At 42.8% G+C, this 529,747-nt stretch overlaps 33 protein-coding genes and 4 non-coding genes across 43 annotated transcripts; 22 read left to right on the top strand and 15 right to left on the bottom strand.

The window, feature by feature from the left end:
- The first annotated feature begins 39,651 nt into the window (after positions 1 to 39,651).
- On the top strand, positions 39,652 to 48,219 carry gpatch4 (G patch domain containing 4). Its single transcript, XM_072393532.1, has 8 exons — positions 39,652 to 39,728; positions 40,313 to 40,391; positions 40,485 to 40,558; positions 40,637 to 40,729; positions 40,836 to 40,952; positions 41,999 to 42,114; positions 47,079 to 47,129; positions 47,224 to 48,219. The coding sequence occupies exons 2-8, from the start codon at positions 40,313 to 40,315 to the stop codon at positions 47,864 to 47,866; spliced, it is 1,173 nt and encodes a 390-aa protein (XP_072249633.1). The 5' UTR covers positions 39,652 to 39,728; the 3' UTR covers positions 47,867 to 48,219.
- A 1,705-nt stretch (positions 48,220 to 49,924) lies between these two features.
- LOC140315819 (uncharacterized) lies at positions 49,925 to 66,530 on the bottom strand. The gene is made up of 7 exons (XM_072393395.1): positions 66,461 to 66,530; positions 65,063 to 65,128; positions 64,394 to 64,495; positions 62,074 to 62,418; positions 59,711 to 59,865; positions 50,453 to 50,568; positions 49,925 to 50,087 (listed from the first exon to the last, which is right to left on the bottom strand). The coding sequence occupies exons 1-7, from the start codon at positions 66,519 to 66,521 to the stop codon at positions 49,925 to 49,927; spliced, it is 1,008 nt and encodes a 335-aa protein (XP_072249496.1). The 5' UTR covers positions 66,522 to 66,530.
- Positions 55,679 to 55,751, top strand: trnak-uuu (transfer RNA lysine (anticodon UUU)). Its single transcript has one exon. It is a non-coding gene; the product is annotated as a tRNA-Lys (tRNA).
- Positions 56,578 to 56,650, top strand: trnak-uuu (transfer RNA lysine (anticodon UUU)). Its single transcript has one exon. It is a non-coding gene; the product is annotated as a tRNA-Lys (tRNA).
- On the top strand, positions 57,353 to 57,425 carry trnak-uuu (transfer RNA lysine (anticodon UUU)). Its single transcript has one exon. It is a non-coding gene; the product is annotated as a tRNA-Lys (tRNA).
- trnak-uuu (transfer RNA lysine (anticodon UUU)) lies at positions 57,739 to 57,813 on the top strand. Its single transcript has one exon. It is a non-coding gene; the product is annotated as a tRNA-Lys (tRNA).
- A 4,102-nt stretch (positions 66,531 to 70,632) lies between the features above and the next one.
- On the top strand, positions 70,633 to 78,059 carry LOC140315818 (asialoglycoprotein receptor 2-like). Its single transcript, XM_072393394.1, has 7 exons — positions 70,633 to 70,693; positions 73,326 to 73,397; positions 73,478 to 73,585; positions 73,667 to 73,852; positions 74,022 to 74,182; positions 74,459 to 74,574; positions 77,877 to 78,059. Exons 1-7 carry the CDS (start codon positions 70,633 to 70,635, stop codon positions 78,055 to 78,057), a joined length of 885 nt encoding a protein of 294 aa, XP_072249495.1. The 3' UTR covers positions 78,058 to 78,059.
- A 2,283-nt stretch (positions 78,060 to 80,342) lies between these two features.
- LOC140315817 (C-type lectin domain family 12 member B-like) lies at positions 80,343 to 83,451 on the top strand. Its single transcript, XM_072393393.1, has 5 exons — positions 80,343 to 80,466; positions 80,658 to 80,723; positions 81,072 to 81,170; positions 82,604 to 82,798; positions 83,273 to 83,451. Exons 1-5 carry the CDS (start codon positions 80,409 to 80,411, stop codon positions 83,449 to 83,451), a joined length of 597 nt encoding a protein of 198 aa, XP_072249494.1. The 5' UTR covers positions 80,343 to 80,408.
- A 13,244-nt stretch (positions 83,452 to 96,695) lies between these two features.
- LOC140315918 (tetraspanin-13-like) lies at positions 96,696 to 103,807 on the top strand. The gene is made up of 6 exons (XM_072393531.1): positions 96,696 to 96,922; positions 99,755 to 99,922; positions 100,003 to 100,083; positions 103,281 to 103,394; positions 103,480 to 103,593; positions 103,688 to 103,807. The coding sequence occupies exons 1-6, from the start codon at positions 96,860 to 96,862 to the stop codon at positions 103,760 to 103,762; spliced, it is 615 nt and encodes a 204-aa protein (XP_072249632.1). The 5' UTR covers positions 96,696 to 96,859; the 3' UTR covers positions 103,763 to 103,807.
- Positions 103,808 to 106,364: 2,557 nt separating this feature from the next.
- On the bottom strand, positions 106,365 to 110,127 carry LOC140315917 (tripartite motif-containing protein 16-like). Its single transcript, XM_072393530.1, has one exon. The coding sequence runs from the start codon at positions 108,685 to 108,687 to the stop codon at positions 107,008 to 107,010; it is 1,680 nt and encodes a 559-aa protein (XP_072249631.1). The 5' UTR covers positions 108,688 to 110,127; the 3' UTR covers positions 106,365 to 107,007.
- Positions 110,128 to 111,710: 1,583 nt separating this feature from the next.
- Positions 111,711 to 120,555, bottom strand: LOC140315937 (membrane-spanning 4-domains subfamily A member 6C-like). The gene is made up of 7 exons (XM_072393552.1): positions 120,473 to 120,555; positions 118,901 to 119,095; positions 118,531 to 118,635; positions 117,309 to 117,365; positions 114,829 to 115,026; positions 113,759 to 113,881; positions 111,711 to 112,509 (listed from the first exon to the last, which is right to left on the bottom strand). Exons 2-7 carry the CDS (start codon positions 119,075 to 119,077, stop codon positions 112,444 to 112,446), a joined length of 726 nt encoding a protein of 241 aa, XP_072249653.1. The 5' UTR covers positions 119,078 to 119,095; positions 120,473 to 120,555; the 3' UTR covers positions 111,711 to 112,443.
- A 4,080-nt stretch (positions 120,556 to 124,635) lies between these two features.
- Positions 124,636 to 151,081, bottom strand: bag6 (BCL2 associated athanogene 6). The gene is made up of 25 exons (XM_072393528.1): positions 150,965 to 151,081; positions 149,619 to 149,706; positions 149,406 to 149,523; positions 148,295 to 148,509; positions 146,176 to 146,247; positions 145,977 to 146,099; positions 145,700 to 145,893; positions 145,025 to 145,157; positions 143,769 to 143,969; positions 143,457 to 143,679; positions 143,153 to 143,203; positions 142,670 to 143,022; positions 142,524 to 142,596; positions 142,101 to 142,435; positions 141,753 to 142,017; positions 141,077 to 141,246; positions 140,921 to 140,974; positions 139,097 to 139,205; positions 138,883 to 139,007; positions 131,428 to 131,562; positions 131,152 to 131,208; positions 130,851 to 131,069; positions 130,072 to 130,179; positions 128,951 to 129,097; positions 124,636 to 126,461 (listed from the first exon to the last, which is right to left on the bottom strand). Exons 2-25 carry the CDS (start codon positions 149,697 to 149,699, stop codon positions 126,366 to 126,368), a joined length of 3,657 nt encoding a protein of 1,218 aa, XP_072249629.1. The 5' UTR covers positions 149,700 to 149,706; positions 150,965 to 151,081; the 3' UTR covers positions 124,636 to 126,365.
- A 17-nt stretch (positions 151,082 to 151,098) lies between these two features.
- Positions 151,099 to 152,500, top strand: glrx3 (glutaredoxin 3). Its single transcript, XM_072393529.1, has one exon. The coding sequence runs from the start codon at positions 151,135 to 151,137 to the stop codon at positions 152,113 to 152,115; it is 981 nt and encodes a 326-aa protein (XP_072249630.1). The 5' UTR covers positions 151,099 to 151,134; the 3' UTR covers positions 152,116 to 152,500.
- Positions 152,501 to 156,052: 3,552 nt separating this feature from the next.
- On the top strand, positions 156,053 to 161,200 carry LOC140315914 (apolipoprotein M-like). The gene is made up of 7 exons (XM_072393527.1): positions 156,053 to 156,204; positions 156,494 to 156,633; positions 158,628 to 158,698; positions 159,223 to 159,357; positions 160,789 to 160,887; positions 160,989 to 161,016; positions 161,099 to 161,200. Exons 2-6 carry the CDS (start codon positions 156,584 to 156,586, stop codon positions 161,000 to 161,002), a joined length of 369 nt encoding a protein of 122 aa, XP_072249628.1. The 5' UTR covers positions 156,053 to 156,204; positions 156,494 to 156,583; the 3' UTR covers positions 161,003 to 161,016; positions 161,099 to 161,200.
- Positions 161,201 to 165,867: 4,667 nt separating this feature from the next.
- On the top strand, positions 165,868 to 182,252 carry lta (lymphotoxin alpha (TNF superfamily, member 1)). The gene is made up of 5 exons (XM_072393392.1): positions 165,868 to 165,951; positions 171,821 to 171,944; positions 175,447 to 175,495; positions 175,711 to 175,743; positions 181,508 to 182,252. Exons 1-5 carry the CDS (start codon positions 165,893 to 165,895, stop codon positions 181,849 to 181,851), a joined length of 609 nt encoding a protein of 202 aa, XP_072249493.1. The 5' UTR covers positions 165,868 to 165,892; the 3' UTR covers positions 181,852 to 182,252.
- A 22,126-nt stretch (positions 182,253 to 204,378) lies between these two features.
- On the top strand, positions 204,379 to 205,982 carry tnfb (tumor necrosis factor b (TNF superfamily, member 2)). The gene is made up of 4 exons (XM_072393216.1): positions 204,379 to 204,628; positions 204,723 to 204,777; positions 204,878 to 204,937; positions 205,196 to 205,982. Exons 1-4 carry the CDS (start codon positions 204,443 to 204,445, stop codon positions 205,645 to 205,647), a joined length of 753 nt encoding a protein of 250 aa, XP_072249317.1. The 5' UTR covers positions 204,379 to 204,442; the 3' UTR covers positions 205,648 to 205,982.
- Positions 205,983 to 206,856: 874 nt separating this feature from the next.
- Positions 206,857 to 318,939, bottom strand: gabbr1a (gamma-aminobutyric acid (GABA) B receptor, 1a). Its single transcript, XM_072393537.1, has 24 exons — positions 318,577 to 318,939; positions 313,799 to 313,885; positions 313,502 to 313,566; positions 307,422 to 307,560; positions 301,771 to 301,956; positions 300,378 to 300,395; positions 282,671 to 282,831; positions 271,831 to 271,965; positions 264,891 to 265,061; positions 262,092 to 262,193; positions 261,751 to 261,816; positions 261,345 to 261,536; positions 254,155 to 254,400; positions 252,449 to 252,512; positions 251,680 to 251,757; positions 236,930 to 237,080; positions 228,962 to 229,094; positions 220,488 to 220,604; positions 219,169 to 219,279; positions 214,228 to 214,321; positions 211,855 to 211,982; positions 210,263 to 210,391; positions 209,716 to 209,859; positions 206,857 to 209,339 (listed from the first exon to the last, which is right to left on the bottom strand). The coding sequence occupies exons 2-24, from the start codon at positions 313,875 to 313,877 to the stop codon at positions 209,055 to 209,057; spliced, it is 2,994 nt and encodes a 997-aa protein (XP_072249638.1). The 5' UTR covers positions 313,878 to 313,885; positions 318,577 to 318,939; the 3' UTR covers positions 206,857 to 209,054.
- Positions 318,940 to 319,461: 522 nt separating this feature from the next.
- Positions 319,462 to 325,007, bottom strand: sh3bp5la (SH3-binding domain protein 5-like, a). Its single transcript, XM_072393526.1, has 6 exons — positions 324,310 to 325,007; positions 323,866 to 323,928; positions 323,238 to 323,366; positions 322,752 to 322,916; positions 321,268 to 321,441; positions 319,462 to 321,096 (listed from the first exon to the last, which is right to left on the bottom strand). Exons 1-6 carry the CDS (start codon positions 324,541 to 324,543, stop codon positions 320,557 to 320,559), a joined length of 1,305 nt encoding a protein of 434 aa, XP_072249627.1. The 5' UTR covers positions 324,544 to 325,007; the 3' UTR covers positions 319,462 to 320,556.
- A 427-nt stretch (positions 325,008 to 325,434) lies between these two features.
- On the bottom strand, positions 325,435 to 328,271 carry mgat1a (alpha-1,3-mannosyl-glycoprotein 2-beta-N-acetylglucosaminyltransferase a). Its single transcript, XM_072393525.1, has 3 exons — positions 328,062 to 328,271; positions 326,856 to 327,771; positions 325,435 to 326,710 (listed from the first exon to the last, which is right to left on the bottom strand). Exons 2-3 carry the CDS (start codon positions 327,474 to 327,476, stop codon positions 326,012 to 326,014), a joined length of 1,320 nt encoding a protein of 439 aa, XP_072249626.1. The 5' UTR covers positions 327,477 to 327,771; positions 328,062 to 328,271; the 3' UTR covers positions 325,435 to 326,011.
- A 5,252-nt stretch (positions 328,272 to 333,523) lies between these two features.
- LOC140315604 (uncharacterized) lies at positions 333,524 to 334,864 on the bottom strand. Its single transcript, XM_072393215.1, has 2 exons — positions 333,981 to 334,864; positions 333,524 to 333,895 (listed from the first exon to the last, which is right to left on the bottom strand). The coding sequence occupies exons 1-2, from the start codon at positions 334,716 to 334,718 to the stop codon at positions 333,818 to 333,820; spliced, it is 816 nt and encodes a 271-aa protein (XP_072249316.1). The 5' UTR covers positions 334,719 to 334,864; the 3' UTR covers positions 333,524 to 333,817.
- Positions 334,865 to 336,242: 1,378 nt separating this feature from the next.
- Positions 336,243 to 338,045, bottom strand: rnf183 (ring finger protein 183). Of its 2 annotated transcripts, none has more exons than XM_072393213.1 (2): positions 337,838 to 338,011; positions 336,243 to 337,313 (listed from the first exon to the last, which is right to left on the bottom strand). In XM_072393213.1, exon 2 carries the CDS (start codon positions 337,249 to 337,251, stop codon positions 336,274 to 336,276), a length of 978 nt encoding a protein of 325 aa, XP_072249314.1. In that variant the 5' UTR covers positions 337,252 to 337,313; positions 337,838 to 338,011; the 3' UTR covers positions 336,243 to 336,273. The 2 variants fall into 2 exon arrangements, 1 of the variants encoding a protein (XP_072249314.1); XR_011917267.1 differs by having other exon boundaries at positions 337,307 to 337,376; positions 337,838 to 338,045.
- A 1,971-nt stretch (positions 338,046 to 340,016) lies between these two features.
- Positions 340,017 to 363,803, bottom strand: dhx16 (DEAH (Asp-Glu-Ala-His) box polypeptide 16). The gene is made up of 21 exons (XM_072393536.1): positions 363,539 to 363,803; positions 362,567 to 362,769; positions 362,263 to 362,495; positions 360,796 to 360,973; positions 360,659 to 360,715; positions 360,314 to 360,568; positions 359,993 to 360,226; positions 358,732 to 358,923; positions 357,855 to 357,965; positions 357,653 to 357,768; positions 356,165 to 356,375; positions 355,959 to 356,057; positions 354,739 to 354,891; positions 354,412 to 354,552; positions 351,904 to 352,066; positions 351,705 to 351,823; positions 347,776 to 347,843; positions 346,696 to 346,858; positions 344,968 to 345,129; positions 340,813 to 340,986; positions 340,017 to 340,561 (listed from the first exon to the last, which is right to left on the bottom strand). The coding sequence occupies exons 2-21, from the start codon at positions 362,762 to 362,764 to the stop codon at positions 340,433 to 340,435; spliced, it is 3,156 nt and encodes a 1,051-aa protein (XP_072249637.1). The 5' UTR covers positions 362,765 to 362,769; positions 363,539 to 363,803; the 3' UTR covers positions 340,017 to 340,432.
- Positions 363,804 to 365,110: 1,307 nt separating this feature from the next.
- On the top strand, positions 365,111 to 374,161 carry LOC140315932 (lysosomal thioesterase PPT2-like). The gene is made up of 8 exons (XM_072393548.1): positions 365,111 to 365,401; positions 367,859 to 368,012; positions 370,215 to 370,310; positions 370,399 to 370,512; positions 371,542 to 371,625; positions 371,700 to 371,784; positions 373,492 to 373,546; positions 373,789 to 374,161. Exons 1-8 carry the CDS (start codon positions 365,246 to 365,248, stop codon positions 373,930 to 373,932), a joined length of 888 nt encoding a protein of 295 aa, XP_072249649.1. The 5' UTR covers positions 365,111 to 365,245; the 3' UTR covers positions 373,933 to 374,161.
- A 3,945-nt stretch (positions 374,162 to 378,106) lies between these two features.
- LOC140315928 (uncharacterized) lies at positions 378,107 to 393,820 on the top strand. 2 transcript variants are annotated; one of them, XM_072393541.1, is made up of 11 exons: positions 378,107 to 378,291; positions 381,414 to 381,640; positions 381,717 to 382,717; positions 385,751 to 385,897; positions 388,159 to 388,239; positions 388,749 to 388,853; positions 389,139 to 389,288; positions 389,947 to 390,102; positions 391,163 to 391,285; positions 391,623 to 391,814; positions 392,894 to 393,820. In XM_072393541.1, exons 2-11 carry the CDS (start codon positions 381,469 to 381,471, stop codon positions 392,996 to 392,998), a joined length of 2,232 nt encoding a protein of 743 aa, XP_072249642.1. In that variant the 5' UTR covers positions 378,107 to 378,291; positions 381,414 to 381,468; the 3' UTR covers positions 392,999 to 393,820. The 2 variants fall into 2 exon arrangements, with proteins under 2 accessions (XP_072249642.1, XP_072249643.1); XM_072393542.1 differs by lacking the exon at positions 378,107 to 378,291 and adding an exon at positions 378,440 to 378,669.
- Positions 393,821 to 394,800: 980 nt separating this feature from the next.
- Positions 394,801 to 401,657, top strand: tektl1 (tektin like 1). Its single transcript, XM_072393391.1, has 8 exons — positions 394,801 to 395,076; positions 395,403 to 395,687; positions 395,800 to 395,904; positions 396,976 to 397,126; positions 399,323 to 399,489; positions 399,596 to 399,691; positions 399,763 to 399,876; positions 401,279 to 401,657. The coding sequence occupies exons 1-8, from the start codon at positions 394,801 to 394,803 to the stop codon at positions 401,474 to 401,476; spliced, it is 1,392 nt and encodes a 463-aa protein (XP_072249492.1). The 3' UTR covers positions 401,477 to 401,657.
- Positions 401,658 to 410,213: 8,556 nt separating this feature from the next.
- On the top strand, positions 410,214 to 415,741 carry zp3d.2 (zona pellucida glycoprotein 3d tandem duplicate 2). The gene is made up of 9 exons (XM_072393390.1): positions 410,214 to 410,684; positions 411,383 to 411,498; positions 411,578 to 411,695; positions 411,751 to 411,820; positions 412,168 to 412,342; positions 412,436 to 412,541; positions 412,656 to 412,744; positions 414,153 to 414,226; positions 415,436 to 415,741. Exons 1-9 carry the CDS (start codon positions 410,214 to 410,216, stop codon positions 415,735 to 415,737), a joined length of 1,521 nt encoding a protein of 506 aa, XP_072249491.1. The 3' UTR covers positions 415,738 to 415,741.
- Positions 415,742 to 416,925: 1,184 nt separating this feature from the next.
- On the bottom strand, positions 416,926 to 437,173 carry fli1rs (Fli-1 proto-oncogene, ETS transcription factor-related sequence). 3 transcript variants are annotated; one of them, XM_072393522.1, is made up of 10 exons: positions 436,956 to 437,173; positions 428,571 to 428,776; positions 426,853 to 427,022; positions 423,401 to 423,604; positions 422,593 to 422,679; positions 421,225 to 421,296; positions 420,999 to 421,061; positions 418,584 to 418,631; positions 418,267 to 418,353; positions 416,926 to 417,910 (listed from the first exon to the last, which is right to left on the bottom strand). In XM_072393522.1, the coding sequence occupies exons 1-10, from the start codon at positions 436,971 to 436,973 to the stop codon at positions 417,387 to 417,389; spliced, it is 1,479 nt and encodes a 492-aa protein (XP_072249623.1). In that variant the 5' UTR covers positions 436,974 to 437,173; the 3' UTR covers positions 416,926 to 417,386. The 3 variants fall into 3 exon arrangements, with proteins under 3 accessions (XP_072249623.1, XP_072249624.1, XP_072249625.1); XM_072393523.1 differs by lacking the exon at positions 436,956 to 437,173 and adding an exon at positions 436,456 to 436,908; XM_072393524.1 differs by lacking the exon at positions 418,267 to 418,353.
- A 4,578-nt stretch (positions 437,174 to 441,751) lies between these two features.
- Positions 441,752 to 446,432, top strand: etsrp (ETS1-related protein). Of its 2 annotated transcripts, none has more exons than XM_072393212.1 (8): positions 441,752 to 441,999; positions 442,233 to 442,314; positions 443,166 to 443,252; positions 443,336 to 443,410; positions 443,490 to 443,639; positions 443,730 to 443,969; positions 444,118 to 444,236; positions 445,585 to 446,432. In XM_072393212.1, the coding sequence occupies exons 1-8, from the start codon at positions 441,934 to 441,936 to the stop codon at positions 445,864 to 445,866; spliced, it is 1,101 nt and encodes a 366-aa protein (XP_072249313.1). In that variant the 5' UTR covers positions 441,752 to 441,933; the 3' UTR covers positions 445,867 to 446,432. The 2 variants fall into 2 exon arrangements, with proteins under 2 accessions (XP_072249313.1, XP_072249312.1); XM_072393211.1 differs by having other exon boundaries at positions 443,133 to 443,252.
- Positions 446,433 to 449,412: 2,980 nt separating this feature from the next.
- On the top strand, positions 449,413 to 451,960 carry LOC140315943 (apoptosis-associated speck-like protein containing a CARD). Its single transcript, XM_072393557.1, has 3 exons — positions 449,413 to 449,760; positions 451,489 to 451,532; positions 451,832 to 451,960. Exons 1-2 carry the CDS (start codon positions 449,508 to 449,510, stop codon positions 451,512 to 451,514), a joined length of 279 nt encoding a protein of 92 aa, XP_072249658.1. The 5' UTR covers positions 449,413 to 449,507; the 3' UTR covers positions 451,515 to 451,532; positions 451,832 to 451,960.
- A 4,045-nt stretch (positions 451,961 to 456,005) lies between these two features.
- LOC140315939 (apoptosis-associated speck-like protein containing a CARD) lies at positions 456,006 to 460,965 on the top strand. The gene is made up of 4 exons (XM_072393554.1): positions 456,006 to 456,297; positions 459,301 to 459,339; positions 459,581 to 459,610; positions 460,326 to 460,965. Exons 1-4 carry the CDS (start codon positions 456,045 to 456,047, stop codon positions 460,583 to 460,585), a joined length of 582 nt encoding a protein of 193 aa, XP_072249655.1. The 5' UTR covers positions 456,006 to 456,044; the 3' UTR covers positions 460,586 to 460,965.
- A 1,949-nt stretch (positions 460,966 to 462,914) lies between these two features.
- LOC140315942 (apoptosis-associated speck-like protein containing a CARD) lies at positions 462,915 to 465,968 on the bottom strand. Its single transcript, XM_072393556.1, has 3 exons — positions 465,711 to 465,968; positions 465,514 to 465,561; positions 462,915 to 463,754 (listed from the first exon to the last, which is right to left on the bottom strand). The coding sequence occupies exons 1-3, from the start codon at positions 465,718 to 465,720 to the stop codon at positions 463,492 to 463,494; spliced, it is 321 nt and encodes a 106-aa protein (XP_072249657.1). The 5' UTR covers positions 465,721 to 465,968; the 3' UTR covers positions 462,915 to 463,491.
- A 1,819-nt stretch (positions 465,969 to 467,787) lies between these two features.
- On the bottom strand, positions 467,788 to 473,259 carry LOC140315812 (uncharacterized). The gene is made up of 12 exons (XM_072393389.1): positions 472,931 to 473,259; positions 472,639 to 472,682; positions 471,950 to 472,223; positions 471,678 to 471,721; positions 470,916 to 471,204; positions 470,383 to 470,426; positions 470,190 to 470,263; positions 469,790 to 470,004; positions 469,459 to 469,709; positions 469,214 to 469,342; positions 468,730 to 468,868; positions 467,788 to 467,825 (listed from the first exon to the last, which is right to left on the bottom strand). Exons 1-12 carry the CDS (start codon positions 473,223 to 473,225, stop codon positions 467,788 to 467,790), a joined length of 1,836 nt encoding a protein of 611 aa, XP_072249490.1. The 5' UTR covers positions 473,226 to 473,259.
- Positions 473,260 to 473,657: 398 nt separating this feature from the next.
- On the bottom strand, positions 473,658 to 484,441 carry LOC140315811 (uncharacterized). Its single transcript, XM_072393388.1, has 12 exons — positions 484,361 to 484,441; positions 480,790 to 480,932; positions 479,811 to 479,844; positions 479,621 to 479,638; positions 479,110 to 479,383; positions 478,849 to 478,892; positions 477,311 to 477,584; positions 476,390 to 476,430; positions 475,613 to 475,898; positions 474,341 to 474,384; positions 473,817 to 474,132; positions 473,658 to 473,725 (listed from the first exon to the last, which is right to left on the bottom strand). Exons 1-12 carry the CDS (start codon positions 484,439 to 484,441, stop codon positions 473,658 to 473,660), a joined length of 1,623 nt encoding a protein of 540 aa, XP_072249489.1.
- Positions 484,442 to 484,676: 235 nt separating this feature from the next.
- On the top strand, positions 484,677 to 491,220 carry LOC140315810 (uncharacterized). Its single transcript, XM_072393387.1, has 8 exons — positions 484,677 to 485,033; positions 485,251 to 485,294; positions 486,559 to 486,832; positions 487,851 to 487,891; positions 488,383 to 488,668; positions 490,494 to 490,537; positions 490,746 to 491,061; positions 491,153 to 491,220. Exons 1-8 carry the CDS (start codon positions 484,769 to 484,771, stop codon positions 491,218 to 491,220), a joined length of 1,338 nt encoding a protein of 445 aa, XP_072249488.1. The 5' UTR covers positions 484,677 to 484,768.
- Positions 491,221 to 491,622: 402 nt separating this feature from the next.
- On the top strand, positions 491,623 to 502,612 carry LOC140315929 (uncharacterized). 2 transcript variants are annotated; one of them, XM_072393544.1, is made up of 15 exons: positions 491,623 to 491,952; positions 492,201 to 492,244; positions 492,660 to 492,933; positions 493,162 to 493,205; positions 493,680 to 493,968; positions 494,454 to 494,497; positions 494,620 to 494,690; positions 494,876 to 495,090; positions 495,184 to 495,437; positions 495,831 to 495,959; positions 498,043 to 498,196; positions 498,362 to 498,391; positions 500,294 to 500,341; positions 500,491 to 500,538; positions 501,798 to 502,612. In XM_072393544.1, the coding sequence occupies exons 1-15, from the start codon at positions 491,658 to 491,660 to the stop codon at positions 502,058 to 502,060; spliced, it is 2,202 nt and encodes a 733-aa protein (XP_072249645.1). In that variant the 5' UTR covers positions 491,623 to 491,657; the 3' UTR covers positions 502,061 to 502,612. The 2 variants fall into 2 exon arrangements, with proteins under 2 accessions (XP_072249645.1, XP_072249644.1); XM_072393543.1 differs by having other exon boundaries at positions 494,617 to 494,690.
- A 5,421-nt stretch (positions 502,613 to 508,033) lies between these two features.
- On the bottom strand, positions 508,034 to 511,625 carry LOC140315809 (uncharacterized). The gene is made up of 7 exons (XM_072393386.1): positions 511,302 to 511,625; positions 510,782 to 510,820; positions 510,440 to 510,540; positions 510,287 to 510,318; positions 510,042 to 510,111; positions 508,483 to 508,531; positions 508,034 to 508,251 (listed from the first exon to the last, which is right to left on the bottom strand). Exons 1-7 carry the CDS (start codon positions 511,552 to 511,554, stop codon positions 508,034 to 508,036), a joined length of 762 nt encoding a protein of 253 aa, XP_072249487.1. The 5' UTR covers positions 511,555 to 511,625.
- A 338-nt stretch (positions 511,626 to 511,963) lies between these two features.
- LOC140315923 (uncharacterized) lies at positions 511,964 to 528,463 on the top strand. Its single transcript, XM_072393535.1, has 21 exons — positions 511,964 to 512,236; positions 512,986 to 513,274; positions 513,463 to 513,503; positions 514,199 to 514,484; positions 514,724 to 514,761; positions 514,997 to 515,285; positions 515,366 to 515,409; positions 517,550 to 517,826; positions 517,949 to 517,986; positions 518,252 to 518,531; positions 518,780 to 518,802; positions 520,083 to 520,368; positions 521,306 to 521,346; positions 521,432 to 521,505; positions 522,444 to 522,658; positions 522,737 to 522,990; positions 524,174 to 524,302; positions 524,567 to 524,705; positions 525,221 to 525,250; positions 526,108 to 526,155; positions 527,633 to 528,463. Exons 1-21 carry the CDS (start codon positions 512,135 to 512,137, stop codon positions 527,893 to 527,895), a joined length of 3,186 nt encoding a protein of 1,061 aa, XP_072249636.1. The 5' UTR covers positions 511,964 to 512,134; the 3' UTR covers positions 527,896 to 528,463.
- Positions 528,464 to 529,747: the final 1,284 nt, after the last annotated feature.

Raw genomic sequence — 529,747 nt, 5'->3', positions numbered from 1 at the left:
CTCCAGCAGCATCTGGATCTGATCAGAGAACCGGCCAAATAAAGTGTCCCGGCACGGGAATCCAGTTAGGCTCTAAGGGAGCTGGAGGGAGACCATTTATTTCTGCATTTTTATCCCTTTAAATATCCGAGGAAATGAGCAGAAGTTCAGCAGGCCAGTCGGGTGGTAAAAGCATCGTGGGAATGAAACGGCTTGAGAACGGGGACATGGGATCGGTCACTGTTTTCTCACCAAGTCCCCTGTGTGACGCCACAATTACTGATATGTTGGGACAGTGACATGATAGACTGAGCAGGATTATCTCCAGTCCACAGGCTCATTTAAAAACATCTCAGATATCTCAGTAGGATTATCTTTCTTACTGTAAAGTTTTATCTTTAATCACCAAAGTTTAATCAAATTTCACAGATTGAAACCTAAACTTCACTTTTTTAAGTCATTTTAACCAAGTAACTGGGATGAGCTGCACTTGATTCACCCTCCAATGCTAAATGCTCACATTCAAAACTATAATTAACCAAGTAACTGGGATGAGCTGCACTTGATTCACCCTCCAATGCTAAATGCTCACATTCAAAACTGTAATTAACCAAGTAACTGGGATGAGCTGCACTTGATTCACCCTCCAATGAGGAGATGAATGAGCACAAACATGCTAAATGCTAACATTCAAAACTATAATTAACCAAGTAACTTGGATGAGCTGCACTTGATTCACCCTCCAATGCTAAATGCTCACATTCAAAACTATAATTAACCAAGTAACTGGGATGAACTGCACTTGATTCACCCTCCAATGAGGAGATGAATGAGCACAAACATGCTAAATGCTAACATTCAAAACTATAATTAACCAAGTAACTGGGTTGAGCTGCACTTGATTTACCCTCCAATGAGGAGATGAATGAGCACAAACATGCTAAATGCTCACATTCAAAACTATAATTAACCAAGTAACTGGGATGAGCTGCACTTGATTCACCCTCCAATGCTAAATGCTAACATTCAAAACTATAATTAACCAAGTAACTGGGATGAACTGCACTTGATTCACCCTCCAATGCTAAATGCTAACATTCAAAACTATAATTAACCAAGTAACTGGGATGAGCTGCACTTAATTTACCCTCCAATGAGGAGATGAATGAGCACAAACATGCTAAATGCTAACATTCAAAACTATAATTAACCAAGTAACTTGGATGAGCTGCACTTGATTCACCCTCCAATGCTAAATGCTCACTTTCAAAACTGTAATTAACCAAGTAACTGGGATGAACTGCACTTGATTCACCCTCCAATGAGGAGATTAATGAGCACAAACATGCTAAATGCTCACATTCAAAACTATAATTAACCAAGTAACTGGGATGAGCTGCACTTGATTCACCCTCCAATGCTAAATGCTAACATTAAAAACTGTAATTAACCAAGTAACTTGGATGAGCTGCACTTTATTCACCCTCCAATGAGGAGATGAATGAGCACAAACATGCTAAATGCTAACATTCAAAACTATAATTAACCAAGTAACTGGGTTGAGCTGCACTTGATTCACCCTCCAATGCTAAATGCTAACATTCAAAACTATAATTAACCAAGTAACTGGGATGAACTGCACTTGATTCACCCTCCAATGCTAAATGCTCACATTCAAAACTATAATTAACCAAGTAACTGGGATGAACTGCACTTGATTCACCCTCCAATGCTAAATGCTCACATTCAAAACTATAATTAACCAAGTAACTTGGATGAGCTGCACTTGATTCACCCTCCAATGCTAAATGCTCACATTCAAAACTATAATTAACCAAGTAACTTGGATGAGCTGCACTTGATTCACCCTCCAATGAGGAGATGAATGAGCACAAACATGCTAAATGCTAACATTCAAAACTATAATTAACCAAGTAACTGGGATGAGCTGCACTTTATTCACCCTCCAATGAGGAGATGAATGAGCACAAACATGCTAAATGCTAACATTCAAAACTATAATTAACCAAGTAACTGGGATGAGCTGCACTTGATTCACCCTCCAATGCTAAATGCTAACATTCAAAACTATAATTAACCAAGTAACTTGGATGAGCTGCACTTTATTCACCCTCCAATGAGGAGATGAATGAGCAAAAACATGCTAAATTCTCACATTCAAAACTATAATTAACCAAGTAACTTGGATGAGCTGCACTTGATTCACCCTCCAATGCTAAATGCTCACATTCAAAACTATAATTAACCAAGTAACTTGGATGAGCTGCACTTGATTCACCCTCCAATGAGGAGATGAATGAGCACAAACATGCTAAATGCTCACATTCAAAACTTTAATTAACCAAGTAACTTGGATGAGCTGCACTTGATTCACCCTCCAATGCTAAATGCTAACATTCAAAACTTTAATTAACCAAGTAACTGGGATGAGCTGCACTTGATTCACCCTCCAATGAGGAGATGAATGAGCACAAACATGCTAAATGCTCACATTCAAAACTATAATTAACCAAATAACTTGGATGAGCTGCACTTTATTTACCCCCCAATGAGGAGATGAATGAGCACAAACATGCTAAATGCTCACATTCAAAACTATAATTAACCAAGTAACTTGGATGAGCTGCACTTGATTTACCTTCCAATGAGGAGATGAATGAGCACAAACATGCTAAATGCTAACATTCAAAACTATAATTAACCAAGTAACTGGGATGAACTGCACTTGATTCACCCTCCAATGAGGAGATGAATGAGCACAAACATGCTAAATGCTAACATTCAAAACTGTAATGCAGGTATAACTTTCCCTTTAGTCTGAAAAAGGCATGAAATACTTCTTATTTACACAAACTGCACCCAGCGCCACTTTCAAAAGGACTTTTGGCTGCATCAATTCGTTTTTGAGACAGCTTGACAGACTCTGAGGAGACGATGCTGAAGCATGAGGTCGTTATCTGCATGGAAACTGAGGCTGGTGGGACTGCTGACCTGATGATGACATTGAATGAAAAGTAAGGGATGAGAAAAGTTGTGAAGGTGAAGTCATGGTTTTGTGCAAAAGGGGATTTATAATAAAAGCATGCTGTGTGTATGTGCCAGAAAAGTAAACTGGAGGCTCATTTCAGGCACCGGTTGTGCTGTATCCCACATCATCTGCCCTGTTCTGTGAAGCAGCTGCACAGTCTTTGCTCTCCCTGACTTGTTCATGCTGCCTCCTCTATCAGAGCACAGGAAAAAGTTTCTATTTCTGACTGTGCATGTGTGCAACGTGCAGCTTTGATAGAAGCACACACGTTACTATTGCCTTGTGTTTGAGTCTGTTGTTCTTCGTGGGTCCAGAAGCCTTTGGATTAACCTTTAAAATTCATCCCAAACATGGAACATCCGCACAAAAGGACAATCCAACAGTTATTGATTCATTTCACCCTGAACCAAAAGTGTCAGGACTGTCCAAAGCCCATCAAAAGAAACTTCTGGCTAATTTACTTCAGCCTCCACCGAATATAAAGGCTAAAATTTTGGTAGGTTCACTAAACAGACCAACACTGCCATCCTTGGAGCCAAGCTGCAACCTTGACTTAATGAAACTTTATGATTGGTGCGTTTGATTCCAGTCGTTTCCATTGCATCACTCCACTGTCCGGCCACATCCTGCTTCTGACCATGTCTGCTTCATGTCTTTTCGTTTGTGGCTTTGTCTTTCTTCCACTTTTCGTACGCATATTTGCATTTTAATTCAACGTGCTGGTATCAGGACATTTTCTGAGGTGGCTTTTTATAACCGCTTCAGCCCAGCTCAGCTGTTTTTCAAATTGTAATCTGGAGAAAACATCCCAGAATCAGAAAGTAAGGCCAAAACCTGGCTTTAGGCTTTAAGGATGAGGGATACTTTTAAATATAGTCTCTCGCTGAAGTGGGGAAGCAACATGAACATCATCTGTGTGCTATCTGAAGAGAGAAAGATTCTACCGACAATGTTGTGGCGCCTTGTTGCATTACGCTTTAAAGAATAAAGAATATAGAATATAATTAATGCATCCTGCCTGACTACAAACAGCAGCCGAGGGCGAGAGCAGGCAGGGGAAGCGAGTGGAACTGAGCCACTTTCCACCAGAGCGGCGAAGTCTTGAGCTGGATGAGAAGTTAGCTCCATCCAGGATGTTGTGTCCATCCTGCAAAGCTTTTAGCCCCAAACCAGCTCATTAAGGTCTGCCTGACCCTGCCCATATCTGTCCAAGCGCTCCTTCTCAGTCCTGCACAGGCTAAAAACCTGGCTGTGCAACACCATGATGCAGGTGAGACGAACATTTGGCCATTATGGACGCTCACAGTGACCTTAAAGCCATGTCTGGACCCTGCTTAGTTTCATCAGCAAGTCAACTGAGAAGGGCCACTTTTAGAAATGCATGAAAGCCCAGAGTCATGCAGGGCAATTTTATTTTATTTCATACACAAGTGCAACTCAATGTGCTTTAAATAGCAGGAAAATAAATTACAGAATAAAAGGATAAAAATGTGCAAAGACACGTAGAACAAAGCAAGACAATAAAACCTTCTGTTAAATCTACTCAACCGGAACCAGAAATAGTGAAGATAGAATTAATAAAATGCTTTGGTTAGGAAAAAGACAAGTAAAAAGGAGATAATAGACACTTAAGAGCATCTGTAACTCTAACCATCATCACATTTCACAGGCCTGACTAAACAGGAAAGAAGTTTTGAGCCTTGATTTAAAAGTAGCAACATTTGGGGCACATGTTTCAGGGAGTTTGTTCCAGAAATAAGCATTTGAATGATGCTTTTCCATGTTTTATCTTAGGACTATAAACCGTTAGCAGTCCCTTTCCAGGTGACCTTAAAGGTTATTGATGGTTGATAGGGAATAAGGAGATTTAGCAGGTATTTTGGGCCCATACCATTTAGGGATTCGTAGACCAGCAAATTAATTTTAAATTCAATTCTATCATACAGAGGAAGCCAGTGCAAAGATCTGAGAACTGGGGCTAACTGAATAAAAGACACATTCAAGGATACAAATAATGTTGCTTAAATGTCTTGATTTAGTTGTCAAAGTTTCATTTTCTTGATAAATATGTCGCGTTCATCCATTCTAGTTATCTTATACCTGCATGCTGTTATAAAACTGTCACGGTTTATTTTCTGTTTCATGTCTTGTCATTTCCTGTTTTATTTTGAAAAGCACTAATCTTGTCCTCTGGTTTCAGGCGTCTGATCGTCTTCCCTGATTCCAAAGTGTTTCCTCCTGTTCCCCTTGGTCCCTCATGTGTTCAAATAGTCTGCGTTTCCCTTGTCTTGTGCCAGTATGTTGTTTCCTTTTGAGCGTCATCACCTTGTCTTGTCTCCACAGATCCCACGAGCCTGCAGTGAGCGACTCTCCTGCAGCGCATCTTGTAATTTATTCCATAGCCTTAGATATTTATTATAACGGTAAGTTTCATAGCTTTGTTTTTCCTCAGGGAGTGATTTTTTTTGTTGTTACCTGTCACAGTCGCCTCCGTTAAAGGAGAGCTTTAAGTTAAAGTTAAAGTTTCATTTTCTTAATAAATATGTCGCGTTCATCCATTCTAGTTATCTTATACCTGCATGCTGTTATAAAACTGTCACGGTTTATTTTCCGTTCCATGTCTTGTCATTTCCTGTTTTATTTTGAAAAAAGCACTAATATTCTCCTCTCGTTTCAGGTATCTTGCCCTTCCTCCCGTGTTAAGCGTCTGATTGTCTTCCCTGATTCCCAAATTGTTTCCACCTGTTCCCCTTGGTCCCTCATGTGTTCAAATAGTCTGCGTTTCCCTTGTCTCGTGCCAGTATTTTGTTTCCTTTTGAGCGTCATCACCTTGTCTTTTCTCCACAGATTCCACGAGCCTGCAGCGAGCGACTCTCCTGTAGCGCATCTTGTAATTTATTCCACAGCCATAGCCTTAGATATTTATTATAACGGTAAGTTTCATAGCTCTGTTTTTCCTCAGGGAGTGATTTTTTTGTTGTTACTTGTCACAGTCGCCTCCGTTAAATGAGAGCTTTAAGTTAAAGTTTTATAGAGCCTCTGTTTTGAAAGAGCGCGCCTTTGTTTTCTTCCGCCTCACTTTGAGAGCGTGACTTTGTTTTGTTAAGAGTTCATAGCTTTTGGTTTTCCTCCCGTTGTGGAGAGATTTTACGTTTTTTAGCTTTCATAGCCGCGCTCCTCCTCCACCTTAGTTACGGAGGGGAGCGCTTAGGAGTTTTATATCCTGTTTCTTTTGCGCTGCCGGGAGCGCGCCCTGCAGTGCCGCGATCTGCTGTCTTCATAATAAAAACCATCTTCAACCACAAGACCCTGCATCTGCGTCCTGAATCCCTCTCTGGTAACTGACAAAAACTACTTCAAATCAAATCCTTAATCATTGATAAGTGTGCGTGTTTCCCCCGTCGCTCCCAACAAAAACCCCGCCCCCCCCCCCCCCCCCCCCTCACAGAAAATAGTACCGATGACTCTGAAAGTGTAACTTCCAGTTATTCAAACAACTCTCGTGGGGTGCAGAGATTAAATAAGAGCTGTGCAGACAGACAGAGGGTGAACAGGATCCTGCAGGTGCAAGTTTCTTCTCACAGAATTAAGTGTCATTAATAAACGATCATATTAATGTAATCTATCAACTAGAAAAAGACATTTTGATGGGTGCCAAGCTGCTGCCCATCCAGACAGAGAGGCTTTGCTGTGCTGAGAGTTGAAGGTCGAGCATTATATAATCATAATCCAGTCTGAAATATGAGATTCTGGCTTGTTCTGGTGAAATCTGCCTGCTTTAGACACATAAGATCCGCTTGATCTGTTCAGAATAATGGAAACTTATGAGTGAGTCTGCACCAGAGACTGTTAGATGTTAACATTAAAGGGTTTGTAACAGTGAGCTTAAATAAGTAAGAATGTGGGTGGGATTCTGGTTAAGCAAGAGAAAAACTAACGTGTAGCTCTGACTCAGCCTGCTTTCCAGTTAATGGTCAGCTCTCCAGCTCTGTCTCCTCTGTCTGTTTGTGGAGGAGAAACATATTTCTCTCACTTTTCATGCACATATTTACATTTTAAGTCACTCTGCTTGGGACTTTTCCTGAGATGAGAAGGTTGGTCTGTGGTTTGATGATTAATACATGGCTTTAATAGTGCCAAGGTCAGTTGTTCAGTTCCCATTAGAGCCTCTTTATGTTTACAAAATGTGTTCTTTATGTACTTCACTGGCACTTCAAAGTAATCATCGTTTGAAGTGTTTGCAGAAGCTGTTCGAAGCTATAAACGTGTCTGCAGTCAGTCGGAGGCTCGCTGAAGACACGCCTCTCCATCAGATCAGCCCAGAGCCTGCTTATGACTGCTGGAGATGATGAGGACTGCAGCATAAATCAGAGTGAGTGCCCTGGTCTTCTGTTTCAGATAAACTGCCTCTCACTTCTCTCCTACCCACCGTCAGAAGTTAATTCACTTGCTGGCACAAACGCTAACGCCTAAAAGATCCCGCGCCACAAAAACACTTTTATAAGAGCGGCCATGTGGTTTTTATTTAGAGGAGTCATCCACTTCACCCAGCTCTGCGTTGGACTGGGGGTAAATATTTTTCATTACCTTCTCTTCTTTTTAATTGCGCTTCATTAGAGAAAGGCTTCAAACCGCATGGGAATTCTTAAATGCTGAGAAAGAGCGCTTAACGAGTGCAGACGGAGTTGTTTTGAAGGCAGCTGCTGTTTTCTTCACATGTTTGGTTACCTGCAGAGGGAAGGGGGGGGGGCAGGTACACGTCTGGAACTCCAGGTGGTCTGGAAAGGGAGTCTTTAAAAAGACAACCCTGTATTTTAACTGGAGTTTTACATGTAGCTTCTTCATCTTCCTTCCTCCTTTTCTCATAACAGCGTCTCCTCCATTGCATTCAGCTGTAAGCAACCTCTATTTCCTTTGAGCTCCTTCCAGCTCTGAACCTTTTCACACGGACAAGCTTGGCTGCGGCAAAAAAAGCATAAACGACATGTATCACAAGTTTTTCCAGTCTTATTTGATGGCGGTAATGTATGCACACCTCCAGAGTTCACATTCACTGTAAAGTCTGGACCAAGATCAGTAAAAAAAACCACAATAGCAGAAGCTGCGCCAGCATAGTTTTGGTCTTATTTTGTGATGAAAAAAGCAGAAAATCTCATTCAGCATAGTCAAACTTTCATGTGGCTCTATAAACCAATAGAAAATAAGCAAATAACCACACATACAAGCGTGAATACTCATGCACTCCAACCCTTTCTACTCTTTATCCAAGTGTTTCATGGACTGATCGTGTGTTTTCATGTTTTGGACACATCAAACAGAGGAAACTATTTTTAGTATCTGAGGACACTTTGTTAATTCATCCCGCCTCTGCTGACTCATATGGTCGACCCACGCTTCTTACACACATCGAACCGACTGAGGAATGCTGTAAGCTGTTTAAAGAACCCGCAATGCACTTTCCAGAGCCGCACAGGGGCTTCGGTGCAAACAAGGCCCAATGAAAACAGATGCTCTGGTTTCGTATTAAACTCATAGTCGTGTTATTACCGTATTCCGTTGCAATCACAGGCCCCACAGCTCGCATAAAGCCATCGTTCTTACAGATGAGTTCCACTCGGACCTCATTGTAGTCATGTAGAGACCTGGTTTTTATCATTTGTTATCAGTGATGTGAAGTAACGGCCTGAAGTTTTGAGTTTTTGTCCAGGAGCAGAGCTCAGGGCAAACAACAGCAAAGTTTTGTACTCATAGAACTGCAGTTGCATCTTAAAACTCCAGTTTTGTCTTTAAATAATCCAGACTTACAAGATTTTAAATGCAAAGTGTTAAAGGATCATGTAGTGAATTTAACACAAACAGACCGATACAGAGGATTTAAGAACTATAAACACTCAGTAAATCTTGTAAATGTGCTATGATGGACAGAAAAAGGTCCTTAAAAAGTCTAAAATCCTACATAAATCCAGTGGGTCATTAACGTGAACAAAATAATATCAGTTTTTAAGAGCTACAGTGGAGATTAAATTAACAGATAACCCATATACTGATGTAAATGGATCAATAAAACAAATAGAAAAGAAAAAAAGAATTAAGCCATATAACAAGAAACAAAACTGGATAAGATTCACGGATAAATCAGACGAATAAATAACAAAAACTGGGCTGAGCAATGCTCCAAAAAGGAATAAAAAAGATTATTTATGTGCCAGAATAAAACAACAGCAAATATTTGGCAACTTCAGTGACTTTACGTGTAGAAAAAGACAAAAACTATGCTTTTTATGAGAAAATTTACTGTATATATGCATTTATAACATGGTTCCAAACAGGAAGTTTTTTGTTTTATTATTTCAACTGGAAATCCCACGTGTCACAGAAAAAACTATCGTGTTAGTTTAACCAAAACCTGACTTTTAAATCCAATGTTAACGTGTTTGAACGCCTGAAACTGTGCAACATCGAGCTTCTTTAAGCAGATAAAATGGCTGGGAGCTGAATCCGTCCTACATGTGTTCGTTCGGTTCGACTCTAATGTGCTCTGTTCACGCTCCAAACTTCTTCTTTTTGCATCTTTCTGTAAACAGTGAGGAGGAAGTGTAAATTAATGCAGCCGAATCCTGCGTAGAGCTGCTCTCACTCACACATTTTTCTGTTTTTTTTAGTCAGACTAAACAGCTAAACGTGTTAGAAACTGTGACTGAAAATCTTCTTAACGGGTTGACTGGAGCGATTCAGGGTTTAGTGTCCTGCATAAAGACAGATGCAGACTGGAGGAGCTGCGGATCGAGCTGCCAACCCTGGAATCAGCCCTACAGAATGAAAATAAGGGATTTCACTTTCTTAAGTTGGATTAAAACTAATAACAGGTTACCTCCTAATAAGCCTTCTTAAAATTCTGGTGACATTGGAAGCAAAACACAAGGCACTGATCAACTTGTTTGCCTTGTGCCTGTTTCCTTTCCACCTAACCTCAGATTTCTGTCTCTGTATTTATTTCTCCACAGTTTCTGTGCTAATTGAGGTAGAAAATATTAGTCACACACTGGAAGGGAAAATCTAAGGAAAATAAACTAGATGTAATAGCATTTTGGCCGGAGTGTTAAGAGAGACAGTCTAAGGAACTGAGAGGGATAGTGTTACCAGAGTTCATTTATATGTCGTGCAGCTGCACAACACAACATCTTTCAGATGCCGTTTCCCTTTATTTGAAGCTCTTACAGACCAGCAGGTTATTCCGGCATCAATAACCTGAAACCTGTCAATGCCTTTTTTCTCTCTGCACTATTTTTAAAGTCCAAAAAAGGCAACGAGGCTACAAAAGAGAGTCGACGCTGTGAAATACTGAAGGTTGTCTCGTAGGGCTTCTTCTGTTGAGTTACGACATGATCCTGCAGGTGCAACGCGTCTTACCTGGTAACTTATGCTACCCTGACTGTAAATAACTCAGATTTCAGGCTCAGAATCACTTCACTTTAATGTCTTATGTGAAAGTGTTCATGATAAGTTCACCAGAGACAAAGCTGTAACTGTTTGTGTTACCATCCCTAACCCGACTGCTTTTAGTTTATTAACTTTTAATTAGTTGCAGACAGTATTTATGCTTTTTGTTAACTTTATTATATGTATTAATATGCATACAATGCAACACACTCCAAAAAATTAGATACAGGGGGCAATTTAGGGCTTGAAATGGGGTAAACATGTGACGTCAACAGGTGATTATTATGAAAAGTTGAGCCTCTGAGGAGCAAAAATGTTCAGAGGAGCTCCAGTTTGTCCTAAAATGTGTTAAAAACAATGTTCCTCAGAGAAAGACTGGAAGGGATCTGCATATTTCTGCCTCTACAGAGCAGAATGTCATTAACATATTCAAGGAATCTGGAGGAGTTTCAGTGTAAAGGAGAAGGGGGCAAGCCTAAGCTGGACCCCGTGACCTCTGACCCCTCTTCTTGTGAGAAGGAATGGAAACATTACAAAGTGTTAAAAACTTTACTGTTAGCCTGTAATTTTCCAGACTGTTCCAACTGTTTCTGTTTCCGTTTTCAGACACATTTCAGACAGAAATATCGATGTGATGCATTCTGACACGATGAATTAAAACACTGCTCATGTCTTAATGCATCAACAGTTATAATTCAGCGGAATATTTTAGGTAAAAATGGCCTTTTCTTAAACTACAGCGATACTTTTACTGCTATCGGAGATTAACTGAACTATGAACTGTCTGCTGTGAAATAACCTTGCGTTTTATTTGCATTTTACGTATAATTCCAACTTTTCTAGGTATCCCGGGGTTTTAAAAAGACTTTAACGTGACTTCCTGAGTGCAGTCAACTCAAAATTATGAATTAGATTAGTGTAATCACTTAAATTAAGCATTTATCACCTCGGAAACGTCTCCAAACTCCAATTCTCTCCTTCTCAGATGCTGAAAAGCTCGTCTATGCCTTTATCTCCTCCAAACTGGACTTTTGTGATGCACTTTTCATCGGGAGGCTCCAACACATCCAAAACTCTGCAGCTGTTTCTCCCGCTCCACTCTCTTAAACTTCCTCCACACACCCAGAACCAAGCTCAGGACCATGGGAGATATCACCCTGAGGACACCACAACCCACTGACTCTTTTAAAAGGGCTCTAAAGACATTTCTTTTAAGCAAAACATATGCCCCCCCCTCCTAGATGTCTGCAAAATTCTTTTAACTTTAATACTGAACTGCTTACTTGTTTTTATTTCTTCTTTTTAAACTACAGCCATTTGAGCTCTACATAAAGGGCACTGCAAATAAAATGCATTATTACTATTATTATAATCAAGTTAATCAGTTAATCAGAACAACACAAGCAAGCCCAATCCATCAGTATGCAGCTGAACTTTAGGGAGTTATTTACTCAACCAGGGGTTCCAAAGGGAGGCATAAGTACTCCATTATAGTACCATTAGAACAATGAGAAGGCAGAAACGAACAATCACTGCTGTATGAGGCTATTCCCAAGTGTTCCAACCACCCAAAGTGAACTCAAACAAAGAGTCCTCGAACTGAGCGAACAAAGTTCTCAGTTCCAGGAGTCTGTGGCTTTCTGCAGGCCCTTTTATGGGCCCTTACATGAAAAAGTAAATTAGAAACCAGCGCACTCTGTGCGTTATAAACTGATGAAACAAAAGACAAAAAGATGGAGACCAAACGACACAAATCAACTCAAATGTTTCCTGGCAACACGTGTGATTAAAGCGCTGCTGTGCGCCATTACACTTCAAAGTTGGCCCATAAACTTGTGGTGTGTATCACGGCTTTGAGGAGATTTAAATGATCACGCTGATTTCGATCCTCTGAGCTATTGAAAAGTGTCCTTTACAGGAGAAAAACAGCCAAAGGTTTGCATCACAAGCTCAAAGTTCAGCTCCCAGAATGAAAAAAATCTGGGGAGAAACTGGAATAAATTAGCCAGGGTCCTCCATGTGACACACCGACCGCAGCCACGGTCCCTTCTCCCCCCCCCTCCTCCGCATCCCACCCTCACATTAAACCGGAGTTACAGTAAACTGAATATAAAACCCATAATCCTCTGCATCTGGGTTATCGTCTTGGCTCGCAGGACGGGTTCTGCAGACCGCAGTGAGCCTGGCAAACACTCTCCAGTTGCTGCCATGCTTCATGTTGGGCGGGTGGGTGGCTCGGGTGAGGGGGGGGGGGGCGGCTGCCACACCCAGAAAATTGAGAAAGCCCCCACAGATTTCATGGTATTTGTCAATTCTGCCACATTATTAACCGCAGCGAAACGTCAGCAAGTGTTTACTGGAAAGAGTTGGGATTCGGTAAAAGGTGGTACCCTGCACTAAAGCAGAGCCCCCACACTCAAAAACACTCGAGTGGAAAAGTGCTGGCAGCTCACATGTTCTCGGGGGAGTTACATGACAATACGATGATCTAGGGAGGCATCGACGTCAGGGAGGCCTCGCAGGGATCTTGGAAGTCAGAACTCTGCGCTGTATGTTGTCTGTAAGACTTATTCGAGAGTTCTTGAACTTTTGGCCTCTTGAACTTGCAAAGTCTGCGTCTTTTTTCATCCCTTTCAGACACTTCTATTGTCTTCATTTGGCCCCTGAATCTGCAACCGTCTCTAATAAATATGTCAGCTGATCTTCCCCACAGTTTTGATAGAGTTTGCAGGAATAACATGGGGAATTAAACACAGAACAGCCTGCCAAGATGTCCCTGCAGAGGGGAAATCTAATGTAACCGTGTCAACTCTCTGCCCTCTTATGGGGCATCTAACATCAGATTGGCTTTCACTTGGCGACCTGGAGGTGATATATTTAAGGCAGGGATGTCAAACTCCGGTCCTCGAGGGCCGCTGTCCGGCAGGTTTTAGGTGTTTCCCTGCTTCAACGCAGCTGAATCAGATCAATGCATCATTAGCAGACTTGTGCAGAACTTAACAATCTTTCGAAGAGATCCATTTAATCTGAATCAGGTGTGTTGAAGCAGGGAAACGTCTAAAACCTGCAGGACAGCGGCCCTCCAGGACCGGAGTTTGACATATGTGATTTAAGGCAAGGCAAGTTTATTTGTGTAGAACAATTCAACGACAAGGTGATTCAAAGTGCTTTACAGAGACATTAAAACAGAAGAAATAAAAAGTTTAAAAGTTTAAACAAAAGAAAGAAATAAGAACAATAGATCAAATCAGAAAGAAATGATATATATGAAAGATAAAATCAGGAGTTAAAATATGATCCGTTTTGAAACTCAAGCTTATTCAAAAGCAGCTGAAAATAGATGTTTCTTCAACCTGGACTTAAATACTGAGAGTTTCAGCTGATCTGAGGCTTTCTGGGAGTTTGTTCCAGACATGTGGAGCATAGAAGCTGAATGCAGCTTCTCCAGGTCTGGTTCTGACTCTGGGAACTGATAAAGAACCGGATCCAGATGACCTGAGGGGTCTGGGAGGTTCATAGTGGGTCAGGAGGTCACTGATGTATTTTGGACCATTCAGAGCTTTATGGACCAGCATCAGAACTTTAAAGTCTATCCTCTGATGGACCGGCATCAGAACTTTAAAGTCTATCCTCTGATGGACCAGCATCAGAACCTTAAAGTCTATCCTCTGATGGACCAGCATCAGAACTTTAAAGTCTATCCTCTGATGGACCGGCATCAGAACTTTAAAGTCTATCCTCTGATGGACCAGCATCAGAACCTTAAAGTCTATCCTCTGATGGAGCAGCATCAGAACTTTAAAGTCTATCCTCTGATGGACCGGCATCAGAACTTTAAAGTCTATCCTCTGATGGACCGGCATCAGAACTGTAAAGTCTATCCTCTGATGGACCAGCATCAGAACCTTAAAGCCTATCCTCTGATGGACCGGCATCAGAACTTTAAAGTCTATCCTCTGATGAACCAGCATCAGAACTTTAAAGTCTATCCTCTGATGGACCGGCAGCAGAACTTTAAAGTCTATCCTCTGATGGACCGGCAGCAGAACTTTAAAGTCTATCCTCTGATGGACCGGCATCAGAACCTTAAAGTCTATCCTCTGATGGACCGGCATCAGAACTTTAAAGTCTATCCTCTGATGGACCGGCAGCCGGTGGAAAGACCTCACAGCTGGACTGAGCTGCTCCACTTCTTTGGTCTCAGTGAGGACTCGAGCAGCTGAGTTCTGGATGAGCTGCAGGTGTCTAACTGACCCGTAAAGATGCTATTACAATAATCAAGCCTAGCAAAGAAAAGCAGGATAAAATCGTGTTCAGTGGCTCTGACAGGCTGCAGATCCAATGTCACCAAAAGCCTTGATATTTAAAGAACTTAAAGGTTAAATTAGTGCTAAACAGCAGAGACAGAAAATGATGCCATCCGTGATGATGCAGCATGCTATGACTTCACACCAGTTGTTAGCCATGTATGTGTCACAGTCTATGTTTTATCATGTTTTCAGTTATGTTCTAGTCCTGTTTTTCCCCTGTAACCTGGCTCATTGTTCACAGCTGCACCTCATTCACTGATCACTCCCTCCACAGTATTTAGCCTCCTGGTTTCCTTTCAGTCACTGCAGAATCCTTACTAACCCTTCATGCCTTGCCACGCAGATAAGTCTCGTTTTGTCTTGCTTTGTTTCTCATAGTCTTGTTTTGTTATTTCATAGTTTAGTATTTTTGATAATCCGGCTCAGCCGCGCTTTTTGTTCTTGCTCCTTGTCCCCTTTTTGTTAATAAACCATTTGAAAGAACTGCATCTGGGTCGTACCTCTCCAACGAACCGTGACAGAAGGATTCTGCCAGTGTGGACCCAGCAGTTCTGAAGGAGCTTCAAAGCCGGCTAGCCGAACTGTGACATGTTCAACCGGTGGTGGCTGTCGGGTCAGGTCCTGGAGGTGTTCCGGTGGGGACTCGGTCCGGGGATGCCATCCACCACGAGGCCCTCGTGGATGTGTTCGGCGTGGATTCGGCCCAAATGTTGCACGCTCTCCGCGGGCCTCTCATTTCTCCCTTTTTGGTTTGAAAGAACTGCATCTGGGTCCTACCTCTCCGACGAACCGTGACAGTATGTGCGTGTTTTTGTTGTAGAGTGACTTTAGGAGTGAGGTCATGAGGTAACGCAGCTGATGTCCTCACAGTGATGGAGAGCAGAGCATGTCGATAACAGTGGTTTAATGATAAAGTCACTGTGGCAACGCTGTTGTTTTGGCCAACTTGAGGACATCAACAAAAGTTAAACACATGGCGGGCTGACTTTGTGTTGGGAACTGCACCAACACTGATAGAAGCCGAGCTGATTGTGTGTTTCCGCATTCTGCTCTGAGAGGAATTCGTCAGCAGAACACTCTCTGGGAATCAAATGATAGTTTAGACAGAAAACAACACCGAGGGGTGTTCTGCTTTAACTGCACGGGTCAGACAGTCCAGTGTGAACACAGTGGAAGCCGGATCAGCAGCTCCACATTTCAAAAAACGTCTGCTAAATTAGAAATAAAGGGATGCTTCCTATCCATGAGAAGGGAGTTGTTGCCCTTATGTGAAGGAGTCCAAGTTTGATTGAATTTGAAGCCCATCCCGTCTTGGTAAAATGAGCAAACTGCACATCTATCCTGACTTGTTAGCGCTAGTTAGTGACCGATAGAGCAACACTGCGGACATAAGTCTCAGTTTCTCTTCTACTATCTGTCATTTCTTTGTACACTAAGAGGAAGTCTAAGTAGAAACACTAGTTCTACTTGTTGAAAGAAGCCAGATGATGAAACTTAGGCTCCGACGAGGACCCAGAAACCTTTGTGAGCACTAAAAGTTAAAGTGGTTAAAGCTAGCTGATGGTATCTGGGATTCGCTAACTGTGAGAACATGGATGTGGCCCCCCTAGCATAGCGCTCCAAGAAGAATTAAGATCCTTTATAGAAGTAAAAATGATAAAATACTAAATATTAAAGTGGGACAACAAGAACAGCTTCTTTACTGAGGGCGAACAACACTATGCAATTATGTAAATTGCCTCACAAATGTCATTGAGAGACCACAGTGGTGAAGCTCCTGTCACCCATCCATCCATTTTCTGTACCCGGATCAGCAGCTCCACATTTCAAAAAACGTCTGCTAAATCAGAAATAATGGGATGCTTCCTATCCACGAGAAGGGAGTTGTTGCCCTTATGTGAAGGAGTCCAAGTTTGATTGAATTTGAAGCCCATCCCGTCTTGGTAAAATGAGCAAACTGCACATCTATCCTGACTTGTTAGCGCTAGTTAGTGACCGATAGAGCAACACTGCGGACATGAGTCTCAGTTTCTCTTCTACTATCTGTCATTTCTTTGTACACTAAGAGGAAATCTAAGTAGAAACACTAGTTCTAGTTGTTGAAAGAAGCCAGATGATGAAACTTAGGCTCCGACGAGGACCCAGAAACCTTTGTGAGCACTAAAAGTTAAAGTGGTTAAAGCTAGCTGATGGTATCTGGGATTCGCTAACTGTGAGAACATGGATGTGGCCCCCCTAGCATAGCGCTCCAAGAAGAATTAAGATCCTTTATAGTAGTAGAAATGATAAAATACTAAATATTGAAGTGGGACAACAAGAACAGCTTCTTTACTGAGGGCGAACAACACTATGCAATTATGTAAATTTCCTCACAAATGTCATTGAGAGACCACAGTGGTGAAGCTCCTGTCACCCATCCATCCATTTTCTGTACCCGGATCAGCAGCTCCACATTTCAAAAAACGTCTGCTAAATCAGAAATAATGGGATGCATCCTATCCACGAGAAGGGAGTTGTTGCCCTTATGTGAAGGAGTCCAAGTTTGATTGAATTTGAAGCCCATCCCGTCTTGGTAAAATGAGCAAACTGCACATCTATCCTGACTTGTTAGCGCTAGTTAGTGACCGATAGAGCAACACTGCGGACATGAGTCTCAGTTTCTCTTCTACTATCTGTCATTTCTTTGTACACTAAGAGGAAATCTAAGTAGAAACACTAGTTCTAGTTGTTGAAAGAAGCCAGATGATGAAACTTAGGCTCCGACGAGGACCCAGAAACCTTTGTGAGCACTAAAAGTTAAAGTGGTTAAAGCTAGCTGATGGTATCTGGGATTCGCTAACTGTGAGAACATGGATGTGGCCCCCCTAGCATAGCGCTCCAAGAAGAATTAAGATCCTTTATAGAAGTAAAAATGATAAAATACTAAATATTAAAGTGGGACAACAAGAACAGCTTCTTTACTGAGGGCGAACAACACTATGCAATTATGTAAATTGCCTCACAAATGTCATTGAGAGACCACAGTGGTGAAGCTCCTGTCACCCATCCATCCATTTTCTGTACCCGGATCAGCAGCTCCACATTTCAAAAAACGTCTGCTAAATCAGAAATAATGGGATGCTTCCTATCCACGAGAAGGGAGTTGTTGCCCTTATGTGAAGGAGTCCAAGTTTGATTGAATTTGAAGCCCATCCCGTCTTGGTAAAATGAGCAAACTGCACATCTATCCTGACTTGTTAGCGCTAGTTAGTGACCGATAGAGCAACACTGCGGACATGAGTCTCAGTTTCTCTTCTACTATCTGTCATTTCTTTGTACACTAAGAGGAAATCTAAGTAGAAACACTAGTTCTAGTTGTTGAAAGAAGCCAGATGATGAAACTTAGGCTCCGACGAGGACCCAGAAACCTTTGTGAGCACTAAAAGTTAAAGTGGTTAAAGCTAGCTGATGGTATCTGGGATTCGCTAACTGTGAGAACATGGATGTGGCCCCCCTAGCATAGCGCTCCAAGAAGAATTAAGATCCTTTATAGTAGTAGAAATGATAAAATACTAAATATTGAAGTGGGACAACAAGAACAGCTTCTTTACTGAGGGCGAACAACACTATGCAATTATGTAAATTTCCTCACAAATGTCATTGAGAGACCACAGTAGTGAAGCTCCTGTCACCCATCCATCCATTTTCTGTACCCACTTAATCCAACTGTTGGGTCGTTGGGGGGGGCTGCAGCCCAGCGGCCATCAGGTGAGAGGAGGGGGTCGCCAGTCCATCCCAGGGCCACACAGAGACAAACAACCTCCCAAATGTTTTTGGGTGGTGACAGGAAGCCGGAGTTTGAGTCAAATCATTTTTAAAACGTTAAATGGAAGACAGAGGGCCTCTAACTTCTGACCCCAAGCTCTTCCACCAGAGGAGGGAGGAGAGGGGAGGACTTTTGTGTATCTCCAGGCTTGCAACAGACACACAGGAAGGAAACTGCATTGAAACTGCACTGTGTTGATGAGAGTTTCGAGGGGTTTGCTGGGATCAGGATTTTAAGACCCTGCACCGTCCACAGAGCAAGGTGTCAGGAGTGTGAAGGAGTCTGTTTGACCCTCATGCGCTGGAGGGTTTTGTGCCCCACCAGGTCTCAGGCTTTCTGTGGCAGAAACAGCGAGATGCCCAGGCAGTGGTGGACTCAGGAGAGCCTGCACTGAAGCCCCAGAGAGAGTGATGCGTAGGCCTGTGACAAACCGGCAAGAGAAATCCCCGGCGTGATACATCCACGGTCCAGTTGAGGCTGTTTTTCTTCTTATTTGAGCATCTGTTTATCTTCCGTTCCGCACAGTTGTGGTGGTTTCTTGGCCTCCCCAGTGGTGTTGCAGATTTGTGGCTATTGCATCAATCTTACACTTGTGAAACCATCCCATAATCAACATTTAAGGGCTGTGTTTCGTTGGAGCTGCTGCAGGTGGAACCGGATTGAACTGCATTAACTTCAGTTTCATGTCCAGCTGCACCAGATAACATCAGAGAGCCCATGCGGGGAATTAATGTTTCAGGCATCATTTGAATCTTTAGACTCTCTGATCCTCTGATATTCTGAATTTTTGGGTCTTTTGAGCATTTATCACAAAGTGCAAGTTCAGATGGAAAAATCTCTGGAAAAACCTGGAATGTGACCCACAAAACACACTGTTTTACTGGCCCTTTGGGCAACTCTGATCCTTCGTTGGTTGTTTCTACATTGCAAAGCCCGATACTTGTTTCAGCTGAGATGAGCTGATGCTCATCATGAATCTGTGGACCAACAACCTCTCTGCATTGCTGCAGTTCTGCGTATCGTCTTTCACTTTGTTCTTCTCTTAACAAATAAAGTTGTTGGTTCAGAAATGATCCGGGACCACAGTGATTTAGATTCAGGTTCAGGCACAAAAGTTACAGCTAAGCTTCACTCACAGTGAGTCCTTAAACTCATGTAAAGCAATGATGCCAAAATTAGCCTTACAGGGCCGTGGTGATTATGAAAATAAACAGAAAAGTTCACCTCGAAGCCATTTGTAAACACACTCTTCATCGTATACACAAAGATCTGATCCCCAACTCCAAATATTCCACTGAAGGAGGGGTTAAATGTGCTCAATGCAAGAAAAGGAATAGAGAAATACTGCTGGAGGCCCAGATGAGAAAACAAGTAAATAATCTTTGTTTTTTCATTCACAAAGTGTTTACTTTTTGCAGATGTGTGCGATCTGATGTGGTTTTCTGTGAGATTCAGTTTTTTTCCCCGAGCTGGGCCTCATGCCAGCTGGAGGCCTTTTCTCTCCCTGTTGAGTTTCTCTGACACGTTTAAGGCTCGTGCGCAGAGCCACAGTGCAAACTGCTGCCTGGTCCTGCACGCTGCAGACCAAAACCACAGGCAGGATGGCTGCGGCTTCGCTGGTCAGAGGGAGCAAAGGGGTCCGCAAAAACAAACTCCAGCTCACCTCTGCGGAGCAAGACTAACAGAAACAGACTAACACACCTCAGACAAAAGTCACATCTGGCCTCTTTAAACAAGAGCCCATCTCTGACTTTATCCCAACTTCAGTGAGTGAAATGGTGGAAAACCCAAAATGGAGGCCCTGGCTGAGGTTTGAGAGGGACATGACCATACAGCGCCGTAATTATATGTGCTCTAATGCTCTGTGGATCATGCTGGCACAAAGACACACAGAGAACTTGTAAAAAAAACACAGCCTTTCCACAAACTGTGACCAAAAAACATAGCTTTGCATTGTAATGCAGACTCTCAGAGTATGAAAAGAAGCAAAAGCCCTCAACATTACAAGGCTGCAACTCGTAAGACAAATGAAAGATTTACCACATGAGCAGTCGCTAGAAAACAGCTCAATTTCATGCAGTCATTTTTGCCTAAACCACCTTTACAATGAATTTAAACCTGTGTTAGAACAATAATTCCCAGTTCCCTGATCACAAAAGTGTGTGTTTCATCATAACTGGAGCAGTAGAGTCTGAGGTGTGAAACAAGGCCAAGATATATACGAAGCCCAGAACTTCAGAATCGCTCAGTTACAACAGTAAGTTTACATTTAAACTGTTATCAAACTGAGTAATTAAAAGAATAAGAGTAATTCTATCCTGACCAAAATAGATCCATAAAAAAAGCACTGATAGTAACTCTTTGGCCACATGATAGCCCAAGAATTTCTGACTCATGCAACAACTATTGAAAGCATCTCTTTCATAAAGTTACTATGAACGAGATCATTTTAATGGCTGTGGTTCCTCATCGAGCTCTTCAAATGTTTTTTTTTCTATTGTTTCATGAGTGGATTGTTGACTCAGACGGACACTTCCTCCACGTCTCTTCCTGTTACTGACATCCAGGAAACTCTCTAAACTCTGGCTGTGAATGAAGAATTGTGTGACCTAATGATAACGCCATTGCTACTTTCAATAAAAATGATAATGTGAAACTGATTACAAAATTAAATCACGAAACGGGGGAAAAATGCATAAAATCAGACTCAGCGTTTCAATTTCACTTCATGTAAATGTGTTTCTTTCATTTCCAGTTAGTTTAGACGATGCAAGATTCCTGGTGGAGTTAGCCCTGAGAGCTTCAGAGTTTTTGTGATTTAATTTCTCTTGTGAAGTGTTTTAATTATATTTGCTTATTTATCCTTTCTTTTAAAGAATATGCTCGAATTCTGGTGCCTTCTCTGGAAGAATTACTGTCAGTTAAACCTTTTTTTAAAGAGGAACTCCGGTATTTTTAAACCTGGACCTTATTTCTGGCATGAAATACGTTCATCTACTCACTGAGAACAGTTTGGTGAAAGTCGGCGTCCTTCAGAAGATATTTAGATAACTGGAGATCCATATAACGGAGTGAACGGGGCTTAGAGGATGCAGCCTCTAAATAAGGCATTATCTGTCTTTATTTCACCAATACTTTAAGAAGAATGAATGAATGAACGTGTGCTATAGCTCTGTTAGCTCATAGCTGCTGTTATGTGGCTACTTGCAGCTATAGGAGAGCTAACGGAGGGATTTCTACACAGGCACTCTACTGGGACCACTTCATCCACACGCCCCCCTGCAGCACAGTTTATTCACTCCGTGCTCTGTGACAGTCGGCTAACTTCACACAGAGTTTGGTGCTGATAGTTTTGTGCAACATGGCAGGATATTTATCAGATTTTGACCATGTGAACGACGACTTTGAGTAAGATGGACGTTCTTATCCCAGTAGACGAGGATATAAAAGGATATCAAGAATAAAAGGATATCGGGATGCTTCTTTAGAAAAATCAAATAATCGATATGTCAATAGTCATCGAATCGAATCATGAGCAAAGATTTATAGCTGTGCTGTAACAAGGGATCTGCATATTTCTGCCTCTACAGAGCAGAATATCATTAAAACATTCAAGGAATCTGGAGGAGTTTCAGTGTAAAGGACGAGGGAGAAAGCCTAAGCTGGACCCCGTGACCTCTGACCCCTCAGACGCTGCATCAAGAACCGTCATTCATCAGCAGCTGATAGCAGCACATGGACAAGGGATTACTGTGGAAACCTTTGTCAAGCACCACAATACAGAGTTCCATTCACAAGCTTTACTGTGCAGGAAAGAAGCCTGATGTTAACCTCGTCCACTTCTCTGGGCTCGGAGGCGTCTGGGATGGAGCGTCACACGGTGGAAACGTGTGCTGTGGTCAGACCCATCAGTATTCCACATCTTTGTTGGAAGAAATGGAGCAAAGAGCAAAAGCAGCATCCAGCCTGCTGTCAGCAACCAGTCCCTGCAGCCAGGCTCTGTGATGGTATGGGGTTGGATCAGGGGGCAAAGCTCATTTCCACTTCTGTGACGGCAGCATTAATGCAGAAAAGTTCCCTGAGATTTTACAGCAACATATGCTGCCTTCAAGGCCACATTTTGGCCTTGAATGGGACAAAATAACAGCCGAAACTCTTCATCACTTGGTGTCCTCAATGTCAGAACGTCTTTCAGTAAATGACTTTTTTTGGAGAATGTTGGAAGGCCTGAAATGAATGTTTTAAAGTTAAAGAAAAAAAGTAGAATGAATACCCAACGGCTGCAGCTGACACCTTAGTCAGTAACATTTTATTACTCTATAAACCCCTCTGATGTTTCGGGTTCTAATTCTTTTTAAACATCACTGCTTCTATCCTCATTTAACTAGTTTCTTTGATCATAATGTCTTTCTCTTCTCTTCACATCGCCTCAGAAACAAATCACTTCTGTCCTCCTCTGCAGGGTCAGAAAGTTGTGGGAAGCACGGCTAAAAGAAAAAGAGAGGAAAAAACAAAGCCGATCTCCCCACGATTCAACTATGCACAGCAACTTTTTCATCCCTATTTATTAGTGCACAGAGTTCCCCCAAAATATACACAACAGACCAGGGGGTCAAGAGCCTTTGAAAGCTTCAGTTGAGCTTTTAAAAAGAGCAAACCTCATGTGAACTCTTACAAACGTCACCAAGTGGTCACAGTTTGTCCTCGCTGTCTCCCACTTAATTAAAAGTGCAGAGACACTGCATCGATGTTTGATTTAACTCCTTCAGATTAAAGCAAACAGCGTAGGAAGGGTGACTGAACTCTTATGTTTCTGTCACATATGTGGTGATATTGTATGTTTTTCTTCTTGTCAAGAAATCTCACAAAACACACAAAAAGCAAGTGTTACTTGTCTAAACATAGACTTCAAAGCTAGTTGTCCAGAAACTGTGAAACCACATCAGTGAGCCTCACTGTAGCACTGGGTGACAACTGCCTTCATTATTAAAAACATGGGCACAGCGGTTTTAATCTGAGTCAACCCCAAACACATCAGCCTGCTGCAGCAAATACTGCTTGAAGAGTCTCTTTAGATTCTAAGTCAATCAGTCTGAGTTGCATTAGCAGCACAAACAAAATACTGCTTTTAGTTATATCACTGCACTGACTCAGCTGTCAGTTAACACTCAGATGGATCACAATTTGCCAATTTGTCTAAATAAACACACGCAGTAGCATAGATAGATGAACAACCAAAACCAAATGTGCTCCAATGCAGTGTAGTTAGAGGACAAATCCAAACAACAAAAATCTGGTGCACAATGATGCACTGGAGAGCAGAGGATGGAAAATCAGTGGAAGCAAGATACATGTGTGAATTAGGGATGCACCGATCCACTTTTTTCACCTCTGATACGATACGATGCGATACGATACTATGCGATACGATACGATACGATACGATGCGATGCGATACGATACGGTACGATACTATACGGTACGATACTATACCGATACGATGCGATGCGATGCGATGCGATACGATGCGATACGATACGGTACGACGTGATGCGATGCGATACGATACGATGCGATACGATACGATACGATACGATACTATACCGATGCGATGCGATACGATACGATCCAGAAAAACAGCGCCGAAATGATGGTATTAAACGGTATCACGGTGGAATCATTCTTTTGTGCAAGGCAACATCAGACTTGACTTAAACATTTCTTTCCTATTTTTTAAAACACAAATAAACAGATATAAATGTACTGAATTATCTAATATTTGGGCACCAGTAGAACAATCTTGAAAATATAACGAGTGTAACTGGTTCAGTCAGTGCAATTATGGATTCAAAATTAAATGTAAAACAAAATATTAAATAATAAAGGAGCTGAAATTGAGAAAAAAACAATAGCTTCACTTGGTTGTTTGGTAGTTTCAAAATAAATAGCAATCAGCTCTTTATATAGTTTAGTGCAAATGGGAATTAAACATCCATTACAAAGTCATCTGAACAAAACATTAGCTTCTGCAGCTTGGTAAAAACTAAAACTAAATAAATAAATCAGAGTAAATCCCAACTTAACAAGTTTTTTTTACAACTAGAGGGGGTAGAAGGCCCTTGGATGAATGCCAATGCTAGATGGCTGATATGGATCTCGAATTTTCTTCAATATCGGTACCGATATCTGATCCAAATATCGGATCGGTGCATCCTTAGTGTGAATGAGACTGAGGCAGGTGGAAAGGTAGAGTAGGAGCCTAATGATGCGTGGGGTAGAGAAGGTGGATGAGTTTGAAAACCTGGGGTCAACCATCCAAAACAAGCAACAGATCGGGGGTGAGACCAGATATATTGAATGGTTTGGAGACAGTGACACTAACTCAAAGACAGGAAGCAGAGCTGGAGGTCTGGGACAGTTCAGGTTGAACATTATCAGAGACAAAGACTGACAGGCGGTGCTAAAATGGATTGGACATTTACACAGAAGAGACAGCGGATATATTGGATGAAGGATGTTGAGAATGGAGCAGCCAGGCAGGAGGAAAAGAGGAAGGACCACGGAGAAGCTTTATGTTTGTAGTGAAAGAGGACATGAAGGTGTCTGGTGTGACAGAAATGGATGCAGGGAATAGGGTGAAATGGAGGCAGAAGATCCACTGAGGCAACCCCGAAAGGCTGCAGCTGAAGGAAAAGAAGAAGTAAAGGGCAATTCATTGTTAGAGGCCTGTGTGACATAAATTTTGTCATCCTTGCCAGTCCACAAGGGTCTACTGGGTCCCGCCGCTTTGCAGCTGAGCTTAGATCCAAGGACTCGGGTCAGCTGGTCCAGTCCAGAGTCCAGACTAAACCTGGAGAAGCAGCATTTAGCTGCTATGCTGCAAACAAGTGGAACAAACTGCCAGAGGAGACTAAACTGTCACCAAATGGAGACATTTTTAAATTCAAACATTTCTTTTCTCATGCATGAAATCTGCACGCTATCTTTTAATTTATCTAAACTGTCTCTTTATGTATTTTTAATGGCTCTTCCACTCCCCGCTGCAATGCTTTTATTTGATCTAAAGCACTTTTTCTACATGAAATGTGCTTTACAAATAAATCTGACTTGACTTGTGTAGCCCAAATATTTACAACCACACAGACTGACTGTGCTTCCGCCAGGATGAATCTCCAGAACACCAACATACAAGACAAAAAAGGCGAGAAGGAGAACAACATTTAACAAGCGTTTCCAGCTGGATCCAAAGATGATGAAGTAGAACAAAAGTGAGCTCAGTATCAGAGGATCAGCACATCAAGCTATTGTTTCTGCTTCTCTGTGGAGAAAGATTCAGACTGAAGCAGCATAATGAACCCAAACAAACCTCAAAGCTTTGAACCAACGAGTGCCGACTGTCATGGACTTTCCCTCACAATCAAATGACTTCAACCTCACAGAACATTTAGAGAAGCATTCCTGGAACATTGCAGCATCGTGCTGGGATGACACGGGCTGTCAAGTCCAAAGACATCTCAACTGCTTCGTCATTAGAGCGAAAGGGGTGAACAAATCTGAGGTTTTTGAGACTGATACGTCTCAATAAATAAAGACTATGCATAAATCAAGTATTTCTAAAAGTTTTACAGCAGGAAACCACATTCTTGAAAACCTGGAAATCTTTTTGTGTCATATTGATAATCATTCAGACATCGGATGCTTTTATAAAGACTGTAACTGAAGACTCTTTTACATTTTCTGTGTGCACATCTGGACCTTTTTCTTGCACAGCAGTATATCAAAAAGCAGCCTACAGTTCCTCCCAGTCTGCAGGTCGATCACTGCCATGACGTATATGATCTCTTGTTTGACTCGTAGTTTCTTACGAGGGGAAACAGGCGATCAGGCTGCAGCAACAAACGGGAAATGTCGAACCGCTGCAGGCAAAAAAACTGCTAAGTCATCAAAAAACTCTGTCATAAACATAGACATGCGCACACAGTCCTTGCTTGCTTTATGCGCCCAACACACACTCTTGCAGAGTCTTTTCTTTCCACCTTTGTTTCGGTTGAAGATCGCTCAGATTGCTCCTGTCCATTAACTCCATTAAAGAGGCTGGAAATCAAACCAAAAATGTTTGGCTAAAACTGCCACAAGCACAGAAGCTGAAGCTCCCAAACCATTAACTTATTTAGTACAAAACGCGAACTGTTACAGAAACTCACCATGACTGGTGTGAACAGCAAATATTAACTGTTACCATCAAACCAAAGATTCATTATTTTGATAGTTTATTATTATTTATTGAGGTTAAACAAGAAAAATGCTGTGGGCAAGAGTCAGTTCTAACGCTGAATAAGGATCCTAATTCCAAAATACTGACACAGTGAAGAGTTAAATGTTCTTAAATGTTAAATAATTCTTATATTTATGCTTATGTTATTCTTTTTTCAAACGTTTCTTGTCTTTTTGTGATGTTGCAACTTGTTTTATGCGGTGGTCGACACGTGCAAACGCGTTGCAAAAGGCAAAACAAATCCAACAGTGAAACGCTGCAAGAGAAAAATGCGCCAATCAACAAAACGACCGCAGCACACGCGACGCAAACGGCAAAACGACTACAAGAGAGAAACGCGACGCAAACTTAAAAGCAGGGGATGGACTATCTGTCCCACAGGTCGAGACCCCCGAGTGGCGAACCTTCGTTGTGTTTTGAAGTTTGCGCGTTTCTCTCTTGCAGCGTTTTATTGTTGGATTTGTTTTGCCGTTTGCAGCGCGTTTGCACTTGTCGGCTACCGTAGTTTTACGCTGTAACGCATAAAAGCATTTCAGATTTAAAGTATCACCCTCATCTACTGTACAAAGGCTTCTGCAGCAGGTTTGGTTGATATACAATATGTTTGGGCTTGCAGGGGGGTCTGCGCTGACTGACAACATTAAACTGATCCCTGAACGTCTGCAGGAAGCATCATCCTTTCCTGTGACAAAAGCTTTAAAAACGACGTATTTCTTACAACGTTCCCACGCAGCAGCTCTAACATGAATCTTTAAGTCGCAGGGCAGTTTACAGTAACTTTAATGTTGCCACATCTGGTTCAGATTAAGACGACACTTCCAGTGTGAGCTGGAAATTATGTCCACGATCTTTTTCTCCCATTTGTTTGCAGAATTAACGAGCAACAAAAAAAAAAAGGTGATACTTTGAGAAGGTTGAGTGATTTACTCATGTGCAGCCATTATGCAAGCAGAGTGAGGGCTGATCACTGGGAGACAGAGATGTGAATCTAAATGAATTCCATGTGGTGCCAAGATAACCTGCAGGGTTTTGAACCAACATAAATCCAAGCAGCAGCAGCAGCCTAAAACAGGTAGAGTTCACCGGAGCAGTTATCAGTTGTTATCTCTGCTGGCTTTACTTCTCTATCAGCGTTTCCAGGAAGTCCATCCCGGGACACTAAATTCCAAAAAGTTAAATTCAGTTGATTTACGGACCAACCTCTGGCACATGGTGTGCTGCCTTTCTGGAGGACGAGGTGGAAACCTGCAACTTATTAACTTGATCATTTAAAAGCCTTTTTTTTACACATATTGCCTGAAAAGCTGCCTCTAACTCCCTCTCTCCAGATGGGCCTCATCCTGCAAGCATCTGGAAGTTAAAGCTTTATTTTCTTCGCTCAAAAACTTGAGCCACGTGTGCACCCTGAAGGTGAACCCTCAGAGTCTGATTCTCCATGCTTTTCCCAGCAGAGTCGCTCGTCTGAAACAGTTTCAGCCCCCACTGGGGGTGCCATTAATTCAATTTGTTTGGCCGCCTCGTGGCAAATGAAAGATGAGAGTCTGCTCAGCAGAAAGAGCTCTAGTTTAGTGAAAATCTCAGCTTGGTCATCAGCATGTAGAAACTCATTTGTCTGGAGACTGTTTGGTTTGATGGCTGCGTATCTGTCCCACACAGCAGGAAGACGTTGGGGGGCAAGGAGGAGACAAGAGCCAGATACAAGCTGCCACACAGGACATCCTGGGCAAACAGCAGCGTGGGAGGGCGCGCTGCTGATGGCAGGAGGCAGCGAGGGGTCCTGCAGCCTGTCATCTTGTGTGGGTATGATGTTCACGACTGAAGGAAAGCAAGTGAAGGGGAAACTGTTAACTCTTCTCCTCTTCTGGATGCTTAAAGGCAAACAGAAGCAGCGGGAAACACAGCAGGTCACCTCTGAGTCATTTTTTATCACAGCGAGGCCTCTCCATGCTTTCCAGCCACCACTGCAAATTACTTTTGACTGTTTATCAATTAACAAGCCTGCAAGTAATTTTGCTGTTTGCACACTTAAAAAGCAGAAGCTACCACTGAGCATCTCATCAGCACTCTATTGATGATCTCTTTGAAGATAACAAGCCTTCCTCATTACTTTCTAATTAACTACACCACTGGTTTATTGAGATCTGTCTTCAGCAGAATCTCTTCACCCTCTTTCATCGTTACCCAGCCCCTGTCCCGCGGTCCCTCAGGTCCACTCTCCCTTTCCTCTGCCTTCACTCATCACAGAGCACAAAGGGAATGACAACTGGGACAACTAATAGGAAGCAGAGAGGAAACATCTTGAATGTACATCCAGGTCTCAACAGTCTCTTCCTCTGACATGTAAACAAAAGTGAGTTAATAAAAAAAGAGTCCTCTAATGATGCCATCAGGCCTACTACTCCCACATTTTCCAACAGCAAACCCATTTTGGCTTCTGATTGCTCTTATTTTACAAATAACCCTTTTTTTCCAGGCAGAGCGAGACTTGTTTTGAGTAATGGGGACGCTGACAAACTGCAATAATCTTTCGACTTGCATCTACTGCGCCTAGGTTTGTCTTTCAGAAGTGGCCTGGAAAATGGAACAAAAAAAAGGGAAAATAAGTCCCTCATAAACTGCGAGATGAACGACTGTGAGTTTAAAACAGCTGGTGGAGTGAATCTGGGTTTGAGTTCAAGAAAAACATCAAGAGTTCTAACAGTTCATGTTCATGTGGTGCCAAGCATGACATAAAGGCCATTTGTTTTTCACATGCAAAGCTCGCATCTTGTATAGTAAATGCCTGATATTTCATCTCCTAACTGGCAAAGCAAACATATTACTCAGCATCTGCACAACTGATTTTACAAGCATTAAAAGAAAACAACAAAACAAGCAAAACCCCATTTTAATAACAGGGATGGGGCTATAAAGTGACAAGCCCTCTGGGATCTGTTCTCCCCCTAATTCTACATCTCAGGTTTCATTCTGTTCCATTCATCCTGTAGAGACACCACAGCGGGTCACAAGTAAAAGACCCTGATATTTTAATGAACAATGGCTCCTCTGGTGCTCCACCCACCACCCCAAACACCAACCACCAGCATAAGCAACTTCAGGAAAAGACCCTCACCACAGTACAAGTAGTCTGTGGTCACACCATCATCCTGCTGCTGGCTCCTCCTTTATTTCCAGCCTCAAACCCCCCGACCTCTGCTTTTTATGATCGGTTATTTGAGCCAGAGCCCAATGAAACTGTACATGTTCCACAGCCAGAGCAGAGAGAGGGACCCAAACCCCCTGAGCTGGAAGGCTGCAGTCCAATCTGCTCCAAATTATTTGCACGGCTGCAGAACACATGGGGTTGAAAACCTTATATAAGCCTGTGGTAGGAATATTGAACGGCGTCACCTTTGTTTGAATTCCCTGTGCTCCGTGTTGTTTCAACTGTGCTATTTTTACATCAAAAACAAGGTTAGCAAAGTCAATATGGGTTCATTTAAATCATCTTAACTTTACTAAGGAGGGAGTGACAGTCACAGAGATCATTTTTCAGGGAAACACTGCAACTTTTTGCGGTGCATAGACATATAAATAGATTCTAATGCTCTGTTTTTAATGTTTTTAAAGGAAAACCAATTGGAGATGCAGAGAGACAGATCCCAGATCAGCTCAAATGAACAACACTCACAGGGCAAACAGACTGGAGCTTGTTTTGACCAAACCAAACAGCTTAAATATGACACCACAAATGCACAAATGATCACCAGCTGTGGACTAAGTTAACGATATTTTAACATTGTGCAAATTGTAGTAGGTTTAATCAGCTTAGCATGAACGCACCAGCAGGAAAGTGGGAGCCTCAGTCGGGTGTTTGCATTGGTGTAACCATTATACCAGCTGTTTCTGGTAGGTTTGTAAAACAAACAGGTAGAAATTGAGGTGGTTGTTGGTAATGATCCTCAACTTAGCTACCCTTAGCTACCCTTAGCCGCCTGCATCAGATCCAAGTCCCTGATGTTAGCTACAAAGAGCTTAATGGAACGGCTCCATCTACTTGGATGCTCCTGCAAAGGCTTCTGTCCCAACTGGGTCCCTCCGTTGGTCCCAGGATTGTCGTCTAGCAGCTCCTACACCACGCCTAAGACAATCCAAACTCTGTTCATGTGTCGTCCCACGATGGTGGAATGACCTACCGAGCGCTACCAGAACAGGGGCGTCCCTGTCTATCTTCAAGAAGCTCCTGAAAACCCAGCTCTTCAGAGAGCATCTCCTATCCCAGCACTTACCTTGTACTTCCCTCCCCCCTCTATCTCTGCACTTTATCTTTCTGCACTTCCCTCTATGCCTGCACCCTATCTCTACTCTGTCCCCTCTGACAGAGTCGGACTCCTGGGTTCCTTCTATGTAGCTTATTGTTAGCTTTTTATAAAGCTGTTATATCTTCATTTGTAAGTCGCTTTGGATAAAAGCGTCTGATAAATACAGAAACATAAACTTGACCTCCGTGACTCTGCAGAAAAAGAAAATCCACACGTCTCAAGTAACTCTCAAAGCAGATGCTTCCTTGGTGCGATGTTGGCTCTTTCCAAATGAATGCATGAGTGTAACTCCAATATGTGCACAAACAATCCCGTAACAACAATACAAGATGGTAACTTGGCCGTAACTTAAATCCACTGAGCATGAATCTGATTCTCTGAGCTCGCTGCAGGCCTTCTAACATTCACAGAGCTGTGTTTCTACTTCATGTGTTCCCATACTTCTTCTTCTGATTATACCCCAAATAGCCCGAGATCTGCAAATTCTGGCTTCCAGGAAATAGATACATTATGGTGATGAAACAGTTGGTTAGCTAGTTGTCGGATACATAACTGAATGGCAACGCTATGGGCTAATGAACATTTTTAGAGGTTGGGTTGGCTTTAGCTCGACCTGAAAATCAAGAAACAATCCAACTTCCAAATGTAACATATTTCCATGCAAATCTCCTTTTATTTAAATAGAAAACAATCACACTTACTTTCCATTGGCTAAATCCGCTGTGAAGATTTGTGGAATTTACCATTTTTTGCCAGATAAAAACATAGCGCGCTGGAAAAGTCTGTGAATCACCTGCAGCTGACAAGGCTGCGTGAATGAATGTGCAGATTTGAAAGTGCAGAGGTAATGTGATAGGAAGCTGCTCGTGGACCAGTGGATAATACAAACAAAGACCTCAGGCTTGGCCATCAGGACTGAACTGTGTCAAGTGTGTTTTTTTAAAGAAAAACATGCAGACATTCTGGCTGTGGTGTTTCAATAAACTGTAGAAGAAGCCAGGCACTGCAGGATCAAGTTAATGTAAATGACTCCAACCGCAGCTTTCCTTTTTTAATTTATACCTCATCCCTTTGTGTCTCTGCCCAGTGTCACTGACAACCAAAACATATCCGATAGCCCTTCTGAAATCAAACCCTGTTCTGGACAAACACATGGAGACAGCTAACAGCTCTCCAGCTGTTAGATGAGATTTTTGTTGCTCGTCCAGACAAAAAAAATGCGACTCTGTAATGCCACCGATAGCTGAAGCAGTCATGAAGAGGGCAGGCACATTTTCAACATATGAGGATCTCATATGAAGGCGTACAGAAAAACAAAACCGGTCCACGTCTCAAAAGCCGTTCCGTAAACAAAAAGATCGCATGCAGAAGCTTTTAGGAATGCTTGGAGAGGCACAAAGGAGAGATCAGTCTGCAATCAAGAAGATTTCCTGGAGATGTTTGAATGCCAGAGCAGATGCGAGGTCAGGAGTCCAAACCAGGTGGTGGAGATTTCCTCTGTTAGCTAATCATACGTCGCCTTCCTCCCTGAAATGACTTCTTAATCAAAAGCCTCTTCAGTCACTGGTACAACAAAGCTGAATTTACAGTGGTTTATGATCATTTTACAGCCCAACTGAGGAAAAGAAATGAGGTTTTTGTTGCCCAAACAGTACGCTTCCATGTGCAGGAGTTAATCATTTTAAAGCTCTAAATCAAACTGTGGAGGTGTCAATTTGTCAACAAGTGACAACGAGCAACTGCTCAAAGCGGTTTGTCTCTCCTTTTATGCTTGAACTGTCTTTATTCCAAAGCATTACAGACTCACTTTCCCAATAACTTAAACAAAAACTGCAGCCTCTCAAGAAGAAGAAGAAAACCCAGTAAATAAATCTGCCTGAAATCAAGGGTATAATCATTAAATCAATGCACCCTTTCATATGAGACTGCTGCAATTACTGTGTCGCTGTCTTCATACGTGCCCAAAACAATCCTCTGCAGACACTCTGTCTTCATCTGATAAACTTCACTGAGAGGACATGAAAGTCGAGTCACAATAACACACAGGGTGAGTCACAGTCGTATGGACCACAGCCGCCACGTTTCACGGGATCTGAGCTCCTCTGGGGCCAGAGGAGGTGCTTTAGCACTTAGGTTCGGTCTCAACAACTTAATGACAATTAAAAAGGAGGCAGAAGAGGTGGTAGAATGCAGAGGAAACTGCAAACCCACTCCCAGCAACTTCCTCTGCAATTAATCGATAGAGACTTGCCAGCGGAGCTTTTCTGACTCACACTCTTTTGAAAGGAGTTTTCAAAGCATAGTCAGAGATTCCAAAAACAAAAGGCAGGCAGGAAACATGCAGTTAAGATGTGACACGATGCCACGAGCTCACTGAAAACCTGGTCCAAAAACAGAGGGAAACGCTTACTGATACAAGTTAAAAAGTTATGGTTTTTAATTGTTGGGAGTGTAATAAATACAGAAGAAAAGCCCTGTGGACAAATCTACAAACCTGCAGGTTTATGTGCCGTAAAGAACTGAACCTACAGTGCTTGAGTCCTAATGTTTCATGATACTTCCATAACAGCAGGCATGGAGTTACTGCAGCAGATCCTGGGAGGATAAACTAAATGAATTTAATTTAAAAAAATCAGATCCTGGTATATCCTGATATAATAACAACTTCCTTAATAATGAAACAAAATTAAATATGAATTATCCTATGATGAGTTTACTGCTGATAACTGAACAACAAAAGCAGCAGAGGAACTATTTACAGCACTGTGTGACAGTCTTAATCCACCTCTCAGTTCTGGCTGCTTCCTCCCAAGCAGCCAGACTTTATTTAATCTTTAAAGTGTCCTGATCAATAGTTCTGCAGCTATCTGGAGCTCTTTAACAGTTTTTCTTTGGACATTTTCTGCTTTTTCCACCCATTTTCAGTCCTTGTACCTGATGTTTTTTCAGTGTTTTTTCTTTGTTCAGCCACTTAACTCTGACCTTTGAACCATTCAGGCAGAAAAAAGGCTCCTAACTCAAGGGATGAACCAGTGTTGTGTCGACACAGAACAGACAACTTAGCAAAGAAGCCATTTTAAACTGGATCTTTAGGCACTTTGTCACAGAGACACATCATTTGTTCCCGTTTCTTTAGCTGCATCTATGAAAAACAGCAAAAAAAACACAGTTTGACAGACAGAAAATAGGATTTCTGCAGCAACAAGGTGATTCCCAAAGAGCTATTAGCTGAAAACTTGGCATATCTCAGCATGGTGTGCAGTGTGTCCTTAAAACATTTGAGGAAACTGGACAAGTGGAGGACAAAAGAAGAAGTGTCAGGCCTAAAAAACTATCTACAGCAGATGAACAGGATCTGAAAGTGATGTCCTTAAGAAAGAGGAAAAAATCCAGCTGTGACCTGACAGGACCTGAGAGATGCATCTGGACCTTCAGCTGATCCATCTACTGTTGGCCCAAGCCTCATCAGAAATGGGCTCCATGGAAGGGTGGCTGTCAAGAAGCCGTTCTTAAGGAAGGGAAACAGGGAGAAAAGGCTGAGCTGTGCCAAAGGACACAAGAAGTGGACTGAAAATCAGTGGCAACAGGTCTTATGGAGGGATGAATCCTCCCCAGAGCCCGGACCTCAACATTATTGAAGCAGTGTGGGATCATCTGACAGAGAACGGAACAAAAGGCAGCCCACATCCAAAGAAGAGCTTTGGGATGTCCTTCAAGAAGCCTGGAGAACTATTCCTGAAGACTCCTTAAAGAAATGACAGAAAGCTCGTCTCAGAGGGTTCAGGCTGTGTTGGAGGATAAAGGAGCTCAGACCAGATGTTCAATATTCACAAGCTCTGTTTTCCTTAAAAATACTGTATTTCCATTTGCAATCTTTTAACAAATCACTGCATTATTTTCCAATTATCCTCGAAATATCAAATAAATGAGGGGTGGTTCAGTCCTTTTTAACAGAAATGCACATCACATAAGTTTGTCAAAGTAAATTCTGCTGTAAAACGCTCTTTTGCAATTAAGGCTCCAGTGAAAGTGACAATTAAGCAGATAAACTGCATGTCAGCACCGTTACAAGTACAAGATGTGCTTTAAAGTATCACACATAAGCTTTATATCCCGAGGCAAGAGTGCACAGGTCGCGTTTTACGGGTGTATTTTGGACATTTGAGCAGCTGTTAAATGAATAAAACTGTTTAATCGTTACCAGCGCATCAAGTTCCATCAGTTAAAAAGCATCTTTCACCGTTTGGGTGCAGACACGCTGGACTTTTTTCCAATAAAGTAACCCCAAATATTCACTCATCACACATGAAAAGTCCGAGCAATAACAGCCTTCTTTTGTTTTTTAATAAAAGGGCTTTTGTTCGCGTTAAACAAAAGTTTAATGGCAGCTTTTACTCACCTCACCGGCCAGCAACACCCGGAGAATCTGCCGCTGCAATATTTCGGTTATTAAGCGACTTCCGAGGACGAAAGTGAGAAGAAAGAGGACGTTTATTTATAACGAGTCTCACACTTGAATAATCTTCAAGCCGTGTAAACATTTAGAAGAGCGCAAAGAGAAAGAAGGAGAGCAGTCCAAACGGGGGAGGGTCCTGAAGTGGAGCCAGAGAAACTGGAAAAAGTGTGACAGCGGAGGGGACCGAGGGAGGCGAAGGAGGAGGAGAGAGAAGGAGGGATGGAGCAGAGAGGAGGTCTGGAGGGGAGATCGAGTGTTGTTTTCGTCTTCAGGGGGCCTCCAGACCTTCACGTCTAAGTGTGAGTGTGTGTTTAGGAATTTTTAGGGGAATAAGTGGTCCTTTGGGATTATACCTGGAAAACAGGTTGAAAAATACAGCTCATTTATTACAAGATAGAGATACGTTTGCGTCGTTAAACTGGAACTTTTTACAAACATTTGGAGGGAAAGATCAGTATTTAATATTCCCTTACTCTCCCTGTTGGGCAGCTGCCTTTTAGCCTGACACAGATACTGGAAACAGCATGTTATATGCAGTTTGGACCAATTCCAGCGCCCCATCCCTCCGTTTTGCACTGTCACGGTGGGGGCCATTTTATCTGGAATCAGGGGCTTTTTCTAGGCCTTTAGCTGGGGACTCGTGGGCCAGTAGATGGCCAGAGAAAAGGGACCCGCTCCCAACAAGCCAGGATGAAAATGCAGGGTTAAGGTCGAGGGGAAAAATTGGGATTTTGGCTTGTGGTGGGGGGGTGCTGGACTTCCTGAAGTCTCAGTTGGTTCCCTTTTAGGACAACAGTCCTGCAAGTCAACGCTCCCAGAGGAGAAATAGTTTAAAGTCTTTGTCAGATGTGGGAAACATAAACTTCATCTTTTAAAAAGACAACAGTCGATCAGTCATGGGTCACTCTGTTGTGTTCCGACTCTGTTTCAGTCAGACATGCGTATGTTAGAAAATTATGTAGTTATAGTGTGAGAAAAGCTGCAAGAATAAGAGTTTCTGTGATGGGGGGGGGGGCCTCCTCCTGTCAAGCAAAAACTCGTCTTCCCATAACATTAAACGGCCAGTAATGCCTTTTCCTTTTTCCTTTTCCCATAACTTTGTGTGGCCAGCAAACATAAACAATATAAATAGCTATAGGACCATTTATGAGTCAGAAAACTCTGAGCAGCTTCCTGACAGGTTGTGCCGACTCGTCTCTTTCTTGCAAGAAATAAATCTTTTGTGTTCATCGCTTCCAGCGACTCGGAGCCTAATTTTGAGATAATTTTTCTGGCTCGTGCAACAGTGTTGAAGACGTCCAAAATATGAAGCAGGAGCTCAGAGTTTAACATGTTGTTTCTGACATGAATCCAAGCAGCCTGGCCTTTTATGTGTTTGTAAAAAGAAACGCAGACATTGTGCTGAATTCTCCCCAAAAAGCAGAGAAACGGAGCGACTTTCTTTACGTTCAAGAGTCTTCAGCTGGTGGGAGAAAGCTCTTTTTTTGCTTTTAAAATACCAGAATTATGAGAATATCTCTCATCAACCAGGAGTCATCAAACCTGGGATCTCTGCTTTTCTCTGTATGTGTCAGAAATGACACAACTCAGCCATTCTTTTCTCTTTTCTGTCTATTCCACGAACTTTTCTTATTGCTATTTAAGGTATTCAGCAGTTGGATGTAGAAGCTTTAACCCCAAACCGTCTCAATCAAGACTGTCCACATACTTTAAGCTCTTTATCTGTCCATCTGTCTTGATCAGACTCTTTGTGTCTCACAGAAATTATTGACAGCTGTGCAACGGCTTCCTCCTCCCGAACAGTAGGCCGGTTTTGATAACCAGCGTGTGCAGGACGGGTGTTTTCCTCCCTGCTGGGTGCTGACACAGATAAACAGCCCGTGGATGGAGGCCTGCTGGAGCAAACATCCTCACAGCACGGAAACCAGAGCAGGAGGAAACAAAAAGGTTTCCTGTAGACCACATCGTAGACCGCTCTGAGGGCACTGAGGGAGGTTGCCAGCCTTTGAGATCTCCGGAAAAGGTCAGAAAAGGTATCTGAAGAGCAGAAATGTCTGCTAAATCTGAGCAATCCTGGGTGTAACTTGGTGTCACACCCAGCAACATCATTCCTAAGATCCACAACGATTTGATTTCTTCATCCTGGAAACATGGAGCTCATATCAGCAGAAGACATTTTTAGTTTTAGTTTGGTTGGGTGGATCAATGAAAAGACGAAATAACTGTGTTTTAATTTTTGCAACCTGTAAAGACTCTTATCTTATCTCTAAAAAATATGTCTTGTGTTAAAAAGGAAAATGTTTTCTTCTTGGATTCCTTGCAAGGAGATGCTGAATCCTGGATAATCTCTTGGTCAATACATTTAATAACGCGTTTGGCCAGAGGTGCATCATTTTAAGGTTCAGTGTATTTCCTGGTGTGAAATGCTGCCACCTGCTGGCCACCCGGTGTTATATGGGCACTGGAGAACGACGGTTCAGCCGAAGCAGCATGAAAACCTCCAGTAAATTTCCATTTATTGGGATAGAACAGTCACGTGAGGTTTGGATATTCAACTGGTGATTTCTTTTATGCCTTTAATGGATATATCAGCAGGAAAGAGACAGAAAACAAGGGGCAGAGAGAGGAGGAATGACATACAGCAAAGACCATCCGGTGTGGGACTCAAACCAGGGACTGTGGCCTCTATACATCAACCCACTACGCCACCAACCACCCTCACCTGCTGATTTTAAAGGAACTTCTGTGTTTATGTGCTTTTTGGCTGACAAAGTGAATCGGATGAATTCACAAATCTCACAACTGCCTTTAGATGAATTGTGAAAAACTGGGCGTGAAAAATATGTACAGCAATATTCAGTAAAGTAAATACTTTAATAATAAAGTAAATATAAAGAAATGCAATACAGAGTTACATTTACAAATGCCCCTAAACCTTTGCTGTGCAAAAAAGAAGTTTCAAGTCTACTTGCAGGTTTCTGAAAAGGACCATCGAGCAGCGAAAGAGACTCAGACCGATGGCCAAAGAAATGGGCCAAAGAGCAAAAGCAGCATCCAGCCTGCTGTCAGCAACCAGTCCCTGCAGCCAGGCTCTGTGATGGTATGGGGTTGGATCAGGGGGCAAAGCTCATTTCCACTGCTGTGATGGCAGCATTAATGCAGAAAAGCTCACTGAGATTTTACAGCAACATATGCTGCCTTCAGGGCCACATCTTGGGCTCATACCATCTTCAAATAAAACGTTTGTAATAGAAATTTATTATCAAGTGTCACCATGATGGAGGAAAACTGCACAGCCAAGAAGAAGGTATCAAGATGCTAAGTTTTGGCTGAAAAAGAGCTGCAGCAGCAAGGAACAAGACCTGGAATCTTCTCAGGGATTACGGCTCTAGTTATGGATTTAAAATGGACTCAAGACAAGAGGTACAAATGCTCATCTGGTAAGTGAGTGTTATAGCTATGAGTAACTCAGTTTCCAGTCACAGAGACCTATTTAGCTCTGTTGACAGTTTATGTGATGCCATATGGCTCTGGATTTCAGTTCAAACCAGCCAGGTATGGTCTTTTGTCAGGATTAGTAAAGTCATATTAATCTGGCTTCCTGCACATACAAATATTCTAGGCAAAGAAAGAGCTGATCATAGGTACAAACATTAGCCTCTTAAAGTACAAAGTTAAAGGTATTGCATTAATCAACAAATAGCAGTGGAATAAGGAGATAAGAGACCGTTTTTTACTGTATATAGAAAAATACAGTCCCAAAAAAACTATAGAGCACAGTCATTTAAAGCAGCTCCATTTAAACTAGAGGTTTGTGTCGAGCATTTAATAGCAGCGCGACATCATATTAAAAAAAAAAAGACAGAAAAGATCAGGGTGACAAGAGAAAAGAGTTAGCAGGGCTGAAAAAGATCATCTGAACAGTCGTTGGAGTTAAGTAGCGCCAGAAGATGGCAGCAGTGCGCAGTAGCTCCAGAAGATGGCAGCAGTGCGCAGCTTCGGAAGATGGATGCAAAAAAAAAAAAACCGAAGAAGAAGAAGAAGGCGGAAGTGTTTCCGGTGTCATGTCAACTTTCTGCTGAAGCCGCATGGAAACACTGAGGAAACACTAAAGTAAGCAGATGTGCAGTTTCCCTTTATGATTTGTTAGAGATGGACCGTTCAGGTCTGCTTTCACGTTAGCTGCTAGCATCAAGTTTTTAGTTAATTTGTTAAAAGAAACCGATGTGCTGCGGTTATTTAAAACGCTGCTTCTCTGGGTGGTGAACTGGACTGTGCCCTGACAGCCTATAAGACCAAAACCAAAGCTGGAAGCTCGCTTTGGGTTAAGAAATTGAAGCACCGTCACTGTGCAGCTGGTTAAAAGACGAGAATCCGCCACCCAGTGAGTTTGGAAATGATCTTAGATGCAGTTGAAGCTGGATACGACTGGCCTTCAGTAAATGAAATAAAACATAAAAGCATCAAAGAACTGCTGTGTTAAATTAAATAAACGTTTTCTTGCTTATTTTATTAAGAAGAAGCAGCAGCACAAGGTGAAACTAATGATTGAAACTGACATAAATGGACCAAAAATGGGCAGTTTAACATTTACAGACCTTTGACACGTCACTTTTTTAACGATATTTGCTCAATACCAGATCGTCTGCAAAGCAAGCAATAGTGCGTTCTGCATTTTGGAAACTGTTTTTGTGCAGATGGCAGAAGTGGTGCAAGAGAAAAGTCGTGGCTGGAAGTTTGCGGAGCAGCAACTCCTGCGTCACGGCTGGGAACACGGTGAGGTGTTTCAGTGTCTTTCAGTCCGGCCACAGCGCACCTGTCTCAGGTGTCTCTGGTGCAGGTGTCTTATTTCCTCCGCCCTCTCTGCAGGTAAAGGGCTGGGCCGAGCTGAAAACGGCAGAGTGGAGGCTATCAAAGTCAAAGTGAAGTGTGACAAAGGAGGAGTGAGTGACTGTTGGTTTTTACGGAGCATTTGGATAAATGTTAACAGCATGTGTAAAAGCTGCTTTTTGTACTTTCAGGTTGGGCATAAAGAAGGGGAGCAGTTCACCTTCCACTGGTGGGATCATGTCTTCAACAAGGCCTCCTCCAGTCTGCAGGTGGAGTCTGATCAGGCAGGTCTTACTTAGCAGTCGGCGCCCTGTTAGAGCCTCTGTTCCTCCGAGCCTTTTCGAAGATACTGCCATCGGTTTTTGGTTCAGGCTTTTCTGTCTTCTTCAGAGCGGGATTAAGTTGAAGAACACCGCAGAAGAGGATGAAGAGGAAGGGATGATCTCCAATAAAAAGCCACGGAAAGCCGCGCTGGCTAAAGCTAAGCTTTATGGATGCTTTGTCAAGGTAATCCTGCTTTCTCTCTAATGTATCCAGTTCTTGTCAGACCCGGTCTGCTCTGCGGTTCAGAGGTTAAACCTCAGTTTGATAATGAACCACTGGAGCTGAATCAAAACAAACCGTATTTGTTCTTTTGGGGGAAATAATGGAACCTGAACTTGTCCTGAACCGTTTAGTATGTCTAATACTGTCTTTTTTCATGTCAACAAGCTGACTTTGTGGAATATTATGGCAGCACACCAGATTCCAAAGATTCCTGGTGGAGTTAGCCCTGAGAGCTTCAGAGTCTTTGTGATTTAATTTCTCTTGTGAAGTGTTTTAAGGATATTTGCTTATTTATCCTTTCTTTTAAAGAATATGCTCAAATTCTGGTGCCTTCTCTAGAAGAATTACTGTCAGTTAAACCTTTTTTTTAAAGGGGAACTCCAGTATTTTTAAACCTGGACCTTATTTCTGGCATGAAATACGTTCATCTGCTCACTGAGAACAGTTTGGTGAAAGTCGGGGTCCTTCAGAAGATATTTAGATAACTGGAGGTCCATATAACGGAGTGAACGGGGCTTAGAGGATGCAGCCTCTAAATAAGGCATTATCTGTCTTTATTTCACCAATACTTTAAGAAGAATGAATGAATGAACGTGTGCTATAGCTCTGTTAGCTCATAGCTGCTGTTATGTGGCTACTTGCAGCTATAGGAGAGCTAACGGAGGGATTTCTACACAGGCACTCTACTGGGACCACTTCATCCACACGCCCCCCTGCAGCACAGTTTATTCACTCCGTGCTCTGTGACAGTCGGCTAACTTCACACAGAGTTTGCTGCTGATAGTTTTGTGCAACATGGCAGGATATTTATCAGATTTTGACGACAGCTTTGAGTAAGATGGACGTTCTTACCGGAGTGAATGAGCTGTGCTGCAGCAGCGTTCCACTTTAAAGGAACAAAAACACCCCAAAACCCAGGCTAATCTCAAACATCGTGCACTATTATACCCCCAGTTTTTACATGATGTATGTGAATGACATTGTGGTCAAACCGGCTCCTCTTTCAGTCCGCTACGTTGCTGTCGGGTCAGGAGCAGCCAGAGCCAGCGTCCTCCAACTCGGATGATAGCAGCAGCTCGGATGAGGATGAGGAGCAGACGCTGGATCTCTCCAGCACCACCAAGTAAAACTTTCATTTGCTTTCTTCTCCCAATATGCAACATTTTTAAGTCAAAAAGCACAGATTATGTTATAGTCAGCTGGGCTTCATGCTGCGTCTGTCTTTGTTTTGAATTCAACTAAAAAATGTCAAAACAAAAGATGAAATTGGCTCAGTAACACGAATGGAAAGCTGAATCTGAAGCGTTGTTTCTCACTCTAGTGTTCTGTTTATGCATTCAGCAGATGCTTTTATCCAAAGCGACTTACATGTGAGGCTATAACATTACATATGCTAACTGTTAGCTGCTAACATCAAAGGTAACAATAAGCTACATAGAAGGAACCCACCAGTCAGGCTCTGTCAGAGGTGACAGAGCAGAGATAGAGGGAAGTACAGGGTGTTATGGAAGTTTTTTACGCTTCCTTCCTAATAAATATCCTAATGAGAAATGAAACGGAGAACTTTTCGTTTTCTGCCGGGCGGCTAAGTTTTATTTTTCGTTGCAAGAAAAGATGCAAACAAAAGGAAATCAGAGCATTTATACCTGAGGGGAGCCTGTTCTTTGGGTATTGTTCAACCAATCAATTTGTAGAGTTGTGGAGCTCCTTTGTGTTAGAAAGCTTTAGTCCAGAGACAAAGTGACGCTGTGGAAGCGGCACAGAAAACTCTTTCAGCTCTGATGCCTTCAGCTGACACGCTCAGTCACAGACTTTCTGCTGGAAACTCGTGTTTGGAACAGGCGCTGCAGAAAGCCTCTTGAGTCGATCAAATACGTGAGCGCACAAAACAACAGAAGGAAAATGTCCGATGCTCACAAATGGTTCAGAATCTGAAAGATTTCTTCTTATTGCACGTTAGGAAGTGTTCAGACGTTCTGAATATTCCATGTTTACAGAGAAAATGTTTCTTTTTATTGAAGTTTCCAGCCAGCTTATGTTTCTGTATTTATCAGACGCTTTTATCCAAAGAGACTTACAAATGAAGATATAACAGCTTTATAAAAAGCATAGAAGGAACCCAGGAGTCGGACTCTGTCAGAGGGGACAGAGTAGAGATAGGGTGCAGGCATAGAAGGAAGTGCAGAAAGATAAAGTGCAGAGATAGAGGGGGGAGGGAAGTACAAGGTAAGTGCTGGGATAGGAGATGCTCCCCTTTCCCTGCCTCATCTGAATGAGTTAGGAGACCAGTTAGGAAACCAGTTAGGAAACCAGTTAGGAGACCAGTTAGGAAACCAGTTAGGAGACCAGTTAGGAAACCAGTTAGGAGACCAGTTAGGAGACCAGTTAGGAAACCAGTTAGGAGACCAGTTAGGAAACCAGTTAGGAGACCAGTTAGGAAACCAGTTAGGAGACCAGTTAGGAGACCAGTTAGGAGACCAGTTAGGAGACCAGTTAGGAGACCAGTTAGGAGACCAGTTAGGAAACCAGATAGGAGACCAGTTAGGAGACCAGATAGGAGACCAGTTAGGAGACCAGTTAGGAGACCAGTTAGGAAAGCAGTTAGGAGAGCAGTTAGGAAACCAGTTAGGAGACCAGTTAGGAGAGCAGTTAGGAAACCAGATAGGAGACCAGTTAGGAGACCAGTTAGGAGACCAGTTAGGAGACCAGTTAGGAAACCAGTTAGGAGACCAGTTAGGAGACCAGTTAGGAAACCAGTTAGGAAACCAGTTAGGAGACCAGTTAGGAAACCAGTTAGGAGACCAGTTAGGAAACCAGTTAGGAGACCAGTTAGGAGACCAGTTAGGAGACCAGTTAGGAAACCAGTTAGGAGACAAGTTAGGAGACCAGTTAGGAGACCAGTTAGGAAACCAGTTAGGAGACCAGTTAGGAGACCAGTTAGGAGACCAGTTAGGAAACCAGTTAGGAGACCAGTTAGGAGACCAGTTAGGAGACCAGTTAGGAGACCAGTTAGGAAACCAGTTAGGAAACCAGATAGGAAACCAGATAGGAGACCAGTTAGGAGACCAGTTAGGAAACCAGTTAGGAAACCAGTTAGGAGACCAGTTAGGAAACCAGTTAGGAGACAAGTTAGGAGACCAGTTAGGAGACCAGTTAGGAGACCAGTTAGGAAACCAGTTAGGAGACCAGTTAGGAAACCAGTTAGGAGACCAGTTAGGAGACCAGTTAGGAAACCAGTTAGGAGACCAGTTAGGAGACCAGTTAGGAAACCAGTTAGGAGACCAGTTAGGAGACAAGTTAGGAAACCAGTTAGGAGACCAGTTAGGAAACCAGTTAGGAGACCAGTTAGGAGACCAGTTAGGAAACCAGTTAGGAAACCAGTTAGGAGACCAGTTAGGAGACCAGTTAGGAAACCAGTTAGGAAACCAGATAGGAGACCAGTTAGGAGACCAGTTAGGAGACCAGTTAGGAGACCAGTTAGGAAACCAGTTAGGAGACCAGTTAGGAGACCAGTTAGGAGACCAGTTAGGAGACCAGTTAGGAAACCAGTTAGGAGACAAGTTAGGAGACCAGTTAGGAAACCAGTTAGGAGACCAGTTAGGAAACCAGTTAGGAGACCAGTTAGGAGACCAGTTAGGAGACCAGTTAGGAAACCAGTTAGGAAACCAGTTAGGAGACCAGTTAGGAGACCAGTTAGGAAACCAGTTAGGAGACCAGTTAGGAGACCAGTTAGGAGACCAGTTAGGAAACCAGTTAGGAGACCAGTTAGGAGACCAGTTAGGAGACCAGTTAGGAAACCAGTTAGGAGACCAGTTAGGAAACCAGATAGGAGACCAGTTAGGAGACCAGATAGGAGACCAGTTAGGAGACCAGTTAGGAGACCAGTTAGGAAAGCAGTTAGGAGAGCAGTTAGGAAACCAGTTAGGAAACCAGTTAGGAGAGCAGTTAGGAAACCAGATAGGAGACCAGTTAGGAGACCAGATAGGAGACCAGTTAGGAAACCAGTTAGGAGAGCAGTTAGGAAACCAGTTAGGAGACCAGTTAGGAGACCAATTAGGAAACCAGTTAGGAAACCAGTTAGGAGACCAGTTAGGAAACCAGTTAGGAGACCAGTTAGGAAACCAGTTAGGAGACCAGTTAGGAGACCAGTTAGGAGACCAGTTAGGAAACCAGTTAGGAGAGCAGTTAGGAAACCAGATAGGAGACCAGTTAGGAGACCAGATAGGAGACCAGTTAGGAGACCAGTTAGGAGACCAGTTAGGAGACCAGTTAGGAAACCAGTTAGGAGACCAGTTAGGAGACCAGTTAGGAGACCAGTTAGGAGACCAGTTAGGAGACCAGTTAGGAGACCAGTTAGGAGACCAGTTAGGAAACCAGTTAGGAGACCAGTTAGGAGACCAGTTAGGAGACCAGTTAGGAAACCAGTTAGGAGACCAGTTAGGAGACCAGTTAGGAAACCAGTTAGGAGACCAGTTAGGAGACCAGTTAGGAAACCAGTTAGGAAACCAGTTAGGAAACCAGTTAGGAGACCAGTTAGGAGACCAGTTAGGAGACCAGTTAGGAAACCAGTTAGGAGACCAGTTAGGAAACCAGTTAGGAGACCAGTTAGGAGACCAGTTAGGAGACCAGTTAGGAGACCAGTTAGGAGACCAGTTAGGAAACCAGTTAGGAGACCAGTTAGGAGACCAGTTAGGAGAGCAGTTAGGAAACCAGATAGGAGACCAGTTAGGAGACCAGATAGGAGACCAGTTAGGAGACCAGTTAGGAAACCAGTTAGGAGAGCAGTTAGGAAACCAGTTAGGAGAGCAGTTAGGAAACCAGTTAGGAGACCAGATAGGAGACCAGTTAGGAGACCAGTTAGGAGACCAGTTAGGAGAGCAGTTAGGAGAGCAGTTAGGAAACCAGATAGGAGACCAGTTAGGAGACCAGTTAGGAGACCAGTTAGGAGACCAGTTAGGAGAGCAGTTAGGAAACCAGTTAGGAGACCAGTTAGGAGACCAGTTAGGAGACCAGTTAGGAAACCAGTTAGGAAACCAGTTAGGAGACCAGTTAGGAGACCAGTTAGGAAACCAGTTAGGAGACAAGTTAGGAGACCAGTTAGGAAACCAGTTAGGAGACCAGTTAGGAGACCAGTTAGGAGACCAGTTAGGAGACCAGTTAGGAGACCAGTTAGGAGAGCAGTTAGGAAACCAGATAGGAGACCAGATAGGAGACCAGTTAGGAGACCAGTTAGGAAACCAGTTAGGAAACCAGTTAGGAGACCAGTTAGGAAACCAGTTAGGAGACAAGTTAGGAGACCAGTTAGGAGACCAGATAGGAGACCAGTTAGGAGACCAGTTAGGAAACCAGTTAGGAGACCAGTTAGGAAACCAGTTAGGAGACCAGTTAGGAGACCAGTTAGGAGACCAGTTAGGAGACCAGTTAGGAGACCAGTTAGGAGACCAGTTAGGAAACCAGTTAGGAGACCAGTTAGGAGACAAGTTAGGAAACCAGTTAGGAGACCAGTTAGGAGACCAGTTAGGAAACCAGTTAGGAAACCAGATAGGAGACCAGTTAGGAGACCAGTTAGGAGACCAGTTAGGAGACCAGTTAGGAGACCAGTTAGGAAACCAGTTAGGAGACAAGTTAGGAGACCAGTTAGGAAACCAGTTAGGAGACCAGTTAGGAAACCAGTTAGGAGACCAGTTAGGAGACCAGTTAGGAGACCAGTTAGGAGACCAGTTAGGAGACCAGTTAGGAAACCAGATAGGAGACCAGTTAGGAGACCAGTTAGGAAACCAGTTAGGAAACCAGTTAGGAAACCAGTTAGGAAACCAGTTAGGAGACCAGTTAGGAGACCAGTTAGGAGAGCTTATGCCTATGCAGAGGACCAGTTGTGTGCTTATTCACTGCTCAGATGCAGCTCATAAAGACTACACTCTACATATTAATCTAATGCATTGTCAACAAGACGCTGCAGGTTTATCTATGAGTAAGTTGTAGTTTCTGTGAGTAACAACCTCTGCAGTCAGCTTCCACCTTAACTAACTTATCCATTCACACACTAGGCTTGCTGATGTGAACTTTTGACTTACTGGTTATTGACAGGCTTTCTGACTGCGACCTGATTAAAGCTTGTGGAGGACGCACAGCACACAAGTAAGTCAATAAGATTCTTAAAAATCCCAAATGAAGAGGTTAACAGCTGAGAGAGCATCACCTGTTTGTCTTGGCTGCTCTTGCATTGTTTCAGAGGAGCCAGGCATGGCCTGAAAATGAGCGCCAAGTTGGCCAGGCTGGAGCAGCAGGAGGCTGAGTTCATGGCCAAATACGGCAAAAAGAGCCAACCATCGACTTCTTCCCCAGTTTCTGTCGCACCGACCCCCCCGACCTCCCAGCCAGAGCAGCAGGAGTCAGCGAAGGAGAAGAAGAAGAAGAAGAAAAAGGAGAAGAAGAAAAAGGAGGAGGAGGAGAGCTTCAATGAGCAAGAAACACCAGAGGAAGCAACGGATGTTAAAACAAAGAAGAAGAAAAATAAGAAAGCTGAGGGAGAAATAATCTGTGTTGAAAGTGACGACGACGACTCTGATAAAAGGAAGAGGAAGAACACTGTTGGGCAGGATGGAGGTGAAGTAACACGTTCACCTGCTGCCGAGAGCTCAGAGGAAACTCCTGAGCTGCAGGCTGACTCTAAAGCAAAGAAGAAAAAGAGGAAGAAGTCCTCCAAACGCTGCCGTGGGCCTGGGGAGGAAGAGGAGAGCACTGCCAAAGAATCCAGAACAACAGCAGAGAAGAAGAAAAGGAAAAAGTGCAAAAAGGACAAACAGTTAATGGACAGTCAAGCTGCCGAGCAGGTTCTTCCCCCGAAAAGGAAGAAAAAGAAGAACAAAGACTGATAGAACCCTTTTAATAACAATAAAAGTGAGCAGCGGGGAACTCGTTGTTCCCTTAAACCAGTTCTGTTTCACATGTTTTTGGCCTATAGATGAATTTGAGAAGTTTACAACGAATGAGAACTTCCGTGGTTCAGATCAGGAAGTGGACACTTTGGTAATGAACAACCTCCAGCAGGCAGAGTGATGCAGACATTGGATGTTTTCACATGAATCGGTCGCACAAACGGCTTTTCTCTGCTGAGACTCGGCTCCTGAGGGTCGGGGCCGGTGATAAGTTGCCTTTTTACCATGAAATCTAAAAGCTGTCTGAGGCAGCTGATGACTGTTTTTTAAAATAAACACAAGTAAAACTGTTTTGAGTAGTTTTTTTTCTTTTATTTTCACATTTAATTGGAAATAACTTTCCTTTTTTAAATGATCTTTGTGTAAACTGCTGAAAACATGCAAACATTAAGCGGGAAAACGATTTTTCATGTTCCTAAAAGTAACGATTCACACTTTTTTTATTAGATTTGTACAGAATGGAAACTGATTGCTGCTCTCATTAGTTTTCCAGTTACATTTACTCTCATTTTAGTCTTAACTGAACACATATTATCGTGTATATTATGAAAGACGGGTGGGTAGTTATTGAAGTTAATCAGGAGAGGAGGGGCTCACAGTCTGGCAGGAACAGCTACAGTGTAAATAACTGCAAACACTGCTGTTTCTTTACTTGTTTTTACTGAAAATGTTCCTGTTTGATCTGTTTTACTGCACTGTTCAATGTGAAGATATCGAAACTATTGAATAAAATACAGATCATTGCATTATAATGCTTTATATCTCTGTAAGTAACCACTGGTGGAACGTTTTGTTTGGTCGTCACCTGGAAAGTTGACGGGGAGAATTTAATTTTAGATGATCAGTTGTGATTAGGGATGGGAATTATTAAGAATTTAGCAATTCTGGTTTCATTATCGATATCGAATCGGTTCTCTAATTGATTCCCATGCAGTTATCCAGAGCCTGCCTCACTCTTCCAGTCCTCAACTAAAACAGGGATGTCAAACTCCGGTCCTGGAGGGCCGCTGTCCTGCAGGTTTTAGACGTTTCCAACACACCTGATTCAGATCGATGCCTCATTAGCAGGTTTGTGCAGAACTTAACAATCATTTGAAGGGATCCATTTCATCTGAATCAGGTGTGTTGAAGCAGGGAAACATCTAAAACCTGCAGGACAGCGGCCCTCCAGGACCGGAGTTTGACATCCCTGAACTAAATGTTAATATCAGATGGAAATTACTCATACAGTATGTCACTAACATTACAATCAACAGCACCTGGAAGGTTTACATCACAGGACTCCAGTTTTGAGTGAATAACCTAACCTGAACCCAGCCATCGCTTAGCAGCGTGTCAAAGACTTTACGTTCATGCAAAGACGAAGAGTCGCAATCACACGTGAAAGGCTTGTTTGTAAGCTGTCTGGCCACATTGACTGGTTTAACTCCAGCCTCATAACCTGACATTTACATCCAGAAAGAGACTGAATAAATATCTCATTTGTTTCCCTTTAATTTCCAAACTTTAGTTCATCGAATCGCAGCAGAAAAACAGGCAATAAAACAATGATCACACTGTGTATTTGTTAGAAAAATTCTCTCAAAATTAGGCTCAGAGTCGCTGGATACGATTAACACAAAACATTTATTCTTGCAAGAAAGAGACAAGTCGGCACAACCTGTTGGGAAGCTGCTCAGAGTTGTCTCCCCGACAAAATGGTGCTCCAGCTATTTATGTTGTTTATGCTTTCTGATCACAGAATGTTATGGGAAGGAACATTCAATGTTATGGGAAAAAGGCATTTCTCACCAGTTAATATTATAGGAAAGACTAGTACCAGAGTCAAAACACTTTTGCTTGAATCATAGAAGAGGAAAACATGGAGGGACTCTTCTGTCATAGTATAAATATATACTTTTTCCAACAGTATTCTAATCTAAACAGCTCTGATACATGTTTCTATCATCCAGAAGCAAACAAGATGTTCTGTGTGTGACATGAAGAGGAAGAATGCTAACTCAGTGGTGCCTGATTGGGCCTCATCAGGACCTTGTCACTCTCACAGATGAATTTGTTCTTAAATTCAGGCCTCGCTGTTTGCCAGCTCTCGGTGAGGTTCCTCTGCGGCATCATCAGAGCATAAGAGCCCGATGAAAAGTTCCCTTTTATCCAGTACCTTCAAAAGCAAAATGTGAACGTCAGAGCATCTCGGAACAATCACACGAATTAAAGAGCAGCTAATTAAAGTAAAGTGTGAGAAATTCAGATAATAGCCAACAGCTGACATATGATCCTGGCTGAGACAGATGTTCCCCAGCTGCTGTTTGCTCTCAGTCTTAGTGCATCTCTGTGCATTTTGGTGTTTTTTTTAGGTTTTAAGCTCTTTCAAAACATTTAAAATGTAAAGTAAATGGACTAAATCAGCTCATATTCAAGCTCAACCGACTCAATGATATGCGGAAGCCATATTCTTGACATACTAGAAACTCGTTGGACTGAGAACATTCAATGACTGTCTGGAAAATAAAAGGCTTTTCTTACCCCAGTGAGTCCTTACGTCCATCAATCCAGACCCAGCTGTTGTCTCGTTCGTACAACCCAATCCAGTATCCATGAAATGTGTCAAAGTAAAACTCGATTTGCTCACTGATGAATTCCTGTAAGTCAGAAAGCTGCAGATGATCAGAAATTCTGTCTCCGTTTTTTTTTAAATGCTTTTTTTAAGGTTCGAACCAACCTGTTCTTGAAGATTATCAATGACAACCAGATCTGAATCGGTTCGTTTGCAGTGTTCTCGGCTGTTGTCCCACGTCTTCCAAGTAAAGCCTTCATTAAAGAACAGGTAGCACTTATTCTGGTGCAGAATCCAGCCTTTTCGACAGGACTGACACTCTGTTTTCATGAAGTAAGCAGAGATGGAACAAGTTAATGTTTGATTTTCTGTTTTATTTCGTGTGAGATTACTGAAGCGTGACATTTGACCCCTACAGCATATAGTGAAGTGGCTTTGATGTAGTTTCACTTTGCACAAACGATGCTACAGAGATGTGAAAGTGATCAGTTTAAAGTTAATTCATCAGCAGTTAGTTTTAGTTAAATGGTTAATGACACTGTAATGTGTCATGTTGTTGTTGTTTTTGAACCATATGATTGTCTTACTTTGTCCTGACATATAAAACATCTGAATTTTTTAGTCTTTAGTGAAGACATATGATGCTCACTGTGTGTCTGTGCACCTTTAGTTTTATGACACAGGTTCTACTACTTGGAAAAGGTCTTCTCTAGAAGAATTACTGTCAGTTAAACCTTTTTTTTAAAGGGGAACTCTGGTATTTTTAAACCTTATTTCTGGCATGAAATATGTTCATCTACTCACTGAGAACAGTTTGGTGAAAGTCTGCGTCCTTCAGAAGATATTTAGATAACTGGAGATCCATATAACGGAGTGAACGGGGCTTAGAGGATGCAGCCTCTAAATAAGGCATTATCTGTCTTTATTTCACCAATACTTTAAGAAGAATGAATGAATGAACATGTGCTATAGCTCTGTTAGCTCATAGCTGCTGTGTTGTTGTTATTGGCGGCTATCGGGGGGCTTATAGAGGGCTTTCTACACACTCGTCTACTGGGATGATGCCATCGACGCCGGCTGCTGCAGCACAGCTCATTTACTCCGATAAGAACGTCCATCTTACTCAAAGTCGTCAAAATCTGACAAATATCCTGCCATGTTGCACAAAACTATCAGCAGCAAACTCTGTGTGAAGTTAGCCGACTGTCACAGAGCACGGAGTGAATAAACTGTGCTGCAGGGGGGCGTGTGGATGAAGTGGTCCCAGTAGAGTGCCTGTGTAGAAATCCCTCCGTTAGCTCTCCTATAGCTGCAAGTAGCCACATAACAGCAGCTATGAGCTAACAGAGCTATAGCACACGTTCATTCATTCATTCTTCTTAAAGTATTGGTGAAATAAAGACAGATAATGCCTTATTTAGAGGCTGCATCCTCTAAGCCCCGTTCACTCCGTTATATGGATCTCGAGTTATCTAAATATCTTCCGAAGGACGCCGACTTTCACCAAACTGTTCTCGTGAGTAGATGAACGTATTTCATGCCAGAAATAAGGTTTAAAAATACCGGAGTTCCCCTTTAAATTGTAATGTTCGCATGTTATTAGAGCTCACCTGTTCTTCAAAAGTATCAATGTCAACCAGATCTGATTCAAGATCTTTGCAGTATTTTCGGCTGTCTTTCCACGTCTTCCAAGGTATGCTTTCGTTATAGAACAGGTAGCACTTATTCTGGTGCTGAACCCAGCCTTTTTGGCATAGCTGACACTCTGTTTTCATGAAGTAAGCAGAAATGGTAGTTTATGTTTGACTTTTGGTTTTAATTTTGTGTGAGATTACTGAAGCGTGACATTTGACCCATACAGTAAATAGTTTTTTAAAATTATTTTGCCATTGCTTTCTAAAGTCTTTAGTGCTCACTGTGTGTTTGTGCACATTTTGATTTATGACACAGGTTCTACTTGGAAAAGGTCAAACAGCAAAAATAAAGCTACATTGTGCAGAAATGTAAATAAACACAGCAGAACATAGAAAGCGTGTCAGATGTTGAAGTGAGACACTTTACTATTTCTTGGATAATTTTAGCTCATCTGGAAAAGGTCATAGTATACTGTAGCATCCCCTCTTCTTTTAACAGCATTTGTAAACAGGACTGTAAGCAGGACTGGTTCTTCTTTGCTGTATTTGAAATGTTTTCAGGTCAGTCCAGCACCCGGACTCTTCTACTATGAAGCCGTGCTGTTGGAATAGATGCAGGATGTGGTTTAACTTCGTCCTGCTGATATATGCAAGACCTTCCCTTAAGGAGTCATTGTCTGGATGGGAGCAGATGCTGTTCTGAATCCCTTCTTCTTACCTTTCAGCATTGATGGAGCCTCTCCAGATTTGCAAGTTAACCATGTTAACCATCTCTTTGTCCTATTGGGAAATAATATCAACGGTGGCATAAGCTCTAATTGTAAAGTTATCAGTGTCCAATACTCACTGTTGTCAGGGCAGAAGTCATTCACTGGAAAGTTGTCGTATGTCAGGATGACTCCCAGCGTCCAGTTAAGGTCATCTCTGACTCTGCTCAGCTCCTCAGTCTGATTCTCTAGGACTCTTATCTTTGCCATCAGGTTGCTGAGCTCTGCATCCTGCTTGTACAAAACCACACTGACTGTGAAGAAGAAAAGACGTCCGTCAGTCCTTAATGTTTCCATCTCTTTCTTATTACATAACGCTCATTTTAGAAGCAGTCCAGGCTTAAAGACTGTTTAAAAAGTTTAAAATGATAAAGATAAAAATGGCTTGTTGCTAACAGTTAAAACTATGGACCTTTTTCTTGCTTACTAAGCAACTTCTGAGCTTTTACCGCTAGTTCGGTTAGTGGTTAAAGGGGCTCTTTGTGGACATAAAGCAGTTGAAAGGGTTTGGGTGCCCAACGCTTACATCCTGACACTAAGCATCTGAGACAGGGATCTCAACCTGATTCAGATCGAGGACTCATTGGCTGGTTTGTGCAGAATTGAACAATCTTTTGAAGAGATCCATTTAATCTGGATCAGGTGTGTTGGAGCAGGGAAACATCTAAATCCTGCAGGACTATACAAGTACAGTCCATTTACCCCCATCTATATTTCTTTGCAGGTAAAGATGTTTTATGTCAGCTTTCTATATGAATTCATGCTTTTGGTGTCTTAATTACACACAGCAAGCCTTTTTTTACAGAGCCCATAATTGAAAAGGCCTTCAGCGTGGGGTTAAATTAAATATATAGTCCAGGAATAAATGGCTTTGTGAAGGAACTCACTGCGGATGATAACGACGATGCTTGCCACCAGGACGGCACACAATATCCCCCAAATCAACAGCAACACAGGGTTGTGAGAGTGTGCCGCTGCTTTATTATCTGCGTGCAATAAGGAAACCCAGATATCATCAATATGAAAAGTTTACAGTTACTTTAAGCTGCAATGCATGTTTGCACTGAAAAATAACCCAATAAGACCTGATTATATGGGTTATATGACTGTTTCCATGGCTGGTTCCTAATATCTGACAGACTTCTCTTTTTCTCTGTTCTTTTTGTGACAGTAAATGTCAGATCTTTAATTATTCAAAACAGAGCTTTCATAGATTTCATAGTCTTAAAAACACTGAAAACTATCCTCAAGAATCAGGAATATTCTACAATAAGGTGCACGAAATATCTGTGAAAGTGCAAAACCGTTAATAAGAACTGAATCAGGAATGCAGGTAATGCACCTTGTACCTATCAACTTCCAACAAACCAGCTTTTTTTCTTTACTAATCATTTAGAAACTTCACATTTTTTGCTCTATATGATAAAGTGAGTCACTTACTCTTTGAAGGAACATTTTGGTAATCCACTGACTGGTGGACTTCTTCATCCATCACTGAAAATGAGGAAAGTTAAAGAAAAAAAGAACCTGGTGTCGGTACTTGCTGATGCTCTGAATGGACAAAAGTTAATGTTTGCCTTCAACACTGCGTGTAAAAATGATGAAAGATGCAAGAGCTCTTCCTTTGTGGTGACATTTTACACAAGCTGTCTGAACTAAGTGTGTCTGAGACGTATCTGCACTGCTGCAATAAAGGAAGTTAACTCAACTCTTCTGCGTCAGTTAAACTGAACTTTTCAACATTTACTTCTTATGAATTTCCACATTGATCCTTTATTTGACGATCAGTCTAAGATTCTATTTCCAAGAAGTAAAAACAGATGAATTCCAAATAGTCTGTACTGTTCGAGGATTTCTTTTCCAAAATGTTCTCTCAGGAGAAACATAGTTATTTTCAGTCCACTTCTTGTGTCATTTGGCACAGCTCAGCCTTTTCTCCCTGTTTCCCTTCCTTAAGAACGGCTTCTTGACAGCCACCCTTCCATGGAGACCATTTCTGATGAGGCTTGGGCCAACAGTAGATGGATCAGCTGAAGGTCCAGATGCATCTCTCAGGTCATGGAGCTCCACTGGCTGCCCTTAGCCGCCTGCATCAAATTCAAGTCCCTGATGCTAACCTACAAAGTGCTTAATGGAACGGCTCCTATCTACTTGAATGCTCTCACAAAGCTTACATAACAACTCAGTCACTCTGGTCGTCAAAGGATTCTCATCTAGCAGTGCCTAGTGCCTAGTCTCTAGTTCCTTTATGTCCGAATGCACGAAAAAACGACCCTATTCCTGAAAAGGTTCTAGGAACTGCAAAAGGTTCCTACAGTGGGAATGCACCTAATGTGTTCTTTGCTCCTCTTCTGCTACTCTTAAAACATACGTTAAAGACAGCAAGGGTTATGATCTTCTTCTTTGTGTATGACGAGGCTTCTCAAAGACAATGAAAACACTTCCTCGTAGACATATTCACCGTTCTGAACAGCCAATGAGAGAGGACTCTTCACCAAAAAGCCAAGACAATGTTTCTGACAGTTGAATCGTACCGGAGTCCGCTGGAGTCCAACAATGGTAACTGGGATCAAGCACCAAAAATACAAGAGCCAGAGACGTTCATTGGGGCTCCAAACGTGTCTGATGGACGACTGTTTGGTGTCTCAGGTCCCAAAGATGCTCGAATTAGAAACTGAAGGCCAAACTACACACTGTTAGGTTTAAGCTTTAACATTTGTATCAGCCAGTAAACCAGTTGGATTTAGTGTTTTTATAAAAAGTGTGACTTAAACTGTGATCTGTCACTTTCAGAGCCTGGATAGCTCAGTCGGTAGAGCATCAGACTTTTAATCTGAGGGTCCAGGGTTCCAGTCCCTGTTCAGGTGATACTACCTTTGAATATGTCATGGTTGCTATCATTGCATAATCTTATACTTCTATGAATGCAGAGAACAACTCTACACTGGTCACTTTAAAGCCAATGTGTTCTTTGCTCCACTTCTGCTACTCTTAAAACATACCTTAAAGACAGCAAGAGACATTTCAGACAAGGGGCGGAGCTACAGCCACCAAACACCTACGTCATGTTCCTGTGGAACCCAGAAAAGACCCTGAAGGAGCTAAAATGGTTCCAGGAACTGAGGGCCGCGGTCCCTAGTTCCTGTATGTCCGAATGCATGAAAAAAACAGCCCTATTCCTGAAAAGGTTCTAGGAACTGCTAAAGGTTCCTACAGTGGGAATGCGCCTAATGTGTTCTTTGCTCCTCTTCTGCTACTCTTAAAATATACCTTAAAGACAGCAAGGGTTATGATCTTCTTCTTTGTGTATGACGAGGTTTCTCAAAGACAATGAAAACACTTCCCCGTAGACATATTCACCGTTCTGAACAGCCAATGTGAGAGGACTCTTCACCAAAAAGCCAAGACAACGTTTCTGACAGTTGAATCATACTGGAGTCCGCTGGAGTCCAACAATGGTAACTGGGATCAAGCACCAAAAATACAAGAGCCAGAGACGTTCATTGGAGCTCCAAACGTGTCTGATGGACGACTGTTTGGTGTCTCAGGTCCCAAAGATGCTCGAATTAGAAACTGAAGGCCAAACTACACACTGTTAGGTTTAAGCTTTAACATTTGTATCAGCCAGTAAACCAGTTGGATTTAGTGTTTTTACAAAAAGTGTGACTTAAACTGTGATCTGTCACATTCAGAGCCTGGATAGCTCAGTCGGTAGAGCATCCGACTTTTAATCTGAGGGTCCAGGGTTCCAGTCCCTGTTCAGGTGATGCAACCTCTGAATATGTCATGGTTACTATCATTGCATAATCTTATACTTCTATGAATGCAGAGAACAACTCTACACTGGTCACTTTAAAGCCAATAGGCGCATTTGGACAGAGAGTTCTAAGAACTGTCCTTCCCCAGTGGAACTGCTTCATTTTGCATTCCCACATGAGTCGGGGACCTTGACAGGGACTGATGTGACGCAGCCGTCTGCGACAGACGTGTTACTTTAGCGCCAATCAGCAACAAAACCTGCAAAAAGTAAGGAGAGAAGAAAACAACAGCACCAAGAAGCTAACATGGAGAGCATCTTTGTGTATGACGAGGTTTCTCAAAGACAATGAAAACACTTCCTCGTAGACATATTCACCGTTCTGAACAGCCAATGTGAGAGGACTCTTCACCAAAAAGCCAAGACAACGTTCCTGACAGTTGAATCGTACTGGAGTCCGCTGGAGTCCAACAATGGTAACTGGGATCAAGCACCAAAAATACAAGAGCGAGAGACGTTCATTGGAGCTCCAAACGTGTCTGATGGACGACTGTTTGGTGTCTCAGGTCCCAAAGATGCTTGAATTAGAAACTGAAGGCCAAACTACACACTGTTAGGTTTAAGCTTTAACATTTGTATCAGCCAGTAAACCAGTCGGGTTGTGTGTTTTTATAAAAAGTGTCACTTAAACTGTGATCTGTCACATTCAGAGCCTGGATAGCTCAGTCGGTAGAGCATCAGACTTTTAATCTGAGGTTCCAGGGTTCCAGTCCCTATTCAGGTGATGCAACCTCTGAATATGTCATGGTTACTATCATTGCATAATCTTATACTTCTATGAATGCAGAGAACAACTCCACACTGGTCACTTTAAAGCCAATAGGCACATTTGGACAGAGAGTTCTAAGACCTGTCCTTCCCCAGGGGAACTGTTTCATTTTACTTGAAATGGACAGCAGAAACACAAATAACTACAAGTTCATTCCATTTTTTCCCCTCATATTCTCAAAAACTCCTCTTTTCCTTCATTTTTCCCCTTCCCCCTTCTTCCCCCTTTTCCCCCTTCTTCCCCCCCTCATACAGACTATTGTTCCCCAGCTTTAGCTCAGTCGGTAGAGCATCAGACTTTTAATCTGAGGGTCCAGGGTTCCAGTCCCTGTTCAGGTGATGCAACCTCTGAATATGTCATGGTTACTATCATTGCATTATCTTATACTTCTATGAATGCACCATCAGGTAGACTGATCAGTAGTAGAATAGCACGAGTGCATTTACTTCATTCTTTTTTGTTTCCCCACGCTTCTACTGAGCAACGACTGTTGCAGTGGGTGATTTGTGGATGCACCACACCCACCATCTGTATCTAACATGTATCTTTTTCACAGGAATGCAATTACAGGAAGAACCAGAGGAAACCAAAGCAACTGGGTGTAGCAGAGCATTAAGGCTTCAGAGGATGCTCAGTATGATTATTCCCCCGACTTTAACACAGGGATTTAACACTTGGGGTGGCTGTAGCTCAGGAGGAATCAGCAATCAGGAGGTCAGTGGTTCAACTCCAGCTTCCAGACACTGAACCCCCAATATATCCATCAGTGTTAGAATGCATGTAGTTATGTGTAGACTTAAGAAGTGCTGTATGAGCATGAGTGCATGTAGTGTTAGAAGCACTTTGAGTGGTCAGTTAGACAAGAAAAGCACTATACAAGTCTATTTACCCACAACTCATGAAGTTAAGAAGGGATTTCACTTCAAAGACAGATCACAACATGAACTGGTGTACAGCGCAGAGCCGTTATTTATCTTGCATCTTCTAAAAAGTCAGGCAAATCTCTTCCTCTGCAGATGTAACTCGGCTGAAGTTTCATAATAGTAACTATAACTATAGTATAACTATATAGTATATATATATATATATATAGTATAACTATAGAAACTATTTGTATAGCTGAAGGCTGGTCCAAAAAAATGTAAAATAAAATGTCATATCAAGTTTATCAAATCAATTCACAGTTTTAATCATACAATTCAAAGCGCTCTGCTAATCAATACAAACAGTTTATCAATGCCCTTACAAGTTTGCAAGCGTTTTCATGACGATTATCTTCCAATCGAGGATATTTCCCTGAAAAAAAATGGCAAATGCATCACAACTATTTTCATTAACTGACTTAAAAACATCCCGACTCAGTTACAGTTTACATCAGTTCCATTTTTACACCCACCCCTCATATGTGAATGAATTACCATACAATCAGAAGAAGTTCCTCATTATTGTCCCATTATTTAGAACAATATTATTCATTAAAAAGACACATTAAAGTGATAAAATTCATTCTTACAAATTAGGACACAAACCGTCTAAAGAGCATTAGCAGATACATCAACATATGTTTGGATTTTCTTATTCAAAAGTGATGAAGCAAGTCTGCAGCTATGCATGCGACACAAAGAGGACAAAGTCGGACACAGTGTTCACTAATTTGACCTGATCAAAGTTTCCATCTCACAGATGAATTTGAGTTGAAATGCATGATCAGATGTGTCCCAGCTCTGTGTTGCGTTCCTTTGAGGGATAACCAGAGCATATGGACCTGGTGTACCTATCTCCTGCTCCACCCAGTACCTTAAAATGTAAACATGAGCAATATTAATAGCATTCATAGTACAGCTAATGCACTTAATTAAATCAAACAACTTCAGTGTTGCAAGAAACAAACAGCTGACATCAAATCCTGGTGAAACAATAGTTTATACTTTGAATTTGCATTAAAACTAAATCCTTTCTTTTTCTGTCTCAGCACCGGGCCGGAGTCATGGTCAATATTTATTTTTACTTACTCAAGAGTGTTGTTGCGTCCATCAATCCAGAACCAGGTGTCGCCAGTTTTTTTTAACCCAATCCAGTATCCATGGTTAGGGCTCTGGTAATACGGGATGTTTTTACTGACAAATTCCTGGAAGTCATGACATGGCGGATCATCGGAATCATTCACACTTTCGTAAAGGCATCAGTTATAATAATTTAAAAGAAAATGTTCATTTGGAAAATGACTCTTTATAGCTCACCTGTTCTTGCTGATTATCAATAACAACCAGATCTGCAGCATTGTCTTTGCAATAAGTTCGACTTTCTATCCATGTCTTCCATCTTGGGGGTTCTTTATAAAACAGGTAGCACTTTTCCTGGTAAAGAATCCAGCCGTCCCGACAGGGCTGACACTCTGTGCTCACGAAATGGGCGGAGAAATTGATTAATTATTAAATATAACATGTCAAAATCAAATGGCAGCCTTTTTAAACTGACTGAAATTATACGGATTAGACCAACTTGGATTTGAATTCAATTCAATTCAATTTTATTTATATAGCACCAGATTACAACAATTTTCATCTCAAGGCACTTAAGTAATAAAGTCCAATTCAAGCCAATTGGAATTCAATTCACTGTAATCATAATCCAATTAAATCATATGGAGCCAATTCAAAAAATAATATCCTAGCTAAGGAAACCAACAGATTGCACAGATTTTAATGAACGTGATTTAATTGGAATCTTATTACAATAAATTGGATTATAATTAGTTTAAAATGGACTGTAGTTGAAATGCCTCGAGATAACATTTGTTGCGATTTGATGGTATGTAAATAAAACTGAATGATAACAAATGATAAAACCTTAAAAGACTTATGACTGTTATCCTACATGAGGAACTATAAATCTATTTACTTCTAATATTTCCATTCTGGAGCATCTTTTTTGGCAGGACGTTTTCTTCCAGAATAAATCCAGCAGGTATAAACTCAAGATATTAAATGTATTTTTCAACTTTATTCGTTGCATTTCAGGTCTGAAAAATGTTTTTAAAAAGCTGTGATGTGGGCTAGTAATAAAGAAAATTAGACATCAGATGATAGTTATTATGATTTGGCACAAAAGATGTTCAGAGGAGCTCCAGTTTGTGTTTAAAACAAAGTTCCTCAGAGAAAGACTGGAAGGGATCTGCATATTTCTGCCTCTACAGCGCAGAATATCATTAAAGCATTCAAGGAATCTGGAGGAGTTTCAGTGTAAAGGACGAGGGAGCAAGCCTAAGCTGGACCCCGTGACCTCTGACCCCTCAGACGCTGCATCAAGAACCGTCATTCATCAGCAGCTGATAGAAGCACATGGACAAGGGATTACTGTGGAAACCTTTGTCAAGCACCACAATACAGAGTTCCATTCACAAGCTTTACTGTGCAGGAAAGAAGCCTGATGTTAACCTCGTCCACTTCTCTGGGCTCGGAGGAGTCTGGGATGGACCGTCACACGGTGGAAACGTGTGCTGTGGTCAGACCCATCAGTATTCCACATCTTTGTTGGAAGAAATGGAGCAAAGAGCAAAAGCAGCATCCAGCCTGCTGTCAGCAGCCAGTCCCTGCAGCCAGGCTCTGTGATGGTATGGGGTTGGATCAGGGGGCAAAGCTCATTTCCACTTCTGTGATGGCAGCATTAATGCAGAAAAGTTCACTGAGATTTTACAGCAACATATGCTGCCTTCAAGGCCACATCTTTTCCTGGGACGTCCCAGCATTGTTCAAGCAGACCATGGAAAACCACATTCTGCCACAGTCCAAAGGCCTGGCTGAGGAAGAAGAGGTACGGGTGCTGGACTGGCTGCCTGCAGTCCTGACCTGTCCCCAGCAGAGGAACAACCACCCCCCCGCACTGCTGCCTGCAGTCCTGACCTGTCCCCAGCAGAGAAACAACCACCCCCCCGCACTGCCGCCTGAACTTTCAAATGACAAATATGATTATGTGCCTGAACTGCTGCACAGTTCAAGATGATTTTACTGGAAGAAAAGCTCTTCATCACTTCATCTTGAACTTCATCTCAATGCCTGACTGTCTTTTCAGTGTCATGAGAAGGAAGATTACAAAGCTTTACAGGCCTGAAATGCATAAAGAGATAAAGAGATATACACGACCAAGATGACGAATGACGATGATGTCAAGGCTATAAGAGTAAAAGTGAACCTAGCTTTTCTTTTCTTTTTGTTTTGGGACTCTCTAAAACAAAAGCTTCTGAAAGCAGAGGGTTTTCTGATCAACATGAAACTGACGTTTTAATTCTCACTTTCTGAAGAAATCAGAAACATGACATCAAAATTGAAAATGCTGATGCAGGTCAGATGTTGCATCAGGGTTGAAAGGTAAGAATGTGTTCAAAACGGTTTAAATCTCTTTAAAGAAGGCAGAGAAGATTTTACTTTTGGAAAAACTAAAGTAAAGCTTGTAGAATAAATAACTTATAGAAAACTGCATGCTTTTTATCTTCTAAATAAACTTTAAAAAGGGTAGAAAGTACTGAATTTACCATCCTGCTAATAACATTTGGGTGTTTTTTTATGAAGTATAATGTTGTTTAATGACTTTATGATGTACTTACTTTTGTTAGGGCAGAATTCATTCACCGGAAATTCGTTGAATTTCAGGATGACTCCCAGCGTCCAGTTGAAGTCGTCTTTCTGTCTGTTCAGGTGCTTGGTCTGATTTTCTAAGATTTCAATCTCCACCATCATCAGATCGGTCCGATTCTTCAGGACTCTGTTGTCGGCAGTCAGCTGCTCGGTCTGATTCTTCAGGACTCTGTTGTCAGCAGTCAGCTGCTGGGTCTGATTCTTCAGGACTCTGTTGTCGGCAGTCAGCTGCTCAGTCTGATTCTTTAAGACTTTCATCAGCTGCTCATTTTCTGCTTCGAGGTTTGCTTCCTGTTTGTTCATTACAATGGTAACTGAACGGAAAGAAAGAGCACGTCAGTCAGTCAATATATATCATATTTTCAGTTGATTTGTCCATAATGCTACAGTGTGTCAGGGCCTCGTGACTCAGGACGCAGATGCAGAGTCAGTTCAGATGCAAAGAGATGTTTATTAAATAAATAGAGCACAGAAAGGCAGGCTGAGGATCTCCAAGCAGAGCAAAGGACTCAAGCTGTGAAAGTTCCACGCCAGGAGGACAACAAAAGCTATGAACAATAACAAACGCTCTCCTCATGAGGTGTTTTTAGTCAAACAGCCTTAAAAAGGAATCTTTATCTTTTTATTTTGCCTAATTTCCCTGCTGACTGTCTAATGTTCATGATAAGTTAAATCTCTTATAGGTTTGAACTGAGGCTGTCATAGTTAACGCTTTAATCACGATGCGATTAATTTTTGATCGCGATTAATCGCGGCCTTAGCATTTGGCTTAATAAATAGGTGAAAAATCACTAAGAGTTCAGAGTTTTGAATCTGATGTGTCTAATGCCTGCAGTTTTTCATTTAACTGCCTTTAGGCCCTGATCTGTTTGTCGTTTGTTGGCTACTTCCTCTTCAGTTTTAAGGCCACATTGTTGTGGCATTTTATGTGCTGTGTTTAAATGGACATTTCAAGTGGATCTACAATGCACTTTTTTATTTGAAAGAATAAATGAAAGATAAAAGACATTTTTTCTTTGTGTTTATTTGATTCTAACTGTATTATTTTTTAAATAGAGATTAATCGCGAGTTAACTATGGAAACAATGTGATTAATCGCGATTAAAATTTTTAATCGTTTGACAGCCCTAGTTTAAACACATTAAACCCAACTATATGTTGTGGTTATATAGGATGAGACAGCACTAGTTTCAGCCAGTGATGGCTTATATTCAAATAACAGCATCCTCAAAGTGCTTATTCTAACTGTATTATTTTTTAAATAGAGATTAATCGCGAGTTAACTATGGAAACAATGTGATTAATCGCGACTAAAATATTTAATCGTTTGACAGCCCTAGTTTAAACACATTAAACCCAACTATATGTTGTGGTTATATAGGATGAGACAGCACTAGTTTCAGCCAGTGATGGCTTATATTCAAATAACAGCATCCTCAAAGTGCTTATTTCAATCAAAATCATGGCCTAACCTATCCAAGTCTTTGTTAGGGCCAAACCTAAGTCAATCTTTATTATTGCTTTGTCACATCATAAAAGACGAGTTTGAACATCTTTCTTCATCAAATTTAAGTCACTAATGTCGACTACAGGTTGGCTTTTGGATCTGCAGGCAGTAAAATTATTTTTTTTACAGGTTTATGCTCCTTCTTGATCTTTGTGCTTGTCTAAGGAATGTCTTTGTGCTTTCCATGATGGTGAATTGAGCTACCGATGCTATCAGAGTAGAACTGTCCCTCTTTACCTTCAATAATCTCATCCCCTCTGCTTAAACCTCCCACACTTTAACACACCCGACATGCATCATATCTTATAAATGAATAAATGCTGACAGCAGCGTTTTGTTGTAGTTGTTTTTACTGTTCTGAGGCTTCGTTGTTGTCCCTCACATGGAAGTTGCTTTGAATAAAAGTGCTGAATGCTAAATGAATGCTCATACTGGTCACATCACAGTATTTTGTACTTTGGACAATAAAACCTTCGTAGCTGCTGATGTTTGAGGCAAATGATGCAAACAACTATATAGTCAAGCACACCAGCAGGTGGAGCTTTGGAAAAGGTTTGCATTCATAATTCCACTCCTGAATTATCAGGTCATGACAATAAAACTTGAAACATAAAGATGACTTTTCAGGTGTTAACTTTAACCTTTTCTCTGAAAAAAATCCAGTCGAACTAACAGATCCGAACCCAGAGCTTTTGGTTCCTCCCATCCAGACTTTGCTGATACAGATTTGATGTAAGCTGTTGCAATTGAATGTTAAAGTTTAGTACTGAACTGGAACTCACTGTAGAGGACCATCGCCATGATGATCACCGCCAGGATGACACAAAGTATCCCCAAACACACCAGCAACAGATGAGAGTGACAAGGAGCAGCTGCTCCAACTTCTGCTTGGAACAGAAAAAGTGACTCAACATTATTGTGGAAAGTTTACTTCTTTTGTAAAACTTTGGAAGGTTTATTTTATGAAATGAGCCACTAAACAAGAATGATTTCTCTTCCATAGACGATAAAACAGTCTGACATGAAACAATTACCATTAGTAGGTCGTCTTCAGTTAATCTAAATCTAATCTTAATCTAGTTTTTCTGTATATTCTGCTATCAGGACAGAACACACTGCAGCTTACTCTGCTTTAAGAAACTGAACACAAGCAAAGTCTCTAACTTAGGGCTCATTTCTGGATTTGGCTGCATTTTTTACAAATTGTGCCTGAATTCTCTTCTTTGTTGGACTGTGTGAGTCACTGTCAATATGACTCCAGATGTTTCTGTCGTTCTTAGAGTCTGAGGCCTCCTGACAGCCTTAAACATGCATTTAGGGTAATCTTAGATATCTTAAACCAAACTGGTTTAATTATTCTCAGGGTTGGCATCATCAAAGAGCATACCTGAAACATTAGTTTGTTCTTTTGCTGATAAGATAAATTGTATGGTTCAACAAAATTGACTTACTTGAAAAAGGAGTTGCAAGCTCTTTAGGGTTTACTTCAGAAATAACTGCCCGGTCCTCCTTTTCCTCTGTGTCACAATAACATTATAAATGGAAAAGAAACAGCTGAAATGGTCAATTCATCAGGATTCTTCACAGTGTCAATGATCCCATCCAACAAACATCACAAAGGTTACAACCCTGGTGTCTAAAAGCTGGGACTGTGTATTAAAATCTATATAAAAACAGAATGCAGTGACCTGCAAATCCCATAAACAAATAGTTTATTCAGAAAAAGGATGAAAAGGTAATTAAAATCAATTTCCTCTGTTTTTATTTAGTTTTTATTTATTTAGTTTAATAGAAGTCCTTGACTGTAGAAAATGAGCATCATCAGCATATATTCACGGAAGGTGTGAAAGCAGACAGTTATCAGCTGTCTTTTTTAGATGAGTCAAGTCCTGTGTCATCCAACAAGTTATTTTGAGCAGAATGATCAACAGCTCCAGAAAGAAAAGAGGAAGCGACATAGTACTGAGTTTGTTCTGCTGTTATTTTGCATGTTTTAATTCAGTTATGTAAATGATTGTTCAGAAATCGCTCATACCTGTTTTACTGAGAAGCTTTTAGGTTTTAAGGAAGTTTAACTACAAAATAAACCGGCATACACTATCTTATGAAAGAATCTAGCTCTTATGCTCTCTCCGAGTTAAACTTTCCACCGAAAAGCTCCAAAACAGAAAGAAGAGCAACATCAGGAAGACTGTGTTGGTTCTGTTTCAGCTGGATAACTTACTGAGTTCAGTAGCTGCAGACTGTTGAGGTTTCATTACCGAATAAATAGTCTGCTCCTCTTCTTTATCTGTATCCCAAAAAAACAACGACACGAACAGATGTTTAGAGACAGTGAAATGAATGTATTCACAAGCACTCGATGTCAGTGGTCATCATAGTTGGACCTGTTGGGACAAACACCCAAAGTCTTTACATGCAGATTTAAAGACAAAGCAGCAACAAATGCATTAATTTCAGCATCACATACACTCCTGAAAAGGATCTTAGGACCAGAGGAAACATTAAATATTGGCATTTCGCGCTGGTGGACCCTCCACAAGACCCGACTGACAGATTAAGCGGGTATAGAAAATAGATGGATGGATGTTTATCAACGGCCAACCCAGAAGAAACCGAAGGACATTAGAAAGGAAATCTTATCAGGGATAAGGAAGCAGCTGGGATGAGTCACAAGCTGAAAGAAAGTCCAGAGAGTCTTAAGAAAGATCCATCCAAGTCTAGAAAGAGATAACCACAGAATATTAAAATCAGTAGCTTTGGACCTTAATTCTTCCATACAGAGCACCTTTAAAGGTGCATAAAATGTTAAATATATCATTAAACCCAGAGAAGCAGAAGTCTTTTACCTCTTGGAGCTGGAGCACCCTTTCCTAAAACCAGTGAGGCATAATTGATTTCTTCTTCCATCTTTAAAAATAATTCCGCCTGTTACTTTTGTTAGTTTGTTCTGCTGTTATTTTGCATGTTTTAATTCAGTTATGTAAATGATTTGTTCAGAAATCGCACGCACCTGTTTTACTGAGAAGCTTTTAGGTTTTAAGGAAGTTGAACTACAAAATAAACCGGCATACCCTATCTTATGAAAGAATCTAGCTCTTATGCTCTCTCCGAGTTAAACTTTCCACCGAAAAGCTCCAAAACAGAAAGAAGAGCAACATCAGGAAGACTGTGTTGGTTCTGTTTCAGCTGGATAACTTACTGAGTTCAGTAGCAGCAGACTGTTGAGGTTTCATTACCGAATAAATTGTCTGCTCCTCTTCTTTATCTGTATCCCAAAAAACAACGACACGAATAGATGTTTAGAGACAACTAGAAAGAGATAACCACAGAATATTAAAATCAGTAGCTTTGGACCTTAATTCTTCCATACAGAGCACCTTTAAAGGTGCATAAAATGTTAAATATATCATTAAACCCAGAGAAGCAGGAGTCTTTTACCTCTTGGAGGTGGAGCACCCTTTCTTAAAACCAGTGAGGCATAATTGATTTCTTCTTCCATCTTTAAAAATAATTCAGTCTGTTACTTCAGAGCTGTTGGTAACTTCAGTCTTTAACGAAAGATGGTGAAGATGTAAAGCGCAGCTTTGAATGGGATCACAGCAGTACGTCATGGAGAACAAACAGGTTCCTCTTTCTCTCAACACTATGTAAAAAGCATTTGGACAAAACAATAACAACAAGACAAAGGTTCTGCTGTCCTTTAGCTACCGATTGCTGTCAACATCTGATCTCGGAGCTATGCAGTGGCGTGCACAGAGTTTTTGAAGGGCAGGGGCGGAAAGGAAAAAAAGGGCCCCAATAGGGGCACACTTTTTGGCTCCCAAGGGAGCACGTTAGCACACAGTTTAGCTCCCAAGGGAGCACCTTAGCACGCAGTTTAGCTCCCAAGAGGGCACTTTAGCACGCAGTTTAGCTCCCAAGAGGGCACTTTAGCATGCATTTTGGCTCCCAAGAGAGCACTTTAGCACGCAGTTTAGCTCCCAAGAGGGCACTTTAGCATGCATTTTGGCTCCCAAGGGAGCACTTTAGCACGCAGTTTAGCTCCCAAGAGGGCACTTTAGCACACAGTTTAGCTCCCAAGAGAGCACTTTAGCATGCAGTTTAGCTCCCAAGAGGGCACTTTAGCACACAGTTTAGCTCCCATGGGGGCACTTTAGTACACGTTTTGGCTCCCAGGAGGGCACTTTAGCATGCAGTTTAGCTCCGAAGAGGGCACTTTAGCATGCATTTTCGCTCCCAAGGGAGCACTTTAGCATACGTTTTGGCTCCCAAGGGGGCACTTTAGCACGCAGTTTAACTCCCAAGAGGGCACTTTAGCACACGTTTTGTCTCCCAAGGGAGCACTTTAGCACGCGTTTTGGCTCCCAAAGGAGCACTTTAGTACACGTTTTTTTGGCTCCCAAGGGAGCACTTTAGCACGCATTTTGGCTCCCAAGGGAGCACTTTAGCATAAGTTTTGGCTCCCAAGGGTGCACTTTAGTACATGTTTTGGCTCCCAAGGGAGCACTTTTGCATACATGACTTTGAATATTTGTCCAGAAAACCACGAACACCAGAGAAATGCTTGTTTTCACCCAGGCAGTGTGTTGACTCTGATGTACAATTTAGGAAACAACCCGCAGAACAAGAAGAAGTCTGAGGGTAGCAGAATCTTACAGAGAAATAGGATGTTTTGTAAGTGTTTTCTTGCCTCAGCGGTTGTTTAGTGTATCAGTGATGGACAAGAGGCTGTGTACAAGCAACCAGTCGACCGGTTGGTAACATGGTACGAACACCTCACCTTGAACACAGACAAAACTAAAGAGATGATTGTGGATTTTAGGAGGACCAGCAACAAGAAAACTATTATTTCCAATCCTTGAGGAAAAGATGGAGGTGGCGGAGGACTACAGTTATCTGAGACTTTTGGGAAAATACATGTTTCATTGACTTCTATTTAATTTATTTTTACGTTGGCATTGGTTTGATATCCACCCCTAAATCCCCTCTGATGTGCATCACCTTCATCAGTCAGAAGGAGGCAAAGACATGACCTGCCTCCCTCTGTCGGACTTCTTCCTTTAGTTGATGTGCTTCTTAAGTTTCTCGGAGAGGTTAAAAGCACAAATTTCAAAGCAATGCTAACTCACTGATGCCCTACATGCAGTTATGGAAATGTAATATTACATCAGCTACATCAGTGTTTGTGACACAAGTTGTTCATCTTTTGCTGGACAAGCTCTTTAAATAAATAAAACCTGGTTATTCATGTAAAGTATACCGACTTCTACATGAATAATCACTGAAAATACGTTGTTAAATGCGTTTAATGTGATTATTTTGCCTGTAGCCGAACCATTTCCCATGTTTATTCAGTTGTAAGTGTTTTCAGAGTTTGATGCAGTTCCTATTTTCAGTTAATATTTTAGACTTAATGATACACATTTAGTTATTTTCCATTTCTTTGTTTTACACCGATCCTCCCTCCCTGTCCGGGAAGGTTTAAAGTCAGCTGGCTCAGCTGCTGGATCTTCGATTTTAATCCAAAACAGAAACAAATGAAGAAACTTCTGATTTAAATAAATTAAAAATCATTTTCTGAAGTAACAACTGAGCAGCAATAGATTTTAAACAGTGAACTTATCGTTCGCTGTGATCCAAATATTTTGCGATATCCATATTTTGCGCTGCGCACTATAAGGCTCACCTGATTATAAAGCGCACCCTCAGTAATGGGGTCCATTTCTGTACTTAACCCATACATAAGGATGGCACCTGATTATAAGGCGTAGTATTACCTAATGTTCTCTGATTGGTTTATCGCTGCCAGCACACGTAGGGCATGTATTACGTCCTTGTGTCAGCAGGAAATGGTCACTTATAAACTTATAAACTGCACATCGGTCTGTATCACCCATCTCAGACTGAAGAACAGACTCTCACTGGGAAATGGGCAAAAGCATTAATGATGACAAGATTCAATACAAGACTCAGTACAAGCTCGATACAATCTTCGCCCCATTCAGAGTGAATGGCTGGGATCCGCCTGACCCTGGATTCACACCGAGCAAAGCGAGCGACAGAAGTGGCCAGTTGCTAATTTCCAATGTACAGAGTGAAGAGGACGTGGCAAAAGTGACGGTAAAAGTTGCAAAAGTGGCGGTAAAAGTTGCAAAAGTGGCGGTAAAAGTTGCAAAAGTGACGGTAAAAGTGGTGGTAAAAGTTGCAAAAGTGGCGGTAAAAGTTGCAAAAGTGGCGGTAAAAGTTGCAAAAGTGACGGTAAAAGTTGCAAAAGTGGCTGTAAAAGTTGCAAAAGTGGCGGTAAAAGTTGCAAAAGTGGCGGTAAAAGTTGCAAAAGTGGCGGTAAAAGTTGCAAAAGTGACGGTAAAAGTTGCAAAAGTGGCGGTAAAAGTTGCAAAGGTGACGGTAAAAGTTGCAAAAGTGGCGGTAAAAGTTGCAAAAGTGACGGTAAAAGTTGCAAAAGTGGCGGTAAAAGTTGCAAAAGTGGCGGTAAGGGAGAGCGGTGAGTGATGTGGGGGGCTTAATGCCCCGATGAATGCTCGGCGCTCCCAGCGGTAAATGCAAAATGGCGGTATCCGTGACACATTTTGGAATCCGGTGCACGCATAAAGCGGATTGTATGGCGCACGGTCGATATTTTTTGTGAAAATGTAAGACTTTTAGGTGCGGGAAATACGGTAATGGAGGTTTCAACCATTTTTTTTGGTTTAATCCTGGTTGTGTGAAGTTAACATAGAATTGAGGAGCATTACACAGACGTCAGACATACTCAGTTTTTCTTCTTTGTTTCACTACCCTTGACCGTGATGTGACCGGTGTGAGCTGTAATCTATTCAATAAGAAGAAAAAAAATCCACTTTCTTGCAACATTCTGCCAAAAAGAAGAACTACAGATCTTGTAATCGTTGGGTTTCTCCGGCCCAACAACGAACTCAATGAGCTCAAAAGTGAAGTGGTGGCTCGACTTTGCTTCTGTCTGTGAGATATTTGATCACTTTTATTGAATAATCTGTAAATAATGGAGGAAGAGCTGAATTACGTGTCTGTGACTTTCAATTCTAACGGCATCTCTCTGCGTGGTAAGTCCTCTGGCTGTTTTATTTCTGAGATATTTAGTGCTGCTGAACATAGAGCTTTTCACTTAACCGTTGTAATGTGTATGGATCAACTACCTCCATTTCTTGCTGACATTTAAAAGCAAAATGCTCTTCTTTTTATTCTGCATTTCTGTGAAAAATGTCAGTTTTTTTCTTTGCAAATCAATAGAGTTTCCAAACAAATGTCATAAATATTCAAAAATAAAACTATCCAGTTAGGGTTTGTTTAATTTAAGCAATAAGTAACTAAAAACTAAAAAGCGCTGAATCTTACTCTTTTATAGTAGCCTGCTAAGAAACCTTGAGTCATGGACCACCCTCCTAAAAGTTGGGGGTTGAATCTAGGTTGAATCGTGTCTTAGGACACAGATCTTTTCTTTTTTATTCATAGATGTGGACACAGCAGTAACTGCCCAGAGAAATAAAATCCCATCGCTCCCACAAAAGGTTGGATTCTTTGATTTGAGGAAGATGATAAAGACTCCAAGATCATGATCTGGTCAAGCTTCCACAGAGGCCGAAGCTCACAAGTGAAAAGCACAAATGATTACCTGTTAAATGCATCTAGATAAATGTAGAATTCCCATTTCCTAAATATTAAGACAAAGGTTGCTGTCCTTTAGCTACCGATTGGTCTCAACATCTGATCTCGGAGCTATGCAGAGTTTTTGAAGGGCGGAAAGGGAAAAAAGGGCCCCAATATCACACTTTAAGTATTCTAAAATAATACAAAATGTAAGTGTATAATCTGTAAACTTGCTTAAACCTTTATGTAACATACACAAGTTTTAAAGAAATTAAGTGTCTTCACTGACCGACTTTATTGAATTTAGAAAATATAGACAAATCTAGAATTTGATGCCGCAACACGATCAAAGGAAAGAAAGACCGAACAAATGAACAGTCGAAGCAATCTGGAAGATTGGTGACAGGTGAGGCTTCTCCAACCAGCAGGTTACCTGCTGCCAGGTGAGGGTGTCAGGATTGGGTATAAAAGCAGCTTCCACCAAAGGTTCAGCCTCTCCAACAAGGATGGGTCGTGGCTCACCACTTTGTGCCAAACTCCATCAGAGAATCATCAATAAGTTCAGGAAATATTCCTCAGAGTCAGACTGTAAAGAACTTTGGTCTTTCAGCATCTACAGAGCAGAATATTGGGAACAGATTCAGGGAGTCTGGGGAAATCTCAGTGTGGAAAGTTGCTGTGAAACTCACCCACGGCTGCTCAGATGTGTGTTTTATTACTTTGGTTTCAAGCTTTAATTTGCCTTAAACGCCAACAACGAGATAAAAACCCTCAGAAACACAGTTAAAACAGTTAAAACAGTAAAAAAACATCCAAAAATCTGCCCCAGAGTCAGACACAGCAGCAAGAAAAGTGTCACAGGAAGTGAAGAAGAAGAGAAGGAAGACAACAGGAAGTGAAGAAGAAGAGAAGGAAGACAACAGGAAGTGAAGAAGAAGAGAAGGAAGAATAAGCATCAGATGCTGGAGAGATCAGAGGAAAAGACAGATGCAGAGAGAAAGAATTCTTTCTTCTAACATAAGCTCAAACCTTATCGTCTGTTAGCTCCAGTTTTATCTCATTTCACTCAGAAATCTGGTTTTCAGCCTTTGAAAATGTTCTTTCCAATCTCACACTGACACATATCAAATGAGAGAAAAACCATTTATCCTCCTGTTTTGTCTTTTCTGAGCAGGTTTAAGCTGCTTCACTGACCAATTTTTATGAATTTGGAATATCAAAATAAATCTAGTTTAATGCAGCAAAACACTCTAAAAGCTGCTGTAGAGTCAAAGAAAGACAGAAAGTTTGTAGAATCTACAGCAACAGCTTCTGGAGCTTCTCCAAGCAGCAGGTTACCTGCTGACAGGTGAGGGTGTCAGGATTGGGTATAAAAGCAGCTTCCACCAAAGGTTCAGCCTCTCCAACAAGGATGGGTCGTGGCTCACCACTTTGTGCCAAACTCCATCAGAGAATCATCAATAAGTTCAGGAAATATTCCTCAGAGTCAGACTGTAAAGAACTTTGGTCTTTCAGCATCTACAGAGCAGAATATTGGGAACAGATTCAGGGAGTCTGGGGAAACCTCAGTGTGGAAAGGCCAAGGACAGAAAGCCCTGTTGGATGAGCTCGGAGCCCTCAGGCAGCACTGCAGGAGAAACCGTCAGGCCACCATGATCCATACAGCCACATGGGCTCAGGAGGAGCTGGGAAAAGCATTTCCACTCAACACAGTCCACGGCTGCATCCAGAAATGTGAGCTGAAGCTGCATCACACCAGGAGGAAGCCATATATCAGCTCTGAGCAGAACCACGGCCCAGTTCTCTGGACTCCAGCTCATCTCAGAGGGACAGAAAGACAGTGGACACGTGTTCTGTGGGCAGATGAGTCCACGTTTCAGCTGCTTCTGGGAAAACTGACGTCAATAATAAGCTTCTATTGCAGAGGGCGTTGTTAGACTCAAAAATGTGGTTAAATTTTAACATATTTCATACTTGATTACTATAAAAGGTGATAAAGTTTTTGTTATTGTGAGAAGATCATATCAGAAATGTCTCTGTCTTAAAATCGCAGATGTAAACAATCATTTTTATTTTTTAATTTAACAGAAAACACAACAAACTCAGAAGTAATCTACGATGAGGTGAAGACGGGGGAGAAAGCATGTCCAGTCGTAACAGGTTTGTTGTTTCCCAGAACCCAAAAAAACACACATTTTCTCATAGTTCCGGTAATAAATGTGCTTTTCTTGTTCTTGTAGAGAATCAGAAGGCAGCTCGGCTTTGTTCCCCACTAACTCTGGCTATGGCACTTTTGGGGTCTACTTGCCTCATCCTGGTTTCGGCCATCACCGCCGTCAGCTTCCACTGTAAGTCTACCTGAACCTATGTTTAAGGACTTTCAAGGCAGTGTGAGATTACCAAGAGAAACCCTTCATTGCTGCCCGCAGTCTTATACGAGCTGAGAAGACAGAACATGGCGTTAACGGAGCAGAACCTGCGGCTGTGGACGGAGAAGGCCGCTTTAAAGAAACAGACGGAGGACCTGACCAGAGACAGAGACCAACTCAGCTGGACCATTGGAGTCATCATGGAGTACGACAACTTCCCAGTGAAAGAGCTCTGCCCTCAGAAAGGTGGAAAGGCTCTCATTTCTGTGGATTTTATGCATGCGTTTCATGTCTCATGTTGGAATTTCTGTGAATAACTTCAGCAGAAAACAGAATTATTCGTATTATTCTTTGATTTTTATAAACAGCCCAAATATCTACGATTAACTGGGATAGTGATGCTTTTCTTCTGCAGAGTGCAAACCTTGCCTCGACGGCTGGCTTCTGTTCCAGTCCAGCTGTTACCTGTTCACGGATGATGAGTCTTCTTGGCGGTGGAAGAATTGGGAGACGAGCCGTGATCGTTGCAAGGAAAAAAACGCAGATCTGGTGGTGATTGGCAGCCAGGAGGAACAGGCAAGGCTGGTTCAGTTTGGACTTATAGCAGCGGATGTTCGACGAGTGAAGCCACAAAATCAGTTTCTCAGATATCAGATGTTTTAAATTGATCCTGTTATTACGATCATTGGTGCTGCAGCTTCTGACATCCACACATTTTTAATCCCTTTGTTTATCTGTGATCTCCTGAGGATAATTCTTTTAAACACATCTCATTCAGTCATGTTCTGCTGGTCTCTCATTGAGACAGACTTGGTATCTATTGGATGAATAACACCTGTATCCTGAATGCAGGAATTCATCAGCAACCACACGAAAAACTACGATGCAAAGAATGGCTACTGGATCGGCTTGAGCAAAAACACCAACGATGTGTGGATGTGGGTGGATGGAAGTGATGTCACTGAGATGTAAGCAACCAGCTGCCACTGACATTTTAACCCCTACAATGCGGGAACTTCTCCACTACTTTCAACAGACCAGTAACAGATGATGAAATGAGTGCCAGTAGTTGAGAAATGGCTTTCGACATGTCTCCGTCCTTCAGTTACACCAGAAACAGCATAAACCAGCTAAGATGGTCCAGAAGGAGCAGCAGCGCTGCCGGGTTATGGTTGAAGCTGTCGTTTCTCCTCATAATCAACACAATGAAAGTGCAGCTCTGCAGCCACTCTGTTGCTATCTCTCACAGCCGAACCAAAAAGCATCGAGTTTTATTGATCTGACACACAGAAAAATTAAAATATGATACATTAAAATAGGCCGTGGCGCATCCACCCATTTAAGATGCACTTTTCAGCTCAGATTTTTAAAAAAAACACTGTTTTGAGTCTATTTTAATGAATTAACAGTGAATAAAAGACAGCCTCTTCTCGCTGTGCTGTACCTAAAGGTTTTAAAAAACAGCGCTGGAGCTCTTCTGCACAGAAACTCAGCAGATGTCAGACAGTCACTCACCTTTTGGTGGTCGATTCTTTTTGAAAACAACTGTGGAATAGTTGACCTCATCCTCCATCCTTAAAAGTCAGCTATGAGTGAATAAAGTTCTTCTCTGAAAAGTAACAGGTTCCTCTTCCCTTCAGCATCTTAGTACAGAGCTTTGGTGCTGCATTGTGGGCATTTGTTACCCAAGCTGTATGGTTTGCCTCTTCTCGGAAGTACGCCTGCTTCTGTAACAAATAGACTTAGACAGACTTTGTTGTCATTCAAAAGCACATTTGAGCGAGATTTCGTTGCAAGGCTCCAAGAAAACAGAAGACAAGTAAAGCAGTATAAATATAAAGTGGTCTTATCAGTGTTTGGTGCCTCAATTCAACCGAAACAAACAGGAAAAAGCCTTTTTTTCCTCAAAAACAACATGGCAGCACAGCTCAGGTTTGCCCACCCTCACAGGAACCAGCACAGCCATTTTTTAAGGCTGTGAATCGTGAGCACAAATCCTAATAAACCAGCCTGTTATTTATTTATAGACTCTCCTTCCTGGGTCTACGTTTCCTCGTCCTTACGTTAGAGAAGAAGTGAAGCACGCAGTGTAAATACCTCCTGGGAGGAAGAAGCTCTCTTAGTAGAATTAGATCAAAGAAGATTATTGTGGTATTGTCATAATAACGAGTTGAATCACCTGAAAAGTGTCTCATCTGTTATTTGAAGTGTTAATTTAGTTGTTCTGACTTCCAGGTTTTCAGCGTAAAGTCTGCTTTGGTTGGTGTTCGGTTTTCTGTCCCGTCTTCCTGTTCCCAGTCTGTCCTTTGGGCTTTCTCCTCTCCCTGTTCCCCTGGACTCATTTCTCCACCCACCACACCTGCCTTCACTTTTAGCCCTCTCTGTACAATAGATCCCTGTCATTGTGTTGTTGTGCCCTGCCTCATTCCAGGCTTACTCCCCCTTTTCCACGCTCTGCCTCATGCTTTGGATTTTTGTGTTCTGGACTTTTTGGCCACTGCAGCACCTTCGGTTTAGTTTTTGATGAGTTCCACTTGTTTGAGGCAGGAATATGGATCCCAAACTCCACCTGTACACACACACACACACACACACACACACACACACACACACACACACACACACAGTGCGGTTACATGCAGGCAATCGGATCGGATTAATGGCTAAATTACAATAAGATTGAGTGATTCAGCTCATGTAACAAGCTTAATCCGACAAGAAATCGAATCGGATCGGGTTACTTGCGATTGAATTAAGACCCCCGAGATAACTCGATCCAAACGTGCACTGAATGTGCACGTAGACGACAGTGGATGCTCGAGATTTTTTCCCGTGATCGTCACCCAGAAGTGGAAGGAGACGATATTCCTGTTGTTGTCGTCAGAAAGAAAGAAACAACGCGATGGAGAATGCGCCGTTGTGCATCTCTGTGCCATAACCAGCTCATCACAGATGGAGAGGGACGCAGCTTCATCTCGCTCTGCGTTCGCCATCTTTCTGAATGCCTGAGTTTGTTGTTGTTGGTGGTGAAGACGCCAACAGGAAGTGGCTCTATTAGCGATAGCTGAAATGGGGACAGCGCCACCTATGGTACCGGGGTATGACATGCTTTGTGCCAGTGATTCCATTCATTCACCTCCATATATCCAAGGATAATTACCCTCAGATAAGGAGCAGAACCCAACTGTAGCTGTAATCCAGTTAATCTCAGCATGTGGACCCACTGTATGTCTTCAGAGAGTTAGTTTTTAGTACTTTAGCTTAAGATCATGAGTCGAATCCTTCAGTTTTAGCCCAAAACTGAGGCATGAACTTGGGTTAACATTGTGTGCACCCCTAAAAACAAGGAATTATTAAAAAGTATGATTTGGAAAAGAGTGAGTAACCAAACAAATGATCTGGCAAAGAACAAATAAAAGTAAAAGTGAAATGGGGACAGCGCCACCTATGGTACCGGGGTATGACATGCTTTGTGCCAGTGATTCCATTCATTCACCGCCATATATCCAAGGATAATTACCTCAGATAAGGAGCAGAACCCAACTGTAGCTGTAATCCAGTTAATCTCACCATTGTGTATTTATACAACAGGATTTATCGCACATATAATCTGTTTTATACCTCCATAAACACTCAAAGTCACCGGTAGCTTGAGTATATATGCTGGTCCAGCCGGTTAAGGAAGATGAACCATAGTTTAATTTCACTTCAACGTGCCAGAATGGTTCAGATCAGTAGAATAAAGGGCGGGTGTCACTCTTCACGGTGTGTAGCGTGAACGGTTCTGCAGACGCCGGCTCCTCGGCTGCTGATTGGATGACATCACAGTCGGAGGCGGAGTCTTTCACAGCCGGCAGGTCAAATACCAACGAATTAAACTCTAAATTTGGCTGTTTTCACGCTATAATCCAGTTAATCTCACCATGTTGACCCTCTGATAGATTCAGCAGTCCTTCTTTCAGCCAGGCCTACTGTTTAGGTTCCTTTTCGTAGGTCAGTCATTCCAAAAAGGCCTAGCCTCAATGTTTTGGGCGTGTCTTAGGTGTTCACAGCATGCCTGTAAGTGTCGTTCTTACAGCTTTAACCCCCCCCATAAACTTTGAATCAACAGTGTCAGACCAAAGTGGAAGAAACTAACTTTCTGTTTATCTGAAGTTAAATGCAGTTTAAGTCATTTATGTGTTGATAAGACAGAAGTGGAATTTAGTTTATGAGCTATCGTAACATTGTTTTTCTCAGGCTGACATTGTGTGATGTTTTTATTCATTAGGTACTGGGTGAAGGAATCGGATCCCAGCAGATTATCTTGTGCCATAAGTAATCCTAGTGAGCGACCTCTGGCCAACTGGGACAAAGTGAGCTGCAGCATGAAGAACCAGTGGATCTGTGAGACAAGAGCCCTGATCAGATCAGATTCGGAACCAGTCACAGGATCAAATTCTACTGTTTAGTATACGAGGAATTTTTTTATCTCTGTCAAAACTGATTGTTTTCCTGATTGATTTATATATTTTTGCCTAGTATTTGCTCTGATATATTACAGTTGTGTGTTAAATGGATGTATATGTGAGCCACACTGTAATGGAAAATTAATTCTTACATGCATTGTATTGAGTGTTACTGTGTATAAACTGCAAATGACCTGTTTTCTTCAGTTCCTCTTTCCAATGATGTTATAATGATAATCAGCTATACCCAAGGAGTGATGACCTGCCAAGTGGGCAATAAAACTGAGAGTCTTTGCCTCAGTGTTCAGAGCAACTCTGTGTTTTATACGGTGTTGTTATAAAAATATATTATTTTTTAACATGAGTCAGCTGGTATGACTAATTTCCCTTTCTGCTGTCCACGTTGTGTATTTGTTTTGGGGCATCTACTGTATTCATACTATTTGGATATGTTATCTAACAACATTTCCTAAGAATGAAACACAAAGACTGGGGAGAATAATTTGTAAATTTGAACTTTTTAAAGGATGTTTGAGATTTTTCTATATTAAACTTTGCACTCGCTGACATATTGACTCATTATCAGAAACCGGAGTACCACAATATGAAAGACATAGTCTGGTTCTGATCAGATATATAAATATTAGGTAATTACAACCTCAGATGAACACATATTACACTGTGACATCATTTACTGAACAAAAACTGAGACAAAACCCAGAAGCAGTGTGAAAACTCACCGCTTCCACAGGATTTAAGAGGATAAGTAGCAGCCAGCTGCTGCTGATCAATGCTCTGATTAACTGATCAGTTTGCTGCTCTGCAGCATTCAGGTGTGTGTTAACACGATGCCAAGGAGGAAAGACATCAGCAATGATCTCAGAGAAGCAGCTGCTGCTGCCCATCAGTCTGGGAAGGGTTATAAGGCCATTTCCAAACTATCTGGAGTCCATCATTCTACAGAGAGAAAGATTATTCACAAGTGGAAAACATTCAGGACAGCTGTCAATCTTCCCAGGAGTGGACGTCCCAGCAAGTTCACCCCAAGGTGAAAAAGCCCAGAGCTACATCTCAGACTCTGCAGGCCTCGGTTAGCATGTTAAAGGTCAAAGGTCACCCCAAGGTGAAAAAGCCCAGAGCTACATCTCAGACTCTACAGGCCTCAGTTAGCATGTTAAAGGTTAAAGGTCACCCCAAGGTGAAAAAGCCCAGAGCTACATCTCAGACTCTACAGGCCTCAGTTAGCATGTTAAAGGTTAAAGGTCATACATCTCAGACTCTACAGGCCTCAGTTAGCATGTTAAAGGTTAAAGGTCATGGCAGCACAGTTAGAAAAAGACTGAACAAGGATGGCTTGTTTGGAAGGGCTGCAGGAGAAAGCCTCTTCTCTCTAAAAAGAACATGGCAGCACAGCTTAGGTTTGCAAAGCTGCATCTGAACAAAGCTCAAGACTTCTGGAACAATGTCCTTTGGACAGACCAGAGCAAAGTGGAGATGTTTGGTCATAATGCACAGCAGCATGTTTGGAGGAAACCAAACACAGCATATCAGCACAAACACCTCATACCAGCTGTCAAGCACGGTGGTGGAGGGCTGATGATCTGGGCTGGTTCTGCAGCCACAGGACCTGGGCACCTTGCAGTCACTGAGTCCACCATGAACTCCTCTGGATACATGTATAACTATCATGAAGTCTTGTTACTTCCTGTTGTTTTGCTGAACTTCCCTGGTTTGAATGTACTGATTTCTTCTCCTGCCATTCATTTTGTCACAACTCGTCAGTATATTGACTCCCCGTTTTCTGTTAATCATTTTTTGATGATTTGTTCCGTGTCTTAAACCTCCTATTTTTCTTTATATTATTTTTTGAATTGGCTCTATATGATTTAATTGGATTATGATTACAATGAATTGAATTCCAATTGGCTTGAATTGGACTTTATTACTTAAGTGCCTTGAGATGACAATTGTTGTAATCTGGCGCTTTATAAATAAAACTGAATTGAATTGAATTGAATTGAAAGTCTGGGCCGTATTTATCTATTTGTCATTTTCAGTAGAAACGTGAATGACGACTAACATCTAATGCGTCAGTCTTCCCTTTTACAAACGTGTTAACCAACAGAGGTCTTCTGTGAAGGTTGACTTCATGCTGAATGTCTCAAGTTCCCTTTATCACAATGGTGTGGTTTTACAGAAGCATGCATGCTTGCAAGAGGAGGCAAAACTGGCAGCTCACGAACGACCACAACGCAACACCAGATCTCTGTAATAAAATGCAGAAGGGAAGAGGAACCTGTTACTTTTGAGAGAGGAAGACTGTCACATTATTCACTCACTGCTGGTTTTTAAGGATGGAGGATGAGGTCAACTATTCCACAGTTGTTTTCAAAAAGAATCAACCTCCAAAAGGTGAGTGACTGTCTGACATCTGCTGAGTTTCTGTGCAGAAGAGCTCCAGCGCTGTTTTTTAAAAAGATTCAGGCACAGCACAACTTTTGTAATGCGTTGTCTCTATTCATTGTCATAGTGTGAAGAATCATCCCAGTAAATACACGTCCTGAGACGTCTTATCGGTGTTTCGTGTTGTTTTTTTCATGCAGAGAACAAAGAAGAAGAGACAGTTTATTCTGAAGTGAAAAGAAAAGAGCCTGCGACTGTCGTATCAAGTAGGTTACAAAAATACTGCGAATATATGCGTACTTTTGTCTCGTGTCTTACTCAGAACAGAACAAACTAACACTGCAAGAACAAATCAGTAAAGGTGGATACAGACCATTATAATCAACCTAAAACGGATGCTAGTGGACAGCCAATACAAGGAAGGGGTTCACCACAATATGTGTCCAAATCTAAAAATGCTAAATCATTCTTTATGAAGACAGCTGAGGGTTTCACCCCTCAGCCTGAGGTCAGGATGGGTTAATCGTATGAATATGCCCTGCAGGATTAAATTCATCATGAAATCATCACAGTAATGTTGACACTGACAACTTGAGTTTTCTCCTCTCAAACAGAGGACAAAGCGGCGACACGCTCTCACTCTCGGCTGCTGCTGGTGTGTTTGGGGATGCTTTGTGTCCTGCTGATTTTGGGCATCGCCATCATCATCTACAGTGAGTTTGATTGCAGTTTACCTCACGTTTAAAAGATTAAAACAGAGACTTATTGTTTTGTACTGCAGGAGTTAATCATGGGTCAGCAGCCTTTGAGTTTCCAGCTGTGGCAGTATATTATACAGTGCGTTTACAGCTGGTTAGACGCTCGTACACGTGACCTGCGTCTAATGAAGTGTATCCTTTATATCTCAGTGAGAGATCACAGCTTTAGGGCTATTAGACCAAAAAGCAGAAGTCCCATTTAAGGCAGGTTTGACGCACTTGTTGTTGGATGTCGCCGTCCTTTTTTAAAGCCATATAGGAAAGAGGAATTGGTGGTTAAAGTTGATATGCCTCAGTGGAGGTAGTCACAGACCGTAAAGAAGTGAGAAGTTGGAGGTGTGATGGAGTAACACACTAGCTTTAAAAATTAAGGTGTTTTCGCACAGCTGATTCCACCAAACAACGCTGTTCGTAATGTTATAATTGGCTTTGTTCTTAGACATTATGTATTCATATTCTGTATTTTCCTAAATAACCTCTGTTCCTAGCTGGTACTTTTCCACTCTGCTCATACGGCGCAAGAGATGACCTTAAAATGGTCCGAAGACCTTAGAATGACATGAACAACTGGGTCAGACTAAACATCTCTATTGGAGCAGATAGGTCTGGTACATTAGATCCGAGCCTAAAACAGTTTATCACATCCAAAGAACACAACAAGGACAGCAGCTGGCCTGATCAGGCCACTAAAAACTGGCCAATTATACTCTGACAAGTGTGAATACAACCTCTGTGAGATAAAGCTGAATATAAATATGACATGTTTCCGGATATCGGGGCTCGGCCTGACGGATTTCCTGCTCTGGCACTCCGAGTCCAGCTGAAATATACTTTCCATGTGACCACTAATAAATACTTTCTTTAATAAACCATTTCTCCAGCTTGTTCTTGGGTTTCCAAGGAATGAATCGGGCTAACAGTAAGCATGAAATAGCCACGTCTCCATTTACCAGCGAAGCAAATTGCAGCGATCTCTAAATTGTCCTTAGGAGAGAGTCTGAGTGGTTGTTTGTGGCGACCTGTCCAGGGTGCTCCAGCTCCCCCGTGACCCGACCGACGGTAAAGGTCTAGGTAATGGATGGATGGATGGTTTGGAAGAGCATAAATTACCCTGCATCGTGTAGCCTGCATTGCCGATCATTTTAACTGATTAGAAGACAGAAGAAAACTTCAATGAGGATAAAACAACAACTGTGGCAGACATTCACTTGAGGAAAATTAATTCTTCTGAATTTATTTCCCTCTCTGGGAATATCTGGGATAATATATCAAATTTTAGAAGATGCCAGTCAGTCATGTGAGTTTAGGTATGAATTCTGAATTCTGAAAGTTGGCCGAAGACAAGGAGATTTGAACATAATACTGTCTGACTGTCGTCTTTTTCACAGTCAGCGTGATGATGAATGAACAGCAAGCACACCTCAGGAAAGTCACTGCAGACAGTGAGCGGCTGATTGTGGAAAAGAGAATCTTAGAGAATCGGACTGAGGAGCTGAGCAAAGACCGAGATTATCACAACAGGATGCTGGAAGTCATCCTGAAATTCGACAACTTTCCGGTCAAGGATTTCTGCCCTGACAAAAGTGAGTTATTTGGCTTCAAAATCATCTCTCAAGAGACATAATATTTCAAAATATGGTCATTCTTTTGTGTATGTCAGTACTTTGTACTGCAACAGAAACAGGAAAATTATTTAAAAGATATAGAAATAACCATAAATAGTTTTAAATCCCACTCAAAAGGACCACTGTGTACATTATCTGAAGGTACCACATGTTGGTTTAGTTCTGATCATGAAGAAATCCCAAAGAGGAATATAAAATGTAAATATAAAGTGCATATTACAGTAAAACCAGATCTTGCGACATTTGTGCACATGCAGGGAAATTCTGAAATTAAAAAACTGTTGCTAAACATAGATGAGCGTGAGGTGGTTTGGAAAGATCAACTTTCTAATTTAACAACATGGGGCTGTTCCTCCAAGACTGTGAGAAGTCCATCCAAGTGTTTGGGAGTGATTTAAATGTTCCTTTCCTCTGCCTCTTTCATGAAAACAGAGTGTCAGCCGTGTCGAAAAGGCTGGGTTCAGCACCAGAATAAGTGCTACCTGTTCTATAACGAAGACATGCCTTGGAAGACGTGGAAAGACAGCCGAAAATCCTGCAAAGATATTCAATCAGATCTGGTTGTCATTGATACTTTTCAAGAACAGGTGAGCTCCAACATTACAATTTAATCTTCTACACAGCTAATTTCTTTTTTAATTATTGTATTGTATTCAGTGTCTGGAAGTGTGAATGTTTATGATAAATCACCATTTCAACTTACAGCAATTCATCAGTGGACACATCGAGCCTTATTTTGACGAATACCATGGATACCACATTGGGTTACGTAAACAGGACAGCAACTGGGTCTGGGTTGATGGACGTAAGGACACTCTTGGGTAAGAAAGACTTTATGGTAAAAGAAAATAAAACTATTCTTTCTTCTGTTAAAGACTCCTGTTCTGAGTCCATCAAGGCTGGTTTTTATCGAACTAAAAGGCTGTTTGGCTTTCAGTTTAGTCTCATCTTGTTTTGGAGCTTAATTTATAGTTCAAAATGTAAAGCATGTGTGATTTTAGGCTGAGGAGTCAGAGTCAATGTCCTGACTTATCTACAGAAACCGTGTGATTTTAGGATGAGGAGTCAGAGTCAATGTCCTGATTTATCTACAGAAAGAGTGTGATTTTAGGACTAGGAGTCAGAGTCATAGTCCTGACTTATCTACAGAAAGCGTGTGATTTTAGGACTAGGAGTCAGAGTCAATGTCCTGACTTATCTACAGAAACCGTGTGATTTTAGGACTAGGAGTCAGAGTCAAAGTCCTGACTTATCTACAGAAACCGTGTGATTTTAGGCTGAGGAGTCAGAGTCAATGTCCTGACTTATCTACAGAAACCGTGTGATTTTAGGACTCGGAGTCAGAGTCAATGTCCTGACTTATCTACAGAAAGCTTGTGATTTTAGGCTGAGGAGTCAGAGTCAATGTCCTGACTTATCTACAGAAAGCGTGTGATTTTAGGACTAGGAGTCAGAGTCAATGTCCTGACTTATCTACAGAAACCGTGTGATTTTAGGACTAGGAGTCAGAGTCAAAGTCCTGACTTATCTACAGAAACCGTGTGATTTTAGGCTGAGGAGTCAGAGTCAATGTCCTGACTTATCTACAGAAACCGTGTGATTTTAGGACTCGGAGTCAGAGTCATAGTCCTGACTTATCTACAGAAACCGTGTGATTTTAGGCTGACGAGTCAGAGTCAAAGTCCTGACTTATCTACAGAAAGAGTGTGATTAGGACACACTGGGCTTTATTAAACCAAATTTGAAAAGCAAACAAGCAGAAACAGGATACAGCCAAACATCCGTAACTGTTTAACAGTAACTGTTTAATTCCTTTTTCATACTTTATTTATTATATCTAATCAGCTGCACAAGGAGTCATATCCCTTATACTGATGTTCATGTTTTGTATTTGAAGGTACTGGATAAAAGGGGTATTTGGTACACCAGGTCTATATGCACTGATGATCCCTGGCAGGAATCTCACGGAGAGCTGGAACACAACAGATGAAAAGTTTGAGAACAAATTCATCTGTGAGCATGATACGGTCTTCATCCGGTCCTTTTAATCAATATTATGTTTCTGTTCTCCCTCTTCCTGTTGCATGCATGACTAAATGTCTCCATTATCTAGTCTGAATAAATATAACATGTATGTTTGAAACATCTGTTGGAAACTGTTGAGACAAACATGAACTTGTGTCCTTCTGATGAAACCTTCATGGTTTTCTCCATCTCTGTCGTTTCTGTGCATAACGGGCCGCTTACTTTCAGGTTTGGGGTAGAAATGAAGTGCTGCATGTCCGATAAAATGTAAAAAATTGTTAGATCTTGTGCATCTTTAATCTGTTGATTGTGTTGCCTTTTTACGGCTCATTTAGTGCCATTGATGTTTTCATATGTAACAATGGTTCGAGTCCAGCATGAACTCATCTGGATATCAAAGTTCTATCGAGTCAAATGTGCAGCCATCTGTCCAACAGCCAAATGGTATCAGCTTCGGTTGCTTAATGCTCCCCATACAGTGGGAACAGCCTTTAATCCAGCAGCCCCACATAAAATGTTTGTTTATGCCTCGAAATATGACTCACGTGACTGTTTCAAACCTGCTCCTCAATGTGAAATGTGTTGTGTTGTAATCAGGTTTTCTTCCTTTTTTAGATTAGATTAGATTAGATTTTCCTTTATTGTCCCACAATGGAGAAATTCACATGGTTACAGCAGCAAGCAAGAGACAAAAAGAAGAAAGACATACAATAGCAGGTAAAACCACCAGAATCAGCAGTTGTACATGGGCTCGTAAAAAGAAAATTGCACATTGTTATTATATTATTATTATATACAGTGGTTATTTTACAGTGGATATTGCACATTAAGTACACAGGGGTCCCCCAAGGTTCAGTACTGGGACCTCTTCTTATTGCCATATACACCAACTCACTGGGTCAGATCATCCGATCACATGGCTTCTCATACCAATGTTATGCTGATGATACCCAGCTCTATCTGTCGTTCCCACCTGATGACCACACGGTCTCAGCATGAATCTCAGACTGTCTCTCTGACATATCAACATGGATGAAAGCCCATCACCTCCAACTTAACTTCCCAAAAACTGAACTGCTTGTCTTCCCAGCCAAACCAACCATACACCACAGCATCTGCATCCAAACTGAATCCTGATCTCTTGCTCCATCAAAAGTAGCTAGAAACTTGGGTGTCATGATTGATGACCAACTAATCTTCAAAGATCCCGTTATCTCGGTTTCTCGTTCGTGCCGCTTTGCATTACTAAACATAAGAAAGATCAGACCATACCTAACCCAACATAACCAGCTGAGCTATCCAGGCTCTGAATGTGACAGATCACAGTTTAAGTGACACTTTTTATAAAAACACACAAACCGACTGGTTTATTGGCTGATACAAATGTTAAAGCTCAAACCTGAGAGTGTGTAGTTTGGCCTTCAGTTTCTAATTCAAGCATCTTTGGGACCTGAGACACCAAACAGTCGTCCATCAGACACGTTATGAGCGTTGTCTTGGCTTTTTGGTGAAGAGTTCTCTCTCATTGGCTGTTCAGAACGGTGAATATGTCTACGAGGAAGTGTTTTCATTGTCTTTGAGAAGCCTCGTCATACACAAAGAAGAAGATCATAACCCTTGCTGTCTTTAAGGTATGTTTTAAGAGTAGCAGAAGAGGAGCAAAGAACACATTAGGTGCATTCCCACTGTAGGAACCTTTTGCAGTTCCTAGAACCTTTTCAGGAATAGGGTCGTTTTTTCGTGCATTCGGACATACAGGAACTAGGGACCATGGCCCTCAGTTCAGTTTGCTTCTTTTATAATTAACTAAAATATCCTTAAAGGATAGTCTTATATACCATCTCGCTGCCACACTTATTCACTTTTTTATTAACTTTATTCACACCTGCAGTCTAAAGACGATACTTTATTCTTTTAAATTGCATGTGAATCATTTTCAAAGGAACACTAAAGCTTACGGCTAAAAGTCAGACACAGAATCCAAATCAGGAAAGGTTGACTTGCTGAGACTCAGCTTTGCTTTTTAACAGCATGGGAACGGATGTTAAGTTTTTTACAGTTTGAGGTTGTCACGGTGACACTACACCAAACATGATTTCTTATAACTATACTCATCATCAAATAGAAGAAATGATGTAATGCGCAGGAAATAAATGTGACATTTAAATGTTGAGGAAATGTTAAAATGAATCCAACTCTTGGTTCGCAGCAGTGTGGACATGACTTCACAGCCACGCCGCCTACTTCTAAGAACTTGTGTAATCAATAGTCACAAAGCAAGTTAGGTCTCTTTTTAGGTGGTTTACCAAAGTATCCATACGCCTTCAAAAGGTAAATCTGCATGCAGAAGTCCTACTGCATCATTTTCCTCATTCAGTGTGTCTAAACTTCTCACATGTAGCCGTCCTACTACATGCCCGCTGGACCCCGTTCCTACTAATCTTCTCCAATCCATTACTTCTACTGTAACTGCAGCAGTCACCCATGTGATTAATGCTTCACTGACATCGGGCACATTTCCTACCACATTCAAGCAAGCTCAGGTTACACCGCTGCTCAAGAAACCTTCCCTCCCTCCGACTCATGTGGAGAATTATCGGCCGGTCTCTCTCTTCCAGTTTCTGTCTAAAATCATTAAAAAGGTCTTTAAGCAGGACACCGATTACCTCTCACATAACAACCTCCTTGACCTAAACCAATCTGGGCTTAAAAGTGGACACTCCACCGAAACGGCTCTGTTGGCTGTGACAGAAGCCTTAAAAGAAGCCAGAGCAACAGCTAAGTCCTCTGTACTTATCGGCTGCATTTGACACTGTCAACCACAGTATCCTTCTGTCCATACTCTCTGGCATGGGCACCACCTCGCCACAGGGGTCCCCCAAGGTTCAGTACTGGGACCTCTTCTCTTTGCAATATACACCAACTCACTGGGACAGATCATCCGATCACATGGCTTCTCATACCAGTGTTATGCTGATGATACCCAGCTCTATCTGTCATTCCCACCTGACGACCACACGGTCTCAGCCTGAATCTCAGACTGTCTCTCTGACATATCAACAGGGATGAAAGCCCATCACCTCCAACTTAACCTCCCAAAAACTGAACTGCTTGTCTTCCCAGCCAAACCAACCATACACCACAGCATCTGCATCCAAACTGAATCCTGATCTCTTGCTCCATCAAAAGTAGCTAGAAACTTGGGTGTCATGATTGATGACCAACTAACCTTCAAAGATCACGTTACCTCGGTTGTTCGTTCATGCCGCTTTGCATTACTAAACATAAGAAAGATCAGACCATACCTAACCCAACATGCCACCCAACTCCTAACTGGTCTCCAGCCTGTGCTGTGAAACCTCTGCAGATGGTCCAGAACGCATCTGCATGTGCAAATCTGTCTGAATGCGCTTATAGAGGGAAGTACAGGGTAGGAGATGCTCTCTGAAGAGCTGGGTCTTCAAGAGTTTCTTGAAGATAGACTTGGACGCCCCTGTTCTGGTAGCGCTCGGTAGGTCATTCCACCATCGTGGGACGACACATGAACAGAGTTTGGATTGTCTTAGGCGTGGTGTAGGAGCTGCTAGACGACAATCCTGGGACCAACGGAGGGACCCAGTTGGGACAGAAGCCTTTGCAGGAGCATTCAAGTAGATGGAGCCGTTCCATTAAGCTCTTTGTAGCTAACATCAGGGACTTGGATCTGATGCAGGGGGCTAAGGGCAGCCAGTGGAGCTCAATGACCTGAGAGATGCATCTGGACCTTCAGCTGATCCATCTACTGTTGGCCCAAGCCTCATCAGAAATGGTCTCCATGGAAGGGTGGCTGTCAAGAAGCCGTTCTTAAGGAAGGGAAACAGGGAGAAAAGGCTGAGCTGTGCCAAATGACACAAGAAGTGGACTGAAAATAACTATGTTTCTCCTTTTTTGGAAAAGAAATCCTCGAACAGTACAGACTATTTGGAATTCATCTGTTTTTACTTCTTGGAAATAGAATCTTAGACTGATCGTCAAATAAAGGATCAATGTGGAAATTCATAAGAAGTAAATGTTGAAAAGTTTAGTTTAACTGACGCAGAAGAGTTGAGTTAACTTCCTTTATTGCAGCAGTGCAGATACGTCTCAGACACACTTAGTTCAGACAGCTTGTGTAAAATGTCACCACAAAGGAAGAGCTCTTGCATCTTTCATCATTTTTACACGCAGTGTTGAAGACACACATTAACTTTTGTCCATTCAGAGCATCAGCAAGTACCGACACCAGGTTCTTTTTTTCTTTAACTTTCCTCATTTTCAGTGATGGATGAAGAAGTCCACCAGTCAGTGGATTACCAAAATGTTCCTTCAAAGAGTAAGTGACTCACTTTATCATATAGAGCAAAAAATGTGAAGTTTCTAAATGATTAGTAAAGAAAAAAAGCTGGTTTGTTGGAAGTTAATAGGTACAAGGTGCATTACCTGCATTCCTGATTCAGTTCTTATTAACGGTTTTGCACTTTCACAGATATTTCGTGCACCTTATTGTAGAATATTCCTGATTCTTGAGGATAGTTTTCAGTGTTTTTAAGACTATGAAATCTATGAAAGCTCTGTTTTGAATAATTAAAGATCTGACATTTACTGTCACAAAAAGAACAGAGAAAAAGAGAAGTCTGTCAGATATTAGGAACCAGCCATGGAAACAGTCATATAACCCATATAATCAGGTCTTATTGGGTCATTTTTCAGTGCAAACATGCATTGCAGCTTAACGTGACTGTAAACTTTTCATATTGATGATATCTGGGTTTCCTTATTGCACGCAGATAATAAAGCAGCGGCACACTCTCACAACCCTGTGTTGCTGTTGATTTTGGGGATATTGTGTGCCGTCCTGGTGGCAAGCATCGTCGTTATCATCCGCAGTGAGTTCCTTCACAAAGCCATTTATTCCTGGACTATATATTTAATTTAACCCCACGCTGAAGGCCTTTTCAATTATGGGCTCTGTAAAAAAAGGCTTGACCTGCTGCTGTGTGTAATTAAGACACCAAAAGCATGAATTCAGACAGAAAGCTGACATAAAACATCATCCACAGCATTTACAACACAATACCTTTACCTGCAAAGAAATATAGATGGGGGTAAATGGACTGTACTTGTATAGTCCTGCAGGATTTAGATGTTCCCCTGCTCCAACACACCTGATCCAGATTAAATGGATCTCTTCAAAAGATTGTTCAATTCTGCACAAACCAGCCAATGAGTCCTCGATCTGAATCAGGTTGAGATCCCTGTCTCAGATGCTTAGTGTCAGGATGTAAGCGTTGGGCACCCAAACCCTTTCAACTGCTTTATGTCCACAAAGAGCCCCTTTAACCACTAACCGAACTAGCAGTAAAAGCTCAGAAGTTGCTTAGTAAGCAAAAAAAAGGTCCATAGTTTTAACTGTTAGCAACAAGCCATTTTTATCTTTATCATTTTAAACTTTTTAAACAGTCTTTAAGCCTGGACTGCTTCTAAAATGAGCGTTATGTAATAAGAAAGAGATGGAAACATTAAGGACTGACGGACGTCTTTTCTTCTTCACAGTCAGTGTGGTTTTGTACAAGCAGGATGCAGAGCTCAGCAACCTGATGGCAAAGATAAGAGTCCTAGAGAATCAGACTGAGGAGCTGAGCAGAGTCAGAGATTACCTTAACTGGACGCTGAAGGTCATCCTGACATACGACAACTTTCCAGTGAATGACTTCTGCACTGACAACAGTGAGTATTGGACACTGATAACTTCACAATTAGAGCTTATGCCACCGTTGATATTATTTCCCAATAGTACAAAGAGATGGTTAACAGGTCGGGCAATCCTTGGTGCATTTTATTTCTACTGTTCTGACAAGAAGCTTATTATTCCTAATATAATCAGAGGAAAGATGAGATACTGGGGGGGGGGGGGGGGGGGACTTGCAAATCTGGAGAGGCTCCATCACTGCTGAAAGGTAAGAAGAAGGGATTCAGAACAGCATCTGCTCCCATCCAGACAATGACTCCTTAAGGGAAGGTCTTGCATATATCAGCAGGACGAAGTTAAACCACATCCTGCATCTATTCCAACAGCACGGCTTCATAGTAGAAGAGTCCGGGTGCTGGACTGACCTGAAAACATTTCAAATACAGCAAAGAAGAACCAGTCCTGCTTACAGTCCTGTTTACAAATGCTGTTAAAAGAAGAGGGGATGCTACAGTATACTATGACCTTTTCCAGATGAGCTAAAATTATCCAAGAAATAGTAAAGTGTCTCACTTCAACATCTGACACGCTTTCTATGTTCTGCTGTGTTTATTTACATTTCTGCACAATGTAGCTTTATTTTTGCTGTTTGACCTTTTCCAAGTAGAACCTGTGTCATAAATCAAAATGTGCACAAACACACAGTGAGCATCATATATCTTCACTAAAGACTTTAGAAAGCAATGGCAAAATAATTTTAAAAAACTATTTACTGTATGGGTCAAATGTCACGCTTCAGTAATCTCACACAAAATTAAAACCAAAAGTCAAACATAAACTACCATTTCTGCTTACTTCATGAAAACAGAGTGTCAGCTATGCCAAAAAGGCTGGGTTCAGCACCAGAATAAGTGCTACCTGTTCTATAACGAAAGCATACCTTGGAAGACGTGGAAAGACAGCCGAAAATACTGCAAAGATCTTGAATCAGATCTGGTTGTCATTGATACTTTTGAAGAACAGGTGAGCTCTAATAACATGCGAACATTACAATTTAAAGGGGAACTCCGGTATTTTTAAACCTTATTTCTGGCATGAAATACGTTCATCTACTCACCGAGAACAGTTTGGTGAAAGTCGGCGTCCTTCGGAAGATATTTAGATAACTGGAGCTCCATATAACGGAGTGAACGGGGCTTAGAGGATGCAGCCTCTAAATAAGGCATTATCTGTCTTTATTTCACCAATACTTTAAGAAGAATGAATGAATGAACGTGTGCTATAGCTCTGTTAGCTCATAGCTGCTGTTATGTGGCTACTTGCAGCTATAGGAGAGCTAACGGAGGGATTTCTACACAGGCACTCTACTGGGACCACTTCATCCACACGCCCCCCTGCAGCACAGTTTATTCACTCCGTGCTCTGTGACAGTCGGCTAACTTCACACAGAGTTTGCTGCTGATAGTTTTGTGCAACATGGCAGGATATTTATCAGATTTTGACAACGTGGACGACGACTTTGAGTAAGATGGACGTTCTTACCGGAGTGAATAAACTGTGCTGCAGGGGGGCGTGTGGATGAAGTGGTCCCAGTAGAGTGCCTGTGTAGAAATCCCTCCGTTAGCTCTCCTATGGCTGCAAGTAGCCACATAACAGCAGCTATGAGCTAACAGAGCTATAGCACACGTTCATTCATTCATTCTTCTTAAAGTATTGGTGAAATAAAGACAGATAATGCCTTATTTAGAGGCTGCATCCTCTAAGCCCCGTTCACTCCGTTATATGGATCTCCAGTTATCTAAATATCTTCTGAAGGACGCCGACTTTCACCAAACTGTTCTCAGTGAGTAGATGAACGTATTTCATGCCAGAAATAAGGTCCAGGTTTAAAAATACTCTGACTCCGAGTTCCCCTTTAATCTTTTACATGGCTAATTTCTTTTTGAATTATTGTATTGTATTCAGTGTCTGGAAGTGTGAAAGTTTATGATAAATCACCATTTCAACTTACAGCAATTCATCAGTGAACACATCGAGCCTTATTTTGACGAATACCATGGATACCACATTGGGTTACGTAAACAGGACAGCAACTGGGTCTGGGTTGATGGACGTAAGGACACTCTTGGGTAAGAAAGACTTTATGGTAAAAGAAAATAAAACTATTCTTTCTTCTGGTAAAGACTCCTGTTCTGAGTCCATCAAGGCTGTTTTTTATCGAACTAAAAGGCTGTTTGGCTTTCAGTTTAGTCTCATCTTGTTTTGGAGCTTAATTTATAGTTCAAAATGTAAAGCATGTGTGATTTTAGGCTGAGGAGTCAGAGTCAATGTCCTGACTTATCTACAGAAACCGTGTGATTTTAGGCTGAGGAGTCAGAGTCAATGTCCTGACTTATCTACAGAAACCGTGTGATTTTAGGATGAGGAGTCAGAGTCAATGTCCTGATTTATCTACAGAAAGCGTGTGATTTTAGGCTGACGAGTCAGAGTCAATGTCCTGACTTATCTACAGAAAGAGTGTGATTTTAGGACTCGGAGTCAGAGTCATAGTCCTGACTTATCTACAGAAACCGTGTGATTTTAGGCTGAGGAGTCAGAGTCATAGTCCTGACTTATCTACAGAAACCATGTGATTTTAGGCTGACGAGTCAGAGTCATAGTCCTGACTTATCTACAGAAAGAGTGTTATTTTAGGACTCGGAGTCAGAGTCAATGTCCTGACTCATCTACAGAAAGCTTGTGATTTTAGGCTGACGAGTCAGAGTCAATGTCCTGATTTATCTACAGAAAGAGTGTGATTTTAGGCTGACGAGTCAGAGTCAATGTCCTGACTTATCTACAGAAAGCGTGTGATTTTAGGACTAGGAGTCAGAGTCATAGTCCTGACTTATCTACAGAAAGAGTGTGATTTTAGGACTAGGAGTCAGAGTCAATGTCCTGACTTATCTACAGAAACCGTGTGATTTTAGGCTGAGGAGTCAGAGTCAATGTCCTGACTTATCTACAGAAACCATGTGATTTTAGGCTGACGAGTCAGAGTCATAGTCCTGACTTATCTACAGAAAGCGTGTGATTTTAGGCTGACGAGTCAGAGTCAATGTCCTGACTTATCTACAGAAAGCGTGTGATTTTAGGCTGACGAGTCAGAGTCAATGTCCTGACTTATCTACAGAAAGCGTGTGATTTTAGGATGAGGAGTCAGAGTCAATGTCCTGACTCATCTACAGAAAGCGTGTGATTTTAGGCTGACGAGTCAGAGTCAATGTCCTGACTTATCTACAGAAACCGTGTCATTTTAGGACTCGGAGTCAGAGTCAATGTCCTGACTTATCTACAGAAACCGTGTGATTTTAGGACTCGGAGTCAGAGTCAATGTCCTGACTTATCTACAGAAACCGTGTGATTTTAGGACTCGGAGTCAGAGTCAATGTCCTGACTTATCTACAGAAACCGTGTGATTTTAGGACTAGGAGTCAGAGTCTTAGTCCTGACTTATCTACAGAAAGCGTGTGATTTTAGGCTGAGGAGTCAGAGTCATAGTCCTGACTTATCTACAGAAACCATGTGATTTTAGGCTGACGAGTCAGAGTCATAGTCCTGACTTATCTACAGAAACCGTGTGATTTTAGGACTCGGAGTCAGAGTCAATGTCCTGACTTATCTACAGAAAGCGTGTGATTTTAGGACTCGGAGTCAGAGTCAATGTCCTGACTCATCTACAGAAAGCTTGTGATTTTAGGCTGACGAGTCAGAGTCAATCTCCTGATTTATCTACAGAAAGAGTGTTATTTTAGGACTAGGAGTCAGAGTCAAAGTCCTGACTTATCTACAGAAACCGTGTGATTTCAGGATTAGGAGTCAGAGTCAATGTCCTGACTTATCTACAGAAAGCTTGTGATTTTAGGCTGACGAGTCAGAGTCAATGTCCTGATTTATCTACAGAAAGAGTGTTATTTTAGGACTAGGAGTCAGAGTCAATGTCCTGACTTATCTACAGAAAGAGTGTGATTTCAGGATTAGGACACGCTGAGCTTTATCAAACCAAATTTGAAAAGCAAACAAGCAGAAACAGGATACAGCCAAACATCCGTAACTGTTTAACAGTAACTGTTTAATTCCTTTTTCATACTTTATTTATTATATCTAATCAGCTGCACAAGGAGTCATATCCCTTATACTGATGTTCATGTTTTGTATTTGAAGGTACTGGATAAAAGGGGTATTTGGTACACCAGGTCCATATGCACTGATGATCCCTGGCAGGAATCTCACGAAGAGCTGGAACACAGAAATGAATGTGTTTGAGAACAAATTCATCTGTGAGCATGATACGGTCTTCATCCGGTCCTTTTAATCAATATTATGTTTCTGTTCTCCCTCTTCCTGTTGCATGCATGACTAAATGTCTCCATTATCTAGTCTGAATAAATATAACATGTATGTTTGAAACATCTGTTGGAAACTGTTGAGACAAACATGAACTTGTGTCCTTCTGATGAAACCTTCATGGTTTTCTCCATCTCTGTCGTTTCTGTGCATAACGGGCCGCTTACTTTCAGGTTTGGGGTAGAAATGAAGTGCTGCATGTCCGATAAAATGTAAAAATTTGCTCAGACTACGGCTCATTTAGTGCCATTGATGTTTTCATATGTAACAATGGTTCGAGTCCAGCATGAACTCATCTGGATATCAAAGTTCTATCGAGTCAAATGTGCAGCCATCTGTCCAACAGCCAAATGGTATCAGCTTCGGTTGCTTAATGCTCCCCATACAGTGGGAACAGCCTTTAATCCAGCAGCCCCACAGGATGCAGGGGATATTTTACCAAATAAAGTGTTTGTTTATGCCTCGAAATATGACTCATGTGACTGTTTCAAACCTGCTCCTCAATGTGAAATGTATTGTTCTTCCTTTTTTGAGGAAGGACCTCCATGTTTTCATTGGTATTCATGAACAAATTGCCATTTATGGGCATTTCTGTGAGCTCTTTCTGTCATGCTACGGTAACATCTGCTCATGCTCTGATTGTCATGGCTCACCTCATCCTCTGTGGACTCACAGTGGCGTTTGGAGTCTTTCCTCTGCTTCTTCTTCCCTTTAGTGTCAGAGTGCAGCTTTTTTCTTTCCACCAATCGTTTTATCTGTGCAAAAGAGAGTCAAAGTGACTGAGAGGTCAGTGGAATCGCTGGTGTGACACAAACTGGTGAAGCGCTTGCTGGTTGGCTCTTCTGTTCATACTTGGCCATGAATACAGCTTCCTGCTGCTACAACCTGGCAAACAACAAGCTTAAAATTAGGTCATGCATCCACACCTGTGGACCACTGGATCATATTCAATTTCCTCTCAGCCAGTTCAAGGTTAGAGATGGAGCCCTGAAGGTGAAACACACAAATGAAACCATTAGTTTTGTTCTTGTGCTGGAAAAAGGCCACGTTTGCATGCATTTCCTGTATATTTCTCTGGAAATGAAAAACACACCATGTGGCTCAGAGGCATCAAGAAGCAACAACATGAAATATTTTCCCGTGCAACATTTGGAAGGGTTTCTGGGCCAGTTGGTGCTATTCCTGCCATTTTTTTTAGGAATGTGGCTCAGAAATTGTAGGTCTGTTGGCTTAGAAGGTAAGATTTTAAAAGAGAAGGCAGCTTTATTGTGTAAAGATACAACTGGAGTGGCAAGCTGGAGACAACATAAATACATATTTCTCTTTAAATGATCTCTGGGTCAGTTAAACTGAGGAAGATCAGTGGTGTTAGGTACAAAATCCCAGATTTCCTTGAGTTGTTTACTTCCACTGAAGATGAAGCTGCAGATGGCTGCAGAATAACTCCTTTTGCCACCGGAGAACATTTGGGCACAAGAGGGAGCTGTAGATCTTTCACAATTATCATATTGAGGCGTCATAACGTGCAGGTGTGTTCCTGATAAAAGGGGATGCTCCGCTGCTGTGCGTGACTCATCATCCGGGTCCACTGGGATGCAGGAGGTTACCGAGTTGTCCTTGTTAACGATTCCACCCTGGTGTGACACAACGTGGAAGTTTATCATTACTTTATCAGGATCCCCGCTGGTTTTAGGACACCATTGGTGAGCTGTGTCATACGTAACTGCGTCAGCTGACAAACCAGCGCGCAGCCTCAGTGCAGGTGACGCAGTCCGGTCTTCACCTGCAGAGCAGCCGGTGGAAGGAGCCACAGGAGCCGAGGACACCGGCTGAGCGCCACCCAACAGCCGCAGGACCGCAGATATTTCCAGGCTCCGGAGGGGACTGTGCGCACAGCAGCCATGGTTTGCGGCGGATTCGTTTGCACCAAGAACGCGCTCTCTGCGCTCAATATCCTTTATGTTGTAAGTAAGACTTGTCTTTTTTCCCCCTTTTTAAGCGGAAGGAGGTCTAACTATGAAAGTGCAGCCTGGCCGCGACTCATTTGGTCTGTTTTCGGTTAATGTTTTACAGAAAAAGATTGAAATATGTTCGTGGAGGCAGGTGTTGCTGATTACTCGGTTAATGATTGCAAAGTCTTCTCTCCGCTGTTTCTGTTCTCTAACATCATTGTGTATGAAAAATGCATGAAGTTCTCTACCAATACGTCCACCTGATGAACAAAGGTGACACGTTGACGTGGAAACGAAATTATCAGATAAGAAATGTTCCAAGTTCGTCATCAACAAGTCCCAGATCTCCTCCTGTGAGCGCGCAGCGGTTTCCTGGTTGTCTGTCTGGCTTCCTGTTCGCAGGACCTCCCTCTGTCTTCATCCGTCTCATCTTCCACCTGATTCAGTTCCTCTGAAGTGGACTTTGATCCCAATAAATACGCCAACGGAAGATGGACTCCAGCGCAGTTTAGTGGACAGGTGTCAGCTGTTGCTTCCGTTCCTTCAGCAGGTGAAAGGTCTGATGATGATGATGATGATGCATCATTCAGTTAATTTCCTGCCTACAGATTCTGCCCATTGATATATTTTCTAATTATTTTATTCAATTCAATTCAACTTTATTTATAAAGCGCCAGATTACAACAATTGTCATCTCAAGGCACTTAAGTAATAAAGTCCAATTCAAGCCAATTGGAATTCAATTCATTGTAATCATAATCCAATTAATTCATATGGAGCCAATTAAAAAATAATATCCGAGCTAAGGAAACCAACAGATTGGACCGAAACTTGTCTTCAGTCCAATCTCCCGTCCTGAGCCTGAGGGACTGTGGAAAGGAACGACTCCCTTTAACAGGAAGAAACCTCTGGCAGAACCAGAACCAGGAAGAAACCTCTGGCAGAACCAGAACCAGGAAGAAACCTCTGGCAGAACCAGAACCAGGAAGAAACCTCTGGTAGAACCAGAACCAGGAAGAAACCTCTGGCAGAACCAGAACCAGGAAGAAACCTCTGGCAGAACCAGAACCAGGAAGAAACCTCTGGTAGAACCAGAACCAGGAAGGAACCTCTGGCAGAACCAGAACCAGGAAGAAACCTCTGACAGAACCAGAACCAGGAAGAAACCTCTGACAGAACCAGAACCAGGAAGAAACCTCTGACAGAACCAGAACCAGGAAGAAACCTCTGACAGAACCAGAACCAGGAAGAAACCTCTGGCAGAACCAGAACCAGGAAGAAACCTCTGGCAGAACCAGGAAGAAACCTCTGGCAGAACCAGGAAGAAACCTCTGGCAGAACCAGAACCAGGAAGAAACCTCTGGCAGGACCAGGAAGAAACCTCTGGCAGAACCAGAACCAGGAAGAAACCTCTGGCAGAACCAGACTCAGGAAGGGTTCAGGAAGACCAGCTGGGGTTTGAGAAGACAGAAAAGAGGGAAAAGAGGGGGGAAAAACACCATAACACCATTCAAAGGATACCTGCTGGAACAGGGAAACACAAGTTAATAACCACAATAATGTCACAGGGACATAAAATCATTTGAGAAATTAAACAGGGGGAAAAGAGAGCAAAGTGAGGAGAGGTGGGACAGATGAGCTCCCCCAGCAGTCTGGGCCTATAGCAGCAGAACTATGGGATGTTTCAGGCTCACCTGAGCCGTCCCTAACTATAAGCTTTATCAGAAAGGAAAGTTTCAGCCTGATCTTAAAGGTGGAAAGGGTTCCCAGACTTTTACTGGCAGCTTATTCCACAGGAGAGGGGCCTGATAACTGAAGGCTCTGCCTCAAAAAATGAGGAACGCTTCATGAATTTGCGTCTCATTTTATGATTTTATGAATCGGCATTGGGTACATTAATGTGAACATTACACTGAATAAGACATAGATGGAGTATCTTAGTAAGATTTCTGCCTTTCCTGACGGTGACCAGAGGTCAAATCCTGCCCCACCCACATTAAATGTACCCCCCCCCCAGTAGGGATCCTTAGGCAAGACGCCCTTTGAACACCAAACGGTAACATTTAGCCCCAGATCCGACACATCCTGCCTTTAAGGCCACCCGGGGCCCTGCTGCGAACAGGAGGAGGGGCTCTGGGTTCAACTCTGGGTTTTCAGTTGGTTCACCTCTCACCAGAGCTGTGTCACCATGGTAACTCGTGCTGAAACCCAGGTTTGGTTTGAGATGAGCGAGAGATGCATGTGACAGGAAAAGGACATTGGATGGACAGTTTTCTCTTTTCATTTGAGAGGTTTTTAGATCTAAATAAGAAACATCTTCATGAACAAAGCTTCCGTTATCTTCCAAAATGTTTAAAAAAAACTAGCTGATTTTATTCAAACGGAACCGTTCAGCATGTTGGAGTCTGGATGACGAAAAGTGGATTTGGACCTGAACAATAAGCCCGCTGACTGCTTGGAACGGTTCTACTTTGTTGGCTGAAACTGTGCCTGAAGAAAAGAACTGGAACTCGTTCACTTGTGACTCATCCGACCAACATGGCTGCTTTTCTTTTTACTTCCTGCTCCGGCAGCCTTTAGCCTCATTAGTTTAGGAGCATTCCTGAAGCTTTTTGTGTTCATGTGTGGCTCCAGATCCACGATTGCTCGCCTGAACTGAACACACTTGTTATTCAGGGCGACTTCTTGCATTAATAGGTGTGAACCTGCTTCGTAATGCTGTCCCTGGATTGAGCTGAAGGCCGACTGGCTGCAGGCTGCACTTTTAACGCCGTAACTTCAGGATGTTTTTGAATGGAGCTCCAATAACAAGCTGCAAACCTTTCTCCGCTGGTTTCTCCTCAGATGGTGAGCCTGCTGCTGATCGGCGTGGCAGCATGGGGGAAATGGTTCGGCCTGGTCTCCAGTATTGGCGTGGTGGCCGGGGTCATCGGCGTGGGCGCCTTCCTGCTGCTGGTCGCCTTTGTGGGGCTTTGCGGGGCTGTGAAGCACCACCAGGTCCTGCTCTTCTTTGTATCCTTTGGTCTGATCGGGCAGGATTTCTGTGTGGCAGCGCTGAGGTTTCAGGATTTGACTTCCTAAACTCTGTCCAGTACATGATGATCCTCTTCTTAGTGTTTGTGTTGCAGTTTTCCATCTCCTGTGCATGTTTGGCTCTCAACACAGACCAACAGGTAGGTTTCCCTTCCTGTGGGAAATGTACTATAGAAGCATTTTCTCTATTTAACTACGTTTTTTTGCCCACCACATGTTCCAGTTAAATACATTTACTCACCTTTGCTGTGTTTATGTGAAGTCTGTAGGTACAGATTTAGGTTAATTAGAGAAAATATACTCAACAAAGAGGAAAAAGAAAAGACCTTTTGATTTTAAGCTTTTTTTCTTGCCCTATTCAGCTACTCAAAAATGCTTAAATGATTTTATTTAAACAGAAATACTAAAAGGTGTATTAATCCCTTCAGTTTTTCATTGTCTAACAGACCCATTTGCTTTTAGATGAGACATTTAGGGGCTCAGTATCCTGAAGGAGCGCTTAAACATGAGGATCAAATCACAGCTCCATGTCCAACCTGCAAGATTTCACACTACAGCCATTTTCTGTTCTTCACAGCTGGACTGTTCTGTGCCACATTGGTGTCGTTATCTGTCAGTAGGCATCTTCAGCCGGTCTTAAAACCCCAGCTTCGGCTTGTCATGCGTTAAGCTTTGCAGGTGCACCCTCGGACTCTTTTGGAAGGCCTTCTCCTAACAGAGAAAAGCACTCGTGTTGCTGTTTGTGGCAGATTACCTGCTTCCTCTGTCGTGTTGCAGCTATACAGCTTTAAGAGGAAAGTGCACTGAGAGCTTCACATATAGCTTCTATGCTCCTCATGGAATAAGCTTCAAAATATCGTCATGTAGAATATTACTTTATCGAGACTTTAACCAGCTATGCATCAAAATTTTTACATTTTTCTAACTGTGGCATATTTCCAACATCTGGACAATTTAATGCCAATTACTTTGCTTGATTTCAGCAGAAAACATCAATTTGTTTGTTTGTTTGACGCGCCAAATTACAACAAATGTCATCTCAAGGCACTTAAATAATATAGACCAATTGAAGCCAATTGGAATTCAATTCATTGTAAACATAATCCAATGAAATCCAATTAATTAATTTAAAAATAATCCAATTAATTCATATAGAGCCAATTCAAAAATAATATCCTTGCTGTTTGTGGCAGATTACCTGCTTCCTCTGTCGTGTTGCAGCTATACAGCTTTAAGAGGAAAGTGCACTGAGAGCTTCACATAACTGCTTCTATGCTCCTCATGGAATAAGCTTCAAAATATCGTCATGTAGAATATTACCTTGAATTACTTTGAGACTTTAACCAGCTATGCATCAAAATTTTTACATTTTTCTAACTGTGGCATATTTCCAACATCTGGACAATTTAATGCCAATTATTTTGCTTAATTTCAGCAGAAAACATCAATTTGTTTGATGTTTGTTTGACGCGCCAAATTACAACAAATGTCATCTCAAGGCACTTAAATAATATAGACCAATTAGAATTCAATTCATTGCAATCATAATCCAATTAATTAATTTAAAAATAATCCAATTAATTCATAGAGAGCCAATTCAAAAATAATATCCTTGCTGTTTGTGGCAGATTACCTGCTTCCTCTGTCATGTTGCAGCTATACAGCTTTAAGAGGAAAGTGCACTGAGAGCTTCACATAACTGCCTCTATGCTCCTCATGGAATAAGCTTCAAAATATCGTCATGTAGAATATTACCTTGAATTACTTTGAGACTTTAACCAGCTATGCATCAAAATGCAAACCTCCATCACGATGCTCTTTAACATTTTTCTAACTGTGGCATATTTCCAACATCTGGACAATTTAATGCCAATTACTTTGCTTAATTTCAGCAGAAAACTACAACTGAGCCGGTGTTTTAAATGTGAGTCACTGGTAAAATCTGCTGGAAGGTCAGAGCACCACATGCCGAATGGAAGCCTTTAAAAACACTGAATATATTTCCAAAGTAAGTCCGTTTGCAGAGCTTCAGCTGACATTTAACTGTTTTTTTACCACAACCCCTCACAGCAGCAGGCGGGTTGATTAGAGGCGGTTACAGAGAAGGTTTTTGGGGTTTTATTTTACTGGTTTTATGGTTGTTTCAGCAGCACAATGCAATGTGACACAAGGGAAAGGATCATAGCGAGCGTCACGATGGAAGCGTCCAGTTTGTTGGATACAGTTTTAACGGCTAACGTGATTTTGATAAAGTGTTGGGTAATATAATGTCTTTCACTTTTAAGAATCTCATCGGGAACATCTGATCTGGACAGTTGCATGTTACTCGCTGTCGGGGACGCAGCAGGAACCTGAACAGCCTTCAATTCAATTCAGTTTTATTTATAAAGCGCCAAATTACAACAAATGTCATCTCAAGGCACTTAAGTAATAAAGTCCAATTCAAGCCAATTGGAATTCAATTCATTGTAATCATAATCCAATGAAATCTAGTTAATTAATTTAAAAATAATCCAATTGATTCATATGGAGCCAATTTAAAAAAATAAATAAATAAATAAAAATTAATATCCGAGCTAAGGAAACCAACAGATTGGACCGAAACTTGTCTTCAGTCCAATCTCCCGTCCTGAGCCTGAGGGACTGTGGAAAGGAACGACTCCCTTTAACAGGAAGAAACCTCTGGCAGAACCAGGCTCGGGAAGAAACCTCTGGCAGAACCAGGCTCGGGAAGAAACCTCTGGCAGAACCAGGCTCGGGAAGAAACCTCTGGCAGAACCAGGCTCGGGAAGAAACCTCTGGCAGAACCAGGCTCGGGAAGAAACCTCTGGCAGAACCAGGCTCGGGAAGAAACCTCTGGCAGAACCAGGCTCGGGAAGAAACCTCTGGCAGAACCAGGCTCGGGAAGAAACCTCTGGCAGAACCAGGCTCGGGAAGAAACCTCTGGCAGAACCAGGCTCGGGAAGAAACCTCTGGCAGAACCAGGCTCGGGAAGAAACCTCTGGCAGAACCAGGCTCGGGAAGAAACCTCTGGAAGGACCAGGCTCGGGAAGAAACCTCTGGAAGGACCAGAACCAGGAAGAAACCTCTGGCAGAACCAGAACCAGGAAGGGTGTCCATCCGCCTCGACCAGCTGGGGTTTGAGAAGACAGAAAAGAGGGAAAAGAGGGGGGAAAACACCATTCAAAGGCCTGCAGGCCCAGTATTGTGATCACTCCTGAAACCTTAAATGCAAACATGTATTCTGCTCGTATAAACGCTGCTCGTATAAACGCTGCTCGTATAAACGCTGCCTTTACGCTTGCAGAGACGTAATGCTGTGATGTTAAACCTGCAGAACCAGCTGCTGGAGGTTGGATGGAATAAATCTGAGGCCACTCAGCAGGATGTAGAGAAGACGCTCAACTGCTGCGGCTTCTCTCATGTGAACAGCAATGGCTCCTGTCCTGCTGTGAGTGAGACTGCCGACGTGTTTTTCTCTCTTCTCTTTCCCCTGCAGCAACTTAATCCTTTTCTCCTTTCTCTGGCTTCTTTAGCAATGCTTCAGCAACCCACCGTCGTGTGTCACCTGTTCAAACATCCTGCAGCAGTACGCCGGGCAGGTGCTGCAGTTCGTGGGCGGCATCGGCCTCTTCTTCAGTTTCACAGAGGTCGGTGAGATGTCATGGCAACAGCACAGCGGCTTCAGAAATGTTGTTTTTCTCTCCTTAAACTGACAGCTGCTCATTTTGTTGCTCATTTCAGATCCTCGGAGTTTGGCTCACGCACAAATACAGAAACCTGAAAGATCCTCGATCAAACCCCGGAGCTTTCCTGTAACCACTCCTATCAAAATAAAGCAACACTGTAAAGCAGAATAATTCAGTCAAGCTATAGTTATCCGTTTGTGAAACAAGACTAATTCTTGCACAAAGACGATGTAAATCATTTAAATGTGGTCATCTCGACAGTTTTATTTTTCTTTTCTGCAGTAAGAAGTAAGAAGTTCAGTTAAAAATGCACGATTTGTGAATTCTGAAGCATTTTTTTGCCGTAAAGCAGCCTTTCCTCCTGCTGCTCTCCATGTTTCATGACACAGAGGGGGTGCCGGTCCAGTGGGTTTGGGGGGGGAAACATCTCCTTTAAACCTGGATGATGGTCTCAGCTTGGGAGCAGTATTATAAATGTCCCAGTCGGCTGATTTATAAGCAGTTATTGTTAAAAACAATGTATTTGTTCTTTAGTTGTGTGGTTCTAACAGCTGGTTTTGTACAATCTGCGCCGGTTTTCTTTCTCTGCCCGAGCCACACAGACGCCACCTTCTGTGGCTTCACCTTTTCCTCTTTTTGAGATCCATGAAACGTGGAGAGGAAGGCAAACTGCCTGCTGCCAGGAGCTCATGTTTCTCATGTTTCTGCAGGAGCAGTCAGGCCTGGCTTCGGGTTGAAAGGCTGTTCTGCTGCACTGTGTCTGTTTTTCTTCTGTCTCGTACGCTAATGACCACAAAAATCAGGCAGTCTGAAGTAAACTACATGTGATTATGCTGATTAATGTAAGTTGATATTTGCTGCTTACTGTGTGGCATCCTTGAGCCTCCCCCGACATGTGAACTGTGTATTCTTTTTGCACATTTACCTCTCTGAGAGTGGCTTAAGGCCCCTCCTCTGTGTGATCTTTAGCTTTAGGTGGCAGCGGTTAGCTTGTTTTTTCCTTTTAGTGGGGGTTGGTTGTTGCTCTGTTCTTCTCAGAAAATAAATGGAGACTTTACAGTCACTTCTGGTCACTTTCAGCAGATAATGGAACGTAAAAAGCAGCCTGTGGAAAAACCTCAAGTTGATGCTTTTTAATATATATTTCATTAACAAACTAACTAACATCTGGCTAACATTTAAAGTGTTTAAATGCTTATATATATATATATATATATATATATATATTGGGGATCAAGGAGTCATCATTTAGCCATCCAGAGGGCCTCCAGGCTTTGGTTGAAGAAGCTACTGCTGCTGCTTGATCCCTAAAAGAAAAGGGGAACTTTAGCTAAATGGAGGATTGGACAAGTGTGGGAAATGGGCAGAAACTTCCAGGCTTGTCCCTGGGGAGGTAATGGGTGTTATTGGCTGTTCTTTGCAGCTTCTTGGAGCATAAAGAGTGAAGATGCTACTACTGGAAACAGGGTAGAGTTGCATTAGCTTGTCTTTTTTAAATGAATATTAAAGAACATTTATTTTGGTGTAAAAACACAATGAAATCCAGTTAGTCCCCACAAACTGAGCCAGGACCCTGGAAGTGGATCACCTAAATGTTTGGAGTGAAGACTGGAACCAGATCTGCTGCATAAACCGTCTGTAGGAGGTTCAGGTGGATAAGAGAAGTGGAATCAGTCTAATCTAACTGTTCCTCTAAAAGAATCTGGTAACTGATTGAGCTGTTGGAGGATGCTGCAGGTAAAGATCACCAGTAAACTCCTTACGCAAACAGCTCCAGTTAGCACCATGGCTGGGTGACGGCACTCCCAGACAAACTATTCCCAGCTGACCGCTTACAGTAGTGTAACGTAGGGTTTGATTGGCAGCTTTTTGTGTATTCTTCTGTTAGAATAACATCCATAATCATAAGCTACGCATCATTTACTTCATGGACTTCCTTAAAGAATAACCATGAACTGCAGAATGTGACACAAGAAACCTTTTTTTAATGTGCTGATTCAGAGGAAAAGGTAGCTGGTGCCAAATGACTCGCATTCCTTCCTCAAACAGGATGCCGACCAGGATGCAGGCCTCAGGCGGTCCAACCTGTTCACCAGGAAGTCTGAGCTCCAGCATCAGATCAGATGCTGAGCTGCCAGCTTGTTCAGTAAAATGAGAAATGTTTGCTGCACCCAGAATGCATCAGCAGAGAAGTAATGTTAACATATAAATCAGAATAACTGAAGTTTCCTGTTTTAAATGAGCAGCTTGGAATACCCTTTTAATCAGATTTAACAGCTATTATTTACGGTCTTCTCTAATGAAGAGGAAGAGCTGGGCGTGTTCAAAGATAAGAGCTCCGTGAAGTGAAAATAGTTTGAGCAGAGCACCTAATGCAGTTTTTGGAGAAAATGTTTGTTTTAACAGCTAATTTTACTGCCAGAAACCCATAAAATACTTTTTTTATACCAGCTCAGTGCTGCTGGATGCTGAGTCCATACGAACAGCTTTCCTGGACCTCGTGATGTTTTCCTTTGGGGTTCATTTTGACAGCTTGATATCTTAACAAAGAGCATGTGAGGAAGCATATGGTGCGTGTTGTTTAATGCAGACAGATTAATTGTTAAATTCACATCTGCAGCAGCGATGTTCTTGTTACGGTTGGATCAGCATCTGAAAGTTAACTGAAATAAGTCAAATAAGCATAAAATATCAGGACACATTCAAAGAAAACTGGACTAATTTCTCTGCGATGAAGCTGTTTTATTGAAGAAAGTCAAATATTTTCTGCTCTGAACATGAACTCTGAACTGTGTGCTGTTACAGGAAAACTGCCTCAGTTATACCCTCACATCAGTTTGACATTTTCTCCGTCAGATTTCACACAAACACTGAAATGAAGACAAAAGAAAACACTTTCCTTCAAAGCGGTATTTGCTGTGAAAATCTTCACTGGTTCTCACATTAAAGCTGATGAAGGATCTCCTGATTCCTGCTGATCCTGGAAATGACCGTTTCTGAGCACCTCAGAACAGACTTCCTCATCTGTCGGTTGATTTAGAAAACAGCAGCAACATTTGATCTCTGAAACAAATCAAAGTCAGTGTAGCTCCAGAATAATTTTACATTCACAAAGTGATGAGATGTGAACAGAGTCTGTGATAAAGGAAGGTCTGCTGATCTCTCTGTTGGGCTCCATGAAGTGGAAGAGAAACAACAACATACAGACACATCAACACAAGCATCCAACTAACATTTAGAGCTCAGAGAAGTTTAGATTTTCATGTGGAGAAACATTTCTGTGAATAAAACTCATCATTAGCAGTGATATCCTCCATGGCTGCACAAACCCAGGAAAAAGCAGCAAATAAACAGCAAAGAGCTGAGAGGATACATTTATTCCACTTCACACAACTCTGCTGTGGATCCATAAGAATAATAAAGCCTAATCCCAGCATAGAGCGGCTGAGTGAATGTGGTCTGGACTCTGTGGAGCAGAGTCATGGTTCCAGAGACGCTGTAGAAGGACAGAATACCTGCTCTGTGATCCAGGTACACTCCGACTCTGGAGGATACAGGACCTGAGATGGAGGTTTCCTTGTTGTTGTACATAAATCTATAACTGTCTGGGTAACAATGTAATGCCAAAGATTTGTCATTATAACCAAATCCACATTCATCCCCACCTCCTGCTCTGCTGATGTTCTTGTAGGCGACTGCTACAGCAACATAGCCCCCCCCTCTGCTCTCCACCTCCCAGTAACAACGTCCAGTCAGACTCTCTCTGCTCAGGACCTGAAACCTTTCAATGAATCTGTCTGGATGATCAGAATAAGACTGAGTTTGTTCCATTAAAGTCACTTTTCTGTTCCCCTCTGACAGGAACAGATGTCTGTTTGCTGTGTTTGGATCCAGTGTGATTTCACATGAATATTTTAAGTAGTCAGCTCTGCTCTCTGGTTCTGGTTCCTGCAGTAAAACATCCACTTCAGAGACTCTCAGGGAGATGTTGGTCCATTCCTCTCTCAGGATGTCCTGTAGTTTCTCTCTGAGCTCTGACACAGCTGCTGTCACAGCCTCAAAGTGCCTCAGAGGACGGATCTTGATGCTGGATGAGGGTGTAGACTCCCTGAGTGCTGACACTGAGGGGCAGTTGTGTAGAAACTGGGTGTGATCCTCTGTGTCTGAGAGCTGCTGCAGCTCAGCATCTTTCCTCTTCAGCTCAGTGATCTCCTGCTCCAGCTTCTCCTGAAGCTCTTTGACTCGACTCACTTCAGTTTCCTGCTGGGATCTGATCTGCTGCTTCACCTCAGAGCTTCTTTTCTGGAGGAGACGGATCAGCTCAGTGAAGATCTTCTCACTGTGCTCCACTGTTTTATCAGCAGACTGATTGATGGCCTCCACCTCCTGCTGAAGCAGCTTCACATCTTTCTCTCGGTCCTGGACTCTCTGCTGGATTTGCTGCCGACTCCCCTCCAGCTCTCTCTGCCTCTCAGTCCTTTCTGCTGCAGCTGACACTGTGTCGTGGCCTTTATGTTCATCCAGAGAGCAGAGATAACAGATAGACTTCTGATCAGTGCGGCAGAACATCTTCTTCACCTCATCATGACCAGAGCAGATGTTCTCCTGGAGGTTCTTGGAGGGCTCCACCAGCTTGTGTTTCTTTAATGGAGCCACATCATAATGAGGCTGAAGGTGATTCTCACAGTAAGAGGCTGGGCAGGTTAAACAGGACTTAAAGGCTTTCAGTTTTCTTCCAGAGCAGAAATCACAGGCCACATCTTCAGGTCCAGCATAGCAGTGATCAGCAGGAGCAGCTTGGAGTCCAGTCTTCTTCAGCTGCTCCACTAAATCAGCTAACATGGTGTTCTTCCCCAGGACAGGCCTCGGTATGAATGTCTGCCTGCACTGAGGGCAGCTGTGGATTCCCTTCTGATCCTCTCCATCCCAGAAGCCTTTAATACAGTTCCTGCAGTAGCTGTGTCCACAGGGAAGAGTCACCGGATCCTTCAGTAGATCCAGACAGATCGAACAAGAGAAGCTTTCTCGGTTCAGCTGAACTCCTTTCTGCGCCATTTCTCCTCTCAGCAACAGTGACTGAGTGAGTTTCACTTCTTCATAAATGAAACTAGTCTGAGCTCTGAGCCAACCAGTTCACCAGCTGCTGGTTACACCCATCATCTGCCTGCAGATCTGCAGGGGAGGGAACAAGGAAACATGTGGGCAGAGCTGAGCTGTGAGAGCAGGAAGTGTGTTGAAGCTGTTTCACACCAGTCTTCATGGTTAAAATACGGCTTGATTCTTCTTTTAATCCCTTTGGAAAGAAGTTCAGCTTCACTTTCACAATGAATCATTGTGTTAAAGCTCCAGTTCCTCGTCGGCTTCTTTCTTCACAGAACTTTAAATGAAGCAGACGAGCTTCTCCTGAAATAATGGAATCAGTTGCTGCACATAAATCGAACATCTTGCTGCTTTGGATCCTAAATTCGACATAAATGCAGCAGAATTTTGAGCCTGAAAAATCAGGAAGAACATTTAGAAACACTTTGAGCCTCTGGTTAATATCATCCTTTTACTTTGGGGTTAATGCACCAAGTGGCAACACATTCTTAACATGCACTTGCAGGTTTTCCTCCTAAGAATGAAGATTAAAATCATACCCTGACCAAACACACGTCAGACCTGAATGTATATTTATCTGAAGGCTGATTTTCACATGACCTTAAAACTGAGCCGATGAGACGGTTTCATGATGTTTTCTTCTAAAACTTCTCTAAAGGAGCTCATAAACTGCATTTAAGTGAAATATCAGCCATATGATGGACACTCTCACCTGCCTGAGCACTAAATTTATCCTCCATGTTGTGAGTGTGAGCAGAAACACTTTCACTGCAACACCTGAACAGGATGAAGGGACAGAAGCAAAGATTTCTCTTTAAAGTTTGGATGAAAAGCTCCGAACATGCAAAGATCTGCTGCAGATCAGAGGTTTCCATTCATTCAGACATGTGATCAGTTACAGACAAAGTGAACAGTTGGGTCTTTGTTTCCAGGATGAGGGATTTCTCACCGAAACTTAAAGATGGAATCTAAGTTTTCACAACAAAATCAAAGAGTGAAGTCAGAAAAAATAGTGAAAGTCACAACAGAAGAACTTTCTTCCTTCAGTCATCTCTCAAGCTTTCAGCTTTATTTTCATGGCCTGCTGGAGGGGCCCAACCAAGAGGCTGAGGGACACTAAGCTGGGCCCATTTACCTGAAGAATGATCACTTCTACAGGCTCTGGGGAGGATTCATCCCTCCATAAGACCTGTTGCCACTGATTTTCAGTCCACTTCTTGTGTCATTTGGCACAGCTCAGCCTTTTCTCCCTGTTTCCCTTCCTTAAGAACGGCTTCTTGACAGCCACCCTTCCATGGAGACCATTTCTGATGAGGCTTGGGCCAACAGTAGATGGATCAGCTGAAGGTCCAGATGCATCTCTCAGGTCCTGTCAGGTCACAGCTGGATTTTTTCCTCTTTCTTAAGGACATCACTTTCAGATCCTGTTCATCTGCTGTAGATAGTTTTTTAGGCCTGACACTTCTTCTTTTGTCCTCCACTTGTCCAGTTTCCTCAAATGTTTTAAGGACACACTGCACACCATGCTGAGATATGCCAAGTTTTCAGCTAATAGCTCTTTGGGAATCACCTTGTTGCTGCAGAAATCCTATTTTCTGTCTGTCAAACTGTGTTTTCTTTGCTGTTTTTCATAGATGCAGCTAAAGAAATGGGAACAAATGATGTGTCTTTGTGACAGGCTGCTGGTAACAAAGAGCCTAAAGATCCAGTTTAAAATGGCTTCTTTGCTAAGTTGTCTGTTCTGTGTCGACACAACACTGGTTCATCCCTTGAGTTAGGAGCCTTTTTTCTGCCTGAATGCTTCATAGCTCAGAGTTAAGTGGCTTAACAAAGAAAAACATCAGGTACAAGGACTTAAAGTGAGTGAAGAAGCAGAAAATGTCCAAAGAAAAACTGTGAAAGGGCTTCTCTCAGACCACACCATTTTGTTAAATTTTAATCCCTAAAATCCATTACTCAGATCTTACAAAGCAACTGTTTCTTTGTAACGTTTCTGTCATTATATGAAGAATTCACATGTATTTGATCAAGTGCTTTTAATGTGACAATCTGCTTCCTCTACAGAAGCCTCAGCCTTCCTGTTTGACCTTTCATCCTTCTCCAGAATATAAACCTTATAAACTGTTTTCAGCCTGGATTTAAACAGATTTGAGGCCTGTCTCACATCTTCTGGAGGACTTTTCCAGGTTTTAGGAGCATAAAGCTGAAAGGCAGCCTCAGCTTGTTTAGTCCTGACTCTGGGCACCAGCAGGAGACGCCTCCCTGAGGTCCTCAGAGTCCCAGCTGGTTCATATGGCTCCAACATGTCAGAGATGTGCACGAGCAGAGCTGTTTTAAAGTCTATTCTCTGAGCGACAGGAAGCCAGTGCAGAGACCTGAGATCTGGACTAATATGGTCGTATTTCCTGGTTCTGGTCAGGACTCGAGCAGCAGCGTTCTGGATGTCCTGCAGCTGTCTTACGGCCCGTTTAGAGCCCAGTGAGCAGCCGTTACAGTAGTCCAACCTGCTGGAAACAAATGCATGGATTAGTCCTTCTAAGTCTAAGTTCCTTTGATTCTGGCCATGTTTTTTAGATGGTAAAAAGCTGCTGATGTTATTGATTTAATGTGGCTGTTAAAGTTCAGGTCTGAGTCCAATGTTACCCCCAGGTTTCTAACCTGATTATTAGGTTTTAGAGTCTCAAGGTGACTGATGACACTTTCTCTTTGTTTCTGTGGGCCACAGACAATGATTTCAGTTTTGTCTGAGTTTAGTTCTGCCTCCACACACTGATCTGTTGGATGCAGCGACACAATGTACCTACAGGCCCGTGTCCTCCTGCCATCAGTGACACGTAGATCTGAGTGTCATCTGCATAGTTGAGGTAGGACACATTATAGCTCCGTATCAGCTGGCCTAATGGGAGCATGTACAGATTGAACAATAGGGGTCCCAGGATTGACCCCTGGGGAACCCCACAGGTCATAGCCATTTGGTCTGAGACAACAACATAATTCCTGTCCTTGAGATAGGACTTGAACCAGTTTAAAGCACTACCAGAGATTCCCACCCAGTCTCCTAACCTCTGTAATAAGATCTCTCATCATGGCTGCCAGTTAGATACTTGTTGGCCATTCTACTTACTGGGTGCCTTCCTGAGTAAAAGAACAGACTGTTAAACCGAACCAGCCCATTGAACGCACCATTGGAAAGGATTATATCTGAGCAATAAACATGTTGCTGCTGGAACAGTGAAATAATTACTGGAGTTAAAAGTTTTAGAGAATCAGAGAGAACAAGACAAACCAAGACAAAGCAAACAGTTCCCTCTAAAGTTAAGATGAGCAACTGCAGAGTTTTTCACAGAAAATACTGAGAATAATAAAAGATGTGACAGCACACAGCTTTGATGACTTTATTTGTTTGCTTAATATTGTAAATATTGCACATATAAAATTCCCTCATGCCACAAACGCTCATGAACCCTCGAAGCAACAACTGTGAATATAGGCACAATGCTAATTAGAAGAATGAGTGGTTATAGTAACGTCAAATATCAATATAAAAACGTAAAGCAGCACATTCAATATGATGAAGAGCATTTCTTTGAGCAACTCTTGGAAAAGACCCAGAAGTTAGGAGACAGCTGGAGTTTGAATAAACTGTTGCAGTAGAGTGAGTCAGAAGAACAAAGGATTATGCTTCGTATTCAATGAAAGTATAAAAGACACTTAGATGCCAGGCTTAGTGGTCACTTCCTCCAGCAGTGGTTGGCACAGTTCTGGGTCATCAGAGCTCTAAAAGAGAGAAATCATAATGGGAAAGCATGTTTAAAAAAGTAGATGTGCAGCAGACTTTAAACTGAAAATAACGACCGAAACCAGGTCAAAACGGCCGGCTGCCTCTGTCCAAAGGGTGAATTACACCAATTCCTCCGAATCAGAATTATTTATATAAACTTTGTGCAGCCCAAGTGGCAGTTTGGTTCATATCAGCTGGTCCAATCGGCAATTTAATTCTTAGAAACTAAAGTAGCATTTCAACCAAAAGCACCTGGAACTTATTGGTCCTGGGGGATTTCTTCCAAGAAGCTCAGAGATTGTTTCAGCTCTGGGTCTTTTGCATTTCCACTGCTGTCTAAGGTTCAGGGTAGATCAAGTCTGGAACAACTTCAACGACTTCATCCACACGCCCCCCTGCAGCACAGTTTATTCACTCCGGTAAGAACGTCCATCTTACTCAAAGTCGTCGTTCACGTTGTCAAAATCTGATAAATATCCTGCCATGTTGCACAAAACTATCAGCAGCAAACTCTGTGTGAAGTTAGCCGACTGTCACAGAGCACGGAGTGAATAAACTGTGCTGCAGGGGGGCGTGTGGATGAAGTGGTCCCAGTAGAGTGCCTGTGTAGAAATCCCTCCGTTAGCTCTCCTATAGCCGCAAGTAGGTTCAGTCTAAGGTTCAGGGTAGATCAAGTCTGTTAAAGTCTAAAAGCTCTCTTTTCACTTGAGTGTCACAGCAGGCTTAACTCAGACACGTGTAACAGATTTTAAGACCTTAAACGCGCTGTGGTGTCTATTATTTTCATTTAGATCTTTCACCTTTCAAAGCAGGGTAGTTCAAACCCACTATAAGACTGTGCAGATATGAGTGTTATTGTCTGCTGTCTTTATATCTGGTTTGAAAAAACATTGATATGAATCAAGAAGTCGATATATCAGCACCACAAGCTCCACTCTGAAGGGTCTGGGTAATTTTCAGAGTATCACGGTGTCTCCCTACCAAGGCAATATGGGTAAATACCAGGTCAAAATACGTCCCACAGAAGCCAGAACCCTTTTTAGCACCTGGTTCCTGCAGTGGAAATGAAGATAGTTGAGGAAACAACCCTCCTAAAGACCCTAATTCCTGTCCAAATGGAGCCTAAGAGACAGTTTTAAATGAGCTACTTCACCTTAAAGTTCAGAAACGTTCACATAATGACTGATACAAAAGCACTCAAAGAGTTTACAGGGTAAATAAAAGATTCGATGGTCCATTCTCTACCTCGTTCTGCTCCTTCCCAGCGCTCCTCAGAGCTTTGATCCCCAAGACAGCGGAGCTGATGGCGACACAGAGCTCCAAGACTGACAAGACAACCAGAACACCGCTGATGCTTCTCAGGAGGATCTGACCGGACAAAAAGAACACCGTTACCTTCAACTCTTCAGGCTTCAATCTGCAGTGGCCCAGGAGCTTTAGATGCCAAACAGCGGATCCAAAGCAAGTCTTTTGCGTTTCTTTTGCAGCCAGTTTGATTTGAGGGTATTCAGGTGGTTGCATTTTGCACTTTTCAGACTAGATATCACTACACCTCACAATGAACCCTCAATAGAGACGTGACTGGATGTCGGTTAACTGACATCTTTAATGTAATAAGAGGATATTTTTCTCTACTGAAATGTGTGCTTCTATTGCTTTAAAAATAAGATTGATAGGATAGGATAGGATAGGATAGGATAGGATAGGATAGGATAGGATAGGATAGGATAGGATAGGATAGGATAGGATAGGATAGGATAGGATAGGATAGGATAGGATAGGATAGGATAGGATAGGATAGGATAGGATGGGATGGGATGGGATGGGATGGGATGGGATGGGATGGGATGGGATGGGATGGGATGGGATGGGATGGGATGGGATGGGATGGGATGGGATGGGATGGGATGGGATGGGATGGGATGGGATGGGATGGGATGGGATGGGATGGGATGGGATGGGATGGGATGGGATGGGATGGGATGGGATGGGATGGGATGGGATGGGATGGGATGGGATGGGATGGGATAGGATAGGATAGGATAGGATAGGATAGGGACCTTTCGTGTGGGAGACCTGGGATGAAACCCCCTGCATGAAAGGTACTACCTCCAGTAGGGGTCCTTAGGCTATTTTTTTTGGATAAAAGCGTCTGCTAAATGCATAAACATACACAACATAAATAGAATAGAATAGAATAGTCTTTATTGTCATTGTACGGGGTGGAACAACGAAATTTGAGATGAAAGCAGCTCAGGGGATAATCACAGATGGAAGCTGTTAAAACTGACTGTGGTAATGACCTTCAAACTCACCAGAGCCATTTCTTTGACTTCCAAGCAGTTCTCCTTCATGTTGTCTGGAGAATATGGCCTCTGCGTAGCTCTGTATCCGTCACTGTAATCATCACAGCTATACCAAATATTTGCAAATCCTAACTGGAGGCTGTAAAGCACAATGCCTGCAATGGCAAAACCAACTCCAGCCAGGTTCAGAATCACATTGAGGGCGACCTAAAATACAAGAGCAGTCAGTTACAAGCAAACAAAACGTAACACAATGCACTCTATAATTCAAGAAGACAATAATTAAGTCAACTTTTCACACTCTGTGCAGTGGAAACTGTAGCTGGCATTCATTTCAGAACCACTCAGAAACTCTACCCCCAAAAGTAGAAAATACACATGAGACAGTCAGTGCCGTTACATGCGGGCCATCGGATCGGATTAATGGCTAAATTACTAAATTACATTAAAGATTGAGCGTATTTGAAGCCTATTTGAAGCCTATTTGTAGCCTATTTGAAGCCTGTTTGAAGCCTATTTGTAGCCTATTTGTAGCCTATTTGAAGCCTATTTGAAGCCTATTTGAAGCCTGTTTGAAGCCTATTTGAAGCCTATTTGAAGCCTATTTGAAGCCTGTTTGAAGCCTATTTGAAGCCTATTTGAAGCCTGTTTGAAGCCTGTTTGAAGCCTATTTGAAGCCTATTTGAAGCCTATTTGTAGCCTGTTTGAAGCCTGTTTGAAGCCTGTTTGAAGCCTGTTTGAAGCCTATTTGAAGCCTGTTTGAAGCCTATTTGTAGCCTATTTGTAGCCTATTTGAAGCCTGTTTGAAGCCTGTTTGAAGCCTATTTGTAGCCTATTTGAAGCCTATTTGTAGCCTATTTGAAGCCTGTTTGAAGCCTATTTGAAGCCTATTTGAAGCCTATTTGTGGCCTATTTGAAGCCTATTTTTAGCCTATTTTTGGCCTATTTGTAGCATATTTGAAGCCTATTTGAAGCCTATTTGAAGCCTATTTGTGGCCTATTTGAAGCCTATTTTTAGCCTATTTTTGGCCTATTTGTAGCCTATTTGAAGCCTGTTTGAAGCCTGTTTGAAGCCTATTTGTAGCCTATTTGAAGCCTATTTGAAGCCTATTTGTAGCCTATTTGAAGCCTATTTGAAGCCTATTTGTGGCCTATTTGAAGCCTATTTTTAGCCTATTTTTGGCCTATTTGTAGAATATTTGAAGCCTATTTGAAGCCTATTTGAAGCCTATTTGTGGCCTATTTGAAGCCTATTTTTAGCCTATTTTTGGCCTATTTGTAGCATATTTGAAGCCTATTTGAAGCCTATTTGAAGCCTATTTGAAGCCTATTTGTGGCCTATTTGAAGCCTATTTGTAGCCTATTTTCAGCCTATTTGTAGCCTATTTTCAGCCTATTTTTAGCCTATTTTTAGCCTATTTGTAGCCTATTTGAAGCCTATTTGAAGCCTATTCCACAGACGCTGCACCTCGAAAGAGAAGACAAAGATGAATTGTGCCAAAATGGAAAACACTTCTCCCCCTCCCCTAACTTTTGGTTCTCTTGAACATAAAGAGCCTAATCTGCATGAATTATGCAGAGGTGAATATGAAATTGTGGCCATTTGTGCTTGCCGATCTATTTATAATTAACATCCTTGGTAGTTACGTGTTTGTTTTGACAGCAACAAACAAATTTCTCATCATCACACCGCAAATCCAACCTGAACCTCCTCCTCCTCCGGTGAAATTCCCTCAGCTGCCTGCCCCTCATCATGCTACCGTCAGCATGTGGTTGGTCAGGTTGGATGTCCACCTGGTTCTCAGATAAAATGCAACATAACTGCTGCTGCTTCAGTTGCACTGCAGCCTAAAAGCTGTGAGATTTCTACATTTTAAAGCATCTTCTTCAGGTGACTTGGCTTCTTTTGTTTGAACTTTTCCCATCCACCTTTCTCCTCACTTTTCCTGCTTACCATCTTTCTGTTGACAGACACTGAAGTTAGTCTTCTTTGTTGGCTTTTAGGCCTATGGAATAACGAATAAGCGCCACCTGTTGGTAGTTGATAGACTGAAAATGTAGGTTTTTGAACAGGGCCGACGGCCGTTCTGGACTTTTCCAGAACGCACAGATTACCAGTCCAATCCTGGCCATAACCAGCTCATCACAAACTAAATGTAGAGGGACGCAGCTTCATCTCGCTCTGCGTTCGCCATCTTTCTGAATGCCTGAGTTTGTTGTTGTTGGCGGTGAAGACGTCAACAGGAAGTGGCTCTGTTAGCGATAGCTGAAATGGGGACAGCGCCACCTATCGTACCGGGGTATGACATGCTTTGTGCCAGTGATTCCATTCATTCACCGCCATATATCCAAGGATAATTACCCTCAGATAAGGAGCAGAACCCAACTGTAGCTGTAATCCAGTTAATCTCATCATGTAGACCCACTGATTGTGTGTTAGATTTGACTTAGATTGCTCTAAAGTAACAAGTGTTAGATTAACTACTCACCAGACAAGGACTTGGGTACTTCTCAGACAGAATGCACACAATGCCAAACACAGTGAACTGGACAAAAGAGGAAAAAAAAGATTATTTTCACATTTTAAACCAAAACCACAGTCAATGCGTATCATATTCTATTGAATAAACAGCAATTTGAGCTCCAAAGAGACTTCCTCATGAGCAAACTTAGACTTAGCAGCATGAAGCCGGTGGTAAATATGCTCAATAAAAGAGTTTCTCCAGAAACCAGAAACCATTAATCCTGCCATGTTTTTCACTTCAAGCATGAACATCTTTTCATTGCAGCAGTTAGTTTGATGATCAGGTTTCATGGCGCTGTCTCAGTAGAATTATGTGTTGAAATAAAGCAAATATTCAGTTTTCTGATCTGGTGTTAGAGCTGCAGTGTTGCTTAAATATTCAAACACACTTTAAAACCTCATTTTTCACAAACCGGATGAAGTAAATTATAAAAACCCTGGTTCAAGATGATTAGATATTATATTATATAGATGATACAAAGGGAGGTTCAAAGCACATTCTGCCTCGTTGTTCTAATATTTTACCAGAGATATGTGTGGAGTGGCACATCCATCGGATCTGCAGATGGGTGTTAAAAGCAACCAGAACATCATCTGTATCTGTAGCATTAATACAAACACTGATTCTGTGAGATAAAACCCAGCCAGCTCCAGCCTGTCTACCCTGCTGCCATCTGCTCAGAGATACGACTGTAGCAGCAGTATTCATACAAAGCCTTCAGAATAAACTATGCACTAAAATACTGTGGCTCTCCTTGCTACCCTGCACCCCCACTTTACCAGATAAACTGATCAGAGTTCAGGCAACAGCCAGAAATCCATCACGTTTGGCACAAAAAACCCAGAACAGTATCAGCCAAACGCCAGCTTCTATCCAGTGTGTGACAAGAAAGTTTAATCCATCCATCTTTAACACACTAATCTGTTTTATCAGTTTGATTAATCCAGTTTAGGGTTACGGGGGGGGGGGGGGGGGGGGGGGGGGCTGGAATCTATCCCAGCTGTCATGGTCCATCACAGGGCCACTTAGAGACCAACAAGACACTCTTTGGGACAATTTAGAGACACTAATTAAGCCAACTTGCATGTTTTTGGACTGTGGGAGAAAGTATTTCGGTATAGCTTTTGCAGGAACTTTTTTCTATGCCAGTTTTAAACTGTTCAGGGTTGCCGGGTCACTTGCTTACCAGTGCTCCCAACCAGAAAGGGTGGTCAGTGAAATCCAGACGCCCAGAAAAACCAAAGATGCAGCCGAGGCCAATATTGAGCAACCCAACCATGATCTGTATGACCTGTGAGAGAGAAAGCGAAGACAGAACAATAAGCATCTGGGGCGAAGACACCGACACGCTCTCAGTTTTATACACATCTGTGAAGAAAATGGCCAAGAAACACCTGAGGACATTCATATGTGGCTGTAATATGAACACAGCAGCAGGGTGGTTTCAGTTTCCACAAGCAAACGATTTATTCCCAAACTGAGCCAGGTGAGAATGAAAGAAAAGGCTCTTAATAAGAAATCCCAGCATTTTGGAAAGAGCAAAGACTGCCGCTCACCCCGAGGACCGACAGAGACGTCCTCAGGACCCTCCTCAGCTGCTGAGACACCGAGCAGCACAGGGGGCTGTAGCAAAGGGATCTGATGATCTGGCACAAAGGAGGCCAGTGACTCTGGGGGTCAGAGGTCAAAGTGAACACGGTGACCCCGTCGGATTTGCTCATGGTGAGAGACATCCTGCCTTCTCCTGGAGGCTGAAGCAGACAAGACGGCACACGCTGAATCCCTCAAACTGGCTCCTGCACGGGTGAGAAGACGACTCATTTGGATTATCTCAGATTAAATCTTCTAACAGTTAGACACAAGGAAGCAGTAATGCTAAATGAAGACGTGGAACATGAAATATGTGATCAAAGCATCCATCCATCCATTTTCTATACCCACGTTATACAATTTTAGGGCCGCGGGGGGCCTGGAGCCCATCCCAGCTGGCATTGGGCGAGAGGCGGGGTCCATCACCAGTCCATCACAGGGCCACACAGAGACAGACAACCATCCACACTCACTCCTAGGGACAATTTAGAGCCACCAGTTAACCCAACAGCATGTTTTTGGACAGTGGGAGGAAGCCGGAGAACCTGGAGAGAACCCACACATACAGGGGAGAACATGCAGCTGGGGTCCAACCTGGAGCCTTTAGATGTGAACTTACATGGTCAATGTAGTCCTCTAAACTATGTTCTAAATGTCCAATTTTTCATATATAAATAAAGAATTGTAGATAATGCACTCAACAATTTTGTTTTTCTTGGACCCCCCCCGATGTCTAAACCGTGGTTACGCCCTTGGTGGGTAGTAAGCTGCCACTTACTCTCTGGCTGGTGAAATAACTTCTGATATCTCTTTTCTTTTTCAGTGACTTTTTTTATTTCCAAAGCAGAAACACGGGCAGAAATGTTGAGCCCAAACGAAATATTAATGTGAGGATTTACTTTCATGGTTTTGTGGCGTCAAGCCTGTCTGCAACAGCCAATCTGATATTTTACCGTCAACGCGGCATCTTCCAGCAACTCTGCCACACAGCGCGTGTCCTCGTGCGGAGCGATGACGAGAGAGGCTGACCTTCAGCCAATCAAATGGCAGCATATCTAACCTCGTTGCAATGCATGTTGCACTGATCTGCACGTCGGAAAAATAGTTCTCTACAAAAGCTTAAGACTACGAATGAGTTTGCGAATAATATTATATTTAATGCATTATGTAAAAAAAATTGTTATATTAGAATATTATCAAAAATATTGGAAGGGAGAACTCTGTCTTTCCCAAACTTTGGCTGTGACTTGTCGCTATGGTCCCTATTAAAGCAGGACCAGCAGGAGATGCATTTCTCTGCATAACACCAGAAACAGTGAGCATTGAAATCAGATGTTTTCTACATCTGCTTAGTTCCGCGCAAGAAAATCAACATCGTGCCCAAAGGTTCCTAAAAACCCACATACTTTGAGCTGTTTTTAAGTTTCTGGTGTCAAATTACAAACTTGCTCGGTTTGGTTTGTTTTGCTCGCGGCGCTGGACTAAAATGTAGACATTTAGTAGTTATAAGCCTAATTCAACGTAAGGAAGAGACTGACCTGTTAAGAGTAGAAGCAAAACGAACCCAGCAGACAATAAACTGATGGTTAATTTGGTGCGCAGCTGGAGGACGGACTCTGGCAAACTGTTCCCGGAAGTACCTCCTCTTACTGGAAGCTGTGAGGAATATTAACCCTGTGTTCGATACCAAACTTTATCAAATGTCAGTGAGCACATACTACAGTAAATTATGCTGAAGTAAGTCGCCTTTGCAAAGGAGATATGGCAGAACGAATGGAGCCAAAGTGTAAGAGGTGATTCTTCTCTATGTGAGCAGCCCAGTCTCACACAGCAGAGAAATCTTCCATTTAGTAGATAACATTAAAAGTGTTGCTTTTTTAAGCTTTCTGAGTGTTTCACTGGATTGTTGTGTTGTGTCTATTGAGTCAAACGTTAAAAAAACGCTTTTATAAAGAAATATATGTATAAAAATAGAGCCCTCTGGTGGACAAATGGTGTATCAGCAACACTTCCGGTGACTCCTCAAATCTCTTCATATTGTCTGTTTTGACTTCATTATGACGACATTTTCTGGTCCTTTTCAGTGAGAAATGCTTTGCTTTCTTTTCATAGGTCTGGCTGCCTCAGATACTTTAAAAAAAAAAACAGCTTAAAACATTGAATTATTATTGCATCATCGGTTTTTGGAGTGATTTTTTTGGTTTCGCTACTGTTTCATAGGAACCTCCGTTAGAGGAGTGTTGCGTTTAAGTAATTATTAGAGTTTCATAGTTCCTCCTAGTGGAGAGATTTTGTGTTTTGTTTTCAGATCTTGTTGCACCTCCGTTAAAGGAGTGCCTAGAGTTAAGAATTAAGTTTTTATAGAGCCTCCCTTCGTGGAGCGTTATCCGGATAACGTCCTTTGTTTAATTCCGCCTCCTCAGGATAGCGCGTAAATGTATTTATTTCTGTTTTCCTCCCGGAGTGGAGAGAGTTTTGGTTTTGGTCGTTTTCATAGCTGCACCCTCCTCAGCGATAGTGTCCCAGGTTTTTCACAGCTCTTGTTTTCGCTCTGTTGTGGAGAATCTCCAGTGGTTTATTCTCAATAAACAGTCTTACCTTTAAACCCTGCATCTGTGTTCTGCCGGTCCGCAACACTTCATTTTCTATCAAACGTCTCGACATTTTATATGTATTTTTTTTATAAACATAGCGCCTTTCCGACAGTTCCTTTAATAGCCTATTCTTTTTACCCAAAACATTTTGCCCTAAAGTTAATGAGTGAGTGTAGCTGTTTCCAGACGATATCAAAGCCTCAGACTTTACCTGATTTTAAAGTAGAGCACAACCACAACCTCGCAAACAAACTTTGATAATCTATTATCAAAATCCCCTGAAATTTCAAATATCATCATCATCATCTGCCGCTTATCCGGGGGTCGCGGGGGCAGCAGCCTTAACAGAGAAACCCAGGCCTCCCTGTCCTCGGCCACTTCCTCCAGCTCTTCTGGGGGGACCCCGAGGCGTTCCCAGGCCGTGTCCTGGGTCTTCCCCGGGTCTCCTCCCAGTGGGACGGGCCCTGAACACCTCCCCAGGGAGGCGTCCAGGAGGCATCCTAACCAGATGCCACCTCATCTGACTCTTCTCTGGAGGAGCAGCGGTTCTACTCCGAGCCCCTCCCGGATGACTGAGCTTCTCACCCTATCTCTAAGGGAGGCCCAGACACCCTGCGGAGGAAACCCATTTCGGCCGCTTGTATTCGCGATCTCATTCTTTCGGTCTCTACCCACAGCTCGTGACCATCGGTGAGGGTGGGAACGTAGACTGACCAGTAAATAGAGAGCTTCACCTTCTGGCTCAGCTCCTTCTTCACCAGGACGGGTCGATGCAGAGCAACACTGCAGACGCTGCACCGATCCGCTCCATTCGTCCCTCACTGTGAACAAGACCCCGAGATACTGGAACTCCTCCACTTGGGGAAGGATCTCATTCCCGACCCGGAGAGAGCATTCCACCTTTTTTTCCGGCTGAGAACCATAGAATGAGATATTTCAAATATCCAAATACATAATTGTATTAATGTAACTCGGGCGAGACAGAAACTGATTAAGCAGAAATACAGACCTGTCAGGCAGCCAGCTGGAGCGGAGCTCTCCACAGATGCGTCTTTTGCACGCTGGCATCAAATGCAAAAGTAATAATTGCAATTACAGATCTCAATAACAGTTACATACCTGAAATCCCTGCCTAATTCCAGCGAGAACATGTCAGCTGGTACAGAGGTGAGCATCCTTAACATGTAGAGATGTCCGCTCCATGCGCAAAAAGTTAGAATAAGTTGGTTCCTTCTGGTCTAAACTACTATTATCTGGGGACTACAGGTCAGGACAACTGAACCGTGAACTAGTGTCTGATTACAACATTACTATCACTACCACTGAGAGCGAGCTCCTCCCCTGTCCTCCTCAAACAGTTCGGTTATGATCAGCGACAGCTCACCTGTGTCGTCCCGGTGCTGCAAATAAAACCAGTTTCATATATTAAGCTACCCCCAACTGAGTTGTTTATTGGTTTTAAATGAATAAGTGAACAGTGTTTGTCGCTCCTTTTGTGTAATAAACTATTTAATCATTTCCTTATAGGGAAAGCCTAGTCGGAAGAGCGGGATGTCGGTCTGGTGGGATGCAGGAATGGGTGTTTCCACCCCCCCAGAAAAGGTATTTTGTGTATATTCCTTCTCAAAGAGCTCTGTAAAGCGCAGTTTTCTCACTCGTGTGATAATAAATGTTATTCTATTCTATCACTGGTTTATTGTAAAGAATTCCAGGTACCAACGCCTCAAATGTGGACAGAAAACAGAGACTATTCTGTTTATCTCATCTTGGCATTCAGACTAAAAGCAGAAACAATAGTTACACACAGTCTCTGGGTCTCCCAGGAACACGTGGTCAGGGACAGAAGGCAGGTAAGTTTACCGGGAGGGCAGGTCGGAGGCCACATTACAACAATCCTACATTCTATAAACAGAAAAGCCATCAAAACCACTGATCTATGCACTTTATATAACATTTTTATGAACTAATTTATCACGGTTTTGTATTATGTTAATGTTCTGTATTTTCACTAATTGTAACGTCTGACTTTTCAATAAAGTTTGTTAAAAAAAAATTGATACTCGCGGCTGAAAAAAAATCGATACTTTACTGGGAAACAAAATATCGATATATATATCGCGGTATCGATAAAATCGCTCAGCTCTAGTTGGCAACAAGGAAATCAGGTCACAAACGCTGAAAAGTCTCACATGGAGGCAGTAATAATCTGGCAAAGGTGCGAGTGCTGGAGAGGCTTAAATGCAGCAGGGCAGCTGCAGCTTGCAGGTGAGTGCAGCCTTTTCTCCCTGTTTCCCTTCCTTAAGAACGGCTTCTTGACAGCCACCCTTCCATGGAGACCATTTCTGATGAGGCTTGGGCCAACAGTAGATGGATCAGCTGAAGGTCCAGATGCATCTCTCAGGTCCTGTCAGGTCACAGCTGGATTTTTTCCTCTTTCTTAAGGACATCACTTTCAGATCCTGTTCATCTGCTGGAGATAGTTTTTTAGGCCTGACACTTCTTCTTTTGTCCTCCACTTGTCCAGTTTCCTCAAATGTTTTAAGGACACACTGCACACCATGCTGAGATATGCCAAGTTTTCAGCTAATAGCTCTTTGGGAATCACCTTGTTGCTGCAGAAATCCTATTTTCTGTCTGTCAAACTGTGTTTTCTTTGCTGTTTTTCATAGATGCAGCTAAAGAAATGGGAACAAATGATGTGTCTTTGTGACAGGCTGCTGGTAACAAAGTGCCTAAAGATCCAGTTTAAAATGGCTTCTTTGCTAAGTTGTCTGTTCTGTGTCGACACAACACTGGTTCATCCCTTGAGTTAGGAGCCTTTTTTCTGCCTGAATGGTTCAAAGGTCAGAGTTAAAGTACAAGAACTGGACTGAAAAGGAGTGAAAAAGCAGCAAATGTCCAAAGAAAAAGGCCTTCAGAAAGCCTGGAGAGCAGTTGATCATGAAAACCTTAAAGGATCACAAGAAAGTCTGGCTGCTTGGAGGGAAAATATGAAGAAATGACTCTTAAATTAACTAAAAAGTATCAGTACTTTTACTGGATGAAACAACTGATAAGATGGACCAGCTGTAAAAACATGAATTAGTCCCAAAAAGAAAATAGTCGTGTTATTTAAATCAAGATTTTTATTAAGCTTACTGTACATTCGTGTACCAAACAGCATCACGACAGTCTTCTGTGCTCGAACGTACTAAGAGGAAGGCAAGACTCAGCTAAATGATGAGGGTTTATAGAAAGGAAGCAACAGGACGATAAAAAGATCAAACAAACACAGGATTTAGTAGAACTTAAAACCGCTGGGAAGCCTTTCTAACTGGGAATGCTCTGTCTGCAGAAGTGGGCCGGAGTAGATGCAAAGCAATAAATAGGCACTGGGGAAGTAGTCCCATTAGCTGTACAGAAGAATAACTGCTGTCAGGATTTCACACAAGTTCCATGATTTATTCTGACGACTTCTAGTTGATTATTGGTGGAGCGCTCCATCATTAGTACACACCTATAGCATCATGTTGAGCACAAAAACTGGACTAGTTACATTCTTTAATCACCACGTTGTGTAGACTTGATACAGGAGTAGTTTTAAGTTCATAAAAGCTGATCCAGGCGCATCATTTCATTCCTTTGGCGAGTCCTTGAACAGTTCAGATCATCCAATTGGGTTTTATTCGAGACAAACGGCTGGAGTGGGGTGTTAGATTTTAGGAAAACGCTGCTTTCCTCACTGTGGTTTCTATCGACGCTTTGCACCACCTGCAGGGATTTGGCTGCCTGGGTTTCAGCACCGGTGATGCCTCACCGCTGGGCCTTTAAAATCAGTTTCTCTTTAGCTTTGCTGGTCGCTACGAAGCTTTAGCCTCGACCTGCTCATAACTGCAGTGACTCGTGACATGTGTGGGCACAGGTAAATAATCAGTTACTGACCGGTGGAGTCTCTGTATTCATCACAATCAGTAGGAACCCTGCTGCATTTTAACACCAGAACCCTATCAGTGGACCGGACCAGCCAATGGTGCAGCGGCACAGCTCGATTAGATTTTAAATTCATGCAGCTGATGCCTTTCTATGAGAAGTCCTGCAGTAAATAAGCTCTGAGCGACACCCTGCAGAAACACACTGAAAGGGCTTTTCCACCGACCGAGAACCAATGTGGTTCTGGTGTGTTCAGCCGGGGAACCGGACAGAACCAACCTGGGCTTCTTCTGTGGTTTTTAAAAACTTTTTCAGAGGCTGATGCTCAGAAACGCTTCTTTTAACAGACTTTTTGCACGTTTCTTTTGCATTTACACTTACGTCATTAACGTGAAAGTGTGTCGTTCCAACCGATTACCAAAGAGCCACTTCACAGGACGCCAACCAGCTACAACTGGCCACGGTTCCTGCGCTGCCAACGCAAAACAGAAGGGAAACGCAAGCTCCTGCGGTCCGAGAACGCCTCAGTACCAGGACTCCGAGTTGTTCTTTCATGTTCAGCATCCAAGCCTCGACTGAAAGTTTCTCCAAATGCCCAGGCGCCACACGCCGTTTCCACTGCTTTCATACACTCATTTAGATCCATCTGGTCCTCACTGGGAACCAGCATATTGGGTCTGAACCAACTGTTTTTTGTAAAAAAATCTCTGAACAATAACCCAAATGGTTCTCTGTTGGTTGAAAAGCCCCCGAAGTGTGTCCTAAGCCAGCTAACCCTGACGGTAGTGCTGCGACACGGTTAGTTAGAGGTGGGCTGGCGGTTTGAGGGTGTAGCTGCACCGCCTGTTTAATGAAGGTCCAAAAAAATAAAAATAATTAAAAAAAATGCCGATGAAGGAAAAATGGCTTTAATGCTGCATGACTGCGATTACGAGTCTGGTGAGAACGCTCTGTGGGAGTTTGGGAACTGCTGAGAGTTGAAATCCGGGTCTTCCCTCACGCGTTTCTTGATGTCCGCCTTCACCTGAGAGGAGAAAGATTTGAGCGTTATCGCCAGGGTGGGAAACTGTGCCAGAGTCCAGCCGGGAGCCTGAGGTGAACTTCAGGGTTCGGTTAAGCTCCTTCAAACAGTGGTGACTGGAATCCAGACTTATTCAACACATCTTGCTGCTTATTCTTAAACAACAGCAGTTTTATTCTTTCTTTTTAAATCAATTTGATGCTAATCTGCGTTTATTGCTGTGTGAAAATAGTCACAGCCTCCCACACTAGTTCTGAACACTGTTTCTGCTGATGAAGCTAAAGGTTCATATTAAATCCCACTAAAATTACAACTGCACCACCTGCTGGTGAAGATTAGAACTGCAATGCTTCCTTTCACCAGTCAGCTACTAATTAGGAACATAAAAACATCAGGATATATCATTTATATCTATTAAAAACAGATAAGTACGATACAGAACTTATAATTAGGTCCCTGATGCTTGTGGTTGGGCGTCACATGACGTGTTTTTAGCTTCACTTTGTGGCATTCACAGATAAAACATTCAGGACTGAAGGTTTTAACCTTTAACCTTCATTCAGGACTGAAGGTTTTCACCTTTAACCTTCATTCAGGACTGAAGGTTTTCACCTTTAACCTTCATTCAGGACTGAAGGTTTTCACCTTTAACCTTCATTCAGGACTGAAGGTTTTCACCTTTAACCTTCATTCAGGACTGAAGGTTTTCACCTTTAACCTTCATTCAGGACTGAAGGTTTTCACCTTTAACCTTCATTCAGGACTGAAGGTTTTCACCTTTAACCTTCATTCAGGACTGAAGGTTTTAACCTTTAACCTTCATTCAGGACTGAAGGTTTTAACCTTTAACCTTCATTCAGGACTGAAGGTTTTAACCTTTAACCTTCATTCAGGACTGAAGGTTTTAACCTTTAACCTTCATTCAGGACTGAAGGTTTTAACCTTTAACCTTCATTCAGGACTGAAGGTCTTAACCTTTAACCTTCATTCAGGACTGAAGGTCTTAACCTTTAACCTTCATTCAGGACTGAAGGTCTTAACCTTTAACCTTCATTCAGGACTGAAGGTCTTAACCTTTAACCTTCATTCAGGACTGAAGGTCTTAACCTTTAACCTTCATTCAGGACTGAAGGTCTTAACCTTTAACCTTCATTCAGGACTGAAGGTTTTAACCTTTAACCTTCATTCAGGACTGAAGGTTTTAACCTTTAACCTTCATTCAGGAGTGAAGGTTTTCACCTTTAACCTTCATTCAGGACTGAAGGTTTTAACCTTTAACCTTCATTCAGGACTGAAGGTTTTAACCTTTAACCTTCATTCAGGACTGAAGGTTTTAACCTTTAACCTTCATTCAGGACTGAAGGTTTTAACCTTTAACCTTCATTCAGGACTGAAGGTTTTAACCTTTAACCTTCATTCAGGACTGAAGGTTTTAACCTTTAACCTTCATTCAGGACTGAAGGTTTTAACCTTTAACCTTCATTCAGGACTGAAGGTTTTCACCTTTAACCTTCATTCAGGACTGAAGGTTTTCACCTTTAACCTTCATTCAGGACTGAAGGTTTTAACCTTTAACCTTCATTCAGGACTGAAGGTTTTAACCTTTAACCTTCATTCAGGACTGAAGGTTTTCACCTTTAACCTTCATTCAGGACTGAAGGTTTTAACCTTTAACCTTCATTCAGGACTGAAGGTCTTAACCTTTAACCTTCATTCAGGACTGAAGGTTTTAACCTTTAACCTTCATTCAGGACTGAAGGTTTTAACCTTTAACCTTCATTCAGGACTGAAGGTTTTAAACCAGCAGAGATGACTCAAAGTCAAATATCTGTCCTGAGTTTTCGTTTTAGATACAATCTTTTATCCTGTAAACTCAGTTTATTCTGAGTTTCTAAGCTAACCGGGGGCTCACACCAAAAGTGTCTTAAGCGGCCAGCTGCCATTCATTTTCAATGTAAGCTGCCGCCGATGAGCGGCCGGCGTTGTGAGCTTCAGGAGGTTCAGGAGCTTCGAAAGTTGAGAGAGGCTCAACTTTATGCAAATGAGCAGCGATCTCGACACAGCTGATCTGGATTCCAAAGGCGGAAAAGGGCAGAGCGAGAGTAAAAATCATGGAGGAGAAACTTATTATTGCAGGAACCGATGTATAGATGGATTATTATATTCGCCGGCTATTGGAAAGCCCCGCCCCTTCAGCCTCTTCGGCAGCAGAGGCGGCGGGTTGTGAGCGCCCGGTAAGTCTGGATTTCTTCTATAGTCGAGTTAAAAAAAGTCAATTGTAGGTAGAAACAGGAAGTTTTTAATTTTTCAGACCCTAAACCTGCAACTTAAAACAACAATAATATAATAAAATGTCTCCTTTAAGAGGCAAAAGGCATGTTGAATGAGTCACGTCACGGTTTCTGTACAAATGTTAAAATCTTTCTCTGATTTCTCTTATTTCAGACCTAAATGCTAACCTGGAATGCCTGGTTTGGGTTGGATGTAGTTACCTGTTCTGCATAGGCTTCCTTCACCTCCTGGGCGTCCAGGTCGCCCTGCAGCTGCTCAGCAGAGGTGATGGGCTTCACTCCCGCCGTCCTGGCGGCGTGACTCACTGCGTCGGAGAGGGAGAGGAGGCTCCCGCTGCCCTGTCCCGTCTGAAAACACACACATTCACGCTGCTTTGAGAAGGCGACAGCAACAAGAAGGAGCTAAGCTACAAGAAGGAGCTAAACTACAAGAAGGAGCTACAAGAAGGAGCAACAAGAAGGAGCTAAGCTACAAGAAGGAGCTAAACTACAAGAAGGAGCTAAACTACAAGAAGGAGCTAAACTACAAGAAGGAGCAACAAGAAGGAGCTACAAGAAGGAGCAACAAGAAGGAGCTAAGCTACAAGAAGGAGCTAAACTACAAGAAGGAGCTAAACTACAAGAAGGAGCAACAAGAAGGAGCTACAAGAAGGAGCAACAAGAAGGAGCAACAAGAAGGAGCTAAGCTACAAGAAGGAGCTAAGCTACAAGAAGGAGCTACAAGAAGGAGCTACAAGAAGGAGCTAAGCTACAAGAAGGAGCTAAACTACAAGAAGGAGCTACAAGAAGGAGCTACAAGAAGGAGCTAAACTACAAGAAGGAGCTACAAGAAGGAGCTACAAGAAGGAGCTACAAGAAGGAGCTAAGCTACAAGAAGGAGCTACAAGAAGGAGCTAAACTACAAGAAGGAGCTACAAGAAGGAGCTACAAGAAGGAGCTACAAGAAGGAGCTAAGCTACAAGAAGGAGCTAAACTACAAGAAGGAGCTACAAGAAGGAGCTAAGCTACAAGAAGGAGCTAAACTACAAGAAGGAGCTAAACTACAAGAAGGAGCTACAAGAAGGAGCTAAGCTACAAGAAGGAGCTACAAGAAGGAGCTAAGCTACAAGAAGGAGCTAAGCTACAAGAAGGAGCTACAAGAAGGAGCTACAAGAAGGAGCTACAAGAAGGAGCTACAAGAAGGAACTACAAGAAGGAGCTAAACTACAAGAAGGAGCTAAACTACAAGAAGGAGCTAAACTACAAGAAGGAGCTAAACTACAAGAAGGAGCTAAACTACAAGAAGGAGCTACAGGAAGGAGCTACAAGGGCTCCAATCTTACCTTCCTGCGTTTGGCTGGCATCCCGTGCAGGTAGGCATCAGACAGCGGCGGCTGAGCCTTCATCTTCCTCTGCGTCATCATGTCACACCTGATGATGGGAACCCATTCCTGCGGCACATCCAGCAGACAAACAGGTTGTGTTAGAGGACACTTTCCCAAAAGGCTGCCTTTCAACAGCAGCAACATCCAGGGACTGAAGAAAGCAACGAGCAGCAATTATTCAGGTCCTTGCAACGAAGCCCGTGGAGTTAAAGAGTTCTACAGACTCTCTGAGTCTCTCTCAGCATACCTTGGTCACTATGGTGACAGCCAGCTGGGGTCAGCCTTTGTTGCATGCAGGCTCAACAAACCTCTCCCTGTTGCTCAGTTTAAATCCTTAGAAGCAAATGATAAGAGCTGCTGTTTAAGGTTTTTTTACAGCAGCTCGGGACCTTTTGATCTCAACTGTGAACCGTTTGGTTTAAAGCAGGGATGTCAAACTCCGGTTTTAGATGTTTCCCTGCTTCACCTGAATCAGTTCAATGCCTCATTAGCAGGCTTGTGCAGAACTTAATCTTTTGAAGGGATGCATTTCATCTGAATCAGGTGTGTTGAAGCAGGGAAACGTCTAAAACCTGCAGGACAGCGGCCCTCCAGGACCGGAGTTTGACATCCCTGCTTTAAACTTTTCATCGGCATCCATTTTCTCTTTATAGAAATGCTGCTACAGCAGCTTTCTTCATGCACTGTACGTGTAAAGCAGCGGCAGGTGTTACAAGCGGAGCAGTGGGAGCTCTTACAGGAGGAACAGCTGCAGCCCAGGCTTCTGACTCTCCAGCAGACTCCTCACTGCTTCCCTCAGCTCCCGCCGCTGCCATGTCGCCACCTAACGGCGCAGCCCCGCCCGAGGCTCCCAGGTCTCCCGGCAACACCCTCGTCTCCCGTGACGACACGGCCGTGTCGTGGGACATGGCCTCCTCTGCTGTGGTGGCTGCAGCCGGAGAGAGAGTGTCCCCGATCTTAGGAGGAGGACAGAAACAGGAGTGAAGGCCTGAAAACGGCGACCCACATTCATCGGAGCACAAACACGAACATGCTTACCGTCGCACTTTGAGCTCGTTCAGGCTCTTGTGTGCCAGCGGCAGAAGACTGATCTCTCTGTGAAAGAGTGCCATCTAATATTTATTAGCCATTTCAGACGCACCGTCCAAAGCAACATGATATGCAACAGCCATCAGACGAGAGGAACGCTGTCTCTGCACGTTACTGCCAAGACATTTCAACCCTTTAACAGATTTTAAATGGCGGCGCCTGTGAGAGGAGGCGGCTTTCTGCTCCCAGCGTCCTCCATGAGGCACAGATGTAATACCCCATTACCTGCGTGTGGACAATATAGTTCTGGATCTGCTCCTGTGGGATAGGGATGTGCTCCAAAATAACCTGCAGCCTCATCGTCATCATGCTGGTCATCCAGTTCACCAGGCTGGGGCTGATGTCGCTCGACATCCTCCGCTGGAACAGAGGAAAACCGAGGTTTTACCACAGCTGCAACTGCTGTTTTTCATTCCTTTTTGGGGTTTATTTCCATCCTATTCACCTCGACTGAATGAAGGAAACATTGGTGGACCGCTGCTCTCATTTCACTTCAACCCTTCTGAGTTATTCTGATAAGGAGCGTCAGTTTAAAACCTACAAGACTGAGAAGTCCACTCAGAGCGGAGCGTTTAGCCAAAGCTAAATGAGGATTTGATACGTTTGTTTGAGGTAAAGGGAAGAGAAACGACTTTGTGAGGCGAGCTAAGATTAAAATGTTAGAATTTCCCCGATATTCCTGAAGATTAAAGTCACTCCTGAAGGGTTCACTTCCTCTACACCACAGCTGGTGGACTACTTCTACTTAATTCCACGCAACATACTCTTTACCGCCCCCTACAGGTGAAATTGTGCAGTTTAGTTTATTTACTTCAAACCAGTTAAAGTCAAACCACTTTTCTCTTAGAAAACTGCTTAAAATTAGCTTAATCTGGCTAATATCATAGTCTTTATCTTTATTTTTCCCTCATTTTGCCCAAAACTCTCGTCATGTAGAGTTTAGTTTATTTACTTCAAGCCAGTTAAATGAATCCGTCTCACTTTTCTCTTAGAAAACTGCTTAAAATTAGCTTAATCTGGCTAATATCATAGTCTTTATCTTTATTTTTCCCTCATTTTGTCCAAAACTCTCGTCATGTAGAGTTTAGTTTATTTACTTCAAACCAGTTAAATGAATCCGTCTCACTTTTCTCTTAGAAAATTGCTTAAAATTAGCTTCATCTGGCTAATAACAGTCTTTATCTTTATGTTTCCCTCATTTTGCCCAAAACTCTCGTCATGTAGAGTTTAGTTTGTTTACTTCAAACCAGTTATATGAATCCGTCTCACTTTTCTTAGAAAATTGCTTAAAATGAGCTTCATCTGGCTAATATCATAGTCTTTATCTTTATTTTTCCCTCATTTTGCCCAAAACTCTCGTCATGTGGAGTTTAGTTTATTTACTTCAAACCAGTTAAATGAATCCGTCTCACTTTTCTTAGAAAATTGCTTAAAATGAGCTTCATCTGGCTAATATCATAGTCTTTATCTTTATTTTTCCCTCATTTTGCCCAAAACTCTCGTCATGTGGAGTTTAGTTTATTTACTTCAAACCAGTTAAATGAATCCGTCTCACTTTTCTCTTAGAAAACTGCTTAAAATTAGCTTAATCTGGCTAATCTCATCTTTATTTTTCCCTCATTTTGCCCAAAACTCTCGTCATGTGGAGCTTAGTTTATTTACTTCAAGCCAGTTAAATGAATCCGTCTCACTTTTCTCTTAGAAAAGTGCTTAAAATTAGCTTAATCTGGCTAATATCATAGTCTTTATCTTTATTTTTCCCTCATTTTGCCCAAAACTCTTGTCATGTGGAGTTTAGTTTATTTACTTCAAACCAGTTAAAGTCAAACCACTTTTCTCTTAGATAACTGCTTAAAATTAGCTTAATCTGGCTAATATCATAGTCTTTATCTTTACGTTTCCCTCATTTTGTCCAAAACTCTCGTCATGTAGAGTTTAGTGTATTTACTTCAAACCAGTTAAATGAATCCGTCTCACTTTTCTCTTAGAAAACTGCTTAAAATTAGCTTAATCTGGCTAATATCATAGTCTTTATCTTTATTTTTCCCTCATTTTGCCCAAAACTCTCGTCATGTGGAGTTTAGTTTATTTACTTCAAACCAGTTAAATGAATCCGTCTCACTTTTCTCTTAGAAAACTGCTTAAAATTAGCTTAATCTGGCTAATATCATAGTCTTTATCTTTATTTTTCCCTCATTTTGCCCAAAACTCTCGTCATGTGGAGTTTAGTTTATTTACTTCAAACCAGTTAAATGAATCCGTCTCACTTTTCTCTTAGAAAACTGCTTAAAATTAGCTTAATCTGGCTAATATCATAGTCTTTATCTTTATTTTTCCCTCATTTTGCCCAAAACTCTCGTCATGTGGAGTTTAGTTTATTTACTTCAAACTAGTTAAATGAATCCGTCTCACTTTTCTCTTAGAAAACTGCTTAAAATTAGCTTAATCTGGCTAATATCATAGTCTTTATCTTTATTTTTCCCTCATTTTGCCCAAAACTCTCGTCATGTGGAGTTTAGTTTATTTACTTCAAACCAGTTAAATGAATCCGTCTCACTTTTCTCTTAGAAAACTGCTTAAAATTAGCTTAATCTGGCTAATATCATAGTCTTTATCTTTATTTTTCCCTCATTTTGCCCAAAACTCTCGTCATGTGGAGTTCAGTTTATTTACTTCAAACCAGTTAAATGAATCCGTCTCACTTTTCTCTTAGAAAATTGCTTAAAATTAGCTTAATCTGGCTAATATCATAGTCTTTATCTTTATTTTTCCCTCATTTTGCCCAAAACTCTCGTCATGTGGAGCTTAGTTTATTTATTTCAAGCCAGTTAAATGAATCCGTCTCACTTTTCTCTTAGAAAATTGCTTAAAATTAGCTTCACCTGGCTAATAACAGTCTTTATCTTTATGTTTCCCTCATTTTGCCCAAAACTCTCGTCATGTGGAGTTTAGTTTATTTACTTCAAACCAGTTATATGAATCCGTCTCACTTTTCTCTTAGAAAACTGCTTAAAATTAGCTTAATCTGGCTAATATCATAGTCTTTATCTTTATGTTTCCCTCATTTTGCCCAAAACTCTCGTCATGTAGAGTTTAGTTTATTTACTTCAAACCAGTTAAATGAATCCGTCTCACTTTTCTCTTAGAAAACTGCTTAAAATTAGCTTAATCTGGCTAATATCATAGTCTTTATCTTTATTTTTCCCTCATTTTGCCCCAAAACTCTCGTCATGTGGAGCTTAGTTTATTTACTTCAAACCAGTTAAATGAATCCGTCTCACTTTTCTCTTAGAAAATTGCTTAAAATTAGCTTCATCTGGCTAATATCATCTTTATTTTTCCCTCATTTTGCCCAAAACTCTCGTCATGTGGAGTTTAGTTTATTTAATTCAAACCAGTTAAATGAATCCGTTTCACTTTTCTCTTAGAAAACTGCTTAAAATTAGCTTAATCTGGCTAATATCATAGTCTTTATCTTTATTTTTCCCTCATTTTGCCCAAAACTCTCGTCATGTGGAGCTTAGTTTATTTACTTCAAACCAGTTAAATGAATCCGTCTCACTTTTCTCTTAGAAAATTGCTTAAAATTAGCTTCATCTGGCTAATATCATAGTCTTTATCTTTATGTTTCCCTCATTTTGCCCAAAACTCTCATCATGTGGAGTTTAGTTTATTTACTTCAAACCAGTTAAATGAATCCGTCTCACTTTTCTCTTAGAAAATTAGCTTAATCTGGCTAATATCATAGTCTTTATCTTTATTTTTCCCTCATTTTGCCCAAAACTCTCGTCATGTGGAGTTTAGTTTGTTTACTTCAAACCAGTTAAATTAATCCGTCTCACTTTTCTCTTAGAAAACCGCTTAAAATTAGCTTAATCTGGCTAATATCATAGTCTTTATCTTTATTTTTCCCTCATTTTGCCCAAAACTCTCGTCATGTGGAGCTTAGTTTATTTACTTCAAACCAGTTAAATGAATCTGTCTCACTTTTCTCTTAGAAAACTGCTTAAAATTAGCTTAATCTGGCTAATATCATAGTCTTTATCTTTATTTTTCCCTCATTTTGCCCAAAACTCTCGTCATGTGGAGTTTAGTTTGTTTACTTCAAACCAGTTAAATTAATCCGTCTCACTTTTCTCTTAGAAAACTGCTTAAAATTAGCTTAATCTGGCTAATATCATAGTCTTTATCTTTATTTTTCCCTCATTTTGCCCAAAACTCTCGTCATGTGGAGTTTAGTTTATTTACTTCAAACCAGTTAAATTAATCCGTCTCACTTTTCTCTTAGAAAATTGCTTAAAATTAGCTTAATCTGGCTAATATCATAGTCTTTATCTTTATTTTTCCCTCATTTTGCCCAAAACTCTCGTCATGTGGAGTTTAGTTTGTTTACTTCAAACCAGTTAAATGAATCCGTCTCACTTTTCTCTTAGAAAACTGCTTAAAATTAGCTTAATCTGGCTAATATAGTCTTTATTTTTCCCTCATTTTGCCCAAAACTCTCGTCATGTAGAGTTTAGTTTATTTACTTCAAGCCAGTTAAATGAATCCGTCTCACTTTTCTCTTAGAAAATTGCTTAAAATTAGCTTAATCTGGCTAATATCATAGTCTTTATCTTTATTTTTCCCTCATTTTGCCCAAAACTCTCATCATGTGGAGTTCAGTTTATTTACTTCAAACCAGTTAAATGAATCCGTCTCACTTTTCTCTTAGAAAACTGCTTAAAATTAGCTTAATCTGGCTAATATCATAGTCTTTATCTTTATTTTTCCCTCATTTTGCCCAAAACTCTCATCATGTGGAGTTCAGTTTATTTACTTCAAACCAGTTAAATGAATCCGTCTCACTTTTCTCTTAGAAAACTGCTTAAAATTAGCTTAATCTGGCTAATATCATAGTCTTTATCTTTATCTTTCCCTCATTTTGCCCAAAACTCTCATCATGTGGAGTTTAGTTTGTTTACTTCAAACCAGTTAAATGAATCCGTCTCACTTTTCTCTTAGAAAATTGCTTAAAATTAGCCGAATCTGGCTAATATCATAGTCTTTATCTTTATTTTTCCCTCATTTTGCCCCAAAACTCTCGTCATGTGGAGCTTAGTTTATTTACTTCAAGCCAGTTAAATGAATCCGTCTCACTTTTCTCTTAGAAAATTGCTTAAAATTAGCTTCATCTGGCTAATATCATAGTCTTTATCTTTATCTTTCCCTCATTTTGCCCAAAACTCTCATCATGTGGAGTTTAGTTTGTTTACTTCAAACCAGTTAAATGAATCCGTCTCACTTTTCTCTTAGAAAATTGCTTAAAATTAGCCGAATCTGGCTAATATCATAGTCTTTATCTTTATTTTTCCCTCATTTTGCCCCAAAACTCTCGTCATGTGGAGCTTAGTTTATTTACTTCAAGCCAGTTAAATGAATCCGTCTCACTTTTCTCTTAGAAAATTGCTTAAAATTAGCTTCATCTGGCTAATATCATAGTCTTTATCTTTATCTTTCCCTCATTTTGCCCAAAACTCTCATCATGTGGAGTTTAGTTTGTTTACTTCAAACCAGTTAAATGAATCCGTCTCACTTTTCTCTTAGAAAATTGCTTAAAATTAGCCGAATCTGGCTAATATCATAGTCTTTATCTTTATCTTTCCCTCATTTTGCCCAAAACTCTCATCATGTGGAGTTTAGTTTGTTTACTTCAAACCAGTTAAATGAATCCGTCTCACTTTTCTCTTAGAAAACTGCTTAAAATTAGCTTAATCTGGCTAATATAGTCTTTATTTTTCCCTCATTTTGCCCAAAACTCTCGTCATGTAGAGTTTAGTTTATTTACTTCAAGCCAGTTAAATGAATCCGTCTCACTTTTCTCTTAGAAAATTGCTTAAAATTAGCTTAATCTGGCTAATATCATAGTCTTTATCTTTATTTTTCCCTCATTTTGCCCAAAACTCTCATCATGTGGAGTTCAGTTTATTTACTTCAAACCAGTTAAATGAATCCGTCTCACTTTTCTCTTAGAAAACTGCTTAAAATTAGCTTAATCTGGCTAATATCATAGTCTTTATCTTTATTTTTCCCTCATTTTGCCCAAAACTCTCATCATGTGGAGTTCAGTTTATTTACTTCAAACCAGTTAAATGAATCCGTCTCACTTTTCTCTTAGAAAACTGCTTAAAATTAGCTTAATCTGGCTAATATCATAGTCTTTATCTTTATCTTTCCCTCATTTTGCCCAAAACTCTCATCATGTGGAGTTTAGTTTGTTTACTTCAAACCAGTTAAATGAATCCGTCTCACTTTTCTCTTAGAAAATTGCTTAAAATTAGCCGAATCTGGCTAATATCATAGTCTTTATCTTTATTTTTCCCTCATTTTGCCCCAAAACTCTCGTCATGTGGAGCTTAGTTTATTTACTTCAAGCCAGTTAAATGAATCCGTCTCACTTTTCTCTTAGAAAATTGCTTAAAATTAGCTTAATCTGGCTAATATCATAATCTTTATCTTTATTTTTCCCTCATTTTGCCCAAAACTCTCGTCGCGTGGAGTTTAGTTTATTTACTTCAAACCAGTTAAATGAATCCGTCTCACTTTTCTCTTAGAAAACTGCTTAAAATTAGCTTAATCTGGCTAATATCATAGTCTTTATCTTTATTTTTCCCTCATTTTGCCCAAAACTCTCGTCATGTGGAGCTTAGTTTATTTACTTCAAGCCAGTTAAATGAATCCGTTTCACTTTTCTCTTAGAAAACTGCTTAAAATTAGCTTAATCTGGCTAATATCATAGTCTTTATCTTTATTTTTCCCTCATTTTGCCCAAAACTCTCGTCATGTGGAGCTTAGTTTATTTACTTCAAGCCAGTTAAATCAATCTGTCTCACTTTTCTCTTAGAAAATTAGCTTAATCTGGCTAATATCATCTTTATGTTTCCCTCATTTTGCCCAAAACTCTCATCATGTGGAGTTTACTTTATTTACTTCAAACCAGTTAAATGAATCCATCTCACTTTTCTTTTAGAAAACTGCTTAAAATTAGCTTCATCTGGCTAATCTCATCTTTATTTTTCCCTCATTTTGCCCAAAACTCTCGTCATGTGGAGTTTAGTTTATTTACTTCAAACCAGTTAAATGAATCCGTCTCACTTTTCTCTTAGAAAATTGCTTAAAATTAGCTTAATCTGGCTAATATCATAGTCTTTATCTTTATTTTTCCCTCATTTTGCCCAAAACTCTCATCATGTGGAGTTTAGTTTATTTACTTCAAGCCAGTTAAATGAATCCGTCTCACTTTTCTCTTAGAAAATTGCTTAAAATTAGCTTAATCTGGCTAATATCATAGTCTTTATCTTTATTTTTCCCTCATTTTGCCCAAAACTCTCATCATGTGGAGTTTAGTTTATTTACTTCAAGCCAGTTAAATGAATCCGTCTCACTTTCCTCTTAGAAAATTGCTTAAAATTAGCTTAATCTGGCTAATATCATAGTCTTTATCTTTATTTTCCCCTCATTTTGCCCAAAACTCTCATCATGTGGAGTTTAGTTTATTTACTTCAAACCAGTTAAATGAATCCGTCTCACTTTTCTCTTAGAAAACTGCTTAAAATTAGCTTAATCTGGCTAATATCATAGTCTTTATCTTTATTTTTCCCTCATTTTGCCCAAAACTCTGAAAACAAGCCGTGTGCTCACTATTCTGTGGTTGATGACGGCAGTGAGAGCTCTCTGGTCTCCTCTCAGACAGTGCAGGTTGAGGGCAAGACACTCGAACAACGCCTGGTTGCACATCTGTAGCAACCTGGGCCCAAATGTGTCATCTGGAAAAGAAAAAGTAGAACAACAGCTTGAGTGTAGTTCAGTGACAAATGTCTGCGGACATAATGGAGGTGAGAGATGTCGAGCTTACCAGTGCAGCGCAGAATGTGTGTGGCGATGTGCGTCAGCTGCTGCCTAAAGAAAGACATGTTGGTCTGTGTGATGTCAACGCCATCCAACACGGTGACAGAGGACTCTCTCTGTTGGAGAAAATGCATCAGATCAGTTACAGAACTGCAGCAATTACATGATAAAGAGCAATCACCCGCAAAAGCAACTGAAACATACAATCAGTCCATCCAAAACCCCACCAAATCCAGTCCAAACGCACTACTTATACATGTCTTTAATGTAAATTATTGTGCCATATCAGTGGCTTTAAGTGCATCCTGTGGTTTAAAAACACAAGAGTATAACCAGGGTTCCTACAGGTTTCTTCAAGTCTTTTTAAGACCTTTTTAAGATAATTTATATAAAAACTTAATATCTATTTCACAGACCTACCGGCAAATAAGTCTTTTTTTAATTTGTTAATTTATTTCTCAAACAAATGTTGAAAAAAAGTTTCAGCAGGCCACACAAAAGTTTGACTAACACAGTTCAGTTCTTTCTTTAACATTAATGAAACACGATGAAAATTAAACTTTCATCGTTGGTCTGGACCCAAAAGCTGAGCGCAGATCCACTCTGGTTGCAGTCGTAGCTGGGGGGACGTAGCGCTAGCAGCAAGCTGCCTAACGTTAGCTGCTTCAGGCACATTAACAGCTAGCTGCCTAACGTTAGTTGCTTCAGGCACATTAACAGCTAGCTGCCTAACGTTAGCTGCTTCAGGCACATTAACAGCTAGCTGCCTAACGTTAGCTGCTTCAGGCACATTAACAGCTAGCTGCCTAACGTTAGCTGCTTTAGGCCCATTAACAGCTAGCTGGCTAACGTTAGTTGCTTCAGGCACATTAACAGCGAGCTGCCTAACGTTAGCTGCTTCAGGCACATTAACAGCCAGCTGCCTAACGTTAGCTGCTTCAGGCACATTAACAGCGAGCTGGCTAACGTTAGCTGCTTCAGGCACATTAACAGCCAGCTGCCTAACGTTAGCTGCTTCAGGCACATTAACAGCGAGCTGCCTAACGTTAGCTGCTTCAGGCACATTAACAGCCAGCTGGCTAACGTTAGCTGCTTCAGGCACATTAACAGCGAGCTGCCTAATGTTAGCTGCTTCAGGCACATTAACAGCTAGCTGCCTAACGTTAGTTGCTTCAGGCACATTAACAGCGAGCTGGCTAACGTTAGCTGCTTCAGGCACATTCACAGCTAGCTGGCTAACGTTAGCGGGTTGAAATACTGCGATGGAAAGAGTTTGATTCTTCCCTTTGGTCGACTTTATGTGCTTGGACCACTTGGCATGAGACTCTAAAGCTTTATGGTACCAAGCTGAATGTTGTTGTTTTTTGCATACAGTGCAAAAAGCCTGGAATATATTGTTGTCCACCGGTTTTAACCAGTGATAAAATGCTTGCATTTCTCACCAAGCGTAGTTAAATTTACATTTCATAAAACATGAAATGGGTAAACGAACGTTAAAAACAAACTCCTTGTGTTGCGCTTTGCTTGGCTTGTTGCTTGCGTCTGTGTGGTGGCAAAGTGACGTATTCAGACCTCAATTATTGGCTCCACCACTTTTTATTCAGGCTACGTTATTTAGTCAAAATAGTAGTGGTTGACAAACGAAACGTTTGAGGAGAATGCGATACGGAGAAGTTACATATTGCACAAGTTTTAAGACCCATATATAAAAAAAATCAAGACATTTTCAAGTCTTTTTAAGGTATTATTTCCAAATTCATAAATTTAATGCTTTTAAGACTTTTTAAGACCCCCCGGGAACACTTTGTCATACTTGACTGAGTGGACTTACAAAGCTCTCAGTGATGTACTCCTCCAGCTCGTTGACAAGACTGTTGGCAGCAGTCTGTGGAAGAGAAAAGAGGCGTTATGAGGAAGAACGTGACCAGATATGAGAGGACAGGCATTAACAGCTGGATCAACAGCGAAGGATAAAGTCGGCACTAACAGCGATGTTCTGATCGGTGGGCTCTCTGCCGCTGAGGTAGTTCTGGGTGAAGAACTGGGACAGCTGAGGTTGGATGCGGCCCAGGGGCTGGTGCTGGCCGTGGAGCAGCATTACCAGGTCGGACATGGTGAACGTCTGGCACACCAACATCAGCAGCTCCCCAAAAAACCCTGAGAACGAACGAAGAAAGTGGCATTTTCTGCTGGCTAACGTTAGCTGCTTCAGGCACATTAACAGCCAGCTGGCTAACGTTAGCTGCTTCAGGCACATTAACAGCTAGCTGCCTGGCGTTAGCTGCTTCAGGCACATTAACAGCCAGCTGGCTAACGTTAGCTGCTTCAGGCTCATTAACAGCAAGCTGGCTAACGTTAGCTGCTTCAGGCACATTAACAGTGAGCTGGCTAACGTTAGCTGCTTCAGGCACATTAACAGCTAGCTGGTTAACGTTAGCTGCTTCAGGCACATTAACAGCTAGCTGGTTAACGTTAGCTGCTTCAGGCACATTAACAGCTAGCTGGTTAACGTTAGCTGCTTCAGGCACATTAACAGCTAGCTGGCTAACGTTAGCTGCTTCAGGCACATTAACAGCTAGCTGGTTAACGTTAGCTGCTTCAGACACATTAACAGCGAGCTGGCGGCGGCGCCAAACATCTGAAGCACATCGTGTGCAACTTGCCTGTCGGGTCTTCAGGACTGATGAAGATGTTGGTCGCCTGAGACAGTCTTTGCATGAACTGGGCAATGCTCTCTGTGTCATTCTGAGCTTGGCCAAGGGAGCCCATCATGGTGCTCAGCACGCCACGGACAATGCCCGTGAACAGCTCTGGGTTGAGCGAGTCGGCGGCTGCGGCGGCGGGGTTAGCGGTTGGATTGGGCCCTGCAGTGGGAGCTGGAGTGGCACCAGGGGGAGGTGGGGGTGGAGAGAAGATGGGCTGGGAGGCCTAGAAATAAAAACAAGAAGGATCAGTTCAAATGATTCAAAGGGGGATTCGCAGCCCATGAAATGTCATTTCTGGGCACCGACCTGCTGCATGAATTCACTCACTCCCTGGATGAATGCTGGGACACCAGAGGTGGTGACGGTTATTGAAGGGGCCCCCCCAGGAACAGCACCAGCCCCGCCAGCTACTCCCAGGAGAGAACCCAGGAGCTGCCCCAAGTCTGGGGGCAGCTCCTGGTGCTGGGGCTCACTGGCGTTGGTCTCAGTTTGGTTGTGGGTAGAACCAGCATTTGCAGAAGTGGGAGGCGTTGGGCCCGAGGCAGAAAAAGAAAAGGAAGAGGAGGAGGAGGAGGTCTGGGAGGAAGAGGTGGACGTGGTGGTGGATGTGGAAGAGGAAGAGGATGTGACTGGTTGACCAGCTGGAAAGAAAAAGAAAATCTCATCATCTTTTAAAGACTGTAATCCCAGATAAATATCTGAGTTTAGTCAACAACTGGAAACACTCACACATCTGTCCTGGCAGTAAAAGTTGTCCAACCAGTCCGCTGATCATCTGATTGAGAGCCGCAGGGTTGAAAGCCTGCGGAGCGATCATTGGTTTTTAATCCTGATTAATCCTGATTAAAGAGCTGATTAATGAGCAGAATTCCCACCTGTCCTGGCTGCTGGCCGGGCATGGCAGCCCTCACATTGATGGTGGTCCCCCGGGTCCCGAAGGCCGAAGGGGGCATGTTGGTGGCGAAGGGAGGTCGGGTGAACACAACCCTGGCCTGTGGTTGGGGGCCAGCGTGGGAAGGTGGAGGCGGAGCAGTAGGGGTGGTGGTGGGAGTATTGGGACCTGTGGTAGTAGTCGAAGAGTTGGGTGTGGAGTGGTAGCCGGGGGGTGTGGGCTGGGGGGGGACTTGCTGGCCGGTGGTAGCAGCAGTGGCGGCGCTAGTAGCTACGGCGGCAGCATACTGGCTAATCTGTTGCATGACATTTCGCATAAAGTCGGGGGGGAGGCCACCTGAGGGAGGGAGGGGGGCAAAGACAAGTGGAACAGAACAACATGAGTTGGGATTTTTAGGATGATCACAGACATTTGATTCAACTTGAGAGTTTCGAGTAGAAAGTGAAGTGAGCTGGAAGGAGCTTACCTGGTTGACCAGGCATTTGCTGAGCACCTGCTACAGGGTTTGCCCCCGGGCCTGCAAACACACACACACACACACACACATGAAAAAGCTCTCCCACCACCCCCACCAGTGCATTACCCTGAGACAACAGTGCATTTACAACATGAGAGCCATCATTAAACAAACACAGAGGACAGAATCTTGCTCGCGATTCAATTTTTCAGCGGACGGAGGAACCAATTTCACTCGAATGCACGCCACCGAGCAAGATGGCGCACAAACAGCTTGGATGCATTCAATCAGTGGCGGGTAGGGGACAACACACCGTCCGTGTTCATCTGCATCATGACCACCGGGACTGCCTGGTGGCTGATCCTGATGACCCGGGGGCCAGCCTGTCCCTGTCCAGCCTGCTGATTGGACGGGGTAGTCTGTGAGGGAGAGGTCTGTCCCTGACCTGCCTGCTCCGATTGGCTGGCCGGCTGGGTGGGCGGGGCTTGTCCCTCAGTGCTGTTAGCCGCAACAGTCACTGTGGCACCCAGGTTCATCTGTGAGTAAAGAAGCGAGCTGTCAGTCTAACTCTGAGGGAGGGGGGACATGAACAGCCTTTAAATCAAACGCTCTCGCTCTGGCGTACTTGCACGGGGATGTGATGATGCACGGCTCCAGGGAGGTTGACTGGGCTGGCGTAGTGGGAAAATGGCCGGACCACGTGAAGGTGGCGGGGCACCGGACTCATAAGGTTCAGACGCAAGTCACTGAGGGCAACGAGGGCGTTGCCGAGGAGACGGAGACACTCGCACATCTGGACCAGAGTTCGCTGGTCCTCCTCTCGCTCCTATGGAAGAAAGACAGCAACCAAAGGAAACAATAACCCATTTATTCAAAAGGGAGTAATATATCACAATTAAACCCTTTAATTTAGGATTATTTTTAAAAAGAGCAACTTAAATATTTTTTCTGTGGCTGAAAAGCTGAGATGCGTCACTTCTTACTGTGTCGGACTTTAAAAAACCTGCGGCCCAGAAGGTTAATTCTGAAACAAATTAAAGTAAAAGTCTGCCAAACCGGGGGCTCACACCAAAAGCGTTGTGAGCGACCACAGCCGCTTCTTCTACTTCTGCCGCTGGAAGCGGCCAAAGGGGCGGGGCTTATATGTATAGCAACTAGCAGATATATAATAATAATCCATCCATACATCGGTTCCCTCTTTCACCATGGATCGTACTCTTGGCAGCCTTCTTTGTGTTTGCACTCTGCCTTTTTCCGCCTTTTTCCACCTTTTTCCCGCCATTTTTCCGCCTTCGGAATCCAGATCGGCCCTAATTGGCTGTCGTCGCGTTGCATCACTGCTCATTTGCATAAAGTTGAGCCTTTCTCAACTCTTGAAGCTCACAAAGCCAGCTTACATTGAAAATTAATGGCAGCTGGCCGCTCACGCCGCTTTTGGTGTGAGCCCCCGGTTAGGGTTACGGTTTCCTCGGCATGGACGGATCCTCGCACCTCACCAGAAGAACATTCCTTCCCGCTTTCACGAGCGATAAGTCTACAACTTCTCTGTTGTTCTGCTCAACATGTCACACAAGTTCAACCTGAAACAGCCCTTTGTTGGAAAGCAGCTGCAACGGGAGCAGCAGGGAGTTGGAAATAAAAACAGGAGAATAGAAGCTACGTCGACACAAGCTCAAGTTATTTGCCTGTAGGGGGCGCTCTTTAGGCTCCCCATTAGCTTGCCTGATTGCTGTCTTTGTAAACTGCACTAATTAATGAAAATTAAGATGAAATGGTCACAACAGACAGTTAGGGAACATCCAACATGTAAAGAAACAGTATGAAATAGCAGCTGCATCATGGACTTATCAGCAGTTGTTTTTAATTAGTGGATAATCCTACTGTATTATTGTTGTATTCTGCAGTGGTGGCTGTTTCCAGAATTGTGTGACCTCTCTGAATGAATGGCTGCAACCTTTCTTCAACTCTCCGCAGCTCAGACAACATCTCTGCCAGCTCAGCCGGGCTGGGGTGACTAAGAGAAGGGAAGAGAAGCTGGACTGGTCAGACGGAAAAAAAACACATCAGGACAGCCACAAAGAGATGCAAAAGGGCAAAGAATACGGCTAATGGCAGCGAAGGAAGTTCTATTTACACATTAGATTAAAAGGGATAGTTTAAGATTCAACACTGAGGCTGAACAAGGCACCGGTGCAGCCTCCGAGGCTTTAACTCCAGCATGGAAGCTCTGAGTGATGTCAGCTGCAGGACATATTTCAGCCCACTTCTTAGAAATAGAGCACTTTGGCTGCTTTACTTTACTATCAAACTGCTCCTCTGATACGCAGGGGAAGCAGATATGCCTCCCACCTCAAAACAACCAGAATTATTTGAGAAAAACAGCTATTTTTCCTGGCAGCCCACAGGAGTTGATAGTAAACTGGTGCCTTAGGGGCGCCTCCACAAGCTTTCCAAAAAGATATTCTAAGAAGGTTCTTTTTTTTCTTTGTGACCTGCTTATGTTTGTAAAATTCTGATTCTTTTCAGGTAATCTGCATCCCTGAACATTTGTCTCACTTGGGTCCAGGCTGTGGAGCTGGTCCCTCAGACGGTGCAGAAGAGGAGGCTGGTGGAGGAGTTGTTGGAGGCGGGGAGGTGTCCATTGGCTGGGTGGAGGGAGAAGGAGTGGAGGTGGTGGAGGATGATGAGGGAGGCGGGGGAGCGGCGGCAGAGGTCGTCTCCGTTTGGGTGGAGGAGTCGTTGGTCCGACCCTGAGAGCAGAGAAAGCAGCCAAAGATCAGAACGCCATCCCTGCAGAGAGGAAGTCAGAGTCTCTGGAAGGCGGAGCTCTCACCTCCATCCTCTGGATGACGTCATTGATGTCTCTGAGCAGGTTCTCAGCGAGCACCAGCCTCAGTCTGGGCTCACTCTGCACTGGCTGGTCCATGTCGATGTGCACGTTGACAGACCCGTTGCTCTGTAACAGCAGAGGAGACAGTTAGCGAAGAGCTTCAGCCTGTGAGGCTGTGCACAGGGGGGGGGGGGGGTCTTACCCCGGTGCTGGTTGTGACTCTGGCGTTCCTGGCATTCTCCCCCATGCCTGACACCATCTGCTGGACCGACATCTAAACGAGAGCACAGCTTTAATACATTTATTTTCCTTTTTCATCAATTCTATGATGCTTTTTTAAATAATGCTAGAACATGTCAGCTTTAAAGTTTATCCCTTTTGTCATATACAGCCTCAGAAATCTGAGGATAACCGGGAGAATTCGGACTTAGTGACGCTTCGCTGTAAAGAAATATCACCCACCAATTTTCTACTGCAGTTTTAAGCTATTAATGCGCCCTCTTTCACTCCTTATAGTAGCTTGAGTCTGACATCATAATCGATCAAAAGACCAGTAACATTTACGCTTTAATTGTGCGTAATAATTGCTGGGAAAACTTTCACTTCCCACACTTTAGATGTTTTATAGCGTGTGGCTTTATCCCCCATCATCTGTAACTTTCCAGCACACGATCTGTCATTAACGCCCATTCATGAAGCGATCAGCAAGCTGGGGGGGAGGTGAGAACAGCGGGGGCACATTTTATTCTACATGGTGGCTCTCCAATGGAAATCAAATAGATTTGGATGTTCTGACATGAACAAAAATCATTTTATTCAAAAACGTTTGGTTGAAACATGCGAATTTAGAGTAGAAAAAGGACAATATTTCAATATTAGGAGACTATGGGGTTAAAGAACCAATCAGAATCTCTGCTCACATTCACTTCTCCCACTGGAAGGAGAAGAAGTTGGATCAGTTTCTGATAAATGTTCTTATTTTTGACATCAGCCTGCACAGCAGGACAGAGAGAGAGCTCAGTCCTGCTTTCTTAGAGACGAGCAAATCGATTCGTGTCATCTTTCCATCAGAAAGCGGTCTGTTCCAGAGCTTTCCTGTCAGATGTGTTAGCGTCTGTAAACCAGAGTGAACCGTAACCACGTTTAAAAATAGCACATCTAAGTGAAACGGTTAAAAGAACCGCTGCAAAGTCATTTAATGCAAGACTGAATCAGATTAAACACAAATAAATGGTTGTTAGTGGGCGTTTGAGGGCTTTTTTGATGAGTGTAAAGAGGTTTCAGTGGGGAAAACACTGTCAAACTGACCCAAGAAATGACTCACGAGGTAATAATCTCATTTCTGAACAGTCCATTTGATACCACTCCATAACTAATCAACAGACTTTGATATGTAAAATATGGATTTGGTGGAATCAGGGCTGTGCAGCATCATCAGGGATAGGGGTGTGGGTCATAATGTCAACGGAAGAACCCAAAATAAGCTGCTAAATCAATCTATTTCAAATTTACCAGTCTGCTTTCTTGGGGAACTCATTTTAACCAACTTTTGTCGCTTCACTACGTTGCTTTTTTATTTGTTTTATGGGCTGCTTCACCCCACAAACTTGATCTAGATCTAGAGCTAGAAAGACATTTTAAACCCAGCTGCTCACGATGCATGTTTGAGATTGTAAATCTCACAGCATAAAAATAATAACAGTAGAATCGCTCCACGCTTTGTGAATGAATTCTGTGATGGACAGACTCAGCACAAAGCAGGATGAGTGGCTACCAGACAGCTAGCATCAACAGTTTTCAATGTGGAAACATAAATGAATGCATCTCATTTGTTTTCAGCAGAAAGTCTATTTTCCCAGAGTGCAATCGTTAATGCAGAATCCTGCCTTGTGTTTCCAGCAGAGGAAGGGAAAGGGAGAAGAGTTTGTTATCCGAAGGCACAGGAAAAACAGCCTGACTGACCCAATGTTGAGGTTCTGAGGGGCAACCAGAAACCAGGAGTCATATGATGGGAAACCCCGCCGTACCTCGACATTAAGGCCCAGGAGCAGACTGCCTGGACTGTGGACATCTGGTCAACAGCAAGAACCAGGAGCGTAGTTAACCCCCAGGAGCCTATATGTTGTCTAGCAGCAGGTCACGGCAGGAGTCCAGACAGCAGAAGACTTTGCTGTAGCTCCTGAAACTCACCGCTAACCCCCAGGGTCTGACTCTGGACCAGGAGGGGCGATTAAACTCCAGCGTGTGTTTTATTAAAGACTGTTTGTGACAGCAGTCCCAGGTGGAGTTCACCTCTAACACACTGACCCACGCAGACCTACCTGAATCTGCTGGGGGTCCATGATGTTCACAGGGAGGTTGAATGTTCCAAGCATTACGTAGCTGTTGGCGTTGCGATCGTGTGGAGGCACCTGCGACGTTCCCTGGGAGGACGAAGACGGCCCACTGTCAGCCGAGGTGCCTCCTGATCCCGAGCCAGGCTGGGAGGGTGGAGGGGGGGCCCGTTCCACGAGGTGGATCACCTTCCCACCCACATCTGCAACAACGACAGAAAACACATTTGGTTTATTGTGAAAAAGTGTCCGGGAACAGCCCAGCAGAAAGGCTGAAAGCATCAAAAATGCACCATGTTTCTTTTTCTCCAGCAGCAGCAGTCAGTTGTAAACTCAACATTGTGATAATAGAGCCGCCACGGCTGAGGAATTCCCCCTGAGGTGAGTCACAGCTAAATATATGCGATTATTGCACCATCTTTTTTTTTAAATCCATCTATCCAGCAAATTTGTTTGTTATTTACTAAAATACTAAACTCATTGCAACATTCCCTCTGAAACACGGCGCTTACACATTTAAAAAAGGTTAAAAAAAAAAAACACTTTCTTGTACTGTTAGGCGTTAGTCTGTCACTGTCTCTGCTGCACTTGCCGACTCCAAGCTGCCGGCTGGCACCGACACGAGCTGCTCCAGGAGGCGGCGGCAGCTGGGTGGTAGCTCGCTAAGTGAGCCCTTAAATCTGTTGCGTTTGCTCGTTTTACTTGAACCGTTTTGCCGCAGATTTGACAGACTGCCTCATTCAAATTGGCTGAATCCTCCTTTTCATTTGGCTGAAAGCCGAAATGCTCCAGTAACATTTGGTTTTGATACCAGTGCAACTGCCTGTCTGCTTCTCAACGCCTCATGGCGAGATCAGGTCACGTGCCGTGATGGCGGTGGCCCTGGGCAGCACGCTGTGGGCTTCTTAATTTCGTGATATTTCATGTAATAAAGCAATTTTTCATTCAAATCAATTTGAATTTCTAGAATATTCCCATTTACTTGATCATTGGTTAGTATTTCAAAAGACTTATTTAAAAAAAAAAAAAAGAAGAATAGAGAGCAAAGACAACAGTTAAGCCGCAGATGAATTAGGATAAAAATCCCATGATGACTTACTGTAATCTGCTAGCGTCCTTTCATCCTGCAGAACTCTTCCCTGGTAGATCAGCCTCTGTTTATCCACAGGGATACCCACAGAAGGGGCAATGTGTTCCTTGAACTCCTTCACTGTCAGCTACAAAATGGTGGAATAGAGATAAGTCATGATCAGAGAGGGGTGCAGAAAAGAGCATTTACTTTGAAAACATGAAGCAGGAAGGCTGTTTTTACCTGAGCGCCGACGGTGTATGTTCTGCTCTGGGAGTCTAGAGTTTTGACCGTCACTTCTATGTCTGAAGGTTGTTCTTCCATCGTGTTGCTGAATCATAACACACAGAAGATACCAGACACTTAAGGACAAAAACACGTCTGGTGATAACTGTATACCACTTCATATTCAATATTGTGACTGAGTCTGAGCGGAGTATCGTGCACGTGTAAATATATTCTATGTTCTTTATTTAAGGACAAATAATCTAATGCAGACACAGCGTCAGTCAAATCTCTTCTAATACAGCAGATTTTTTTTACACTCATTTGCATCAATACTGGATTGCAAGCATAATTTCAGGCCAAACATGATTTCTCAATTTGTTGTTGTGCTTTCTGTGGACCAGGGAACCAGCACAGACCCACAGCACCACTGTAAACATCTGTTCTAACAGCTGTTCCATGACTTTTGAACCTCCAAGTGTGTTACATTTTTCTGAAGCAGGCCAAATGCTTTTGTCTACACGGCTCACAGTATGTCTTATTTTATATTAACTTATTCTGTTAGTAATTGCACTCATTTTATATCAACACGTCCTATGACATTCTCCTTGTTTTGACCTCCTCTGTTTGGTTTTATTACCTTTTGTGAAGAAATTTGCAATTTCGCGTAAAATCACCATTAATAATACTAATTTCATAATCACTAACGACTAAAATGACATCAATAATTGAAGAATGTGTTGGGTTTTTTTGCGGTTTTGTGCTAAGGCAATCTATCCACGAGTTACAACTTGTGAAAACGTCATGTATCATAAAAAAACATCGTTAAATTCACATAAATCAACACGATGTTATTGTTTTGATAAACGATCCAACGATAGTTACAAAAGCTGTGAGGCCATCAAGTGTGAGCAAGACGCAAAAGTGAGATAAAAGAGAGCAGCAAAGTCTTATGGGTAACACTGACCTATTCCCTAAGTCAGTAAGATTCTTTAGTTAGGTAGCAGGCTGTTTACTAGCTAACTTAATGTTAGCCAATTGAAGTCATCGCAGCTAAATCCTGCTGCGGACACCGGCACTTAATCTGTACTTTGATGTTTTATCATGACTAAAAACTGCACATTATAAAGTCTGTTAACGATTCGGATAACAATGGACTATTACCAACCAATGCCCGTCTAGTGGGATTTGGCTTTAAATAACTTAAAAGCCAGGCAGACGTTTGGAACTAAGCTAACTTCGACCCGCTAACTAGCCGGACGGCTAAGCTAATGCTACAGAAACTAAGCCAAAGAAATAGGATCAACACTTCACCAACAGATAAACATTTGTTTTTTAATGAAAATGTGTTGTTTACCGCTTACCTTCCAAGTCACACTACCCTCTTAAATTATCCAGTGTATGCAGCTGGTTCTTATCATCAGATAGCTAATCACTTCCCGTTGGGTCCCAGCTCTGGTACTTGCTAGAAGCTACCAAGCGACACGGATATGACGTCAGGGGGCACCGGAAACGCAGCGCAGTGTGAAGAAAAATGGCGAATCTCGTGGAAGTGACAGCTCAAAAGCAGTTCGAAGATGTACTGGCTACAGCTGGAAAATGCCTCGTTGTGGTGCATTTCCAGGCGCCTTGGGCTCCTCAGTGCGGCCAAATGAATGAAGTGATGACCGAGCTGGCCAAAGAGCACGCGCACACGAAGTTTGTGAAGCTCGAGGCGGAAGCGGTTCCGGAGGTGTCGGAGAAGTATGAAATCTCATCTGTCCCCACTTTTCTTTTCTTCAAGGGTGGAGAGAAAGTGGATCGCCTCGACGGGGCGCATGTTCCGGAGTTGACCAAGAAGGTTCAGCGTTTGGCGGTGACGGAGAGTCCCGATGGGTCTGCTGAAAGAGGCGGCGGCGTCGACCTGAACCAGCGGCTCAAGAAGCTGATCAACGCGGCCCCCTGCATGCTGTTCATGAAGGGGGCCCCGCAGGAGCCCCGCTGCGGCTTCAGCCGGCAGATCGTGGCTCTGCTGAAAGAGCACAACATTCAGTTCAGCAGCTTCGACATTTTATCTGATGAAGAGGTCCGACAGGGGCTGAAGACGTACTCCAACTGGCCCACCTACCCACAAGTGTATGTGAATGGAGAGCTGGTGGGGGGGTTGGACATTGTGAAGGAGCTGGCCGAGTCTGGAGAGCTGGAGAACACCTGCCCAAAGGCGGTGACCCTGGAGCACCGTTTGAAGACCATCATCAACCAGAGCCCGGTCATGCTGTTCATGAAAGGCAACAAGGAGGCGGCCAGATGTGGCTTCAGCAGACAGATACTGGAGATTTTGAACGGCTCTGGGGTGGATTATGACACCTTTGACATTCTGCAGGATGAAGAAGTGCGTCAGGGGCTCAAGACGTACTCTAACTGGCCGACTTACCCCCAGCTCTACGTGAAAGGGGAGCTGATCGGTGGCCTGGACATTATCAAAGAGCTGAAGGAGAGTGGAGAGTTGGTGTCGGTGCTTAAAGGGGAGTCGTAGGTGGATTTACTCAGACAGAGGGAACCTCTGCAGAGGCCTCCATCAGCTGTTCAGTTGCTGCTGTAACCCCACAGAGAGGCCAGGAAGTGACAGAAACATGTCTCTTCCCATGTATCAAAACTAATGTAGCTGTTGGATAGATTCACATTTCGTTTAAGTCCAAAAACAGAACTTATGGGACTTTATTTTTTGGTTTTTATTGTGAAAATTAGAGTTCCTGCGAAGTTGTGCACGATGTAATTCTTTCCAACACGTCTGTAAAAATGAAAGTGAACCCTCGTGTGTATTAAAAGGATTCTGGAAAGCACTGCTGCAGATGCTGTGTGGCACTGGTTTAACTATCACATTTTGATTAAATCAAATAAAAAGAAACTAATTGTTTAAACTCTTCTGTACCTTTTAATCTGCCTACTTTTTTTGCCATAACAAAACAGCCATAAATCCAATGCAGCACATCTTTTCAGGCAATATTTAGCTGTTGTTTGACACCATCTAGTGGAAGGAAGTGTGGAACACAAGCACCTGATGACATTCATATAACAATAAGAGTTACTGGAGATCAGTCTTACCTCTAAATTAAGCCAGACTCACAATTCCTGCCACAAGCTGCTGACATTTTAGAGTTTTTCATGTTTTTGGAAAAGGTGGATTATTGAAATCCGGCTGAAAGTGACGTGAACAAATCCATCGACCTGGAAAGTTTGCTGAGGAGAAGAGATTAATGGCTCAAAAAAAACCCTCTCACAAGTAATAGATTCTAAAAATGCATGTATGACACAGAGCATAAAGCAAAGTAATCCTTTAAAATCTCACGTTTTACATATCAGGACATGATAAAAATCAACTGGGTGTCATGAAGTCTTAAATCAGGTGAATACAACCACACATGATACATTATATTATCTGTTTAACAGCAAGTAAGACTAAATGGAGAAGCAGTGTGAGAGAAACTAAGTGAACCCCTGATCCAGCAGCTTCAGCAGCAGAGTAAAACTAAGTGAACCCCTGATCCAGCAGCAGTGAGTGAGAAACTAAGTGAACCCCTGATCCAGCAGCAGTGAGTGAGAAACTAAGTGAACCCCTGATCCAGCAGCTTCAGCAGCAGTGAGTGTAAAACTAAGTGAACCCCTGATCCAGCAGCTTCAGCTGCAGTGAGTGTAAAACTAAGTGAACCCCTGATCCAGCAGCTTCAGCAGCAGTGAGTGTAAAACTAAGTGAACCCCTGATCCAGCAGCTGCAGTGATGGTTTCCTGTGGGACGTTATCAGTCTCTCTCCTGGTTCTGGAGGAATCTCGGCCCTCTTCTCTCCAGCAGCTTCAGCTCATTGAGGTTTGCAGCTTTGGTTTCTGCACAGCTCTCTTAAGGTCCCACCACAGCATTTCAGTCAGGCTGAGGTCTGGACTCTGACTGGACCATTGCAACACCTTGATTCTTTTCTTTTTCCCACATTCTGCTGTAGATCTGCTGCTGTGTTTGGGATCTTTGTCCTGTTGATGAGCCAGTTTCAGCCCAGCTTTAGCTGTGGGACAGATGGCCTCACATCTGACTCTAGAATACTTTGGTATCCAGAGGAGTTCATGGTGGACTCAATGACTGCAAGGTGCCCAGGTCCTGTGGCTGCAGAACCAGCCCAGATCATCAGCCCTCCACCACCGTGCTTGACAGCTGGTATGAGGTGTTTGTGCTGATATGCTGTGTTTGGTTTCCTCCAAACGTGCTGCTGTGCATTAGGACCAAACATCTCCACTTTGCTCTGGTCTGTCCAAAGGACATTGTTCCAGAAGTCTTGAGCTTTGTTCAGATGCAGCTTTGCAAACCTAAGCTGTGCTGCCATGTTCTTTTTAGAGAGAAGAGGCTTTCTCCTGCAGCCCTTCCAAACAAGCCATCCTTGTTCAGTCTTTTTCTAACTGTCCTGCCATGACCTTTGACCTTTAACATGCTAACTGAGGCCTGTAGAGTCTGAGATGTAGCTCTGGGCTTTTTCACCTTGGGGTGACCTTTGACCTTTAACATGCTAACTGAGGCCCGTAGAGTCTGAGATGTAGCTCTGGGCTTTTTCACCTTGGGGTGACCTTTGACCTTTAACATGCTAACTGAGGCCTGTAGAGTCTGAGATGTAGCTCTGGGCTTTTTCACCTTGGGGTGACCTTTGACCTTTAACATGCTAACTGAGGCCTGTAGAGTCTGAGATGTAGCTCTGGGCTTTTTCACCTTGGGGTGACCTTTAACCTTTAACATGCTAACTGAGGCCTGGAGAGTCTGAGATGTAGCTCTGGGCTTTTTCACCTTGGGGTGACCTTTAACCTTTAACATGCTAACTGAGGCCTGTAGAGTCTGAGATGTAGCTCTGGGCTTTTTCACCTTGGGGTGACCTTTAACCTTTAACATGCTAACTGAGGCCTGTAGAGTCTGAGATGTAGCTCTGGGCTTTTTCACCTTGGGGTGACCTTTAACCTTTAACATGCTAACTGAGGCCTGTAGAGTCTGAGATGTAGCTCTGGGCTTCTTCACCTTGGGGTGACCTTTAACCTTTAACATGCTAACTGAGGCCTGTAGAGTCTGAGATGTAGCTCTGGGCTTCTTCACCTTGGGGTGAACTTGCTGGGACGTCCACTCCTGGGAAGATTGACAGCTGTCCTGAATGTTTTCCACTTGTGAATAATCTTTCTCTCTGTAGAATGATGGACTCCAGATAGTCTGGAAATGGCCTTATAACCCTTCCCAGACTGATGGGCAGCAGCAGCTGCTTCTCTGAGATCATTGCTGGTGTCTTTCCTCCTTGGCATCGTGTTAAACTGACAGAACTTCTGCTTTTATAGAGCTGCTCACACTGACTGATGATCAGTTAATCAGAGCATTGATCAGCAGCTTCTTACCCTCTTAATTCCTGTGGAACCAGTGAGGGTTCACTTACTTTTTCACACTCATTCTGGGTTTTGTCTCCGTTTTTGTTAAATAGATAATGACACACAGTGTAATATTTCATGTGTTGTTGTTCATCTGAGGTTAAATGAACCTAATTTTTAGACCTTTTTTTTTTACATAACTGTACATTAACAGGATTATTATTTCTTAATATATTCAAATGAAAATATGCATAAATGTCCAAAAGTCAAATCAAACTTTAAAATGTGTATTCTGACTTTTTTCTTTCATTTTGTTTCACTTTGAATGTTTTAAATCGAGCTTCTTTTCTCAGTGTTAAGATTTACTGGGAAGATTAGTCTTCTGTGACATTTCTTTATGTTGATCAGACTAAACCAAGCATCCATTTTCTATACCCGCTTAATCCGTCGGTGGGGTCATGGAGGGGGGGGGCTGGGTCACCAACCAGTATCTCCAACCAGTTTACGATTCTTTAACATAGAGTCAATCCATCCATCCATTTTCTATACATCTGATTCAGAGTCACAGGGGCTGGAATAAATCAAAGGTTTATTCAATAATCATAGAAACAATTCTTTTACCCAAAATATTACGATGGAAAAACACAGTTAACCTCAATTCCCAGTGGTTAATGATCACCAGTTGGCGGAGTGATACGCAACACAAGCAACGAGCAGAGCTCTGCTTTTTAAGTGTTTCAAAAAGGGAAGTCAGGGCTGAAGCTTGTAGGTTCAGCAAGACTTTCTAAAATTAGCATCCGGCTTTGTAGAGGAGATTTTACCTCCTACGTGAAGGTGACTCATTCAGCAAGAGTGTGTTTCAAGTGGGTTTTCTCCTTTCAGAGGATTTTGGAGCACGAATAAATCTCGCAGTGTGAAAGTTTGACCCGCTTTACCATAAATATTTGTGTCTAAAACCTCAAAGTTTGCCCTCAAGGACACATGCATGCTATGTTCAACTCAATGTGTACCTTTCTGCGGTGCAGAAGTTAATCATTTACGAACAGCCACGCTGTTTAACGCTGGAACATCACACAGTCAGAGAGAGCCACCGCAGGCATTGTGATTAGCTCCATCTGAACCCACTGATTTAAGCTGCAGAGATGTTAAATAACACGCTCTCTTACGTTTGGCATTTATCTACTATTGTGCATCAACTAATTGATCCCTGCAGCTGCGGGTTAACGATGTCGACCATCAGAGGGTAAGAAACAAGAGTTTTTATACAGCTTCATGCGTTATGATGATACTTTGGACGACTTTGCAGTAAAATGTGCATCTTGCTGCCGTTTTCTGTTGCCTGTTGTGGTTGAACTGATCGCGTATGTGATGCACTGGTGTTCCGATACCTACTAAAACCATGCATTTTCCACCCCCTCTGTTCTTCCTATAAGTGGTCTTTGGTGCAAGCTGTGGGCTTATATCTTAAGAAGTTTCCAGTCTCATTCAAATGCTGCCACCCCACACTGACTCTCCGTGTCTCTTCCTTTTAGTTTCTGGGTAAATGGTACTTTAAGGCAGCAGTCAGTTTCAAAGAGGCTCACATCGAGAACTTCAAAGCCTTTGACAACTTGGTCTTCATCATGGAGAAAACAGCCAGTGGTGCAGTGCTTCTGACTGGTCATATGCGCAAGTGAGGAGAGGAATTCAAACACACACACACAGTCTTACAGAGCATGGAGTCCAACAGCCTAAAGCCCAAACAACACAGTAAAGAAACGTACATTTTCAGTCACCTGCAGTCTTTTTGATCACTTCTGACGTTAGATAAAGCAAATACTTCCCAAAACCTTTCCAGAGCTTAATTTACGAAAACAGGAAGCTATTTCAATGTGATATTTAAGTTGTTTATGCATTTAGCTTTTATCCAAAGCGACTTACAGGGAGGCAGATAGGGTAAGAGGGTCTTGCCTAAGGACCCCTACTGGAGGTAGTACCTTTTGAACTCAGGTCTCCCACATGGAAGGTGGCAATCTTACCACTACACTATCCAGCCCCAATTAGAGCAATTATATACTAGGTTTCTGTATATAATGCAATTATTTGCACCTACATTAATAATCTAAGTGTGTGTTGGGTATTGGTTTGATTAATTCTAACATCCAGTGGCTGAAGAACTACAGGGATTCAGAACCAAGGTGTTAAAATAATGCATCACCTGTAAAGTTTCCAGAAGTAAACCGCTGCTTTTTCAGCCTAAAAGAACACGTCCCCCCTCTGTTCATTGAGCTCCTCTGGCTGCCCTTAGCCGCCCGCATCAGATCCAAGTCCCTGATGTTAGCTACAAAGAGCTTAATGGAGCGGCTCCCATCTACTTGAATGCTCTTGCAAAGGCTTCTGTCCCAACTGGGTCCCTCCGTTGGTCCCAGGATTGTTGTCTAGCAGCTCCTACACCACGCCTAAGACAATCCAAACTCTGTTCATGTGTCGTCCCACGATGGTGGAATGACCTACCGAGCGCTACCAGAACAGGGGCGTCCCTGTCTATCTTCAAGAAGCTCCTGAAAACCCAGCTCTTCAGAGAGCATCTCCTATCCCAGCACTTACCTTGTACTTCCCTACCCCCTCTATCTCTGCACTTTATCTTTCTGCTCTTCCTTCTATGCCTGCACCCTATCTCTACTCTGTCCCCTCTGACAGAGTCGGACTCCTGGGTTCCTTCTATGTAGCTTATTGTTAGCTTTTTATATAGCTGTTATATCTTCATTTGTGAGTCTCTTTGGATAAAAGCGTCTGATAAATACAGAAACAGAAACTCTATGCTTGACAGAGTAGTTCATAACACATTGTTCTGCAGTTATTTCAGTTTTACTCTGACTTTAAGGTCAATATTGAGAATCCTGGCACCCAAAAGAAAATCCTCGGTGCAAGTAGGACCCGAAAATTAGCCAAAATTCTACAAGAAAAGGTCACATTTTGTCTAAAAATGGATTTGTCAACCAACATTTCACAATGATGTGGTTGATGATGCGCCTTTGTGACAACATCTGCACTTAAATAAACCAAATAACTGCTAAAACGTGAATAATAAAGTCTTTCTGCACTTCCTTCTATGCCTGCACCCTATCTCTACTCTGTCCCCTCTGACAGAGTCGGACTCCTGGGTTCCTTCTATGTAGCTTATTGTTAGCTTTTTATAAAGCTGTTATATCTTCATTTGTAAGTCACTTTGGATAAAAGCGTCTGATAAATACAGAAACAGAAACATGCTCAACATACAACCAATTTAACTGAACTGTGGCTGATTTTATCTGTTTCTCAACGACATGCAAAAACCACACGTTTCCTGATTTTACCAACATTTTACACAACGCGCCAATTTTCTTTGGTCATCTGAGTTATTTTTAGGAGAACTATCCTTTTGATAGATTAGCTTACATTTTTTTTTTAAATATTGTACAAAAATAAGAATAAATTCCAGCTGCATTATTCAGATTTAAAGTGCTGATGAGTCGCGGTGTAAAATATGATTTCACATCATGAGAGATACGAAAATAGACCCTTAAACAGATGCTACAATAGAAGAAGTTGTGAATGCATGTTTGAGAAGTGAAACACTTTCCATCTCCTTTGTCTTCTGTTCTTTTATGAGACTGCATGCTTTTTATTTCTAACGTGTATCTTCAGGGGAGACGACTGCATAAAACAGAACTGGACCTTTCATGTACAGCCAGACAGGGATGATCTGGTACTGGAAGGTAACGTCTGCCTTCACAGATCCTCAGAATAACCACAGAAGGGGGAAATGGATAGATAGATGGCCAATTCAATGTTGATTTTTATATTAAGATGGGAGTTTTTTTGCAAAAAAGAAAGAAGAAAAGTGACAACTAATTACCGGGAATCAATTTTCCAGAATCATATTCTTAGCAGGTTGGGAAAAACCCTTCTTTGATTTTGTATGAAACCTCAATAAAACTTTCTGTAAACTGTTTATCTTTACAAGCAGGCAGTCTTCATGGATTATAACATCCTGATAGTGGGGGTTTTACATGAGACTGCCATGCATGATTTAGGGAATATATACATAATATTTTTTGGTTTTGGCCCTGGTCACCAGTGGAATTCCCCAGGGTTTGATTCTAGGCACAATGCTAGTTGTTTTCTGTGTTTAAAGCACTTTGTCACAGCCTTACGCTCTCAGAAAGTGTGGCTCTGTGTAAACAGACAGATCAGTATCAGTGTCACATTCCCCTTGCTGCTTTGTTTGGTTTTAACGTAGGGAAGCCACAGCGCAGGACCCTGCTCTGGAGCGGCTCGTGGGCCAACTGCCTTGACTGCATTATTCTTCAGGAAATAGAGCCCCCTCTTACAGAGACAGACTCAGAGGACTCCCTCGGCAGATTCATGCTGTATAGTAAGTCACTGTGAAAGAGAAATTTAACCCAAATATCTCAGTTAACCTTCTTCTAAATAGTTACCTTAAAGGGGAACTCCGGTATTTTTAAACCTGGACCTTATTTCTGGCATGAAATACGTTCATCTACTCACCGAGAACAGTTTGGTGAAAGTCGGCGTCCTTCGGAAGATATTTAGATAACTGGAGATCCATATAACGGAGTGAACGGGGCTTAGAGGATGCAGCCTCTAAAGAAGGCATTATCTGTCTTTATTTCACCAATACTTTAAGAAGAATGAATGAATGAACGTGTGCTATAGCTCTGTTAGCTCATAGCTGCTGTTAGCTCATAGCTCTGTTAGCTCATAGCTGCTGTTATGTGGCTACTTGCAGCTATAGGAGAGCTAACGGAGGGATTTCTACACAGGCACTCTACTGGGACCACTTCATCCACACGCCCCCCTGCAGCACAGTTTATTCACTCCGTGCTCTGTGACAGTCGGCTAACTTCACACAGAGTTTGCTGCTGATAGTTTTGTGCAACATGGCAGGATATTTATCAGATTTTGACAACGTGAACGACGACTTTGAGTAAGATGGATGATAGCGGCGGGCGTTGATGACGTCATCCCAGTAGACGAGTGTGTAGAAAGCCCTCTATAACCCACCCGATAGCCGCCAATAACAACAACACAGCAGCTATGAGCTAACAGAGCTATAGCACACGTTCATTCATTCATTCTTCTTAAAGTATTGGTGAAATAAAGACAGATGATGCCTTATTTAGAGGCTGCATCCTCTAAGCCCCGTTCACTCCGTTATATGGATCTCCAGTTATCTAAATATCTTCCGAAGGACGCCGACTTTCACCAAACTGTTCTCAGTGAGTAGATGAACGTATTTCATGCCAGAAATAAGGTCCAGGTTTAAAAATACCGGAGTTCCCCTTTAAAGTAAATACAGAAACAAAACAAAAAGGAAAAAAAAAAGAGCTGCCATATAACATCTGCTTCACTGTAGTTTTTCTCAATTCGGTTGTAGTTCGGTAAATGTTTGACCCAAGCTGCTGGAACTCAGTCAGAGATATAACTTTTCAGTCTCATCTCTTTGTTTTGCTGTATTTTACAGAAAATTTGAAAAATGTGTAAAACTAAGGACATGCTGATGTCAGCTTATTCTTTGTCTCCCAGCAGTTTCACACAGTTTATGCAAAGCTTTCATCGGTAAATACTAAGGAGTCAGTGTGGTTGCTGCAGTGGACTTTGGTGCTGTGTACATTAGTTGCACAAACACAAAAAGTACACAAAACCGTGCGTTCACGCTTTAGATATGCTTTTAAAACACCATCGATTCCACCGAATTTACATTCAAAGTGTTCACATCTTTCTTTTCTGCAGCTTTTTCTAGCTTTTCAAACTGCTTTTTGTGTTAACTGCCCTTCTTCTGCAGGTCGACAGGCTGAAGTCAACTCTGAGATGGTGGCAGCATTTCTGAGAAACGCAGATTGTTCGGGCTTTACGAAGAGTGTCAAACCAGCTCAAGAAAAAGGTTTGTTTTCCCTTTTTTCTTCAAGGAGAGAATCCTGTTTAATGGACGGTAGTTTTTTGTGTTGTGGCTGTTTCCACGCTAACAGTTTTATCTGTTTGCAGAGTTTTGCACCTAGTTTCGGACACTGAGGTGAGCGCAGTTATATCCTAGTTCACGGTCTTGGTTTGTTCACACTGCTCGACACTGAAGTGTTTTCTCTTGGTTCTTGCAGGCTGCTGTTGGAGCCACTGGAGCTTCTTAATAATTCTGAGGCATTTCGTCTTTTTCTTGTGTAACAGTCCAAATAAAAAGTACATTTGCATCAGAAAAAAAATCTCATTTCATTCAACTTTTATAAAAGAAGTTTACTACATCTTTTTCTTTGCTGAAAACAACAGAACAATGATGTTTTCATTGCAAACTCCTCCACTCCTCACACCTGCCACTTTCAGTGCCTGGAGCCAAAAGCTTCGGTGGTTCAGCAGAGAAAAGGAAAACACCTTCATGGAGAAGGACCCACCTACGTCGTTTCATCAAAACCCCCGGGGATTCCCACTGTGCCAATCAGCATAGATACCTGTTCACATCATTTGAATGAAGCAACAATATGTCTTTGCTCATGCTCCTGATGTTATTGTAGCAGTGAATGATTCTATTTGCTTCAAATTTCCTCAGAGCAAAGCATGACTGTGACTGTAACAGGTGAGCAAACAAGGTAAGTTTATCTGAAGAGGACAATTCGCACACAAGGCAATTCAAAGTGCTTTATAAGGCACGGTGGCCTAGTCAACACTAGACAACTGAGATACTTTGAAACGCCTCAGGCTGATCCATCGTATGAAAGAGAAGCAAATTAAATGTTCTCAACACACTTCACTTGATGTGACACCAGACAGTTTGTTCAGTTATGGTAGAAAATGTCCTATAAGAGGCTTTCAGTGTGGCCCCCAGAGGTTTGCTGTAGGAGCCTCTACTGTTCTGTGCAGAGGGAGGAGAAAAAGTCCAGGCTTTCAGGAGGTTTTGAGCCTGGTGACTGATACGCAGTCTCTCATCCGTACACCACAGGGTTTTGGGTTTTTATCCAGTCAAAATAGAAAAATAAAACAAGAAAAGATTTAGTTTCACAAGAAAATGTGTCATGGGAAAGTGTCACAATCCATTTCTTTGAAATCATGAGGTGCTAACATTTCATTTCATAACATATAAATCCATGAATAGAAAGATATGTTCACCACATATGTTCAAACTAATGCTAAGCATGTTTTTCTACCGCTCTGAAAGGATTGTTGAACTCATGATCTGTGTCATGGGAGCATTGGGGTCCCGTTTTAAGATTAAAATTACTTTACTGTTCACAAAAAGACTCCTCTGCCTTTGACCCATCCAGCTGCTGAACACACACATGCTCATGGAGCCAGATGCCAGGGAGCAAGGGGGCAAGCAGGCAGGCTGCAACCCCTCCAGCTGTCAGTCCACCAATCTTTTGAGCAGCAAGATTGGGAATCAAACCACCAACCTTCCGGTTATTGGACAACCCACTGAGCCACGGTCATCCTCATGTGTATTTTGAGTGTCTGTGCCCCAATGGTCAGTTTCATGGAGCGAGACTGCGAACAAACGCACTCGTGGAGACATCGAGAGCTTGAACATCATCATCCAGCAGGTCACTGAATGTAGATGTTATCCCGTACTGAGATGAAAGCAGTGGGTTTGTATTTAAAAAGCTGAATGCTTTGTGAAATGCGCTGGGGGCCAATGTTGCTTCGTGTTCTTACATGTTTTGCAGGGAGATCAGATTACGCATGCTTCACGATCGTTTAATGTGCAAAACTTAATCATTCAGCTGCAGGGAATGTTATCTAGAAGCTGTGTGAGCTGCTTATTATCTTGTTCACGGGTTTGAAATAACGTATTTTTGGACCTCATTTACTTAAAATATGTTTATTGTAGTTTTATTTCATGATGTTTTGTCTAAACCGCAAAAGCAGAAATGAGAGCAGAAGAAAATGGAAGCTGTGTCTCATGTTTGTGGAAGTAAACTGACTGAAAATGTTCTCATTTTGCAGGTTTGAACTTTGTTAAAATGCGCTAAAACAAAAGAGTGTCGTTGTCTTTCAATCTTCAGCCATTAACTTTCAGACTGCTCTTGCAGGGAAATTATGTGGAGACATTTTAGAAGAGCTACCTGTGGGTTCTGCAGACACTTTACTACAGGTAGGATGCAGGAAGCCATGGTGCGAAGTTGTTTGTTCCCTTGTTTTGAGTGGGGACAGCACCCGACAACCCACATCCAGACCATTTGTCTCTAATGTTGCATGTATAAGTAAGTGTCTGGCTGAGTCTCTGAGTGCATGCAGCTGAAAGCTGTAAAGTGGAAGAAAGTTGGTGACATTTTCATGATCCAAGAGAACATGCTCTGGCTGTGTGGGGATGCCCCATTGAGCCTGAAACCAAAAACTGAAAAGTGAAATAGAAATGGATTATGTGACATTCTGTGGGATTCTTCAACTCTCCCTTGCTCTCGCTGCAGTTTTAAATAAGAAACTCTCACTTCTGTTTTTCGTACCAAGAATTCTCACCTTAATGTCTGATTCAACAATCCAAATAGCTTTAAAACTCTCTTCCTCATCACATCTACTCATTTCTCTGCTGCTTTCAGCCCCAACATGGCTCCTCTTATCTTATTTAATTCTAAAAACTGTGTTCATGTGGTACCTAATGACCACTTAAGACTGGGTTTAAATCCAGATGCTGATGAAGGCACCGTGTCTGGAGTCAAACTGAACTTTTTCTCTGTTGAACTTCAACATTTCTCTGACCTTAACTGATTTTATGATGCTGTCAATAAAGAGTTTGGTGAGAAAATCAAATGATTGACATTTTTCAACAAACTAATTGCAGATACCAGTTTAATTTCTTTATATTAAATGGGAAACAGTGATTTATTGAAATGTGCAAACATGAAGGGAACTACAGTAAATGAGGAAAAGCTTAATTTGAACATTTCAAATTAGCTTTAAAGTGAATCTCTGGTCTGAGCTCCTTTATTCTCCAACACAGCCTGAACCCTCTGAGACAAGCTTTCTGTCATTTCTTTAAGGAGTCTTCAGGAATAGTTCTCCAGGCTTCTTGAAGGACATCCCAAAGCTCTTCTTTGGATGTGGGCTGCCTTTTGTTCCGTTCTCTGTCAGATGATCCCACACTGCTTCAATAATGTTGAGGTCCGGGCTCTGGGGAGGATTCATCCCTCCATAAGACCTGTTGCCACTGATTTTCAGTCCACTTCTTGTGTCATTTGGCACAGCTCAGCCTTTTCTCCCTGTTTCCCTTCCTTAAGAACGGCTTCTTGACAGCCACCCTTCCATGGAGACCATTTCTGATGAGGCTTGGGCCAACAGTAGATGGATCAGCTGAAGGTCCAGATGCATCTCTCAGGTCCTGTCAGGTCACAGCTGGATTTTTTCCTCTTTCTTAAGGACATCACTTTCAGATCCTGTTCATCTGCTGGAGATAGTTTTTTAGGCCTGACACTTCTTCTTTTGTCCTCCACTTGTCCAGTTTCCTCAAATGTTTTAAGGACACACTGCACACCATGCTGAGATATGCCAAGTTTTCAGCTAATAGCTCTTTGGGAATCACCTTGTTGCTGCAGAAATCCTATTTTCTGTCTGTCAAACTGTGTTTTCTTTGCTGTTTTTCATAGATGCAGCTAAAGAAATGGGAACAAATGATGTGTCTTTGTGACAGGCTGCTGGTAACAAAGTGCCTAAAGATCCAGTTTAAAATGGCTTCTTTGCTAAGTTGTCTGTTCTGTGTCGACACAACACTGGTTCATCCCTTGAGTTAGGCGCCTTTTTTCTGCCTGAATGGTTCAAAGGTCAGAGTTAAGTGGCTTAACAAAGAAAAAACACTGAAAAAACATCAGGTACAAGGACTGAAAATGGGTGAAAAAGCAGAAAATATCCAAAGAAAAACTGTGAAAGAGCTTCAGAAAGCTGGAGAACTATTGATGAAGGCCACTTTCAGAGATTATAAGAAAGTCTGGCTGCTTGGAAGGAAGCAGAGAGACTCAATGGTTGGCACAACACTGTATATGGAATTTAAGATCAGTGCATTTTCTGCTATATCCAACATGTCTTGTGACGGACCAACACCAAACCAGACCTTCATCATTAAACATAAAATACAAACAGCAGCTGGAATCCTCTATCAGACAAGGATGGGCCCTGTCCCAGAGGTTCAACAGCTGGTCTGCTCAGTTCCAGCTGTTTAAACAACAGCTGGTTGTTGTTTAAAGAAGCGGGGATGCTCCACAGTGGGAGACATGGACCTTTTCAGACGTGCTACTGCTGATATTCTTCAGTTTTAATATTCAGCTGTGAATAAATGATGGAAATCTTTGGATTCTGAGTCTAGACTTTTTGGGAAAAGTCACTTTGTAAGAATAAAACTGGAAAACCTTAAAACACCAACGTGTCTTAAGTCAAATGTGTGAGAAAGTTTTAAGTTGGTGGAAATTTGTGCAGATATGTGAGGAGATATCAGAGTAAAACGGTGCATTAAGAGCTGTAACTTCTTAATCTTTATCACACATCTGATCGGTGCACAGCTTGCTCTGAAGGAAATTTCCCTGTCATGTTTGTTTGTGAGACAGTGACCTATAAACGTGGGAAATCACAAACCGCCCACAACAAACAAAGATGTGTCAGCGAGGGGCTGCACCACACACATTTTCTACTTTATCTCATCACTTTACATCTTTTCAGCTCATTTCTGATCTCCTTTTACCTTTTACAACCCCTCAGCGTCCCATTGTTAAACATTTGGTGTTAGTTCCCCTTTTACCACTCTGCTCTGCGTGATATTTTGGTTTCATGCCTCTGAGTTTCATGCGATGCCGTCCACAAATGGAGCCACCTACACCGCAGCAGCTCTCCTCCTCTGTGAAACTCTCTGCACAGAACAAAAACTTCCACCTCATCTCCAGCACTCACACATGTGGAAGGGAAGGCCCTGTCAGCCCGGAATGTGTCTCAGAGAGAAGCAGCAGATAACTTTGGACACCGAGAGCGCAACACACGCTGGGTGAGTCAAGATATGCTGTTGTTTTACATTCCTGACTCCTATTTCAGTCAGCAGTTTGTGGTCAAGGCTTTTACTGCTGTGGGGCTGGAAAGAGGGAATTATTTCTGTCCGCATCAGGGCAGAAAACTGAATTAAGAAGGTTTACTTTCCGGGTTTGCTTCTGGTTTGATTTGTTGAGTAATTTACTGTGTAGCCAGTAACTGACACCTGAATAGATCCACCTTGTTTTTATCAGAGACAGTTCCTCCAAAATGAGACCAAAAGATTCATGGATCCATCTTATCAAAACTTCATCATAAAGCAGAGTTTCCGTCAGCTTGCAGTCAGTATTTTCACAATAAGACCCGTCCTGCAGTGGCTCACATCACATTTTAAAGTTAGGGATGTAGACCAGTGCCACATGGTTTGCACCTGCAGCTAACCCTGAGGTCACTTTAAAGGTCACACGCTGTTCGGGGTCAGTGGCAGGAAACGCTAACGAGTTTCACTTCTCGTCATCACACATTAACAACTAGACCACCGCGGTATCTTAACAAAAACTCCCACCAAGGTAAAATCCCAGAGAGAAAGAAGAGGCAGGGGGAGAACACACGTACCCACAATGCACTGCTTGCACAGCATTTTCTCTGTAGATGCTTCTGGTGATAATTGGTGTGGGAGGTCAGGTCTTGTTATATTTGCCAAGTCAACAGGGTTTAAGTGTTTTTACTTTAGAGCAGTAACCATCTGAGTCATGTTAGAGGTGAAAACAACTCCATGCAGCATTAGTAGTCACAGCTTTTCCTCAGTTTGCCCTCCAAACACATGGTTTCTTGGGGATTTGTTTAAAAGCAGCGTGGCTGGTCTTATTTGCCCTCATGGAAGATATGGAGGTGTAAACGCCTCATCTAATGTGAGATCTACGCCACAGAAGAAACCAACCAGCAACAGATTCTTCCTTATAAACAGTATTTTACTGTTGCTTTCTGTGGTAAAGGGGCCGAGCCTCTCTGGGGGGGCTGCAGAGTAAACTGGACAGGCTTTTTTTATACGATTACTGCTGAATCCTGCATAATGTTCAATATTCAATATTCAATTTAATCATGTGAAAACAGCTGCAGACATAACCGTGGCACTAAAACAAAGATAAATTGCTCTAATGTGGCGATAATATCGTTATTCTGAATGTTTGTGGCCATCATAAACGTGGAGTGAACGCCAGAAAGCATGAAAGCGGCTTCAGAGATCATCAAATTCATCAGATCCAAGTCCCTGATGTTAGCTACAAAGAGCTTAATGGAACGGCTCCATCTACTTGAATGCTCTTGCAAAGGCTTCTGTCCCAACTGGGTCCCTCCGTTGGTCCCAGGATTGTCGTCTAGCAGCTCCTACACCACGCCTAAGACAATCCAAACTCTGTTCATGTGTCGTCCCACGATGGTGGAATGACCTACCGAGCGCTACCAGAACAGGGGCGTCCCTGTCTATCTTCAAGAAGCTCCTGAAAACCCAGCTCTTCAGAGAGCATCTCCTATCCCAGCACTTACCTTGTACTTCCCTCCCCCCTCTATCTCTGCACTTTATCTTTCTGCACTTCCTTCTATGCCTGCACCCTATCTCTACTCTGTCCCCTCTGACAGAGTCGGACTCCTGGGTTCCTTCTGTGTAGCTTATTGTTAGCTTTTTATATCGCTGTTATATCTTCATTTGTAAGTTGCTTTGGATAAAAGCGTCTGATAAATACAGAAACAGAAACTCTATGCTTGACAGAGTAGTTCATAACACATTGTTCTGCAGTTATTTCAGTTTTACTCTGACTTTAAGGTCAATATTGAGAATCCTGGCACCCAAAAGAAAATCCTCGGTGCAAGTAGGACCCGAAAATTAGCCAAAATTCTACAAGAAAAGGTCACATTTTGTCTAAAAATGGATTTGTCAACCAACATTTCACAATGATGTGGTTGATGATGCGCCTTTGTGACAACATCTGCACTTAAATAAACCAAATAACTGCTAAAACGTGAATAATAAAGTCTTTCTGCACTTCCTTCTATGCCTGCACCCTATCTCTACTCTGTCCCCTCTGACAGAGTCGGACTCCTGGGTTCCTTCTATGTAGCTTATTGTTAGCTTTTTGTGGTTACATGCTGCCATTCCGACCATAGGAGGAAAAAAGTGTCGGAATGGCGGGACGTTTAGTAAAAAATTAAGTTATGTTATGGACCGAAACAGCTCCATAACACGCACAAGAATCCAAAAGAAACGAAAGTTAACTAAAAGAAAGCAAATAAACAGCATGAAGTGGTCAAAATTGGTTTTACGCATGCCTATGTGCGTCTGGCACATGCGTCTTCGGGCTCTCCCACGTTGGTTTGTGGATGAAAGCTATATGTTCAGCTGTAATGTCATGTAAAAACAATATCTACATGACATTTACTCCCAGGTGTGACCAGTTAGGTCCTTAAGATATCAACAGGCTGTATAAAGCCTTGCGCAACGGCTGTGTGTTTGTGCCAAATGCGCAAAGCCCAGCCGCGCTTCCCAAAATTGGAGCGAGTACTCATAAATCACGTGAACTACATGAATAAACGTTTTTACTGCATTTTGTTGTGTTTTATACGTTCTATGCTGTCATTTCTCTCCTCTCCTATTGGCAAGGCAAGGCAGAGTGCTCGCAACTGTGTCCTGTGCCGTAGCCGTGATATCTGTAATTGCAATTATTACTTTTGCATATGATGACAGCGGGCAAAAGACGCACGGGCTCTGTGGAGAGCTCCGCTCCAGCTGGCTGCTGACAGGTCACTGACACTGTATTTCTGCTTAATCAGTTTCAGTCTCGCCAGAGTTACATTAATATCTGTATTTTTATATTTGAAATTCAGGGGATTTTGATAATAGATTATTAAAGTTTGTTTGCGAGGCTGATATGCCGGCGCAAATACGCGCGCCGGCATATCAGCCTTCATTAGTGTAAAATGTTTTGGGTAAAAAATAGGCTATTAAAAGGAACTGTCGGAATGGCGGTATGTTAAAAAAAAAAAACATACCGCCATTCCGACCATAGGAGGAAAAAAGTGTCGGAATGACGGGACGTTTGATAAAAAATTAAGTGTCACCATTTATTGGAGGCCAATGTCGGAATGGCAGCATGTAACCGCTTTTTGTATAGCTTGTTATATCTTCTATGTAGTTTATTGTTAGCTTTTTGTATAGCTTGTTATATCTTTTATGTAGTTTATTGTTAGCTTTATATAGCTTGTTATATCTTCTATGTAGTTTATTGTTAGCTTTATATAGCTTGTTATCTCTTCTATGTAGTTTACTGTTAGCTTATTATATAGCTTGTTATATCTTCTATGTAGTTTATTGTTAGCTTTATATAGCTTGTTATATCTTCTATGTAGTTTATTGTTAGCTTTATATAGCTTGTTATATCTTCTATGTAGTTTATTGTTAGCTTTATAAAGCTTGTTATATCTTTTATGTAGTTTAGTGTTAGCTTTATATAGCTTGTTATATCTTTTATGTAGTTTATTGTTAGCTTTATATAGCTTGTTATATCTTCTATGTAGTTTATTGTTAGCTTTATATAGCTTGTTATATCTTCTATGTAGTTTATTGTTAGCTTTTTGTATAGCTTGTTATCTCTTCTATGTAGTTTACTGTTAGCTTTTTATATAGCTTGTTATATCTTCTATGTAGTTTATTGTTAGCTTTATATAGCTTGTTATATCTTCTATGTAGTTTATTGTTAGCTTTATATAGCTTGTTATATCTTCTATGTAGTTTATTGTTAGCTTTATATAGCTTGTTATATCTTCTATGTAGTTTATTGTTAGCTTTATATAGCTTGTTATATCTTTTATGTAGTTTACTGTTAGCTTTTTGTATAGCTTGTTATATCTTTTATGTAGTTTATTGTTAGCTTTATATAGCTTGTTATATCTTCTATGTAGTTTATTGTTAGCTTTATAAAGCTGTTATATCTTCATTTGTAAGTCGCTTTGGATAAAAGTGTCTGCTGAATACAGAAACAGAAACAGAGATGAGAGTTTGAGTCGAAGAAGAGCCGGAAAGAGTCGGGACACGTTGTCAGAAAAGTTTGCTTATTATCATTAAATAAAAGCCAGAGAGGCCATTTCATATCAAAACTCCACAAGGAGAAGTTGGGAGACAAAGGGAGCTGTGTTTTAAGAAGGAATGTTGTCTCCCCACTGATCGTTATCTTTACCTAATAAAAGGTAAAGGGAGGCAACCACTCTTTGGAGAACCTTATGAATCTGCAGAGAGAAGGTTCCTGTGTTGTTCTCCCCTCCCCAGTAAAATTCTGAGGCCTCTGAGGGATTTCTTGGTTTACTTTTGTACTTTATGTACAGTTTTATAAAGAGAACACTCTTTTAAGGAGAGGACAAAGAGGATGTGTGTAATAGACTGATTAAAAGGAAAAATGTTTGTTTGGTGTAAAACTAATTTTGATAAGTCTTATTTTGTAGAAATATGTAAAAGTAGACCTTTAATGTGAGTGTTCTCTAAAATGGTTCATCCTAATGATGTAATGCAGGCGAAATAACAGAAGTAATTCATGATTGCAGTGAACAAGTAAAAATGAATGGAGAATAAAAATAATTCGATGAATGGAGAAGGAGCAACAGCTGTCCTGCTTCTCTGATTTCTGCCTGATATTTCCAGAAAACTCCTGGTTATCTATACATCTGTCAGTGGGGACCAAGCCTTTGTCTGTTAGTCAATTTTTCTAACACACGTGCTTAAAATTCAATTCAATTCAATTCAATTTTATTTATAAAGCGCCAGATTACAACAAATACAGTCATCTCAAGGCACTTAAGTAATAAAGTCCAATTCAAGCCAATTGGAATTCAATTCATTGTAATCATAATCCAATTAATTCATATGGAGCCAATTCAAAAATAATATCCGAGCTAAGGAAACCTACAGATTGGACCGAAACTTGTCTTCAGTCCAATCTCCCGTCCTGGAAAGGAACGACTCCCTTTAACAGGAAGAAACCTCTGACAGAACCAGAACCAGGAAGAAACCTCTGGCAGAACCAGAACCAGGAAGAAACCTCTGGCAGAACCAGAACCAGGAAGAAGCCTCTGGCAGAACCAGACTCAGGAAGAAACCTCTGGCAGAACCAGACTCAGGAAGAAACCTCTGGTAGAACCAGACCCAGGAAGAAACCTCTGGCAGAACCAGACTCGGGAAGAAACCTCTGGCAGAACCAGAACCAGGAAGGAACCTCTGGCAGAACCAGACTCAGGAAGAAACCTCTGGCAGACTCAGGAAGAAACCTCTGGCAGAACCAGAACCAGGAAGGAACCTCTGGCAGAACCAGACCCAGGAAGAAACCTCTGGCAGAACCAGACTCAGGAAGAAACCTCTGGCAGAACCAGAACCAGGAAGAAACCTCTGGCAGAACCAGGAAGAAACATCAGGCAGAACCAGAACCAGGAAGAAACCTCTGGCAGAACCAGAACCAGGAAGGGTGGCCATCCGCCTCGACCAGCTGGGGTTTGAGAAGACAGAAAAGAGGGAAAAGAGGAGGAAAAACACCATAACACCATTCAAAGGATATCTGTTGGAACAGGGAAACACAAGTTAATAACCACAATAATGTCACAGGGACATAAAATCATTTGAGAAATTAAACAGGGGGAAAAGAGCAAAGTGAGGAAAGGTGGGACAGATGAGGTCCCCCAGCAGTCTGGGCCTATAGCAGCTTAACTATGGGATGTTTCAGGCTCACCTGAGCCATCCCTAACTATAAGCTTTATCAGAAAGGAAAGTTTTAAGCCTGATCTTAAAAGTGGAAAGGGTTCCCAGACTTTTACTGGCAGCTTATTCGCGTGTTTCTGTGTGTGTTTGACAGGATGGAGGGTCGGTCGCGGTCCTGCCACAGGTACCTGCTGCTGCAGGTGTGGTGTGGGTTCCTCACCATCTCTGTGCTGTTACTGGTTGCACTTTTTGCTTTAAACAAACCGAAGTCAGAGCAGGTCAGTATCTCTCACCCTCCTTTCCTCTAAGCTGTGATGTCACGTTGCCTTTTAAGGTGTTCCTGCAAATCTGGTCATGTTTTCTACTCTTGAACAAACTCAACAGATTTATAAACAGTTGAACCTAAAAGTAGATCCTCTCATATATTATTAACCGTTTAATCCAAAATGCAGACGTCTGAGCTGCTGATATATTTCCTTCCAAAGTTCTCTGCTCAGGTAGAAACTAATTCTAGTAAAATAGTGTTAGAAAAACACGAAATATACCAAACAATCCCGTTTTGGGCTATTAATTACTCAAGATAATCCTAAATTCTGCCTTCATGATGCTCAGTTTTGCCTCTTGGTGGCAGTAACGTCATGAACAACAGGATCTGTCAGCTGGATCGGGCCGTTAGTGTCAAACTGAGCAGCTGAGTTCAGTAAAATCCTCATTTACTCACCGTTACACACACTTTGTTGGATCCTTACAGGTTTTAGCATCTCTCTGGTGTGGTGGAACAGGACAAAGAAGCTTATTCTATTTCTAAATGTTCCCTTTTGTCTCTGATCCGTTGAGCCTGGGTCGTTCTTCCCTGAATGGGGGAAATTTCACTTCAGAACTTACAGCACTGACAGGATAATGTAACCCAGCACAAGCAGGAAGTACAACGACTCTGTGTCACCTGTTTTTATGACATCATGACATCATGACATCATGGACTGCGTCCACCAGCGTAAAGCAGAAGTTCCTCACTTTAAATCTTCTCCAGCCTCGTGAAACCCCTCCAAAATCTATTAAATTGTATAAAACTGTGTAAAACATGTCTGATTTGTGCTGATGGAGATGTTTTCCTTCCTCTTTAGGATTAATTTAACTGTTTTAGAGGATAAAACTGTGTAAAACATGTCTGATTTGTGCTGATGGAAATGTTTTCCTTCCACTTTCAGATTAATTTAACTGTTTTAGAGAATAAAATTGTGTAAAGAATGTCCGATTTGTGCTGATGGAGATGTTTTCCTTCCTCTTTAGGATTAATTTAACTGTTTTAGAGAATAAAACTGTGTAAAACATGTCAAATTTGTGCTGATGGAGATGGTTTCCTTCCTCTTTAGGATTAATTTAACTGTTTTAGAGAATAAAACTGTGTAAAACATGTCCGATTTGTGCTGATGGAGATGTTTTCCTTCCACTTTAGGATTAATTTAACTGTTTTAGAGGATAAAACTGTGTAAAACATGTCCGATTTGTGCTGATGGAGATGGTTTCCTTCCTCTTTAAGATTAATTTATCTGTTTTAGAGAATAAAATTGTGTAAAACATGTCCGATTTGTGCTGATGGAGATGTTTTCCTTCCTCTTTAGGATTAATTTAACTGTTTTAGAGGATAAAACTGTGTAAAACATGTCCGATTTGTGCTGATGGAGATGGTTTCCTTCCACTTTCAGATTAATTTAACTGTTTTAGAGAATAAAATTGTGTAAAACATGTCCAATTTGTGTTATCGGAGATGTTTTCCTTCCTCTTTAGGATTAATTTAACTGTTTTAGAGGATAAAACTGTGTAAAACATGTCTGATTTGTGCTGATGGAGATGTTTTCCTTCCTCTTTAAGATTAATTTAACTGTTTTAGAGAATAAAACTGTGTAAAACATGTCCAATTTGTGTTATCGGAGATGTTTTCCTTCCTCTTTAAGATTAATTTAACTGTTTTAGAGAATAAAACTGTGTAAAACATGTCCGATTTGTGTTGTCGGACATGTTTTCCTTCCACTTTCAGATTAATTTAACTGTTTTAGAGAATAAAACTGTGTAAAACATGTCCAATTTGTGTTATCGGAGATGTGTTCCTTCCTCTTTAAGATTAATTTAACTGTTTTAGAGAATAAAACTGTGTAAAGAATGTCCGATTTGTGCTGATGGAGACGTTTTCCTTCCTCTTTAGGATTAATTTAACTGTTTTAGAGACTAAAACTGTGTAAAACATGTCAAATTTGTGCTGATGGAGATGTTTTCCTTCCTCTTTAAGATTAATTTAACTGTTTTAGAGAATAAAACTGTGTAAAACATGTCCGATTTGTGCTGATGGAGATGTTTTCCTTCCACTATAAGATTAATTTAACTGTTTTAGAGAATAAAACTGTGTAAAACATGTCAAATTTGTGCTGATGGAGATGGTTTCCTTCCTCTTTAGGATTAATTTAACTGTTTTAGAGACTAAAACTGTGTAAAACATGTCAAATTTGTGCTGATGGAGATGTTTTCCTTCCTCTTTAAGATTAATTTAACTGTTTTAGAGAATAAAACTGTGTAAAACATGTCCGATTTGTGCTGATGGAGATGTTTTCCTTCCACTTTAAGATTAATTTAACTGTTTTAGAGAATAAAACTGTGTAAAGCATGTCCGACTTGTGCTGATGGAGATGTTTTCCTTCCTCTTTAGGATTAATTTAACTGTTTTAGAGAATAAAACTGTGTAAAACATGTCCGATTTGTGCTGATGGAGATGTTTTCCTTCCACTATAAGATTAATTTAACTGTTTTAGAGAATAAAACTGTGTAAAACATGTCTGATTTGTGCTGATGGAGATGTTTTCCTTCCACTATAAGATTAATTTAACTGTTTTAGAGAATAAAACTGTGTAAAACATGTCTGATTTGTGCTGATGGAGATGTTTTCCTTCCACTATAAGATTAATTTAACTGTTTTAGAGAATAAAACTGTGTAAAACATGTCTGATTTGTGCTGATGGAGATGTTTTCCTTCCACTATAAGATTAATTTAACTGTTTTAGAGAATAAAACTGTGTAAAACATGTCAAATTTGTGCTGATGGAGATGGTTTCCTTCCACTTTAAGATTAATTTAACTGTTTTAGAGAATAAAACTGTGTAAAGCATGTCCGACTTGTGCTGATGGAGATGTTTTCCTTCCTCTTTAGGATTAATTTAACTGTTTTAGAGAATAAAACTGTGTAAAGCATGTCTGATTTGTGCTGATGGAGATGTTTTCCTTCCACTTTAGGATTAATTTAACTGTTTTAGAGAATAAAACTGTGTAAAACATGTCCGATTTGTGCTGATGGAGATGTTTTCCTTCCACTTTAAGATTAATTTAACTGTTTTAGAGGATAAAACTGTGTAAAACATGTCCGATTTGTGCTGATGGAGATGGTTTCCTTCCTCTTTAGGATTAATTTAACTGTTTTAGAGAATAAAACTGTGTAAAACATGTCCGATTTGTGTTATTGGAGATGTTTTCCTTCCTCTTTAGGATTAATTTAACTGTTTTAGAGAATAAAACTGTGTAAAACATGTCTGATTTGTGCTGATGGAGATGTTTTCCTTCCTCTTTAGGATTAATTTAACTGTTTTAGAGGATAAAACTGTGTAAAGAATGTCTGATTTGTGCTGATGGAGATGTTTTCCTTCCACTTTAAGATTAATTTAACTGTTTTAGAGAATAAAACTCTGTAAAACATGTCTGATTTGTGCTGATGGAGATGTTTTCCTTCCTCTTTAGGACACCACCTCTTCTCAATCCCTGATGCAAGACAATATCAGTCGAACAGGTACATTACTTCAAATTTGACTTGAAATGCTGCCTTTTAAAGTTATTTACAAAGTATGGCTATTTAATGATGCTTAATTTTAGTTTTTCTTTTCTTTTTTAATCACACTGTTGTAGAGAATCGTCAAACTGAGCGATCAGAGGAAGAACTGAACATTTTCAATGTGAATGTTCATTTTAACAGCAAATAAACATTTAAACTGTGTTGCTTTTCAGGAAAATCCGCCTCATATATCCAACTGGTTCCAAGTAAGTGCACATTCCTCTCATCTCAGTTTTTGAATCATCATCATGTACAGATATTCTTATTAACAGCATCCTGTTGTTGGTGTGTTAATACCCTAAAATCCTGCTCTTTGGTTGTTTATCTGAAAAGTTTCACCAAAAAGTTCAGAGACAAATCAGATTAGAGTTCATCACTTTCCCTCACAGACAGATTTAACTGTAAAGGAGGCCCGCTGTTGCTTAGAATGAAGCCAAACATCCAGATCTTTGTTTTTGTAGTGATGAGAAACTTCCGGGACAACAATATACAGTCATATAAAGTCTTGGAGAGGATGAAAGTCATTCTGAGACACGTAGGAAGTCTTAAAGTGAAGCAGATGAGGATGCAGCAGGTTGAGGGGAAGTGGGTGCAAAACAAGTAAATGACAACAAACTCATCATCTGAATTCTTTAAGTGACTCAGGCTCAACACAGCACTGGAAACCATTTTCCCAAGCTGGGAAAGTTGTGGTTGTTTCACAGGAGTTCCCCTATTTCTGTCCTTTTTGGTCTCTGCCTTCATCCTTACATCTTCTAGAAGTAAGAAACTCCAGGTGGCATTAACATTTTAAACCCTCCAGTGGAGAGAAAAGCAGCCTTAGACTGGTTTCACTGCAGTAAACCCAAAAGGAAACGCGCCGTTTCACAGAACTAAAGGATGTAAAGTTCTTACTTAGACTTTAATTACAGTGATTTATACTCAAGACTAAACTGTTGCTGAGACAGATGAGGACACACAAAATATCCTTGTCATGTTTTCAGTCCCTCCCACTACGCCGATACTTTCCTGTCTGAAGTGGGTTCCTGAAACCACAACAAACCCCGAGCAGAGCTGCAGTGTGGGCTGAGCAGACTTACGGCATAATTACCACCCACAGCTACAGATATCAGTTTGTCAGCGGATACTTAGTCTGCTAAATGCAAGGAGATTACAACTGAAATCAGCTTTGTGCTGGGTGCCTTTATTCAGCTTGTAATTAAAGGGTCCTGTTCATAAAACCTAAAAGAATATAACATTTAAATAGTTTACATTTAAATACATCCACAGACATTTGCTTATAGTAGCAGTTCAATGTTAATTATATACCAGCTGCACTTCTGTCTTTATTTTTAGCTTATTGTGGTTTTCCCACAAGATTTATGTCACGATCCGTGAAAGCACTGGACTCAGATGCAGGGTAGAATCAATAATCAGATTTTATCTATATAATGATAGTCACCTGAAGAGCAAAATAATAGATTATAAATTCCTAACTCACTCTAGGAGAGTGAGACTATAAAACTTATCAAAAGAAAGTTCTCTTCATGCTAGGAGGAGAAAACAAAAGGTTTTATAAATCTTACAAATAAACTTATCCCTCTCCGAACCGTCTGAGGCTCTATAGAAATTTAACAAAATCAATAAATAAAAGAGGCTCCTTCTAATGGAGTTGCTATGAAAGTTATAATTATAAATCAAAGACACTCCTCTACTGGAGATACTACTGAATAAATGACAAAGACAAACAAAATGTCACTTGGCTAAAACTTACAACAGAAAATCTCAAGGAGGAAATCATTAATAAACAAGATCTTTGGATACTTAGGCTTTGGTTACTGTGGAGGAAGAAAGCTCGAAAGATAATTCAACACACTGGCAACAAGACGCAGACTAAATACACCTGAGGAGCCAAGGGGAACAGGGGGAAACACTTTGGGAATCAGGGAAGACAATGAGACACGGGAGGAAGAGCAAGTTATCTGAAACAAGAGGAGTTGTTAATTTCAAAATAAAACAGGAAGTGACAAGACAAGATACAAAAACCTAAGAGCCTCTGTGAGACCTGACACTAGCAGGCAGCAAGTTGTTGGTGATCTGATGCCCAGCTTTATCCTCTTGTTCTCCTGTGAGTTTAAGGTTTTATTCCTACTAAACTCCAGTGAAAGAGCACATTCACAAGAGCTATTATTTTACTGAGTACTGTAGCGATCTATTTAAGTCACTGCAGGAGTATCTCACATGGTTTAAAGCCAATAATTCCACCGAGAGAGCAACCTTACTCTAGGTGCATTCCCACTGTAGGAACCTTTTGCAGTTCCTAGAACCTAGAACCTAGAACCTCAGGAATAGGGCCGTTTTTTACATTCAGACATACAGGAACTAGGGACCACGGCCCTCAGTTCCTGGAACCATTTTAGGGAACAGGTGGAAACACTTGGGAATCAGGGAAGACAACGAGACACAGGAGGAAGGGCAAGATATCAAATCACTCTCGAGGAGGAAATCATCAATAAACAAGATCTTGGAATACTTAGGCTTTGGTCACTTTGGAGGAAGAACGCTCGAAAGATAATTCAACACACTGGCAACGAGACTAAATACACCTGAGGAGCCAAGGGAACAGGGGGAAACACTTTGGGAATCAGGGAAGACAACGAGACACAGGAGGAAGGGCAAGATATCAAATCACTCTCGAGGAGGAAATCATCAATAAACAAGATCTTGGAATACTTAGGCTTTGGTCACTTTGGAGGCTAGAGGAAGAAAAGACAATTCAACACACTGGCAACGAGACTAAATACACCTGAGGAGCCAAGGGAACAGGGGGAAACACCTGGGAATCAGGGAAGACAATGAGACACGGGAGGAAGAGCAAGTTATCTGAAACAAGAGGAGTTGTTAATTTCAAAATAAAACAGGAAGTGACAAGACAAGATACAAAAACCTAAGAGCCTCTGTGAGACCTGACACTAGCAGGCAGCAAGTTGTTGGTGATCTGATGCCCAGCTTTATCCTCTTGTTCTCCTGTGAGTTTAAAGTTTTATTCCTACTAAACTCCAGTGAAAGAGCACATTCACAAGAGCTATTATTTTACTGAGTACTGTAGCGATCTATTTAAGTCACTGCAGGAGTATCTCACATGGTTTAAAGCCAATAATTCCACCGAGAGAGCAACCTTACTCTAGGTGCATTCCCACTGTAGGAACCTTTTGCAGTTCCTAGAACCTTTTCAGGAAGAGGGACCACAGCCCTCAGTTCCTAGAACCATTTTAGGGAACAGGTGGAAACACTTGGGAATCAGGGAAGACAATGAGACACAGGAGGAAGAGCAAGTTATCTGAAACAAGAGGAGTTGTTAATTTCAAAATAAAACAGGAAGTGATAAGACAAGGTACAAAAAACCTAAGAGCCTCTGTGCGACCTGACAATTTAGGTGAAAGTCACGCTGCCACCGGTTTTTCACAAGGATGCTGCATAAACCCGGATTTAATAATCACAACCGCAAATCAGATTAAAGTTGGAATGATTTGGATCATTTAATAAAGAACAACCATGGCTTAGAATCAGAAAATGTCTATTCTATTGTTATATGATCAGTTTTAACTAGAAAAAAATCCTTTAAAGAGCAACAGATTTATACAGCACCATTTACAGAAAATTCTGCTCGATATAGCTAACAAACATTGCTAAACAGGCATATAAATATATATATTTATCAGGTACACCTTGCTGGTAAAAGGTTGGACCCCCTTTTTCCTTCAGAACTGCCTTAATTCTTCGTGGCATACTTTCAACAAGGTGTTGGAAACATTCCTCAGAGAATTTGCTCCATATTGACATGATAGCATCACACAGTTGCTGCAGATAGGTATAGATATAGATACATAGGTATGTATGTAGGTATGTATCTACATACTTGGTGAAATAAAGCCGATTCTGATTCGTATCTACCCGTTAACGCGTTAAATTTGACATATTCAGAGAAGTGCGCCCGATAATCTTGCCTAAAAAGCTAATTTTGCGTTAAAAGGTTAAATTTCAGTTAACTTGCTTTAACTCCTTAGTTGTCCCTTCAGAATTAAAACAAATTAACCAGGTAGCAGAAATCACATTTTTCTGTTCCGCCACTAATTCGACTGCGACCAGGCAACGTTTTTCCGATCTTCTACGGTCCGGTTCTGGTGAGCCTGTGTGAATTGTAGCCTGTTTCCTCAGAAATCTACATTCCTTGGTTGCTTATTGGAGTTACCGTCTGGCACCAACAGCAATGCGACGTTCAAAGTCACTTTAAATCCCCTTTCTTCCCCATTCTGATGCTCGGTTTGAACTTCAGCAGGTTGTCTTCAGCTCCTCTACATGCCTAAATGCATGTAAATGCAGCGGCTGATCAGCTGTTTGTTATTTCTGGTCTTCGGAGGTTTCCTGAACACTTAAACTTTGCAATCACTTAAATTGGTCCTTAACTTGTCTATTTAAGATTAACAGCGTGTTCTTCCTCTCCGGAATAGCGCAACGAACACAGGATAACTCAATAAAAGCGGTAATTTCAAAACAAAAGACGCTTAAAGCACGAACCGAATGACAAGAATGCCATAAACAATGATGAATAATAACTATCAGCTATTTATATATATTAAAATATATATATGTATTTTAACTTGGTTCAGTGCACTGGACATGTTGCACTGATGCTGCTGAGCTGATTATTGAAATGGTTTGGTACAAGTTTTCATTAAAAGATTCTACAAGAATTCTTAGATCATTTTTGGCTGATCAGCTGTTTGTTATTTCTGGTCTTCAGAGGTTTCCTGAGCACTTAAACTTTGCAATCACTTAAATTGGTCCTTAACTTGTCTATTTAAGATTAACAGCGTGTTCTTCCTCTCCGGAATAGCGCAACGAACACAGGATAACTCAATAAAAGCGGTCATTTCAAAACAAAAGACGCTTAAAGCACGAACCGAATGACAAGAATGCCATAAACAACGATGAATAAGGGAAAAATATACAAGTTTGGGCTCTTAGAAGAAGAGAAAGCATGGAAATTTGTGAAATAAGTCTATGTGTCACCATCATGAGGCCAGAGGGACAGCGGAAAAACCAAAGAAATAACAAGATTCATTTCACTTCATCGAAAGCTCTAGAGTCGAAAAAGGAAACAGGTCTCAGATAAAATGCAGCTGTTATTGAAACTGGAGTAAAAGTGCTTTGCTGCGTTAACTCCGCTGCATCTCTTTAAATCACAAAGGAGTTGTTGGCTTTACAATAAATACATACTTTCAGTGAGTCACTGTTGAACTTCCAAGTCTAGATGGTGGTGAAAGAGCAGAGTTTGGAGGTGGCGGGGACTTCTGATGAGGTTTCTCCTGCCTCAGAGAGAGATGCATGAGGCAGGCTGTGGTAAAGTTAGCACAAAACTCACAGAGAGCTTTATAGAAGCAGGTAAGAAGACAGACTTTAGGATGAGGTGAGTTTGAATTCATGGGAAGTGACAAAGCGTATCAGGGTGAGAAATCCTAACATCAAGGAGTTAGTGCAGATATGAGGGAGCAGGCTGTACTTATTGAACTTCTGAGAAGGCTTCGTTTGATTAGACCACACTTTTCCACGCGCTGGAAGATTCACGGACCAAAGACAGGTGACAGGATGTTGTTCTGGGATGTTTCTGGTGGAACCAAAAGAGAACTTTACATGCTGAGCAACATCGAGATCTCAGCTATTCTTATTTACCACCATCTGCACACGGATTTCTTCTGTTATTTCCAGCTTAGAGCCTGGAACAGGAACTGGAACACAGCGCATGCACAGAGCACTTACAGGCCCATGATTTGGGTTAATTAGTCCAATTTTGAGAAATCCGATTCATTACAATTTTACTGGGATTAATTTATATTATATTTAAGCTCCTCAAACTAAGTTTGATATCATAACAGCAGCCTGGGACGTGGATGAATAGCTGAGTGACTAATTCTCTAATATCTCCAACAGCTCTGACCACTGACACTGGCATTGACTGGCAACCATATCCTGAATGCGACTCCTGCTCCCTCCGCTTGCAAAATAAGTCCATCTACTGCAAGGAAAGAAGCCACTACTTCATATACGCCCAAGTCCGCTTCAAGCAAGAAAGCCAGAAGAAATCTGTCATTTTGATAAGAAATGCCACTTCTGGTAAAAAGCATATGATCCTGGTGGAGGTCCCGGCCACAAACAGCAGCTCCGTGTGGGTGGGCAAGATTGTCATACTGACGGAGAACGACAGCGTTAGTTTGAATATCACAGGTAAAATTGAAAAAGAGAACACATTCTGGGGTGCCTTTCAACTCCCTTAGCAGCTGGACTGGTGTGATATTTGCAGGGTGTAGTAATACAGTTTCAACTTTGCCTTTTCATAGAGTTTTGATACGATATTTTATCCAGATAAGACATGCAAAAGTCTTTAAAAGAGTCTTTTAATCCCCGTGGTGGCCAACATGGAACACTAACTCCATCAAACATGTTTCAAATGCAGATTATACTCAGGTAAGGTTCTCAAAAAAGGCCCTGTGTTAGAAAATGTACTTGGTATAAGCATAAAAACTTGTTTATAGTTGTTGGGAGGTGTTTCTTGGCGGTGTAAATTGTGAATGAATGTGAATAAGACTGGGGCATGAATATGGCCTGTTTCAGTGCTATGTATTTGTGTAATTTATGACATTGAGTATAATATTGTGGTTGCTAGGTTACAAGGAGGAACTACAAATGGAAAAAGGAATAAACATTATTCTTTCAAAGACTGTGAGCTGACTTGTTTATTCCCACTGTTCACAGCTGATGGGTGACCACATGGTGGCGCCACCTTCCACCAAATCAGACGTAAAAGAAATCTGGCACGTGTATTCTGAGCAGTTTTTATGCTTCACATATCTTATTCCTCCGCCCGTAAAGCCATTTATCAACTAAAAAAGGTGCCACACAAAGTGGAAAAGACATTCCTCTCATACCAGAGATGGCTTTAAAGCCCTGTTGAACACCAGTGATTCATTCTGTTTATGCAGCACTCAGACGCTGCTTGAAACCGGTGATACTTAATTAGGTGTTGCGTTGAGCAGGAGGTGCAGAACAGGAAGCCACATATTTGGTGCAACATCAGTCACACTGTTTCCTCTGCATGTAGACTGAAACATTTGAGCTCCTCTGACCGGATTCTGTGGCGCTAAAGCGCCAACATTGATCAGATTGTCCCCCTCACAGATAACTTAACATGCTTTCTTACGTATTAATTACTGCATCTCTGCTATGAATTATCCAAATCTCAACCGTTCTATTTCCGTATAAAACTGATCAAGCATACCCAATGAGAAGCTGAGCAATTTCGAAGAAGCCTCGTGCAACTGTGTGATTTACCCGAGGTCCGAGGGTATTTTTCTTTTAGATCTGTACATGAGAAAAAGAATAAACGTGTGTCTCCATCACAAGACCAGAGAGGTTTTGACTAAGCACTGCAAAAGTTTAACTTTGCTTCGACGAAACGGAATTAAAATGAATAAAAAGCCATATATTTATAGCCTACAATTAATGATACAGTGCAAAATATCTTAAAAACTATGTGAAGACACAGCCTTTTAGCCACTATATTTTACAGCCTGATTCCATTAAGGCAACTTCAGGGAGTAATTGACTGAAAGCTCAGCATAACCCAGCACATAATGCTTTAACATATAAAACAGGGAAGCCAAGAGAGCACATTTTTACATGTATGTGCTTTTATCACAATGAAAGAAAAAGGGTTGAAGCACAAAGGCCGTCAAAAAGCTGAAAAAAACAGGAAATATAGGCAGATTTTCACTGAAAAGCCATTCAAATCATTAAGATTCATCTTCTGGATCAGGTTCACTCTGATAAATCTAACAGAAGAGGTTTTTCAAAACCAGAAACAAAGAAAGTCCCTCCTAAAAGCTCATCTCAGCGATGATGTAAACAGGATTTAACCCAGTTACCAATGGTTTATAACCAGCACTGACATGATAAACACTGTCCTGCTGTGAGGCCCACACCTCACCCATGCTAACACCACCTGTCATCTCCTTTAAAATGAGGAAATTCAGAGTTTGGACAAAGCATGCATCATGACGTCCCCTCTGGAAGGCTGGCTTCTGACTTTCCTACACATTCCTATAACACTGCTCTCTTTGTTCACTCGTGCCTTTGAAGTTCTTTATGGATGGTTCGTCAGGCTGTTTAATGTCAGGCCTCCGATGACGTTTTGAATTACACAAAACGGCAGGAATGCCCCTGTTAGTCTGCATTAATACAATAGCTTTCACAGAGGCTGAAAAACAACTGTCAAAACACAGAATCAACACGAGGATGAGCCCAGATATACAGTAAGACGTTCTCAGAAAAAGTAAAAAGCAAGCGTCTACATATAAAAGTGTTCCTTCGCTTATTCCTGATCATTTAGTAGCACCTGCTGATAAATAATCAATTCTACCTACCTAAAGTTTGAGCGTGTTACATATAGAGCGATCTCCTGGAAGAATAATGAATATTCATAACCTGCTGTGTTGGGCTGCTACAGGAGCCCAGAAGGGACAAACCAACATTACAGTTCCACAGCAGATTCTCACTCCTAACTCACCACATACTGACACTTGGTCAGGACTCTGCCGCAGAAGTTTGGTGTCTATCCGTGCACTAACTGAGCTCTTCATTTGGTTCCAGGAACGTGTTGATATAGCAGCACTGCAGGAGGATATTTTCCTGTTGGCATTTACAACTGGCTCAGCTGGCGATAACTGGCAACATGCAGCTGCAGAGTAGCTCCATCACAGAGTGACAGTAGAGCAGTTCCACGTGCATCAATAAAGTGACAGTAGAGCAGTTCCACGTGCATCAATAAAGTGACAGTAGAGCAGTTCCACGTGCATCAATAAAGTGACTGTAGAGCAGTTCCACGTGCATCAATAAAGTGACAGTAGAGCAGTTCCACGTGCACCACAAAGTGACTGTAGAGCAGTTCCACGTGCATCAATAAAGTGACAGTAGAGCAGTTCCACGTGCATCAATAAAGTGACAGTAGAGCAGTTCCACGTGCATCAATAAAGTGACAGTAGAGCAGTTCCACGTGCATCAATAAAGTGACAGTAGAGCAGTTCCACGTGCATCACAAAGTGACAGTAGAGCAGTTCCACTTGCATCAATAAAGTGACAGTAGAGCAGTTCCACGTGCATCACAGAGTGACTGTAGAGCAGTTCCACTTGCATCAATAAAGTGACAGTAGAGCAGTTCCACGTGCATCAATAAAGTGACAGTAGAGCAGTTCCACGTGCATCAATAAAGTGACAGTAGAGCAGTTCCACGTACATCAATAAAGTGACAGTAGAGCAGTTCCACGTGCATCAATAAAGTGACTGTAGAGCAGTTCCACGTGCATCAATAAAGTGAGAGTAGAGCAGTTCCACGTGCATCAATAAAGTGACTGTAGAGCAGTTCCACGTGCATCAATAAAGTGACAGTAGAGCAGTTCCACGTGTATCAATAAAGTGACAGTAGAGCAGTTCCACATGCATCACAGAGTGACAGTAGAGCAGTTCCACGTGCATCAATAAAGTGACAGTAGAGCAGTTCCACGTGCATCAATAAAGTGACAGTAGAGCAGTTCCACGTGCATCGATAAAGTGACAGTAGAGCAGTTCCACGTGCATCACAGAGTGACAGTAGAGCAGTTCCACGTGCATCAATAAAGTGACAGTAGAGCAGTTCCACATGCATCAATAAAGTGACAGTAGAGCAGTTCCACGTGCATCAATAAAGTGACAGTAGAGCAGTTCCACGTGCATCAATAAAGTGACAGTAGAGCAGTTCCACGTACATCAATAAAGTGACAGTAGAGCAGTTCCACGTGCATCAATAAAGTGACAGTAGAGCAGTTCCACGTGCATCGATAAAGTGACAGTAGAGCAGTTCCACGTGCATCACAGAGTGACTGTAGAGCAGTTCCACGTGCATCAATAAAGTGACAGTAGAGCCACATGCTAGCTGTGAGTCTGCTGTCGACACTGGACCTTAAATCCAAAGGTTTGCTAAACATGCTTTGCCTCTTAAAGCAGAACTGTCTAACTCATATAATATAAATAGAATAGTTGGTCACTTGTGTTGAAACTCTCACTTTGCCCCAAGATTAATGTCAGCTGTGGGGAAACTGAGCAGAGTATCCCCACTAAATGGTGCAGGTTCCAGATTCAAACACAACAGGGTTGACTTAAATCTGCTGAATAGTTGCATTCCAGCCTGTGCATTAACCAGCAGGTGGTTTCTAGTTTAATGTTTTCCTCTGTCAACATTTAACTCTTTTTTTTTCCTGCTGACAGATATTCTCCCCTGAACTGAAGAGGTGTGCGCTGCCCAAACATTTGTCATTACTGTCGTTTACACACACAAGTCACCATGAAAGGAGGGGCAGAGCGGAAGCACAGGAGAAAGGGAGGGGCCTGTGAGATGAGGTCATACTTTTTCCTCAAGGTCACCTTGTTGAAGGGTCCACCCTCAGAATCAATCAGTAACAGCATGAAGCACCTTTTAGCAAAATCATGTTCTCAAACTCCTTTTATTTCCACTTTACATGCGTCTAAACATTTGTATTTGTCTCTTTAACTCTGAACAGTACAGGCATTTGATTCTGTTGTTAGGGACGTTGACACGATGTATCATTTGACTCCCGATGTGCTGATTCATCCATCCATCATCCAGCCATTATCTTCCGCTCATCCGAGGTCGAGTTGCAGAGGCAGCAGGTCCAGAAGGGAAACCCAGGCATCCCTCTCCATCTCCTCCTGGGAAATCCCAAGTTGTTCCTCGGCCAAATGGGATATATGATCCCTCCAGCGTGCCCTGGGTCTGCCCTGAGGCCTCCCTCCAGTTGGATGTGCCCGAAATATCTTCAAAGGGAGGCGACCAGGGGGCATCCTAATCAGAAACCCAAACCACCTCAGTGGACTCCTTTCGATGTGGAGGGGCAGCGACTTTACTCCGAGCCCCCTGCAGATGGTAGGGGACATGGAGTCTGAACGGACCGTGTGTTCATTTAGGCAAGGCTTGATGTAAAAAATGTAGCATGTAAGTTAATTTGACCTATTATAGGTCAAATTATTTCCATTTTACAATATCTCTATTCAGTTTATTCGCCTAATGGAGCATAAATACATAAAGAAACGCTGGAAGACATGTGAAAAGGAGGCAAATACAGACATAAATACATATCTGATTTTAGAAAAGACTCATTGAAAGTAAACATAAATAATGATAAATAATCCCACTCACATCCACCCTGCTGGACGGATGAAGCCAGCTTCTGGTGGAAATGTTCTGCTGTCAGCTGTACTGAGGAGCATGCATCTTCCATCCAGCAGCAGCCTCAGAGGATATAAGAGCCCAGTGGATAAACTAAATCTGAGGCTAATGTTCCAGCAGAGTTAGCTAAAGACTGTGAATGTGCAGCAAACACTTTTCATCCCACTGTTTTAACAACTTGGTCCAGTTCAACGCTGGACTGAAGGAACTGAGCCACAAAGAGGATCAGTTCCAGCTCTCAGAGCCTGAACTTCAGAGCAGGGAAATGGAAGCATCTGAGAAATAACTCCTCATGGTTTATTTACTGATTTATTTCCTTCTTTAGCAACAGCAACGCTAACAGCTAACAGCTAACGCTAGCAGCTAATGCTAACAGCTTAGCTAATGCAGAAATAACTCCTCATGGTTTATTTACTGATTTATTTCTTCCTGGTAACAGATTAGTCCCTGTTCACCTCACCAGAAGGAGGTGAAGGAGGCTCACTCTCCACCCCAGAGGTGACCTCCAAGGGCTACTGCAAGCCCTCAAAAAACCCAACAAACAACCACCCAACACCACCAGAAATTGCCGGAGCCACTGGGCTGAAACCATCAGGTATTTTAAACAAATCCTGCCTCTTACAACCTCAGAAAAGGGCATAATATGTCACCAGGAACACAAAATTCAATGAAAACAGTTGAAAATTAAGCAGTAATATACAATTTACTTCGTGTTGATATCAGTTTTTGGTTAAATCAACTTATTTTTGGTAATTTATTGGCATATCCTTTTGGTTGAGACATTGTTAGCATGTTTTGGGAGAAACTAGACCTGATCGATGCTGCAGCACCTTGGAAGAGTCAGTCTATCTCCTATAAGAGATACAGGGTACGAGGAGGTTTAGAGAAAAACTTATGACACATAAAGATAGAACCAAGGTGTCTGGACTTTGCTTATGGAAATCATTTGTGGAACATAACACCTTAAGACAGGGCACCTAGGACCTGGTTCCTCTGTTCGAGGTCTTGATTTAAATACTTTAGAGACTCTGGCTTCCAGCCTCATCTATTTTTACTCTTGGTCCTGATGAAATTCCTTATAGACATTCATAACGACAGAGTCAAACAGTATATCAGGATGCAACAGGATGATATTCATAAGGAAACAGTCAAACTACTGATAGTGGAAGCAGAAATATGGACTAGAGCTGATTTGACACATCCATCCATTTTCTAGTCCATCACAGGGCCACACGAGACAAACAACCACACACTCCTAAGGACAATTTTAGAGACACCAGTTAACCTCTCATGCATGTTTTTGGTGGATGGGAGAAGGCTGGATAAACAGACATTTAAAACAGCTTCAGTCTCTGTTTGAGGTTCAGAGTCGAGCTCTTTCACTGTTGAGCAACCTTCACTTTTAGCCTCAGTCTTCTTGCCTCGTACTGGTTCTTAAGACCCGTACCACGAGCTGAAAAGTACAGGAGAATCACAATTAGCTACGTTCCAACTACATAAAAATGCAAAAACATGCTTATACTTCCTTTTTTCTTTCTTTTAAAGACTTTAGTGACATTTAAGGTGATAAAACATGATTTTTTACACTGTAGATAAACCACAAAACATGGCAAAGCATGCAATGGGACCTTTAAATTTGATTTAATTAAATTTTTATGCAGACCCGGAGAGAATCCACGGGGAGAACATGCAGCCTCCACACAGAAAGAACCAGCCGGGAGTTGAACCTGCAACCCTCTGGCTGTGAGGCAACCTAACACAGATGGTGCAATTGTACCGCAACTAAAATACACAGTGAGAGAGAAATATTTAGTCACAAACAGTGTGCTCATGAGCATAATTTAAGCATAGCTCCGCACTCCCACACGCACGACACGTATCTTTATCAAGACATTTATCGATGTTGTCATCCTCCCTGTTTTTGTAATGGTCGGACCTGCCAGTAAACAGTCAGAAGTGTGGAACTTCTCACCTTTTTGCTCACTTTGTGTGGTCATTTTTATTTTCAGAGGATGGAATTTGTTGTTTTTAGTCCCCCTTTCTGCCAAATCTGGTTAAATCTGAGATCTCCCATCACTTCAAATCTCTTTAACGATGTTCTTTGGGATTTAAATCTGATGTTTGGTGGAGCCAATCCAGGAAAGTTTATTTTTAGATTTTTACATTGAACCTTGTGAAATGTTTAGGCTGTAGGCTTTCGATGGATGACTAAATCTCATTCCTAACTGCCTTTGTGATGTTGATACTGAAATTTGACATGTCCAAACACAACCAGAATACCAGAGAGGCCCTCTTTACCTTAATTTACCTTCTGCGTGGAAGAATCCTCAGGAACTGGTTTTATAAATAATCTGTCATCATCTTGCACCTTTGGAGGGTCATAAAAAGTCATATTTCGATGGAACAGTGACGGCTCTATCTGAGTAATGAGTGATCACAGCCAGGTGGGAATCAGTCATTGTGTGGAAGGAACGACGAAGCCGTGAGGCACCGGGGGCGGCCACGGCTCAGTGGTTAGAGTCAATTATCCTGTACACTGGAAGTTGGCAGTTTGATTCCCTCGCTCGCCACTCAGAACCAACAGCTGGGCACCATACCCCATGCTCACTGGGCTGTGATTGGCTGCCCACTGCTCCAGTGCATGTGCAACCATGCCAGTCCTTGGTACTGGCAGGTTCAGTTCCCTCTGATGATACCCTGCATTGTGTTTTTAGAAATTGAGACTGGTTTGGTTTCGCCTGCACCGGCCGTTTATTCTCACACGAGAACGCTGGTCAGGCACGGTTAACTCACACATGCTGCAAAGGAATGGAAATACTTAATAAAGGAATTTAAAAATAACTAGCATACAAACTGCTAACAAGGAACCGACGTACCTCGGACGCATCTGTCCCAATACTGACGTCCATCAGATGCAACTGATGACGTAACCACGCCCCAGAGCCAACACACCACACACAACAACAATAAACGTAACCATTCACTCCGTTACACATGGCATCTGTCTCCATGAGCCTGTGACCCTGTGCATGTGTGCGTTCTTTAGGGGTTAAATGCAGAGGAGAAATTTCATGACAATAAATCTGATCTTAATCCTCATTATTAGCGTGACTGGGGCAAAGGTAAAAGAAGGGAGCAGAGACAAAGAAAATAAAACAGGAAGGAGGTACATGAAAAGCTGATTAAAATTAGAGGAAATCAACTCTTTGGAAAAAAGACAAATTCAGAGATGTGAGCGCACAGTTTCCTCTGTTCTCACTGGGAAGTAAGGCTGTTGTATCACAATCACATACAATATTCAATAATGTCTTGCATTGTTTTGTCTTGATTGTAAAAATGATGGCACTGTTTCGGTTGTCTCAGAGTGACAGAACCAGTCGGGCTCCCTGACTCAGTGTGGGCTTCCCTCCAGATTTGTTGTGCTTTTTCCGTCTTCAGCTGGCGCTCTCTCTGGGAATCAGTTCCACAGTTTTATTAACTTTAAAAACGAGTCGGCAGCTGTCCCAGCAGACATTAAAGGAAAGCTTTTAATAAACTGAGGAGCAGTTGTCATGGCGCAGAAGACCCCGTCTCGCTGTATCATATCAGAATCTGTTGATGTAACCAGGCTGCTGTCACATCTGTGCACAGACTGCCCGGCTACTGTAACGCAGCCTCGTGTTGCTCCTGTTGTGGAGAGTGAGCGCTGATTTAGAACTGCTGGAACGAGTAAAACCATCTCTTCATCAACATCTAATACATTTAAAATCGGTGTATTAAAAGCTGAACTGAAAACAGCAAATAAAAGGTGTAAATTGAGTAAATCTGAACACTTGTTGATATGACGATGACACAACATTTCTCATAAGCATGTTTACAAAGGCCCTCAAGAGAAAATCATACTACATGCATGCTAAAGCAACTATTATGGAGTCTTTTCCAGCAGATTCATCATTTTAAAGGGGAACTCCAGTATTTTTAAACCTTATTTCTGGCATGAAATGCGTTCATCTACTCACCGAGAACAGTTTGGTGAAAGTCGGCGTCCTTCAGAAGATATTTAGATAACTGGAGATCCATATAACGGAGTGAACGGGGCTTAGAGGATGCAGCCTCTAAATAAGGCATTATCTGTCTTTATTTCACCAATACTTTAAGAAGAATGAATGAATGAACGTGTGCTATAGCTCTGTTAGCTCATAGCTGCTGTTATGTGGCTACTTGCGGCTATAGGAGAGCTAATGGAGGGATTTCTACACAGGCACTCTACTGGGACCACTTCATCCACACGCCCCCCTGCAGCACAGTTTATTTACTCCGGTAAGAACGTCCATCTTACTCAAAGTCGTCGTTCACGTTGTCAAAATCTGATAAATATCCTGCCATGTTGCACAAAACTATCAGCAGCAAACTCTGTGTGAAGTTAGCCGACTGTCACAGAGCACGGAGTCAACTTGAAGTCATCTGTTTCTGCTGTGATTCAATTTTCAGCCTCGAACAGACCCCAGCTGTGCTTATCAAAGGCCTCGGCTAATTCCTGGGAGGATTAAGGGTGTTTGTTTGGTTTTTCATACGTTCCTTTAACACTTCTTTTGTCCATTGAGCTTAATCTTGGCTCATTTGCAGATTGCTGTTTCTCTCGAGCATTTTTCAGAAGGCAATTAAAAATTCCCTCCCCTGAGAGCTCCTCTGTAAGCATGCTTAGAAGAGGGTAACTGATTAAAGCTCCAGTCTATCAAGCAAAGATCAACCAATCAAATCCACGTAGCGCTGAAAATGGAGCTGATCTATCTAATTTGGAGCGTGGCAAGATGGATTATCCTGTGGTTGTGTCAGAAAACTTTGTTTCTCATCTCCATTAGCAGTCTCTGTATTCAAACAAGCAGGGTTTCTTCCAAAAGAAAAGCCAACTGACCTGACGAGTCGGAGCTAACGTTCATCCAACAGCAGCAACACATTATGTCCACTCCATAACTGCTTTGTGCTGCAGGCCAGCGGTGAACACTGAAAAATGTCACATTTTAATCTTTTTAAGGCCCGAAGGGATTCTTTTCATGGAGGGAAAATCTAAAAATATCATATGCAAATTGTCTCAGTTCCTAAACGCCTGCTTACAGTTAACAGCACAAACTTTATCCTCCGAAGTAACGGGTGGCTTATTTGTAGGGGAAGTGTAAAACCTCTTTCATGGAAAAGACATCCACCGAGTATTGGTTTCGTCATGAAACAGGAAACAACCTGTGGAGGTGTGCTGACTCAAGCACAGCTCATAGATCTCTATACAATCATGGAATGAACATAAAGTGGAGTCTCAGCTCAGTTTTAATGTGTTTTTTTGGCTACTTTAGGAAATAAGTTCAGTTTTGGTTTTGCAAACTTTTTACATGTTAAACCAAAATGTAGTGATGACACCATAAAGAAAGAGAAAGATGGTAACCGTCAACCATTACTGTAAGTGTGATGTTTGTATTCAAATCTGTTCACATTCTGACACCAACACAGAACAGACATTTAAAACAGTTTCAGTCTCTGTTTGAGGTTCAGAGTCGAGCTCTTTCACTGTTGAGCAACCTTCACTTTTAGCCTCAGTCTTCTTGCGTCGTACTGGTTCTTAAGACCCGTACCACGAGCTGAAAAGTACAGGAGAATCACTTGGTCCTTCCACCGCGGTAGATAACGTGCACATTCTAGCTCCCATGGGAGCGCATCACCTTGAGAATTTGACACGTGAGTGAAAAAGTCCAGCGAAAGAGCTACGTGAGTTCCTTCTACATAAAAATGCAAAAACATGCTTATACTTCCTTTTTCTTTCTTTTAAAGACTTTAGTGACTTTTAAGGTGATAAAACATTGTTTTTTACACTGTAGATAAACCACAAAACATGGCAAAGCATGCCATGGGACCTTTAAATTTGATTCAATTCAATTTCTATGCGGACATTTCACGACAATAAGTCATGTCAGGACACTTTCTATATTACAAAGCAAAGCAGCTGGATATTTATGAGGTTTTGTCAGGCTCTAAGCTATCCATGTGTGTCTGAAACCCAAAAGTCTGGGCTTATAAGCTCCCACAGTCATAGCAATGAGCGGCTCCCATCCTCTTAGCAACCCATGCTTTTTAAAGTGTCTCTCCTTTTCCAAACAGCTTCTCCAGAGGACTTCCAACGTGCTTCTGTGAAACAAACTATCCGCCATCTGCAGTTACTTTAGAAAACAAAACAGCCATTTCCTTTTGAGAAACAGTTGACAAGAGTTGCATTCCTTTACAGGCAGAACCATTGTCGGGAGGGATGGCCTGACGCAAATGGTCAGGATTTCAACCACAAGAGGAGTGAAATAAACAACAGATACCGAGCAAATTTGTCAGGAGATCTCTAAGATGCGATGGTGCTCGGTCTTTAAGAGTGAAGGAGGTCTGTTCAGAGAAACGGAAACAGGAGAAATATAATCTTTCACATTAGTTCCTGTCAGAATTCAGGCATTCAGGCATACAGGTGACAAATGCAGCTTTTATTTCTGCAGGATGCTCCCAATTTCAGCAATACTGTGCTGGAGAAAGAAGGCCTGTTTTCTGTTTGTGCTGATATTCATCCATCCATCCATTTTCTATACCCCCCCTTAAAGGGGAACTCCAGTATTTTTAAACCTGGACCTTATTTCTGGCATGAAATACGTTCATCTACTCACCGAGAACAGTTTGGTGAAAGTCGGCGTCCTTCAGAAGATATTTAGATAACTGGAGATCCATATAACGGAGAGAACGGGGCTTAGAGGATGCAGCCTCTAAATAAGGCATTATCTGTCTTTATTTCACCAATACTTTAAGAAGAATGAATGAATGAACGTGTGCTATAGCTCTGTTAGCTCATAGCTGCTGTTATGTGGCTACTTGCAGCTATAGGAGAGCTAACGGAGGGATTTCTACACAGGCACTCTACTGGGACCACTTCATCCACACGCCCCCCTGCAGCACAGTTTATTCACTCCGGTAAGAACGTCCATCTTACTCAAAGTCGTCGTTCACGTTGTCAAAATCTGATAAATATCCTGCCATGTTGCACAAAACTATCAGCAGCAAACTCTGTGTGAAGTTAGCCGACTGTCACAGAGCACGGAGTGAATAAACTGTGCTGCAGGGGGGCGTGTGGATGAAGTGGTCCCAGTAGAGTGCCTGTGTAGAAATCCCTCCGTTAGCTCTCCTATAGCTGCAAGTAGCCACATAACAGAGCTATGAGCTAACAGAGCTATAGCACACGTTCATTCATTCATTCTTCTTAAAGTATTGGTGAAATAAAGACAGATAATGCCTTATTTAGAGGCTGCATCCTCTAAGCCCCGTTCACTCCGTTATATGGATCTCCAGTTATCTAAATATCTTCAGAAGGACGCCGACTTTCACCAAACTGTTCTCAGTGAGTAGATGAACGTATTTCATGCCAGAAATAAGGTTTAAAAATACCGGAATTCCCCTTTAATCCATTGGTCGGGTCGCGGGGGGGCTGGAGCCTATACCAGCGGTCATCGGGCAAGAGGCGGGGTGCACCCTGGACAGGTTGGCAGTCCATCACAGGGCCACACAGAGACAAACAACCACACATGCTCACACTCGTAAGAACAGTTTTGATTAACCTAACATGCATGTTTTTGGCCAGAGGAAGCCGGAAGTTCCCGGAGAAAACCCACGTATACACGGGGAGAACATGCAGACTCCACACAGAAAGGCCCCAGCTGGGAGTTGAACCTGCAACCCTCTGCTGTGAGGCCACGGTGCTAACCACCACCACCACTGTCTGTCTGTCACAGCAAGTGAGTTCAAAGATTCGACCTTGTTACAGTATTTCATTTACGAGCCTAATGCTCCACCACAGTACGATTTTCTTTCTTCTTTTAAAAAGTTTTGTGTCACAAAAAGGTCACTTCCTCACACATCATTCACACCTCTTGTATCATGTACGCCTACATTCGATGATAGCTGTTAATACTGAGGGTTTTCTCTGTTAAAAACAACATGAAAAGGAAATACAGATGGTGGCTTCCTCTGTCCTATTGATGATTATATTCCACTGTGTCCATCAGCTGAATTTAAGTCATGTTGAAAGTATGTACTTCCTGTATTCCATATCGCATGTTTTTGACTATATATTGATGATGTCATATGTACAGCCTTATGTTCATTGTTCATCATGTGATTGTCAGCTGATTGCAGATACTAAAGGTTTGCTTTATGTTCAGTTTATTACCAGTGCTTCATATGAAACATTAACATTAAACCCTGCTCTTACTTTGCTGTTCTCCTTATTCTAACCATGTGAGATGAACATCAAGTTCAGGGGGAATTGGCTGACATTAAATGCATGAGGTGCAGGAAACGATCACCAAAAGATTAGGGAAGTGGATTAACTCAAGGAACATGAAACTTGAAGCCTTTGTAGATGGGGAAATCTGAAAACTACTTGCCTTTTTCAGAAACTACTGTTTGGGTGCCCTTTATTGACTCACAAGAGTTGTAACTTCTGCCCAAAGCAGGGTATTGCGAGGCATTAAAGGTCAAAGACACAAAGAAAGTAACAACTTGTTGTCTGTACATGTATGTATGAGTCACCCAGCTTTACACAAAAAGATTGTACCTGACCAACATGAAACTGAAACAGCTGCCTTTGCATAGCCTGGAAATAATTTGCTTTCAGCAGAAGTGATAATGCTGGTCATGCAGCCCCGTTTCAAAAGATGACATAAAGCAGGAAAGTAATGAAAAGAACTGTTTTTGTGCTCAAAACTGTGCAAATTAAAGCCTAAAAAGTTGGGACACTATGTAAAACACCTGATGGCAGTTACAAAAGGCAGGTAAAAAGAAAGAGCTGAAGGTTAACTTCACCCCTGGGTATCAAAAGAGTGTCAGCTGCTGCTAACAGGTCATTTAACCCAGAAACACCGCCGTCTTCCCTGGACCAGAGCTCACTTAAAGTGGACTCTTCTGTGCTCAGATGGATCAAAGCTTAAAATTCGGACTGAGGAGGAGAGGGACCTCAGCTGTCAGCCCAGAGCCTGCATCTCTGATGCTACGGTGGGGCGGGGGGGCTGCACATCTGGAAAGGCTCCATCAATGCTGAAAGGTATAAACAGGTTTGCTGCCATCAAATTCAAGACCAACCGATATTTTTCGTCAAATAGTAAAAAGAAAACTTGATATGTTTCCTATGTTCTGCTGTGATGAAAATGAAAATATTGGATTGTGACATTTTTATTTACATTTCACACAACGGGCGCCATGTTTTGTACTGCGGTTGCTCCAGTGTTGTGATGAACTCTGATTCCGAGTCTCTTATGAAATCGCAGGCTGGAAACATTGAGGAAGCCTGGGTGCTCCTACCAGCACTTAACCAAACTGCTGAATTTCCAGATCACACTTTCCTCATCATGTCTGTTTGTTTCTTATCCTTTTCCAGGGTTACGCCTGACCTCATGTCACCTGACTCCATCCCTTGCACTGTCACTCAGTGGGTCCACATGATGAGATTAACTGGATTATAGCTACAGTTGGGTTCTGCTCCTTATCTGAGGGTAATTATCCTTGGATATATGGCGGTGAATGAATGGAATCACTGGCACAAAGCATGTCATACCCCGGTACGATAGGTGGCGCTGTGCCCATTTCAGCTATCGCTAATAGAGCCACTTCCGGTTGACATCTTCACCAACAACAACAAACTCAGGCATTCGAGAAAGATGGCGAACGCAGAGTGAGATGAAGCTCCATCCCTCTACATTTAGATTGTGATGAGCTGGTTATGGCACAAACATGATGCACAACGTTGTTTGTTTCTTTCTGACGGCGGCGACAACAACAGTAACATCGTCTCCTTCGACTTCCGGGTGACGATCGCGGGAAAAAATCTCGAGCATGCGCAGAACGCTCGATCCTATCCGCTGTCGTCTCCAGGCACTTTAAGTGATCGGGTTATCTCGGGGTCTTAATTCGATGCAAGTAACCCGATCCGATTCAAATTTTTGTTGAATTAAGCTTATTACATGAGCTGAATCACTCAGTCTTAAATGTAATTTATCCATTAATCCGATCTGTCACCCCCTCCCCCTCCTTTGACTGAATATTAGGTCTGAAACAGGGACATGTGTGTCTTTAGATCTCTGGAACACAATGGCTGCCGTTCAAACCTCCAATTTGCCTCAGATGTGGGGCATTTTGTCTGCAACCTCCAATGTTTGTCCAGGACTTGGAAATCTATATAAAACTCAAAGCTTTAGCAGTGATGTTTCACCAGTGAGAAATTAAAGAACCCCTATTCAGTAGATTTCCTTGTTAGGATATTGGACCGGATAGTGTAGTAGTAAGATTGCCACCTTCCATGTGGGTGACCTGGGTTCAAAGCCCCTGCATGAAAGATACTACCTCCAGTAGGGGTCCTTTGGATAAAAGCATCTGCTAAATGCATAAACATAACATAACAGGCTATAAAACATTAAACGAAGCACTTGTATAGCACCATTGGGGCATTTATTTCTTTAGTTAAGTGAACTATTTTAGTAACGATTAGATCTGATGTTTGTTAGCAAAGCAAAAAGCAACTTCCCACCGCCAACTTACAGCGAATGTCTTCTGGAGTTAGGCGGAGATGCAGAGGGAGGAGGGTGGATGAGTGATTACTTAACTACACAAATCTGTGGGCTCACTGAATGTCACATTGTGAAATACAAGGGGCCCAAAAGAAAATGCTACGGTTGTGTTTTTGATTTGTTGTGACCTCAGACACCGAATCTGTTCTCATGCACAGAAAAAAGGGATTTTCCCATAACGTGTCCCCTTCAAACTACTCCCTCTCCTCTTATCACATTAATCTCTGACCTTTTCACAGAAGTGGTTGAGGACTACACCGTCCCCCAGGGGTGGAGCTCCCACTCTCCCCCTGCCCTCTACAAATGAGTACAACTTTCTAACACTATACAGTTAGCTGAGGAGAAGCTTGTCACTTTCTGTGGTACCAGCGCACAAATGTGACACCCGGCATGTGGCAGAGGCATGTGGGGATAATTTGGGGTTTTCATCAGAAGTGATAAGGATGAAAATGTTGTACGAGTCAATATAGATGTTCAAAGTATTCAAAAGGTTATGTCTTGGCTTTGTTTGTCATCTCTAAAAATCCTTTATCTCCATTCTGGGGACCAGAAAAACAACAGCTCAGTCTGGCCTTTCTTACCCCTTTCATTTGGGTTTAAAACTCAAACCCAGAAGCTTTATGAATCATAAACACAGCAGCTGAGAGCTGTAGGTAAAAGTTCAGGCTGAAAGTTAGTCTGAGACAGGTATCAGTCACGATAAATGTGCACTGTGAATATCTGGGTCACCACTCATTTCAGTTTTCTCCTCCAAATGTTTGACAAACCCGTTGCTTTTGCCTCAAACCTTCCATTTTTCCTTGTTCTCTAATCACAGAAGCTCTAATACTGACGTCATCCCTTAAAATACAAAGGATCTTTGTTTGGTTTCGGACGTGGTGTCCACACTATAAAATATGCTTCTTCTTACGCCTGAACGCACATACAGAACAGCTTATCAGGCACTTCTACCGAATCCCAGTTAGTTAAATACATCTTTTGACCCGGCAAAAATGCTCCCTGATTCTGGGCCATGCTTATGTCATGGCTGTGGCTCAAAGATAATGTAAAACCCCAGATTTAGATAAGCCTCCAATTTAAACGAACAGTTGCAGATGGAAAATGAGGAGGCAAAGCACTTCGTAGTAAGTAAGGCATGATTTCTTGGCAGAGCTTTGTAGGCCACCAGACTACACAGTCTAGTAGAAGCGGAAGCCACCTTGCATTCGTGGTTGAACCTCATTTTGGCCTGATTTCTTTCCTCAGCTCACTGTAAGCCCACACACAGCAGCTCTGAAGAGGGAATGATGAGAGGGAAACCAGACCTTTGTGATGTTTTTGTTTCTTGAAAAGCCTGCACCTGCGAGTGTGTCACCAGTTGAATCTGAAAATGACGCTTTTCGAATAAACAAGGCACCCCGCTCGCCTACAACAGCATCCTTCCTCCACTTCCTCCTCCCTTGCACACCCACCCTTCCTCTTTCAGTCCTTTCCTGCCCTGCAGTAATTTGTGTCGGCACGGTGAATGAGCTCCACGACACGATGACCACACACTTCTGGGATTTTGTGATGCAATCCATGATCAAAATCAGCAAAGTACAAAAGAGAGCTTTTTCAAGGCCTTACGAGATAACACAAGGGGATTGGACGTGGGCAAATATGTCAGCATATGTTCAGGACTGGAGCGATACAGATTAAGGAGGGACTGGAAAGGGAAAGGCCATGTCGATTTGAGGGATTCACAGGGTTGTGCTCCCCGGAAAAACAATGAAAACAGGCACTTGTATCTTGGAGGAATCCAGTGGGAGTTTGTGAGTCACAGATTACTGAGGACTTCTCACTGGGAAAACCTTAACTGTAAGATCAGAAGAGATTTTCAGATTCTACATGATGATAACGAAGGCTTTAAAATATTGACAAATAAATGACTATTTATCCTGTTGTTTCCATGTCTTTATCCAGATAGTTCAGCTCTGGATGAAACTCTTTCACTCATTAAAGTTAAATCACTTATTGTTTGTCAGGGGAGGTTCCTCTTTATCTCAGTTGTATTCATTGCTCAGGAACTGGACAAAAATAGAGACAAGAAGATACAGTAAGATGGCCATAAAATGACTCAACCCCCTCATGAAAAGATGCTTAATCACTGCCAAAGCGTCTGAAATCTTCTAGATTTACACATAGAAGCTGTACTAGGGATGAAACTTTAATTAAATCTGACAACACAACAGGTAAATGAACACATTAAGCTCAGAGCCGACTTTAAGTGTTAAAACTACTTCTGGAATACATGTGAGTTATGCTAGGAAGAACTAACTAACTAACTAACTTCTTTCTTTCTTTCTTTCTTTCTTTCTTTCTTTCTTTCTTTCTTTCTATCTATCTATCTATCTATACTTTCCTTTTGGGAATTAATAAGTAATATTCTATATAATATAACAAAGAAAAGATGGATGTAGACAACCAAAGATTATTGGAAGAGGCTCAAATAATTTTCACTCTAGTGAGTGCTAGTGTTTAAGTTAGCATCAATGCTAACAGGGTTGTGCTCCCCGGAAAAACAATGAAAACAGGCACTTGTATCTTGGAGGAATCCAGTGGGAGTTTGTGAGTCACAGATTACTGATGACTTCTCACTGCGAAAACCTTAACTGTAAGATCAGAAGAGATTTTCAGATTCTACATGATGATAACGAAGGCTTTAAAATATTGACAAATAAATGACTATTTATCCTGTTGTTTCCATGTCTTTATCCAGATAGTTCAGCTCTGGATGAAACTCTTTCACTCATTAAAGTTAAATCACTTATTGTTTGTCAGGGGAGGTTCCTCTTTATCTCAGTTGTATTCATCGCTCAGGAACTGGACAAAAATAGAGACAAGAAGATACAGTAAGATGGCCATAAAATGACTCAACCCCCTCATGAAAAGATGCTTAATCACTGCCAAAGCGTGTGAAATCTTCTAGATTTACACACAGAAGCTGTACTAGGGATCAAACTTTTCCTCTGTAATTAATCTGACAACACAACAGGTAAATGAACCTCAGAGCCAACTTTAAGTGTTAAAACTACTTCTGGAATACATGTGAGTTATGCTAGGAGGAACTAACTAACTAACTAACTTTCTTTCTTTCTTTCTATCTATACTTTCCTTTTGGGAATTAATAAGTAATATTCTATATAATATAACAAAGAAAAGATGGATGTAGACAACCAAAGATTATTGGAAGAGGCTCAAATAATTTTCACTCTGGTGAGTGCTAGTGTTTAAGTTAGCATCAATGCTAACAGTGTTGTGCTCCCCGGAAAAACAATGAAAACAGGCACTTGTATCTTGGAGGAATCCAGTGGGAGTTTGTGAGTCACAGATTACTGATGACTTCTCACTGGGAAAACCTTAACTGTAAGATCAGAAGAGATTTTCAGATTCTACATGATGATAACGAAGGCTTGAAAATATTATACAGTAAGATGGCCATAAAATGACTCAAACCCCTCATGAAAAGATGCTTAATCACTGCCAAAGCGTCTGAAATCTTCTAGATTTACACATAGAAGCTGTACTAGGGATGAAACTTTTCCTCTGTAATTAATCTGACAACACAACAGGTAAATGAACACATTAAGCTCAGAGCCGACTTTAAGTGTTAAAACTACTTCTGGAATACATGTGAGTTATGCTAGGAGGAACTAACTAACTAACTAACTTTCTTTCTTTCTATCTATACTTTCCTTTTGGGAATTAATAAGTAATATTCTATATAATGTAACAAAGAAAAGATGGATGTAGACAACCAAAGATTATTGGAAGAGGCTCAAATAATTTTCACTCTGGTGAGTGCTAGTGTTTAAGTTAGCATCAATGCTAACTCAATTATTTCTTGTTGGGAAATTTTAGACTTTTTTTTACAGCGAGTGAGATGGACAAAATGCTTGGAAATGTCAGTAGTTTGTAAGGATTTGTGTTTGATCTTTCAAGCTGATTGCAACGGGTGGGCGTGCAGGAAGGAGAGCAGCAATATTCTGTCGCTTTGCTTTGGTTCATGGCCTCACAATATGGTGGTGTAGCTCCAGAATACTCAGTATAGTCTTGCTGACTTTTCATAACAGTACCTTTACTATATATATATATATATACATATATTATATTCCATCTTCATGTTTTCATGGGAACAGATTTTGTTGTGATTATTAGCATTTATTTTCAGAAGAATGCTAACTAAAAGTTTAGTTTGTTCAGAAGCTTCCGGACACAAGATAACAAAACAAAGAGCTTCTGAATAATCGCGAGGAGGTGAGTGAGAGAGCAGGAGGAAATGTGAAGATGCGATGAGTGTTGTTTGTTTGTGCCTGTGTCTTGTGGGTGGAGACGATGATGGTGAAGATGATATCATCCGGCAACATCTTGTGGTCGGTTACTGTTTGCATGCTGGAATGAAACAGTCAAAGTGAGACACGGAGGTGCAATTTCACTGTGGATTTCACACATGACAAATACAAACTTAGAACTTAAGGGTGTGAATATCCAGCGTCGCCATAGAGCCCCTTTACTCAAATATTCAGCTCATACAGGGGCAGCTGCTCTCCAACCACCTCCAATGTCACAAAATCCATCATAAGAGGCACAAAATGCCCCCAAAGGGGTGACAACACTGAGCTGTTATAAAGACAAAAGGACAACAGGTAACTAGAATCAGCCCAAAGAGGCACGGAAGAACCACGAGACAATGTGCAGGAATGTGTGCTCTGAACTTAATATGGTGACTTTAACCTCGTTTAGGGTCCACAAAGAGGAATTTCTCTATTTTTGTACGTAAAAAAACCAAAACTGGATGGACGGATAGATAGATGTAAGTATAGAGGTATAGAAAGAAAGAAAGAAAGATGTAAGTATAGAGGTATAGAAAGAAAGAAAGAAAGAAAGATGTAAGTATAGAGGTATAGAAAGAAAGAAAGAAAGAAAGATGTAAGTATAGAGGTATAGAAAGAAAGAAAGAAAGATGTAAGTATAGAGGTATAGAAAGAAAGAAAGAAAGATGTAAGTATAGAGGTATAGAAAGAAAGAAAGAAAGATGTAAGTATAGAGGTATAGAAAGAAAGAAAGAAAGATGTAAGTATAGAGGTATAGAAAGAAAGAAAGAAAGATGTAAGTATAGAGTTAAAGAAAGAAAGAAAGAAAGATGTAAGTATAGAGTTAAAGAAAGAAAGAAAGAAAGATGTAAGTATAGAGGTATAGAAAGAAAGAAAGATGTAAGTATAGAGGTATAGAAAGAAAGAAAGATGTAAGTATAGAGGTATAGAAAGAAAGAAAGATGTAAGTATAGAGGTATAGAAAGAAAGAAAGATGTAAGGATAGATAGATAGATAGATAGATAGATAGATAGATAGATAGATAGATAGATAGATAGATAGATAGATAGATAGATAGATAGATAGATAGATAGATAGATAGATAGATAGATAGATAGATAGATAGATAGATAGATAGATAGATAGATAGATAGATAGATAGATAGATAGATAGATAGATAGATAGATAGATAGATAGATAGATAGATAGATAGATAGATAGATAGATAGATAGATAGATAGATAGATAGATAGATAGATAGATAGATAGATAGATAGATAGATAGATAGATAGATAGATAGATAGATAGATAGATAGATAGATAGATAGATAGATAGATAGATAGATAGATAGATAGATAGATAGATAGATAGATAGATAGATAGATAGATAGATAGATAGATAGATAGATAGATAGATAGATAGATAGATAGATAGATAGATAGATAGATAGATAGATAGATAGATAGATAGATAGATAGATAGATAGATAGATAGATAGATAGATAGATAGATAGATAGATAGATAGATAGATAGATAGATAGATAGATAGATAGAGAGAGCCACGAGGGATGAAAACACCAAACTTTACTTTTGTCAGACAAAGTCGGGTGAAAAGTGAAACAGAATCGTTGAGTCACACACGGCAAGAAGAAGTGTAAAAACCTTTCTTTTTTAGGTCAACAGAGTTGCGTAATCTCACAGCTGCAAAACAAAAAGTTTTGCTTTACCTCCGTTTTCTCTTTTCAGACTGAGGTGAACTGCAGAAATAGATTCCTTTCCTTCTTTTAATACACTTTGTAGGGAGGAAGACTAAATGGCCTTAAGTCATTATGCTTCTGTTTCCTTTTCTCTTCAGAAATACCACCAGCAGTCACGTCTTATTTTGCATTTTAGTGTGTATCTCTTAAAATAAACACTACTTTTCGACCCACATGGTTGCCGACGCTTGTCTTCACGCATTTAGTTTACTTTTTGGTGCGTAAACCTTGAGAAAGTGACGAAACGAGATAAGAACTCACTTTCATCGCATTTCTACATCTGAATTATACGGCAACGTGGCCACAGATGGATATCAGTGTAAAACTCGCTGTTGAAAGTGAAAATGAGTAAAATTCAGCTGAAATACTGCACAATGTGGTCATAGGAGTTAAATACTGCACAGATGTAGGTTGACAAACAGGTGGATTTTTTGCATGAAATTTGAGTTCTTTTCTAATGTAAAAACATCTGGTCTGGGCTTAAAATGTTAGCGAGCTGCGGCTTTAACCTCAGCACTTACAGACGCAGCGTAGTATGACTCTGTGTCTGTCTCATGTCAGTGTGTGTTTGTGCACGAATGTCTGTGTGTACTTTTCAAACCACCTTCCCAGCCTGAAACCACGACGCTCTGGTGAACTTCCACAAAAAATTCTGTTTCCCCCTTCGCTTTCTTCTGTCCACGGCGCTGGTTGCTCTGCTGCCGCTGCCTCCTGCACTGTCTCCGCTTACAGAGTGACATCACTGGAGTTTCCCTTCTGCAGGAGCAGCTGCCGCTGCATAAATACTACAAGCTGCCAGGCACAGATTCATTCTAACACAAAAAGAGAAGCGTCAGCAGAGAGCAGCTGAGTTTGAGACATTCTGATATTGGAGTTGTGCACAGCATGGTGGGATACACAAGCACACCGGGTGACGTGGAGGTCGATGTGGAGGCAAGGATGGAGTCTCTGGTAGAAAAGAAATCCGCAGGCTGGATGTGGAAGGTGCTCGGGGCCCTCTCCATTGTGGCCCTTTGTTTGGGAGGCATCCAGCTGTTTGCTTGGTACTGGAATGGAAGTCTAAAAACAAAGGTAAGGATTATCTGTGTGGTTTTGTGCTGGATCTGGAATCTTTTGCCAGTGTGCTCGTCTCTAATCGAGCTGCTGGTGTCTTTTCTTCACACAGATGGAGTCAGGGGAGCCAGAAGCTCCAACCATGAAGCACTCTGCTGACACAACAGGTGATTATATGCACGATTGTTCATGATTGTGAGCTATATTTAAGTCTTGGAGGATTATCTGAGGAGAAGAAGAAGCTCACGTTTGTCTTAATCTCCTCAGATGCCCACTACATTCTGGGACAAATCATCAGCAAAGCTAAGGCAGCCATCCATTTAGAAGGTGAGTCTCTTCGTCTCTTTCACCATATCCACTTTTTAAAGAATTATTTCGTCCAGTTGTGTGATATTTAAAGCTTCCTTTTTCAGAAGCCACTATAAGGAAGTTGATGCATGAAGTCATTTACTGGCTTCAGCTGTTAAATATTCACTCAGTCTTCTAAAAATACTGAGGGCTGGAGTTTACTGATTCATTTTGCCGCCTCGAACAGGTGAATGTATTGATTCTACTGCGTCTTCATCCCTTTATGTCTCTTTTCAGGTAACTACGAAGACGGCAAAAACCTCAAGCTGGAGTGGAGTCACAGCCAGGGCCAGGCTTTCACTCAGGGCGGCTTCAACCTGAAGGATAACAGAATAGTCATCCCAGAATCCGGCCTCTACTTCGTCTACAGCCAGGCGTCGTTCAGAGTGTCCTGCAGCGAGGACGAGGAGGAGGGAGCGGGGCGGCGCCCCATGCCTCTCAGCCACAGGATCTGGCGCTTCTCAGACTCCGTAGGAAGCAAAGTCTCTCTGATGAGCGCAGTGAGGTCTGCGTGTCAGAACAGCAAACAGGAAAGTGGCGTCAGGAACGGGCAGGGCTGGTACAACGCCATTTACCTGGGCGCCGTGTTTCACCTGCAGAAGGGAGACGAACTGTGGACGGAAACCAACCAGCTGTCAGAGCTGGAGACCGATGAGGGCAAGACTTTCTTTGGCGCATTTGCACTGTGAAGCGACTCGGCTCTGGTTCGAGCATCTCAGCGGGGCCATGTGTTGTGGCTTGAAAAATGAGTTTTTTCTTCATCCTGATGGTGATGTAGAAAGGTTTAAATCTCAATGGAGATAACACTGATTTTTAAAATCCTATAAACTGTAACAGTTTGAGACATTATTTCTATTTGATGCACTTTTCCTCTTTTTATTTTTACATTATTTATGTTGACCTGAGATTGTACATGCTGTGAGTTAGACTTCCTCTGCTGTTTCAGGTGATGGAGCAGCTCTTTAAGGTAGAAAAGTTCATGTACAGAAGGTTATCACAATGTCAGCTCGTATGTATTTATTTGTATTTATTTGTATTTCAATCATTGGGTTTATATTTATATGCTTTGTCCACAGAATTAAAATGCAAAAAATCAGTCATATCTGCAGCTCATTTCCTATCTGAGGTATGAAACAGAAGTTTGCAGCAGAGTTGGCAGGCAGCACTGGGGCTAACACACACACAAACACGCACAAACATGCACACGCAGCCATGGCAAGAGTTGTGATGAAATTCTTCCCAAGCCAGCAAATACTTCCTTTCTTAGATCACACAAGTGGAGGGGAATTTCCTACTTCTTCTGTGCCAAGTGCTGTGTCAGGTGGAGGCCCACAGAAGCCTCAACCCAGAGCGGGTTTTCCCCACTGACACCCTCCCCACCCACACATCCTACAGCCCTCCCTCCTCCTTCACCAGCATTACCACATACCTCATCTTCAGTCAGCTGGAAAGAGACATGACACGGGAAGCTGTGTGCTGTGGGATCATGGGACTGCACCGCAGCTGGTTTTTGTCACGCCGTCATCATCTAAAAACACACATTCAACAAATAACGGATACACTTGGGAGCAATTTGTCTTCTTTTGTTTCATTTACCCGCAGACATCCCCTTATTCTCTCGGTAATGAGGTTCCCACTGGGCCCTGCTGCTGGTCATCGTGTTGAAAACAACTCCCAGTATTTGTTTAATGAGGTTTTTCTTTCTGCTCTTCGACTCCCAACAGGTCGCCCGAGCGAAAAACGTCACAATCCACTGACAAACATGCTCAACTTTACAGAGTTAATTGCTCAAAAGGTCACGAGAAGTCAGAAAAACAGCAAATAGCTGCTGACATCTAGTGGCTGATGTTAACACAATCAGCTGATTACCCCGAATAGAGACCCGAAAACACAATTAATCGAGTGAAAAAACAACTATTTTATTCATGTTACCCATATATTAGCATACACATACTCTGAAATATATCAACATTTAAGATCTTAGATATAGTGAATACAAATATCCCCAAATCCATGTATATTAGTATATATGTGCAAGATAATAGAACATTTCTTAAATAATTTCTGCATCCATATGTTACACTTTCAGATCCAGGTGCTGCACAGTTAAAACTTATGACCTACTTCATTCAGTTATGTTGACTGTATTCCTCCATACCCTGAGCTGTCTGAACAACTGCAACAGAAGATGCAGCAACCTGTGTGTGTTTAGGTTAAAGTGCACGCTCAGATATACACATATATATATATATATCTAAACATATATATGTACTGACAAACGATTATCTGCTGACAGAGCTTCATTGCTTTAGAACATCTGGAAATAGCTCGTGAATGAAATAGAACATCCAGATTAACTGCTGAATAAATACAGTTTCTCACTTGACTTTATACCCTTCTTTGATATTTTTACAACTTATTTAAAGGCAAAACAAAATACAAAACAGCATCATTCCCGATTGTCTGTGGGAAAACAAAAGAGAACCGTGTGAAACTAATTCCCACGTATAAAACCTTGAGGAAAATCTGTGCTTTCTCTGAATATCTGCAGAAATTGTTGAAGCCCCTTTTTCTCAAAGCAGTACAAATATGAAGTGGCTTTGATATTTAGACTGGAGAGACTAGAAACTACACCTGGCATTCTTACATCACCATTCGTCATCACAATAGACTGCAAAGAAAGAAGGACGGCAAACTCCCACTCAGCCCAAGTGAAGCCAATGTTTCGCAGAAACAGTTCCATCAACGCTGGAAAGCTGAGTCTGCGTAGCGTTGAGGGGTTTTATGTGCACTCCGTGGTTATTACCTTTAAAATGTAAGTATCAGCTGTATTTACTGAGGCTGCAGTAGTGGGGGAGGGATTTTACACACCAAAGATCCTCCACGAACGGGATGACCAGCTCGGCTACGAAATACTTCAGACTTCTAGTCGTCTCAGTGATGGTGTTATGTGGATGGATGACAGCAGAGACAGTGATCGGCTGTGCACAAAGTTACATTTTCATGATACGTAGGTCTGAAAAAAGCCAATATAATGTCAGTACTTTTCTTTGGGGAGTATGGGGGAGAAGAATTGATCTGAATCAGCTTTAAATGCATTAAATGCAACAAAAAAGCTCAAAAGCTGCAGTTAGGAGGCGTTCAGTGGAGCAAACCATCTGAGACTTCTGAGTGGGACGCCCTTCTTCTGCACAATCTCTATAACAGAACTAAAACAACACAAATATAAAAAGAAATGAATCATTTCAACCAGCAAAACTATCAAAGTTGTGCTCAACACTCTGCAGGACGCCTTTTCCTTTGATACGGGCCATCCGTCAGCGAAGAATGGGTTATTAAAATGCAGTTCTGTACTTGAATACACAGTCTTGACAACGGACATCCATACATGCTGAGCCCCTGGCTAAGTTATGGCTATTTAATAATGCACACGATCACTTGTGAGTGAAGGCAGTTTCCCACACTCAGCTGCTCCTCAGAGGGAGCGTTGCAAAAAAAACAACGTTGCTTTGTCCCCTTTTAAGCTTCAGTTCTCCCCTGAAAAGGAAACAAATGATCGAACAACAACTCCATGACAAAACAGATCAAATATTACAGAACAATATAAATCACTACTGTATGTGGATGTCTAGTCAACGAACGCGATCGACGACATGTGGAGATGAAATAGCAAAGACACGAACACGCACGTTTTCCTTTTTAGATCCTCGCCACGGTGTCGAGAACCAGATAACGAATGACTAAGAGCTCTATTGTTCACTTGATCTTAAAAAAGACCACTCGTCTCCTGGTCTCCTTGCCTCCTCGCCTCCTGGTCTCCTCGCCTCCTTGCCTCCTTGCCTCCTGGTCTCCTTGCCTCCTGGTCTCCTTGCCTCCTTGTTTCTGCGTTGAACGCAGGGAAAACTGTGAGGATGGGTGTGACCTGTGTGACTCTCCCCGAAGCTGCCAAGTGTGAAGCACTTCCATTTCAAACAGTGTCCCCGCACCGCCGCGCCCGCCGCCCAAAGAGTGAAAGTCACAGTGTCTCGTGGTGTTTTGTGTGGCCCGTGTGTGCGCTGTGAAACCGCCGGCCCTGCCCCACCCGCCCCTCTCCGGCTTATTTGTACAGGAGAGGGATCTGGCTGTTGTGACAGTGGTTGCGGCTCATCTTGCTGTCCGCTGGGTAGAGGTTGGATGAGTTGGAGAAGGAAGGTGGGAGGGAGTGATTGTCCGTGGCGGGGTTCGGGTAGCCCGGCGGGGGAAGCAGGGACTTGGGATCCGGCTGGGACGAGGGTGGTGGGGCATTGTGGTTCTGATTCTGGCCGGTGGAGGGTGGGCGGCGGTTGCGTAGAGCCTGTCGCTCAGCCAGCTGGTTGCGGAGTGCTGACACCCTCTCTTCTTTCTAAAACCACAAAGATAAAAGAGTGAGCGTGCAGCAGAGCTGTCCCACCTACAAACGCGCTTTTAGCATCCGTAAGCATGCATCTGTCCTTGCAGAAACAGCTGCCTAATTGTACTATTCCGGATAATGGGACAGTTCAAACATCATGGCAACTGAAATACTCATGTTCAGCCAGTTTGTTACCATTTATCTGCAAAAACTACCAAGCTGAGTTTCAAGACACTTGATTTTGGTTTAACTGGCCTTGGCAGAGATTTGGAGCAGGATTAGAGCAAAAGTTGACGACCTTTTAACACCAAATGCATTTTAAAAAGCACCTTTTTCCACAGATCTTAATGTAAAGCATCATCTAAAGAGGTAAACGTGAGTTCTTCACCTCCTGGATGATCTTCTGCAGCTCTCTATTCTCTCGCTCCAGCTGTCTGGACTTCTCCTCGTCGTTGTTGTTGGTGGACGATCCGGTCTTCAGAGTGTCCTGCTGCTCCGACTGCCACTCCCCACGGGTGATGAGGCGTCGCATCTGCAGCACCACAGGAACAGAAAGTCAACATAGAAGCCAACCAGGCCGCCGTGAGACAACAACCTGCTGAATGCATCTGCTGAGGACTGAAAAAGTTTCATTTCAGGTTGATGAAGCTGGAGCTTCTGCACTCCAGTGAAGCAGGACCTTCGGCTCTTCTTCCATTTATCAGAAAAAACGTGTTCTTGTCTCACTTTCTTTGGGCCTGACAAGGTTCCCCCTCATCTCAAAATGTTTCCAGCAGCTACAAATGAAGAAGTTTCACAAAATATCACCTCATTGGTGAGGTTGCAAACAGACACATGTCACAGAGAATGGGAATTTTCAGATGTCTGATGTGTTTGACCTTCACTTTTACTAAACTCTGACAGCGTGCGTTGCATGTTTTTTGGATGTCAGTCACCTTCGGTACAAAAAGCACCACAAGAGTGATGTAGGCAGAGAAGACGATCGCGAGAGCAGCAAAGGCAAAGGAGGCGTCCTGCTGTGAGGACAGGATCATAGTCACTGGAGCCGTGATGAGGCACAACACCTGCCGGAAGAGAGGGAAGCAGAAGTAAAAAAAAGAATTTGGAACAAAGGAAGGGGGTGAGAGGGAAATCGCATCCATATAAGCATTAGGCATCTGGAGAAGTCTCCCGTGTGAAAACAGCATTAAAAAGTCATGACTGAAGCGGCAGCAGCGTGCTGACAATCACCACATTGTTGCCTCATCAGGGCCTGAAGCTCACAGCTGAGCAGAGAGGAAGGAGCTCCCCCAACGGACGCCATAAACAGTCCACATGGTCATAAAGATGCATCATAACATTAAACAGCGGCGTTAAAACGTGGCGCCGTGCCATGAAATAGGCCTGCAGGCTACAGCTAACGCACTCATAAATGAGTGCGAGTGACAGACAAATGATAAACTGGATGATCAGAAGCTGAGGCATGTTCAGATTTCTTTTATTCATCGTCAAGAATCCGGAGAAGGAGCACAGAATAAAGTTGATCAAAATAGAAAAATCCTCTGGCAGTAAACCATCTTTTTCCAGACATTTTACATCAATTCTAAAGTTGCTTCGTGTCGAGGTGTCAGGAAGTGGCAGCAGATATTTGTCTAAAGTGGTGGTGGTGTACATAATGGCTTCTATTTCAGTGTAAAGTGCATCCTGGGTGCCTCCATTTAATATGATTCACTTTGTATCTACAGCCTCTGAGAAATGGTTCCGACAGACGGCTGCGTTTACTTCTCTACTTCAATGGCCAAATGGCTACATTTTTAAAAGTATCCCTCCCTCAGGGCGAAATAAATCCATACAAGCTGCTGCGTATGCAACCTCACGGACATACATGCACTGCGTAGCCCACACTGTGAATATTTCACCACACAAATTATCTTTAGAAATGCATCACTTAAGGTATGCTTGAGCAGCACGAGGCTGCAGCACAATAAAAAGTTTTTTGGATGGATTTTTCTTATCAAAGCACTTGTGCCACAGATACCTCAAGGGAGCGATTTGAGCTGGAAGCGTTACGATTTGGAGTGAAATGAATCCAGGGGTTAGCACCTACAGAATAACACCTGTAAAAGCTTTATTTTGAGGCTACATACATCATCTAAGGAGCATCGGTACCTTATACAAGATCAGGAAGCATTTCAATCTGTTGTTTTGTTAAGTGCAGGCAATTATCTGCACAAAAGCAAATCACAGCATCAAGGGAGAAGTAAGTTTAGCATAATTGTCCTCCTGTCCTTGTCTAAGCCCTTGCAACTAGTCAAGTTACACATTCTCCACTAAAATGGGCTGGAAAGTATGGTCTGGAAAGTGATCACGTAGACGCTGGCATTGATGAAACCCCCACAGATATACTCGAGCCATTTTGTGTTATAGGGCAATAAAAAGTAGCTCATTGCTGCTTTTTGTTATTCAGTGTGCTACAGGCTGCAGAAAATCTGACTGCAGTAGCCAGAGACAGGAGTTTAGGCGTAATGGGGCTTCTTTTTGAACTCACAGCAACGTTGTAAATAGCCATCCCCACGGCCCGATGGTCATTGATCTTTTCAGTGGAGACAGACTTGGTCTCATACGCCAGAAAAATGCCCAGCAGCAGCAGCAGCCCCTTGTAGCCATAAACCACACCTAAAGGAACAAAGAGAAGCGTGTGAGTGGACAGCCAGGAGATCATTTAATCATGTGAGGGTTATTTACACCTAACCCTCACATAAAAAAGAGTATATTAGGAGACAGGAGCAAAACAAAATGAAAGCATTGACCAAAAAGTGCATATTTTATGGTCATTTTAAAGGTTTTAAGATCAGCTCTTTATCTCCAAGGTTGTAAACAGGTACTTAAACAGCAAAGCTTTTCTGATTTCCTGAACTTAAACACCTCACAGGACACATGGATGGCATGTTTTACAACTGTTGCATACACTCGGAGGCTTTGTATTCTTAATAATATTGTTTGGTCTGTTAGCACAAAGAGACGAGAAAAATGCATTCAGACCTTTTCTCTCAATCCTGAGATGTAACATAAGCAAAAGTCATTTAGGTTTTTAACTGTGTGACAGATGCTGTGTGACGGTTTTAGCCCTTTGGGAACTTACCGGTGGTTTAATATAGCTGCATGTCTGGAGCTGAAACTTGTTTTACTTTATCACTTCTTTAATGAATTTAATAATAGGGTCTTCATGAATTTTACATGTTAGGGTCACCTGTCTTGTCTGCCTGGTCTCAGGGAGAGAACCAAGATCCTTTTTGACTTTGGTTACAACATAATCGGATGTTTTAAACAAGTAAAAGTCTTGTAAGATTGTGTGGTTTTGCAGCTGTTTCGATATCAAGCTCTTCTTCATATTCTCTGATACAAACACAGGGACCTTCTTGGTTAAATTAGGTTTAGGGATCCCAACTACTTGGTTACATTTATGAATAGACAGGTTTAAACTATCCTGTTTTTATTACTGTAATCTGATGCTTCGGTTTAAAAATAAGCTATTTCTACGTTTACCTGACACTTATTCTAAAGGCCTTCGGCATCATGAGAGTGAGAAAGGGTTGATGCAAACATTCAAGATGGCCAGATAATGACTCTAAATGATCTGGTTTGGTTCAGTCCACACAGGATGAACAGAAATAGCTTCTGTGAGTATTTATCTAGCAACACCAGTCGGTCAAAATGTTATGAAATGGTAACTAAAGCACGATAAAGCACCGACGTGCTTAGCATTAGCGCGTTAGCATTAGCACGTTAGCATTAGCAGTTTAGCATTTCCAGTCATTGGGATGTCACACATACCAGTAAATTAATTAGACGTTTAGAAACCTTGACCTGTGAAAGATTTGCATCGTGCTCATTTCATCACCTGCTTTGGAGTAAATAAACACGTTACACATGCTAGTTGTGGACAAACTTTCAATCTATTCTTTTATGCCCACTGGAAACCAAACTACCTTTAGCTTCACGACATGCACATGCATTTATTATAACCCCGTTTCTGCATGTTGCACCGTGGGTCTGTTAATTAGCTGCATGTCCTGCATATATAGCAAATTGACAATAAAGCTGACTTGACTTGACACATTAGCATTAAACGTACAGCACCTGTGTATCAAAGTAAAACCATAAAAAGCTTCTAGCATGGCTCAAAAGTTAACATCTCTATTTCTTTTATCCCTTTTTAAGACCCTCCATTTTCTGGAAGCATGATGCTTCCACAAAGTTTGCTTTTAAACCCATGAAAGAGACACATTATGCAGATATGTGCTGACTAAACATGGCTCCAAGTTAACAATGTAACTTCTGAGGCAGTAAGTGGGTGGTGATGGGGAAGACAAAAATGTTGTCGCGATAAAGAGAATAATGGCTGCAATGTGGCTAGAGGCAGACAAAATAACACCACAAATCACTGACTGACTGAAGCTCAACACTTTCTCAGAAAGGCCATTGTTTCTTTATACAGCCTGAAATTAAACCACCATCTTCGCTTCTTGAGAGGGAAAATGCAGTGGGGCACTGGCCCAGTTTGTGACCCATATTGTTTGAATTTCAGCACCATTATACTTTCATAAGAGCTTCCACGCTAAGGAAGACGGCAGAGAGACAGACAGTGACGGAGAGGGACTGCGTGGGCCGAGAGAAAGGAGAAGAAAAGAAGGAGAAAAGCTGTAGAGAAAGGAGGAATCAAACGAAAGGGGGTGGCGGGGGCTGAGGGAGGAGAAGGAAAGCTGTGATGTGAGGCCTGCTTAATTCAGAGCGAGCGCCTGTGACGCCATGTGTGTACATTCATATGTGTCTGCATGCGTCCACATGTCTGACAAAGATACAGAAAACCAGAGCCGAGCAAAGAGAAATAAGGAGACTGCGAAGAAGGGAGGACAGATACCGAGCCACGTGTTCATCTTCTCTGAGCTGCAGTGCTCCAACAGCGGCTGAATCAGGACATCCAAATCTTCTTTAGGGGCCTCCTTAGTGAACTTCTACTCGCATGGCAGATGCAGGAGGAAGGAAAAGCAGAGGAAAGATGAAGGAGATAGAGGAGAGGGGAGGAGAGAGAAAAATAGAGGGGGTGAGATAATAAGAAACGATGAGACAGCAGCACACTGGAGACAGAAGGAAAATGCACAGTAAGCATAAGCATCATTGACTGCAGGGCTGAGCCCCACAGGTCCATGGGTCCTTCCCACCAGTCAGATAGAAATGACTGAATTAAAAGAATACCAGCTGTCCAATAGATATGAAAAATGGAGATTTAAAAACTCCATGTCAGGTTTGACTGCAGTTAAACTCATCTTTTAAGGGCTAAAGTAATGTTTTTAATCATATTAGGGGTTTGATGTTGCTTGGAAACACACATCTGAGTGTCTGCTTGCAGCAATAAACTCATGGAAAAGATGGACGAAGCTTCTTTTTGTGGCCACATGTGTTCGAGGTCTTAATCACGATTCGAATCTCCTCTAAAATTGTACATATGATCAACAGGGTGATAAGTTTTTCTTTGTTTGAGAGCATGTTTGGGTTTCCGAAGTCACTGCAGACTCAGACAGTAACACAACTCTGTTGTTATGCATCTTTATCTCCACCCACAGTTTCCCTAAATGCTGTATTCACAGTAAGGCTGAGCGATTTTTTATCAATACCGCGATATATATCGATATTTTGTTTCCCGATTTTTCAGCCGCGATTATCGATTTTTTTTTGTTGCAAACTTTATTGAAAAGTCAGAAATGACAATTTGTGAAAACAAAGAACTTTAACATCATACAAAACAGTGATAAATTAGTTCATAGAAATGATTCATGGCAAATCACACTGAATCTTTCAGAAAATGATGTGTATTAAATCGTATCGAATCGTATAAAATCGTGTATCGTATCGTGAGATTAGTCTATCGCTACAGCCCTAATTCACAGTGCCTCCGAAGTTTTTGCTTTTTCTTTTAACAGAAACAACATTTAACTTAGCATAAATGAGCTAATAATGCTCCACCAGTACTTTGTTTAACTTCTTTATATCCCAGCTTGAAAATCCGACTCTTGTTGCTGTTTTCTTACATTTTCTCCCACTCGGAAGCTGGAAATTTAAAAATTCTCTCTTGTTTCTGATTGCAGAATCAGTGGAGCAGCAACAGGACAAACATTACTAAAACAAATGGTAAAACAGTGTTTCAGTGAACAAAGGTTCTTGATGTAAGCTTCTTAAAACATCAACTTAACACAAAAGAGAAGAGCGACAGGGAAGTTTGGGTTTTTAGAGGAATTACTAAGTTTTTTTGGGTGTTTTTACTCGTTTCCAGTCAGTCCAACACATTGGGCCTAAAAGTGCTTGACTGCTCCTCATTGAGCAACAGGGGATTTTGTGATACTTTCATTTCATTAAAGGCATGATTTACAGTTACAGACAGCTGCCTTCTGTTCCCAGAGGTTTACAGCAGACAGACCATGTATAAGACTGTATATATTTTAATTACATTGTACATTGTTCCTGATTTGTTGCACATTTATTTTTTATTGCTGCTTTTCTTCCTTTTCGTATGCTTTGTGCTCTTGAATCTTCTCTGTAGTCACCTGTTATCCACCCCCATACATCCCCTGTTCTGCTTATATTGTCTCCAGATAACCACATCCCCACCTGTTCTTCGTTCTAAACTAGCATTTTGTCAGTGTTTTTGGACTTTGCCCAGCGTTGTGTTTGCCTATTTTTGCTGCTTCTTGTTCAGTTTAATAAAGTTTTAAGCTTCCTCATGAGGTGTGGACGTCTTTGGGACCTCCTGAACCTACAAACCAGGAGGAGGAGAATTTAAAAAATGTTAAATCAATGGTAGGATTTTGGCAACTAAAGAGAAGAAAACAGCAAAACAAGATTATTTAGCCTTATCTCATATCCATGAGCAGCAAAGCAGGATGTGTTTGCAGTTTACAGCAACATAATTTCCAATATTCACTTTCTGTTTAGCTCTGCTGGACCAGAACCAGCTCAAACTTTCCAAATTTATAGCAGCAAAATATTTATTTCTTCAGGGGACAGCTGCCAACTTGATGTCTCACAAGCATTCAGAGCTGGTTCTCCTGAAAACCAGATAAAATGGACCGAAGTAATGGAAATACAGGTTTTTGCTGCAGCAGACATCAGAAATGTGGTGTTTCCTTAAATGTTAATGCTGATAATGTTTGTTTCTCACATAATGTTAAAGATATCAATTATTGAAGGTTTAATGACACACTCTGGACTGAATGCAGTGGAAATTCTGCTGCTGTTCTTTACAGGTTCATCAAACCTGTTTGTGCAGAATTTAAAGGCAAAAAGACCTTTTCAAGATACCAACATCACAGCAGCAAGAGTTTCTTTCTCTGTATTAAGAGCAAGTACCAAAGTGTACAGTGTGCTGCACACTTTATCGGGTCAAAAGAACAAAATACTTCCGAACCGCTCCAGTTTACGCTCCACTTTAAGGAAAAATGGGAAATTTTAAGAACTTGTTTGAGCTCTTATTCAACAGACAAAGGTGCAAATACATTATTTTCCTCATCTTCACTGAACATCTAATGTTTGTGCCTGAAAACTAAACTATAAACGAACTAAAAAAAAAAGTAACTGGGATACTTTTTGCAGTTTTTCACAGGAATCTGAGTCCATTCCTGCTGAATCCCAGATTCCAGCTGCTCAGCAGTCCCTGGTTGTCTGGTTCTCCTCTTCATGATGCTCCAACATCTGCAGCAGGAGACAGATGTGGACTGCAGGCAGGCAGCCGAGCTCACACACTCTGTGTGTCTGAAGCTGCTGGAAGTCCTGCAGAATGAGGTCTGGCATCGTCCTGCTGAAAGAACCACGGACCTCCCGGGAAAAGACGGCACCTTGATGGCAGCATCTGTCTCTCCAGAACTCCAACATCCAGCTGTGCATCAGTGGTACCTTCACCCAGATGAAGCCCTCCATGCCCTGGACTCTGCTGCAGCCCCAGACCATCACAGACGCTGGCTTTAAACCTTCCTCTGAGAACAGCTGGATGCTCTTTCTCAGCAGTTTTTCCCAGAAGCAGCTGAAACGTGGACTCATCTGCCCACAGAACACGGGTCCACTGTCTTTCTGTCCCTCTGAGATGAGCTGGAGTCCAGAGAACTGGGCCGTGGTTCTGCTCAGAGCTGATATATGGCTTCCTCCTGGTGTGATGCAGCTTCAGCTCACATTTCTGGATGCAGCCGTGGACGGTGTTGAGTGGAAATGCTTTTCCCAGCTCCTCCTGAGCCCATGTGGCTGTATGGATCATGGTGGCCTGACGGTTTCTCCTGCAGTGCTGCCTGAGGGCTCCGAGCTCATCCAACAGGGCTTTCTGTCCTTGGCCTTTCCACACTGAGGTTTCCCCAGACTCCCTGAATCTGTTCACAATATTCTGCTCTGTAGATGCTGAAAGACCAAAGTTCTTTACAGTCTGACTCTGAGGAATATTTCCTGAACTTATTGATGATTCTCTGATGGAGTTTGGCACAAAGTGGTGAGCCACGACCCATCCTTGTTGGAGAGGCTGAACCTTTGGTGGAAGCTGCTTTTATACCCAATCCTGACACCCTCACCTGTCAGCAGGTAACCTGCTGCTTGGAGAAGCTCCAGAAGCTGTTGCTGTAGATTCTATAAACTTTCTGTCTTTCTTTGGCTCTACAGCAGCTTTTAGAGTGTTTTGCTGCATTAAACTAATTTATTTTGATATTCCAAATTCATAAAAATTGGTCAGTGAAGCAGCTTAAACCTGCTCAGAAAAGACAAAACAGGAGGATAAATGGTTTTTCTCTCATTTGATATGTGTCAGTGTGAGATTGGAAAGAACATTTTGAAAGGCTGAAAACCAGATTTCTGAGTGAAATGAGATAAAACTGGAGCTAACAGACGATAAGGTTCGAGCTTATGTTAGAAGAAAGAATTCTTTCTCTCTGCTTCTGTCTTTTCCTCTGATCTCTCCAGCATCTGATGCTTATTCTTCCTTCTCTTCTTCTTCACTTCCTGTTGTCTTCCTTCTCTTCTTCTTCACTTCCTGTGACACTTTTCTTGCTGCTGTGTCTGACTCTGGGGCTCGTTTCTGATTGTTTTTTACTGTTTTAACTGTTTTAACTGTGTTTCTGAGGGTTTTTATCTCGTTGTTGGCGTTTAAAGCAAATTAAAGCTTGAAACCAAAGTAATAAAACACACATCTGAGCAGCCGTGGGTGAGTTTCACAGCAACTTTCCACACTGAGATTTCCCCAGACTCCCTGAATCTGTTCCCAATATCCTGCTCTGTAGATGCTGAAAGACCAAAGTTCTTTCCAGTCTGACTCTGAGGAATATTTCCTGAACTTATTGATGATTCTCTGATGGAGTTTGGCACAAAGCGGTGAGCCACGACCCATCCTTGTTGGAGAGCCTGAACCTTTGGTGGAAGCTGCTTTTATACCCAATCCTGACACCCTCACCTGTCAGCAGGTAACCTGCAGCCTCTTCCATAGTGTTATTACTTGTGTATTACACTGCTGAAAATCATTAATTTGTACTGTTTGTCTGTTAAAAAAAGAGACAAATTACAGGTGTGTTGTAGGAGATTTGAGTCAAATTTCACAGGGCACCTTTAGCTGTGCTCCTGGTTTTATCGAAGCACTTCATCTCTGCCTGGCAAGATAAAAATGACATTCATCTTTGTTTTGGAACGTGCTCTTTGAATCTAAGATGAATCGGAATGAAAGAACATTTCTTCAGTCAAGACTCGGTGTCTCATTACTGTGTCACTGACTGATGACAGCGGCTGAACGGTCTGAGCAAATGGGCACACGAAATGATCTCATCTGTCTTCCGTACTCTACCTCGACCGTGATGTGCAGAGGATCCACAATCTGCCAGATCATGAGTGACAGGAAGTCGATTGCCAGCAGCACGCCAACTGTTGCATAGAGTTTCCATGGCTCCAGAGGTTGCTGCATGAGGGCGAGCAAAGACACACACAAACAAAAACACACAACAGTCATCACTATCCAAGGGCATCACGAGCCTGGCCACAAATAAAGACAAACTACCAGGACAAATAACACGACAGGCGTCCTTGTGATTTCTGGATGACCGGGCACGAATTGTCTTTGTGAATGTGCGTCTCATCCGGCCGTGTGTGTGTGTGTGTGTGTCTGCAGGCGACACACAGAAGGCTGCAGTGGCTATATTTGCGCTGTCACCTGAAATCATCATCTAAACACACTCAGATGACAGTGCTTTTGTGTGGACAGTGTCCAAAGTGTCGACTCTGTTCTTCCGAACGTGAGCTAAACTGGAAGCAACACAACCGTGACTGAAAACAAGCTCCCCCACTTTCCTCCCCCCCCCCCCACACATCTTCCTTCTTTTAATTCAACCACGCTGGCTTACTCACAGCACCTCCAACATAGCAGCAACCATTCAAGCATGCAATGACTCAAAATGAGAAATAAAATAAAGGCGGAGACACATCACACAGTCATGGGCGCCGCTTCCACTGAGCTGTGTGAAGAATGATGTGAAAAGAGGCCATTCTGCCCTCCGTTTGTGAAAGTTTCTTTAAATACACACACACAGAGCTCTCTGGCAAATTGCCCTTCTGCGGACATGAAGAGAGTTGAAAGTCAACCTGATTCGATGTGCTTTAGCACCAATAATAAACCCCCTGAAGGTCGGATTTCTGCACAGAACTTTGATGCTCATCCATATTCATAAATATTCCATAAATGGCTTAATCTCCTATTCTTCTGATTAGGTCTTAGAAAAATTTCCACAACACATCGCCGACTGTCAGCCTCTCGCTAGCTGCAGGACACGCTGTTTCTGGGAGGAGGCGCACACACAAATACGTACAGATGCCTCGTTAAACACACCAGCACGCAAACTAATCTGATGACGTGGAAACCAACATTATCTGCGCCATTATCTGCCTCCTGATGTTGCCTGTGCAGCTGCATCTGTGTCACCAACTGCCCGGCGCTTACTTTAACGTGCTTCACAGAGATGAAGCTGTCCTATTGGAGGCTTATTCCAGGGAAGACGGCGAGCTTTTTTATCAGCCGGCAGCACACATTCTGCACGGCCTGGACACTCTCTCCCCTTCTGGCTCTGCTGGGAAGCTTATCCCTTTCTCCCTCCCACTCCCCCTGCTTCCTACCTTCTTCTTCTCCTTCTTCTCTTCCTTCTTTGTGAAGAGGGTGTGGACCCACCAGATCTTGGTGAACATGCTGCCGTACGCCAGGCTGAAACCGAGGCCGAGGAGCCACAGGCGGAACTGCAGGTAAAGATAGAGGAGAAAACGGGAAAAAAGAGGTAAGAAAGTAGAGAAGAGGTAGAGAAAATTAATTTTTTTCAAGGATGCAGATTTCTGTTCACAAGTGGAAGAAAAATTAAATGAAAACTTACGTACAAAAAAACATACTAAATGAAAAAAAGAGTCATTGTAGACAGTATGAATCCAAGATAATTCATGTTGTTCTCATCAGTTGTTAATATTCATTCGTTTTTGCATCTCAGACCTGCAGCATCCCATAAAGTCAGTGAATCTTTCCCCACTTTGTTTCCTTCTGCCAACACTTAAAGGAAAATGTGGAAAAATAAATAGATGATTAATTAATTGTATTCTGGAGAAAGGTTTTCCTATTTCTTTACAAAAAGTTTGAACTCAACATATTTCCTGTTCAGCTTCGTTTCATCTGTGAACAAACATCATTTTTACACCTCAGACCTGCAACATCCCATAAAGTCAGTGAACCTTTTCCCACTTTGTTTCCTTCTGCCAACACTTAAAGCCGTTCTGACTCTGAGGAAACCAGGTGATGCAGAGCTCCAGCTGTTATTTTGTCCCATTCTTCCTTAAACAGGTCTTAAGGTGTGCAGCAGTGCGGGGGGGTGGTTGTATGTGTTGATTTTCAGCCTTTACTCATTCTGTCAACCCCATAAACAGACTAAACTGATCAGTTTTACATGTTATAACATTCCTAAAAGGCTTTAAATAACTTTTACAGCCACAAATTGGAAAAACTTGGGATAGTTTTCTGCAAAAAACGTTATTTTGATGTTTTCTCTTACTTTTACTTCCTGTCAGACAGTCTGAACTCAACAGATTTCCTGTTCAGCTTCATTTAATCTGTGAACAAACATCATTTCTACACCTCAGACCTGCAGCATCCCATAAAAGATCAGAAAACAGTGAATCTTTTCCCACTTTGTTTCCTTCTGCCAACACTTAAAGCCGTTCTGACTCTGAGGAAACCAGGTGATGCAGAGTTCCAGCTGTTATTTTGTCCCATTCTTCCTTAAACAGGTCTTAAGGTGTGCAGCAGGGCGGGGGGGTGGTTGTTTCTCTGCTGGGGACAGGTCAGGACTGCAGGCAGCCAGTCCAGCACCCGTACCTCTTCTTCCTCAGCCAGGCCTTTGGAATGTGGCAGAATGTGGTTTTCCATGGTCTGCTTGAACAATGCTGGGACGTCCCAGGAAAAGATGTGGCCCTGAAGGCAGCATATGTTGCTGTAAAATCTCAGTGAGCTTTTCTGCATTAATGCTGCCGTCACAGAAGTGGAAATGAGCTTTGCCCCCTGATCCAACCCCATACCATCACAGAGCCTGGCTGCAGGGACTGGTTGCTGACAGCAGGCTGGATGCTGCTTTTGCTCTTTGCTCCATTTCTTCCAACAAAGATGTGGAATACTGATGGGTCTGACCACAGCGCACGTTTCCACCGTGTGACGGTCCATCCCAGACGCCTCCGAGCCCAGAGAAGTGGACGAGGTTAACATCAGGCTTCTTTTCTGCACAGTAAAGCTTGTGAATGGAACTCTGTATTGTGGTGCTTGACAAAGGTTTCCACAGTAATCCCTTGTCCATGTGCTTCTATCAGCTGCTGATGAATGACGGTTCTTGATGCAGCGTCTGAGGGGTCAGAGGTCACGGGGTCCAGCTTAGGCTCGCTCCCTCGTCCTTTACACTGAAACTCCTCCAGATTCCTTGAATGCTTTCATGATATTCTGCTCTGTAGAGGCAGAAATATGCAGATCCCTTCCAGTCTTTCTCTGAAGAACATTGTTTTTAACACATTTGTGGACAAACTGGAGCTTCCTCTTAACATCTTTGCTCCTCAGAGACTCTTTAATGGGAGCTGCTGTTGTATTGAATCATACCATACGTAACCATGACAACCATAATGAACCCTAAATCGCTGAGATAAAACTGACGAGATAAAATCTTTGGTTCCTACCGTCTGCAGTGACTGAAAACTCAAAGTAGAAATCACTGTATTCTTTCCTTCTAACACGGATGTTTCTAAATCGTTCCAACTTTTTCTGATTTGAGGTTCTCTTCTCTTCTAAAAAACACAATTAATATATTTATTATCCAACAAGCTTCATGAAGTCGTCTTAAATGAGTTCCCACATTTGATGGGCAGCTGGCGGCTGCTTTGCCCTCAATGTTAAATCCACCTGTTAAACTTTGAACTATTCAGATGATGACCTTGTGAAGCTCTTTGTTTCTTACATAATCCCATAGCTGAGATCACTACAGCCTGGTTCCACAGTGCAGATGATAAAATCCATTCGACCATTGCGTGTCACTTAGAAATCTGTCCATAAATAGCATGTTTGAAGTGTTCAAACGTAAATGAAAATATAAATTATCTGCTTGTCTGTAAACTTCTATTAAATCCCAGTTCATCTCCATGATAGACATGCTGTTGCATCGTCTCTGCAGGGAGCTTTGAGTCCAAAAAAGGACTTTTTTCCAGTCAGATTTTGTGTCTGCAGCTTCTCCTTTGAGGATGTGTACATCAACAACAACCTCCAAGACACCGAAGGGATACCAGAGGAAAGAAATATCCACAAAGCTGTTACAGCAGCGCATTTTTATCAGCTTCCCTCTATTCCCATCTGGACTGTGGTGGCCAGATAACAGGAGTTTAAAGAGATTTCAGAAGGAAAATAACTATTTTTACATTCCCAAACAGCAAAACATTCGGCTTCAAAGCTTATTTGCTTATACATTAAACATATAAGTGTTTTCTGTAAACTGGCGTCCCAACATTTCAGATAAACATCAGCACAAATATGACTCATGAGATAAAGGAGCAAACATCATTATGAGGCGTTTAAAGATGAGCAACAAGGTCCTATTAAAGGGACCGGAGGGGAAGGCGAGAGCAAGTCAGACTAAAGAGGGAAACTCCAAGTTTCCCTCTTTAGTCTCTCAAAAAACACCTGTTGCATTTCCAAAATGCAACAGGTGTTTTTTTCCACTTCCTTCTTTTCATTTGTTCATTTCTTTCAGTTTCATCTACTATTTCCTGAAGTTAGCAGAGGTTACAAAAGCAGACACTCAAGTCATCACTCAAGTGCATGTTCCGTTGTAAAAAAAGACTTTGATATACGTGGGATCACTGATTCATTCAAGTAAACAGATGTTGCAACATCTGTTTCAAAGCAAAAATGATCAGAATCTCACGTTAGTATGAATTTCTGACACTGAAACTTGGAACCAGGTCATTTTCCAGGTCGTTTGCTGAAGAAACGAGGAAAAGAAACGCGTCTGCTTTTCTGCATAACATTTCATGTTATCGTTCGTTTTATGAAAAAATAATTAATAAAGCTCAACCAGTACATTTCTAATGTTCTATTAGATTGAAAAACTTTACTTGGTGAACTAACTTTCTGTGGAATGACGTCAAATCTGGAAGTCCGGGTGGCGTTTTCTTACATTTTCCAGTCAGAAGTCTGAATTACAGAGTCTTCAGTTGTCATTGAACGCAGCATTACACCTTTACATCTATCCAGTGTCGATGGATATACCGAGGATCAGTATTTGTAATTGTTTCTGTCCCCTTCCATGAGAACCGACATTAGTCTTGAGATTGGAAAATGGCAGATTTTAGAAGGTATAGATTTTAGTGTTAAAATTTAGCAGATAAACGTAAGAAGGTGACAGAAAAAAAGGACAAAAATTCTACTTAAGTACATAGATATTTTCAACCTGTGAGATTTAACCATCATAACTAGGGTTAGCCAACACAGTTTCCTGGTTAGGTATGAAAATCACCTGGTAAAGCTCAGAAATCAAACGATTTGGTTAGATAAGGATGTTAAGACCCTATAACACTCCCTGTTGTTGGCTGCCTTTCATCAGATCTCACATGCACTCCTTCACACGACCACTAGAGGCAGCATATTTTTAAATAATTACAATACGTCTTTACAGACGCTTAAACAAATGACCTCTGATGTCATCGTGTACACAAGGACGATCTTTACATCTTCTGTGAGCAGAAGAAAGGACAAAGGAAAGAGGAACTGGGGGAGATTTGAAAAAGGAAAAGGAGAGATGGAAAGAAAAGAAAGGAGAGGGGAGGGGAAGGTATCAGACAGACAGATAGATGGAAAAGGGGGGAAGAGGCAGCAGGGGAGAGTAAAGTAGGGGGCACAAAAAGGATCGATGATGAAGGTGAAATGCAGAGAGCAAAGGGTAGCAGCAGAGATAATATGATTTTGAGGAGATGGAGGAATAGCAGGAGCAGAAAAAACAGATCAGACAGAGCAGAAGGTCAGAGGCAGAGTGCAGGACAGAGAATAACTGGACAGCGACAGAGAGCAGAGGGGCGACAGAAATGGAAATCTCCCTCTCGCCTCCGTGAAACAAAGGCACAACATGGGTGACGGAGACAGACTCCCACTCCTCATTAGAGCCGGGTCTGAACGGCTGAGCACCAGAATACATTCAAATATTTATCAAATTCTACCAGCATTTCTGATCAAAGTCCTGCTGACAGGTTTGCAGCCGTCTGTTTGCTGCAGGAAGGAGCCTCACGACACCTGAAGCTGGGTCTGCTTAAAGCAGGAAGCAGAGGGAGGTTTTAATGAAACCGACAGCTGTAACTGAAAAGCGCTAAAGCGAAACCAAATTCCTCAAACTCAATGCAAATGATCAGCTTTTGGGCCCACAGAATAATTCAGTTGAGATCCCAAGATTTAAAAAAAACACCAGATATGTCAGATCGAATTTGGAGGAACTGTGTGTAAAATGATGCAGAACAGATACAATATTGATGAATGTCTCTCAGAGTAAACATTTCATTACCCAAATCAAAAGTCTGGAGGGTGATGAAATATATATGTGGCACCGTCAGTCACTGCGGGGTTCGATCATATTCCAGAGATGTGGATAATACTGCACAGCTATCCACTCATTTCCTTCCTCTAGTCTGAGGTCGGGGAGGCACCAGGTCCAGGAGGGAAGCCCAGACACCCCTCCTCAGAGACACTCTCCAGCTCCCCCCAGATCCTGAGGAGTTCCCAGGCCAGAGGGGAAATATAATCCCTCCGCCGGTCTGCCCTGGATCATCTCCCTAATTGAATATGCGTGAAAAACCTCCAAAGGCAGGCACAGAGGGCACCCGAACCACCGCAAATGGCTGCTTTCAAAGCACAGGAGCAGATCCTCAGGCTCCTGACCCAAAGGCTGATCAAAGCCATCCTTTTTCCTCATCTCACGCTTTCAGTCAAGCTGAGACCATAACTGAGGAATGGACACCGCTTCACCACAACCGACAGGTGCAGCACCCTCATCACTCCTAATAACGCTCCAATCCATCTGTCCTCGAAGCTCTCGCTTCCTCCTGCCTTCATGAACAACCCATCCCCAACCTGGAGAGAGAATTCCAGGGACTGGATAGTTTAGTGCAGGGGTCGGGAACCTATGGCTCGCCAGCCAGGTGTGGCTCTTTTGATGATTGCCTCTGGCTCGCAGATAAAACTAAATATTCTCACTTGTTTTAATCCATCCATCGATTTTTCATGTCCTGTTCAGGGCTGCAGGAGCAATTGTCCATTATTTTAATTGGATGATACTGGACTACGTTGCAGCGTAAAACAGGTAAACGCCCCCTTTTGAATCAGTCTGCTCGGTCATTAGCTCAAAGCTAACCCTTCGACGAAGAAGATGGCGAAAAGAAAAAAAGATGACGAGTATCGTACATTTCAGGCCCCCGAATGGACTGAAGAATTCGCCTTTGTGGAGAGAGCAAATTCTGCGGTGTGTCTAATTTGCAAAGACAAAATTACATCGATGAAACGGTCGAATGTAAAGCGGCACTTCGACACGCGCCATGCTACCTTTGCATCAAAATACCCGGCAGGAGACAGCAGAAAGAAAGCGAGCCAAGAGCTACTGAGCAGGGTACAAGCTAGAGCTACTGAGCAGGGTACAAGCTAGAGCTACTGAGCAGGGTACAAGCTAGAGCTACTGAGCAGGGTACAAGCCAGAGCTACTGAGCAGGGTACAAGCTAGAGCTACTGAGCAGGGTACAAGCTAGAGCTACTGAGCAGGGTACAAGCTAGAGCTACTGAGCAGGGTACAAGCTAGAGCTACTGAGCAGGGTACAAGCTAGAGCTACTGAGCAGGGTACAAGCTAGAGCTACTGAGCAGGGTACAAGCTAGAGCTACTGAGCAGGGTACAAGCTAGAGCTACTGAGCAGGGTACAAGCTAGCCAGCAGCAACCCGGCAAGGTGACTATAATTCCGCTAGCTTTGCTGGATCTTTAGCAATAGTGAGGAACGGAAAACCATTCACAGATGGCGAGTATGCTAATAAATAATATGCTAATATATGCTAATATAATATGCTAATAAATTCAGAGGCTTATTATACTGACATTTAGTTGAATTCACTTTTAAAATATATTATATGGCTCTCATTGAAATAAATTTCAAAATGTTTTGCTTTCATGGCTCTCTTAGTCAAAAAGGTTCCCGACCCCTGGTTTAGTGGTATGATTCCCACCTTTCATGTGGGAGAGCTGGGTTCAAATCCCCTGCATGAAAGGTACTATCTCCAGTAGGGGTCCTTAGGCAAGACCCCCTTACCCTATCTGCCTACCTGTAAGTCGCTTTGGATAAAAGCGTCTGCTAAATGCATAAAGATAAACATAAACATTCCAGCTGAGAACCACAACCTCCTGACTCTCATAGGGAACTTTATTTTCTATATTTTGGGTTTTTCATCCATACAGTCAGGCAGCAAATCAAATTGCTTCATGTTCTGCATTAAACTGAAAGGTCACTGTGAAACTGGGTTTCCAACAAATCCATAAATCTGAAGACACGTGAAACAGAAGTGACTAAACTAGGCTGCGCAGTGTAACTAGAGGGTGGCGGTAAGGCTATGTCACTTTAATTCAGTAGATGAAGTAGTCGCCTGAGCCAGAAACCCTGCATGCATGCTCCCACTGTGCCTTTGCAGCTACAAAGAAGCCTGTTTGCTGGTCCAGTGAGGCAGACGTAATGTCGGTCAGCACCATGAGCTGTGATTTTTCAAGCAGGAGAGGGAAAAAAATTGTGCTAATACGGAAATCAGGAGGTTGTGGAGGTTGTCACACTAGATTAACACTTGTTTCGACTAAAAAAATAACAGCTTTCAGTGAGTTTACTGTAAAATGACGAGTTGCATCTTCTTCTTCTTCTTGTGAGCGTGTCTGCTTTGGTCAGCTTTGCTTTGAGTTTCTCTGTGAGACACTCGGCCGTTTCTTCGGGGGAAATGCACACCGAGGAGCTCCAGAGGCAACTCTTCAGTGTTTCCAACTTGACCGATTGGATGACCTCTAGCTTTCTCTCATCGTGAGTTTTGTGCATCCAAACAAGGCTAAAACCACAGCTCAAATCTCTGGTGATTTCACTGGTGCTGAGCAGCCTTCTCAGAGCTACTCTGACACATTCGTTACACCATGAAACAGAAGAAACTGGAGGCTATGTGGATAAGAACAGCTTCTTTGTCACTTCTGCTGTATTAATGTGCGGTATGTGTAACCACAGGAAGAACAAGTTGAAGTGAACAGATGAAAATAGCACATGAAGCGACATATTAAGAAGAATTTACATTTAGATTTGAAATAGCTGGAAAACTGGCTCTGCGGTGAGGACACATCACCCGGGGTCAACCAGGGCGGACACAGTTTGTAGAAACTGCGTTAGCACGCAGCTAATACCCTAGCTTAAAAAAGTTAGCTTCACCCTGCAAGCTAACAGGTTGAGTTTGTTGCATTTAAACATTTTGTAGCTTGAATTTTGTGGTTTAGAGACTTATATTATCTGCTTTTCCAACTCATCATATGTCTTCTTGCATATTAAAAAGGTTAAAAACTTGATTTTCTTCTGAGGCTGATTTAAATTTCCTTCTTATCTTATCTTCATCCATCTTAAACATTCAATAAGAAAAAGCACGCAGCTCATTTGAAAGTTATCTCAGTAAGTGCTGAGCCTTTTCTTTACTCTCCAACACCACTGAACAGTGAACAGACTGTCCATTTTTATCGTGTTTTATCTCTCTCCTGTCATGGCACAGCCTCCCGGCTGCTCTCAGCCTGTCAGAAATACATTTAAAAATGTGTTGGAGGCTATTTTTGTCTAGTCTGTAACAGACCGTTGTTCATCAACCCAGAGTCTGATATTTGACATTTAATTTAAACCAATACTTTTAAGTAAAGGAACCAACATGATTTCTGCCACTTCTCCAATAAATCTTGCCTGGAATAACGGTCTCAACTCACTGGAACCGTACAGCTCTGGCTCTTCTCTGCCCCTCCCGCCCCCCTGTCTGACTCTTCCTCTTGTTACCTGGCAGACGACGGGGAACTGTGATCTGTGGACGTGGTGACCGTCAATCCCCAGCGGGAACACTGCAGCCAGCGCCATCATGCAGCCCGCCGCTGTCATGTTGTTGAGGTAGGGCTGAGAGTTCTGGATGTAGCTGAAAGAGCAACAGATTCACATAAGGACACAAATACAGACACTGCACCCCGACATGGAGAAAAACGTGCTTCTGCTTAACGGGAAATTCAGGGAATGTGAGAGTAAACAGTGTTAATTGTGCCGGCTGTCTGCAGAGAGCATTAGAAATGCCATCAGTGGTTGTTAATTGTTCTCATGTTGTTTTTAATTTACTGGTTTAGACAGTCTAGTTGTCTTTCGTCACACTGAGAAAAAAGTCCAAATAAGGAAACCCTCCAGGGCATCTCCTTTGAAGTGCGATTTCCAGGCAGGAGTCTAATTAGTGTTGACAGAAGGCGACATCCTGTCGTCTGTCCGACAGTGTAACAGGACACTACCAGGTGAAATCTTTACTAAACCACAAAGCAGAAGGAAATTTGTTATGTGTACTACACTGGATACAAGATAAACAGTCAGTAAACCTGCCATTTTCTAATTAATTGTGTATTGGCCAATTAAGCAAAACCTGCACAGCAAAGTGTTGATTTCTCTGGATAATCAGAACAATTTCATGTAACACACCAGTGTTCTGAGCTACACCTCAAGATACTGATGTTTGACCAATGTGAGCAGGTTTTAAGCAGGTTTGGCTGGTGTTCTGAGCTGTATTTTAGGCTATTTTTCTGGAAAAATGTTGAGGATTCATCCTGGCGGAGTGGGCAGTCGCCCAGGGTGCAATCTGTGAAAGGGCGCACCGCGACTGTTTGGGTTTTTCTAGTTCCAACAACATGTAGCTAGCTAAAACCGTACAGCGCATCATGCAGAAGCAGGAGACAGACGCGGATTAGTCAGTTAATTCTTGAGTTAATTCTCAAGTCAAGTGCGTGCTCAATGAAGGATGGAAAATAAAAGGTCAAAAAAGCCGTCAGGTGCTCAGTTCAGGAAATAAAGAAAATAAGAAGAAGAGAAAAGGACAAAAGATAAAGGCATGCACTATGCCATCATGTCAGTGTCTCTGAGTATTATGCATGCAGTGAAATAGATGCAATAGCCTAATGTGAATTAGTGTGTTTATTAGCCTCTTGCTAATAATAGCTAGAATTAGCAACATTAGCTATGTTATGCTACCACTGCATCCTGGGCTCTGTTTGAGTAGCACAATTCAACAACAAGGCGATTCAAAGTGCTTTACAGAGAGGTTAAAATGCATTAAAACAAAATGTAGAATAAAAAGATAAGAAAGAAAACAACAAAGAAGAGTTAAAGGTTCAGTACACTTATTAATCAAAGTTCTTTCATTTAATTCTGACGAATAAATGCAGTGACAAACAGAAACGTCTTCAGATTTAAATGAAGCAGGAGTTATCTGGGAGTTTGTTCCACATAAGATGCATAAAAGCTGAAAGCGGCTTCTCCAATCTTAACACCAGGAGCAGAAAGCAAACCTGTTCTGGATGACCTAAGATGCCTGGAGGGCTCATAACGTGCCAGAATGCCTCAAATGTATTTTGGCCCCAAACTATTTATAGCGTTATAAATAAACAGCAGTATTTTAAAATAGACTCTTTGATGGACAGGAAGCCGGTGCAGAGACTCGATCAACAGCGCTCTGAATCAGCAGCAGGCGTCAATACAGCGTTAGAATAATCAACCACACCAAGATTTCTGGCCAACAGATTTTTAACAAATTGACTGAAGGAACTGTATTTTCCAAGGCTCTTAATAGATGCTTTTAAGGGATTATAATCCCTTAATAAAATGGTTATATAGATTATTTATCATCTACATAACTATGATCATAAACCTTGTTGCTTTGCATAATCTGAGGAAGCAGAAGCATGAGTACGTTGGGTGTTGAAATGGTCCCGACAATAGACTCTGGGGAACTCCACTCAGATGTAAGATTACCGATACAAACAACGCCCACTGAACAATCATGAGAAACATTCCTGAACTATGAAACATTTTCCCATCATGCCTTGACAACATGGCTCATGAGGTGTGTACAAACTCCAGGTTCAAGCAGCTGCAGTTAATGCAAACAAAGAGAAATTTAGATTTATTTATCTATAAAGCGCCAACAAACATCATCACAAGGTATTACAAAGATACAGTCCAGTTCAAGCCAATTAGAATCCATTGTAGTATAACTTGATATAATATAAGGATTTACAATCTAAATAAACCTTATTTAACATTGTATATATGGGCACCACCTTCCAAAGAAGGAAAAAGACAGAATCTTACGATTCTGATATGTTAAAATGAATAACCAGCCTCAACCAGTCCCTTCATGAGTTCTCGTTTGGTTTGACCGACACTATGTAAAGAAATCATACAACACAACCTGTTAATTATACATATTAAGAACTATTTATTAAAACGATATGACCAAAGACATGAACCTTATGACAAACAGGAGAAATGCGTTGAATATGGATGATTATAGAGGAAACACAAAAAAAACTATGAGGAATGGAGGAATATCATAATTACTTAAATTGTCTACATTTTGTTAACTGTTTCTAGTTAAAGGCTAAGATCTTGGAGTCATTTACAGTGGCGTGCACCCCCCTTGTGGCCCAATTGTTGAAAAACACGTGCTAAAGTGCCCCCTTGGGAGCTAAAACGAGTGGTAAAGTGCCCCCTTGGGAGCCAAACTGCATGCTAAAGTGCCCCCTTGGGAGCCAAAAAGCATGCTAAACTGACCCCTTGGGAGCTAAAACGCATGCTAAAGTGCCCCCTTGGGAGCCAAACTGCATGCTAAAGAGCCCCCTTGGGAGCCAAAATGCATGTTAAACTGACCCCTTGGGAGCTAAAACGCGTGCTAAAGTGCCCCCTTGGGAGCCAAACTGCGTGCTAAAGAGCCCCCTTGGGAGCCAAAAAGCATGCTAAACTGACCCCTAGGGAGCTAAAACGCGTGCTAAAGTGCCCCCTTGGGAGCCAAAATGCGTGCTAAAGAGCCCCCTTGGGAGCTAAAACACATGCTAAACTGACCCCTTGAGAGCTAAAACGCGTGCTAAAGTGCCCCCTTGGGAGCCAAAACGCATGCTAAACTGAACGCTGGTGAGCTAAAACGCGTGCTAAAGAGCCCCCTTGGGAGCCAAAAAGCATGCTAAACTGACCCCTAGGGAGCTAAAACGCGTGCTAAAGTGCCCCCTTGGGAGCCAAAATGCATGCTAAAGAGCCCCCTTGGGAGCCAAAAAGCATGCTAAACTGACCCCTAGGGAGCTAAAACGCGTGCTAAAGTGCCCCCTTGGGAGCCAAAATGCATGCTAAAGAGCCCCCTTGGGAGCCAAAAAGCATGCTAAACTGACCCCTAGGGAGCTAAAACGCGTGCTAAAGTGCCCCCTTGGGAGCTAAAACACATGCTAAACTGACCCCTTGAGAGCTAAAACGTGTGCTAAACTGAACGCTGGTGAGCTAAAACGCGTGCTAAAGTGCCCCCTTGGGAGCTAAAACGCGTGCTAAAGTGCCCCCTACAGAGGTGAGTAGGTCTGCCCCTGCCTTCAAAAAGTCTGTGCACGCCACTGGTCATTCATCATTTTAACAGTGAATTCTCTCGACACCCATCGTATACCGTCTGAAAGGTAAGGAGAGGGCAGACCTTACTTGGGTTGACCTGTTAGTCAGCTATTTTTCTACTTCATTCTGTTTCTTTCTTGGCTCGGATCCTTTTTTTCCTCCTAATCTTTCTGCCTGTCTTAGTTTTTCCATCCTCTTCTTATTTCCTTAATTTCTCTCTCGTTTTTCTAACTTTCATTCGTGGGTTTCCGGGTTTTGAACCGCGGAGGCGGGGCATGACGTAGGCTTACGCTCCACTTTCAGCGGATGCTACGCCTGAAGCTGTTGTGACGTCTGCCTGGTCGTGTTTCGTTGGATCTAATTCTTGTGTTAGAGTTTGATTGTCTGATAAAACACAGAAACTCGATTCCTCCATTCCTCCTTGTCTACAGGATTCTAAAAAAACACCACAACTTGTTAAGATATGAAGCTTAAAGATATGACATAGACTTATGATATAAAGACGTCAAATAACAACATAACATAGGTAATGATTATGATTATGAATAATGGATATCTGTAAAGTTATGACATATGATTAACGAACCAAACAATGTTATTTTCCTGTGGAATAACAAAAAGAAACAGCAGGAAACAGCGCTTAACATTTGCATTAGTTCAAATAAATGTCCAGTTACTGACTTAATTTGGATTTAACTATTCAATACTACTGACCACTAGGGGGCAATGTGGCACCATTGGCAGGCAAGTCATTTTCCAAAATAAGAATTTCTTGGTTATTCCTCCAAGTACGATCGTGAAAAAGATCTTAAAATGCAGCTCATGATTTCCCTGAGAACCTGTACAAAGATATAAGGCACATTTAATAGTTTTCAGATTAGACTGAAAGGGAATCTGAGTAAAGTCATTTTGGGAGTTCCATGAGACGTCTGTCTCTCGTCTGGCCGGGTCAGAGTAGATGTCACTTTTGGTTTAGATAAGGCGGGGAGTGTTTTACTCTGGTTATTCTCCAATGTTCTCCTAAGAGGGTCCTTTGTTTGTTCAGCTTAATTGGCACTAAGTCGTTAATGCATCCACCTAAGTTTATGGGGCAGGTCTGTGGAAAGAGGGACTCCCCAAATACTTTCAGAGGGCAAAGGCTGATGTAAATTGGACGATCTCGGTCTCTTTCTCGGTGTGGAAATCCCCATCTGGTCCCTACATAGAAACATTCCCTCACAGGAATGTTGCAGCCTTCCAAAGGTTTAAGTTTGGATTAAATTCCACACTTGAGTTCACTGCACCAATTAATTGAAATACAGTCTCAGTCCAATCAAATTCAATTAATTAAATTCCAAATTAGTCCAATTTATACAGTCAATTCAAAGAAAGTAGCCTAGCTAAGGACCAACAGACTGCATGGAAACTTCTCTTTGATCCAATCCCCCGTCCTGAGCGTGCATGAGGCGACTGTGGAGAGAAAAAAACTCCATCAGAACCAGAACCAGAACCAGGGAGTGTGGCCATCTGCCTTCGACCAGTTCCTGGTTATTTCCCACAGATTCAGCTTCTCACACAAGGGCAACCCCTTTCAGTTGCATTCCAGGAAAAGTCAGAGGATTGGAAATGTATCAGTTTATCCTCTAAATCATGGTCTTTACCCAAATCTAACTGCTGAAAAGGAACTACTTCATTTGTGCAAATCGATTCTTAAGCCCTTTCAAGATCTTAATCTACTTATTATCCACTTATGTCTGCCTGTCTTTGAAATCAGAGGAAAATTCAGTCTCTGCTCAGTGTGGTGGTGGAGCTTTAAAGGGGAACTCCGGTATTTTTAAACCGAGGCCTTATTTCTGGCTGAAATACGTTCATCTGCTCACTGAGAACAGTTTGGTGAAAGTCGGCGTCCTTCAGAAGATATTTAGATAACTGGAGATCCATATAACGGAGTGAACGGGGCTTAGAGGATGCAGCCTCTAAATAAGGCATTATCTGTCTTTATTTCACCAATACTTTAAGAAGAATGAATGAATGAACGTGTGCTATAGCTCTGTTAGCTCATAGCTGCTGTGTTGTTGTTATTGTTGCTATCGGGGGGCTTATAGAGGGCTTTCTACACACTGGGATGATGTCATCGACGCCCGCCGCTGCAGCACAGTTTATTTACTCCGTTAAGAACGTCCATCTTACTCAAAGTCCTTGTCCACGTTGTCAAAATCTGATAAATATCCTGCCATGTTGCACAAAACTATCAGCAGCAAACTCTGTGTGAAGTTAGCCGACTGTCACAGAGCACGGAGTGAATAAACTGTGCTGCAGGGGGGCGTGTGGATGAAGTGGTCCCAGTAGAGTGCCTGTGTAGAAATCCCTCCATTAGCTCTCCTATAGCTGCAAGTAGCCACAACACAGCAGCTATGAGCTAACAGAGCTATAGCACACGTTCATTCATTCATTCTTCTTAAAGTATTGGTGAAATAAAGACAGATAATGCCTTATTTAGAGGCTGCATCCTCTAAGCCCCGTTCACTCCGTTATATGGATCTCCAGTTATCTAAATATCTTCTGAAGGACGCCGACTTTCACCAAACTGTTCTCGGTGAGCAGATGAACGTATTTCAGCCAGAAATAAGGTCCAGGTTTAAAAATAAGGATAAATAAGCAAAAAGTGATATCAGAACTACGTCTGGTGTATTCAGCTTATCTGTCACAATGGAGACCATCTCAGTTTTATAAAGTTCTCAAAAGTCCTGATTTAATCTGCTCTGCATCATAACACTCAACCACGCAGTCACTGAGCTAGCATGAGCCGCTCATCCTGCAACAGTGGGTGCGTTTTTTTATCCGTTGACCTTCCCTTGTGTCGCCCTGAGGCCACGCTGCCGGTTTACTGCACAGCAGCACAAATAAAAACACACATTAAAACAAAGAGACTTTCACCCGTGAACACTGACCTTACTCCAGCCTTTTAATACCTGCGATAAGAACCTTTTATTCTGCTAAATGCAACAGATGCATGATGGAGTTACTCTCTGATGGACAGCTGTTCTCTGCTTTTATTTTGCATCTCTGAACCGTGGTCGACTGGAATCATTGCGTTTTTCAGGTGTGGAGTCAACTGATAAATGTTTGATGAACCTTATTGAAAATCCTGAGACGAGCAAAGGTCTGATATTTCAGTTTCTAATGGATCGCGCCTCTGGGACAGTTTTCCATGCTCCTAAAGTAGATCGATTGTGTGTTTTTGTCCTCTCCACCAGCCAAAGTTGTTTGTAAAAACAGCTTACTGAATACATTTTATTTGATCTGACTCATATTGCTTGGGCTGTGGAGAGCAGCCCTGGGTGAAATTGTGTTTCAAATGTAATCTAAACTGGATGAGGGCCTGACTTCCACACGGGAGCCAGCCAGGGATCCCCCAAAGGGACAAAGCTCACCAGCTCTCCAAAAAACTCTGACAGGCTCATGGACTCATAGGATTTTATATCGCTTTGACCGTGGTGAAACGTAAAAATACTACCTTAAAACGACATCAGAGACACAATCGACTCTCTTCACAGACATATATTAATCTTAGAAATCCATTTGCATTTGGTTTTGGGCTGTGACAATAAAACCAGCTGCAATGGCACCAGAAAAAAGAGCCACACTCACACTCTTTGGAGTCCCAAAAACTCCCAACGCAGCGTTCATCACCGTGGAAACAACAAAGAGTTATTTCAGTCTCACATCCTAAAACTCAGGTTCACACTCAGAGTGTGATCTCAGTGAATGATCAGCGCATGTGGAGCAGCCACACAACATAACTCCTATACAATAAGGCATTTAATTAGCTCTGTTTTTATTATACAGAGAACATTTAATTACTTCGGGGCATTCTTTTATCATAATTTGACATCTATATGTTTCAGCAGGATATCTAATGGATAACAATAAAAATATGTCTCATGTATAATGCCTTAAAACTAAATCAACTTGAGTTGAATAAAGCTAATTAACTTATTTTGCTCTTTGATATTGACTAAAGTGGATAAAACTCCGATCTTTGAAGAAATCAGCTCAACCGTGACCTCCTTCTCTTGAGAGCAGCTTTGTTGTATTTTTCTCTCAGAAATTCTTTAAGGTCACACTTCATTTCTTGAGCTCAAGACTGTGACATTAACTTTATTCTTTGTCCAATAGCCAGAAAGCCAAAGATAATGAATGTACTTTAAAAGAAGAAAAGCAGCATATGATCGCATGTTTTAAAGATTTCTCTCAGAAACAGAAGACTTTATACTGTGAGCAGATAAAACGTCAGGCCAACACAGACAAAACCACGCCGAATGAAAGAAGAAGAAGAGAGTCGCCGCTCTAATGAATTCGTGAACTCACCGGACGTTGCCGTTGTAGATGTTGAAGGTCAGGCAGACGATGCCGAGCAGGATGCCGAGGCCGGCGAAGACGGACACGGCTGCGAACAGCTTCTGAGACAGGAACCTGTACTCCTCGATCACCACCGTCCGATCAGCCGGAGGCCCAGCGCCTGCACGGAGACGCAGAAAATAAAGCTGTAAACCGTCACATTTCTTCTGCTTTCTGAGTCTGGCTACGATCCGCAGCCCAACCACCCTTCCTCACTGTGTTAATAACCTTTAAAAGAGCACAACTTGGTGCAGTTTGGGTTGAAAAAGGACTTGTTTGTAGCTCTATTGGATTCAAAAGCTCCACAATGATGGTAGATATTAGAGGAAGAAAATCAACGTGCATTTACTGTATTCAAAACACGCGATCTGGTGGTTTTCTACTAATTTACTATTTCAAAAGGCAGAGACAGACGAATTCATCTTTACTAAAAGTCATTTATTTATTCCAACTATCCTTGATTTAGCCAATAGGTTCAGACGTCTTCCGAGAAGCAGTTCAGGTGTAGATGGCAGCCCGGATCTCAGGGTCAGAGGACAGAAACAGAAGCATCTCCAGTCATAAACCATAAAGAAATTTGTTTGTAAAACACTTTAAATGTGTTCGAATACTGGAGCGTTATGATCTAATTGTGTTTAGCAGTTTATTAAGAACATGTGTAGCATCAAATGAAAGCAGCTTTAGGAAGCACTGAGTGCATCTGGGGACATTTAAATTAATCTGAGGAGTAGATTTAATACTAGAACTGCTGATATAACAGGAAATAAAAGGAGGCACTTGACCAAATAATATCTTGGGAATAAATGAAACGTGGTGGGATTTTATGCTCTGGTACAGTAATGAGTTTATGTAAATCACTTCATTCTTATCAAACAGGAAACACCTTTTTTAAATCAAAATGGATGTTTTGAATGGAAAAGAATCCCAGTTTTGATTGGAACTTTTCAAATGTATGAACTAAATGCAAATTAAAGTATTTGTTAGAAACAGGAAGATGTTTGGATCCGTTGCCTTCAATATATAGAAGCTTCATCATCTTATTCTTATCATAACTTACCGTCACTGTGCCATTAGCATGGAGATGGATCTCAGTCATTTATAAAAATGATTAATAGAGATCATTACTGGGTAGTTTCTCATCCTTCTTACTGTGGCCGTACAGTTTAGTCTCTTTAAAACAGTTTGAAATCATATAATATAATGTATAGAGCTCTGAATAGTATAGAATAATATTATATGAGTCCTAACAGTGCTTCTGTTTAATAAAGATATTTAAAATAATACGGAAAACTGTAAGAATAAATGGCAAAAGTATTCCGCCTTAAAACAACACCAAAGGGGACAATTTACTGAAAGTGTGTAGCAAAAAGAAACCTTTATCTAAGAACAAATGGAAGCTCAAGCTCACGGATTCTTATTAAATGTTTTAACAGAGCAAACAGGCGTTTTCAGCAGAGTCAGACATGTTGAATGTTTGCATTATTCAAGAAAGAGCCGGAGAATCAGAGAAGCTGCAGCCCTTTTCATTGTTTGGCAGCTGATTGCCCTTCAGCTGGGAAGCAAGTTCAGTGGCATGCTGCTGGAAGAAATCCGTTTCTAATAAAGAAAACGTGGTCAGAGGGTGAAGATGAAGAAAAACAGAAGGTCACACTCACAGGTAAAAACAGGGAAACAGACGACTCAACCGTGTGAAAAACACAAAAACACGGAGCGATAAGGTGAATCTGAGCCAGACTTTCTGTGGCTGCTCCCAGCTGGACGATCACTGCTGCAGACTGTGACGTTTCTGTGTGGAACGGGCTAAATGTAACAGGTAAAAACCACCGTTGGATCGGTGGAAACGCCACGATTAGGTCAGCGAACACCTTTAGAACGATCAGTTATCACAAAGACTCGAGTCTGCCATTGTCTTCGGTTTCTTCATTAAAATATAAAGCAGACAAAGAGTGAAAGTAAACCTAAAACTCTCTGTTTCTGCGTCGGTCTGCGGAGTCAGAAACTAATTAAATGCTTAAACATCAGTACCAGGCAGACAGCTTGAAACCAATATCAGAAAAGGATGTTGGAACTATTAAATTAAACGTTTTTTTAAGATGAAACACTCAAGAAGACTGAAGCAACAAGTAAAAGTGCAGCAAAGGAAAAACTGCCTCACCAACAGCTGTGTGCACGGATAAATCCAGAGTTTGAGCTGCTGATCAGGGGCCGTTTACCGCTCTGTGGGTGGGTGGGGGGGGTCAAACTGCATTACTTAAAGCTCCCATTTATCATGCAACAAGATCCAAAGCACATTTTTCTCACATACTGTATAATAATTGGAGAAAGAGGGCTCTTTTGTTTCTCTGAACTTCACCGTAAGGAGAACTCTGGTATTTCTAACACCTGCTGCACTCCTGCTGCTGTGACCTTGCATGACCTCTGTTTTAAAATGCATGAGCCATATATGTGCTTCTTTAGGAGGCGCTCGGATGCACTATGGGAGGCAGTTTCGCCTCCTTTGGTCTGGGAGTGTCTGTGTGTGGGCGAAGGAGCACAGCCAAGGTTAAAAGGCGCCATATAAGAGCATCCCTAACTCCCTATAACTGTCTGACTGCTGGGACCTCATCTGTCTCACCTTTCCTCCCTTTGCTCTTTTCCTCCTGTTTAATTTCTAAATGATTTTATGTCCATGTGACATTATTGTGGTTATTAACTTGTGTTTCCCTGTTCCAGCAGGTATCCTTTGAATGGTGTTATGGTGTTTTTCCCCCCTCTTTTCCCTCTTTTCTGTCTTCTCAAACCCCAGCTGGTCCAGGCGGATGGACACCCTTCCTGGTTCTGGTTCTGCCAGAGGTTTCTTCCTGGTTCTGCCAGAGGTTTCTTCCTGAGTCTGGTTCTGCCAGAGGTTTCTTCCTGGTTCTGCCAGAGGTTTCTTCCTGGTTCTGGTTCTGCCAGAGGTTTCTTCCTGGTTCTGCCAGAGGTTTCTTCCTGGTTCTGGTTCTGCCAGAGGTTTTTTCCTGGTTCTGCCAGAGGTTTCTTCCTGGTTCTGGTTCTGCCAGAGGTTTCTCCCTGGTTCTGGTTCTGCCAGAGGTTTCTCCCTGAGTCTGGTTCTGCCAGAGGTTTCTTCCTGGTTCTGCCAGGTTTCTTCCTGGTTCTGCCAGAGGTTTCTTCCTGGTTCTGGTTCTGCCAGAGGTTTCTTCCTGGTTCTGGTTCTGCCAGAGGTTTCTTCCTGAGTCTGGTTCTGCCAGAGGTTTCTTCCTGGTTCTGGTTCTGCCAGAGGTTTCTTCCTGGTTCTGGTTCTGCCAGAGGTTTCTTCCTGTTAAAGGGAGTCGTTCCTTTCCACAGTCCCTCAGGCTCAGGACGGGAGATTGGACTGAAGATAAGTTTCGGTCCAATCTGTTGGTTTCCTTAGCTCGGATATTATTTTTGAATTGGCTCCATATGAATTAATTGGATCATGATTACAATGAATTGAATTCCAATTGGCTTGAATTGGACTTTATTATTTAAGAGCCTTGAGATGACATTTGTTGTAATCTGGCGCTTTATAAATAAAACTGAACTGAATTGAATTGACTGTGCAGCAAACACAGCGTCGGTGCAGTCCGATGCTTTAGCTGGGAAATTTGATTAATATGGAATTCAATTAATTTGATTGGATTGGATTAGGACTGTAATTGGACTGGACTGGACTGGACTGGACTGGACTGGACTGTGTCTTTAAAGTACCTTGAGATGAAATCTGTTGCGATTTGCCGCTTTATGAATAAAACTGAACTGAATTGAACAAAAAGACAGGCAGGCCTGGGCTGCTCTCTTTGGCTCTTGGTTTCACTCACATGCTCAATGCAACACTGAGAATAACTGTTTTTGATCATTTAACATGTCCGTGTTCCTTCTTAATGTGCAGGAACAGTGATTCTAAAAGAGCTGAAACTGATGTTTGAAGAGTTTTCACAATCAAGTCAACATGTTTTGATTTTATTCAACATGTGCTATTCTAATTCTGCACAGTGAAAGCAGCTCAGCTGCTCCACATATGCACACATCCTTTGTGATTTTGGCTCCAGGTAGGGAACAACTGTGCCAGAAGATCTATTTTGAGGGAAAATAATTATTCTGCACCATGTCTGAGCGTATCTGCCAAAAAAAAAAAAACTACAGCAGTCTGAAAAACCTGGATTCTCACAGGAAAAGTTTGACATGTAACAGGAACCAAGCGTGTCAACGTGGAGGCTGTCAGAGCAGGGCTGCACGATTGTGACCAAAATCATAATCACGATTACTCTGATCAATGTGGAAATCACGATTATTAATCACGACATGTCTGGAAAAACATGTACTTTTGTTGCACCATTTATAAACAAACAGTTTTTAGTGAAAAATTAAACTTTAAATTAGAATAAACGATAAATAATGCAAAATAAAAACAAAAACCTAATCATTTAAAATCTTAAAGCACTAACTGTATTGATCGGACACGTCTTGGGCCAAATAAAAAGAAATCGCTGTTATTTCTGTGTGTTTTTGGGAGGTGGATGGATCGGGTTCTGCCCGCTGCAGGCTGCTGTAATTAACATTAGCTTTGGCTAAATATGCATTCCTCATATTTAGGTTTGTGATGTATTTTCAGGTGATTTCAGGTGAATCCGAAACCTGCAGGCCGTCTAACTGTGTGCTTGTTTTTAAAGCAGGTTAATGAAGCCTTAACCATGCTGTCGCCCCCTGGTGGTTGGGGGACTACTGGTTAGATGCAGGCAGCAGCTCGCATTTTGAATGTAAATATCGTTGACAATCAGGTTAATTTAATTGTTTAGGTTTATGTTTATGCATTTAGGGTAAGGGGGTCTTGCTGGAGACAGTAGGATTTGAACCCAGAGTAATTGTGGCCACCAAAATCGTGATCACGATCCAAATCCGATTAATTGTGCAGTCCTATGTCAGAGCATGCAAACAGGAAGAAGGCTCAACATAAACAAAACTCAGTGTGTTAAGGCATTAAAGCTGAATGTTATCTACTGCCTTTATACCACCGAAGTTGTACGGAGCTGCTCACAAAACACATTAGCAGCCTGAAAAATAACTACTATTTGCTCTTTTATTAGTGTTCAGTTGGAACTTGCCGGCTCTGACGTTAAATTTCTGCAACTTCCAACTCGTGTTTAAAGCACTTTTTCAGTGTTAAACAGGTACAGACACGCAGGGTGATACAGGTGGGGACCAATTAGCATATTTAAACGTCTACATGAACTAAAAGTGTAGAGTTAAGTCTTAGCCTCTTTAAAAATCTTTACTTGAATGCAAAGATACTCTATCACTACCCTAATATGAGAGGACATGCACAAAAACTGATATACGGTTGCCCAGGAGGGACAAACCAAACACTCGCTGTAGAATCCTACTAAGCTAGTTTTAACTAGCTTTAACTAGCTTAGCCTCAACTATTCATACAGACCGCTGAGTCACTGCGGTTTTCATCCTAAACATTAGGAAAATTTAAGAATCATGCAGGAAGCGAATTAAGTATACTACAAAGTTTCAACTGCACTCTTATTTTATTTCCCCGATTGTACCTTTTTGGGTTTTGAAGGGTCGTACATTTGCCTGTAAAGATGGACCTGCTCACACACTATTTTCTGCAGCTCTTCTGTTTCAAACACACTTGCAGTAGCGACAGGTTACAAAAACTGGGAAGTGCATGAGCTGCCAAAGCAATACCAAAGCATGTGGCGTGAGGTGTAGTGTTGTTGATTTAGTGCATGTCCTCAACATGGTGACCATAAATATCCCATCAGACATGAACAGATAGCTTCTGTTTTTAATAAGCAGGGATGAGTTTTTAGTGTTTATATTATATAAGAAATTTATATAAGAAGCATTTTCACTAGCATTAGCATCTGTTCATTGTTAAGGAGTTGTTATTCATTCCCCTAATCCAGATTTTTGATGAAGTAGGATTAAAAATGCAGGGTTTTATCAAAAAATTCCCTCGTTGGGTCTCTTATCTGCAGAGCCCAAGGTTGTTCACTCTGCCCTTAGAGTTGTGGCGCTGTTACTGACTGGATAAGTGGACGTTTCTTCAAGTGAAAATGTAAAGAAAGACATAGCCTGGGGTTGTAGGGGTTAAAGAAGCGGTGTGCATTAACCACCAATTTATTCATGCCTGTGTAGCTTCATATCAGAAGAATTCCTAAGTGAGGAGGGTTCAAAGATGGGCAGATGGACAGGGAGTCTCTTTTATACTCAGCAGCCTTTGACTGTCTGTCTGCCTAAATATCGGGCTGCCTGCAAATCCTTGAGTGAAGGTATGTGTGTGTGTGTGCTCCTAAGTATGTTTATGCAAATATGGACTGAATAAATCCCACACGTATGTAGATTCTACACACTGAGCCCGAGTGAACATGCTCAAGAGGGTGCCCATGAGTGCCAGGAAGCAGCTATGCATGCATGGAGTACGTCTTAAGATGTTTGTGAGGCAGACAGGAGAAGAAGAAGTGGAGTGTGTGCATGTCAGAGGGGAAGCAGAGCACGAGTGTCAGTGTGGCGTGAAGCTGATTCGTCAGATGTCAGAGGAAAGTGTCAGAATGTCGTCCCTGCAGGGCGTCAAGACGCCCATCGTGCTCTGTTTAGATGCTCGTCACTGCCGTCGCAGCAAGTGCGTAGCTGGTGACATCTGACTGAGAAGACGTTTTTAATGCCACATAGGATGCACTCTGCTACCTTTCACACTGTCATGGAGGCCAAAAATATGAGGGTAAAAAACAAGCCCCTGGAACCGTGTCTTATATCCCGTTACAGTCTCTGCAAAAACTGAAATATAGAGGAAAGAAACATCCAAACTATAAAAAAACACCTTAATTCATTTGACAACATCCAATTTACCCAAAAATTGTGCAAATACACTCAATACTTGCAGGCAGGAGAGTGTGCAGAAAATAAAGGGACACACTGCAGATAGCACAGACACCAAGGGGGTTCGTTTCTGTGGATACAAAAAGGCTGACGTTCCAGACCAGTGAAACTGAGCCGTGCAATCAAATCGAACGTCTTGAATCACATGACTAAGATACCAGGTCTTAAATGAGGTAAATACAACCTCAGAAGAACACGTGACACTGTCATTATTCGTTTGAAAAGGCTTCCACAGGAACTAAGAGGGTAAGTAGCAGCCAGGTGCTGCTGATCGATGCTCTGATTAAGTGCGAGCTCCTCTATAAAAGCATATGTTTAGTCTGTGTGTTCACACAATGGGAGGAAAGACATCTTTTGTTGCTGCCCATCAATCAGGGAAGAGTTTAAAAGGTGGTTCTACAAGCTGCTGAATCAGAGCTGGTTTTTCATACACTGCTTCTGTAATTTATGTGAAATAAATAATGACACGGTTGTATTTTCCTACGGTGAAGACGTGGTAAGGACCAGATAATTACTCATTATGTTGTGTCACCAAACAGGTGCAACAAGGCAAACTTTAAGCAAGAGAAAATATTAAGGACTCTTAAATAAGCATCTTTATTACTCACGAAGAACTGCTCGTTTCACTTGAGAATGAGAATGGTTTGTTCCAGATTATCTGATAGAATAACTAGGTGATATAACAGTTTCAGCCAACCCAACATATGCTAATGAGCCACTTTTAGACACACAGTATGTGTTTTAAAAGGTCTGGCGGTCCCAAAGGTTGCTTCTGGATTAATAATCCCACTTGAGCCTCCTTTAAATATAAATATAATGCTGTGAAGCAGACAAAATCAAGACTATTACTAGATACGGTCTGGCTTTGGCATCCTGAATTTGTGTACCAATGCCCAGCCGAGTGAGCAGCTGGTCTAGTAGGCTGCTGGGTTTGGCACATGAGCAACCGTCCTGGGGACATGAGTATTCACTTTCTCATTTCCCACCGCCGCTCTGTCAGTTATAATCACTGCTTTACCGTTTGTTAAATCATGACTCTCCAGACTCTCTGACCAATGACGAGCCAGCGCTGGTGACTCATGACATCATGGGGCTCATTCAACCTTGGTGTCTAACCCAGCAACTACAACATTAGCTTTTCATATCTCTGTGGTCAAACCAGCGGCCTCTAAATTTGATGTGCACCTGTATTCAAACTGTTACGGTAAATAACGCATCTTCTCCCAGCAGCCAGAACCAGGTAATTAAGAGTGTTTTCTCTCAGTCTGTCCAGTTTATCTTATTTCTAATAATTGGTTTGACCAATGACAAGCCAGCGCTGGTGACTCATGACATCATGGGGCTCATTCAACCTTGGTGTCTAACCCAGCAACTACAGCATTAGCTTTTACCTTTTCATATCTCTGTGGTCAAACCAGCGGCCTCTAAATTTGATGTGCACCTGTATTCAAACTGTTACGGTAAATAACACATCTTCTCCCAGCAGCCAGAACCAGGTAATTAAGAGTGTTTTCTCTCAGTCTGTCCAGTTTATCTTATTTCTAATAATTGGTTTGACCAATGACAAGCCAGCGCTGGTGACTCATGACATCATGGGGCTCATTCAACCTTGGTGTCTAACCCAGCAACTACAACATTAGCTTTTACCTTTTTCATATCTCTGTGGTCAAACCAGCGGCCTCTAAATTTGATGTGCACCTGTATTCAAACTGTTACGGTAAATAACACATCTTCTCCCAGCAGCCAGAACCAGGTAATTAAGAGTGTTTTCTCTCAGTTTATCTTATTTTTAAAGCATACATTATGCTGACGCCCTATTTTGAAAGCCAGTATTGTGGTTTTGTGTGGATTCAGTTACATTTTAAAGCCCCTCTTAGGAAAGATAACATTTTCTCTCAATAGAATAAAGGATACGGGACTCCAAATTTGGGCGTGGCTACAGAAATGTGAACATGTACTAATGCCCAGCTGAGTTAGCAGCTGGTCTGGTAAGTTACTAGCACTGGTTTATCAGCAGCTTTCAGCGAGGATATGTCCTCCAGCAGCCTCTAAGTGGTCTGAGAAGAGCGTTTCCAGGTGTGAGGAAGCCTGCATCCTGGAGAATGAAAAATATCTGCTGTTGTGGAGCTGGTGAGAAATGAGCTCTCACAATTTACACAACTAACACACACACACAGCTCACTACATTAGATCAACTGTGTGTGCAAAAAGGCAGGAAAATAGAGCCACAAACCAGCAAAGTTGGGTCTGTATGGGAAATGCAAGTGAAGAAAATGCTGTTATTCTTACATTCACTTTGCAGACCGTATGAACCCAACATTGTTCGTGTTTTCTGCTGTCAACTGCATTTCATTTGTCAACACAAATCCGCTGCATTTCAGGCCTGCGACACATCCAAGCAGGGACAGTGAAGCGTTTATCTCTTTGTAATGCTGCCAATCCTGCTCACAACACTAAAAGATATTCTGACACCGAGGATAGCAGAAGAAGAAGGAAGGAGGATTTCAGGAGTTACGTCATCATCCAACGTTAGACCCAAAGACTCAGCTCATGATTACAACGACCTGTTAACGTTTGAACCATTGCTTTCACCTCAATACCAGCCCTAAATTGCTCGTTCCAACTTCCTTTGGCCCGAAACGACAGTCCAAGGATCACTTTTTGTCTTTATGCGAAGTTTCCGTACTGATCTGCATTTCCTGAAGGCCTCGTGTGTGACTGAATGATGAGTAGGATTTACGTTGCACGTCAGCTGTCCATTCAGTCATTGTGTTTGCAGCATTCAAACCCTCCTCCGTCCTTGATGAAAGAATCGGGACGGGGTGTTGCCATGGAGACCCTGCTCTGTAACAGTTGCCACAGCGATTAGAAGAAGAGCCGAGCTGAAGTGGTTGTTAGGGCGACCGTACAGAGAGTGAGAAAGTGAGGCAGGGAGGCGCCTGGTAAACACACAGGGAAACGATCTGAGGGGTTAAGTTGAAAACCACAGTGTTTACCTCACCCTGTCACCGTGGGCGAATCACGTGCAACCCCTCGCAATCTGAAAGAAAACTTCCCCAAACTACACGGGAATTTGTCTGATGGATGCGTCTTTATTTGGCAAACAAGACAAAACCAGAACCGGGAAGCAAAAGGTTTGTTTCTCATCTTGTGTTGTAAATAGACCTCACTTCTGACCGAGTTAACAAAAAGCTGGTCACGCTGAAACAAACCAGAGTAAAGAGCTGGAAGCTGGCCTGCAGAAAGACAAGCTGCCGACATAAATACGGGTCACCTGTCCCCCGCCGCTGATGCTGACCTGGAATCTCCACCTCTTCAGGGCTCAGTTAAACCTTGAAAACCGTTCATTTCCTTAAAAGCCTAGAAAAGGCGGCTCTCCGCGGGCCATTGGGGCATGAAGAATTGATTAGTGCCACACTCTGTCCAGACACAAGTATGTCACCTCTCCAGGGAAGAGACAGGCCAGTAAACAACCGTGGCGTTGGTCTTGGTTTCTGAGGCAAATCAGATCTTTCACAGTAAACTAGAATAAGAGCAGCAACACTTGGAGTGTAGGTTCGGTTTGTTGTGGCCTGAGTTTGAGCCGGTTTGCATTGCAGAACGGCTGGCTGGGTTAACCTGAATGTGGTGAAACTGCGAGATGTCAGGCAAATGCACTGCGTTACTCTACTTTGGTTCATTAATTTGTCCCACTTTTCGACTCCAATCGGAGCTGCAGCAGCGGCTTATGGAGGTCATTACCTTACCTTCCCTCCAGCTCCGATTCTCCTTGACGGCGGCAGATTTCAGGAAAGATCAGCTACGTTATGACCTGACAGAGACGCTCACTGTCAGCCAACGTGTCTCATCTCTCCAGATGAGGTTGGATGGGGAAGATTTTCCCCTTGAAACATGACAGACTGGATCACAGACACTATTCGTACAACGCCAAAAATGGCACATCATCTGGAAAAAGGCAACTACACCCAGCTGCTCTTAATAAGCATCAAATTAGATACAAACTCACTGATGTAACTCCTCCTGTCCTGTCTGGGAAATGATCAGATGATTCAGTCTGATCCAGCACTCATGCTTCTCTGGTACTACGCCTCGAACAGAAGCCAGAAAAAAAATGGCAGCTCATCATTTTTTCATTAATTACGCCTCTCAATCTGTTAGGAGATCTTAACTGTGGAATATTCATCACCAAATGTAAATGTAGCAAAGTTTTAACTGCACCGTGTTTTGGTTTTTCAGTCTGTTCTTAAAGCTATATCTAATCCTCCTCCAGCATCACCCCTATTTTCAGCATCTGTTACGGTTTTAAATTGATCGTCCAAATCCAAACTCTCTGTCCTTCATGTACTCATTACAGCTCACCAAATCTTCCATAGATCACTCTACTCATGCTAAACTTCACTTGCTTCTCATTTAAAACGACATCACAGGATGTGGCGGCACAACACGGGCTACCTTTGTTTAATTATGACTTTCAGGGAGTGGATGGGACTGACCGCTGTTACATCAGACTGTTTAATCTCATCCGAGCCTGCAGCCTGCCATTCTCCACCGGGTCCCATTAGGAGATTAGAAAACACAGGCGGGAAACCGGGGTTGACAGGGATTCTGCTGTCACTGTGTGTTTTTCCTGTTGCCAGGGGTTAAACTGGGATTTGTTATGTGCTGCGTCACATGTGTGCACAAAATCTGAGACCTCATCAAACATTCCAGATGCAAAGTTTACGATGATACAAACTTTCTGTGTCAGCTGTAACTGATACAGTTTTCTCCCTGCGGAGGCTCATGCATGCACACCTAACCTAGGGGGCTCTGGTAGGTTTACTGTGTGAAACTGGGTCAAAACAACATCCTTCACTCAGAAAGTTCCTGGTAAAAAGGTGAGTGGATGTTACCTTTTCCTGCCCCTGGCCTCAGTTTTGACCCTGGACTTACAGGACTAACTGTGTCCTTCTTTCAGTAATGATCAGTAAGGGTTGAGCGTGTGGGAAACTAAATATTAGTCATATTATCTTTGGTATCAGCTGATATTATCCTGACTTTGCCCTGAAACTACTGACCAGATTCATTTACATTTCATTTTGATCTAAGCACTTAAAAGTCTTTGATTTGACTTTTTTTTTTTAATGCAAATTATCTTTTTATGTCAAAATTATTGAGAAGGTTTGTGATACATTTATATGAATGAATTCCTGCTCATTCAAGATACTTTAGAACTGTTCAGTTATAATTCATAATCTATATTTAACAGTTTCCTTGGGATTTAAGGGGAAATAAATGACAGAAACAATCGGTTTCAGTTATAGTCCACCTGCCTAATTGTCATCTTTAACATTGCATTTTTCATGCAAATTATTATGTCAAAATTATTGAGAAGGTTTGTGATACATTTATATGAATGAATATAAATGTATTTATATTTATATGATACTTTAGAATTGTTCAGTTATAATTCATAATGTATATTTAACAGTTTCCTTGGGATTTAAGGGGAAATAAATGACAGAAACGATCGGTTTCAGTTATAGTCCACCTGCCTAATTATCATCTTTAACATTGCATTTTTCATGCAAATTATTATGTCAAAATTATTGAGAAGGTTTGAGATACATTTATATGAATGAATATAAATGTATTTATATTTATATGATACTTTAGAATTGTTCAGTTATAATTCATAATGTATATTTAACAGTTTCCTTGGGATTTAAGGGGAAATAAATGACAGAAACGATCGGTTTCAGTTATAGTCCACCTGCCTAATTATCATCTTTAACATTGCATTTTTCATGCAAATTATTATGTCAAAATTATTGAGAAGGTTTGTGATACATTTATATGAATGAATATAAATGTATTTATATTTATATGATACTTTAGAATTGTTCAGTTGTAATTCATAATGTATATTTAACAGTTTCCTTGGGATTTAAGGGGAAATAAATGACAGACACGATCGGTTTCAGTTATAGTCCACCTGCCCAATTATCATCTTTAACATCGATAAAGTCATCCGCCCTGAACTGCAACTGTTATCTGTTCCAAACACAAGACACGGTGTTATTTGCAGCAGGATATACACGTGCAAATCATTTCTGCTGTGCATCGAGAACCTCATATTTGCAACCCGCTGCAATTTCTTAGAGGCTGCTGAGGAAGGCAGATTCAGTGAAAAGGCTACTACGAACAACATGGATGTAGTCTTACTGAGCATCATCTCAGCAGCGTCACCTTTGCAGCTGGGAGATTATAGAGCAGGTTCAGTAACATCAGTGTCACGGGCTCCTGTTAGAAGGCTGTTCACTTACTATAGATTTTTTTAAATCTTGAAAATGTAAAATCAGCCTTGAGCTTAAAGAGCTCAGAAAACAGATGTTAATCAGGAACTTTCCCAAAAATAAGCAGGATTTTCAGAACGGTTCACAGTACAGTCTATTGCAACAAAGAGGGCCAAAGTGTTTGTTCACCCTTCATTTCTTTATATTTTCATTCCAAGCAGCCAGGTTTTGATGTAATCTTTTAGAATTGTCTTGAGCAATAGATCTTTATATATTCTTTGGATATTGGCTGCTTTTCTATTCATTTTACTTCCAGTCCTTTCCTCAGGAATGTGTTCCCATTTGTTTAGCTGCATCTATGAAAAACAGCAAAGAAAACACAGTTTGACAGACAGAAAATAGGATTTCTGCAGCAACAAGGTGATTCCCAAAGAGCTATTAGCTGAAAACTTGGCATATCTCAGCATGGTGTGCAGTGTGTCCTTAAAACATTTGAGGAAACTGGACAAGTGGAGGACAAAAGAAGAAGTGTCAGGCCTAAAAAACTATCTCCAGCAGATGAACAGGATCTGAAAGTGATGTCCTTAAGAAAGAGGAAAAAATCCAGCTGTGACCTGACAGGACCTGAGAGATGCATCTGGACCTTCAGCTGATCCATCTACTGTTGGCCCAAGCCTCATCAGAAATGGGCTCCATGGAAGGGTGGCTGTCAAGAAGCCGTTCTTAAGGAAGGGGAACAGGGAGAAAAGGCTGAGCTATGCCAAATGACACAAGAAGTGGACTGAAAATCAGTGGCAACAGGTCTTATGGAGGGATGAATCCTCCCCAGAGCCCGGACCTCAACATTATTGAAGCAGTGTGGGATCATCTGACAGAGAACGGAACAAAAGGCAGCCCACATCCAAAGAAGAGCTTTGGGATGTCCTTCAAGAAGCCTGGAGAACTATTCCTGAAGACTCCTTAAAGAAATGACAGAAAGCTTGTCTCAGAGGGTTCAGGCTGTGTTGGAGAATAAAGGAGCTCAGACCAGAGATTCACTTTAAAGCTGCTCAGAACTGATAAAAAAAAACTCTGTTTCTGCCTCAGATTCTGCATTTATATTCATGTTTATTTTTTTTTTAAATCAATAAGCTGCTGCATCTGTTTTCTTGGAAATTAAAGATAAATTATGAGTGACTCAAGATTTTTGCATAGTACTGGATGGAAAAGGAACATTAGAATCAGTGACAGGAGCCAGTTTGGCTGACTTATCCAGAGTGGACACAAACACATAAAGAGGCTCCACTTGTAGCCAACAGTTCATTCACATTGTGAAGTTTGCCTGTTTGATTACAGAGCATCTGCTGTGCCAGTGGTTTAAGTTATGGGAGGTTGAGCGTGCAGCCGGTTCATTTGGGGCTTTGCATCAGCATCCAAACTAATGATTTGTGAAATTCCAGCATGATTAAACATTATTCAGACAGTAAGAGAGGCTAAATTTAGCCAAACTGATGAGGTCTAAAATTAAAACACATCCTCTTGAGTAAGAACATTAGACACAAGAACAGATCTTACCTATCCAAACGTCGTTGCCGAACCAGGAGAGGTTCTTCTGGGAACTGTCGTAGTAGCCAATCTTCTTATAGCTACCACCTAGATAAGAGACAAAAAAGTTTTATTGTCACTGCCTGTGTTTTTAATTTAAACGTCTATTTATACAACCTGCAGTTTGCCGATGAATATGGAAAAAAATAGACCAAAAAGGTAAAACTAACGAGGGATGAAAAGGCCCAGAAAGAAGGACAAAGAAAGAAGAAGCAGAAGGAGTAAAAAAGCTTATGTGGCAGTCTTGACCAGGAATACTGATGAGATCCCACAGCGATTCAGGGATTCAAGTCAGGTCGTCTCATTGTGGATGTCAAATTACCTCGACGCCACAGCAGGAAATAGGAGACAGAATGTGAGGGGAAAGGGGCAGGATTATAAATTTTCATCCTTTAGGACGCCAATGAGAACAGAGGTAGAAAATAATCCTCCGCCTTATCCTGCGCAGGGAAACTCATTAAGTCACCAGTGACAAATAGGATGCCATTTCCAGAAACAGCTTAAAACGGAGGCTTGTGCTCAATTAGCGCGGAGCCTTGAGTCTCCTGCATCAAACCCATTTGCATGTGCAGCTAAAGGACAATAACAGTGAAGGTCAACAGAACTCACTTAAACGGAGGCTGCTGCCTGCATCCAGTTTAAAGCAACAATCAATACGCAGTCTGAAAGGTGTTTTTCTTGTCTTTTTTTGAACGAGTGGCATTTGTTCCTGTCAGACTCTGCAGAGGGAGGGATTTACCTTGCAGTTGCTCGATAAGGGTCATCGCCATCCTGGAACCCTGGGCGTCGAACACCACCTGGCCCTGAGAGGCAGAGACGAGGAAGTGGCTGTAAGTCGCAAACAATCAATTTCTTTTCTTTTCTAACTCATTCACAGCTGTTATATCCAGCATTACAGCATATCTGTGTTTGCCTGCTTCAACAATCAGTTCATTCTGCACAATCAGTGGCTCCCGACGGGTTTGTTTACAGTACAGTTTCAGCACAAAAGTTAGAGAAAAGATGACAAAAAATAAGACCCTGGTTGGCTGCTTTGATATTAAATCTGGTTTAGTTTAAATCTGCTTTAGTTTGGAGTTAATCCCAGAAACACAAGTAAAAACAACGTTACAGTAACTGGACTTAAAGAGCAAACTCTCAGCGTTTCTGTGATGGTATTCACATCCAAACTGGATGAAGGGTTTAGGAATTACAGCTCTTTGAAACCTAGAACCTTTTCAAAAGCACAAATATAATTAGACAAATTAACACACCCAGAGAGCGTTCAAAACAATCACTTTGGGCTCTTTGTTTGGAATCGTTTGAGGATAATGAACGTCTGTGGCCTAAAACTCACAAACACCACCATGAAGTACGTTTTCTCCTTGGCTGCAGCTTTCCTCGGCTTTTTCTGAGTTAAGTTTCGTCTTCAGGGAGTGAAATGAAGCTCGACCAGGCTGAGATAAAGCGACTGCCTCAGATATTGTGTTCTAGGTTATCGTCTTTCTGCTTTGGGTTGAATCTGAGCCGTGCGTAGGGCTGGGTACCGAACTTCGGTTCTTTTAAGGCACCGACTGCAATGCTTCGGTAGAGTATCAAAACACGCCTCGTCTTTCGGTGCCCAGAGATTAATCACGAACCAAGAACTGATATGTCTAAAGTAATTTCCTTTTTGTTAGAATTTATCAAAAAAAGTATCGCGCAGGAACCGGTATTGAAGTCAAGGTATTGTATAGAAAGATTTTGATTGCTACTCAGCCCTAGCAATACAAGCTTCAAAATTCTGCTTCTGTTTTCCGTCACATCGAACCACTGGAAGCCATCCGCATTCATCACTCCCCCTTTTACAGATGCTGTAATAAACGTCAGATCATAAGCCGTTCCACTGTATCCCTGCACCTGTGAGGTCTCCTGCCATCGTGAGCATGCTGACAGCTTACCAGTTAATTCCTTCCTCAGAATGCATTAAACCAGCCATCGCGCTGACGGTTGTGTTTTGGTTTATAGTCCAACGGCGGCCTGTTTCACTTGCACTGAGCGCGCCTTTGGCTGCATGCTGTGGGTTCACAGCAACAGCTGACACATCCACTGCATTTGCAATCAACTGCAGACCTTTTTACTTCAAGAAGAAATAATTAGGGAACAGCTTTTCAACCGTCCAATTACATCTTAGCTGCTGAAAAGGAGAGTTTTATTCCTCAAATTAAAGTAATTCATAAACTCATCAGATTACAGCCCAGCCTGCGTCCTACAGTAGAACTTTACCTTATTGTTACAGGTTCTGTAACACCTGTCCACAAGGAATACTTTCTTAATTTCACATTAGAGGGTGTGCACAAGTCAGTGTACCCTACAGTTTGTTGTGTGCAGAATTTCAGAGGATGTCCATCACTACCTGTGGTTTATGGTCAGAATCACAGCAGTAAGAAAGCATCATTTGAGCTTCTCTCTGTCGTCTAAACTTACCGAAACCCCTTCAAAGGAGCTAGTGTTGAGCGCTCTGTAAATCTCTGCGGTGATGTCATGGTTGTTATAGTTAAAGTCCTCCAGACGCCGGCCCTTGGCCTTCAGAGGTGCCACGGTCTTATTAAGGGCAAGGGCCAGAGCCCACACTGCATCATAGGCTAGAGGGGCCTCTTGAAATCCGCCAGTCTCCTCCGGGTTCTTCCCTCCCAGACGAGACATCAAAGCAGCAATAAACTCCTGTGATGTCTGACACAAAAAGGAAAGGGAGGATATTAAAGAGGCGCGGTTCTGAAGGAACACAAACCCAAACAGTTCCTTTATTTGTCAAGCTGAACATTCATTATAGTGAAAAAGCAAATGGGGAAACAGCCAATCTTCAAATCCATTTCTCCTTGGATGATAAAACCTTTTTTTTGGCCTCACAAACCTTGCTTTGAACCTACTGAGTGTCAAAAACAAGTTTGTTCCGTCTCTAAAGGCAATGTTTAGGCCAACCTTTTTGAAAACGAGGGCTACTTCCTGGGTGCTGATTAAGGGCTACAGTTCGATACACATTTCTGAAATAGCCAATTTCCTCAATTGAGCTTTAATTATGTTATTATTAATAATAATTAATGGTATTTTTCTGTATGAAGACACTGATCATGTTAATGATTTCTCACAAAAAAATATCAACAATGATAAAAAGATAGGAAATAGATTAATATCAACATGCAACACTTTATTTCTATATTTTCAAGTTTCAGTGTTTTTCAAATTGAATTTTCATAAAATACAGCCTAAACTTTAGGCTGTATTTTGGCTCAAATTGGCCTGCCACACCAGGACTATTTGAGCTCCTGATCTGGGGGGTATTTGGGGCAGCTTGAGGGGCATTTGAGGGGCAATAGAGCTGAACATAGAGGCACAGAGACAGAGTTTCCTTTGGCTTTCCCCGGTGAGCCATCTCAGCTAACTGCTGCAGTGTGACATTTTGTAAAAGATGCTTGTTGACTTTCTTCCAAGAATTAGATTAAGAAAAAAAAAATGTAAAGCTTCAGTTTGCTGCCGATATAGATTCAGTGCAAAAGTTAAAAAGTTCAGTGTAAAGTAGGCCTGAAGGCCAATAAAGCTTATCACCGTAGGACCCTTGACTTTGGACACATTTGTATGCATGCACATGGTCATGGTGCCTCATGCGCGCACGACATCTCTTCACCCAGTACTCTTTACCCAGACTCCCCAGCTAAGTCTGACAGGAATTATAGCCACTAAACTTAAAGCACTACGAGAAGTTTTGAACCTCAAATCTGTGTGTGTGTGGCTCTTTTTTGAAGTACATCAATCTTTCATATGCAGAATTCTGGGCCGTGGAGCGCTGGGGCCTGAGAGACTTTCCAGCTCTGCACCACATTATTTTTCTTTACGGTTGTTTGACATGTTTGTTGGCATTTGATGGTGTCTTTGAGGCCTCTTCAATGTGGCAACAAATGCATGTGTATGGAAGTACATGTGCAGGGCTCAAGAGAGATTTTTCTTATTATTATGACCGTGGTGTTACATCCCACAACTGGAGGGGGAGTCAAAGGGAAAAAATGTTTAGTTCTCTAGTGTTACTTTAAGGCAGGGGCCGGGAAAATAAAACAAAATATTCTCACTTGTTTTAATCCATCCATTGATTTTTCATGTCCTGTTCAGGGCTGCAGGAGCATTATTTTAATTGGATGATACTGGACTACGTTGGCCGTTGCAGCGTAAAAACAGGTAAACGGCCCCTTTTGAATCAGTCTGCTCGGTCATTAGCTCAAAGCTAACCCTTCGACGAAGAAGATGGCGAAAAGAAAAAAAGATGACGAGTATCGTACATTTCAGGCCGAATGGACTGAAGAATTCGCCTTTGTGGAGAGAGCAAATTCTGCGGTGTGTCTAATTTGCAAAGACAAAATTACATCGATGAAACGGTCGAATGTAAAGCGGCACTTCGACACGCGCCATGCTACCTTTGCATCAAAATACCCGGCAGGAGGCAGCAGAAAGAAAGCGTGCCAAGAGCTACTGAGCAGGGTACAAGCTAGAGCTACTGAGCAGGGTACAAGCTAGAGCTACTGAGCAGGGTACAAGCTAGAGCTACTGAGCAGGGTACAAGCCAGAGCTACTGAGCAGGGTACAAGCTAGAGCTACTGAGCAGGGTACAAGCTAGAGCTACTGAGCAGGGTACAAGCTAGAGCTACTGAGCAGGGTACAAGCTAGAGCTACTGAGCAGGGTACAAGCTAGAGCTACTGAGCAGGGTACAAGCCAGAGCTACTGAGCAGGGTACAAGCTAGCCAGCAGCAACCCGGCAAGGTGACTATAATTCCGCTAGCTTTGCTGGATCTTTAGCAATAGTGAGGAACGGAAAACCATTCACAGATGGCGAGTATGCTAATAAATTATATGCTAATATATGCTAATATAATATGCTAATAAATTCAGAGGCTTATTATACTGACATTTAGTTGAATTCACTTTTAAAATATATTATATGGCTCTCATTGAAATAAATTTCCAAATTTTTTGCTTTCATGGCTCTCTTAGTCAAAAAGGTTCCCGACCCCTGGTTTAAGGTAACAGACCATTGTTAATTTCTTCCCAACCCAGTTAATTTTCCTTTGAACTGAACTCTTCTTCACCTTGTGGTTTGAATAGGGAACTTCTAGGGACTCTGTTGTTCTCTAGGTGTTCCCTCTGCTTCCACTATTTGTGCTAAGCTAAACCAAGCTAAGCTAAGCTAAACTAAGCTAAGCTAAATTAAGCTAAGATAAGCTAAACTAAGCTAAGATAAGCTAAAGTAAGCTAAACTAAGCTAAGCTATGCCAAGCAAGCAATAATTTACTGAACATAGGTTTGTGTCTGACATAAATATGTGAGTTGAGTCCCATTTTTAATGCCACAGTTTAGAAATCACATGCAGATACTGTAAAAACAACAAGCCTGTGGGTTACCTCAGACTGGGTTACATGTTACGACAGGAGCACCTTTTTACGAGGAACATTCTCATATTATCTGTGTCTGCCTGGATAGTTTAGTTGGTTTAGTTGGGGCAAACTGTTGGTAAAAATGGTCAAAACTGGAGGAGAAGGATTGGAAAGAAATAAACCTTACAGTGAGAAATTTAATTGCATGGGAGTTGAATTATTTTGCTGCCGACTTTAGCTCCGAACTAATTATGATACATTTTTAGACTGAGTGGTTGGTCACAAACAGTTTTTAGATCTTTAAGATCTACCAATTAACAGACCAGTCTTGTGCTTGAATTTGATTCCCTTCAAAATCTAACCCCGTTTTTAGTCTATTTAATGAAGTAAACCAATTAAAGCACTTTCAAATACATTCAACTGTGACTTCCTTAAATGGAGCCATAGTGAGTGGGTGTTTTAAGCAACTATACTGATATCAAAGATTTCTTATATTCTTGGAACTTGTTAAAATCAGAGATTAGTTTTACAGAATGTGCATAAAAACCTAAAGATGAGGGTCTCTGCACACAATAGATATCCTTGGTTCAAATTCCTATAACACATAAACAAAGCCAATTACCCAAAATGCAGTGAGGCATAATGTCAACTTCACATTCTCTGTTGACTACAAAGTAAATAAACCAAGCTTATGTCATATCTGTCGGCGATGACATCACCACCTCTGCAAAAAGGTAACGATTCAGTGATCGGAGAGCAGAAATCGAGATGCATTGCTCTTTTTTCAGATAGCACATTTGGATTTGCTCTCAGAAAGAAAGAATATTTTCAAAACTGTAATGTTTTGAGCCGTATCTTCATATGTTTCCACGTTTTTTTTCCAAAATTCTGCCACAACTGAGGAAACTTTTGCTGGAAATTATTGTTATTTTGCATTTAAATAATATTTGAGGAAAGGAGGCGATTAGAAATGGGGTGAAGGGGGAATGTCGTCCCTGCTGTTAACAAAATTACCGAAATTCATCTTCCTGGTTCACCTGTCAACACTTTGCATGTGTGTGTTGATTGGTTGGAGATATGGGAGCCGCAGGGTGCATTTATTAGGCGATCCTCCCATGCTGAAAAACAATAAATCAACCACTGAGTGTAATACAGTGGCACCACTGGCATTTAAATGATCAAATAATTAATGTGCAGAATCTGCACAATGGCTCCAGTTCAAATATTATCAAAAGCGTGGAGATATATTTACTTTTGTGTTGTTTTTGTCATTAAGCACCAATCAGCACAATCTCCCACTGAAAGCATTCATCAAGGTGTCCCGGTGGATTCTCTCTGGCCAATTAGGCCGACACGCCTCCAATTCAGTTACAGTATGTCAAATTCGTTTAATTGAAATTCCACCCTGACTTTTGCCATGTAAATCTGTCACTATCCACTGAACAGCAGCTGACAATGTGCTGTTGCTGACCCTGCAGCATGGCATACAAGCTTACCCTGGGTGCTCTATCTAAAAAGAAATGTGCCAATTTCAAACCCAGAAACTGAATTTGAATAGATTGGCTATGAGCAGGAGGTCTATCAACCACTGAGCAGCACATCTACAGCTAAATCAGCAGGTAGTGGCAGGAGCTGCATGAATATAAACAACAGCTGCTGATGAAGAGCGAGAGGAGGGAGGAAGGGCAGCGGAGAAAAGGTGGGACGAGGAAAAGCTAATGAAGGAACGGTAAACAAGACAAATGAAAAGATGATCCACGGCAGACTCGATCCAGTGAAGGTCGAACAATGAGAAAGGGGAGCGGAGGAAGAGACGGAGTAAGAGGATTAGAGGAGGCGAACAGGGGAGAACAGCAGATACCTGAGAAGCTAAATGAGCATCATGCAAAATTATAAAAGGAAGCTGTTCAAAAACAGTGAAGCGGGGATATTCAAGAGGAATAATCCAGCTTCTGAGCATTAAACAGATTCAGGTCATACTCAGTTCACTGAAGCCATGTCAATGCTGTTCTCAACACTTTCCCTGAAATAACTCCAGTCTCATGGATAGAAGAGCTTAAAACTACATATTAGAAGAAAGTTCCAAACACCTTCTCAAGCATTGATATTTAAATTTTATCAATTAGAAACTAGAACAAATATCATTTAGTTTTTAGTGTTCATTCCCGGGGGGGCTTTGAGCGTTTGGTTTCACCATTAAAGACAGCAGAGTGTGCATTAAGACAACATGTGGATGTCAGAAGCTGCATGAATTTCCACAAAGTCAAGAAAGATGCGACTCAAATTCTGTCTGCAGGGCATGGGGCACAAATAGCTTGAAGGCCCATCAACAGAAGAGAAAGAAAATCAGCTGTACTGTACAAAAACAGTGACCCGTAAAGCACAGCTGATGTTTTGGATTATCTCACTGTGACATTGGATCGGATCGTGTTTTTCAGTCTAACCGAGAGAAGTCGTCTCTGCTGTCAGAGGCTCACAATGACTCAGATCTAAGCTTTGAACCACAGATCAAATAAAAGGTATCCGGTGCTGCTTCATTACATTAAGTACCATCTCCAGAATTACAACGGCAGTCGAACAATCCAACCGGGGAAAAGGATGTCAGCGTAAATTGAATTAAAATTCAACATTAAAGGTGCCTTCACAGATGTGCAGATTAACCGTAAAATTTGCACTCCTATGACATCACAGAAGCTGGTTTTAAACTACAGCGTGAATAGAGCCAGAAGATCCTGCAGCAGAATTGTTTCCCCTTTGCTGCATTATATCTTCGATGTAAATAAAAGACAGAAACAATATATAACTGAGGAAATGACTCTTGTATACTGTATAATGTCTCCAGATCAAACAACCTCCCTACTGCAGCAGCAAAAGCCTTTCAGGAAGGGCTAAAAGAACACGATAATGTGTCCGAGGTGTTCACCTGGCCTCTAAACTCCCCCGATATCAATCTGATGATATCTGTGGGAAGCAAGCCCAATTTACAATGACCCCAGTCCACAACCCACAGGGCCAAAACAATCTGCTGCTAATGCCCCGGTGCGACACAACCTCAGATAGCCTTTGTCCTGATTGGTCAGAGCTCTTTTGGCAGCATGAGGAGGACCCAATATCAGAAGGGTTGTCACATTTGGACAGAGACGTTCTAAGCCCTGTCCTTCCCCAGGGGAACCGTTTCATTTTGCATTAACACATGAGTCGGGGACCTCGACAGGAACTAATGTGACGCAGCCGTCTGCGACACATGTGTTACTTTAGCGCCACTCAACAAAACAGAACCCGGGAAAAATAAGGAGAGAAGAAAACAACAGCACCAAGAAGCTAACATGGAGAGCGAGGAGGCCACCGTGTTCATGGTCTGCATGGCGGTGATATTAATCATGGACGATCACATCAGGCGTCTAAGATGGAGGCTGGAAGAGCGCACAGCGAGAGTCAGGAGACGGAGAATCCAGCAGCGGGCGATACTTCTTCGTTTCATGGAGGAAAGAAGGAGAGCAGAGCGCCGCAGACAAAGGAGACGAAGTTTAACTTATTAAACAGGCGCCGGTTGGGTCCGTGTCGTATGAGGAAACATTTCAGACAAGGGGCGGAGCTACAGCCACCAAACACCTACGTCATGTTCCTGTGGAGCCCAGAAAAGACCCTGAAGGAGTTAAAATGGTTCCAGGAACTGAGGGCCGCGGTCCCTAGTTCCTGAGGGCCGCGGTCCCTAGTTCCTGAGGGCCGCGGTCCCTAGTTCCTGAGGGCCGTGGTCCCTAGTTCCTGAGGGCCGTGGTCCCTAGTTCCTTTATGTCCGAATGCACGAAAAAACGTCCCTATTCCTGAAAAGGTTCGAGGAACTGCAGAAGGTTCCTACAGTGGGAATATACCTCATGTTATGGCTGATGTACAACATACTATAAGTGGTATATAAGAATTCATTCACATTTTCACATAAAGTAAAATGCAGCTACAGTAGAGCTACGTTTCCATCAACAATCGTGATGCAATTAAAGCAGCCGTTAATACCAACTAAAACTCATTTCTGGCCATATGGGACATATAAGAATCACCAAAGTTCAGCAATCAATAGAGATGTTGCTAATGGCTCATTAAACACTTCTGTACCCTGAACGGTGATGGTTTTCTCCACGAGACACAAATTATCTGCTCTTATTTGTCAGAGCAAAAATGAACTGCTCCTGTTATCAATGCTCAGCATCAAAAATGGCTTTTAAACGTTTTTTTAAACGCTTTTAAACGTGAGTTCCCACCATGTTGGAGACGCCGCGGACAGTCTCAGGATTTAGCATGACGATCTCCGTGGTCACGTGTCCCTCCACAGCCTCCGTCATGTTCTCCACTGTACAGTTGATAGCTGGGTCTTTGATCTTGAACCAGTTGTCTGCGTACCAACCAATCAGGAACCACACGTACTTCTTTCCATAGAGCTTCTCTTTGAACACCTGCAGCACAGAGGGAGGGAGGCAGATATAAAAGGTGGATGAGGGGAGGGGGAGAGTGATAAATTATTCCTGGAAACATGTTGAGCATGTTGTATCACTGCCAAACAAGGAAATTCATTCAGACATTCAAACAGCTCATTACCAAGCTCAATTCCTGCTAATAGCCAGTCAGGTTAGGCCTGTTGGGATTGATCAAGCAGAAAAATGTACGAACCTCACAAAACACCTTCCTGGCTTCAGTTTCATAAAAAAGCCCCACGATGATCCTTGCATCCTGGCGCTGTATGAAATCACAACAAATCATTGCTTAGTTACATCAGCAGCAAGGATTGGGCTTCACAATAGTGCAGTTTGAGGTGGTAGCACATCGTGCCAAAGTCCTGCTGCTTCACAGGACGCCACATATTTCTGTTCAGGAGTTGATAATTAGCATAGCGCATTCATTTCCTCTATCAAATCGCCTCTATGCTAATGGTTTGGCGTGCAGCTGTGAGCCGGAGGAGAAAGGAAGGGGGGTGGGGACCAGCAGCTGAGGTGAATTTTTAATCAAAGCACCTTCAGGTTCTTGACAGCGACAGCCGGGTCGGTGAGGAAACTCTGACGAACGCTGATCTCAATGCCTGCCTCCTTCACCCTCTGCTCAAGATCATCCAGAGTCTGGCAGATTAAAGGAAAGGACAGACGGGGAGAGGGGGGAGAGAGGAGGGGGAGGTTAGAGAGGCAGCTAAACAGAGACACAGACAGAGGTGACAGGCTGAGACTACAGAGCGAGACATAAGAAAGTCCAACGGCTGAATAAAATCAGACAAAAGGAATCAGCAGCGTACTCTGTGAGGAAGAAAGTAAACCTCTGAGTTTCAGGTACCACGATTCAATATAAAAGGTCTCAAAATGTGGTAAATACAAGCTCAGATGAACAAAAACACATGAAATATTACACTGTGTCATTATTTATGGAACAAAAACTGAGACAAAACACAGAAACAGTGAGTGAAAAACTAAGTGAACCCTCACTGCTTCCACAGGAATTAAGAAGCGGTCTTCTCTTAGCATCAGTCTGGGAAGGGTTATAAGGCCATTTCCAAACTATCTGGAGTCCATCATTCGACAGAGAGAAAGATTATTCACAAGTGGAAAACATTCAGGACAGCTGTCAATCTTCCCAGGAGTGGACGTCCCAGCAAGTTCACCCCAAGGTGAAAAAGCCCAGAGCTACATCTCAGACTCTACAGGCCTCAGTTAGCATGTTAAAGGTTAAAGGTCACCCCAAGGTGAAGAAGCCCAGAGCTACATCTCAGACTCTCCAGGCCTCAGTTAGCATGCTAAAGGTTAAAGGTCACCCCAAGGTGAAGAAGCCCAGAGCTACATCTCAGACTCTACAGGCCTCAGTTAGCATGCTAAAGGTTAAAGGTCACCCCAAGGTGAAAAAGCCCAGAGCTACATCTCAGACTCTACAGGCCTCAGTTAGCATGCTAAAGGTTAAAGGTCACCCCAAGGTGAAGAAGCCCAGAGCTACATCTCAGACTCTACAGGCCTCAGTTAGCATGCTAAAGGTTAAAGGTCACCACAAGGTGAAAAAGCCCAGAGCTACATCTCAGACTCTACAGGCCTCAGTTAGCATGTTAAAGGTCAAAGGTCATGACAGCACAGTTAGAAAAAGACTGAACAAGGATGGCTTGTTTGGAAGGGCTGCAGGAGAAAGCCTCTTCTCTCTAAAAAGAACATGGCAGCACAGCTTAGGTTTGCAAAGCTGCATCTGAACAAAGCTCAAGACTTCTGGAACAATGTCCTTTGGACAGACCAGAGCAAAGTGGAGATGTTTGGTCCTAATGCACAGCAGCACGTTTGGAGGAAACCAAACACAGCATATCAGCACAAACACCTCATACCAGCTGTCAAGCACGGTGGTGGAGGGCTGATGATCTGGGCTGGTTCTGCAGCCACAGGACCTGGGCACCTTGCAGTCCTTGAGTCCACCATGAACTCCTCTGGATACCAAAGTATTCTAGAGTCAGATGTGAGGCCATCTGTCCCACAGCTAAAGCTGGGCTGAAACTGGCTCATCAACAGGACAAAGATCCCAAACACAGCAGCAGATCTACAGCAGAATGTGGGAAAAAGAACAGAATCAAGGTGTTGCAATGGTCCAGTCAGAGTCCAGACCTCAGCCTGACTGAAATGCTGTGGTGGGACCTTAAGAGAGCTGTGCAGAAACCAATGCTGCAAACCTCAATGAGCTGAAGCAGCGCTGGAGAGAAGAGGGCCGAGATTCCTCCAGAACCATGAGAGAGACTGATAACGTCCCACAGGAAACCATCACTGCAGCTCACTGCTGCTGGAGCTGCTGGATCAGGGGTTCACTTAGTTTTACTCACTGCTGCTGAAGCTGCTGGATCAGGGGTTCACTTAGTTTTACACTCACTGCAGCTCACTGCTGCTGAAGCTGCTGGATCAGGGGTTCACTTAGTTTTACACTCACTGCTGCTGAAGCTGCTGGATCAGGGGGTCACTTAGTTTTACTCTCACTGCTGCTGAAGCTGCTGGATCAGGGGTTCACTTAGTTTTACACACTGCTGCTGAAGCTGCAAGCTGCTGGATCAGGGGGTCACTTAGTTTTACTCTCACTGCTGCTGAAGCTGCTGGATCAGGGGTTCACTTAGTTTTACACACTGCTGCTGAAGCTGCTGGATCAGGGGTTCACTTAGTTTTACACTCACTGCAGCTCACTGCTGCTGAAAGCTGCTGGATCAGGGGTTCACTTAGTTTTACACTCACTGATTGATAAATGTCCTGATAAAACCTTAGAATTTAAACAAGAAGACAGCATTGCAAAGAGTAGATTGTAAAGAAGAAAAGAAGAAGAGAGAGGAAAGAAAGAAGGCAGAATCATTAACTTCCATTACAGGAAACAACCCAGGTGCCATGATATCGACCGCTGCTCCTCAGAGAGATGTATTACTTAATCCATATTTCTCACAACCAATATTCCAACAAATGACTTCAAAAATCCTCCGTTGGTCATCAGGAGAAATTGCTTGAAGGTGTACAGCCACAGCATGTATAGAGAACACAAAAGGGCTCATCCAGAGGCGGGCAAACAACCGGGCGCCGTGCAGCCGGGCTGCAGCCACCATAATGGGACATGGAACAAGTGCAGAGGACAGATACAGACGTAGATCTCTTTATTATCAATGTGCAAGTAATGTGCAGCTGGAGCAGAACAACTAGCTGCTAAAAACACACAAATAGAAATAAGATTAACTTAAAAACTTCAAAGTAGACGAGGAAGAATGAGCTGGCGTTAAAGGGAAGGTGTGAAACTAAAGAGGAGGGGAAGAAAAGGAAAGCACTGACTGAGGTGAAGACTTCTGTGGTCTGCTGGATGGTGGCAATGCGCGTCCACTTCCACTTCTGGAAGAGCTGCACCCTGGTGGGGTTGTGGAGGGTGGCGGACGGGTGCGTGCGGAAGAAGGTGGGGAAACGCTGGCGGTTGGACAGGGCTGGCGAGCTGGAGCCGTATGACAGCTGAGGAAACAGAAAAAAGTACGAAAATCATGAAAATTTATGAGAGGAGAAGTAATGGCAGAGAGAAAATGCGTCTGTTTGTGATAAACAGACTTCAACATTTCTTCAAATCGCTCAACGGGATGAACTCTGATGGTTTTCTCACCCTCCTCCACCTCATCTCCACACCTTTCTCCATCAGCTTCCTTTTAGCCTATGAGGCGAGTAGATAAACTCCATAACTCCAGTTAAAAAGACGAAGCATTTCCTGCTGGATTTCTTTGAGAAGGCACATCCTACCATTAGAAACAGAAGAAATTAAAATGACTTTAACCTGTTCTCGTTGTGAGAGCAGGAGCTCCGTTTGGACCCAGCGTTATTAAGTTCTAAGGCACAGATCCCATAAAAATCAGAGGCCGACTTCTAAGATTTGTGTCCACAGCTGCGGGGAAAAGGGCTGCTGGAAAGTGTCAGTTTTTAAGACGGCCTCTTTGTCAAATGCTTTCACAGCAACAACTGAAAATAAAATCTTTGACAGGTCTTCTTTAAAATGAGGAACATGCCGTTTAGGGAACCATTACAGATTCCAACAGCCTCCGCCTCCAAAACTCTCATCTCAGCCCCATTACCTCTGCAGCTACAGGATGTTAACCACTGGGAGCCAGAGGTGGGGTGGTGATAGATGTTTCGTACAATGTGGACTCCCGTGAGTAAAGGCAGGGAGAGGAAGGAATCAATATGAAGGAAGGAAGGAAGGATGGGATTAAAGAGGAAGACACGGCTGGTGTGGGTGTGACACAGGCTGACAGGTGTTAACATTCGTGGGCCCTGAATGCATCGTGGTGGAGGTTTAATCACGGTAGACGTATATTCTACTGCAGGATAAGCTTTGCTATCTTTTGTTTTGACCAAAATGAATAATTATTGCTGCTGTGGATTAAGCTTCATGGGGACTATTCCACTGAGCTCCACAAGCACGCAACTAAGAAAAAAAACAGCAAATAAGATGTTCCATGGCTAGAATAAGCTATGAATACCAATATATGGGTAATAACATTCACCACGTTCCCCATCCCGCTACAGCATGTTGCACATTTCCTTCCAAGCAGCCAGTCTTTCTTGTGATAAAGCTGGTTTTTCTTTGGACTTTGGCTGCTTTTTCACTCAAAGCTCCTCGCATGTCACCATGACATCAAAATCCACCTTTAGAAGTGCCAATAACATTATTGTGTTTGCAATTTCCAGGAAAACTATCGAAATTGTTGATGAGTCATCCTGCATTCGGGGACATGTGCAAACTTTCTGTCCAATGTAACAGAGCAACAGCGTCAATCAAAGCAGAAGCTCCTCAGCTCCTGTTTTAACATGAAATGTGTGAATATGGAAAGGCAAATATCTCTCCACTAACCAGGATATTGCTGTTTTTCAGACTCAAACTGATTCATTTTGCAGGGAACTACTAAACAAATGCTAACAACTCTAACAGCAGGATGAATCAGCAGATCATTTAATTAATTTAAATATACTTTCTGGGGGAATGCTCCAATGTCAGCGACTGCCGCAAATTCCAATTAACTCAGTTTTAGGCAGAAGTTCAAATCTCACAGGCCGATGGCAAAATAAACCCACAAAGAAACACACGCTGTTAGAGGCAGGTGAGGAAATATGATAAAACAGTCTTTCAGTCAAACACTAACTAGAAACTGATGTGTTTTTCACTCATTTAGCTTGTTTTTGACAGGATTTAATTGGCATAATCCCAGGAAGAGTGAAACTATTTAACTTACGACAAAAATCTGAAAGCAACTAAACTACAAGCTCTTCCTCAAGGCAACACTCAAACAAATTCCCAGCAAAAAGCAGCTGTAGCAAAAATAGACCAACAAAGCAGCGCTCTGCAAGAGACGAGCAAAGTTCTACATCCAAACTTCCCAAAAACCACAAAGAGCATCTCCTGATTCTCAGCTCAGATCTGCGATGCCTGTTTTTGGCTTCCAGTGCTCTTAGAAAGGGGGGATCGGAGATCAAATTACCCTGTGGAGCATCATAGGAGCCTATGGAGAGCCCCTCCTTGCTCAGTGTCCACAAATGGAGGGTGCTTTGCCTCCCTGGGACTCTGATGAGGCTGGCTGACATGCGAGGAGGCTCCTGCAGGCACAGCACATGCAGGAATAATTGAGTGTGGCGGTTAGGAGGTTTTGCTTGTGGTGGCGTGTGGAAAAGACAGATTTCTTTGTCTGTGGGGAGAATCGGCTGCTGAAGCTGAAGCGGAAATGAAGAGTGGGTGAGAAGAGGGAAGGAGATGGAGGAGGAGGCAGGAAGGAAGGAGGAAAGAAAGAAAAAAGGAGGCTGACACAGAGCAGACCAGCTCCAGGCTGCAATGACGGATAATAAAAAGAGGAAAAGTCAAAAAGTGGAAAAGAGTTTTTAATGATGAGGAAAGAAAAGACCAGAGACGAGAAAGAGGGGCAGATGCCAGCCACGAGAACTGATTGTTCCCGATGACTAATCTCTGGATGAAACTTCAATTATGGGACAAAGCTAACAGGCAGAGCTCTCTGAGTGACAGAGTGGCAGATCAAGAGAAGCAGGAGAAGGAGATAAACAAAATACACTGACTGATGAAGGCGTAAAATAATGACTCAAAAAAAGAAGAACAGCAGAGATGCGTTAAAAAAAACATTGCCATGAATCCTTTATGATGATGTGTTTGAGGGCAAACAAAGTACTTTATCCTGAGTGTAATGAAACTGGCTGGAGCTTGTAAAGTCTCCCCTTTAATTAAAGGTGCTGAGCAGAACATGTTAAAATCAATAAACAACTACAGCATTGATTAGGAGAGTAAAGCACGATTAGCACAAAAATATCATCGCACAGATGAAGCCGTGCGCAGCATCTGTTTCCCGTGCAGAGAGACAACAGAGCGAAGGCTTCTGCATCAGTGTCAGCTTTCCTCTCAGCTTATATCCATCCCCACGCTAACCAGAGGAGAAACCCACAGGAGACAGAAACTCAGGGCAGCACCGTCCTCTTAGCTTAGCTCGTTTGTTTCACATCTGGCTCGTGTTCTCTTCGGAGAATCATAACGTTTGAGTCAAAGGAAAACATTTTAGCCTTTATGTGCCACCACGCACGGCCGCTCTGAATCAAAAAGCAAACAAATCGCATGTGATTACTGCACATTTAGCTTTTATGAAACGGTGTTTGTACTCTCTGTGAAAGAAGCGCGTTTAGTGCATCGTTGTATGCTTTACATGCAAATACTGTCCTCCCCCCAGAAAGAACCCCGTGGATCATTAAATCATGCAAGCCTAGAATTATATTTAAGGAATATGCATCCTCTCGTGGTCATGAGAACAACTGCATGGTGTAGCATAAAGAATTTATGTTAGTACTGACCAAATACCGTATTTTCCGCACTATAAGGCGCACCTGATTATAAGGCGCATGCTAAAACATGGTCCGACGTAACTGGTTTCCTAACTGGTCTCCTAACTGGTCTCCGAACTGCTCTCCTAACTGGTCTCCTAACTGGTCTCCGAACTGGTTTCCTAACTGGTTTCCTAACTGGTCTCCTAACTGGTCTCCTAACTGGTCTCCTAACTGGTTTCCTAACTGGTTTCCTAACTGGTTTCCTAACTGGTCTCCTAACTGGTCTCCTAACTGGTCTCCTAACTGGTCTCCTAACTGGTTTCCTAACTGGTCTCCAAACTGGTCTCCAAACTGGTTTCCTAACTGGTTTCCTAACTGGTCTCCTAACTGGTCTCCTAACTGGTTTCCTAACTGGTTTCCTAACTGGTCTCCTAACTGGTCTCCTAACTGGTCTCCTAACTGGTCTCCTAACTGGTCTCCTAACTGGTTTCCTAACTGGTTTCCTAACTGGTCTCCTAACTGGTTTCCTAACTGGTCTCCGAACTGGTCTCCTAACTGGTCTCCTAACTGGTCTCCTAACTGGTCTCCTAACTGGTTTCCTAACTGGTCTCCAGCCTGTGAAACCTCTGCAGATGGTCCAGAACGCGGCGGTGCGTCTGGTCTTGGATCAGCCTAAAAGAACATGTCCCCCCTCTGTTCATTGAGCTCCTCTGGCTGCCCTTAGCATCAGGTTCAAGTCCCTGATGTTAGCTACAAAGAGCTTAATGGAACGGCTCCATCTACTTGAATGCTCTTGCAAAGGCTTCTGTCCCAACTGGGTCCCTCCGTTGGTCCCAGGATTGTCGTCTAGCAGCTCCTACACCACGCCTAAGACAATCCAAACTCTGTTCATGTGTCGTCCCACGATGGTGGAATGAGCTACCGAGCGCTACCAGAACAGGGGCGTCCCTGTCTATCTTCAAGAAGCTCCTGAAAACCCAGCTCTTCAGAGAGCATCTCCTATCCCAGCACTTACCTTGTACTTCCCTACCCCCTCTATCTCTGCACTTTATCTTTCTGCACTTCCTTCTATGCCTGCACCCTATCTCTACTCTGTCCCCTCTGACAGAGTCGGACTCCTGGGCTCCTTCTATGTAGCTTATTGTTAGCTTTTTATAAAGCTGTTATATCTTCATTTGTAAGTCGCTTTGGATAAAAGCGTCTGATAAATACAGAAACAGAAACTCTATGCTTGACCGAATAGTTCATAACACATTGTTCTGCAGTTATTTCAGTTTTACTCTGACTTTAAGGTCAATATTGAGAATCCTGGCACCCAAAAGAAAATCCTCGGTGCAAGTAGGACCCGAAAATTAGCCAAAATTCTCCAAGAAAAGGTCACATTTTGTCTAAAAATGGATTTGTCAACCAACATTTCACAATGATGTGGTTGATGATGCGCCTTTGTGACAACATCTGCACTTAAATTAACCAAATAACTGCTAAAACGTGAATAATAAAGTCTTTCTGCACTTCCTTCTATGCCTGCACCCTATCTCTACTCTGTCCCCTCTGACAGAGTCGGACTCCTGGGTTCCTTCTATGTAGCTTATTGTTAGCTTTTTATAAAGCTGTTATATCTTCATTTGTAAGTCGCTTTGGATAAAAGCAGCTGCTAAATACAGAAACAGAAACAGAAACTGCACATTGGTCTGCATCACCCATCTCAGACTGAAAAACAGACTCTCACTGGGACATGGGCAGAAGCAGTAATGATGACACGATTCAATCGCTAAGCATTCAGAGTGAATGGCTGGGATCCGCCTGGATTCACACCGAACACAAAGCGAGCGAAGGAAGTGGCCAGTTGCCGGTCTTTTCCAATGTTCGAGAGCGAAGAGGCGTGGCTAAAGTGAACGTGGCGGTGAGTGATGCGGGAGGGGGCTTAATGCTCCGATGAATGTAGTAAATTCTATATGGCGCACGGCCGATTTTTGTGAAAATTTAAGGCTTTTAGGTGCACCTTATGGTGCGGGAAATACGGTAGTTTGGATTTCTAACCCCAGAGTAGTGACGGTATTGCCTAAACCCAACCTGCCGCTTTAGGTAAGGGCTTTGAATGCAGAGCTAAAGCACAGCAGAGAGGGACGGCATGAGACCTGTAAACTGTATTTGTTCACATTTCAGAAGCCCAGCGTCTTCCCAAGGTTAATAGCTTTTGCTCTGAAGGATAATTTTAGTTATTCAACCTGGCACATTTCTTATCAGTGTGGCTATGAGTCATGTTAGCTTTGCACTCTCCACCTCCACTAAAACAAATCAGAGTGCGAACAGCATCTGTTGTGGTGAATAGCATGAGCTCCCTGGAGCTTTGTGGCTTTGATAAACATTGCTGTCATGGAGATGAAGTTTCACCATCCGAGAGTAAAGTGGAGGAAAAACCTAACCCAGCTGGACCAGGGCTTATTTCTCCATATGTTGGGTAAAAGCTGTCACAAAAAGTAGGAAGTTGTTCTGCGGGCTGGATGCTTAATATTTGATACTCCAGCAGCAAAAGCCACTAAGCCGAAAACAATCCAGAGCCTCACACACAAAAAGAAACCAGCATGCAAGAATGAGTCGAGGGTTGCCCTGGGTGGAAAGCCGGTAGCAAAATGGTCATTCCAGGCAGCTAATTTGTGTGTTTAGACCCAAAAAAAAGTGTTTTTGAAAAGCTGCAGGGAGCGAATAAAAGCTGTAACACCTCATGTTCAACAAGTGCAAAGTTAGCATGAAAGCTGGAGCAACAAAATCAGCACTAATGAGAAACTGAATAAACCGGAACAATCCATGTCCAAACAGACACTCAATTAGAGTTTTCTGTTGGGATACTTCACTTTACATTCAAGTATTTTCCACATTTTTGCTTTGAAACATGTCTTTGCTGCTTGATGTTTAGGGATTATTGCCCCGCTCTACTTACAGTAGAGGCCTGTTCATACCCAGACCCAAACACCCTGATGACGTGGTGAGCTTTGGATCTTGTTAGTTCTTTTATTCGTCCATTCTTGGCTCTTGGCTTTCCATAAATTTCTGGTCTGCAGTCTTGCGTTGATCATGATTTGAGCTCTGTGTCCAGAGCTGTTTTAGCTGATGTATTATTTGGCAGTGCTAGCTTTAGCCGTGTTTTTTTAGCATACATTTACATACATTTTGGCTAATTGCTACCATTAAAAGCATATAAAATTTGCTTTAACATGCTCCTGTACAAAACAACCGTGAGTGGATTACTACGATACTGACATAAACAGTTTTGGGAGTTTAAAATAAAACCTCATTTTGAGTCCGTTGCATTTAATTGCAAACAAGTAAGTTAAGATTTGACCTTTACTCAGAAAAGTAGCACATACTCTGAATACGCTGAATATGATGCTTAAATACAAAATAGAAAGGCACCCACCACTATGAGGTTCCACATGCGAGCAGCTTCGGCCACCAGTGTGGAGACGCCGCTGCAGCCGGGCATCAGCACGATCTTGATGGGTTCAGTGTACAGAAGGTCATACAGCAGCTTGGTGGCTTCTCCTGGGTCACACTGCAAGGACACAACGACAGTGTTTAATGGGACGAGAGAGGAATGAATTTAGATGAGACAGAGATGGAGGAAGGAAGGAAAGAATAGATAAAAACTGAGTGAGACAGATAAAAGAGACTGAGGTACATCTGAAGGGAAATGGCACTGAAGTAGCAGGGCCAAAAAAAGGCCAGTAGGAGCAAAACCCAGACATGTCAGGGAAAGATAGGGTGAAGATGCAGTGAAAGAAAGTGTCAGAAAGGTAGCTGGGATCAGAAAACAAGCAGACACAAATGTGAGGAGAAAACATGAGTGAGCTGGAGGAAGAAAAGAACATGCATTTTTCTGAGTTTTCGTCCTCACAGCCAGCATGTATCATCAAAACACAGCACGCTGTCCTCAGATCAGACACAGAAACCGACAAGAGAGGCAAGAACCAAACAAAAGTGAGCACAACAGCAGCCATCACACACATTTCAAGCCTCGATAAAGTCATTTACAGCATGTCTAGGTGTTGAAAGTATGGCTGGATGATCCGTCACTGCTCTGCCAGCCATATCAGAGTCGCAAATAAGCAGACCTGACATATAATGATTCAGCATAGAAGAGGAGATATGGCTCACAAACACAAACACACACGCTCACATTAAGAAAATACACCCCAGAAGGGCGTTACAAGCAAACGTATAATAGGTGATGACAGCCAATATAAAAGAGCCAAATGAGGGTGTTTTTTCCCTCCACCTTCCCTTTGAGGCAGCCCAGTGATTTTTTCTCTAAAGTGGTAATCACCTGTCAAGACCCGAGAATATACGGAACCGTTGGTGTTCGTGTTGAGAGATGTGTTTTCCATTAACTCTGGACTGGCTGGAATTATACTGGCGTCACGTCATTCCTGAAATGTCAACACGTTGAAGTGCAATTAGATCGTTCAGCCCGAGTCCAATCAAAGCAGCTCCGACGCCCGCTTCCATAAAGGACTTTTTAAGGTTTTTGTCCCATTTGAAGAATGACATTGAATAAAAATTGATTTCGCTCCATGTCCTGGTGACCTCTGTGTCCTCCAAACCTCTGCCACCGTCCAAAAGCACCAATCAATCAATTAGGGATGGAGGGATTTTCGATCGGATCGTGATCTTTTTTTTCACATCTTTAATTAATTTAATGCCTTAAGATGTTTTAGGAAAAATCTCTAGAACCCGCGCTTTACTGTGTGCTTAAAATGTTTCTCATGGAGCAACGTGTCTGCGCACAGAGTCCTTTGATCAGTGAATATCAAACTATAAATTACACCCTGTTGCGTCTTTTTCTCCTTCTCACTTTTTTCCGGAGGTGCGCGCCGCGGACGCAGGCTCTCTTTGCCTCCTCTGTTCTTCATCTTCTTGCTTGCTTACCAAACACCTTTCTCTGCACCACAAGTGGTGTGATATATCATCTTTCTGGAGCCCACCGCCTCGGGCGATTGGATCGGCTATCGTCGATCGACCGTGGCCACGATCGAACGACTGGGCCGATTTCACATCCCTACTATCCATCCACTGGTGTCCAGACGCAAGTTCTTACAGTAACACTGTTAAAAGTTTCACTTTTTCTTTTTATTAATGTGCCAATACAAGCCTAACATCACAACAAGCACTGCCAGGAGCAGCTGGGCGGCGCGTCCACGAGGAAATGGAAACCGCATCTCAGAGAGGATGCTTCGACTCTTCATTTGGAAGAGTCACAGTTTAGGTTTTAATCGTCTTGTTTTCAGGTTCTGTTCTGGTCATGGTTTTCACCTGCTTCATTGTTCACAGCTGCACCTCCTTCACTAATCACTCCCTCCACAGTATTTACCCTCCTGGTTTCCTTTCATTCACGGCAGAATCCTCACCAGCCCTTCATGCCACAGAAAGAGAAGTCTGGGTTCCTGCCTCATAGTTTTTATTCATAGTCTGGATTTTTGTTCCACGTTTAAGTATTTTTTAATCATATAATTGATGGCCACCCTTCATGAGTCTGGTTCTGCCAGAGGTTTCTTCCTGGTTCTGCCAGAGGTTTCTTCCTGGTTCTGGTTCTGCCAGAAGTTTCTTCTTGGTTCTGCCAGAGGTTTCTTCCTGGTTCTGGTTCTGCCAGAGGTTTCTTCCTGAGTCTGGTTCTGCCAGAGGTTTCTTCCTGAGTCTGGTCCTGCCAGAGGTTTCTTCCTGGTTCTGGTTCTGCCAGAGGTTTCTTCCCGGTTCTGGTCCTGCCAGAGGTTTCTTCCTGGTTCTGGTTCTGCCAGAGGTTTCTTCCTGGTTCTGGTTCTGCCAGAGGTTTCTTCCTGTTAAAGGGAGTCGTTCCTTTCCACAGTCCCTCAGGCTCAGGACGGGAGATTGGACTGAAGACAAGTTTCGGTCCAATCTGTTGGTTTCCTTAGCTCGGATATTATTTTTGACTTGGCTCCATATGAATTAATTGGATTATGATTACAATGAATTGAATTCCAATTGGCTTGAATTGGACTTTATTACTTAAGTGCCTTGAGATGACAATTGTTGTAATCTGGCGCTTTATAAATAAAATTGAATTGAATTGAATCCGCGGTTTTTGTTCTTGTTTTTTTTCTCCCTGTTTTTGGAAATAAACCTTTAGTTGAACATGAAGAGCTGCATCTGGGTCCTACGTCACCACAGACCCTGACAGGAAGACTGTAAATCTGATTATTGTGTGGATGACTGACTGCACCACCAAAAGAGGAGCCTAAATATCTGTGAATCTCACTTTTACCATCTTTAATCAGCTTTAATTCATGCCTGTAAACGGAGAGAAAAGGTTGTATGAAGCACACTGAATGACCTTATAATCGGTTACGCTGCAGGAGAGGTTGTAAAGTTTCACTTTGACTCTTCAAGTCCAACGACGTGATCATTAAAACTTAAACATGAACTATTAGCACAAGTGCTCGCCCCACCATTACAGGATGATTGAGGGCTCTAATGGTTACTGAGACACTTTTTAAATTGGACACAAAATTAGTTTTAAGCCCTGAAAGCGTAAGAAGAGTCAAAAACAATTATATCGAATAATTCTAAAACTACTACAAAGACCTTCAAAACTCCTGGAAGACATTAAATAAAAACACTTGATTTGAGCTGAACTTTAACACGGACTGTTGAGTTTTCCGTTTCTGAGCCTCTAAACAAATACTCTGAACTTTCTGCAAGTCATCCCACTTTCTTTGTCCTGCTTCCTCAGCTGGTTCTGACCCAGTAGGCGTTGCATACCACTCATTTACAGCCAAGTCTTGCAGCAAATGTGAAACAATAACAGAAAATCTTTGTTGTGCTGATATTTCTGTGCCATCCATCATGACTTTCATGTGTTTCACCAAGACGTCCGGTTTGTGTGTGTGAGATTAGCTGAGGGGGCGGGACTTAGCAAGTCAGGATGTTTTCCAAACCTGAACCAATTTCTTTTACAGCAAAGTAAGTTAAAGCAAAAGAGCCATTTCCAAATAAAGTTAATTAACCGAACAGGATGTCTTACGTCCAGCTCCATCCTTCAACCACTCTGGCCTCCAAAAACTGTGACTGGCTGTGCCAATATGTGACAGTTTAACAAAATACTGAGTTTCAGAGTTACTCTATCGAGTTTTTTCATGAAAAAATATGCAAAATCATGTCTGTGAATCAGTAGATTAAGGTCATGTGACACTGGTTTGCTATGTGTGGGGACCCCATCGGTGTCTGTTTTCAAGGCATCTGTTGGACAGACCCTAAACAAGTACCTTTAGTGCCTTTAACATGCACTGTTGAGTGAAGTTATGGTTAGAGTTAGACCTTCGTCGATCTATTTACCGAAATATGTCTCTGTGGGAGGTCAGGGTACATGTAATCCATCTGATTGTCTTTAAGCTACTTGAACAGTGATTTTCTCAGATGAAGCTGTGGTTTTTCATCAAAGCAGCTACAACAGCCTGGAAATGCTTTATGTGACTGCAAGTTGACACGTAGTCTTAATGGGCTTTAACCGTAAAAATATGCTAATTAGAGCAGCTTCAAAGGGAATTCGGCTGAATCAATAAATACTTTCTCTTCTCAGACTAACACAATACAGTTTTTTTTTTCTAATATCATGTAAACGGGTTTAATGAGAAGAAAAAGAGTAAAAAATGTACCAAACTTATGACTACTCCAAAAACAACCAATTCATGTCCTCTGATTAATCGAGATTTATCTGTCTCTAAGAGACATGTGCTTTGGTATCAGCACCAAACTCCACAGGGTGGACAGCTCTTAGGTTTATACCGGTAGGTTTTGTTATGTTAGACAATCTGTTTCTTCTGTGAGGCCACAGCAGCGCAGCCACAACCTTACCTTCGGCCTTAACTTCTCCTCATTGCTGGCAACTTTGTTTGCACACTTTTTCCGGCAGGATCACCAGAAAAGCGGAAGCACTTGCTTTTCTTCACACTGTGAGCTGCTTTGTAAACTAAAACTCTCAGTAACTGTACATGTAAATCCAACAGAAATCCCACGAAGCATAAAAGCAAAACTCTGAAGGACTGATTGTGAAGCTACATCACTTTGAAAGACAGTAAGAGAAACAGAAAACCAGGGACTTTATGGTGCTTTTAAGGAACACCTTGTAAAATCCAACATCTATGTCACTTTCTGCCTCAAAGCCTGCTCGATTTCATGGTGCATTCAGGTACACCACATACAAATATGCACTTAAATAGCCCCAGCTGGTCTTTTAACCAGTTACATCTGGTTCAAACATTTGAATTCCAACTTACATAACATTTAAAAGTAGTTTTACAACTGAAGTTTCAGTTTTGTAACTACGGAGACATTAAAGTAACCAAAATGGTATCTAATAATAGTACATATTATAAGAAATGTATCACGTATCACTAAAATTCTGAAATACAATTTCTTGGCTATGTTGCGCAGGTCTGGACAACATTAACATTAGACACGAACAGAAAACGATTCCATGTCATTCTGGAGTTTAACTTGTTGACATGAAGTGATGGAGAATCAGGAACCTGAGTCTGAGACCAGTCTGGGACATTTGGGTTCTTAGCATCCTTGTTTTCTGATTCATTTTCACTCACCGTTTACTCTAAGATTCACTTGTTGTTTCACAGAAACAGAAACTATCTGATCAGCGTTTGGCTGAAATATACAGCATACACTAAAGGCTTCCCTCAGCTTTGATTTGAGCTCATATTACCACAGTCTGTGCATCAAACAGCTGATCGCAAAGGATGCCTTGTGTGACAGATTTGAACCGTGACAATTCATTCAATCATTAAGAGCAATTGTTTAAATTAATACACGAATATCATCATTCTAATGAATCACTTCAGGTCCAAATTCACAGCAACTTCTAACAATCAAAGCTCGTTCTGTTATTTGACCTAAATACCTAACCTGTATTGGGATGAGTGCTAACGCTGGGCTAACGCTAGGCTAACGCTGGGCTAACGCTAGGCTAACCCTAGGCTAACGCTAGGCTAACGCTGGGCTAACGCTGTGTTTGCAGCCAACACAGAGAGGGTTGATTCGCCACTTCATCACTAAAACAGGCAGCAGGAAGTTTTATTCCAGTAGTCATGAAAATATTAGGCTGATCTAAATTTTTTTAATGGAATGTTTTGTAGTGAATGAGTGTGAAAGTTCTCACTTGGTTCATCTTTAATCATGGCCTGAGTTGTCTTTAATCATCGGGATAACAGCTTTAGTGTTACTGTGAAAGCGGCCTGAAAATATTTATGGAGAATCGGGGCCGGGAGGCTGCAGGTTCTCTCCTTAATCAGTCGGCACTCCGGCTGATTCCACAAATCGCTTCCTCCTCTTCCGTGTTTCTCAGTGAAATCAGCAGGACACGAGCCTGCAGCCCGCCAGGCATCCTTAGAGTACAGTACATTTCCTCATAACCACTGTATTATGTTCATATGAGGAAGATGCAGATTGGCACTCAGAGCTTTCTAAACGCCGTTATTCCCGAAGGTTGTTTGTGTTCTCCGTCACTGTGGCTGCATGCTGAGGAGAAGCTTGTTAGTTTTCTGCTGTTACAGTATCTTAACTTCACCCTGATGAGCTGTAATCCACCAGCCGTACCAATTATCTTTAAATTATTTAATCAATCTATCATTACATTCCAGACCTTAATAGCAGCTTGTTTTAATCAAGTTTCCAAATGACTCGCTGCTTATAACATGTAGAAATTAGAATTTAATCAAGAAGTGAAGCCTCTGATCTTGTTGAGGTTATTGAAATACCCAAACTAAGACAAACAGCCATTATCTGTCAATGTATTTAGTCAAGGCAATTTCCCTGGGTAAAAAAAACTTTAACCATAGGCTATTTAAATGAAGTCTTAATAGCTAGGCTGCAGAGCTTCAATTTCAAAAAAGGGTTATTACAGCTGAATGTTTGCTGGGAAAATATAATGGCTCACATTAGTCATATCAACAGTTTTACTGGGTGGTAAACACAATTACCTGTGTGCAAATATCCCCTTAAAAGCTTTTAAAGGCCTCAGCCATGTGTAAAAATAAATGAGTGAACGGCTCAAATTTATTTCAGTTTGCATGACAGAAAAAAGGAATTAAATTCTAATTTTGAAAAAAAAAAACAACACCAGATTCCCAAGAAACGCGTACATGAAGCCTGGAAAATGGGTTTAAAAACAATCCTCTTCCTAAGTCTGATCATTAATCTTTCTAACAAGAATTTACTGCTACGCCATCCAGAGTTCTGGCTGCGACTGAAGGGAAGCCGGTGCTCCACACGTATAAAGCCCAGCTTTCACCTCGTCTATGTTCTACAAATCATTTCCACTCACTCATTCAAACACACAGACTTTCTTATCAAATATATGCTGTTGACATACAGCATGCAGTGCTTTATCTCCTAAGCCACAAACCACAAGTGCTTCAAAAACCAGTGACCAAGGACATTTCTACACATAAACGAGCAGGGAACCGAACCACCGACCGTCCAGGTGGAAGACAACCACGAAATATTAATGCTGCGTGCATCATTGAATTCGATATGAAGTGAATAAATTAACACTAACCAGGCGACAGCAACAGTAAACCTAAAATGTTTTCTTACATCCACAACAATCACCGTCAAAACGAAACGTGACTCAAGTAAAAACTTAAAGGTCAGAAAACATTCACAGTCCTTAACCTGCTGTTAATGCAATATACTTCAAGCCCAAAGGAAAGATATTAAAGATTCACAGAGCATCACTTACTGATCTGTAGTTTTATATAGTTAAGGTAGCAGGAAGCGGTTTCCTCAGAGCTTTGACTGGCAGCCAAGGTGAGGGAGCGCTTCCCCCCTTGTGGCCAAAATAAGTATTACAAACACAAACATTCATTCATCTTTTCCAACGTAAATTAAAAAAATAAAAATAAAAATACAATAAGAATCTTAAGAAGAAATAAAAGACTGGTCAATTAAAAGAAATAACGCTTATTAAATTTAATTATTTTCTTTAACTTGGCAATATAGATGTTTCACAGCCTTTTGACAGATGAGAGAAATTCATCCAGTACCTCAGAAATGTGACAAATTCTGCAAAACATTTACGTATTTTCTGTAAATATCTTTTTAAAAGTCTTAACTTACTTTGTTTTTACCCCACAAACGCCAATCGTACGCTCCAGACCGTCATATGTGTGCATAGAGGACCCAAAGACCTCGATAATGTAATGTTACCCACTATCTTCTCATTTTCTGTCTTGCATCATGTAGTTCTCTTTCTGTCTTCTCCCTAAAACTAAGACATTCGTTGAAAGTCTTCCTCTTTAATAAAAGACCAAACAGAGGGGAAAAGCAAGCAGGGAACACATTCAGTGACTGAATCGGGACCATTTCAACCTTCATCTTATGCCATTAAAAGGCCGTAAAAGCACATAATTGAAGGGTCTGTCCTTGCATTAAACTGCAAAACAGCATCAGACTGTTTACCTGAATCTTTTAGCATTTCTACGTAGCCGGTAACAAAATGGGAGCACTGAGCAGTAAGAGGTGAAACAGCTCGCTGTCTCCCTCGTGAAAAAACCAGATCGAACAGGGGTGTTGGCAGGTAAGCAATAAAGCCTGAGGAATCTCTGCTATTCTTGGAGGTCTGTCTTCTACAGCTCTCAGGGGTCATCACCATTTCCACTTTCATTTCGAGCCCACCTTGGCTTACGAGAACGCCCGTGCTGACAGCCCACCCGCCGCCGTTCACGGCCACACACACATGCACGCAGATTAATGCGAGCGTGTGTGTGCGCGGCCATAAAAATACACACCTACGTCGCTGTCCTTGGTGCTGAAATCCATACTGCTATTATCAGAGTTGGGTTAACATGGCTATAAAGCCCCTGAAATCACTCAAGCCCTGGTGGTACGACGGTTTGAGGGAAACCATCGTTTTCCTATGGAAAAAGTTGCACGCTTGTCAGGAAATACTAATTATGACACTCATTATTGATTAGTATAAAAACAATGTGAATAAGGGATATGATGAGGGCAGGGGGGGGGGCAGCCAGCACGCATGGCTGCATCTCTTAATTTCCTCATAATTACATCTGGCACCACACTTCAGGCATGTGTGCCAGTGGCCGTGCACGAGGACCACTGATGACACTGAATTTTCTGTCACGGCTGCCAATTAAAATAAAAGGCGGAAGTGATGGAAGCACCTTGTTCCACCATTTCTCCGACTCCACTGTCTCACTCATCACTGTTAATAATTGATCAAAGTTTGCAGTCTCCGCTTTGATATATCCATGGCAACAGCCCTGTGTGGAGAGTGTGTCTGCACATACTGTACGTGCGCGCATGTGTCTGTTTGTGTGTGTGTGTGTGTGTCGATCTCAAAGGGCTGTAAATAGTACGATGCTGTCACAAGAGGAGCCGTAGAAACAAGTCGTTCTGCTACCACAGGGTATCTGCATCCATTTAAAGGGACAGGCTGGGATTAAGTGTTGAGCTTCATGAATATTGGATGATGTTGAACAGGCTTCACACTCAATGGTCACAAAATACTGTGCGTGGGTGTGTTTTGTTTCTCCTATTTGCCCAAAACAGGTCAAACTGGAATCATTTTCTTGTGGTCAGTCTTTTAAAAGTTCCACATGGTGATAAATTCAGCTCAAGAGAATCTGCTCCATATTTATTTATCTGGAGCCGAAAGCAAACAAAGGGCCAGTTACAACCTTGTCTTAATCTCACAGTTAAACACAGAGATGTGCTCACAAGGTGGAGTTCTGCTCCCTGACCAAACGAGGGGGGGAAGTGAGATGTAAATACTACAGCTAATTAATCTTCTCTAATTAGTTTCCTGCCTCTCAGTTGCTAAGATCCTCATTTCTATTCCAACCGTGTGAGAAATGTTTGCAATCAGAAGGTAAAAACCTAATTCCAAACTGTACTCGGAGCAGGAGAAATACATTTCCCCCTTGAGTTAATTCAAGGAATTAAGCAGCATCACTCAGACGGTGTCATACCAGCCTCTCGGAGCTTTTTTCTCTTCAGAGGATCTGCTTCTATCCGTTCAGCCGGAGGCAGCAGCAGCAACTCCTGAAGCAGAAGTGATGCTCTCCAATCCCTATGAAATCTGTTCATTGCTTTATCTTTATTTTTTACAGCTGCTACATCTAAAGCCGCCCGCCTCACTACACTTGTAATCAGAGGACGCACACAACAGTTCATCTGTTTAGCATTTGACTGCAAAGAACAAGGTGTGACAGAATGCTGCGTTCTATCAGCTCCACATACATCCACTTTGCACACATATTTTCACAGAGCTGAAGCCTTGTTTGTTTCTGTGGTTTGCTTCGACAGTAACTGTGTTGCCATGCCAACTCTCACTCTCAAACACACACACACACATTCGCTTGCTTGCTCCCTCTCCCTGCGATTGTGTTTAACAGGATTCCAATGCAGAGTCGTGTACACCAATCAGAATAAAGCTCGTAGCAAATTTCTAACCAGTCCCAGTGCAGTTAACTGTTTGGAGCCTCGGCCAACTCTCCAGGCATCTGTCCTGCAGCGTGATTGATAACAACCCTCAGCAGAGGAGATGGGGAGGGGGGGTTATCCAGTTGGTTTTTATACATTTGAACTCATTCCACTGCTGAGAAAAAGAATCCCTCATGAGGATAAACTTTCAGAATAACAACCAGAATCTACAGGAAAGAGACCCAAATATAGGGATAAATACCAGTAAATAAAGTTCTTTTTGGAGAAAGTCTAACAGGTTGTGGTGGGTGGTAAACTGGGGGGGGGGATGAAACCACTTGGGGGTGAATATTAGATTTATTGTGGGTGACATTTTAAAATACCAACATGATTAATGATTGATGAGCAACAGGCAGGAGGTGTGTTTGCTCATTTTAGCACAGTCCAGCCCCATCGGTGGCTGGGCAGCTCAGGTCCATCATCAGCAGGGTGATTTTTCATGAAAGCTCTTCTGAAACACTCTGAAAACATTGATGTTTGCTGTTTTAGCCATCGCAGTTTCATATGGCCACTCAGCGGGACTCCTGAGAAAACTTAAATAAAAAAGATCTGAGGAAACAACGTGTTTGACAGCGAGAGGAAGCAGCTCAATAAGTTATGAGACACGAGATACTCAGCTCACAAAAAGACAATTATTCCACCTTATGCCTGGAGAGGCTGATCATGCACCCCTCACTGACACCACACATCACTTAAGAGCGCGCCTCCTCTCACTCTCCTCCACATGCACTCACCATGCTGTCGTAGTGGATGAGCTCCAGCTCGTAGTCCGGCAGGATGTCGCTCCTGTTGTTCACCAGGTCCAGTGCCATCTGAGCAGAGGGCATGCACGCCTGCCCGCCCGGCCAGCCTCCGCTCATGGGGAACAGCGCTCCGATGTACAGCTTCTTCTTCCCTGCGGACGGCCGTGGCCAGAGGAGGACAAGGACGATGAGAGATGCCCGGAAGAGCATTGCATGCGCTCGGGCTGCGCGATTTACACGCGGAGGACCTCTGCACGTAACCAGCATGATTCAAGGTGAGCCGCGCGGAGCACGCGGACCCCGATGCTGCAGCGGAGGCGAGCCAGACAAAGGTCGGGCTGTTATATGTGCAAAATTTTCAACTAAAGTGAACTCAACACGTGTCCAGAGAGGGACAGAGTCTGGATTTATGTTGCGTTTTGCAGGTGTTGTGAAAGCCAGGTATGCACCTTTAACCGCGAGAGGATTATTTAAGCGATTTAGCCATGATGCGTGGTGAATTAATCACGGAATGCCTGATATTTTCGGGACAAAGTCAAACACGGTTCACTCAGGCAGCGATCATGTGAGGACGCGGCGCTGAGACCTGTCAAGTTTTAAACGAACCCAAATGTTGCTGCTCATTTCTGCGCGGCTCCATTCATTTTAACGCGATCAAACTGAACACCATCAATCATGAAAATTGGACACCGCGTCTCAGACTCGTGGCTTTTACGCGAAAAGGACGCGCGAATTGGACGCAGGAGCCCGCGCAGAACACGTAAACCGGGTCAAATGAATGATAAATGGAAGCCGCGGACGGAAGAAAACAGCTGGAGTGTGAAGTGAGAGCCGAAGCGGCGGAAATAGCGACATTTCCCCCGTTTTAACGCGACGTATTCCAACAGATAAAACGATTTGAAAGGCGGGCGCTAGAGCTAGAGCTCTGCGTCTGATCCACTGCAGCACCGGATGGCTGAGTGTGAGAGGGGGAGTGAGCAGAGAAGAGAGAGGGAGCCAGCACAGGCTCGAAATACACGCTGAGAGGGGAAGGGCGGGTGCGCGGTGGTGCTCAGGGGGGTCGCTCTCTAATGAGTTACACGCTGAGTTTAAGTTAAAGTCTACATCCATATTTCCGTCTTTGCATTTGGCTTCTTTTTGCAGCTGCTGGCTTAAACGGTTGTGGGCGTGCCAATAATCGATCAAAGATCAATACATAGAGCGCCTGTGGCTAAATACTGACGTAACTGAGCAATCACGTTCAAGGAAACGATGGGAACTAATGTTCCAGTCCTGTGCATCAGAGGAGACAGCTCCCCACACAACAAAAACACTGATAAGTTGATGGATTACTTTTTAATTACGAAGCAGAATCTAATTAGAGGAATAGATTCAGTTCAACTAATGGATGCATCCAGTTGTAGTTCAAAACTTAGATTAAAACTGGGCTGGAGCTGATGGCGAAGAAGCTGCTTCTATTCTGTTTTATTTATACAGCTCCAAATATGTCATCTCCAGGCACTTTGTGAGGTCAAGACCTTCCGATGGTGCTGGGAAGAAACCATTTTTCCTTTGAGCAAAACCCGGCAGAGCTCAGGGAATGCCAGAAAGTAGTGAAACAAACTGCTGAAAACCTGCTAATCCTTTTATTTTAAGTCTGGCAAATTCATTTAGCTTTATTTTGGCCTTGTGAGACATTCGATCATTATTGGATTCATCAGTTTGTGAAAGTGATTTTCAGGAATTTGTCACTTTTTTGATGTAACGCTTCATTCAGCGATGCCTGTGAAAGATGGAGGGTGCTGCTAGTTTAGCCATTTCAGCATCATGTCGTGTTGCCATAACATTTAAATCAGTGTGCAGTGGCTGTGTAAAATACCAGCGATGGATAGAAGGAGCTGAAGCGGCCACTTTGCTACACGTTTTAGCCTTTTGAACAGTCAGTCTTTAACTCTTAAGGGTTTTGAATTTCTTATTGTGAGAGTACTTATTTATAAACCAATAAATACGCTGTTTTACTTCATCTGAGAACATCATGAGAGGCTGCAGCACCACCCAAAAACCCCTCCAGAGTTACAGTTTTCTCATAACAACATGCTGTTTCGCTATAGCCATTTCAAGCTAACACTCTGTGATGAACTAGACGGTGGTCAGTGGGAGCAGTATTCTTTTATATGTTTTTAAATGTCTTAATGGCCTTGCTCCACCCGTACTCTCCTTCACGGTCTCTAAGGTCAGCAGCTGAGTTTGGGGCTTTTCTCTACATGTTAGACAGGCTTCTTTTAAATCCTATTTAAAGACTCGTCTCTTGTGCCTTGCGTTCAACACAGCATGAGTTGTTGTTTTTGTGTGCGAGTTGTTGAGATTTCTACCAGCGTTTTATGTCTGTTTCACTTACTTATTATTTTATTCATGTACAGTACATTGGTCAAATGTTGTTTTTAAACGTGCCTTAAAGGAGAACTCTGGTATTTTTAAACCTTATTTCTGGCTGAAATACATTCATCTACTCACTGAGAACAGTTTGGTGAAAGTCGGCGTCCTTCTGAAGATATTTAGATAACTGGAGATCCATATAACGGAGTGAACGGGGCTTAGAGGATGCAGCCTCTAAATAAGGCATTATCTGTCTTTATTTCACCAATACTTTAAGAAGAATGAATGAATGAACGTGTGCTATAGCTCTGTTAGCTCATAGCTGCTGTTATGTGGCTACTTGCAGCTATAGGAGAGCTAACGGAGGGATTTCTACACAGGCACTCTACTGGGACCACTTCATCCACACGCCCCCCTGCAGCACAGTTTATTCACTCCAGTAAGAACGTCCATCTTACTCAAAATCTGATGAATATGCTGCCATGTTGCACAAAACTATCAGCAGCAAACTCTGTGTGAAGTTAGCCGACTGTCACAGAGCACGGAGTGAATAAACTGTGCTGCAGGGGGGCGTGTGGATGAAGTGGTCCCAGTAGAGTGCCTGTGTAGAAATCCCTCCGTTAGCTCTCCTATAGCTGCAAGTAGCCACATAACAGCAGCTATGAGCTAACAGAGCTATAGCACACGTTCATTCATTCATTCTTCTTAAAGTATTGGTGAAATAAAGACAGATAATGCCTTATTTAGAGGCTCTAAGCCCCGTTCACTCCGTTATATGGATCTCCAGTTATCTAAATATCTTTCGAAGGACGCCGACTTTCACCAAACTGTTCTCAGTGAGTAGATGAAGGTATTTCATGCCAGAAATAAGGTTTAAAAACACCAGAGTTCCCCTTCAAAGAATACATTTGGACTGGGTGCTGTAGCTGATTATCGTAGGTCAAACTATATATACTTTTACTTTTATTTATTTATCTAATAATGCAATGTGTCGGACTCCTGAACAGCTGATCATATCAGATTATCCCACCGCTGCGCAGCCTGTCTGTTAATGCATTGCAACTGCTGCAACTCCGACTTGTTAAATGTCATATTTATATGTTACTAGGTTTGAATTAGCTTGATCATAATCTCAAGATGTTATGGGAAAGGACCAGATGGGTCATTCCCATGGTTGTCACCAGATTAATGGGAAGTAGGTGTGTCTGTGTGTGTGAGAGAGAAAGGGGGTTTATATTCAAACGATGTGTGGTAATCTTACTGAGTCAGAAAAAAAAGCAGCACCATTTAGCAAGAATGGCACCTGATTGAATCATTTTTGTTTGATCCAGCCCATTTTTGCTGGTGCCACTGCTTTGTGTGACTAACCCAGCTAACATCTTAGTCATGGAGGAAATGCAGGTGAAGTCACAGACATGTGACTGCCCACTGAGTGGCAAAAAGACAGCTGTCTGTTGGACTGGCTGAAAACACAGAAAATACGCCCTAAATATTGAGGAGCTGTTGTGTGATTAACTGTAGCTACAGACTCCGAAAGGCAACGGCGTTATATCTGTACAGACTTCTAAAAAGCTACCAGAAGGAAACCAAATGGGCTGCTGCAGCTCACAGGGAGTGCAGTGAAGCTATTAGGTCCAGATTTTTGAGTAAAAATCATTATTCCACAATATTTTTGACAAAGACTGCAAAGAGTTTAGCATCTGGTGATGCTAACCGTGCTCCTTTGGCCTGTATTGTGACGGTTAGACATTCGCTGGTCATGGAGAGCACTGAGTAACATTAACAGGTTATTATTGACATCAGATGTATAGCTAAGGCATATAATACCATTATCCAGGTTTACAAGTCAAATGTTTTAGCAACATTATAAATTGGGTTGGACAAACTGTTATTTAAACATTCAGTTAGAAAACATGTTGAAACTCTACTTTTGATAAAAAACCTGTCTGAAGCCGTCCGTGGACAACGAGAATGTCGTTTGTTAACCTTAAAGGGGAACTCTGGTATTTAGAGGATGCAGCCTCTAAATAAGGCATTATCTGTCTTTATTTCACCAATACTTTAAGAAGAATGAATGAATGAACGTGTGCTATAGCTCTGTTAGCTCATAGCTGCTGTTATGTGGCTACTTGCAGCTATAGGAGAGCTAACGGAGGGATTTCTACACAGGCACTCTACTGGGACCACTTCATCCACACGCCCCCCTGCAGCACAGCTTATTCACTCCGGTAAGAACGTCCATCTTACTCAAAGTCGTCGTTCACGTTGTCAAAATCTGATAAATATCCTGCCATGTTGCACAAAACTATCAGCAGCAAACTCTGTGTGAAGTTAGCCGACTGTCACAGAGCACGGAGTGAATAAACTGTGCTGCAGGGGGGCGTGTGGATGAAGTGGTCCCAGTAGAGTGCCTGTGTAGAAATCCCTCCGTTAGCTCTTCTATAGCTGCAAGTAGCCACATAACAGCAGCTATGAGCTAACAGAGCTATAGCACACGTTCATTCATTCATTCTTCTTAAAGTATTGGTGAAATAAAGACAGATAAAGCCTTATTTAGAGGCTGCATCGTCTAAGCCCCGTTCACTCCGTTATATGGATCTCCAGTTATCTAAATATCTTCCGAAGGATGCCGACTTTCACCAAACTGTTCTCGGTGAGTAGATGAACGTATTTCATGCCAGAAATAAGGTTTAGAAATACCAGAGTTCCCCTTTAATATCTCTGATAAATCCCTCTTCGCATCCTGATTCATATGTTCTCAGACTTTGCTTGATGAATTTACAAAGTGTACAAATTACGTAAATTAAAACATCATCTGGCCAGATGTTTATGTCCACGGTCCGCGAGCTCTTTAGTAGGTCACAAGCCCTCAGTTTAGCTGATGTTCATCTGTTATACTCCCAGTCACATGACTAACGAGGACAGTGACATCGGTGCATTTTGTTCATTTCATCTGCAGATTCACTCATTCAATTAGCTCATTTATTTACTGATTTATTAAGTATCGGCTAAAATGGCGTTCCATACAGTGGCTGGAGGTTGTGAATATAACTCTTATTAATTATTAATCATCGCACAGCAAATCCAGCAATTCCACAAAACGAATCCTACCCAAACCAGATATATTGCTTAAGAATTGATGGAAGTAGATAACTAATTATAAAACATGTGATTCATTCTCTATCGACAGGGATGATCCTGACTTAGATCAGCAACATTCAAAAGTTCACTCGTTCATTAAAGGTGGAACAAAACTGAATATATTAAAAATATAGACTAACATGTTTGGATTTATGTAGAATGTAAATTGAGTTTGTCAGTTTTTATGCTTTTCTCAGGATTTTAAACCAGCTGGGTTCCCTGTTAGCAGGTGTGCCTTGTCAAATGTTAACTGGTGGAATTTCTTCCTCCCTAATAAGACCATCAGTTGTGCTCTGGTAACTTAATGCTGAGAAAGGGTCCTCTGCTGCAGAGCAGACGTTCATTAGAGATCAGCGGTGAACAGCAGCTCGGATCAGAGCTCACGTTTCCCACGGTTACAGCAGCAAACACTTCAGCATCAGCTGTTAGAGGAGACTGTATGAGTCCCAACTGAGGAAGACCACGAAGGATAAACCTGGACTTTGGTGTGACGAATCCATCATAGCCACAAAAACATCCTTCAATGATGCATCCTGCCTGGTTTGAGCTTCATGGGACTAATTAGTTTTTCACCTCCAGGCGCTGTTTGACCAGGAAACAGTGACTGAGTGCTGCATGACATGAACTCATACAACAGCCCTGCAATAAATTCGCTTTTCACGAAGGTTTTAATCCTCATAAAGGAGTGACGAATTGCTCAATTTAATTACCGTGTTTCAGTGTGGTTTCTGAAGATTTTCTGCCCTTTTTTTGGGTCATGTGACAATATTAAGATCTTTAAGTTTGGGGCTAAATGTCACACAAAACAAGACATGGGATGATGTCATCCCCGGATTTAGGACGGCTTCTCACAATTATCAGTGTCTATCAGTGTTATTAAAGCGATTATCTGTAATACAGAAATGTAAGCCTCTGTGCTCTTTGACTTTGAATCGATAACTCTCTGCTTACCAGGCTGCCACAACAGAAACCCTGTGAGCGCCTCCACTGATTCATATTTCATCTCTGCCTCCAATCCACTGCCAACTCCGTAAAACGTCACAGAAGCTTCTTTGAGAAACCAGGAAAAAAATGTGGCAAGCAGCATCAATCATGGCTGATTTTATTTGCCTTCATCTCCACCAGCGAGGAGCGGCGGCGGCGGCGGCCATGTAGGCCAGCGAGTGTTGATGAGCGGGAGGCTGAGTCTCTGCACACAAGCTGTTTGAACCCTCTGCTCACTCTGGAACAGACCCGTCTGCATCTCTGACACACAGGCATGTGACCTACAAACTCTTACAGCCAAAGAATCGGGGCTTTAGAATGAAACGATCGCACAGCTGCTCTGGAATTAACATCGGATGTTTTCAGAGGCATCGGTAAATTAACGGAGGAATGCTGGTGGGTGATAGTTTGTAAAATATGCACGAAAAGGAAAGGAAGGAAATCTGAGACTCTCCCCCCAGGACCTGCTCCAGGGGTACATCCTGCTTTCTGTGTTCTGGGGGGGTTTCTCTTACATGTAGCGGCCCGATAGATTGTGTTTTTCTGGATCTTAGACCTAAGGCCTATTTGGGGCAGACCTTCGTAGCAGCATAACATGGCCCTAAGGATCAATCCCTTCTGCCACAACAAGCCGGGTCCAAAACGGGTCACCGGCTCACTTATGCAGCTTCTGCCCAGCTGGAGTGCAAATCAGCAGCTCTAAATCTGAGGCCATGCTTGGTTTGATACAGCTTAATCAGGTAAGTCTGTAACTGCCACAAAAAGCCACAAAAAAGTGGATCAGACGTGTTTCCATTCACGGGTTTGAAGTGAATAAACTTGGTGCTGGTGGTTGTAGTTCAGCAGAAGAAGAAGAAGTAATTGTCCTAAATGGAAATAAACCTCAAGGTGAAAACAACAACTGTGGTGAACATCCAAAAGGAGGAAAATCACCTGCAGCAGCCCATTTGGTTTCCTTCTGGTAGCTTTTTAGAAGTCTGTACAGAAATAACGCCGTCGCCTTTCTGAGTCTGTAGCTACAGTTAATCACACAACAGCTCCTCAATATTTAGGGCGTATTTTCTGTGTTTTCAGCCAGTCCAACAGACAGCTGTCTTTTTCAGGAACTACATCTATCTCTGGGGAATATCTGGGGCTTTATCTCATATCTGGGACGGCCAGAAAAAGTCGAATAATTCCATTTACACCCAACGTGTCTTCATGTAAAACGGACAAAATTTATTTCCATTTCACCTTTTCTGATTCAAATCTGCTAAACTGAAACCAACAGCGATGGAAACTCTTGTTCACAACTTATGGGAACCATAACAGTGAGATCAGCTGAAGGTTCACTGCAGGTCCCACAGTGACGTAAAGAGTTAGCTCAGCCATAAAACATACTCTTGGTCACCTTTGGCCAACTTTTGAGGACGATCAGCAGAGGCCATCTGCTCCACACTGTTTGCCATCCAGGAAGCTTCTAAAGGTTTATCAGCCCCCATCCTGGAGGGTTAATATTCACCACCTGGCCTGGAAGTTCGCCCTGGGTGGAGCTTGTGGAGGTTACTGGACTTCTCTGCTCCCCGTGTTGCCTCCACAGCACTGAAATGGACCAAGCAGCTTTGAAAAATGATGAGAACGACGGCTTACACCCGATTTAGTGCTCCTGTTGTTGCACTTCCCCTGCTAATTATGATGTAGCTCCCCTCTGAAAATGACTTATTGCAGCGATTGAGGAGAAGACCGTTATTACTCCGGTCTAAATTAAAAAACTCTCTATAGTTGCAATGTGTTGGCAAAGGAATGTGAACATTATATAAGCCTGGTTCATTACCCAAATCTCATTATCTGGATATCTCCAAATAGCAGAGAGCTATTGAGATCCAGCTGCTAACAAGCCCTCACAGGTTGGCATGAGTGTAGTGATCATCTCTGGCATTTGCCCACCACATCCACCTCCTCTTCCTCTCTACCACCCTGTGACCCATCCAACGCTCTATCAATTATTCAGCCGTGAACTTTATCTTCTGCTTCGTTCAATAAGCTTGCAGCCAACGCTAGTAAGATGCAACAACGTGTGTAGTGGAGTGTTAACAACTCTCATGGTGGCAAATGCCTCAATAAGAGACGACTATTAGCTGTGACACACTCTGAAAAAGATCCAGTGGAGGTTTGAGTGCTGCAACATGTTGCTGAGCTCTTTTAATGAGGGCCTTATACTGTATATGTGTGGGTCTGCAGTTTGCACTGTGGGCATCATTCAGAATAACAGCCAATTTTCCTCACGATAGATGGAAAAATGCCCCATTAAATGCTTCTTATTTAACATAACTGCGAAGCACGTTATTCAGGCAGCGATCCAGATTACTGTGAAGATGCTCTGACAAAACGTGTAAAATCAGAGAGAACGTCGCTCTCCAAGATGCTGATATTTATAGTTTCTCCAACAGTAAAAGGTTTCCTTCCATAAAGATGAGACTTTAGTCACCAAGTATTTGGAAATCCATCCTGAATCCTCTTTGAAAACTTTGAAAAAAAAGATTGTTAGCTTAGAGCCAGGATTATTAGAAAAGCACAGTTTTCTGGGCACAGGAATGTTGCTATGAAGGTAGTTTAAAGCACAAACTTAGACACAACATCTCAGAGTGGAACTGTCAAATTCCAATGATACATAACCCAGCTGTTTGTGAGGAAAGGTGTCGTCCTTTAAGTAAAAACGCATCACATTTACGAGCTAATTATCTAAAGTTGATGCTTGATAGGAAGTGCTCTCATCACCTGTCCTGCTGGCATCCTTCTGTAGGGATTCCTGTTTGTTTAGGACTATAACTGCACAGGATACATTCTGTTCCAACACATTTGGATTGATCGTCAGCGGGAATATTGTGTGAATAAATGTCTCAACATATGAGTTTAATCATCTTTTTTAACCCTCAGCTGAACCTTTCAGACCAGCCCTGAATCTCACAGCACCTCCAGAGGGATTCAAAAGCCAAAGAGCATTAAAGATAATTCTATTTTGTAAATTATTTATTAATATATTTCATTTTTAACGACAATAACAGTCAAGTCTTTGCATTGTCCTTATTATCCTTAAATGACAGCAGCCTTTGAGCTGCGTGAGTTCCAGCTGTGTGTTCAGAACTGATAACTCGTGTTAGCCCAGTAGGACGTGACAATGTTCTAAACTGTGGAGGGAAGTCGGTGGCAGTCTGCACTCGCTGGTTTAAAGCTTTGGGGCTCTTTCTGGTCTGCAGAGACTTCAGAAAACATCGAGTCACCATCTCCATCACGGACTGCGGCGACCTGATGCCTGTTTTTCTTCTGAGAAGATGCTTAAAGATGCTTTTCATGCCCAAAGAGCCTTTTTCTGGCAGGACAGGTGTTTTTAATTCAGTTAGCTCGGTTTCGCTGCTCTTCTGATGGCGTGGAGCGAACACATCGATCTGCCTTATCCTGTTTTGAAGAGTTTCAGAGCTCCACGCACCATCCCCTCAGAAACCTTCACTCCGGCCATGATGCGAAAGCTTCTCTTTGCTCAGAATAACATTCAACTTCTGACACTTTCACTTTGTTCTGATGCCTGTTTTCAACATAGTTACCGTGTTTAGCTGAGAACTAGAAAGATCCAAAGCATGTCTGAGCTCTGAAACAAACCGGTTAACGTGTTAATGATCATCTGCGGTGGTTCGCTTGATGCAAATAGAACATATATTTCCTCTTCATATTTCTTTAAATGTTAGGAAAGAAACTAAAACTTTGTGTTTGTTTTATTCGACTTAAATCCCAACGATATGAACGTCTTTTTAAAGGTGGAACCCGCCAACGCTGAGCTCATCCCGTTACCATGGCAACAGTCGCATTTAAATAATCCATTTTCCTTTTGACGTCCAACGTGAAGTCTCACTCGTGATGTCTAACGACACGGATTGCAACTACCTTAAAACCCTCCCCCCTTAGGAGTGGGGGGGTCTGTGGTGTGTTTGCTTATAAATAGATTGGTTCGAAATCACAGTGCCTTGCAAAAGTGTGCAGCCCCTTGGCAGTTTCTCTGTTTCATGGCACTACAACCTTTATGTGGATTTGGAGTGGGCTGCACAGTGGTGTGATGGGTAGAATTACAGTAAAAAGGTCTCCAGTTTGAATCGTGCTGAGGCCCTTCTGCCTGTTTTCCATGCAGACGTGTAAATTCTCAGGGGCTAACTCCACTTTTCTGCCACAGTCCAAAACCATGTACTGACCGTGACTCTTAATGACCTTAGGAACGAGAATCCAGCGGGTCAGAGAGTGGACGGCTGGATGGGTTTGAACTTTGAGGTTTGGGCAGCAGCAACAAACGGCTGAAAACATAAGAAACAGCTGGAAGGCCAGATGTGACCAGATGGATCCTTTTAGATATTTTCTGGAATGAATCACAATCAAAAGAAAGGAAATATTTTAACTGAAAACTAGTGCATGCATTAGTATTCACACCCACTGCTTTGAAAGCCTAAATTATGATCTCATACTGCAAATTAACTTAAGACGCTGCATAATTACTTCAGTTGTGTGTCACATGACTTTTATGCTGTGAAAGGCCCAGAATCTGCACCAAAAGCAGCAAAATGAATAGCAAGAACTTCTACAAACAAGTCAGGGACAAAGCTCTGAGGAAGTAGGACCAATTTGGGCAAAAAGGAATCATCAATCATCAAGAAAAAAACACGAAATGTGACCCAACAATCTCCACACTGAAGCACGAGGGTGGCAGCATCATGCTGTGGGGGTGTTCTTCATCAGCAGGGACTGGGAAACTGGTCAGAACTGAACAGGAATGGATGGTTGGTTGTAAATACGGCACATCCTTATGGAATAATCTGTTAGAATGGCCCCAAACACACATGGAGCACATATTTTATATATATATAAATATAATTTACAGACTGCTGAACACCAGCAGAGCCCATCCAGCTTAAATGAGCTGCAGCAGTTCTGTGTTGAGAAAGAAATCCCAGTGCCTACATGTGCTGAACTTATAAAGAACAGAGATATAACTGCAGCAAAAGAGGCTCGATAAAGTATCGACTGTGTAGAGCACTACGTTTCAGTTGTTTTGGGTCTTTTTAAATCTTATTTTAAAAGCAGTCTGGGCTACTTTGTGACAGTCCATCTCATAAAAAACCCAAAAGAGCTTTTAAAGCAACACTTTCCCTGTGATAATTCTGTATTTGGGGCTTTTCTTGTGTTGTTGACCCCTCAAAGTGCAGGTCAACAGGAGCCCTATAAGTCTGTGGGGTCCAGTTTCTTACTAAAGGACACATTTAAACTCAGGACCTTTCTCACTGATAAATTATCGCTTTACTGAACTCCGAGTTAAAGATTTAGCATCTTATTTTGAGTCAGTCCCATTTGCTACTATAAATAATCTGCATTATTTTCAGTTAGAGCATTATTGGCTCCTACCTACGTGTTTATTTCATTTAATTGTACTGTAAGAGCTTCTATTTGTTACCATAAGAACGAACACACACCCACAAAAAGATGCTTGATCACAATTACTGAGTAAAGACATGAAAACATGCACATATGTGACATTCAGAGCTCCAGCCTGTAACATTTGAGGCTGCCCTGCTTCCCAGAACATGTCTGGGTGGCATTTGTTCCTGCAGGCAGAGACAATAATTACATTAATCACAGATTATGTGCCTCCAAGTGGTCTTAAGAGCAAAGTCAAAGTTAAAAATCAGTTAAAAAACAGCCGAATCATAGAATCTTTTTTATCTCTAACGGTCGTTTTTTTAAACCCTTTTTTCTAAAGCCAGACAGAAAGTGACAACTGTGGCATTTATATGGAACCATGGCAACCAGCAAAATGGTCGCCTTGTAAAAAGAATGTATTTTAGCATCAACTGTGATCCTTTTCTTTCCCAAACTGAGTGATATCATTGCCAATAACTTAGAACCTGCCTTTATTAGTCATTCTTCATTCATGTATTTATTTTCCTTGCACTGGCAGAAAACATTGCTTAAAGCGCCGTTTTTACCTATTTTTGCCTTGTTTAATTCTTCACTTGTGTAAACCTTATTTAGAGGAAATAGACGCGCCGTCCCTCTGCAGCCACATGCAGAGCAGAGCAGACAGGAGCAGGGTATTAACCTTTCTCCTGCTGAGGAGGCAGTAAGTGGGTGGCGATGGCACATGGAGTGGAGACAGAGCAGAGCCAGAGGGAGGTCACTGAGACAGTGGACGGAAATTTCTATTTGAGGAAACCGTGTTCTCTGCTGCTTCGTTAATCATCTGTTTGTCAGTGTGCGACATTTCCAGAGTTTTTATCTGCAACTTATGGTTTAAAATGACATATCAGATGATAATAAGTGGGTCTGAGCAGTGAGTAGAATTCATTCTCCACCTGCAGAACTGGTGAATGGATTCATCAGGTGTGCAGGGATCCAGGGAAATGTGTTTTCTTTACTCCAGAAGGCTAACAGAGCACATTAATTGGTGCAGTCATGAGAAAAAGACTTTAATTTATAACGTTTAACTTATCTGGTCCTCACAAGGTCATAAAATAAGGTGAATTCAACCACAGGTAAACAACACATTAATATTTACTGAACAAAAGCTAAGCAAAAAGGCAGCAGTTTGTTCATTTGAGGTTATTTTTACCCGATTTATGACTTGGTGCGGACCAGATTAATGGCATTACGTCCTGATGTTTCAAACCTCAGAAGTTTGTTTTTCAGAACCGTAAATGAGCAGAATTTATTATCCTTTTCTTTTCCAGAAACCCATAAAAAGCCATCCCAGCAACAACGATGAGCCCCCTCGGTAATAAAGCTAATCAGCAACGTATTTTTCTGAATTTCCAGTCATATTAGAAGGATTTCTTGAGTAGTTATGAGGAAAAATAATGTCCCTCACATAATGAGTTGGTTAGAGATCAAGAGGAAATGCTGTGAGCCTTAACTTGTGTCTGCAGGCACACGCAGGTCCCAGCTTCAGCTATAATCTCGTTTCTCACAGATGAAAATTTTTAATTGGACAAGCTGTTCGTGGAGGACGTTGCCTTTTCTACCCCGGGTCAGATTCCTCCAGCTGGTGCAGTGGTTTGGAAAGATCACTGCTGCCCCCGTGTGGTAGCGGTGCAAACTGCACCCCAACAGCTGAGCAGCTAATTTTAAAACCTTATTTGATGCAGATGTGAGGTGAATTAGATCTTTTCTCCATCATCCTGCCTGTGACGTAAAGATGGAACATTTTTAAAGGATGAGAGGAGGCCGAAGAAGGGGTTTCTGTGACGTTTAAAAGAGTCGCAGCACTCTATCCCCTCATATAAATTTAATTTAAAGGCCAAGATTTGTCTTCATTTGGATTATTTACGACATTGAGGAACAATACAGAGGACAATTAAACTTTGAACGAACACGTTTGGAATCTGTGGTCAACAAAAAAAAATCTATCCCTCAGTTTTCTGAGGTCACATTATCTCAAAAACACGGATGGGAGTGAAAAATCTCAGATTTGGAGTTGTGCAACAGGCAGAAAAGAGCTGTCGCAACAGGACTTTCAGGCACTCAAATGTCCCTCCCTCCCTCCCTTACTTCCTTCCTTCCTTCCATTTTGTGGCCCAAGCAGTTCTCTCTGTTTCTTTGCAGATATTAGAGTGTAAAAGCAGGAATCTGCCTGCTGAACGCTATGAAGCATTCGTGTTGACTCTAATCTGAAGTGCTACAAACTGGTGACTTCTGAGGCTGGATCGCTGATGAACATGATCGACTTTTCCAAAGCACGTTTCTACACCTCTTTGGTTAAACCAGTGTTTCTCAGTTCCGGTCCTCATGACCCACTGCCCTGCATGTTTTCGATGTTTCCCTCCTCCACCACACCTGATTCAAACGATCAGCTCGTCATTAGGCTCTGCAGCGGCCTGATAAGCAGCCATTCATTTGAATCAGGTGTCATGAGGACCGGAACTGAGAAACACTGGTTTAAGTAAAGATGGCAGGAGAAAATCCTAAGGAAAAGACACTAAACTGTGATGTGGATCTGCAGTCATGAAATTAAGCACATTAAGGCTGTATACAGTGTCACATTTAGAGGGTCAGCATTGGTAAATACCTGGAGACTCGGGCCTTTACAGTCACTGACCAAGTTTGCAACCTTGGAGAGTTGATAGACTCAGATCTGACTTTCAGCAGCCACTAAGGCAGCTTTTTACCGACTCGGAAACATCAGAATTAAAGGTTTTCTCTCCTAAAAAAGACCAGGAGAAGCTCATCCATGCATTCATCTCCAGCAGACTCCATCACTGTAAAGGACTTCCCAAAAAGAGCGTCAAACACTGCTGGAGTTTTAACCAGAACTCAGAGATCTGAACACATCAAACCAGCTTTAAAGGCTTTACTCTGGCTTCCAGTCAGTCACAGAAGAGATTTTAAAAGCCTTTAAAAGATGGTTTACATCTGTGATGTGTTCAGAGAATATAAACCCAGCAGAGCTCTGAGATCCAAGGACTCGGGTCAGCTGGTCCAGTCCAGAGTCCAGACTAAACCTGGAGAAGCAGCATTTAGCAACACATTGCTGGAGTTTTAACCAGGACTAAGAGATCTGAACACATCACAGTTTAAAGTCTTTACTCTGGCTTCCAGAACTGATAAAAATCCGGATCCAGATGACCTGAGGGGTCTGGGAGGTTCAGGAGAAGGTTCAGAGAATCTAAACCCAGCAGAGCTCTGAGATCCAAGGACTCAGGTCAGCTGGTCCAGTCCAGAGTCCAGACTAAACCTGGAGAAGCAGCATTTAGCTGTTTATTTATGCTGAAAACAAGTGGAACAAACTGCCAGAGGAGACTAAACTGTCACCAAATGGAGACACTTTTAAATCCAGGTTAAAAACATTTCTTTTCTCATGTGTCTATACATGATATCTGCAGGATATCCTTTAACTTATCCAGACTGTTGCTGGTTTTTATTCATTTTAATTATTTTTACATTACTTTTACATATTTTTAATGCTTTTTCTGCTCCCTGCTGCAGTTCTTTTATTGTATGTAAAGCACTTTGAATTGTTTTGAGCATGAAATGTGCTAAAAATAGATCTGACTTTGACTTGAATCTAATCTAATCTAATATAATACAAGATTTAGGCTGCTCACCCTCCCGTCCTCAGATTTATCCACACAAGTCACAGTTCATACAACTGGATGAAAATAATTTATCGTTTTGAATGCTGCGGCTACAAGGAAGTGTGGATTTAATTATCCTCGTTCCTTTTGTAAGGTTGGCCCAGTTATTCCTTAGTTATTCAGCTCATGTAACAAGCTTAATCTGACAAGCAATCAAATCGGTTCGGGTTACTCGCGATTGAATTAAGACCCGAGATAACCCGATCACTTAAAGTGCCTGGAGACGACAGTGGATCGGATCGAGCGTTCTGCGCATGCTCCAGATTTTTTCCCGCGATCGTCACCCGGAAGTGGAAGGAGACGATATTCCTGTTGTCGTCAGAAAGAAAGAAACAACGCGATGGAGAATGCGCCGTTGTGCATCGTCTGTGCCATAACCAGCTCATCACAGATGGAGAGGGACGCAGCTTCATCTCGCTCTGCGTTCGCCATCTTTCTGAATGCCTGAGTTTGTTGTTGTTGGTGGTGAAGACGTCAACAGGAAGTGGCTTTATTAGCGATAGCTGAAATGGGGACAGCGCCACCTATCGTACCGGGGTATGACATGCTTTGTGCCAGTGATTCCATTCATTCACCGCCATATATCCAAGGATAATTACCCTCAGATAAGGAGCAGAACCCAACTGTAGCTATAATCCAGTTAATCTCACCATGTGGACCCACTGATTGTTTCCTCTACTGAAGTCTTTTTGGAAACTGCGACGTCTTGAAATTTCTACTTCGCCACAAACATATTTAAAGCTCATCTGACATTAACTATTAAAGTGAAAAGTGTCAGCTAATCATATTCAGCTGAAGCCTCATTTTGTCTCCTCGACTCTTTTTGCTCCCATCGCTGGTGAGAGGAACTGAAAATGGAGTCGAACTGAGTGGGTGCAGTGAGATATGAGTTATCTCTGCTCAACTGATGGCCTCAAACACATTAAGAAGGCAAGAAATTCAGCTCAGGAACTTCCTCAGAAAGGAAAAATGTCTGGTAAACAACCAGTTGTGGCTTCGCTTTTCACCAGTTAACTGCAGCTTCAAAAGCTGCTTCTCATCTATGAACGGTTCAAGGAAAATTAGATGAATTCAAGTATTTTATTCAGTTACACTCACTTGTATGTGTGCCCACACGGGGAAGTTAACCATATGCAGTCTGCTTGTTCTGAACTGTCCCTTTGGACTGTTTCCATCTTTCCCCGGGTCACCTCACCCTGCCCCTAACTATCGAAGCGTTTCCCACTTACCTGTCAGCTTCTCCAGTTTTTCTCCAACCTTTCTACATCCTGTCTTTATCTATCCGACCTTCCTGTTCCTCTCCCCGGCTGAACGGACTGTTTAAGAAACAGTATTATACTGTGGAAGGTTGTAAGGGCGTAACACAGACAGATATAATGAAATAACTGTTCGAAAAAGCCTCTTTCTTTGTCCGGCTTTCCCAGAAAATGGTTCATTTTGGCTTATCTATGTAGAGAGATTGGACAATCCTCTTTAACATCCATTAAAAAACGTTTTATTGCATCATATGTTGTGTCGAGCATTTCTTCCTGAAGAGATGATGTGTGTTGTTGAGCTTTGGGTCGCTTGGATGTGACTTTTGGTTAAAGTAGTTGTATAAAAGCGAACTTAGATGATACCTGCTTAAACTCTGCAGAGAATACCCCGAAAAGTCCAAATTAAATAAAAAAAAGGCTAATAACGTACAAACTTCTCACCCAGGCACTGAATTATTCAGACATTTCAGTTCCAGGGACCCTTTTCAAGACATGCCAACAACAAAAAGACCCCCAATTCTGCTCCTGATTTCATGAGGTTGTGTAACTCTGCACACATGCAACACAAAAGCATGATAAATAAACAGGAAATGCACGTTAAGAGGAACAAAAAGGGGGGAAAAAAGCCAATCATGTCTGATGAAGAAGGTTTGTGAAGAAATCCCAACAACTCGAGCTCTAAAGAAGTAAAAGTGTCTGAGTGTGAAAAGGTCTTTGTGTCTGAAACATTAACATATTGATGCATTAAAGCTGATAATTTCTTTCCATTTATCTTTTTAATTGGTTTAAAACATAATATAAAGCATGAAAAGTTCTTACCTGTGTAGTTTCTGTCATCTTGGGTGGGGGGAATAGAAAAAGAAGAGAAGTTTTGAATATTAACAGCAGCTCTAAAGCCTTTTTCCTCCCATTTAAAGCTGAAACTTGAAGCGGTTTGACCTCCAGATGGCAGTGACGCGCCATCGTAGCTTCTCCCTGACGGAAGCCTGCCAGGCCCCTGTTACGCAACTGCTTTGGTGCACCGTGAAATCCGACAGAAACACATTTCAATCTTTTATGAAGGCAGATAATAGAAACAATTGTTTCAAATAAAGTTTATGATTAAATACTCATATTAAAGTCAATAAAGCATTTAGAAATCTGATAGATTTTGGAGGATTATGCAATAACTAGCCTACTTTCAGACTCCCATTCCAAGTGTCCTAATAATTCCTCTTTCATCTCCTTTAATGCTACCATTCCCATAGCAACTTTACCGGTTGCTATGCCAACCCCTCTAATAACCAGTTGGCAGCCTTGTTTCCTTCACATCTTTGCTTTATCTTTTTTTTTTCTTCTTCTTCTTCATAAATCCTCATTTATTTGCACAAATTTGAACAAATGGTTCCAGATAGTGGCCGTGCCATCTGCTGTAACTGAGAACACTGCTGGTTGTCAATGAAACCACCGACAGCCACTCACACGCTCATAATCTATTCATTGACAGCTGAGCCAGTGTGTGGCGAGGCCCACTGTACATCAGGGTCCTCTCTTGTCTTGGTTCCATACCTCCCAGCGCCAACCTCAGAGGAACCGCTGAGGATTACCGACTGATGGGGCGGATCTTTTATTGCCTAGTAACCACACTGGAGAGCAGGTGGTTGTAATTATCTGTCATCTTTAAGGCCTAATTTCCCCATTATTGAGAGGCAAGCTGGAAAATTAGGACAGCTGAGAGATGAAACGGTGCTTCAGAACGCTGTTTCCATTAATTCAACATGACAAAAGCAAAAAACACAGATTTTCTTTATATATGGAGCCATAATATCGTCCATCCATCCATTTTCTTTACCTGCTTAATCCAGTTTAGAGGCTGGAGCCCATCCCAGCTGTCATTGGGCGAGAGGCAGGGGTCATAATATCGTAACTATTTCTGCTTTTTTTGGCTTATCAGTTGAAAGCTTTTCGGTTCAGTAAGATAAGCATCGGATTTTCATATTTTGGAGAACAGAACCAGAGAACCTGGGTAAAATATTCGCTAATCTTTTCCTAAGTTGTAAACAAAATGTATCACAACTGATAACTGATTGGATAATTCTTCATATCACGAGAGTTTTCACCTGCTCATTCAGATGCACAGCAGGCATATACAGCGTGTCAGGAAAGGTTGAGGCTCACTGTGCAACATAATTAATCTAATTCCACTGTAAAGGCCAGCAGCTGACAGACTCACATAAGCAGGTGGGCTTCGGCGCATCCCACTTGCCCAGCTTGGTGCAATGGCTGATGTTTCTTCCCTCCAGGATGAAGCCAGCATGGCAGCTGTAATGGAGCACGGTGCCTTCAACTGGGGGCCCCGGAGGCTTCGCCGTCACCCTGCCATTTTCCAGAGATGTCCAAACCCGCGGGCACAGCAGCACTGGAACCCAGAAGAACCACAAGAGGGCAGGGAGGAAGGTCATTTCTCACAAACACTTCTCAGGGGCAGCTGTGGAGGAAACAAGGTCGTGGACCACTGAAGAATCGCCCCATGTTGGTGTGTAGTTTGAGGGAAACGGGGAGCCGCTATGGGCCCCTGTGGGTTTAATAGATGGTTTAGACAACTGAGCTTTTTTTGACCTGATTACATTAATCCAAGGTGGAGCACAGACTCAGGATAGGGAAACACATGTAGCCCCCCCCCCCCCCCCCCGGCCAAACCATTTAGTCTGCTGGAGTTAACCAGCAGCTACATTTACTTCATTGTCCTTTAAGTTCTGGGTCTCTTCATCACAGGTGGAGTCTGCAGCATGTCTGATGCTGTGGACTGTGTGAAGAAACCTTAAAGGCATTCTGCTGCTTTAACCCCCCCTGTGGAAGATCATGGTGCCTGTAAATACAGCCGAATTAAGTTTGAATGCCGATTTTGGCAGATGATTCTGCGGTTAGAAAATCAGGATTTTATTAGAGCTACTCATTGGACCTAAAATCACATAAAAAACTGAATCCGAGAAGGAAAAAGTAGGATTTTCTCACCGTTAAAAACCCACAGTGAGCACTTCCCGCAGAATAGCCCATTTTATCGTTTGTTGACGACAATATTCAGGAAAAAGCATGACCTAAATGTCTGGTTTTACTTGGCCTCCCAACACAATTTAAAACTGGTATATAGTTTGAAGTCCGCACTTTCAAAGCAAGTTGAAACGGAGACTCAGCGTGGCTGCGTCTCGCTGCTGCGTCTCGCTGCTGCGTCACGCTGCTGCGTCACGCTGCTGCGTCACGGTGCTGCGTCACCGTAAATCGGTCAGGTGATTTGGATGCGCCGGTGTAGGTACCAGATCTGCTCAGATCTGCTCTGGGCCCTGCGCCTATTGGCTGGACGTTGGCTCGATGACGTAAGGGAATGTGATTGGTCCGGACAACTTACTGAAGAGGTAAAAAAAACAACCTGTTGAAGTCGTTTTCGCGGCTCTTCGTAGGAAACGTGGACGGCTTTTACAAAGAAATCCAGCTTTATCTTTCGAAAGGGACTTCACCCCGAGCACATCTGATTCTTATGAAATGGGACGCAATGTAGTTTGTAATAAAGTTTATATTAAATAACCTCATATTGGCAAAAAATACTTCATTCATAAAATGTAAATAGTGGGGTTAATGTAAACCCAAACAGGCGCAGGGCCCCGAGCAGATCTGGTACCACACCGGCACGCCCGTGGTCCAACGTGCACTTTACATCGGGCACGTCAGGTGCGTTTAAGTGCGAACAGTCTCTCCACCAGAGTGTTGGAGCCGCTGTGAAACCACAGCTTAACAATATGAGCACGAATGGCTCAGTTTGAACGTTTTGCAAACAGTAGCAACTATTGCTGCAGTTAGCCTAAAATTTACAGGTTTCATGAGCTACTGTGGGTTATAAATTGTTCTTTTTTGCACCAGTTTTCTGTTAATTGCAGGGTTGACACCCAAAGCAGTCACAGTCTGCAGCCTTATTGGCTGCAGTAGTTTCCCATCTCTTCCAGTTGCATCTTTTTCTTCGGTCCACAGATGAAGGGAAATTGTTGGCCTACAGCTGTACTGTCGGTGAAAACTGAATATAAATGAGCTAACGGGAAAATGCTTTACCTAAGCCAGCGTCTGAGCTTGAAATGAATTCAACCTGTGAGATTATTTTTTCCCCTCTGAGCAGCTTTGCCTCTTTGAAATTTTGCATATTTTCACATGCAATTTTCTGGCTCAAGATGAGCGCGCACCTGGCAATTTTCCAACATGTGACTGAAACTCAAATACTTTAATAGAATGTGAGGGTGATTAAGTTTGCGAGAGGAAGAAATAAATCAGCCTTTGTGTTTTTGGTCTGATTGCCTGACAAAATGTGTCTGAGCTCTAGAAACAACTGTTAAGCTGTTGAGTTTGAATCTTCCATGTGTGCACGGAGCAAAACTCCAATCTGCACATTGCAGCTCTTACATAAGCCAGAGAAAACAAAAGTTCTGCTTCTCTTGGGAAAGATAAATTCCATCGGTGTTAAGCGGTCAGAAACAAGAGTAAAAGGTGCAACTGGAGCCTCTCGGCTTATTGGAAATGTCCCTTGAGTTTAAATAACATCGAGACCAAAAGGATGAAATAAAATGTTTCCTAAAGCAGTGAGATGCCATAAAACCTCCTGAAACCCGATCACCAGAAGTGGAATCTGATCAATGAGCCATACTTTATACTGACTGATCAATACTCTGAGACAGGAACCTAAACTCAGATACAGACACAGTCTAACTGTCTTTGAGTTTATAACCAGAAACTGTGCTGAATATAAGTGCAATATAGGGTCACAGATGAGGCCAGAATAAAAAAGCTACGGTCCTGATCGGGTCCATCACCCTCAAATTAAATATGAGCAGCTGTTTGTCACGTAAAAGTCTTTTTTCTGTGTTCCACGGTGAATAAAATATTGGTTAAATTGGTATATTTGTGAATTATTGCACTCCATTCACTACTTTTTTTGGAATCGGGGTTGTTGATCTGAGATTGCATTTATCTCCAGTTCATTTTAGGACCTTTTAGAAGCTGCAGCCAATCGCAGCTCGGCTCATTGTCACGTGTCGTCACATAAAAACTAATCGGTCATATAAGACGGGTACATCTCTGCCCTAAGAACGGTGTTTTGGCATCAGATGACTCGCGCATCGTGTCCATAACCACATTACAAATGCCAGTCGCTTCGCCTGTTTCCTCGAACGTTGCTCAGTAATCCTGAATGAAACTCAACACTTCCCCCAGAATTTTCACAGTGAAGGTGTTGCAAGTTTCCCTTTTTAGGTATGTGCAAAGATCTGAGGAGCCCAGCAGAAGGCACGTCTATGGGAGGGAGAATGTTATTTCTGTTCAATCAGATCGTACCCCTGAAGTGTCCATAAGTGAGTCAGTTCTGTATAAAAATTAGCTTTAATGAATTTACGATACAGGGCATGTGGAGCAGATAATTGTACCCCAGCCAGTGTTTTTAATCCGATCTTGCTTTGCACTTAATTATATTATTACTCCAGGTAGCATCATCATTTTTTTCTAATAATTTGATTTTAATCCAGACAGATTGTGCCTTTAAAAAAGGAAATTTATTTACTCAATATTTCTATTAAAAAAACTATTTAGATAATAGTAAGACCATGTAGAAGGGAACAGAAATATCACCAGAATCTGCTGCTGCCTCGTGGATTTATGGAGGTATGCAGCGAGTTTCAGCTCCCTGGCTGTACTCTTTCTGCTCTCATTCTACAGTTTTCAACCAAGTTTGAGGCTATTTATGGAGAAAATCTGTAAACCTGCTCTGTTCCAGGCAGAGACGCCAGACAAAGAGCGTGTGTAGCGCTGCCAGATATTTCCCTCAGGAGTTGAGGTCAAAGAGATTGAAAACTGCAGTAAATATTCACCAGGTGGTCACAAAAAATGGGTTGTCTTGCATGTGTAAATTCACAAGCAGCGTTTAATTGGATTTGGTTCATTCATAGCTCTCAGAGTCATTTTCAGCCAGAGCTGGAAGCTAAAAAAAGTTTGAAAAAGTTCCCACAGACGAGATGAACAACAATCAGGAGAACTGTGTCCAGACCTCTGAATCCTGCTATTATCAGTATCATCTGCCACTGAGACATGAAACATCCAGTCCAATGAGCTTCATGAGGGAGCTAACAGCACCTTTATTAACTTGTCCATGTGGGATAAAACGGACTGAAAGCATCTGTGTTCACATGATCTTAGAAATAATAGAATTACTGTTTTAGCCAGACTAAATCCAGCGTCTTAAAACACATGTAAACATGTTAGTCTGACTGAAATCAAACTGAATTTGGACTGAGACACCCATTTGGAAGTGGAATTACTCCTTCCTGAGGCTAACTCCACCCTTCGGGTCCCATCCTGGACATTTGACTCAAAAATACGAGCAGAAGCCAGAACAGGGGAGAAGAAGAGGCCGATAACAGCAGAGAATAACCAAAAGGGGTGGCGTTTCATTTCATTTGTGTGCAGCATGTGTGAAGCGTACAGGAGCCAGTTTGTTGCCTGCTAAATTGTTTCTGTTCCTGGGGTGTCAGGTGAAATCTCATCACTGCAGAATCGGACATACTTTGGCCAAGAGATCGATTCCCCTCCGCTACATAAACATTGGATAAATGGCTCGTCGAGCAGTAACCTGAGCTCCATGTGACTGTGCCTGTAAATGATCTTTTAGATGCTAATCGGCTAAATAAGGGAATATATGAACTGTTTTTGCCTTGCTCTACTCTACTCTGCCAAAACTCTGGCAAAACAGCTGTGTTGGCATCTGTGTTGACTTAAAATTAGGTTAGAATAGTCCACAGAAATGAATCCAGAGTTGAGGAAAAGTCAGACTAAGGATGGAAACAAAGTCCAGCAAATTCTGTCTGATATCCCACAATTTAGCAGCTAATCGAGTATTTCCATCAGGAGATGCCAGAGAGCAGAAACAGAGCTAAATAAAGTTAATTTATGCAGTTATATGCAGTATATATGGAAGGTCGACACAAATCTAGTGTTTCTGTTGGTCCATTCGGCCACATTTCCATGTCCATGGTTAGAAATCGTAAGATTGTGACGCATCTTTAGACTCGAGAAGCATGAAGTGAAGGGAAATGTGACCCTCTGAGAGCAATATGTGGATCTTTAATCACGTAGACCACTGATTTCAACCCCAAACGTGGCCTTTTAACTCCTAACCCACGGACTTTGATGCTTTCTTCTTTTAAAAAAAAAAAAAGAAGGTAGATCCAATATTTTCCTTTCAGTTTTACTCATTGATGCCTCTGTGGAGGTTTAGCTTAAATAAATGAATAAATCTTAAGATTTATCTGTAGAAAAAGCCATTACATGTACTGTAGAAAACAATAATGAATGCATGAATGATGCAGATGTTGAGAAGCGCATCTTAATGGCCTCCCCCAACCTGCCATTGACTATTATGGCTGTGAAATGCACAAAAGGACCCCTGGAAACCCAGCGTTTGATGCATCCTTTGCAACAGGCAGAAGGAGGTAATGAAAACACAACTTTCACATGAACATTATGAAGATTATTCAGCAGCTCAGTTACACACTGTTCAGCGTTCAGAGGTGGAAACGATCTGTTGTTTAGCTCACAGTTTCTTTATGTGTAAGGCTGCATCTCTTTACCGTGGGCTTCCCTATCAGTGGTGTGGTAGCAAAACGTGTGACACTTAACTTTGCACATTATCTGGCACTTTACCCTGAGTCTATTGCAAACTGGGAAGGTGGTGAAGTGCCATCAAAACAACGTGTAACAGTGAATTTAATTAGATTAAGCTTATTCAGACCAGACTTTAGTGAAGTTAGCATTAAACTGGAAAAGAGAAGAACATGTTCAGAGTCATGGACTTACAACATCTGCTGTGCTGAGTTATGTCGGTCCATGTGCCGTTGGGTAAACACTTCCTGACCTTGGGTCCTACGATCACCCGGTTTCCTCTGCAGATATACTCGATCTCGTAATCCACAGGCAGGATTTGCACACTGCGGATCTGTGGAGGAAGCAGGGAGAGTCGGTATTTATGGCTGTGATTGATGCATGTTTTACTTCGATTCCCTCTTCTTTTTGTGTCACAGCAGTAACCTCTGGAGCAATAACCCTCTTCCAGGAAAAAAGAAACACTTTGGGGCAAAATGTCCTGAACTGATGTGCTGTCACAGTCGTAATTACATTTTTGCATGCTTGTGAGAGGAAGGAAAGAAGCGATGCTTGAAGCTTGGGTTTCATCTTGTGTCACCGTGCCTCGCTCATACATGCAGGCCGACATTTGAGCTCCACAGGTTTCAGTCGTTCAACCTTCATCAGCTTCTCTAATTCAAGTTTGAAGAGAGTGAATTTACAATTTTACGGTTTGGTTTCCATCGTTAGAGTTAAAAAGGCGGAGATGATTCTGAAGATAGTTTACTTCTGAAGCAGATCTGTTATAACATCAGGTTCCACAGGACATATTTGTTGCCTTGTTGCTGCTTTAAGCCGGGATGACACTAAAAAAAGTAATCAATCTCAGACACCTGCAGCAGCTTCCTGCAGGGTCGTCTGGAGGCGCAGGCATGTTTGTTTGTGCTTTACAGCGTATGCCTTTTCAAAATGTCAGAAATTAAGGTTTTATTTCTCAGATTTACTGTTTTTTCTCTCTGTGACTGCCTGCAATCTGCCTTTGTGCTGCCTGTCAGAGCAGGGATGGCTCAGATTGAAGGCCTTGTTTACACACAGCTACTGAAAACAGATGTTAGCGGATCATTTAAAAATTATTTTTTCCTGTGTGTGAAACCAGGTGACCTTGAAAAGGAGGGCGATGTAATCTGTAAAACTAGCAGGTTTTTGGCACCAGAGCTGAACGTGTTCAGGAATGTTAGATCCTTGCACGTCTCTATAGAAAGACGAGGAAAAGCCCGACTTCTATTTTTGTGTTTTACTTCAGGGAAGAATGAGTTCTGGTGACTAAGTTCAAAGCGAAGGGAGCTGACCAGTTTATTTCACCTCTGGATCGGTGAGAACAAGCCAAATATTGTTCTGAGTTGCTGTGAAGATCCCAAAGTTTCCAAAAGCACCATTTTAGTCAGGTTAAATGTGGGAGAATTAGGCGTAAAATGATGCAGGCGACATTAAGATAGATGGCTCCAAAGCTGCAGTTGTATTAACTCGACGGTTTTCCAACTTTTAATGGGAAACTGAGGAAAAATCCTGCCTCGCTGTCCAGATGGAAGCTCATTTCACCAGGACTGCAGTGAAGAAAATGATCTCCACCTTAAGATTTAGTTAAAAAAAAAGCAGGAACAGCACAATTTGTTTGGTGCCTAAAAATATTATGTGGTTCAAATCAATTCAGCAGAGGTGGAGTCCTAAATTTGGCTCATGTACAGCTTCTAGTCTTTCCTCCATCTCTCATCATGCAGCTTGTAGCGTCAGAAGTTTCCGAAGCGGCTGCAGTCCACAGGGTTTTCCTCCACAGAAGACACAACACCGGCTGAGCAACCAGCTCAGCATGCATGTTGGTGATGTGTCTGTTTGAGAAAAGTGACTGTGAGCTTTGTTTGGATCACGCTTGACGTGGATCAGAGGGACAGCTGGATGTCATGGTGTCAGTGGGGGATCCTGCACAGCCAACATCTTTTTTTACAACCACTTCATTAACACCAAACCATGCAGCTCATTGATATCCTTAAGCATCCAATTCAGTTTTTTCTGCTTAAAACCTGCTTAAATACTTAAAATACTACAATTTATAACACATCTAATCTTCTCTCTGTCACAGTTTTACCACTGAAGCACATATCATCCCTTATAAAATAACCCTTTCAGAATGTACTCATCCTCAGGAGCTACTCAAATAAAAGATTTCCCCTTATTTTTCTTGATGTTAACAACCAGCAAATCCTCACCCTCAGCTCCTGTTGATACTGCAGCTGAACCCAATCATCTCTTCCAAAGAAATGCAAACTGGAGATTCAACCTGCTGTTGGACAAAGAGCCGATTCCTGCTCATGTGACAGGTTGAAATTATTAAAATATTTAAAGTGTTTCATACACAGATTAAAAGATACATGTTTAAAAGGTCAAGAGTAGAGTTTATAGAAAGTTAAAAGCAACAGTTAGAAAATATTCATTGTATAGCTATTATTTTGTTACGGTTGACTAAAAATGTTAATACGGTACTAAAAGTATGAATACTGCGTGCACTAATTGCAATTTATTGAGAGTTTGATGGTTTGCGGATCGGTTAATTTTGACTGGCAGAGAGCTTTGTGTTTTGCGCAGAAAAGCCTGTGTGTTCGTTAGAATAAAGTGAAAATGGAGTAAAGACGTCGGCTGCGTCTTTGTCCTTCATGTAGCTCAAACGTTTCCACGTACCTCTCCCAAACCGTCGGAGCTTATGTTTTTGTAGATATTAAAACACATCTAATCTTCTCTCTGTCACAGTTTTACCACTGAAGCACATATCATCCCTTATAAAATAACCCTTTCAGAATGTACTCATCCTCAGGAGCTACTCAAATAAAAGATTTCCCCTTATTTTTCTTGATGTTAACAACCAGCAAATCCTCACCCTCAGCTCCTGTTGATACTGCAGCTGAACCCAATCATCTCTTCCAAAGAAATGCAAACTGGAGATTCAACCTGCTGTTGGACAAAGAGCCGATTCCTGCGGGGCCAGAGTCCGCTTCGGCCCTTCAGCGTCTGTGGATAAGTCTGTGGTGGTCAGTGCCTGCTGGAGCTCAACAGTCTGATCCAGAGGGCTGGTGCAAGTTGTCAAAACTCTTTCCTTCTTCAGGTTAAAGCATTTTCAGAACTTTTTCAGTCCATTATTACTGTCAGAGCTGGTTAGTGTGAACATTACTTCAGTGCTTTGTTCCCATTTACATTTTAGTGTAATGTAGTCTTTCAAAATGCCTGTTTTTTCCTAATCAAAAGGTTAAATCTGTCCATTTAGTCCACTGCTTGTTATTTCCAACATTGCTCACAAACGATTAAACCAGCAGAAACAACAAGCTAAAGCACAGAAAACACTTAGACGGTACATTTCCTCCTCAGTCAGCAGCACCTGACACAGAACAACACAAACCTACTGAGCTGTTTGCTCTCAGAAGCAAAAAAAAAAAACAGGAAACAGCACTCAGAGGTCGGAGGAGCAGTTCATTTTACTTCCTTCATCCCTTTTAATCCACCTCTCTTCTCAAGGTCGGTTTCAAACTTTGCTCACATCGTCTCTCGCTGTTATTTTACGTAAACACAGCACTTAGACCTACTGTTAATGGCTTGACACGATCAGCATGTCAGCACAGGCCTGCAGGAAGGTGCCAGATAGTCAGAGCTGGAGTGAATTCAGCTGAAGTGATCTTCCTCTCTTCAGCCCTTTCACAGCGAGAACAAACAGTTTTCTCACACTTCTTCGGAGCAATCTGGCTAATCTTTGCAGGACTTTAGACCTCAGTGAAGATGCAAAGAAAAGAGTCCCTTGAGCATAAAATTTGGAAATGCATTTGATGATGTGATAATAGGCCCGACTTGGACACAAATTCCTGAAGACCCAGACCTTTGCACCTTGTGAATTGCCTTTTATTTGTCACACCTCAGCTCACTGCGAGAATAATCTTGGATAGCTGATAACTGATCTGTAAAGCTGGGCTCACACCAAACGATTTCCACAGTCCCAGACTAAAAACTGAGTCTTTAGGAGTCTAACTGGAGTCTTTTGGAGTCTAACTGGAGCCTTTAGGAGTCTAACTGGAGTCTAACTGGAGTCTAACTGGAGTCTAACTGGAGTCTTTAGGAGTCTAACTGGAGTCTAACTGGAGTCTTTAGGAGTCCAACTGGAGTCTTTAGGAGTCTAACTGGAGCCTTTAGTAGTCTAACTGGAGTCTTTAGGAGTCCAACTGGAGTCTTTAGGAGTCCAACTGGAGTCTAACTGGAGTCTTTAGGAGTCTAACTGGAGTCTAACTGGAGTCTTTAGGAGTCCAACTGGAGTCTTTAGGAGTCCAACTGGAGTCTTTAGGAGTCTAACTGGAGTCTTTAGGAGTCTAACTGGAGTCTAACTGGAGTCTTTAGGAGTCCAACTGGAGTCTTTAGGAGTCTTTATGAGTCTAACTGGAGTCTTTTGGAGTCTAACTGGAGTCTTTAGGAGTCCAACTGGAGTCTTTAGGAGTCTAACTGGAGCCTTTATGAGTCTAACTGGAGTCTTTATGAGTCTAACTGGAGTCTTTTGGAGTCTAACTGGAGTCTTTAGGAGTCCAACTGGAGTCTTTAGGAGTCTAACTGGAGCCTTTAGGAGTCTAACTGGAGTCTTTAGGAGTCCAACTGGAGTCTTTTGGAGTCCAACTGGAGTCTAACTGGAGTCTTTAGGAGTCCAACTGGAGTCTTTAGGAGTCTAACTGGAGTCTAACTGGAGTCTAACTGGAGTCTTTAGGAGTCTAACTGGAGTCTTTAGAAGTCTAACTGGAGTCTTTAGGAGTCTAACTGGAGCCTTTAGGAGTCTAACTGGAGTCTAACTGGAGTCTTCAGGAGTCTAAGTGGAGTCTTTAGAAGTCTAACTGGAGTCTTTTGGAGTCTAACTGGAGTCTTTTGGAGTCTAACTGGAGTCTAACTGGAGTCTTCAGGAGTCTAAGTGGAGTCTTTAGAAGTCTAACTGGAGTCTTTTGGAGTCTAACTGGAGTCTTTAGGAGTCTAACTGGAGTCTTTAGGAGTCTAACTGGAGCCTTTAGGAGTCTAACTGGAGTCTTTTGGAGTCTAACTGGAGTCTAACTGGAGTCTTTAGGAGTCTAAGTGGAGTCTTTAGAAGTCTAACTGGAGTCTTCAGGAGTCTAAGTGGAGTCTTTAGGAGTCTAACTGGAGTCTAACTGGAGTCTAACTGGAGTCTAACTGGAGTCTAACTGGAGTCTTTAGGAGTCTAAGTGGAGTCTTTAGGAGTCTAACTGGAGTCTTTTGGAGTCTAACTGGAGTCTTTAGGAGTCTAACTGGAGCCTTTAGGAGTCTAACTGGAGTCTTTTGGAGTCTAACTGGAGTCTTTAGGAGTCTAAGTGGAGTCTTTAGAAGTCTAACTGGAGTCTTCAGGAGTCTAAGTGGAGTCTTTAGGAGTCTAACTGGAGTCTAACTGGAGTCTAACTGGAGTCTAACTGGAGTCTTCAGGAGTCTAAGTGGAGTCTTTAGGAGTCTAACTGGAGTCTCGGCGCGCTCCCGTCATCTCGATCGTTAAGTTTAAGGCGGTAATCCGCAGTCTGCGATCGCGTTTCATACCAGTCTCTCCCCAGTCTTAGGCTGATATCAAACGTGTTTAATATCATCGCAGGTCGCAGTGACGTAAACCAATCAACAGCCAATAGATGAGCTCTGACAGCATCAGAAACAGGAAAGCAGACAGTCAATAACAAACATGTCGGCGGACGTAGAAGAACGAGAAAATTAACTGTCCGTGCCCATATTCTGTGGCATTTTCTCTTCTTTTTGTTGGGTTTTTCACTACAAACCACTGCACAAAAAGCTGCTTCTCCTCCATTTGTGTAAAACTTCTGCTGAGCATGATGGGAAAAAAATCTAAAAAATCTAGTTGTAGGCTTGTAAATAGTGACCCTACAAGATTCAGTGTTTGTAAAAGCTTTAGTCTGGGACTAAAAACTCTAAACACGAGTCTTTAGATGTGAGCTGACAGTCTTTCAGAGTCTTTTCTAAGTCTTTTCAAAGTCTTCTGGTGTGTCGGGAGCATTTTACTCTGTGGAGCCTGGGGTGTGGGGATTAAGGACTGAAATAGTGTCTGAAGTCGAAACTTTCCTTTCACCAATAAACAGTTGTTTTAGTGCAAGTGTCGTCTCTTCAAACAACTGCAGTTTGCCACCACTCGCATGCATTATTAATGGCATTACTGCGGGATTTAGTCATTAGCTTTAAAAAGAATCCCTCCTTGCATGAAGCAGGAATCATCTGAACTGCCTTCTCTGTACCTGTTCTTGTGTCAGGCCTCTGTAGCGTATCCCCCCATCTCTCGGAGGCCGGATGATGGCACAGCCTGAACAGAAAGGAATGGAGATGGAATGACATTATGAGGACAGAGGGATTAATGTCCAGATAATGTAGATATATCACAGCCACATGAAGTCTTATGGGCTTGACTGAGCGCTGCCTCGTTTCATTCGGGTCACAGTCTCTGCAGAGCTCCTGCTGTCCATTAATGCACATTGTAAACAGACACTCATAGACCGATTCCTGCACATGCCCCGTCACGAACATGCACAAATTACCTCCAGCTGATGAATTATGTATGGGCACAACAAGAGCCGGGAGAGCGTAGAGGATCATCAGAAACAATAGCGGTGCCATTTCTGGATCTGAAAGAGAGGAAATACGGAGAGGTTTTAAACGAGTGAGCGTGGCAGGGGAAATTAGGGAAGAGGAGACAAAGAGAAGGGTTAGAGAAAAAACAATATATCAGTATTAACGCTCCGCTCGCTGTCCACAGACGCAGTCATTTTCAATTTACTGCGTCAACTTTTTGGCAAAAGAAAAATCCCTTTTCAACATGCCAGACTGTGCACAGAATGAATGAGCTGCATGGGGAGTCCACTTTCCTTCTCTCCACCTCTGCAGACAGCTCAGGCTGACGTGATGCTCGGCTCTTCTACCAGCAGGGACCCTATATACAGGGTCTGTGCTCGGGTTTTGATGGGTGGAAGCTGATATTTCGCCCCCCTATAGAAGGATTTCATGAAAAACAAACTTTCCTTCAGGTCAAAAAAGAGAAAAATATGGGAGAGACGTGGTGGAGTGTTGCTACAGGAGCTGCAGGGACACCGAGTCTTTCCTAGAATTACTAATGGGCCTGAGGAGTCCTGTTTTAACAGTAATCGTGTTAAACTGCGAGTTAATCATACTGACAGATTTCCTCATGAGTGGATCCTGGCTAATTCTCCACAAGCCGGTGATGTGATAAAACAGCTCCCAACTTATTAATATTTCCTTAAACATTAGTTCTTATTTCTGTAAGTAGGTTTTTCCCTCATAGCGTCAGAATTGTCGTGATTTAGCCTTTTTGTGTCGCCTCTAATAAAAAGGAGCACGAGCCTGAGGGGTTTGTTGGAGTCTCCACTTCCTAACCCTGACACTTTCTGACAGATAATTGTTTTGGGCCTCTTTCACAGACTGAAGGCAGTTAGAGCTGCAGCTCAGTCTTCAGACACAGTAAACCAATGCCATCTACACTGACTCTCAGTTTGAATCCCACCTCACAGGGCATTCTTTCATGGCCCTTTATCTTCGTTAAATACACCACATTTTGCCTTTTTGTCTCCTCGTCTCTCTCCCTGAGGTTGCTGGAAACTTGAGTGTTATGACTGACGACCAGCTCTCAGTATGTCACCCAGCTCATGGTTACCTCCCCCAGCATGCACACCGAAGCCCCTTTACATGGTGTTTGATCAACCAAAAAGGACACATGTCACTCCATTACTTATTTAACTCAAACTGTCTGCCTGAATCAGAGACCGGCTGCTCTCTAAACACGTCTACCACACCTAACTCACACTTACTTTGCACTTCTTCCACAAAGATCTCGCCCCATAACCCCCAGGACCCAACAGATCTGTCACTCATGGGACTGGATAGTGTAGTTATATGATTACCACCTTTTATGTGGCGATCTGGGTTCAAATCCCCTGCTTGAAAGGTACTGTCTCCAGTAGGGGTCCTTAGGAAAGACCCCCTTACCCTATCTGCCTATCTGTAAGTCGCTTTGGATAAAAGCTTCTGATAAATGCATAAACATGAACATAAACATGAACATGTGCATGTGCCAGACACTGCTGGACCTCCTCAGCAGCACTTTGTGCAAACCCTGACTGGTCAGAGCTCATCCTGCAGCTTAAGGGGAACCATATCTATTGGAGAGTAGTCATAATGTTATGGCTCATAACTCTGTGGATGCATACAAAAAGTCAACCAAATAATAATAATAAAAGGACTTTTACTGTTTTCTTACAACAACAGCACCCAAAGAGTGCATCAAACCACACTTAAGTACAACTTGGCACCAACAACTTGGACTTCCTAGCATTGTATGAAGCTAGCTTTTGTATTTTTTAGCTTTTTATTCAAGTTGTTTGCCTCACATTGAGATTTAAAGTTTTAACAGACGATGGGTCCTCAGGCAGCTCTCTCACTCAGTTTGGACAGAGCTTTTGGTCTCTTACGCTTGGAGCAGCTAACGTAGCCTGCAGCTAGGGCTGCAGAGGTCTGACAGGCTCCGCACTCAGCCTGATCTTTTTCACTTGCATTAATTTATCAGACTTGGCAGCTCAGGAACACAGAAAGGGGGTTATACAACTTTCTCACACATGCAGCATATCTGTACCTGCAACCAGGCTACGACGTGTGAAATCCACGTTCTTCTTCTTCAAATGAAGTGTGACTTAATAATCAAATCAATCAGATATTGTCCTGTTAGAGGGGCTGGCTATTAGATAATCATAATCCTACTCGAGCTGAACAAAGCCTCCATGAACATACCAGCAAAATTTCAACTGAATGAACAATAAACACAGAAAACACGGCTGCTCGTTTGCAGTTTGGAATAATAAATGTTGCCTATGAGGGTGCCACACATGCAAAACAAAATCCCCTCCATAAACTCTCACTTAAAAAGCCAGTATGGGTGGATTGGAGGGTGTTTTTCGGATGGGTTTGGGGGCTATAACAAAGCACCACAGTGAGGAAGACAGATGGCTGCAAGGCCAGCCTGTGGAAGACAGACAAACTCAGCTGGATACTTCATTAGCATTATCCAGAGTATTTTTAGAGTTCCCTGACAAGAGGTGTGCAGGAGGTAGACACCACCAGAGACTGAGTGTTACATGTGTGTTTGCTGTGTTCTGTCCTGTTTGTGAAGGAGGGAAGAGAAACAGGGAAAATAGAAGAGGAAGAGGAACAGCCCAACAAGAGTCATTAATAACAGGATCTCATACTGGGCCACACAACAGCAAACTACAGCACTGTGTGGAAGTCTAAAGCCAGTCCTCGTTTCTTTCTGTTTCCTCCCAAGCAGCGAAGCTTTCTTTAATCTTTAAAGTGTCCTGATCAACAGTTCTGCAGCTTTCTGAAGCTCTTTCACAGTTTTTCTTTGGACATTTTGTGCTTTTTCACCCATTTTCAGTCCTTGTTCCTGAGCATTTTCTGTCTTTTTTCTTTGTTCAGCCACTGAACTCTGACCTCTGACCCATTCAGGCAGAAAAAAGGCTCCTAACTCAAGGGATGAACCAGTGTTGTGTCGACACAGAACAGACAACTTAGCAAAGAAGCCATTTTAAACTGGATCTTTAGGCACTTTGTCACAAAGACACATCATTTGTTCCCATTTCTTTAGCTGCATCTATGAAAAACAGCAAAGATAACACAGTTTGACAGACAGAAAATAGGATTTCTGCAGCAACAAGGTGATTCCCAAAGAGCTATTAGCTGAAAACTTGGCATATCTCAGCATGGTGTGCAGTGTGTCCTTAAAACATTTGAGGAAACTGGACAAGTGGAGGACAAAAGAAGAAGTGTCAGGCCTAAAAAACTATCTACAGCAGATGAACAGGATCTGAAAGTGATGTCCTTAAGAAAGAGGAAAAAATCCAGCTGTGACCTGACAGGACCTGAGAGATGCATCTGGACCTTCAGCTGATCCATCTACTGTTGGCCCAAGCCTCATCAGAAATGGTCTCCATGGAAGGGTGGCTGTCAAGAAGCCGTTCTTAAGGAAGGGAAACAGGGAGAAAAGGCTGAGCTGTGCCAAATGACACAAGAAGTGGACTGAAAATCAGTGGCAACAGGTCTTATGGAGGGATGAATCCTCCCCAGAGCCCGGACCTCAACATTATTGAAGCAGTGTGGGATCATCTGACAGAGAACGGAACAAAAGGCAGCCCACATCCAAAGAAGAGCTTTGGGATGTCCTTCAAGAAGCCTGGAGAACTATTCCTGAAGACTCCTTAAAGAAATGACAGAAAGCTTGTCTCAGAGGGTTCAGGCTGAGTTGGAGAACCAGATATTCACTTTAAAGCTGCACAGAACTGCCTCAGATTCTGATTTATATTAATGTTTCAATAAATCACTGCAACTACTTCCTGTTTCCTTGAAAATATATGAAGAAATGAGGAGCAGATCCAGACTTCTGTTCATCACTGTGTTAGTGAGTGAGTGCTTGGATGGAGGCAGCCTAACCCACACGAAGCCAGCTCACTCCTCCAGCTGGAGCCGCAGTGGCGCTGAGCAGACAGGAGGAAAGCAGCCCGTCAACCAGCCTCAAGCTTGAAATGCAATTATGGCTTCAGCACCGCGTCCAGCGCCTTCGCCGCTCAGAAACGGCGCAGACCACCCAGCGTCCGTCCACCGCCAGTCCCACCTCTGATGCCCACTTCCTCGTGTGTTCAGAAAGCCGGAAGCTGCAGCTGGCAGAGCTGATCCGGTCCATTTCAGCACCACAAACAGAGCCCACGTTCAGAAGCACGTAGTGGCCGTTTTCCGGCAGGTCCTCGCGGGGTATAAACATTTAGGCGCAAATGCTGCTTTTAGTGCACAGCTGAGCACGAACTGCTGGTACGTGAGGGTCACAGGGAGGGTGCCACCAACCGTATGCTGCCGGTAGTTACTTGTCGGTTGTTGACAAGGGAATCCGTGATGGCCTGTGGAGGAAGGCCGACCATATTAACACCACCGCAGCCTCCATATGAGCGGAGCCCGAGAAAGCAAGCGGGCTGAACCGGATGCGTGATCTGCCGTGAAATCTCACCGTCCTTTTCCGAGAAATAAAAAGGTGAATGCAGACAGGATGCTCGAGGTTTCCAGCAAGAAGAAACTCAAAACAAATCAGGCCTGGCCGTGCTCATCGAATATGTATGCCTTTTGCATTCAGAATGAGACACCTGTCCAGATTATCCGCACTGGCAGCAGAGCATTTTCCCAATAAATGGGGTGTAAAATCATCGCGACTCGGAGCTATAGTAGCATCGAGCTCCTGAAGCAAAGCTGTAGCATGTGTACTTACTATTAGTTTGATGCGCTCAGCCAAGATAACAGTAAGTCCTCCGGGTGGGACCCGCCAAGGAAAGCCCGGTGTCGGATTATTTGGTAAAAAGATGCATCTTTGCAACGATTTGTATGGCTGTAATTTTTATGGCTATACAGTAAATGTGCAATCTGCTCCGTGCGTAAACAGAAGGTTACAAAAACAGGACGGATCTTATCCGGATTATTTCTATATATTGCAGTTACGCGTGGAAAAGACAACGAATGACAAAAAATCTACACAGTAAAAAAAAAAGATATACATGCACGGAACATAAACGCGTCCACAGAAACGACGAAACACCGATTCACCACTCTCCCCTCCTTTTTTCTCTCCCCCTCTACAATCTTGAGCTAATTCACGACGTCATGGAGACGCACGGTGCGTAACATCCCCCCCACCCCCCCTGAGCGAGCTCAGGCACGCCAAGGTCTGCGCCCACCACAGCAAAATATCATAATGAATCTAAAGAAGCGGCTTTGGACGGATGATAAGCCCGAGGATTTGTCCCGCTGTGGATAATTACATGGCGGCAGGAAGGCCGACGCTCGTGGAGGTGCAGATTCGGCGCCGTGGCTCCAGCAGACTTCTGTTAAGCCCTTTTCTCTTGAGCTCTCTGAAGCTTAAGTCAGCGAAGCAGCAATCATTTCCCCCCCCAACACTGGTCATCTACTCAATCAGAGCCCAGTGACTTGTTTCATCTTTTCTCTTCCATGTATTCGTGATCAGCATCCGGCTGCATTCTCACACACCTGCTGAATAATTGAAGGAAAGCAGAGACGGACATCACATCTCCCGCCCCCCCCCCCCACTGAAACACACCCAACAGTCAATTCCACTTCAGTCCCACAGACACCAAGAGCATAAATGTGCGAATTCCAGGAGGTATGATCTGTTTAATCAATTAAGTTTGATGCAATAACAGGAAACAGTGACATTCGGAGCAGTTCACAGGTGAGAGGATGGAGACATATTTAAGACATCAGAAGGTGGCACGTGGGTTTCAGTTAAACTGTGACAGCAATGATTTACATCTGCAGGCATTCAGAACACCTGCACAACAAAAAGATCACAACTATACATGTCAGTCTCTTCTAATAATTACATACATTTACATTTAAGTCATCTGACTTCACTGCTTTTGTATTTTAGAACCAAAATACAACATAAAATAACAAAAATAAAATCAGAACTCTTCAAGTGTGGTTGGGAACGGAGTCGGGTCAGTTGGATTACTCAGATTTATCCTTTAAAAAACCCATAAAAGGTCTAAATATAGCTTTAGAAACGAGTATAAGGAGAGCTGACCTTGCTCAGAGTCAAGGCACGATTCAAATTAGAGCTTTTTGTTTTTAAGGCCAACAGAAAGGGAGTGCTTCAATGTAAACAATATGCAAATAAGTCAAATGTGGAGCAAAAGCTTCTTCGGCCGAGCTTCACGTGCGCTCGTCCCTGCTGGGCGTGCACGCCGTCGGCCTGGACGCAGCGCTCTGCAGACTCAGGTCAGGAATGTTCCAAAAACAGGTTCTCTGCTGCCGAAAAGCAACGCCTTTCAGCAGGTTACAGACAGGAAAGGCATGAGAAGCCAGCTTCCTTCCCCTCTGCAGCGCCAGAGAAACGTTCCTGTCATGCTTCCCGACTGGATGAGCGCAGCGCGGTGCGTCCGCCACCTCCAAGCTACCGCCGACTGGAGGGGAAACGCGTGGATTGTGTTCGCCAGTCTCAGCCCAGAAGGGAGAAATTCTGCGCTCTCCTCACGCTTCCTTCATGCTAAATGAGTGAATATAGGCCTGAAATAACGAAAGCTGCAGATTCCAGTCGTGCTCTAGCAGCGTTAGCCGTGTTCTGCGTTATAATCATGTGTTGTCAGTCAGCGCACGTGTGCTCGTGCACGTTTTACAGCTGCAGTTCCCGTCCCTTTAAACGCTGCTCCCAGCAGCCGCCTCCTGACCTTCGACCTCACAAGCTGAAGCTTCGGTGGTGCTGCTTGTGGAATTGTTGCTGGCGCTCTTTGGCGGTGGTTTCCAGCAGCTTGTCTCTTTTATTCACCACCCCCCCCTTCTCCCCCTCGTCCCCCGTTACGCTCCCCACGTCGCTGAGGTCCCCGAGGTGCTCGATGGAGTCATATTTCTCCAAGTCGGAAGCGATGGTCTGCAGGCTGAAGACGGACAGGGAATCGGAGCCGGCCCGCTCCCTCTCCTTTTCATTCTCCGTCTCCTTGTATCGTTCCACCAGATCGATGGCAGCATCCACTCCATCTTTCCCCATCGAGCCGCCACCACAGGCTCCATCTTCCTCCTGGACTCTGGCGTCTGCCTCGGCCCCGACGGGAGGGCTCCGCCCCCCGCAGACGGTGGGGCGTCCTCCCCCGGCCGGGCCCCCCCCCCTCTGAGCGTGGATCTGCTCACTGATTTGCTCCAGGTTGCGCAGGGCGATGGAATAGCGGGTCTTCACTTTGGAGACTTGCTGTTCCAGCTGCAGCACTTTGGTTTTGTGCTCCTAGAGTCACACAAAGTCCACAGTAACCGTCACCACCTTTCATTTCATGCCAAGATAACATTCAGCTCAATGCATTGCAGCCTTTCTGCCATTTTACACAAACTGAAGCTAATTCTCCACATAAGACTGGCTCTTCCACGTGCTCCTCACACTAATTCTGCCGGGCTTTACCTCCAGTATGTAGTTGAACTGGGCCTTGAGCTCAAAGTAAGGTTTGGACTTAAGGATGGCTCTTTTCAGGGACTTCTGCAGCATCTGGACGCGAGCCTCGGCCTCCTGGCAGGCGTGCGTGACGCGCATGTGTTCCCTCTCGCTGCGCAGTCGCTCCTCCTCGGCCTCGTTCACCTGCCACACACACACACGCAGGCTGTGAGACGTGCACACACACGTGCACACGTCTTATTCAGAACAAAGAGAAGAGGCGGAGCTGTCACAGTGCAGCTACTGTGAGGTGCCGAATGTGCGCTTTGACGTGAAAAAGTGATAAAAAAGCTCAAATAAAGCTGAGAGAGAAGAACTGACCAAGTTTTAATTTTAGTTTATTTCGCTTTGTGCACATTATTTGTCACATAACCGTCTCCCGTGGATAAACCAATCTGACAGCCACTGCACACGCACTCTGGTGCCCTTTAAACTGCAGATTTTCTTTAATTCTATAAGGTCAACGCTTCCATCTACGCTTGCAGCTCCTCTGACTTCTCTCATCTAAAGTGTGTCAGTGTGGCACATAAACGTGCACAGCCTCAAATGTTCCAGACGTCTTGCAGATTGACCTTATTTCTGGCATGAAATACGTTCATCTACTCACTGAGAACAGTTTGGTGAAAGTCGGCGTCCTTCAGAAGATATTTAGATAACTGGAGATCCATATAACGGAGTGAACGGGGCTTAGAGGATGCAGCCTCTAAATAAGGCATTATCTGTCTTTATTTCACCAATACTTTAAGAAGAATGAATGAATGAACGTGTGCTATAGCTCTGTTAGCTCATAGCTGCTGTTATGTGGCTACTTGCAGCTAAAGGAGAGCTAACGGAGGGATTTCTACACAGGCACTCTACTGGGCCCACTTCATCCACACGCCCCCCTGCAGCACAGCTCATTCACTCCGGTAAGAACGTCCATCTTACTCAAAGTCGTCGTTCACGTTGTCAAAATCTGATAAATATCCTGCCATGTTGCACAAAACTATCAGCAGCAAACTCTGTGTGAAGTTAGCCGACTGTCACAGAGCACGGAGTGAATAAACTGTGCTGCAGGGGGGCGTGTGGATGAAGTGGTCCCAGTAGAGTGCCTGTGTAGAAATCCCTCCGTTAGCTCTCCTATAGCTGCAAGTAGCCACATAACAGCAGCTATGAGCTAACAGAGCTATAGCACACGTTCATTCATTCATTCTTCTTAAAGTATTGGTGAAATAAAGACAGATAATGCCTTATTTAGAGGCTGCATCCTCTAAGCCCCGTTCACTCCGTTATATGGATCTCCAGTTATCTAAATATCTTCTGAAGGATGCCGACTTTCACCAAACTGTTCTCGGTGAGCAGATGAACGTATTTCATGCCAGAAATAAGGTTTAAAAACACCGGCGTTCCCCTTTAAGCCTACCAATAGTAACCAGTTCAACAGGCAGCCATGTGTGCCTGGTCTTCTCCGTTACCTTGGAGGTGGCGTGGTTGAGCATCTCCTGCCAGGTGGGATCCAGAGTATTCTTGCCGTCAGCCATCAGGCCTTGCTCTGCAACATAAACCATCTCCCTGGCAGCGGTGTGCATAGAAACGGCTCTCTCATAGCTCAGAGCTGCCTTCTGGGTCTCCTGCTGTGCCTACGGAAAGCAGAAACTTTCACAGACTGCAGATGTAAAACGTGACATGAACACGACTCCACTGTCCAATCAGGCAGGTCTCAGTCTGCTGTTTGATTCAATATGAAGGTCATGATCAGGTCCATAAACCAAAGGAGGATCACTACTCTTTCATTCTCAAGATTTGTAGATTTAACGGTCATCATTAAGAGTTAAATCATCTAAAAATAAAGCATGAACTGTGAATAAAGCTCAAATCAGGGATTTAAACAAATCTCAACAGACTTTTGGTGTCAGATTTCACTTCCCTGTTCAGAAGTCTGTCATTTTTTTCCTTTTTACCTCTTTTGCGAGCCGCCGGGCTTCATAATATGGCCTGGCTTTATCTATGCAGCTACCAAGCTGAGAGCTGTGAGCATTCAGCTTCCTGGCAGACTCTGTGAGGATCTTCCGGTAGCCTGATCTGGCATCCTGGACAGTTAATACATGAAAATGACAAGATTAGATTCATCTGTATTGGAACAACTCATCATATTCCCACGAAGCAGAACAGCTGGAAGTGAAAAAATCCATTCAGTGAGAGCAAAACTACCGGCATTAATAATGTTTCTCATTATTAGAGCTCATATTACATTTACATATACTGAAAACAGAATTATCATATTGATTAGCAGCTTCTGGGTACAGACAGTGGTGGAGTGTCTTTTTTCCATATTTCTAGTGAACATCAAAGCATTTTTATTCAATCTGCACCTCGAGACAGAAAAATGTGTGTTTAAGCATGGGATGTTTGGTAGAAATGGTAGAAAACATGGAATATGAACACTGAAACTGTCCAAAACCTGAAGAAAAACTGTAATTAAACAGAAAAGGAGCTCCTTCTACAAGTCGAGACATATTATTCATATAAAATGGACTTTTGTGCTTGTTGGCTAATCAAGAATCGATCTGAACAGTAGTTTGTACTTACATCTAATTCCAGTTCTATTCTGTTGATTTCTGCACTGGCTTCATTGAGGTGCTCCAACTCTTCCTGTTGGAAAAAAATAGAAATATTCAATCATTAATAAAGAAAATAACATAAAAAAAACAATGTGTGTATCAGGAATTATCACTATATTCAAGTAGAATTTGGGCTAAAGTCGTTTGTACTGATAATGAATAAACTGATTCACAACAGAGTGAAACTGTGTGTTAATATAATCAGTTATGATCTGACAACCGGATTAGCACAGGTGATAATAAAATATCATGAACACAAAGCGACCTAAATATTTAACCAGCATGTTTACACTGGGCCTAATCCACAGTAATCCAGAATTACTCTCCAAGACGCTGCTAAGAGTCAAAAAACCCTGCCGGAATCTAACGTCCCCCCCCGGATAACAGAGGAGACAAAGGTCGGTTGTCGCACCTGGATCCGGGGGTCCAGCTCCTCTTCATAAGGACTGTGCAACTGCTCCCCGACGCCCTTTTGTTTTTCGCTTTCACCTTCCTCACAGGTGTCCCTGAGCGCCGGCTCCGCTGTTGTTTCGTTGGTTTCGGCAGCTTTGACCTCCTCCTCCCCGCCGGGAGTAACCTCCCTCCAGTCCGCGATATCCGACTCCCCGGAGCCCGCGGGGCTTTCACGCAAGTCGCCTGGCTCCATTCCAGGCCGCACGGTTTCGCAAACAGCGCCTTTAAGGTCGTAGCTCCCGCAGACGCCGCTTCTTTGCTTATGAGCCCGGTCCACTTAGCAGCGACCGGGGGTGGCTGAGCAGGGTAAATCACAAAATAATTCCAGTAATGCCGAGTGTTGAATTAGCAACAACTGCCATGTTACACCACACTGAAACCCAAGCCCACTGAGGCTAGCCTAGCCTAGCCTAGCCTAGCTTGCTAACGTGCTAAAGCCGTTAATAAGAACGTAACGGCTGCTTTATGGCGAAGAGGTGCGAATTAACAGCTACAATAAGATGCAAACTGGAAGGAGGTGTATCACTGTGACCCCCCTTCAAGTGCCTTTTGTCCCCCATCTCTTACCGGCACTTCATCACTATAGCTAGGCTAGCTAGCTCGCCGTTTCAGCCTCACCTCATCATCGTAACTGAAGTAAACAGACCGATACGTGCTTGAAGCGCTGCAGTATTTGAGCCAAGGCGGCCACCGTAGATATCCAGAACTATATCTGGCGTTTCGTTACTGCTGTAGTTTTCCCCATGTCGTTTCTCTTTAAAGTCCTCTCTTGACAAACTGTGTTCTAGCCCTTACTGAAGCTTTATGTTGGCAACGCTGAAGGAAATATTCCTACCAAGACTTCATCATTTAAAACAGTGGCCTGTGTTTGGTGTGCAATATTTTGACAGCACATCTCCACAAAATGAAGGCTCCGGGGCAAGTTGAAATAATGTGCGAGTTGTTTGACTGCACAAGTGGAACAAAACAGCTGAAACTATGTCCGTAATGTCATTTAGCATAGTCCATAATATTGTTCACAACTAAAGGTGAGCTGTGTTTACTCATAAAAAAGGAAAGGCTTGGATGAGTTGTTTTTTTTCTGTTTTAATTTGAAAAATATACAAATACCCAAACAGTGGTTTGCAAATGAACAAACCTACCAGGACTATGTCATAGAAGAATCAAACAAAATCATCTGATGTAAATGTAAGCAGGAAGAACTGATTTTCATAAAGGAAGTTAACAGTTCCAATCAAATGACAGATTATACTGTAGTTAATTTACCAAAGCTGCAACTCACACCACCACAGATTATGCTTCCTTACCTGCATTTGGTCACAGACAACCAGAAACTGAAAATAATTTAAAGAAAAAAGGCAAACTAGGTTACTGCATTAATGCATGTGCACAATTAGCATCTTATAAAAATAGATCTCTTGCGCAATACAGCAGATTTGTCTAAGAGACTGTGAGGCTGCTTCCTACACCGAGAGAGAGTTTTTGGAATAATGAAGAACACCTGAGTAGCATTGGCAATAACTCCTACACCAGCCAGGGACAATCCATTCTGCAACACAGACAACAGAGAACGAGACCACAAATCATTTTCATCTTTGGTCTGGAATGCTTTATCCAGCTGACATTTAGAGAAAACGAAAAGGAGACAAACTTCTGGATCATCAGCTCCAACTGGGATCATACTGAGTCCATCCTGGAGGTGGGGCCAAATAGATTCTGCGTCCTCTGAACAGGAAGCTGACGACCCCTCTGTAGCCGGTCCTTGGCACTCCGGACTTCAAGTCATCCATGATTCCCAGGTTTTTGGCCAGCACTTTGAAGCTGTTCTTGCTCGAGTATTGGAGGCGGAAAGGTCCCGCTCCTTTCAGGCGGCCCTGCCTGACATCTTCATATGCAACCACAGAGGCATTGTAAACTTCTCTCTCAAAATCTTCTCTGTACGTCTTCTCCTTCAAGTAACTTAAGTCTAACGTAGTGAAAGGCACATACTCGGTGTTCAGTTTAATGTAGCGCAGGTACTTGTCATAAAACTGGCCCAGACTCACTCCCTGCCGGCCGAAAGTTAAAGTGCGTGAGATCTCCGGCCGAATGCAGGCGCGGCCGCGGCGCTGCTCGGGCTGACGCATCCAGTCGTCCCAGAATGAAGCGGGCCACTTGGGCTCCAGCTCCTCCCACACTTCCCTGAGGAGCATCCAGCCCAGGCCCGGGAAGAAGTCCGTTCGGTACAGCAGCTCTGCCTTGGCAGGATCCACATAGCCGTCCCTGCCGTTGTCGTTCCAGGCAGACACACACCACAGGTTGGGGTCGGATTTTAGGACCGGCAGCAGAGCGCCGAAGTACTCAAAGAAGTCTGGCGCCACCTAGAGTAAGAGATGAACTATTAAGTTTCAGTTAAGACGGCATTGTGTGGTGAAAGAAAATGTTTTAAAGGAAGGACACACAGCAGCGGTGCACTTTTATTTCTCTTAAAGACTGAACGTGTGAATTAGGGTTGGGATAAATTACCTCCAGGTCATCCTCTACAATCACCACAGAGGAATGGGAAAGGCTCTTGAAAACCTGGTTAAGAGCCCAGCGGTAGTGTCTGGAGATCTTGTAGTAACCCTGAAACTTCTTGTGCTCGGGCCGCACCGGGATGTCCGATAGGTCGGGCTGTTTCAGGTGAGTCACTTTGTCCCCATACGAGCGGATCACCTCAGCGGTGTCGGCATGCCCGCAGTCCTGACTCACAATGACGGGGAAGAGCTCTGCTGAGGGCCGGTGCTGCAGGAGCTTGTCCAGGCAGCGCCTCACGGTGACCCTGTTGCAGGCGATAACCAGGACAGGGATGACGGGCTGAGCAGGGACGAGCACGCTTTCCTTCTTTCGCTTTGGCGGCTCCCACAGCGACTGGTGGTTCTGGATTAGCAGGAGGATGTTTTTCTGCCGCGCAAGCTCTTCTTCAAACGCATCTGTCATCCGAAGCAAATCTCTCACCATGTCGCTGGTGGGCAGTTCAGCAACTTCTCCTCCTTCGCCCAGCTGCATCGTGGGGGGTCTGCCCCACAGCAGGAGCACCATCAGGGCGTTCCAGGTGACGAACAGGAACGCACCGCAGAATATGAGGGAGCCTCTTTTACGGATCATGGCACAGAGATACAGGAAGGGGTGGGAAGGGGGAATCAGGAAGATAGGGTGTGAATATAAAGAGCTGTCCTGGTTACAGACAATAGGAAAGGGATATGGGAGGGGCGGCCTGAGTCCTTATCATCACAAGTGCATGATTAGAGATATTGTTGGCTCACTGAGCCGTTACCACAGTTAGAAAGACACGGTTCAGTTTCAGTGAGGGTGAAAGTGGAGGAAATGTGAGCGAAGGCAGGACTCATCTTGGAGAATAGCTGCGATTGGCAGATCCTCAACTTTCAAAATCTTCTGTCATCTGAAAAGAAGCAGAAGAAAACGTGTAAATAACCCCTGAACGTGGAAAAGTAAAAGCAGGGCACCGTGCACTCTGATCCCGGGGAAGGGTTCACCCGACAGTCCCCGATCGATGTCCTCTTATCACCTGTGGCTGCCCGGCCGCAGACACCGAGCTGTGCGCAACTCGGGCAGAAAAACACGCGCAAACACTGCGCCCCCAGCCCAGCCTGCAGCCCCGCAGCCGCTCCTGCTTCTGCCCGACACACTTACTGCCGCTCCAGCAGGAGCGCGTTAAAGATTAGCCCTTACCCTGACAGCGCGACCACCTCCTCCTCCCGTGAGCATTTCTTCGATGACGGGCGGAAAGTTCAACGCCAGGCGGCGGGAGGACGGCTGGAGCGGGTGGCGAGCCGCTCTCCTGCTTATTTCCCGACGAATCACGCAACTTAACGCTTCTGACTTTCTCCTGTTCCCTGTAGAGCTTCTGCCGAGAGGAGGAGAAAGAGGAGAAATACACGACAACTTCCTGGTTTGAGGGCAGTCGCGGAAGTCCCGCCCTAACCGTCACCTTGAGAAGTTACGCAACACTTTGACGCCTCTCTGCAGAGCTAATTAAAAGCAGCGACCTCTCATGTCTTTCTGCTCCCTGATTGTTTGCTTTCACTCACCGACGTGTCGACATGCAGCAGCGCAGACACATGCAGAAAACAATGGGTTAATGAAGCTAATAAATCTGCTCGAGCTGCGGAGAAGAGCCTCATTTGTATGCGTCTCAAGGGGAAAAAGGCAAATGGCGGAATGTTTCTTCCATTCTGCCCATCTAATGACAAACAGCTTGTAGGTTAACTATCACTTTGAGTCTCCCATGCATCATTAAATACATCTGCCCATGCTAAAGGTTCAGCTGAATTGACTAGAATTAAACTATAAATTCGGTTTATCATTGTTTTTACAACAAAAATCAAGAAAACGTTCAGATCTAATGGAAAGTCCAATGAAAAAATGCAGTGATTCTAACACTGGTTTTGACTCTGTTTCACTGCAATCAACGTGAACCAAAGACATCTCATGCTTTGTCTTGACAATTTCATTTAATTTATCAATATATGTTTCAGCATTTAAGGCCTGCAAGTAAATAAAATTTAAATGTTTAAATGATGAAATATTCCAGCCAAATAATAAAGACATGAAAAAAAGTATTGATGATATTTCAAACAGATGATTTGGACCAAAAGCAGCATCCATGAAAGCCTGAATCTTTGAGGAGCAGAGATGGGCAGAGGACAGATGTGAGAAAAACACAGAAGTGATTAAAAACAATGTTCCTCAGAGAAAGACTGGAAGGGATCTGCATATTTCTGCCTCTACAGAGCAGAATATCATGAAAGCATTCAGGGAACCTGGAGGAGTTTCAGTGTAAAGGACGAGGGAGCAAGCCTAAGCTGGACCCCGTGACCTCTGACCCCTCAGACGCTGCATCAAGAACCGTCCTTCATCAGCAGCTGATAGAAGCACATGGACAAGGGATTACTGTGGAAACCTTTGTCAAGCACCACAATACAGAGTTCCATTCACAAGCTTTACTGTGCAGGAAAGAAGCCTGATGTTAACCTCGTCCAGAGGCGGCGTCCACTTCTCTGGGCTCGGAGGCGTCTGGGATGGACCGTCACACGGTGGAAACGTGTGCTGTGGTCAGACCCATCAGTATTCCACATCTTTGCTGGAAGAAATGGAGCAAAGAGCAAAAGCAGCATCCAGCCTGCTGTCAGCAGCCAGTCCCTGCAGCCAGGCTCTGTGATGGTATGGGGTTGGATCAGGGGGCAAAGCTCATTTCCACTTCTGTGACGGCAGCATTAATGCAGAAAAGCTCACTGAGATTTTACAGCAACATATGCTGCCTTCAAGGCCACATCTTTTCCTGGGACGTCCCAGCATTGTTCAAGCAGACCATGGAAAACCACATTCTGCCAAATTCCAAAGGCCTGGCTGAGGAAGAAGAGGTACGGGTGCTGGACTGGCTGCCTGCAGTCCTGACCTGTCCCCAGCAGAGGAACAACCACCCCCCCGCACTGCTGCACACCTTAAGACCTGTTTAAGGAAGAATGGGACAAAATAACAGCTGGAACTCTGCATCACCTGGTTTCCTCAGAGTCAGAACGGCTTTAAGTGTTGGCAGAAGGAAACAAAGTGGGAAAAGGTTCACTGACTTTATGGGATGTTGCAGGTCTGAGGTGTAGAAATGATGTTTGTTAACAGATGAAATGAAGCTGAACAGGAAACATGTTGAGTTCAAACTTTTTGCAAAGAAATAGGAAAACCTTTCTCCAGAATACAATTCATTAATCATCTATTTATTTTTCCACATTTTTCTTTAAGTGTTGGCAGAAGGAAACAAAGTGGGGAAAGATTCGCTGACCCAACAAACAATTTATGTATATCAATGAAATGAATTCAGCTGCTGTGATGGAGTGGCGGCCTGTGTCCCCTCGCCCTACGGCAGCTGCGACAGGCTCCAGCTGCAGCCCCCACATCGACCCTGAATTGGATTCAGCGGGTATTGAAAATGGATGAATTTATCTAATGAGATAAAACATGAAATTGTGTAAAATATGCAAAAATGGGGCGAAAAAAGAAAAATATTTTACAATTTGCTTGACACTCTTTGCTTTTAAAGGGTTGGGATTTAGTCTACTGCTTAAAGTTACAGCACTATCAGTCATATCTTTCTACTAATGACACATACCTGTCCAAGTCACTGCAATACGCCGTTCATAATGTTCTTTAAATGAGGGAAACATCTAAGTCAAAGTGTCCGTGGACAGGAGAGTGAACCCCACATTGTAAGCCACTTTGGATCAAAGCTTCTAAATGTCATTTATAAACAGCAGCAGCCTAAATGAGGTTTATTTTCCTTTCGAACATTGCTGATCTAAAGAAATTCTGTTTCCATGTCCCCATGAGAAAGAATAAATGAAACTATTTGCAATGCAAAAAAACTTCCCTAAAGCATATTATTTACTGCAGAAAACTGCAGCTGCGGTAAAAACACATCATGGTCAGCCGTGTGTGTCGGAAATCAGATAGATCAGTGGTGCCTGTTTGAAAGTGAACAGAAGGCTTCTTGTTTTGACACACTGTTAAAGTGCTGCGTCAAAATTAAGCTCAGATTTTCTTACTGTGAAAACAAGCTTATCCAGCGAAGACAGCAGGAAGTGGTTTGTGTGGTGTGGTCACTGGTATGAAGTTAAAGGGGAACTCCGGTATTTTTAAACCTAGACATTATTTCTGGCATGAAATACGTTCATCTACTCACTGAGAACAGTTTGGTGAAAGTCGGCGTCCTTCGGAAGATATTTAGATAACTGGAGATCCATATAACGGAGTGAACGGGGCTTAGAGGATGCAGCCTCTAAATAAGGCATTATCTGTCTTTATTTCACCAATACTTTAAGAAGAATGAATGAATGAACGTGTGCTATAGCTCTGTTAGCTCATAGCTGCTGTTATGTGGCTACTTGCAGCTATAGGAGAGCTAACGGAGGGATTTCTACACAGGCACTCTACTGGGACCACTTCATCCACACGCCCCCCTGCAGCACAGTTTATTCACTCCGTGCTCTGTGACAGTCGGCTAACTTCACACAGAGTTTGCTGCTGATAGTTTTGTGCAACATGGCAGGATATTTATCAGATTTTGACAACGTGAACGACGACTTTGAGTAAGATGGATGTTCTTACCGGAGTAAATAAACTGTGCTGCAGGGGGGCGTGTGGATGAAGTGGTCCCAGTAGAGTGCCTGTGTAGAAATCCCTCCGTTAGCTCTCCTATAGCTGCAAGTAGCCACATAACAGCAGCTCTGAGCTAACAGAGCTATGAGCTAACAGCAGCTATGAGCTAACAGAGCTATAGCACACGTTCATTCATTCATTCTTCTTAAAGTATTGGTGAAATAAAGACAGATAATGCCTTATTTAGAGGCTGCATCCTCTAAGCCCCGTTCACTCCGTTATATGGATCTCCAGTTATCTAAATATCTTCCGAAGGAAGGAAGGAAGAAATAAGAAATAAGGAAGAAATAAGGTTTAAAAATACCGGAGTTCCCCTTTAACTCAAGTAAGAGCAAAGAAGAAAGCACAAGATAATCTTTTCATACCAAAAATGAGACAAACTGCACGTTTGAAATGCTGCATGTTGCAGGTGTCGCCATGAATATTAATTGCATGAAAGCGCTGCATATTTTTCTGATTATTCCATTGATCATTGGGTCTATAAAGGCCTTTTACAGAGGCTGACTTTTGGATGATGCCTTAAAACGTCTTGTTTTGTCTCACAATCAGAAAATCATCAAATTCTAAGCAGCTACAACCATTGAGTTTGGGATATTGTGGCAGGCAGTCAAAGACCTTGGACTCACGTCTTCATTCATGTTTTGCTTTGTTTGTCGACCCCCATGTTGAAGAATTGGTCATCACTCTTCATTCTTCATTATTCCATCCCAGATGGGATTTTTTACACATGAAGGAGTTATGTCTCTCATCTCTCAGTTAAGTTCTGCCAACAAACATCATTATCACATCACTTTTCATCCTCCGTTTAAGGAATTGTTCCTTACCACGAATTAAACTGCTGCAAAGGAAAAAACTTCTTACTTTTTTCAGCTGGTTTAAATTCTGGCCATCACCAAAGTGAAGCCCCTGATGATGTCCTTTCCCTGCAGGAGTTTCACTCCCCATTACAGTGTGAAAGAGAGAGCTTGTAATGTTGTATAGACCAGGCCTTGATGTATGACTCAAGTAGTTCATAAAAGCACTTTGAGTGGAAAAGGGCTGAATAAGTTCAGCCTATTTCCCAGATAAAGTTTAATTTAACCTGAAAAATAGTTGGTCCATTTAGTTATAGCAACACAACTCGTTTGCCATTTAAAAGCTTCATCTAAATCAAGAGATTCAGTTTTATTCTTGCAACCATGTATAATTAACCCTGGACACCCAGACTCTGTCTGCAGGACCTTCATCTTAAGCCACCCGTGTAAAAGTAAACCTTCTTCAGATCCACTCTGGCAGAGGTTCGCACTCAGAATTGCTCAGAAATGTCCTGCATCCATGGTCATCCTGACTCGTCCAAAAGCCTCCCCACAGAATGAGGAGAGGAATTAATGAGCTGATGCTTGGTGCCCGTTTCATCCACACGCTGTTGGAAATTATGATGAAAAAGTTGCCTAACCCTTACCCTCAATTCTCATAGCATGGTCTGACAGCCATTCAAAGGCCCAGAAGACGGTCACATGACTTTGGCAGCCAGATACAGGCAGTCTGGTGGAGTCTGAGGACATTAAATGTTCAAAAAATGCTCCTTTTTCACGTCTGACACAGGCCTACAAACAGCTCTCCATTTTCACTCCGACCATTAACTGTTAGACCTTCTATAGACACGCATGTCTTTTCTGTTCAGGTGGACACCAGCTAAGTTACAGAAGCATCAAAAGGACCACTGATGCACCAAAGCTCAATTGTGAGCAACAAACAGTTTGACAACCAGTTTTTGCTTTGAATCAAATCTGAATAGAAACTTAATAAGGCTTAAAAACTGTATTAATGTATAAATATCCCATCAAAAGAAGCCGTCCTGGTTCCTAAATGCTACCAGAATCTAAGCTTAACACTGATGACACATGCTTCTTTATGTTGGCTCAGAAAGAAAAAGTCCAAAGTGGAAATAATCAAGCAACATTTTTTTAATATTCCCAGCTCATTGCAGGTTCCTTTTTAAAATTTTCCTTCTTTGAGGTTTTATAGACTTTTACATCACAGTCTGCAGGATGAGCTTTTGTGCAAAACGTGCAGGGAAGGCGCACAAACCTTAGAAAAGCAATACATGCATTTATTTCCTGTCACAGTATTGCTCCTACATTCATTTTATCCTTAAAGGGTGGGGGTGGGGGGGATCCGTGACATCAGGTTGCTGTTTTTTTTCTTTTTCTTTGGGTCACCAGGTTGAAGTCCAGACACTTTGCGTCTTTTGAAAGCCGATGTGAGAGTATCTTTGGTGCTGAGGCCTCGGACTGTCAGTCACTTCTGTCCTGCGCCACCTCTTGTCCAGAACTGAGGTTGTCCTGAGAGGATGTGTAGATTTGACCACTTGCCTGCAAAAATGAACGTAGAAAATGATTTCACGCGCGCTGGGTTACATCTTTGCTGACTTTTACATGTTTTTCTGATAGCGCTCACCTGCAGGACACCTCTGATGTTCTCCTGCTGGCGCAGAAGATGCGGCGCAGCGTGAGAGCTGCCGCCGCTGGCCCCGCACAACACCGCCAACCTCAGAAGTATGAGTTTAGACACCAGAGACGTCAGAGAAAAGCAGCTGTTCTTCAATGTTGACCAACCGGTCAACACCAGAGACGAGTTTTCCCCCGACGTTTCCATCAGAAACGGAGATGAAACCGACAGCTTCAGCCCCCCGGGGGGGAGCTTCCCGATGCCCTGAACCGAAATGATTTCACAGATGTGCGCGGCGTGGGTTTCGTATTTTATCATGTGAATTATTTTAGAGCACCTTTCTCTTCCAAGCAGCACCGATTTCAGTCCGCGCGCCTCTGTGTTTTGGACGCAAGGGGCGGAATGACGTATCGCTTTCCCCGAGGATTGCGAAAGTTTGGCGTGACGTAATTTATTATTTTTCTGGTAATCTTCTTCTTTCACTATTTCGTTACCCACCCTGTCCCACCTACACGACACAGCTAGTCTCCCTCCCCCCACCACGCTCTCTCCGTTGGGAACAATCGTCCACGCTGACGCTTGCTTGGATCCGGTACGCACGGGCGAGGAGTCGCGCAGCGCCGCGCCGGCCAGTCCGAGGCTGTACGCCGCGCTGCCAGGCCGCTTTGTCGGAGGATTCCTGGTCAAGATATTCCCCCTGCACCGGAGAACAGCAGACAGGGAAGAGGCGGAGGGGGTGGAGGCCATAGTGGTCAAAAATCCTCCTTCAAAGTCGCTGCTGGTCAACTTCTATCCAGGCAGTCGCATTTAAAGGTTAATATGCGTGTAGACGGGATCAGGGTGGGGGTCGTCCACCATACTGGCCCCTGTAGTCGCAAAGGGGGGTTCGGGTGGGTGTGTCTTTAGGTAATAGTGGAAAATATTCGACACTGTAAAAACACCACGTAAAAAGAACCCGAAGCCTTGAATTCGTCATTCTGCCAAAGAAACGTTTCAACAGCAAGTTGTTCAGATTAAAAAAGACTCGGAATGCCCTCGTGCTGTTTTTTCTTGTCATCTAATTTAGCTGCGGGACGAAACGTTTGTCTTTGTCCAGGTGACCTTAAAAAAAACCACAGATCATGAATATTCATAAGTGATTATTTTTGTTTCCCAACTTCCTTGTAAGGAAGGCAAAAAATCCACAACGAGGTCACAATAAATCTAAGGAGCGAACAGTCATGTGAGCGTGACGCACGCCCTCTTTCAAGTCTAAGGTTTTATGTATCAGGACATAATCCAAAAAGTCAGGTCAAACCAGCCTCAGATGAACAACACATGGCATATTACACTGAACCAAAACTAAGTGAACCCTCACTGCTTCCACAGGAACTAAGAGGGTAAGAAGCAGCCAGGAGCTGCTGATCAATGCTCTGATTATTGATCATCAGTCAGTGTGAGCAGCTCTATAAAAGCAGGAGTTCTGTCAGTTTAACACGATGCCAAGGAGGAAAGACACCAGCAATGATCTCAGACTTGGCTGCTTCTGCATTACGGTCTAAATCATACTCAACAAACAAAATAAAAACATCTTACAACTCAAAGTATTTTCTTCTTCTTCTTCTTCTTCTTCTTCTTTTCTGACTGCTGGTTTGCATCCATCACAGGTAAAAATGACTGAATAAATCCTTCAGTTCAGACCGATGCCGCATCAGGAGTAAAGTTTTGACCAGGCACATTGACACTGCCACAGTTTGCTGTTGACATTGATAACTCACCATGCATCAAGGAGCCGGATGGCCCAAACAGCCTTAAAGGACACACACCAGTTGCCTTGTTAACGGGTGTGTTTACACCACCAGAGGGTATCAGGTGTCCAAGAGGCTGCAGATCTGTACTGACTCATGAAAGTGAACAGGAAGTCCCCGTTACACTGAAACAAGGGGTAGCTTCAGAGCAGCTAAAAGCAGCTTATCCTGAAAGCATTTCAAAAAGACTCGGAAAAGTCTCATAAAAAGGCTTTATTTAATGGATATCATCAGGAATACTTAAAAATATATACATCTTTAGTTATGTACAAGGAGTATAAACAAAGGATCATGAGATCAGTCTTATGTGATCTAAATAACTGCCTTTTAGTGCATTTCAACATGTACAGCTTATCAACGTTTCCCCACAGCTTTCCTCTCGCTGCAGCTTTCACAGCTTTGTCCCGCGCTCAAAAATCCTCGTTTTCCTTCACCATCTTACACCAGGAGTAGATTAAAGTGTCCAGAGGATCAGACAAGCTTTGTTTGAGTGCTCTCGCTTCACTTTGGCCGGTTCAGGCTCCTGTCCCTGGGGTGAACGCCCCCCTACCCCCGGGTCCTGGTACCGTTTGGTTCCCCGGCCTGACGGGCCTGATGGGAAGGGCCACATTCGGTATGATGACGAAGGCCAGAATCCCCACCAGCATGAGTGCCACAGTGATGGTGATGATGGACGCCACCACAGCGTAGTAGCACTGGTCCGAGCGGAAGAATCTGCGCAGGCGCCCTCTCACCCTGCTCGGGGGTCTGCCGACGTCCACCATGGTGGTCGGGGCTGCGCCCTGCTCCACCGCGCTTAGGTTGCCTCCGCCACCAGGCGTGGTCTGAGCATCCTGGTTCTTCTTCGGCAGGGAGAGGATGCTCGGCTTGGTGGGGCTGTTGGGGGGCTGGTTCTTCAGCACCAGCTTGCCCTTGCTGCGCTTGAAGCGGATGGACAGGGCCCGCTGCATGTCCGCGGGGAGTTTGCCGATGATGTCCTGGTTGTTGCCCAGGCGGGGCAGGTCTCGGCCGTGGGGCAGGTCCGTCATCTCTCGGCACACGGGGCAGGACAGAGTTTTGAGCTCTGGAGAGGTCACGTTGATGCGAGCGAGGCACTCCAGACAGAAGGTGTGCCCACATGCCAGCAGCTTCGGAGTCTTGAAGACGTTATCGTAGGAGCAGAAGCAAATGGCGCACTCGGTGTCCTCCAGATCATCTTCTGGGGGATTGTCCTTCCTCCGAACACTGTCCTTTTCTTTCCTGTCGCGCCTTCGGGCCTCCTCACTCCTCCCGCGCTGCCCCCTCTCCCCCTGGTGCCGGTCTCTATCCCGCCTCCTCCCCCTCTCAGCCCTCTCAGAGTCCGTACTTCTCGACCTCCGAACTTTGGCAGACTTCTTCTTCTTGTGGTCCTCTTTGCCGCTTCTGTCACTCTGGTTGGGTTTGGGTTTGACATTGGGGGCCAGCCTGGCTCCATGGCCCCCCTCAGCCCTGCTTCCCTCCATATCATCGCTCATGATGGAGGAGTGATGTTAGCGGTGCCGGCTGGAATTAGATTTTCAGTTTCCCCCAACACCAGCTGTGGAAAAGTACATCTTGGATGAGTTCATGGATCCCAGAACTGCACAGAGCAGGAAACAAGCTGGAGATAAAATACTTGCACAGTCACTGTTCCTGACTCACGATGATCTCTTGCTAATTCAACACACATCTGCTGCTTTTGGAGTGATAAGCAGCAGGTAATAAGTAACTGTGCGTTCTGAAGGTTTTCCTGCTCTAAACCCATCAAACACAAGCAGGGAGTGCTGAAAACAGACTTTGGAAACCTGTCACTGCCCCGCTGCTCAGCTTTCCAGTCTACCTGCTCTGCTCAAAGTTTTACGTCAGCAGGAGGCTCACATTTGACATTTCAGAAGCTTATTTTCTTAAAAATGTCCAAAAGAACAGCACAGACATTTGCAGCAGCTTTAGGCTGAGCTAAAAGAGCTCAAGTTCCAGCTTGTTTAAATGCGTCTCATGCTTAAAACTGAAGCAAAGAGCGGCACAGAGGCCTTGCATAACAGAGAATAAATGGCTTTTTGGAATGTAAATACCCAAACTCACCTGTTGGGGTAGAAGAATATTGGCTCCCGTCGTCAGAGTCTATCTGACAGGTGGAGTAGTCCCGCTGTGGAGCAAAATGTGGATCACCAAATGTCATTACTAAGAAGAAAAGTTAAGAACCGAAGTGTGAAGTGGCTCTCCTCCTCTGCTCGTATATTTCCTCTTATAGCTTTTCCTAATTGCAGCAGGGGCACAGCCTCCTCTGAACCCTCCTCGCTGCTCACCGCCTCCCTGCCCTCCCTTTTCTCGTCAGACCAGTTGAACGAGCTGCAGCGATCCATTGCCTTCTCTTACCCTCTGTGTCTGTGTTAGGAATATGCAGATAATCAGGGCATTTACTTAGATAATGCTCATGTGTCCGACTCCCAAAGAGGCATCGCAGCGTCACTTAGAGGCAGCAGCAGCATGGAGTCATCTGTCAAACTGACATCTTCCATCATGTGCGGTTTAAGCGAGCCCCTCATATCAGATCAGACATGAGAACATGAGGCTCACGTGTCAGAAGCATCCACGACTTTTCACTCCGTTTCACAGTAAGTGTCAACAGCTACTGTTGGGAAAATTCCACTGTGCTTGCATAAAAAGGACAGGAACGCGGCTCTGTCAACACGGCACGTATCAGCATCTCATACCTGTCATACCTGTGCTGCTGCTGCTGCTGAACCACCCAAACGAGCTCTGCTGAAGCTCTGCTCGGCTCTACTGACTCCCTGAGAAACACACAAACCCATGCCAAGGCCACAGCTGATTTACACTGACGGTTACATGCGAACCGAGCCAAAAACACCCTGAAATGTCCCCGTGGACTCGCTTTATGATGCAGGTTCTGTTGTGTTCTCATAACAAGCTGCTGCAGGACTGCCCCACAAATGAAGTTAGTCTTCCTATGAGGGCGGAATCTGGCACGATTTATCTCATTTTAGTTGTTGAAAATGAATCCTCTACCATAAAATACATCCCTGTAATCTTTTAAAGTGTCCTGATCAACAGTTCTGCAGCTTTCTGAAGCTCTTTCACAGTTTTTCTTTGGACATTTTGTGCTTTTTCCCTCACTTTCAGTCCTTGTACCTGAGCATTTTCAGAGGAATGTGTTTTTTCTTTGTTCAGCCACTTAACTGTGACCTTTGACCCATTCAGGCAGAAAAAAGGCTCCTAACTCAAGGGATGAACCAGTGTTGTGTCGACACAGAACAGACAACTTAGCAAAGAAGCCATTTTAAACTGGATCTTTAGGCTCTTTGTCACAAAGACACATCATTTGTTCCCATTTCTTTAGCTGCATCTATGAAAAACAGCAAAGAAAACACAGTTTGACAGACAGAAAATAGGATTTCTGCAGCAACAAGGTGATTCCCAAAGAGCTATTAGCTGAAAACTTGGCATATCTCAGCATGGTGTGCAGTGTGTCCTTAAAACATTTGAGGAAACTGGACAAGTGGAGGACAAAAGAAGAAGTGTCAGGCCTAAAAAACTATCTCCAGCAGATGAACAGGATCTGAAAGTGATGTCCTTAAGAAAGAGGAAAAAATCCAGCTGTGACCTGACAGGACCTGAGAGATGCATCTGGACCTTCAGCTGATCCATCTACTGTTGGCCCAAGCCTCATCAGAAATGGTCTCCGTGGAAGGGTGGCTGTCAAGAAGCCGTTCTTAAGGAAGGGAAACAGGGAGAAAAGGCTGAGCTGTGCCAAATGACACAAGAAGTGGACTGAAAATCAGTGGCAACAGGTCTTATGGAGGGATGAATCCTCCCCAGAGCCCGGACCTCAACATTATTGAAGCAGTGTGGGATCATCTGACAGAGAACGGAACAAAAGGCAGCCCACATCCAAAGAAGAGCTTTGGGATGTCCTTCAAGAAGCCTGGAGAACTATTCCTGAAGACTCCTTAAAGAAATGACAGAAAGCTTGTCTCAGAGGGTTCAGGCTGTGTTGGAGAATAAAGGAGCTCAGACCAGAGATTCACTTTAAAGCTGCACAGAACTGAGAAAAACTCTGGTTCTTTCTTTCTTTCTATTCATGACTCAATAAATCACTGCATGTATTTTCCATTTTTCTGCCAATCTATGAAGATGAGGGAAGCTCCAGACTTTGCACATGAACTTCCTGCTGATGATGAACCCACTTCCAAAATAGAGATAAAAATAAGATGCATTTCATTGGTGACGTTCTTCTAAAGTAAACTTTATTCTCTGAATTATCCAGCATGACAAAGAACAACAGAGGGCCGTAAAAAGAACTTCCTGCTGCAGTTAAACAGTGAAAAACAGTCGCCATAAAACTCTTTTACCATAAAAAAGGAAAACAAAGAGAAACTCTGTTTGGAATTCAACTCGGTGCACACTTTGAGTGAGTCTCTGCATCCAGGGCAGGTCCGGGGGGGGCGTCTCAAAGGCACCAGCGGTCCATTTCCAGGCTGAGCTTTTTTCCTGCAGCTGCTTTTATGATTGAACCAGAATCAGCGAGTGTGCGGCCCGGTGCAGCCAAACTACCCGTATCATTCACACATTTGTGTGAATAGCTGTTTTCCACTATTTTACGGTCAAGAAATGTCCAGTTTTTCCAACTCTGGCACCTTTTACTTGTGGCTCTGGCCTTCAGCCCAGCTCTTCTTTTGCTTTGCCCTGCTTGCGGGGCATCTTCTTGCTGCTGCTGTCCTCCAGCTCTTTGCTCTTGTAGTAGTGAGGGGCCACCTCCAGCAGCCAGCCGCTCTCGATCTCAATCACCTGTGCACAGGGGGGGAGGAGCTTGTCAGAGCGCCGGTATGCAGGCATGGTTAGAGTTAACTCTCAAGCAGGAACACTCATCACTTCCTCACCGCACCTCCACAAAGGTCTCACTGACAGAAGAGCTATTTACATGTTCAACAACAGCTTATTCTGTGCTTAGTTACAGACTTCTAAGTCACCTAAAAGCACTCCCAGGCACAGCAAATCTCGTTTAAAAGTGAAGAGCGTCACATGCTCAGCAGGCAGACCTGTCTCATGAACTCCTTGGTGGTGAAGACCAGCTCGTGATAGATGAGCCAGCGGGGCTGCTCCTCGAACAGGGAGCTGTTGGGATGGACGTAGACCGTCTGCTGGTGCTTCACCGTCTTGTAGCCGCCTTTGCTGAGCCGCGCTGTGTGATAGAAATATCCTGCGGTCACCGCCTGGGGGAGGATAGGGGGGGGGGGATTGGAGAAAACAGAAACAGTTACACTGTTTATTACATTCCTACACTCCAGGGGCCTCACACACGGAATAAAACTGCAAAGATCTGCAACCACATGACCATAATCTGCCGTTTTTGTGACATTTTAATGAAAAAAGGCCTGAAAGTGGTGCAGCACTGATGCATCACAGAGAGGAAGTCTGCAAAGGGAAGAGCGTGAAGTTGTTACAGATCACAGATTATTCTCTCAATAAGGCAAAAACAAAGGGAAATGAAGCACCTGTTCAGCACAATGCTTCAGTCAACAAAACAAAAACTGGTCCGTCCAGCCTGCAGCAGTGACCTCTGTTTACCTCTGGAGCCGGGCTGCAGGTACAGCATTTACCACAGCTGAAACAAGTGGTCCGACAGCTTCAAAAGCTTTCATTTCACACCAGATCTGAAATGCAGCTCATCTCAGAGCTTTTTAATGAACTTAAACCAACAGAATTCATCCAAACACATCATCAGGTGTCAGAGGAAGAACAGCGTGTGCTCAGGACACGATGCGCTGGCTTCCTACAAAGTCTTAAATATTTTCTGCACTGAACTGGACTGCACTGATTAACTTTCACTGGACTGTCCATCCATCTATGTTCTACAGCAGCTTGATCCAGCTGTAGGTTCTATCCCAGCAGGAGGCGGGCTCCACCCTGGACAGGCCGCCAGTCCATCACGGGGCCACAAACGACCACACTCCCTCAATTTAGAGTCACAGATTAACCCAACATGCATGTTTCTGGATGGGGGGAGGAAGCCGGAGTACCAGAGAGAACCCACGCATACGCGGGCAGAACATGAGGCGCATTCCCACTGTAGGAACCTTCTGCAGTTCCTAGAACCTTTTCAGGAATAGGGAAGTTTTTTCGTGCATTCGGACATTCAGGAACTAGGGACCACCGCCCTCAGGAACTAGGGACCACGGCCCTCAGGAACTAGGGACCACGGCCCTCAGGAACTAGGGACCACGGCCCTCGGGAACTAGGGACCACGGCCCTCGGGAACTAGGGACCACAGCCCTCAGGAACTAGGGACCACAGCCCTCAGTTCCTGGAACCATTTCAGCTCCTTCAGGGTCTTTTCTGGGCTCCACAGGAACATGACGTAGGTGTTTGGTGGCTGTAGCTCCGCCCCTTGTCTGAAATGTTTCCTCATACGACACGGACCCAACCGGCGCCTGTTTAATAAGTTAAACTTCGTCTCCTTTGTCTGCGGCGCTCTGCTCTCCTTCTTTCCTCCATGAAAGGAAGAAGTATCGCCCGCTGCTGGATTCTCCGTCTCCTGACTCTCGCTGTGCGCTCTTCCAGCCTCCATCTTAGACGCCTGATGTGATCGTCCATGATTAATATCACCGCCATGCAGACCGTGAACACGGTGGCCTCCTCGCTCTCCATGTTAGCTTCTTGCTGCTGTTGTTTCCTTCTCTCCTTACTTTTCCCGGGTTCTGTTTTGTTGCTGATTGGCGCTAAAGTAACACGTCTGTCGCAGACGGCTGCGTCACATCAGTCCCTGTCTGATTTATCTTTGCAGGAACTAATGTTGTGGTTCTGAGGTTTTTCAGCCCATTTGGGGCGCTCAGACAGTTCTTTACGTGTTGTGAATGTAGACAATCTGTTCAAAAATGTGTCCAGAGAAGGAGAATTTCACTTTTATGGAAGATGTTGTGGATCTTTTTGTGGTGGTCTTACTGAGTGAAGTTTTTAAGAAAGTCTCACGGATTCACTGGAAACGACCCAACACGCTGCAGTACATATGCCAGGCCTGTATGTGGCGCTGTGGCGCCGCCGCACCAATACACTACAACCGGAAGAGAAGCCATGGAGCGTATAAAGGTAGTACCAGCCTGTAGTCCGCCATTGTTGTTGTTGTAATGACCACAGACAATATAAAGTCTGGAAAAATACAAGTACAATGGACTCGTTAATGTTTTATTCTTTATAGTCTATGGTTATGATCCGTCCAGCGACGGCGGCTGAGGTTAGCACGGCTGTGGCTATCCGGCGTTTTAGGATTTTCACAATCTGGGACCCGTTTTAAAAAAAAAAAACGCTTTCACTCCTCGAAAAACGATAAAGTATTTAAGCGGATTCGACAAAAATGTTCTCGTGTGGACGTCTATCTCCATAAACACAAGCATTTTCAGAGCAATTCATTAGCAAAAAAGGCACAAAGACACAATAAACTAAGATAAAGATGAACTATTTAGGTCAAGTGTGTACTGAGCTGCTGAGAATGAACGTCCGAAAACAAGCAGGAGAAGTAGGGAACAGACAGAGCATCTGAACTAAGTGTCAAAGGTTGGATTTGTGTTGGATTAGCAAACAGAAACCTCCCAAACAATCTCCACCGTAAACATTCACACCTTCTTTCTAATCCTCTTTTCAGAGCTCCACACAAGCTGTTCACACCTGCCGTAATGTAGGTCAGGAGATGTTGGGCGTGCTCACAAAAGCAAAGCTTCAAGAGCCGCTGACACCGAAATACAGCTGCCGGGAAACATCTGTCACACAGGAGGGTAAAAGGGTCAATCTTGTGCTTTCTGCTTTGAGTAAACGAAGCATTTTCAAATGACTAAAGCATTCAGTTTCCATCTGAAAGTAAGCATGAAACTTCACTTCCTGGTTTAAAATAAGGACTAAACACACAGCCAAAAAGAGCATGTTTGACAGATGTGAAAAGGTGTTTCCAGGTAAGAAAACAACGCCCTCGGCTTATCTCAAGTGGCTTTCAGGTGCGTTCACAAAGCTTTGGGACAAACAGCTTCTGATCGGTGATGATTAACAGGTTTCTTTGACATTTTTGAGTCATGGATGTTTTCCTGAGGCTGTTATCTCCATAAAACTCCCCTTTTGAGCTGGTGCACAGCTGTTTGTGACCCTCCACCTACAGAGGAAATTCAAATTAAGGGAAGAGGAAAGCATTAGGAGGAATGACAACGTTAATGTTTAGTCAGCCAAACTATGAAACCTTTGACCTTCAGGACTTCAGGGTATTTTCAGTGCTGCCCTCTGCAGGGTCAAGTTCCCACTACTTTAAGTTGAGCGTCAAGCAGTGAAGCCAGAGGCCGAGTCAACAACACAGCGAGCAGGGGCAAACATTGCATGCAGGCACAGGGTTTTTGGGTTATTTCTGTCATGTATTTGAAGGTTTATTTGTGTAAGCAAATGTAGCTTTTCATTTCCTCCAGCTGTGCCGGATCAGCCTCCCCGAACAGTCATTCTGTGCTGCACTGACACCTCTGAATTATTCAGTGTTTGGATTTATTTGTTTTTAATCTAATTTAGCTGATTCAGCGAAAAAGAGCAGAAAAAACCTGGTTGAATAACATGTACAGTGCAGTCTCTGCAGGGTAGAATTTGCTCCAATCACCTGAACATTAGCTAAAAATGTCCATAAATTCAGTTAATTTGGATGAATGGAAGAAACTTGAGTTATTTCAGAAGGTGAACCTTTTGTGTGGCAGATTTTATCTCCAGAGCGCCTCAGACAGGACACAGAGCAACTCCCTGCTCCCATTCACATATTTGTGCCTGAAAATCAGCCTACGTGTCACTTGAAGCACGACCAGACTGTTGCTCTGCTCCAATAAAATCCTGATTTTACAACCACAGCCTCACCGTAAAGGTCCAGTTGGTGTTTATGAATGCATATGAAATGCAGTGCTGTTTGTAACTGTGTCTAAAAGCCCGGCCGTTGCTTCCAAAGGCTGTTCAGAAACACAGTTTGTTGTGCCTGTGCTTATGAAGACAGACTGAGGGAAGGAGCTGAAGGTAAATGAGACAAAGCCTGAGAAGACAAACTGTCTCCTGCCACACCCAAAGTTCAAACCAGTGTGGGAACAGTGACATAATGAGGCTCCTCCACCTGAGCCAAGATGGTCAAGAGGGGGTCAAATTGCTGCTGTACACTTTTGCCATAAAACTCTCTGAGTAGCACCAACCTTGCGGATGGGCATGCTGTCTCCATCACAGCTGACCACCTCCACCTCGATGCGATCCATCAGACCCTCCAGCTGGTCCCGAACGTCCCGGGCTCTTCTCATGGAGCGGAACTGGATGAAGTTCTCGTAGCACCACTGCGTGGAGAAGCCGCTCTCCACCCACTGGGGAAGAAAGACATCATGGCTGAGGCCAGGTGTGTAGAAAACTCTGATTTTCTGTGCAGATTTCCCAAATTAATCCAACCATGTGGTAAAAAACTTTCGCTTTAAACACACTCAAAAAACATTGTTGCTGCAAAGATGAAACAAAAACCTTTGCTGTCATCAAAGGGGAACTCTGGTATTTTTAAACCTAGATTGGTGAAAGTCTGCGTCCTTCAGAAGATATTTAGATAACTGGAGATCCATATAACGGAGAGAACGGGGCTTAGAGGATGCAGCCTCTAAATAAGGCATTATCTGTCTTTATTTCACCAATACTTTAAGAAGAATGAATGAATGAACGTGTGCTATAGCTCTGTTAGCTCATAGCTGCTGTTATGTGGCTACTTGCAGCTATAGGAGAGCTAACGGAGGGATTTCTACACAGGCACTCTACTGGGACCACTTCATCCACACGCCCCCCTGCAGCACAGTTTATTCACTCCGTGCTCTGTGACAGTCGGCTAACTTCACACAGAGTTTGCTGCTGATAGTTTTGTGCAACATGGCAGGATATTTATCAGATTTTGATGTCGTGAACGACGACTTTGAGTAAGATGGACGTTCTTACCGGAGTGAATAAACTGTGCTGCAGGGGGGCGTGTGGATGAAGTGGTCCCAGTAGAGTGCCTGTGTAGAAATCCCTCCGTTAGCTCTCCTATAGCTGCAAGTAGCCACATAACAGCAGCTATGAGCTAACAGAGCTATAGCACACGTTCATTCATTCATTCTTCTTAAAGTATTGGTGAAATAAAGACAGATAATGCCTTATTTAGAGGCTGCATCCTCTAAGCCCCGTTCACTCCGTTATATGGATCTCCAGTTATCTAAATATCTTCTGAAGGACGCCGACTTTCACCAAACTGTTCTCAGTGAGTAGATGAACGTATTTCATGCCAGAAATAAGGTTTAAAAATACCGCAGTTCCCCTTTAAGGAGTGGGTCTTGAGTGATATACAGGCCCTAAATAAACCTGTTCTGTGACATTTTCTGTCAGAAAATAAAGCAGAGCTCAGACACAGGTGGTCGTGGTTGTGTTGATATTGTAATTACAAAGAAGAAAGCTGATCCCAGAAGAAAAAAAGCGCTTCAAAAATTGGTAAAGGACCTCAGACAGACTACTGAGTGGCCTTCAAAGCCTAAAACGTGTGGTGAGGGGCGCTTACAGCAACATCTGACTTTTCACTTCCTGTCATGATCTCACATATGTGAAAAACTACCAACAGTCCCTCAGCCTTAAAGTAAAAGCAAAAGCTTCATTATAATTTTACAAACGCAATGATTCTGCATGTAAATCACAGACAAATTACTAGAAACTGAAACCTTTAACACAGAAAAGCCATTCAGCTAACCTGTCCCTTACACAGTAATACTTAAATAGGTTGCAAATTCCAAACCATCTGAACTCCAGACACATAAAACAGCAAATATTTGCATCCGAGGCGAAAGAAAACACAAAAACGCCCGTGTCTTTCCGACAGAAACCCGAAAGCAGCTCCGCCGGCTCCAGCCCTGTTGTGTTCACACCTGTGTGTAGACGTTGAGCAGCACCAGGTGGTCTCCTCCCGGCACCACAAAGTTCATCCTGGCGTTGTCGGCGTGAACAACCTTGTCTTTGGGCCGGTAAAAAATGGAGTTGTTCACCGACAGCATGGCTGCTATCGTCAACACTTCCTCTGAACATTTGTACCTGGAAAAGCAGAGAGGGAGCAAAATTAACTACATATTTACTGAGCAACCGTCCACTTTAATCTATTTAATCTATAAACTGCTGATAGAAGATCTTCACCAATATGTTGAGGAACACATTTGAAAGATATTTAGATAACTGGAGCTCCATATAACGGAGTGAACGGGGCTTAGAGGATGCAGCCTCTAAATAAGGCATTATCTGTCTTTATTTCACCAATACTTTAAGAAGAATGAATGAATGAACGTGTGCTATAGCTCTGTTAGCTCATAGCTGCTGTTATGTGGCTACTTGCAGCTACAGGAGAGCTAACGGAGGGATTTCTACACAGGCACTCTACTGGGACCACTTAATCCACACGCCCCCCTGCAGCACAGTTTATTCACTCCGGTAAGAACGTCCATCTTACTCAAAGTCGTCGTTCACGTTGTCAAAATCTGATAAATATCCTGCCATGTTGCTCAAAACTATCAGCAGCAAACTCTGTGTGAAGTTAGCCGACTGTCACAGAGCACGGAGCGAATAAACTGTGCTGCAGGGGGGCGTGTGGATGAAGTGGGCCCAGTAGAGTGCCTGTGTAGAAATCCCTCCGTTAGCTCTCCTATAGCTGCAAGTAGCCACATAACAGCAGCTATGAGCTAACAGAGCTATAGCACACGTTCATTCATTCATTCTTCTTAAAGTATTGGTGAAATAAAGACAGATAATGCCTTATTTAGAGGCTGCATCCTCTAAGCCCCGTTCACTCCGTTATATGGATCTCCAGTTATCTGAATATCTTCCGAAGGACGCAGACTTTCACCAAACTGTTCTCGGTGAGTAGATGAACGTATTTCGTGCCAGAAATAAGGTTTAAAAAACCCAGAGCTCTCCTTTAATGTAATGAAGTTTAGGAAGACGTCAGAAAGCAGACTCACTGTTCAGAGGCCAGGATCATCTTGCTCAGCATGGGGTCTACGGGTAACTCAGCCATCCTCCGACCCAGCTGCACACAGTCAAACAACGGCAACGATCAGAGACTTCACTCATTCACTAATCCAATCCAACTTTACTTATATCGCGCTTTAAAACAACACAGTGGGCCAAAGAGCTACACGCATAAAAACACAGAAATAAAACGATAAAAAGTGGCAGTAAAAGAGTTTTAAGAGAGGACCTAAAACAGTCAGTGAGTCAGCCTGCAAAGGTAGTTCATCCCACAGTTTTAGGGCAGTGACTGTGAAGGTCAAGCTCCTCTCTTAGTGTTCTCTTTGTTTTAGGGATGACTAACAACTGATGACTAACTAACCGATCTGCTGGCCTGGGAGAACGTGAAGGAGCATACGGCTGGAAGCAGATCAGAGGGGGGGCAAGGCCATGAAGAAGAAGAATTTTAACTCTAAAACGAACTGGAAGCCAGTGAAGTGATGCCAGAACTGGAGTAATGTGGGGTTTTTTTGTTCCAGTTCGGAGCCGAGCAGCAGCGTTCTGAACCAGCTGTAGATGAGCAAATGATGCTCGACTCAGCCCAGAATAAAGTGCAATAGTCTGACATAACGAGTCCAAGTCAACAGGTATGTGGAGCCATCTGGAGCCCAAACAACATATCATTAAAGTGCAGAAACTTCTACACAGTGAACTCTACAGCAATGGGGCCACGGCTCAGAGTTCAAACACGAGTCCCTACATGAGTCAGCGTCTCAGAGCAAGAACTGGACCCCGATACGCCAATGAGCATGATTGTAGAGAAAGATGAAGGGATATATAGGGTGCACATAAGAAGTATTGTAAAGTTCTCTGTAAAACCTAAATAAGGTTCAAAACCACTTGGTTTATTCCCCAAATATGCAAATAAAAAACATATCTTTGCTCTTTGTAACCACTCAGTAATAAGACTAGGTTGGTAAGTGTTCTGGTGTACCCCAGGGCTCTGTTTTGGGCCCCAATCTTGTATAGCATTTACGTAGAAACGCACTTGGTAGAAACGTCCCCGATGCTAAAATCCATTTCTATGCTGATGATACGGTAATTTACTGTTGTGGCTCCACCCTTGCAGAGGCCCTTGGCTGCTTGCAGATTGCTTTTAACCCTGTGGAACGTCAGCTTCTTAAATAGAAACGCTTCTTTATTGTTTCTAAAACCAAATTAATGATCTACAGCAATGGGGCCACGGCTCAGGTGGTAGAGTTCAAACACGAGTCCCTACATGAGTCGGCGTCTCAGAGCAAGAACTGGACCCCGATACGCCAATGAGCACGATTGCAGAGAAAGATGAAGGAATATATAGGGTGCACATAAGAAGTATTATAAAGTTCTCCGTAAAACCTAAATATGGTTCAAAACCACTTGGTTTATTCCCCAAATATGCAAATAAAAAACATATCTTTATTCTTTGTAACCACTCAGTAATAAGACTAGGTTGGTATGTGTTCTGGTGTGCCCCAGGGCTCTGTTTTGGGCCCAATCTTGTTTAGCATTTACGTAGAAACGCACTTGGTAGAAACGTCCCTGATGCTAAAATCCATTTCTATGCTGATGATACGGTCATTTACTGTTGTGGCTCCACCCTTGCAGAGGCCCTTGGCTGCTTGCAGATTGCTTTTAACCCTGTGGAACGTCAGCTTCTTAAATAGAAACGCTTCTTTATTGTTTCTAAAACCAAATTAATGATCTACAGCAATGGGGCCACGGCTCAGGTGGTAGAGTTCAAACACGAGTCCCTACATGAGTCAGCGTCTCAGAGCAAGAACTGGACCCCGATACGCCAATGAGCACAATTGTAGAGAAAGATGAAGGGATATATAGGGTGCACATAAGAAGTATTATAAAGTTCTCTGTAAAACCTAAATAAGGTTCAAAACCACTTGGTTTATTGCCCAAATATGCAAATAAAAAACATATCTTTACTCTTTGTAACCACTCAGTAATAAGACTAGGTTGGTATGTGTTCTGGTGTGCCCCAGGGCTCTGTTTTGGGCCCAATCTTGTTTAGCATTTACGTAGAAACACACTTGGTAGAAACGTCCCTGATGCTAAAATCCATTTCTATGCTGATGATACGGTCATTTACTGTTGTGGCTCCACCCTTGCAGAGGCCCTTGGCTGCTTGCAGATTGCTTTTAACCCTGTGGAACGTCAGCTTCTTAAATAGAAACGCTTCTTTATTGTTTCTAAAACCAAATTAATGATCTTCTCAAACAGCAAGAAGATACCCGAGCCCCCTCCAAGTGTGTTCTCCTTACATGGGAACGCAACTGATGTAGTGCCTTGTTATAAATACCTCAATGTTTCGATTGATGATCGACTTTTGTTTAGATCTCATATAGAGAACCTGATCAAAAAATTAAAACTGAAACTGGGTTTCTTTTATCGCCACAGGACAGGTTTTACTTTTGCTGCCACCTTTCTCCCTGTATGGGATCATGGTGACCTTAATGCATAATGCAAAATGCAAAATGCCTGCAATCCCTGGACTCTGTGTACCGTGGTGCCTTGGGACTTGTCAGAAGTTGCAAAGCACTAACTCACAGCTGCACCTTATATGGCAGAGTTGAGTGGCCTTCATTGGCACACTTCTACATATATAAAGCAATTTTAGGTCTTTGTTACAAGAACCCAGAGTACTCACTCTGTATAATCAAACCACCGCCATCTACTGAAAGTTTATGCATTTTGCACCCGCTGCTTGGAATTCACGACAGAACACTCTCTCTGAGTTTCTCTGAGAACATTTAAAAACCTTGTGAGTAACTTGGAATCAGCCTCATACCGTTCTTCCTCCTGCTTTAGATGAAAGCCCCATTATTTAACCTTATTGTTCTGATCGGACTGTATTTGTTGTTTGTTTTAACCCTCGAAACTTAATGTTTCAAGCTGCCGTCTTGGCCAGGCTTCCCTTGGGAAAGAGATCCTTGTGTGTCAATGGGACTGACCTGGTTAAATAACGGCTGAATAAAAAAAAAAAGAGTCATCTCTTCTATCTATCAGCACTTTTGATCAAGGAAGTCTGAGACTACGAGTGCAGCAACGCAGCAACGACATGCAAATAGAAGAGAGAGCAACAAGGAGGAAAGGAATGTGGAAAGTTAACTATTTCTGTCATTTAAAAATGGGAAAAACTTTTGACTTCGGTTGTGGATCCAAATGAAGGAGGGAAGAAAGTTTATCTCACTGCTTAACATATTTAGGACAGTCATGGAGGGTCTACAGGACATAATTACTGGGTAATTTCATTACCTCAATACAGAAACCGCACACACAAGTTTGCACATTTAAATCTAAAAAGTCTTCCTGCTCAAAGAACAGCAAACAACACTGATCTCATATCAGTTGTTCAGGTTAATCAGGTTAAACCTGCTTGAGCTTCTGGCTGCTTTTGGTCTGATAACTACTTCTTTTTTTAGTCTCATGGGGAAAATATCAGTCTGTGGAGCTTTGTTATGTTCACTAATGAATGTCAGAAAGTGTCATTTCATCCTGTGGTGCAGTACGCTCAGATTTTAGGGCTTTTTGGCAAAAAAATAAAAATTATTTTAATCGCGATTAATCACATTTTTCATAGTTAACTCATGATTAATCTCTATATTAAAAATATAGAGTTAGAATCAAATAAACAAAGAAAAAATATGTCTTCTTCCAAATAAAAAAGTGCATTAAAGACCCACTTCACATGTCTATTTAAAAAACAATAAACAGAATGGCCTTAATTAACACGTTCATTTCCTTTAATTAATCGCATCGCGATTAACAAGTTAACTGTGACAGCCCCAAATATAACACAATGCTGTGTCTAAAATGGGTGTAAAAGTTAATAGCAGAGCAGAGCTTAAGAAACAGAACCGTTGCTATAAAAACATTGAGTCTGAACCTTTGTGAGCTCTCCCAGGTGGTTGAGCGCTCCCAAAGCATAGAGCTGTTCCAGGGCCAACACCAGAGTCTCATGAGGAGGTGGGTCCATGAAGTCAAAGTGAATCAGATCATTGATACCTGCGCAGAATTTAAAAAAAAAAATTAATCTTACTGCACAAACGTTAAAATCACTGCAGCTTTTGTCGTCCTCACGTCACCTAAACTTTTCAGCAGCAGGACTACATTTCCCAAGTTGGTCCTCTGAATCTCAGGCACAGTCGTTTCCTCCATCTCGTGTTTAAAGGCCCAGGCCGTGTACAGCCGAAAGCATTTCCCAGCAGCCACTCTGCCTGCACGGCCTGCTCTCTGGTTGGCTGAGGCCTTGCAGCAGAAATACAGACACAGACACACATTCATTAGCCCAGTAGCACGCTAAGCAGTTGATGTATTATCATGTCGTCTCAGGTTATCTATATCTTCTTGTGCTTGTTTTTGTTTGTTTGTGTGTTTGTTTTTTCTCTGCTTGTCTGCTTTCAGGTGCTCCTGGAGGCTCTAAGGCTGGATTCCCCTCAGAGGCCATGGATTGTTGTCCGTTTTATTTTTTTACAGGTGTAGCAGCTGATTGTCTGGTTTTTGTTTCTATTTTTGTTCTGTTTCCTCTTCTTCTTTCCTTGTCCCCCGGTCCGGTTCAGCTCTATTACATGCTATATATTGTAAACAGAAATAAATAAATGGGCATCAAGGGGAGCTTTACATTTATAAAACTTCCCATGGCAAAGCAAATCTGTTTGGCATCAAAGGTATTCAGATTATAATTCTGCTGCCATAAAGCTGAACAGGACAAGGGAAAAAAAAAATAAATACAGACACAGAGCATTTCATTCATTTTGGGTTGTAATGTGTCTGCTTGTTGGATCCCAGAAACACAACAGGGCTTGTTTTTAAAGGTTGGTGGTTTGGTCTTTATTACACATGACCGAGACGTCCCACTTCACAAACATTTCGCTGCTCCCTGGCTACAGAAGGCCTGTTTTAAGCCTCCAACAGCCACATGAGCCTCTCTCAAGTTACAAGAAATTCAGTCTGCAGCGTCCCGAGTGCCAATCCTGTCTCTGCTGTGTGACCTCTGTAATTAAGAGTCACCGTAAACCCGCCTCTTTGTGCAACTCTCTGCATGTCCAGCGCGTTTGCATTGTTTCTGCTGGTCCACCTAGCCTTATAACGATGAGTCAGGGACGCTGACGTTACCCAAGCTGCTGTAAAATCTAAGTGCCACTCAACCCAACCCGATCAAAGGGAATGAAACAAACTAACGAGACGCGCCAAACGACGTTTTAGCAACAGAAAGGAGGTGGTGTAAATATATTAAACTCGTAAAGTTTATACTTTACGATTCTGCAAACATTTCATGCTTCTGTAACAGGGCTGAAAATGTCATTCTATCAGTACACAGACCACAGGAGTGACTTCAGTGAACCACACATCAGTGGATTCACCCAATTCTACCATTAAAATCTGGTCCAGTAAGATTTAGCTGCAGATCCTTGTGAGATTTAAGTGTTGGCATCAAAGTGAAGTCAAAGAATGGGTCTGCACCTTTACCACAGAGGGACTGGAGGCTGAGCTCTATTCAAACATCAGGTGTCCCATGAACACACAGAATACAGAAGCATGGCCGACAGCCAGCATTGAGCCAGTTTAGCATCAAAGTCTGGGAATTATTTGGATTACAAGGCAGCAGAAACACAGACCAGAACACCCTGCTGGTGAGACCTGATGGTGAATCTGTTAGAATCCCACCAACACACATAAATGCTGAGGGCTTATCCATCACAGCTCAGCCACAACTTGGCAAAAACAAACGTAATCACAGCATCGATTGCTGGAGTCTTAAGAGTTACACGAGTGGCCGAAAGTGACAGCGTGATCTTTTAATGGCGTCATACCACATGAATGCAGATGCATCGAACTGGGAGAGACACGCAGAACACATCTGTAGACGAGTGACAGAGTAAAGTTTACCTGAAACTGCTCCATTACTGATCTGTTAGAGCAGGGGTCGGGAACCTTTTTGACTAAGAGAGCCATGAAAGCAAAAAATTTGGAAATTTATTTCAATGAGAGCCATATAATATATTTTAGTAGCTCTTGGCACGCTTTCTTTCTGCTGTCTCCTGCTGGATATTTTGATGCAAAGGTAGCATGGCGCGTGTCGAAGTGCCGCTTTACATTCGACCGTTTCATCGATGTAATTTTGTCTTTGCAAATTAGACACACCGCAGAATTTGCTCTCTCCACAAAGGCGAATTCTTCAGTCCATTCGGCCTGAAATGTACGATACTCGTCATCTTTTTTTTCTTTTCGCCATCTTCTTGGTCGAAGGGTTAGCTTTGAGCTAATGACCGAGCAGACTGATTCAAAAGGGGGCGTTTACCTGTTTTACGCTGCAACGTAGTCCAGTATCATCCAATTAAAATAATGGACAATCGCTCCTGCAGCCCTGAGCAGGACATGAAAAATCGATGGATGGATTAAAACAAGTGAGAATATTTAGTTTTATCTGCGAGCCAGATGCAGTCATCAAAAGAGCCACACCTGGCTGGCGAGCCATAGGTTCGCGACCCCTGTGTTAGAGGTTTCATTTCTCCGTAAAAACTTTAGTTTTATCCAAAGAACTGACTTTGAACAGGCCTGCTGCTGGTTAAACATGAGGAAAAGGCAGTTACCCGTGAGCAGGGCGTGACAATCAGCGACTCCATGCCTGTGCGGGCGTTGTAGCTCTTCTGCTTGCAGAAGCCTGGATCAATGACGTAGATAATGCCGTCGATGGTCAGTGACGTTTCTGCGATATTGGTGGCCACCACCACCTGAAGAAGAGTAAAGAAAGACTGTTAAATGAATGAACGGTTCGAAGAAATACAACACAAAACAGCTACTCCATGAAGAGCCCCAACGGGAGAAAATACCATCAGAAAAGGTGAAATATTAGAGCAGCGGTGACCTACTCCGGCTGGGATGATTGTGTTTAAAAGCTTCTGAGGAGTGCGGCTCACCTTGCGGGCTCCAGGAGGAGTAGGGCTGAAGATCTTTGCCTGCATGTCAGAGGGCAGGTTGGCATAGATGGGGAGGACCAGCAGCTCTGCTATCTTTGACCCCAGCCGCCTGCATCTCTCCTGGAGCAGCTCGCAGCACGCCTCGATCTCCTCCTGTTTTGGGCCATTACAGCAAGCAGATAGACGTATGCTACAGGGTCCCCAGGACATCATTTCTGCTTATTCTGACAATAATTCAACAAAGTTAAAGAGGATAACTTGGTTTGCTTTTGTGTGCGTTGCTCAGCTCATTTGGTCTGAAGCATGGAACAAATATACGGCGTATTTTAGGATTTTTACACGTGTGTTTGCTGTGTGAGAGGAAACTGGATCATTTATACATCTTAAACTAACAGAAATGTCATACTTCAACCAGTATTTCCACATAGTTTTCCCACCGTTAAAGGTTTCTGTCGTGGAATGCGGCTCCACGCTCTGTTGTGTACATGTAAGTGTAAACGTAGCTCCCCCTGCTGGTTATCTGGAGGTGTTTCACTTAGAATAATCAATCGTAAAGCCGAGCAACACATTAATGACCCACCCTCTTCTGTCATAAGGTGTGTGTAGAATATTAAACTTAGAATGGAGGCAGAAAATGAGCAGTAAAAACAATGATTTGCATTTAAAACTATTCGTAAAATGAAACTTTATGATCTTGGCAGCCCGTTTTGTATCATGATGACAGAATAATTTGCATAAATGCATCAGTTGTTTTAAGGTGGTCTGGATGTGGCTGCAGAGTGTGTTTGTCACATGTCACATGAGCCTGTGACCAGGTGCTGGTCCTGATCCGAGCTGCTTAAACTTCCTCATACTTAGGTCACATTAAATGAAAATCCTTGCAGTTTACTTTGACTTTCTGCAGAAGACCAGAGCCCAGGGAAACTCCTCATCTACACACATGCTAATGTTTGTCTCTTTCTCTTGCAAACCAGTCTCTGAATACATTTAATCACATCTGCTAAACAACATCTGGTGGCTGTAAATGTAATTTATATAGTTTGCACTATAAAAAGCAGCTGATACTGTTAAAACACCTGAAAATGTTCCTTCCTGATGGAAGCTGGAGTCCGGCCCTGGCTCTGAACCAGAAAATGAACAAATCTTTATGTGGATTGATATCCAAAAAGGGCAGAACACAATGAGTAAATCAGCAGAAGGGGGGGGTTAATGTCCCGCACCTGTCCTGTGAGGAAGACCAGAATGTCTCCAGGTAGCTGGGTGATGTGGATCTGCAGCACCGATACGACACATGCTTCCAGGTAGTCTGCCTCCGGAGCCTTGACAACAAAACACACAGTCGCTGCTTCGTTATTTTGAAACTGAAAACATTCAAAGCCTTACAATCATCTACAGTCCCGAGGAAACAAATGTAACAAACACTCACTTTAGTGTAGAAAATGTCAACAGGGAACCTCCTGCCAGGAATCCTGAAAACAGGAGCATCGTCGAAGAAGCAGGAGAAGCGCTCCGTGTCGAGGGTGGCGCTCGCCACCAGCACCTTCAGGTCCGATCTGAACCTGGCGATGTCTTTAATCAGGCCGAACAGGATGTCCGTGTGGAGAGTTCGCTCGTGGGCTTCATCGATGATGATGACGCTGCAGGAACGGGGAGACGGAGAGCGACAGAAGAGCGATCAGCAAAGACACGGCTGGGGTGGCAGAGAGCACCGTGGGAGGTGCATTCAGGGGCATAAAAACGCAGGAAAAGGTAGAACACCACAAAGAAAAGAACGCTGAGCTGAAAATTAACATTTAGGCTGTAGAAAACGCTACAGGCTTGTTTTATAGCTGGATGTTGGGGATGTTGGAGGGCTGACTTTTATCACTCCTTTACTTTGTGCAGCAACATAACAGAAGTTCTTCTAAATGCAGCTCGAACATGAGACAAAAACAGCCATCGTTGAGCCTCAAATCAAATTACAGTCAATGGACAGGACGGAGGAACATGTTCCAATTAATAAGGGATAAACTAACCCCTGATTTAATGATCCAAGGTGTTTCCATTCTGCATCAAACTAACTTTCAGAGGTCAAACTAACTTTCAGAGGTCAAACTAACTCTCAGAGGTCAAACTAACTCTCAGAGGTCAAACTAACTTTCAGAGGTCAAACAAACTTTCAGAGGTCAAACAAACTCTCAGAGGTCAAACTAACTTTCAGAGGTCAAACTAACTCTCAGAGGTCAAACTAACTTTCAGAGGTCAAACTAACTTTCAGAGGTCAAACTAACTTTCAGAGGTCAAACTAACTCTCAGAGGTCAAACTAACTTTCAGAGGTCAAACTAACTCTCAGAGGTCAAACTAACTCTCAGAGGTCAAACTAACTCTCAGAGGTCAAACTAACTCTCAGAGGTCAAACTAACTCTCAGAGGTCAAACTAACTCTCAGAGGTCAAACTAACTCTCAGAGGTCAAACTAAATTTCAGAGGTCAAACTAACTCTCAGAGGTCAAACTAACTTTCAGAGGTCAAACTGGCATTCATTCTGCTTACCACAGATAGGGGCTGTTTTTATGCTTTTTACAGCAACTGAAACACAATTTCAAACACCTTCATCACTTTGACGGCAGCCGAGCTGCAAACACACCAGAAAAAGCTCAGATTTTTAGATTTGAAACAACTTCTTACTCGTGCGATTTAAATATTTAAGACCAACCACAATAAAGAGAAGAAGAAAAAGAAGCATCTCTGTGTGCCGTCTGTGCTAAATGTATCACGTCTCTGTGTGTCTGAAGCCCGTCGGATTAAGCTGCCGAGCTCTCAGACGACCGAGCTTTTAGCTTTTACTGCTCCCTGGAACTGCTGTTCAATCAATTAAGATCTGAACTAAGCAGCAACCTGTGAAAACATGGATTTAACCCTGAGCCCGCGGTACCTGTAGCTGGCCAGGTCGGGTTCGGTGAGAAACTCTCGAAGCAGCATGCCGTCGGTCATGTACTTGAGAATAGTTCTTTCTGATGTGCAGTCCTCGAAGCGAATGCTGTATCCCACCTGGATGAAACCACGCACCAAAGAGGTTAGAAAGACCCGTTATTGCACAAAACGCTATCAAAGTGTGGCCCACGAGGCGAGCTCACCTCGTTGCCGAGCTTGACGCTCATTTCCTCTGCCACTCTGGCTGCCACCGACATGGCTGCCACTCTGCGGGGCTGCGTGCAACCAATCTTCATCCCTCCCTGAGTGTAGCCCTGAGACACAGTTTGAAACCAGGGTTATCTGATCGCTCAGTGGAAACAGTGGACTTCTGGAGCTCAGAAGCTGCTGGAGCCAGGACAACCAAGAATAGGAAGGTTGTCAAAGGGAAACGTTCAGGTCAAAGAGTGAGGAGAGAGGAGTCAAAGCAACACGTCTGGAAACAGAAAAAGTTCAACTAAAGAAGCAGGAGTCCATGTCTGTGGGAGAACCGGAAGAAAGCAGCTGCAGGAAATGGGATTTCCACCCAGAGAAGCCAAAGTAAAGCAGCGGTAACACCTGAAGAGGAGAAAAGCAGCTCACAGCGGCTGGAGAGAAGCAGCCGTGGACTGTGGGAGGTTGGATGGAAGTGAGACTCAGAGGTGAATCACCAAAGAGTAAAAAGTCACTTTAAAAGTCTCTGACTTGTTCAGCTGTTAAATAAAAGGAGTTTGGTGTCGTATCTATGATTAAAACAGCTTCCTGAGTGGTTTCCAGAACTATCTGACGTCTCCATGCTTACAGTTAAGGTCAGAGCTCGCAGGATTTATCTTCACAAAATACTTCCTCCTCCAACGTTCATTTAACAAAAACAGCAGAATTATCTCGAATCACAGCCAGTTCCCAGACTGTGGCGCCACCTCCTGTTTAAATGTTGTCAGTACAGAATAGGAATAAAAGTGAAAGACCCATTAGGTGCACAGAGAGAAAGAGAAACCTTTTGCATTTTAGTTGGATTGAACATCTTATTATTAACGCTGCTACTGTGAGATTCTGACTCACGTTCTCCAGGAGGTACTGTGGGATCTGGGTGGTCTTTCCTGAGCCCGTCTCCCCTTCGATGACCAGGATCTGGTGCTCTTGGATGGCAGCCAGCAGGTCCTCTCTGTAGGGGAAGATGGGCAGGCTGCGCCGGACCTCCTGCATGGACTGTTTCTTCAGCTCGGCCTGAGACAGCGCCGGGGCCTCCTGATCCTGAACACACCGTGGTCAGAGGAAAGGTGTTAACTTGGTTGGGCTCGGAGAACAGGTGGAAAAACATCTCCGTCACAGCCGAGCTTAGCTGAAGGGTCTTTACTTCCTCAGTAGCCTGAGATTTGAGTTCAATTTTCACACATAGAAAGAAAACACCAAAACCAGGTTTTATACAAGATGTTTTGCTATTCAAGTACAGACTCCTAGGTTTGGAAGATGCACCTGAATGCACCACAAAGTGTTGGATGGACACAATAATCACTTTTCCTTTTGAAATGGATCTGACCAAAGCATCCTAAAGAAGCAGCAAAAACCACCCGATTCTTCCTCTGTGGTCCAGGGCCAGAACCAGGCAGGTCAAAGCTCCTTTGACTGCTCCCACAAGCTATAAGGCTGAACCTGCCTCTGAAAACCAGCAGTTTTTGGGGGGGGGGGGGTCTGCCCTCTAGTGGCGACATTTTTCAAACGAGAATTGGATGTTGGTCTGGGATATATGGTGTGGTTTTGCTGATGGAAACTCCCTGATCTGAAAGTCAGCGAAGGGGCCGGTTCTGGCCATTGCTTCAGACTGGAAATCACCAGCATCTCCAAACTGGGTTAAAGTCTTTGGTTCTGGAGGAAATGAGACATTTACTGTCCTTTTGTAAGATTTAGGACGCCTGTGGAATGGGTTTCAGGAACAGTGTCTGTTTCCTCCTGTATTGTTTTACAGTATTTGCTCATTTTTTAGCGGTTTATGTTCTCTGACTCGTCACATTGGGAGCATTCAGTGAAAGAAGCTGAAACATTATATTTATTAAGCATAAATGTGAACCCCGAGCCTCAAACAAGGATCAGCATTCGGTATTTATTTTCACTTTATTTCCACTTGATGCCTTAAGATTTCTGTCATGTTGTAATATTCGAGTTCTCAGCCCACGCAGACACTGACTAAAAGCTTTTTACTTAAAGCTTAGCTGGCCTTGGACACACAAAAACCTTCTGAGAACCTTTTCAGTAAGCGTTGTTGTGCATCTCAGACACGTAAACCAGTCTAAAACCAGATCAACAGCGAGAGATTTAGTCCCACCTTCTCAGTCCGCGTCCCCTTCATGGTGATGGCCGTGCTGATGAAGTTGATCATCTCGTCCTCCTCCAGGATAAGCTGGTAGCGCTCCTGCTCCTGCCTCATCCCCTGCTCTCGCTCCTTCTTGGCCCCGAAGCTGAGGGAGGCTGTCTTCAGCCTCTCCTCCTCCCAGCGGCCCTGCTCTCCTCCCAGCTCCATCGGGATTTCCTCCACCTCCAGGTCCCTCTCGGGCACCTCCTGGTCAGCGGGGGATCAGGTTGAATCTGACAGGATCTACTTTCGTCTGCACGCTTCGTGTCAGCATGTGAGATGCCTCGCTCTTACCTTCCTCCTCTTTTCTTCCGGCATGTAGTATCTGTTCTTCCTCTCCTCCTGTTCCTTGGCCCCGGCCTTTTTGTACTCTTTCGCCAGGTCCCTGAGGGTGCGTTTGTACTCCAGGTCTTTTTTCTCCCTTTCCGTCAGCTCTTCTGAGGTGAAAAGGTACTCGTCATCTATGATCTCTGCTTCCAGGTCCTCCATCTTCTCTGCTTCTCTCTTCTTTAAATATTCCCAACGGGAACGCTTCCTCAACTCTGGCAACTGCAAAAAGAAAAGAAAAAAGCTTCATGACACGCTTGGATTCTATGAAGTTTTTGAGACAAATAAGAAAATACTTCAACCGTGACTCACCATATTTTTCTGGCTATCTTCAGCCATCTTCAGCCTCCTCTGAGCCTCCTCGTAAGCCTGGAGAAAAACACACAACGCGTAAAGTTTCTGCCTGCGTGACTCGGCTGTAAAGGAAGTCCCCACCTCTGATCTGTCACCTTTTTATCCGTTCTCTCTGCTATGTTGCGGGTCTTGTCTTTATCTTTCTCTCTCACTCGCTGGGCAAACGCATCCCTCTCCTCAATGTCTTGCAGGCGCTCCCTCTCCTCCTTCTCCCACTCTTCCTCCTCCTCTTCTTTCTTCAGAGACTTGTGGTCTTCTTGGCCAGAATTACCCCTGATATCAGACAAAAACGCATCAGACTGCAACTTGTGGAGGAAACAGGACTGATTTCCATGCTTTTAAGGGGACTGTTTTTTGCTTGTTTGCTTCTCACTGCAGGAGGTGGCGTGTAACTGGTTTCCAGTACAAACTCAGGCGAGTTTCAAAGTGAGCTGAGCAGATGGCAACAAGGCCAGATGAAGAGACTGCAGCCTCTGATTGGTCAGTGTGGATCATTCAGTGTCTTTGCAGGAGAATTTAAAGTCTGCACGCTTCCTTGTTTTTCTGTCAGTTTAAAATCGGTGCACACCTCTTAAGCTTAACTTCTACTCTTCCAGAACGTCGACGTGACGCCGTCATTGAGCATTCAAAGTTCTGCGTCGAGGGAACGCGTTGCTCTGCAGTTCACCACCATGCCACCAGGGGGTGTGGCTGTGTGTTTGTGTGGTTTCAGGTTATAGCCGAATCCTTGCCTTTTCTTCCGGTCACAGTTAACAACAGTAACCAACGGCAACCGAGGATTTGCAGCTGGAGCTGGATCAATGCTGAAGAAAAAATGCTTAAATTGAAAATGTTGAAGCAGGCGACAGAGAAGACGTTTGCGGGGGGGTCTGTACGACCGGCCGAGGCTGAACGGGTGAATTTACAACACTGGTTCACCCACTGAGGGACCTGGATGAACAAATGCACTTTCCATACTTTCGAATGTCAACGGGCCGATTTGACAGCCATTAAGACCGGAAGAAGCAACTGCCTGAAATTATGTTCTGAGCGGACCAATCAGAGCTCTTACGGCCCGCGTCTACTATTCTATTAGAATTTATTGGAGGTGCACGTCGACGCCGTAGCTACATCGTCAAAATGAAGCTTAAACTACGACTTATGTTAACATGGCTCTGTGGGGACGAACTGTGCACCGAGTTTGTTTTCAGGCTTCCTCCTAAGAGCTTCTTTTTCTTTCTTTTGATTCTTGAAAAACATCCTTGTTCATGCAACCCAACGTGCAGCTGAGAATGATTTAAACAGTCCAGTTCAGTGCAAACGACCTTTCATACGAGCATTTCAGTACTTTTAATCTGAAAGTCCTCAACAACGAGTTTAAGAAATGAAGAAACCTTTCAGATGAGAAGTGAAACGTCTTCTAGAGTTAAGTAAAGGGAAAAGAAGTCTTGTTGCTCCTACTCAGGGTTACTTTGACCCGGATGACAGAGAATCTCCAACAACTGACTGTCGGTATAACTGTGAGTGTGCATCACTGCTGTGTTTTCTCTGTAATAAACACCTACAGGTCTGTCTGGAATTACCTTTTGGATGCTTCATCCTCACTGGAAGACTCGCTGCCTCTCTTCTGTCTGATGTGCTTCCTGTTGTTTCCTTTCTCTTTGCTTTTCTTCTTCCCTTTCTGCTTCTCCTTCACAGCTTCTTCTCCGCTGTCGCTGTCCTCCAGTAACGTGTACGTCCGATTCTTCCGATCCATTTCGATAGCTTGCCGTTCCAATGCTCGGGCAGGTTTCTCAGCAACCTCCTTGCGGGGGATCTAAACAGAGACCGATGGCATATTAATGTCAGATGACCAAACCAAAAACACATGAAATCACATAAACATACCTTTTCAAAGAGCTCCTTCGCAAAGGCAGCCACAGACGGATCGATGTCGATCGTGCCCGTCTGCTCGAGGCGGCTCACAAAGTCGTCAGAACTCGACGCTTTGCGAGCCGTGCCAATCATGAACTGAGACACATATCTGTCACTCAATCCGAGGATGTCGTGGAGACGGTCATTCACCCACTGCTCTAAATTCGCCATGGTGCCTGTTGAGGGAGAAAACAAGATTATCTGCAGTCCAGGTGGAGATGAAAGAAATGTAAGACTGTGTAAGGTTAAATAATCTTATGAATAAGTTTAACTCTGAGTAGTATGAACATATCTTCATCACATACTGCAGTTATCTCAATTTAAACAGAAACTGACGACCTAACATCAGCTAAATTTTACAACTTTTTGCTGAATTCAACTTTTTCCACAGACGGATTATTCTTATGAATGAGTTTCATTGTTAAAAATGTTCCGCTTATTCACATTTGTTGAGTTCGATGTTTTCTCTTTCCATGTGGAACCACCATTTTATCAGGAAACACATCTGTGAAATCCAGTTAAACCAAACTCAGCATCTATGATCATCTATGTCAGATGCTGAGATATGCCAAGTTTTCAGCTAATAGCTCTTTGGGAATCACCTTGTTGCTGCAGAAATCCTATTTTCTGTCTGTCAAACTGTGTTTTCTTTGCTGTTTTTCATAGATGCAACTAAAGAAATGGGAACAAATGATGTCTTTGCAGCGACAGGCTGCAAATGATAAAATAACGGATGGTTTAGGTGTATAAATTTAAATTTAATTGCATTTCATTCTGCCAGCTATAGTGACGTTTAATCACAGGGACAGCTTTCATTTGAGCCACTTCTCCGTACAACTTGTGCTGATTTATTTGCAAGATGGTTTGTTTTTTTAGTGAAACCGTGTGAGGACTGGAAAAACGTTTCTACACTTCTTTAAAGACATAACCAGCAGCCTCACTTACCGTTTTATGAAACGTCCAAATAACGTTGCTGTGGTGAAGGCAACCAGCCTAAACTTGTTAGCCGCCTAAACTAACTTCTGCTACACATTAGCCGTTAGCTGTGTTGTGGCACAAAACGTCCTCCTAGTGACACTAAATGGATATGTACACCCATTCGTAGCGATAAAAATCCATTTTTATGGTCTTATTTGTCAAAAACAACACATAAACAAACCTAAATGAACACTTCTTGTTTTGCTAGCCTAGCCTGACGCACGCTGATGGAGAAAACGGAAATACGTCACGTAAAAAAAAAACTACCGGAGAAGGAAGTGGCTGCATCTGATGCTGCCCCCATGCGGTCACTTGAGGAACAACAGTAAATAGGTGCAGACTCAAAGAACCAGCAGACTAGATTGGAAGGAAAATCAGTTTCAGTCTTTAACTGACGCACTGAGAAATTGTGGAAACAGTTGTTCCATGTAATATTGGCTATTATTTATATTTTTATCGGTTAAAATATTAGTTTTATGGTTAAAAAGCAGGCCCAAATGGTGGTCAGTAGTTAAACTGAAAAGTAAGCTAATGATTCACTGTAGCCTTACACAGAATTATTCTCTTTACAGCCATATTTGCAACTGGATTTTGTCATGTTTGTGCAAAACACAACTCCTCCCCACCTCTACAATAGTCCTGCAACACATCTATTCTTTTAAAGTGGTTTATTTTTCACTGAAAGCTTATCTCAGCAGGGTGTGTAAAACATTTGAGGAAACTGGGCGAGTGGAGGACAAAAGAAGAAGTGTCAGGCCTAAAAAACTATCTACAGCAGATGAACAGGGTCTGAAAGTGATGTCCTTAAGAAAGAGGAAAAAATCCAGCTGTGACCTGACAGGACCTGAGAGATGCATCTGGACCTTCAGCTGATCCATCTACTGTTGGCCCAAGCCTCATCAGAAATGGGCTCCATGGAAGGGTGGCTGTCAAGAAGCCGTTCTTAAGGAAGGGAAACAGGGAGAAAAGGCTGAGCTGTGCCAAAGGACACAAGAAGTGGACTGAAAATCAGTGGCAACAGGTCTTATGGAGGGATGAATCCTCCCCAGAGCCCGGACCTCAACATTATTGAAGCAGTGTGGGATCATCTGACAGAGAACGGAACAAAAGGCAGCCCACATCCAAAGAAGAGCTTTGGGATGTCCTTCAAGAAGCCTGGAGAACTATTCCTGAAGACTCCTTAAAGAAATGACAGAAAGCTTGTCTCAGAGGGTTCAGGCTGTGTTGGAGAATAAAGGAGCTCAGACCAGATATTCACTTTAAAGCTGCTGAGAACTGATAAAAAACTCTGTTTCTGCCTCAGATTCTGGATTTATGTTCATGTTTGATCATGTTTCAATAAATCACTGCACCTATTTTCAGTTTTCTGGAAATATTTGAAAAATAATCGTGCCTTTTATATGCTGAAGTGTTTTATTCATGGGCCAATATGTAACGGGTCCTTCTGGGAACTGTGTCGTTTCGTAGCAAAACGGATGTGGTCTGAAACGCCACCCATAAAACAAACCAACCAATAAATAAGACGTCTGCTATCACATCAAAATCAGGAAACAGGTGCGCGCGAGCTTTCCAAAAACATCAACACAGCAGAGGTCGACAGTCACTCATCAGCAGTGATAAAGATCTCATCTCTCCGGGACAGAGCCGCTCCAGAGCCTGAGGATCCCTGCGGAGATGAAGACCCGGCGAGGCTCACCTGCGCTGCCGCTGCTGCTGATGCTGCTGCCGCTGCCCGGAGGGTCCAAGAGCGGCTACAAACCTGTCATCATCGTGCACGGCCTCTTCGATGGACCCAAACAGTTTATGATGCTGACTGAGTTCATCCAGAAGGTAGGACTTATCACAGCAGGCTCTTCAGCATGATCAACTGTTGCATAAACACTTAAAAGGACGGATTTGTAGAGCTTTTAAATGTGTTTTCACATCATTTTTAAGAAGTGTTCTCAGGACATCTTCCAGCACTTACAGGAGACTTGGATTCATTGATAAATAGTGTGTTACATGGCATTTAAAGATCATTTAATAAAGGTCTACCTGTTATATGGAAGTTCTAACTGTTTCATGTGAAACATGCAGGAATCAATAGATCTTTGATCGATAACTGATGTAGATTTACGTTTTATCAAGTTAAAACCATTCAAAGTTTATGAACTGGTTTGAATGATGAACTAATGAGAAGAATGACAGATGTTTCTTATTTTTGGTGCAAAGGGAACAGAAACCTGTGAGTGTTTTACAAAAGAAACAGAAAAACACGGCACGGTGGCAGGAAAAAATCAACCAAAAAAGCAAAAGCAAAGCACACATTAACAAATAAACTCATACAAAACAAAGTACAGAGCAGGAGGAAAACCAGAGAGTGCTGGACACACCGAGAGCAGAGGCGACAAGACCAGGAGAGAATATCTCAGACACAGAGAAGACCACGAGACACAGATGAGGAGATAAATGAGCTTTAATTATGGAGAAAGCTGAAGGAGACAGAGAAGGTGGAACCAGGGGGGCAGCAGCAGTGATTCCCAGCCTTCAGACTGTCATAAGCAAGGGCGTAACCACGGTTTAGACATTGGGGGGGGTCCAAGAAAAACAAAATTGTTGAGCACATTATCTACAATTCTTTATTTATATATGAAAAATTGGACATTTAGAACATAGTTTAGAGGACTACATTGACCATGTAAGTTCACATCTAAAGGAATAGTGTAATTTCTCCGAGACAGTGACTGCCCCCCCACTTTGTTTTGGTTAGCTGCTTACTGTTTACTGACCTTAAACACACCTACCAATTACAATTATGCTCTTCCAGTAGTTCTGTAGCAAATAGGACAGCTTCCAGTGGAAAACGACCAAATACCCAAAGCATGTTTCTGGAAATATTTTAATAACTAATGATGTAACAAATTACAGACTTTTCCTTTAACAAAACATGTGCTGAGGACTTTTAAGTCCAGCTTCATTTCTATTGTGTCAATGTCTCAAAATGTGCATTAACAATGAAAAGTCTAATAGTCTAATGTTATTTTTGTTTTAAGTTTTTTTTATTTTGAAAGGGGGCGGAAGTTTATTTTGTTGATTCTGTGTTGGATTTCCTGTTCTGGTACAATCTGCTCTGTTGAGCAGCGGCTCCGTCAAAAGTAGAAGTCCAACGTAAAGATAAGGAGAGCCGCTGCTGAGACGGCGGCGCGCCCAGTGGCGCGCCCGTTGGGTCACTCTCATTGAGCCGTTACGTTCCCACGGTAACCGCGGCGCAGCCGTTACGTTCCCATGGTAACACACGGAAATAAGTTGAAAATAAATAAGACATAACAAGAGACCGATCCCTTGACAGGGTTCATAAAAGGAGAACATGCATTTTACATATTTTCTTCTGTATATTGGGGGGGACAGGTTGGTATTTTCTCAATATTGGGGGGGACACGACCCCCCCAAAGAATGCGTGGTTACGCCATAGGTCATAAGTAAAGGAAAAAGCAGGAAACAGAACACACATGTTGTGTCTTCACATGATGGAATAATCAATGCAACGTGATCAATATGAAAACTTTGTCAAACGCCGCCAAAAACGTGGAAATTGAATCCTTTGTAGGCGGTGAGTTGTGTGGGCAGCACCTTCTGAAAGAGCTGGAGTATTTAACAGATTTGATCTCATAAAAAGACTCAGCTCAGCTGAAAGAGATGCAGGAACTGGTTTGAACATTTACCCTTCGAGCCTGCAGCGACAAACACGTTGCATCGATATTTTTAAGACACATTGGGGGGTTTCTAAGTGTCATAAACATGAAGGCAAGTTGTATTTCTCCTATGTTTTCACTTTTTATGAGGTTTTAACGGACAGTTTCTTCGGAAAATCCTCAGGTTTTTAAATGACTTTAGTCAACAGTTCAAAAAACTACTTGTTATGTGATTCTCATGGTTACTCATCTCATTAGTTTCTGCACCCCCCCAAGATTTGACCCTGAATCGGATGAAGCAGTGCATGGAAAGTTAATTAATTAACAAGGTCAAAGTACAAAAATCAAACACTGAAGTATTGGTTTAAAGTGTTCCAGTTTGAGGTTGTAACTGAAAAACAAGGGGCAGATTTTCCATGAAGTGAAAACAGACATTTGGCTTCAAGGTGCTTATTTCTGTCGCCCTGTGATTCTCAATTCCTCAGAGTCAGATTTATGTAAGAGGAGTGGCTGCAAACATCTGACAGCTGGGCACAGGCTCGCTCATTTAATGTGTGATTACAGTCATTTATTTTGATCAAAACCTTCCTTCCTTCTCTCTTTATTCTGGCCACAGGCGCATTCAGGCACTAAGGTGGTGCCGATCAGCCTCTTTGATAACTGTGCCAGTCTGAAGCCGATGTGGAAGCAGGTTCAAGGCTTCAGGAGCAGAATCAACAGCATCATGAACATGTACCCTGACGGCGTCCATCTTCTGTGCTTTTCACAAGGTCATCAAACATCTCCCATCAAATGTTCTTCAGTGTGTGAAATCCTTCGTAAGCTCAGAGATTCCACAGATTCCTCTTAACCGTCTCCTTTAAAGATGAAGGAAACCTGCATCTTTGGCATTTTGAGCTGTTATTCCAGGTCATACCCAAATGCGTACTTCAAAGTAAAACTCAGATTTATTAACAAAACAAAAAAAAATAACAAGGCAAGAAGCAAGGATATCAGAACTTAACTGTGAAGAAATGACAAAACGAGACCAGGGACAGATAAACTATGAATTAATTAAAAAACAAGACTATGAGGCACAAACCGTGACTTTACATGAATATGAAACTGTTAGAAAAATTAACTAACAGACAACGGCATGAAACCAAGAAATCCCTCTGAGGCCTCAGAATGTTACTGGGGAGGGGAGAACAACACAGGAACCTTCTCTCTGCAGATTCACAGGAGTTCTCCAAAGAGTGGTTGCCCCCCTTTACCTTTTATTAGGTGACACACATACATCCAATCCTCTGTGTGCCCAGGTCTGGTTTATCTCCTGAGTTTGGAGGCATCTCCTTATTTGGGGAGCTATAAAGATAACGATCAGTGGGGAGACAACATTCCTTCTTAAAACACAGCTCTCTTTGTCTCCCAGCTTCTCCTTGTGGAGTTTTGATATGAAAAGGCCTCTCTGGCTGTGACTTTTATTTAATGATAATAAGCAAACTTTTCTGACAACGTGTCCCGACTCTTTCCGGCTCTTCTTCGACTCAAACTCTCATCTCTGTTTCTGTTTCTGTATTCAGCAGACACTTTTATCCAAAGCGACTTACAAATGAAGATATAACAGCTTTATAAAGCTAACAATAAACTACATAGAAGATATAACAAGCTATATAAAGCTAACAATAAACTACATAGAAGATATAACAAGTTATACAAAAAGCTAACAATAAACTACATAGAAGATATAACAAGCTATACAAAAAGCTAACAATAAACTACATAGAAGATATAACAAGTTATACAAAAAGCTAACAATAAACTACATAGAAGATATAACAAGCTATACAAAAAGCTAACAATAAACTACATAGAAGATATAACAAGCTATACAAAAAGCTAACAATAAACTATATAGAAGATATAACAAGCTATACAAAAAGCTAACAATAAACTACATAGAAGATATAACAAGCTATACAAAAAGCTAACAATAAACTATATAAAAGATATAACAAGCTATACAAAAAGCTAACAATAAACTACATAGAAGATATAACAAGCTATATAAAGCTAACAATAAACTACATAGAAGATATAACAAGCTATACAAAAAGCTAACAATAAACTACATAGAAGATATAACAAGCTATACAAAAAGCTAACAATAAACTACATAGAAGATATAACAAGCTATATAAAAAGCTAACAATAAACTACATAGAAGATATAACAAGCTATATAAAGCTAACAATAAACTACATAGAAGATATAACAAGCTACACAAAAAGCTAACAATAAACTAGATAGAAGATATAACAAGCTATATAAAGCTAACAATAAACTACATAGAAGATATAACAAGCTACACAAAAAGCTAACAATAAACTAGATAGAAGATATAACAAGCTACACAAAAAGCTAACAGTAAACTACACAGAAGATATAACAAGCTACACAAAAAGCTAACAATAAACTAGATAGAAGATATAACAAGCTACACAAAAAGCTAACAGTAAACTACATAGAAGATATAACAAGCTATATAAAGCTAACAATAAACTACATAGAAGATATAACAAGCTATATAAAGCTAACAATAAACTACATAGAAGATATAACAAGCTATATAAAGCTAACAATAAACTACATAGAAGATATAACAAGCTACACAAAAAGCTAATAATAAACTACATAGAAGATATAACAAGCTATACAAAAAGCTAACAATAAACTACATAGAAGATATATTTAATGATAATAAGCAAACTTTTCTGACAGAAACGCAGTGACTGTGAGTAAACCTGGAAACTAAATGCTGTGGGGGGGTGACGAGGTGCAGCTGTGGAACAGAAACATGACAAAAAAATACTTAAATACTGAAAATACCAAACCCAAAACGTGACATCTCCACCTTTAAGAAGAAAGGAGGAGCAATAGAAAGAGATAGACAGCACTGAGGATGACTTCATGTCTCTTCTTCTTCTATGAAGGTGGTCTAGTGTGTCGTGCAGTGCTCTCCACGACGCCACATCACAACGTGCACACTTTCATCTCGCTGTCATCGCCTCTGGCCGGACAGTACGGAGGTCAGCAGCTTCACGGTGTTTGTTCAGTGTGTCGTAACCCTTCCTCCACATGATGAAGAAAGTTTAAAGACAGGCTCTCGCTCCACAGACACGGACATCAAGTACCTGTGGTGGATCTTTCATGGCTGTTTGAAGAAGGAGGTCTTTCACGTTTGCTACAATAAGTTGGGACAGAAAGTGTCTATTTGTGACTACTGGAACGGTAAGAACAGAGATTTTTTTAACAGCACTTTATTTACACACATTTCACAACTTACTCAACAATAAAAGGATCAATCAATTATTTTAGAAAATGTGCAAATTGCAGTTCTTTTTCAGCCACCTGGCATAAAATCCCCTCATGAGCCCAGTGATGTGCAAATTCTGCAATGTTGCCGGTGACTCTGTGGAAGCAAAACTCCAGCCTCAGTCTGGCTTTAACGTTTTTTTACCTCCACAGAGTCACAGCATCCAGGGTCCATCCTCCCTGCAGTCTGTCTCTGCGGCTCAGATATATCGACAGTTTGGCTTCTCCTACGAGAAAATTTAAAAGTTGACACTTTTGTTTTTCAGTTTTTCTGTATCTGACACCACAAATAAAACCAGGGACAGTAAAAGTAGCACCAAATAGGTTAAAAACACGAGTTAAAACGATAAAAAAATCTGCTAACCTGTTGCATTCAGTAAAAACATGAAAAACGTGTTCGGCTAAACCACAGAAAGGTTTAAAAACGTTTAAAACACTGTGAGTAAAAACAGATAGATAAGCATTTGTGGCTATGGCACCATGTAAAATCCTCCACTGGAGATCTCCAGTTCTCTTTTTTATTGGAGGTTTATAAAGAGTTCTCCATCACTCAGTCCACTCAGCCTTTCCGTCCACACACTCTCAGCTCTATTGTTCAGCTTTGTCTTGTAGAAGTTCTTCACACGGTTCATATAGAACATCTTTTTATCCGCCTTGTGCAGGCTTAGTTTGTCCCCTCCGCAGACTTTCAGCATCGGGCCGCTGAGCTCTGTGGATGTTGGCTCCAGGTCTATCTCCGGGTACTGGTCTGTGGCGTCGGGTTCGGCCTCTCCTCTGCCGTACCTGAGGAGAAGGTCTTTCTCTGTCTCTGTCAGCCTCTTCCTCCATAACTCCAGGCTCCTCTCCATCAGGCAGACAGAGCGCACCCCCAGAGAAACAGAGAAGAAGGTGTGTTCATTGCATTTACACCCCCCCACAGAGATAAAGGTGTGTTATTCTCTGCAGACCCCCACCACAGATCCAGCTATCTGAAGAGCAACGCCTTCCTCCCACTGCTGAACGGTGAAAAACCTCACAGCAACATGACAGGTAGTAAAATAAAGAAATCACTGCATGTAATCGTGAATGTTTGAATAAAAAACTCCTGAACTTTACTCTCCCAGCATGGAGGGACAACTTCCTGCGTATCAAGAAGCTGGTGCTGATTGGAGGACCGGATGATGGCGTCATCACTCCGTGGCAGTCCAGGTTTGACTTTCCTCAGATATTTCTCTCAGTTAGATATGAGAAAAAGAAAAGCTTTATTCATTAAAGATGCCAGTAGAAGCCTCCTTACTGTATGTTACGCACCATAATATCCCAACTACAGCTCCTGAATTGAATGACATTTTTGATTCATGGTCTGATTTGACTTCTTTGATGGAATTTAATTATCATCATCAGATGTGAAGAACTTTTCCTGCTATTATGATGATATATAAAGAAAAAAGTAACATAAAAAACTGGCTACCAAGCTTTCCAAAGAAGACAACTTCTACTACACAGATTAAATAAAGTTAACTTGAGCTAAAGTGCCTAAAGATCCAGTTTAAAATGGCTTCTCTGCTAAGTTGTCTGTTCTGTGTCGACACAACACTGGTTCATCCCTTGAGTTAGGAGCCTTTTTCCTGCTTGAATGGTTCAAAGGTCAGAGTTAAGGTCCAAGGACTGGACTGAAAATGGCTGAAAAAGCAGAAAAAGTCCAAAGGATAACTTTGAAAAGACCTTCAGAAAGCCGGAGATATAATGCTCTTTTAATCTCTTAAGTGCTTCTGTAAAGTTTATGATTCTACGCTATGAATGATTGTTATAGACAGATATCATCATGAAATAGAATAAAACTAAAAGTCTGAAATTGTCACAGATCTCCATGACTGGATCAGGACTTTGTTTTTGTGGCGTGGAAACAACTGAGATTATATCCCAAAGTATTTATCAGGGAGACAACATGGACATAAAATAACAGTTTAACGTGGGGGGTTTAGAAGGTGTTAGAGGGTATTAGAGGGTGTTAGAGGGTGTAAGAAGGTGTAAGAGGGTGTAAGAGGGTGTTAGAGGGTGTAAGAAGGTGTAAGAGGGTGTAAGAGGGTGTTAGAGGGTGTAAGAAGGTGTAAGAGGGTGTAAGAGGGTATTAGAGGGTGTTAGAGGGTGTAAGAGGGTATTAGAGGGTGTAAGAGGGTATTAGAGGGTGTAAGAAGGTGTAAGAGGGTGTAAGATGGTGTAAGAGGGTGTAAGAAGGTGTAAGAGGGGGTAAGAAGGTGTAAGAGGGTGTAAGAAGGTGTAAGATGGTGTAAGAGGGTGTAAGAGGGTGTTAGAGGGTATTAGAGGGTGTTAGAGGGTATTAGAGGGTGTAAGAGGGTATTAGAGGGTGTAAGAAGGTGTAAGAAGGTGTAAGAGGGTGTAAGATGGTGTAAGAGGGTGTAAGAAGGTGTAAGAGGGGGTAAGAAGGTGTAAGAGGGTGTAAGAAGGTGTAAGATGGTGTAAGAGGGTGTAAGAGGGTGTTAGAGGGTGTAAGAAGGTGTAAGAAGGTGTAAGATGGTGTAAGATGGTGTAAGAGGGTGTTAGAGGGTGTAAGAAGGTGTAAGAGGGTGTTAGAGGGTATTAGAGGGTGTTAGAGGGTGTTAGAGGGTATTAGAGGGTGTTAGAGGGTGTTAGAGGGTGTTTGGGGGTGTTAGAGTCATTGGTGCAGACATTTCTTGGTGAAACAAATATTAACATCTCAATAATCTTGATGTGCCCTCATCAGGGCTCCAGGTCCTGCATTTTATCTGCCTGTGATGTCACATTTCCTGTTATGATGTCATGATCAGGACTTCTGAAGAACAGGCACAGTGGTTAAAGTGTGTGTACCCTTTAGGATTTCTGAGGTTTCAAAACCTCTTTACCTGGACTGACTGTTTCCTCTTTCCTGCACAGCCACTTTGGATTTTATGACAGCAACGAACGAGTTGTAGAAATGAGGAACCAGACGGTAGGTGCTGAACTGTACACTCAAACAGAATCTTCTCTTAAAACCGAACACCAACGCAGTCTCATACAAAATGCCGGTGGTACACTAACTTCTGCCTTGACAGGGGTCGTAATCTTAGTTTTATCTCTGAGATGCTGCAGGTTGGAGCTGCAGACTTAGTGTCCGTATCTGCCTTCAGTCGTCCTGTTTTAACCTCTAAATCTAAAAACGATGTTCCTCTTCTTCTTCTCTTACTCTGAAAGTTCTACAAGAATGACACGTTTGGGCTGAAGACGCTGGAGGCACGTGGCGACGTGTCGGTGTGCGTTCAGCCGGGGGTGAAACACACTTCGTGGCACTCCAACTTCACGGTGTTCAGGAACTGCATGGAGAAGTGGCTCACATGATGCTCACATTCAAAAGTGTTGACACAAGGTGTTAATTTACTGATATCAGACGCTGTTAAAGGGGAACTCCGGTATTTTTAAACCTGGACCTAATAAGCTGTGCTGCTACAGCGGGCGTCGATGATAGGATATAATAGGATGACGTCATGCTGTGTTGAACTGAGAACAGTTTGGTGAAAGTCGGCGTCCTTCAGAAGATATTTAGATAACTGGAGATCCATATAACGGAGTGAACGGGGCTTAGAGGATGCAGCCTCTAAATAAGGCATTATCTGTCTTTATTTCACCAATACTTTAAGAAGAATGAATGAATGAACGTGTGCTATAGCTCTGTTAGCTCATAGCTGCTGTTAGCTCATAGCTGCTGTTAGCTCATAGCTCTGTTAGCTCATAGCTCTGTTAGCTCATAGCTGCTGTTATGTGGCTACTTGCAGCTATAGGAGAGCTAACGGAGGGATTTCTACACAGGCACTCTACTGGGACCACTTCATCCACACGCCCCCCTGCAGCACAGTTTATTCACTCCGTGCTCTGTGACAGTCGGCTAACTTCACACAGAGTTTGCTGCTGATAGTTTTGTGCAACATGGCAGGATATCTATCAGATTCTGACATGTGGATTCTCCCTGACATGCGTGTGGATGAAGTGGTCCCAGTAGAGTGCCTGTGTAGAAATCCCTCCGTTAGCTCTCCTATAGCTGCAAGTAGCCACATAACAGCAGCTATGAGCTAACAGAGCTATAGCACACGTTCATTCATTCATTCTTCTTAAAGTATTGGTGAAATAAAGACAGATAATGCCTTCTTTAGAGGCTGCATCCTCTAAGCCCCGTTCACTCCGTTATATGGATCTCCAGTTATCTAAATATCTTCTGAAGGACGCCGACTTTCACCAAACTGTTCTCTGTGAGCAGATGAACGTATTTCATGAAAGAAATAAGGTTTAAAAATACCGGAGTTCCCCTTTAAGATACTGTTTTAAGATCAGTGTGAAGTGACATCTAGTGGCAGCACTGGAAATTGCAACACACTCAGCCTTCATTTTATATCGTATTTCTATCAGAAAATGTGCTTAAATGTTTCACACTGAATCTTTCATGTCCCTGATTGCTTCGCTTGGTGTTTCTGTGAGAAAATGTTGCTAATTTTACTTATAATGGTGGCGCCGAACTTCAACGATCATCAAGACAAATTGTTGCTTCTGGTGAATAAACCTGTCTGACAATTACTGATATTAAATGATCACAACATTTGACCTCTCTCCGCTTTTTTCTGTCATGTTTGGTTTGTGTCTTCTTCTTACTCCAAGTTTCAGCTTAGCGACCGTTACACGTGGTGTAGATCTATCTATCTATCTATCTATCTATCTATCTATCTATCTATCTATCTATCTATCTATCTATCTATCTATCTATCTATCTATCTATCTATCTATCTATCTATCTATCTATCTATCTATCTATCTATCTATCTATCTTTCTTTCTTTCTTTTTATCTATCTATCTATCTATCTATCTATATATCTATCTATCTATCTATCTATCTATCTATCTATCTTTCTTTCTTTCTTTTTATCTATCTATCCATCCATCCATCCTTCTATCTATCTATCTATCTATCTATCTATTTATCTATCTATCTATCTATCTATCTATCTATCTATCTATCTATCTATCTATCCATCTATCCATCCATCTATCTATCTATATATCTATCTATCTATCTTTTTATCTATCTATCTGTCTTTCTTTCTTTCTTTTTATCTATCTATCTATCCATCCATCTATCTTTCTTTCTTTCTTTTTATCTATCCATCCATCCATCCATCCTTCTATCTATCTATCTATCTATCTATCTATCTATCTATCTATCTATCTATCTATCTATCTATCTATCTATCTATCTATCTATCTATCTATCTATCTATCTATCTATCTATCCATCTATCCATCTATCTATCTATCTTTCTTTCTTTCTTTCTTTCTTTTTATCTATCTATCTATCCATCCTTCTATCTATCTATCTATCCATCCATCTATCTATCTATCTTTTTATCTATCCTTCTTTCTATCTATCTATCTATCCTTATATCTATCCATATCTTATCTTATCTTATCGTGTTTTTTTCATAAAATGTCCCTCTTTGACTTACTCTTAAATGAATTCCTCTTGTATTTTCTCATTTCTTTCTTCTCCCTGAACACATTGACTCTTCACCTCATAATATTTGCAGCTGTAGAATTGAATAAAAAAGACGTTGTTACTTTGCTTTCTTCTGAACTAAGCAAATGACTCCCAAACACAACCAGAACTCTCTGGTCATTGGGTCACCTTCCACAGGGTGGCGCTGTCTGAGGGGGATATCCAGCCATGTGCTGCCCTCTGGTGGACATTTATGGCACTTCAGGCAAATTGGAGCTAACGCCAAAAGAAATGCAAACTTTTACTTCTGGCTTCTCTGTAAGAAATGCGACATGAAGAGCTTTCTTATCTCGTCTATTCTGTGTCTATGTATAATTCTGTGGGAGCATCTTGAGTCTCTACAACATTACTGGAGTTTGATGTCTATTTATGTGTGTTTTTTTAAGCAAACCCCTGCTTACACAGGGTGGAGTGCTGGTTTGCACCGTCGCCTCCCAACAGGATGGGCCTTTCTGTGTGGATTCTGCATGTTCCTACCGTGTATGCGTGGGTTCTCTCCGGGTACTTCCTCCCACCATCCAAAAACATGCTGTCAGGTTAACTGGTGGCCCATGAATGAGTGTGAGCATGCTTGTGTGGCCCTGTAATGGATCCAGGATGTATTCTGCCTCTCTCGCCCAGTGACAACTGGGATTTAAATGAATTCTGATCAACAGAATCAACAAAAAATCCTCATATTTAAGTTGATATTTCTTCATTTTGTTATTGGCTGTGATATTATGACAATGCAGCATATTAAAAGACATTTACTGTTGGTGCTCTCTGACTGCAGCTCGTTCATGGAGACTCGTTTGTCCTTTACACGTGATTAGGTCGCAGCTGGAGTGATCAATCGGTCAATCTTATTGATTTGTTTTTCACATACTGACACAAAGGAGTTCAGTCGCTGATCCTGAAGCAGCCAAAAGATAAAAACACGTGTGCTTTCCTAAATATTTGATAAAAAATGTCTACAGCTAAACGCTAAAAGAATCAGTAAAATCTTTAGCAGATTTTGTTTTCCACAACTTTATATTTTAATTAAGAAAAGGGAGCTTAAGAAGAATTACATGTTACATAATGAGCTGGTAATTCATCGTAGTCTTATATACATAAAGACTTTTTAAGTTCAGAGTTGTTACTCGTTACATCATCATAATAAGAGAAAATTTAACAGATGCTTCGTCATGTTTTAGCTCGACTGCAAACTGTAATATTTATCCGTAAGGTCATGAAATTAGAAACTTTTAGAAGCTGTTCTCTGTTCACACATAAAGCCAGAATGTGTACGTCATGCCCGGCGGAGACACGTCACACCTTTTTAGTTTTCTTTGTACCAGAAGAAGAAGTTAAGCTCACTTTGTAATCTGGAATGAGACGTTTGTGACTGAAAAAGCCCACATCACATTCTTTTAAGTTCAATCACATGTGTTTAACGGTCATTTTATAAAGATAAAACTGGAGAAAAATAGAGAATTCAATGTTTCTGTAAACGTAGAAATACAAACCCTTCATAGACATCTAAATAAAGAACTTATCTGTGAATAATTCAGTCTGTTCCTGCGTGAGATTAGTATCTTATGTTTATTCATTTGCACCAAACATAACATTTTGAGACATTAACTTTAAAAAGTAACTTAAATTCTAACAAAAAGGGGGATTCGCCTTTTCTAAATGTGGATATGTTCAGTTTAAGGACTGCGTTTCATGTAAATTCGGACTATTTACGGAACATTTAAAGACCTTAAAGGACAAATCATCCAAAGATAGTGTCCCACATTCTCAATATTTCATAAAGTGGGACAGAAAAGCTGTTGGGCCCAAACTTTAACAAGTGCAGATGTGTCGCACATCACCAGAACGGCGCGTGCACAGATCGTGAAGCCAAACGGCGCGTGCACAGATCGTGAAACCAAACGGCGCGTGCACAGGGCACGACATAACAGCTGGGCTGAACCCTGCTGCTGCTCCCAACAGGTAGGACCGATGACGTCAGTGAGGTGACACCCACCGCTCGCGCTCAGCTCCGGTGTGTCACGGCGCGGCTCGAGCTCAGGTCTCGTTGGAGTCGAACCTCTGATTTGACAGTTATCGCGACTTCGGCTCGTTTAAGTTGCGACGATGAAGGTCCCGAGCCCGCGTGACGGACTGTGAAGCGGCGAGCGCGTGCAGCCCGGAGGTAAGTTCACGCGCTGAAATAAAAGCTCTGACTGTGTCTGTGATTGGAGTCCAGCTGCGGAGCTGAGGCCGGCAACAGGCTGACGCCACCTTCACAGCCGCTTAAAATAGACCAAAGTTGAGCCAGTTTCCAGCGGAGCGGGAGGAGCTCGCGCCCGGCTCGCGCTGTGTTGGTTTAACAGGGTTTGAATGGCTGAAGGTTGGGCCCTGGACCTGCTGTGAGCGGCGAGAGCGACGCGGAAATGTTGGAAAGCTTCATTCATGGACAGTGAAATCACTGACAGCGTGGCTCAAGGTCGACGTGTCCCGGCCGGAGAACTGCTGTGAACACCCAGCAGCTCCAGAACGGTTAAAACACCCAGAGAAGACCGAGAAACCCGTGAGTCCGAGCCCAGGAGGCCCGCCGAACCTCCCTGCGTGTGCGTGGAAAGGCTGAAAAGTGTTTGAGCTCCAGCATCAAGTCAGAGCTTCTTTTTAATGAGAGGTCCCTGCCAGACGGGCCTCTGTGTGACGTCATTTTTACAGTTAAATGCTGTTTAAATGGAAGCTGTAAGATGCCATCTCTCCTCAGAGGATTTGTCCACTTTACATATAAAGCACAGAAGTTTTTAGCCTGCCCTCATTCCTTCTTGTTTTCAGGAAATGAATGTAATGAATATTTTTAATACAGTTTTTTTCTCAGTTCTCAGCAGCTTTAAAGTGAATATCTGGTCTGAGCTCCTTTATTCTCCAACACAGCCTGAACCCTCTGAGACAAGCTTTCTGTCATTTCTTTAAGGAGTCTTCAGGAATAGTTCTCCAGGCTTCTTGAAGGACATCCCAAAGCTCTTCTTTGGATGTGGGCTGCCTTTTGTTCCGTTCTCTGTCAGATGATCCCACACTGCTTCAATAATGTTGAGGTCCGGGCTCTGGGGAGGATTCATCCCTCCATAAGACCTGTTGCCACTGATTTTCAGTCCACTTCTTGTGTCATTTGGCACAGCTCAGCCTTTTCTCCCTGTTTCCCTTCCTTAAGAACGGCTTCTTGACAGCCACCCTTCCATGGAGACCATTTCTGATGAGGCTTGGGCCAACAGTAGATGGATCAGCTGAAGGTCCAGATGCATCTCTCAGGTCCTGTCAGGTCACAGCTGGATTTTTTCCTCTTTCTTAAGGACATCACTTTCAGATCCTGTTCATCTGCTGTAGATAGTTTTTTAGGCCTGACACTTCTTCTTTTGTCCTCCACTTGTCCAGTTTCCTCAAATGTTTTAAGGACACACTGCACACCATGCTGAGATATGCCAAGTTTTCAGCTAATAGCTCTTTGGGAATCACCTTGTTGCTGCAGAAATCCTATTTTCTGTCTGTCAAACTGTGTTTTCTTTGCTGTTTTTCATAGATGCAGCTAAAGAAATGGGAACAAATGATGTGTCTTTGTGACAAAGAGCCTAAAGATCCAGTTTAAAACGGCTTCTTTGCTAAGTTGTCTGTTCTGTGTCGACACAACACTGGTTCATCCCTTGAGTTAGGAGCCTTTTTTCTGCCTGAAGGGTTCAAAGGTCAGAGTTAAGTGGCTGAACAAAGAAAAAACACTGAAAAAACATCAGGTACAAGGACTGAAAATGGGTGAAAAAGCAGAAAATGTCCAGAGAAAAACTTTGAAGGACCCTCAGAAAGTCTGGCTGCTTGGAAGTGAATCAACTCTTTAGCACTTTACAGTCGATGTAAGATGAAAGGAGAGCCTGGAATATTTTTTTATTTCATTCCATTTATCCCCAAAACCATTTAAATCTGTAGTTTTGAAGGCATCAACATCAGTTAATGACTTTAATGATAAAAGCAGTGGATTACTGGTTGTTTCTCTCTTTTCATTGATAACCTCTGACAGATCTATGCTGTTTCTAAGGTGCTCTACGACACAAAGCTGTTTCCTTAACCTAAAGCTGGACTTGATCTCTTGCTATATCATGGATTAGCGTCGTAGCATAATAGGATCGTCTGTTTTAAACCATTAAACGTCATCTCAACTCAGAAAAACTAATGCTGCCATTAGGACGGGAGAAGAAGAGAACTATAAACCCATTTACTACCAAGTGTACAAATCCAGATGTTGTCTTCAGTCTGTTCTGCTCAAAATGCTAAATAAAATGTTAAATAAAATGCTAAATAAAATACTAAATAAAATGCTAAATAAAATGTAGAATAAAATGCTAAATAAAATGTTAAATAAAATGTTAAATAAAATGCTAAATAAAATGCTAAATAAAATACTAAATAAAATGTAGAATAAAATGCTAAATAAAATACTAAATAAAATGCTAAATAAAATGTAGAATAAAATGCTAAATAAAATGTTAAATAAAATGCTAAATAAAATGCTAAATAAAATGTAGAATAAAATGTTAAATAAAATGTTAAATAAAATACTAAATAAAATGTAGAATAAAATGCTAAATAAAATGTTAATTAAAATGCTAAATAAAATGCTAAATAAAATACTAAATAAAATGCTAAATAAAATGTAGAATAAAATGCTAAATAAAATGTTAATTAAAATGCTAAATAAAATGCTAAATAAAATACTAAATAAAATGTAGAATAAAATGCTAAATAAAATGTAGAATAAAATGCTAAATAAAATGTTAATTAAAATGCTAAATAAAATGTTAATTAAAATGCTAAATAAAATGCTAAATAAAATGCTAAATAAAATACTAAATAAAATGTAGAATAAAATGCTAAATAAAATGTAGAATAAAATGCTAAATAAAATGTTAATTAAAATACTAAATAAAATGCTAAATAAAATACTAAATAAAATGTAGAATAAAATGCTAAATAAAATGTTAATTAAAATGCTAAATAAAATGTAGAATAAAATGTTAAATAAAATGTTAAATAAAATGCTAAATAAAATGCTAAATAAAATGTAGAATAAAATGCTAAATAAAATGTAGAATAAAATACTAAATAAAATGTAGAATAAAATGCTGAATAAAATGCTAAATAAAATGGTAAATAAAATGCTAAATAAAATGTAGAATAATGTCTTGGTGCGTTTGAATGACTCAGATTGGTGGTTTGTTCACATTAATGTTTCAGAATGGATCATTTTTCAGTTTTTTCTGCTTTAATTAACAGCATTTCCTGCTTCAGTTGGACTCCAGTAAAGCGAGCGTCGGCCCTTTTTTCCACGATGTCCTCCAAAGGTAAAAACGCCCTGTGCCGAATATGTGGAGGAGATCTCCAGGGAAACCAACGGCGATGGCTGTTCGGGGGTCAAAGCAAGAGGAGCGGCCAGCCTCAGACCCCAACAGAGTCCCTGAGGGGGGGGAGCCTGTCCAGGTCCTCGCAGAGCAGCCCCTGGGGTGAGTCCGGAGGATCGAATCAAGGGTAGACCGGTCCTGTTGGGCGTCTGAAATAAACCTTCTGTTTCTGTTGTAGGCAGCACCTTATCTCTGGGCTCCTCGGTGTCTCTCTCCATGTCCCAGTTGTCTCTGGGCTCCTCATCCAAAGGCGTGGACATCCTGGCGGTGCTGACCCACATACTGGGCCAGTCTGTGCCCCGGGGCAGTGGCCAGGGCGAGTTCGTCTGCGGGAAATGCGTATCGGTCCTGGAGCGGGTGTTCAAGTTCGACACGGTGATAGCCAGGGTGAGGGTGCTGTCCACCGAGCGGCTCCAGAAGCTGACCCAGGAGAGGGACAAGATCAGGCAGTGGGTGCGCCAGAACCACCGCCAGAGGCATCCTCAGGACTCCCAGAGCGGCGAGGAGGATGGCGAGGAGGAGAAGGAGGGCTACCGGGAGATGCTCAAGGAGAACATGGCGCTCTCAGAGTACGAGTGCTGGTCCGAGAAGTGGGACGCCTGTCCGTATTTCATCAGGACGGGCAAAAGATGCCGAAAGGGAAAAGGATGCGAAGGCTGCGATTCTTTACGGGTGTCTGACTCCGATTACGAGTCTGTCTGCGGGGTTCCTCGCCACTTACCCTTCCAGCCCTTCTCCCCGTTCGCTCTGTCACGGGACAAGTCCCAGAGCATGCCGCTCTCCCTCTCCAAGGCGCCGTCCCTCAGCTCCAGCCCGGCGTCGCTCGCGGCGTCCACCGTCTCCCTGCGAGCGTCGTCCCGCACCGAGTCCATTCAGTCCTTGGACTCGCTCGATGGCGATGACTCACCAGGTGATCCGTCGGTCAACTTTGTACTGAAAGAGCTGAGAAGCATTGAGGGGAAGCCTGTCAGTTCCCCCTGTGGGAGCAGGATCCCCGTTCTCACCAGGAAGGATGGGAGCTCCATGGTCAAAGCAGGGGGCGTGGCGTCACCGATGGTTACCAGGAGGCTGAACTTTGGGGGCGGAGAAAACCGAAGGGATGGAGAGGATGAAGAGGGTGAAGAGGGTGAAGACGTCCTGATGGAGCTGAGGGACGAGTACCTGCCGCTTCATCGAGAGGTGAGTGCTTTCATTCCTGTGTGAGCAGGCAGATGAACAGCTGGATGAACAGCTGGATGAACAGCTGGATGTTAGAGCAGATGAACAGCTGGATGTTAGAGCAGATGAACAGCTGGATGTTAGAGCAGATGAACAGCTGGATGTTAGAGCAGATGAACAGCTGGATGTTAGAGCAGATGAACAGCTGGATGTTAGAGCAGATGAACAGCTGGATGTTAGAGCAGATGAACAGCTGGATGTTAGAGCAGATGAACAGCTGGATGTTAGAGCAGATGAACAGCTGGATGTTAGAGCAGATGAACAGCTGGATGTTAGAGCAGATGAACAGCTGGATGTTACAGCAGATGAACAGCTGATGAACAGCTGGATGTTAGAGCAGATGAACAGCTGGATGTTACAGCAGATGAACAGCTGGATGTTAGAGCAGATGAACAGCTGGATGTTAGAGCAGATGAACAGCTGGATGTTAGAGCAGATGAACAGCTGGATGTTAGAGCAGATGAACAGCTGGATGTTAGAGCAGATGAACAGCTGGATGTTACAGCAGATAAACAGCTGGATGAACAGCTGGATGTTAGAGCAGATGAACAGCTGGATGTTAGAGCAGATGAACAGCTGGATGTTACAGCTGGATGTTACAGCAGATGAACAGCTGGATGTTACAGCAGATGAACAGCTGGATGTTACAGCTGGATGTTACAGCAGATGAACAGCTGGATGTTACAGCAGATGAACAGCTGGATGTTACAGCTGGATGTTACAGCAGATAAACAGCTGGATGTTAGAGCAGATAAACAGCTGGATGTTACAGCTGGATGTTAGAGCAGATGAACAGCTGGATGTTACAGCAGATAAACAGCTGGATGTTAGAGCAGATGAACAGCTGGATGTTAGAGCAGATGAACAGCTGGATGTTACAGCAGATAAACAGCTGGATGTTACAGCAGATGAACAGCTGGATGTTAGAGCAGATGAACAGCTGGATGTTAGAGCAGATGAACAGCTGGATGTTAGAGCAGATGAACAGCTGGATGTTAGAGCAGATGAACAGCTGGATGTTAGAGCAGATGAACAGCTGGATGTTACAGCAGATAAACAGCTGGATGAACAGCTGGATGTTAGAGCAGATGAACAGCTGGATGTTAGAGCAGATGAACAGCTGGATGTTAGAGCAGATGAACAGCTGGATGTTACAGCTGGATGTTACAGCAGATGAACAGCTGGATGTTACAGCAGATGAACAGCTGGATGTTACAGCAGATGAACAGCTGGATGTTACAGCAGATGAACAGCTGGATGTTACAGCTGGATGTTACAGCAGATAAACAGCTGGATGTTAGAGCAGATAAACAGCTGGATGTTACAGCTGGATGTTAGAGCAGATGAACAGCTGGATGTTACAGCAGATAAACAGCTGGATGTTAGAGCAGATAAACAGCTGGATGTTACAGCAGATGAACAGCTGGATGTTAGAGCAGATGAACAGCTGGATGTTACAGCAGATGAACAGCTGGATGTTAGAGCAGATGAACAGCTGGATGTTACAGCAGATAAACAGCTGGATGTTAGAGCAGATGAACAGCTGGATGTTACAGCTGGATGTTACAGCAGATAAACAGCTGCATGTTACAGCAGATAAACAGCTGGATGTTACAGCAGATGTTACAGCAGATGAAAAGCTGGATGTTAGAGCAGATGAACAGCTGGATGTTACAGCTGGATGTTAGAGCAGATGAACAGCTGGATGTTAGAGCAGATGAACAGCTGGATGTTACAGCTGGATGTTACAGCAGATGAACAGCTGGATGTTAGAGCAGATAAACAGCTGGATGTTACAGCTGGATGTTAGAGCAGATGAACAGCTGGATGTTACAGCAGATAAACAGCTGGATGTTAGAGCAGATAAACAGCTGGATGTTACAGCAGATGAACAGCTGGATGTTAGAGCAGATGAACAGCTGGATGTTAGAGCAGATGAACAGCTGGATGTTAGAGCAGATGAACAGCTGGATGTTAGAGCAGATGAACAGCTGGATGTTACAGCAGATAAACAGCTGGATGAACAGCTGGATGTTAGAGCAGATGAACAGCTGGATGTTAGAGCAGATGAACAGCTGGATGTTAGAGCAGATGAACAGCTGGATGTTACAGCAGATAAACAGCTGGATGAACAGCTGGATGTTAGAGCAGATGAACAGCTGGATGTTAGAGCAGATGAACAGCTGGATGTTACAGCAGATAAACAGCTGGATGTTAGAGCAGATAAACAGCTGGATGTTACAGCAGATGAACAGCTGGATGTTACAGCAGATGAACAGCTGGATGTTAGAGCAGATGAACAGCTGGATGTTACAGCAGATAAACAGCTGGATGAACAGCTGGATGTTAGAGCAGATGAACAGCTGGATGTTAGAGCAGATAAACAGCTGGATGTTACAGCAGATGAACAGCTGGATGTTACAGCAGATGAACAGCTGGATGTTAGAGCAGATGAACAGCTGGATGTTACAGCAGATAAACAGCTGGATGAACAGCTGGATGTTACAGCAGATGAACAGCTGGATGTTACAGCAGATGAACAGCTGGATGTTACAGCTGGATGTTAGAGCAGATGAACAGCTGGATGTTAGAGCAGATGAACAGCTGGATGTTAGAGCAGATAAACAGCTGGATGTTACAGCAGATGAACAGCTGGATGTTACAGCAGATGAACAGCTGGATGTTACAGCTGGATGTTACAGCAGATAAACAGCTGGATGTTAGAGCAGATAAACAGCTGGATGTTACAGCTGGATGTTAGAGCAGATAAACAGCTGGATGTTAGAGCAGATAAACAGCTGGATGTTACAGCTGGATGTTAGAGCAGATGAACAGCTGGATGTTACAGCAGATAAACAGCTGGATGTTAGAGCAGATAAACAGCTGGATGTTACAGAACCTTGACCAGGAGTAGTTGAGATCTGAGGCCAGCTGAGTAGTTCTTGGACTCTATGATTCCATGAAATCTTATTATGAAATCAAACGTCATTTCAGAACGGCGCTGGAAGGGTTCACAACGCTATCAAGCACCTGCGGGCCCAACTGGACCAAGCTGCATCCCGCATCAGGACCCTGGAGGCCGAGCTGAAACGAGGAGGCAGCAAACCAGCTGAAGTCAATGGATCATTAGACTGGGCCTCCGTAAGCCTTCAGTTTGTCCTCTCACACGTTGTTTTGGGTTAAGATGTGTCAAGATAATCAGAGTAAGAAGGTATTTAGCTACAGAATTACTGTTTTCATGCTTTATTAGTTGTGATTTAGTCAAACAAGACGTGACTGAATCATGGAGTTGCAGGTTTCCAGCCTGCAGTTGCTTTTTAACCAAAAGTTCTGGGTATTTTCAACCCGAGTTCTTCAGAGAACTAAGAGACTGCAGTTGTCTGCGTTTGCACTTTGTCAAAGTCGTGGGTTGATTTGGCGAGTTGCTAAACTGTCTGTGTACGGAAGGTCTGAGCTGCTGTGCACGGAGCCATGAAAGTTCAGTAAAAAGAAGGAACCGTGTTCCAGCTGCAGTCACAAATCAGCAGCGTGGCACCTTCCCACAGGGTTGTGCTGTATCTGCCGTGAAACGACAGATTCTTAGTCAACATCCAGCCTGCTCAGCCAGTGAAGAGTTAAATGTTGGGCCTACAGACAGTTCCTGAGGTACAATCCTGAGGTTTGAGCTTTTGTGGGAAATAAACACAGAATTACTGACACAGAAAAGTGAAAATAAGATCACGGTCGTACTCCATTAACCAGGAGTGCTTTGGTGGGTAATGTATGTCCCTGATTCTTGGTTAAATGCCTGGTTCCTGTGGTGAGATCCAGCAGGGCTTGGAAAGAAAGCTCCAAAAGTCGGTGATCTTTGGAAAAATGCCACATTCTGGCCCAACTCTTCTCCCAAAGTATTGACCTGCTGTGAACTGAGGTCCTATGGACCCCACAGGTTAATCTAGCCAAACTTTTCCCGCACATTTGTTTTTAAAGACAGGGAAACCATCTGTGAGAGAGACCCGAGCGCTGCCAGATGTTCCTGAGGATGACCGGACAAAGCACAGCTGAACCGAACAACCTGCTAACTGATTCATGGTTCTGATCAATTAACACCCAGAGAAAGAGGCATTATTTAATTTGCTTTAATCGGTTAAAAGAGAATAATGATTGTCCATCTGCTACATATAACCAGAAATTCAACAGTTTTATGATACAAATTTCTTGTGAAAGAGCTTTTCTCACATATTCATTGTGCCCCAAAGGCTTTTATTCAGCAGGAAAAACAGGTTTGTTAGACGGTCACATGTCCAAGAAGCTCCATAAAGCACTAAAGTGCGACTGTTGGCTCAGCACAAACATGGCACTAAGACAGAAGGGAGTGCAGAGGGTGTGTCTGCATGTGCACATGTGCAGGTGCCGATAAAGCCTTCCACACAAGGAATCTCCCCCGACTGGTGGGGTTTGCTGCAGGCTCGGTGGTTTTTCTGCTGGAGCTCATTAACGGGCCCGTCGGCGGGTTTGTGGGGGACGCCTCGCCTGATTTGTCAGAAGGAGCGCCGCTGAGGTCACATGATGAGCAGAGATGAGCTGATGGGAGATGTTTGGGAGAAGTGGCAGGTTTGAACGTGCAGTAGCCGACTTTCCTCACTCAGAGAGAGTTTTCCAGGCAGAGCTGTGAGGAGCTTTCTTCCTGCTGCTGCGTCTTCAGCCTGAAACATCTCAACAAATGCCTCATCGGAGACGTTTTCTGCACCCGTTCATAGGCCTCGGGACTTTAATCATGTTACAGTGAAGAAGAAAGAATAAAACGTTGTCATTAAATGGCTCAGAGACGTTTTCTGCACCCGTTCATAGGCCTCAGGACTTTAATCATGTTACAGTGAAGAAGAAAGAATAAAACGTTGTCATTAAATGCCTCATCGGAGACGTTTTCTGCACCCGTTCATAGGCCTCGGGACTTTAATCATGTTACAGTGAAGAAGAAAGAATAAAACGTTGTCATTAAATGGCTCAGAGACGTTTTCTGCACCCGTTCATAGGCCTCGGGACTTTAATCATGTTACAGTGAAGAAGAAAGAATAAAACGTTGTCATTAAATGGCTCAGAGACGTTTTCTGCACCCGTTCATAGGCCTCGGGACTTTAATCATGTTACAGTGAAGAAGAAAGAATAAAACGTTGTCATTAAATGGCTCAGAAGGCGGCACGGATACTTTTTGTGTTGAAATATTCCAGCAGTTGCAGAGAAACTCCCCCATTTGGAATGAAGTTTAATCCACTTTGTAGACCGCCACAATGTGGCATTCAGGGTCCTGAAATAATAACTGTGCTTCATAGTTTGTGTGTGTGGAACTTATAGAAATATTAAGTGTTGCTCAGCACTACTTTAATCTTGAATGAACCCATTTTTTCTCGTCCTTCCTGCAGCCGGCCCAGGAGGAGGCGGGTGGCAGCTCCCTGCTGCAGAGCCTCGGCGTCTCCCTGCACAGCCGGGAGCGGCTGATCCAGGTGGGTGAAGCGCTGGATCCTCTGCTGCTGCACAGGCTCAAAGCTCACTGGAATGTTGTTTGTCTTTGAAGTCGCTGCCCGACCTTACGCTGGCAGCTGCACTCGCCCTGTCTGTTTGAGCATGGCTGCCTTCACTGGTTCCTGCTCTGTTAATGATTTACAGCAGACTTTTGGACTCAAACGGCTTTAAAAAAAGAAGAGAAGGACTTTCACACCTCAGACAAAGCATGATTGGGTGACTCTGAAGCACAGTTCATGTTCATATCAGTCGTGCTCTCAGATTCTTCTGGTAGCTGAGCTTTGCATAAAGGCTGGAACGGGAGAAGCAGCCCTCCGGCTCCGGTTATTCTCACCCTCTGTACTGATTTTCACTTAAACATAAACTTTGAAGCATCCAAGAAATGCCCAGTGAGCCAAACCCCAGTTCTTTCAGATAAAGACACGAGTTGAATGCGGTTATGAGGCCGTCCTTGAAGTGTGTTTGCAGACAGATATTTCCTGTCTTTCAGGAGTGCGTGGATCTGATCAGAAAACTGTGCGTGGAGGCGGGAGCAGGGGCCGAGCCGCCCAACCAGCTGTCAGACAATCTGAAGCAAATCCTGTGCGACAACAAGGTTAGAGCTGGCTGTCTGTGATCCTGGTTACTGCAGCAGTGCCTGCTCAGCTTCTGCAGCCGCTCACTGAAGCATGAGTGGGTGGATTCAGCTGAACTCTCCCGAGGGCTGACGGTCTTGTGATAGGTGTTTTTCTTTAGCTACTTTGGATTTTCTTTCACTTTGTGAAAAGAGTCTAATTTAGAAATGAATAAAGTGTTTATTTTCTTTTCATCAATGCATTCTTTCAGCTTTGTGTGCGTTTTAAAATCTAAATGAAGTCATGAGTCAGTTTCTAATGTGCAGGCTGCACTGGAGACTCTGCGGGCTGAAATGACTGAGAAAGAGAAGTGCATGGAGGAGGAGGTGGAGGCACTGAGGAAGGCTGGACGAGACCGGCAGAAGGACCTGGACATGCTCAACATGGTGCTGCAGTGCAACCAGGACATCATCCACGTACGAGCAGATAAAAGAGTAAAAAACAGGGATAAAAGAGTAAAAAACAGAGATAAAAGAGTAAAAAACAGGGATAAAAGAGTAAAAAACAGAGATAAAAGAGTAAAAAACAGAGATAAAAGAGTAAAAAACAGAGATAAAAGAGTAAAAAACAGAGATAAAAGAGTAAAAAACAGAGATAAAAGAGTAAAAAACAGAGATAAAAGAGTAAAAAACAGGGATAAAAGAGTAAAAAACAGGGATAAAAGAGTAAAAAACAGATAAAAGAGTAAAAAACAGAGATAAAAGAGTAAAAAACAGAGATAAAAGAGTAAAAAACAGAGATAAAAGAGTAAAAAACAGAGATAAAAGAGTAAAAAACAGAGATAAAAGAGTAAAAAACAGAGATAAAAGAGTAAAAAACAGATAAAAGAGTAAAAAACAGAGACAAAAGAGTAAAAAACGGGGATAAAAGAGTAAGAAACGGGGATAAAAGAGTAAAAAACAGGGATAAAAGAGTAAAAAACAGGGATAAAAGAGTAAAAAACAGAGATAAAAGAGGGATCAAAGAGTAAAAAGGAGGGATAAAAGAGTAAAAAGGAGGGATAAAAGAGTAAAAAACAGGGATGAAACCTGTGCATTTTACACGGAATAGACCTTTATTCTGTTGTTTTCACAGGACGTGCGAGGGGCTCTGGAGGAGAAGGAACAGCTGCTGATGGAGGTGGAGAAAGAGCGGGGGCTGTGGAGACAGAGGGACGGGGCCTTCGCTGCCCTCCTGCAGGAGAAGGAGGAGCTGATCCAGAACCTGCAGCAGCAGCTGGAGGGGTGTCCGGTAATAAAGTGTCTTCTTCCTGTCCAGCCGCCGTTATCTCAGCAGTTTTCTTGGCCACATCGGAGAAATGTTTGAGGATAATTCTGTTTGATGTCTTGTTGACTCAAACCTTAGATTCCTCTGAGTGTTTGCTCCAGTCAGCGTTGGGCTTTACCTGCTTGGCTTAGGGGAGACGCAACATCCTCTCTTTGACTCTAAACCTGCCACCAACAGCTCAAACTCTTCCTCCTCCATCCAGCAGGTGCTGACTTAGCTTCAGATGCTCCAGGGCAGCAGCAGCAGCTGAGGGTTCACTAACTTTGGTGGTTTACAGTCTTTCTGTGGGAACCAGAGGAAATGGTCACTGTAAGGAAAGAAAAAGCTGTAGCCTTCTGATGTGAAGCTCCTCTGAGAGCAGAGCAGTGACCCTGTAAAGCCGAGCGTTCCTGCCGGTCCGGCTGCTAAACCTCGGTTGGTTCATCTTGCATGTTGTGAAGTGTTTTAAGCATTTATTCAGGAACAGTTTGAGTTCTCTGCAGGCTTTTTACCTGGAATTTCACCTCAGGTCAAACAAACGTCTCTTAACTGGCTGCTGAAGGTTTATTGAAAATATTCTGCATCCAGTCATGGTCCTCAGAGGCTGAATCCTGGTTGTAGACGAGGATTGTAAATGCAGGCAGATGCTTTTTGCTGCCGGGATGCGTGGACTTGGCAGCCATGTTGTCCCACAGGCAGAAAATCTGATGCATGCAGTGAATCCAGATCAGCTGCATGTTTCTACCAGACAGGAGCAAGAATATCTCATGAAAGCCTAATCTCAGGGAAACTGTTGTCATGCTGCTCTGCAGAGAAAGATTGAGTTAAATGTGTCACATTATGGCAGTAAAACGACTAATGAAGCCAGAAGTTCATGTTTGTGCTCAAATAACCTTCAGATCAGCATCTAAGTGCAGATTACAGTTTGAATCTGTCCAGTGTGAACATGCTAATCTGAACTGTGAATGGATTTGTTGTGTCTGAGTTCTGCAGTTTGTCAGGAAATATTGACTTTAGTGACCGCAGACGTGTCATTTTCCTGCAGCCTCTCTCCGGCTCTGTGATTGGTCAGCAGTCGTTGAAAGAGCGAGTGGAGCACAGCGCCACCCTGTGTGAGGAGGTCACCAAACTCACCACAGCCCTGCAGGAGTATCAGGACACGGTGCAGGTGAGAAATCAGCACCCAGGCGGCTTTAAAGTCCGACAGGAAGCTGCAAAGCTAAGACAGAACGATCACTTTTTATTTAAAAAGGAGAAACAAGACGCTGCAGGAAAGTTTAGGAAAACGGCACGAGATCAGAACCTTCTTAGACTTAAATGACTTCAAAGTTTATTTAGTTTCAAGCTTTTAGAAAAGTGTTGGATTAACCAGATTTGGTTAAACCACACCGAAGATGCTGATCTACTCAGAGTATTATGAGGAGATGGAAAGGCTGGAGAAGCTCTAACCAGCACCTGCTGAAGCGCTTTACTGCTGCCTCTCAGGGTTTCTTTTTTCCCTCCAGGCCCAGCAGGAGAGTCACAGCCAGACGGTGGCGTCTCTGAAGGCTGAGCTCAGAGACGCCCAGCAGCAGCTGAGGAAGAAGGACCAGGAGAAGAAGGAGGCTGACAGGGCCTGGCAAAACCGCCGGGAGGACGGCGAGCGGGAGGAGAGGAGGCTGAAGGACAGCCTGCAGAAGAGAGACCAACTCATAGAGGTAAAAACTGCAGCTCAGAGTTCCAGGAGCTGTGGAAGCAGAGGAGGAAGCTTCAGAAACATTTTCCTGTGGTTATTTTCCTGCTGCCGACTGTAGGAAGGATCAAAAAGGTCATATAAAATGTGTTTTTCACACAGGGAAGGGTTATCAAACATTTCAGAGCTCATAAAGAGTCTCTGTTCTGTGAATGAAGTGCAGTGAAAGGTCCTACCTTTAGTCGTCCATATCAGTGCCTGCCTTTAATTTAGCATCTCAGGTATCAAGAATGGAGTTGATTTATCCTTAAAAAGGACTGAAATAACTTCTGTAGCGTAACTTGGGCGCCCTCTGCTGCCTCTTAGCTCTCAGTCTGCGTTAGCCTCTGAAAGCTGACCAACTTTAAGCTGCGGCGTTCTTCCTCCAGCTTGTAAGAATGGTTGGTGGCTCCCCCTGGTGGTAGAACACGGTATTACAACTATTAATGTCCAACATCTTCTTGCACTATCAGTTATCAGCTCTCAGTCTGCGTTGGAGACTCCCTCTGGTGGTAGAACGGGGTATTACAACTCTTAATGTCCAACATCTTACACTATCAGTTAATAAACTCTACACTGAAGCACATGAACTCTTAGTGCACTTAAAGGAATGCAGCGTTCTTCCTACAGCTTGTAAGAATGGTTGGAGGCTCCCTCTGGTGGTAGAACACGGTATTACAACGCTTAATGTCCAACATCTTCTTGCACTATCAGTTATCAGCTCTCAGTCTGCGTTGGAGGCTCCCTCTGGTGGTAGAACAGGGTATTACAACGCTTAATGTCCAACATCTTCTTGCACTATCAGTTATCAGCTATCAGAACTCTTAATGCACTTAAAGGAATGCAGCGTTCTTCCTACAGCTTGTAAGAATGGTTGGTGGCTCCCTCTGGTGGTAGAACACGGTATTACATCTCTTAATGTCCAACATCTTCTTGCACTATCAGTTAATAAACTCTACTCTGAAGCACATGAACTCTTAATGCACTTAAAGGAATGCCCCCCTGTGGACAGACCGAACACCCGTAAAGAACCTTGAGCTATATGTTTATTCTTCTTCACCGCAGCAAATCCTGCAGGACTCTGAGGAGCGGGACCATCTGCTCCGAGAGCTGCAGCAGAACCTGCAGAACAAACGTGAAACTGTGACGGCCGTCAAACACACGCTGTGATGGAGGAGACCCGAGCAGGACGGACCACGTGCGCACTTTGCACTTTTCCAACCACCGTTTTGCCTCCTGAACGTATTTATCGTCGTGTTCGTTGGATCTATTTATATTTATCTTCCCACATTCATAAGCTTTGCTTTTTGGGACTTTACCTGAGGGAAAGTTGAATTTTCCACAGTTGCAGCTGAACTTTCTGGCTTGAATCGGGAATTTCAGACTTGAAGAGTCAGGCAGCCTCATTCTTTTCCATATGTGGTGTCAGGCTTGTTATAGCTGGATGTTTGCTACGTGATCTATATTCATATGTGACTGTATTCAGTTAAACTGGAATGTGATTTTTGGGCGGTGACTGCGGGGGGAACGCTTCTAACTGGGATTATTGTTTAGTAGCTGGTCTGATTGTCTTATTTGAAGCTAAGGAGCTGTTTGCAGGTGTGTTTCTTTTTGCTTTTTGTTTCCAGTTTAGGGGCAAAGCTCTATTTTAACTGCTTTAAGTTTCTGCTTTTTATGCGTCTCCTTTTTCATTTTATTCTGGACTTATTCCTGGTGTTTACATGTCTGTATTTTTGGTCTGGGATTTTTTTTTAGCTCAAGAGAAATAAACTCTCTGATGCAAAAGTCTTTGATCTTCAGGTTATTTCAGTAATCGGCACCAGTGCTCCATGAGAAAAGATGAGTGTCGGAGACAAACCCCAGAAGAGTTAGTTTGGCTAAAGGCAACAAAAAGTCAAACCAATCATTTGTTAATCGTTTCGGCCTTTTTTGGTCCAAAGAAATGATTTTCAGTTTGTTCACTGAGTGACTTCACTGAATCTGAAGCATCAAAACTCAATAAAAGTTGTTCCAGACTCATGTTTCCCATCGTGTTCCTTCAGCTTCCTTTAATGACTCTTTTTAATGCTTTGGGAACTGAGTTTTTCACAGGAATCTGAGTCCACACCAGATTTCTTCCAAAGCTTTACACAGATTCAGTTCACATCCAAATGTCCTGACATTTTCTATTAGAATTAACTGATTTAATTCACACTATGATGCCCAAATTCAGCAAAATGGGGCCCAAACCATGTGGCTACACCACCATGCTTCACATCAGGCTCATTGGCTGGAATGAAACTTTCTCCAAACAGAAGAACTAAGCATCCATCTTGGTCGTTTTTTTTTTTTTTTAAGCAGCCTTCTGGTTAAATCATATTCTTAAAAAACTTTAACTCTTAACTCAAGCACTTCATAGACGTTTGCTTCACACAAACACATAATTATGGGTCATTAATCAGCCTTTAGAAGTTGAATGAGAAGTCATTTGATGTTTTAGGTCCCGTTTTTTTGCAGAAATGAGCAAATTTTACAGCCATCCCATGAGAACCAGGGTAAAACTGTAAGGTGTGGTTGAGCCCCTGAGAAGGTATTTGCTCTCTGCATAAAGATGAGTTATGTTGCCCTCTTTTTACTGAACCCTTATGCCACTTCTCTCACTACACTGCCTATAATCACACCCGTTGAAGACGGTTTAAACTGATATTTTCAGTTTATATTTATATGCAAAATATTTATTTTGGTCTTGACGGTTCAAACTGTTGATTTCCTTGTTGTGAGCCAGGCAGCACGTTCACATATGGAGGAGAGGGAGAGAGACCGAGCTGAATGGGTGCTGTCCAATCACCGATCAGCTTTGAGTTTCTGGTTACCCCACGTGTTGCTATGGAGACGATACTTTACACAGAATTATCCCCTGGATGCTTCTCAGTGGTTACAAAACGCGACTATATCATTTAAAGCTGTTAAAAGGGATTCTGTTCGTAGGTAACATGATGCCGGTTCCTCTCGGCTCTGTTACCATCGGACCGCAGTCTTGGCGCGAAGGGACGGCCCGGTCCATCCGGCGGGCGGAGAACCTGGTCCGGCAGACTCGGGCCGGTCGCTCCGCGGCTTGCAGCCGGCCCCAGAGCGTGAGTTTCACCCCAAAGCGCACAAACGGCCCCGCAGAAACAGACGAATACAGAAATACAGCAGAGGAAGCCGGACAGAGACGCGACTCCATCTGTAAAAATAAGACGGCGAGGCCCCAAACTACAGGAGCCGGGGTGAGAAAAAGCGTTCCGTGCGGTTAGTTACGATCACTTCACACTGAAAAGAATGCCAGATGAAGCCCACTTTTTATTTTCATGTCAGCTTTGTAATGTGCTGTAGGGCAGGAGTTCCCAGCCTTGGGTTTGGGGCTCTTTCAGGGGACAGGAACCAGGTGCCCTCAAAATGACCTCAAAATGTTGACATATTGTAAAGACGCGTAACAGAGGATCTCCAGTTTGTCCACAAATGCGTTTGAATCTTATTCCATCCCTGCCCTTTATTTTGTCATTTCACTTTGAAATGAAGGTAAAAAAAATATATTTAAACGTTTCCCTTAAAGTTCCCTTCAGGCTCCCGGAGGACATCTGCGCTCCCATTCCCGCCTGCCAGCCTGCGTGAGCATTGCGCTGCAGCCAGCTCTGCTGTGGCCGCTGATTACATGCGGAGGGTGCGGGAGGTTGAGGGGCAGCTGCGCAGGCAGGCCGGCAGGGTCACCGAGGAGGGCACCAAGCTGGAGAGGGAGCGGAGTCACCTGGAGAGGACGCTGCGCAGCATCACGACCAACCTGACCGTCAACAGGAGGAGCTCGGAGGACCGGAGCAGAAGGCCAGCCACGGCTGAGACGGTGAGACTAAAGCACCGGGACGTCCTCTGCCACAAAATGGTCCAACATTAACATCAAACCGAGATCCCCTCCTTCCAGGAAGGCTAAATATTGCATGCGTGGCCTTTTGCAGGGGAGAGATGGTGCTGATTGCTTGTTGCTGTGGGAGAGAAAAGAGCTGGTCGAGTTGAAACGGGATCTGGAGGGAGTGTTGAGAAGCACACTGACCCAGCTACAGGTGATTCATGGCATTACTGCTCTGTTCTCACCTTGTTTTTCTGCACCCCCACCCTGACCCCTACCAGCCTGCCCTGAATGGATGGAAGAGTGAGGAGAAACAACGACTAAATGCATCATTAACCTCTCTGTTACTGCTACTTTATATTTATTTTTGCTGGATAATAACAAGTGAAATTAGCAAGTTACAGAGGTCACAATAAATTCCAGTTTATGATAACTACCCCAAGATGATGAGCCAAATGACTCAATAATTCTCAGTGTGAATGACCCCACAAGAGTTTTATCGATACCGCGATATATATCGATATTTTATTACCCGATGAAGTATCGATTTTTCACCCGCGAGTATCGATTAAAAATATATATTTTAATTTTATTTATTTAAGCAAACTTTATTGAAAAGTCAGACGTTACAATTAGTGAAAACACAAAACTTTAACATAATACAAAACAATGCCAGAGGGGGGGTCACATTATACAAAATAGTGATAAATTAGTTCATAAAAATGTTATATAAAGTGCATAGATCAGTGGTTTTGATGGCTTTTCTGTTTATAAAATGTAGGAATGTTGTAATGTTTGAGCTCCTTCTCAAAAATGAAAAAAAATGGTTTGTGATCAGAGAATTTGGATTTGTGTTTATGGTATTTAGCAAGTAAAACAAGCAGGTTGATGATGTAATATTCACAACATAAACATGAGTCTGCGTACGCTGAAGACATGTTTCCGTTTGTCTGGCGTTGTCCTTCCGGTTCAAAGGTCGGACCACCAGACGATTCATGTCAAATCACAGTGTCCCTTTAAAATCTTTCAGAAAATGATGTGTGTTAAATCAAATCGAATCGTATAAAATTGTATCGAATCGTTGGCTGAATGCCACGTATCGTATCGTATCGTGTCATATCGTATCGTATTGTATCGTGTCATATCGTATCGTATCGTGAGATTAGTGTATCGCTACAGCCCTAACGAGTACAAATCCCTTGGAACTCCATCAGTTAAAACCACAACAAAAAAACCCTCTTTGACATGTAAAACTGTCAGTTTCCTGTTTTGCTGTGTCCTCCAGGCTCTGAGTGAGAGCAGCAGGAGGCTGCAGGACTGTGCCGGTGAGAGGGCTCGAGTGCTGGAGCTGCTGCCTCACAGAGGTTCTGCAGGACGGCACGACAGCGTAGCTCAGACCGTCAACAAAACGGATCCCATTAGCCCCTTTACCCCAGGTACCCTCAGGATCATCAGCAACCATGTCGGAGAAACCACACAAGCAGCACAAGAATGAGCTTCACTGTTTGCTGAGCTGTATCAGTGAGAAAGAGCACCGATGAAGGCTAATTCAAAGGCTAATTCAGTCACGTGTTTATCAGTTTAGTGACGGTTCTGAAATAGTGGCTCCAAAATGAACATGGCAGTAATGATGTTAAGCATACCGCAGCACTTTCATGTGCACTTTAATGTTCTCTGTGCACGTACCTCTGCACAGCGACACTTTGAGCTAAGTGCTAAGGTTATTCAGCTTCTCGGTGTGGTGTATTAGCAGGATTAGCTCTGCAGCACGACGGATGGGGAAGTCAGTAGTTCAGGAGAAGGTAAATTTTAATGAACCTCACATGATTATTACTGAAACTGAAGGCCTTTGTTATATTTAGAGAAATATTCTGTCACTTTTTCACAACTTGACAAAGTTTTCTGCGGTTTTTAAGAAATGTCTGACATGCTTTGAACAAAACGCCCCAAAAGTACAGGAGAGCGGTCGCTTTTAAACTGTGAATTCATGGCTCTTTTCTCCTTGTTCGGGCTGCCATCCAAAAATGAATTTGATCACAAGTTGCACTTCATAACCTCATCACTGAGAGAGCATACATCATGCACAGCGAACGCAGCAAACTCATCTCAGAGAACCACCCACTAAATTCTTTGAACAGTACTTGAGTTATTAATGATTTCTTTTGAAGTGCCTTCTGTTTGGAAGTCGCCTGTTTAACTGGCTGCAGGAAAGTCAAAGTATCAGCCTGTCACAGTCTGCTCTTTCAGTCTATGTTTTATCTGTCACAGTTTGTTTAATCATGGTTTCAGTTATGTTCTAGTCCTGTTTTTCCCCTGTCACCTGGCTCATTGTTCACAGCTGCACCTCATTCACTGATCACTCCCTCCACAGTATTTAGTCTTCTGGTTTCCTTTCAGTCACTGCAGAATCCTTACCTCACTTTATGCCTTGCCACACAGATAAGTCTCGGTTTGCCGTTCTCAGTCTTGTTTTGTGTTCCTTTGCTTATTCATAGTCTCGTTTTTGTTTCATAGTTAAGTATTTTTGATCCGGCTCTGCCGCGCTTTATGTTATTTGGCCTTGTTTTTTTGTTTTTGCTCCCTGTTTTTGTTAATAAACCTTGTTACGTTTGGAAGAGCTGCATCTGGGTCCTACCTATCCGAACCGTGACACAGCCAGCTAGCATGCACCAGTTCAAAGTGTTGCCATAATTTGGTGCTGATTCATATGTCCGTTCCATCACTCCTGGGCTTCACTGTCACTCCATTCCTTATTTTGTTTGAAGTTTTCAGGAATCTTAAGAACTTTATTGGGTGTTTTGTAACCAAAGCTTGTTTTCTGAGTGCCTGAACTGGGATAAAGACAATTTTTTTACCTGGGATGAAACAAATTATTAGTTAACTGCTTTCTAAAGTTATGGAAATTATATATTGGGGATAAAAAATTGCTACTAAGAGTAAAATATAAAGCAATAGTTCTCACTTCCCACCCATAAGATACAGTGAATAAAGCTGAATATTTCCTCTGTGGGTCCAGTCTAAGCAGCAGCCATGATGAGAGCTGTTTGACTTCTACAGATGTGGGAGTCAGGAGTCTGAGTTACACTTGCAGTTAGCCCGATTTTTTCATTGGAAGCCCAAGAACAAGCTGGAGAAATCGTTTATTAAAGAAAGTATTTATTAGTGGTCACATGGAAGTATATTGCAGCTGGACTCGAAATGACAGAGCTCCCGCAGGAAATCCGTCAGGCCGAGCCCCGATATCCGGAAACATTTCATATTTATATTCAGCTTTATCTCACAGAGGTTGTATTCACACTTGTCAGAGTATAATTGGCCAGTTTTTAGTGGCCTGATCAGGCCAGCCGCTGTCCTTGTTGTGTTCTTTGGATGTGATAAACTGTTTTAGGCTCGGATCTAATGTACCAGACCTATCTGCTCCAATAGAGATATTTTGTCTGACCCAGTTGTTTATGTCATTCTAAGGTCTTGGACCATTTTAAGGTCATCTGTTGTGCAGCAGAGTGGGAAAAGTACCAGCTAGGAACAGGTTATTTAGGAAAATACAGAATATGAACTTATAATGTCTAAGAATAAAGCCAATTATAACACCACTTGTTGAAACCTCCCCGTTCTCTCGTGTTTTTTCGCAGAGTGCAAACGGCTTTTAGAGTCCTCCTCTTTGACTGTCAGCCGGTCGCAGCTGCTGAGAGAAACCATCAGACACAAGCTGAGCGGCGCCATCAGCAGGCAGAACGCTGCTCACCGCACCGTCAACGACGGTCTGGTCAAGAAAATAGCAGAGACTGTCAGTCTGCAGGTAGATACCGACACACTGTGGTAAAGATCTTTGCATGCCGTCCAAAGCTGCTGCTGGATGTAGGTAAAATGCAAACGTGACATTTATTTCATTGGGACTTTTGTAGCAAAGCCTGACTGTGATGTCCGCAGCCACCAGGCAGGCCATGTTCCGCAAGCAGAGGGAGATCGACTACATTCGTCACAGCCATGACAGAGCACAGGTCAGAGTGCACGCCAGACCCTGCCAGAGAGGCTGAGTGACCATGTGAGTAACGGGTTGATGTTCTTCCAGGGCCCGGAGTACAGCGGGGACATGCTGTCCAGAGAGAAGCTCAACAGGCCTCTGGTGCAGGTGTACCACAGACACCCGGGGACACAGCTGCCTGAAGCTGCCCGTCTCATTCAGGTGACTCCTGATTACAAAATGTTTATCTCTACGTTTTAATACGTTCGTGTTGGAAGGGAACTCAGCTGTGTTTTTTCTCACCATAGAGCAAAATGAACTTTAAACAGCATTAACTGCATTTTGGGCCTCATGCAGATCACTGATATATCAGCTTTATAAGATTATTAAAGTCCAGTGTGTATGATTTTGTGACATCTAGTGGTTAAGTTGCAGGCTGTAACCAGATGAATTCCTGCTATCTCACCATTCACTTTTAATTGTTGCCGGTATAACTTAAACTCATCTTTCATACCTTCGTGGCACTTCACATTTCACGGAACACTGTGTGACAATTACTGACATTTAGAGGCCGAGTCAGAGATGGCAACCGTCTAAAGTGGTGACCCACAATGCAGCAACAAATTGCATCCTTATTGGTGGGTTGAGGGCGCCTCTAAAGTTGAGGATCGACTTTAGAGGCGCCCTCAACCATTCTGTCTCATACAGGGTCAGCATTTCTGAAATATAGCTAGGGGCCAGATACGTATGAGCTTTATCAGTAAATTCTTAAAATCAGTTCTAAAATGTGCAGGGAGCCTGTGTTCATTCATACATACACACACACTTGTATATATAGATATATCTATATATATACATGTATTACGGCTGTCAAACGATTAATTTTTAATCGCGATTAATCACATTTTCCCATAGTTAACTCACAATTAATCTCTATATTAAAAATATAGCGTTAGAATCAAATAAACACAAAGAAAAAATGTCTTTTATCTTTTATTTCTTCTTTCAAATAGAAAAGTGCATTACAGACCCACTTGACGTGTCTATTTAAAAAACACAGCACATAAAATGCCACAACAATGTGGTCTTAAATCTGAAGAGGAAGTAGCTGACAAACAGAACAGGGCCTAATGACAGTTAAATTAATGAAAAACTGCAGTCATTAGACACATAATATTCAGAACTCTGAACTCTTAGTAACGTTTCTCCTATTTATTAAGCCAATTACTAAGACCGCGATTAATCGCGATCAAGAAATTATGCATAATTAATCGCATCGCGATTAACGCGTTAACTATGACAGCCCTGATATATTTAAATATATATATATATATATATATATATATATATATATATATATATATATAAAGGGAAAAACATTACATAAACAAGATTTGGAGCACAGGTTTATCCTTTTACTATATACGGTCAATTTTACGGTCCAATCTCGGTCTGAAAATAGGGACAGATGCATCACACTTCACAGTCTTCAGATTTTCATATGATGGCAGATGTTCACACCTTTTAAAAAAGCTCTTGGTGGTTTAACACTCACCCCTCATCTTGCTGCTGTCTCGCACACCCAAAACAACAGGCTGAAATGTGCTTCCTGTGTGTGTCTCAGGGCAGTGCAGAGCTGAGGAGGTGTCTGAGCTCCTCTGAGGGGGAGCAGCAGAGGCTGCAGCACGCCTGTCTGCAGCTGCTGGACGACCTGCATGGCAAGGCAGCAGCAGCTCAGGTAGATGCAGGCGTGGTCCGCATGAGGCGCCAGCTGGTCGACAAGCGAGCCGTGCCTTCTTTCCTCCAGCAGGGGACGGGCTGAAGCCAAATGCCTCTGCTTTGAGCTCAGTCGAGCTGCAGCATGATAGCTTAATGTGTGGTGAGAACATGTTCAGACCATCATTTGTTTGCAAGCATATTCACATACTGGTTTTTTGTTTGGGCTGTAATTCACATTTTGTGCACAAGTTATCCCCCCAGATATAAAGCAAAGTCCATAAAAACGAGGTTTCCTCATTTTGGTGATGAAGAACTTCATTTTTCAGTTTTAAAACTTCATCCTGCAACCGAATCCTTCAGGTTGAATTGGAGCGGGCGAGACCAAGATCAGAAACTGACCTTACAATGTTCCCATGTGATATACAGTCTTTCTTTTTCCTTTTCTTTTTTTCTGGGCTCAAAGGAGGCATGAAATAATTTAAAAGCTTTAAAACACCAGGCGAGATCCTCAAGGTGCATCCTGGTTATGGATCGCTGATGTAAAACCTGAATAAAGTCTGATCCTGGGTTTGTAAAACCATTATCTGCCGACACAAACCAGATTCCTGTGGCACTAAGACACCTGATCCAGATTTCTGATCATTTGTTGCTGGTAAACATCATCGTGGATATTAAGAAAATTAGACTTGGCTGCACACAAAAACTGATTTTAGCCACAAATACGTCACTCATTGGCTTGTGAATAACCACGATTAATGGGAAGCATGTTGGCTATTTTATGTACAAGGCAAGGCAAGTTTATTTTTATAGCACAATTCAACAACAAGGTGATTCAAAGTGCTTTACAGAAGAAATAAAGAAAAATAAAAAGCATGATTTAAAATTTAAACAAAAGAAAGAAAGAAGGACAATAGATCAAATCAGAAAGAAATTATATATATGAAAGATAAAATCAGGAGTTAAAATATGATTCCGTTTTGAAACTCAAGCTTATTCAAAAGCAGCTGAAAATAGATGTTTCTTCAACCTGGACTTAAATACTGAGAGTTTCAGCTGATCTGAGGCTTTCTGTGCTCAAGACAGCACTGTGCAGGTCTGGAGCATCGATGGGACATCCCATCATTTCTTTATATAATTCCAGTAAAACAGGAAACAGCTGCAGGGATTTATTGAAACGTGCAAACATATATAGAAAAACAGTATAAAAACAGGGTTTATCTGGTCTGAGCTCCTTTATTCTCCAACACAGCCTGAACCCTCTGAGACGAGCTTTCTGTCATTTCTTTAAGGAGTCTTCAGGAATAGTTCTCCAGGCTTCTTGAAGGACATCCCAAAGCTCTTCTTTGGATGTGGGCTGCCTTTTGTTCCGTTCTCTGTCAGATGATCCCACACTGCTTCAATAATGTTGAGGTCCGGGCTCTGGGGAGGATTCATCCCTCCATAAGACCTGTTGCCACTGATTTTCAGTCCACTTCTTGTGTCATTTGGCACAGCTCAGCCTTTTCTCCCTGTTTCCCTTCCTTAAGAACGGCTTCTTGACAGCCACCCTTCCATGGAGACCATTTCTGATGAGGCTTGGGCCAACAGTAGATGGATCAGCTGAAGGTCCAGATGCATCTCTCAGGTCCTGTCAGGTCTTTGCTGGATTTTTTCCTCTTTCTTAAGGACATCACTTTCAGATCCTGTTCATCTGCTGTAGATAGTTTTTTAGGCCTGACACTTCTTCTTTTGTCCTCCACTTGTCCAGTTTCCTCAAATGTTTTAAGGACACACTGCACACCATGCTGAGATTTGCCAAGTTGGCCAACGACACTCATTCTTATGAAAATTGTCAGCTTCAAGGAATGAAAATGAGTGAAAAAGCAGAAAATGTCCAAAGAAAAACTGAAAGACCTTCAGAAAGCTGGAGAACTATTGCTCGAAACCACTTTAAAACATTACAGGAAAGTCTGGCTGCTTGGAAGAAAACAAAGAAATGAGCGGTGGCTCAAGACTTTTGAACAGCGTTATTGATTACTGGTCAGATGAATCGATGGCAAAGTAAATAAGGTAAACCCTGCCTTTCACCTTGATGCTGCCTCAGCCTCTCACATCATTTTTGTTGGAGGAAGTCCAGTTAATATCTGGACTTCCTCAGGTAGTTTTAAATTGAGCAGATTTGGTGCCCTGTGTGGAGGCAGCTTCAACAGGACGCATTATGTGGATAAAATCCCTGTTTCTAGCGTTCTGGTCCAGGTTGTTTTGCAGCAGATTAATGCCCCTGCTTTCTGATAGTCTCATATATAGTGTTTTCTGTACAAAACACAGCCAACTTATACTATGGGGGTTAACAGACGTGAGTTTATCACGTCCATCTCATTGAGATAAGACCACGGTAGAAACAATCATCTTCTATATGCATGAAACACAGAAACTGCGGTTAAACAGAGAGGCCCAGAGGCTGAATGATGTGTTTATCTTCCTTAACCAGATTATACAGTTTATTAATCTTAATTTTTACTCAGAAATCTTAATTATTTGTGTTTTTTTTCACTGTGTATTCACAAAGTGCCTTTTTTATAGAGAAGCATCTTTAAAATCTGTGAATTTACCATGTTTTCCATCAACAGTGGCACTGTTCTTGGCTCCTGCTCAGTGAGTCATGGGACTGTAGGTCACTTGACAGCCCTCCCACCTAACTCAACGTCTTTCATTAGGAAATAAGGCATGATTTAATAAACCTGCCCCATTTTTAGGACATCTCAGTACAGGCAACACTTGTGATATCATTCTTTACAAAAAGAAAAAGGCAAATGTGACCGTATCTTCACAGATTTTGATCTAAACTGGGTATAAGGTCCAAACAAAGCCATGTTGACTCTCTTAATTTTGAGTGGAGATATTCTTTACAGGATAGTGAGAGCTGTTAGTTGTGCAAAGTCACGGCTAAGACCAGGACGCTGGCAGCCTAATTCAATCATATGCACTGGGGTGTGGAGATCCTTGGATGTAATTAACAGAATATCAAGGGAGACCAGTAGAGATTTACCTTCAGATCTCTGCAGATAGGCCGGCGGAGGAGGACAACTGGATGAAGAATTTGCAGCAGATTTTAAGTTGCAAAGACAGAGACCTCTGCTGGTTCTGTGCACTCAGAATGAAAACAGCCGACTGGCTCTGGTAAGCATAAAAAGTCAACCTTAAGAGCCAAAGAACGGAGCAGATTTTCTCCCTGTGAGACAGAAACGGACAGTTATGGCGAAGCTTCTTTATCCTGTGCTTCTCCTGTGTCTACTGCCAGCCGTGGGTAAGTGAGCAAAATGCGTGTCTGCTTGTGTGCACGAGTGTCTAAAGCATTTATTGGCAGAGTTTATTGGTAATAGTTGATGTTAAACCACTTGTTTCAAACAAATGAGTCATTTTTTCGATGGCCTGTTAAATATTAGAAGCTGTTCAAACTTCTCCTCAGTTTTCTTTAATCTCAGGTGGTCATCAGTCCCAAACCCAAAGATAATGACGTGATTGTTATGCAAGACACAGAGACGGGTGAATATTTGCCATTTTGGCTTAGAAATAAGAACAATGGGTAGAAAGAAATCAAACGGAACAGAAAACATTTTGTTTGCAGTGAAACCGATGTTGGTCCGTAGCTCAGAGTCAGAAGTTCCTTTGTTGCCGTGTGCGAACAAGGATTCGCTGCGGGGTTTTGCTGCTGAAGCAGAGTAAGAAGTCATAGTTAACATAGCAGCAAATAGCAAGTAGTGTAGATAAATACTTCTGAATATAGAGAGTAAAATATACTGATGAAGGAGTGCTGATGTGGCCAGAATGTGTCAAACGTAGCTTTGCAATGAAGGCACAAAAAAATCTGAATGGCCTCTATTTCTGGGCTACAAAATATGTACAAGCTGACATTATTCTTTGATAAAGGCAACATGCATGTTTTACATCACACTCTCACAAATATGATGCTGTTAGATGTTCTGAAAGGCTTGCAAGAAGGTCGTTCTGTGACATCACGCCACGGAGCGCCCGACTCCCGCCCGACTCCCGCCCGACTCTCGTCCATCTCTCGTCCATCTCTCGTCCGACTCCCGCCCGACTCTCGTCCATCTCTCGCCCGACTCCCGCCCGACTCCCGCCCGACTCTCGTCCATCTCTCGTCCATCTCTCGTCCGACTCTCGCCCGACTCTCGTCCATCTCTCGTCCATCTCTCGTCCATCTCTCGTCCATCTCTCGTCCGACTCCCGCCCGACTCCCGCCCGACTCTCGCCCGACTCCCGCCCGACTCTCGTCCATCTCTCGTCCGACTCCCGCCCGACTCTCGTCCGACTCTCGTCCATCTCTCGTCCATCTCTCGTCCATCTCTCGTCCATCTCTCGTCCGACTCTCGTCCGACTCCCGTCCGACTCTCGTCCATCTCTCGTCCATCTCTCGTCCGACTCCCGTCCGACTCTCGTCCGACTCCCGCCCGACTCCCGTCCGACTCTCGTCCGACTCCCGCCCGACTCTCGTCCATCTCTCGTCCATCTCTCGTCCGACTCCCGCCCGACTCTCGTCCATCTCTCGTCCATCTCTCGTCCGACTCCCGCCCGACTCTCGTCCATCTCTCGTCCGACTCCCGCCTGACTCTCGTCCATCTCTCGTCCATCTCTCGTCCGACTCCCGCCCGACTCTCGTCCATCTCTCGTCCGACTCCCGCCTGACTCTCGTCCATCTCTCGTCCATCTCTCGTCCGACTCCCGCCCGACTCTCGTCCATCTCTCGCCCGACTCCCGCCCGACTCCCGTCCGACTCCCGCCCGACTCCCGCCCGACTCTCGTCCGACTCTCGTCCGACTCCCGCCCGACTCTCGTCCATCTCTCGTCCATCTCTCGTCCGACTCTCGTCCGACTCCCGCCCGACTCTCGTCCATCTCTCGCCCGACTCCCGCCCGACTCTCGCCCGACTCTCGCCCGACTCCCGCCCGACTCTCGCCCGACTCCCGCCCGACTCCCGCCCGACTCCCGTCCGACTCTCGCCCGACTCTCGCCCGACTCTCGCCCGACTCCCGCCCGACTCTCGTCCATCTCTCGCCCGACTCTCGCCCGACTCTCGTCCGACTCTTTACCATCCAGCAACAGTTAATACAGTTAGTTAGGTTTAGAAGTTACAATAAAAAAGTATTTACAAGTTGTAGGTTACAAGTTTGCATAATCTTCTCAGAATACTTCCTTTTACAAAACATCCGGCAATGAAAAATGGTACAATCTCCCATTTTTTAGGCCTTTCTTATTGGTCGGCCTCAGGTTCAGGTTTTCTAATCTTCATCACATTTTAGGTCATTATTTCCTCACTCATCATTCTGTTTAAAGCCATTTTGAGGGTTTTAATCAGCCTGCCTGTCCTTCAGTTCCCCTCTTCTGTTACACCTGTGTGTTCCCCGCCATCTCACCTCTGGACTGCATCAGATACCCTCTCAAGTGTCCACCTGGGCAGCTCTGCCTGTCCAGCCGAGCCGTGGGCCAGAAAGGTGAGCATGCCTCGAGCTGCCGAGCAAAATTTAAATGAACCAAAAGTGAGAAACAGAACTGAGACGGGCTGCTGTCACACTCCCGGGGGGGTGTCAGTGTGTGTGGTGTCCGCTATGCAACTGATGTTTCTCGTGAACTTTCAGGAGACTTCCGTGTGGTGCTGTATGAGAAGAGCTGTGTCCTGCCTGCCTTGTGCGGGATCACAGGGGAAAAATACACCATGGGCCTCAACTTCACCTTCACCAATGAGTGCTGCAACACACACCTATGCAACAGAGCTGCGACGCCTGCCCCCCCCTACTGGACTGCAGCATTGCTAACCCTGCTCACTGTGCACTCAGCTTGGTAAAGACAGAGCATTAAAGCATTGTGACACAGATGTTTTCTTCCAGCTAATGCAGTGATGCTGTTCCAGACTGCCATTAAGTTACTGTGCACTAATCTGAAAGCAAGACTCCCGATCACAAGGGTTTTCCTTCAGTTTAATCCAAGTGAGCCCCAATAAATGAGCAAATGAGATGAGATGCTTTCAGTTGTAAGCATGCGATCGGGGTTGGAGGATGTGGTGGATAATGTTTTACCGATCTGACCTCCAGGCTGAAGGCTGAATGTTCATTTTGCTGCTTGGTTGGTGTTAAAATCAGCTGTAATCTGTAAAATATCCCCAAGACAAAGCAGTGGAACTAAAACATCGTGTCAGTCCAGGTATGCACTGAATTATTCCGGCAATGAAAGTAGATTTTATTTCAAGGAACGTTTTAGAACACTATATATTCTACATTAACATTTATTTTAGTTCATGCATAAATCTTAATGATCAGCTTTCACTTTAGATGCCATCACAGGAAATAACTGAAACAGGAATAGGTTGAAGCTTATTTATGCCTTTCTTATCCTGAGCAAACAAAGAGTTACACAGAAAATCTGCAAGACTAAGATGAAGTTACAATCTGCAGCCCCTTAAAACCCTCCCTGTTTGCACATATTTATCAATCTGTGCTGAAATGCTAAATTATTTCAGATTTGTAAGTTATTTTAGCTCATCATTGAGCCTCTTTCCATAGTTTAACCTCCCCAAACACGTTCTAACTTTACATCTATCGAACACAAACGAGCCTCTTACAACGTTCATCTTTATTTCTTAATATAAAAACCTTTTGGATACAAACAGAAAGGCTGTTTTTCCTGACAAAAACCACAGCTTTTATGATTTTTAGACACGCAAAATCTGTCAGTTGTTAGGATCTAAAACGTACAGGATGCAGAATCTATCAGGAGACTCATGATGACAAGCTTGATTTAACATTTTTAAGTTAATTTATGATGAATTACCCCCACATATATGTCATATAGAACAGTAAATACACACATTTTATAAAGAACATCAACAGATTTGGACCATTTGTGCTTAATTTATGCAACATCCAGCTTTCAGCTGAGTTTATTCTCTGTAATCACCCAGAAATGTTGTTTCATGCGCTCTTTCAGTTTCAGCAATGTTGACTGGCCATAAAACCTTCAATTATCGTGAATTTATTTGAATCTTTATGAAGGAATAATCCATTAATGCTGAAGCATCAACAGTCCAGAGAAAGATAATCAAGTCAAACAGGATTTTTTACTCATGACAAAGATTTGAATAAAAGTTTTATGTTGGATGAATGCATGAAAAGGCTGGAATTCTACTTTTGTGTTTTAATAATCTGCGTAAAGAACATCGCTTAATGTGAAGTTTGCACCTAACAACAGTGTATGAGGGTCTTTGAATAATCCGATAAATCACAATAAATAACAGATTATGTGCAACATAAAATCAAGTTTGCTTTGTTTGATTTGAGACCTTCTAAAGATTAAGGGAATTTTCTGAATATAGAGACCACAGAAAAGATCGTTTTACTCTGGATTTGTTTTAAAAACAAAATCACAAACGATATCAGGTTAATGTTGATTATTTTCAGAATATCTTCGTTTTCTTTAATGAAAGCAGCAATCGGTGGGAATAATCTTTATAATTTAAGTACAGAACTGTGCTTCAGTTTTAATCCAGTCCTCATTTCTTTATAAGCTGCCATAAAAACAGGAAACAGCTGCAGAGATTTACTGAAACATGTTGAAACATGAATATAAATCCAGAATCTGAGGCAGAAACAGAGTTTTTTCTCAGTTCTCAGCAGCTTTAAAGTGAATCTCTGCTCTGAGCTCCTTTATTCTCCAACACAGCCTGAACCCTCTGAGACAAGCTTTCTGTCATTTCTTTAAGGAGTCTTCAGGAATAGTTCTCCAGGCTTCTTGAAGGACATCCCAAAGCTCTTCTTTGGATGTGGGCTGCCTTTTGTTCCGTTCTCTGTCAGATGATCCCACACTGCTTCAATAATGTTGAGGTCCGGGCTCTGGGGAGGATTCATCCCTCCATAAGACCTGTTGCCACTGATTTTCAGTCCACTTCTTGTGTCATTTGGCACAGCTCAGCCTTTTCTCCCTGTTTCCCTTCCTTAAGAACGGCTTCTTGACAGCCACCCTTCCATGGAGACCATTTCTGATGAGGCTTGGGCCAACAGTAGATGGATCAGCTGAAGGTCCAGATGCATCTCTCAGGTCCTGTCAGGTCACAGCTGGATTTTTTCCTCTTTCTTAAGGACATCACTTTCAGATCCTGTTCATCTGCTGGAGATAGTTTTTTAGGCCTGACACTTCTTCTTTTGTCCTCCACTTGTCCAGTTTCCTCAAATGTTTTAAGGACACACTGCACACCATGCTGAGATTTGCCAAGTTGGCCAACGACACTCATTCTTCTGAAAATTGTCAGCTTCGAGGAATGAAAATGAATGAAAAAGCAGAAAATGTCCAAAGAAAAACTGAAAGACCTTCAGAAAGCTGGAGAACTATTGCTAGAGACCACTTTAAAACATTACAGGAAAGTCTGGCTGCTTGGAAGAAAACAAAAAAAGAGCTGTGGCTCAATATAATAAAGGTCTGATAAATAAAGGAAAAGTATCAAAAGACATTGTAAAATGTTTGGAAAATCTTGAAATAAATGCAGAATGTAGATGAACTTGAAAAAGTTTTTTATTCAAATATGTTTACATATTATAAAACTGAAATACAGTATAGTATTTACTGTTTACTGTCGATTTCTACGCGGATATATTCTGTGTATATTGGTGATTAAAACTCGTGATTAAGACTCGTGAGTTGGTTGCAGTTCACACATCGGCCTGTGAGGGGCGCTACTCTGCGTCTGGTTGCTTCCTCCTCAGCACCAGGTGCTCTTAATTTGACCCAACCAACGGAGAACATCAGCAGTTTCAGCACTATGAGTGTGATTTGGGTTTGAAACAGGTGTGAGTATGACGCTCCTGCTGCTGGCTCTGCTCCTGTCCGCCGCCCACAGAGCCGCACTGATGTCGGCCAAGGCTTTAAATCAAACCTCACAGGTGATGATGAGAAAAGTTCATCGGGATGAGACACCCACTCTGCTGCAGAAGCACCTCAGTCTCCCCATGTTTGTGGACTCAGCGCTGTCGGTGGAGAAGGAGTACTTCTCTCCGGCCAGAAGCACCGGGCAGGAGCCTCTACTCGAGCCCGTCCGGCAGCTACTGATCCCGGTTTGGGGCGGCAGCAGCCCCCCCGGAGGCTCCGGTGTCACCGTGAGGACTTCATGCGAGCTCAACAAGATGCAGCTGCAGGTGGAGAGGGGGGTTTTAGGCGCCGGAGGCGCTGACTCTCATCTGAAACTGGGGACATGTCCAGTCAGCACATCCTCAGAGGAGTATCTTTACTTTGAATATGACCTCAGCTTGTGTGGAACCAAACGCGCGGTGAGTCCCTTTGGTTAATCAGAGCAGGCTCTGCACTGCCATGTTTAAAGGTCCAGTGTTCACCGAGTCCTCTGTCAACCTGCTGCAATCCATCTCCTGAAAGGTTAACTGCAGAGTTATCTTAAAGGGGAAGTTCGTTTTTTAAAAACCTGGACCTTATTTCTGGTATAAAATACGTTCATCTACTCGCTGATAACAGTTTGGACACTATTTAGATCACTCTAGATCCCCTATATTCATATAACGGAGTGAACGGGGCTTAGAGGATGCAGCCTCTAAATAAGGCATTATCTGTCTTTATTTCACCAATACTTTAAGAAGAATGAATGAATGAACGTGTGCTATAGCTCCGTTAGCTCATAGCTGCTGTGTTGCTGTTATTGGCAGCTATCGGGGGGCTCATAGAGGGCTTTCTACACAGGCACTCTACTGAGATGACGTCCTCGACACGCCCCCCTGCAGCACAGTTTATTCACTCCATGCTCTGTGACAGTCGGCTAACTTCACACAGAGTTTGCTGCTGATAGTTTTGTGCAACATGGCAGGATATTTATCAGATTTTGAAGTTGTGGAGGACTGTTTTGAGTAAGATGGAGTATGCAAACGTTAGCCTCACTTCAGCTGCGTCTTCAGCTGACGTTTGAATGTAACTCCTTTCCTGACTCACCATAAGCTGATAATTCATTGGTTGTTTACAGATGATTTCTGACCGGATGATCTACTTTAACATACTGCGTTATGACCCACCAACTCCTAAAGGACCAATCAGACGAGCTGCACCCTTCAGCCTACCTGTTGCATGTTATTTTAACAGGTGAGATTGGATCCAGACATTTCTGCTGCTGCGTAAAGTTCTTCATGGCAACTGTGTACAATGTGTTTTTACTGTTTAGGTACCTTTATTCTTACACTGTTGACCTCACACCAAAGGTCACACCAAAGGTCACGCCGAAGGTCTCCAGACAAATGAACGCAGCCAACTTCAGTTTGACTCCACGAAATGGTAAACCTGTACGAATATTCCTCATTAACCGGTTCCTATTTTTTTTATTCCCTCTGAGAACAGCTGGCAGCAGAACGGATCCGGTTCTGCTTCAGTCCCTCTAATGCGCCACACTTTGGGGATTCATGGGAAGGTGCGGTCCGTGAAGGCCGCTCTGTTCATGTTTTCTCAGGCTGCAGGACGTTCAGGTCACCGGGCCTTCATGAGTATTTGCTGTTAAATGTCTCGGCTCATCGAGCGCGTCTTTAAAGTTTTATTTTTGTGGTTTAAACGCAGATTCAGATGGACTTAAGAGCCGCCTGTTTTCCCTCCCCTGCTGTCTAAATGTTCTATTCATTGTAAATTTGAATTGATCTGATTTTAAAACCACTGTCAAAGTAAAACCTGCATGTATGCCTGTTTTAATCCTGGGAAAGCGGGATTTCTTCTGATTACACACACTGTGAATGAGTGTTGCAGCTGCTTCCTTTTGTCTTTCAGCTCAGTGGGACGAGCTCTCTCTGTCAGATCACTACATGCTCGGGGAGCCCGTATACTTTGAGGCAGAGATCCCGGCTTTGTCCCACGAGGAAAGACTGTACGTCCACATGTGTTCTGTGACACCTGACAAGTCCCACAGCTCCACGCCTCAGATTTCAGTCGTAAAGAATTCTGGGTAATAACCATCTTACGTTGACTCGAGTAAGAGGAAAATCTTCATAAACTGGCGTTTGTCATGGTCGGCTTTTCTCTCCTTCTGATGATAAAGATGCATGATTAAAAGTGAGGGCAGCTGCTCCAGATTCTTTCCACACAAAAACAATGCTGTGAGATTTTCTGTGGACGCCTTCCTGTTCAAAGGAATGACCGGTCAGGTGAGCAAAATCCTTTGGAGTTGTCTGGTCTGGTCGACTTTCTTGGCTCCGAATGATTTGTTTTCACACTGAAACATTTAACTGATGGAAAATACTGGCTTTAATCCTCTGTAGCAGCTCTACATGCACTGCACCGTGTCTGTTGGACGGTTGGTCTCCTCGGCAACAGCTAAGTCCTGCTACTACGACACAAAATTCACAAGGTGAGTTTTTCACGGGAAAAAGAGATGATAATGCATTTATTCCTGCATTTCAATCCCACACCATGTTTAAAAGGAAAAAAACATGGGGGAGAAATTTGAGGATCTCCAGTTTGTCCTCAAATGTGTTTTAAATAATGTTCCTGAGAGAAAGACTGGAAGGGATCTGCATATTTCTGCCTCTACAGAGCAGAATATCATTAAAGCATTCAGGGAATCTGGAGGAGTTTCAGTGTAAAGGATAAGGGAAAAAGCCTTATGTTAAGCTTGTCCACTTCTCTGGGCTCGGAGGCGTCTGGGATGGACCGTCACACGGTGGAAACGTGTGCTGTGGTCAGACCCATCAGTATTCCACATCTTTGTTGGAAGAAATGGAGCAAAGAGCAAAAGCAGCATCCAGCCTGCTGTCAGCAGCCAGTCCCTGCAGCCAGGCTCTGTGATGGTATGGGGTTGGATCAGGGGGCAAAGCTCATTTCCACTTCTGTGACGGCAGCATTAATGCAGAAAAGCTCACTGAGATTTTACAGCAACATATGCTGCCTTCAAGGCCACATCTTTTCCTGGGACGTCCCAGCATTGTTCAAGCAGACCATGGAAAACCACATTCTGCCACATTCCAAAGGCCTGGCTGAGGAAGAAGAGGTACGGGTGCTGGACTGGCTGCCTGCAGTCCTGACCTGTCCCCAGCAGAGAAACAACCACCCCCCCGCACTGCTGCACACCTTAAGACCTGTTTAAGGAGGAATGGGACAAAATAACAGCTGGAACTCTGCATCACCTGGTTTCCTCAGAGTCAGAACGGCTTTAAGTGTTGGCAGAAGGAAACAAAGTGGGAAAAGGTTCACTGACTTTATGGGATGCTGCAGGTCTGAGGTGTAGAAATGATGTTTGTTACCAGATTAAATGAAGCTGAACAGGAAACATGTTGAGTTCAGACTGTCTGACAGGAAGTAAAAGTAAGAGAAAACATCAAAATAACTGTTTTTTGCAGAAAACTATCCCAAGTTTTTCCAATTTGTGGCTATAAAAGTTATTTTAAGCCTTTTAGGAATGTTATAACATGTAAAACTGATCAGTTTAGTCTGTTTATGGGGTTGACAGAATGAGTAAAGGCTGAAAATCAACACATACAACCACCCCCCCGCACTGCTGCACACCTTAAGACCTGTTTAAGGAAGAATGGGACAAAATAACAGCTGGAACTCTGCATCACCTGGTTTCCTCAGAGTCAGAACGGCTTTAAGTGTTGGCAGAAGGTCTTAAATGTGGAAATGAACGTATATTAAGGAATTATAAAAAAGTTAGTGGGACAAAAAATATACTTTTGGTTCTTCCGGTCTTTCTGGGGTCGTGAGAGAATCTCACTAAGTTGCTCTAGAACAGTATCAGCTCTCTTTACTGTGTTCCTCAGATGGGTGGAGCTGTTTGGATCAGACTCGGTGTGCGACTGCTGTGAGTCCAAGTGTAGCTCTGTTGCACCCACAGGTGAGTCCTCTCCTCCTTCATTTCCACTTTTTACTTTTTAATCATGGAAGGATCATTCTGAAATGTGTTAGAAGCTGAAATAAAACCAGCATTGACTCATTTTATCTGTGGAACCTCCATCATAGCATGTTACTCTGATACTTGGCACCTACCTAAATGTTTTTGCACCAGTCGACCCCCTGAAATAGCAACAGCCCCCCCTACAGTAGCAGTCTAATGACACATTTCCACACTCTGAAACTGAATTAAATTCATATACACAGTCATAAACATATTTTATCATACAGCTATCAAAAGATGGACATATTTTGCAGCTGTATCAAACCTCACATCTACTCTGAAGCAAAGAGGTTTAGTTTGGCTCATTTCTCCTGGTGTCTTCTTCACCTCCTGCTTCCATCTAGGATGAACAAATTGGAAAGTTCTCTTAAACTGGCATTGACCTTCTGTTTGTAGCAGGAGGTGTTGCCCCCTGCTGGTCACTGTGGAGAATGTAATTGTAAGGTTCTGCCCTGGCTTCACCTTTTCAGACCTGGATGCTACCTCCTTCTCTTATGAACTTTGTTTTTTGGCAGTTTTCTAATGAAACCACAGCCCTCTCCTCCATGAATCTGCCTGTGAGCCTACAAATCCGATCTGCTCCAAGCTCCTGATAACTGCAAACAAATACTTCTCTGAGCACACATGTTGATCCAGCCCTCATTTCTTTCTGTTTCCTCCCAAGCAGCCAGACCTTCATGTACTCTTTAAAGTGTCCTGATCAATAGTTCTCCAGCTTTCTGAAGCTTTTTCTGCTTTTTCCCTCATTTTCAGTCCAGTCCTTGTACTTGAGCAGAAAAAAGGCTCCTAACTCGGCTCCTTTGTACCACAGTTGTTTATGCCTTTCACATAATCTGATGTAATATTCCTTTTCTCCTCAGAGTACAAAGAAACTTGCACAAAAATAAATATTTTTATTATTGCTGGTGGGGAAAAAAATGGGAACAGTGTGTTATTTTGTCTCAAATAACGTATAAGTAGCTACAGTTGGTTTACTTCCTCTTTGGGCAGATGTTGTTTTTACTGTTGCTCTTTGTTTTAACATGAATAAAACTGATCAATGTAAATGAGTTATTTGTTCTTTCTCTCACTGTTGGCTTATTTGATCTGATACTGCTAAATTGATGAATGATTTTTGCTTTATTCTGATTTCAACATTGTTTCTTCCAGTGACACAAACGGTCAGTAGCAGACCTTGGACAGTCGAGTCTAAACTGAAACCTGCCCTGCAGAGGAAGGTCACCTCCACAGCAGCAGCAGCACCACAGCCAGAGAGGACTGAGTGGATCTGGAAGTCGTTGCCTGCAGAGATCCTCATGGGGAAGGTGGAGAAGGCTGTGACGGACACGGAGTGGCCGTTCAGAGGTGGAGGAGTGACGTGGGTTGAGGATGAAGGTGATGAGAGGCAGGTGAAGGGCTCCGCTGTTGTGGAGGATGAAGAGGAGACTGGTGCAGAACCTCGGAGTATTTGAGGCTGTTTTTGATGAATAAAGTTGGTGTGTGGACAGTGACTGCAGGAGGTTTCATGACAGGACACATAGATTTTCTGCATTATTGCAGGTTGTTTCGTTTACAACATGCACAGTGAAGTCGAGCTACGATTACAGGTTGACTCGGTCATTTAACTGGACCACTGTCCTCAGTATACATGCACAGGAGCAGAATCGAGTTAACTGAACGATGTTTGACTGTGCGAACATGCTGTCTAACGGTGTTGGATCCTGGTCCATCTAATCCAGCTGAATCCAGCTGTATTTAAGCTACTTTCACGGTGATTCTGTCACATGAGGCTGTGGTTATAAAATAAGATTTTATTAGAGCAGAGCGACAGTCTGGAATTGCTCAAAGTGACCACAAGATGGCGCATAGTCTTAATGAGCAGAGTTTCAGCCCCAGCTTCTAACACGTTTAGCCGTCTGATAAAAGAAACTGAGAAATATGTTAATGAGAGCAGCTTTTCTTGGAATTCGTCTGTGAAATGCACTTAAATCTACTGTTTTTACAAAAAGGTAAGCCCCACCGAGTGTGAGCACACTGGCGTGATTGCATTCTTTGTCTGGATGTGCTCGTCCGTTTTGAGAAGCTCAGTTTTGTACGATTTCACGTGTTCAGATGCATTTAAATCCGGTTTGGTCAGACTTTTTAGGGTTATTCAAAGTGTTTTCTGGGTCTATATCTATCTAATACGATATTTAGGGGCACACTTTTTGTTTTCCAGCAAAAACAGAGTCTTATTTCACTGTGCTCAATATGCAGCTGCAGCCAGCAGGTGCTAAGATGGTTTCCTATCATTCAACACACTGAATGGTATTAAGTGGGTATCACGTGTGACTTGGTTTCCATTAGAGGTAGTGACAGGTGGCTTTTGTTTGACCTATTTTTTTCAGTCTTGTTGTAACTGTCTGACTCTCTGTGATTGGTCGGCTCCACTAGTCTGAGCAGAAGCACCAATCCACCACAGCTCTGCTCAAATTTAAAAAGTCAAAAAGCAGTTTTATGTGCCTCTGAGTGTTGGATGAGTCGTGTTTTTAAAAGGTAAATCATATGAAACACTTAAACATCAAATACCACGAACATCCAGACATCAATCCTCAAGAAAGAACGTATATTTCCTCAGTTTGTGCTGCATTATGTGGTCAAACAAAAAGATGGAAGCTTAATTTTTACCTTTAGATAATGCGTAAATGTTTATTGTTACATGAAAACCATTCTGTACAATTTGTTTTACAAAAAGTCAGGTCTCTAAATGTGATAACTGCAGTTTCACCCTGTGAGGACCTAAAGAACACTGCTACTACTTCTTTTTTCTTTTTTTTTTTTTTTTTTAACGGCTACTATCAAACAAAGTACTTACAAATGCAGTGAAAAATCTTAACTTGCATAACCATTAATACAGTGTGCCGCGGGTATATCCATAAAACCTTTGGAGGAGTACAACCATCACGTTTTGTCCATTGTTGAGAAGGAATGTGCCACAGAAAACACCGAAATGTCTTTTACAAAATGGACATTAGCGTCATATCACCTTCTTTTCAGACAGGGTTCGGCTCAGGTGCCCTGGGTGGGAGCACACTTGGGTTTCTCTCCTGTGGGGTCCTGTTCAGGTGTGACACTGACGTCCTCAGTAGTACGAGCTCAGGTGGGAGTGAGAAGCAGGATGTCTGGTCATGGGTGACCCAGGATAGATGGGGCTGTTGGGTGAGTTCCAGTATGTTGTCGGAGGGCCGAAAAAGTTGCCTGGGGAGACGGGCATAGGCGCAGGATGGCCCCCCATGAAGTTCATTTTGGGCTGGTGGCTGTGGTAGGGCTGGACGTAAGACATCTCAGTCTGGTACTTAACAATCCCCCCCTCCGCTGCGTGGTTCTGATGCGCCTGCGAGATGCCCTGGAAGTCAAATTTGTAGGCATAGCGCTTGCCATGCACCTTGGTCATGATGTTCTTGTCATAGTAGTAGCGCAGAGCACGACTGAGCTTGTCATAGTTCATGTTGGGCTTGCTCTTGCGCTCGCCCCAGCGCTTGGCCACCTCATCCGGGTCGGTCATCTTGAACTCGCCGTTGGTGCCCTCCCAGGTGATGATGCCAGCGTTGTTGCTGTCGGCCAGGAGCTCCAGCAGGAACTGCCACAGCTGGATCTGCCCCGAGCCTGCGAGGAAACGTGAAGCGTTAACGAATCGAGTGCCGACCCGGACTGTTTTCTGCACAAATCAGCATGGTTGCCATGGTTGCATGAACGCCTTGTCTAAACTTCTTGTAAAATGGCGTCATTTGCGTGTAATAATCTGCATGTAACATCTGAGCACTTTAAGATTATCATTTAAAATGTCAATAAATGAAACGACTCCTGCTAGCAGCAGCTACTCAGGACCCGAGTAGGGCCTTGGTTTTCCTGTGGCTGTAGCTTCAACAGAACACGGCAGGTCAAGTATTCGTTTTACACCAAATGTGACCTTTTCACTGTGTGGCTTGGAAGAGGAGACGGACATTGGGGCAGAAACCTACCCACAGGCCTGTGAGCGCTGGGGTCAGGGAGCTTGTATGGACTTTGTTTGCCTGTTCGGTTCTTGGATGAGCTGAGGGCTTGGCCTTCTGTGAGGAAACAGCAGGGCAAACAGTCATTTTGGTGAGACGGAAGCCAGATTTCGTCTCGTGTAAGCATGATGCACGGCTGCTGACACAAGTGTTGCCTGAGATTCACTCCCTTTTGGAAGGTAAGTCTGTGCGTTTGCCAGCCCTTTCTGGCTTTTCTCTCATGGTGCCAAAGCAGACAGTGTAAAGGCCTCATTTGTGTCGTCTGTCTTTTCGGTTTAGACTCTTACCTGGATTGGCTAGTCGGCTGCTAATTGGCCCCAAAGTCTGATACGGGTCTGTAGAGAAGAACAAAAACAGGATCTCATTTTATTTTTGCCAAGATTAACCCTTTAATTCATCTTAAGTCTTCATTCTGTATCGGTTGCTGCACAACTTGGTTCAGCCATTTGTGTGGAATGAAGGAATTGGATCAGTTAAAATGCGTTGGATGAAATAACCAAGTCAGATAAAATGAGGATTTTATGAGACGTGACATCAAAAGAAAAATCTGCTCTTCTGCATTTTAATTCAACTTTCTGTTGCCCCCGGAGACAGAAAACTTTATATAATCTGCACAAACTGTCACTGTGTCCCACGTGGTGGCAGAGAAAGTTCTGTTGGCTGATCAATGAACATATGAGTAATTTTGGTTTCCAGAAATGTAAAATGGCTGTAAAATGCTTGGGAGACTGAACTGTTAACCATACGATAAATATAAAGACGGATTAAATGTCTACACTTCGTTCCTCTGAGCTGAACAGAATCCGGATATGACTGAAATGGGTTGCATTAGTGATGCCATTTGCAAACTATGAATGTTCAGTGGGTGGAGATGTGGTACAGAGGCTCCTCCTACTGCCCCACCCATGCAAACGCGCTGGATGTGGCCCTTCTGCAGCCCTTCTGCGGCCCTTCTGTGGCCCTTCTGCAGCCCTTCTGCGGCCCTTCTGCGGCCCTTCTACGGCCCTTCTGCGGCCCTTCTGCGGCCCTTCTGTGGCCCTTCTGCGGCCCTTCTGCAGCCCTTCTGCGGCCCTTCTGCGGCCCTTCTGCGGCCCTTCTGCAGCCCTTCTGCGGCCCTTCTGCGGCCCTTCTGCAGCCCTTCTGCGGCCCTTCTGTGAGTGGTAGTTGTGCAGCTGTTAGGTTCCGCCTCCTGTTCACACTTCAGCCCTTTCCCCACTGGTCAAAACCCCATCAGTCTGGTTTTTGAGTGCAGGAATGTGTTGAATATGCATTTAGTTCTACATCCCATAACTCTGCGGTAGTTGTGGCTGTTTTTGGCTCCGGCTCCAATCTGCATTGACTGTAACGCAGCACTTGGGTGCTCTTTGTTCATTTTTAACGTGGACACAGCTCACTTTTATGAACTATACCATCTCGTTTTGGGGCTCTAAAACAGCTCATGGGCAGTAAGAGTGTGGAGCGGTGGATTTAGGCACCTAACAGCTGTTGGCCCACTCCCAGTTCCCCTATGAGGTGCTAATTTTGTCAGGTGAACCCATTTTTAAAACATTACTTTGGAGTAAAACAGAATTGGATACCAAACCTCCCAAATTACAACCGCACTCAGTGGAGTTGCAGATGACCTCGATGCCTGACTCGACCTGTTTGTCCATCTTTACTCGATCTGCTCCACAGATCTCAGCTGACATCAGACTCTCTGTGCATAAACCTGTACATCGGCTGAAAAAGCTGTCGTCATGGTTGCATTCACACCTTTTATTTAGAGCTGTTCACACTACTGGACTGAGCTTGATAAGCATGGTTTCAGCGTCTGATAATAGCACCACGGTGCTGATAGATAACAGTAAGTCTGCCCGTCTTTAACCAACACTGACAGACGTATCACTCCTGTTCTTAACTCCCTTCATTGGCTTCCTGTCCTTTATAGAATTGATTTTAAAGTTTTAATGTTTGGTTTTAAAGCTCCTAACGGCCTCACCCCATCGTATTTATCTGAGCTTATAACTGTAACCCTGGCAGAGCTCTGAGGTCAACAACTTTTTCTGGAAGTGTTCAGGTCCAAATACAAACCCTGGGGTGACCGAGCCTTTTCTGCTGCTGCCCCCAGGCTCTGGAATAAGCCCCCCCCCCCCCGAGATGTGTCTTATTTCTGACCTGGGCCTCTTTAAATCAGGGCTAAAAACATATTTATTTCAGATGGCTTTTAATACCCAGTAGTATGGTGACACTTTTATATTATCTTACTCAATTTTGCTGTATTTTATTGCGTTTACAGTTATTTTATTGTTTTGTACTTATTCTTTTCTTTATTTATCATCTGCTTAAAGCACTTTGGTTACACCGAAATGGATTGTTGTAAAGGGCTGTATAAATCTTTATCTTTTTATCTTTAGTCTGCTCCATTTTTGTGTCTGTGGTTGGGATTCATCCCTTATCAATCTGATATTCGTGCTTTTTGGAACTTTTACTTTAATGTCTCCTGCTATATATATACTGGTAGAGTTCAGGCATCTCATGAACTCACAGTAACTACATCATGGAGACCAGGTAATCACTTCGTCTGATTCATTTTGAACTCATTGTGTGTTTTGGAAGATGAAGAGACTCTTAACTAGAACTCCCAGGGCAGTGCTTACGTGCACAGTGCGAGTTTCTGAACTCACAGCTCGGGTATGAATACTTCTTTCAACTTTTAATGATACCTTGCACGATTCTCGGCGCTGGCTCCGTAACCCTTGTGCTGTGTTGGTGTTCGATTGAAGAACCTGCAAATAAAGAAGCAAATAACTTGTGTGAAATTGTTTGATCTTCAGCTGTAACGTAGATGTGAAATCAAAGTGGACTTCTATGCAAAACCAGGCGGTGTTCATGCATGAAGAATCCATCACGATTATCGGTTTCATATCTTCATTGGTTTTGTCGTCCTACCTTTAGGCACTGCGGTAGTCATGGTGTTTGCAGGCCAGCTGTTCCTGCGGCTGATCTCGTCAAAACCGCTCTCTGCACAAAAGAAAAGGATGAAATAGCAGAAATACTCTTTGAAGTGGACAGTGACAGAGGTCTGCTAAAGAAGGAAGGAAGGAGGCAAACCAACAAGCTCAGACTCTGGAGGTCTGAAGATGACCTGCAGTTTCTTGGGTGAGCATTCTTTTGTTCAGGCCACCACTGTCTCCACAAGATTGTGAATGGTGCCCCAGGAGCAGGACCCAGACCCACGTTTCCTTTGCCGGTGCAGCTGTTTCCTGTCTGAAACTGGCTGTTGAGTTTTGGACTCATCAGTTTTGTCAACAGAGGTTCATGTTGTGCCAAGCAGCCTTTCAGACTTTTAGAAGAGTGTAACGTGGTTCTGAAACTTAACACGTTATTTTTATATCCTTAAATCATTCGAGTGGCTCCTCCTCGCTCTTTTGTGGCCCTGAACTGAGAGTGTTGATTCGTGCATGACTCACAGGAAGTGGTGGCAGTTAAACGTGAAACGCAGAAAAAAAGGTGTTGCTTTGAGAAAGGCTTTTTTCATGATTATGAAGGATGTCTAAAGTCTAAAGTTATGGATGGAAAGATTTAAGTAAAGGTGCAGGATTGAGAAAAGGAGAGAAATGATATAAATCTTTGTAGCACTTTATGATGCAGGTTGTGTGTTTACTGCTGATCTTTTCTGAACTAAACCAAAGGAGGTGCTTCTACAGTTGGTTTGATTAAGAGATCACACACTTTTCATGCTAGTTCAACCTTTTACAACCTATTGTTTAAGTTTTCAGGGTGCGTGTGAAACCTTAATCTGAATATTAATCACTAACCGCAGCTGTTAAAAGAAAAAAGAAGCCATTTACAGGAATTTTACAGTATCCTCTTTGATGCGTGTGTCGTAGTGTTTTGAGTAAGCTTCCAGCGCCACAGAGGTTAGGTTTTTAGGGTGAAGTTAAAATGTTTAAATGCATACAATGATTCATTCTACAGAAAAGAAGGAAGTGTATCATTCGAACTGCTCATTGCAGGTGTGCTTATCTTTTTAAAGTGTTTCTTATTGTGACTGAACCTCTCCTGGACGGAAACTCAAAGACTTGCTTTGATCAGATTTGATCAATGATGAAGACGAGTGAGCAACGATGCAGTTTTTTGGTTTAAGGGTTGCTCTAATTGGAGGCTGAACCTTGCTCCCACATAAAGACAAAAAGCAACAATAAAGCAACATGTCCACACGCACGAGCCTTTTTCTCTTTTTCTCTTTTCTCGCTTTGCTAACTTTCCCAGGACAGCCTCACTCTGAGTTGCTGGTGGTCTGAGTGGGAATCTCACCTGCTTTCACCTGTAGCCGGGGCTGTGGTGGTGGAGGTGGTGGTGTGTTGTTGGTGGGAGTTGTGGGGTAGGAGAATGTGGGGCTACCTGAAACAAAGGAAGGTTGTATCAGAAGTTCAACCGGGTGGAATGAAATGCTATGAAGAACACTTGGAAGGTGTTGGCTGTGCTGCAGCTTTAACACAGGCTCGGGTTGCTCTCTTCCACCTGGATGGATGCAGGAACATACCGTATTTATACTATATTTGTAGGTATGTCTGACTAAAACAGATGGAAATAAGCCTGAGCGGGGGTCCGCAGTCTCTGACTCAGCCGCCTCATTTTGTAATGTTACATTGAAAAGCAACCAGAATAGGCCTGCAGTGATTTGCAGAAGCCAAACTGCTGCCTCTTCAGTCACACACATTAAAAACCCATTAGGTAATGCAGCAAAGATCCAAAATCATGATGACGTGCGAGATTTATGCAGGAAGCATCCGTTAGAAAAGCAGAACTAGAGTCACAACACTTTCTGAAGACCAGAAAGTTGGTGAGCAGCAGTTGGTCTTGAGCCTCTCGTGAGGTCATGGTGGTGAAAACACAAAGTCCTCACATTGTGACATGTTTCTGTTTTGTTTCAATCGATTTTAAATTCTCCCTCAGAGCTGCGATTAATTCATTAAGAACAAAAAAGAGTGAACCAAGTGCAGCTTCAGCTGTTTGTCAGAACAACAGCAACCTTTTGAACCTCGCTGACAACCACCAGACGACCAAAGCGAACAATGTTATCAGCTGCAGGGAGATATCTCAGAGGTGGGCGGAGCCTTACTCTGCCGGAGGTAACTGAGGTGCGAGAGCAGGATGTCGGCGTTGTAGGCCGACGTGAGCCGCATCATGTCGTCTTTGGTCATCTTGCACAGGGCCTTGCCGTCCAATGCTTGGAAGAGCATGACGTCCACCTCCTCCAGGACGTACTCCTTGATGGCCCAGTCCAGCCACTGCCGCACGTGGTCCTGGGTCCAGACCTCGGGATCTGGAAACAGTGGGAACAAATCATTTCAGAGCGTGCTCAAACTGCTTTTCACGCTTTAAAAGAAGCTCCGAACAAAAGGTTGAAGAGTTTTTATGATGTTGAGCTGATCTGCAGAAGAAGGGATTTCCTGTGCAGATTTTTAAAGAAACCGTTACGTTCAGAGTTTGAAAGTTTATCTGAGCCGATCTTACATCTGAGACCAGGAAGTGCAAACCGGCTGAGCAGAAGCCCCCAGCACTCAGTGAAAATGAAGCATTTCAAGTTGAATGTGCATTTCTGAGGGGAATCTTTTAAGTAAGGCTTAATTTTCTTGGCTGAAAACATGACATAGGAAGTTGAAACACGATTTGTTTGGATGACATCAAAGTGCTGAATAACGCCGGAAACGACTCGGTGACACTGAAAAGGTGGTCGGGGGGGTATTACCACTCTGTGAAAGCACAGAACCTGTTCCTCGGTTAGATGTGTGCGCTGCTCGTAAAATAATTGATTTTAATCAGGAAAAGTCTCAGCTTCATGATTAAAACACGTCCATTAGCCTGTATCCAGCTGACGACAAGAACACATTTTACTGCAGTTTATTTTCATTTATTCCAGGTAAAAAGTGTTTAAATGGACAGTTAACCAATAAAACACTGCAGGTGGGCACATTATGGGATGGAAACGGTCAATGAATCACCCACCTGCTCGCTTCCATGCACTGCCCTTTATGTTCCTCCTTAAAACTTCCCTCTTTGTTTTAGCCTCTTGGTAATATCCGGTGTTTATCATTTAATATATTTCTAAGAAGATTTATCTGACATCATTCACCTTATTCCCTCTTATACATTATATTCCCTCACCTTATTCCCTCTTATACATCATATTCCCTCACCTTATACACTCTCCTAGTGTGATTGGGATCATTAAACCGGTACATAACCTTATCAGCACACCGTTGCCACGGTTTCCAGCTCCAGAAGGATGCAGATGCTGGTTTCTGTTTTAACACAGATATGTGTTTGTAAAATGATGTTCTGTCAGCTGACATTTTGGTTATATTTATGAGAATTCACAAATCAGAAAGAAAAAAGATCTGCATGGTCTGGAAAAAAAACTAATTTAGAAGCAAAATAAAAGTGAATCAAACATCGATTTTTGGCTTATTTTCCTTTCGGTACCCAAAATGTTCGTCTGAGAATGCTCTCTTCAGCTTGATTTTATTTTGAAATAAATTGCATTTCAGGCCTGCAACTCGTTCAGTTTAGGGTTCATTATGGTTGTCATGGTTACGTATGGTATGATTCAATACAGCAGCAGCTCCCATTAAAGAGTCTCTGAGCAGCAAAGATGTTCAGAGGAGCTCCAGTTTGTCCTCAAATGTGTTTTAAATAATGTTCCTCAGAGAAAGACTGGAAGGGATCTGCATATTTCTGCCTCTACAGAGCAGAATATCATTAACATATTCAAGGAATCTGGAGGAGTTTCAGTGTAAAGGACGAGGGAGCAAGCCTAAGCTGGACATCTTATGCTAACCTCGTCCACTTCTCTGGGCTCGGAGGCGTCTGGGATGGACCGTCACACGGTGGAAACGTGTGCTGTGGTCAGACCCATCAGTATTCCACATCTTTGTTGGAAGAAATGGAGCAAAGAGCAAAAGCAGCATCCAGCCTGCTGTCAGCAGCCAGTCCCTGCAGCCAGGCTCTGTGATGGTATGGGGTTGGATCAGGGGGCAAAGCTCATTTCCACTTCTGTGATGGCAGCATTAATGCAGAAAAGCTCACTGAGATTTTACAGCAACATATGCTGCCTTCAAGGCCACATCTTTTCCTGGGACGTCCCAGCATTGTTCAAGCAGACCATGGAAAACCACATTCTGCCACATTCCAGAGGCCTGGCTGAGGAAGAAGAGGTACGGGTGCTGGACTGGCTGCCTGCAGTCCTGACCTGTCCCCAGCAGAGAAACAACCACCCCCCAGCACTGCTGCACACCTTAAGACCTGTTTAAGGAGGAATGGGACAAAATAACAGCTGGAACTCTGCATCACCTGGTTTCCTCAGAGTCAGAACGGCTTTAAAGTGTTGGCAGAAGGAAACAAAGTGGGAAAAGATTCACTGTTTTCCCACGTTTTTTGATCCAGTAAATCTGATCTGATTCAAGTCGCTCATTTCCAGAAGCAAACAATGTGTGTGTGCTGTGAACGATGGTCACCACACCCTCAGGTCCTGATTGTTTTAGTAACACATGCTGCTCTGATGCAACTTCCGGGTATTATTAAGCAGAAAAACCCTGCTGATGACTCACTGATTAATCTGGTTGGAATTTACGTGAATTTTAACTTGTCCGTGACACTCGTCTGAGACCACAAACATCCAGCCTCAAAGGGTTCCCTCAGAGGGGATTCTGGGAGTTCTGGAGGATGCGTTGTTGTTTATTTCGGTGATTCACAGGGAGGGTGAAGGAGGATTAAAACTCCACAGTGATGACACACTGGTGTCTTAGTATCCAGCCGTCATCTGGGATTTTCCTCTTTTCATCACCTGAACCTTGAAGGAAAATCTTTACCTTAAATGACTTTGTGGTTGTGCCACAGTTTATCCTTTGGATGTAAAGGATGTAAATCTTTTAAAATGGGTGACGAACATACAGTTTTTGCTGCTGTTTTTTTCTTTTTTTTACCGGATGATGAGTAAATGTTGTTTTTGGGGGGTTCTTTCTGTCTCTGGGTTCATACATGAGCACATTAGCATTGATTTATGGCAGCTGGGTGGTGAGATTGACTCACCGACAGGATAAATGTCAACGCTGTGACCTTTAAGCACAACCATTGAAGCTCTAAATTGTTTTACGATGGTCTATCTATGAGATTTGCTGGCGATAACAAAAATGTATCTTTCGGAGCCTGAAGAATATCAACAGCAGCAGGATTTCAGTTGTAGCTCCTGGTTATTTGTCTTTTTCTCAGAATGGGACTGAAAAGGGAAGCAGGGAGGTTTAAAAATGAGACCCTGATCATAGCACATTTGTTCCTCTTTGTTCTCTTTAACGTCACATTTCTCCAGTGTTGAATTTACACTTTAAACTTCACACTTTTTGCACGGCGTTCGTTTTAAACCTTGACCAGGCAGCTGGCTTGTGTTGCTTTGAGAAAGCAGAATTAGAGGCTGTGCCCTCTCTGATTCAGTTGAGTGTTGCACAAGCGCGACGTGTGCCAGCTGTTAGGAAACCGTCTTGTGACGGCGTGGCTCATGTGAGTGAGTGGACTCACCTGCAGGAACGATCACCCTCTTCTCCTCGGTGTTGCTGCTGGGCGGGGAGGTGGTCTGGGGGCTGACGCGAGGCTCGGGGTACGAGGCCTGGTACGGCAGCAGGGCCCCGTCGTTGCTCATGTGTCTGGAGCGTTTGGTGGTGACGCTGCAGTCAACTGGGGACTCACGGCTGGAGCAAACACAGGAAGAGGTTCTACTCAAGGTTTGAGGAATGATTTGAACTTTTAGATGTCTTATAAACATTTAATATTTCCATATTGGTCCATTTAATTTCCGTTCTTTCATTTCAGAAGAGGACTGCATCTCTGACATTACACCAGGTTTGTGCTGGCTGTGAGGACTTTATCTTGTTTATGTTTCTGTTTCTGTATTTATCAGACGCTTTTATCCAAAGCGACTTACAAATGAAGATATAACAAGCTATATAAAGCTAACAATAAACTACACAGAAGATATAACAAGCTATATAAAGCTAACAATAAACTAAATAGAAGATACAACAAGCTACACAAAAAGCTAACAATAAACTACATAGAAGATATAACAAGCTATACAAAAAGCTAACAATAAACTACATAGAAGATATAACAAGCTATATAAAGCTAACAGTAAAATATATAGAAGATATAACAAGCTATATAAAGCTAACAATAAACTACATAGAAGATATAACAAGCTATATAAAAAGCTAACAGTAAACTACATAGAAGATATAACAAGCTACACAAAAAGCTAACAATAAACTACATAGAAGATATAACAAGCTACACAAAAAGCTAACAATAAACTACATAGAAGATATAACAAGCTATATAAAGCTAACAATAAACTACATAGAAGATATAACAAGCTATATAAAGCTAACAGTAAACTACATAGAAGATATAACAAGCTATATAAAGCTAACAGTAAACTACATAGAAGATATAACAAGCTATACAAAAAGCTAACAATAAACTACATAGAAGATATAACAAGCTATACAAAAAGCTAACAGTAAACTACATAGAAGATATAACAAGCTATATAAAGCTAACAGTAAACTACATAGAAGATATAACAAGCTATATAAAGCTAACAGTAAACTACATAGCTACATATCTGTAGCTCAGAGGACTTTAAGCACGTTTCCACTGAACAGGCATGTGAACAGCAGCTTTTTGGGGGGATAGTGTGCATTCTGCTGTAAGATATCAGCTTGTTACTCATAGTTTAATTAGTTTTAAATATTAATACAATAATATGCATTTAACAGCTGGAACTGGTTATTTAATCTTTATTTGAATGCTTTAAATCTTAAATGAGATAAAATAACACATCAATGCTCTTTAGATTTAGATGCCATTAGTTTAAACGTTGAATGTAGTGGATTACATGCTTTCTATTAAAACCTAAACCTGCTATTTGTTGTGGTTGCAGAGTACAAAGTATGATTGTTTTCTGAGTTCCAGCATGAAGTGGGAGAGGACTGACTTCACTCTTTGAAGTGTAGCACTTTAACAGATGTGTGCAGCTTCTGTTGATGGGAAGTCCCTCAGGTGAGGTTTAAAAAAAGAACAAAACCATGAGAATCATTGGCAAAGATAGAAAAAAAAAAACAATAGACCTGGAGCTGCGTTAGCTGAGTGAACAATTCACAAATACTTTTAGGGTGTGGAAAAAGCCAGAGTGTCAAACCGTCCGGGAACCCGTGGCCCCGGCTCCTGTCCTGACTCACCTGGTCCCATTGACGTGTTCGCCTCTCTTCCCAGCACTTTGTGCTGCCGACCCCCCCCACTCCGGCTCCGTGGGCTCTGGACTCTGCTTTGAGGCCTGGCTAAAGCCGCCGGGCGACGTCATCTCAGTTTTCATGTGCATGGCTGGGGCCGGGGTGTAGGGCGACTCGAATATGGGCTGATCCTCGCTCACCACAGACAGCGCTTCCTGTCCAACAGAGACGCAGCGGTCAGTGTGTGCCGTTAATGAGCTGCGTCACAACCTGTGGAAACTCGGCTTGTTCCTGAAACACAGCTGAAGGTTAACCTTGACTGGAAAGATGAACAGACTTTTACCAAACTCGTAGTGGAAGGAAGGATTTTGTCACTTTTCCTTTCAACCTGATCAGATTCTCTTAGTTTAAACAAATCAGTAACTTTTTAATATCTTAAGCATGTTTGCAATGACGACAAAGAGTTTTATCCTCTGTATGGATTCACATTAGAGCACATTTACAGCAGCAGGATGCTGTATGCGGGCTCCAGTCAAAATAAATTACCGTGACAGTGTTTATGGAAATGAAGGAGCAGCTCAAGCATGTGGCTCCGCTTTGTGTTTTAAATAGTTATTAGACAACAATGGAGCTCTGCCTGAGAGGAAAAATACCTCAGGAGAGACTAAACCTTAAAAAAAAGCTATCTGCAGCAGCTTTCATGACCCACGTTTACGCTCTAATGATGTGAAATCTCTACTGATGACATGAACTGATGCAGCTTGCATCGTGAAGTTTTACCAATTCTGACTGATACCAGCCAAGATCTGGTCTTTGACTACAATATGAAAGTGTTTAGCTTATTCTGTCCCGTTTGCTGGAGGTTCAGGCATCTATTTTGGTTCCAATGCATTGATGGGAAGACGATTTAAACACTTAGTTTCACTTCGACTGATGTGTTCGCTGCGCCAAAGGAAGACGCAGCTCGCTTTATCTTTACAGATACTTACTGTTCTGTCTCACATGGAGGCTCAAAAAGTGACGTGGACCAAAAAAAAAACAGTTTTTAACCAGCTGAAAGGCAGCTGCAGCTCAGTTCTGCTGCGTGGGGGGTGGGGACGGTCTGGGCTGCATAATAAACTGAAGTCATCAGACTCTGTGGTCCAGCACAGCCGGCATAATGCAGTGTAACGCCAGCCTATGTTGCTGTTTCCAGGCTTGTCCTGTGGGAGGCGGCAGCAGTTCTGGACCGGTTCTGAAGACATCGTAGCGGCCCACATTAAGATGTCCTGGAAGCTTCAGCTGATGATTTATCTGATAGATTTATACGTTTAAATGTGTCATAACTGTCATTCTTTTGCGTTTATCTTAATTCACTCCAAACTGCAACTGAACGAGTCTAAAGTCTAAATGACTTGACGTTGCTGCCTTCTTCTCGCTGACAGAGGAGACCAAAGTGTGACGTAATCCCGCATTATTATGATTACACTCCTTAAAGCATCATCCAGAAACCTAAAACGAATGTATTCTAATGAGGAAGAAGCTTGAACATGGATAAAAATAGTGTGTTGGCATTAACTACTATCTTTTTGTAACTGAAACCAAGATGTTTTAGTGCCTAAACCTAACCAACAGGTTAGTGGAAATGAAACCTAAAGGGACTGATCTGACACATCTCTGACATCAGGACAGAATATTGAAGAAACTACTAACAGGTTGTTAAAGGTTTCGGATCTTTTCATTATGACTTCACTTCAGTGCTTTTAGTTTAATGCAAATTTTCATTCTTCATAACTCGCTTTTTCATTTCCAAGGAGTTGAACTGTGTTCCTTTTCTTTGCAACTTGTTTTTTCTTTATCAATAAAATGGTTTAATGTACATAGAACATTAAACCATGTTATCTTTGGTGATTTACTGGCATAAATCAGATTTGGATCTATTTGCTTTAAGGATGCCTTAAAGCATCATCCAGAAACCTAAAACGAATGTATTCTAATGAGGAAGAAGCTTGAACATGGATAAAAATAGTGTGTTGGCATTAACTACTATCTTTTTGTAACTGAAACCAAGATGTTTTAGTGCCTAAACCTAACCAACAGGTTAGTGGAAATGAAACCTAAAGGGACTGATCTGACACATCTCTGACATCAGGACAGAATATTGAAGAAACCACTAACAGGTTGTTAAAGGTTTCGGATCTTTTCATTATGACTTCACTTCAGTGCTTTTAGTTTAATGCAAATTTTCATTCTTCATAACTCGCTTTTTCATTTCCAAGGAGTTGAACTGTGTTCCTTTTCTTTGCAACTTGTTTTTTCTTGATCAATAAAATGGTTTAATGTACATAGAACATTAAACCATGTTATCTTTGGTGATTTACTGGCATAAATCAGATTTGGATCTATTTGCTTGAAATATGATGATCAAACAGTTCCAGCAGCAGGTATTTTGAGCTGGTAACATAGTTTTTCTCTCTTCCATGATTCAAACTTAGTCTTCAGTCAGTTGCATTTAAATGCTTCAAATCCAAGACTATTCACTTGTGACTGTTCCGAACTTTAAGTGCAAGTTGAAGGCAACCGAGAGCTACGAGAGGTTATGAAACCACTATGAAAAACACTGAGGAATGGAGTGAAAAATGAACTGCTCACAGGAGACTGTCTAATCTTAAACAACATCGGTAACCTTAACCACAGTTTTTATTTTGTCGTTAGGATTGGGGTTGCAAGGGGGAGGGGTGTGAGCTCAAGGTGGAGTCTAATTGAGATTTAACTCCGTCTTCCTGTGTTCTGCACGGAGACCTCAGAACCACCCTAAGATGGCTCTTTGGTCCAACTGAGGAGGGCAAACGCTGGACCTGTTGTTCTGCGCTGCTCAGCTGAAGGGCGTGCATGTGCGATGCGACCGCTGCAGTCCAAGTGGATGCAATGCGTGTTTGTTTAGAGGAGCTGAGCATTGTCTTTGGACCTTGTACGTCAGTGCCGTGCTTTTTCAGTGGCCTACAGGAAACCTGGCCGCCATGTGCACAGGAACCTTTTGGCACAGGCCAAGGGAGAGGAAATGGTGGGGTGGGGGAGCCCAGTGTTCAAATGTGGGTCATTTTAAAGCTGGAAAACAACCCTAAAGACCTGGGGTCGGGTTGGTTGGACAGAAAGAAGAGCGCAGACTTGATTGAAGTGCCGCCATCACATTGTTCTTTCTTTGTGTTGTTTTCTTTTTTTCGAGCTTTGTGAACCACATCTTAATGCATGGCACACAGTTTGGCATTTCCTCAACGCTGCAGACGAGCTGATTGTCAGCAATGCGTGGGATTTTAGCAGCCTGCTGCTGCTGCTGCGTGGGGCGGCTGCTGAAGCAAGCACAACCTCAAAGTTTTAGTTTAAAGAAAGAGAGGCAGCCTATTGGTTTATATCTGTATCGTCTGCTCATAGTCACTGATCAAGACCAAGCAAAAGTCTTCTTTATATACCACCAGGAACAAAGGAAATGGGTGCAAACATGAATATAAATCAGAATCTGAGGCAGAACCAGAGTTTTATCAGTTCTCAGCAGCTTTAAAGTGAATCTCTGCTCTGAGCTCCTTTATTCTCCAACACAGCCTGAACCCTCTGAGACGAGCTTTCTGTCATTTCTTTAAGGAGTCTTCAGGAATAGTTCTCCAGGCTTCTTGAAGGACATCCCAAAGCTCTTCTTTGGATGTGGGCTGCCTTTTGTTCCGTTCTCTGTCAGATGATCCCACACTGCTTCAATAATGTTGAGGTCCGGGCTCTGGGGAGGATTCATCCCTCCATAAGACCTGTTGCCACTGATTTTCAGTCCACTTCTTGTGTCATTTGGCACAGCTCAGCCTTTTCTCCCTGTTTCCCTTCCTTAAGAACGGCTTCTTGACAGCCACCCTTCCATGGAGACCATTTCTGATGAGGCTTGGGCCAACAGTAGATGGATCAGCTGAAGGTCCAGATGCATCTCTCAGGTCCTGTCAGGTCACAGCTGGATTTTTTCCTCTTTCTTAAGGACATCACTTTCAGATCCTGTTCATCTGCTGTAGATAGTTTTTTAGGCCTGACACTTCTTCTTTTGTCCTCCACTTGTCCAGTTTCCTCAAATGTTTTAAGGACACACTGCACACCATGCTGAGATATGCCAAGTTTTCAGCTAATAGCTCTTTGGGAATCACCTTGTTGCTGCAGAAATCCTATTTTCTGTCTGTCAAACTGTGTTTTCTTTGCTGTTTTTCATAGATGCAGCTAAAGAAATGGGAACAAATGATGTGTCTTTGTGACAAAGTGCCTAAAGATCCAGTTTAAAATGGCTTCTTTGCTAAGTTGTCTGTTCTGTGGAGACAAATGGAGAAAATGTCCAAAGAAAAACCCTGAAAGACCTTCAGAAAGCTGGAGAACTATTGATAAGGGGGGCTGATCGGGACTTATACAAAATGCTCTACATAGAATGTTAAATTACAGCTTTAAATGCTTCTATAAGCTTTTTTTTATGTCTCTGAAACTAACCCAAATGTAAAGCAGCTTCGAGCACAGATGAGACGGTTTCTACCTCACAACCTGAGATTATTATGCCAGTTTATGTAAAGCAATCTGACTTCATGCAGCCAGAAACTGACACAGATGCAGGTGAGACCTGCAGTGTGACATATGAAATAAGTGGGGTCTCCTTTTAATGTGGCCTGAAAGCTCTTCTGTGTCATAAGTCATTACAAAGGAGTAGCTTCTGATGTTCAGCCTCCATCTTTTTTAGTGCATCATTCGCCTTTATGTTTATCCGCAGTGATAAGAGAAAGTATTACTAATGTGTCTGATGAGATTAAACCGTTTTAAGGAGTGAAAACGTTTTTTTAGGAGCTTTAATGAAACGTAGGTTGTATTTTTCGGATGACTGAAATCTAACTTGAACTAAAGGCTGAAGTATTTGGACATATAAAGGCAGAAATGCTGCTTCTTCAGGTGAAACGCTGTGGACTGACGCGGTCCTGCTCTCTTCTGGCTGTTGTCGTCGTGTCGATCCCCCCCCTCACACCCTGCTTTGCGCCTTTACTCTGTGCAGAAGTGAAACAGCCGCTGAAGGCGGGATAACGCAGGCTGCTGACACCAGATTCTCATCACAATGCGTTCCACTGACTTCTTGCTAAAGATTTTTTTTTTTCGGCTCCCAACATTCAAACTGATACTATCGTGACTTGCAGTTGCTCGTTTTTGTTCACTCTTTGGCACAGAGAGACAAACTCGTGCACAAACACGCACTCCTGCTCTGTCTTTATCTCCTTCTTACGCTCTCTGCGTCTTCTCTGCACACTGATACAAATATACCAAAATGTGGCCTGACCACCAATGCCACAGCTGACTTCCTGTTCTGCGCTCCAGCCTGTTGCTCGGTGACACGAAACAGCTTTTAAAAACATGACCTTCTTGAAGCCGGTGCTGCTGGTGTCCTACAATGCTCGCCAGTGGTGCTCGCTGACGCCGTGGACGCTTTTCACCTGCTGTGAACGCACGCACGCGTGGAAACTTTTGACATGGCTCTGCGGGTTGCATCATGCAGTCTTGCCCAAACCAACAGTTCAGAGCCGGTTTACTTCATTCCTCGTTGCAGAGTAACACCTTAGATTAGCAGTTTAACCATGTTTGACTCGCTGATACTCGTTTTAACATCTCCAGCTACATCACCTTTTTTAAATCTACACCGAGTAGCAGAAAGGATATTACACCACAGCCCTGAATCAGATAAAATGAAGTAATAGTCAGCCTGTGATCACAAATAAAGTGGGGGTGGGGGGGGTTTGGCTGTGATACTTTTAATTCATGCTCAGTATTTTATGCCTTTTGTTCACTTCTGCAACCATTTATCTTTTATTTAACTGATTAATCTGCTGAAGCTTTTGGTTTGTAAAACTAAAAGCGATGAAATATTTCCATGTGAGACACCAGGAGCAGTCAGGCCTCACAGTTGGGGAGGTGGAGCCGTCGAACATTTGCTTTTTTTCACCTGAGAAATGAAATAATTTCCATTTCCAGCCGATGTTGGATCAGGAAATAGTCTCAACTCTCCGGCTGACCTGCTGTTTAATGGTGAACCAAACAAACTTCGTCATTATTATCGTTGCTTTGATCTTTTTAGGCCTACACCGTTTGATTTGATAGAATTACTGGTTATATTTCTGCTTTTCTGTCTCAAAATGGGTCTAAATAAAGCGAAATAAAGTGAAATAAAATGATTTCTGGTCGATGTTGTCACAATGGAACCGGAAGTCACTGTTTTATTTAAAGCAGCTAGAAGTCAAAAACAAGGTACTTCCTTAAGCTGGAACCAAGTGAGGTTTTACTGAACCACATTTGTATCCACCGTCAGATTTGGAGACCCGCTTTAGGGCAGGGTCGCGTGCTCGTTCCGTCTTATTTTTCAGTTCAACACATTGAAGCCTGGCAAATAATTCAAACTAATTAAATTTAATTTTATCCGACCCGAAACGTATTTTTATCTCGGTTTTTGTTGTGTTTCTTCGTGAGTTTTAATGAGAAACTTTATTTGATGATTTGTGGGTTTCCTCGTGCGTTCCTCGTCGTGTATTTCTAGAAACTGAAAGCGTGTTTTTGCTGAGCTCCTGTTTACAAATGAGATTTGGGGAATTGATACTTTTTTCTGTGAAATGATCTTGCTCATCACAGCTCTTGTTGGGAGACATTAAACTGGGCTCCGGCTCCCAGGCTGAGGTGTATCTGGGCCTCAGACGGAGTTGTGCAAAGCGCAGCGCTTCGTGCACGCCGAGTCTGAGGCAAGTGGCAGAAAGGAGAAGTAAAAGTTAAGGCAAGCTGATTCTGCAAAGGCTCGAGCAGCTGCGCTTTCTGCTGCAAAAACAACGGTGCGGTTTTCACAGTTTGGAGCCTGGCAGCACGCGGGCCCCTGTAGGCCGCGCGCGCGCTCCGGACCCGCTGCCTCTGCAGCTTCAAGCCCCAGTGAGCGCGCAGCGTGGACGTGAAACAATGCCAGGCCCCAGTCTGTCCACTGCGTCTCTCTCTGGTGGGGCTTTGTTGGCTTTTTGTCGGGTCCAGGCAGCGGAAATGTGTGCGGAAAGTCTGAGGTTTGAGACAGGAAGCCTGCTGAGCTCAGATAACGACACCTGACAAGTGCTCCCGTTAGCAGCTATAAATTATTCTTAAAATAACCTCAAACACAATTTCCAGCACAAACCCAAGAGAACGATCATCCCGTTAAATGATAATTATGTTTCATGAGAAAACAGTTCCACAGCAGCAGCAGCAGGCGAACTAACGCGGGACGAAACGTTTGAAAATGTTTATTCCATTGTTCAAAATGTCCTCAGTCTCAGCTCCACTGATCCCGCACTGCCCTTCAGTGAGGCCACTCACTGCGTTTAATGTCAGAAGGGAAATAAAGTAACTGAAAAATGGACCAGAACGCATAAAACCGTCGGAAAAAACAGAAATGAGTCGATTCTGATGGTTAGTTCCTGAATCCGCGGAGCCTTTTATTAATGTCGATATTTAGTGTTTTTAAAAAATCTATCAAACATTAATTCTGCATCAAATATCACCAAACTCGTTGAAATGACGAGTTTTAAACTAATTAAAAGCGTTAATTATTATTCTGGTTCGAAAATGGGCAGAAGACAGACCTAAAAAATGTGATTTTTCTTCTTTTTTTTTTTAAATTAAAAAAGGTTTGAGGCCTTGTGTTGCATTTAAGTTTAAACCAGCTCGTACATGCGTGCGCGGTCGGAATAAAACACTTGTGTTGCGCAACAAGCAGATTTGACCGTTAATTTCACTAAAATGTTTCTCAGTTTGGAGCTCCGCCACACAGATAAAACCCAGAAAAAAAAAGTTTGCGGCGTTGTGCTCGGCGAGATGAAGAACAGGTGTAACAGTATGAAATGTGAAATACCCGTCATCTGCTGGAAATGGATCCTCCTGCTCCACTTCGATCCATGGCGCCTTCAGGTACACCTGCATCGCGCGCATCAATAAAGTCCCGCATCCCTTCATTAACTCACTTTCCGCCACAGAGACGAAACTGTTAGTCAACCAGTTTAATGGTGAGTAATTTTACTCTCCATGTCTGACGTGACTCCGTGGATTGTGCTCTTCGAGCTGAATTAAACGCATGAATCGGTAAAAAACCCGAAACGCTCGGAAATCCCTGTTTTTACGCGTGAAGCGGGCCACCAATTAGTTTTTATCTGAGTGTAAAGATGTAGTGGTTAGTTGTGTTATTATAGAGCCGACATACAACCACGAACGGGAAGGAAGAGGAAATTTTGTACAAGAAGGAAAGAGTGGGGAGCTCGCATCACCGCCTTGACTCTCTCACTGAGCAGACTCAGGCTGGTGTGGGTGGCCGCCTGTCATCTCCACCGCCGCCTTAAAAACAAACCAAACTCTTACCTTTATCGAACAGTCCATTGCAGCAGCCTCGCGCTCTTTGTCATTTATTCGATTTGTGAAAGTTGCAGCTAATTCAGCCCTCTAACCTCCCTTCAATTCATGCAGGCGTGCATTGGCTCGATGGCGCAAACCATTGCAGTTACAATTTTTCGCTCACAGACCATAACCGGATGGCAGGTTTTTTTTCACCCCTCTCTCTCGCTCTCTCTCTCACCCTGTAAATTGGGAAGTGAAGTCACTCTGAGCGCAGAAGCGGCTTGAAACCGACACCTCCCGCACACAAGGAAAAACAAAACACTCCTTCACACTCGCAGCAGGCCCGAACCGCAAGCTGCTCGTTTGAAGCGAGATTTTGGAGCATTTCAGAAAGCAGTTCGCCTTAAAGTTGACCTGAGCTTTGATTGAGCTTCTGTCCAAATGAAAAACACAGTTAAGGACGAACTTTGAGCTTTTAAAAGATTTAACCACCAAGAGATTGTGGGAGTTTATTAAAATGGTTTAGAGGGAACCGAAAAGGGCAGAGACCGTTTCATTGAAGTATAACTCTGATTCTACGTCACGTCACAGCCATTTCCATCTCATGCGCTGCTTCAGTTGTGCTGGTGTCACATCCTGTTATTACACTGATATTGTTTTGTTCTTGGATCCTATAAAATGCAACAAAAACTGTTAGAATATTGAACTCGTGCATAAATTAATTGTTCAGTGTCTTCACAGACCAGTTTCATTCTGTTTAGAAGATGTAAACAAATCTAGAATTTATAGCAGAAAAATTTTTAAAAAGAGACAAAAAAGGAGAAAGTTTATCTGCGTTCTGGGAGATTCCCGATGAGAAACCCGGTTCTCTGGACTCCAGCTCATCTCAGAGGGACAGAAAGACAGTGGACACGTGTTCTGTGGGCAGATGAGTCCACGTTTCAGCTGCTTCTGGGAAAAACTGATGAGAAAGAGCATCCAGCTGTTCTCAGAGGAAGGTTTAAAGCAGCGTCTGTGATGGTCTGGGGCTGCAGCAGAGTCCATGGCATGGAGGGCTTCATCTGGGTGAAGGTACCACTGATGCACAGCTGGATGTTGGAGTTCTGGAGAGACAGATGCTGCCATCAAGGTGGCTGCTGAGCAGCTGGAATCTGGGATTCAGCAGGAATGGACTCAGATTCCTGTGAAAAACTGCAAAAAGTATCCCAGTTACTTTTTTTTTTTTAGTTCGTTTATACTTTAGTTTTCAGGCGGAAACGTCAGATATTCAGTGAAGATGAGGAAAATAATGTATTTGCACCTTTGTCTGTTGAATAAGAGCTCAAACAAGTTCTTAAAATTTCCCATTTTTCCTTAAAATGGAGCGTAAACTGGAGCGGTTCGGAAGTATTTTGTTCTTTTGACCCGATAAAGTGTGCAGCACACTGTACACTTTGGTACTTGCTCTTAATACAGAGAAAGAAACTCTTGCTGCTGTGATGTTGGTATCTTGAAAAGGTCTTTTTGCCTTTTAAATTCTGTACAAACAGGTTTGATGAACCTGTAAAGAACAGCAGCAGAATTTCCACTGCATGCAGTCCAGAGCGTGTCATTAAACCTTCAATAATTGATATCTTTAACATTATGTGAGAAACAAAGCCCTCTGCAGCTCATTATCAGCATTAACATTTAAGGAAACACCACATTTCTGATGTCTGCTGCAGCAAAATCGTGTATTTCCATTACTTCGGTCCAGTGACCGTTGTTTCTGCATCATGAAAGAAGGTAGAAGCATAAATCAGAACATTTTCTGCCTTCTTTTAATAGGAGGAAATATAATTAAAGGTCAGAGCATTAAACTCCAGCTCTGTGTGCTCCACCATGTTTGGGATTTGAGGAAAAGGCCAACAGTGTAGATGTGATTCCAGGTCGAGCAGCAGCCTGTTTAAGATCCCACTACAGTAATCTTCCCGTTAAATGATCAGACTTTGTGTTAAAAGGTTGACTTTATCAGTGAGAAACGTTCTCAAACAGTGGGCCTCTTCTCATTTCAGGCCAAATATTTGGGATGGAACACCAAGATGATGCTACTGGTGCTTTTTCTACAGTTTTAATGCTTTTTTTTTTCATCCTGCCTGTAATTCTGCTCGTTAACATGAAGAAAAATATTTTTTTTAAAGTCAAATTGCTGCTTAAATGAGGCTTTAATAGTGCGTGTTGTGCCCAGAAGGATGTTTTCTTTGCAGAGTTGCAGTAAAGAGACGATTTTATAGGAAATGAAATCCTAGAAACACTCATTTGACCTGTGAGAATGTAGATTTTCCTTGAAAGTGACTGGATTTATTTTCTCCTGTAAGTTAATGTGAAGTCTAAAGAAGAAGAATCCAGCCGCCACACATTAGGAAAATCAGAAGATCAGAAGACTTCCATTTAAATGAGCAATAACTGAGCAGTTAGCTGCCTCTGGGGTGCATCGGGGCACTTAATTAAAGTCACAGCCACTGTTTGGTTCGGTGCTTCTCTGTGTCACACAGGACAAAACTGGGTCATTTAAGGTTTTCAGAAAAGCTTTCGGATGTTCTGGCCTCACAGCTTCACTCAGAAATCACCCCCAGTGTTAGAGAAGCGGTGAAGACGACCCTTAGTCCCATAAAAATGACTTTATTCACCTCCTGCAGGGGGGGTTGGAAGGTAAAGCCAGCAAATACAGGATTTAATGTGTGAATGTATGGGAAATGATTGACGCCACGTGTTCACATCTGGACCGCTCACGCGTTTTTATGGAGTTAATGAAATATTAGCGACCTCCGTAATGACGTCACATCACCGAACTGGAGTTTGGGGGAATCTTTGTGGGGGTAAAAGTGATGTCGGAGCTGCGCTGAGGCCCCCCACAGACGTGCTGGTCAGTGGGCCCGTGCGCGTGGGCGCGTGTGCAGCGCTTTACGGAATAAATCGGACACCATCAGCCCGTTATTGATCAGCGATAACATGAAAACAACCTAATATTCGGGCCTCCGGTGGACGTGTGCGTCAGAGTGAGGTCCAGCAGGGCAGGTTCCACCCCACCGTCAGAGGGCTCCAGGTTGGGCCAGCCTCAGTTTCCCCCCCCCCTTCAGCAGAGTCACCTTCCCGGCGGATTCCTGAGCTGACAGCGTTCTGCAGAGGGCTGTTAATCACTTGGCTTGTTGTGTAACTTTATCCTGGTTGTGTCCTTGTCCCGAGGTGGGGCTCCCAATCACGACTCCCGTCTCCGCGCACGATTTCACCCGTCTGCACTTTTCCAGATGGAGTCGGCGCGTGTGTGCGCGCGCGCGCGCGTGGGAGCAGAATGGCGCAGATGTTTGTTTACACAAGCCTCTGGGCTCGGCCTTATCTGCTGCAGCCACTCACGCTGTGATTTCAGACTTTCTTCAGCAAGTACTTGTGTGTTTTTTTTACGGGCCATTGTTTTGTCGAATGGTTTCTAAAGATACACAGATTTTTCTTCTTCCTCCACCTCATTAAAAAGCCGACTGGCAAAAGCTCTGATTTCAAAAGCCTGCACTTCATCTCCACCCAAACTGAGGCTCAGTTATTTGGTCCCGCCTGTCAGACAATCAGCGATCTGAAATATGTTAAAGCCATTCAGAGGCACAATGCTGCGCCCCGAGCTGTTATTCAGCCTTTATATCAGCTCCACTCACTAAGTTTAGAACATGGCCTCCGGTGGAATGAATCTGATCAGTTTAATAATAAACGTTTTCCTGTCTGCAGCAAACCAAAGAAAGAGGAGATTCAGCCTTTCTGATCACACATTTATTGATTTTCTCTCATTTCTCTCATCAAATTAGTGCAAAACCAAACCAGATGTTCAGTTTACCTTCTCAGAAAACTTTGCCTTAAAGGATTCATTGATCATCAGAACTTCTCCATCAAAGTCTGATGAACAATCTGCCAAAATGAAACGTTGTCGTGAATGTTGTGGATTTGAAAGGTTTTTACATTTAATCTTGGACTCAGTCACTGGCCCTGAAACAGAAACTGTGTTTTTGGTGTTTTGGTCTCATGCTTGAGGCCAGGCTGTGATAAAAGTACTAACTTTAAGTATTAAACCATGTAACGGTGGCGCATGAGCGGGATTGGGCTGCAGTTTGGGCAGAAATCAGTTGGTAGTGATGATCAGCTGTTATGGGGGGTGTTGGACTTTTAAGAGGAGAGGAGAAATAGTCTGGGGAATAAAAGTGGGGTTAAAACAAAGTGTTGGCAACCGTCTTCTTCACAAAAGAAACTGTATCTTCTCTTGTTCTGTCCAGCATGTCAGCACAGACTGATCTCTGTGTCCCTCTCATCGTGTTCTTATTCTAAATCGCAGCAGGGGGCCCCTCAGAGTGTGTTTTTCTCTCTTCTCCTTCACACTGCGGTGTTATTCTTTAATGACAGCCCCATAAGTTCATATTTCTGTGGATTTCCCACTTTTACTGTCCAGGGGTTCATAGACTGACATCCCATAAGCGTGTCCACGTGCACCAAGCGTACATTTAGCTTTGTACATGCAGTAAAAACCCAGCCAGCCACACTTTTACGCATCATTTTCAGTTTTTTCCCGCCCACTTCCACACATTCATCTTTAGAGGCGGTGAATGTATGCTGAGTAGTTTACATTTTTATGATGAGGAATCTCCTCACATGACAACCAAAGAGTGTTTGTTTTAATTGAACCTTTCTGTTCTTCATTTCCAACTGTGGCTCAGCCTGTTCGCTTCGGACAGAAACCCGGTTTGATGCCACTTTTCAGCGGAGGATCTTTCATGAATGAATGTTGGGTCGCTTGTTGCTGTGGGGATGGGATGGAGGGGGGTGCTCTGACGTCACGGTGGTTAAACAAACCTCGGCGCCTCAGGTCACGACGCACCAGCAGGCACGCGCCCCGCCCACCCCTTTCCGCTGCGCTTATAACGGGACCGGGCCGGCTGGAGGCTGAGCGCACCGCTGAACGGCAGCCGGTAAAAGTGTCTGATAAGAAAGTGTTGGAACGAGACACATGTTCTGGGAGACCGACATCAAACCGAGAGACAGAAACACGGACAACAAAGACTCGGAATTCAAGGTTGGTTCTGACTTTTTTTTAAATTGTTTTAAGAAGACGAAAATAAAGTCATTCATTCATAAGATCCAGTTATAGACGGAACCTTTTGTACTTTAAACGTGGAGCTCATGAGATTAGAAAAGTCTTTTCTGACATATGTTGGGTAATAACGAAGTGGCTTTTGTGCCGTTAAACATCAGGCAGGTTTGTGTGTGAAGGTGAAAGGATTAAAGTTGTAATCACATGACTCACAGATGGAGATCTGCCACACTGGATACTACACAGAAGACTTCAGGACGCAGGAGGTGCCAGCCGGCTTCGATTTTACATCTTATGGTGAGTTCAGAGGATCCCTGGGCTCCCACGGTGACTCTCTGTCCTGGTCACGGGGTTGAAGCTGCTCGGACAGAGCTTTTGCATGTTTGTCTGATCTGTTTCCTCTGGACCCGAGCAGCTGAAGGACAGAGGAAATATTTTTGTTGACAGAATCATCACATCTGTCAGAGCTTTCTCAGTGAGGCCTTGACACTCAAAGCCGGCGGGCTGCGTCAGGATGACGCGGCGCTGCAGGGTGTGATCATGTCTGAGAGAAACTGGGTGGTCAGGTTAAAGACACCCTCCACCTTGCACTCCCCTCTCTGTCTTCCCTAATCCTTTCCTCCAGACTTCCTCCTCCAACAGATTTAGAGTTCCCCCTCCCCATCCCTCCATCACTACTCAGTCACACTCCCTCCGCTGGCGTTTCCTCCTCACTCTTCCTCCCCCTCCCTGCCCTGTTTCCTCATAGCTGCATCCATGCATAGAGCTGAAAAATCTGCAGTTTGATGCTTAACACCTTTCTGAGCTGAGCTTGTTTTAACCTCCTGCTTAAAGCACCAAACCAGTGGCTTTGCTCATGTTACAACATTTACTGCTGTTTGAAATCATTTCACCATGATGGAGAGCTTATCATGTAGATTCTTGGTCAGAGTTAGAGTCCTTTTAAACTCCTTTTAAACTCAGAATAGTTGAGGTTTCAGTCACATTTCTCTGCTGAAATGAATGAAAAGCAGGTATGTGAAACTGATGGTTTGGTCCATAACAAGCACGCGCCGAGCTTCCGCCTCCACCCCCCTTCACTGACTCCACCTGTCTGCATTATGTTTAACCTCCAGACTACCCTGGTGAAGACCTGTCTTTTCTGTTAGACAGTAAAGCACCCGGACAGCAGCAGTATGTGGCTGAGAGCAGTTACCCAGAGCAGCCAAAGGCTTCCCACCCTTATGACACCAAAGGTAAAACCTCCACCAATGTGTTGAAGCACACTTTGGGTCCTCTTGTTATGGCTCATCTTGGTTTTTGCTCTCCTTCCACTCAGTGAGCAGCAACGAAGCTGCCCTCTTCAACCTGGACTCGTACCAGGAGTTCAACTGGTGGGCTTCCTATCCACATGGTGAGCCTCAGACTCTATGCTGTTTGTCACAGATTTAAAGGGCGTGTTCTTCTGCTCTAACTTTCCTACTTATGCGCAGATGGATTGGCTCTAAATCAGTCACAAACTGGGTACCAGGAGACTCCCCAGACCTATCAGAGCCTGGTGCCCCAGAACGGACAGTTCAGCCCAGCCTTGGAGGGAAGCCACAGTCCCTTCCTAACTGGAAAAGGATCAAATACATTACAGAGTGCGTGCTCTCTCTCTCTCAGACATCTTCCTGCAGCCTTAGCCTTAGCCTTAGCCTGCTGGTCAGTGTGTAATTCTTGTTTTGTTGCAGATGAGGCAGATCAGAGCTACTACGACGCAGAAGGACAGAGGCAGTCTTCCTCCTTCTGGCCTGAATATCCATCTCCCAGCTTCACTTCTCCGCCACCACACCCATCTCCTGCCTCCTGTCCCTCCAACGCCAGCCGCCAGTCCTCAGCGCAGTACTGCCCCCGTGTGGCCAAACGGAAACACACACACTCCCAGAGGCCTGAGAGGGAGGGCCAGATGACGGGAATGTCAGCTTATCCAGGTCAGAAATGGTTTGATCTTGTTCTAAGATAAGAGCATTTATAAAATCCACAGTTAGTTTTTTTTATATATTTGAACAAACAAGGATTAATACAGGTTGATGCAAACTTCTGTGACCACATTTATCAGTATATTCATACATTACTCAGGTTCTGGTCCCATCCAGTTGTGGCAGTTTTTACTGGAGCTTCTTCTGGACTCGACCTGCCATACGTTCATCTCCTGGACCGGAGACGGCTGGGAGTTTAAGATGTCCGACCCCTCAGAGGTAAGGAAGTGTTTTACACTGCTAACTTCTGCATGGCAGCAATGCAGACTTACTTCATACCTTCCTCTGGGATCTTTCTTCAGCTTATGTCAGCACATTTTGGACATTATGGAAAGTATTAAGTTCTGTTTTAAATGCATATAATAGGAGGAGGCATGAAGAGTTCATTGTTATCGATTCTCGTCACAGTTCAGGGGTCTCAGTAGCTCAGTTAAGTCAGAGCCAGTCAGTCAAAAGTTTCACTCGTAGCTCTGGAGAAGGATCTCTTAAACTAACCAAACGTTCAAAGCGCATTGAGAAAAGAACTCCAACAACATGTTGACCATAGAAACGTCTCTTCTGGAAGCTGTGTCTTTTATTATCACCCTGAGTTGAGTTATAACACTGTTTTCTGCAAGTGTTGCTGGAGTTTGGACCTCTGTCCACTCACAGCTCTGCAGACTTTAGATTTGAAGCCACTGGACTGAGCTGAACTCCATAAGACGTAGTTATCGACAGCTCCATCTCATTCAGTTATAACAGGCAGACGCTATCATTCCAGCGTGTAAGATATAGCATCAGACTATGGCGTAACCACGCATTCTTTGGGGGGGTCATGTCCCCCCCAATATACAGAAGAAAATATGTAAAATGCATGTTCTCCTTTTCTGAACCCTGTCAAGGGATCGGTCTCTTGTTTTGTCTTATTTATTTTCAACTTATTTCCGTGTGTTACCATGGTAACGGGCGCGCCGCCGTCTCAGCAGCGGCTCTCCTTATCTTTACGTTGGACTTCTACTTTTGACGGAGCCGCTGCTCAACAGAGCAGATTGTACCAGAACAGGAAATCCAACACAGAATCAACAAAATAAACTTCCGCCTCCTTTCAAAATAAAAAAACTTAAAACAAAAATAACATGAGACTATTAGACTTTTCATTGTTAATGCACATTTTGAGACATTGACACAATAGAAATGAACCTGGACTTAAAGTCCTCAGCACATTTTCTGTTAAAGGAAAAGTCTGTACTTTGTTACATCATTAGTTATTAAAATATTTCCATAAACATGCTTTGGGTATTTGGTCGTTTTCCATTGGAAGCTGTCCTATTTGCTACAGAACTACTGGAAGAGCATAACTGTAATTGGTAGGTGTGTTTAAGGTCAGTAAACAGGAAGCAACTAACCAAAACAAAGTGGGGGGGGCAGTCACTGTCTCGGAGAAATTACACTATTCCTTTAGATGTGAACTTACATGGTCAATGAAGTCCTCTAAACTATGTTCTAAATGTCCAATTTTTCATATATAAATAAAGAATTGTAGATAATGCACTTAACAATTTTGTGTTTTTTTTTTTACATCCCTCAGGTGGCCAAGCGCTGGGGTCAGTGTAAGAACAAACCGAAAATGAACTACGAGAAGTTGAGCCGTGGCCTGCGCTACTACTACCACAAGAACATCATCCACAAGACGGCGGGCAAGCGCTACGTCTACCGCTTCGTGTGTGACATGCAGGGCATGCTGGGTAAGACGGCGCAGGAGGTCCTGAGCAGTCTCAACGTCCTGCCTGCAAACACAGAGTCGTGGCCCCGGGTACCGGCAGCGGCGGCGGGGTCCGAACACGGCAGCGAGTCGTGGGCGGCGCAGTAGGGACCTGGCCCCAGGAGCCTCTACAGACAGGACGACGCTGCTTCCTCAGGCCCCGAATGAACTTTTGTGCCTTCAGGGGCTGATTCTGTAGCAGGCCATTCACAGATCTGCTGTTTGTAGACATGCAGGTCACATTTTCTTAAATAATACATGAAACTTAATGAATTTCTCAGTGTTTTTATGCTCAGGGCTACGAGTGCAGCACAGAAACCAGCCAGAGATCATTTCAGATGGAAACTGTTTGCAGCGTCTGGAGCCATATTTCACTTGATGGCTTTCCACTTAGCATTTGTAAATAGTGTTTATATGAACACTTTGTAGAGTTTTGTGCATTTATATTATTATTTTTTTTAAAACAAAACTCATGTCTACCTCCACTGATGCTCAGACCGACAGACTGGTGGTCTTTAGGCACTCCCAGAGAAGCTTTTATTAATTAATGATGATCATTTTCTGTAAATAAATTGTACATAATAAACACTTGCTGAGCGTTTTGGTGTAAAAGACTTCAAAGAACTTAATGGTTTGCAGATGTTTAAGCTAAAATTGGGTTAAGTTTGGTTAAAAAGGGCAAAGAGGGAAGGCAAATGTATTTGTATAGCAATAAGGTGATTCAAAGTGCTTTAAATCGAACATAAAAGCATTGATAAGGACATTAACAGCCTCTTCTGAGAGGTACAGTGCAGTGAAAGTTATTAACCAAAGTCCATCAATAAACGGGAAACAGGAGAGTCTTTGGGTTTGATTTAAAAGACAAAGCCATGCACAGACCTGCAGTTATCTGCGAGTTTGTCCCACATCCATAAAAACTGAAAGCTGCTTCTAACTCTGAGGACAGAAAGCTGTTCCTGAAGGTTCAGAACGGAGCAGAAGATCTGAGTTAAACCAGTTAAAGCTTCATAAACCATCAGCAGGGTTCTAAAATCAGCTCTATGATGGACGGGAAGCAGAGAGGAGAGCTGAGGGTGGAGGGTCTGATCATCTTATGCACTGATAAACTCTTATCAAGGCTAATATATTACACACTTTAAATGGGTTTTGGGGCATTAAAGTCCTTTTTGTGAGCAGATAGACAGCAAATGGCCTCAGCTTGGGACTCATATCTTAAAGATTTAATTGTAAGATATTTTCCTAACAGAGCACTTCGCTCCCAAACTGCAGGTTTACTTGTTGTTCCCAGAGTTTCTAAAAGCAGAATGGGAGGCAGAGCCTTCAGTTATCAGGCCCCTAAAAGCAGAATGGGAGGCAGAGCCTTCAGTTATCAGGCCCCTAAAAGCAGAATGGGAGGCAGAGCCTTCAGTTATCAGGCCCCTAAAAGCAGAATGGGAGGCAGAGCCTTCAGTTATCAGGCCCCTCTCTTGTGGAATAAGCTGCCAGTAAATGTCTGGGAACCCTTTCCACCTTTAAGATCAGGCTTCAAACTTTCCTTTCTGATAAAGCTTATAGTTAGGGATGGCTCAGGTAATCCTGAAACATCCCATAGTTAAGCTGCTATAGGCTTAGACTGCTGGGGGAGCTCATCTGTCTCACCTTTCCTCACTTTCCTCTCTTTTCCCCCTGTTTAATTTCTCAAATGATTTTATGTCCATGTGACATTATTGTGGTTATTAACTTGTGTTTCCCTGTTCCAGCAGGTATCCTTTGAATGGTTTTATGGTGTTTTTCCCCCCTCTTTTCCCTCTTTTCTGTCTTCTCAAACCCCAGCTGGTCCAGGCGGATGGACACCCTTCCTGGTTCTGGTTCTGCCAGAGGTTTCTTCCTGGTTCTGGTTCTGCCAGAGGTTTCTTCCTGGTTCTGCCAGAGGTTTCTTCCTGGTTCTGGTTCTGCCAGAGGTTTCTTCCTGGTCCTGGTTCTGCCAGAGGTTTCTTCCTGGTTCTGGTTCTGCCAGAGGTTTCTTCCTGGTCCTGGTTCTGCCAGAGGTTTCTTCCTGGTTCTGCCAGAGGTTTCTTCCTGGTTCTGGTTCTGCCAGTGGTTTCTTCCTGGTTCTGGTTCTGCCAGAGGTTTCTTCCTGGTTCTGCCAGAGGTTTCTTCCTGGTTCTGCCAGAGGTTTCTTCCTGGTTCTGGTTCTGCCAGAGGTTTCTTCCTGTTAAAGGGAGTCGTTCCTTTCCACAGTCCCTCAGGCTCAGGACGGGAGATTGGACTGAAGACAAGTTTCGGTCCGATCTGTTGGTTTCCTTAGCTCGGATATTATTTTTGAATTGGCTCCATATGAATTAATTGGATTATGATTACAATGAATTGAATTCCAATTGGCTTGAATTGGACTTTATTATTTAAGTGCCTTGAGATGACAATTGTTTGTAATCTAGCGCTATATAAATAAAATTGAATTGAATTGAATTGAATTGAATCTGTGTTGAGGAATACAGCCTCCTGCTTAATAACTTTAATTAATTAAGGGAGGCAGATTCTGAGGAGATCGAGCCGTCGTCCACAGATCAGATGGTCGTGGGTCAGCTGTGGCAATCAAACAGCAACAACGTATGGCTTGAATCGTGCCAGTGACACCCTGAGAATCCACTGGAGTCTTAGATTTTAACCATGTGAAAGCTTCCTGGTTTCCTGTCATTCAGAAACTGAACTGAAACCTTTTCCAGTGTAAATACTGAACATTAAGTCATTCAGTTCGCTGGAGTTGTTCATTCTTACCTGTTTAATCAGAGCGACTTACACATGAGGACGTAACGTTACAGCTAAGGTCAAAGCTAACAAAAATCTACATAGAAGGAAGCCACCGGTCAGGCTCTGTCGGAGGAGACAGAGAAGCTCCAGGGTGAGAGAATGCAGTAACAAATATTCTCCTTTTTATCTGATGTTAATGTTCTAACCGCAGTTTCAGAGACTGAAAGCAGGGTGTAAAAACGTGGTCTTCGACTTGACTTGAACCAGGATGACGACTGTGAAAAATCAGAGTCACAATGACGCTAAAATGATCTTTTTATGAATAATAGTGAGTGAAAATGAATTAATTCTCGTAAAGGTTTCTCAGAACTGGTGTAACGTGACTGTAATGGTTTTAGATGCAAGTGTGTAAATGTTTGCTGTGAACTTTGACCTTTTGTTCAATCAGAGGCTGTTTTTGAGTGATGACAGTAACTGTATGATGCTCTCTACTTTTGCCACCTGAAAGAAGAAACTGAGGCAGTTATTTGGAGTAAAAGCCACCCAGAAACAGACCGAACAGAGCGTGTCTGGAACAGACTTTTACATGCACATACAGTGCAAAATACGGTTTTTAATCTCACGCATTTGCAATGTTCTTCAGGGTCTAATTTAATCTAAACTGTTTATCCTACAACTTCCGTGTCTCGTGCTGCTTTCGACAGCTGTTCGTAGTTGCCCTGAGGTGAGGCCTGATGTACCAGATTTGCAGAGCTTTTCTTGTCCGATAACAGTTCAAGTTTTCTTTGCTCTGGTTTATTTGACCATTTTCGACATTCTAAAGAAGTCCTTTACATAATGGAGGTGGAAAAGGAAGAATTTCTGTTCCAGATGTGGACTCCGCTGCATTTCATAACTCTGATATTTTGTAGCGGCCGTGAATGCAACCTTCCAGCGCGCGCCTTGAACTTGGCTGTTCTTCCTCTTTTGGAGGCGACGGTGACAGTTGAGAGAGTTTTCCTCAGATAGATTCAGGAGACATGCCTCCCCCGAACATCAAACTAGCTCTGCTGAAGGCTCTGGAGAAACTGTCCCAGCAGAACTTTGACTTGTTTTGCCACGAGCTCGTGAACCGCGCGGAGGAGCCGCGCGTCAGCCGCTGCAGGGTGGAGGGGAGACAGCGGTGGGAGATTGTCGACGTGATGGTGTCAACTTTCACGGAGGTGGGAGTCGTGGACGTGGCCGTGGAGACGCTGAAGGAGATCCAGTGCAACGAGGAGGCGGACGCGCTCGGTGAGGTCTGCAGGCTTTAGGTTCCGCTCGTTCATCTCCTCACAGGAAAAGCGCGGATTCTGCAACCACAAGGGTCATAGCAGGGAAAGCAAGATGTAGAAGTCCTTTTCTCTGCTTCCCAGTAAAGATATTACAAAGTAAAGAGTCTTTATGGGCAGAACCCATTTACGGACCTGTGATTATTCTGGACTTAAATAAGTAAATCTATTCTTTTTACCCGTTTATCTGAGACAGTTTGAGTCTGCACCTACCCTGAAGTTACATTTGAAATATTAATCTCAGTTTCCTGACATTTGAAATGCTTTAACATCATTTAAATGTTGGATCTGAATGTTTTGAACACGCTTGTGCAGGAAGCCACCAGTCAGGCTCTGTCAGAGGTGACAGTGAAGCATTCAGGGAAGAACAGGGCCGGAGACGCTCTCTGAAGAGCCGGGCCTTCAGCCCCTGCTCTGGTAGCGCTCTGTAGGTCAGTCCACCATCTTGGAACCATCAGCCTGAAACCAGGTGCGTGCTGCCCTGGCCGGGCTGTGTCCATGCAGGTGGAAGCCGTTGTTTTTCAGGTTCTACTCTCTGAGCTAAACCTGCAGCGAGGGGCTGACACGAAAAGAAAGGCCGCAAAGTATTGCAAGATCACAGAAAGATGAACAAAAGGAGCCCAGAGATACTGGCTCAAACCTACCGTTGTTAGCACCGTCTTCTGTTATCGCTGTTTAAGACCACCGATGCCTGGTCAGAATTTGTCTTGTTTGGCTCAAAATGGTGCAGATGGAGGAAGGAAAAACGGAGGAAGATGATGGTTTTTACAGGGAGTAGCTGAACGTTGCTGCTGCGTGGAAAAGATCTGTTGCTGTGCTGAAATCTGATCCCCAGCTCGTTAGAACCCAACAGATTCAGCATCGTGCTTATTATATGAATCCATTTTTTCATGGACTGAGGTGGGATTTTAGACGCTGATCCTACAGTTTGAGCACAAACTATTCTGACAGTAGAAGTTAGGGCCTGTGCAGACAAACGCTTCTCAGGGCCCGAATGGGCCCACTTCATCCACACGCCCCCCTGCAGCACAGTTTATTCACTCCGTGCTCTGTGACAGTCGGCTAACTTCACACAGAGTTTGCTGCTGATAGTTTTGTGCAACATGGCAGGATATTTATCAGATTTTGACAACGTGAACGACGACTTTGAGTAAGATGGACGTTCTTACCGGAGTGAATGAACTGTGCTGCAGGGGGGCGTGTGGATGAAGTGGTCCCAGTAGAGTGCCTGTGTAGAAATCCCTCCGTTAGCTCTCCTATAGCTGCAAGTAGCCACATAACAGCAGCTATGAGCTAACAGAGCTATAGCACACGTTCATTCATTCATTCTTCTTAAAGTATTGGTGAAATAAAGACAGATAATGCCTTATTTAGAGGCTGCATCCTCTAAGCCCCGTTCACTCCGTTATATGGATCTCCAGGAATCTAAATATCTTCTGAAGGACGCCGACTTTCACCAAACTGTTCTCTGTGAGCAGATGAACGTATTTCATGCCAGAAATAAGGTTTAAAATTACCGGAGTTCCCCTTTAAGGCCGTCAGCTCGCGAAACATTTAGATTCATGTTCCATTAAATCATTTTTACTGCAGAAAACAGATTGTTTGACTAGTTTCCAGTTGTTCTGACTAAATAAATGATAGAAAAAGCCAGAAGCTGACGTCAACGTTCTTGTTTCTGATGTGTTTTCAGCCAGAGAGACGAGAGGAGGACAGTAGACATCCTGTTTGTTCCCGGTGAGTTGACCTGAAAGATTTTACTCTTCACAATTAAAGCATCACTGACTGAATCCCACTGCTGGATCAGCTGATTTCAAACCGGCGTCGCCTCACCAGACCTTTTAATCAGACCTTTTAATCCCTGTTAACACGGAAGAAAGTTTCAGGACTTTTGTTACAGTTTGATGCAGATTTCTGAGTGTCTTCAGCAGATTTTGGATGATGAAAGTGACTCAACAATGTTTTGAAAATCTTTGATTAATTAAAAAATCCTTAAATCTTAATCTGAGCACTTGAATCTCTGTCTTTCTCCTCAGGGAACCGTGTCGTAGCAACATGTCGCTGCACCACCCTGCGTGACCTGCAGAGCAAGAACAATGTAATAAAATATGAATTATAGCTTTATAACAGCATCCAAACTATCAAACTAGTATTTATCAATAAATGAGTTCAGCAGCTGTTTTTGTGTTTCAGTTTGCACTTTTTTTTCTTCTAAAGTTTCAGGAGAGCTGAAAAACAGGCCATGAAATGAGGTAAATACAACCTGAGATGAACATATGACACTGAGCCATTATTTACCGAGCAAAGCCTAAGATAAGGTGCAGAAGCAGGGCTCTTTAATGCTCATTCGTGCTCTTTAATCACAGATTTATATTTGAAAGCATTTAGAGCAGCCTGCAATGGACCCGGGTGCTTTCTGCCTCTCGCTCAGGGACAGCTGGGGTAGGCTCCAGCCCCCCCGCGACCCTGAATTGGATTAAGCGGGTGTAGAAAGTGGATGGATGGATGGATGAAGCAGCCCACTTCTTCTCTTTTCTGGTTTTATCTCCAAGAACAGAAATGGCTGCTGCCACTTTTTCTGCCTAAATTTACTATAAAGTTGTCAGAGACTGAAAATGTGTGTGTGGGGGGGGTATAATCAGTCCATTAAAGCCTCAGCTTTGCTTTTGCCCTCAGCTGTTACATGTTGGAAAACCCAAACTGAAGGGTTTTGTTCATTTCTTCCCAGGAGAGATGTACTCCCTTCCAGACTTACAGCATCATGTTCTGCTCTGATGGAGTCCAGGCAGCGTCCCGGTTGTGTTAAATCACACGTTTTTCACAAAAACTGTTCAAGTTTTGAATCTCTCATCACAAACGTGTGTCTCAGTTCATACGGATTAACTTAAATCAGAAGAGCAGCATGTGGTCATAAAGCTGTGAAGACGCTGTTCAGTGTGACTTCATCATTAAAGAATGCAGCACTGGAATAGCTGTTTGGGCTGAGCTTTTGTGTGTGTTTCCTACCCCACTGCAGTTCACTCACTGTGGCTGGTGTCAGGCTGTCGGTTGAGTCGAACAGGACCAACGTTTCAATCATAAATTCATCTTTAATCACTGAAAAGATCAATCAAATCTCCCCTCCACAGACGGCCTGAAGCTGGACTTGGAATGATGTTCATGGGCCTCTGATTAAATGTGAGTAACTCAGGTCAGAGTTCCAGCTCCAGCCCTGAAAGCATCTGTGAGCATTTCTGACCTCCTCAGAATGAAACTCAAACATGCAGCAGTGACTAACTCTGAGGCTGACAGGAAGCGCCGTGGAGGACGGCGGTCGGCTTGTTTTCCTACAGAAGCTGCACAGCAAAATTCAAATAGCTGCTTCAGAAGTGTCATTTTCATAGCTGCGGGAGCTTCAACAGGAGCTCTGACAGAGGGAAAAGGTTCACGTCTCAGCTCTTTATGGTGCTTCTGACTTCTTTCCTGCTGGAGCCAGCCTTTCACAAAGCTGCATTCAGTCATCACAAACGCATGGAAACATCCCGGCTGCTTCACACTTATGTTATGTCATGTTTATGCATTTAGCAGACGCTTTTATCCAAAGCAACTTACAGGTAGGCAGGTAGGGTAAGGGGGTCTTGCCTAAGGACCCCTACTGGAGGTAGTACCTTTCATGCAGGAGATTTCAACCCAGGTCTCCCACATGAAAGGTGGGAATCAAACCACTACACTATCCAGTCCCACTATCCATTTAGAGGATTCAGAGAGAAAAGCAGCTACTGTACAACTCTGAATGAGCTTCATCTGCTGGAATTTTTTTTTTTTTCAGCAAATTTTCTGGCGTCAGTTCAATGTTTCTGTTTCTGTATTTATCAGACGCTTTTATCCAAAGCGACTTACAAATGAAGATATAACAGCTTTATAAAAAGCTAACAATAAGCTACATAGAAGGAACCCAGGAGTCCGACTCTGTCAGAGGGGACAGAGTAGAGATAGGGTGCAGGCATAGAAGGAAGTGCAGAAAGATAAAGTGCAGAGATAGAGGGGGGAGGGAAGTACAAGGTAAGTGCTGGGATAGGAGATGCTCTCTGAAGAGCTGGGTTTTCAGGAGCTTCTTGAAGATAGACAGGGACGCCCCTGTTCTGGTAGCGCTCGGTAGGTCATTCCACCATCGTGGGACGACACATGAACAGAGTTTGGATTGTCTTAGGCGTGGTGTAGGAGCTGCTAGACGACAATCCTGGGACCAACGGAGGGACCCAGTTGGGACAGAAGCCTTTGCAAGAGCATTCAAGTAGTTCAAAAGACCCAAATCCAACAAACAGCATCAGGACCACAGCTGGAAGCCATTTGTTACCATTTTCTGTGGCACTGTGAGAGTTTACATCTTTAATATTTCACAAAGCTTGTTCCGTAAATCTAAATAAACAATTAAGTGTTTTTCTCTTTCTGAGGGAAACGCTTTGTTGGATCAACACGTGCGCTTTCAGCAAGCAAGTGAACGCTGCTGCACGGCAGCGGATGAACTGCTCAGCAAGAGCGGCGTCATGCAAAATGAATTAAAGGAATATGCAGCAGGTCCTCAATGTCTAAACTGCATTCATTCATACATGCACATGCAGCTGTTTAAAGTCACACATCTGGACCAAAACCAATGCTTCTGTCTTTTATTGAAGTTGCAGCTGAAGAGTTGACACCAATAGATGCATCGCTCACACCTTATAACTGTGGTAACTGTGTGTGGTGTGGTAAGTATATCTATATAATCCTCAGAGGGAAGCTTTGTGTTCACCAGTTGTCATTTTTATTCCTTTATCTGTCCAATCCGTCGGCTGTTTGGCTCAATAAGGAGGAATGAAACCGGAAAACTCTTCCTGGTGCAGGAGGAATGAAAGGATGAAAGAAGTTCATAGACTGAGATGTTAAAGGGCTTTAATGGTGCATTAATAGCACCAAATTCCAGCAGCAGGTATGAACCTGATAATGTTCTCTGTTCGTCTTTCTGATATTAAACTTTTCTCTTAAGTCTCTTCTTAAATTCCACACTAATGAAACTTATATTACCACAAACTGATTTACCTTTTCACTGCCTCCTGCCATTTATCACCCAGTTACAGTTTCTCTCAGTAACCGTTCGTATGAAAATAGGAAAAAACAACTTCAGAATAACATGAATATTTCATCTGCCTCAGAAAGAAAACCAATCTGAAGGTGATGTTGGAAAATTAAAAGCAGAGAAAGGTGTTTACATGCAGGTTAGATCACTTCATACCTACTTTAAGCACAGCTTACACTTGACCTTTGTCAGGAAACAGATATGGTGGATGTGGAATTACACAACATTTGCCCTTTAATGGAGCCTCTTGTGTCAGGTTTATGACTTCCTCACACTGCAGAAGTTCAACAGAGTTGGTGCTGCTGATCAGTTGTTTTTGAAGGAGGGGCTTCTTATAGTGCCACAGTATCTGATTACTTCAGCTTCCTTTGTCGGTGCATTTCAGACCTTGTGTGTCTCTTGATTTTTTGCTGCTGCTTGTGTAAAGCGATTATTGCAAATAAGACAACTGTGTGCCCAAAGGTCTGAGACCACAAGTGAAGCTTTTGTCACAAATCTATGAGTGAAATACAAATTCTGCACGTTAGTTCCTCTTTAGATTGAACAAAATTCAAATAAATCGTAAACGTTGTCATATATTTGTGAGATGTTGTACAGCAGGATGATACCACCACTGACCTTTTGTAAGTAATGTATCATATCCCATCTATACATTAGTAATTCTGTTATTTTTATGCTTTTTTTATTCATTCTTTTATTGTTTTATACTTCTCATCTTTATATTTTCCACTGCTGTGTGCTATTATTTACTTTTGCTGCTGCAATTTCCCCTCCTGGGATGAATAAAGGTATATCTTATTGTATATAATCTTGAATTGAGCAAAAAGAAGGGTTATGAAAACTAATAGACTGTTTTAAAGTTCTTACCAACAGCAGATGTATGATGCATCTTAGAAACTGAGGTAAAAACGACCAAAAAAGCCAAATATCTCCTTTTATTTCTGATGCAGGGCCTCTGTTCAGCTGCAGCTGCTGTGGAGACATGTAAGCACTCTGCTGGCTATGTCACATTGTTTTCGGACAGCATTTGAACGCAGCATTCTGTTTTTCTTTTCCATCGCTGTCACTGTCAGAGTCTTACAGTGAGCGCCACAGCTGATCGGCACGACGGCTTCTGTTTAACCAGCCCGGCTCTTTGGATCTCTGAGTGACAGATGCCTCCTAAGACCTTGAGAAAGTGCATCGAGCGCACGCTGAACAGCCTGTCCAAGGATGACTTTGACAGATTCCGCAATGAGCTCGTGAAAAGACAGGAGGAGCCGCGCGTTTTGCTCAACAGGGTGGAGGGCAAACAACGCTGGGAAGTCGTAAACGTGATGATCTCCACTTTTACAGAGGTTGGAGTTTTGGAAGTGACCAAGGAGCTGCTGGAGGAGATCGACCTCACCCAGGACGCAGAGACTCTGGGTAAGCATCTCCACATCTGGTTCGATGCTGGAACGATGTTTGGGCTTCATTTCATGTCAGGGGGGGACTTTAACGTCAGTTCAAACTGCTGACATTTGTCCCGAACGATGCATTCACGTTCTTTCATCATTCATTGATATTCTAATTCATTCCACGAAGACAACCATTTAAAGATTTAAACACTGAAGCGCGCCGCTTTATTTTTTACTTTCGCTTTTACTCACATTTCCTGCTGCCAGGTTTGTTCCCCCTACCTGTACCACAGAAACCCTGTTACTGAGATACAAAAGCATAATAAATGGCGTGGAGTGTAGTGGAGGAATTAAACAGCCCGGTGCCGCTGCGTAATCTCCTCAAACCCATTTAAAACGGCCACAGCGCATCAAGACTCAGCTGTTAAATGTGCAAAGTTGGTTCAAATGAGTTCTGTCACGTTGCATTGTCAGATCAGTTCAGTTAGTCCTCCCACTGTTTCCTGTCCCCTTATAAGGAAAATGATCAAAAAGACGTGTGTGCATGTGAGCTGTTGTCAGACTCCAGCTGAACTGAACTTGGGAAACTTGGCTTTTAATGCGCTCTTAACAAACCTGTGAAGGTATGTTTCTATTTTTTGCCTTCACGTTTATCTCGGATGTCTAATACATTTTTTATTGTTAATGTTTGTCTGAGGGGACTCGGAGCGGGCTGAGTTGTGCGTGCGTTTTAAACAGGAAGGAAGGAAGCACTTTTGATTCTGTTATGGACCTCCGTAACGAACCTGAGCTTGATTGGCAAGCATTTTACTTTATTTTATTTAGGTTAGCTTTTATATATATTCTTACATATACAGTTACATTGGATTTTTTTTATCCTTTTCAGGATTAGTTCTTAACTTGCAGTTTTACCCAGTTGTGTAATTTCTGCTCTGCCCACGCTTTATATAGGCCACTGTATTTCCTGTGGCTGGGGTCTCAAAGATTAAAGTCCTTTGAATCCAGAAAACAGACTGTTTGTTACATGTTTTACGTGATGTAAAATGAAGATTATCTGGCACCAAAACAGAAAAGACAGATTACACCATCACCTGGTTTGGTAACTTTTAGATTAAAAGGTGTTAAAATGACTCATGGAGGCTTGACTACTATACATTTTATCTAAATTACAATGCTATTCATATGAAGTAGTTGGATTATTATTGGAGCCAGGCAGCTCTGGTGTGAGATATTTCCATTTGTGCCTAATTTGGTGCATGTTCAGATGTGCACCATGTCCTCAGAGCAAGTGATAAAACCTTTGCCAGTTCTACTCTGACTTAAACTTTGTTGTAGGGTTACACCCTGATGACGGAGCAACAAGAGCACAGCAGTAGAGTTTTAAAGTGACGTGACGTAGACAAATGTTTTGTCCTGAAAGACAGTTCAGCGTTGAATGAACATGAAAAAATGCAGCCCCAGTTCCTTAAAGAGCTGTGTAAATCTGAAAAGTGAGACTTTTACTGTTTCATGGAAGATATTAGCTCATCTGGAATTTGAGGACAGCAGCACGGTTAAAAAAGTTTGGAAAGAAAGCAAAAGACTGGAAAAGTAAGTGGTGCTAAAACTGAAAGGAAACAGCTGAGGACCTGTTAATCAGGTTAAATGGCAACAGGTCGGTAACATTATTGGGAATAAAAAGAGCACCTTAGAGAGGCTGGTCCAATGGTCTATTTCATTTTGGAAAAGAGCTGTTTGACTTCTGCTCAGAATGCTGAGAAAAGGGGCTCAAATGCCTGCTTTAAGATCTCCTTTAGCATAGGAAAGAAATGAAAGAAAGGAGTTCCATTCCACATTGTCTTGCAGACAACGTTCATAGCATCCCTGGATTATTTTCATCCAGTCGTATTAACTGTGAGTCATGTGGGGAAATATGAGGACGGGGGACGAGTTTGAGCAGCCTGCAACAACAATATATTTCATGTTTTCTTTTTAACTATGAACCTTGATAATTAAGATAAATATTCTATACAATCTTCATTAGTTTATACATGTATATACAGTATATATACATATATAAGATACCCTAACAGTGTAATAACACTGCAGTAGACTAAGGTGGGGTTGATGGCTCCACTTCCCACAAAGCTGTTTCCTTGTTTCAGATAAAGCAGTCTGAGCTGATGGTTGATTCCCCGTTAAGTGAACAGAATTATTCACATGACATGACTGAACAAAGCCATGTTTACTAATCTCATATCAGAACTTAGCTCCAAGTATGTGGATTTATTTGTACACCACCTCTCTCAGATGAATGTCATAAGCTCATAAAATAATTAAATCAGACAATAAAAACATAAATGATTCTTTAAAGAGAAAAAACAGCAACATAAAAGTTTCCTCAAACTAAAGGCTTGCCTGAAATAAAAAGGAGAAGAAGAAAGAACTGCAGCGTCTTTGAAAGGAATGGATTCACTGAGTGAGCTGCAGCTCTGAGCTGAGGACGACAGCCTAAACAGGTTTAAAAATGTGATGTGGAGCATGTCCATGCAGAGCCCTGAACATAAGCACCAAGACTTTAACGTGAGTTAAAAGATTAACTGGCAGCTACAGTAATGAAGAGGCACTAGAAGGAGCTTATTGGTGCTCTTCCACTTAAGTCTGCAGCAGCATTCTGCAGCTGAATCAGAGACTCTTTAGTTGGGACAAATGGGAAGTTATTACAAAAGGATTTCAGTGGGACTGACTTTGAATGATCATGAAGTGTCTGACTGGCAGCTCAGAGCGGCCGACCAGCATGAAGCAGAAGCTGCTGCTGGAGAGCTGTTAGTGGGAGTGGAGCTTCATCAGCTGCAGCAGGACCTCAGTGTCACACCTTTTTATTTAACCAGCAGAAACCCACTGTGGCCTCGGCCCCCACTGGGGCTCCTTTCCTGGGGTGTTTTCCCTTTTGTGTCATCACACCAATGAAATCAGTAAAATCACTGAACGTCAGATTTGAACTGAGTCTTATTCCTCAGAATCTAACTCTGTGTTTTTCTCATCCCGACAGTTAAAGCAGCGATGGAAGCTGGATGTTGTCCACCAGCTGGTCAGTAGCAGTGAGTCGTCCTCACGTCTTCTGTCATAACGTGTGACATCATAACTGATGGACTGCAGAAATGATCTTTTCATTTCATAGCACAAACTCCATAAACCAGCAGTAGTGCTTCCTCATTGGTGTCATCACATCCAGAGGATCATATTTCAGCGTCACAGCTTCTTACCTGCTGGATACATTTGAATTGCATCTGATTTTTGAAGCTCTAACGCTGTCTTCCTGTTTCTCACAGCTGGAGGGGCTGCAGGGGCACAGACTGAAGGTAAGCTGTCCAAACGTCTTCCATTTGAACACGAGACAACAGTTCAGCCCATGTTCTGCTTCCATCAGGAGGTTCTGAGACAGTTCCTTCAAAAAGCATCGCCTGCTTTAAATCAGGCTTCTATCCACTCCTGGATACTCTATAATTCAAAACTATCTCAGCTTTCTACTTTAGGTTTCTCCTTGGTAATTAGCTCCCAACATTCTGTCGGACTGGTACAGAACCTCATGTGTCACAAACCGTTTTCTACCTTTAGAAAATATGCAACCTTTTCTACTTTGTTTTCTGAGAGAAAACCAACCCTCTGCATCTTCTTTTCACTCTCACCTGAAGAACACTGAAGTAGTGGCACCCTGAAAGGTTGCTGCCACATCTGGGAGTTAACTTCCAGGGCGTCCTGCCCTCTTTCCTGCTCTACTTCTATCTATCCTTGTCCTTCTATCCTACAACAGAGGTAGATGCCACAGAATTACTGTGACCCACAGAGCAACGATTGACACATTAATGAAAAATAAAGCAGAGATAAAGCGCCATTCTCACATTTTAATATTATTTTTCTATGAGTTTAATGATCTTCAGTCGTTACATTTTAAAATGATCAGAAGTTTTCTGCATTTGAATTCAAATCTGACATTAATGTTGATCAAATCTTTTCTGGTGGCTGTTTCTTTGCCTTTCAGTCGCAGTTTAAGTCATTTCGTTCCTTTTTTCACAGAGAGGCACTTTGTGGAGAAACACAGAGACCAGCTGATCCAGAGAGTGACCTGCGTTGACGCCATTTTGGATGCACTCCTCAAGGAAGACGTATTAAATCAAGAAACATATGATGGTATAAGAAGTCAGCGAACCTCTCAGGCTAAGATGAGGGAGCTGTACGGTGGTCCCCTGAAAGCTGGAGAAGAAGCCCAAGATATCTTCAAGAAAATCCTGAAGGACCAGCAGCCGCTTCTCTTTAAAAGCCTGGAAAAAAAATGAATTCTGTGGCAAAATCCCCTTTCAGGCTCCACAATAATCTATGTGAACATGAAATGTTCACACAACAGTAGAAATGAGGAAATGTAATTCTAAATGTTATCTATTGGTGTCATGCCTGATCCCTGAGCCTCATTTCATGACCTCATTTTATAAAAAACACATGCAGGGAATGTTTTCTGTTGAAAATGCAGATGTTTATCCGTTTATTTCAGCAGAAATGTCGTGTTTTAATGCAGCATACATCTCATAGAATAAGAGTCTGTTTTTAACCTGAATATTTTTAGAAGAAAACAAAAGAATTTGAAATTGAATCAGGTCGAATGAGAATTCACTGTTTGTTCTTCATTCAATATGTTTCCCAATATGAATAATTAATAATAAAATCATCACTTTGAGTGAATTTTAAGTGTTTTATTTGATTGACTTTTGTATGTGAGCCAAAATGTCCTCTCGAGACTCCTTTAAACATCTAAATGAAGGTGATTTATCATATAATGTTCATATTTTACACACCTTGCGCCTTCAAACAGTTTTGTAGGAAGCTCATGTGGTGACATTGACGGAAAATGTGGGAATGAGTTATCAAGCGGACACACTTTGAATGTGTGATGGAACATGGAGGATCAGCCGATGCTCGGCTTTAAAATGATTGACGCGCCGACAACCTTCATCACTGACCGATGAAGACCAAGACGATCGACTGCTTTCAATGAGCACATTTATTCTACTGCAATTGTTATCCAATACTTGGCTAACTATATTTCATCAAGCCGGTTTTTCAGCGCTTTTTTCAGCGGTCCAAACGGTTTTATCTTCCGGGTGAAACAACGGCCCGGACAAAGATTCGTTCCTGTTTATGGTGTAGCGCGAATTGGTTCCTTCGAACTTTATGAAACTAACAGACGGTTGTCCATTTAGCTGTTGTAGAAATTAAAGGTCGATACGTACAATATTCCTTCATGCTTATAATTATATTTTCCGAGCTGGGCTTATTATGGAGATTATAATTTGGCCTCCGTTCTTGATGCATAGAAGATGAGTTTGAATCCAGAGACTGAAAAATGAACAACATCATCCTTTTGACATTTCTCCCTGTCAGCAGGCTTTTCTTATGCATCCACCTCTGGTCGTGGAGCCTGGAGGCCGTCCAGGTCCTGCCTGATGAGGCTGACTATATTGTTTTAGTTCCAAACTGTGTGCTTTAAGCTGATCTCTTTATAGTTACAACACTTTACTTAAGCACGGTAGTTGCAATCCCAAAATGAGACTAATTAAATGTGTCCATGCATTGTGCAGCTTGATTTACGGAAGCTCGTCCATAGTGTGAATGAAAGCTTGAAGCCAGGGGCTGATTTAGTCATTTTGGGGACCAAAGCAAACGCAGTCATTCGGCCCTCCACCTCCCTTATATTTCACTTTTCAAACCATTATTTACTGAAGACTATTTGTAGCTCTTTCTCTTTTTTTAAGACTTCGCTCAGCCAACTCAAACTAGATGGAAGATCATGGCTAATTACACGGGTGGGTGAAATATTGGTAAATATCTTAGAAGGGGCCTGCAGCCTTACTGTGAGCAGATTCACCGGCGAGGTCCGCCAGGTGGTCAGCCTTCAGTGTTCTTTCCTGTTGTCAGAACAGCTGACATTCCGCTTGGGGCTGGCTTTATAGGCGCTTTGTTGCTTCTTGCGTGCGTCTCTCTCTGTCTGGAGTCCACTCCCACAACCAACACCCATCTCTTCCTCCTGCTGATGTTTAGCTGCTGAGAGGATCGACATCACCTGGTTCAGATCAGACACCCTGTGCAGTTATTGTATGACTGTCACTAAGTTAACAAGAAAAAAACACCGTAAAACGGACATGTGCAGCGCTGATTCAGCGGATTTTAGGATAGTTTCTACCTGCCTTTACATGCACTATTAATTCAACTTAATGCTGATGTTTAGCTGCTGGGAGGATCGACATCACCTGGTTCAGGTGTCATATGTTGCAGGAGGGTCGTTCTACCGGAAACTGTCTGATTCACATTATTGGTTGTGGAATGAATGTTTAGTTATTTCACATCTGAACAGACCTTTCAGTAACATGTAACTTCATGACCGACCTCAGCATCTGTTGATCTAAAAAGCATCTGTGATGTTGTGGGGGTCCGTCGGTGCTCAGGGCATCCGAACATGTGGCTGCTTCGTGAAAACTGACACAACTGAAGTCCAGAGCTGTGGCCCCCTGAAAACATTTTGGGTATTTCATAAAAGAACGTAATGCTGCAAAAGTAAAAGTGAATCAGAGCAGATGTTTCCGTAGTGAAGAGCTGAAGCAGCCCGTCCCAACTTTATTTAACAAAGCTTGTTTTTTAAATCCTTTCTGAGTGAATTCCAGTTTTATCTACATGTTACACAGTATCCCAGCTTTCCTGGAAACAGGTGCACGCAGCCAGAGGCGGGCCTCCTCAGGGGGGCTCCAGCTGTTTTAATGTGACATCAGTCATCAGAGGAATAATGTCACTGATGTGGCTGAAGAGCTCAGAGACATTAGTCCTGTGGGGATATGACGGTTTTCCCCAAAGTGAGAAACAAACACATTCAATTCAGAATAAAGTCATAGATTCATCCATAGAGTCTGTGTTCAGAGGAGTCAGGTTCTGTCAAACAGTGACATGTGCTCATCTTGTTCTGGTGGAATCAGGAAGAATTCTTCACATGATGCATTTCTACATCTCATTTTAAAACCTCTCAGGTGTTTTGCACCAATTATTCATTAAACGAGGCCACTGATCACAGCTAGCACTGCGCACGTCAGCATCTAAAGTAACAGCAAAAGATTTTCTTCTGCCAGCACAAAACACTGAGCATCTCTAGCAGTGTTTCCACATTTCTAATGTGATTAAGCTGCATCGCTAACCTCAACATTTACTTCCTTCTGTTGAGGTCGGCGATGAGACGTGGTTCTTTTTCCTGAAGGACTGAGTAGAAGATGTCTTTGCAGGCTTTGCCTGCTCTCAGAGGGCCACAGTAGAGCTCCCTTATCTGATCCTGAGGGGTGGGCAGAGCTCTTATTGTTAAATAAGTTTCTCGTTGGACGACTTTATTCCTTAAAAGAGCATCTAAAATGGGTCCGATGGTGCTCACTCTCTGGATCAAGTCTTCCATGTGTTTGTCCACAAAGTGTTCATCTGAGGAAAAAGGAAAGAAATGACTCTTCAGTGACTGAGCGGATTTGTTGATGACTCATTTAATTAATTTAATGTTTCGGCTTTATTACAGAACGCTCACCATCTATTTACCAGTCTGTCAAAATGCAGAGAAGAACATTTTACTCAACAGATCAGTTAAAGATCCCAAACACAGTCAGCAGCTGGGGGCTAATATTCTGACAACCTGGGAGCTGTTTTCCTCTCACTTGTTCATATCGCAGGTACGTCTAAATATTTGTTGCATTGATATCAGCGCAGAATCATTCTTTCGAGTCCCTTCCATCATTGTCTCAGTGCAGTAAAAACAGATTCCCGTGTCATGATCTTCCGGCCTTCTGTGCACACGAGCCAAATGCCTGCTTCTGCCTCCGGGCTTTACGGTGATGCTTAGGGTTGTGAACTCTGGGATTTTCTGTATTTCCTTCATAACTGACTGAAGATTGTGGTTGTGAAGAAGGAGCTGAGCCAGAAGGTGAAGCTCTCTACTTACTGGTCAATCTACGTTCCCATCCTCACCTGTGGTCAGGAGCTGTGGGGAGAGACCGAAAGAACGAGATCGCAAATACAAGCGGCCGAAATGGGTTTCCTCCGCAGGGTGTCTGGGCCTCCCTTAGAGATAGGGTGAGAAGCTCAGTCATCTGGGAGGGGCTCGGAGTAGAACCGCTGCTCCTCCGCATTGAGAGGAGTCAGATGAGGTGGCATCTGGTTAGGATGCCCCCTGGACGCCTCCCTGGGGAGGTGTTCTGGGCCCGTCCCACTGGGAGGAGACCCGGGGAAGACCCAGGACACGTTGGAGAGACTATGGCCTGGGAACGCCTCGGGGTCCCCCCGGAAGAGCTGGAGGAAGTGGCCGGGGACAGAGAGGTCTGGGTTTCTCTGCTCAAGCTGCTGCCCCCCCGACCCCCGGATAAGCAGCAGATGATGGATGGATGACTGAAGATGTCATTAAATTTTCTCCAAATGTTCTCAATTTACAGTAGATCCTACAAAACATACGCATCCACCCTTTTTCTTCTGCTTGTAAGAAGCTGGCCTCAGCAGAGTTTTCCCGACGTCCTTCTCATCAGGGATATGTTCTAATTCCTCCTGGTGGGTAATGAGGCATTCCCAAGCCAGTTAGAAATGTAATCCTTTCAGTGGATTCTCAGTTCACTCGTAGGCATCGTACCAGCTGGGCACATCTGGAAAGCCTCCAAAGGAAAGCACCGGGGGGGCATCCTAATCAGTTTTCTGACCCACCTTAAATGAGTCCTGTTATTACTTCGTGGAAGGGGCTCCTCTCTGAGCTTCCCTGGAGATGCTTCGAGTTCTTACCCCGTCCCTAAACTCAGCTTCAGAGATGGACTAAAGATTCCAGCTCTCATCTGTCCCCAAACCTTTTCTGCCTCCTGTTCACATCACAGTTAACAACGTGCAGACCAGTGGCTTCCCTTCCACACGGCTGGGGGTTGCACACCATTATTTAGTGATCTCCTGGGTTAGATTTTAGTTGCTCAGAAGGGTTTTAGTTTGATCCATTTCTACACAATCTGATTTTCTAGCCTTTTTCCAGCCTGATTAACACTAACAACTTATTTTCTGAGCTCCTTTAAACTCTCCTTTGTTCATACCATGACACCCTTCTTCAGACTTGTTTTGAAAATCAGCCTTTTTCTGATCCCTGTCACTTACATCCATTAAATTTGGTTTACTGATCAGATCCTGGACCAGAGACAACGAGGAGCCTCAGTGCACCTACCTTCTGCCTCTGTGTTTGCTCCAGCTGCTTCAGCTAAGGCTCTTTCAACTGAAATGAAGGAAGAGAGAAAATTTATTAATTTACTGTATCCCTGCTCTTCCAGTGTGCCTGATACAAAAAGACGGATCAGACTCTTAATGAGCAGGACTTTGATCAGGATCAGGCCCAGAAAAGACAGTTAGAACCTGATAACTTACCATCAGCCATGGTACTGATGCCTGTGGCTCCTGCTGAGGACCCTGCAGCTGAAACCAAAAGATAAAACACTTAACAAATGCATTCCTCTTCTTTACTGCGTCAGATCATTAATATCCATTACATACAGTCTTCCACATGCAGATATCTCATCAGTAGGATGTATTTATCAGCATTAATCAGCAGACAGAATCTGTCCTGCAGCTTCAGGTGGCTGCAGAGATTTAATGAACCCAAACAGCACCAACAAACTAAAAACAACTGTAACACACTGCTGATTTTACTAATGTTCCTACTTTAACCACATAATATATTCAAGCAGACATGCACTTATCTCCAGGTGTTTCACTGAAAAGTTGAACTATTATTTTACTACATTTGCTTTTTTGTTTGATTCATTGTGTTGTTGCTTTCATTTTGCTTCCTGTTTGTTGCGAACATGGTTCTGAGATGTCAAGTCATCGACACATTTCACACCAAATATGACTCCCTCCTTTTCCCTGCCTCTTCTGAATGACCATTTACTGTTTGTGTCTTCTCATGTAAAGCAAAAGAAAACTAAACCTCAAAAGAAAATCCTCGAACAACGTTCATCCAACTGGTTTTAACCGACGTCCCAACAGGGTTGAAAGAACGCTGTGAATGATGTGCAGGAGCAGAAATGAGTGCATGCAGAAGTGAACAGTGGCTGGAGGACATGATGGAGAATTAATGATCAAAATTATTATTCAAAACATTGTATTGGCACCAAAGCAAGATAAATATTGTACATGATGACTCATGTCTGTGATATACACTATATATATCCTGCCAAAAGTATTGGCTCATCTGCCTTTAAGTTAAGTGACATCCTATTGTTAATCCCAAGGGTTTAATATGAAGTCGGCCCACCTTTTGCAGCTTTAACAGCTTCAACTCTTCTGGGAAAGCTTTCCACAAGCTTCAGGAGTGTGTTTGTGGGAGTTTTTGACCATTCTTTAGACACTGATGTTGGACAGAAGGTCTGGCTCTCAGTCTCTGCTCTAATTCATCCCAAAGGTGTTCCATCGGGTTGAGGTCAGGACTCTTTATGGACCTGGTGTGCAGTCCTGTTGGAGCAGGAAGGGTCCATCCCCCAAACTGTTTCCACAGAGTTGGGAGCATGAAATGGTCCAAAATCTCTTGGTATCTGAAGCATTCAGAGTTCCTTTCACTGGAACTAAGGGGCCAAGCCCAGCTCCTGAAGAACAACCCCACACCATAATCCCCCCGCCACCAAACTTTACACTCGGCACAATGCAGTCAGACAAGTACCGTTCCCCTGGCAACCGCCAAACCCAGACTCCTCCATCAGGTTGTTAGATGGAGAAGCGTGATTCGTCCCTCCAGAGGAGGCGTCTCCACTGCTGTAGAGTCCAGTGGCGGCAGCTTTACATCACTGCATCCGACGCTTTGCATTGCACCTGGTGATGTATGGCTTGGATGCAGTTACCATGGAAACCCATTCAATGAAGCTCTCTACGCACTGTTCTGGAGCTAATCTGAAGGCCACATGAAGGTTGGAGGTCTGTAGCGATCGACTCTGCAGAAAGTCGGCGACCTCTGACCCCGCTCTGTCATTTTACCTGGCCGAACACTTCCTGGCTGAGCTGCTGTCGTTCCCAATCGCTTCCACTCTGTTATAATCCCACTGACAGCTGACTGTGGAGTATTTAGTAATGAGGAAATCTATCACGGTACCACCTGGGATCCACTGAGCTCCTGAGAGCGACCCGTTCTTTCACAGATCTACATGCCGAGGTGCTTGGATTCACACACCTGTGGCCGTGGAAGTGACTGGAACACCTGGATTTAGTTATTTGGATGAGTGAGTGAATACTTTTGGCAGTATAGGGTATATAAATAAATCTAACTTGGTGTTTGTCCTTTTCTTTACATGAATGCTTGGTTTTGGGTAAACTTTTATTTGCTGTTTTTGCTTGATATGATATATTTTTAAAAAAAGAACATTTCCAATGCAAAGTAGAACTGGTCAAGATAGAGATTGGCAGTGAAGTTAAACAAACCTGACTTGGTTTTACAATTCTCCGACAGCAAAGTTCAACTCTTCTTACCTTGTGTGAGGCTTTGATATTCATCTGAAAAACAGCAGTGAATAAAACATTAAGCTTCTGTTCACAGAAAACGTCGGTCCAACTAACTTTCTGCTCTTTCATATAGTTTTTATCATACTGAGATTGTATGGATACATTAACTGTTGATTACTTTTTAGAGCTGTATTTACAATAATTACAGCTGGATGCATCTTACAGTGTATTTCTATTGGTTTGGCACATTTAGCTGCTGGAACTGCTCCGCTTCATTCAAGCCGGATGGGTTCTCGTGGTGTGAGATAAAAAAATTAAGTGGCGAGATGTCGGAACGGCAGCATGTAACCGGTATTTAGATATTTAGCTTGTTAGCGTAGCCTGCTAGCTATAAATAAGCGGAGTTGTCTTGGATTTTAACATTAAAGTGCAACATTAAAAACTTTAGTCCAAAGTTACAACCAGGCTGTATTTTTTTAACTTTTTGGTATTGATTTGACTGTTGGTGCATTACACCCAGCCGTCTTCTTAGCATTTTCAGTTAGTGTTACAAATCAAGTTATCATATGGCTTAAATCCTTTTTCAGTTTTGGATTGTTTTATTTAGTAATTAACCGATTAGTCGATTAATCGTTTTGATAGTCGACGGCCGGCTTCTGCTGTTCTTCACACACGACCCCGGCCTACGTTTTGATCATAAAATATCCAAAACATGTCATTTTAAATCATAAGATCCAAGGCTACAAAACAAGAAAGATGCCTTTGTGGGTGAATATCTTAGTTTGACACTGAAGGCAGTGTTTCTTCCTGTTCAAATGAAGTATTTTCCCCATTGGGACGCAAAGCTGCTCTCATGAAATTGTTGTGTTTCTTCCCTGAGACGAGTTTTGCTGTGAGATGATATCTTCTGAAGAAAGCTAAACTCTATTCCTTTAAAAAAGTATTAAAAACTGACCTTTTCGAACTGCACACTCCCACACTGGATGGCTGTCTTTTTCAGGTATGAGTCTGAGCTGGAAGTCTGTGTCTGGATTTTTAATGTACATTTCGTAGAAATTTGGCCTTCCATAAGGATATTGGAGCTTTAGTCCCTGCTACAGAAAAACATAAAAGGAAGAGAGTAATTTCAGTATCATCTTCTGTAAAATGCTCAAAAACAGCATCGATGAACATCAAGCCAAGCGTGGTCCCATTTCAGCTGTGGTCACAAAGCTGGTGTCGAGTTCACCATAAAAAAGAGCACTTTGCTTTATTGTGTTCATAGAACCAGATATTGGGCGCAAGGCACAGTCTGGGAAGTGTATGTGTGAAACAAAGCTAAAGGTTTTAACTAAAGTTCATGATGGGTGTGGTTTTCTGGAATAATGAGTGTGTCAGCATGGTGATGCAGCCGCTGTTGGATGGATTCTAACGGCCTGCTAAGGAGATGAAAACCGTACCTTAGGATAGATTTCTGCCTTGTCAGCACTGGCTGTGAGGATGAAGCAATCACGCATTTTCAGGGACACCTTCGGATCCGGCTTTCGGATTACTTTGTATCCGTAGGATAGTTCCCTCTGGTCCATTTTCTGTAATTAAAGACGAACTTGTCAAACATAGCCAACAGTATATGTTGTGTTTTCCTGGTCATGCACTGTCTATGTTGCAGTAACCGGTTGTGGTGGACAGTAAGATGTATGATAACCTGTTGTAGTCCAGGATCACGCGGGATCAGATAAACATGCAGCGTGAGGAAAGCTGTGTTGGTCTGATATATCAACACATTACAGTTGATTTTCAAAGGAAAACCGACTTTTACAAGGACCGCTTTTGGAGAGAAAATCGGTTCAGTCAGTTTGACGTGTGACGGTGTGACTTCAGAAGCTTTTTCCACAACATCTCCACAATCATTTATGTGCAGGACTGCAAGCTTGTCCAGTATTTTAGGGATGTCATCTGCAAAGAATACAGAAAGGATTACAAAAAGAATACACGATTTAAACATTCAATACATCATTGTCTTTATGTTCTTTTACCGATGCAGATCCAGTGTGGCAGGTGCACTTCATCAAACCTCCCAGCAGTGACTGTGACGTCCATTAGAGGACCTGCAGGCGAGTATCGTCTGCTTTCCATTCGCTCCATGTGTCCGTCCCAAGAGCCAAACTGGTACCTAAAGCCAACCTTTTCCTTACAGGCCCAGCGCAACCCAGAGATGCTGCACTCAAAGTGTCCCACGTCAGACTGAAGGCTGAAATATGAGTTCAGAAACGAGCTTCCAATAAAAACATGGAGGGACCCAACAGAGGAAATGTAAAAGCAGCTGTCCTGGTTAGATTTGACCAGCAGAACACAATTAACACTTTTATCGTAATCTGTCAGAACCACAGTTTTTCTTCTGAAAATGAAATTCAAGCTTAAGGATGTTATTTTTACCTGTAAGTCGGAGCCTCGTCTGTATCTGAACTCTTCACCTCAGGTTCCAGTTTAGTCCAGCCACCGGAGTCCTGCTGCAGAGGATAATCACTTATATGCACAAGTGCAGGATTTTCTCATCGACTCTTCATTTAAATTCGTAAATCAATTAAAGATCAATAACTTGAAGTGATTGATAAATGTAAGGAACTACCATGCCACTTCCACGGCCCTCAGGCTTCACACTTCTTGAAGGTCCTTGTTAAAACACAGAGTTTGATTCAAATATTAAAGAGTCTGATGAAATCATGTTAACAGTCTTTATGTTTGATCATCAGCATGTTCAGTAGGACACGCTGCTGACTGAAGCCTTAGAGGAGGAAAAGGAAGCTCTTCATATGTTACATTATTACAGCTAATGGACCACAGTACACACCTAAAGTGTTGGGAAACACAAACCCACCGACATGCTGGTTGTCTGAGATAAACAGTGAGGGAATAACCAAACCCACTCAGGTTTAATCCTCTGAGAAACACGAATGTTTGCTCCAAAGGTCCCTGCAGTCCGCCCAGCTGATCCAAACTTTACTGAAAATTAAACCGACGTGTCGGTGGGACGAGAAGAAAAGTCTACATACAAACAAAGTCACTGTGGTTCAGCTTCTTTGGACCATCAGTGTCTTCACTAAATTTCATGTCAAATTATACAGATGAAGTTCTGAATACCAGCTTTTCCACATAACTTACCTTTGGATGCTGAGCTGGTCTCTGATAGCTTCTGGACCAGATCAGACCTGTTCATGTGCCTGAAAACCTCCTTGGTCACCTCCACACACTGCTGGCCAAGCTCCTCCACCATCAGATTCACTATTTCAGCTGTCATGTGAAAGTAATCCAGCTTATAGTGAGGGATTTGTGGGATGCCCCTCTGGAAACATGTCAGCTCCAGCAACCATGTGAACTTTGCAAAATCTGTTTTACTCAAACTCTTCAGAGTCTCCAGAAGAATCTGTTTATCAGCCGTCTCTGCTGCTATCTGGAAAAAAACAAAGAATTCATTCTTAAAGGTGTGTTTCTTCACATTTTATCAGTATCAGTGTTTTAATCTGAATGTTTCCAGGATGACTCGTGTCCATAAAAAACACCAACATTCCCAACAGCTGATCCTCTGACTGTGTTTTAGGGCCCTGAGTTCCCACTGCCTTAGCTGGTGAGTGTGGATTAATCCAGAGCGTTCATTCTCAGGTTTTCTTCTGTTCACAGGTTTTAATTCAGTCACTTTTCTTTTATTCTACCCCCATTCTCAGACAGGATCCAGAGATACTTAAACTCCTCTCCTTGAGCCAGCGACTCACTCCCAACATGGAGCAGGAAATCCACTCTTCTCTGGTTGAGGACCATGGCCTCAGACTGGAAACTTTACGAGTCGTCCAGTTTCAAACAAATGTTTAAAATGTTAAAGATGAGACTGAGTTTCATGCTGAATGAAAGCTGTGATGTCACACTTACTGCCTTCAGCAGCGCAGCTCCATGTTCATCCGCAGAGAGTTCCTCTGAGAAAAAACAGATCATTATGATGTCATCTCACATCCAAATGGAATCAGCTTTGGTAAAAGTTAAACATGCACATTATTCATACAGAACTAAAGAATCCAGCTAAAAACACTGAGCAGCAAGGAGACGTGTGCCTCGAGTCAGATATTTTAGTTCAGCTTTATGAACCTCGTGTTTCTTCTGTTTAGTCCAGGTGATGAGAACCAGTTTGAACTAGTTCACCTTACCTTTGAGTACTGAGCTTCTGTCTGTGAGTCTTTGCACCAGATCAGTCTTCTTCATGTTCTTGAGAATCTCACTGACCACCTCCACAGACTGCTGGTTCAGCTCCTCCACCATCACATGAGCTAGAAGTAACCTGTCTGCATGCAGCCGTGTCCATGAGATGTGTGAGAGATTCTTCTGAGAGATCATCGACTCTCTGAATCTGTTCAGCTCCTCGTCGCTCAAATCATTCAGAGTTTCCAAAAGCAGCTGTTTCACAGCTGTCAGATACGACCCCTGGAACAGTCAGCACATTCATTATATATATGTATATATATATATATATATGTAACAGAACATATTGATCAGTTTGTCTCATTATGTTTTTTAATATCAGACTAAATTCTACACAAAACGACTCCTTTTCCTTCTCTTTCAGATGCTTAGAAACAGTTATTTAATGAAGTTACAGACTGCAACTCTTTAACGCCGTGTCAAAGGGAGGCATCACCCCCCGAAGCTTTAACTACATCTAATAGCTGATGTGTCGTATTCTACTTGTTGAAATAAAACAGCTTCAGTTCCATGAAAGAACTCCAACATTAAAGACGTGTTTGGACTGAATCATTGACACGTTCGGTCTGAGGATTCAGCCTCATCTGCTGAATGAAAGCTGTCACGTTCTGAATCACACTGATGTGATGTTACTCACTTTGTGGCTCAGACCTGATCGCTGCTCATGCACAGAGAGTTTCTCTGAGGAGGAAAACAGACAGAAGAGACTCATGAGTGACTGACATGGAGGATATGAACTGTGTATCACAGCCCCAACACTGACACTAACATCACCATTTTCTTCACTTTCACTCATAACAGAAATACTGGAAACAGAAATCTTCTTTTTTCAGCATCACAAATCTTACTGAGTTGTAAACTGAGGAGAACTTTGCTAAGAGGTTAAAACCCAAAGTTTATTTCTCAGATTTTTGTTGGTATTGTCTTACTGTTTGGTGCTGAGCTGCTCTCCAAAAACCTCTGGACCAGATCGGTTCTGTTCAGGTACGTGAGAACCTTTACGGTGAACTCCACAGACTGCTGTCCAAGCTGCATCAGCATCACATCCGCTGTCTCTGAGGTTCTTTGTTCAGGACTAAAAAGATCTGAACCAGAAGTCAGGACGGTCATCGACAGCAGAAGGCTTTTGAATGTCAGGAACTCCTCATCACTCAAACCATTCAAAGTCTCTGAAAGCAGCTCTTTGACAGCTGCCACCGTTGCCACCTGGAACAGTCGGTACATTCATGGGTCAGATGTTCGGCCCACTGAGACGGTTACAAACAGTCAGCGAGATCACACACGGTCCGATGCATCTGGTAAACGCTACAGGACTGACTACAGAGGGCTGTTAACTGCTGCTGATGATCAGCAAAAAACAGGCTGAAAACAACAAGATGAGGAACAATGAACTTTTCCTCCTTCAGCTTCTGAAAAGGATTTTATTTACAGCCTGCAGCTCTCAATGTTTGTTGCTGCTAAACACAGAAATCCATTACAGGATCCATATCTGTCTCTGTGTGCAAGGTCGTGTGATTCATTTCTCTCCTTTTATTCATTCCTGCTCTTTAGTCCTTACAAACATCCAACATTAAACACGTGTTTGGACTGAATCATTGACACGTTCGGTCTGAGGATTCAGCCTCATCTGCTGAATGAAAGCTGTCACGTTCTGAATCACACTGATGTGATGTTACTCACTTTGTGGCTCAGACCTGATCGCTGCTCATGCACAGAGAGTTTCTCTGAGGAGGAAAACAGACAGAAGAGACTCATGGGTGACAGTTTCAGGAGCCACTTTTATGATTTGTACATGTTCTGTCCTTGTTGTCTTACTTTCTGTCCCAAAGCTGGATTCTGGCAGCTTCTGCTGCCGATCACTCTTCTTCATTTTCTGTAAAATCTGCTCAGTTTTCTCCATTTTCTGTAAAATCTGCTCAGTTTTCTCCACTGCCTGTTGGCCGTAAGTACAAACCATAAAAAACACCAAATACTGTGTGTTTGAAACATACAGCAGCATCCATGGCGGTCTATAATAAGGTTGAGTTTGTTGAGTTTGGTGAAATGTGATCCAGAAGTCTGAGAACCAACGGCCGCTCAGCTCCGACAGCTTTTCCAGCAGCAGCTCTGTAACAGACTCCATCGTTTTTATCTGGTAATTCAAAGGAAATGTTTTTTAATTCACTCATCAGCTGTGATTTAATCTGATTTGTCTCTTTACTTCTCATTCATGTTTTAGAAATGAAGACGTAGAAAGAATATTTCAGCTGGACATGAATATTGGAACTAATGATAATCTGTGTAACATCGATTCAGTGAAAGCCAAAAGAACGGCATCAGACTAAAGAGTCATTACTCACTTTGTGGGTCAGTGCAGGCAAACATTCATCCACAGTGTGTTCTTCTGAGGAGAAAACATCCAGAAGTTACTGATTCAGCAGCAGGTGTTATACTCATAATATTAAACCGCTCATCCAATTTAAACGAACACTGTTAAACCTTTATATTCCCCACATCCCTCCAAAAAGGAAAGAAAGGAGGAGGAAGCATGTTCCTTTGAGAGAAAACACAGACTGTTTTTCTGTTTCGTTCTAAAACTGCCTTCTTCTTCTTCTTCTTCTTCTTCTTCAGAAAACTGGTTACCTCATGATTGGACTACTGCTGTGAAGCTTTCATCTATTCTCAGTTGTTTTATGATGTTTTTGCAGATACTTTCCAAACGTGCTGCTGTGCATTAGGACCAAACATCTCCACTTTGCTCTGGTCTGTCCAAAGGACATTGTTCCAGAAGTCTTGAGCTTTGTTCAGATGCAGCTTTGCAAACCTAAGCTGTGCTGCCATGTTCTTTTTAGACAGAAGAGGCTTTCTCCTGCAGCCCTTCCAAACAAGCCATCCTTGTTCAGTCTTTTTCTAACTGTGCTGCCATGACCTTTAACCTTTAACATGCTAACTGAGGCCTGTAGAGTCTGAGATGTAGCTCTGGGCTTCTTCACCTTGGGGTGACCTTTAACCTTTAACATGCTAACTGAGGCCTGTAGAGTCTGAGATGTAGCTCTTGGCTTTTTCACCTTGGGGTGACCTTTAACCTTTAACATGCTAACTGGGGCCTGGAGAGTCTGAGATGTAGCTCTGGGCTTCTTCACCTTGGGGTGACCTTGCTGGGACGTCCACTCCTGGGAAGATTGACAGCTGTCCTGAATGTTTTCCACTTGTGAATAATCTTTCTCTCTGTAGAATGATGGACTCCAGATAGTTTGGAAATGGCCTTATAACCCTTCCCAGACTGATGGGCAGCAGCAGCTGCTTCTCTGAGATCATTGCTGGTGTCTTTCCTGACTGATGATCAGTTAATCAGAGCATTGATCAGCAGCTCCTGGCTGCTTCTTACCTTCTTAATTCCTGTGGAAGCAGTTAATAAACAGAAGTTTCCCCTAAAGCGGCTTCATCTACTTTGTTTCATCAGTTTTTCTTTATCTGATGTCAGAGCTTGTGTGAAGATGTGATGTTAAATTGAGTTTTAATGCTGCGAAGTCTGAACTATTTAAACAGCAAAATTCAAAAAGGTTCATAAACTTTAAGTACCCCTGTATTTATCATGCTACAGTATATTACTGAACAGATGTTTACTGTACCTTTGGGTCCAAAGCTGCTCTCTGGCAGCCTCTGTGCCAGATCAGTCCTGTTCATACCCAGGAAAGTCTCCCGGGTCACCTCCACATAATGTTGACCCAATATATTCACCATCAGATCCACCATGTCTGTCTTGTTTCTGTACCCCAGTAGGCTCCATGGGATCTGTGGGAGATCCTTCTTGAATTGGGTCAAATGTAGAAACCACTTAAATGTCTCAAACTCATCACCCTTCAACTCCTCCAGTGTTTCCAAAAGCAGCTCTTTCACAGCTAACATGGCAGCCATCTGGAAAACCAAAAGTGTTTTCAGAGGAAAACATTGATTTCATTCACAGAGAATCAGACTGTTGTAGTTTATCATAAAGGTGTCAGAAATATATTCTGTCCAGAATGTTATCCATGTCATTATTTCAGACGTTTGGATGTTTAAAGGTGTTTTCTGTAAGGAGAACACAAATAACTGAAAAGATGAGCTAACATACAGTACGTAGGTGAATTCATCTTCAGTGTTAACAGTGTTTTCAGGATGGAACTTTTTCATAGTGACACCAAAACTGACTTGAACATCAAATATTCTTCAATAATTCCCTATAAGCCAGCAGCACAGTGTAGCAGAAACATAAACCAAATCATTCTTATTCAATCCAGTTTCTTGTTTAAAAGAAAAAGCTTTAAAGTCTAACTGAGAAAACCATCCAAAATGCACGATGAAAATGTGATTTTAGGCTCTTTTTGGATAAAAGCGTTGCTCTGCAGGGTCAGACAGGTGAGACTCACTTTGTGGATCAGAGCAGACTGACACTCATCCAGCTTTTCTTCTGAGGAGAAATAAAGAAAATAATTCAAACATCAGGAGAAGCAGCTTAAAAAGGAAATTAAGATACTAAGAGGTGGTAAAATGTCAGCAAAGACAGGAGGAGGACGTCTTTCCCAACACGTTTTCCTCTATGTGCACCTTTTATCTTTCTTTGCTGACATTTTAGAGTTGGATTCTTTACTATTTAGGACTGTTTTGAGGGAGTTTGGAACATTTCATACATGGCACACTAATAAATGCAGAAAAATCAGATGTTTGCACATATCTGCTTTAATCTGTTTTATTACTGTTCATCAGGATGGTCAAAATCAGCAAAACTTCAACTGAACCCTTTGAGCTCTGAAGGTAAACTTTTCCATCAGAAATAACAACTTTTCAGTCAGAAATAACTTTTCCATCACAAATAATAACTTTTCCATCACAAATAACAACTTTTCCATCACAAATAAAAACTTTTCCATCAGAAATAACAACTTTTCAATCAGAAATAATAACTTTTCCATCATAAATAACAACTTTTCAATCAGAAATAAAAACTTTTCCATCAGAAATAACAACTTTTCCATCAGAAATAAAAACTTTTCCATCAGAAATAATAACTTTTCCATCAGAAATAACAACTTTTCCATCAGAAGTCCCACTTATAAAAGCCTTCTTATGGCACACGTTCTGCTTCTGATGGAGATTTATTTGTGATTTCAGTCTGATGGCAAAGCTGAGACTTAAACTGCCTCACCAAACACAGCCGACTACAAACTGGTTCATCATCCTCTTTCCTGTATTCTGACCCACACACCATCTGGTTTTAAACCCATGAATGAAGCAGGCCTGCTGCTCATTTCCTAAACAGTTATAATTCTTTTACTTTAATGTTTTCTTACTTTTGGGTTTTGACAGCCTCTGCATCAGATCCTTCTTCTTCATCTTCATCAAAGTCTTCTCAGTCTTCTCCACAGACTTTGGACCGTAAGTCTGCACCATTGAATACACTGTGAAGTGCAGGTCTGCCGTCGCCTCTACCATCCAGTCAGTTATTGAATAAAGGTGATTGTAACGGTAAATCTGGCTTGAGTCCATGAAGGCCTTGAGCTCTCCACTGCTCAGATCAGCCAGTGTTTCCAGCAGCTTCTCTAAAATGGACTCCATCGTTTCCACCTGGTAAATTCAGACAAAATGTTCATGAATCACAGTTCAGTTCATAGCTGTGACACGATGGGAAGAAGCCAGAGTTCCCAGAGAGAAGCCACACATAGACATGGAGAACATGCAAAGTCCACACAGAAAGCTGGGATTTGAACCAGGAACCTTCTTGCTGTGAGGTGACAGTGCGAACCACCACAGCAGGCTTTACATATCAGGACATGAGAAAAGTAATCTGGTGCTATCCAGGTCCTAAAAGGAGGCGAATCCAGCCTCAGAGGAACTACAACACATGACATATTACACTGTGTCTTTCTTTATTGAACAAAACTGAGACAAAGCACAGAAACAGTGAGTGAAAAACTCAGCACATCTTCCTACTGATAACACAGCTGAACTGAATCTTCTCCTCAACTGATTCATCCTGAACTGAACATTTCAACAGTCATGACAGCGGACTTGAGACGGACTATTTCAGCTGCTGCTGATGTTCAGGTGAAGCTTTATGATGATATCATCACACGAATGTCACTGAAAACACATGTAAAGAGAACACAAAGTGCTGATATGAACTCTGGTCAGTGAAGCTCAAACAAAGTGAAGCTCTTCTTTCTCAGTGGAGACTTCCCCATTATGGTGTTATTAGTTATTATGATAAAGAAGTCATGTGTTCAGAATGTGTTATAAGGATGATCTTTGGTAAATTAGACTGAGGAAAGCTTTAATAATTTAAGGTGACGATGATTTTAAGTGCTGATCCTCTGTATCAGAGCTGAACTGTGTGCAGATCCGGTGCTTTCCTCTCTTCACTGGCTTAGGTACAGAATTCATTACATATCACCTTTTATTTGTTGGACTGGCCTCAGAACACTTATCCAACCTTATTAATGTGCATCGACCCTCCAGAGCCCTGAGGGCAGCTGACCAGTCGGTTCTGGCCGTTCCCGGGTCATTCCTTAACACTGAAGGAGGTCGAGCCTTCGCAGTGGCGGCCCCACGCTGTGGAGTCCTTCGCCATCTTCTGTGAGGTCTGCGACCAGCCTCTCTACTTTTAAAACACGCCTCAGGACCCCCTTGTTTACCCTGGCCTTTGGCTGAGTTACGTCACCTGTACTGGATCTTTTATCTGTTTGCCTTTAACTGTTTCACTGTTTTTGCTTGTCTTGTTTATTGCTGCTGATTATTTTATCCTGTAAAGCCCTTTGGCTGGCCATTGGCCTTTAAATGTGCTTTATAAATAAAGCTGACATTGACAGTGGACTGATGTGATGTTACTCACTCTCTGGGTCAGTGGAGGAAGCTGTTTGTCCTCAGGTTGTTTCTCTGAGGAGGAAAGAAACAGAATAAAAGCTGTTAGCAGCTGTTTCATCTTTTATTCTACAGAAGATTTTACCCTGAAGTGAAACAAGGCTAAATGCTGTCCAATGTATTTGTGTGGAATCTGCTGAGCTGTGACAGATCTGATGAAAACACTTTAATAATCTTCATGTGCTCTTTTATTTCCAAATGAAGTTTGAAAATATACGCAGCGCTCTCATACCTCTGGCTCCGGAGTGGACACCTGACAATCTCTGCACCAGATCGGTCCTGCTCATCTTCATCAAAGCCTCCCTGCTCACCTCCACACACTGTGGGCCGTACGTCTGAGCCAGCAGCTGCACCACATCCTGTGTGTTTGCTGCCTTCAGTGACCTCCTTGGGATGAGGAATGAACCTTTCTTTGTCCCAACGAGCGACTTAAATTCATCAAACTGATCTGGACTCAACTGATCCAGAGTTTCAACGAGCAGCTTCTGAGTCGACATAGTTTCTACCTGGAAAATGACAAGAAGATATCAACCAGTCCACAGAGGACAGGAAGCTGCAAACATCCAGTCATGTGAAGAAGAAAGGAGCTACACTCTGTTTCAGCCCCAAGATTTACAGATCAGGACAGAAACTCTCCGGACAGATGTGTGTGTAATGAGTGTGTAAGAACATTCCACATGTGCACAATGTACCAACTTGTACTAAAACTCAGTAATGTGTGTGGATATAAGCACAGCTCTGACCCTGGTCAGGCTCAGAATCTAGTGGGAGAACAGGGAATGTGAACACAAAGCAGTGGGAATGTTCTTCATCTGTGCGTAATGATGGTAGCTCTGGATCAGAATCACGAAGCTGGTTCTCTTCTAAGCAGCTGTTCCACCCTGACAGCTGACGCTCCGGAGCAGGTTGGGTTCCGAGACAAGCAACCAATACCTGCAGAAGCACCGCCTCCTGACCAATCAGCTCTCTGACAGATTTAAATGTAAGAAAGACATCTGCGCATGAGCAGTGGGTCAATCTTCACCTTTATGAGAGATGTGTCATCAGAAGTGAATGTTTATGCAGCCTAAAACAGACTCTGATCACTCCAAAGTTTGTTCTGCGGATGTTTAAACATTTGGAACTAACGTTCATTATATTATTTCTTTTTTTTTTTCACAACGAACTATAAAAAAAAAAATCCTTTCGTTTTCTTCAATAGTGTTTCCGTGTGCGCGCGCGCACGCGTGTGTGTGTGCAGCGTATCAAACTCGCCAAACCACATGAAATGATGTCCATTTCATGACACGACACTGAAGTTGGCTTCCGATTAGCGAATTAAAGGGATGGGCATAATGGGCCATTTCACTGCTGATCGCCCTAAACTAGGTCCTGGATGGAAGCTACAATAAGTACTCTGCTCAAATCTGGATACAATTATTCTAAAGAGGCCGGAGATTCATTGAAACTTTGTTTGGGATTTGTGAAACCTTTTTCTGATTTGTGAAAATGCAGAACGGAGCCGTTTTACTGCTTTGTTGTCAAAATGCAAAAAAAAAAGCAGTGAAATGGCCCTTTTTTATTCGCGTATCGGAAGCCAAGTTCAGCGTCGTTTTCATGACCGCATTTATCTGATTAAATGTCTCTAAAATGTACTGAAATGAACAACAAACCCTTCTTGTGAAGTTTGGAAGAAAATGAACTCAGACTGGTTTGAATCGCTTTCTGTAAACTGTTTTCACACATGAATAAAAACAGCTGGAAGCAGGAAGTCAGACTCCACACCTAAAACTGAACACACACTAATGGTACCTTCAGGGCACTGTATGGATGAATATGTAGTCATAGCGCTCACCTTCTCGGAGGAATCAGTCTCGGTCTGCTTCAGGATCTCTGCAGATTGAAACGCACACACGTTTCCAACTCTGCTCACTTCTGCACCCGGAAAGAGTTTATGGTGTTTGAAAGTAGTTTCAGTTCCTCCTCACACCGGCGCCCATATCTGCGTCCTGAGAAAAATCGTCCGGTGGGTGGATCCTTCCACACAAGCGATGCAATCCGAGTGATTTTGATCTCCTGATCACACGTATTAAGACATCCTGTTTCTCAGTTTAATCTTATGATACAGGCGCAGATCATTATGAGGGAGGCTTCTTTTATTCCTGTAATTTGTTGATGTCAGTTCTCATTTCATGTGCTTTTAGTTTGTCTTTGAGCCAGAAGATGAAGGCGAGAACACTTGAATGAACTCACGAGCTCTCGGTTATGATTTTATGGATGACTGAAGCTGACTCGATCAGAAACACATACATGCTCATTAATATATGCTGCAAATAGGAACATTAATATTTATTCAGACAGTAATCAGTGTATAAACTGTAAAATAGATTTATTATTCTTAATTATCCAGTTTATTTCCCGGTTCAGTATGTTTCTCCCATTAGAGCCACATGAAGCTGTTGGCTTCTGATTCATGAATTAAAGAGATATGCATAAAGGGACATTTCACAGCAGTCCTGTGCAGATCACAGTAGGTTGAGTCTTGTCCGAAAACCACAACAGTTAAAGGGGGAATACATTCATGAACACTCCGTGTACTGAAGCTTTTTATGTTGAAGGTGCATTTAGCGGAGTGACGCAATCAGTGTCCAACACACTGTTCTCCTTTTTACACCTGGACACACCTGGGGGGACTTTCTGGTATATTTCGCCTGAAACTAAGGTTGTTTTTTATTGTAATACTCCGAGTATTAAGTGGATGCACGAAGTAAGTGTCGTTTCTTTATTGTTTATGACGGCGCACCTCGTTAACTGTCGCCTGTTTACCGCCGATACGGAACGAATATCTGTATTTGAACATTGTTCAGGACTATAATGTGAATGCTGATGTTTGTGAGTGCTTTGAGAGTCCAGTGAGCTAGCAGTCAGTAACTTGACATTGTTCAGGTGGTTAATCATTCAGCAGATGACCGCCTTATGCGCCATGTGCCATTGTTTACCGAGTACCCGGTTTAGCCAGTAGATGGAGCTATTGGACCAGTGAACCTGTTATTATGGCTAATCCGTATTTCTGTTGGGTTATTTATGCCATTATTATTGTTATATATGTAAAGGAGAGTCGTATATATTTTTATGCTTATGTAAGCACATTTATCATTATGGAGATGGTGTATAATGTGATTTATTATGATAATTATTGTTTTCAGAACTGTTACAACACTGAGTGCTCAATAAATCACCGCAGTCATCAGATCTGCTGGCAAAGAAATCATATCCTATCATCATTCCTGTGTCCCGACCGACGTCGCATCTGGTCTGCTGTATAACCCAAACGAGCTGGCATTAATCCTTCCCTCAGAAGCACTCCGTTAAGGATTTATGAAAACTTTATTTCAGTTCTGAAACTGCAGAAAAGGGCCATTTCGCTACTTTTTCGCATGCAAATCGCCTGAGACTGAGTCCTCTATTGGACCCAGAATAGTTAGGCTGGTCAAACCTGAACTAAACAATTATGCAAAGGGAATAAATTCTTTTTTACTGTCAGGATCCGTGTGAAAGGACTGACAAGACAAAACTTACGGTTTGGTCTTGTCAGTCCTTTCAAAACCGCAGCATTCACATTATAGTCCTATAGGCCGTAATAAACACAATAAAGAAACGACACTTACTTCGTGCATCCACTTAATACTCGGAGAATTACAATAAAAAACAACCTTAGTTTCAGGCGAAATATACCAGAAAGACCCCCCAGGTGTGTCCAGGTGTAAAAAGGAGAACAGTGTGTTGGACACTGATTGCGTCACTCCGCTAAATGCACCTTCAACATAAAAAGCTTCAGTACACGGAGTGTTCATGAATGTATTCCCCCTTTAACTGTTGTGGTTTTCGGACAAGACTCAACCTACTGTGATCTGCACAGGACTGCTGTGAAATGTCCCTTTATGCATATCTCTTTAATTCATGAATCAGAAGCCAACAGCTTCATGTGGCTCTAATGGGAGAAACATACTGAACCGGGAAATAAACTGGATAATTAAGAATAATAAATCTATTTTACAGTTTATACACTGATTACTGTCTGAATAAATATTAATGTTCCTATTTGCAGCATATATTAATGAGCATGTATGTGTTTCTGATCGAGTCAGCTTCAGTCATCCATAAAATCATAACCGAGAGCTCGTGAGTTCATTCAAGTGTTCTCGCCTTCATCTTCTGGCTCAAAGACAAACTAAAAGCACATGAAATGAGAACTGACATCAACAAATTACAGGAATAAAAGAAGCCTCCCTCATAATGATCTGCGCCTGTATCATAAGATTAAACTGAGAAACAGGATGTCTTAATACGTGTGATCAGGAGATCAAAATCACTCGGATTGCATCGCTTGTGTGGAAGGATCCACCCACCGGACGATTTTTCTCAGGACGCAGATATGGGCGCCGGTGTGAGGAGGAACTGAAACTACTTTCAAACACCATAAACTCTTTCCGGGTGCAGAAGTGAGCAGAGTTGGAAACGTGTGTGCGTTTCAATCTGCAGAGATCCTGAAGCAGACCGAGACTGATTCCTCCGAGAAGGTGAGCGCTATGACTACATATTCATCCATACAGTGCCCTGAAGGTACCATTAGTGTGTGTTCAGTTTTAGGTGTGGAGTCTGACTTCCTGCTTCCAGCTGTTTTTATTCATGTGTGAAAACAGTTTACAGAAAGCGATTCAAACCAGTCTGAGTTCATTTTCTTCCAAACTTCACAAGAAGGGTTTGTTGTTCATTTCAGTACATTTTAGAGACATTTAATCAGATAAATGCGGTCATGAAAACGACGCTGAACTTGGCTTCCGATACGCGAATAAAAAAGGGCCATTTCACTGCATTTTTTTTGCATTTTGACAACAAAGCAGTAAAACGGCTCTGTTCTGCATTTTCACAAATCAGAAAAAGGTTTCACAAATCCCAAACAAAGTTTCAATGAATCTCCGGCCTCTTTAGAATAATTGTATCCAGATTTGAGCAGAGTACTTATTGTAGCTTCCATCCAGGACCTAGTTTAGGGCGATCAGCAGTGAAATGGCCCATTATGCCCATCCCTTTAATTCGCTAATCGGAAGCCAACTTCAGTGTCGTGTCATGAAATGGACATCATTTCATGTGGTTTGGCGAGTTTGATACGCTGCACACACACACGCGTGCGCGCGCGCACACGGAAACACTATTGAAGAAAACGAAAGGATTTTTTTTTTTATAGTTCGTTGTGAAAAAAAAAAATAATATAATGAACGTTAGTTCCAAATGTTTAAACATCCGCAGAACAAACTTTGGAGTGATCAGAGTCTGTTTTAGGCTGCATAAACATTCACTTCTGATGACACATCTCTCATAAAGGTGAAGATTGACCCACTGCTCATGCGCAGATGTCTTTCTTACATTTAAATCTGTCAGAGAGCTGATTGGTCAGGAGGCGGTGCTTCTGCAGGTATTGGTTGCTTGTCTCGGAACCCAACCTGCTCCGGAGCGTCAGCTGTCAGGGTGGAACAGCTGCTTAGAAGAGAACCAGCTTCGTGATTCTGATCCAGAGCTACCATCATTACGCACAGATGAAGAACATTCCCACTGCTTTGTGTTCACATTCCCTGTTCTCCCACTAGATTCTGAGCCTGACCAGGGTCAGAGCTGTGCTTATATCCACACACATTACTGAGTTTTAGTACAAGTTGGTACATTGTGCACATGTGGAATGTTCTTACACACTCATTACACACACATCTGTCCGGAGAGTTTCTGTCCTGATCTGTAAATCTTGGGGCTGAAACAGAGTGTAGCTCCTTTCTTCTTCACATGACTGGATGTTTGCAGCTTCCTGTCCTCTGTGGACTGGTTGATATCTTCTTGTCATTTTCCAGGTAGAAACTATGTCGACTCAGAAGCTGCTCGTTGAAACTCTGGATCAGTTGAGTCCAGATCAGTTTGATGAATTCAAGTCGCTCGTTGGGACAAAGAAAGGTTCATTCCTCATCCCAAGGAGGTCACTGAAGGCAGCAAACACACAGGATGTGGTGCAGCTGCTGGCTCAGACGTACGGCCCACAGTGTGTGGAGGTGAGCAGGGAGGCTTTGATGAAGATGAGCAGGACCGATCTGGTGCAGAGATTGTCAGGTGTCCACTCCGGAGCCAGAGGTATGAGAGCGCTGCGTATATTTTCAAACTTCATTTGGAAATAAAAGAGCACATGAAGATTATTAAAGTGTTTTCATCAGATCTGTCACAGCTCAGCAGATTCCACACAAATACATTGGACAGCATTTAGCCTTGTTTCACTTCAGGGTAAAATCTTCTGTAGAATAAAAGATGAAACAGCTGCTAACAGCTTTTATTCTGTTTCTTTCCTCCTCAGAGAAACAACCTGAGGACAAACAGCTTCCTCCACTGACCCAGAGAGTGAGTAACATCACATCAGTCCACTGTCAATGTCAGCTTTATTTATAAAGCACATTTAAAGGCCAATGGCCAGCCAAAGGGCTTTACAGGATAAAATAATCAGCAGCAATAAACAAGACAAGCAAAAACAGTGAAACAGTTAAAGGCAAACAGATAAAAGATCCAGTACAGGTGACGTAACTCAGCCAAAGGCCAGGGTAAACAAGGGGGTCCTGAGGCGTGTTTTAAAAGTAGAGAGGCTGGTCGCAGACCTCACAGAAGATGGCGAAGGACTCCACAGCGTGGGGCCGCCACTGCGAAGGCTCGACCTCCTTCAGTGTTAAGGAATGACCCGGGAACGGCCAGAACCGACTGGTCAGCTGCCCTCAGGGCTCTGGAGGGTCGATGCACATTAATAAGGTTGGATAAGTGTTCTGAGGCCAGTCCAACAAATAAAAGGTGATATGTAATGAATTCTGTACCTAAGCCAGTGAAGAGAGGAAAGCACCGGATCTGCACACAGTTCAGCTCTGATACAGAGGATCAGCACTTAAAATCATCGTCACCTTAAATTATTAAAGCTTTCCTCAGTCTAATTTACCAAAGATCATCCTTATAACACATTCTGAACACATGACTTCTTTATCATAATAACTAATAACACCATAATGGGGAAGTCTCCACTGAGAAAGAAGAGCTTCACTTTGTTTGAGCTTCACTGACCAGAGTTCATATCAGCACTTTGTGTTCTCTTTACATGTGTTTTCAGTGACATTCGTGTGATGATATCATCATAAAGCTTCACCTGAACATCAGCAGCAGCTGAAATAGTCCGTCTCAAGTCCGCTGTCATGACTGTTGAAATGTTCAGTTCAGGATGAATCAGTTGAGGAGAAGATTCAGTTCAGCTGTGTTATCAGTAGGAAGATGTGCTGAGTTTTTCACTCACTGTTTCTGTGCTTTGTCTCAGTTTTGTTCAATAAAGAAAGACACAGTGTAATATGTCATGTGTTGTAGTTCCTCTGAGGCTGGATTCGCCTCCTTTTAGGACCTGGATAGCACCAGATTACTTTTCTCATGTCCTGATATGTAAAGCCTGCTGTGGTGGTTCGCACTGTCACCTCACAGCAAGAAGGTTCCTGGTTCAAATCCCAGCTTTCTGTGTGGACTTTGCATGTTCTCCATGTCTATGTGTGGCTTCTCTCTGGGAACTCTGGCTTCTTCCCATCGTGTCACAGCTATGAACTGAACTGTGATTCATGAACATTTTGTCTGAATTTACCAGGTGGAAACGATGGAGTCCATTTTAGAGAAGCTGCTGGAAACACTGGCTGATCTGAGCAGTGGAGAGCTCAAGGCCTTCAAGGACTCAAGCCAGATTTACCGTTACTATCACCTTTATTCAAGAACTGACTGTATGGTAGAGGCGACGGCAGACCTGCACTTCACAGTGTATTCAATGGTGCAGACTTACGGTCCAAAGTCTGTGGAGAAGACTGAGAAGACTTTGATGGAGATGAAGAAGAAGGATCTGATGCAGAGGCTGTCAAAACCCAAAAGTAAGAAAACATTAAAGTAAAAGAATTATAACTGTTTAGGAAATGAGCAGCAGGCCTGCTTCATTCATGGGTTTAAAACCAGATGGTGTGTGGGTCAGAATACAGGAAAGAGGATGATGAACCAGTTTGCTGAACAGTTTGTAGTCGGCTGTGTTTGGTGAGGCAGTTTAAGTCTCAGCTTTGCCATCAGACTGAAATCACAAATAAATCTCCATCAGAAGCAGAACGTGTGCCATAAGAAGGCTTTTATAAGTGGGACTTCTGATGGAAAAGTTGTTATTTCTGATGGAAAAGTTATTATTTCTGATGGAAAAGTTTTTATTTCTGATGGAAAAGTTGTTATTTCTGATGGAAAAGTTTTTATTTCTGATTGAAAAGTTGTTATTTATGATGGAAAAGTTATTATTTCTGATTGAAAAGTTGTTATTTCTGATGGAAAAGTTGTTATTTCTGGCTGAAAAGTTGTTATTTCTGATGGAAAAGTTTTTATTTGTGATGGAAAAGTTGTTATTTGTGATGGAAAAGTTTTTATTTGTGATGGAAAAGTTGTTATTTGTGATGGAAAAGATTTTCTTTCTGATGGAAAACTTTTTATTTGTGATGGAAAAGTTATTATTTGTGATGGAAAAGTTATTTCTGACTGAAAAGTTGTTATTTCTGATGGAAAAGTTTACCTTCAGAGCTCAAAGGGTTCAGTTGAAGTTTTGCTGATTTTGACCATCCTGATGAACAGTAATAAAACAGATTAAAGCAGATATGTGCAAACATCTGATTTTTCTGCATTTATTAGTGTGCCATGTATGAAATGTTCCAAACTCCCTCAAAACAGTCCTAAATAGTAAAGAATCCAACTCTAAAATGTCAGCAAAGAAAGATAAAAGGTGCACATAGAGGAAAACGTGTTGGGAAAGACGTCCTCCTCCTGTCTTTGCTGACATTTTACCACCTCTTAGTATCTTAATTTCCTTTTTAAGCTGCTTCTCCTGGTGTTTGAATTATTTTCTTTATTTCTCCTCAGAAGAAAAGCTGGATGAGTGTCAGTCTGCTCTGATCCACAAAGTGAGTCTCACCTGTCTGACCCTGCAGAGCAACGCTTTTATCCAAAAAGAGCCTAAAATCACATTTTCATCGTGCATTTTGGATGGTTTTCTCAGTTAGACTTTAAAGCTTTTTCTTTTAAACAAGAAACTGGATTGAATAAGAATGATTTGGTTTATGTTTCTGCTACACTGTGCTGCTGGCTTATAGGGAATTATTGAAGAATATTTGATGTTCAAGTCAGTTTTGGTGTCACTATGAAAAAGTTCCACCCTGAAAACACTGTTAACACTGAAGATGAATTCACCTACGTACTGTATGTTAGCTCATCTTTTCAGTTATTTGTGTTCTCCTTACAGAAAACACCTTTAAACATCCAAACGTCTGAAATAATGACATGGATAACATTCTGGACAGAATATATTTCTGACACCTTTATGATAAACTACAACAGTCTGATTCTCTGTGAATGAAATCAATATTTTCCTCTGAAAACACTTTTGGTTTTCCAGATGGCTGCCATGTTAGCTGTGAAAGAGCTGCTTTTGGAAACACTGGAGGAGTTGAAGGGTGATGAGTTTGAGACATTTAAGAGCTTTCTACATTTGACCCAATTCAAGAAGGATCTCCCACAGATCCCATGGAGCCTACTGGGGTACAGAAACAAGACAGACACGGTGGATCTGATGGTGAATATATTGGGTCAACATTATGTGGAGGTGACCCGGGAGACTTTCCTGGGTATGAACAGGACTGATCTGGCACAGAGGCTGCCAGAGAGCAGCTTTGGACCCAAAGGTACAGTAAACATCTGTTCAGTAATATACTGTAGCATGATAAATACAGGGGTACTTAAAGTTTATGAACCTTTTTGAATTTTGCTGTTTAAATAGTTCAGACTTCGCAGCATTAAAACTCAATTTACCATCACATCTTCACACAAGCTCTGACATCAGATAAAGAAAAACTGATGAAACAAAGTAGATGAAGCCGCTTTAGGGGAAACTTCTGTTTATTAACTGCTTCCACTGGAATTAAGAAGGTAAGAAGCAGCCAGGAGCTGCTAATCAATGCTCTGATTAACTGATCATCAGTCAGGAAAGACACCAGCAATGATCTCAGAGAAGCAGCTGCTGCTGCCCATCAGTCTGGGAAGGGTTATAAGGCCATTTCCAGACTATCTGGAGTCCATCATTCTACAGAGAGAAAGATTATTCACAAGTGGAAAACATTCAGGACAGCTGTCAATCTTCCCAGGAGTGGACGTCCCAGCAAGTTCACCCCAAGGTGAAGAAGCCCAGAGCTACATCTCAGACTCTACAGGCCTCAGTTAGCATGTTAAAGGTTAAAGGTCACCCCAAGGTGAAAAAGCCCAGAGCTACATCTCAGACTCCACAGGCCTCAGTTAGCATGTTAAAGGTTAAAGGTCACCCCAAGGTGAAAAAGCCCAGAGCTACATCTCAGACTCTACAGGCCTCAGTTAGCATGTTAAAGGTTAAAGGTCACCCCAAGGTGAAAAAGCCCAGAGCTACATCTCAGACTCTACAGGCCTCAGTTAGCATGCTAAAGGTTAAAGGTCACCACAAGGTGAAAAAGCCAAGAGCTACATCTCAGACTCTACAGGCCTCAGTTAGCATGTTAAAGGTTAAAGGTCACCCCAAGGTGAAAAAGCCCAGAGCTACATCTCAGACTCTACAGGCCTCAGTTAGCATGTTAAAGGTTAAAGGTCACCCCAAGGTGAAAAAGCCCAGAGCTACATCTCAGACTCTACAGGCCTCAGTTAGCATGTTAAAGGTTAAAGGTCACCACAAGGTGAAAAAGCCAAGAGCTACATCTCAGACTCTACAGGCCTCAGTTAGCATGTTAAAGGTTAAAGGTCACCCCAAGGTGAAAAAGCCCAGAGCTACATCTCAGACTCTACAGGCTTCAGTTAGCATGCTAAAGGTTAAAGGTCACCCCAAGGTGAAAAGGCCCAGAGCTACATCTCAGACTCTACAGGCTTCAGTTAGCATGTTAAAGGTCAAAGGTCACCCCAAGGTGAAAAGGCCCAGAGCTACATCTCAGACTCTACAGGCCTCAGTTAGCATGTTAAAGGTTAAAGGTCATGACAGCACAGTTTGAAAAAGACTGAACAAGGATGGCTTGTTTGGAAGGGCTGCAGGAGAAAGCCTCTTCTCTCTAAAAAGAACATGGCAGCACAGTTTAGGTTTGCAAAGCTGCATCTGAACAAAGCTCAAGACTTCTGGAACAATGTCCTTTGGACAGACCAGAGCAAAGTGGAGATGTTTGGTCCTAATGCACAGCAGCACGTTTGGAAAGTATCTGCAAAAACATCATAAAACAACTGAGAATAGATGAAAGCTTCACAGCAGTAGTCCAATCATGAGGTAACCAGTTTTCTGAAGAAGAAGAAGAAGAAGAAGTAGGCGGTTTTAGAACGAAACAGAAAAACAGTCTGTGTTTTCTCTCAAAGGAACATGCTTCCTCCTCCTTTCTTTCCTTTTTGGAGGGATGTGGGGAATATAAAGGTTTAACAGTGTTCGTTTAAATTGGATGAGCGGTTTAATATTATGAGTATAACACCTGCTGCTGAATCAGTAACTTCTGGATGTTTTCTCCTCAGAAGAACACACTGTGGATGAATGTTTGCCTGCACTGACCCACAAAGTGAGTAATGACTCTTTAGTCTGATGCCGTTCTTTTGGCTTTCACTGAATCGATGTTACACAGATTATCATTAGTTCCAATATTCATGTCCAGCTGAAATAATCTTTCTACGTCTTCATTTCTAAAACATGAATGAGAAGTAAAGAGACAAATCAGATTAAATCACAGCTGATGAGTGAATTAAAAAACATTTCCTTTGAATTACCAGATAAAAACGATGGAGTCTGTTACAGAGCTGCTGCTGGAAAAGCTGTCGGAGCTGAGCGGCCGTTGGTTCTCAGACTTCTGGATCACATTTCAACAAACTCAACAAACTCAACCTTATTATAGACTGCCATGGATGCTGCTGTATGTTTCAAACACACAGTATTTGGTGTTTTTTATGGTTAGGACTTACGGCCAACAGGCAGTGGAGAAAACTGAGCAGATTTTACAGAAAATGGAGAAAACTGAGCAGATTTTACAGAAAATGATGAAGAGTGATCGGCAGCAGAAGCTGCCAGAATCCAGCTTTGGGACAGAAAGTAAGACAACAAGGACAGAACATGTACAAATCATAAAAGTGGCTCCTGAAACTGTCACCCATGAGTCTCTTCTGTCTGTTTTCCTCCTCAGAGAAACTCTCTGTGCATGAGCAGCGATCAGGTCTGAGCCACAAAGTGAGTAACATCACATCAGTGTGATTCAGAACGTGACAGCTTTCATTCAGCAGATGAGGCTGAATCCTCAGACCGAACGTGTCAATGATTCAGTCCAAACATGTGTTTAATGTTGGATGTTTGTAAGGACTAAAGAGCAGAGCAGTAATGAATAAAAGGAGAGAAATGAATCACACGACCTTGCACACAGAGACAGATATGGATCCTGTAATGGATTTCTGTGTTTAGCAGCAACAAACATTGAGAGCTGCAGGCTGTAAATAAAATCCTTTTCAGAAGCTGAAGGAGGAAAAGTTCATTGTTCCTCATCTTGTTGTTTTCAGCCTGTTTTTTGCTGATCATCAGCAGCAGTTAACAGCCCTCTGTAGTCAGTCCTGTAGCGTTTACCAGATGCATCGGACCGTGTGTGATCTCGCTGACTGTTTGTAACCGTCTCAGTGGGCCGAACATCTGACCCATGAATGTACCGACTGTTCCAGGTGGCAACGGTGGCAGCTGTCAAAGAGCTGCTTTCAGAGACTTTGAATGGTTTGAGTGATGAGGAGTTCCTGACATTCAAAAGCCTTCTGCTGTCGATGACCGTCCTGATTTCTGGTTCAGATCTTTTTAGTCCTGAACAAAGAACCTCAGAGACAGCGGATGTGATGCTGATGCAGCTTGGACAGCAGTCTGTGGAGTTCACCGTAAAGGTTCTCACGTACCTGAACAGAACCGATCTGGTCCAGAGGTTTTTGGAGAGCAGCTCAGCACCAAACAGTAAGACAATACCAACAAAAATCTGAGAAATAAACTTTGGGTTTTAACCTCTTAGCAAAGTTCTCCTCAGTTTACAACTCAGTAAGATTTGTGATGCTGAAAAAAGAAGATTTCTGTTTCCAGTATTTCTGTTATGAGTGAAAGTGAAGAAAATGGTGATGTTAGTGTCAGTGTTGGGGCTGTGATACACAGTTCATATCCTCCATGTCAGTCACTCATGAGTCTCTTCTGTCTGTTTTCCTCCTCAGAGAAACTCTCTGTGCATGAGCAGCGATCAGGTCTGAGCCACAAAGTGAGTAACATCACATCAGTGTGATTCAGAACGTGACAGCTTTCATTCAGCAGATGAGGCTGAATCCTCAGACCGAACGTGTCAATGATTCAGTCCAAACACGTCTTTAATGTTGGAGTTCTTTCATGGAACTGAAGCTGTTTTATTTCAACAAGTAGAATACGACACATCAGCTATTAGATGTAGTTAAAGCTTCGGGGGGTGATGCCTCCCTTTGACACGGCGTTAAAGAGTTGCAGTCTGTAACTTCATTAAATAACTGTTTCTAAGCATCTGAAAGAGAAGGAAAAGGAGTCGTTTTGTGTAGAATTTAGTCTGATATTAAAAAACATAATGAGACAAACTGATCAATATGTTCTGTTACATATATATATATATATATACATATATATAATGAATGTGCTGACTGTTCCAGGGGTCGTATCTGACAGCTGTGAAACAGCTGCTTTTGGAAACTCTGAATGATTTGAGCGACGAGGAGCTGAACAGATTCAGAGAGTCGTTGATCTCTCAGGAGAATCTCTCACACTTCTCATGGACACGGCTGCATGCAGACAGGTTACTTCTAGCTCATGTGATGGTGGAGGAGCTGAACCAGCAGTCTGTGGAGGTGGTCAGTGAGATTCTCATGAACATGAAGAAGACTGATCTGGTGCAAAGACTCACAGACAGAAGCTCAGTACTCAAAGGTAAGGTGAACTAGTTCAAACTGGTTCTCATCACCTGGACTAAACAGAAGAAACACGAGGTTCATAAAGCTGAACTAAAATATCTGACTCGAGGCACACGTCTCCTTGCTGCTCAGTGTTTTTAGCTGGATTCTTTAGTTCTGTATGAATAATGTGCATGTTTAACTTTTACCAAAGCTGATTCCATTTGGATGTGAGATGACATCATAATGATCTGTTTTTTCTCAGAGGAACTCTCTGCGGATGAACATGGAGCTGCGCTGCTGAAGGCAGTAAGTGTGACATCACAGCTTTCATTCAGCATGAAACTCAGTCTCATCTTTAACATTTTAAACATTTGTTTGAAACTGGACGACTCGTAAAGTTTCCAGTCTGAGGCCATGGTCCTCAACCAGAGAAGAGTGGATTTCCTGCTCCATGTTGGGAGTGAGTCGCTGGCTCAAGGAGAGGAGTTTAAGTATCTCTGGATCCTGTCTGAGAATGGGGGTAGAATAAAAGAAAAGTGACTGAATTAAAACCTGTGAACAGAAGAAAACCTGAGAATGAACACTCTGGGATTAATCCACACTCACCAGCTAAGGCAGTGGGAACTCAGGGCCCTAAAACACAGTCAGAGGATCAGCTGTTGGGAATGTTGGTGTTTTTTATGGACACGAGTCATCCTGGAAACATTCAGATTAAAACACTGATACTGATAAAATGTGAAGAAACACACCTTTAAGAATGAATTCTTTGTTTTTTTCCAGATAGCAGCAGAGACGGCTGATAAACAGATTCTTCTGGAGACTCTGAAGAGTTTGAGTAAAACAGATTTAGCAAAGTTCACATGGTTGCTGGAGCTGACATGTTTCCAGAGGGGCGTCCCACAAATCCCTCACTATAAGCTGGATTACTTTCACATGACAGCTGAAATAGTGAATCTGATGGTGGAGGAGCTTGGCCAGCAGTGTGTGGAGGTGACCAAGGAGGTTTTCAGGCACATGAACAGGTCTGATCTGGTCCAGAAGCTATCAGAGACCAGCTCAGCATCCAAAGGTAAGTTATGTGGAAAAGCTGGTATTCAGAACTTCATCTGTATAATTTGACATGAAATTTAGTGAAGACACTGATGGTCCAAAGAAGCTGAACCACAGTGACTTTGTTTGTATGTAGACTTTTCTTCTCGTCCCACCGACACGTCGGTTTAATTTTCAGTAAAGTTTGGATCAGCTGGGCGGACTGCAGGGACCTTTGGAGCAAACATTCGTGTTTCTCAGAGGATTAAACCTGAGTGGGTTTGGTTATTCCCTCACTGTTTATCTCAGACAACCAGCATGTCGGTGGGTTTGTGTTTCCCAACACTTTAGGTGTGTACTGTGGTCCATTAGCTGTAATAATGTAACATGTGAAGAGCTTCCTTTTCCTCCTCTAAGGCTTCAGTCAGCAGCGTGTCCTACTGAACATGCTGATGATCAAACATAAAGACTGTTAACATGATTCAAACTCTTTAATATTTGAATCAAACTCTGTGTTTTAACAAGGACCTTCAAGAAGTGTGAAGCCTGAGGGCCGTGGAAGTGGCATGGTAGTTCCTTACATTTATCAATCACTTCAAGTTATTGATCTTTAATTGATTTACGAATTTAAATGAAGAGTCGATGAGAAAATCCTGCACTTGTGCATATAAGTGATTATCCTCTGCAGCAGGACTCCGGTGGCTGGACTAAACTGGAACCTGAGGTGAAGAGTTCAGATACAGACGAGGCTCCGACTTACAGGTAAAAATAACATCCTTAAGCTTGAATTTCATTTTCAGAAGAAAAACTGTGGTTCTGACAGATTACGATAAAAGTGTTAATTGTGTTCTGCTGGTCAAATCTAACCAGGACAGCTGCTTTTACATTTCCTCTGTTGGGTCCCTCCATGTTTTTATTGGAAGCTCGTTTCTGAACTCATATTTCAGCCTTCAGTCTGACGTGGGACACTTTGAGTGCAGCATCTCTGGGTTGCGCTGGGCCTGTAAGGAAAAGGTTGGCTTTAGGTACCAGTTTGGCTCTTGGGACGGACACATGGAGCGAATGGAAAGCAGACGATACTCGCCTGCAGGTCCTCTAATGGACGTCACAGTCACTGCTGGGAGGTTTGATGAAGTGCACCTGCCACACTGGATCTGCATCGGTAAGAAGGCATTAGGAAAATATAAAGTATTAATAAATGTGTTGATGTATTTCTTTCATCTCACAATCTGTGTGGTTTGTGTATCTTACACAGATGGCATCCAAAACCTATTGGAGAATTTTGCAGTCCTTCACATTATCGATTGTGGCGATTTTGTGGAAAAAGTCTCTGAGGTCACAGAGTCACATGTCAAGTTAACGGAACCAAGTTTCACTTTAAAAGCACCCTTGATGAAACTTGGTCTTCCTGTGAAATACAAGTGTAATGTGTTGCTATACTATCAACCCAACACGCCGTTCCTCAAGCTCCACGTCTTTGTGGTCCCACACGATCCTGCTCTTCAACAGGTGGCTGAACATTTTATTGTCATAACTACAGTATGCAGGACACCTTCAACAGAGCCTGAGGGCAGTTTACAGGAAGAAAAAAAGCAACAATCTAGTCATTTTATCTTTAATTTAACATTACAACATTTTCAACACTGTCATGATAAAACAACAACATGTCTGGTTTCCTCAAACCAACTACAACTTCTGCCTTTCTTAGGCATTAATAATCATAAATATGACCTTCATACACTGTGGATTGTCTCCAGTTAATGAGAAGCAGACAATCCACAGAGGACAGAAAAACATTCTCAACTAATCCCCCATAGATGCTGATATTACATCCATAAATCCATGACAATCTCTAAATGTACCTTAAAACAGAGGTGACCAGTTTCATGTATGTTTATTTAGGCTGTGAGCAAGAAAAAATCCTCCCATGGTTATGAAGAAATCCCAAAGCACCGGCCAGACAAGTTCCTGAAGATGAAGCAGGGTTTCAGCCTCACAGCTGACGCAGACATGGCAAGCATTCAGCCAGAGGTACCGTTTGTGCTTTCTATAATAAATCAAATCATTTTCAGTCATTTATACTTCAGACGTTCAAAGCAGCTGCAAGAAAGTGCGTGAACAGTCTGACGTACACGACCACATTTTAGTAAACTGGCTTTATGGACTGCTTTGGTGTTTGGCCTGAGCCTTTAAGGTCTGTGCTGCAGCTTGAACACTGATGTTTAGATTAGATTAGATTTATACTTTATTCATCCCACACAGGGAAATTTACTCGTTACAGCAGCATGAAAAGAAAAGTGTTGTATACACTACAGAATTAAAGTAAAAAGTGCAGGAACACAAAAAACAGAAATAAAGATCTATAACCTACAACAATAAACAAGAAAACAACCAACCTGCAAACAGGCAAAAACAAGTCCTGAGGATAAAGAAGTGACGTGATATAAAAAGTATTGTAATGTAAAGAGACCACGTAAGTGGAAATATAAATATTATTTGATAGGAAGTGGATTAGTTTCATCTTGGACTTATTACTCTGACTTTGTTCACCACCCCAACTTCAGATGTGCTCAGACAACAGATAACAAGAAGACAACGCTTCCTTCAGAAAACTGACTTTTTGCAGGAGGACACGGCGAATTTCAAAATCACGACAACTCTCAAAGCCAGAAGATGTTTGCACACCAGTGTCGGCTCACAGCACCACTTGGTGGCCATCTATACCGGCTTCAAGCGATGTCCCAGCCAGGCCAGATGTGGCATGTGCAGGGGCTCTCCATCACAATTCAGGCCGGAATGCAGCCAGGGTGCGAGGGCCATTCCTCTGGCTTTGCAGCTTTATTAAATTGGTGTTTTTTTTTAGATGTAGCTGTAGTTTATGTTCGTTAGTTTCCGGTTTGTGTAACAATAAAAGCCAAACATTACAAACTCAATTTAAAACATTGAAATTAAGATGATGCACTTGAAGCATGAGGCCTAAACATGCACTGTTAGCATGAGCGCTCTCTGAGGGAGTTACCCTTACAGAGCTGAAAGTTGAGATGAATCCTGCAGAAATGATTGGAGGATCATTTAAATAAGATATGTAATTGTTGAGTCCTGTGATCCAGGATGTACCCTGCCCCTCAGTGACAGCTGGGATACGCTCCATACCCTTTAAGCTTAAACTAAGTTACTCTGATGCATTTAGAATACCTTGATACTTATTAATAAAACTTTAAACATGAGAGCATGTGAGCAGCTCTTTTAAAGCAGAAGTTCTGTCAGTTTTCAGGTGTTAACATGATGCCAAGGAGGAAAGACACCAGCAATGATCTCAGAGAAGCAGCTGTTGCTGCCCATCAGTCTGGGAAGGGTTATAAGGCCATTTCCAAACTATCTGGAGTCCATCATTCTACAGAGAGAAAGATTATTCACAAGTGGAAAACATTCAGGACAGCTGTCAGTCTTCCCAGGAGTGGACGTCCCAGCAAGTTCACCCCAAGGTGAAGAAGCCCAGAGCTACTTCTCAGACTCTGCAGGCCTCGGTTAGCATGTTAAAGGTTAAAGGTCACCCCAAGGTGAAAAAGCCCAGAGCTACATCTCAGACTCTACAGGCCTCAGTTAGCATGCTAAAGGTTAAAGGTCACCCCAAGGTGAAAAAGCCCAGAGCTACATCTCAGACTCTACAGGCCTCAGTTAGCATGCTAAAGGTTGAGATGTGAGAGACGTCAAGCAGAAGCAACAAGAGCAAAACATATAAAGCACCTTTTCCTGCAGCTTGTGCTACATTTCATCAGCTCCTCACAGTGTATGCAACCAAGCTTTACACTTCCAACCTGCATAGTCAGGATTTAAATGCCCTAAAACGCGTGGAACAGACATGTCTGACCTCACCTCTCTGAGACTGTAGGTTGTATTCTGCAGGTTCAGAGAAGAAATCCTGATTTTGATTATTTGTTGTCTTTTAACGCATCATAGCAGCATCCAGACATGTTAACAAGGTGAGGATTTGATTTTCAGTTGAGGGGGCCTGTGACCGAAGAGGAAAGGAGAAGTCTGGATCTGGACTTAAGCTGCTGCTTTGGTTTTTAACGATTGAACTTGTCTTTCTTTTATTTTTCATTTTCTGCAGAAAATAACTCTCAGGTATGACAGTCAAGACCCAAACTTTTATGAAGTATTCATTCAGAATCCGGACACAGACTTCAACCTTAAACTTTCATATACTTACCCGAAAAAGGCTGAAGAAAAGGATGAGCCAGTCTGGACCTGTACATTTAGAAAGAGTGAGTGTGTACAAAAGGAAATTAAATGCATTCACGAATACTCACAAACCCATTTCATGATTTTACTTTCTACCTACATTGTATTCATCCATCACTCCTTACACTCACCACCATGAATGCAAACCACAGCATCAACTAACACTTTTTATTTGTATTTAATTTCAGATGACTATCCAAAATCTGGTCCTGTTGAAGGTAAGATACTGCAGATACAGAACAGATTTCACATTTTTATTCATCACATGTGGATGTACACCCATAGTGAAATGAAATTGCAACTATAGAAAAAAATAAAATGTGAAATAAAGATAAAAATAGACTTCTGAAAATATAAGGTCATACAAATCTACAGAGTTAAGTGGAGGGTTGAAGGTTCAGTGTCCTGATGGCCTGAGGGAAGAAGTCTTTTGGCAGATGGTAGCCACTGGAAGAGGTTATTTATTTAAATTTTTCTGGCTCTGGCAGTACATCGTCTGGTGTAGATTTCCTGCATATGGGACCATATCACCGGAGATGAGTCCTTCATTGTAGGCTGTGGTTCGAGCCTTCAGAGCCCCTCGGATATTTCTATCGACCCACGGTTTCTGATTAGGGAAGCTCTTCACAGTCACCGCGTCTATCAGCTTCGCTATAACGTCCGTCACTACTTCCGTAAACAGACTGACGTCATTCCCGGCGCGCTGGTCGAACTTGACCCAGTTTACGTCACTCAGCGCGTCCTGCAGCGTGGCCTCTGATTGGGCAGACCAACGTCTGACCTCCCTCGTAACCGGGGCAACTGCCGTTAGCTTCTGTTTACACTCCGGCATGAGGAAGATGGCGGCGTCGTCTGCTTTTCCGAAAGCCGACAGTGCTGTGGCTTTGTCGCTGTCTTCATGGAGGGTATAGCAGGGGTCCAGCGTATTAACACCCCAGGTTGATCATGTCACAGGCTGGAAGCACTTCGGCATAACCTTTGTCAGCTTTGCCTGATATAAACGGCAACAATGATGGCCGAAGTAAACTCCCTGGGCAGGAAGAAGGGTCGACAAAGAATCGCCAGATATTCCAGATGTGGCGTGCAGGAACTAGACAGGACTGAGATTCTGACTGTTTTTAAATCCTATCTTTTTCCTTGTCTTTTAAAACTATGTGAGACGTTCACTTTTATTTTATTTTATTTCATTTAATTTTGTTGCTATTTCTCAGCATAAGCTTTTATTTCTTATGTTTTATTTATCCTGTACACCCCTTTGGTCCACTGTGGTTCTTCTAAAGTGCTTAACAAATAAAGTTGGATTGTTTGGACGTCGGTTAAAACCAGTTGGATGAACGTTGTTCGAGGATTTTCTTTTGAGGTTTAGTTTTCTTTTGCTTTACATGAGAAGACACAAACAGTAACTGGTCATTCAGATGAGGCAGGGAAAAGAGAGCATCTCCTATCCCAGCACTTACCTTGTACTTCCCTCCCCCCTTTATCTCTGCACTTTATCTTTCTGCACTTCCTTCTATGCCTGCACCCTATCTCTACTCTGTCCCCTCTGACAGAGTCGGACTCCTGGGTTCCTTCTATGGAGCTTATTGTTAGCTTTTTATAAAGCTGTTATATCTTCATTTGTAAGTCGCTTTGGATAAAAGCGTCTGATAAATACAGAAACATAAACATAATGTAAAGGAGGGATTCATATTTGGTGTGAAATGTGTCGATGACTTGACATCTCAGAACCATGTTCGCAACAAACAGGAAGCAAAATGAAAGCAACAACACAATGAATCAAACAAAAAAGCAAATGTAGTAAAATAATAGTTCAACATTTCAATGAAACACCTGGAGATAAGTGCATGTCTGCTTTAATATATTATGTGGTTAAAGTAGGAACATTAGTAAAATCAGCAGTGTGTTACAGTTGTTTTTAGTTTGTTGGTGCTGTTTGGGTTCATTAAATCTCTGCAGCCACCTGAAGCTGCAGGACAGATTCTGTCTGCTGATTAATGCTGATAAATACATCCTACTGATGAGATATCTGCATGTGGAAGACTGTATGTAATGGATATTAATGATCTGACGCAGTAAAGAAGAGGAATGCATTTGTTAAGTGTTTTATCTTTTGGTTTCAGCTGCAGGGTCCTCAGCAGGAGCCACAGGCATCAGTACCATGGCTGATGGTAAGTTATCAGGTTCTAACTGTCTTTTCTGGGCCTGATCCTGATCAAAGTCCTGCTCATTAAGAGTCTGATCCGTCTTTTTGTATCAGGCACACTGGAAGAGCAGGGATACAGTAAATTAATACATTTTCTCTCTTCCTTCATTTCAGTTGAAAGAGCCTTAGCTGAAGCAGCTGGAGAAAACACAGAGGCAGAAGGTAGGTGCACCGAGGCTCCTCGTTGTCTCTGGTCCAGGATCTGATCAGTAAACCAAATTTAATGGATGTAAGTGACAGGGATCAGAAAAAGGCTGATTTTCAAAACAAGTCTGAAGAAGGGTGTCATGGTATGAACAAAGGAGAGTTTAAAGGAGCTCAGAAAATAAGTTGTTAGTGTTAATCAGGCTGGAAAAAGGCTAGAAAATCAGATTGTGTAGAAATGGATCAAACTAAAACCCTTCTGAGCAACTAAAATCTAACCCAGGAGATCACTAAATAATGGTGTGCAACCCCCAGCCGTGTGGAAGGGAAGCCACTGGTCTGCACGTTGTTAACTGTGATGTGAACAGGAGGCAGAAAAGGTTTGGGGACAGATGAGAGCTGGAATCTTTAGTCCATCTCTGAAGCTGAGTTTAGGGACGGGGTAAGAACTCGAAGCATCTTCAGGGAAGCTCAGAGAGGAGCCCCTTCCACGAAGTAATAACAGGACTCATTTAAGGTGGGTCAGAAAGCTGATTAGGATGCCCCCCCGGTGCTTTCCTTTGGAGGCTTTCCAGATGTGCCCAGCTGGTACGATGCCTACGAGTGAACTGAGAATCCACTGAAAGGATTACATTTCTAACTGGCTTGGGAATGCCTCATTACCCACCAGGAGGAATTAGAACATATCCCTGATGAGAAGGACGTCGGGAAAACTCTGCTGAGGCCAGCTTCTTACAAGCAGAAGAAAAAGGGTGGATGCATATGTTTTGTAGGATCTACTGTAAGTTGAAAACATTTGGAGAAAATTTAATGACATCTTCAGTCAGTTATGAAGGAAATACAGAAAATCCCAGAGTTCACAACCCTAAGCATCACCGTAAAGCCCGGAGGCAGAAGCAGGCGTTTGGCTCGTGTGCACAGAAGGCCGGAAGATCATGACACGGGAATCTGTTTTTACTGCACTGAGACAATGATGGAAGGGACTCGAAAGAATGATTCTGCGCTGATATCAATGCAACAAATATTTAGACGTACCTGCGATATGAACAAGTGAGAGGAAAACAGCTCCCAGGTTGTCAGAATATTAGCCCCCAGCTGCTGACTGTGTTTGGGATCTTTAACTGATCTGTTGAGTAAAATGTTCTTCTCTGCATTTTGACAGACTGGTAAATAGATGGTGAGCGTTCTGTAATAAAGCCTAAACATTAAATTAATTAAATGAGTCATCAACAAATCCGCTCAGTCACTGAAGAGTCATTTCTTTCCTTTTTCCTCAGATGAACACTTTGTGGACAAACACATGGAAGACTTGATCCAGAGAGTGAGCACCATCGGACCCATTTTAGATGCTCTTTTAAGGAATAAAGTCGTCCAACCAGAGACTTATTTAACAATAAGAGCTCTGCCCACCCCTCAGGATCAGATAAGGGAGCTCTACTGTGGCCCTCTGAGAGCAGGCAAAGCCTGCAAAGACATCTTCTACTCAGTCCTTCAGGAAAAAGAACCACGTCTCATCGCCGACCTCAACAGAAGGAAGTAAATGTTGAGGTTAGCGATGCAGCTTAATCACATTAGAAATGTGGAAACTCTGCTAGAGATGCTCAGTGTTTTGTGCTGGCAGAAGAAAATCTTTTGCTGTTACTTTAGATGCTGACGTGCGCAGTGCTAGCTGTGATCAGTGGCCTCGTTTAATGAATAATTGGTGCAAAACACCTGAGAGGTTTTAAAATGAGATGTAGAAATGCATCATGTGAAGAATTCTTCCTGATTCCACCAGAACAAGATGAGCACATGTCACTGTTTGACAGAACCTGACTCCTCTGAACACAGATTCTATGAATGAATCTATGACTTTATTCTGAATTGAATGTGTTTGTTTCTCACTTTGGGGAAAACCGTCATATCCCCACAGGACTAATGTCTCTGAGCTCTTCAGCCACATCAGTGACATTATTCCTCTGATGACTGATGTCACATTAAAACAGCTGGAGCCCCCCTGAGGAGGCCCGCCTCTGGCTGCGTGCACCTGTTTCCAGGAAAGCTGGGATACTGTGTAACATGTAGATAAAACTGGAATTCACTCAGAAAGGATTTAAAAAAACAAGCTTTGTTAAATAAAGTTGGGACGGGCTGCTTCAGCTCTTCACTACGGAAACATCTGCTCTGATTCACTTTTACTTTTGCAGCATTACGTTCTTTTATGAAATACCCAAAATGTTTTCAGGGGGCCACAGCTCTGGACTTCAGTTGTGTCAGTTTTCACGAAGCAGCCACATGTTCGGATGCCCTGAGCACCGACGTACCCCCACAACATCACAGATGCTTTTTAGATCAACAGATGCTGAGGTCGGTCATGAAGTTACATGTTACTGAAAGGTCTGTTCAGATGTGAAATAACTAAACATTCATTCCACAACCAATAATGTGTATCAGACAGTTTCCGGTAGAACGACCCTCCTGCAACATATGACACCTGAACCAGGTGATGTCGATCCTCTCAGCAGCTAAACATCAGCATTAAGTTGAATTAATAGTGCATGTAAAGGCAGGTAGAAACTATCCTAAAATCCGCTGACTTAGCGCTGCACATGTCCGTTTTACGGTGTTTTTTCTTGTTAAAGTTTGTGACAGTCATACAATAACTGTTCAAGGTGTCTGATCCACTAACAGCCAGAAGGTTTAGTAACGCTCAGACTTCAGAGGTTAGCGAACAGAATCCAACTTTAACACTTTTAAGGGCGGTTAACGAAGGAGTCTGAATTGTTATGTAGCTTCTTCTTCTTCCTATAATGACCGCGCGATGTGCTGCGTTAGCGCCCTCTGTCGTCTGTTCATGGAATGACAGCTTTCTCTTCTTCGTCCTTACCGGCTGTTCGCAATACTGCCATCTACCGGCCGGAAGCTGTACAACATGACTCACAGCTTCACGTTTGTTTAAACGTTCGTGTTTATTTTGTATTCTATATAATCTGACAGAAATACAAAAAACAAACAACATAGAAAAAAAATAAGCATCAAAACCTGCTCCAGCTGAAAGAAATTTAAAGTAAATTTAATTTCCTTTGACAGTAAATTCCAAAGTGCAGGATGAGTCGACAGTTGTAACATCATCAGGAATGATGTGCTATGACTTTTTGGGGCGTAAAAAACATAAAAACAAGTTCAAACCCCAGCTCTATAGCTCAGGTGGACTAAAAACAAAGCAGCTAAACATCAGCTGGATCAACAACTTCCTCTTCTTCGTGCTTACCGGCTGGTTGCAATACCGCCACCTACCGACCGGAAGCTGTACAACATGACGCACAGCCTCACGTTTAAGAGGCTAATGGTAAAGACGTTGAATTTATCTTTACAGAATTAACTCTGAAAGGATTTCAAGCTTTCTTAAATAAAGGGTTAGTTCCAGTAGAAGGACCATCCTGCAACATATGACACCTGAATCCGGTGATGTCGATCCTCTCAGCAGCATTTTCAACATCAAGCATTTTCAGGCCTGCTTAGATCCTCATGTAGACTGAGAGAAGACATCGACTCTTATTTCAGAGGGAGATCACAGAGTCAGAAACTTAGTGATGAACACCATGGAAGGATTTCAGCTGTACAGCTGAAGGTAAAGACGATGTTTGAAAAGGTTTACTGAGTTTATCTGGTGTCTGTTTAATTCAAGAAGCAGGAGGTGTAAAAGAATAATCAAAGACCCAAAACAGACTGTCACAGATTGATTTTTAAAACCTATTTCTGATTTTGGTTTGAATCGACGTCACACCAGAGTTAAGTTAGAATCTAAAGTTTGTTGCGTGTTGAGGTGAACCTGTACCTCTTTCCGAGTCCGTTGATGCAGTGAAGGAGGAAGACAGAGGAGACGATATAAGAATCAACACAGTTTTATTTGCGCAGTTTGCAAAGTGCGGAGAACAGTTCAGTACAATACATGCGAACAGCACAAAGTACGGAAAAGCTCTGTCTTTGTCTAGGGGTGTGATGTTATATAGACTTGAGTTCAGTCTCCGCCTTATGAGATGTGTGTGCGTCAATATCTTGTCTCTTCCTCTATGTGTGTGCGTGTGTACTTGTATAAGGCGTTACTTTCAGAAGACCGTTGTGGGTGCGGTCCTAGTTTCACAACATGTCTTTCTCAGAGATATCTCCTTATCAGGCTGCTGTGCAAGCACAGAAATGAGCAAGCCGGTTATACAGGATATCACCTTATACAGCTATCCTCACTCACATGCGACAGAAAACAACACTCCAAAGACACAGAACCCCACGAAAATGTCACCGGTTTATGACCCGGGGCGGAAAGTAACGTCCTGGGAATTTTGTCCTGGTCCATCCTTTGATGCATCAGTGGAGGAGATCCTAACCGACACACCACTGAAAGGGCCTTAAAGAGCTGACTGAGCTGCCACAGGATACAACTTTCATGTAGAATTTGGTTCTGCTTTGTTTCCTGCTTGTACTTTAAGGTTCATGCTATGGTTTGGTTAATATCTTGGTGGGGGAAAATTACTAAAACACGACTAATTACACACAGAAAAAAGAATAGATAAGAGCCTCCCATTGGATAATTACTGCATGGATGACTGCGTTTCAGCTGGTAACAAGTTATTTAACCCCTTCTCGATTCTTAAACTATCATGTCCGAAGACACAGCCTGTGGTCGTGGAAAAGATGTTATTCTGTGTCAGAAGGGTCCGATTGTTGGGACGCATCAAGCAAAGAAAACATCTGCATCTGAGGAGATTTCTGAAACTAAAACTGGGTTAAGAGCGGTCCAACGCATTATTAAAAGCTGGAAGGGAGGTGGGGAAACATCACACTCAGCATATTTACAACAGAATATTTCCACGTGCACAATGAGACGGGAACTTAAAGGATGGGGACTAAACAGCTAAGAAAACCACTTATCAGTGAAGCCAATGAGAGGAAGAAGGTTTCAGTTTTGTTAGGGAGAATAAACATTGGACTCTGGAGTGATGGAAGAAGGTCATGTGGTCTGATGAGTCCAGATTTACTCTGTTCCAGAGTGATGGGAGCATCAGGGTAAGCAGAGAGGTGAAGGGCTGCAGCCATCATGCCTGGAGCCTGCCGTACAGGCCTGTGGGGGCAGGGCTCTGATCCGGGGCTGCTGCAGTCGGTCAGGTCCAGGTTCAGCAACGTTTTCAGCCCAGAGAACGAGGTCAGCTGACTACCTGGATGAGCAGCTTATTCCAAGCTGACAAAGCCAGGATTCATCGGGCTCAAACTGTGAAAGAGGTTCAGGGAGCATGAGACATCTGGAGTCAGGACCTTAACCCCAGGGAGAATCTTTGGGCTTTGCTCAGCGGTCCGACTCTCCCATCATCACCATAAGATCTGAGAGAAAAATGAATGCAACTCTGGTGGGAAATAAATGTTGTGACGCTTATCGAAATGATGCCACTGCGAATGAGGGCCGTCATCAAAGCTAAAGGCGGTCCAGCGAAATATTAGAGTGAGACCTTTTTTCTTTTTTGGTCATCTGAGGTTGTAATTTCCTCCTTTTCAGACCTGGTCATCGCAGATTGTTTCCTGATGCATCAAACCTTAAAACTGAAACTTTGTTGTCATGATTATGCCTGGAAATGAGGATGTTTCCGGTTAATAAAGTCTTATAAAGTTCAGTCCCCCCCCCACCATGTTCAGGTTGATGATCTTGGTGATGTTGAAGATCTGGTGGGACATAAATGTTGTGACGCTGCAGAAGCTTCTGGCTCACAAATTCCCCCTTTTGGCAAAATATCAGCAAATAAATCAAATAAAACTGATGTTTTAAAGACAGACTCTTAAAATTCACTCAAAGGGATGATTTTATTATTGAGTTCATATTAGAAAACATTTGGAATGAAGAACCAACAGTAGATTCTTATTAGACCGGATTAAACCTGAGGGATAATAATTATTTTTTTACTAAAAATATATTAATCTATTAAGGTTAAAAAGACTCTTATTCTGTGTCATATGTTGCATTAAAATAGGACATTTCTGATCAAATCATTGAGTCCATAAATGGTAAAAAAAATCATAAGAAAACAGTCCCTGCATCTTTAAAACTTTGTTTTTTCTATAAAATGAGGCTCAGTTATGGCACCGATACATAACATTTAGAATCACATTTCCTCATTTCTACTGTAAAGCAAACATTTCATGTTCACATCGATTATTTGGGCCTAAAAATGGTTTTTACCACAGAATTCTTTTTTTTTTCCAGGTTTTTAATGAGAAACTCCTGTTGGGTCTTCAGGACTTCGTAGAAGAAATCTTTGGCTTCGTCTCCAGCTTTCAGGGGACCACTGCACAGCTGCCTCAGCGTAAGTCCATATCGCTGTCATCATCAAACTGCTGATCTGTGAAAAGAAGGAAGAAATTGCCAAAAATGCAGAACACTTCTGGATCATTTTAAAATGTGATGACTGAAGATCATTAAACACCAGCAATGATCTTAGAGAAGCAGCTGCTGCTGCCCATCAGTCTGGGAAGGGTTATAAGGCCATTTCCAGACTATCTGGAGTCCATCATTCTACAGAGAGAAAGATTATTCACAAGTGGAAAACATTCAGGACAGCTGTCAATCTTCCCAGGAGTGGACGTCCCAGCAAGTTCACCCCAAGGTGAAGAAGCCCAGAGCTACATCTCAGACTCTACAGGCCTCAGTTAGCATGTTAAAGGTTAAAGGTCACCCCAAGGTGGAAAAGCCCAGAGCTACATCTCAGACTCTACAGGCCTCAGTTAGCATGTTAAAGGTTAAAGGTCACCCCAAGGTGAAGAAGCCCAGAGCTACATCTCAGACTCTACAGGCCTCAGTTAGCATGCTAAAGGTTAAAGGTCACCCCAAGGTGAAAAAGCCCAGAGCTACATCTCAGACTCTACAGGCCTCAGTTAGCATGTTAAAGGTTAAAGGTCACCCCAAGGTGAAAAAGCCCAGAGCTACATCTCAGACTCTACAGGCCTCAGTTAGCATGTTAAAGGTTAAAGGTCACCCCAAGGTGAAAAAGCCCAGAGCTACATCTCAGACTCTACTGGCCTCAGTTAGCATGCTAAAGGTTAAAGGTCACCCCAAGGTGAAAAAGCCCAGAGCTACATCTCAGACTCTACAGGCCTCAGTTAGCATGTTAAAGGTTAAAGGTCATGACAGCACAGTTAGAAAAAGACTGAACAAGGAAGGCTTGTTTGGAAGGGCTGCAGGAGAAAGCCTCTTCTCTCTAAAAAGAACATGGCAGCACAGCTTAGGTTTGCAAAGCTGCATCTGAACAAAGCTCAAGACTTCTGGAACAATGTCTGCTGCAAGCTGCTGGATCAGGGGTTCACTTAGTTTTACACTCACTGCTGCTGAAGCTGCTGGATCAGCTTCAGCAGCAGTGACCCAGCTTATATATAAGCTGCTGGATCAGATATATATATATATATAAAATATTTCTTTATCAAATATTATGACATAATGAAAAGCTCGTATCTATTTTCTATACCCACTTAATCCAACTCAGGATTGGGGGGGTCAGTGGGTGACAGGCAGCCTGGAAGAGTTTCCCGTCCAGCACAGGCCTGATATGTTAAACCTCAGAGATGAGTGGCTTAAAGCAGGCGATGCTTTTTGAAGGAACTGTCTCAGAACCTCCTGATGGAAGCAGAACATGGGCTGAACTGTTGTCTCGTGTTCAAGTGGAAGACGTTTGGACAGCTTACCTTCAGTCTGTGCCCCTGCAGCCCCTCCAGCTGTGAGAAACAGGAAGACAGCGTTAGAGCTTCAAAAATCAGATGCAATTCAAATGTATGCAGCAGGTAAGAAGCTGTGACGCTGAAATATGATCCTCTGGATGTGATGACACCAATGAGGAAGCACTACTGCTGGTTTATGGAGTTTGTGCTATGAAATGAAAAGATCATTTCTGAAGTCCATCAGTTATGATGTCACACGTTATGACAGAAGACGTGAGGACGACTCACTGCTACTGACCAGCTGGTGGACAACATCCAGCTTCCATCGCTGCTTTAACTGTCGGGATGAGAAAAACACAGAGTTAGATTCTGAGGAATAAGACTCAGTTCAAATGTGACGTTCAGTGATTTTACTGATTTCATTGGTGTGATGACACAAAAGGCGAGTTTATTTGTACAGAACAATTCAACGGCTGATGATTCAAAGTGCTTTACAGAGACATTAAAACAGAAGAAATAAAAAGCAGGATTTAAAATTTAAACAAAAGAAAGAAATAAGAACAATAGATAAAATCAGGAGTTAGAATATGAAACTCAAGCTTATTCAAAAGCAGCTGAAAATAGATGTTTCTTCAACCTGGACTTAAATCCTGAGAGTTTCAGCTGATCTGAGGCTTTCTGGGAGTTTGTTCCAGACATGTGGAGCATAGAAGCTGAATGCAGCTTCTCCAGGTCTGGTTCTGACTCTGGGAACTGATAAAGAACCGGATCCAGATGACCTGAGGGGTCTGGGAGGTTCATAGTGGGTCAGGAGGTCACTGATGCATTTTGGACCATTCAGAGCTTTATGGACCAGCATCAGAACTTTAAAGTCTATCCTCTGATGGACCAGCATCAGAACTTTAAAGTCTATCCTCTGATGGACCGGCATCAGAACCTTAAAGTCTATCCTCTGATGGACCGGCAGCAGAACTTTAAAGCCTATCCTCTGATGGACCAGCATCAGAACCTTAAAGTCTATCCTCTGATGGACCAGCATCAGAACCTTAAAGTCTATCCTCTGATGGACCAGCATCAGAACTTTAAAGTCTATCCTCTGATGGACCAGCATCAGAACCTTAAAGTCTATCCTCTGATGGACCGGCAGCAGAACTTTAAAGCCTATCCTCTGATGGACCAGCATCAGAACCTTAAAGTCTATCCTCTGATGGACCGGCATCAGAACCTTAAAGTCTATCCTCTGATGGACCAGCAGCAGAACTTTAAAGCCTATCCTCTGATGGACCGGCAGCAGAACTTTAAAGTCTATCCTCTGATGGACCGGCAGCCGGTGGAAAGACCTCACAGCTGGACTGATGTGCTCCACTTCTTTGGTCTCAGTAGGACTCCAGCAGCTGAGTTCTGGATGAGCTGCAGGTGTCTAACTGACTTTTTAAAGATGCTTTTACAATAATCAAACCGACTAAAGATGAATGCATGGACCGGTTCTTCCAGGTCCTGCTGAGACATCAGATCTTTTAGCCTTGATATATTCTTAAGGTGAAAGTGGGCCGACTTTGTTGTTGCCTTAATGTGTTTTTAGGTCTGAGTCCATCACTGCACCCAGATTTCTGGCCTGGTTGGTAGTTTTTAGGTTTATAGACTGAAGCTCTGTGGTGATTTTCAATCAGAAAACACCCCAGGAAAGGAGCCCCAGTGGTGGCTTCTGATGTTTGGGGTTTCTGTACCATGTGAAACAAACAGAAATATCCACCCCCCCCCCCGGGCCCGACAGCACTTTCAGTGGGTCGGTCCACAGAGGACACCCAGTCTACAGTTTACAGGTCAGGAAAGTACAGGACCCTCACATCCAGGGGGGCCGCCCGGTTCCACTGTGCCATCAACCCTTTACTGATGTGTCCCTTCATGGCAAACAGCCTGAAGAATAAAGGTGCTGCTGCTGGGAAATGATGTGGATGGCGGCAGGTGGGGGTCATCATCAGTGATATCTGAGTGGTCAGACTCCTCTTAAAAGGCATTTGACCAGAACAAACAGTTCAGAACTGATGTTACTGCTGATCAGGGCTTTTCAGGGAACCTTCGGCACGTTTACCTGCACAGTTGAGCCCAGCTGATCTTTAAAGGCTACACGGAGCAATCGGGGAGTTCAGACCACGTCTGGAGCTCAGTTGTTCTGAATGTAGCAGGAGTGGATAGAAGCCTGATTTAAAGCAGGCGATGCTTTTTGAAGGAACTGTCTCAGAACCTCCTGATGGAAGCAGAACATGGGCTGAAGTGTTGTCTCGTGTTCAAATGGAAGACGTTTGGACAGCTTACCTTCAGTCTGTGCCCCTGCAGCCCCTCCAGCTGTGAGAAACAGGAAGACAGCGTTAGAGCTTCAAAAATCAGATGCAATTCAAATGTATCCAGCAGGTAAGAAGCTGTGACGCTGAAATATGATCCTCTGGATGTGATGACACCAATGAGGAAGCACTACTGCTGCTTTATGGAGTTTGTGCTATGAAATGAAAAGATCATTTCTGAAGTCCATCAGTTATGATGTCACACGTTATGACAGAAGACGTGAGGACGACTCACTGCTACTGACCAGCTGGTGGACAACATCCAGCTTCCATCGCTGCTTTAACTGTCAGGATGAGAAAAACACAGAGTTAGATTCTGAGGAATCTGACATTCAGTGATTTTACAGTGTGATGTCAGGGCTTGTTCAGAGTATTTCAGTAAAGCGGTGATCGATGGCCTCCAGGACAACAACAATACACTCATCACCCTCTTACTGACCGGAGAGCAGCTCTTATTAATATCCAGATGCTCCTGATAAATTCTCCTGTTGGAAATTAAATCATTCTTCACTAAAGCATGAAACAGTCAATATTAAAATGAACTGCAGGGTGCAGAAAAACAGTGAAATGGCCCTTTATGCTGATCCCTTTCAGCCAACTTCAGCGTCTTGTCTCGTGGGACTTGGGGGTACGGGGGGGGGGGGGGGGGGGGGGGGGGGCACACCTGGCAGCAGGAAACAGGTTCACGTGAAAGTGTAACATTTACAGAGTGTGGGTCATAGTTCCAGACTGGAGGAAGTGATATGACCGGATAGAGACGCTTACTCATGTCCTCTGCGTCCTGGGAGCAGCCGATCTCCTCCAGCAGCTCCTTGGTCACTTCCAAAGCTCCGTCCTCTTTAAAGGTGGAGATCATCACTTTTGCAACTTCAAACGGACGTTTCTTCTCCACCTTGTTGAGCGTAACGCGCGGCTCCTGCCGTCTTTCCACGAGCTCGTTGCGGAACCTGTCGAAGCTTTCCTCAGAGAGGCTGTCCAGCGCGCGCTCCACGCACTTTCTCACATTGACACGAGACATCTGTCACTCAGAGATCCAAAAGTCCCGGACTGGGTTTCACGCGGTTCGGTTTTCTCTGACAGGAAGTGCGTCGCCAGATGCGTTAGCGCGCGCTCCTGAGCGCTCCTCCTATTCCACCCTCTAAACTGGATCTTTGCGTAACGTTTGTCCAGTCAAACAACTCAGTGATGTCAGAAATGAACCAGGGTGTACTTACTTTTCCTGCACCTTTCATAAGAAACTCTGGATTCCGCTTCCATCGCAGACGTCTTTACTTTGAAATGCGGAAGTATTTATAAGTTATAAGTTTCTGAAGTAATTCAACTAATTTGTTCTTATTTTATTTTGTTCTCTGGCGAACAGAGGAGTAAATGTAGTGAAAATGACTGAGTAAAGTCCCTAAAACCTGTTCTTTGGGTTTATTTTCCAGGGCTGACTCCGTCGCAGACAGCCCGGGTGGGCAGAGCTTATCTGGGAGTAAACAGGCGGAAAAGCAGATGTGAGTCCAACTTCCAGGAAGTACCAAAAAGCGTGTGTGTGGGGTTACTCTTTCTGACTGATCCCTGTGGGAAGAACCTTTGTGACGCGGATAATCTTCCCAATGGGTCTGTGGGACGCGGAGCAGCGCCTCACCCCAGAGGCGCTGCTTCTGCCGAGGAGGCCGGGGACCGATGAGGGCCCCTCTCAGGCAGACCAGATGCAGGTAAGGGCCGTTTTACCGCCAACACGAACCCTGGAGTTTTACTTTCAGTTTGGGTCTGTCCACTTCCTGTTTCGAGCTGTTTCTAAACCCGTAACAGCAGTGGTTTTATGAGGTGTTATTTTGCTAATTTCTCCGGACTTATCCTGATTATCAGGCCTTGGATCCTTTATTAAGCAGCCTAACAGCTCCTTCAGAAGGCATAGGTCACATCCGCTCTGTGCAATGAAAAATAAATGTCCTAAATGTGTTAAATGTCAGCATACTGCAGCCAGACTAATCCCCAGTGAGCTTAAAGGTGGTAGCTTTGTGCTCAGTGTATTTTAGTTACAATCAAACTGCAGAAAAGCTGCATTTAAAGTGCAAATGTTCTGTTTGCTAATGTGGAACAACTTAAAGTAAACTGGGACAGTGCTAATTTGCATTCTTCATGACTAAGATAAAGTTTACTCTAATGTTAATTAATAAGATCTTATTTTATTAACAGAACTTCAAACATAGCGTTTTGGTTGATATAAATGAGTCCTTACTCAGGAACTTGTTAGTTATTCCTTTATGGGTTTAAACAGGAGTGTAAGCACAATGATCTTTTCAAAAGATACAAATATATATTTAACAAAAAAGTTAATTACTTCATTTGATTTTATTGTACAGCAATAAAGTGCGTTGTGGTGTAATTATTTATGTGTGAAGTCATGAGAACTCAACACAAAAATGGCACTTTTGACTCATTTCCTTCATCTTGATTTTAGCAGGTGAGACGCCTGCAGTCTGACATGATGCAGCTGTTGGCAGCACTGTCCTGTCTGAGGGAACGTGAGCTCGAGAGCTTCAGGGAGATCCTCCAGGGTCTGCTGGACCATCGCAAACTTTACTCAGACATCCCACAGAGGCTGCTGGCGATGGCAGACCGGCAGGACGCAGTGTTCTTATTGGTGGAAGCGTGCGGTCAGCAATCTGTCCAGATGACCCAGAGAATTTTAGAGAAGATGAGGAGGACCGACCTGGTGGAGAAGCTGTGTTTCAGATCTGTATCCAAAGGTATGATGATGAAGATGAAATGTGCTCAAATCGTAAAGCTGGTTGTTTTATATCTGCTTTGATTTACATAATGAAGAGATAGTCAATACATGTCTCTAATGATAAGATATTAATCAGGGTGTGTTGCTCCATTTTGGAATTGGACGTTCACATCGTTTATTTTTCCCTCTTTTTCTCTCTCTCTTCAGAGGAGAAAATGGATGAAAACCTGTCTCGTTTGATCCAAAAGGTGAGCAATGTGACACCTGTTCCGGTCGCCTTCTCCTGGGTCGTACACCTTATTATCCATCCCCCCTCTGTTCATTGAGCTCCTCTGGCTGCCCTTAGCATCAGATCCAAGTCCCTGATGTTAGCTACAAAGAGCTTAATGGAGCGGCTCCATCTGCTTGAATGCTCTTGCAAAGGCTTCTGTCCCAACTGGGTCCCTCCGTTGGTCCCAGGATTGTCGTCTAGCAGCTCCTACACCACGCCTAAGACAATCCAAACTCTGTTCATGTGTCGTCCCACGATGGTGGAATGACCTACCGAGCGCTACCAGAACAGGGGCGTCCCTGTCTATCTTCAAGAAGCTCCTGAAAACCCAGCTCTTCAGAGAGCATCTCCTATCCCAGCACTTACCTTGTACTTCCCTCCCCCCTCTATCTCTGCACTTTATCTTCCTGCACTTCCTTCTATGCCTGCACCCTATCTCTACTCTGTCCCCTCTGACAGAGTCGGACTCCTGGGTTCCTTCTATGGAGCTTATTGTTAGCTTTGATGTTAGCAGCTGACAGTTAGCTGTAATGTTGTAAGTCGCTTTGGATAAAAGCATCTGCTGAATGCAGAAACATACACATATTAATCCTGGCAACGCTGCATTTTTGGTGTTTTTAAAGCGAAAACATCTTCAAACATCTTAAGAAAGAGTCTTTTCTTTCTCTTTAGGTGGCAGAGATGGCAGCTGCTAAAGAACAGCTTTTGGAGACGCTGACGTTTTTAAGTCCAGAGGATCTTAAAGTACTAAAATGGTTCCTGCAGTTCACTTACTTCCACATGGGTCTTCCACAAACCCCATGGAGCCAGCTGGTGTTGGCAGACCAGGCAGGAGTCGTGGATCAGCTGGTGAAGGCGTGTGGTCAGCGCTGCCTTGAGGTGGCTGCAGATGTTTTAACGGACATGGGCAGGCTCGAGCTGGCGTTTGTTCTGTCAGAAACCTGCTCAAAAACCAAAAGTAAGACAAATCAGACACCTGTCACGACTAAATCAAATATTCCATCACATCAGAAAGAAGACACGAGTCTACAGTTCATTGTTCATATAAACCAAAACTGAAACAAGATGGAAGCCTTGAAAGTTACATTTCAGCGTGTTTAGCACATGTTTGGCAAAGATAATCGACGCTAAGTAGACTGATAGAAATAGCGTCTGATTATAACTCCTGATGTTTTTGTGTATTTCTTTTCTCCTCAGAGAGACAGGATGAACACTGGCCTGCGCTGAACCTGAAAGTGAGTGAAGTCACATCAGCACAGCTCACATAACACGACGACACAAACTCAGCTCTGACCCAACATTTCACGGCTGGGAGATCAGTTGCTCTGCGTCTCGAACCTGTTAGAAGTCCCCTTCATGAGGCCAAATGAAACGTGTCTGTGTGTTAGTGTCTCATACAGTTTCTTACATTGCTGGAAGACTGCTAAACATGTGCTTTTAACTCATGAGCATTGGATTTAACTTCACCAGGTGGGAATGATGAAGGCTTTTATTGCGCTGCTGCTGGAAACGCTGCGCGAGCTGACTGACGGCCAGCTTGAGCGCTTCAAGCGTGACGTCCTGCTTCAAATCAGCCGTGACAAACGCCATCCGAGTTTTCACGGTGAGCAGGTGACGAAGACAGACCTGCTGGACACGGTGCTGCTGATGGTGCAGACGTACGGCCAGCAGTCTGTGGGGAGAAGCGTGGAGGTCTTAAAGAAGCTGAACAGGCCTGATCTGGTGCGCAGGCTCTCAGAGTCCAGCTCCAGCAGCAAAGGTGAGACCATGAGGACAGAAACATGCTCATGGCTGTTAAATCAGACGCTCATGAGCCTCTTTTCCCTCTTTTGTCCTCAGAGAAACTCTCTGTGGGTGAACAGCACCCTGCTCTGATCCAGAAGGTGAGCAACAGCGTTCAAACATTTTAAAAACACTCCTTTTACCGACACTCAGTCAGCGTTTAGGAGCAGAGGACACTCACTGTCTCGCTTTTTGTTCTTCGTAATGTGCCTCATATTTTCAGTCCCTCATAAAGACGTTGCTTGGGTGGCAGAATATGTTGCTTTGTACCTTTCAGCCTTCACAGACGTGCAGGTTAGCCATGGCCACCAGCACAACCCCACACCGTCACACACGCTGGCTTTAGAGCTCTGATAACCATCTGAACGGTCCTTTTCCTCTTCAGCCCAGAGGAAACGACGTCCATGATTTCTTCAGACCACAGAACACTTTTCTGCTTTGCGTCATTGCATCTCAGATGAGCTCAGGCCCAGAGTTGGTATATGATATATAGTATATGATATATGATATATATATATATATATATGAGTTGAACTTTGCTGTCGGAGAATTGTAAAACCAAGTCAGGTGTGTTTAACTTCACTGCCAATCTCTATCTTGACCAGTTCTACTTTGCATTGGAAATGTTCTTTTTTTAAATATATCATCCAAGCAAAAACAGCAAATAAAAGTTTACCCAAAACCAATCATTCATGTAAAGAAAAGGACAAACACCAAGTTAGATTTATTTATATACCCTATACTGCCAAAAGTATTCACTCCCTCATCCAAATAACTAAATCCAGGTGTTCCAGTCACTTCCACGGCCACAGGTGTGTGAATCCAAGCACCTCGGCATGTAGATCTGTGAAAGAACGGGTCGCTCTCAGGAGCTCAGTGGATCCCAGGTGGTACCGTGATAGATTTCTAAATACTCCACAGTCAGCTGTCAGTGGGATTATAACAGAGTGGAAGCGATTGGGAACGACAGCAGCTCAGCCAGGAAGTGGTCGGCCAGGTAAAATGACAGAGCGGGGTCAGAGGTCGCCGACTTTCTGCAGAGTCGATCGCTGCAAACCTCCAACCTTCATGAGGCCTTCAGATCAGCTCAAGAACAGAGCGTAGAGAGCTTTATGGAATGGGTTTCCATGGTAACTGCATCCAAGCCACACATCACCAGGTGCAATGCAAAGCGTCGGATGCAGTGGTGTAAAGCTGCCGCCACTGGACTCTAAAGCAGTGGAGACGCCTCCTCTGGAGGGACGAATCACGCTTCTCCATCTGGCAACCTGATGGAGGAGTCTGGGTTTGGCGGTTGCCAGGGGAACGGTACTTGTCTGACTGCATTGTGCCGAGTGTAAAGTTTGGTGGAGGGGGGATTATGGTGTGGGGCTGTTCTTCAGGAGCTGGGCTTGGCCCCTTAGTTCCAGTGAAAGGAACTCTGAATGCTTCAGATACCAAGAGATTTTGGACCATTTCATGCTCCCAACTCTGTGGAAACGGTTTGGGGGATGGACCCTTCCTGCTCCAACAGGACTGCACACCAGGTCCATAAAGAGTCCTGACCTCAACCCGATGGAACACCTTTGGGATGAATTAGAGCAGAGACTGAGAGCCAGACCTTCTGTCCAACATCAGTGTCTGAAGAATGGTCAAAAACTCCCACAAACACACTCCTGAAGCTTGTGGAAAGCTTTCCCAGAAGAGTTGAAGCTGTTAAAGCTGCAAAAGGTGGGCCGACTTCATATTAAACCCTTTGGATTAACAATGGGATGTTCATGTGTGTGTAAAAGCAGATGAGCCAATACTGTTGGTGGTACAGTGCATGTGTTTGATATATTTGCATGGTGGAGTTTTACCTGACAGTGGGTCCTGGTCCCATGTGGTCATATCCTTTTTAATGCAGAGGGGTCGAAGGTCACAGGCCTTCAGTGTTGCTTCTCCGCCTATTTTCTCCAGATTCTCTGTATCTCTTGATGATATGATGGACCGTAGATGATGAATTCCCTTCGTTTCTTTCAGTTGTACGTTGAAAAACGTTGTTCTGAAACTATTTGCTCGTGCAGCGGCTCACAAACCGTTGAACCTCGCCCCATCTTTGCCTGTGAATGACTGAGACGTTTGAGGACGCTTCCTTTCATACCCAATCATGACATGACAAGCACTAAACAGCAAATGTACTAGTTTGAAGAATTTGTAAGAGAAGGAAGTTTGTTCTGCTGACGTAAACGTCTCAGTGGACTGAATATCTGTCTGTTCCAGGTGGCAACGATGGCAGCTGTTAAACAGCTGCTTTTGGACACTTTGAACTGTGTGAGCGACAATGAGCAAGAATTCAAGAAGCTCCTGCAGTTGAGGAATCTCTCCCACGTTTCATCGAGGCTGAGGCTCAGGGCGGACAGAGCAGAAATAGTGCATGTGATGCTGGAGACGCTTGGCCAGCAGTCTGTGGAGGTGATCAGGGAGGTTCTCATGAACATGAACGTTTACAAAAGTGATCTGGTGCAGAATCTGCCAGAGAGGCGCTCAGCACTCAGAGGTAAGACCGAAGGTCAGCCACTCACTAAATCAAACTGTCTGTTGTTTGGATTCTGGTTCAGACAGTTTAGGTTGTGACAGATTACAGACCTCTGTTTCCTTTTAAATGTGTTTTCTGCTCAGAGAAACAGTCTGTGGAGGAAGACGCACTGAGGATGGAAGTGAGTTTCCCCAACAAACAGCTGAGCTCTTTATTAGTACTAATGCTCCACTGATGGTTTAGTGCTGCTCTGCTGAGGATGAAATGAAGAAATGTACTGAAGTACAAAGAGATTTAAAAGCAAATACCTGGTGCACAGTCAATAAACTTCATTTTATTGCTGCTAAAAGAAGATGCATAACACTGTTTAGACTAAATATCTCATCACCCTGATGTCCATACTGAAATATTTACATTTTATCAGTAAATCCTTTGGTTCTTTTCAGGACAAACAAATGAAACTATTGCTTATGAAGATACAGAATACTTTCAGCCAGAGGGATTTTGAGAAATTCAGGTGGTTGCTGCAGTTCACATACTTCCAAAGGGGTCTCCAGCAAATCCCGAAGTACCAACTGGAGCAGGCAGAGACGCCTGAAGGACTCGCCGAGCTGCTGGTGGAGAGGCTCGGCCCGCAGAGTGTGGAGGTGCTCAGGGAGGTTCTCCTGGACATGAACAGGACTGATCTGGTGAAATTACTGCCCGAGACCAGCTCCACGCCCAAAGGTAACACAAGAATGTGTCGCCACATTCAGATGAGCAGTTCCCCACAGTTCTACAGCACAACACCAGCCAAAGAACTGGAACTCAGTCCGTTTGCTTTTCTCATGACCGACACTGACGCAAAATATTCTGTTTCTCACAGAATTGTTTTCAATAAATCCTCCATCTTTTGTATAATTCAAAAGAAACTGAAGCAGTTTCAGGTCTGAGTCTTGTTTAATTCATTGATCTTCTGTGTTTTGCCTCCTCAGGTCAATCTTCATTGTTGAAACCAGTAAGTTCACATGAAACAGACAAAACACAACTAAGCTTCTCTTTTGTACTTACATTACTGTGCAGAAGTCCTCATCAGCTTCATTTCTTTACATATCTTCAGTAAACATGGTTAAACATGAACATAAACCCAGAATCTGAGGCAGAAACAGAGTTTTTTATCAGTTCTCAGCAGCTTTAAAGTGAATCTCTGGTCTGAGCTCCTTTATTCTCCAACACAGCCTGAACCCTCTGAGACAAGCTTTCTGTCATTTCTTTAAGGAGTCTTCAGGAATAGTTCTCCAGGCTTCTTGAAGGACATCCCAAAGCTCTTCTTTGGATGTGGGCTGCCTTTTGTTCCGTTCTCTGTCAGATGATCCCACACTGCTTCAATAATGTTGAGGTCCGGGCTCTGGGGAGGATTCATCCCTCCATAAGACCTGTTGCCACTGATTTTCAGTCCACTTCTTGTGTCATTTGGCACAGCTCAGCCTTTTCTCCCTGTTTCCCTTCCTTAAGAACGGCTTCTTGACAGCCACCCTTCCATGGAGACCATTTCTGATGAGGCTTGGGCCAACAGTAGATGGATCAGCTGAAGGTCCAGATGCATCTCTCAGGTCCTGTCAGGTCACAGCTGGATTTTTTCCTCTTTCTTAAGGACATCACTTTCAGATCCTGTTCATCTGCTGTAGATAGTTTTTTAGGCCTGACACTTCTTCTTTTGTCCTCCACTTGTCCAGTTTCCTCAAATGTTTTAAGGACACACTGCACACCATGCTGAGATATGCCAAGTTTTCAGCTAATAGCTCTTTGGGAATCACCTTGTTGCTGCAGAAATCCTATTTTCTGTCTGTCAAACTGTGTTTTCTTTGCTGTTTTTCATAGATGCAGCTAAAGAAATGGGAACAAATGATGTGTCTTTGTGACAAAGTGCCTAAAGATCCAGTTTAAAATGGCTTCTTTGCTAAGTTGTCTGTTCTGTGTCGACACAACACTGGTTCATCCCTTGAGTTAGGAGCCTTTTTTCTGCCTGAATGGTTCAAAGGTCAGAGTTAAGTGGCTGAACAAAGAAAAATCCTCTGAAGATGGTCAGGTACAATGTACCTGTTTTTTTATACCACACAAATGGTTGAACCCGACAGGAAGGATTAGTTTGTGAGTCAGAAACACAGCATCAAACACAAAGAATTTGCATGAAATTGGCTGTCTGCTGTATTCTTGTGCATGACTTCAAATGCAGAAAAGCTGATGTTTCATCACTGATGCAGAGGTATGACCGAAGTGTCTCTTCTAATCCATCAGGACACCAACACAAAAGAAGTGATGGAGACCCTCCTGAAAATATTTGAAACATTCAAAACAGGGGAGTTGGAATATTTTAAGAAAGTTCAGCAGAGAATTGTGTGGATGAGAGGCTTCAGAAGAATCCCAAGATTCAGAATGCTGGCGGCAGACAGGCATAAACTGGTGGAGCTGATGATGGAGATGTACGGTGAAGAGACTGTGGAGGTGACCACGATGGTTTTAAAGGAGATGAACAGGTCTGATCTGGTGGAGATGTTATCAGACAGCAGCTCAGCATTCAAAGGTACGTTGTGTGGAAAATGGATGTTACAAATGTTAAAAAATGTCTTTTTCATTTTGTTTCTGATTGACATCAAAGTTGGAAGAGACGTTCGTGGTCCTCAGAGGATGATTCAGTATAGAACTTTCTACTAATGCTGCCAACAAGTTGATATTTTTACTTTCAGTATTTGAAACTGTTGAACTGGTCGGGCCCCCTCGTTTAATGGAGCAATTCTGTCTTTTAATGAGAGGTTTTCCAATCGGATCGCCTCCAAAATAAAGTCACGCACATGTTTTTTGTGGCAGTGTTGGATTATGTATATATAGAAGGTGAGTAGCTACATTTAGGGTTGTTACTTTAAGGGGATACTTCAAACTGAAGTAAGATGTATGAATCCAGGATTTACAGCCTGTCAGCACCACAGCAGTGGACTTTAATCCATTAAAGGTTGTTTGTCTTGTGATCCAGCAGAGGGCGATCTAATAGAAGCTTCACTGTGTGGATGATAGAAAAAAGAAGACAAAGAAAATATATGAGGGGTTCAGACAGGCTCCGAGCCTCAGCTTCAGTGCTGCAGCTGAAGGTTGGACGAGGGGAAATTACATTTCCAGATTTATCTGCTGATTTCCAGTAAAACTGCTTTCCTGAAGCAGTCAAACATCACTTTTCAGTGTTCTTTTGCAGAAATCGGAGCACATTGTGAATGTAAAACATCTGTGCACATCTGGACCAGATTGCACACAGAGAGGGAGGTTTAGTCGTGTCTGTGTTACTGTATGCAGGTTACATGTATCACCTTTGTAGAGGAGACAAATGCAATTAAACTCCATTACACTGGATTCTGCAGCAGGTGCTGCTTATTACGTCCCTTGTGTGTCTCTCACATCATTATTAACAGCCATCATTTCAGTTTTATATGTCAACATAACATTTTAATCAAAGTCTGTGTTTCTATAAGGAGCTTCAGGAAGTTTGGTGCCTTTACGTGGAGCCTTTATGGTAATTCCTTTCATTCATCTGTTCGTTTGTGTTATTCACGTGTCCAAAAGAAACATCTGCACTTCATAACAAAAGTCCTCTGCAGCAGGTCTCCGGTGGCTGGACTAAACTTGAACCTGAGGTGAACAGCACTGATCCATACGAGGCTCTGACTTACAGGTAAAAATAACAGCCTAAATACTGCAAAATGGAACTACAAGAGAAAGATTAGAAAACAGTGCATGCACATTGGTAATGTTTATTCTTGGTATCTCAGCAGTAATATTGGAGTACCCCAGGGGTCAGTTTGTGGACCCCTCTTGTTGAGCGTTACTTAACAAGCTGCAGTTAAGCTAACTACAGCTCTGGTCTGTGGTTCTGACGGATTAAAAAACTTGTGTTTACACCTAAACATGCAGCAGATTGATGTTGTTATTGGAGAAGAAGAGCTCATCTGACTTTAAATCGTACTAGACTCCAATAAAAAGGTGGCCTTTAACGTTAAATTAGCTAACTTCAGACAAATAAGACCACGTTTAACAACAAGCTAACCTCTTTATGCAGGCCGTGATCTTTTCCCACATGTCGTACAGGATCATTTCAAGCAAAGAGGACAACTCTGAAACCAATACAGACCCTTTAATCTATTAGTTATCATCACTGTCTTGTTTTTAGGACGTTCCACCCCCTCTGAGTGAGTTTGTAAAGCAGAAAGGCAGCAGTGGAAGGGCAGCTAGCGCAGCCACTACAGCAGGCTGTGTGATACAGTACAGGCGTAGTAAGTCTGGCCAAACAGTCGACCCAACAAGAGCCTTGAATTACTGCAACCGTCTTCCCAGTGACTTGAGAGAGAGCACCACTTATCCAACCTTTAAAACCAAACTTAAGAGATGGATTCATCTCAACCAAACCAAACCCATATCATTAGCATCGCTCTCAGACTACAGTGGACGTTTGGAAATGTATTATTTTTGTACTGTAAAGCTCGGATCATCCGTTGTTCTGCTGACCTTACAAGAGACTACAACTTACATGATAAATTTAAACTGAAAGGGTGATATATGTGCATGAAATGAAAATAACTGAATAAGATTTAAGAATGAAAACTCATATTTCAGCCTTCAGTCTGACGTGGGACACTTTGAGTGCAGCATCTCTGGGTTGCGCTGGGTCTGTAAGGAAAAGTCCAGCTTTAGGTACCAGTTTGGCTCTTGGGACGGACACAGAGAGAGGATGGAAAGCAGACGATACTCACCTGCAGGTCCTCTAATGGACGTCACAGTCACTGCTGGGAGGTTAAATGAGGTGCACCTGCCACACTGGATCTGCATCGGTAAGAAGACATGAGCAAACGGATTCATTTTGCATTTCTAATAGTTAAACAGATGCTGACCTGTTGTATTTTGTGCAGATGACATCCCAAACCTACTGGATAATTTTGCAGTCCTGCACATAAATGAAAGCGGAGAAGTTCTGGAAAAAGTCTCCGAGGTCACACCAACGCATGTCAAGTTAGCAGAGCCGAGCTTCACTTCGTTGGCAGCCGTGATAAATTCCATCTTTCGTGTGAAAATCAACTGTAACATGTTGATATATTATCAACCTAACGAACAGTTCCTCAAACTCCGCGTCTATCTGATCCCACATGATGCTGCTCTGCAACAGGTGACTGAATGTCCTCTCAACTAAAGTTGTTCAGTCCAGGACTGAAGTCCTGATCCAGCCCTCATTTGTTTATGACTTTATTTTAATCTTTGTGTTCTTGAGCAATAGTTCTCCAGCTTTCTGAAGGTTGTTCACTGCTTTTTCACTCACAGTCGACACAGAACAGACAACTTAGCAAAGAAGCCATTTTAAACTGGATCTTTAGGCACTTTGTCACAAAGACACATCATTTGTTCCCATTTCTTTAGCTGCATCTATGAAAAACAGCAAAGAAAACACAGTTTGACAGACAGAAAATAGGATTTCTGCAGCAACAAGGTGATTCCCAAAGAGCTATTAGCTGAAAACTTGGCATATCTCAGCATGGTGTGCAGTGTGTCCTTAAAACATTTGAGGAAACTGGACAAGTGGAGGACAAAAGAAGAAGTGTCAGGCCTAAAAAACTATCTCCAGCAGATGAACAGGATCTGAAAGTGATGTCCTTAAGAAAGAGGAAAAAATCCAGCTGTGACCTGACAGGACCTGAGAGATGCATCTGGACCTTCAGCTGATCCATCTACTGTTGGCCCAAGCCTCATCAGAAATGGGCTCCATGGAAGGGTGGCTGTCAAGAAGCCGTTCTTAAGGAAGGGAAACAGGGAGAAAAGGCTGAGCTGTGCCAAATGACACAAGAAGTGGACTGAAAATCAGTGGCAACAGGTCTTATGGAGGGATGAATCCTCCCCAGAGCCCGGACCTCAACATTATTGAAGCAGTGTGGGATCATCTGACAGAGAACGGAACAAAAGGCAGCCCACATCCAAAGAAGAGCTTTGGGATGTCCTTCAAGAAGCCTGGAGAACTATTCCTGAAGTTTCTGCCTCATATTCTAGATTTATATTAATTTTTGATCATGTTTCAGTAAATCACTGCAGCTGTTTCCTGTTTTATTGGAAATATATAAATAAATGAGAGCTGGATCTATGGTCGTTCATTTTCATTAACCTCAGAGTTTATTAAGTAAATATGATGAATCAGAATTATTCGCTCATGAAGTTAACCTTTGGTCCAACATATCCTGCATGTTTGCATGAAGGTTGCTGCTAACTTGAGTTTAACACATTCTCATTAACAGACATTGGATTCAGTTTAATTTTCCTTCTTTACTCTGCAGAGACTGTTATATTTTGTTCTATATTTACAGAAAGTACACATGGAAGAATCTTCCAGTGGATATGAAGTCATCAAAAAGCCGCGCCCAGACACGCCCTTGAAGATGCACAAAGGTTTCACCCTCACAGCTTCCATAGATGCAGCAAGGATTCAACCAGAGGTACAACACTGTTTCAGATCGACTGCATGTATGAGGCCAGATGTTTTCCAGATGTTTGCACATTCAGAAGGATCAGCAAGACGGTGTTTGAATTTTCATACAAAAGTAAATGTCATATTTTAAGAAAGTATTTGTCGTGTGACTGGTTATTTTGATGCATTTTCCTCTGGTTTGATGACATTCAGACAGACTGCCACAATCCTTAATCCATAATCAATAATTAACGTACCGTTGACTAACTTTTTATGTCACATTTCTACTCAGAAATTAACTCTGAGGTATGACAGCCAAGATCCAAACTTCTTTGAAGTATTCATTGAGAGTCCGTACCAAAACTTCAACCTTGGACTCTACGTTTACTCAAAAAGGGACAAACCCGTATGGAGCTGTGAAATTCGAAAAGGTGAGTTATCGAAAGCAGATTAGAAAGAAATAAGATTAATAAGAGTCAGGTTGCAAATAAGGTTTGGTTCTCAGAGGCAAAATCAGCGATAGAATCTGTGTAATCCGACTTATTTACGGCAGCTTCTTCAGGACATGAAAGTCCTGAGGTTCTGCTCAGAGGTTTTTAGGAGCTTCTTCACAGTACCTGACAGTCAGCAGTGGATCTTTAGCTCAATCACACAGCTGGGAATAATTCCTTCGAATATTTTCAGTGTTGAACTCTTTTAAACGCTTTAATTGTCCCTTTTAGAAATAATTCTTCAAGTATCCTAAACTCATGAAAAACATCTAATCAGTCCTGATTCTGAGGTAATAATAAGGTAATAATAAGGTAATAATAAGCTGATCAAGTGTGAAACCCACAGTGTGTCTTTATGATCCTTATTTCATTTCAAAGCTCTGATTTAAACCCTGTGAAGTTAGTGCCAAACTATTTCCCAACTATATTTGTATCTTCTCTTTGTTTTACTTCAGATGACCATCCAAAATCTGGTGCTGTCGAAGGTAAGATGCTGCAGAATGACGAGCATTTACACAAACTTTGGATTCGGCTGTGATCTCACAGTTGTTGCAAATCTATTGATGGCGATAACTGTGTGATCCTAAAATAACTTAAAAAGTGTCAAACACACAGGCTCCATATGCGTTTTCCTTTAAATAATCAACATTTTGGCCCTTTGGACCTCTGAGTGCTGGGACTAGTCTTAAAGAAGGCCTCAGGCAGACCAGAAACAGAACAAACACAGTTTTAAAAACTTTAGATCACATCAAAGTTATTCTTGAACTGCATTAAAATCTTTTTCTGGACACATAAGTACAGTTTGGTTAAAAGAGCTCCATATTAGTCAGGATCTCTGACCCCCTCACTGTCATTTTTAAAAGAAAATTGGAGTTAATTGGAGTTTGGGTGGGTGAAATGTGCACTCTGGGGCGATTTGAGAGAAAACCACCAGGCCAGTCTCACTGGGTGAAACAGGACAAAAGTGCCGAAATGAGAAGGAGAAAATGTGGGAATGAAAGTCATTCGAAACAATCATTTTCTGAATATTTTACAGGCTCAGAAGTTAGACCAAAGAGCTTGAATTAGCTGTTAGGATTACCTAAAACCTGACTGAGAATATGCACCAGAGTTCATGATGTCGTCGCACTCTAATCTGAAAAATTCACCCCAAAATCACAGCATCCGTTCAGTCAACAAAGTCCAACTTGTCGTGACCCATCAACACTTTGAATGCTGTTTCCACTGTAAACGATGCCTGAGCTATAGAGCTGGGATTTGAACTTGTTTTATCTTTTTTTATGACTCCAAAAGGTCATTGCACCTCATTAAATTCATTAAATTTACTTTAAATTTCTTCCAGCTGCTGCATCATCAGGTGAAGCAGCTTGTGGTGCTACGTCAGCTGAGGGTGAGTTAACAGCTTTTAAATCTTTACTTTGGGTCCTGTGCAGCAGAATGAGAGTCTGATCAGTGAGAGCAGACCGGGAGACTGTTGGTATTACTACTTCCTGTAATGATGAGAAAATCTCCTGTGCAGAAGCTACGGTTTAACTACCCAACGTTTAACTGTACGATCAAGCCATCAACATCTTAATGGAACATTTTAGTCGATCCAGATGTTTGTTTATCAGTTAATATCTCAGCTTTTAGACACTCTTACAATAAGAGATTCACAAACTGTGTGAACCTTGTTTGTCAAAGAAGAAGTTGAGCTTATTACATGTTTCTTGCAGCTGGTTTCTATACCTCAGAAGATGGTAAGTTAACAGGTTTGAACTCTTTCCATGAACACAAGAATTAGGGAAAGCACCAGCACTGCATTCTCATCAGATTTCTGAAACCGCTGATAGATGAAACATATAAACAGCAGAGGGTGTGAAGACATTTTGAATCTTAAAACTGCACCAACAGCTTAAAAAGGACTCGTTTTAACTTCCTAAACACACCCAAAACAGGACAAGGCCATGAGAGGAAGTGTGGAAGAAGAGATCGAGTAAACGAGGAGGACACGGGACGAGAATAAAGATGAGGTTTTACTGCTGGAAAGAGCTCAGAGAACAAACAGGATGACAGATGCAGCGTTAGCTGTCAGTAACTGATTGGTTTTCACGTTCTGACCCGTTTGCTTTGCTCGGCTCTGTGGACGTGCAGGTTTAAATTCAGGAAAAGAATCCCATGATGATCGTTCCTCAGGTTGAAGCTGTGGGTTCATCGTTCTGTATCACGACTAACAGGAAATACACAACATGTGTTCATCCTGAAACATCTGAGCCAGTAAACCATCAAATGGATGAAAAGAGTTCTGGAGATGTCCACCGCAGTTATTGTTGCTTTGTTTCCAGTTAGGACAACTTCTTCTTCTTCTACTAAATTACAACCACTTACAATTCAGCCCAGTTTATTCACCTCAAACCAGTTCATGGAAACGTGCCTGATTCACATTTCTTTTCAGCAGCTTTTCAGGAAATTCCTTCAGATTTGTTTCGTTATTCCATCGAAGGAACAAGCTGAATTTTCTCAGTTTACTAACAGAATGAAGACAACATTGTTAGCATCAAATTCAAAATGAGCAGATTCTATTCCCAGTTAAATGCCGGGTCTCAATCATTTGAATTATCTTCTGTTTTAATTGGCATTTTTCTACATAACATGAAACAATAATGTTAAAAACAGACGGCTCATTCAAAGTTAATATGGAGGACAACAAAGTTTGCAGAACTTGTAGAGACATGAATGAGAGACAGCCGGTTAAAGACAGCAGAATTATCCTTAAAGTCTAAATTACAGAAAATCTAACACAAATCGTCTATTTCTAATAGTTACTGATTCAATTGAATGTTTTGTCAACAAATCACTGAAGAGTAATTTCTTTCCTTTTTCCTCAGATGAACACTTTGTGGACAAACACATGGAAGACTTGATCCAGAGAGTGAGCACCATCGGACCCATTTTAGATGCTCTTTTAAGGAATAAAGTCGTCCAACCAGAGACTTATAATACAATAAGAGCTCTGCCCACCCCTCAGGATCAGATAAGGGAGCTCTACTGTGGCCCTCTGAGAGCAGGCAAAGCCTGCAAAGACATCTTCTACTCAGTCCTTCAGGAAAAAGAACCACGTCTCATCGCCGACCTCAACAGAAGGAAGTAAATGTTGAGGTTAGCGATGCAGCTTAATCACATTAGAAATGTGGAAACACTGCTAGAGATGCTCAGTGTTTTGTGCTGGAAGAAGAAAATCTTTTGCTGTTACTTTAGATGCTGACGTGCGCAGTGCTAGCTGTGATCAGTGGCCTCGTTTAATGAATAATTGGTGCAAAACACCAAAATGAGATGTAGAAATGCATCATGTGAAGAATTCTTCCTGATTCCACCAGAACAAGATGAGCACATGTCACTGTTTGACAGAACCTGACTCCTCTGAACACAGACTCTATGAATGAATCTATGACTTTATTCTGAATTGAATGTGTTTGTTTCTCACTTTGGGGAAAACCGTCATATCCCCACAGGACTAATGTCTCTGAGCTCTTCAGCCACATCAGTGACATTATTCCTCTGATGACTGATGTCACATTAAAACAGCTGGAGCCCCCCTGAGGAGGCCCGCCTCTGGCTGCGTGCACCTGTTTCCAGGAAAGCTGGGATACTGTGTAACATGTAGATAAAACTGGAATTCACTCAGAAAGGATTTAAAAAACAAGCTTTGTTAAATAAAGTTGGGACGGGCTGCTTCAGCTCTTCACTACGGAAACATCTGCTCTGATTCACTTTTACTTTTGCAGCATTACGTTCTTTTATGAGATACCCAAAATGTTTTCAGGGGGCCACAGCTCTGGACTTCAGTTGTGTCAGTTTTCACGAAGCAGCCACATGTTCGGATGCCCTGAGCACCGACGTACCCCCACAACATCACAGATGCTTTTTAGATCAACAGATGCTGAGGTCGGTCATGAAGTTACATGTTACTGAAAGGTCTGTTCAGATGTGAAATAACTAAACATTCATTCCACAACCAATAATGTGTATCAGACAGTTTCCGGTAGAACGACCCTCCTGCAACATATGACACCTGAACCAGGTGATGTCGATCCTCTCAGCAGCTAAACATCAGCATTAAGTTGAATTAATAGTGCATGTAAAGGCAGGTAGAAACTATCCTAAAATCCGCTGAATCAGCGCTGCACATGTCCGTTTTACGGTGTTTTTTTCTTGTTAACTTAGTGACAGTCATACAATAACTGCACAGGGTGTCTGATCCACTAACAGCCAGAAGGTTTAGTAACGCAACACATTTAAAGGCGGTTAACGAATGAGTCTGAATTGTTTTGTAGCCTCTTCTTCTTCCTTTAATGACCGCCCGCTGTGCTGCGTTAGCGCCCTCTGTCGTCTGATCATGGAACAAATACTTCCTCTTCTTCGTGCGTAACAATACCGCCACCTACCAGCCAGAAATTGACAGTTAAATGTTTTATTGCTTGTTGTCATTTGAGCCTCACTATGCGTTCAGCCTAAACCTAACCGTGGGTTTGGCTACATCAGGTTAGTTGGGATGATCCAACCCCTCCTACCTCCACAGAAACGGTTTTGGAAAATGCACAAGCTGTATAATGTGTGACATAATGAAAATTTAGGCATTAATATTTTAGAACAAAAATAGTTTTTAGCATGTTTACATTGATGTAGTGCAAAAAGTAAAAGGTTGCAATTCTGACAGGCAGACCTATGCATTGGATGATTTGTAATGCCAAAGAAGTCATTTTAAAGATTTGAAGCCTCTTTAGTGAAATTGCAAAGTTTTGTGTCAGATCTGGCATCAAGCCAGCACTTCTGGCTTACTGCTGGCATGGCAAGTGGTAAGTGAACCGGATGTGGGCCAGATCAGGCAATGGTGGCCTGCAGCTGGCCCATGTGTGGACCAACTCTGGCAAACAGGACCTGGGCCAGTAATGGGCCGTTATTCTTTGTGGTATGTGGACCAGATCCCATTTAGCTAATGTCAC

The sequence above is a fragment of the Leuresthes tenuis genome, unplaced genomic scaffold, assembly GCF_036924035.1.
Source record: "Leuresthes tenuis unplaced genomic scaffold, fLeuTen1.0.hap1 SCAF_10, whole genome shotgun sequence".
NCBI lineage: Eukaryota > Metazoa > Chordata > Actinopteri > Atheriniformes > Atherinopsidae > Leuresthes > Leuresthes tenuis.
This window is presented reverse-complemented; position numbering and strand designations above follow the sequence as displayed.

Coding starts and splice junctions, on each gene's coding strand:
- LOC140315809 (XM_072393386.1), bottom strand. CDS start 511,554: ATGTCTCGTGTCAATGTGAGAAAGTGCGTGGAGCGCGCGCTGGACAGC. Junction 510,821..511,301: donor CCAGGACGCAGAGGACATGA/GTAAGCGTCTCT, acceptor TCATCCTGACAG/TTAAAGCAGCGATGGAAGCT. Junction 508,532..510,041: donor ACCGGGCGGCCCCCCTGGAT/GTGAGGGTCCTG, acceptor TCATCCCGACAG/TTAAAGCAGCGATGGAAGCT.
- LOC140315604 (XM_072393215.1), bottom strand. CDS start 334,718: ATGGCCTCCACCCCCTCCGCCTCTTCCCTGTCTGCTGTTCTCCGGTGC. Junction 333,896..333,980: donor ACATCAGAGGTGTCCTGCAG/GTGAGCGCTATC, acceptor TCATTTTTGCAG/GCAAGTGGTCAAATCTACAC.
- rnf183 (XM_072393213.1), bottom strand. CDS start 337,251: ATGAGCGATGATATGGAGGGAAGCAGGGCTGAGGGGGGCCATGGAGCC.
- LOC140315818 (XM_072393394.1), top strand. CDS start 70,633: ATGGAGGAAGAGCTGAATTACGTGTCTGTGACTTTCAATTCTAACGGC. Junction 73,586..73,666: donor CACCGCCGTCAGCTTCCACT/GTAAGTCTACCT, acceptor TGCTGCCCGCAG/TCTTATACGAGCTGAGAAGA. Junction 74,575..77,876: donor GGAAGTGATGTCACTGAGAT/GTAAGCAACCAG, acceptor TTTATTCATTAG/GTACTGGGTGAAGGAATCGG.
- LOC140315937 (XM_072393552.1), bottom strand. CDS start 119,077: ATGTCTCTCACCATGAGCAAATCCGACGGGGTCACCGTGTTCACTTTG. Junction 118,636..118,900: donor CGTCTCTGTCGGTCCTCGGG/GTGAGCGGCAGT, acceptor TCTCTCTCACAG/GTCATACAGATCATGGTTGG. Junction 112,510..113,758: donor CTGGGAAGGAGCAGAACGAG/GTAGAGAATGGA, acceptor TCTCTCTTTTAG/AGCTCTGATGACCCAGAACT.
- LOC140315923 (XM_072393535.1), top strand. CDS start 512,135: ATGGGTCTGTGGGACGCGGAGCAGCGCCTCACCCCAGAGGCGCTGCTT. Junction 518,803..520,082: donor AATCTTCATTGTTGAAACCA/GTAAGTTCACAT, acceptor CTAATCCATCAG/GACACCAACACAAAAGAAGT. Junction 524,303..524,566: donor CAGCAAGGATTCAACCAGAG/GTACAACACTGT, acceptor ATTTCTACTCAG/AAATTAACTCTGAGGTATGA.
- dhx16 (XM_072393536.1), bottom strand. CDS start 362,764: ATGGCGAATTTAGAGCAGTGGGTGAATGACCGTCTCCACGACATCCTC. Junction 356,376..357,652: donor CCCGACCTGGCCAGCTACAG/GTACCGCGGGCT, acceptor CCGTTCCTGCAG/CGTCATCATCATCGATGAAG. Junction 351,824..351,903: donor CCTGCTGCTGAAAAGTTTAG/GTGACGTGAGGA, acceptor AATTCTGCGCAG/GTATCAATGATCTGATTCAC.
- sh3bp5la (XM_072393526.1), bottom strand. CDS start 324,543: ATGGAGCCAGGCGACTTGCGTGAAAGCCCCGCGGGCTCCGGGGAGTCG. Junction 323,367..323,865: donor GAATAGAACTGGAATTAGAT/GTAAGTACAAAC, acceptor TTAACTGTCCAG/GATGCCAGATCAGGCTACCG. Junction 322,917..323,237: donor CCCGGCGGCTCGCAAAAGAG/GTAAAAAGGAAA, acceptor TGCTTTCCGTAG/GCACAGCAGGAGACCCAGAA.
- LOC140315914 (XM_072393527.1), top strand. CDS start 156,584: ATGGAGAAAACAGCCAGTGGTGCAGTGCTTCTGACTGGTCATATGCGC. Junction 156,634..158,627: donor CTGACTGGTCATATGCGCAA/GTGAGGAGAGGA, acceptor GTGTATCTTCAG/GGGAGACGACTGCATAAAAC. Junction 158,699..159,222: donor GGATGATCTGGTACTGGAAG/GTAACGTCTGCC, acceptor GTTTTAACGTAG/GGAAGCCACAGCGCAGGACC.
- LOC140315810 (XM_072393387.1), top strand. CDS start 484,769: ATGTCGACTCAGAAGCTGCTCGTTGAAACTCTGGATCAGTTGAGTCCA. Junction 487,892..488,382: donor AGTCTGCTCTGATCCACAAA/GTGAGTCTCACC, acceptor TTGGTTTTCCAG/ATGGCTGCCATGTTAGCTGT. Junction 490,538..490,745: donor TGCCTGCACTGACCCACAAA/GTGAGTAATGAC, acceptor TTGAATTACCAG/ATAAAAACGATGGAGTCTGT.
- zp3d.2 (XM_072393390.1), top strand. CDS start 410,214: ATGACGCTCCTGCTGCTGGCTCTGCTCCTGTCCGCCGCCCACAGAGCC. Junction 410,685..411,382: donor TGTGTGGAACCAAACGCGCG/GTGAGTCCCTTT, acceptor GGTTGTTTACAG/ATGATTTCTGACCGGATGAT. Junction 411,821..412,167: donor CTTTGGGGATTCATGGGAAG/GTGCGGTCCGTG, acceptor TTTGTCTTTCAG/CTCAGTGGGACGAGCTCTCT.
- LOC140315811 (XM_072393388.1), bottom strand. CDS start 484,441: ATGGTAGCTCTGGATCAGAATCACGAAGCTGGTTCTCTTCTAAGCAGC. Junction 478,893..479,109: donor TGTCCACTCCGGAGCCAGAG/GTATGAGAGCGC, acceptor TTTCCTCCTCAG/AGAAACAACCTGAGGACAAA. Junction 475,899..476,389: donor AGTCTGCTCTGATCCACAAA/GTGAGTCTCACC, acceptor TTGGTTTTCCAG/ATGGCTGCCATGTTAGCTGT.
- tektl1 (XM_072393391.1), top strand. CDS start 394,801: ATGATGCCGGTTCCTCTCGGCTCTGTTACCATCGGACCGCAGTCTTGG. Junction 395,688..395,799: donor GGCCAGCCACGGCTGAGACG/GTGAGACTAAAG, acceptor GGCCTTTTGCAG/GGGAGAGATGGTGCTGATTG. Junction 395,905..396,975: donor GCACACTGACCCAGCTACAG/GTGATTCATGGC, acceptor TGTGTCCTCCAG/GCTCTGAGTGAGAGCAGCAG.
- LOC140315929 (XM_072393543.1), top strand. CDS start 491,658: ATGTACCGACTGTTCCAGGTGGCAACGGTGGCAGCTGTCAAAGAGCTG. Junction 492,245..492,659: donor GATCAGGTCTGAGCCACAAA/GTGAGTAACATC, acceptor TGACTGTTCCAG/GGGTCGTATCTGACAGCTGT. Junction 500,342..500,490: donor CATCAGTACCATGGCTGATG/GTAAGTTATCAG, acceptor CCTTCATTTCAG/TTGAAAGAGCCTTAGCTGAA.
- LOC140315817 (XM_072393393.1), top strand. CDS start 80,409: ATGGAGGATGAGGTCAACTATTCCACAGTTGTTTTCAAAAAGAATCAA. Junction 80,467..80,657: donor AAAGAATCAACCTCCAAAAG/GTGAGTGACTGT, acceptor TTTTTCATGCAG/AGAACAAAGAAGAAGAGACA. Junction 82,799..83,272: donor GGATTTCTGCCCTGACAAAA/GTGAGTTATTTG, acceptor TCATGAAAACAG/AGTGTCAGCCGTGTCGAAAA.
- LOC140315812 (XM_072393389.1), bottom strand. CDS start 473,225: ATGTACCGACTGTTCCAGGTGGCAACGGTGGCAGCTGTCAAAGAGCTG. Junction 470,264..470,382: donor AGGGCCGTGGAAGTGGCATG/GTAGTTCCTTAC, acceptor TATCCTCTGCAG/CAGGACTCCGGTGGCTGGAC. Junction 468,869..469,213: donor AGGCAGAAATCTATCCTAAG/GTACGGTTTTCA, acceptor GTTTTTCTGTAG/CAGGGACTAAAGCTCCAATA.
- LOC140315943 (XM_072393557.1), top strand. CDS start 449,508: ATGCCTCCCCCGAACATCAAACTAGCTCTGCTGAAGGCTCTGGAGAAA. Junction 449,761..451,488: donor CGAGGAGGCGGACGCGCTCG/GTGAGGTCTGCA, acceptor ATGTGTTTTCAG/CCAGAGAGACGAGAGGAGGA.
- LOC140315917 (XM_072393530.1), bottom strand. CDS start 108,687: ATGGCGCAGAAAGGAGTTCAGCTGAACCGAGAAAGCTTCTCTTGTTCG.
- gpatch4 (XM_072393532.1), top strand. CDS start 40,313: ATGGCAGAAGTGGTGCAAGAGAAAAGTCGTGGCTGGAAGTTTGCGGAG. Junction 40,392..40,484: donor GCGTCACGGCTGGGAACACG/GTGAGGTGTTTC, acceptor CCCTCTCTGCAG/GTAAAGGGCTGGGCCGAGCT. Junction 47,130..47,223: donor GGAGGACGCACAGCACACAA/GTAAGTCAATAA, acceptor GCATTGTTTCAG/AGGAGCCAGGCATGGCCTGA.
- bag6 (XM_072393528.1), bottom strand. CDS start 149,699: ATGGAAGAACAACCTTCAGACATAGAAGTGACGGTCAAAACTCTAGAC. Junction 146,248..148,294: donor TGGACCCCCAGCAGATTCAG/GTAGGTCTGCGT, acceptor GCTCTCGTTTAG/ATGTCGGTCCAGCAGATGGT. Junction 145,158..145,699: donor GCTCCACAGCCTGGACCCAA/GTGAGACAAATG, acceptor CCCTTCTCTTAG/TCACCCCAGCCCGGCTGAGC.
- gabbr1a (XM_072393537.1), bottom strand. CDS start 313,877: ATGGCACCGCTATTGTTTCTGATGATCCTCTACGCTCTCCCGGCTCTT. Junction 251,758..252,448: donor CCTTATCGAGCAACTGCAAG/GTAAATCCCTCC, acceptor TCTCTTATCTAG/GTGGTAGCTATAAGAAGATT. Junction 210,392..211,854: donor TGGCTATTTACAACGTTGCT/GTGAGTTCAAAA, acceptor CTCTTCCGGCAG/GTGTTGTGCCTCATCACGGC.
- glrx3 (XM_072393529.1), top strand. CDS start 151,135: ATGGCGAATCTCGTGGAAGTGACAGCTCAAAAGCAGTTCGAAGATGTA.
- LOC140315942 (XM_072393556.1), bottom strand. Junction 463,755..465,513: donor AGCAAACACAGAGGCAGAAG/GTAGGTGCACTG, acceptor CTTTTTCCTCAG/ATGAACACTTTGTGGACAAA.
- tnfb (XM_072393216.1), top strand. CDS start 204,443: ATGGTGGGATACACAAGCACACCGGGTGACGTGGAGGTCGATGTGGAG. Junction 204,778..204,877: donor GCACTCTGCTGACACAACAG/GTGATTATATGC, acceptor TAATCTCCTCAG/ATGCCCACTACATTCTGGGA. Junction 204,938..205,195: donor GGCAGCCATCCATTTAGAAG/GTGAGTCTCTTC, acceptor GTCTCTTTTCAG/GTAACTACGAAGACGGCAAA.
- etsrp (XM_072393211.1), top strand. CDS start 441,934: ATGTTCTGGGAGACCGACATCAAACCGAGAGACAGAAACACGGACAAC. Junction 443,970..444,117: donor GGGAATGTCAGCTTATCCAG/GTCAGAAATGGT, acceptor TACATTACTCAG/GTTCTGGTCCCATCCAGTTG. Junction 444,237..445,584: donor AGATGTCCGACCCCTCAGAG/GTAAGGAAGTGT, acceptor TACATCCCTCAG/GTGGCCAAGCGCTGGGGTCA.
- mgat1a (XM_072393525.1), bottom strand. CDS start 327,476: ATGATCCGTAAAAGAGGCTCCCTCATATTCTGCGGTGCGTTCCTGTTC. Junction 326,711..326,855: donor TTGTAGAGGATGACCTGGAG/GTAATTTATCCC, acceptor CTCTTACTCTAG/GTGGCGCCAGACTTCTTTGA.
- LOC140315928 (XM_072393541.1), top strand. CDS start 381,469: ATGTCCTCCAAAGGTAAAAACGCCCTGTGCCGAATATGTGGAGGAGAT. Junction 381,641..381,716: donor CTCGCAGAGCAGCCCCTGGG/GTGAGTCCGGAG, acceptor TTTCTGTTGTAG/GCAGCACCTTATCTCTGGGC. Junction 390,103..391,162: donor AGCAGCTGGAGGGGTGTCCG/GTAATAAAGTGT, acceptor ATTTTCCTGCAG/CCTCTCTCCGGCTCTGTGAT.
- LOC140315939 (XM_072393554.1), top strand. CDS start 456,045: ATGCCTCCTAAGACCTTGAGAAAGTGCATCGAGCGCACGCTGAACAGC. Junction 456,298..459,300: donor CCAGGACGCAGAGACTCTGG/GTAAGCATCTCC, acceptor TCATCCCGACAG/TTAAAGCAGCGATGGAAGCT. Junction 459,611..460,325: donor TGCAGGGGCACAGACTGAAG/GTAAGCTGTCCA, acceptor CTTTTTTCACAG/AGAGGCACTTTGTGGAGAAA.
- lta (XM_072393392.1), top strand. CDS start 165,893: ATGTGTCTCAGAGAGAAGCAGCAGATAACTTTGGACACCGAGAGCGCA. Junction 171,945..175,446: donor ACAAACCGAAGTCAGAGCAG/GTCAGTATCTCT, acceptor CTTCCTCTTTAG/GACACCACCTCTTCTCAATC. Junction 175,744..181,507: donor ATATATCCAACTGGTTCCAA/GTAAGTGCACAT, acceptor TATCTCCAACAG/CTCTGACCACTGACACTGGC.
- LOC140315918 (XM_072393531.1), top strand. CDS start 96,860: ATGGTTTGCGGCGGATTCGTTTGCACCAAGAACGCGCTCTCTGCGCTC. Junction 96,923..99,754: donor CGCTCAATATCCTTTATGTT/GTAAGTAAGACT, acceptor GTTTCTCCTCAG/ATGGTGAGCCTGCTGCTGAT. Junction 99,923..100,002: donor ACCAGGTCCTGCTCTTCTTT/GTATCCTTTGGT, acceptor AACTCTGTCCAG/TACATGATGATCCTCTTCTT.
- LOC140315932 (XM_072393548.1), top strand. CDS start 365,246: ATGAAGACCCGGCGAGGCTCACCTGCGCTGCCGCTGCTGCTGATGCTG. Junction 365,402..367,858: donor TGACTGAGTTCATCCAGAAG/GTAGGACTTATC, acceptor TTCTGGCCACAG/GCGCATTCAGGCACTAAGGT. Junction 373,547..373,788: donor TAGAAATGAGGAACCAGACG/GTAGGTGCTGAA, acceptor TTACTCTGAAAG/TTCTACAAGAATGACACGTT.
- fli1rs (XM_072393522.1), bottom strand. Junction 421,297..422,592: donor CCGGCTACAGGTGAAAGCAG/GTGAGATTCCCA, acceptor TCTTTTGTGCAG/AGAGCGGTTTTGACGAGATC. Junction 418,354..418,583: donor CAGCCGACTAGCCAATCCAG/GTAAGAGTCTAA, acceptor GTTTCCTCACAG/AAGGCCAAGCCCTCAGCTCA.
- LOC140315819 (XM_072393395.1), bottom strand. CDS start 66,521: ATGGAAGAAGAAATCAATTATGCCTCACTGGTTTTAGGAAAGGGTGCT. Junction 62,419..64,393: donor CATGGCGATGGTCCTCTACA/GTGAGTTCCAGT, acceptor CTTTCCGTTCAG/TTACCATTGTAATGAACAAA. Junction 50,569..59,710: donor TTGATAATCAGCAAGAACAG/GTGAGCTATAAA, acceptor TCTGACTTACAG/GAATTCATCAGTGAGCAAAT.